A 523,348-nucleotide genomic window follows, 5' to 3' on the forward strand; every position below is an offset into this window, starting at 1 on the left:
CAAACACGGACCTAATGGAAGAGTTTCAAGATGCCGTGTGGTTAGGTCCTCCCGTCGGGTCGACCGTTCGCCTGGTGTAAATCTTTCGAGTTGACGCCACTCCGGCGATTTGCGTGTCGATGGGATTGAAATGATGATTAGGACAACACAACACCCAGTCCCTGAGCGGAGAAAATCTCCGATCCAGCCGGGAATCGAACCCAGGCCGTTAGGTATGACATTCCGTAGCGCTGACCACTCAGCTACCAGGGGTGGACAGTTCCAACACGAAATTATTGCTTATATTACAGCATACTTAAGTATTAAAACTACACTCCTGGAAATGGAAAAAAGAACACATTGACACCGGTGTGTCAGACCCACCATACTTGCTCCGGACACTGCGAGAGGGCTGTACAAGCAATGATCACACGCACGGCACAGCGGACACACCAGGAACCGCGGTGTTGGCCGTCGAATGGCGCTAGCTGCGCTGCATTTGTGCACCGCCGCCGTCAGTGTCAGCCAGTTTGCCGTGGCATACGGAGCTCCATCGCAGTCTTTAACACTGGTAGCATGCCGCGACAGCGTGGACGTGAACCGTATGTGCAGTTGACGGACTTTGAGCGAGGGCGTATAGTGGGCATGCGGGATGATGATGATGATGATGATGTTTGGTTTGTGGGGCGCTCAACTGCGTGGTTATCAGCGCCCGTGCAATTACCCAATCTTTGCTCAGTCCAATTTCGCCACTTTCCTGGATGATGATGAAATGATTAGGACAACACAAACACCCAGTCATCTCGAGGCAGGTGAAAATTCCTGACCCCGCCGGGAATCGAACCCGGGACCCCGTGCTCGGGAAGCGAGAACGCTACCGCGAGACCACGAGCGGCGGACAAGGGCATGCGGGAGGCCGGGTGGACGTACCGCCGAATTGCTCAACACGTGGGGCGTGAGGTCTCCACAGTACATCGATGTTGTCGCCAGTGGTCGGCGGAAGGTGCACGTGCCCGTCGACCTGGGACCGGACCGCAGCGACGCAAGGATGCACGCCAAGACCGTAGGATCCTACGCAGTGCCGTAGGGGACCGCACCGCCACTTCCCAGCAAATTAGGGACACTGTTGCTCCTGGGGTATCGGCGAGGACCATTCGCAACCGTCTCCATGAAGCTGGGCTACGGTCCCGCACACCGTTAGGCCGTCTTCCGCTCACGCCCCAACATCGTGCAGCCCGCCTCCAGTGGTGTCGCGACAGGCTTGAATGGAGGGACGAATGGAGACGTGTCGTCTTCAGCGATGAGAGTCGCTTCTGCCTTGGTGCCAATGATGGTCGTATGCGTGTTTGGCGCCGTGCAGGTGAGCGCCACAATCAGGACTGCATACGACCGAGGCACACAGGGCCAACACCCGGCATCATGGTGTGGGGAGCGATCTCCTACACTGGCCGTACACCACTGGTGATCGTCTAGGGGACACTGAATAGTGCACGGTACATCCAAACCGTCATCGAACCCATCGTTCTACCATTCCTAGACCGGCAAGGGAACTTGCTGTTCCAACAGGACAATGCACGTCCGCATGTATCCCGTGCCACCCAACGTGCTCTAGAAGGTGTAAGTCAACTACCCTGGCCAGCAAGATCTCCGGATCTGTCCCCCATTGAGCATGTTTGGGACTGGATGAAGCGTCGTCTCACGCGGTCTGCACGTCCAGCACGAACGCTGGTCCAACTGAGGCGCCAGGTGGAAATGGCATGGCAAGCCGTTCCACAGGACTACATCCAGCATCTCTACGATCGTCTCCATGGGAGAATAGCAGCCTGCATTGCTGCGAAAGGTGGATATACACTGTACTAGTGCCGACATTGTGCATGCTCTGTTGCCTGTGTCTATGTGCCTGTGGTTCTGTCAGTGTGATCATGTGATGTATCTGACCCCAGGAATGTGTCAATAAAGTTTCCCCTTCCTGGGACAATGAATTCACGGTGTTCTTATTTCAATTTCCAGGAGTGTATATGAATGTATAATCCAAAAATGTAGAACAAGTGAGTAATGGCACAGGCTACTATGTCATATGGAAAAACTGGTGAATGTGGTAAACAGACCGAGAGAAAGAGGGTGGGGGTGGGGGGGGGGGAAGAGAAAAGAGCCTATGGAATAGACTTGTGGAGAATACGATGTTCTAATATTTCCGTAATGGAAAGATATAAAAACGTAATAAATCAAGAAATAAAATAAATATAGATATGCAGCTGTCAGAGATTATATGCAATGCTATCATCTGAAATATGGTATGGTGAAATCGCATGAAGCGTTTAAAAGTTGTTGATTCAGAGGTTCATTGTGAAAATGTTTATTCGCTGTGTAATATTAACTTCTGTAGTTTTAAACTTATTGAAATATTGTGGTGTCATTCGATGCACTTCATTTTTCTGAGACCGCAGATGTATTTCAGCTCTGCTTTAATACTGGACTGCGAATTATTATAGATTTTTGAAAAGATGTAAGAAGCGATTTTTCAGCTTTTCTGACACTTTGCCATTTCTTGGAGCATTGTCTGTCCTACAAAAAGGCCATGAGAGCAGCAGCCTTCCAAATTGCCAGCTTTGTGATGTACCCATTTCCGGGGATGTGCCCCTTGCCTCTGCTCCTGAGCTCGCTTGGGCGGCCGCCATGCGTCCTCTTCCCAACTCGTATGCAGCAAAGCAAGCACATTCAGCGCTCCCTAGTACCAGCCCCCAATGGACGAATAACTATTCTACATATTCGTAAAGTTACACTTTGTTCAATGTCAAGTGCCTGTGAATTGCAATCAGTTTTTGTCCTCTTAGGTGAGGTGTTACGTGCTTTTGGCCTGACAAAGGAAGCGGATACCTCCGTGCTGAAAAGCGACTGGTATCTGGTTCAGCATCATTTGCACTTTCGTCACTTGTGATGGCAGGGTTTTTGTCATTGGGAAAAGGCTCATTTTTTTTACTGTGGCAAAGAGATTTCCAGAGCTACACTGGATTTCATAATGTCTTTCAAAAACATAACGTTGTTGAAATAAGGCCTTTATCAGAAACAGATATTCTAGACCACTTTTGCTTTCATGCTGTACTTTATATTTCCTTCTAAATGTATCTTTGAGGTTATCCCACTCGTGCAACCCCTTTCACCTGAAAAAACCAAATAAATAAATAAAATGTAAATATAGCATACGCCTCACAAGAATTGCCTTTTACATGTAACTTGAAATTACATAATATCACTTCGAAACCATAATCTCATTCCATTAATAATATTGCGATTTCGTTTTTCTGTTTCAAATACTTAGCAACTGGAATGTCATTTCGGTCCCTGGGTCTAAGGTTTCGACTTCGTGATTACACAATAGGCCAATAAATATCGTTAGTTGAGGATGCGACATGGAAAAAAGTGCATCAAGTACTTGTTCGTGACCATAAAAAATTTTAAGAAATAGCGGCAGGCACCCACGAGCGATGGAGTTTTATTTATGACACTGGATGTATTGATGACAAGAACATCCGAATCAAATGTCCAAAAGAAAGTGGAACTACATATTTCCAGTACGATAAGTTTTTTCCTATCGTGTTACAAGCTGTTGAAAACTACCGTGTTAGTTTATTTTTTTATGTGGGAGGTTATGGGAAAGAGAGTGACAGAGGAATTTTTTTCGCCTCTGCTTTGTCTACATTATTAGAGAACTGCGATGCTACTTCACCACAACTGTCGTATGTCGAAGGAATTGTTGAAGTCATGTCATTTGTCATGCTTGGAGACGATGCGTATCCTTCGAAAATTTATCTAATGAAACATTACTCCAAACGATATCTCGCACAGGAAGAGAAAGCTTTCGGCTACAGGCTACTGAGGGCTAGAATGCTGGAACGTGCCTGCGCCACTATGACTGCCAAGTGGCATTTACTGGGAAAACGTATAGAAACTGAATGTAACACAGAGAATAGTCAAATGTATCTACTCACTGCACAACTTAATTATTGACCGTGGAGGCGCTGACCTTTTCAGCTCCGTGAAACTACAACACTGTTATGTCGAATCACCGCATCAACGAATTAGTTCAACAAGAATGTTCAGCAGACCGTCACAGCAGGCTCAGACAGTTAGGGATACTCTCAAACCAAATTGCAATGGATTCGGCGCAGTTTCGAGACAAACTGGATGTGCTCAGTAGCAACAATTATTATCGGTTTTTAACTGTTAAATACTGTTACAGTAATGTAATTTAACGCTGTTGCCATTTTTAGATATCTGTAGTAAAGTGTAGTAATTAGAAATCAGCGTTAAGAATATTGTAACTAGTATTTACCTTTTGCTAATAGCTGCTCTCTATAGACACGCAGTTCAAGTTCAATGACACGGTTTCTTCCGCTGCTCCCATAGACGAGACTCATTCCTCACAAGATCAGTCAAAAACTATTTGTCAATTTTCACCGCCATTGTGTGCCGTCGGGATCCGATATCGGACTGGAAACAAACAAGTTTGGCCCGTCAACTCGTCCTCAATTGTGCGCCATCGGTCGTCGTCGTATCGGGCTTCCGCTTCCATTGTAGGCGCTCCAATTGCAATCTTGGTTTTTGTTTCCCTTCCGACGTCGTCCGATGGTCGAACGACATCGGATCAGGCGAATTGCGGATCCAACGTCGATGTACAGCCTTAAGCCGTCGGCACACGGACCGAGCATCCGAACGTTGAGCGTTGAGCGTGCCGAGTTTCTGACGTCACAGCGTGGAATAGCACGTTCGGAGTCTTTCCGAACGTGCAGAGCAATATCTGGCATGTCAGGTATTCTGAGCGCGCGTCTGAGCGTTGACCAATGAGATGGCACAACGCCACCTACGTCACACGCACGCCGTCTCCCTTCAGTACAGAGTTGTGAGGCGCCATATTGGCATTCATTTCAAGCCTATATGTATATGTGCCGTGTCTGAGCACCAGCAAATAGAGAATCACTGGAAAACCCGTTGTTGACTGTGTGATTCGTTGCAATAAAATAATGAGAAACATCATACTCGTGGCAAAAGAATTATTGTAACTTGCGTATTTTGAGAGTAGGCTATTTGAAGGCAGCTTCACACTGAAGAACCACCCAAAACGCATTGTTCTTGGTACAATTTGTTATAATTAAATTTCAGTTAGTAACATATCTACGATTAAGGTTTTCAGCAAGGGTAACGTCATATGATAGCTTCATAGGCGGTGTGGTTGGTTTAGTGTAATTTTAGCGTAATGAGGAGTGTCACTGAAAAAAAAAAAAGAATGGAGTTGCTTGTTGGGGCGGTGGTTCGCGTCTTGATGCTTCCGAATTTTTTTTTTTTTAAATTCGTGGTTTTATTGGGTTCTGATACCTTATTATTAGTTTAATATAAGTATATACTATAATATTTGATGTTATGTAAACCTTTTTTTGAGGGGTGACTGTTCGATTGGCTTAATCTACAGGACAGCTTGCACTACTTGTATAAAGATACTTTGCTCCTTTTTCTTTTACGCTTCGTAATTCAGATGTTGCAAAGATTCTGTCACTGGGTAGGAACAGTGATCAAGTAAGACTGACCTTGGGGTTTTACTAAAATGTGGATTTTGATGAAATAATGTTTATCTTATGGGGAGAAGTATTCCAAATTTGTACCACACTGATTGCAATGGAACTTTTATTAGCCTGTGTCCATATTGATTGGACATGGTACTTTCCTTTTCGTGGACGATGGAGGAAATGTGCGTTTTAATAGAGCTAACGTGGGAATTTCACGCGCGCCCGTTGAGTAAACAGTGTGATTTACGAACTAGAAACATCCCTCAACTACCGCTGGAGTGCGTTGCGATCGCGTATACCACGTTGGGGTCCACGTACCATACGCACAAGTCGCATCGTTCCTCAGCGTTCAGCAGCACGTTGAACTTGGCACGCTCAACGTTAACGTTCGACAACACGGTCCGTGTGCCAACGGCTTTTAGGCTGCTTGCAAATTACACGATTTCACCCGTACGGGCAAATTTTCGTAGTGGACTGTTGAAGAGCATGAGACCTTTCACATTGTACAGTTACTACACGGGCACGATTTTTAGTCGTGTTGCAGCCGTCCGGTGCCACTGCCGCCACACGGCACAGTGCCGTACTCTCGGCTCAGTGGCCCACGTGACCAAGTGCACGCTTTCACACTACACGATTTCAGTCGTAAGTGTTATTTCTACTGCGTTCATTTTGGTTTCAGGTTGCGATTTTCCGTGTTTTCAGTCTGTGTGTGTCGGTGGCTTATTTTCACATTGTGGAAGGAATTGACGCTGAAATTTTGATATCGCTAGTTGAATCAAAACCTGTATTATGGGACAAAACTTTAGATATTTATAAGGACAGAAACGCAACAAGAAAAGCCTGAGAAGAGGTAATGTTCAGCACTCAACTCAGATTTTAAGAGCTTTAGTGAAACAGAAAAAAATGCATTTGGTAAGTACTACCTATTAAGCAAAGTAAATACTTATTTGTAAATACTTATTTGTATTATAGTTAAATAACATTTTACTTTTCCTTATAAGGCATTACGGCTGTGTGAAGTTGGTCTACCCAGAATTTTACCATCTAGTCGTTAGGTCCGTAAATTTTGTTACGTAAATAATTAAAAACATGGGGTATTTATTCTCTCAATATAAGGTGGTCGAGGTATAACTAGGCTAACTAAATAAAATAGTACTGAAAGTTTAAAAAAGCAATTTATTTCACGAAGGCTAAAGAACACTGATTTTCTATCTGCAGAAGAGACAGTTCATACAATCTTCTGTTTCACATTTGACAAATTATATTTCAGACATTTGCCAGGGTACACTTCCGACTTCTGACAAAATATCTGCTGAGCACAATTCCGATATTGTTTGCTGCCAAGCCTCCTCTTGTAGTATTTTCCCCTGACAAATCTTCCAGGCTTGTGATTGTCGTTGTGTCCTCAACAATACATCCGTCTCTATCACGTACATAGTTGTGCAATACGATGCAAGCATTGACAATGAGCACTACAAAATGTGGCTGCACATTGATAGGCCGATGGAACACGCGCCATTTATTACTAACAATGCCAAATGCACATTCCACATATCTTCTTGCTCTGCACAATCGATAGTTAAATATTCTTTTCTCAACTGTTAAGTGTTTTCCTCCAAAGGGTCTCAATAGGTGTTTGTGTAAGCCAAACGCTTCGTCTCCAACAAAGAAGTATGGTATTTTAGGACTCTCTGTTCATGAAAGAGGTTGTTCCACAGGTAATGGTTGAGAACCACTTTCTATTGATCTCCACAATTTGGACGTCTTAAATATTGATGAGTCACATTCTTTACCATAGTTCCCTACATCAACGTAAACAAACCTGTATTTTGCGTCTGCTACAGTCAAAAGCATAATCTTTGTAATTGTAATACATTGATCCCGAGTCAAACGGACAAGTCAGTCTTATATGCTCACCGTCAACAGCGCCAAGACAGTGGTGGGAAATTACCGATACTTTCAAAGTCAGAAGCGATTGACATCCACGTATCATAGGTTGGTGTTGGAATACACTCTTCTCGCATTACTGACCAAATTACTGCACACACTCATTCAACAATTTTTCTAGCCGTTGAAATTCCAGCCCTGTAGCTACAGTGCAAATCCGTAAACGTACAGTCACTCGCCAAACATCTAAAAAGAACTGAACGTTAATTATTACATAACTCAACAATATTAAAAAAAGTTTTCATAAAAAATACTCGGATAATACATTTGTATTTATACAGGCAAGGAAGTAATCCGAAGATGGACCAACCTCCGAGACTGTTTCGCAAAATCGAAAAAAGATGAGAAAGCTGCCAAACAAATTGAATCTGTGGCCAAAAAACGTAAGAAATACCTGTTTTCAGATCCAATTTCAATTTTTAAACAAGATCTACACCGAATATGATAGACAGCCTGGACCCAGAAATTGAGCCTGGAACACTTGACGAAGACAGGAAGCCTGAAGGTTCCAGTGCTACAACTCCGATTTCTACTAACGTAAACCCGCCATACAGGCTTACAGGAGGAAGAAAACATAAGAAAGCAGACGATGTTGAGATGAAAATACTCAAAGCTCCGGAACCTAAAACGCCCTGCAGTAATATGTCCTTCCTTCATAGTTTAATGCATCATTTGACGAACTATTCTAACAGTGAATTCCTTCAATTTCAAATGGGAGTGTTAAATGTAATTGATAACATAAACAAAATGAAGCAAACAGTTCCTCACCCTCAATCAAGATACTCCTCTTCCATGCCAACGTATCCGCCATTCTCTCAGTGTACTCCTCAGCCATCTGCAGTTATCCAACCGCAATCATTTTTAAACATTCAACAACCTCCATTTCCACCTCAACAATATGCATGGCCTAGTTTTTTCAGTCAGATTACAACTAGCGTAGAAGAACATTCCTTGTATCTGCATAGGCCTATATGTAGATTGCAAAATCATTCAAAGGAAGCACACCAATCAACGCCTCTCCAAAAAAGAACACAATCCAAACCAGAAACACAGACAACATGACATGACCTGCACGAAATTGTTCACAGTGACTCTCCACAAAGTGAAAATGTTGCAAGTCCGTCTATTTCTCCTTCAGGTAATTCCTCACATTCCGATTTCTTCAACTGATATCATCAATTTGTTTTTTGAACGTCGCAAATAATCTACCAAAACAATACACACAATGAAATCCATAATTTGATCAGAAAACTACAATGTTTGTATTTTCCGAATTTCATATTTATTCATAATTGTATTTTTATTCATAATATATCTCAAATCTAGCCTAATAAATAAAATCGATTATTTTACTTGTGTTTAATTGTTTTGCCTACAACTACAATATCACCTTACTGCATAACCATCTTTCCTGTTTGTATGGTACTTTGGTAAATAGAAATATAATAAAAGAATTTTATATATAGAATTTGAAAAAATACAGCAATAAGAGTTTATACATGTATTATTTAGCTTCAATGGCATATTTGTTCAAACACCAGTAATAACAAAATTGTATTTAAAAACTTACATTGAAGTCATAGCCAGCATTTCAATAGGCTGTATACAGTTTCTGAATTGCGTTTTTTGGCGTTGCAGAACCTTCTTCAGTTTCCCATGCAATTCATCGAAGGTGCCAACTGACATACGAAAGAAGTTAAAAAGCTTTCGGTCGTCGCCTCTCAGGTCTGCAAATAATGCGTAGAAAACACCGACTTTCTAATGTCTCAGATTAATTGGATAAACCTAGTGAAGGCGATTGCACCTTCATCTTCTCCGACGTCGATACAGCATCCATAACGCAATGACTTGTTCACCATCCATAATAAGAACTGTACCAGGTCACACTTTGAAGGGAACTGATGTGCTTGTTTAACGTTTAAAAATCGTTCAGTGTGAAAATCAACCAACTATGATTTAAACCCGTACAGTTTTTTCCCGTATGGGTGAAATCGTGTAATGTGCAAGCAGCCTAAGGATACCATACATCACAGCAATACTCTAGCAGAGGACAGACAAGCATAGTGTAGGCAGTATCTTCAGTGAGTCTGTTACATCATCTATGTTTTTTATCAATACAATACAGTCTTTGCTTCATCTTTCCCACAAAAATATCTATGTGATCGTTCTGGTTTCAGTTATCCATAATTGTAATCCTTACGCATTTAGCTTAACCGACAGCCTTTAGATTTGTGTGAGGTACTGTGAACCGAAATTTAAGGAATCTGTTTCAGAACTCATACAGATCACCTCACACATTTCATTATTTAGTCAGCTGCTACTTTTCGTACCATACAGGCATCTTGTCTAAATAATTTTGTAATTGGTTTTGATCTTCTGATGACTTCACTAGACGGTACAAGACAGGATCACCTGCGAACAATGTAAGAGGGTCACTCAGATTGTCTCCTAAATCATTTATGTAGATTAGGAACAGCAGAGGGTCTATAACAATTTCTTGGCGAACGCCAGGTATCACTTCTGCTTTACTTGATGACCTTTTCGTCAGTGACTATGAACTGTGATCTTTACGACAGGAAATAACGAGTCTAGTCTCACAACTGAGATATTACTCAGCAGGCCTGCAATTTGATTAGAAGCCACTTATGAGAAGTGGTATCAAAAACCTTCTGGAAATCTAGAAATATGGAATCAATTTGACATCCCCTATTGATAGCACTCATTATTTCGAGTAAAGAGCTAGTTGTGTTGCACTAGAACGTTATTTTCTGAATCTTTTATGACTGTGTGTCAATATATCGTTTTCCTCGAGAAAATTCATAACGTTCGAATACAATATGTGTTCCAAAATTTTACTACAAATTGATGTTAATGATACGGATCTGTAATTCATCAGAATACTCCTACTGTCTTTCTTGGGTATTGGTGTGATATGTGCAACTTTCCAGTCATTAGGTACGGATCTTTCATCGAGCGAGCGGTTAGATATCATTGTTATATATGGAGCTGTTACATCAGCATACTCTGAAAGGAATCTAATTAAAAGCAAACTGGACTGGAAGACTTGAGTTTATTAAGTGAAATTAGTTGCTTTGCTACGCTGAGAACTTACTCATATTTACTGTACTTCTTGATTAGAATTCTGGAATATTTACTTCATCTTCTTTGGTGAAGGAATTTCGGAAGACCATATTTAGTAACTCCGCATTAGTGGCACTGTCATTGGTGACATTACCATCTATATATCACAGAACAGAGAACATACAGATAGGAAAGCGAAGGATGGCCCCTTTGAATCGTATGAAGTCAAATGTTGTGCTCGGCGTCATATGGAAACCGAATAAACGCGAAACATTATCTGCTTACTCTTATGGCGCGAACTTACGTTCTTACGAAATGGAAGTAATCTAACTAAATGAAAATGTATACGAAAGAGAACACTAATAAAACAATCTGTGATAAATCTTTAGCTTTTAAATTCAGTTCTATTCACATGTGCAAGCTGTGAACTACCACTGCTCTTCACTTCAGAAGACATTGAAACTAATTTGTTTTGTAAATATCGGTTTTCTCGTTGCAGAAATTTTATTGTACAATTTAATTTTTCTTTTCTGGGACTTTGAGCTGATAAATCAACTTCACTTCCGACAGAAACAGTTGTTATGGGATGCTCTCCAAGAGTTTCAGTGTTTGTATCAGTGCTGGAGTTTTCATTCATGCTTTCAACCTGAAAGTAACACTCAAGTATTAGTTTAAATGAAGATAGTAGGCTGCATTTAAATTTAATTTATATGCTTGTTCTGAATGAGACCCAGACCTATAATTTCATTCTGACATGTTATGTAATATGAACAATATTCTTTTGATAAATGACGATTGATAAGTGTCGCAAAGAATCTTTTGTCAAGCTAGGTCCTAAATGTAAGATGTACTTCAGCATTTCCCTTACATAACTGTACGAAATTATCTTGTCCTCACGACAGAGCTGCAGGCTACTGCCACGTGGCGCCGTCAAGCAGTGCGCTCGGCGCTCGGATCAAATAAAATATTTTAGCTTCCATTTGGTCTACATTGTAGTGAAATGTGGCCTTCCTTCCAACCTCAAAAACAATTTCTATATATTAGCTATATTTATTCCACAGCAATATATCACCTAAAATGAAGCAAATGTAAAGTAGCAAGCGACCACATTTTTCACTGTAAACCCTTCAAATTTTGTGCTGCAGAGTACTTGAAAATTAAATATCATAGTAACTTTGATCAATATCGAAAAAACAGACACTCCATCATCGAGCTATGACATGAACCTTTAATATAAGAAAGTAATTGACTTTGTACACCAATTAGTTTCCTGAGAATCGAATGAGAGGTATTATAAGTAGTAGGGCAATGGCACTATCAGTGCATTTTGGTATTGCGGGTTACATAAATTCAAGAGCAAACATACATTCAGGGGTAAACTTGATTGCTTTATGACCTTAACCTATTGTTTGGCTAAGTGGCTTATGACAACTTGAGGGGTGATTTTTGAGCACCTGGAGATAATCTGTCCTCCCACCACTCCCCTTCCCGCTACTCCTCCCACACCTCTCTGGTAATTTCCCAGCCCTCTTCTCCTACCAGCCACTGCTCCTCCCCTCCCCCACTTGGAAATTGTTGGGTAAAAGACTCAGTCTGTGCTGGAGAGGAAGAACCTTGTAACGGAACTGAAATGATGGTGGGCTGACAGTAATTTGGAGCCCGCACGTCTGAAACGGGCGCGCTTGTGTGAGACTGCCAGGGAGTGCACCCTGATGCCATCTATTGGAGAAACTGGGAATTAGCGCTGTCAGACAAAGCACTAAGCTCTCAGAGTCAAATGTATTCTTTTTCTTGGTAATTATAAGTTATTACTGTATAATGTAATGTTGTAAAACGCTAGTAGTAAATTATTATGACTGGTATGGACTCCAGGGTAGTAAATATAAATATTCTTAAATACTAAATGATTTCGGTAAAAAGGTGGTAGGGGAACGCCCCCACTCTTGGTGATACGAGCGTAGCTAGGGGTAGCTGGAGACACAGGGACTGAACAATGAGATGGCCTGGGGAGTGTTGACGTGATCGGACGTGCGTAACTGTGCTCACGCAAAAGTGATTGTGCAACAGCGAAGAGGCGAATATCGTCGCCGTTTTTGGAGTAAAACGCAACGAATGGTTGTTGAAGCCGCCTCTATGCCACTGGGGCTGATTGTAAGAGTTCCTGCGCCCAGAATTTATGGCGGACGTGCAGTAGCTTATACGAGTGCTACAGCTCGTAGTTCCAGCCGCCATTAAGGGCATGAGGCGTGAAGAGCTGCGTTAGCCACGTGCATCTCACCACCAGCACCGACACGTCTACCCAAGGCAAGACTGCTTGCAATTGTTAAGTCGAACTTTGTATACATGTAAAAGGAGAATACCAGTTTTCTTTTATGCAAGTGCAGAGGACAGAATATAGTAATGAGTAAAATTACGACGCATGTTGTTCATTGTAAAGTGTAGTAACCTCAAACATAGTATAGTGAAATCAGACTGAGGCCACCATCGCCTCTTTCATTTACAATTCTTTTGGTTGTAGAATACTTTAGCGTATAAGAATGTTGAAAAGAGCAATGGTCACACCAGAATGAGTCGCCTATTTACAGTTACTTAAATTTTTCTGAGCAACCTTTCAAGTAAAGTCACTTAACTAATTCTGTATCAATGGTCCAAAGAGTAATATCCAAAATCATTAAATAAGTTGAAGGATAGAATTTTGTTAACCAAAGTTGCATAACCTGTCTTGGTAGTAATTACCAAGCCACCTCACAGAAATTGAGAGAGTATTTGCTTTGTAGAATCATCTAGAATGATCAGAAATAGTAATATTCAGAATTAAGTTTAAATTCAACTCAAGCCATTTCACTTTGAAACGAGCCCAAAAATTGATTTATTCTTTTGCTCCTTCAGAGCTGGCGACCGTAGTTATAAGTATTTTCAGGAGGATTCGACGGTAAGTCTGCTGCTCTCGTCGTGCTGATAGGATTATCCACTGCTGCCAGCAGTGGTGATTGGATACATAAGCTCACTACCAAGTTAAGTGGGTCAGGTAGGCAGTGTTACCGTGTGAACTGTAGGGCACTGTAGGCCGTGGATCGAACCCGTTCAATCATCACAGCTCTTAGGGAAATAGTCCGGTTAGGAGTGTACTAATCATTAGGTAAATACTGGCGAGTAACGGTCAAAAATGTATACGCAAGTGAATTTAGCAAGGTCCACGTAGCACCTAGTTAATGTGGTGCAATGGCGAGGGTAGGAGTGGAGTAAAAGTGAGCTGAGCGTGTGGCAGCTGTGCTGGATTCAAATATTAACTACGTGAATTCACTACTGCCTCTTACCATTGGGACTGAGCTATTTACAGTTAAAATACGTAGCAGTAAGCGCAAAGGCGTGACAGCTACAAGTCCGTATTGGTTTTACACATACGGAATTGGGAAGTGGGTCATTCCGTCAGTGGAGGGGGTTAAAACAACCGAGTCAGTGGAGAACATACCCCATTTACTGATGGAAAGATTCAGCGGTTCGGTCGCATGTGGCGACCGTGACAGGACTAACCAAGTTTGTAGAATAATGGCTGCAATAAAAGTGTTTTATATAAACTTGTAGTTTCAAGAAAATTTTAAATTTAAAATTCTGTTGTAGACAAATATACCACAATTGGTAAGTTCAAGACGACAACCTGCAAAGCAGCAAAAGAAAGTCCAATAGTAGGAGTTAAACAAGTAATACTTGGTTTAATAAACATTTCTATTAGGCACGAAATACAGCAGCATAAGATGGAGTCGAATAGTAACAAGCAAGACGAAAACATTACAATGTCAGACCCAGAATTAGGGACCATAGATACTGTTGTAGGGTTGGAAAATCTTATAGATGAATCCACACCCATAAGACAGGAGAAACGGGAAGTGAAACCAAAGGTAGTGAAAAGTGAACCCAATGTATCTGTGGATGCAAGTCACAAGGGAGAGGATATGGAATTAACAAGTTTGTTAAATAGGATGATGGCGCAAATTCAAGAAGGGAATGCTAGTTTGAAAGCAGAAATGGCTAGTCATATATCCCAATTGGATGAAAACCTATCTGGTAAAATAAAAGCCAATTTAGACATTTTGAATACGCAAAGCCAACGTATCACAGAGGTAAACAAATCAGTAAATAGCATTAGGGCTGAAATAACAAATGTTCAGAGAAAAGTCACAGAAATAGAGAAAAGATTTGATACCGAAATTCAGAGAATAGAGAAATCAGTGGAACCTTTGGTTAGTGAAAAATTAGAACCGATAATTGAATGTAAATTACAGGTGATAGTACCAGTTCTAAAGAAAGAGATTGTTAAAGAAACGGCAGCTGATATTGAAACACTGCGCAATACCATGTTGAGTTTTGATGCATGTGTGCAGGAGCAGGAAAATACACTGCGTAATGAGATAAAATTATTAAGTCAGCAAGTTCAGAATCAGACGTTTCTTAACTGTAGTGGTATCCCATTGGTAATGCAAAAATCGGAAATACTGAGTAGGGAGGAAAAATACGATCCTCAAAAGAAACAAGGTGGATGGCATCCAATGGATTTTATAAAAAATTGTGAACGTGTCTTACCAACAGACATGTCGGATAAAGAAAAAATTAATTTAGTAATAGACGCTTTAGCAGGTCATGCTAAACGTTGGGGATTGAATTTGGATATCGACAATTTGAAGTTTACAGACTTCAAAGAAAAGTTCCTTGAGGAATTCTGGAGCACACAACAGAGAGATAGGTTGTGGAGAGAATTCGTTGTCGCCAGAATGCCAGAACATGGGCGTGGGCTCATGAAAGAATACTGTGAAGGATGGTTCAAGCGTTTGGAGTATCTTAAAGATCGTAGATCAGAATCGGAGATAGTGTGGGAGTTGTGGAAAAAGCTACCTGACGATTCAAAGCGTTATGTAGGAGGCACTCATCGAACATTCGATGAATTTTTAGAAAAAATCGAGAATGAAGATAGGTGGCGTGAAACTAGAGAGTTTCGAGGTTTCAGAAATCAGAATGGAATAGTAAAAGGTGGTAGGAATGAACCGCAAATTAACATGATGAGAGGAAGAGGTCAAGAAGGTAACTCTCAGCGAGGGAGAGGACACTATCAGGGAAACAGGATGCATTATCAAAATCAGGAAAACTAAATACCGCGCAGGTCAAGGGCCTAACGCGCGCGGAAAGAAAGAAATGGCCCAAATATAGGGAAGATCGGAGTAGGCAGTACTATAGTAGGATAGTGCGTCGTTCGCCTGAAGAGCAGTTACATAAACGAAACTTTGCGAAGTATAATGCAGGGATACAAACAGAGGAGAGAGAGCAGGGAGGAATTATTAATGGAAATGAAGTAGGAAAAGAATATCGGTCGGATGTGAAGGCTCACGTGAATGAAATAAGTACAATTCGCGGTCAGAGTGACGAATTGATGAAGGAAGAGTCAGAGAAGGCGTTGTTTGTCGGTAGGGATAGCAACTGTGCAGAGAGGCAGGGGCAAGGGAGGAGTGATGTGACTTATGGTACAAGGTTCGTACGAATAGTCGACGAATCGCATCGAGAAGTAATTAAAGAGGAAAGGGTGGATAAGAAAAAGGGGCATAGTGCAGAGACGCATGCCGATTCAGAAATTACCTCGTATGCAGAATATATACATCAGCTCAAAAGCCAGCCAGCACAATTAGAAAGATCTTCCACTCAAGTGATTAATTTGGACCCGAATATGACAGTGTTAGAGAGCCATACCGATTATGATGTGTACCTAGTGACAGCAAGAGTACATGACTGTGATGAAGATTCTTTTAAAGAAATTAGAGAAAGTGTATCTAACCAAGAGGAAGAGTGTTGTGATCCCTGTAGTACTGAAGCAAATGAGTTGAGTGAGACTGGAATTCCATTAGTAGGGGAAAATAATGAAAGTAAGAGTGGCGAATGCACTATCCAACAAAGGGAAAGTATTGAAATGGATTATAATTTGCGAGAATTATTTGAACCCGAAGAAGGTCATATTTCTAAGGAGGAGGAATTATCGTCGGAATCATCAGAAAGCATCCAGGGAGAAAAAGAAATAGAGGAAGTTTCCAATTCCGCAACCGAGAGTTCAGGCATGACAGATTCGAATGAGAACGCGATGGCATTAAAGAGCCTAGACGAAGGACTATTGGAAAAAGTGGTGAAAGAATTTAGGATGAAAAGGAGAAAGAAACCTCCGGATGGAATGGTCAGTATAAAAACCGGAAAAATAATATGGCAAGACTTGGCGGTGGAAAAGGATTTATTATGGGAAGATAAAGAAAGTATGAAAGAGGACAATAGGATGCAAACAGTCCTACCTATTAATGTATGTGGGTACGATTTATATGTATTGTTGGATACGGGTGCTCAAATAAGTGCTATTTCGCACGCATTTTTTGAGATGATCAAAGAGCAACGAGGAGTAGTCATGATGCCAGTAACAGGTGTTAAAGTGATAGGGGCGACAGGGAAATGTAGTAAACCTGTTAAATATCAAGTGATGATGGAATTTAAGATAAAAAACAAGCTATTTTCTAATGCATTTTTAGTAGTTCCAGAGCTCAGTGCCGAGATCATTTTAGGCATTGACTGGTTAATAAAACAAAAAGTAATTATAGATTGTGACAAAGGGATAATAGTTTGTAAAGTTGATAGTGCGGTATTAGAAATACCATTTGAATCATCTAGAGTAATGGAAGAGAACCAGCTGAGATGGGTAGAATTTAGAGATGATCATGATTCAGGAATAGGTCAAAAATTCGATTGGTTTCTGGTGAGGCAGATAGTTGAAGATGGAAATAAGGAGACACTCCTTCGAAATGTAGTGGATAAAACGGAAGGACTATCTGATGCCCAAAGGGAGGATCTATGGCAAATTCTGAAAGAAAATCAGGAGGTATTTTCGGACAAACCGGGACGAGTGATAAATTATGAGTACTGCATGGAGGTAGAGGAGCATGAACCTTTCTTTAAACCACCATATAATGTACCCTTGTCTAAGAAAGAAGCAGTCCAAAAGAAATAGATAAAATGGTTTCATGTGGGGTCATTGAACGGAGTTCTGGCCCATATAATAACCCATTGGTGATAGTAGGTAAGAAGGATGGAAGTGTACGAATAGTGATAGATGCTCGTACTCTGAATAAAGTAGTGAAGAGGGAGTTGGATCGTCCAGAGAACATAGATAATTTATTGCAGAAGTTTAATGGTGTAAAGTACATGACTAGTTTAGACCTAACGGCAGGGTACTGGCAAATCCCATTAAGTGAGGTGTCTAGGAAGTACACGGCATTTTTATTCAATGGCAAATGCTACCATTACACAGTGGTACCATTTGGCCTAAATACTTCCGTTTCAGTGTTCATTCGGGCAATAAGAAATTGTCCGGCTCCCAAGAATAAAAAACAACTAAAGTCGTTTATAGGACTTTGTTCCTTTTATCGTAAGTATGTGGATGATCAGGCGTTCAATAGCCCACATCTGAACAACCTACTTAAGAAGAACAGTGTGTATATATGGACTGAGGAATGTGAAACAGCATTCAACCGGCTAAAAGACAATTTGGCTAAAAACATAAAGTTATGGCACCCTGACCTGTGTGAACCATTCCACATGGCAACAGATAGTTCAGATTATGGATTGGGAGTATCCATATTTCAGGAGGTAATGATAGATGGGGAAAAAACTCATAGACAAATAGCATTTGCGAGTAGAACCATGTCTAAGTACGAAAGAAACTATACAGTTTCAGAGAAGGAGGCTTTAGCTGTAGTATGGGGTTTTAGGAAATTTCAACTTTTCTTATGGGGACATAAGACTGTGGTCCATACAGACCACAAAGCTTTAATATTTTTGAAGGACTGCAGATTGTTACATAACAGGTTGACCAGATGGGCGCTGTTTTTACAACAATTTGACATAGAGATCAAGTATGTTAAAGGGAAAGAACATGCAGTACCGGATGCTTTGTCGAGATTACCGGAAGGATGTGAGACACTAGAAAGAGTAAAGAATAGGGAAGATGTTTTTGAGGTGAATTACTTCAAAAAAGCGGAAGGAAGAGAAAAAATTAGGGAAATATGTCGGAATATGCGAAGATGTCAAAGTGATGATGATGCACTCAAGTCGGTAAAGGTCAAGTTTGACAATCCAGACGCAACTAACATAAGGGCTTCATATAAAATACATAAAGGTGTACTGTATCTTCAAAGATTAAATAATCCAGGGAAGTGGAGAGTATGTTGGCCGGAACACCACACTGAAGTGCTGATAGATTATGTTCACTTGGCATATGGCCATTGTGGTGCACGGAAGTGTACCGATAAGTTAGATGAATGCATTACCTTTAACAACATGGCACGAAGGGTAGCACAGAGGATAAGATCTTGTGATCTATGCCAAAAGGCGAAAGTAACAAATGCAACTAATCAAGGGCCCATGCAATCAATAAAACCTGATGAAGTATTAGAAATAGTTGCAGTAGATATCTTTGGACCATTACCGAAAACCATGGGGGGTTTTGTGTACATATTTGTAGCAGTTGAACTTTTCTCAAAGTATATAAAGCTTTATCCCTTGAGAAAAGCTACTGCCAGAGCTGTGTATGATAAAATGGTGTGTGATTATTTGGTGAAAGTAGGGAAGCCAAAGAGAATACTATCAGATAATGGTGTTCAGTTTTGCTCAAAAATGTGGAAGGATGGGATAACTGAGAAACAGGTAGAAGTAGTACATATCTCAGCTTATCACCCATCAAGCAATCCAGCAGAAAGATATATGCGTGAGATAGGTCGGTTATTTAGGACGTACTGCCATAGTAACCACAAGAAGTGGGGCATGTATGTGAGTGAATTCGAAGAAATCATGAATTCATTAACAAACGAGAGCACTGGATTTACTCCAGAAGAAATCCTGAAAAAGACAAGGAGTAAAAGTCTAGTAGAAGACCTACTAGAATTTCCAAATAGAGTTGAATTAGATTATGATAGTAAAAAGAACTTAGTAAAAGACAAGATGAGAAAACAAGCAGATGTGAGAATTCGTCGTCACGACGAAAAAGTACGGAATCCCAAATTCAAAATAGGTGATCTCGTTCTTGTAAAAACACATGAAAAGTCAAGTGAAATTAATAACGAGATCAGCAAATTTAAATATATATATAATGGACCATTTAAAATAGTGTCCATACCCAATGTGAATGCTTATTATTTAGAGTACCCATTAACAGGCAAACGCCTGGGAGTAAGAAACATAGTGGATCTCAAAAGGTATGAACCACGAATTCTACCAGATTGAAAATAAATATATAAATAAATATTAAAGTAAACCAATATGTAAATAGTTGTGTTTCTTTTGTTCTATGTGAAAGGTAAATGCTCACTAAAATATATTGCAGTATTCTAATGAAACTTCCAGTTTAAGTAGAGACTAAACAGACTGGAAAAGACTGAGCTTCTAAGAAAGCCTTAATAGATGTGTAAATAAGTGTTGTGGAAGAGGTAGAAAAGTGAGGAGGTAAAGTGAAAAGGACGGGCTACAAAGTAATAGGCGCATAACGTGTGTTTTACTTGCCTGAGATGAATGAAGTGTATTTAAAAAAAAAAAAAAGATGTTTAAAGTGTACTGTGTTTAGAAGTAAGAAAATTGGAAAGAATATATGTAAATCATTTATGTAATGTTTAGCAGGAAAGAGAGAAAGAATTGGTGTTTCATTTTAAATATGTAATATAAGTATCGAGGTGTATCAGTAAGAAAGGGAAAACCCTTGGTAAAAAGCTTATCGAACATTTCAGATTCATTATAGGAGAGACTTCTTATTGAATTATCACTGTAAGATACTTCAATAAGAAGTGGGGCATGTGTAACGGAACTGAAATGATGGTGGGCTGACAGTAATTTGGAGCCCGCGCATCTGAAACGGGCACGCTTCTGTGAGACTGCCAGGGAGTGCACCCTGATGCCATCTATTGGAGAAACTGGGAATTAGCGCTGTCAGACAAAGCACTAAGCTCTCAGAGTCAAATGTATTCTTTTTCTTGGTAATTATAAGTTATTACTGTATAATGTAATGTTGTAAAACGCTAGTAGTAAATTATTATGACTGGTATGGACTCCAGGGTAGTAAATATAAATATTCTTAAATACTAAATGATTTCGGTAAAAAGGTGGTAGGGGAACGCCCCCACTCTTGGTGATACGAGCGTAGCTAGGGGTAGCTGGAGACACAGGGACTGAACAATGAGATGGCCTGGGGAGTGTTGACGTGATCGGACGTGCGTAACTGTGCTCACGCAAAAGTGATTGTGCAACAGCGAAGAGGCGAATATCGTCGCCGTTTTTGGAGTAAAACGCAACGAATGGTTGTTGAAGCCGCCTCTATGCCACTGGGGCTGATTGTAAGAGTTCCTGCGCCCAGAATTTATGGCGGACGTGCAGTAGCTTATACGAGTGCTACAGCTCGTAGTTCCAGCCGCCATTAAGGGCATGAGGCGTGAAGAGCTGCGTTAGCCACGTGCATCTCACCACCAGCACCGACACGTCTACCCAAGGCAAGACTGCTTGCAATTGTTAAGTCGAACTTTGTATACATGTAAAAGGAGAATACCAGTTTTCTTTTATGCAAGTGCAGAGGACAGAATATAGTAATGAGTAAAATTACGACGCATGTTGTTCATTGTAAAGTGTAGTAACCTCAAACATAGTATAGTGAAATCAGACTGAGGCCACCATCGCCTCTTTCATTTACAATTCTTTTGGTTGTAGAATACTTTAGCGTATAAGAATGTTGAAAAGAGCAATGGTCACACCAGAATGAGTCGCCTATTTACAGTTACTTAAATTTTTCTGAGCAACCTTTCAAGTAAAGTCACTTAACTAATTCTGTATCAATGGTCCAAAGAGTAATATCCAAAATCATTAAATAAGTTGAAGGATAGAATTTTGTTAACCAAAGTTGCATAACCTGTCTTGGTAGTAATTACCAAGCCACCTCACAGAAATTGAGAGAGTATTTGCTTTGTAGAATCATCTAGAATGATCAGAAATAGTAATATTCAGAATTAAGTTTAAATTCAACTCAAGCCATTTCACTTTGAAACGAGCCCAAAAATTGATTTATTCTTTTGCTCCTTCAGAGCTGGCGACCGTAGTTATAAGTATTTTCAGGAGGATTCGACGGTAAGTCTGCTGCTCTCGTCGTGCTGATAGGATTATCCACTGCTGCCAGCAGTGGTGATTGGATACATAAGCTCACTACCAAGTTAAGTGGGTCAGGTAGGCAGTGTTACCGTGTGAACTGTAGGGCACTGTAGGCCGTGGATCGAACCCGTTCAATCATCACAGCTCTTAGGGAAATAGTCCGGTTAGGAGTGTACTAATCATTAGGTAAATACTGGCGAGTAACGGTCAAAAATGTATACGCAAGTGAATTTAGCAAGGTCCACGTAGCACCTAGTTAATGTGGTGCAATGGCGAGGGTAGGAGTGGAGTAAAAGTGAGCTGAGCGTGTGGCAGCTGTGCTGGATTCAAATATTAACTACGTGAATTCACTACTGCCTCTTACCATTGGGACTGAGCTATTTACAGTTAAAATACGTAGCAGTAAGCGCAAAGGCGTGACAGCTACAAGTCCGTATTGGTTTTACACATACGGAATTGGGAAGTGGGTCATTCCGTCAGTGGAGGGGGTTAAAACAACCGAGTCAGTGGAGAACATACCCCATTTGCTGATGGAAAGATTCAGCGGTTCGGTCGCAACCTCATGATACAAAATTCAAGTCAATGTCAATTACATAGCAGAGGATACATTTTTTATTTACAAAGTATAATTTTGAAGGGCTGGATCTCTTTATTTGGTGGGGAAAGCTCAAATGCAGCAAATACATCTCCTAATTACATAAATACACTGCTACAGAGTAGACGTGTTGTCTTGTAAAAATTCCATATGTGTGATCACCTCGTCATGCAGGGATCTACTGAGCTAGTGTGCAATGCCACCACCAGAGGACACCCCACTCCCCACCCCTCGCTCCCGCCCCCTCCCCTCCCAGAAAAAGTTAGTGAGAACTCAATCTGTGCTAGAGAGCAAGGATCTCATGAAACGAATTTCAAGTAAATGTCAATAATGTACTGATGCATATTGTTTATTTAATCAGTTTGTGGGAGACAGGTCTCTCCCTTTTGGGTGGAGCTAACGTCTGCACCCCCCCCCCCCACCTTCGTTTCCCATGATGTAATAACTAAATAACTATAAACACCGAGGAGTGGAATGTTTGTGGCCTCCTGAATACGTGTCTATGGTCCTGGCGCCGCCACGAAGTTCAAAAACCTCCCAATGTCCCAACTACAGATCACAGTACTAAATATCACCGACCACAGACTAGATAGCGCCTCTTTTGATTTATGGGCTCCAAACAAATCATCAAGTGGTGGAATTCTATTGATCAGGAAATTCCAGACTCGCTTCCTGTCTCCTCCTCCTATATTTTTAGCGTCAGAGTATCACACGCAAACATTCTGCAAATCAAGTAATTAAATTTCCGTAGCAAATAAATCGTAGCGCTAAATGTGCCTGAGCGCCTTGTATGCAGCGATGTTTGAGAACAGAAGTACCCTCCTCCGCCACAATGTTTCCACTATACATAACAGGCGAAAACATCCAACCAATAACACACACTCGCAATCGCGAAGCCAAGTGCTGCAGTCGCACCATCCACTGCAGGGAGGGAGATCGCATCGTCTCGTGAACGCTAGCCAGGAGAGATATGCCCATGTATCAGCCATCCTGGCAGCTACACGCCAACCCCCCCCCCCCCCCCCACCCACACCAACACGCCAGCCCTACCGAATGCTCAGAGGTCATAGAGACTGTCACCAAGCAGTCAACCGATCGGTTTACGTGTGGGAATAATCGTTCAAAGCAAACACCCATCATATTGAATTTTCTCACGCGATACACACATCACCTTCTGTCGCTGCTCACTCAGCCACTAGTCACTTCACTAGACCCCCGCCACTGCAGGTAAGAGCAGACAGATCGGCGCATTCTTTGTACCTGATCAGCCATCAAACGCTAACCTAATCCCTGACTTATGGTCGCTGACTTCTCGTGACCACTCCTGCCCCTAGCCGTGGCACGCTATGAGTCATACAGTAGCAGCTTGGATGCACACAGTAGTTCTAACCAATTCCTCTCCAACATAGACCGCCAGGTTAAAAAATGCACGTTACCCAATTCGAGACAGGGATGTTGTTCAACACACACCTCGAATTTCTCACGCAAAATATAGATTTCTCCCTTTTATACGAGCTATTTTCGAAGACAGAAGAAATTGGGAAAAACATGCGTTTTCACATCTATAAAGTATCGTTACTTGTTCCGAAAATCCTGTGACAGTATGACATAGCCAATATTTCCTCCAAGTAACCTCTCATCAGATAAAAAACTAATCAGCTTAATATCTGTTACGTTGTACATCACAGTACATTTTTGGCTCATGACAGAGTCTAAGACCTACCTCTGCCACAGGATGTCTCCTCACTTTCGAGCTCTCTTAAAGTAACCAAATGCTCCGCCACATACAAAGTCTCTTAAAGTAATAGCACAGAGAAGTTGTAAAAATAAGGTTTATACTACATATTACTTTATAAATTCGGTAATACATTTGATTTTATTACGAGGGTCATCTCTCCCTGTGCAGGTGGAAGATTAAAATTTCGTTAAAAGATATGGCTGCAACGAAAAAAACGCCTGACTATCGCTCCAACTCCCGAATCATATCGGTAGTACCAAAGCCCTCACTTCTACCCAGCAAGGAGCACTCATTTAAATCAAAGTGATAGGCTCGTTAATTAAATTTATGCTGAGAGTCATTTTGCATGAAATGTAAGTCTCTTTTTTAGCAGTCGCATTTCACTCGCCAGGTAGCTGAAATGGGAATCCCTGGAGGGAAGACGATACTCTTTTCGAGTAAACCTATTGAGAACCGACATTTGAAGGTGACCGCAAAAGGATTCTACTGCTACCTACGTACATTTCGCGTAAGGACTGCGAATACAAGATAATAGAAATTAGCTCCCATAAGGAGGCATACAGGCAGACTTTTCCTCTCGCTCTATTTGCGAGGTCTGCAGCTCGTGGTCTAGTGACTAGCGTTGCTGCCTCTGTATCATAGGGTCCCGGGTCCGATTCCCGGCCGGATTGGGGATTTTCTCTGCCCGGGGACTGGCTGTTTGTGTTGACTTCATTATCATCATCATCATTATTTGTGACTGTGGCTAGATTGGACTGCATAAAAATTGGAATGTGTCAAAATTGGGACTTTGTATGGACTCTGATGACTGCGCACTTGAGCGCTCCACAAACGAAACATCATCTATTTGCGAGTGAAACAGGAAATGGAATGACTAATAGTGGTACAGGGTACCCTCCGCCACACGCCGTACAAAGGCTTGAGAAGTAAGCATATAGACGTAAATGTAAATTTAGCATACCTATTAAAATGTCAGTCCAACTATTTAAAGTCACAAAAACTCGCGGAAAAAAGTTGTCTTTTTTTATCGATAAAATAAAAGACTTCTGCTGATAACTGTATCTTGATAAAAATCTTCACATAAGCTCCTAATTTCCTCATTGCAGTCATTTCGTGAGACAAATGTGAGAGGTTGTCATTTAGAAGAAGAGGTATAGAGCTTACCTCTCAATTCCCCTTTCGTCAGAGTATTGCTTACCTACCGCATTCTCACGAATATTTCAGTCTTCCATTTGAGTCCAAATCATAACCACGAGTAACCACCAGTCTCATCTGAGTCTATCTCATTTCTACGAGTAAGAGATATCGCCACGCCAAAGCACAGACACCTGCGAATTCTCTCGAAATCCCATCACGTTCCGACAGCATGGTTCCATTAGTTAGAAGGCTGACAGGTAGAGAGCCATTACAACGAGAAATACAGCACACTAACGTACCGGAGGAAATTCACAACCATGCAGAGTATACGTGGGCTATACAAAGAAATTCAGAAACATAACACCTCCAATCCATCGATATCGGATGACAGTCTATAAATATCACTCTGTACACATCCTAATCTCTTTTTATCGTGTTCCTATGATTACCACACTAGAAATACGACAGTGTCATGGTGTCTGAGCCTTTGTGGCAGCACAGTCTCTCTCTCTTTCTCTTCATTATTTTTGTAACATTCAGTGGAGTAAAACTACGAATTATAAAAACTTCACTAACATCACCTGGTAGAGAACTTAGTAAGATTTTACCCTGTCTCTCTCTCTCTTTCGATATACCATCTGTGTCTTGACGTCGACCATATGTGCTGATCCCATTAAATATACAAGTACTGGTCCACTGGGGCAGGCGACCAGTGATCGAAGTCGCTTCCATGAACCTGTGAAAAGTTTTGTTGCTTATACTGTAGGAAGATCATATCAACCATCAACCACAAGGAGAGGCTTCTTGCGTTGTTGTTTCATAAGTAGTCTGATACATCTTTTTTGCAGTAACACATTGAAGCAGTGCATGACTGCAACTGTGTACACGGCCACACATTGTTTTTCTACCATGACTTCAAGAACTGTGCCAGGTTTTAAGCCAACATTAATACGTTTCAATGCATTGGCTCTAACAGAAAGCTGGACATCGCATGGTGTAAAACTATGCTGCACTCACAACACAAAGTGTGGTTGAAACAAAAGACAGAGGCGCTGTTTCTTATTGACAAAAATGTGGAAGACATAGCAAGATATGGGTGCTGGAATAGTTTGCAGCATTGTGAAGTGTTTCTAAACAGCTGTCCAGAGGTGATGACCTCAACATTTCAACTCATCTTCCACCATGATAGGGTAGTAGATGTCTCAGTGTTCCATTTCAAAGAGACCAAGAGCATTGATTCCTCATAATGCAGCCATGTACGCGATCATTGTTTCGGTGATGTGAGGTCTGAAAACAATTCCATATACTGCTCATTGGAGAGCCTGTCAGCAGACTCATGTAGCGCTGCACTTGATGGAAACGCAAAGTCTCGAAATAGTTCTATATGTTTATTTGACTTCGACTCCATCACATAGGGATCTGCAACAGAGAGTTGACTTGTTTTTAGAGTTGATTTCTATTGGTGTTCAGATTTTTTTCCACAAGTATATACTCTTACCACTTACCAGATGCGCTTTGTTATTTCTATTTATACCTTCCAACTCTGATACTCCTTCTCTCTCTCTACCAACAGATTGCATCTCCCCAGCAGTGTCATTTATAGATGAACAGTTAGCAAGTTATACGTCTCAGCTGCAACCATCCACCACTAATAGCTCTACACACATACACATAGAGACTCTTCACGATTATTACCAATTGCAAAGTCTCGATTTCAATCACTTGCACGTTATTTTCAACAGTGCTACAGCCCTGCAAATAGCGAAATGCTCTTCATAAGACGGTTCTGGAGCGCGTGTATGCACATTTAAATTCATCCTGCTAAACAGCATAACATCTTCGATATAATTTATATTACCAATATTTGTAAAAAGATTGTCTAGATTCCCCAGTAATAAAACCTTCCAAGACGCCCTGCTGAGCCTATTACACCTCCTTATACACTCTTAAAGATCCACGATGATGGCACATGATTACCTCAGTCACTCTGTTGTGTGTGCTAGATGTGCACTGGATGGAGAGAGACGGTCTTTATTGAGTCTCATTCTTATGTACAAGATACACCAACACATTAGTCAGACGGTATAGTGTAGAACTGTACTCGAATGCATCCAACCACATATATTACAGCTGCAATGCATTTCCTCTCTTTTCTCTATGTCTGTATTTGTGTACATGTTGTGGGTGTCTCCCAAAAACCTAATGCAGTCCTCCCACTGATGGATCCACCGTCTGACGTTGCATACATATCAGGAAGTAATGTATACTGGACTCACCTTCAAGCACTATCCAAGATGCAATGCATTGTGGATCCACCTCTGGACACTGCTCCAGATATACCGTGTGGTGGATCCACCTTCAGACCATATCCCAGACATATTGTATTGTGGATCCACCTCCAACCATCGCTCCAAATATAATGCTCCACACTCAAACACTAACTCAGGCCTACTCTGGGTCATGGAACCCACACGCAACACATACTTGCATCACTTGCTAACTGTTCGCCTATAAATGATGCTGCTGGGTAGAGACAGTCTGTAGGTAGAGAGAGAGAAGTGAAACTCTCACAGCCTAAGATGCTACATCCGGTCGACACACTCGCAAGTAACGAATAACTTATTACTGGAGTAATAAAAATAAATATCCACAACCTATAGTTTGTAGATATCCTGACAGGGTTGTGGATATGTATCAGAGTTGGAAGGTATAAAAGGACATAACAAAGCACATCTGGTAAGCATAAGGGCGTATACTTATGGCAAAAAAAAAAAATCTGAGCAGCAACAGAAATCGACTCTGTACACTTGTCAGTTCGCTGTTTCAGATCCCTATGTGATGGAGTGGCAGTCAAATGAACATGTACAACTGTTTCCAGACTTTGAGTTTACATAAGGTGCAGCGCTACATGAGTCTGCAGACAGGTTCTCTGATGGGTTGGACCAGTATATGGGATAGTGTCCAGATTTCGAGTTTCCAATACATCTGTCATCTGCACCACTCATTGAATCTCATACATTAGCCAAAGCAACTGTTGCTATTCTTTTCATGACCGTCCTATCCAAAATACATGCATGTGGATCATTGGGAAGAGGGCAATCTTAGGATTTTTTTGTAGGTTGGTGTATAAGGCACGCAAATATTCTCGTAGAAAATCAAACAACACATGGGTACGTCAGCAAAAAAACTGTATATAAAATATGAAAAATTACATCAATTCGGTAAAATTCGAGGAAATTCTGATATAATCACGAAAAATCAATGTGAAACACGTAAAACTGAGAGAAATATGTAAAATCGCAAAAACCTAGCAAAATTACAGAAATTGATTGAGAATACATGAAGTTAGAGAAAAATGCCATGAAATGAGTACTGACAGAAATGAATAAAAATGGCGTGGTCTGGAGGGGAAAGAGGTGGCATTCTAGAGACATTGCAAAACGACCATATTATCCTGCAAATGTCAGTACAACCTAACATCGGACCATGACTTCTGTGTGCAAATGGAAGTTTACCACGGGCGGTGGTAAACTACGATAAATCAGCTACATCTCCTCTGGCTACTGAATGTGGTGTTTATTTCCTCGTAAGACGCCACAGTTTCTTCAAATGCATTTTCAGCTGCCGTCGATCATTTTAAGGACTGTTGTGAACTTATCATAATTTCCGAACAGTAACTGGGCTTGAACTTCGTAAACGGCAGGCGTCATGCCCCTCTGGAAACGTATGTAGTGTTTGTGTTACAGGGAATTAATTTTTATTTGGTGTGGAATGTAGTTGTTTTATGACCTTACATTTCGTCACTATAGTTTACGGGGGAGAAACTTGGTGGAGAATATATGTCACGCACTGGAAATGTATCTCTTACATTGGAATATTAACAGCATTGCGTTCTGCACGACTAATAGGTCAGAAACCGCACAGCTTTAGCATTATAGCGTGTTTAAAAGTGCAGAACTGTGTAATCCTTGAAATGTGTTTATGTCCCATGATCATTTCTCTCTTTCCTATACATTCTTGGTATGGGCACGAAAAACTGGGACAATACTTCAGAATTGTTAAAACAAGTGATTTACATAAAATGTATCAAAGTCCTTTTCTAACAGTTGTCCTGTTTACAAAGTTAGTGCAGCATGGTGTGTAATTTCACATGTCAAACACCGCTGCTGTCTATTTGTCTATTTCCTCATAAGATACATTTTCCGTCATTGGGGATTGCTTTATAGGACTGATGCGAACATAGTAAATTTCTGAACTGTAATCGGATGTGAGCACTTGCACTGAACACTTGCAGAAAGCTGTAGTTTTCATGTAGCACAAATAATCTATGTTTTTCTCTGGTGGAGATGGAAGTAGTTTTATCATTTTAAAGTTTGTCACCGTAGCTAGTGGGATAGAAAACTTGCAGAGAATATGTATGTCAGATGTTGTACATATATAAGGTGTTTATAAATGAATATCGGGTTCAAACTGGTTCAAATGGCTCTGAACACTATGGGACTTAACATCTGAGGTCATCAGTCCCCTAGAACGTAGAACTACTTAAACCTAACTAACCTAAGGACATCACACACATCCATGCCCGAGGCAGGATTCGAACCTGCGACCGTAACGGTTACGCGGTTCCAGACTGAAGCGCCTTGAACCGCTTGGCCACCACGGCCGGCTGAATATCGGGGTTTTAACGCTTTATAATATTTATTATGTTAAACTTACAGCTATAAACGATATGTCAAATGAAAGAGCAACTCAAACAGTTTTACCAAGAACCTTATAAATGTTAAATAATAGCGAAGTAAGTGATTGGTTGAACTTCACTGTACCCAAGCACTGGATAGGCTGCAAGGGGCCCAATCACAGGCCTTGCTTTGCATTGCCTCCACGCACACTCGACCTACGCCGTGCGATTTTTTCCTACATCAAGGATCGTGTGTACGTGTCTCCGCTACCAGCAGACCTCCCTGAATTAAGAAACCAGATTGAAGCAGCTGTTGCTACAATCACTGAAGACACACGTTTGGGAAGAACTCGGCTACAGACCTGATGTGTGCCATGGTGCTCACATTGAACATTTATAAGGTTCTTGGTAAAACTGTTTGAGTTGCTCTTTCATTTGACATATCATTTACAACTGTAAGTTTAATATAACAAATATTATAAAGCGTTAAAACCCCGATATTCATTTATAAACACCCTGTATTTTTTATCCTGTGTGTTGTGGGTGCAACATAGTTTACACCATGCGATGTCCAGCTTTCTGTGGGTGACAACGGATTCAAATGTATTACTGTCAGATTAGCACCTTACACATACCTCATAGTCATGGTAGAAGCTGTGTACACAGCTGTAGTCACACATTGTTTCGATGTGTTACAGCAGAAAACAATGTATCAAACTACTAATGAAACAATATCACAAGAAGCCTCTCCTTGTGACTGATAGTCGATATGGTCTTCCTACAGTACAAGTGACAAAACTTTACACAGGTCCGTGGAAGCGACTTCAATCACTGGTCGCCTGTCCCAGTGGACTGAAACAAGTATATTTAGTGGGATCAGCACATATGGTCGATGTCGACACGCAGACAGTGTACTGAAAGAGAGACAGACAGGGTAAAATATTATTGAGTTCTCTAGCAGGTGATGTTAGCGAAGTTTTTATAATTCATAGTTTTACTCCATAGGATGTTACAAAAATAATGATCAGAAAGAGAGAGAGAGACTGTGCTGTCCACAAAGGCTTGCACACCATTACACTGTCGTATTTCTAGTGCGGTAATCATAGGAACACAATAAAGGAGATTAGAACATGTAAAAAGTGATATTTATAGGCCGACATTCGATATTAATGAATTGGAGGCGTTATGCTTCTGAATTTCTTTGTACAGTCCATGTACTCTCTGCATGGTTGTGAATTTTCTCTTGTACGTTAGTCTGCTGTTTTTCTCGTTGTGATAGCTCTCTACCTGTCAGCCTTCTAACTAATGGAACAGTGCTGTAGGAACGTGATGGAACTTCGAGAGAATTAGCAGGGGTCTGTGCCTTGGCGGGGGGATATCTCTTACTCGTAGATGTATATAGACTCAAATGAGACTGGAGTATTCGTGAGACTACAGTAGGTAAGCAATACTCTGACGAAAGCAGAACTGAGAGGGTCTCTTCTTCTAAGTGTTGTGTACAAATATATTACACCCTCTCACATTCGTCTCGCGAAGTAACTGCAGTGAGAAAATTAGGAGCTTATATGAAGCTTTTTACTGAGAGACAACCAGCAGCAGAAGTTCCATCTTTTATTTCCTCGGCAAATAAGAGACAACATTCTTCCATGAGTTTTGTGTGCCTATAAATGGATGGACTTACATCTTAATAGGTAGAGTAAATTTACGTTTACATCTACATGCTTACTTCACATGACATTGTATGATGTGTGGCGGAGGGTACCCCATAGCACTATTAGCCATTTCGTTTCCTTTTTCACTTGTAAATAGAGCGAGTGAAAAGACTCCCTAAATGCCTTCTTATGAGCGCTAATTACTCTTATCTTGTCTTCACAGTTACTACGCGAAATGTATGTTGGTGGCAGTAAAATCCTTCTGCGGCCACCTGCAAATGTCTGTTCTCAATCGTATTCCTCGAAAAGAACATCGTCTTCCACCAGGGATTCCCATTTGAGTTACCTGGCAAGTGTAATCCGACTGCTGAAGAAGAAAATTACATGCCCTGCAAAGTAACGCTCATGATCAATTTAATTAACTAGTCTATCAATTTGATATCAATGATCTGCTGCCTGGCAGGTGGAAGCAAGAGCTATGGTACCACGAAAATGATTCGGGAGTTGGAGCGATAGTCATGCATATCTTAGTTGCGGCATACCTTTTAACGAAATTTCAGTCTCCCTCCCATACAGGGAGAGATGACCACCGTAATAAAATCAGATGTATTACTAATTTATAAAGTGATATGTAGTATGAACCTGATATTTACAACTTCTCTGAGCTGTTACCTTAAGAGACTTTTCAATTCTGTATGTTCTCCATCTGTGACTATGTTCAAGGCATAACACAATCTTCTCACACAGACTATTTCACATAATATTTATTCTGTGAGTATGAGTGTGCACGAGTTATTTGGCTTTGTTGTACATTTAGTCAAGTCTTGGAATTATTTCACTTAATATTTAAAATGTGATGTAGCTGACATTTGTGCGTAACAGCGCCATATAAGTACTGCAAAACATAAAATATTATCGTGGGATTTCTTATTACAAAGAGAAAACTTAGTAAGAAAAAATTATGGACAAGCGTAAATCAGTAATTTCCTGCATTTAACAACTCCAAATGCGACGTTTTTTTCGAGATACCGGTACTTTCAATTTCGTATACAACGAAACCATTGCTCAATGTCCCCACTAACAAGGGATCATTCTCAGACGTAAATAACAATTTGATGAAACTTGGCAGGTATATAGATGTCTCAGAATAGTACAACACGTATATCATGTTTTTGCCCAATTTCACTTTTAAGGGGTAAAACACACCCCAAAAGGTTATTTGGTGTGGTAGGTTTAGGAAGAATAACTTCGAAATCATGATACATAAAAAAATGAATTTCATATAAAAGATGAGATGCAACAACTTTCTTGATGAAAAATGTATAATCAACGTTTATAATAACTTCTGTATACGTTGAGCTGTCAGAGTATTTTCAATATGCCTGATTAAAATATCTATTGCTCATTATTATTTTCATTGTTGCATGTTTTACTTATATTTGTTTCATATTTTGAATTGTTATTTTACCTTTAAACTCATGTTATTTTATTTTATTGTTTACCATTTTGCACACATGTATTTTGTTACTAAAAATAATAAGTAACCCATTGTTTTGATACAATATCATTACAATAATAATAATCTATAAAGAAATACTTAAAACAAAATTTTTTACACCATGCACATAAAATGAACGAAATCGCTTCACGAAATACAGACGACAGACAACACTATATAAAACAAAATTCAGCAGGGTTTGCAAATAATAGTGCACAATCCTCTAAATATCCTGGTTTTGTATCAGGCATATTTCAGTACACTGGAAACCCTTAGCGAAGAGAATTGATTATGTGCTAGTGACTGCAGCTTGGTTATACTGTTTCTCAACTGAAGATCGATATCATAATCATTCAGCAGAACTAGATATAAAAAATCATCGCACAACGTTCTTCCAACATTGAATGCCATATATGTCCAACTGCTGTGTCTGTCCGGCAGACCCTTTTGGGATCACCAAATGAATAAGTACCTTGTCCTCAGGTAGGACGCCCAAATCTTCTTTCACACTGACCATGCCAAGAATCTAACAATAAAACAGATTTTTCTCCCACACTGTGCAAGAAAACTTACATCAAATATCTATGACGTGGTCAGACGTTAGTATACCAGTATGCTGCCACAAGAACATTTGGGACTTCAATAAGAAATTCTCGAATTCTTGGTACAAACTTTCCATTATTAAAAAGTGGGTGGTCAGTGTGAAAAAACCGTTTTGAAAGCCATATCTGAGGACAAGGAACTTGTACATCTGGGGATGCCAGAAAGCTCGATGGGACGGCACAGGCATTGCAGAGCAAAGGCTTCTGACTGACCTCCGCCAGTGCACTCAGTTTCTGGTAAGGATCTTCGATTCAAAAACTCTTTTCCCCACTTTCTTGGCCTCTTCTTGCTCTGTCTTCCTCCATGATATCCTTTGTCTTCCTCGTTTCCTTTTACCATGTGGGTTCCAGCAGAGAGCTGGCTTTTTCGAAGTGTGTGTCCACTTCCTTCTCTTGCTGTGGATGGTGATTGGTTCTTCTCTAGTTCCGCTCGAAAGGTCTTCGTGGGATATCACATTTGGCCAAAAGATTTTAAGAATTTTCCTGAGACATCTATTGAGGAAGACTTGCTAACTCTTGCTGCTTGTGGAGCTAAGCTTCCAAGTTTTGCATCCACATAGCAGCACTGCCTCCACATTTGTTCTAAATATTCATAGTTCATTCGTTATAAAAATCTCTTGCCCTTCGTAATGGATACAGCTGAATGAACACCCTGTTTGCCTTTCGAATTCTTGTTCTGGCAGCAGTTGCTCCTTCATCTTCAGTAACTACATTCCCAAAGTATGTGAATTCGTTTATTTTTTCAACATCTTCATTGTCGCACTCAGTTTTCTTTTATCTACCAACTTCTCTGATATGGCGTACGTTTCCAAAGATCTCCACTTTTGACTTTTTTTAATACAATTGAAAGCCTTTTCAAAGTCTACAAAAAGAATGTTGTTTGGTAACGACTCTAAATGTGTTTATTTGATCTGTACAAGAACGGTTACTTCTAAAACCGACTATCTCCTTTCTCATTTGCGGTTAAACTTCCACCTTAATTCTATTAAAAATTATCTGCACCAAGACTTCGCTGGGAATCGTAAACAGGGTGGTTCTCCTCCAGTTATGGCAGTTGATGATGTCTCCTTTTCTGGGAAATTTGATGAGGAGTCCATCTCTCCACTCCCATAGCATGCTCTTGAAGTTCCAGATCTCTATCAAAAGAGGGTGGAGAAGATCAGTGGTTGTGTCTGTGTCAGTGATAAGAAGTTCTGGTGTGATGTTATCTGCCCTTGGGGTATTTCCACTCTTTAGTTGATTGATTGCTGTCTTGACCTCTTCCTTTGAAGGTGGCTCTGAGCGAATCACATTTTCTGCTCTTTCAGGATCACTTTCATCTATGGGTTTTCTTTCTAGTTCCAACTCTCTCCCTCTCTCTCTCTCAACATCTCTATTCATTGCCTACATTAAGTGCTCACGCCACTCGAAAGTTGTTCATCATCGTTGGCGAAGAATGTCTGCGTCTGCTTCTTACAGGTTGTAAGTAGGCTGTTTAGGTTTTTATATTGGTAATGCCACATAGCGCTCTGTATGAAAATCACTGGCTGTGCTGTGTGCAGTCTGTGGCTGGTTTGCATTGTTGTTGGCTATTGTAGTGTTGGGCAGTTGGCTGTTAACAGCGCGTAGCGTTGCGCAGTTGGAGGTGAGCCGCCAGCAGTGGTGGATGTGGGGAAGTGAGATGGCGGATTTTTGAGAGCGGATGATCTGGACGTGTGTCCATCCGAAACTGTACATTTCTAAGAATGGATGTCATGAACTGCTATATATATTATGACTTTTGAACACTATTAAGGTAATTACATTGTTTGTTCTCTATCAAAATCTTTCATTTGCTAACTATGCCTGTCAGTAGTTAGTGCCTTCAGTAGTTTGAATCTCTTATTTAGCTGGCAGTAGTTGCGCTCGCTGTATTGCAGTACTTCGAGTAACGAAGATTTTTGTGAGGTAAGTGATTTGTGAAACGTATAGGTTAATTTAGTCAGGGCCATTCTCTTGTAGGGATTATTGAAAGTCAGATTGCGTTGCGCTAAAAAATATTGTGTATTAGTTCAAGCACAGTCATGTACAATTGTTGAAAGGGGACATTTCATATGTCGACCCTTAGTCGAGGATACATCACTGGAATCTTCTGATTTTTTCTTGTAGTCTGTGTAATTAGTGTAGCTTTTGTTTATTGCTAGCGCATAATTGTAGAGAGAATCTCCTTTGTAGTTACAGTTTTTCATTGTTGTCCTGTAAAACAGTTATGGCATGCATGTAGATTTGCACCAAGTATTTCGCAGCTGCACTTGCAATTAATTATATATTATTTTCAGTGCTATGTTAATGTGTTCTCTTATTTTTGCTCTTCAAATTGTGCTTTTCTGTGTTATCGTGTGAAATATTGTGGCAATAATGGCGTGTGAAAAACGTAACACTAGACTCCAAAGTAAACTGAGAAATAATAGTGGCGACGAGTGTAGCTTATCAGTACCACTGTGTAATGAATTAACAGCTATTCGAAGTAGTAATTTGGTAATTGTGCATAGGGAAATGGAGCGGGTGGCAAATAATGGTGTAGACAATGAAACAAGTAGTGAACAGGGAAGCACTATCGATCGATCAGTCGGCAACAGCTCTCCTCAGGAATCCGAAATGACAGAACACATTATTGCAAATACTGTAGACTCAGGTTTTGGGTCCCCACCGTTTTCTCAAAGGAGTCAAGACATATTTTCTGCTTGTCAAAATGTGAATGTTGCCAGTAAAAATTCACTGCCAAAAAGTATAGAGAAACAGATTCCAGACACTAATACATTATTATTGCAATTTGAATGTATCACAATGCCGGCGAAAATTTTTTGGACACCGTTATATTTATAGGATTTTGTTTCTACAGATTTGTAACGCAAATATTTCGACCTGTGAAATTTTATTTGTATCAAACTGCCACTGTAGCGAAAATTGATGTCGTAAATATTTCGGTAAGGAAGGTAGGTCACTGTAAGTACCCAGCTGCGCGACAGTCGCCTGGAAAAAAGCCATTAGTGTGTGCCTTTCAGAGGCACAGGTGGAGAAAAAATGAGGCCATTATCTTCGCTATTGACAGTTCTTTGTTGAAAGCATCGCAAATACGACACGCCCAAACTTGAAAGCATATGATTACACTGTGGAGCTCTTAATTTATGATATTTACTAAATTGCCTAATGAAATGATGAGAAACATTTTTACGTCTATTACCTTTCTAGTTGAGAGATTTTTTTACTGCCTTTGGAGACGCCATTTGCCTAGTGAATGACGTTTCACACATTGCTTTGTATATATTTGCTCATTTCGTTTAATATCTAGTTTCCAGCTGCACTGCAGCATTGGTTAAAATAAAATTTAATAGATGTACTAATATAGATATTTTATGCCTACAGATCAAGTAAATAATAATTTTATGATCTACTTCCAAAAAACGAGGGAGTACAAAAAGACATTTCCACTTCACAGGAATTGCATACATAATTTTTGTCAGTGACTTGGTAACTTGTCTGCTAGAGTAAGTTACAGTGATGCATCGCTCTAGTGTTAAGATGTGACATAGGTATTAGACATGGCCATCTTTAGTGCAATTTTTTTCTGCTTGAGCTTTGTCATGTTTAGATACAAGTTATTGCATTTGCTGCTGCTGTTTGCCAGGCATAGTGCTACTAAATTTCACTTTGTATTACTCTGTTAAGCCAGTTTTACTACTGATTTATTTTTCTTGTTACTGTACATTGCCTTATATTATTTGTAATATTGCATTTGCTTTGCTAATTTAGATATACTGCTGCTTGCTTTGCCAATTTGCATTTTTGGCATTGCTGTTTGTGTTAATATGTTATGTGTTTCTGCATTGCCTCGTCCCTTAGTTTATTCATCTGAACTCAGTACATATAAGTTAGCTTAAGAGGGGGTAGACTATATAAGAGAATGAGTTGCGATGAATTGGAAGAAATGCATAGAGAAGTTATACGAAAAAAGTACAGAAAGCAGGTATAGATAGGACTTTTTGGGAATAATGATGAACGAAGGGAGATCTCCAAGAAAAAAAAAGTTTTGTTTGCAAAATACTGCAGTACCAAATGTTACACTGAAAACGAACCCTGTCCTTTCCTTTTGTGTTATCTCCCTATGTGTTTGTGTACCCTTGTGTATTTGTGTTTTTCCTGTCTTTATGTGTTTAGCTAATAAGAGTTATGTTGTAGAATTTGTCTAATAATATGTTATATACTTTGTAGAGATGTTTAGACATTATTTATTCTATTCTGTTTCAATGCTCATATGTGAAATTAATGTTTCGAAAACTATTCTCATTATTTTATATATTTACTTATGTCATAATTCCTGTAACTCTGACATATATGTTTATTTCTATTATTTGTAAAGCCTGTATTACTACAAATGTTATCTGTATTATTATGTTTTTAATGATGTTTTCTGTATCTTTGTAATTGTATTCTCATGTTATAAAATTGTAATGGACACCAGTTCAGCAAATTAAGTAACTTGTAAGCATTCATTTCAGTACACACATTTCTGTTGGTCATAGTATATGCACAATATGTGAGAAGTTGGGACTGTTAGTGTTTGCACGTGTGTTGATAATTCAGCAAGGGACTGGTTAACAGCATTGCTGGTTCTAAGGACAATTCCAAAAACTTTGTGAGCGCACAAGTGGTGGTTTATGGACTTGCTATATAGTACAAGACTCTTTGATGGTGATTGTGCACCTGCACAGTCGCAACAGATGGCTGCTGGCCGTCTCTACAAGGACTGAAGTGGGTCTGCACCTTCGATGGCCCACCAATACCATTATTTCTACAAGGACTGCAGTGTGTCTGCACCTCTGGTGGCCCACCAATACCATAATCTCTACCAGGACTGCAGTGGGTCTGCTCTGTGATGACCTACCTACCAATATTCTTCAAAACTTCGACTGACTCTGCTGTGGGTTTGCTATGTTGTGGCCCATTACCTGTCTGCATGTCAAGAGTCAGCACTGTCTTTCCATTGGAAGAACAACACTACTTCTTCAAGACTGCATGGAAATCCACTACTTCTGTGTGCAATTTCTTTTACTAATGAGACTTTGTGAAAAAAACTGTAATTACTAGTATGATGAATGATCAGGACTGTCTTTATTGACTGTGAGAAAATTTTAGCTTTTGACCAACATTGTATCAATAAGTGTGTGCATTTGATTTCTTTATTATTGTAATTATAAATATGAAACTTTTTTTTCAAATCTGTATGGCCACTGCCCAAAACAATTTGTAAATTTTTTTGTGGGGAGCATCGGGGCTATGTAATTAAGCTGTTTAGGTTTTTATATTGGTAACGCCACGTAGCGCTCTGTATGAAAATTACTGGCTGTGCTGTGTGCAGTCTGTGGCTGGTTTGCATTGTTGTTGGCTATTGTAGTGTTGGGCAGTTGGCTGTTAACAGCACGTAGCGTTGCGCAGTTGGAGGTGAGCCGCCAGCAGTGGTGGATGTGGGGAAGTGAGATGGCGGATTTTTGAGAGCGGATGATCTGGACGTGTGTCCATCCGAAACTGTACATTTCTAAGAATGGATGTCATGAACTGCTATATATATTATGACTTTTGAACACTATTAAGGTAAATACATTGTTTGTCCTCTATCAAAATCTTTCATTTGCTAACTATGCCTATCAGTAGTTAGTGCCTTCAGTAGTTTGAATCTTTTATTTAGCAGGCAGTAGTGGCACTTGCTGTATTGCAGTAGTTCGAGTAACGAAGATTTTTGTGAGGTAAGTGATTTGTGAAACGTATAGGTTAATTTAGTCAGGGCTATTCTCTTGTAGGGATTATTGAAAGTTAGATTGCGTTGCGCTAAAAAATATTGTGTGTTAGTTTAAGCACAGTCATGTATAATTGTTCAAAGGGGACGTTTCAAGGTCGACTGCGAGCGACTTTTTTCTAGCAAGGATCCTTGTGACATCGTAGAGCTTCTTCATGCTGCCAGCATCTGCTGCCATCTCTGCATTCTCAGCCATTTCCGAGACCCAATTCCTGTAGTCAGCCTTAACACTCTATTTCACCTCCATGTCTTTAGTTTTGTATTCCTCCTGTAGTTTAATCTTCTCGAGATGTTTCCCCGACTGTTGAGTTTTAGTTGTACTTCTCTACGTTGTTCGATACAATTCCAGGTTGTTTCTGACATGCATTCCTTTTTTTCTTTGGTTCCTGAGCCAACATTTTTTTCGGCTGTGCTTGTAAAAGCTAGTTTCACCTTCTCCCAGTGTTCACTCAGGCTCTCTTCTTCATCCATGCAAAAGTCCTCAAATCAGTTTCTCAGTTTTAGTTTTCTAGTTTGAGCTCTTGTCTGATACTTTCGTTTTTCAACTTTACAACAACAAATATCTCCTTTAAGTGTGGAAACATTTTCTTGGAGTGGCTATCTTGATGTGGTTATGTGCAGTCTTAAGATGGTGTCACTGCCTAAACCTATACTTTTTTTGTTTCTCATGTCTATGAAGGATTTTCTCCACTTTCTGCTAAAAGCTAGATTGTCAGTTTGAGTCTGAGTGTGGAGATTAGGCGACACCCACGATATTTTACGACATTCTTTAGGAGGGGAAACTGTGCCACTAATAATGAGATCATTACTGGCACAGAAATCCACTAAAAGCTCTCCTTTATTATTCACGTTGCCCACTCCAAGTTGTCCCATCACTTGCTCCAATCCAAGATTGTCTACACCAACCTTTGAACTCAAATCATCCATTGTAATTAAAATATCTTTCCCGCTGATATTCTGGACTGTTTGCTGGGTTCCGCTTAGTAGTTGGCTGTAAACTATTCACTAGCTTCTTCAGTTAGTGTGTAACTCTCTTCTGGAATCTTGCCAAGACAACTCTTAACGACACAGGCTGCCAATTTAACAAGCCATTCTTCATTATTTTTACTTAGGATCAATCCCACTCCCTCCACATATGGATCACCACTATTTCACTTTCCAGAATACAAAAATGTATACCCACTCAAGGTCTTCATTTCTTCAAATTCATTCCAACTCACTTCGCTTACTCCTAGGATGTCGAGTCTATATCTCTCTGTTACTGATCTAAGTTGTGATAGTTTTGTAGCTTGGTACAAGGTTCGAACATTCCAAAATCAGATAATCGTGTCCTTGGTAGATCTGTTAGGCTGCTTCTCTTAGCTTCTTTAACATATTAATTTTAAGCAGTTACGAGTTATTAGCCTATAACAGCCGACTGCCATGGTGGGGCTGCTACCTCTAAGCCTTGACACTTGCTCCCAACCAAGGTGTTATGAGTGGGGAGCGAATGTCATTTCCTACAATTTCCTTTGTTTAGTTTGGTTATACTGCCGTTACTTGGTCGTCAGAGCCTCGTCTGTGGTAGTGGGATGCACCACGGTGGGGTTGACATTTCCACATGAGAGGCTACACAAATCTCATCGCTGTATCTTGCACCCATTTGGTATTTCAGAAGCCAGGTTTATTACACTTGGATGGATGTGGCGTCAAAGGTTCTTTAATGTATGATCTAACAAAATTTCTATTTTCCTAAATTAGTTAATGGTTGTGGGGTACTTTAGATAATTTCAAATTATTACAAAAGTTGATTATACATTTGGTTGGTTGGTTGATTTGTGGGAGTGGACCAAACAGCGAGGTCATCGTTCCCATCAGATTAGGAAAGGAAGTAGGCCGTGCCCTTTCAAAGGAACCATCGTGGCATTTGCCTGAAGCGATTTAGGGAAATCACGAAAAACCTAAATCAGGATAGCCAGACGCATGTTTGAACTGCCGCTATCCTGAGTGCGAGTCCAGTGTACTAACCACTGCACCACTGTTCTGTGTTTGTATAGTTCTCATGAACGTTAATTATATTTCAACTTATATATAAAACACATTTTTATTTATTATGGTTTCGAAAATATTCACTCTAAACTTAATAAGCCATATTACCTTTTAGGCTGACTTCTACCCTTTTAAAGTGAAACTGTCTAAAACTGAGAACATATGTATTCAGTTATTTTGACCCCTCCACATCCCCCAAATTTTCATCTGTATCACATATTTACACCTGGGAAAATTCCCCTGTAAGTGAATGTGAATTTGGGCAAATTTTGGTACTCATACAGTGGTGCTTCTGTAACAAAGGCAGTCAAAGTGTTTGGTCCTTCAAGAGGCACCATATCAAAAGAAAATGGAGAAACAGCACCCGCTAAGTCACAACACAGACGAAAGTTTGTGTTGAGTGATTGTGAAGGACAGTCATTGCAGAGGAATGTGACCAAAAAAATAAGAGGACAACAGTTGAAAAAGTCACTGCAGAACTGAATGCTGCACAAAAAAAAGAAGGACTCTCTGGAAGCTGGGAATTCCAAAACTACTCATGAGTGATGCAAATTCCCGTAACAGGGAAACATGGAGTATGGAGTATGGAGCAATGGGAAAATGTCATTTGGTGAGGTGAGTCTTGTTTCGCACAGTTTCCAACTTCTGGTCGAATTTACGTCCCAAGACTGAAAAATGCCGGTAATTCAGCGATAATTTGGACCGCTATATAGTGGGCTCCATGGTTACTCTGCAAGGTCGCATTACTGCTCAGGATTATATGACCATTTTGGATTATTAGTCCCACTCCATGGTACATTGCTTGTTCTCCTATGGTGATACTGTGTTCTGAGACGACATGGCACCTGTTCACACAGCTCACATACTCCAGGACTGGTTTTGTGAGCATGAGCATGTATTGTCCCATCTCCCCTAGCCACCCAGTCAGCCGATCTCAGTATTATTGAACCTTTATGCTCTAACTTGGAGAGAAGGGCTCGTGATCGCTATCCATCTCCGTCGTCATTATCTGAACTTGACACTATTTTTTGGGGGCATGGTAGTGCGTTATGTTTTTAGTGTTGCCAAATTTTTGTCTAAGCCCTGTAATATCGTCTATTGAAATTTTTTAAGCAAGCTTTCTTAGTGCAGTAGGCATCCACTTTCAAGCAACTGCCAACTCAGGTTTTCCAGTGTCTTTGCGATACTTATCCATGAGCCAGGCAAACCTGTGACAATTTGTGCTGCTCTCTATGGTATACATTCAATATTCCCCTTTAGCCATATTTGGTATGGGTTTCACACAACTGAACAACAGTCTAGAATGGGATGCAAGTATCTTTCGTAAGCAATCTCCTCTGTAGCCTGATTACATTTCCCTAATATAGTACCGCCCACTTTACGAGTTATTAGCCTACAACAACCGACAGCCATGGTGGGGCTGCCACCTGTAAGCCTTGGCACTTGCTCCCAACCAAGGTGTTATGAGTGGGGAGCGAATGTCACTTCCTACAATTCCGTTTTACGTAGTTTGGTTCTACCGCCGTTACTTGGTCGTCATAGACTTGTCTGTGGTAGTGGGATGCACCACATCCCTACATATAGTTAGACTCAGGTATCTGTATCAGTTGACCGATTCCAATTGAGATGCATTGATATTGTAGTCACAGAATACCAGTACTTTGTTTTCTTCGTTTTGTGATGTCAAAAATTTTACATTTCTAAACATTTGTAAAAAGTTGCAAATTCTTTCGCCCATTCAAAATCTTATCTAGATCTGACGGAATATCTGTGCAGCTTCTATCATCTATACTTGTCTAAAACTATATAAAGACAAGAAGTTGTTTAACATTGCTACCAAAAAGCCTTGAAAGGTTCTTGACCAATTTGCTTCAAATTATTACATGTTGCTCTAGTAAATATTCACACACACACACACACACACACACACACACACACGTGTGTGTGTGTGTTATGACTCTTGTCTCTTCAGATATTGACACTTTAGTGTATGTGTCTCTAAAGTCACTAACAATTTCCATGAAAACACTAATTCGTTTTCCTTTTCTTTACAGATACCAGTACCTTCGTGCAAGATATTTTGCACAGAAGAATGGGTTGCCATTGTTTTTGCCTGAGTAAGTGGATTGTCTTATGACGACGCCAAAGTGGAATTTACCTGTAAATTCCACAAACCATCCCCATCAAGGGCACACGTTCGTCTGCTTGTGAACAAATTTAAGTGTACTGGCAGTGTGTGTGATGAGGCACGTCATGGACGACCACGCATATCGGCAGAAACAGTGCAGCGTTGAAATTGCCAGTGATAAGAGTCCTAAGGCGCCAATTCGACACCTCAGTAGAAAACTGAATATCCTCGGAACACAATGTGGAAAATCCTACGTTTCACTCTACTAAAACGTCCTTATCACATTTAGGATTTCGCCTTTCGTCAGGCAATGTGCTATGACCACCTGGAATCTGTAGAGGAAGGGAATTTAATGGACGACGTTTTATTCTCCAATGAGGCCCCATTTCACGGTTGTGGGAAAGTGCACGGACACAGCAGCTGAATATAGGCATATGAAAAACCACATGAGGTATCGAAGTGGGAATGTGATACATAGAAGCTCAATGTTTGGCTGGGTATGACAAAAGCAAAACTGTTTGGCCCATTTTTCTTTGCCCTGAGGTGAATAACAGGTAACAGCTACCTAGACATGTTAGGCCATTGAACTGCAGTGTCAAGATGATGGCATACGGGATTCACCACGATTGTGCGCCTCCACATTTTGCACACATCGCCTGTGATTGTCTGAACAGAACCTTTCTAGGGAGGTGGATAGGCAGAGGCGCACTTCAACTGTGGGCTTTCCATTCACCGGACCTTAATCCCTCAGACTTTTTTGCAAGGGAGTACAAGCTCAAAGTGTACACTAGCAAAAGCCTGATCTACGGAATTGTATCAGGGAAGCAGCAGGTCACATTACGATCCACTATTCAAAGATGGAGTATTTGTTTTGGCTTAGATGGTGGTCATGTAGAAATATGAGTAAAAATTCTCAATAAAATCGTCTTTTCAATCACTATTTTCCTTCAATAAAATGGATAATGACTTTAGAGACACCCTGCATGTACAGGGTGTTCATTTTAATTGAAGAAATTGAAACATCTCGAAAACTACACAACAGATAAAAAAGGTTATGATTCATTTTTTTGTCTCAGAGAGGGACATCCAACGATACCACACTCGATTCACCATCCTACCCCGTGCGTAGGTGGGTGGGAAGTGGGGGGGGAGGGGGGACAACTTTGAAATCTTCAAAAGTAACCCTCGTTTTTTATTGCAAACTATGATTCTGTGGAAAAATCTACATATGTTTTGTCTGAATCATTTTCTTCATTTCTCCAAAGTTGGCGCTGTAATCAGAGGTATAATTTCCGATATGTTACTCAATGGCCCTCGAATATCTAAAGGCAGATGGGACCCAACCTCCATGATGCGAGGATAGGACAGGCCAGTATTTCATAACTTCTAATTGGAAGCCCCATTCGCAGTGTTGTATTCCTCTGACATATCGATCAGGGGACTATTCTATGCGCCATGAATATTCAAAGGCCATTGAGTAGCATTTCCTGTGATTACAGCGCCATCTGCCACCTAGAGGACAGTAGACGTACTGATGATGGTTTCAATTCGTCTGCCAACAGAGGGTACTGGAATAGCTACCACAGCACCAACTGTGTCTACCCTTTAATAGGGAATGCTCACAGGCATGAGGTTCAGTGTGGTGTAAGCATGTGAAGCAAGCAGGCAGGCAACCATGCCATAGAGCTGCACTTGTGCTTCCTACAGTCAATTGGGAGCGTTTGAAAAGGGTCAAATTGTGGCCTTCTGAGTGGTGGGATTTTCTTTCAGGGAATTGCCACACAAGTTGGACTTGCTGCATCATTTGTGCAACTATGCTTGTGAACATTCTGACACCTGTAGATAAGGTTCTGGACCTCTATGCAGTACAGCCACCCACCAAGATTGTAAGAGCAGCAGTGGCAGATCATACAACTGCCACAGCACAGATGTGCACAGATGTGTCAACATAAACTGTTGTGAACCATTTATTAGCCATGGGAATACAGGCACCCACACCCCTACCCTGTCTTCCATTCATGCCACAGCATCGACATGCAAGGCTTGACTGAATGCATCAGAGGATCACTTGAAAGATGGAATGGCGCATCATGGTCTACAGCAATGAAAGGAGGTTCTACCTGCATGCAAGTGATGGTCATTTGCACATACTGTGTAGACCTAGTGGGCACTGTCTCATAGAATACATTCATCCAAGACACACTGGCCACACCCCAGACCGTATGGTCAGGGGTGTGATAAGCTACAACTCTAGTTCACCTTTGGTGTTCCTAGAGGGGATGCTAACTAGTGCTTGGTAAGTCAGAATGTTGTTAGACCCATTCTTGCAACAGGAAGGTGATGTGTTGTTCCAACAGGAGAATGCTCACCCACACATTGTCCATTGAACTCAACGTTCTCTACAAGGCATGAAGCAACTTCCCTGGCCTTCTCCTTACTTGTCTCCAATTGAGCACTGTGGGATACAATGGGACGAAAAGTGACTCATGTGACTCATAAACCAACAACTCTAGTGAACAGGTCCAGCAGATGTGAGATGGACCATAACATATCCCAGGACAATATTCTCCATCTTTATGATCGAGTCGATGCCATTACCATCTATGGAGGCTACATCACTTACTAACATGGATGTTTCAGTATAGGTTGATACCTAGTACCGCAGAACCACTTGTGGTTTTGATCTGTAAATGTAATAATTTCATGTATTGCATTTGCACTTTTGCAATAATAAACCTTGAGTAAACTGAAAACCTCTAAAAGTGTATACTATTTTTTCAGCTGTATATATATATATATATATATATATATATATATATATATATATATATATATATATATATATATATATATATATACACTCCTGGAAATTGAAATAAGAACACCGTGAATTCATTGTCCCAGGAAGGGGAAACTTTATTGACACATTCCTGGGGTCAGATACATCACATGATCACACTGACAGAACCACAGGCACATAGACACAGGCAACAGAGCATGCACAATGTCGGCACTAGTACAGTTTATATCCACCTTTCGCAGCAATGCAGGCTGCTATTCTCCCATGGAGACGATCGTAGAGATGCTGGATGTAGTCCTGTGGAACGGCTTGCCATGCCATTTCCACCTGGCGCCTCAGTTGGACCAGCGTTCGTGCTGGACGTGCAGACCGCGAGAGACGACGCTTCATCCAGTCCCAAACATGCTCAATGGGGGACAGATCCGGAGATCTTGCTGGCCAGGGTAGTTGTTGACTTACACTTTCTAGAGCACGTTGGGTGGCACGGGATACATGCGGACGTGCATTGTCCTGTTGGAACAGCAAGTTCCCTTGCCGGTCTAGGAATGGTAGAACGATGGGTTCCATGATGGTTTGGATGTACCGTGCACTATTCAGTGTCCCCTCGATGATCACCAGTGGTGTACGGCCAGTGTAGGAGATCGCTCCCCACACCATGATGCCGGGTGTTGGCCCTGTGTGCCTCGGTCGTATGCAGTCCTGATTGTGGCGCTCACCTGCATGGCGCCAAACACGCATACGACCATCATTGGCACCAAGGCAGAAGCGACTCTCATCGCTGAAGACGACACGTCTCCATTCGTCCCTCCATTCACGCCTGTCGCGACACCACTGGAGGCGGGCTGCACGATGTTGGGGCGTGACAAGACGGCCTAACGGTGTGCGGGACCGTAGCCCAGCTTCATGGAGACAGTTGCGAATGGTCCTCGCCGATACCCCAGGAGCAATAGTGTCCCTAATTTGCTGGGAAGTGGCGGTGCGGTCCCCTACGGCACTGCGTAGGATCCTACGGTCTTGGCGTGCATCCGTGCGTCGCTGCGGTCCGGTCCCAGGTCGACAGGCACGTGCACCTTCCGCCGACCACTGGCGACAACATCGATGTACTGTGGAGACCTCACGCCCCACGTGTTGAGCAATTCGGCGGTACGTCCACCCGGCCTCCCGCATGCCCACTATACGTGCTCGCTCAAAGTCCGTCAACTGCACATACGGTTCACGTCCACGCTGTCGCGGCATGCTACCAGTGTTAAAGACTGCGATGGAGCTCCGTATGCCACGGCAAACTGGCTGACACTGACGGCGGCGGTGCACAAATGCTGCGCAGCTAGCGCCATTCGACGGCCAACACCGCGGTTCCTGGTGTGTCCGCTGTGCCGTGCGTGTGATCATTGCTTGTACAGCCCTCTCGCAGTGTCCGGAGCAAGTATGGTGGGTCTGACACACCGGTGTCAATGTGTTCTTTTTTCCATTTCCAGGAGTGTATATATATACTGTATATATATATTCTTGTCCAATTAATTCAAAATTTTGTATGATACTCTGACAAACATTTAGAGGGACATAAGTGATATATATTTTAATGACAATGTACAGGCTTTCTGTGAAAACTGACTGCAAGAAAGAAATGCTATGCTGTGAAAAGTTGTAGTTTCATTTTCTTTTTCACGTTTAGTTTTAACTATGATAACAGAGTATTTAAAGCATTCGACAATATAAACATTTTTAAATGTATAAGCAACAATGTGCTTATTGTTTTCTTCCTTGCAGTCGGTTTTGAACGAAAATAGGAAAGTTGTATTTAGGTCTCATCAGCTTGTGATTTTAATACTACTATGGAATCTGAATTTTCCACAACTTTGTTATCCTAACTATTTACAGATTAAAATAATGCAAAATACTGTCACTGATGTTAACATCCTCTCAGACCCAGCAGCTATAGAGGCCTCTCTCATATCCCTTCACACTGTGATCACAAATCTAAATGCATGGGGCTGTGAGATGATTGTAACTGACCCAATGATTTCTGGCCACGGTGCATTAGTTATGGAACCATCCACAAGAGATAAAAATCAACTTACTGTAACGTGGCATTCTAATCATATATTCACAAAAAGGGTCATAATAAGGAAACATTAAATGCTTTTCAGACAGCAGTATCTGCAGTAAAGTGGCAGCCTGGATTATGGTAAATGGCAGCGACTGGCGCATTTAAAGAGTTTTCCATATCATCAAAACCAAATTTGATTTTGAGTATCCACAGTAAACCAAAAAATTTCCTGCAAACATGACACAACATGGCAACAGTGTGAAAGAAAAAACGTGGTATACTGACGAGTTGAAAAATTAAAATATCATCATACTGCTATTACATGATCACTACAGAACAACAACAACTCCCAGTGCAAAGGAAGTGTTCTCCAGCTGATATTTACAAGCAAAACGATATTACAGAAAGAATGTAGAAGAAGCCAAAAAGAAAAGCAATGATAGTTTCATTGAATGTTATAAGACGATTTCCATAGATCGTTGTTTAGAATCTAGCTCGAAACAATATTTTAACTTACTTGTGAAATGAATCGACAGTCCTCTCATATGGAAACCAAATCACAATTGCAAAACTTCACCACATCAATCAGAAACAGAATATTACTGCGTTTTCCTTGCTGTTTACATGCTCTTACATTTACAATCGCTGTTCACACGCATCATGTCAAAAAGATATTTTCTAGTTAATGTGACCAAACACTTTTTACTTTATTAGAAACAATGTTTTTATCTTTTTATTGTCTTGCTAGGATCCTTATTGTTTAAACTTTTGCAGTTTCATCATCCTGTTGTTGTTGTTGTTGTGGTCTTCAGTCCTGAGACTGGTTTGATGCAGTTCTCCATGCTACTCTATCCTGTGCAAGCTTCTTCATCTCCCAGTATCTACTGCAACCTACATCCTTCTGAATCTGCTTAGTGTATTCGTCTCTTGGTCTCCCTCTACGATTTTTACCCTCCACACTGCCCTCCAATGCTAAATTTGTGATCCCTTGATGCCTCAAAACATGTCCTACCAACCGATCCCTTCTTCTAGTTAAGTTGTGCCACAAACTTCTCTTCTCCCCAATCCTATTCAATACCTCCTCATTAGTTACGTGATCTACCCACCTTATCTTCAGCATTCTTCTGTAGCACCATATTTCGAAAACTTCTATTCTCTTCTTGTCCAAACTAGTTATCGTCCATGTTTCACTTCCATACATGGCTACACTCCATACAAATACTTTCAGAAACGACTTCCTGACACTTAAATCTATACTCGATGTTAACAAAGTCCTCTTCTTGAGAAACGCTTTCCTTGCCATTGCCAGTCTACATTTTATATCCTCTCTACTTCGACCATCATCGGTTATTTTACTCCCTAAATAGCAAAACTCCTTTACTACTTTAAGTGTCTCATTTCCTAATCTAATTCCCTCAGCAGCACCTGACTTAATTTGACTACATTCCATTATCCTCGTTTTGCTTTTGTTGATGTTCATCTTATATCCTCCTTTCAAGACACATAGAATAAAGTGAGTATGCTTCAGACACTAAAGTTAGCTTACACTCACAAACATCACCGCCCTGATGTTTTTGTCACCCACACATTGTACATTCTTTGTATCTTACCTTATAATCTCACGGTCCTACACCTCATTGTACTGTGAAGGTATGGTGATATCTGCACTACTAGCAATGCTTCCCAAAAAAGTGAATTGTTCACTTGCAAAGTAAATGCACTTATTCACTGTTGTCCAACTCTCAGACTAAGACTAATGTAAAGCTATATATAATAAATCCCACAATCGAAACATATACTACAATCAGTTCATGCTAACACTTTTTTCGTAATTCATGTGAAACTTTTAAAAATACATGACTCTTCCAGAATTCAAACATGTAACATCTTTCACTGCAGTCGAATGCACTATCTGTTGCTCCACGGAATGACCGATGGGTGAAATAGATCTGCTGAGTGCCTTCTACACAGGAAATCAGCTCTAAGTTTTGCCAAGGTTAATTTTGTTGTGCTTTGGGTCGTAACTCATGAATGATAGTTGACAACATAGTTATAATATGTGGACCCATCTGCAAAACTTCTACAATTACTTAGTTTTGAGCGAGTTTAATAATGTTGCAGGAAGCAGGGAAAAGAATGTCCATCGTTGCACATATCGTCGCTCTAAATAGGTGTAGCATAAACACATTCACCATCGCCAGCCTCCCACAATCAGCATTCACAAAATTCCTCTGTATTATTTCTTAGAAGTTTTAAATGCGTTTTTCATCACTAAACAGCTAAAGTATTTGCAGTAACAGTACATAAAAACCTTGTAACTTCGACTAACACTCCTAAAACACAAGTATAGCTTCATCCTACTCGATCACATGACCAGATCTTGATATTTAATGATTTACATTAAAATAACAGAGATTTTGTGAAACACTATTTAAATGTTATAATCAACCAGAGTAACAACAATCTGAACCATATTTTTAACATATGAAAATCGCCTATTGTAACACATGCAATAAGGAATACATAGACATCCAAAGCTGTCAACTCTCTATGATGCAGGACAGTTTTTCAACAGTAGCTATTAAAATGTTTAATCATCTAAAATCTAAAATACAGTCCTGGGACTTTGTGAAATTTCGAGGAAAAATGTCGCAAAATCTCCATTAAAAACCACTGTAGAGTTTAAATAAGTTCTTTGACAGTGAAACAGCAAACTGGACTCCCTAAACAATGCAGTGCTATATGAAGTGAGGTGATCATGTACTTGTTAAAAAATTTCTCGCTCTATGTGTCATTTAGTGTTATGCTATACTTATGCGAATTTGCTCTGTATTATTATGCATACTTACTCTGATTTATTGTTGTATTTAACACTGACACAGTCTAACCATCTTGACTGGCGAACGATATAGCTGTGGTAAATGGTCGCAACTGATTTATCCGTTCATCTTAACCTTTTTGTGGTTCAAATTTATTTTATATGTAGTCAAAAATAAAAGTTCTAAAACTACCTTCCGTGATGATCAATAATACACTTCCACCACCAAACAAATTTAAGTTGAACAGTTTTCAAAATTGGTATGGCATAGGTGTCACATGAATCTAACATGTTTTCATGTGGACCTAGGATTTTCAGAGTTCAGTTTTTGTTTGTAGAGTGATTTTATCATCATGGAAAATATGGAAAAAAACATAACGAATCACAACCAACTTACATTTATTCCCAAGACAGTTAAAAGTGTGAAATACAACATACAAATTTTCAACTTACAAAGTCAACATGGATTTGCCGTATCACATACCTGGTTTTTCTACAGTTTATGAAATTTTCTGGTTCATGTACATCCCACTAAATACTAATTGTGCACGTATTAGTAGATTTACTGAGGAGTTTAGTGTTGTTTCAAAACAATGTGGATGTATAAGAAAATATAATTAACTCAGACATTTTTAGAACGGAGAAGGTAGTGATTTCATCTGTTTTTCGCGGAACACACATGTGCCAGTTATAAATACACACCGCCCCATTTTATTGGTCACAGTATTCTACATGGATCCACCACATGGCACGTAGTATTTTTCTCGAGGTTCCGAAAGCTCCCCGGTAGATATGTCGCGACGCTTAAAATTGCGTATTAGGTTTGTGGGACATGTGTCCCATCGACCACAATAGTGTTAACCGACTTCAATTCCCAATCAAGGTTTTGTTTGCACCAACGATAAACAAGGCTCGACGTCAGAGAAAGAAATGAAAAGGGGATTAACAGCAGCGGAGGGGGCGGGAATGGAGAGAGAGAGAGAGAGGAAATGGACAGGAAAGTGGGTGAAGGTGGTAGACAGAGAGGGAGGAAGAAGGAGATCAGGACGTAAATGCAATTCCCATACATATTTAGCAGTTGCGGAGCATTGTCGGGTTCGCTAGTTATAGATCGATAACTGTATCGTCTGCAGAATTCTGAGGTTATTATCAAAACTGTCAGCCAAGTCATTAAGGGCTAAAATTAAAGGTGCCAGTTCACTTCCCTGGGGCATGCCTAAGTTATTTGTACATTTGTAGATGATTTTCCGTCAAAAGTAACATTCTGCATTAACCCTAGCAAGAAATATTAAATTCCATCGCAAATTTTCGTTAATAAGCGTTTGTGATACTGAGTCAAATGTTTCAGGGAATCAAGAAGTACTGCATTTACTTGGCTCCCTTGATTGACGGCATTCGGCATGTAATTAATGTGGACGACAAACATCCTGGTTCCTCAGTCTCCAGTTTTCACTCCATAGATTTTCCTATTCACTGTTATGTGCGTGGGTAAAACAGTGAACTGTAGTACAACAATGCCATCAGCAGTGTGTGAAGTGTTTCATTAATTACGCTCTATAAAAATATAATAAGGATATATGGGACAACAGGTTTTTCAGAGTAAGATGTTTGTTTTCTTTTCATTAAAGTGATTCCGTGTGCTTCATCTTCATTCTGATTATGCTTTGTTGTTAGACATTGTTTTGATGAAACGAGGGTCTTGTGTAATCATCAATGGATGATTCATTACAATCACGTCACGAATACAAGTTTGAAAGTTCAAGAATCCATATCATGGAATGTATTAATATAAATGCCTCTCTTTAAACAAGATAAACAGAACTGGTACATTTGTTACACGAATTCAGTATACCGTGTATTGTTTGCGCAGTGTCGTCTCGCCATGTTTGTAATTATTTGACTCTCATATACGTTTCCGTCGCTCAAATAAAGAGTAGTGATACTCTTTAATTTCCTACCGGCTTAGGCTTTACAATTCAGAAAGAACGCCATGACGTAAACTGTTTTTGTACCACTCCATCTATGAAGATTTCGCCTTAAAAATGAATGCCCCACTTACGGATAATACTAAAGTATAGAGTATAGCTGCTCAAATTCCCAAATGCGGAATATAAAGGAAAGGGTTTACGTACTGTAACGATGGTCTTTCATGATTAATATTAAAATAATTGTATAATACTAGAATAGTGACTTGAGTTTAGAGAGAAGAAAATAGGTTTGCGGATGCCTAAGATTCATAGATTTAAATTCCGTCATTGTTAACTTACTGCTTATGCTTTTACGTAATGTTTCCCAATAATTTTAATGCTTTGCCGACAGCTTACAAAGGAAAAATCAGTCTTGGATTTCCTTAAAATTAGAATCGTATTGGCAGTCGTTTACAATTCTGTTTATAGTACTATAGTATTATTCTACCGGTAGTGATAAATTTCAGTATCACTGGTACAGCTATTCCCAGTCCGTGACATTTTTTTACTGCCTTTAACCTTTACTCTTAATTTAATTTATATTCTTCTGAACTTCCACGATGAAAACACGAAAACAAAACGAACAGCAGAATTACAAAAAAGTATGTCTTACTTCGCTGTATACATCAGACGACGTTGTGTAAGTATACCGCTAAGGTAGTACATCTTCGCATGTCCTCGGTATAGCCGTGATCGTCTAGTGGTTAGGACATTGCGTTGTGGCCGCAATAACCCAGGTTCGAATCCTGGTCACGGCAGTGGTGAAACACTGTCACGGCGAGGACTTTATTTTTACGACCAAATACGAAAATTTTGTTAATCAGTGCAATGAATAAGCTTTCCTCTAAAGTGCATCAGTCGCGTAATTTTTTTTAAAAATACGATAAAAGAAATGACCTGCCAAGATTGACTTCTGAGAAGCGCTTATTCATTGCCTATATCTGAAGACAACCGCAAGGTCTGTCAGAACGGAACGAAGCACTAATAATTATTTTGAAGTACTGAAAGCTTTTCGATTGATAATAAATAGCACAACAGTTGGAATACCAGTGGAAGTAATAATGCAAATGTTATTCATTACAGCAAGTTTTAACACTGCACAAATTGTTACTTTGCCCAATTCAACAGCATTATTCAGTATACGATCTTGTATTCATGTGCCTGCTAGTTGAAACTCGTAAACATGTGAGAAAAAATTCAAAAGAGACAAATAAGAACTGTAATCCTCATTAGTGTAACACAAAGCAAAAAGAGGGGTTTCATGTCCACATAATGAGGAATCAGTATTTAATACTACCTCTACAAATTCTGTTATATTTGCAATAGTCTTCCACATAAGTATGTAAAATATTTTTCATCATTCTCACTATTTGCCGGCCGAAGTGGCCGTGCGGTTAAAGGCGCTGTAGTCTGGAACCGCAAGACCGCTACGGTCGCAGGTTCGAATCCTGCCTCGGGCATGGATGTTTATGATGTCCTTAGGTTAGTTAGGTTTAACTAGTTCTAAGTTCTAGGGGACTAATGACCTCAGCAGTTGAGTCCCATAGTGCTCAGAGCCATTTGAGCCATTCTCACTATTTAGTGAAACCTAAAGGGCATTCTTATTAGATCACTACTTCTGTTCAGCAGCATAATATGTAGAACATATGAAATGCAAGGGACATGAGTCCCACAATGTGGAAAGATTTTTAGATTTATAAATAAATAAAATAAGTTGTATTTCTGATAACCAGCAAGGCAAGTACATTTTCCTTCCAATTCAGTATATTGTATTACCATTTAAAGCCATACCAGTATCTAGATTTTCTAGACAGAACTTTACTAGGGCCTACTGGTACTGCTTCATTTACTTTTTAGAAGGTAACATCATTAATATCGAATTAACAAATGATCAAGAACCCAGGAAAGGTTTTTCTGTTCTGGTTTTATTTTATTTCAAATTAACATTGGTTTGGCAGTTTACTAAATTATCCATAGTTTGATATAAATTTGATAACTTTTATCTTGAGACCTCCTACAGGATTAAAACTGCATTAAACGTGCAAACAAAGTTGACATCCGGTACAGTGGCTGATGAAAGCAACTGTACATGGGAAATGCCTTTTACGGTTTCTCCCATCAGCCACTACGTCGAGTGTCTACTTTGTTTGTGCTTTTAGGATGCCAGACTGAGTAACAGTTGTAACCTCGCAGAAGGTTTCTAAACAGGGCACACTCTTTTGCAGATTTATTCTAGAATTTTGATCTTATTGTTTAATTGTTTATTTAAATCTCAAAAAGTAACAGTTCAGTGATTTCACTGCAGAGCTTACTAACCAAATGAGCATTCATAGTTATTGGCAATGAACTCCATACAAAGGTTTCATTAAAATTTCAACAAAGTGATTCCAGATATAAGACAGGCTATGTAATCAAAACATGTATCAGGGTGAAGATGTAATTATTATGAAATGTGTAATGGTTAGTAGACTTGATTTTAATGAATTAGATCAATCTAGTGCAAACAAAGTTTTAGTTGTTTATATTACAAAAAGATGATCAAAGAAATTAAAAATGGTTTGACACATCCAATCACATTTTGACATGGATTCCTCAGAGAAAGTCAATCAAAAAGACTACGGAGGGATTTTTTTTCAGAAACAATATGAAAAGCAGCAAGTAAACTGAAGATGCAAAAAACTGATGAGTTAGGAAGCTTCCAGAAAATGTAACACGAAAAACTGTTGAATTTTTTGCAAGAACACCACTTTTCCCTGGCAAACAAACTGATTTTCTCTTCCAGCAGACAGAGAAAAACCTCAGAACCAAAAGTAGACCCTACTTGCTACTTAGCATTGTGAAAGAATTATTCATATGTCAACAAAACAGAAGTGGACCTGAAGGCACTTTCAGAATTTTTTGAATTATGTCCAAAGTAATGTGTGACTGTAGATGCAGCAGTCTCTCAAGTTGTTTGCTTAAATACATGAGAATCTAAAACTAATGCTGACACACAGCTCAGTGAAAGGAGATTATAAGGCGTTGGTTTGCAAAATAAGTGTGTTGTCTGGAATCAAAAGACTGAATGGTTCAGTGCTGTGCAGAATATTCAGAAACTCTGAAAAAAACTGTGGAAAATACATTTGAATCTGGAAAAGTGGTTGCTGTGGTCTTCAATCCAAAGACTGATTTGATGCAGCTCTCCGCACTAGTCTATCCTCTGTAACAGGCGTTCCCAAACTTTTCATCTGGTGGAACAGTTTTAGAATCCTGGTACTTTCACGGAACATCTCATTTATTTTGAAGGTTAATAAAATTATAAAAAATGTAAAATAATTGTTTTACTTATTCATTACTTCAATTTCAAAGCTTAACTAATAACACAGAATCATAATACAGTTTTTAAAAAATAAGAAAACAATCCAAAAAAATCGCCGTGTTGTTGAGTGTTTTTTTGTGGTGCACTCATTCACTTCCCACTGAACACCAGAGTTATGTGAACACAATTTGAAAAATTCTGCTGTATAAGTTTCTTGTGGATTGTGATTTATTCTTCTCATAACATACAGATGATAATCAATCATAGATGTGTCTCTGCATAACAAAGCAACATATCTATTTCAATCTGCTTACTGTATTTGCAGTGAGGTCTCCCTCTTCAGTTTTTGCCCCCACACTTACTTGTATAACCAAATGGATGATTCCTTGGTACTTCATAATGTGTCCTACCAGTCAGTCTCATCTTTTAGTCAAGTTGTACTATAACTTCCTTTTTTTCTCTAATTCATCAAAAATAACTAGCGTTTGAAAATATTCATTGTTTTTTTCTACCCACATTACACTTTTTTTCCAAGTCTATTGCTATTGATCTATTGCTATTGCTATTTGATCTATGCTTCTAATCTTTCACATTCTTCTGTAGTACCACATTTCGAAAAGCTTCTATTCTGTTCTCATCTGAATTGCTTATAGTCCATTTTGTGTACAAGGATACACTCGAGAGAAATATCTTCATGAAAGACTTCCTAACATTTAAATTGATGTTTGATGTTAATATATATTTCTCTTTGTCAGAAATACTCTTCTTGCTACTGCCAGTCTGCACTTTGTATCCTCTCTATTTCGGCCAACATCTGTTATTTTACTGCACAAATAACAGAACTCATCTATTAATTTTAGTGTCTCTCTTCCTAGTGCAATCCTGTTAGCATCGCCTAGTTTAATTTGACCACATTCCATTACCCTTGTTTTACTTTTGTGATGTTCATCTTATAACCTCTTTTCAAGGCACTATCCAAGCCATTTAACTGCTCTTCCACATCCTTTGCCACCTCTGGGTTAAAAGCCCAACATATTTATTTTTCTCTATGAATTTTACTTCGCTATGAAAATTTCTCCTTGATTACGTTCACAGCTTGCTCATTGTACAGACCGAATAACTCTGCTCTCAACTACTGCTTCCCTTGCATGTCCTTTGACTCATAACTGCAGTTCGATTTCTGTACAGGCTGTAGATAACCCTTCACCCCTGGTATTTTATCTTTGCTACATTTGGAAATATCAAAGAGTATATGCCTGTCAACGTTATCAAAAAGGTTCTCTAAATCAACAAATGGTATAAATGTAGGCTTGCCTTTCTTTAACCTATCTTGTAAGATTAGTCATAGGGTCAGTATTGCCTCAAGTGTTCCTATATTTCTCTGGTACCCAAACAACTGTCCCCGGGATTAGGTTCTGCCATTTTTCCCTTTTTTCTGCAAACGATTTGTATCAGCCAATCAAGACTTACAAATTGATAGTTGGTAATATTCACACATCAGCCAAGTCCTTTCTGGGAATTGTAATTATTGTATTCTTTTTAAATCTGAAGAAATATATTGCACTCGAGAAGGAATAGTTTTGTCATACAAGGATCAAAATAATCTTAGGAAATGTCGTCTATTTCAGGGGCCTTGTTTTGGCTTAGGTCTTTCAGTGTTCTGTTAAATTCTTCTTGCAGTATCATATCTCCTATCTCATCTTCATTTAATTCCTCTTCCTTTTCTATAATAATTCGTTCAAGTTCATTTTACTAGTAACCTTAAAAATATTTATCCTAAAGATATAATTCAATTTAAGCAATGGATTCTTACTGAACAAACACACTTGAAACTACACAGCTGACTGCGGAAGAATTTATTGAAGTAGGAGTAACATAAGTTTCATCTTTTTTTAACCATAATGACACACCTAAGCATCACTTAAAGCACTCACAAGTAATTAAAGAAGACCTCAAAAAGGACCTCAAGCTGAGTGAGTTGATTATACTGGTGGATTTTCCTTTATTGTTCAAGACGCAATTCAACTATTTCACTGGGAAAATAACCAAGTGACACCGCACCCATTTGCCGTAATTACTACAAATATAAATAAAAAGCAATTAAAAAGTACCAGCTACCAGTATAGCATAATCAGTGTTAGTAACAGATTTTTAAGTATTACTCTGATAATGCCACAGTTTTTTTAAATAGTGGTTGATAAGAAACTGTGTCAGTTGCGCAGGACTGGTCCAGGAACAGACATGTCACCCTTTCCTTGTCATCTAATTAATTAATTTTTTATGTATTAGACTACATATAGCAGATGATATGTTTTTCATAATAGTTTTTCTCTGATAAGAATGTTTTCTGGTTTCTATACGTTTTTTAACTAAACTTATTGAACAATAGTTTTTTTCTTTCTCAGTATAGTAGTATCTTTTTTTTGCACTGAGTTAACCATTATAAAATTTAATACAGATATGTTCACACCTATGTTTAAACTTTTATTGGACAGCGAACTAGAGGGGAATGAGTGAGTGGTTGCAATTTTTACAATAATGAAGCAGATTTCTTCATATGCACTTAAGAAATATTCTACAATTATGACTGACTGTATTTCAATTGTAGGCCCCCTATCTGTTTCATACATTCACAATTATTTTTGTACATGATATGACAGAATGTTCTTTTTCTGCAGAGACAGTATTGAAAGTATAAATACTGGTGTATATAATAAATAAATCAAGCCAGAGGGTCTACCCATCTTCTACATTATCTTGCTCGTCTTTTCACTGTTGACTTATGTTTCTCTGTTGGATCGTGGTAGAAGCAACATGTAAGTCCTTTGTACTACCTGCTTGCAGAATAATAAGTTGAAAATTAATTGCGTAACTGTGTTTAATTTTTTTAAATGAGATTATTTGAAATAACATTTTCTAGATTACATGATTATTATTGTATTTTCATAGGCTATCTTCAGAGGGTTGCAGTCGCATTATTCAATGACCGAATGATTCAAGCTTCATTTCTGTTCCTTCATTAATAATTCTCTTAATAGAGAAAGAACCTAACTTTGTAAATATCAAAGTCTAATTATCTTAATTTGTACATTATTTCAGTGCAAGAATTTTATGAAACTTTCACAGTAGAATGTCACTGAACAATGATGGCAGACCAGTCAGACATATTGGCCTGAGACATAACCTTTTTTTTTTCTTTTTCTTGTTTTTCCAACAGTGGGAAAAATTAATAATATCTCAGACACTTAAGATCATGAATGGTTGCTTATATAAGGTGTTAACGCCAATTATAAACCACAAATATGATCCCTTCGCTGTTGGAATGTAACTTATCGACACAACAGAACTACAAACATGAAATTTTGAATTATTCATATTTTTCATGGTTTTTAACTGGACTATTGATCCATTGTAGAACTTGCTCTAGAGTGAGGACACAGTTCAATACACAAGCTACCTTAAATGAAAAAATGGCTAATAGAAGAGTTGAGCCCATGAAAGAGTGTACAACATTTACCGTTACACCCTGGGATTGGATGTTTTCTAAACTGGGCTTTGAGTGTCATTTACATAGTTCTTTGCTAATTTTCTTTGCATTTACTAGTTTTTGTTTTTAAATTTGTGTGATGCAGCCCAGTTTTATATATAGATGTTGTTTGACAAGTTTGGTAATTATCTCCAGGCAACATCTTCGGTAACTCACACACATTTCGCAACCTACAAGCATCTTTTGCTCAGCTGTTTCCCTCCAGAAGTTAGCATTTCACCATTTGAAACTCTTTTGTTTCATTTGAAAGTAACTTCAGAGTTGCACTGTAGCAGGTAAAAAAGAAGTATCACACTTGTACAGATTTTCACTGATATGTTATACTTCCCTCATCTCATACATATTTTGTGAATCATATACACTGGATATTTCAATTGTCTGCCAAAGGTGATCAAGAGAGGTGAAGGGTTATTATACTAACTCTGCTGTTATGAAAATTGGTGTAGACATGAAGCATAAAGATAAAGGTGTCCCGTAGTTTGTCCAGATCTATCCAACAAAACATAACACCATTTAACTGTTCATACTTTTAAGTGTACTTTTAAGAAGTCTATTCGTGTATTCTTATATTTACTACATACAGTATACTTCATTTTTCCATATTTTGCAAGGAATCATCAGATAGGCCTATATTACCAGAATATCTGTAAAATTTTACAACAATCGGTAGTGCTTTGTCTTTTATCACTGTGAATACTGTTGAGATTTAAAGAATGTTTCTATGCTAAATTCTGGTTTGAAATCCAGTTTTCACGCACTGTAGATGGTCTTTATAATATACCGGAACCTCCCTTTCCTCGCATCTGTGTTCTGCTTGACAGAAATTGTTGAACTGTCAGAGTAATCAGATTATTATACAAACTATATTCTGTAAGAATGGTCACATCTGAATTTAATCACTTGGTTTGTACAGTAAGGGTCCCTTTAGACATAGCCATACAGCAGCATTTCTTAGCAACACTGCCGATGAGAAAAGCTGTAGGTATAAGAGTGATTTTACATCCAGACACAGCACTAAATGGTAATGCTGCAGTTCATCTTGGCAGTCTGGTTCAAAGTGAGGGGCAACCAAGAAAAGTGACTTCACTTGTGACTACACAAGGAACTTGTAAAACTATATACAAAACTTGACCATATACATCAAAGAAATTTTACAACAAAAATAGTAAATTCAAAGAAAATTAGCAAAGAATTGTGTAAATGACACTCAAAACGTTCAGACTGCGCCAGTCACACCACTGTTTCAAATGTATGAGTGTAGTGTAAGTAATAGGCGAGTCATTAGAAAGAGGCAAGCAAAAAAATGATTTGGCATCCATTTCTGCAGAAAAGTACTTGAGACATTGTACATTTTATGAACAGTTAAGTTTTTTGGTCTCTGCTGCAGCACCAACAAAATATAGTCTGTCATTAAGCAATGGGGAAGTAATGTGGAAGGGGCTGTGGCCCAAGTGACATACAACAAGAAACCACTAAAGGGTGCGGAACAAGCCAGAAGAAATAAGCAGTGGAGGATGATGATGGTTAACTATTTTTGCTATCATTGCATCGCAAATGAAAGACACTCCCAGACCATACGAAGCTCTCTGTAAAAAGCCAGGTACTTGTATGTCTATGCTCCTGTGACTACCTCTACACTTCCACAATTATACGTGCATCAACAATATGGGCCTCTACCTCTAGCCTACCTTTAACAGTCACCTTTGCAGTTGCACCCCCCAACAACGATACTTAGTTGGAAGCTTACTGCATTGCCACACCAGGACAATGACAGGAGTTGGCTTCATTTACAACATGAAGAAAACTCAAATAACCGCTTACTTCAGAGTCCTAGTGCATTGATCGCAGTAGCTAGTGATGTATTTAACGAATGATGTTTCAACTGTACTATTTTCTTAATCATCGTTTCTACGTGCATGTCCATGTAGTGCTTTTTTGCACATAATAAAAACTGAAAACTGTCACATTTTAAATTTTTCAATGCAAATAATCAATTTTTGAAAATTTTGGATAGATAAAAAATTTTTTTACCAAGTGGCAGCCGGAGAAAACACATATAGAAGTAAAGGAAATGTGCAAGCTTCTGGAGCCGTTGGTGTCTTCTTGAAGGAAAGGGACTGGTTGTGTTTAGGAAATGAGGAGATTTATGGAAAAGTCACCTACAATCCTGGGTCAGTGAAGGTATACTAGATTGGGATGAGAAGGAAATTTTAAATGTTGATTTTTTACTTAACTGCAATGTCAAAGCTAGTCTCTCTTTGGGGGGTAGGGGCAGGGGGGTGAGAGTGGTCTGTCTTATAGTGATGTTTTCTCTTTGAATCATATTACTGATTTTAGCCAAAAGTTCTTTAAATGAATTTTTCGACATACAAAAACAAGAAAAAAATTTATAATCATCTTGTTACACTTCATCAAATAATGTGTGAAGAAGTTCATGATTGTGTGCTGCTAAAATCTTTGGATGGACTCATAATCAGGGTTGCCACAGGTTCTGGAAATCAGGGAATTACAAACACGCCAGGGAAATATCAGGAGAATTTGAAAAAGAAAGAAAAAAAGGAAACAAAGAAAACACTGGGAAAAATCACATTTTTGTCTCATTAGATGAGATGGTTTGTTTATTGAGGTGTGATGGATGATGCTAGCTGGGTGCAGCTAAGTATGTGCTCTGCTTCCCTACTCCCTCATTCTTACTGCTTCTCCCCATCCTACCACTTCCCTCAGCTTGTAGTCAGTGCTGCCATCACTTCTTGCCACTAGCCTAGCAGCTGCCAATGAGGCAGGGAGGTGTTGTGGACTGGTTTGTTTGGATCTGATTCTCAGAGACTGTAGACACAGTGGCTAGAGATGGTCGCCATGTGTGCATGAGCTGTCTGAGTGAGTGTGTGAATGTGTGTGTGCTCTCATTTTCTGACAAAAGCTATGGCTGAAAATTTAGTTGTGAGAGTTTGATTGTCATTTCTATGTGTCTGTCTGTGGCTCAGCAGTCATCTTTATGGAGAGTTGCTACCTATCCTGGTTATTATTGATTCTCAGAGTACTTGAACAAGTTATCTGTTGCATGAATTGATCACTGTAGTTTCATTTCATCAACATGCTGTCTGGGGCTCTTGTGAATAGCTGGCCACACAAGTGGATTTCCACGACAGGCCAAAACCGCAGGCTGTTTCTGTGAGCATCTGTAATGGATCGGACCTGCCGATCTGAAGTCATTCGGTACCCAGTAATGTTCAGGCCCTGCCCATTGGATCTAGCAACACCAATCTGCCCACAGACTGGGTCTGCTTGTTGTTGTTGTTGTTGTTGTTGTGGTCTTCAGTCCTGAGACTGGTTTGATGCAGCTCTCCATGCTACTCTATCCTGTGCAAGCTTCTTCATCTCCCAGTACCTACTGCAACCTACATCCTTCTGAATCTGCTTAGTGTATTCATCTCTCGGTCTCCCCCTACGATTTTTACCCTCCACGCTGCCCTCCAATACTAAATTGGTGATCCCTTGATGCCTCAGAACATGTCCTACTAACCGATCCCTTCTTCTGGTCAAGTTGTGCCACAAACTTCTCTTCTCCCCAATCCTATTCAATACTTCCTCATTAGTTATGTGATCTACCCATCTAATCTTCAGCATTCTTCTGTAGCACCACATTTCGAAAGCTTCTATTCTCTTCTTGTCCAAACTATTCACCGTCCATGTTTCACTTCCATACATGGCTACATTCCACACAAATACTTTCAGAAATGACTTCCTGACACTTAAATCTATACTCGATGTTAACAAATTTCTCTTCTTCAGAAACGCTTTCCTTGCCATTGCCAGTCTACATTTTATATCCTCTCTACTTCGACCATCATCAGTTATTTTGCTCCCCAAATAGCAAAACTCCTTTACTACTTTAAGTGTCTCATTTCCTGATCTAATTCCCTCAGCATCACCCGACTTAATTCGACTACATTCCATTATCCTCGTTTTGCTTTTGTTGATGTTCATCTTATATCTTCCTTTCAAGACACTGTCCATTCCGTTCAACTGCACTTCCAGGTCCTTTGCTGTCTCTGACAGAATTACAATGTCATCGGCAAACCTCAAGGTTTTTATTTCTTCTCCATGGATTTTAATACCTACTCCGAATTTTTCTTTTGTTTCCTTTACTGCTTGCTCGATATACAGATTGAATAACATCGGGGAGAGGCTACAACCCTGTCTTACTCCCTTCGCAACCACTGCTTCCCTTTCATGTCCCTCGACTCTTATAACTGCCATCTGGTTTCTATACAAATTGTAAATAGCCTTTCGCTCCCTGTATTTTACCCCTGCCACCTTTAGAATTTGAAAGAGAGTATTCCAGTCAACATTGGCAAAAGCTTTCTCTAAGTCTACAAATGCTAGAAATGTAGGTTTGCCTTTTCTTAATCTTTCTTCTAAGATAAGTCGTAAAGTCAGTATTGCCTCACGTGTTCCAGTATTTCTACGGGATCCAGACTGATCTTCCTCGAGGTCAGCTTCTACTAGCTTTTCCATTCATCTGTAAAGAATTCGTGTTAGTATTTTGCAACTGTGACTTATTAAACTGATTGTTCGGTAATTTTCACATCTGTCAACACCTGCTTTCTTTGGGATTGGAATTATTATATTCTTCTTGAAGTCTGAGGGTATTTCGCCTGTTTCATACATCTTGCTCACCAGATGGTAGAGTTTTGTCAGGACTGGCTCTCCCAAGGCCGTCAGTAGTTCCAATGGAATGTTGTCCGGGGGCCTTGTTTCGACTCAGGTCTTTCAGTGCTCTGTCAAACTCTTCACGCAGTATCGTATCTCCCATTTCATCTTCATCTACATCCTCTTCCATTTCCATAATATTGTTCTCAAGTACATCGCCCTTGTATAGACCCTCTATATACTCCTTCCACCTTTCTGCTTTCCCTTCTTTGCTTAGAACTGGGTTTCCACCTGAGCTCTTGATGTTCATGCAAGTGGTTCTCTTTTCTCCAAAGGTCTCTTTAATTTTCCTGTAGGCAGTATCTATCTTACCCCTAGTGAAATAAGCCTCTACATCCTTACATTTGTCCTCTAGCCATCCCTGCTTAGCCATTTTGCACTTCCTGTCGATCTCATTTTTGAGACGTTTGTATTCCTTTTTGCCTGCTTCATTAACTGCATTTTTATATTTTCTCCTTTCATCAATTAAATTCAATATTTCTTCTGTTACCCAAGGATTTCTAAGAGCCCTGGTCTTTTTACCTACTTGATCCTCTGCTGCCTTCACTACTTCATCCCTCAAAGCTACCCATTCTTCTTCTACTGTATTTCTTTCCCCCATTCCTGTCAATTGTTCCCTTATGCTCTCCCTGAAACTCTGTACAACCTCTGGTTCTTTCAGTTTATCCAGGTCCCATCTCCTTAAATTCCCACCTTTTTGCAGTTTCTTCAGTTTTAATCTACAACTCATAACCAATAGATTGTGGTCAGAGTCCACATCTGCCCCTGGAAATGTCTTACAATTTAAAACCTGGTTCCTAAATCTCTGTCTTACCATTATATAATCTATCTGATACCTTTTAGTATCTCCAGGGTTCTTCCATGTATACAACCTTCTATCATGATTCTTAAACCAAGTGTTAGCTATAATTAAGTTGTGCTCTGTGCAAAATTCTACCAGGCGGCTTCCTCTTTCATTTCTTAGCCCCAATCCATATTCACCTACTACGTTTCCTTCTCTCCCTTTTCCTACACTCGAATTCCAGTCACCCATGACTATTAAATTTTCATCTCCCTTCACTATCTAAATAATTTCTTTTATATCATCATACATTTCTTCAATTTCTTCTTCATCTGCAGAGCTAGTTGGCATATAAACTTGTACTACTGTAGTAGGCGTGGGCTTCGTCTCTATCTTGGCCACAATAATGCGTTCACTATGCTGTTTGTAGTAGCTTAGCCGCTTTCCTATTTTCCTATTCATTATTAAACCTACTCCTGCATTGCCCCTATTTGACTTTGTGTTTATAACCCTGTAGTCACCTGACCAGAAGTCTTGTTCCTCCTGCCACCGAACTTCACTAATTCCCACTATATCTAACTTTAACCTATCCATTTCCCTTTTTAAATTTTCTAACCTACCTGCCCGATTAAGGGATCTGACATTCCACGCTCCGATCCGTAGCACGCCAGTTTTCTTTCTCCTGATAACGACATCCTCTTGAGTAGTCCCCGCCCGGAGATCCGAATGGGGGACTATTTTACCTCCGGAATATTTTACCCAAGAGGACGCCATCATCATTTAATCATACAGTAAAGCTGCATGCCCTCGGGAAAAATGACAGCCGTAGTTTCCCCTTGCTTTCAGCCGTTCGCAGTACCAGCACAGCAATGCCGTTTTGGTTATTGTTACAAGGCCAGATCAGTCAATCATCCAGACTGTTGCCCTTGCAACTACTGAAAAGGCTGCTGCCCCTCTTCAGGAACCACACGTTTGTCTGGCCTCTCAACAGATACCCCTCCGTTGTGGTTGTACCTACGGTACGGCCATCTGTATCGCTGAGGCACGCAAGCCTCCCCACCAACGGCAAGGTCCATGGTTCATGGGGGGGGGGGTCTGCTTGAGTGTTGCATAATACAGCAGGTTTTCATGGTTTATCCATGGACCCAGGAATGTAGTGCTTCTCAGCAGGCCAGAGGCCATGACCGATATATTTCAGGAATTTCGACTGTCTCACCACAATTACATTGTACAGTGTGGTGTTTTATAGACATTTTATTTGTTCTAGTATATTTTGGCACTTCAAAAGTAGTTTATATGTTAGGAAGTATGGATGATTGTGTACTCAGTGATCACACCTGAAAATGGCAGCCAGATGGATCGCCGAAATATTGTGTAGTGAAGATAATCATAACCGGCAGCATACGGGTAAAGAGCATAAACACCACTAACATGTGTTTGGAATGCCACTCTCACTTGGAACTAGCTCCTTCACCATCCGCTGAAGCACTGCTCGCGAACTACTAGTAGTGCTGATATGTGGCCCCTTGTGAAGTCAGTCTAAATGCAAGCATTTATTGCCAAGAAAATTGATGATAACTGGACTAAGAGAGTTCCTCACTGGATTCCGAAAGGTAAGGAAAGACCAAAATAGTGACCCAATGGAAGGTGGGTTGATGACATTATAAAACAAGCAGCGAGGTAAGCATAAGTTGTTGCTCGAAGTTGATGTCTAACTGTTGCTGGTGATGATGGCACTAAAATAAGTTGAATAAATGCCTTGTTTCTCAAAAATAGAATCTGTAACCTTTTAAAAACATATGAACCAAGTAATTTGTACTCATTTGTTCATTTAAGATGAAGTCTATCATTGTATTGTATTGAACTGGGGACCTAGGAACGACGGAGAGGTGTTGTCTCCACCGTAGCCCTCAGTGGGACACAGCCCCACAACAGGCTACGGCAGTCCACTCACCCCACCGCTGCCCCGGGTTATTGTGTTGTTTGGCCCCAGTGGACCCCCCCTGGGAATGTCTCACACCAGACGAGTGCAACCCCCAATGTTTGTATCTCCATCATTCCAAAGGTCTCTTTCTCTGCGGAAGGTGCTGTTAAGGCCTTCACCCATAACCCTGGGCATGGGTTCCACGTTACACCCTATGGAGCTGGGTGCCTGCCTGAACTTAGCCATCTTTTCACACCAGCCTACTGATGTGGAGGATGCCCACCCCCGCAGTGTGGATTCGCAAGGCAAGAATTTCTCTAGTGGTTGATACAGGAGGTGCCCACGATGCCACAACCAAGGCTGGTCGGTATGTTACAGATGTTGAAAGTTACACCAGCAAGTACATAGATAGTGACCACCAGCTATTAACTGCTGACATAAAAGACATTCAAGTGCCACAGTTTAAACAAAAGAGAATGCCAAAGATTAAAACTTAGTCGTTGAAGGACGTGAAAAAGAATAGAAAGTATAAAGCACAAATAGCAGCCAAATAACCCAAAACTGAGAAAGAGGGAGTAGCAGAAGAATGGTCCTTATTCAAATAAATCTTTGTTAGAAAAGACTCGGCCATCTGTGGAAAAACGAGTGCCACACTAAAACACCTTGGTGGAATGATTGGGTAAAGACAGCAGTAAAAGACAGGAACATACTGAAAATGAAATTAGACCACAGAAAACAGATGACAGATGAAATGAATTAGCAATTGATCATCTAGCTCAGGAATACTGGAGAAAGAATTTACCTGTAAAATGACTGATCCAGGAAGAACAGGAAAACTGCTGGGAAGACTTTACTACAAGGATAGGGAAGACTGCAAGGGAAGTAGGAAGTTATTATACAAAGTAGTAAAGAGCAAACAAAATTAATATGTAAATATCCTTGCCCTGGCAACAGATGACTGTAAATTACTACAAACAGAGGGAGGGATCAGGGGTGAAATGAAAAAGTACTTCAATATGCCTGCTAATGAAAATGGGGACAACACAACCATCAATGACAGTAGACAAATTAATGAAGTCCAAACTAACGGACAACCACTAACATGGCGTGAGGTAGAAACAGCATTAAAGAGCATGATGCGGAATGGAATGTCGACAGGCTTTGATGATCTCAGCTCAGACATGATAAAGGCAGCTGGTATATTCAGCTTAACATGGCTGTATAGAGTGTTGTCAGTTGTTTATAAAGAAAACAAAATGCCAGGAGACTGGAGTAAAGGAATCGTCACCCCTCTGTTCAAAAAGGGCAATCGACGAAAATGTGGAATTTACAGAGGCATCACTCTGCTGTCACACACCTTGAAACTGTTAGAAAAAAATCATAGAAATGAGAATTAGAAAGATAGTAGAACCTTTGCTTGAGGAAGAATAACATGGATTCGGGAAAGACCGAGGTACTATGGGTCTTATTTTTTGCAGTAAGAATGTTAACAGAAAAGTACTGGGAATGTGGAAGAAACCTTGTGACTGTATTTGTGGACATTGAAGAAGCGTATGACAGTATTCCTTGAAACAAGATATGGGAATGTTTGGAAGACCTAAAGGTGCCGAAGTACCTAATCGAAAAAGTCAGTATGCTATACCAAAAGTTTTACAGCTGTGTCCAGATAAGCAATGGAAGATCAGATTGCTTTGAAACAAAGAGAGGTGTCCAACAAAGAAGTGCACTATCACCACTCCTGTTTGCAATAGTAATGAACAAGATCATAAACTCTATCAAGAAAATAGGCTGCAAACCAAATACCCTGGTTTTTGCTGATGATTTGATAGTATGGGGAGAGACAGAAGCAGCACAGATGAAACTTATGATCGGAACAACACATTCAAAAATTTCGGACTAAAAATAAGCTAAACAAAGACAGTAGAAATTACCATCAACAGGCAAGGAACAATTTCAAATATATTTCCAGGAGGAGTCAAAGTAGAATCTGTTTCACATTTCAAGTACCTAGGAAGCATGATCTCAAAAGACAACACCATTAAACAGGAAATACTCAGCAGGTCACAGAAAGCATCCAATTTTTACAGTCAAATCAGAAATCTTCTCTGGGATGATAAAATGCCATAAAAGCAAACGCGACTGTGTGTCACACATATTTTGTACCTATCCTAACATATGGTTTAGAAGCATGTACCCAACTAAACAAAGACCTCAGCAGAATCCAGGCAACAGAAACGAGATTCATTAGTACTATGAATCAAACAACTAGAAAGGACAAAATCAGGAATGATGCGAACAGAAAGGTAGCTGGTATTGAGGTTCCTGTTACCATTGTCATAAAGAAACACAAGCTTCAGTGGTATGGGCACATAATGACAATGACTGAGTGCCCCGCAAACCAAACATCATCGTAATGAGAATGAACAGCCAAAGACCTGCCAAAATGTATTTCAACCAGAGCCTCGTATGAAGATCATGGGGAAGACCAAGGAAACGCTGGACAGAGGCTGTAAGATCAGGTGTAGACGAGAAAGGACACAAATGGGAAGCTGTCCTGGAATAGAAGATCCATGAAGTCAGAATGAGATGGCAAGCACTTGTACACCACACCCGGGAAACTGGAGTTGGAAAAAAATGATGATGATGGTTCATTTAAGATTGTCATTCATAATTCGTTGTCCTGTATCCACTTCTAAAGCCATCTTCCTGGTGTGGCTGATTAACATTTATTTTTTGTCCTATGCGGTTAGTAATAATTTTGGTAAATATCTTACATATTTCAAAGAGAAAGCTTGAGTGTCTATAGTTTTGTATGTCTTATTTGTCTCCTTTCATGTGATGCGTACAAATTACAGCATTGTTCTAGTTGTGCAGATTTGCTTTCATCCACAAAAGTACTGTAACTAACTGTAGAAGTTCCTTTTGCATTACTTGTTGTTGTTGTTGTTGTGATCTTCAGTCCAGAGACTGGTTTGATGCAGCTCTCCATGCTACCCTACCCCGTGCAAGCAGATTCAGAAGGATGAAGAATCTTGAAGTACCTACTAGAACCTACATCCTTCTGAATCTGCTTAGTGTATTCCAATACTAAATTGGTGATACCTTGATGCCTCAAAACATGTCCTACCATCCGATACTTTCTTCTAGTCAAGTTGTGCCACAAACTCCTCTTCTCCCCAATTCTCTTCAGTACATCCTCATTAGTTACATGATCTATCCATCTAATCTTCAGCATTCTTCTGTAGCTCCACGTTTCAAAAGCTTCTATTTTCTTCAGGTCCAAACTATTTATCATCCATGTTTTACTTCCATACATGGCTACATTTCATACAAATACTTTCAAAAAGAAACTTTCTGGCACTTAAATCTGTACTCGATGTTAACAAATTTCTCTTCTTCAGAAACACTTTCCTTACCATTGCCAGTCCACATTTTATATCCTCTGTACTTCGACCATCATCAGGTATTTTGCTCCTCAAATAGCAAAACTCATCTATTACTTTAAGTGTCTCATTTCTTGATCTAATTCCCTCAGCATCTCCTGATTTAAATTGACTACATTCCATTATCCTCGTTTTGCTTTTGTTGATGGTCATCTTATATCCTCCTTTCAAGACACTGTCCATTCTATTCAACTACTCTTCCAGGTCCTTTGCTGTCTCTGACAGAATTACAGTGCCGTCGGCAAACCTCAAAGTTTTAATTTTTTCTCCATGGATTTTAATTCCTACTCCAAATTTTTCTTTTGTTTCCTTTACTGCTTGCTCAATATGCAGACTGGATAACATCGGGGATAGGCTACAGCCCTGTCTCACTCCCTTCCCAACCACTGCTTCCCTTCCCTTCCATGCCCCATGACTCTTATAACTGCCATCTGGTTTCTGTATAAATTGTAAATAGCCTTTCATTCACTGTATTTTACCCCTGCCACCTTCAGAATCTGAAAGAGAATGTTCCAGTGAAGACTGTCAAAAAGTTTCTTTGCCTTTCCTTAATCTATCTTCTAGGATAAGTCATAGGGCCAGTATTGCCTCACCTGTTCCAACATTTCTGCAGAATCCAAACTAATCTTTCCCAAGGTCAGCTTCTACCAGTTTTTCCATTGGTCTGTAAATAATTCATGTTAGTATTTTGCAGCTGTGAGTTATTAAACTGATGCTCGGTAATTTTCACACCTGTCAACACGTGCTTTCTTTGGGATTGGAATTATTGTATTCCCTCTTGAAGTCTGAGGGTATTTCGTCTGTCTCATACATCTTGTTCACCAGATGGTAGAGTTTTGTCAGGACTGGCTCTCCCTAGGCTATCAGTAGTGGTACTGAAATGTTGTCTACTCCAGGGGCCTTGTTCGATTCAGGTCTTTCAGTGCTCTGTCAAACTTGTCACACAGTATCATATCTCCCATTTCATTTTCATCTACATCCTCTTCCATTTCCATAATATTGCCCTACAGTACATTGTCCTTGTATAGACCCTCTTTGTACTCCTTCCAACTTTCTGCTTTCCCTTCTTTGCTTAGAACTGGTTTTCCACCTGATCTCTTGATATTCATACAAGTGGTTCTCTTTTCTCCAAGGGTGTCTTTAATTTTCCTGTAGGTAGTAATCTATCTTACCCCTAGTGATACATAGCTCTACATCTTTACATTTGCTCTCTAGCTATCCCTGCCTAGCCATTTTGCACTTCCTGTTGATCTCATTTCTGAGATGTTTGTATTCCTTTTTGCCTGTTTCATTTACTGTGTTTTTATATTTTCTCCTTTTATCGATTAAATTCAATATCTCTTCTGTTACCCAAGGATTTCTAGTAGCTCATATTTTTACCTACTTGATCTTCACTATTTCATCTCTCAAAGCTACCCATTCTTCTTCTACCGTATTTCTTTCTCTAACTCTTGTCAATTGTTCCCTAATGCTCTCTCTGAAACTCTTTACAATCTCTGTTTCTTCCAGTTTATGCAGGTCCCATTTCCTTAAATTCCTACCTTTTTGCAGTTTCTTCAGTTTTTCAGCTTCATAACCAACAAATTGTGGTCAGAGCCCACATCTGCCCATGGAAATGTCTGACAATATAAAACCTGGCTCCTAAATCTCTGCCTTAACATTGTATAATGCACCTGAAACCTTCCAGCGTCTCCAGGCCTCTTCTATGTATACAATCTTTTTTCATGATGCTTAAACCAAGTGTTAGCTGTGATTGAGATATGCTCTGTGCAAAATTTTACCAGGCAGCTTCCTCTTTCATTCCTTACCCACATTCCATATTCACGTACTACTTTTCCTTCTCTCCCTTTTCCACCTATCGAAGTACAGTCCCCCATGACTGTTAAATTTTCGTCTTCGCTCACTATCTGAATGACTTCTTTTATCTCATCATGCATTTCTTCAATCTATTCGTCATCTGCAGAGCTAGTTGGCATATAAACTTGTACTACTGCAGTAGGTTTGGGCTTTGTACCTATCTTGGCTACAATAATGTGTTCACTCTGCTGTTCATAGTAGCTTACCTGCACTCCTATTTTTTTATTCATTATTAAACCTACTCCTGCATTACCTCTATTTGATTTTGTATTTATAATCCTGTATTCACCTGACCAAATGTCTTGTTCCTCCTGCCACTGAACTTCACTAATTCCCATTATATCTAACTTTAACCTACCCATTTCCCTTTTTAAATTTTCTAACCTACCTGCCCAATTAAGGGATCTGACATTTCACACTCTGATCTGTAGAATGCGTGTTTTGTTTCTCCTGATAACAACGTTCTCCTGAGTAGTCCCTGCCCAGAGATCCGAATGGGAGACTATTTTACCTCTGCAATGTTTTACCCAAGAGTACACCATTATCATTTAACCATACAATAAAGCTGCATGCCCTCAGGAAAAGTTACAGCTGTAGTTTCCCCATGCTTTCAGCTGTTTGCAGTACCAGCATAACAAGGCCGTTTTGGTTAATGTTATAAAGCCATCTTTCACTTCCATACCCCTCCTGGCCTCAATCTCCATTAATCAGCTGTCTCCACACTCTCTACCCTACAGTTTTCCCTTCCTCTGTCCTGTCACTCCCATCCACCTCCACATCATTTTCATTGTGTGCTGCACCTCGCTGGCTCCAGTGCCTGTGTATCACGTTCCTTAGCCTGTGCATCAACCACCCCTCCCTCCCGTATTCCTAATCAGCAAACTCGCTACCTCCCTCCGAGCCAGTAGCTATGCAAACCCTCTTCAAATCTCCCACCTCACTCTTCCTGTACCCACCCCACCCAACAAAACCTGCACCCCAGTTGCTGAAATTTAGTCTCTGCATTTTGTGTACAACTGGCACAGTATAAGGGAAAAGGTGTCTTATTCTTCTCTTGGAACCAAACAAACATTTTCAAACAATCTTGGAATGCTTGTACAATTTTGTCTCTGCTGATAGCTATTCTTCCATCTTCAGTGATGCAATCTGATGTATACCCAACTCAAGTTTCAGTTTAGTTTTCCTTGTACTTTATAGTTTTAATTGTTTGTATACCCAACACAAGCTTCAGTTTAGTTTTCCTTGTACTTTATAATTTTAATTGTTTATTTTGTTAATTTTCATTCTATTTTCTAACATCATCTAAAGGCATTTCTTGTTTAATTTAGCATGTTCTGCCATCTTCCAGTTATTGTTTGCTTGTAACTCTTACCTTCTTCTTAGCAGCTGTCTTGTTCAGTTTGAAACTTTCATTCGTTGCAGTATTTTCACACCTTCATTAAATAACTGCCTCTGTCAGTGTGATGTTTGTACTTTGAAATGCGGAACTTGCTCAGTTTAACTTGGTGTACCTCACTGTTTTTAAATAATTTTTATAATTGTCATTTCTGCTCCCTGCTTTACAAGCCTTTTCTTTCTAGAATTGGACCTATCCCTACTCTTGTTTTTTACAAGTTTATCATCACTTATAATACAAAAGCCACATTCTGTGCAAATTCTTTATTATTTGATACAGTGTTATCAACTTCCTGTTTTGTTTGACTTACTCTTTGTCATATCCACATTTTTCTTCTTGTTCTTGTTCTTGTTCTTTTTCTTCTTCTAGCTGTTATTTACCATCAGCCATTCTGTCTCTTTCTAGTTTTTGTTGTTTTTTCAAGTGAGTTTTTCTTTAGGTTCAGTTAATGACAACCATTCAGTATATGGCTCATTGACTTGCCGTCATATCATGTTTTGCAAGTCTCACAATATTTTCTCAAGGCAGCTGCACAACATCGTCAGGTGGTGGCTGCTGGTTACTGCTGGCATTTACACTGTGATGCCGAGCAGTTACCCAGAGGAAATATTGTGGGATTGTCAAAATGTCATTTGGCAGCAGAGCCAAGAGCCATAAACTGAACATTTTCTCTGGGAAGGCCTGAAGAGTCACAGTGACAAACACAGCATTCTTTTCAGCAGATTCTAGTAATAAATGACCTCACTTACAGTGTCATAACTTGTTTCACTCTGAAGAACTGTACTAGTTTTTGTCCTACTTGATTTGAAATTTCGTGACTTAACAGTTTCTGTGACATATTTTTTGCGTCATTTTATCAGTTCTGTATTTCTGTGACTGCAAATATTGCTATTTACTTCTGAGAGAACAAAAAATGCAAGCTCAAAGAATGAAACCAATGAAATAGTCATCTCACTTAAGAGACACAAAAGTGATTGTTTTTTCCATTCCATACCACTACAATTTACCTGAATGGTCTGTAGTAAATATAGAAGGGGATAGTGATAGCGAACTATGATTAACCAGTTAACTTGCTCATACTGAGTAATAAGGGGCAATCTGTAAATATTCAGCTTGAAGGAAGACATCTTCTCGGCCAAGATTACATTTATAGAACCTTTATTTACCATTACTGGTTTCAGCAAAATAGAGTTACCATCATCAGATCTCGGTAAAGTGATACAAGTGCCCAGTTAGAGCTATAAATGTACTCCATATCTTAATTAGCCAGATAGTTGATGTCAGATGCATTGGCATGTCAAAGTTAAAACCAGCATTTACAGTGTGTTATGCAAAGTGCATCTGTCCTGTTTTACAAGGCACAGAGTACTTCACCCATACAAGAGCACTGCTGAACTAAGAAGAACAGTTTGGCAGTGCTCTTTTATCAGTGATGTACTCTGTGACTTGTAATACAGGACGGATGAACTTGGAGAAACACAGTATAAATACTGGTTTTAGTTTTGAAATGCCAATTCATCTTATGTCAACTACCTGGATAATTAAGATGTGGAGTAAATTTATAGCTCCAATTGGGCACTTGTATTACATTTTACCAAGACCACATGATGGTAGCTCTGTGTTACCAAAACCGGTCATCGTAAATAAAGGTTTCACAAATGTAATCTTGGCTGAGTTGCTGTCTTCCTTCAAGTTGAATATCATTAATCAAGTTGTATCTATTAGGCAAGAAACAAATTATCACAGTAAATAATTGTAAATCAGATGACCTACCAGTTACTACTGGAGTCACAAAAGGTTCTGTCCTGGGCCCTTTCCTTTTTCTAATATGTATGGCTAGTCTGCCAATTTCATTGCCCTATAAGTCAGTTACATAGGCTGATGATACCTTGCAGTGACGGATCCCAATACAGTCAAGGTGAAAAAGGAAACCTTGACGGTGGTTAATAATTCTACATAATGGCTATACAGAAACAAACTAATATTAAATAAAAGTAAAACTTTTCCCCACTAACAGAGTGAAAAAATAAATGAGGATGACACCATCATTTTATTATGACTACATTTTGGCCTGTGACTGAAGTGGGATGTACACACAGAGCAGTTATGCACTAAACTATTACGAGTGATATACCTGTTACAGGAATGAAAACCCTTTGCCAGCAAGGACCAGCTCCCATCCTCATATTACGCTTCCTTCTACTCCCACTTAACACATGGAAATATTCAATGGAGAAACTGTTTTGGTGCAAAAACAATGTTCATGTGGCAAAAAGCAGTGTGCCTAGTTACACACATTGGAAACATAGTCATGCTGGTCACACTTTAAAAATACTAAAAATACTAACACTACCATCTGTCCATATTATTGCATACCATCTGTCAGTGAAAAAGTAGCCAGAGACTTTAAATTATAGAAATATTGCCTACAATTATATAACAAGAAACAGAAATAATATAGATTTAGAATACATTAGGTTAAGTAAGAGCCAAAATAGTCCCCAATATGCTGGCTAAAGCTGTGTAATAAACTACCCCTGAGAGATCTACCGTACACTTTCTTTGAGAGGAGGTATCTACAGAATATATTAATCAACCGGGGCATTATAAGGTAGAATAATTCTACAAAGTATGTAAATAATTTACGTCATCGACAGGTACACTTATAAGAAATAGAAAACTTGCTAGAGTTTGGAATAAATCCTTTGTTGAGCTAGAGCACAACACACACACACACACACACACTTGTGGCCCTACATTGTACTAGCTGAATGTAGAAGCACATGTGTGTGTGTGTGTGTGTGTGTGTGTGTGTGTGTGTGTGTGTGTGTGTTCATACTCTAGTCCTTATGTGTGTGCCTGCTGATGATTCACCACTTCTGCTATTTGGTGAGCAGTCTACAATAGGACCAAAATCTAATATGCATTTTTCATTGTAAAATGTAAGTTGTAAAGTAAAATTTTATTATTATACATCTTTATAATTGCAGTTATCAAAACTCGTATCATGTTTACAATCTGTGATTTATGAATAAATATGAAAATAAGAAATATCCAGGTATGTCTTCATGCCAATTATATTCCTAATTACTTTCCACTCATACTGTATATCTCTGAAAGATCCAAGTGCAAAAACTGCCCTGTGCACCCATCCAACATGTATTATTCCAGTCATGTTACAAGTATACCTTACTCTTATCAAAGGCAGAACCATTTGTGAAAGCAGTCAAGTTATATACCAAGTCTGTAGTAACTTCTGCTCAGCCATTTACATGGGCATGGTGACCAACCAGCTGTCCACTCAGATAAATGGAAACTGCCAAATTATAACCAAGAGCAAATTTTACCATCCAGCGGCAGAACATGCTATAGAGCCCATACTCCTTGAATTCGATGGCTGCTTCACATCCCATGTTAACTGGACCCTCCTCTTACCCAACACTAGCTCAGCAGTGAATTATATATATGGAACTTACAACATATCATTCGATCCACTAATCGTCCTGGCATCACTCTCCACTAGCCTGTGTCCTGTACCCACTTCCAGTCTGTCACTGTGACTCCCACTTCAGTACATTAATCTGCAATCCCACTTATCTCTCTGTAGTCTCTCTCTTTATCATGCCCAGCAATGAAGAGTTTGAGCCCCATAATTGTTCTTATCTTTCTCAAATTAGTGTGCTGCCACCCATCCAATTTAAGAATATGACTTTCCGTCCCCGTGCTCCTCGTCCTGTTGGCTGATTGCTCCCCAGCTTACACCCCTGTGGAAGACCTTCCCTATATATACACTCATTCTTGTGACTAGTAATTCTCACACCATCAAAAACAAGGCTGCCCTTGAATGTAGCAAAATCAACCACACTGCAGTCATCTACACAAACTATCTTCTTAGATGTATATCCCATATCCAAATAATGCAAAGTTTTGAGACAGGTGCTCCAACCTGTCGTGTTATTTTTCTCAACATGCTCAGCAACAGTGTAGAAAGACTCTCTCACTGATTTTCAAAATAAAAGAGGTAAGTACTCACATGCTCAAAGTTTCTTGAACCCTTTGTGTGATTTTGCTGACATTCCAAAGACTGGCCATACTACAAATTTCCACATAAACAGTATGCTTTTGAATTTTGAGGAGCGAGGAATATCAGTAACATAATAGACATAATGACAAACATTTTTAAAACCAAGACATGCTATCTGCATAGAACCAGTGATATCGACACATGAAATGTGGAATTTTCTTGATTCATGACAAAGCTTCTGCGCAACAGTTCCACCTCACTGTCTACATATTACCAGTTTTAAGTAGAAACTTCCCAAGTACCTCTTACATCACTACATCCCAATTAATGATTATCCCATTTTCCTAAACCTCAAGAAGTTGTTGACTTTTCAATGTTTAGAACATAATGATGAGCTGAAATTTTCAGTTTTGGAGTTTCTTAAATAACAAATGGCAGTATTCTATGTACAGCCCAGAATGAATTTTCACTCTGCACTGAAGTGTCACTGATTTGAAACTTCCTGGCGGAATTAAAACTGTGAGCTGAACCAGGACTCAAACTCCCCAGGAACTCTGCCTTCACAGGCAAGTGCTCTACTAACTCAGCTATCCAAGCACGACTCTCAACCTGTCCTCACAGCTTTTCTTCCACCAGTACCTTATGTTCTACCTCCAAGCCTTTACAAAAGTTATCCAACTTTCCATTTATTGGCCATGGTTTCACAAAAGTCATGAAGCTGTTCAAAATCATCTTCACTAAGTTGCTGACATATCTGAATTTTTGTGTGGATGGTAGTGAAGATTTTTGTGCAGAATACATTGACTGTTGACTCATTAACCCCTAAACTTGCAGCACAGAAGTAATGACCTTTAAATGCTCTGTACCACAGATACACAAACTTGCTTAATGTTTCGGGCATACTTGCTGTGTTTTCAGAGTCACGCAGATTCTTCTTCATTATGAAGCCAGTTGTGTTGAAATTTGTGATCTGGAATAGGTTGGTGGACTCATATATTAAAATGGTTGCAAAAGTCATGTTGTGTTTTCATCACAGACTCACCATTTACAAAAAATTGCTGAAGACCAAACATACAATGCTTCACATTCCAACAACTATACTTCCTACTCTAATGGAGAAATCAAGGCCACCTCCACTTCCTAAGCTCAACTGCTCGGCTGTACTACTTAATATAGAAACATACAGTTTCTGTGACAGACCCAGTAGATAACTACATCATCTCCAAAACATGAACAGCAAGGGTACCAACACATTTCCCAAGGGCACAACTGGAGTTACTTCTACTCATATTTCTGTCAGTGATTCTCCAATCAAGATAACATACTGTACCCTCCCTTCCAAGAAATCCTCAATCCAATCACAATTTTTGTTTAATACACAACATAATCATACTTATGTTGATAATTGTTGGTGTGATACTGATGCAAATGCTTTTGGAAGTCAAAATATACTGCATACACTTGATAGCCTTAATTCATGCCATTCAGGATGTGATGTGAGAAAAAACACAAGTAGTATTCTGCATGACTCTTGTTTTTTGGTATGTCTGTTGCTTGGCATGGAGGAGATCACTCTGTTCAAGATCCCTCAAAATGTCTGAGCTGAGAATACATTGTAAAATTCTATGATGTACAAATGTCAAGAATACTGGAAAGTAGTTTTATGCACATGATCATTTTTATTGTTTTCAAGAAGGAGGTAACTAATGAGAGATGTGTCCGCCCCCGGTAGCTGAGTGGTCAGTGTGACAGAAAGTCAATCCTAAAGGCCCGGGTTTGATTCCCGGCTGGGTCGGAGATTTTCTCTGCTCAGGGACTGGGTGTTGTGTTGTCCTAATCATCATCATTTCATCCCCATCGACGCGCAGGTTGCCGAAGTGGCGTCAACTCGAAAGACTGCACCAGGCGAACGGTCTACCCGACGGGAGGCCCTAGCCACATGACATTTCATTTCATTTCATGAGAGCTGTTAGAAATGATTAGTATCTGCCTTAATACCTTTCTTGTGAAGATGACAATAGCATATTTTGGCCTGTCTTGAAACCTGTGATTATGATGTATTGCATGTTGTTGTTGTTGTGGTCTTCAGTCCTGAGACTGTTTTGATGCAGCTCTCCATGCTACCCTATACTGTGCAAGTTTCTTCATCTACCAGTACCTACTGCAACCTACATCCTTCTGAATCTGCGTAGTGTATTCATCTCTTGGTCTCCATCTCCGATTTTTACCCTCCAATGCTAAATTTGTGATCCCTTGATGCCTCAGAACATGTCCTACCAACCGGTCCCTTCTTCTCGTCAAGTTGTGCCACAAACTCCTCTTCTCCCCAATTCTATTCAATACCTCCTCATTAGTTATGTGATCTACCCATCTAATCTTCAGCATTCTTCTGTAGCACCACATTTCAAAAGCTTCTATTCTCTTCTTGTCTAAGCTATTTATTGTCCACGTTTCACTTCCATACATGGCTACAATCCATACAAATACTTTCAGAAACGACTTCCTGACACTTAAATCTATACTCGATGATAACAAATTTCTCTTCTTCAGAAACGCTTTCCTTGCCATTGCCAGTCTACATTTTATATCCTCTCTACGTCGACCATCATCAGTTATTTTGCTCCCCAAATAGCAAAACTCCTTTACTGCTTCAAGTGTCTCATTTCCTAATCTAATTCCCTCAGCATCACCCGACTTAATTTGACTACATTCCATTATCCTCGTTTTGGTTTTGTTGATGTTCTTCTTATATCCTCCTTTCAAGACACTGTCCATTCCGTTCAACTGCTCTTCCAAGTCCTTTGCTGTCTCTGACAGAATTACAGTGTCATCGGCGAACCTCAAAGTTTTTATTTCTTCTCCATGGATTTTAATACCTACTCCAAACTTTTCTTTTGTTTCCTTTACTGCTTGCTCAATATACAGATTGAATAACATCGGGGAGCGGCTGCAATCCTGTCTCACTCCCTTCCCAACCACTGCTTCCCTTTCATGCCCCTCGACTCTTATAACTGCCATCTGGTTCCTGTACAAAATTGTAAATAGCCTTTCGCTCCCTGTATTTTACCCCTGCCACCTTTAGAATTTGAAAGAGAGTATTCCAGTCAACATTGTCAATAGCTTTCTCTAAGTCTACAAATACTAGAAACGTAGGTTTGCCTTTCCTTAATCTTTCTTATAAGATAAGTCGTAAGGTCAGTATTGCCTCATGTGTTCAATATTTCTACAGAATCCAAACTGATCTTCCCCGAGGTCGGCTTCTACCAGTTTTTCCATTCGTCTGTAAAGAATTCGCGTTAGTATTTTGCAGCTGTGACTTATTAAACTGATAGTTCGATAATTTTCACATCTGTCAACACCTGCTTTCTTTGGGATTGGAATTATTATATTCTTCTTGAAGTCTGAGGGTGCTTCGCCTGTCTCATACATCTTGCTCACCAGATGGTAGAGTTTTGTCAGGACTGGCTCTCCCAAGGCCGTCAGTAGTTCTAATGGAATGTTATCTATTCCCGGGGCCTTGTTCCGGCTCAGGTCTTTCAGTGCTCTGTCAAACTCTTCACGCAGTATTGTATCTCCCATTTCATCTTCATCTACATCCTCTTCCATTTCTATAATATTTTCCTCAAGTACATCGCCCTTGTATAGACCCTCTATATACTTCTTCCACATTTATGCTTTCCCTTCTTTGGTTAGGACTGGGTTTCCATCTAAGCTCTTGATATTCATACAAGTGGTTCTCTTTTCCCCAAAGGTCTCTTTAATTTTCCTGTAGGCTGTATCTATCTTACCTCTAGTGAGATAAGCCTTTACATCCTTACATTTGTCCTCTAGCCATATGTGACTGAAATATATTACATACGTCTGCATCTACATTTGCATCTTCATGATTACTCTGCAATTCACAATTAAGTGCCTCGCAGAGGGTTCATCGATCCACCTATAAGCTAGATCTCTACTATTCCACTCATGAACAGTGCGCCAGGAAAAGCAAACACTTAAATCTTTCCATGTGAGCTCTCATTTCTCTTATTTTACTATGATGTTCTATGTAGGTGGGCACCAACAAAATATTTTCCCACTTTGAGGAGAAAGCTGGTGACTTAAAATTTCATGAGTTGGTTCTGCTGTGGCAAAAAATGACTGTGTTAATGAGTGCCACCGCTATTTGTGTATCACATACCTGGCACTTTCTCCCTTATTTTGCAATAAAACAAAACGAGCTGCCTTCTTTGAACTTTTTCAATGTCCCCTGTTGGTCCTATCTGATGTGGATACCACACTGCACAGCAATTCCCCAGAAGATGATGGACAAGCGTAGTGTAAGCAGTCTCTTTAATAAACCTGTTACATTTTGTAAGTGTTGTGCCAATAAATTGCAGTCTTTGGTTTGCTTTCCCCACAACATTATCTATGTGAGTTATCCTTAATTGTAATCCTTGAGTATTTAGTTGAGTATATAGCCTTTAGATTTGTGTGATTTACCATGTAACTGAAATTTAGTGGATTCATTTTAGTGCTCATGTGGATTACTACAAATACTTTATGATTTAGAGTCAACTGCCACTTTTTGCACCATACAGATATCTTTTCTAAATCATTTTGAAATTTATTTTGATCATCTACTGACATTACATGATGGTAAATGACAGCAGCATCTGCAAACAGTCTAAGAGGACTGCACAGATTGTCTTCTAAATCACTTATGCAGATCAGGAACAACAGAGGGCCTATAACACTTCATGAGGAACACCAAATATTACTTCTGTTTTACTCTATGACTTTCTGTCAGTTATTACAAACTGTGACCTTTCTGACAGTAAGTCACGAATTAGAAGTCACTTGTGAGGAACAGTGTCAAAAGCCTTATGGAAATCTAAAAATAAGGGATCAGTGTAATGTCCCCCGTTGATAGCACTCATTACTTTGTGAGAATAAAGAGCTAGTTGCATTTCACAAGAATTATATTTTCTGAACCCCTAGTGGCTATTTGTCAGTATTTGTGTGACTAATGCAAATATGCTGTCTCTGGGTACCAATCTTTCTATGAGCGAGCAGTTTTATATTATTGCTAAGTATGTAGCTATTATATCAGCATTCTCTAAAAGGAATCTGGAATGGAAGTATTGCCTTAAGTGTTTTAAGCTGCTTTGCTACACTGAGCATATCTACTATGTTACTCATGTTGGCAGTTGTCCTTGATTTGAGTTCTGGAGTATTTTGCTCGTCTTCTTTTCTGAAGGAATTTTAGAAAACTGTGTTTAACAACTCTGCTTTAGTGGTGCTGTCATCAATAACATCACCATTGTTATCGTGCAGTGAAGAGACTGATTGTGTCTTTAACACTGGTGTACTTTGCATACGACCAGAGCTCTTTGGGTTTTGTGCCAGGATTTCGAGACAGTGTTTCATTGTGGAAACTATTGAAAGCATCTCACATTGAAATTCACACTATATTTCAAACTTCTGTAAAACTTTGGCAATCTTAGGGATTTTGCATTCCTTTAATTTGGAATGCTTTTTTTTTTTGTTGGTTCTGCAGTAGTGTTCTGATTTGTTTCGTGTACCGTGGGGGATCAGTACCATCTCTCCTTAATTTATTTAGAATATATCTCTCAATTGCCATTAATAGTATTTCTTTGAACTTATACCACAATTGCTCTATGTTTACACAGTGAGATTGGAAAGAGAGGAGACTGCAAATTTTATCTACTTTTTTAAATAGCTGGAGTTTGCATTTATTTTTTGTGGGTTTGGATGTTACAGTATTCAGGCTAGCTAGAACAACCTTGTGGTCATTAACCCCTGTATCTGTCATGGGATTATTTTTTGCTAAGAGGTCAAGTACATTGTCACAACGTTTACACTTTAAGTGGGCTCCTGACATTTACACTTTAAGTGTGCTCCTGAACTGGTTGTTCAAAATAATTTTCTGAGAAGGCATTCAGTACAATTTCAGATGACATTTAAACCTACCCCCAACTTTAAACTTGTATTTTCGCTTACATATTGAGGGTACATTGAAGTCACCTCCAATAATAATTGTATGAGTGGGGTACCTGTTTGAAAAGACATTTAAATTTTATTAGAACTGTGCAGCAACTGTATCATCTGAGTCAGGGAGTTAGTTGTTAAGTATAACCTCTACCCATTTTAATTCACAGGAGCTACTTATTTCCAATTTTAGCCAGCTTTCCACATCTATAACGATTTGAGATTCAGCACTTTCTGTTAGCACCAGGAACTCTGGCTCTTTTCCAACACAGCTAAGACAGTTTACATCCAGGATATTGATTGTAGCTATATCTACCCTCTTTGTGTATTCATCCTGCACCCTTTCGAAAACTGAAACCCTTGCTGCACGCTCCAGAGACCTTCTAACCTAAAAACCATCCAGCCCCCTCCATACACCCCTCGCTACCCATGTAGCCAGTTCCTGCATGTAGTGAACTCCTGACCTATTTAGTGGAACCCAGAAACTCACCACACTATTGCGCAAGACAACGAATCTGCAACCTACATGGTTGCATAACCATCTGAGCCTCTGATTGAGACCCTCCACTTGGCTCTGTACCAAAGTCCAGTTCTGTCAACATACTACAGATGGTGAGCTCTACCTTCATCTTGTAAGCAAGACTGGCAGTCTTTACTACTTCAGTTAGCCACTCGAAACCAGAATCTCTTACGATCCAAAAGAACACACATTGTTAGTGCCAACATGAGCCACCACCTGCAGTTGGTGGAACCATGTGTTCTTCATGGCATCCTGAAGTACATATGTGAAGAACAGGATTTTCTAAAAATTTATTTGAACTATTATACATGACATTACAGTGATTAGCAACAGCAAATTGACATTCATTACTGGATAAATACCTCCTACAGAATTTTCCTTGCATTACGGTCTGCTACAATGTGCATCCTTCAGGTGTTCAAATATATCTACCCACCTCCCATTTGGCCATCTTCTCGATCTTTTCTTATCTCTTAGTATCTAGCAAAGCATTTTCTTGGTCCACCTAACACCCATTTGTTGACTGCATATACTATGAATCTAATTTCATCAGCGTGGCAGTTACAGTTGCGAAACCAGTTGTGCGAGTCTTTAATCGACTTCAATAAATACAGCTATTGCAGACTATTGGACTTTTTATTCATTTTTATATTATAATAGTTTTAACACCTGCATATAAACACCTTTGTTATGCTGTATGAATGGTCAGTCAGTTATTTCTAATTATTTTAGCTGTGGCTGCCCGAGTTTTAAAATTTTATTGCCCTTAACATACATTTTTACATTCCCAAGAAAGATCTGTGATGAACTCCACATAAGTCTAGTTACAAAAACTGATACAGAAAAGTGTTGAGAAATCGGAAACTGGCTGCAAAAGTCAAGTGTTTTTTATTTCACGTAAACAAGACAGTGTCAAAGATGGAAGTCCAAATGTGTTAATCACGTTTGCCTCAAAAGAACTCTTCCGCTTCCTCACCTAAATACAGGTGAAGTCTGTTACTTCAGACCATTCAACAGGCTCAACTTTGGCATTCATATCAAGATGGAGAAAAAGTTACCATGATCATGTGGCATTAGACAACAGGTGCCAGCAGTTTTCAAGAGGCAACATCTCTGTATCACTACATGAAGAACCAGGTTCCTCATCAAGCCTCTAAGCTCAGTCTCTTCAGTGATTGCTGTGGTGGTCAAAACCACAACTGGAGTGTGATGTACTTTGCAAGATACAAGGTGAGAAATTTAGCAAACATTAAAAGTGTGTGCACTGTGTAATAACTGGTCACACTTATTTACCAAATGATGGATCTCAACATAGCAAAACAACATATTTACCCCAAACGAATGGATGGAATAGATGAAAACATGTAGAAAAAAGTTACCTTTTTGCTAACAAAGTGGTGGATAAGTTTGTGTCCTTTGACAAACTAAATCCTGTATTCAAGAATTAGCAGAATTTGTATGGAAAGCAAAATTTGTCAATGGAAACTTATGATGCTGTACAGTGATGATTATACTGACGTTTACAAATGAGTTGATCTAAAATAATGATCTCACCTACAGAGCTTCACATATTCCTTGCACAGCTCCACACCATTTTGCATTCTCATAATAAGATGTAGGATATAAGGATTTGTACTTCCAGTGAATCACTCATTTTTATCTTTCCCTTGTAAATGACTACCTCAGGTATAACACGTTAAATGAGCTCGAGGATGTTCTGCCACAGTATCAAGGAAATGATTTTCTCTGTGATGACTATTATTTTTTACCATTTGAAAACTTTAGTGCCAGGCTTGCCTGTGGGTTACAGTAGCCAATTCTTAAGTGGTCTACACAGCAATTATTTGTTTAAAAATTTATTATGGTTGTCAAAAGTGTGCAAAAATTTTGCCTTACCAAGTGTTAAGTACCTCATTATATATTTTCTCAATCAAAGGTTCCATAAATGTAAACAAATAAAGTGTACACTTAAGTAAAATGTGTTTCATTTATTTTCTTAGTTATTACTATTTGTACCATAGATCTCTTAGTTCCCAACCTGCCAATTACCGACAATTTGTTATTGGTACTTTAACATCATAAAATAGTTTTTATTTCTCTTTACCTTCAACTCCTTCCCCTTTCTTCAACAGGAGTGTGAACTTTTACATCTCATTTCCTTTTGTAATTTTCTGTCTCTCTCTTTGTGAAGAATAGTAGAATGGGGAAAGAAGGGAGGATATATTATGTTACAGAGAAGTTACACAAGATAGTTTTCGATCGTGAAAGCACTGCTTACAGGTTACACATCAGAGAAACTTAAGATTACAGCTTTTAATAAGTACATTATGACAGCTTTTTAAAGTCATTCAATAGCTGTATGAACATTGAAAAATCAAATTTTTGTTACACCTGGAAGCTGTTAGGTAGGCAACCTGAAAGTGGAATCGTGCCCCAGGTTAGGCATTTAGTAATATAAAAGGTGCGTCTGCAAAGATTAGTCAGAATCTTGGTCTCAGAAGATATAGGAAACAAGAGTTACAAATTAAGTATGTTTACTGGCCTTCAAAGTAATCACCATTAGCTACAACACACTTCTGGCATCGACCAAAAAGCTGTTGGAAACCATCAGCAAATGCTTCTTATAGAATCACTCAGAGTCATCATACATTGCTGGAAGTCCATAATATTGTGCTTAACACTCTTGGCATATCTTCAACTTTTCTGCTCTCATTCTCAACGACAGCCACCAATCATCCGAAAGTATGAATCACATTCCAAAATGGAGTGCACAAATGGAGTAATGTGTTTAACATGAAGTTCTGCTTAAAATTAAGGAAAATGGTGACAGATTCATGGAATATTAGTTCAAGTGTACAGTGTTTAAGCAGTGAGTAAAAAAGTGTCTGTTTTGAGTGGTTTAAACACTTTATAGAGATGGAAAGGACTGTATCAAAGATGAGCCATGTTTGGGTCTACCGAAACATGCACAGTCACAAATAACATTGAAAAAGTGCGACAGATGCCTGCAAATGTTTGGCAACTGTCTGAGAATGAGAGCAGAAGAGTTCAACATAAGAAAAGAAAGTGTAAGCAGTATTGTTCAAACATTCACAGACATTGCGGACATCCAACAATGTATGAGCACAGTGCTTCAATTACTTCCATAAGCAGCATTTACTGACTGCTTCCAACAGTTTTACAACCAAAGTCAGAAGTGTGTTGTAGCTAATAGTGATTACTCTGAATGTCAGTAGAGCTATTTTGTTTGTAACTATTGTTAACTTTATCTTCTGAAACCATTCACTGAACTTTTCAGACGCACCTTGTTGATGTCTATGTAGGAACTATTTGGCTCACTATTTTTGAAACCAGGTGCTGTACCACAATCTTCAGTACTATAGCTTTTCAAACCATTTGCAGTTAATTCACTTCTCATTCTCTTTATAAAGTGTTAGGAAAGAATGTGGAAAACAATGCACAGCACCTCTAATTTTATTTATTATGAAGATTTTGTGGTGAATAAAATGTGTTTCAATTAAACATCTTTTTGTAACAGTAGTGTGAAAATATGGCTACAAAATCACCATGTTACACCATAACACACTGGAATGTTAGCAGAATGTTATTTCCTTCGATAGTTTTCATGCTTGCAGAATGGTAGTTCACACACTGTAGTCTGAGAGGTACCCTGTAGACCCCTATAAAGCTGCACATTAGTTTGATAATGCTGTTTAATTAGGCGTATGCAAAGGAGAACATTCAAGGAGTTACAGTTAATCACATTATTCCAGCAGAATACCCTTTATTCTTAAAATATCGATAAATATACAAGTTCAATATTTTGTACCATTTTACATTATACTACATACACGTGTTTTGCAAGTCAGTTTTAATTAAGTACATCTGTTTCTGTCACATGAGCAGGATCTGCCTTCTCATTTGGTGCTACCGTTACTACTCTTACGAAGAATACTTGCCTCTCATCATGCATTGATAGTCATGCCAGTTCAGCACTGAAGCGCAAAAGTAAGATTTACATCCACAAAATTATACTGGGTTTAATCAATATTACATAACAAATATGTACAGTTTATTTAACACATTATTGTATTATTCCAGTATTGCTCACGAATGCAAACAAGTTCTCACAAAACACAAAATTCGTCTCAAAAACCTTTCGAGATGTTCAATTCATATAAACATTTTAACACGGACGGCAGTCATAATGGTATTTCAGAATTACTTAAATCAATGTTAGAGGATTGGGAGGTGGAGGGTGATGGGGGCACAACAGTTTCTTGTAGAGTTCACATAACTAATAAGAACACAAACCTTTGACACTTTCAGTCACTATTTCCAGTAATCTGCATAGAAAATCCTGAGCATTTTATATCAAAAATAATACTTTAGAAAAATCTGACAGATATCAAAATATTATAGTTTCTCAGACAGTTGTTAGGCTATCATATATAGAAATGTAATTTTGAGTTCACAGGCAACTGGTGTTAATAGTGATAATACCAAGCTTTTGCCAAAATCAAACAGTGGAAGAAGAGTATCACTGCAATTTAGCATTTGCATCACATGCTTTATTTTATTTTATTTTGTGAAATGCACATATTGTCACGAAGATGCTTTATTTATCTTTTCGTATTTTTACACTTCCAGATAATAGTAAGAAAATAAAGCTATGCCACTGTAACTTTGACCATAGTCGCTTGTAATTATTAGACTAGACTATTTTTATGCACCTTACATGGTATGTAAGATAAAGAACCAATTGTTTGAAAACTTACTCATAAAAAAAGAGATAATCAGATACACTTTTCATGCTCAGGCATTTCTAAGACAGCTGTGAACAATTTTTCCACTTGTCTTACACACTGCAAACTGTCTCCTACAACTAGGATTTGTACGTGGTTAGTCTTTGCTACAAGTAAAATAGTAAATAAATTGTCTTTTGAGCACACTATGGTTATATAGGTAGATTATGTTTTAATCTACTCTTTCACAAAGTTCGACTTCTTAATTTTAACTTGTGTAATTTTATATGATGATCTATGTAATATATGTTTAAGAGCTACTCTGTATTTTATGTTTAAGCTAAAATGTGAACAAGTCACAGTGAAAGAGATTCAGTCACACTGACACACATTCTTTTTGTTTTAGAAGTGACAGATTTTTTTTTTTTTTTTGCAGGAGGGAAACATTTTAATAAATAATGAAGGAAGAAGTGTAAGATTCACAAAACTAATAGTACAACTACTTTTTTGGAATATACTTGAGCTATACCCTGAGAACTCCGAATAATTAAACAAGCTCTGCAATATTTAATGTCTAATAGTTCATATAGATAAAGTTAAGGCTCTCTTTAAGTACAGTCCATGATAAAAATATACTGTACTTCCTGTTGGTGTGAAATATCTGGAGCATGGTCTTATTGGAATATCAACACAGCAACATAAACACTCTTTTAAATACTTCTAGTTCATAATCAGCAATATACTTCGATTGTCTATGTATGGTGACAGTGCAGAGAGAGCTAGTTCTTCGGAAATGAGCTTGTATACACTAACACTAGTTCTAAATTCTTAACAGAGAGCCAGAGGCAGAAAAATGGAATCTCAATATATTGGCAGCATTTCAGCATGTATGTTGGAAATATTAATTAGGCAACAAAGTTTACAGATAAAAGTAAGAACTAATATGGCAAGTGGGTGGCCAGTGCTAATTCAGAAAGCATTCCTTCAGTCCTTTGAAGCAGCAATCAGTGTTACACAATCTGTCTTCTCCATTGATTTCCTATCTTGAAGCCACGATTCCCAACTGAATAATGAAGAAAAAAAAAGAGTTTGTTTCTCTTACTGTCTGCATAAAAAGTAAGTAAGAAATTTAGTAGTATTCAAAATCCAAGGACCTGATGACATTTGTGATAGTAACATTTTAAATATTTCACAGCCCATCACTATTAGAGTATATTTGTGTGTGCGTACCATGCAGTAGATAAACACACCAATTCACATCATGCACCTTAGATTAAAAGTGATTTTTTTTCCTGCTAATCAGTGTTAAAGTGTTCTATACTTAGTTACACTAAGTAATCTAAAGCTGATAGAATGTAAATTGTGAGTAGAAAATAGTTGATCTGTAAATGGTATTTTTTTTTATATTTTAGAAGTATTGTAGTCAATTCTGTCAAAACAAGCATTTTCACAGCATAAGATTTAGTGAAGTGTCTATGTTTGAAGATGATAGTACAGCCATCATTTTTATTTTAATTTTTTTCTATTTCTATAAATATTTTGTGGAGATTCATTCTCCATATAGGCATCTGAAGCACACTACAGAAATGTTTGGCACATTCTACTAGAAATAATTTTCAGATAATATAGCACTTCTACCATCTTTATAAACATATGTTTCTTTTCAGATTTTTTCCCAGTGAATAGCAGACAAATTCTGCAGAGAGTACAGCTGCCATTAAAAAGGTATTATAAAAAAATGTGATACATGTACTAGTTAACAAGTAGTGCTTCAGATTGTAACTAATTTGCTATTTAATAAGAAAATCAATATTAATTCCAACAGAGCACAGGTAACTGTTTGTTAGATTGCACCTAACAACAGAATAACTGTACAGTAAGTAAGAACACAAGATTATAAATTCATAACAGTTCTGCCAGATAAAATAATCTAAAGATGTGATTATTTGTAATGGAGATGCATCACCTCTGTGTACAACACACATGAAAAATGTGAATAATGTGTCATGTAGCAAACTTGACAGCATAATACAATCAGTTTGATTAGAATGTACACTTTAGACATTTGGTGTGTGCTCAAATAAGACCACTTTTCTCTTAAGGAAACTTCCTGCTTTATGCACCAATATTTTAAAAATTTTCTCATCTTTACAGGAACTGTTTTTATTTCCTTAGCTGATCTTGCAATATTAATAATACAACAATCTTCCAGTGTTTTATAAAACCTCTTTCAAACTAAGTTTAATTACATTACAGCATTTTTACATGGAAAACACTGAGGCTGGTGTTCATCTGTATTGCTAGCTATGTACTATTTACATTTAATTAAAATCCCTATTAAAATAGTTAATTAAATATAATCTCCTACAAAATCTATGTTATGATTTCTTCATACTAAAAATGTTTCTAGAAAGATATATGCTTTATACACATTGGTAATATGAGTGTACTGCTCAAAATGACAATTTTTTTCCCCTTAATGAAATGCTCTAACACACATAATTCTGTTAAATTTAACATTTACAATTTTCTGGTCCCTTAAGAAAATTACAGCCAGATTTGGTCCATACATATCAGAACATGCCCATCACAAAGTGACCAATGTATTGATGGTTTTGTGGCAGCAAGTAAACAATACAAATGAAAAACATGGAATTTAATAGTAAACTTGAGAAAACATGCATACCAAAGAGGATAAAGCAGCGTTGCTTTCAAATATCATTGAAACTTAATATTTTACAATGATCAGTAAACAAACAGAATTTTTTCAGCAAACAAACAGAAATGTTAACATTATTTCAGTTTATTTACATCTACACACATGCACACACAAAAATTGTTAAAGGTACCAGAAATTATGGCTGTATAACAATTCTCATCAAAATTGTCATCTTGAGAATACCTCTTCACTTAGAAGGCCAGAAGTTCACTCAGAAAGATCTGTTGTGCTATTATATATGAAAAGATTGGATATGATAGAAAGATATGAATAATGTTCAATTTTTCTGTAGCAATATGTACAGTATCTCTCTCAGTCACCACATTTCATACAGTATGGCAGTCATGCATGGCCAAGTAAACAGACTCCTGGAAGTAGCCAGGAAGCATTAATTCGGAGGCCTTGTACCTGCCCATACAAGTATCGAATTACTCATCCATTCATTCTTGTAATTTATCAGGAGAACAGATATCTAGGAACAGTTGAGCATTATTATGTACAATAAATGCTCCCTCCACTGTGAAAAGGAAAATTTTCACATTGCCACTTCCCATACCTCCAGACACACTTGCATTCATGGAACCCTATATAATCACTCATCCCTCCAGTTCAGCTTGCACAAGAAACTACTCTAGATTTTCCTTCTTTTAAAAAAAGCAAATAAAGTTAATATATTAAAATGTATAGTCTAAGTACTACACTAAACTGACTGCAGAATTGAGATCTATTAGGTCGCTATTGTTGTAATGTGACAAAAAATTAATGTGTATTATGTCTCACAACATTTCCTTTGCCGCTGTATACATAGGAAGCACAAAGAATCTTTTTTAATTTTTTTTAAAACTCTTTAATATTTGTGGCAAAATAGATCATATGCTATTTATGAATTTGCCCTATAATATTGCCCAACCTAAAATGCTGTTAATTAAAAATGTTCCAAGATTATTAAGTATCAAAATTTTTTGACTGTTTTAAGATTACATGTTTCCAAGTTCTTCCATAACAGTGATAGGAAGAACCTCAAATCTAAATAAATTAGTTTTACTACACAACACATATTTTAAATAAGAATTAATATATACAGATCTTGCAGTATACAAAAACTGTTTTTAATGTGTAAAACAGGAATGCTGTATCAACCCAAAAATCAAATTTGATCTTTGTGAAAAGGAAAACAGTATTAATTACCTAAATAAATATACATACACACACACATACACAAAATGGGAACACAAGTGTTATACAATGCACAGAGGAACACAGCTATCACAAAAATTAATTTTGCCATGTGATAAGGTCAGTCCAGAGTAAGGCAATGTATTATTCATCAAGTTATATTATTTACAAGTAACTTCTATGATATCTGCAACTTCGCACTGAACTGAATGTAGCTTTGGTTTCCCAAAGCTTAGTCTTGTTAGATGTAACAAGACTAAAAATAGCAGATCTAAGGGATGCAAATGTCATCAGTCATAAAAATGATGCAGCGGGTAAAGCTATATGTGTGAGGTAGACTGGCTTTTAATTGTGGAACATATGGGGATTTCTTGTCATTATGGTCAGTAATCAGCAGAACTAATTAAGCATTTGAAAAACAAAATACTTCTGTTATATAGTACTGCACTAAGCTGTAATCAGAATATTGTTCTGTGAATAACATGAGTAAATGTTTCCAAATTTGACTTTTGGGGTTTAGGATTATGTTAAACCGCTAAAATAACATCATAAACATATTACATCAGGCATTTCAAACTGATATATTACTGGATAAAAATTTATCCTTTTTTATACAACTGTCCATGCCATTGCTGATATTTTCATCCTAACACACAAATAATCCGTTTGCATATATATATACCACGCATCCAAACATTGCCTCCAATTTAATCGTGGCTACATGTACAAGACTGCTGAACTTCACATCCAGGCCTATGAAACCACATTACAATTTCGTACACACCAACCAAATTACTTTGAGTCCTCATACACTATCATCAGAAAAATCACATGTTTAATTACATTAGTATAAAAAGGTAATAAGGCCTAAGTTTTCAAGTTTATACACAATAATATACACAGTGACCGAATCGTGCAAACAAGCTCCCAGTCAAAATGTTTGAAAGAGTAACTGTGATATACTGACAGCTGACAGGACATTTCATGCATTACCTCCATACATTAACAATTCTTTTAATAACAAGTGACATGTCACAAGTATGTGCCGTGAGGTTAGAAATGAATTAAATGGGAAGAGCACATAACTGTCAGATTGTAACAGCCAGCCAGCTATCAACAGCATCCTTTCATGGCGTTCTCTTAATTGCTTTTTATAGAAAGACTTAGTAGAGTCCACTACATTGCGATAGTGGAAGAGACGATAAAAAATAATGAGGGTAACAGTTCTAAAAATAATAGTTATTAAGGTTCTTTAAGGACACTAAATCTACATTTCCAGTTACATTTCGGTCACTGCAAACTGCAACCACCACAGAACAATAAAATGCTTCAGAGATGGTTTGCGGCGGTGGCAGCATATTGAGGGTGCTAGGGCGATGGCACCGAATCTGACAGCACCTCAGATGGTGTACCCTCACTGGAATTTATGGAGCATGCCTTATGAGGTGGTCTTCGCTGTCGCAGGACTGACGGGTCGAAATTTGGATGCCTGCGGGCATGTTTGCTGTGAACAGAAAATGGTATATTATAGGTTAATCTTGTGAAGTTGAATAAATACAGAAGTGGATTTTTTTTATGACCAAGAAAAATTAGTAATAAGTATTACACTGGTAACAGTCATCTAACTAAAATAATTGATCAGAAAGTGACAAGGCAGTAAAAAGAGATGGGAGATGTTTTGCTCTAATGAAGGTAGAGTACTGTAACAGGAATGTGCAGGAACTAAGGGAGTATGCACCACGATGACAAAGATTTCTGGTAAAACATTGTAAAAAATGTATTACAAAACCAATATTCTGCAGCAGATTCACCTGGTACTTTATGGAAATAAATGAAGCCAGAAGCAGTTTCTAAGTGAAAGTGGCTCACAGAAACTTCAGTTACCAATGAATTCCCACTTGTTTCTACATGCGTTTCTTTGGTTCTTTTATTTGGATGTCAGCACTAGAGGAAGTCATTTGTGTATAGCTACTGAACCACATTGAAATTCCAAGATGCACATCATCACTGTCTACCTCTAGAGTCTACTAGTATTCTCCATCTCAACATATTTAAAGGTATAAATCTGCTTCACCAATAGACGCTAGGGATGGTGGTTATCGCTGAAACAATGAAGCTTGATCTGTGTTATTCAACACTAGTTTAATCAGAGTGGGAAAACCATTGAAGATAACTGGTTTCTGAAACAACCAATTTTCAGTTTTTACTCCTATTAATTCCTGTAATAAATGTAAAAATTGAACAAAGATTGAAAAATTGCAACTCCTTCAGCTCTTAGAATCAAAATTTTAAATTAAATAGGCAAATAAAACGGAACTTAGTCCATCCACCATTAACTGTTTTTGTTAAAAAGTAATAAGAGGTGGACTACTGTAAAAAAATCTCCAGTATTTTCCTATTCTCTAATTTTTTGAATCTCTGCTCAAAAACCATGTTGTAATCTGGGTCATGCCACTATATGGACATTATGAATAGTCAGCACTAAATGATAAAAACTGAAGTTGAAGGATTATTTTTTTTGTTAATTGGGTTTGATTTCCAGCTGGGTCGGTGTTGTGTTATCCTAATCGTCTCTTTCATTATCGGTAACACACAAGTCACCCGCTGTGGCATCAACTAAAGACTTTAAACTCAGCAGCCAAGGGCTAAAAGCAGATAAAGGCATGTCATGCGAACACAGCCAGCAGACCAGCTCCTTTCTATTTTTATTCTGTGAATGGACTGGAAAGTTTTAAGTTTTCTTCTTATGTCATAAGTTTGTCGTGGCTACTGCTGATTTTAATCTTTCGAAGCAAATGGAAGATTGTACTTCATTGATATCGCTCTTCATAAAATACTTGCAGACTAGAGTTGGTGCCATTCTCTAATACAACTCATTTTTGACGACAACAGTGAGGAACTACAATCTAGACTGTATGCGGCAAATATTGTACACTGCAGGTACTTGTATTTCACCTAATAGGCCACACTATTGTCTCTGCAATTCCACTCCAAGTCTTATGCCACGTGTTTGTTGCTCATTTCTATCAGCATTTTTATTAAAATACGCGCTGATCGATTTTCCCAATTTTCGGTGATAAGGCAATATTTCAATGCAATGCAAAATTAACAAATAAAATTAATTCTTCTTTAAAAAGGATGTATTTAAAAACTAAAACTTTTTGCTGCTATGGCAAATTGATATTTCAGTTTTTACCTGGTTATTATAAAAAATAAAAACACCTGTTATAACCAAGACCAAACAAATATAAAAAAAATACTGGTTATTCAGAACTAAAACATTGGTATCTGTTTTAACTGGCCAGTTTTTCTAGACACCGTACCTACTTTACTTCAAGGAAGAAAGACATCTCATTCCTCTGCCCCACACAAAATATAATTTTAGTAAGAACACTTTTCATACATTTATTTGAATGGCCTTAAGTATGACTGATTTAACTTAAGTCCTCTGCATATGGAGTGATGCATGTACAGCAATAGGTACTTTGATCATGCAGCCCACAGGAAAGTAAAAAATATAGTCAGCTGTTTTTATTTCAAGAAAATGATTTACGAGTTTGTACTGTGCACATTTTTAACAGGGTTGGAAATGGAACTTTTTTACAGCTACTTAAGAGCCGCCATTCGTGTTCCAAATTTAAAACTACTCCATACAACTAACAACTAGGTCTACCTCCTCCTTCCCCCCCTCCCCCCCCCCCAAAACGCACTATCGTATGGGTGCCCTTGACCTGTCTCACTCCGTGCAGTTAGAAGCAGAGATGATACAACTAAAAACTGGTTTACTTTCTCTAACAAAAAGTTAGAGGTCATAGTAGGCACTTCCATCTGTTACGATGAACAATAACCGCTCGAAAAGGAAATTACTACTGCTGTACATTCAGTGTTGGTTGCACTACTAAATACTATGATATGTGAAACCTCTCACTCAATATCAATGGAACACAAGTATCTTCACTGATATGTTAAGTGTTCAGAACTGATCTGCAATGCATTGAGTTTATCATCCCAAATGATATTCTACATGTTTTTCTTAAAGCTAGGTGTTATGCGGTTTGCTTGATAAAACACACCACTCTAACAGAATTGAAGCAGCTCTGCTTCCGAATGCAACAGACTTGCCACAAATACAGCATTAGAGACACCATATGTAACAAGCTGAATTAAAATTCTGCAAGAAGAGGAAACTACAGAAAATTCCTAGTACCATCACAGATATGCACCTGTATTCACACTATCAGTAGTACTAATCTAAAAAAAACATGTAGAGTAATTTCCACAAAGTCTCCAAATATGGTCATCTGGAGGGAAACTGGCAAGTCTGATTTCCCTATAAGAATGGAATTGATAAATATTAGCAGTTTAGTTGTTGATATGTTTCACCATTCACATTTTTGCCCTCTATCAATTCAGCCACTACAGAATAAACTATTTAAATAACAAAACACCTGCTGGAGTTTTTTAATTATATAGGTCAGTCTTTTAACTGCAAATACTTAAATATATATGCAAGAAAGGAGATTTATGTTCTGCAATAGTAAAGGAATAGAGATATAGCACATGCTCTTTAACTAGTTAATGAAACTAGTTTTTCAGTTCCTAAAAAATGTTCCATAACACTGCTAAAACTGTTACACAGAACATAATAAATAGGTGGTAACAATGAATGGAAGGGTTATTCAGGACAATGGTGGAAGGGAGGAGGGGTGTAAGAAATCTATTGCCATTGTAGGAACTGCAATGACATTGAACAAACAAGTGATGCCTTGCAACAGCCTACATATAATTTTCTCAGCTTGCCTACATATAATTTTCTCAGCTTATAGCACCAACAGAGCACGCACAAGTTATAAAAATGCCTGTGTATAAGTTGTATGAAATGGGAGTCTCAGGGCTGCTTTCCTATAAAAGCACTCTCACTACATATCCAAAGAGGAACACACCAGTAAACATTAGAGGCACCATGAAATCACATGAGTACATAATGGATGTAAATTGCCAAATATATTAATGTACAAATGCATGGAAAAATGAAGATGAATAATTACTTTTTCCTACAATGAGTACTTAAAATCACTTTTTGATGAGATATATGACTGCCTGACAGTTATCTTACAGAAAAACATTACCATGAATGTGACTGCCCACATGTTATGGAACAAATGATGGAGAAACAGAAAGAAATGCACTTTATTTCAGTAATCACAAATTCTTCCCTCCACAAGGACTCAAGCTGGTTCCTTTAAAATAGTTAGGTCATCCAGATAAAGGCATTGTAGTGAGAGTTTTGGAGTTGGTGAACTTTGGTGTTTAATACATTTGACTTCTTACATATTAGAGGTGTTAGAAAAGTTTGATCTGAAGAAGGAGGTTACAGCAATTTAAGCTAAAAACACAAATACCAATTATGTAACAAAGAAAAGGAAAGGTGAGAACAATCTTTTAATTTAACTGGCAAGAAAAAGAGTGAAAATAATTTAAATGGTGTAGGATGTCAATCTCATATTGTGTATAACAATACTGTCCAATGGCTTACCCCTTCATATACAGCTCATAACTAGTAAAATCTACAAACATCTTCATATTTATGCTGAAAATTTTACTCATTTTCACAATGAGCGAGTGCACGAAATTTATTAGAGACTTGGTTGAGTTTTCACTAACTACTCCAGGTTCTAATGCATCCACTGAATCAGTGTTTTCAATAATTACTTAAATTAGATGAAAGAAATGGTAAATCTGAAAATGACAGAAACCATATTGGGTAGCCTCCCTTACATGGGCTTTTACAATTTGATACTTAATGAAAATATACTTCTACAGCAAATACACACTACTGAAACTACCACTGAAAAAACAGAGTGTGTGCACTACCATCTTCAATGCAAAATGTGTGAAATTTGTGTTTATATTTATATCCAAATTGTTCAGGTAATACTACTGCTATCATCAGCATTATGGTAGAATATGTGAAAACAAATTATTGTTAAACCAATTCCACTGTGTTTCAGTTTTCACTGATTTGGCCAGCATTTTTGTGCAATATTTTGAAATTGTCCTGATTTTGTTTAAAATAATATTTAAATCCTAGTCATTCTAGATCCCATTAATAAAAAGAACCTTCAGGGATATGTAATGAGTTACAGTATACATCGACATGAGGCAAAAATGATACAGAAACTTATTCTGTATACTGTGAAGTGATAATTAAATGGACACCCTAGCTGCAAACAGGCGTTGATGAACTTCACTGGGGACATGTTGAAAATGTGTGCCCCGACCGGGACTCGAACCCGGGATCTCCTGCTTACATGGCAGACACTCTATCCATCTGAGCCACCGCGGGCACAGAGGATAGTGTGTCTGCAGGGACTTATCCCTTGCACGCTCCCCGTGAGATCCACATTCCCAACACGTCCACACCACTACATTCGTAGTGCGCCTAATAGATGTTTGCCCGTCATACTGTATTAACAGTAAACTATCACTATACAGCTTAATAGAATTTGAGCTTATTCCATCTAAATTTAATGGAGTAAAAGATTCAACAGCTGCTACTTTGTAAAACTGAGAAGGCAGCATACTTTTTTCAATGTACAGTGTTTAATATTTGCTTGATTACAATGGTATTTTTCACAGAAACTTTTTTTTTTTTTTGCATCTATAAATACCATGTCAATATCAATAGTAGGTTCCCTAATTACTTGTCATTCAGCTTTATAACAAACATTGCCATTTGCTATATGGCTCACACAACTTTTCAATCCCCAAATATAGACCTCCCTTAAATTCAGTTGAAGACAATATTAATGGGAGATAACTATTAGCTACTATAAAAATGAACATTCTTAATAAATAAAAGAGTATTGTAAACAATAAAGAAAAGCAATTAGTTATTTATCACAAGGTCTGTGGTTCAGAGATATAATTTCATTTAAAAATGAAATGGATAAATGAGTCATGAAAGCAGTAAAAAACCTGTGTATGGGAAAACAGACAGAAAGCAAAAATAATCCAGCTTAAACTGTGTAAATAATTTAACTTTTAATGTATGGCATTTTGTCTTAATGTCTTATATTGTTTAATCTGGTTGGGAGGGGGGGGGGGGGGAGCTGATAGTGCAAAAAGTGTGGGAACTGTGACAAAATTTCATCATTAAAAAAAGATATTAACTATGAATTAATTACAAAGGGATCTGCTGACTGGACACTGCATAAAATCGATTTTGAATATTAGGCTGAAAACAATATCCGAATGTCTGAAGTAAGAAACAAAAGGGAGTTAGAATTGAATATCTATAGATTAAATGGTATAATGTAATGACATCAACAATGAAAACAGACTATGATCTTTTAAGGGAAAATAATTTTTAACAAAAATTGTGACTGGTAATGAAATGTTAGTACAAAATGGCTCTTTCAATAAATTCGATTGAGCCATTGCACTCAAATACAACAAGGATACAGAGAAGAAACTAGTAAGATCCACAGACTTATATATGTGCTTACGACCACCGCGTTTGTAAAACAATACACACAATAAGAGACCATTTGTATTTTCAATAAAATTCTTCTGGGTTTAGCAATACACCCTGAGGAAGGTGCCTTGCAACAGTCACCGAAACGTCAGGATTTTACAGGTGACAATGCAGCCTCAAACCCAGAAGAATTTTATTGACTGCGACAGTGCCATGGAAGCCTATGTTTACAATTTGTATTTTATAAGAATGTGATGCTCCTAAATTATAGTAGAGATATATTGGTAATTAAATATTACCAGTCAAAATGAGTGAGTAAAATGTATAATGCTTTAAGCATACGAAGCAGCAGATAGTATATATTTTTAATGCTCTGTTTTGTACAGTGTTATCGATTTTTAAAGTAAGGCACAGGAAATTCTTAATATTGCTGTTCTGATTTGATAAGTATGTCACTGTTGGCAGTAAACTAAAGTTTTAATGACAGATTTTTCTGTAGTTTAAACTAATGTATGTCATGTTGAAAGATCAAGAGTTTGGCTATGAGTTGACTTCTACAACTGTGTCATGACAGTAATCTATTATTTTCACATATTATGTATTCCTTTGGTAATAGTCTTTTCCCACTGGCCTGTTATTTTTTACATTTTCAATTGGCCTGAAGGCACTGTTAGAAAGTCTTCCACTGAAGAACCTCCATATTATTGCCGAGCTTCAGAAACTAAGTTAATTAAAGTAGTCCCACTGTACTGCGTCATAGTGGTTACATACTGCTTGATTTGCGGCGAGTTTGTCACCTTGTTCTGTTTTCGCCAGTAGCTCAAATATGAACGAATGTCAATCCAATTACAATTCGTCAATCCAATTACACGAAAATTGAATTTAGTGCTGATCAGACTTTTTGAACTTTAGACCTGTTTTCTGTAGCAAAGTGGAATGGTATTTTGATGGCGGAAATCATCTCTACGTCCGAAGGCTGGCCGAGCACTTGGAAAACTAACCTCAGGTGATCGCTGCGCATGAACTTCTTGTCACAGACGGGGCAGCAGAAGTTCTTCTCACCGGTGTGGGTGCGCGTGTGGCGTGCCAGCTCGTCCGAGCGGGCGAACCTCTTGCCGCAGCCAGACCACGTGCACGGGAATGGTCGCTCCCCTGTGAACAAGCAAAGAACGGCGCTTATTATAGAACGCTCTCACTTATGACCTAATGGCTACAACTCCAACAGGATTGCTAGGTTTTTTCCCCAAAGGAAGCTGTTTTTTCCCTCCGAACCTGATGCTTCCAAACCGAACAAAATTGGGATTTCTGGGTCCTGTGTTTTTTTTATTTATTTTTATAGTGTACTAAAATACGAAGGACACGCAGTACGCTGAGAATTATAATCATTACCTTTGTTAAACCTAACAACATTCATTACCAAACTGTTTTAAATTTCGACTGTTGCTTCCTTTGCGGCACTAGTCTCGCGCCGCCGTCTGACGACAAATCAATTTGGAGAGGGGGGGGGGGGGGGGCGCAATTCACAACTCTAAAATGTAAAAGAACAACAACCAACTGTTTTGACCTGTTTCTAGCGTGTTAACGAATGCAAGCAAGTTCTCTTCAGAGACAGACCTAAATTTTTAATTTTAGTTACTTTTACAAGATTGGCTCCTAATTCAATACTCACATAGTGGACAGAAATTTTGTTTATTTTGTGTGACTGGGAGTCGGGTTTTCAATAATAAAATTTTAAACAATCCGCTTAAATCAGGATACCTGGCAACCTGAAACTACCACCATTATGAACAGAAGCAAAGATCAATGACAATATTCCGCGACTATTCCATGGATCTAAGAACAGACAGACAGATCTGGTGAATAGGGAGTATTTCCCAATTAATTCATATTCCAAATCTTTCAGTTTCCCCATTGCCGAAGCACTTGGGAGATGCAATTTCCAAATGAAAGGTATTTTCTCCTTTCAGACTTCCTTTTCATTGAGTTGATTCTTCGTCCTTTATTAAGGTTGTGAATACGAGGAAACCTTGTTAAATCCCGCACTAACTTTTCAGAATTTGAAACTAACACTGTTTCTATTCCTTTCTTGTCTGTAGAGTTGGCCCATTGCTAAGATACTGGACTTTCAAAGGGTTGGTTCCTTTGAAAGAACACACGACCGGTTTCCTTCCCCAACCACGTTTATGCGCACAGCCTATTATGATCTCATTGTCGACGCTAAGTGACATTTAAAGTCGTAAAGGAAGGTAGATTTGGGTGTAAATTTTGTAGTCAAAATCATTATAGTTCACGGAATATTCTAGCCAGTACTTTATCTAAGTATGAAACTGAAAAGTGTTGGAAGACAAAGATGAAGTAGCACCTTGGCCACTCGGGATGTGACGGTCGCAGCTCGACAAGGCAGTAAGCGCTCGAAGCGAGTTAATCTCTATAAACATCTGGCTCCCGATGACAAATGTGACCGACTCATGCCATTACGAAAGCTGTGCGCGACTAAACACCGTATTGATCCAACATTCATGTACAAGTATAACAATTCTGAGGGAGAAATCCGTTGCCGCGTGTGTTTGAAGCCAAGTACGAATACTTATTTGGCAGGCAAGTTAACAATAGACTTTACTAACACTTTAAAAGTATTTCCAGCAGATGTGTCTCGTTTTATAAACATAGTTACCTGGTTCGTTTGCGTGTGTTTTTCTCAATAGAAACGAGATGGAAACCCGCACACCAAATAATGTATAAAAAATTAGCACCGATTGTTATCGGCTACACAAGCACGAACCACGTCGCCCTGAACACCTATGAGTAAAGATGGCGAATAGCACGCTTCCAACACCGGTCACCACTACGTAGAAGATACGTCAGAGATAGGTTATTTATTGAATCGTATGGCTAGGGCCCCCCAACGGGCAGACCGTTCGCCGGGTGCCTGCCGGTCTTTCAATTTGACGCCGCCATTTCGGCGACCTGCAGTCGATGAGGATGAGGACGAGGACAACTTAACACCCAGTCCCTGGCGCGAAGAAAATTCCCCGACCCAGCCGGGGATCGAACCCGGGCCCAGAGGACTGACAATCCGTCACGCTGATCATTCAGCTACTGGGGGCGGACATCAGAGATATGTAAAGACTAAAAAAAAAATGCGCTTAATTTTCCCAACAGCAGACACTTTGCTATTTTTTTCATTAAAGACTTTTATTGACTCATACTCTTGAAAATTGGGAAATTCTTAGTAAATACGTAGTTAGTAATTGGCGATTTCAACGGTTATTAGTACTCTCACTTCGGAATCATTCCGGCAGGTATAGGTATATGAATACTACCGAGAATGAATTTTACACATTTATGAAAGATACTTAAATTATATGCCAGCTGCATCGGTTTAGTCTTTCAAATTTAGTTAGAATATCTATGAGAATTTTTCACTTATTTCACTTTACAACACCGAGACCGATTACTCCGCCAGTGCCATTCCAGTAGGGAAGCAGCGCCCCAGAAAAATGTGGCTAAGTGGGGCTTCATTGATGGAAAGAGAGAGAGAGAGAGAGAGAGAGAGAGAGAGAAGTTTACGATGTGGTGCGACATCTGCGCGGCCGATCGTTCGGCTGCCCCTACACGGACGACAGCGTTTACTGTAGTTCTTAGATCCTCACAGGCATGACAAATTTCATGGTAGCTATAGTGGGATATCCCTTACAAAATCTAGACAGTGAAATGGACGAGTAACTTAATAATAAAATCGTTTTACTCTCTTATAAACAGCCGGCCGCTGTGGCCGAGCGGTTCTAACCGCTACAGTCCGGAACCGCGCTGCTGCTACGGTCGCAGGTTAGAATCCTCCCCGCAGGTTCCAATCCTGCCTCGGGCATGGATGTGTGTGATGTCGTTAGGTTAGTTAGATTTAAGTAGTTCTAAGTCTAGGGGATTTATAACCTCAGATGTTAAGTCCCACAGTGCTTAGAGTTGTCACCATCATCTTCATCTTAACAGCGTTTCTACTTGGCCAGTGTACTTTTTGAGAAGTCTCGGCTTCATCATCAGGGCTGCAGCTTTTAATGTAAGGAAGGATCTTCACAGAAATGTCACTGCGTCAGGAATGCGTTCCTGCTAATTTTGCAGATTAGATTTGTACATGATATCTGAATGTAGTAACTTTTTCATCCCCACATTTATAGTGTTGTGTCAACAAATGGAAGTGAATTCTTTGTGATATCATATACAAAAAAAATTAGCAAAATACAGAGATACGCGTTTCTGTCGGTGTTTTCTATAAAGGTACTCAACTGAGGCGCTGAACATGCAGCTATCACTACGAAATGTACATGGGCGAAGCAAAAAGTATATACGACAGCAGGAAGATTTTGATTACAAGTTTTTTATTTGATAGACTATCTATCCTTCGCCGTGCAGTTGGACAGTAAAGTTAAAACGACTGCAAATATCTTGGTCATTACAATATTTTACAGTAAAAATGCTGTATTAAGAAATCCCTGCTTTCTGAAACAAAAAGGACTGCTCACGGTGACGATGTGCTTAAGAATCGATGTGTTTAAGCAGCTTGCCTCAAAGATCCACTACTTTTCTTCCACTTTTCTCTTCATTCTGAGTCAATTTCGAACTTAAAAGTTTCAGTTCATAAAGCCGGGTTCACACATGCGTCTAACGTGACATCACAGCTTATGACTTGCTATAGTGGCATCGTGAGTTACCGTTCACTCATGACACCACTAATTCTACGTAGTTGCACAGCTTTCAATACGGCGTCAATTGAAATTATATAGGTGGTCTGAATGTTATGGCCTTAGAGCTGTGATTAGAATTAAATACAAGGAGGACGAAACTCAAATGCTGGATCCGAAAATAGATTCGCACTGGTATAAATCAAGGGAAACAAACACATTTATAAAAGAATATGCTGTCTGCAGCGGCAAACCAACAAACAGCTGGCATGTAAATATCATATGAATACACGCCACTCTTCCAAGATATGAGAACCTTTTTGTATTCGTTGATATCGACACTTCCGGCAGTTCGAATAACTAATTTTTATGTGATTCTTCAACTTCTCCCGGCGTATTTCTTGCTCGAACAGTCCACGGGTGTACTGCCGGTCCATAGTGTCCAACGGGTCCGTGGACTGTTCGAGCAACTAATTTGTAGTTTAACAGCTGCCACATCACACGCTGAAGTTATTTCCTGCATATTATCCACAATTTATACAATGCTTGGTCTCACAAATTACAAAGTTTATACGACCCGCTTTTTTGGTTACACATATTAAGTTTATTTATTTATTCCTTCGTGGTATATGTCATTGGTCTGCAAATACAACACACACACACACACACACACACACACACACACACACACACACAGAGAGAGAGAGAGAGAGAGAGAGAGAGAGAGAACATCAAACAATGGTTGCTAGAAACTGCAACAGAATGGTCGTGTTTCGCAATACTGCCGCCTGGAAGCAATAGTGGTAGGGAAGTGGCGGAACAGAGTACAATTTGAGGAGTTCACGAGTACAACTTGAGGACTTCACACATGCAACTGCAGTACGCCAGTAACAGTGGAAACACTTTTGTTGCGTGTGTGAGCCTGGCTGAAGGTATTCTTCGGAGCCTTCTTCAGGTGCACGCCGCGGCGGCCTATCGATTGTCGAATAGCTAGTCGACCCGGGAGTAAACAGCAGTGCCAGGCGGCGCAGGGACTCGGTGCCTCAGCTATCTCCAGCATCTCGCCAGTGGGGCATTCAGAAATATCTTGTGTCCGCATCATCTCTTTCTTTCACCGTGTCTCACTTTTTCCAACGTTCCGTTGGCGTGACTAAGGGCATTTACTTAGCAGCATGGGGAGGCACGAACATTCATTGATGTGAAGTTCCCATTTTCTTCGAGAAGTCCTGTTGCCGTTTGAAGAGTTAGATCATCTCTTAAAGCAAATAATTACAGGCTGACATGCTGGTAGCCACATCCAAACAGTGTCTGAGAAGAAGTAGTAGCAGATCTTCAGTAGGATAGAGAGCGTGGAAATACATGAATGTAATTACTTTCTTCCAGAATTTGAAATGATAGGGTGTGAGTGGTCATTGTTTGTAAAGGAGGAAAAAATTGAGCATAGTAGTAACGTCTGCCTTGGATGGATGAAATTAACGTTTTATACTGTCAAGATTTTTTCCGTCACTCGTGTGGCTAGAACTACAATCATTGGACATTCATCTGTCATAAAAAAATGAAATGTACACTGAAATACAAGCAAGAAGTATGTAGGGGAATTCTTGAATAGACAAGGTAAAGAAGGCAGGCCCTTTTCTGGAGACAGAAGAAACTAGTATTTAAAAACTGGTTTGGTAACTTAGTCGGTTAGTTACAGTATTACTAGAGTAATCCCAAAAGTAGGGTCTCTTATTTTTTTATTAGTACATAGACCTGTTTATTTCTACAATTGTTTACATCAGTTTACAGCTTGAACATTTAGCTGTTTTTCGACATAATCACCATTTCTGTCGATGCATTTTTGTAGACGCTGTGGCAGTTTTTGTATGCCCATGTCATACCCGCTCGCCGCCATGCTGTTCAGAAAGTTATGAACCTCTTCTTTCACCTCGCCGTCGGAGCTGAATCGCTGGGACCACAATTAACGCTGACAGGTACTGTAAGACCCTGAAAAAACTCAAACGGGAAATTCAGAATCGGATAAGAGGAATGTTGAACAAGGGCGTACACATTCTCCATGAAAACGCTCGCCCACACATAGCTCGGCAAACCGTTGCTCTCCTGCAACAGTTTCAGGGGCACAATCACCCACCCACGCACCCACCCTATAGTCCTGACTTGGCGCCCAGTGGCTATCACCTGTTCCCTAGGTTAAAAGAACGTTTGGCCGGAAAGCGATTCATCTCCGACGACGAGGTGAAAGAAGATGTTCATAACTTTCTGAACAGCATGGCGACGAGCTGGTATGACATGGGCATACAAAAACTGCCACAGCGTCTACAAAAATGCATCGACAGAAATTGTGATTATGTCGAAAAACAGCTAAATGTTCAAGCTGTAAACTGATGTAAACCATTGTAGAAATAAACAGGTCTATGTACTTATAAAAAAATAGGTGACCTTACTTTTGGGATTAGCCTCGTATATTTGGTGTCCTTGGCGTAATTTTGTTCCTCATTATGTTCCTTGCCAATTATTTCCATCTTATTTAATATTTTACTTCTTTACTCACAGCAGAAAATTTGTCAAGACAGGCAACTTATCTACAGGGAGGCTTAATTTTGATTGTAAACTGCATTTCTAAAATACACTGACGTGACAAAGTTCATGGGATACCTCCAAATATCGTCTCGGATCTCCTTTTCCCCGGCATAGTGCAGAAATTATGACGGGACATGGATTCAGAACGTTGTTGGAAATCCCCTGCAGAAATACTGACCCATGCTGCGTCTATAGCCGTCCATTGCGAAAGTGTTGTCGGTACAGGGTTTTATGCACGAACTGGCCTCTCGATTCTGTCCCATATTTTTTCGATGGGTGGCCAAATAATTTGCTCGAATCGCCCAGAATATTCTTCAAACCAATCGCGAACAACTGTGACATGCTGACATGATGTCTTTGTTTGGGAACCTGAAACAGTCCACACCATTATGGAGCCACCACTGGTTTGCACAGTGCCTTGTCGACAACTGGGGTCCATGGGTGCCCGCATCAGATCTTACCAACTGCAACCGGGACTCATCTGACCAGGCCATGGCTTTCCAGTCGCCTAGGGTCCAGCCGAAACGGTCACAAGCGCAGCAGATGCGCTGCAGGTAATGCGCTGTTCGCGAAGCCACTCGCGTCTATCATCTACTGCCATAAGCGCCAAATTCGCCGCACTGACCTAACGGATACTGCCGTCGTACGTCCCATATTGGTTCCTGCGGTTATTTCACGCAGTGCTGCTTGTCTGTTAGCACTGACAACTATGTAAATGCCGCTGCCCTCGGTCGTTGTGGTGAGAGGTAATCCCCGAGATCTGTTATTCCTTGCACAGACACTGTGGATATCTGAATATTTAATTCCTTAACGATTTCCGAAACTGAATGTCCCACGCGCCTAGCTTCAACTGCCATTTCTCATTCAAAGTCTATTAATTCCAGTCGTGCGGCCATAATCACGTCGGACGCTTCTCACATTAATCACCTGAGTACAAATGCCAATACACAGCCCTTTTATACCTTGCGTACGCGGAACTACCGCCATCTGTATACGTGCATATCGCTTTCCCACGATTGCTTCCTCAGTGTAAAAGAAAATTAGTGCGTGAGGAAGTGTTAGACTCAGACTCAGACTCAGGATTGAAACCTTGATTGGTCCTAAGATTTTATCTGTCACTTCCCCTTCTTTCGCGGTCGTCAGTGAGTTTTAGATTAACACCGTGGTTCGAAGCCCACATTAAACTGTAGGTTTCCATGTAACTGGGTGAATATGTCAGTAGAAAGGAGCGGAGGAAGGAAGGGCATACCACGCCCATTAGAATGTCGGTGGAATGCGAACACCCAACACCACAATCATGTCGCAAACGCCTGAAGTGGCGAACGAAATTAAGCAGTTTTTATTCTTCCAACTGTAGGGCATGTCGGTCGTGTAAGGGGGCGATCGTATCTTAGTTACTAGTCCTAGGTTCTTCCAGGGAAACTTATGTGACCGCGATTATTGAGCTATTATGAGGCCACTTACTCCAGTGGGTCTTTAAAGGACCCCAACGGTTTCTTTGCGTGAGATGATATCGACCTCATTGAAAACCATGTTAAATAGGATGCCATACAGTTATGTCATCCTTGCAAAGAAGAAACCTTAACATGACAAGGCAAGAAGTTGAGAGAAAGTAATGATGGAGGATTACGCATGACAGATTAAATAACGTGGCGCTAAAGTGACGCTACAGCTTTGCCACATCGGCTGTTAGCAGCCAATGCGGATATAACAGGATTAATCATAAACCAAACTGCCGGACAGTGCCCTATAATGGATGACGCTTGTACACCACACTACTCGAAAACCGGAAGTAAGCTGACACTTTGTTGTGGCACATTGGCAACGGCGCCCAGTTACCGCGCGAGGTTGAGAGATCGGATAGAACGAAGTTGCAAGGCGTGGAGTACCAACCAACACGCTACTCTTGATAGATGTATGTCAGATGCCGAAGTGTAAATCAGCCGCCAACAACGTCGCGTGTGGGTCCAGTGACGCCGATGTTCAACTGACTGCCTGCGTATGTAGGAGACAGCAGGTGGCATAGACGGTTGTTCCTATAGTGTTTACTCTCTAGGGTTCGTTCTAGTTCCGTGGAAGTTTTCCATGATGTCTTAACACCTTCTATCATCCTATCTCTTGACTGTATTTTCCATCTGTTCCTTTCTTCGCCAGTTCTGCAAAGATCTTTATTCCTAACTAGTCCACCGAATTTTCAAAATCTTTCTATAGCATCACACCTAAAATCCTTCGATTCTCTTTTCAGATTTTCCCACAATTTCTGTTTCACTAACATATAATGCTGTGCTCCCAACACACATTCTCGGAAAAAAATTCTCAAAGGCCTACGTTTGATAGTAGACTTCTCTGGGCCAGGAATGTCCTCTTTTCCTGTGCCTCTTCATGTACTCCTTGCTTCGTCCGTCATGTCTTCTTTTCCAGGTAGCAGAATTCGGTCTCCAGTTTTGGTAAGTTTATCGCTAACCTCATTCTGCTATTTCTCATCGCTTTTATCTTTCTTCGATATCTTCCGAATCCATAGCGTGTGCCCACTGTAAGTCCAGTGGATTCCAGTGTCACCAGGAAATCTCATCACATCACTGTCCTGAATTTTAATCCCAGTCCTGAACCCTTCTTTTATTTCCGTCATTGCTTTCTCTACGTGCAGATCTAACAGTAGAGGCGAAAGACTGTCCCTGTCTTACACCCTCTTTAATACCACTTCGTTCTTGGTCTTCCATTCTTATTGTTCTATCTTGGTTCTTTTACATATTTTATATTAGCCGTCTTTCCCTCCAGCTTACTCCTATTTCCCTCAAAAATTTCTAACATATTGCATTATTTTACGTTGTTTTGTAAGTTGACAACTCAAACGATCGTTTAAGTGTTGCTTTCATTATCAAGTGCAACGTCAAAACTGCCTTTCTGGTGCCTTTACCTTATCGAAAGCTGAACTGATCCGTCATCTGACAGTTCTATTCGAAGATAATTTTTGATTTGATTTGGCTCTTCGACAGCAACACGAAAGAAAGTGAAACGGCGCTGTATACTACCATCTAAATATTGTTTGATGTGTTCGTATAGATTTATTTCTCGAGCAAATAAACTCTGATTTTTTGAAATGTTTCAACGCCAGTTTCTATTCGTTCAATTCTGAAGAGAGAGGATAATTCACCGTACAACATTTATCAGTAATCTTCACCATGAATTTTACTTTGGCCATTAATTAACTCTACTATCATTGCTAGTTACCTAATTGTGGTACTATGTTACGACTTATGTAAAGATGAGGGTCAATCATAACCTCTCTTTGGTTGCACAGTAGTTCACAATTTTGGTGCCGATGTACACTCCTGGAAATGGAAAAAGAACACATTGACACCGGTGTGTCAGACCCACCATACTTGCTCCGGACACTGCGAGAGGGCTGTACAAGCAATGATCACACGCACGGCACAGCGGACACACCAGGAACCGCGGTGTTGGCCGTCGAATGGCGCTAGCTGCGCAGCATTTGTGCACCGCCGCCGTCAGTGTCAGCCAGTTTGCCGTGGCATACGGAGCTCCATCGCAGTCTTTAACACTGGTAGCATGCCGCGACAGCGTGGACGTGAACCGTATGTGCGGTTGACGGACTTTGAGCGAGGGCGTATAGTGGGCATGCGGGAGGCCGGGTGGACGTACCGCCGAATTGCTCAACACGTGGGGCGTGAGGTCTCCACAGTACATCGATGTTGTCGCCAGTGGTCGGCGGAAGGTGCACGTGCCCGTCGACGTGGGACCGGACCGCAGCGACGCACGGATGCACGCCAAGACCGTAGGATCCTACGCAGTGCCGTAGGGGACCGCACCGCCACTTCCCAGCAAATTAGGGACACTGTTGCTCCTGGGGTATCGGCGAGGACCATTCGCAACCGTCTCCATGAAGCTGGGCTACGGTCCCGCACACCGTTAGGCCGTCTTCCGCTCACGCCCCAACATCGTGCAGCCCGCCTCCAGTGGTGTCGCGACAGGCGTGAATGGAGGGACGAATGGAGACGTGTCGTCTTCAGCGATGAGAGTCGCTTCTGCCTTGGTGCCAATGATGGTCGTATGCGTGTTTGGCGCCGTGCAGGTGAGCGCCACAATCAGGACTGCATACGACCGAGGCACACAGGGCCAACACCCGGCATCATGGTGTGGGGAGCGATCTCCTACACTGGCCGTACACCACTGGTGATCGTCGAGGGGACACTGAATAGTGCACGGTACATCCAAACCGTCATCGAACCCATCGTTCTACCATTCCTAGACCGGCAAGGGAACTTGCTGTTCCAACAGGACAATGCACGTCCGCATGTATCCCGTGCCACCCAACGTGCTCTAGAAGGTGTAAGTCAACTACCCTGGCCAGCAAGATCTCCGGATCTGTCCCTCATTGAGCATGTTTGGGACTGGATGAAGCGTCGTCTCACGCGATCTGCACGTCCAGCACGAACGCTGGTCCAACTGAGGCGCCAGGTGGAAATGGCATGGCAAGCCGTTCCACAGGACTACATCCAGCATCTCTACGATCGTCTCCATGGGAGAATAGCAGCCTGCATTGCTGCGAAAGGTGGATATACACTGTACTAGTGCCGACATTGTGCATTCTCTGTTGCCTGTGTCTATGTGCCTGTGGTTCTGTCAGTGTGCCGGCCGAAGTGGCCGTGCGGTTATAGGCGCTGCAGTCTGGAACCGCGAGGCTGCTACGGTCGCAGGTTCGAATCCTGCCTCGGGCATGGATGTGTGTGATGTCCTTAGGTTAGTTAGGTTTAACTAGTTCTAAGTTCTAGGGGACTAATGACCTCAGCAGTTGAGTCCCTTAGTGCTCAGAGCCATTTGAACCATTTTTTTCTGTCAGTGTGATCATGTGATGTATCTGACCCCAGGAATGTGTCAATAAAGTTTCCCCTTCCTGGGACAATGAATTCACGGTGTTATTTCAATTTCCAGGAGTGTATATAAAGCTCGTTTTAGGCGGGACGTGTGACACAAACAAGAAAGTAGTCGTCTACTGCAGCGGTCCACGCGATAGCCGGTACAAAAAAAAAGGAGAGAGAGAGAGAGAGAGAGAGAGAGCCGTTTACATGGTACGTGCCTGTCTAGTCGTCTGATCTACTTGTTTACTGCGTTTGTTGTAAACTTCCTGCAAGTGAATAGACTGTTTAAATTCACTTTTCGAGACTATCAAGTATTACAAGTCCTTTTGTAATGACCAATATATTCATTCGTATTTCGACGGACGCTGTATATTACTTGTTTCCATGCAATTTATTTGAAACTAAGTTTCCTATATGTGTAAACGACCTAATTATAAAAGCTGGAAAGGGACAAACCAATAGAACTGCTGCTTTTCTGTAGCTGTGTTAAGCACCTATTAATTTGCTCGATTACGACAAGCTTTTTCTTTAATGAAAAGACACTGTGGCTCCCATCTAATTACAACGTGAATGTATGCACAAGTGGAAAGGAACATATTTCGTAAGAGTAGTTTCAGATCCGAATCGCTGAATTACATTTATTTCCTTCCACGAGAGTCTCATTTAAATTCCAAAGCGTGTTTATAGCAGAAGTATCATCTGTTTATAGCAGAAGTTTAATCTGTTAACTATTTATGAGACGAACAAACTAAGTTTCGCTGAACAGGAGACAAAATTTATAAAGAATTCCACGCTGTCAGTTTGGCTCCCCCTCACAGTCGTCTGCGCATGCGCGAAGCATCTTCGTGTACGTGAGAACAGGAGCCACACTATTCCGTCTAAAAGCGATCGTACTCGCGAATCGTGTGCAAGTGGCCCCGTCTACACGGTAGAGGCCGGCGGAACCGGTGCATCACGGGAGCTCACACGTCCTTTGTGTAACTGCTTTTAAGGTGTCAGTTGGTAAGCCGCGACGCGACGCGCAGCCGGCGTCCCTGCTCCGAGGCGGGCGAATGCCAGACGCGTCCGCTGTGGGGCGCTGCATGCGGCACCTGGTTGGCGGCAGTGTGGCGGGCGCGACCTAACGCAACGCTACTGCCGGCGAGCGGCGCCGCGCCGCGTATTGATTGGGCAGACGCGACGCGGCGGCCCGGCCCGGGCGCTGCGGAGCGGAGCGCGCTCCCGCACAGCCTTGCAGCGCACGTGTGCCGGTCCAGGGGCCTGCCGATCCAAGCCCGTGGCCCAATTCTGCGCCCTCCGCTCAACGCAGCTACTTCCCTAATACCAAGCGCGCGCGTTTCTAAAACACTTTCCACAATTAACGCCATGTACTGGAGCAGTTTTTCTTTAAGTCGTCAACCTTTTTAACACCACAGACCTTACAGACGCACCTTCGTGTCATCCAAAATAGCAAAACACATATTTCACTGTATGATTTCTCTATTAATAATCTTACCTATGGAGTATGTTACTATAATACAAAGAGAGATGGTGGTGTTGTCTTCTGTCCGCAGACTGGTTTGATGCAGCTTTCTATGCTGCCATTTCCTGGCCAGGCCCCTAGGATTCGTACCTCCCCCCCCCCCCCCGCGCGTGCACGTGCACGTGCACGTGCACACACACACACACACACACACACACACACACACACACACACACACACACTTCCATCCAATACTAAATTTTGTGGTCTCTTTATGTCTCAAAGTGTATCCTTCTAGTCATGTTGTGCCACAAGTTTCTTCTCGCCAATTCTATTCAGTATCTTCTCGTTAGTACGCGATCAACCCATCTAATCTTCAGCATTCTTCTGAAGCACCACATTTGAAAAGCTTCTACTGTCTTCTTGTCTAAACTGTTTATAGTCAACGTTTCACTTCCGCACCTGGCTACAATCCAGATAAATACCTTCAGAAAAAGACTTTCTAACACTCAAATCTATATTCGAAGTTAACAGTTTCTCTTCGTCAGGAACGCATTTCTTATTTTGTTGCCCAAATAGCGAAACTCATCTCGTACGTTAAGTGTCATTTTCTAGTCTTATTCCCTCAGCATCACCCGAGTTAATTCGACTACATTCCATTATTGTTACCTTTCTTTTGCCGATGTTCATCTCCCACCTTCAGAACACTGTCCATTCTAACTACCCTTCCAAGTCCTTTGCTGTCCGACACAATTACAACGTCACTGGCAAGCCTCAAAGTTTTTATTTCTTCTCCCTGGCCTTTAATGATAGATGCATTTCATTCCCACTGCTATTCTTTTCTTGATGCCCATTTGTATATTGTTGTTCGTGATAAATCGAGTCCAAGTATTTGAACTGATGTACTCTCTTGATCCTCTTGCCCTCAAGAAATTCTTCCTGCTCTTGTCTTCTTCCTAATTGCATGAACTCTGTTTTGTCTTGATTCACTTTGAACCCTACCTCCTGTGCATAATTGTCCATTTCCTGATACATTCATTTCAACTCATGCTTAGATTCACTTAGTAGTATTAAGTCATCTGCATATGCGAGACAATTGAAGTTACCGTCCATCTGTACTCCAGCCCACTCCTGTTGCCTACATTCTTATTACTTTCTCTAAGAGTGTAGGCAACAGGAGTGGGCTGGAGTACAGATTTTTCGTTGGGTTCCTTTACTGGTTGCTCAATGTACAGTTTGAGAAGGGAGTGGGACAGTGTTGTACCCCGGCCCCAATGTTACTGAACCACTGTACGGAACGTTTCGCGCCCCTCGAATATTATAGCTGCCATCTGGTTTCTGTACAAGTTGTATATAGACTATCTCTCCCTGTATTTTACTCCTGTCATAGATACACATCCTAAAATATGTTGCATATCGAGATGATTTTAATCCTAAAATTGTCACACACCTATACCATAAACGCACTAAGCCTTTACAATTCATCATATATAAGGAAATAACACTGACGAGAGAATTACAAGCAAAACAAAAATTTGTATATACCCACTATGTATCTAGCAATGATATCTCTCACGATTAACACATTACTAAAACACGCCGACGTAAAATTTGAATGCCAGACACGACTCACTCTCCGGACAAACAAAACCAACCACATATTTAAATCAAGGAATACATAAAATTCAATGTAAATTCCTTACCACATTAGAGATAGCACCAACTTTTTTCCACCAATTGAAAACCTGACGTACTAGTTAATAATCTCGAGTCTAACTGCTTGCGAAGTGACATAGAAGCCCATGGCTACCACTTCCAGCATCTCTTATAAACAGGTAACATGTTTTTTTAACGTTACTATTATCAATTGTTTTGTTAGTTCATTGCTACTTGACTCTAGGGTGTGAGGCGTACTACTTTTACGTGTGATACCCTGCAGAACGGACCGTCGACGTTTTACACATTGCACAAGAAGTTTCACTAATGAGTATTCAAGAAATCGAGAAGTATTCACACACACAGAATTCCCGTCAAGAAATTCTAAATGAACAGATCGATTTGAAACACAAACATTACATAGAAAATTTTGAAGCAGTTACCTTTCTAAACAAGAGATGCACAGAAAAACAAAATCTACAAAAACTGCGAGATAATGTTGCCACAAAATTAAAAGTAACCAATGGAAAACATGAATTTATGTACACAAGATAGGAAAACTGTCATGTACCTCCCACTTCGCAACATTATCTGGCATAACAAATTTCATAAGAAACAACAGGTTTAAATTACATTCGTAGAACCACATAAAACATAAATCGTACGAGCAATATAATACAGCTGATAAGCACAAAGATAGGAGATGGGGAAAACCAAAGAAGCAAACTGCCTGTAACCAAGTAACATCGCCGACTCAATAATCTGAAGACGGCAAATCACACCGAAATAGCCCTTTAGAAATAAACAATATAATCAAACACAGCAACGCCTTTGGTATCATTACACCATATTATTTTGTTTCTGTTTCCATGCCAATGTTCTAGTGTTGGCACACTGACTTCTGTTGTGATAGCCATAGCCGTTTGCACTTCGCGGTTAGAAACCGGTAACAGCGCTGCTAGCTGACAGGGATCTTCTCCCTCTTTGGGTCACTTTCTCTGCGTGTTCGTACTTCTGAACTACAGGGTTCGACTTCTCACAGATTTAAAGCTACGGACGTCTCGTTGACAGGTCGTCTTGACAGCTTTGTTGTTTTTCGAAGGCTTTTTTTGCGACTTGGGGTTGACAGGTGTCTCGCATATCCATTCTTCCCACAGAAATTTAGTACCTTTCGCCATGTCGGTGGCAGCTGTCTTAACATACTGCTTTTCGTGGTCAGCGATCATCCTCCGACGTACTGGCGCTAGCTTTCATCCTTGATTGTCCTGTTTTGCACTTATCAGTCATCATGGACATTTTCAACGCGCAAGCACGCTTCGAACAGGTTCATTTAAACATACCTCGCTCTTACACCCAGTCTTCCGCTCGTGACACTTTAGTGTCTCTTCCGAATAGAGAACTCGTATGTTAAAGCATTTTTAGTCGATTAAACTCGCTCTTCATTTTAAATTCACTGCGCGTCATTGATTTCCACTTTGTGTATTGCAGTGCCACCTGCTAAACCAGTCACAGATACATAGCTTTTAATGTAAGTAATAAAATGATTATGGTTATTACTCCCAACTCCATTAGAGGATTTTCATCACGGATTACGGACTTTTTTCCAATTCTTCATTATCTGCATATGTACAGTGTTTTAATAGGAGTGGTTCTGCTAGAGGTGATATCATCGTGATTTCGGGAAATCACAGAAGGTGAATGCTGGGGTGGTTGCTTTCAAACGGCACGGCGGACTTGGTGAATGCTGGGGTGGTTGCTTTCAAACGGCACGGCGGACTTACCCCAGCATCCTCCTTCCCAAGTTTGAGCTGCTGCTCCGACTAATGACATCACCGCCGAGGAATTGTTCAACGCTAGTATCGATTTCTTTTCTTACTTGTTCTCATTTTACACCAAGCTGGTCTTAATTTACGATTATCACATGGTGCTTGGCGTTGCGCTCGTTTCACGTTTCTAAGCCGATTACCCATGAGACTAGCCAAAGAGTGTGTTTTTCACGGAGGCGATCAGCGGTATGTTCCGTCACGCGCGGTGATAGTCCACGCCTCCAGTGCTCCGGTGACATTTTCACACCCGCGTACTGACCATTTCTCTTTGGTCGTGACGTGCAGCGCACAACGGACGCGGTTCCAAGTACTGCAGCCGTTACGCACCTCTTAGCTGTGCGCTCCAGCCGTGCGTGCAACTGAAGGCAAACACAGGATAACAGAACCATTCTACACGTTAATCTGACCACCGCCTATGTTCGACTTCAACATGCAAGAACCACTCCACAGACGGCAGCTGGCAGCACTATCAGTGGAGGATAAGCGTCTCGGGGGCAGGGTGGGGGGCACCGAAAAAATACAGTTGTAATGCAGAATTGGACAAATGCAGTCGTCATCGTAATGCGGAATCGGACGTCCGATAGGCCATGATCATAGGCTTTCGGGCCAAGAGTGGAAGCATATCCAAACCGGCTAAGTTTGTAAACTATTCGCGTGCCCCGTGGTTAAAGTATACCGTGCATGTCAAAATGGCGCTACCATAACCGGTGACGACGCAATTGTGGTGCACCACGGACCATAGATGATAGGGCTGGACGAAGGCTGCGGAGATTGGTACGAGAGGCGCGGTACTTGTCGAGCACCTGACTGCGCAGATCAACCAAGAGGCTATCAACAGTGTGATACTGACCATTCGCAGTATAACGAGCTAGGTCCTGTTGGTGTTATCTAGCTAATTGCTCATATATGGTGTCCCTGGAAGAATGATCAAGTTTCAGGGCTGCGACTGGAACTATCCTTCGAAACAAGAAAGTGTAGTAAACAAGGGCTGTAAAACGCATACTTTAAGCGTTATGAGCACTTCTTATGTGTTTCACAGTAGCTAAAGGTGTTAGCTCGTAATACCGCAGGTATGTAATTCAGAGCCCTTGTTTACCAGAATTTTTTGCTTCGAATGATCATTCCTGTCATGCGTGAATAGTGACCATTTTTCACGCCAGTAGCTGAATGTGAAGGTCGTCCACACGATCGTGTCGTGGTTATTAATAGATGTTATACAGTGGCAAGCGCCTTTCCAAGAAGAATGTACATGCCCAGTGTCCTACTGAGACATTCCATAGCCTATAGGACATCAAGTATACAATGAACTTTCGTATGATAAGGGTTCCATGTGTCATTCTGCAGTGTTACGCTGCCAATAGAATTCGTTCTCATTCTTGTTTACGTTATAGAATTACCTAATGCCAGTTCTGGCACCAAAAAAACAGCAGAACAAAGGGCGCCCTTGGCGTCAACGAGGCACACGGCGTGGGCAGAAGAGGCTGGCGGCTGGCATCGAACCAGCAACCGGCGGCCTCGCGCGCCGCGGGAGCCATTCGCGCTGAGCTCGTCGCCAAGGCCGCACGGCCGCTGGCGGACTAACGGAAGTTTCTTCTCGCCCCCCGCGGACAACCGTTGAAAATATTTCAAAAGTTACCACGCTCAGAAACAGATTAAATCTAAACGCGAACGGCGGCCAAAATAGCTTTTTCGTATCGCATTCGCGAACTTGCCACTCACATTCCACGAGTCACCAACGAAACTTACTTTCTTGATGTCTTATCTTACATTTATCACACTACACTGAATATTACAAAAACTCTTAAAGAACGTCTCAGTTTCAAGGTCTTGAACGCATTCACACGTGACAGTGGTTTCAAATTACACACAATTTTTTCTACTTAACACTGCATTCAAATTTTGTTGTTACTACTAATTTTCTTTCTTTACTCGCCACAACGGTTTTACACTTCGTCATACACTCGTTGCTAATGAAGTCCGCAGAGCGTTTCAACAGCTCACTACGAACTTCGTGAATACAAGAGTCTTTAAGCAACAATTAACTTCACTGGGGCACCTAAGTGTTCCAAGCAATTGATGAAATACTTAGGTCACGTTACAGAAAATGTCATTGCATATTTGCACGCAACTGTGGGCCTATATTTCTGACAAACTGTTTCAGAATACGGAGGTATTGTTATGCTCGCGTTGTATGACAGTTTTAAAGGCCCAAATCTCAATAGAAATCATTATGAATCCACAAATAGCGATTGTGAAATAAATATGTGAAGAAACCATAGATACCGAGGGCGTGCCCTTTAACTTCCGGAAGGCAATTTATACTATTCCAGGCAGTCGAGCACTTAGCAAAATACGAGCTTACTTAATGTTTCATCACTTTGACAAGTGATTTCACAACTTCCTAGAAGGAAGCACTGAACATTTAGTTGCAAACGTGGCGAAAAAGTCAGATGCAAAAGTAATTTATGGCACACCTCAGGGAATATTCTAGGATTGTTACTGTTCAAGATTCATAAAGACGATACGGTACATAAAAGTTGGAAGCTCGTAAATAATCGACGCTTTGTTTTAGTACATATGTTTCCACATAAAATACAGAAAAACACAAATGTTAATGTGTGGCCGGCCTGTGTGACCGAGCGATTCTAGGCGCTTCCGTCCGGAACCACGCGGCTGCTACGGTCGCAGGTTAGAATCCTGCCTCGGGCATGGATGTGTGTGATGTCCGTAGGTTAGTTAGGTTTATGTAGTTCTAAGTCTAGGGGATAGATGATCTCAGATGTTAAGTCCCATAGTGCTTTGAACCATTTTTTGAGTGTGTGTGTGTCTGTGTGTGTGTGTGTGTGTGTGTGTGTGTGTGTGTCAACAGCAACTTACAGAAAAGAAAAGAGTGCAGAGAGAAATATTCTGGGGAAAGTACCATGTGGCTAAGACTCATTTGTATTTCAAGTGAATGAAAGAGAGAGGCCAAGTAACTAACATTCGTTGTTTTACAACACGCTCAGCACAAGGCGGATATGATTTCGAGTAGAAATGCAGTAATTGCATACAAAAGTTCCTCGCTTACAAGCGCCCCCCCCCCCCCTCTCTCTCTCTCTCTCTCTCTCTCTCTCTCTCTCTCTCTCTCAGGTGTAACAGTAGAGCTGCCGGCCACCCACGCCGCTGTGGCGGAATGCCGGCGGTTACGCGTGGTACGCGCAAACGGGCGCGCCTTCCTCTGAGTTCTGAGTCACCAGGGAGCGCCCGCCCAGTCTACGCAAATGCACAACACGCCCGCTCAGCGAAGGTGGTCACAGATACGTTGGACACTTACTCCAGTTCCCTGAAGTACCCTTTTTTCCGCTCTCAGTCATTCTGCAAGCCACTCTACAAGTTCGAATTAAACCAGTTGCCATTTGACAACTAGCGGGATGGACCACTGCCACCACCAATGCACAAGTGGAAGCCAGGCGTTGTCGCCTCTCACTGTGTTGCCACTACGCTGCTCAAACCATTGTGCCAGAGGTTCTTGTACACATTGTATATTACCTGTTTTACCTATAACTAACTTATATTTTTCTCACAACTTCGAAACACTTTACACTTGTCTCGTCTTGATTCTTCTTGTCTTGCTTCCACTATCATGCGCAACGTAAGGACTGCCTCTAGTGCCTTCATCTTTCCTAAAACCAAACTGATCGTCATACAACAGATCCTCAAGTACCTTTTTCCATTCTTCCATATTCTTGTTAGCAACTTGAATGCATAAGCTGTTAAGATGATTGTGCGAATTTTTTCGAATTTATTTATTCTTTGTCTTCGGAACTGTGTGGATGAGATTTTTCCGGAAGTCTGGTTTGTGAAGTAGACTGGTGACAGACCATCAACTAAAGTCTTTTTGTTGCCACTTTTCACGGTGATTTTAGAAATTCCGATGGAATGTTATCTGTCCCTTCCGCCGTGTTTTATCTCAAGTCTTTCAAAGCTCTTTTAAATTCTGGCTAATACCGGATCCCCTTTTTTTCCCTATCTGTTCCAGTTTTTCCTTCTGTCGTGTCATCAGACAATTTCTCCCTTCAGTGGCCAACTATGTACTCTTTCCACTTATCCGCTCCGCTCTCGCTCTGAGTTCAGCAGTGGAATTCCCACAGCACTCTTAATGTGCTTTTAATTTCAGCCAAGTTTTAAGTTGACTTTTCTATATGCTTCGTCCTTCTGACGATCGTTTCTTGTGTTTCTTCATATTTTTACTACAGCTATTTTTCCTTGGCTTCCCTACAATTTCTGTTTATTTCATTCCTAAGTGATTTATATTGTTATATTCCTCTTCTTTTATGAAGATTTTTGTACTTCCTTCTTTTATCGGTCAACTGAAGTACTGTTACCTTTCTTGTATCTTTAGAGCAATAACTATGATAATGGTCAAAGTAAGGTATTTAGCGACCGCAGTCTTAACATAGGGACAGAAAAGTATCGTGTTCAGATAAGTCCCGACGAAGTTTAACGCAGCTAAACAGGGTTAAGTGCTGTGTGGCGGTAGTCAATCTTATTTGGAAGAAGCTTACTTCAGTCTCAGTTTCATTTTTTATTTTTTACACTTTCAGGTAGCTGTGATTTATGTTTGCTTTTATGCCAGCTCCTTGGTACAGTTTATATCCATCATACAGCATTTTATCCTTAATTGTATAGATAAAGTGTGTCGTTGGAGTTGACTGATTTTTCATCCGCGAAATACGATGTACAAACATCCGCCTTGTCACAATCGCGGTTTTGATCCAGAAGCACGGTTCATTTCGAGTCACGGAAGCCCATCTTAAAGTTGCTTAGCACAATGTGCACGGCAGCCGTGTCTTGCTCGTGCTGTGCGTAAAAATTCGTAGCTAATTTTGCGCCTCCTGCCCTCTGTTAGTAGCCATGTTGACTGCACAAGCAAGAGTCTTTGTGTTGTCGTACCACGTAGTTTTCGAATATCCTGAACTATCTATTCTCCGCAAAAGCGCTTTGTAAGTTTCTGCTCTGTGGTGATCCCATACTGCTTTCGTCTCTTGTTAGCTTTGTTGTCCCACTGCTCGTACTCTACGTAGTTCTGGCATTGGAATTTCGATGATAGCGATGTTTTTAAATCCCTCGTGAAAAACCGCAATCGAAAAGTGTCCGAAGTCAATAAGGGCCAGAAATAAACACGAGCCGAAAAGAAACATCCTAGTGAAGTCGAAATTGTGATGTTCTTTGTTTGCCTGAATGTTTCAAAGCATACCCCAGACAGAAAAAAAAAAATCACAAGAACGTTGTGTACAACTTTTTCTTCATAATAAAAACATGATTCAATAAAACATTTCGTCCTATGTTACCAAGCAATGGTTTCCGAAAAAAGTGTGTTAAAAACACCAGTCCAGCTGCTCAGTCCAGCGTGACAGACCAGTCTCGAAAGTGTTAATATATTATAGTCATTATTTGTGTACACCACTGGTCCAGTAACACAAACACAGTTCAGTTTGGTGCTCTTACCAGTTGGGTCTAAGATAACCATAAATAAAAATTACATAATCCTGATGTTATGAATTTTAGAGATTTGAAGTATAGCTAATTACGTTGTAAAAACAGATTTTTTCGGATTATACTTTAAGGTGCACTAACGACCTATGTTGCCTCGTACACAAATTATAACTGCTCACTCACTGATCAATACACTGCACACAGCACTTCCTTGAGATCGAACGCACAGATTCCCGAAAACCCTCCGCATTGGCCCCGCGCCAGAATGCTTGACCGTCGCTTAAAATAAAATACTTCTTATTATATCCAGATATTCCGGGAGCTCGTGGTCACAGGAAAATCGAATCTCCAGATTAAATCGAATGGAAGAGTTCCTGTTTACTTCCGATGTCTGAAAAACATTTTCACGGCCGCAGCCTGAACGATAGTCCCATTTTCACAACAAGCATTAGATGCACATTACAGTGCTGTTCGCGAGAACTTTAGGACGCATATCTAAGCCAGATTACTTGCGATACAAAATGTATTTCGTTTTATTCTCAAAAAGTTCTCAACGACGAAGTACTGAGTAGATAAAATCTGGCCATTTCATGCGACTGCCACAATGTTTCAGTTCTAGATGACAGCTGGTGGAGCATGCTGCAGCAGATGTACAGAAATATGCGGTCCGGTAGACAACATATAGGATGAAGACGACCGCCTGGAACGGCGGCGCGTGGGTTTGCTCCTGTAAACTGAAGGGTAGGCCGAATGTAGGAAGAGAGTAGGAGCAGGAAAAGGTGAAACGCTTCGGTACTGCGTATGGGTTATAACTCTTACTTAATTTTGCGTACAGATGAGCACGTAGGTGCGAAGCCGTTCATCAATCAAACATCGGCTAGAACGTACAAAGGCAAATCAGTAGTGGCTTGCCCATTATGAAAATAGAACAATATTGCTTGGTCGTCTCCTCGGAATCAACTGGGCGACGCTCGTAGAGCTCCACAGCGCCGGCTAGAGGGCGCTGTCGGTGTCTGTCGTAGTGCCAACTTCACTTGCACCTACGCCGTGGCAGCGTAGCTATCGATACCACACACATAGTTAACTAATTTTTTCTTGGCGAATGAAAGCGAAAAGGGACAATACCTCATTCTACTAAAACGTCAGCCAAGACTGGTGCTGCACTGCGATAATAAGGCTCTACTTTTATTTGAAAGACGAGATGGCGTGTGTCGTGCAAGGTACCGCATGGTGTCGCACTGAATCCCAAATCTGAGGTATTTATATTGGATAGTACCTGTAGCTGTTAATGTGCTTTCTGACGAAAATGAAGCCATCGTTCTTCGACAACAAGCAAATGAGCGATTCGTCGAATAAACGATCTGTTACAATCAAGATGACACTGTTTATATGCACAGCCTAACAAACTGGTGCTGTCAATGACACACAGGAATAATGCATAGATTCCCTAGCGGAAATACTGAATGATGTGTGTCTGGCAATGTTCGACAGCCGAAATATTGGAGGTAAACAAGAAAGGTGAGAGAGTCAACAAGTTTCATATACAATATTGCACAAAGCGCCGCTTGTCAAAGAAAGTAACTTGTTTCAATCGCAAGAGACCCCGTTACTAGGTTAAATTTTTTGGCGGGTTTCCCATGATTTACTTCGACTGCCCTTGGCTGCTTAACCAAGACAGTGTTCCAAATCATACGAAAGATAACTGTGTTCCTGAGAAGGGGGGACAGCACGAAACTCACAAATATAAATCAACGGCCCTGCATATTTCAGAGCTGGACGGTAGTCGGTGTTGTGAGAAAGGGAGATGAGCCGCCACCAGTTTTTTTTCTTTTCTTTTTTTTTCTTTTTTTTTTCAAATGATGAGGCATTATTTACGAGACGAATTGTAATAGAAGGGCATTGTAAGCAGGTCAACTTAAGATGTGGCCCACTACACTAATATTCGCACTTGCGTTATTCGTGCACTGCGTTAACAGTTTAACCACTGGGTGGGTTTACAGAAGGCTCAGCCAAAGCATCGACGGGCCGACAACCACTGTTTGGTGTTGAGGAATAGAGCTGTAATGCCGTCCTATGTACAATATGGTTACCACCAACGAAACGGTGATGTGAGTTTTCTGCGGATAAGATTCATTAAGGTTTTAGGTACACGAGGCTTCAGGCCACAGTTAACAAAGCGGGAAGCATTTGCAGTGAATCACGCCAATTTATCCATTATGTGGCAAATCAACGGTACTTCCCAGCCTTTTTTTTCCTTTTTTAAGAACGAGTCCAGGTTTAGATCGGAAAGTAAAAACGTGCATGTTTTCTGTTTATTGGTACAGATATTTGACAGAAAAATTCCTGACAACAGGCGTTTCATTATATATAATATTAAACTCTGCTGTACACTGAGGTGAGAATAGTCATAGGATAGTGATATGCACATATACAGATGGCGGTAATATCGCGTACACAAAATATAAAAGGGCTGTGCATTCGCGGAGCTTGTCATTTGTACTCAGGGATACATGTGAAGAGATTTCCTACGTGATTTACGGCCACACGAGAATTAACAGACTTTGAACGCCCACAGCCTTATGGAACTACCACCGGCTTGCACAGTATCCTGTTGACAACTTGTGTCGAAGGGTTCGTGGGTTCTGCGCCAAAGTCTTAATACTACCACCAACTCTTACCTACTAAAATCGGGACCCCATTTGATCAGATCACGGTTTTACAGTTGTCTAGGGCCCAACCGATATCGTCAAGAGGTACTTTGTGACCATCTGCAGCCATTCATGGATTTCATGTTCCTAAAAATAAGAATTTATGTGAGCCTGCCAACCACGTCTGGTTGCTGGTACTACGCTGGGCAAAAGGAGGTCCGACACGATATTTCAAGCTATTCTATGACTTGTCACCCAAGTGTACAGCTGCTTGGAATTAATTACACCTCGCTTTGATGTTATGTACGGAATACTATACTGGCACGCCTATTTTCTAATATTCACACTTATTTTGTTCTTTGGAAACTGTTCTTTTGAGCTTTATTTATACCGTGTCATGTGCTCTTCACTTTACATCAGTTTCATTACATTCGAAACACAACTTTTGAGACTAGTTTTAATATTCGCCTGACTTCGGCTCAGCCTGTTTATTTACAACGGTAAATAACCAACGGGGATCGTGGAACATGTTGGTACAGTCTCTGTGCAGCGAGGCAACGTTTTAAGTAACAAGACGTGTCCACTGAACTGCAAGCGTGGGTAGAGCGCCTCCTGGATAAGCAAGCCACACCGTCGGGTTGTAAACTCCGTCCTCGTGGGCAGACGTGCGCAGTTGGCGACAAGCCTGCACCGGTAAATATAACGCGCAGGCGCTGCACCTGACGCACCTCCCTCTTTCAATACGAATGTATAGAGAGAGAGAGAGTGAGAGAGGCAGATAGAGAGGGGGGGGGGGGGGGGGCAAGCTGTAGCAGTAACGCCCCACTGCTGACACACTGCACAGGCGCCACCAGTTTGCAACCGGCCCCTGTCAGTATCAGTTGTTTGCTGGCGACCTCCATGACGCAGAAAAGAGGGAAGTGGGGGGGGGGGGGGGCAGGAAAGCGCCAAATAGTTTTCGGTCGTAACTTTCGGGCGAAAACAGCAAACAGGCGACGAGCCGAGGAGGCGCGGTTGCAAGCGGGCCAAGGCGGCTCACTGTTTCGGCGCGTCCACGTCCATGCTCTCAAGGCCACCGTCTGCCGATCCCAATGCTAAAAAAGCTGCCGTCGGTTGTCAACGTAACACACAGTTGACACACTTTGGTCGAAGCTGTACTCGGGCAATTTAAGCACAGCGTCATCCAATACAAAAATACGAAAGTACTAAACGGCTCAAATAACGTTTTGCATGATCTCGTTATCTGCGGACGTATGAGGGCCTGTCTCGGTGTCTCAGTGGTAAAGTGCCAGACTACAAGTCCAAAGGTTGGATCCCCAGCCAATCCTAGGATTGTCGTCTGTCACTTACCACTTCTCTCATCTCTAGCAATGTTTGTTGATGTGAGGTGCCGAGGTGCACCCTGGTTCGGAATCCACTTTAAACTGTGGGTCCCCCTGTAACTAGCTAGGCAAGTCAGTTCAAAGATTGGAGGAATGCAACAGCATACCAACAGAACCATACCTGTTAATACACTGTCGTTAAAAACGATCTTCGGATTCATTACTGCTTTAATTCAAAGGGAGCATGAAATTTAAGAACAATCATTATGAAACAAAAATATAACCAACATAGACGCAGATCGTTGGAAATCAGCCTTCTTTGCCGATTCGCTACTGGGTAACATTCAATACCATGTTGTTGCAACCCGGAGCAAGTGTTTAGATTCTCCTTGATATGCTGTCTAAATGGTGAGTGAAACGTTGCGCATTCTTCGACGACGGCAGCGCTTCTGACGTCTAGTGTGTGAGAAGGAACATGGAAGTTCAATCCCGGCTGGGTCGGAGATTTTCCCCGCTCAGGACTGGGTGTTGTGTTGTTCTAATCATCATCATTTCATCCCCATCGACTCACAAGTCGCCGAAGTAGAGTCAAATATAAACTTGCACCCGGCGAACGGTCTACCTGACGGGAGGCCCTAGTCACACGACATTTACATTTATGGGATGATGCTGACAGTGCTTTGTATCTCGCAAAACTTGAGAATGCTCCCACGGTCTAAGCTTGAAATGAGTCTCCGAGGAATGCTGATAGTGTAAACAAGCCATACTGTCACGTCCATATTTGAGGACAGAGCGTTGTCTGCACTGACAATTCATGTTCACTTTTTTCGATATCATTACAAGGTAATCATTTCCTGCAGTCAAAAATGTACTGAGAGTATCCGAATAAGGAAAAACAAACTATGAGGGTGACGCAAAAAACTTTTTTCTTTCGCTGCACATTGCATTTTCAGGTCTACAATTCCATATTTTTATTCAGCTCTAGACTGTTACTGGACCTGTTATTAAAAATTTCTAATTATTAATTTATTGCATTATTTTTGGAGCGCTGCTCGTGTAACTTAACGCAAAGGGTGTCAGTCACATGAGTGTGGAGGCAAATGCAGGTCTTGTTCACAATCTATTCGTAAGATATCTAACAGACTTAACAGTTAAAATAGTACCACTGACATTGATGGAAGACAAAGTACTAAGAAAACAAAATACTAACGGAATATCCAAATGTTGTTGTACGATTGGTTGTACCTGGCGACCGGTTCCGCATGCGAGACAAAGACTACACTATTTTTTGAAGACACAGTGAAGATACCGGGATTTGCTGCGAATGCGCTTATTGCTATTATTTGCATGAGGGGACTTCAAAAAGTAAGTTACACATTTTATGGCAGGCCATTAATGCTGCATTACACGTCAAAGTGACACAGGTATATGACACTATTTTTCAACAGTCACCAAATTTCTGTAAATAACGATCTGAACCTTGTACCACTGGTCCAATTCTGCTCCTTGGCCATTCGAGAACCGGCCTTAATGTCTTTAACGTTAAAAAAATCTCTCTTCCGCCCCAGATGTTCTTTCAGATAATCGAAAGTATGGAAATCGCGCGGTGCAAGAGCTGTACTTCCCGATCAGCATCACCGACGTCTGTGCGGCCTTGATCAAGTTGTTGGCAGCATTTCACTACGTCGGGATGCGGCACTGCACTTGGCCCACATATCGCCAGAGTTCACGGTTTGTACTGTGTTCAAAATTAATGTTTAGCCCGGTGTTCCCCACACTTCAATTTTGAATTACGTTTCCAGTCGCTGCATCACTTCAGTCGAACACTATGATGCATCTGTTATCCGCACAGCAGCAGTACTGTGTCTGCAAGAAAATCCAAAACATGCACTCTCGTGACATTGCGCCACTTCCGTTGCGCAATGGGCTTAGCGTGGGACGACATGCGTAACGTACTTTCTTTAAGTCCTAACGTAGTTTAACTGCTTCTTTAGTATCTGTAAGCTGTTGTGTACGTCCATTTTCTCCTATTGTTATTAACGCATTCAAAAATATATAGCAAAAATGGGCAGTACACTAACATTCTGTACTCATTCTATTTCACTGTCAATTCCACCAGAAATGTGCCAGATTTATTGCTTTTTTCGTAACTTCCTGGAAATTTCTCGCGTATCGGACCGGGAGTCGTAATACAGAACCTTGTCTTTAGCGAGCGATGCTGCACCGACTGAGCTATACATGCACGACTCACGATCCGCTCACAGCTATACTTCCGCCAGCACCTCTCTTCTATGTTCCGAACGTCACAGAAGTTCTGCACATACTGCTTCTGGAATATACTTTTTTCTTCAAGTGTAGTGCATTTCGGCATGCCAGTAACCGAACGATATGTCACCCTGTGGAACACAAGCGTGTAAGATTATCTTTGATGAAACTGAGTGCACTAGACGTTTTTGTTATTTATCAAACAGGAAGCAAATGGCAGTATATTTTAATACATCAAACATGAAAAAAAATTACACTTTGATTGCAGTGCTGCTAAAATGCAGAATCTCGAGCTCTGTAAATTCGCAATAAATGTACTCGCAGCTATTTCCTTGGTATGTTCGCAGGTTTACTTGTGTAAGTTCGGTACCGGTGAAAATACCTTAGGGAGGCGTCCAGTAATTTGTAATCTGCGTTTATTTGGTTAGGAGCAGCCGCAGCAAATACGCGGCCCGACACTGCGTGCGCAGCGTGCGACTATTTACGGTGGCCAATCTGCGGCTGCTCCCTGGACTCTGTGAGGCGGTAATTGACAGGAAATTACTCACTCGCGCGCCGCCCGCCGTCGGCCCCACGTGCCGAAATCACTCGCCAGCACTACCAAAGTCACGCAGTCCCGTGCTACTGCGCGTCTGTAATGATACTTTTCATCTCTCTGTTACTACATTTATTTAGTCTTTACCAGGTTTTAGTCTTTCATTGAATGGTTTCCCCGAGACTTCAACGTTTTCGATCTTGAAATTCCAAATTTCCCTGAACCAGTATTTGGTGCATATAAGTGCAAATTTTTCTTTACTTGTTTTCATGAGTATCAATGATCCAGTCACTCTCAAGCGACGTGCCAATTCGAAATATTTCAAGTCCAGCCAGAATTTTCAGTTTTATCAAGAGTTACTGAAGTTACAAGCTCTTGGCGCCACTGCAAAGTCCTCCGCTAAGCCGTCCTCACTAGGGAAGAGGCAGTTAACGTTTTAACTGGACGCGGAAGGAACATCCGACCTCACGAGACAGCGCCGTCGGCAGTCAGCGCTTTCCAGCAGCCGTTGTCGGCTTTATTTGGCTCGCAAATAATACAGTTTCTTTGCGAAAATGGACGTGCATAACATACCTCCGTTAACTCTGTTAGTGATCGTCGAAGAAGAGCAGAGAAAATCGCGAAGGAGATTCTGGACTCGTCGATGGCTTGAACTGCGAATTGGTGGTAGAGGAAGTTCACATAGTGCTGTACAACGATCTACGATACACACTAGAAGAAGTTATTCGTTAACGCAGTTTAATTTTCATCCCATTTTCGGTTTTAAATTGAATGTAATTTAGGTACAGTGTCTAATGTCAGTTTGTACATGCATAATACCCGTGTTTTCGATATTACACTGGCTACTAACACTGAAATAACATAGTTAATCACGAAGTTTTCAAGATCCAGGTTCGTTTCGCAGTTTCATTAAAATGCAGGACATTTTTTCGAAGCCGCTCACCATCTCTGAAACAGATATATACCGGCAAGATGGATACATAAGCCAGTCCATAAACCCAGATATATGTAATACTGAAAGTTTCATAAGAAAAACCTTCCAGTGTTTATTTTGTTACTTTCAGATAAATACTGGCAATCAAGTGAGGTCGTTAGTCTTTGGCACACGAACTGCAGCAAATTTCATTATTTATAATAAATAAAATCGATTTCTAGTGATAAATTTCGATCAAAGAATAAATAAAGACCTAGAAACTTTTAGAAAATGGAAAGTAAAGCGAATTTAAGGAGGTAGACACGAACCTGACTTTCGAGATAACAGTCGGACCTCCGCATATGGTACACCTTTGACTATTTATAAATGTCATTATTTGATATTTAATATGCAAGATTTTTTTTAAAAAAAAGGTGCGCTTTTGATAGATGATCATTGTGCTGTAGCATTGAAACTCTATACTTTTGTAGTACACACGTTGTAACACTAAAAACATAACCTATAGGAAGTCTTTACCTATCAAATCGTAACTAAAACGGTGCGCTTTTGAGATATTCTCAATTTGCTGAAGCCTTGAAACAGCTTATATTCATAATACGTACTCTATGAGAAAGAAAAACCACGAAGTCCCGTGGGAGGACGACTTTACCGTGGTCCGTCCCCGTTCCATGCCTTGCCGTGTCATTTGCGACAAACAGAAGTATATTAGAAACCCTCGCAGCAACACGCTTCGCACTGTTGCCACTGCAACGTAATAATTTGATAGCAACAATGTATCCTTATGGCGATCAGTTAAGTGACAAATTTTCGTGCACACCTTACAATGCGTCACACTCGCAATCACGCAGGAAACTGACCTAAAGCCCGAGAATCGACGGAAAATAACGAAGACGTCAGCGAGCGCGCCCGCGATCGGTCAACAAACACTTCAACAATTCGATGTACTACTTCATCGTTCCTTACTCAACGCTCCAACCGATCGCACTCTCTCAGGTTTTCTCGGCGTGATTGTTTTACGGTGTGCTTCATGGTGTTTTCCCGAATTGTTGCTATGTTTGAAGTGGCCAATTAAACCGAATGTGCGGCAGGAATGAACTGATACGATAGCAATGTAGCAAATTACGTGCTGTACACAATTTTGGAGGATTCTGCTAGATTTGGAAAGCACACTGGTAATATTTGCTGGCAGCTCTCTGGTTGGATGACAGGTTGCCCGCACACGAGTGCAGCCGAGCGACCTTGCGGGGCTGGTCCGCAGCTGGAGGCACAGGCCACAAATAGCCCCGGGGAGTTCACCTGCGATGCGGCGCGCTTGGCTATTGTTAGAAGGTCGGCCGATGCCCGCCCTCTTCCCCTATACCCACTCTGTTCGTTTGCTAGTGCCGCAATCACGACGCATTCTTCGCTAAGTCACTGTTGTCTATCCAAGTTTTACTGCTACGACTTCTTTACACGTTATATATACAGAGCGATTCTTAGTAACTTTTAAAAACATCGGAAGCGACGTAGATGACACTGGGACAAGTAATTTACGACACGTGGAGCCGAAAATGTCGGAAAATACCCCAAAAGTGGATGACAAAATTTGTGTTAAACATGTGACCACCAGATGACGTACATCGCCACACTTGCAGCACTTAGCCTATCGGTCTGTCGCACCTGATTATCCCAAACCAAGTTAAGTGTGGCTCTCAGCCTACGTGCGCGACTTAAGCGCGTGGGACTCAGGGTTCGAGTCTTGCATCGGGCATGCAGCATTTTTTTTTATTTGTTGGACAGTTGTACATTTACACTGAGGTAAGATTTATTATTTTATTTACCGACCTTGCGGTCTCCACTGGTTTATTGCAAAGTGCAGTACAATAAAAGCTACCATGCCGCGTCAGAAGTAGATGAGTATAAGCTTCCCAACTGCGTCGTTATCAGTAAATACCCTACGTTTTCCCTATTAAATATCTGTAATAATAAAAAAAGGAAAAAAGGAAAGTAACAAAAAATAACAACAGCTTTTGATTGTTTACAGCGACGACAATAATTTTATAATTTCTACGTTTACAACAGATCACATTTACAGTGTTCGAAAATTGCTCTGTTTGAGCGATGCAATACTTCAATACTTGCATTCGAGCAACCATCCCTTCATGTCCAAGCTCATCCGCTGTACGTGCGCCGAGGTACGCCATATGGTGACGTCAGATGTGCAACATTTCTCATCTATTTTTGGGATATTTCCTGACATTCCCGGCCCTATGTGTCTTATTAATTGCCTCAGCATCATCCACGTAGCTTCGTGGGCTTTTAAACGATGATAAGAATCACCCTGTATATTCCATATACATGGGAAAATGAACCGCCACAATGTAAGAACACTGGAAACATAGCAGCCACGTGACATTTTTACTGAAAGATAACTTCATCCTAAAAGCAAGTTGTACCACCGATACTACGAGTGTGTAAACACATGGAAGGTTTGGATTAATAGTGAATAATTTGTCTTACACGTCGTTTGGAACTCACCAGCATTTGTATTAACAGTGAGATACTTCACCACTTACCACACTCGGGATATGGGAGAGGGAGAACAGTTACATGAATCTTTAACTGCACACGAGAGCAACATGCTCCACAATTACAATAACGTGCTAATATCTTCATCTTTCAACAGGGGGAAGCAGCAGCGCACTGGACTGCACGTAAGACAATTTCTGAACAGCAAGCTGATGGATCGGCCGTAAGGGGCGTACGGATCTCTTACTGCTTCACTGGCCTCCAAGGTCGCCCAATCCCACATATTTTAATTTTTTCCCCCTCTTGAGGTTTCTGAAAGACTCAGTCCTTGATCCTCACTATCCAACAACTTCGGGGAACCCGTAATGCTTCATAGCGAAGTAGTGACTCCAGACGTGCTCGCAAAAGTGTGGATCAGTTTCACGATCGTCTGAATGTTCTTCGAGCATCCGGTTCAGTGCGCGTTGAACATTTGAACTGTTAAAGAAGGAATCAGGTAACTGGGCCCTTAGCTAAAAACCGTATATGAAGACCAAGGGAGGTGCAGATTGAAATGGATGTAGGGTGCAGTACTTAGTCGAAGATTATGACGCTTGCGCAGGATAAACTAACGTGGAGAGTTGCATCAAACCATTCTTCGTACTGACGACGACGACGACGACTACAAATAATGAAAACTTAGATTCTAAATGCGACTAGGAAGTACGCTAAGGCTGCACCTATATTAATATCTCGTAAATTCGGATTTTGTTCTGAAAATAAAAACTTAGTGGTCCTAAGCGCAAGTAAAAATTAACCAAGTTATTCTCTTCATCTATGTAGAAGATGGCGTATTTGTGTGATCTTCAGTCCGACGACTGCTCTGATGCAGTTCTCCACGCTAGTCTAGACTTCGCAGGCTGCTCCATCTTTGCATAACTATTCCAGCCTCCATCTGTTTGAACATGCTTACTGTATTCAAGCCTTCGTCCCTCTCTGCAACTTTCAACTCGTTCAGTTCCTGCCATTGTCACACGTACGATTTCTTGATGCCTCATGATGTAGTCTATGAATCGACCAAAATTCTTTTAGTCACGCTGTGCCACAAATTTCCATTTCTCCAGTTCCATTCAGTCCCACCTCATTACTTGTTCAAATTTTCAACATTCTTCTGTAGCACGACATTTCAAAAAAAAATCGCTTTCTTTCCTATAATGCTTGTCGTCCACGTTTCGCTGGCCTGCAATGCTACACTCCCCACAAATACCTCCAGAAAAAAGTTTTCTTATTCGATGTAAAAGTCTCGTACAAGAACGCTTTTCTTAATATTACCAGTCTGCATTTCTTATTCTCTACTTTAGTCTTCATTTTGCTAATGGCAAAATCCACCTACTACTTTTCTGTTATTACGCTGGTGCGTAAGTTCGTAGCGTTTTTGTTTTGTATGTTGTTATTCCAGTCGCTGCGGGTTTATTTATCGACTCTCATTTTTATTTGTGGTTCACTGTTGCGATATGAGTTTTCATATTATCATTTGGAGATAGCGACTGGAGCTGTGGACGCTGGAAAATGGAGTGCAAAGTCGAGAAATCTGAACATATTCGACATTCGTGTGTTTTGAGTCCAATAGAAGTGTGACAGCAGCGGAGGCGACATCTATGGGGATAATTCATTGGACAGAGCACGGCAAGAAAATGGTTCTCTCATTTTACGGATGATAGTTTTGACACTAGTGACTCTCCGCGTTCAAGACGACGTTCGGAGTTTGTGGATCGTTCAAACGCATTAATCCACAATAATACATGTCAATGTACCCAAGAACTGGCAAATGTGATGAACTGTGATCGTTCCACCAAAGTACGACATTTGCTTGCATTGAGTAAGGTTCAAAAATTGGGTGTATGAGTACTCTCTGCTCTAAGTTAAACTAATAAAAATCAGGAGTGGTCATATGTGCATCTCCGCTTCCTAGTCGTCAAAAGGCTCGGAACAACGCCCAATATTTCTGTCCTGTGTCGTTACTCTAGACATGAAATGATGTCCTTATACTAACAGAAGTAAAAGAAAGGAATGGCTAAGCCCAAGCAAAGCAGCAACTCCCCGTACAAAACTACACGCATCTTGTGGTGTACTACGAATTGCTTCCCCGACGTGTAAGCATCACTTCTGATATTAAATGTCCACAACTGGGACGTCTTGCAGATCCAATCCAAGCATAACGACCAGGAAGTCTGCATGAGTGATGCTACTCCACGGTAACCTCTGCCCACATTCTGTTAGACTGAGAGAAAATACTATACCGAAGTTGTGTTGGGAAGTGATTCCGCATCCACTTTATTCCTCTCATCTTGCGCCCTCAGATTTTCACCTTCTCCACACTCTGTCGAACAACCTTCAAGGAACTTACTTTCCGGAGTACAAGGAGCTCCGAACATGACTCTACGAGTTCTTCGCCTCGAAAACACGTGATTTTGTAATATTACTGCCTTTGCAGCCATCATATTGAAGTACAAGTAGGCCTAGCAGTTGAGAAGGCAGTAGTGGCAAGACGACATAAGATGGTGTGAGGTACCGATGAAACAGAGTTTGTTCGGTACGGGTATCATGGGAAAGATCGCCTAAATTGTGGTCCTTCTCAGCAATTGGCTGCTACGTTCGGAAATTGCGCACCAAAATGATAATCTTCTGTTATTAATATTAGACAAATTAAACAGCATATTTACTTGCATTTCATATTAAAGCATCTCTCAATAGCATGCACATTATTACACAAGTATTAATAAACAGCAGAATAATAAACAACTGCTAAATGTAAAGGCAGACGAGGCACTTGGGTGATCTTCTAAATCGCCTAACTGGCATGGCGGGCTGTAAGATCATGTCCGGTTCGGTAGTCTTGAAGAGCAGACAGGTCTGCCGCGGTCGGCGTCAGGTTAAGACTTTATTAGCCATGTATGGTTATTTGGAGATCAATTGAGAACAGTGGATATTAATTATGGATATTCGCAATTCATTATTTTGTTGAAGAATGGAAATTATTTGTGACTCTAGAAGTGGAATGTAATTGTGCAGTTTCTCGTGTTCTGCTAGTAAAAAGCGAGTGGCATCATGTATAAACAAACTAATCAGAAATTTAATTCTAAAATATCAGTTCCTCCCTAAGATGTTATTACAGCCTCAAGATATTGAATTCACGACCTGCGTGCTGTTTTCTGCGCAGGGGACAACTGTAGGAGACTGCACGTTGGTGAACGTCTATTATAACTTACTTATTCCGCTCAGGGCGATGGAAACAAATAGGCACATCGCGTATACTGCAATCTTAATACAAATGAGATCAGCGACATGTCATCTGTGGTAACAAGGAGGTATGAAGCAGAGAAATTGTCGAGGAAAGGGGTTTTATCATACGCAAGTATAAATATCTCCATTTTTCAACTTGCCATAATTTCTACAGTCGCAGAATCGTAAAGTTACCACGGCGTTGGCAGACTGTTGTAAATAGTGAAGGAGAATATGTTACTGCTTACTAAAGTCTCTTATGTGTCTATGTTGTATTTATTAAATTTATGGGAAAACTTTAAGAACTATTGCACCAGCTCAATAAATGTTGTTAGAAAACCTTATCAGGTTTTATTCCTTCTCCTTGAACTCTAATTCTGTTTTCAAATTTCTCCTTATTTTCTTCACTGCTTCCTCAATGTACAGACTGAATACCAATAGTTTGTGACATCGGATGAATCTTTTTGGAACAGTGTAAGTGAGGTTGTGCAGAGAGGAAAGCGGCCACGCGCCGCGCCGGCGGCGGGCGATGACCGGCCCGAGGTGGGAACAGCGCCACCGCCCAAGGCCACGCGCCACGTTTCCGGTACCTGTGCTGGCGGCTGCGCCAGGCGAAGTCGGGCGCTAGACCTGGCGAGTAGACCTTACAGCTGCATTATGCTGCTGTAGGAAGGGGGGAGGGGAGCCGTATCACACGACTGGTGGATCGCATACACAGCGGAGGTGCGCAGCGAGCTTACCGAGTGGTATCCACGCCGGGATAGCACCTAGAAGACAAACGTTCGTCAGTCGGTACGTCAGGTAACACAAGCTGCTTGCTTATCACCCAACACTTAGGCCACTATTACACTAACATATTTCTTCGTTAAAGTTGATATGTCGAACATTTGTGTCGAAGAAATTTGACAGTGTAATGGGAAACTTCGTCAATTCTCAACTTTCGTCAAAGAAACATGATCAAGACTAGAGCCTCGCCGTAGATTTTATCATAAAAATCGTTCGTCTTGTGTTCACTGCAATATGAAATGTAACAGCTTGGAGCGCTGGCATCGCTACAGCTGTCTGACGTTCTGTAGTGTGTTTATAAACATGGCTTCGAAGTTGGTGTGTTCCTTCGACACTCTAATAACCTTGCTTCGACAGGTAGAGGGGGGGGGGGGGGGGGGGGGAGCGGGGCGGTGAGTAAGGGGCGCAATGCATGTTATTATTCATGCGCTGATTGGCAGGTGGAATATGCAGCAGGCGTCTTCATACCCACAATCACAACTACAACCATCCATCTCCAAATCTGCTTCAGCAAACAGGAATAGAGGTGGTCACACTCAAAAATAAAATAAAAATCTTAACTTTCCATTCTACTTTGTCTATTTTTGAACTCTGGGTGCCACAAATTAAAAAGCACCTCATCGGTATCTTACTTTTTATTAGTTTTATAGTTGTAGGAACATAAATTCTACCATTTAAATTATTAAAAAAATAGTTCTTATTGTCCAGTGTACTATATTTATTTACCTTCACATATTCTCCCTTCATTGCTTTGTAAACAGCTTCACATGTTTCTGAATTTATTTTGGTTAGTGTGCACTGTGGTATTCGAGTGTTGTATTATAAACTAGAGTAGCTCTCCCCTGTATCAAGAAATAGCAGTGTCACGGTGTGCCTGTCTTCTGCACATATAGCATTTCTAAAGTGAGTGTTCTGTTTTGTAATATGAGAAGCCACTTTACTGAGCTAATACTGTGAAATGCACTCTCATCCATTCGCAAGTAATTTGTATGAAAACTTGACGTCCTCCACTAGCAGCTCTCTCAACCAAATTTGCTGAATGCTTTTGTTATCTCAACGTACTACCTGTGGCTTCACCCAAGTAGGTTTCCCTTTTAGCCGGCCGATGTGGCCGAGCAGTTCTTGGCGCTTCAGTCTGGAACCGCGCTTCAGGTTCGAATCCTGCCTCGGGCATGGATGTGTGTGATGTTCTTAGGTTAGTTAGGTTTAAGTAGTTCTAAGTTCTAGGGGACTGATGACCTCAGTGTCCCATAGTGCTCAGAGCCATTTCAACCTTTTTTTTGTTTCCTTTTTTTCCGCCGCTTATCTTCCAAATGCACACACAATGCAACTATGATACAAACAACTGCAGCGCATAATAGCAAGTTGTTATTGTTGTCCTACATCGTGAAATTTGACGATAAATATGACGACAGTGTAATACACCGTTTTAGTGCCACGTCAAAGGCCTTTGTCAAAGAAATATGGCAGTAATACCGGCCTTACATAATTACGAATACTGGCGCCTTGGCCAAACTTTTGCTTTGAGACACGTTAAAAAATCCAGTTATGTAAATCGGGTCGCATGTAGCCATGTTTTCACAGCGATGATTTGTGAACCTATCGACATGTTCGACACTGTGGCGACATATCGAGAACATGATCCACGTAACGTGCAAAAAGATCCCCCATCTTTAAAGTTACAATACTTTTAGTTTGATGTAGTTTTCTTCCGCATTCAGGATAAATTGGGACTCCCTTCTGCCACACTACGTCACCTACGAGGACTCAAACTAGATGCTAGTCAAAAACGAATGTTGCCCTGTTATCTTCGTCTTCTTGGTTTGAAACTAATCTGAATTACTAGCCACACCATCAGTAACTATAGCTTGGGCGACCGTGAGGCATACTCAGCCCAGTGACCCCTTCCTCTTGCGTAAGTCATTCTGCAATAATTAATGAACTGGAACTGTGTATACAAGTATTTGACACTTCTGCAACTGTAGAATTTTGATAACTGAAGGCGAGAGTTCAGAATTTGTTGCTGCGGCAATATGGTGAACCTGGGCAATGGCATGACGAAAAACGACAGCTTTGGGTACTCCTCGGAAAACGGTGTGAAAGATCAAGAGCTTCTGTAAATTAAACACCTGGGAGAGTATCAAAGACTTTTCGTCATAAGGGAAAGCTATCAAAACCCGAAGCTTTGTTTCAATACCACAGTGTTCTAGTAGGCACAGTCCTGTTCTCCTTAAGTTCTTCGACCTTCAAAATGACTTACGTAGCTAGTTTTTTGGGAGGGACTACAGTCTGAAGTAGACGCTGAACCACGTTCCACCATGACATTTTTCACGTAACACTGCCAATAGTTAAAGAAGCGAATACGGACAAAAAATTGTAGTACCGCTTTGACGCTTGAACCATGATTCTTTAAATTTTTGGTCTGCAATAACCGACTTTGACAGCTGGTCATACTTGCTCAACGCACTTGCAAAACCAACACACAGCAAGCGTGCGTCTCAAACTACCTGTTGCTCACCATTATGCAGCGATTGCTGTGTTACGGGCAGTGAATGTAAACATGGCTTCGAATTACATCATCAATACACATTTTGCACGACAAAATACAACCGTCAGCCCCCACCAAATCAGATACAAAAATTCAGAGAGCTGTAATTTAGATTGCCTTTTATCCTCCGACTTACATGGCCGTGTTTTCGACTATCGCAGCATTCTGCTCGTAGACTTACTTTGGGACATAGGAGTCTTACACATACAGCGCTGAGCACTGCCCAGAGAAGGATGCATTACTAAAAAACCATCTAACGCCCTACAGGAGATGCGTCGGCAACATCTTAACTCTTGTACTGTTGTTCCCATGGTGAACAGCAGTTTTTAAATTTCGAGTTGAGTAAAATTATTGCGTCCATTTCTGTCATTCTAAATCCGCAAGCACAGGGAAGATCCATGCTAACTGCGATTTCAGCAACAATGACTACATTTTAGGAAATATGTCGAAAGTTAAAATTTATGTATTGTTGATGCGGAATTTAGCACACACACACACACACACACACACACACACACACACACACACACACACACAAAATGTTACCTCATTTGGACTGACTGGAAAAGGCATCCGCTTGATAGTGCCTTCAACAAAGGCAGCCCGATGGAAAGGAACAGGGAATTCTTGTACGTGGCGTTGCAGTTTAGTTGCGAACATTTGCGAGGTTTAATAACCTACAATCTCCCTTCCCCTCAAAGTCAACATGCCGATGCAAAAGTAGCGCGAAGGCAAGAACGTATCACAATCAATAACATGTAGTCAACGAGCTTCCGGTCTTATGTCTGATCTTTATGTTACGGGAGTCTCCGTAGAGCCGGGAGGGAGGGGGCGCGCAAGTACTGCTTTTGCCCACGAAGGGTAAGGCATACAGGAAACCGGCGGGACGAAGAATACACAAATCCGTAGCCGGTCTGACAAAGGCTGCGTACGGGGGCGGCCCGGGGCCTGGCCGCCGCCTTGACGCTTTGCGCTTCCTTTGTGATAGCAGGCAGCAGGAGCAGCTGTGCCCGCCGCCGCGCCTCGCCGGCCACCTGCCCGGCAGCTGGGAGCGGCCCACACCTGCGCCACACGTGGACAACGGGACTCTCGCTCTCACACGTCTCACTTCTCAAAATTACTGATTCTGTGAACCAATTGTTTATTCGAGGGATAGGAACCTCACACTCCACACTGTTCAACATGAACAAGACAAAAACGTTCAAGGTTTTCATAATCTGTATCGCTGAAACACTGCTGTCCTCTCTGCAGTTTGCAGCCTTTTCCCGTACAGTATGTTCATACCATCACGAGTTATTTTGTGATTTTTTTTTCTTTTTAGCCGGTCCTCTGAGAACTGAGTTACTCGAGATGTCGGAAACGAACATACAATGCTTTGGCAGAGAGGAACTTCTTGAGTATAGAGAGGTTTAAGATGAGAAAAAAGTTGTTGAAAAAGAGAAAAGGTTATTGAAGAAAAAAGGAAATATCGGAATTAGGAAGAAAGTCCTTGAGTGGCAGGCGTATGGACATCGGCAGGTGTGTGCGCGGCTCGCGTCTCGCAGTATGCGGGCGTCACGGCGCCTCAAGGGCAGCACTGCCGCCAGACAGATGCCTGGCTGCCTTTGTTCCGCGGACCAGGCCGGGGCTGCCCGGAAGGCCACTGCCGCGACACTATCCGACGGCCGCTCGCCCAATACCGCGGCGACGAAATCGCGTCACTTGCATATTATTCTTGCTGTTGTTCTTTTTCTGGCCTTATCCCGTATCTTCGAGAGGTCACGTGTTAATTACAGAATTTGGCAATGTTAGTGCTGCCCTCCCGTGGCAATGTTAGGGCTGCCCTGCCGTCGTCACCCCTTTCGGCGCGGCAAACTCGTGTATCCCTTCTATCTGCGTCCAGTGTTATCCCATTTGAAAATGTGAGTACGTTTTCGAATTGTTTGTTAGCTGTGTAACTGAGTCTGGACTTTGCTTCCAGCCCGGTATTCACCTAGTCGGACGTGGGGACACAGCCTCAATCACATCCACATTGTCCGGCACACTGGCCCTCTTCGTTAATTCGCCGGGTGGATTCAATCTGGGGCCGGCGCGCCTCCCCGAATACCCGAAGCGGCGCCCAACGTGAGTGCCTATTCGGACAGTTTCACTTGTATCCCACATAATATAACCAAAATGGTTCGTATTTAGTAGTGTGTAAACTACGTATCCCTCGTTCCACAATAGAGTCCCTTTGAATTGGTACTTCCAAATACCAATCTCATGCCTCTGACTTCAACTGCTGTCTAAACTTGCTGCTTTGACTCCATGATATATCCGGCGCCATCGATGTTTCTGTCTATCAAAACTGGTGCCTATCATATTCGACTTACGAGTTCTCATTTTATTACTCTCAACCTACTGTAGTGGGACGCGAAATTGAAGCGTCACCCATCCACCAGTGTCAGCCCAGTTTGCAGGTGACTATAAGTTTAATTTAGTTTGTTTATATATTTTTCTTATTATTGGTAATAGATGTGAATTATCTAAAAGTTTTGTATTTTTTTATGTGTTTCATGTACGGAGAGGGCGGCGCAACGAACGGAGACAGCATCTTCGTTGCCGCGACCAGAGAGGAAATTGCTGACCGCTATACGTCGCGGGTCGACAGCCGAGGAGCAACAGAAGATCCTGGAACCGAGTTGTTGCGTCGTGCTTCTAAAAAATTAAAAATGAATTTGTATACTCTTTTTGTACAACAATGACGTCATATAGAGCTTAATCTTGTTGAAAAGTCAGTCCTATTCTGTTAAGCCTCAGGTTCAGAACGTCTGGATGTAGGAAGTTAATAAAATAGTGGATACTACTAAAGTTGAAACACGTGTTCTGAGGATTTATTTATGGAGAATTATGTGAACTGATAAATAGTATATTTGACAAGATTATTGAATTTTGACAGTGATCATCGCAACTTTGAATCTAAAAGGTTTAGTCAATGTGTGATTCTGATATCGATTAAGTCAAGATAAAGTGTGTCAATATAAGTTCTGAGGAGAAACAAACGAAATTTAAATTGAAAAAGTTTACGCAAACCAATTGGCCCGAGTGATGTAATTCTTTGCATACGACTCGACTGATGTTTTACAGTTTCGTTCAAGAACCATTCTGTGACAATTTAAAAAGAATATAAATCATTTTGAAGTGGGTTGTAACTGACGTAGGTGACGAAGTCTGCACATGGTCATAGGTCGAAAGAAAACCATTTATAAACAAACCTATACGTCGTTACACTACACTACCTAACCGAAGTGAACCGAGAGGCAGATTGGGACTAACGAGATTGTACTCTTTGGCCGACCACGGCGACATTTCTAGCAACTCTGGCGGCACTAATTAAATTTCATCTGTCACACCTTTCCTACTTCTCTATCTTCCTGGATACGCAGGCGCACAACAACATCCAGCGTAAGTCGAACAAATTTAGAGCACTGTAGCACACGGTTACAAGAATCGAGGAAACCGATGTCAGCTCTTAGACCATAAGGACAAGCCTTTGATGAAGTTATTGACTGCGTCTCAATGATCTGTTTGCACCTTTATTTTTATTTGCTGGTGTTTTGATGGTAGTACGTACAACCTAGCGATTTCTCTTTTTACTTTTTATTCTATAGATACAGCTGACTGCTCGAATAAGGTCAGGGACTTTTAGCCAAATAAGGCAGAGAGAGAATGGTAACTGGAAACATGGGGGAGATTTCCAATTTCGTCATTTACCTTATCCTCTGGAATACCTTCGTCAGAACTGAGGGATAGGAAAAGACGATAACTTGGCCCGACATGTGCATGCGGGAAGCGATACACTACGCAGGGGGAGGAATAGAGCTAAATGTAATTTTCTATTTATTTGATTTCAGATGTGTGCAGTGCCTACATATTTTGACAGCATGCAGTCTCGCAGTAATTTCTGCAAAACACATACGTTCAACTGGTGCAGTACAATCTCGTATTAAGATAACATCTGTCTACCAACAGATCACCTAGTGATGTGGTACTTTGCTCAAGACACCGATTCAAAGTCCCGTACGGCCATATGGAGTTCGTTCTTTAATGGTTTCTCTAAATCACTTCAATTGCTAGGATAGTTCATTCGAAAAGTACATGACCGTTTCGTTTCCCATTCTTCCCCAATACGAGCGACACCGCCTTTTCTTCGACGGAATGTCAAATCCAGATCTTCCTTTCTTCCGATGGTTTTAAGTACGATTTCGAGTTCCACCATACCGAAGACGCATAAAAAAGGCCAACGAACTGTGCAAAATATGTAGAAGTCAGGAGAAGCAGATATTAGAAACACTATCATTAACCGACGGCACGGGTGAAAGCGGCGACTCAGCCTACGCAATATAATTTTTTTAATATAAAAGAAAAATGGGGCATCCCACACGCGCCAGCCCGTTGCAGATCACGCGGTCAGCGAGGTCATTCATTGACTTGGCGAGTCTCGGACGCGTGCAGGCGTTGCACGCAGATAGGGAGACGGGCACGTGACATCTGTCGCAACATCGGCCGACGGAGTCTGCGGCGAGACCGCGAAGAGGTCACGTAACAGATTTGCGAAAAGTTAGCTTTTCACGAATATTTTATTCCTCCAGTGTCATGGCTACGCATTTTCGACACCCCTCCCCACCCGGCGCGGTTTGAGGCGCCTCTCCACGGTTTGCGCGGCTGCCCCCGTCGGAGGTTCGAGTCCTCCCTCGGGCGTGAGTGTGTGTGTGTGTGTGTGTGTGTGTGTGTGTGTGTGTGTGTGTGTGTGTGTGTTATTGCGTGCGTGTTGTCCTTAGCATAAGTTAGATTAAGTACTGTGTAAGCCTAGGGACCGATGACCTCAGTAGTTTGATCCCATAGAAACTTACCACAAATTTCCAAATTTTCCTACCCGCCCCCTGCCGACCCTGTACCACCAAAGGCCTATAACTTCCGCAAAGCTGAATTGGGGTACTGCCCCGGTAAAGCAAACTGTAGACCCGACCGATGGCAGTACCGTCGTGCTACCGCCCGAAATAACAGGGGAGGGAAGAAAGTATCAGCGCACCCATTCTTACAAGTGGAACGCTGTCACACGTCCGCGTGAGTGCCAGTGTCCTGCATAGTACAAGAATTTAGCACTGACCTACACGATACTCCTCTGACGTTATTAGTTTGCCAGTATTTATTAACAGTTTAATATTTTTAAATTGACTAGCCTTCATTCTTTCTTAAAAATTAAAGTAATTTACCTTTATTTGAACTATGTTGTCTCATCCTCACATAACCCTTAATCTTTCAACTTTTAAAACCATATCCCATAAATAGGACATCTGTAAAAATGTTCTATGCTTGCTTTGACGTCTCGTTACGCACGAAATTTCCTTTTTGTTGATAATATCGCAGAAACATTACAGCCTAGCTCGGCATCGTGTCCTGCCTTCCGTAATTTACACACATACAAGATTTTTGTCTACACTATCATTTCTTTCTCCTCCTCATCGTCTGCAAACTTTCCGACCCCAACAGCAAACCGCCGCTGCTCGTGAAGGTAAACCCGGCACCCACTTTCCATGCGTGCACTACCAGGCCAACAATGCACCCTGCTAACGAACACGGCAGTACCTTGTCACGTGAGCAAGATCTCTGGATGAGCGATCTATGGTCTGCTTTTTCGTGTAATACATTTGTAACGAGATTTTGACTGAAAAATTTATCCCTAGTTGACACGAAAATGAAAGTCTTTGGGGCATATACTTTAATAACGAAGTTACATACGCTGTCGGATAAAAGTGTAACACATTCAAGGCCAAGTGTGGTAACAGATAGTTCACTGCACAAGTATTATGTTACAGCTATTTCATTGTAGAAGTATTTGATAAATTCAGGCCAAATTAAACACATACGGCAGTAATGAGGGCCGTAACAATGATATCAATACACGGTATACCTTCTTGTGGCGGCAAAGCACGCGTGTATTCTCCCATGCGAACGATCATGGACGGCATCCTGTCACAGATTGTCCCAAGCATCTTGCGCCTTTTGCTGCAATTCGACAATGGCTCTTGCAGACCTTGGACAACGAGTAAGTTGGCGCTTCAGTGTGTCCCATGCGTGTTCAGCCCTGGCCAACAACATCACCAGACCTTGCAGCTGCCGTATGTGGACGAGGACTGTCCAAAGAAACGGCTGTTATCATGGGGATAACACCACCAGATATAGGTCTAAAATGATGGATCCTCACACCGTGAAAGCTGGGATAGGCTCTGTGTGACATGGGCGAACGCACTCTGGGATAGGCAGGTCAGCAGGTGTACGCCACACACGTTTAGACCATCACTGTCATACAGACAGAACCTACTCTCATCACTGAAGACAACAGAACGCCATTCACTCTCCAGTCAACACTCTCGCGACACTAGAGTAGCCATGCTGAGAAGTGTCGTGTTGTAAATGGTAACTTGGCCAGAGGCACACGTGATCTTATGCTTGCTACAAGCATATAGTTCCCAATGGTCCCTGAAGACGCAGCGGTGCAACATGTGCCCGGATTTCGTCCATGGATGGTCGGTCGGCCACTTCTACTTTCATAATGCGCCTCTCTTTATATGCGTCTGTATTACGCAGGCGTCCAGTAACTGCTCTACAGTGGGAATGTTCCAAACACCACTGCTGTTAACAGTGACACACTACCGATACATTGTGGCCAACATGTGAAGCAGTCCGTCGATACATCCGTCCAGCTTTCCGCAGGCCCATAACAAGATCCCGTTCAAATGGCCGAAGCCGTTTCTAAAGGAGTGAGTACGTACTTGTCGCCGGCCGGTGTGACCGAGCGGTTGTAGGCGCTACAGTCTGGAACCGCGCGAACGCTACAGTTGCAGGTTCTAATCCTGCCTCGGGCATGGATGTGTGTGCTGTCCTTAGGTTAGTTAGGCTTTAGTAGTTCTAAGTTCTAGGGGACTGATGACCTCAGATGTTAAGTCCCATAGGCCTAGTGCTTAGAGCCATTTGAAAGTACTTGTCGGTGGCGCATGGTTGTACCCTAGAATGAATATTGCGAACACTGTTCACCTACAAATACATTTACTGCCAGAAGAGTCAAAACACAAGGTACACAGACAGGCGTCCTGAGTGGTATCTGATCACCGATGACGGTGACAATGACTCAGTAACACCACAATCCCTCAGTAAGCACATATAATACCCTGGTACCACTGTACACAGTCCTTGTGGGTGTTGCATTTTTTTCCGGTTAGTGTATTATCAAAACTGATTAACACGAATCAGTTTTTATAACGTACGGCTATCACTTGAAACGAGACAAAAGGTCAAACGATTTGTAGTGCTTTCTGATTCCACAATTATTAAAACACTTTCGACACACTGTACTATAGCCAGTGTGAGTGTTAACCAAAGGAATGCGTTGCACCAGTTACGGAATAGCATAGCTGATATTGCGTACTAAGCACGGAGGAAACAGATAATCTTAGCACAATTAGATATATTCAAATGCGTCATAATTAGTGTTGTGAATTGCAAGCTGTACGGGTCACATCCGGGTTCAGAGGCCCTAGACGTTTACAGTCCAATGCCATGACCAGCACGTGGAACGGGACACTGGAGATCCGCTACAGAAACTAAAAACGCGAGAGTTTGACAGAGAACATCAGATAATTAGACACCACATAAAGGACATGTTATCATTAATGTGTTCTGCGTGTCGCCGATTGTAAGAATACTCGTGCACGCGGTGGAGTACTCATGCACACATAATTAAAATAATAATGCGAGAATTCCTGGAAGAAGCGCTGTTAGCGGAAGGAAGTGGTTGACCTACGTCACACAGCTGCCAGTCTAGTGAAGAGACTGTAAGTAAGCACATGGCAAATATGGAGGGAGTCCCCCCCCTCCCCATGCAAAATTTTAAATATTAGAAGCCCAACTTAGTCCTTTCGACGCTATACCTCAGATATTTTCCAACCCTAAATATTGAAAATATATTTAATACAGCATGTATTTAGTTTTACCATATTAAAATTAATCCAAATTATCGTTTTCAATAAAGAAAACTTCAGTCTCAATGTCACATTTCCAATGAATGTGATACGGGAATCTGCAGCTGCAGCTTATGATACCATGTTTACTACTGCTGCCTCCTACATACATTCATTTCTGCTCCAAAGGAATGGTCGTAATTTTTTTGTTGCCACCGCCATTTCGTATGGTGGCAGCTCACGTAACGTGCTGACAACATATTTTTCCAAATTCAGATAACACGAATCCTGTCGTCGTCGTCGCTGTTGCGGCATTGAGAAATGAGACTTCTTTTTATCTAAGTCATTGCTGCTGGTGAAGCGAAGCAACTTTTTTTTTTTTTTTTTTTTTTTTTTTTTTTTTTTTTTGTAGGAGTCAAGCTTAAGCTTCTAAAACAGATCTTTATAATTACGACTTCGGACATTCCAGACGCATACCTCTGCCTCAGTGTGATAATTTCGCAAAGTATACGTCTTGGCCACTCCATTTCGTAAAGGAACACATGTGAAGACAACACACAACACTACACACATAGAAAAAATAAACACGCAAGACTACAGGAACAATGTTCTTTTGTTATGTATAGACACAGCCGTGGAATACAGGTTTCGTGTTGCAATATGCCGGCCGCTGTGGCCGAGTGGTTCTAGGCGCTTCAGTCCGGAACCGCGCTGCTGCTAAGGTCGCAGGTTCGAATCCTGCCTCGGGCATGGATGTGTGTGATGTCCTTAGGTTAATTAGGTTTAAGTAGTTCTAAATCTAGGGGACTGATGACCTCAGATGTTGAGTCCCATAGTGCTTAGAGCGATTTTAACCATTTTTGTTGCAATATGCTGACAACATGTTGCGAACATCGGTAGTCCAGTACTAGCCGCGAGCAATGTTGCAGAACATATTTCTAACACAGTGTAAACGCGCCCTTAGCATACACGGCAACGAAATCTTTCTTTCAAACAACGAACTCTAAAATGTCTATTTCCGTAATTTTTTAGTAACTTCCCATAACTCATTGTTGAGGTGACAAATCCTTAACAATTAAGGACAATTCTTAATAGTTGGCAGTCATGCAATGAAAAAGCACGCAAATGGAAAGTGACTGAAACCTTAATGCTGGTAGAACCGGAAGTGCCCTCTGCGCACACAGTGGTTTGCAAATTGTGCATATGTATCCTGTTAACATGGTGTAGGGAGAAAGAGTATTATGCTGCAGGTAACAGTCGGTGGTCACCACAGCAGCAGGTTATTTAATCCTTTCGTGATCAGGCTGGTTGGCTTTCGCCGTTACCCGTCTGTTGTGGGCCGGGTAATCGCGCGCCAGCAGCCGCTTTATAATTCAAGCTGTCCGACAGCCCGCCGAACGCCCCACCAGGGGATGCTGGGCGCGTTGTAAACACGCGCAGCTACTACACACGCACCAAAGGGAAACACTGGTCGCAAATTTCTCTCCAGCAGACATAAAAGTGGGCATCACGTTTCGGCAACTGGGGCCAGCTGATAGCTCTCAGACTACCTTCGCAGTGCAGATCTCAGTCGTTGCCGACTTCTTTCAGTTTTGAATTTCTTACCATTTTGGTGACGGCTAATAGACTTTTAGTATTCATGTATGGTCACACATTCTTCAGCGAACTAAAAATAGTGTAAACTGATATCTTATTTCACAGCGCGTGTTAGTAAAGATATGGTCGATAATTAAGAAAGTCCTTCCTCTCTACAACTCTTAACTTACCTTTGGATACTAAAACTATGTAATTTTATGCCCCTAAAGAAGTGATACAAGCAGTTGCAAGTCCTTGTTTTCTTAATAGGTTATAATTCGTATACAATGGTGAAAGCACAGAAGTTGCCAGTTGTGCAGTGACCTCAAGCCATTGCCAGTGTTTCCTCAATCAAGTACTCTCATTAACGGCGTACTTTCAGATGTACAGCCGTGTAGTTGGTTCAATTTTACTGCACTATATTTCTACTATAGGTCGTCTGCTTTATGCGCTGCGAGTTGTAATTATTTTGCACATTCGCTGCCTGGCGAAGTCTAGATTTAGTCCAGGCAGTGATTACACAACAAATTTCGCAGCAGGTGAAGAAGACGACTGGGTAATTCGTCGACATATCGTCCAGAAAAACAAGAAACTGGTTCAATATCTGAAAGTACACAAATCATGACGGAAAAAACTGAGGGATCATAGTACACCCATTGTTCTTTCATGAGGAACATCAACTTCCTGCATCATGATGTAGTACTCTGCCAGTGCCTGTAGTGTTTGATGAGGCATTTTAATAGCGTAAATACTCGGCAGATGTAAGAGTAATAGTCTGCGGCCATATCTCATTGACTGAGATTAACACCGCGATTAGCTCGAATACTGGTTACGTGCCAGCACAACCTTTGCCAAACTGTCGTTTAGCAAGCAATCTAGTGTGATTCTAATACATTCAGTCAATAGGATTGTTGACATTTACTCACTGATTTCTGACATGAGAATTGGCGGGCAGACCACTGAATATCCCTTCCCCACAGAGGGATCCACAGAGATGGTTATCTCGTGGGCACTCACACTTGCATGTGTGAACCGTCTTGACCACTGGGAAGTACAATGCCAGCTTCGCCTAATCCCCCCTAAGATACAATTAAAGGCATCATTACATCTGACACACTCATGTGAAGTGGGTTTGATGGTACGATATGGGAGGTTGTTTGGAAGATACTACTCAGCCGCCTGAGAGAAAAAACTTTCTTCAGTAAGGTACTGTAGAACACGAAACGCCGAAGGAACGTGACTGAATACTTCCGCCATTTACTGCAGTGGTGAATGTATATTAACGTAAATAATACTAGACTTGTTCGCTCGAACGACCTTTCTGCTGAAATTCCCACTTCCGATCCGATAGTTTTGAAACTAATGTTTTACTGAAGGTGATGGTTCAAGGTTTGAACTTACACTATAAAAATCAAAACACATAGCAAATAACAGCAACAACGTTGCCAGATGCATACCCTGGGGTGGACGAGAGAGAATGTTTGCTGAACTGCTTCGGCCCACGCCGTTCGCCTCTGGTATGTCCACTGTATGGCAGATTAATAGAATTTCCATTAAACATTCAGTGATAGAAGAGAATTCAGTGTGTGGGAATTGGAAAGCTCCCAGAACTAGGCTTCTTCACCAAATGAAGAATACAGTAAACTAACACGAAAGGAATGATACTTCACTACCCTCCATTTCAGTCTAGCTACGACACTAACAGCTAGGTAACATTGAAAAAATTAATGCGACGTAAAAAAAATCAACCGAAATTTCAAATTCATTTGTGAAATGACTGTTCTCCAAGACCTCCAGTTTAATTTCGTTGAGCGTGTCATGTGTAACAACTGATTTAGTTTACTTGGCCATACTATCAGTTAAGGGGACGTCATTTCTTTTTATGTTCAATGCACGTGGTGATTTTCTTCATTATGAAGACAGACTGATGGAGTTCTCCATGCCAGGCCACCTTCCACGTACCTCTTCTTCTCTGCATAATTAGCACTGATATAAATTCACAATTCCCCCCCCCCCCCCCCACACACACACACACACACGAAATTCCCTCCACTACAAAACACGATTTGTTGATGCCTTGGGATATCCCATAGTAACCGATTCATTCCAGTCAATATAAGCCATACGATTTCTTCTGCCCAATTCAATTCAGTACCACTTCATTAGTTATTTCATCTACCCATCTGACCTTCAGAGTTCTTCTGTAGCGGACATTTCAAATACTTCAAGCTTCTTCAAACTCTGTCTGTCTGAACTGTTCATCCTTTACGTTTCACTCCCGTATAAGAATGCACTCCATATTCGTACACATTTCCACTATCTTCTAATTGTCGATTACATAAAATAATTATTTTTCCCTATCTTCCAATCGCAGTAAAACCATAAAAAGACGACAGCAGCGCAAAACCGCAGAGTAACACAGACCCAAACATCAGATAGAAGATCAGTGTAAATACTTGCACTTCAGAAAAAGTTCTCTAAACGCATCAGGGTATGCTTCAAAAAATGTGTAACTGGTGCAGGGTTTTATTATTCGAATCATAAAAAAATTGCGTACTTCTTCACCATTTCCCGTATGAGGCCAGTTGCGACCTGCTACGGTTATGTTCTTCTCGGTCTGCCAGGATCTCTCTTCCCTTTAGTTTAATGTTCTTTATCTGACGCTGCAGTCTCTCTGGATCGATTCTTTGTAGATGTTCATTCCATTCCTTTTTATTTTCATCTAGTTTTTCTTTCCCACTCCAAACATTCAATACCTTTCGAATACAACTGTCTAATAAACTCTCAGTCTTGTATTTTTCAGTGTTTTATGCTTTAAAGTTATAATTATTCCACACGTAATTTTAAATCTATTCAACTTAATCCGCATGGCTTCCTCGTATTTGTACGATATTTTACATCCAGTATAATTAAAAAAACAATGAACAAATAAAGTATGCTAACTAACAACTTAGTCTTCACAGAATTTATCCACAAAATCCCATTGACTTAACATTTACTAGAAGATATTTTCAATTATATTCTGTACACATTTTACTTAGTTCATAAATTCCTTTTCGTAAATCATCATCTCTGTTGGTGTTACGTAAAGTAATACGAGGGTCGTTCAATATGCAATCAACACTTTTTTCTGAAAGCAGGTTGGTTTTATCCATGACTCCAACACACCACATTATTCCCCACTCTTTTGGTTACAAAACCCTATTTCTCAATATAAGCTCAGTTCAATGAGACGGGCTTACGCCACGTTACTGGTAGGACCTGCATGCCCGCCTGGTACGACACTACTGGTCGACGTCATAGCCAAAGTTTTGTTGCATCAATAACTATATCATCCACTAATGCTTCCCGCGGAGCATCCTTTATTGGGTGAAACAGATGGAAGTCTGCAGGTGCGAGATCCAGGCTGTAGGGTATGAGGAAGAACACTCCAGTGAATTTTTGCGAGCTCCTCTATGGTGCGCAAACTTGTCTTAGGCCTTTGTCATGGAGAAGTAGAAGTTCCTTTGCATTTTTATGGCATTGAATGCGCTGACGCCGTTTCTTTAATTTCCTGAGGGTATCACAAAACGCTTCAGAGTTGATCGTTGCTCCATGAGGGACGACATCAAACAGAATAACCCAGAAGACCGCCCCCCCATGACTTTACCGGCTTTGAAATTTTCTTCGGAGTAGAAGTGTTGTGGCGCCACTCCATGGATTTTGCCGTTTTGTTTCCGGTCCGAAGTGAAGAACCCACGATTCGCCGTCTGTGACGATGTTCGAAAAGTCACGTTCACCCTCTTAACGCGCAAGCAGTTTCGCACACAGATGGTCCTTCGTTGCTCTTTCATGTTTCTGTTAGGCGGCGAGGAACCAAGCGATCACACACCTCTGAGTACAACTGGTGGACGAGTGTGTCAACATTACCGCCAGATACGTTCCGTTGAGCAGCGGAGGTGTGTGTTTGTGATTTGTCGATCACCTCGAATGAGAGCGTCTGCACGTTTTAACATTGCGGTCGGCTAGCACGTGGGAGATCTGACACGTCTGCGTGACATTGTTGCGACGATGACAGACGCCTCGCCCCACGACTCCCCGTGCTTTTGTCACGGCCAGGTCTCTGTAGACATTCTGCAAGCGCCTATGTACATCAGCGATGCTGGTTTTCCGCCAAAAGAAACTATGACAACTTTGAACGGACCTCCATTACAGACTTAATTATAAAGGCTACGTATCGCGCCGTCAACTATCGGACGTTCCTGAAACTCCAGGTTCTTGCGGGAATATTCCACGATGTCACAGAATGAATTCCGCATTTCTTCACCGGAAATTGGCCGAGAAGGAAAATTTATTGCATTACTTATTAACCGCCCCTCGCAATTACCGAAGCACCACCTCCTACTAGGAAAACAACTGCCCAGCCTCAGACTGTTCCGAAAAAAAAAAAAGCATCTCTGCGATGTCCTTAATCCGAAGGGCGGTGAGCGACAGGCGGGTAGAGGGGGACAGGTACAGCAGCAGCGACAGTCTGGACTCTGGAGTGCTGGCAACGCTGCGACCGCCACAGCCTCCTCCGCCGCCGCCTGCCCCAACCGCATACGCATTGCTCCGGCCGGCTTGCGGCTTTCTTCCTTCACCTCACCTACCCGCCCTACGCGGAAATTACATCACGTATCTTTTCCACTACTTTATGCATACTGTGTGAAACCTGTCAAGGGATACCACAGTAGCCTCACGTGATGTCAACTTATGAAAACACATATCCGTCTTGCGTTCCTGTTAAATTCAAGAGTAGTCCCTACTTTGTACCTGAAGCTGTTTGAAGTCGTTGGTACTACACCCTCGAATTCTATGCTTCCCTCTACTCTTTCTGAATATCTGCACCTCCTTTTATTCCTCTCTTTGCAGCCTTGTGTGCAAGGGCATCCGGTGCAACCTACCTTCGGACACGTACTTGTCTAATTCATATCACGTCGAAATGCAACTCTTATTTTCCAAATGTGGAACAACTTTCTATGTAGTACATGGCTCACTAACACACCGGCGTTTCGTACAAGGTGCTTTACTTTCCAAAGTAGGATACTACTTCCGTAATTACTTCTACTAACAAGGGAAGCCCCTCCCCGCCCCTTCCCCCATCCAATCGCCCCCACCTCAGATTTAGCGGTAAGTTGGTCGCTTGGAAGGCCGTAATGCATTGTGCATTCAGGAAAACGGAAAGTCGACTGAAAACCTCAAATGAGCTTTTGGCACCAGCACATCGATCTGAATGTAGCCAATAATGTACAGCCTGTGGCACCCACCCTTAAAATTTCGAACGATTTTAACTCCCAAACTAAAATAGATTGAAACTGATTTGTGCACTCTTCGTTAAGTACAACAACGCGATAAAAATGTTTATATACAGGGTGTAAATGCAGATATTTCTATTGGCGACAGAGGGTACTGTACTGACCAACATTACATCTGTATTTAACTCATTTGCAGACTAATAACTATAGCTATTACAAGTCTTATATTTTAGGTTGGGTGTTATCTTCAAGTACAGGTGGCAAGAGCAAGCCATTAAATCTTTTTTCTTCTCCTGGGCAGAAGGTCAGGTACTGAAGTGTGGATGCCGTGGATGCTAAACGGGTAGTCTATACTGAAAGGCTAGTGCACTTCACGGCTCATTTACGGCGATGCAGGAAGTGTCTTACCATAAATTTCGTGACGTTTTTGTGGGAAGCTGGTCGACACAGAGAAAAAAAGAACCAACACACTGATGTGTGTACGTATTAAGGTACCACATATAAAAATAGTTGCACTTATATCCGGTACACCCTGTATAATTAGTTGCTGTTACTCCCTAGAAAATAACCAGAAAGCTGCAGAAAGAGTAACGCTTCCTATGTTTATCTACCGAAATAAATATTGTAAGCTACACAGAAGTACACCTTGACTGAAACACACAACAAGGGAAAGCAAATACGGCTACGACACAGCCAGGGCACTTGGGGGAAACGCTTTACTCTATACATGTAAGATGATAACATTACTCTTTCATGACGATGTCTTACATGAGTTTCGTTATAAATTACTGGTAAAGGAACCGAGAAAATCATCTCACAACACTTATCGTTATCAGTTAACATCTGGAGAACTTTAACTTAGCGGGGAATCTTACAAATAATGGGAACTTTAACATGATAGGGAGGTTAATATTTTTCGTAACTTACACATGTAATAGTTCACGTAGACCAAAAGAAAAATGAGATTTTCCTGCGTGAAAAGCCTAGTCGTGCGGCGCACAATTTCTTAACGCTTTCACGCATGACAGAAACATGGGAACAATATTACGGTTTAACGAGCCGTCGACAATGATGTCACAAGCAACTCAGACACGATCTTTCAAGGCAAATTCTCGAAGTATTCGCCTGAAATTGTTTAAGGTAACCACGAAAAATTTATATCGGGATGGCTGGACCGGCTTTAATACACGCTCCTTCCGAATGCCAACACATTAGTCATAGGTTCATATCCTAAACGAAATATTAATCGAAGTACGCAGAGCTATTATTAAAGCTAAAATCATTAGTAGTTATTCGTTGTAAGTGCGAATGAAATTCAGATTCATTCCACAAACCTTTTGTTAAGCTATTTTCATTTAAGACTAAAGTAAGGCATTTCATTTAAGACTAAAGTAAGGCAGAGGCACAGAAGTTTTACCAGGTAACGCGAAATTTATTTTCTAAAGCACTTCCCCATAAAGTCTGGACTTCGTTAATGTAGGAAGACTCCCTCTTGATTTAATGACTGACACCGTTCAGAAAACATGGATAAATTGCCTTTAGTATCAGATTGCAATTTAAGTGGTGAACATATTGAGCACATCGCATCGTGCATAATTTTGGGATATTACTAAGAAGCTATGTGAAAAGGGGCGGACACGTGTAGTAAGTGTTTGGGAAGATGAATGAAGATTTTGCTTTGTTCAAAGGATTCTGGGATAGCACAGTGCACCTGTAAGGGAACTCGCATAGAAGACACCGGAACGATAAATCCTGCGGTACGTTTGGAGTCATTATGAAGCAAGTTTGAATCTAACTATTTCGGAGACACGCTGGTAAGTTGGTGTAGCCCGTCCGGAGTTCTTACTAAATCCTGTTGGGTAAATTAAGAGAACCTGTATTCAGAGAAGACAATGCGACATTTCTACTGCACCATCGTAAATGTCTCGTAGAGATGGTGAGTATATGACAGGAGAGATTAGGGCATCACACAGGCATTTTTCCTTTGCTCAGTATGCAAATAAAATGGGACAAAGTTGTTAATATTGTTACGAAGTACCCTCCACCACGCCAGCCAGCAGGGTTACTCTTCCCACCCGATTGTGGTGGCGGAGAAACATTTCGGCTGTTTCTCCCATCTTCGGATCGTCCTTCATTTAAATTTACACATGGTTGTCACATTAGTTCTCTGTTTATTTTTGTTGTGTGTCACTTGCCGGCACTAAGTTTATAGGTGGTATGACCAACGGATACTGGGTGCGTATAATTAATGTGCAGCTCCTCACGAAAGTGGGCTGTAATTATCGTCTAGCAGAGTAACTGGGTTAGTATGGTGACGCGTTGATACTGTAGCGATTTACGCTGGAAAAAATAGTTCCAATTTTGGCCACCAGTTGCAAATCTGACCCTGTAAAGCATCTCGTCGTGAAAGCGGCGGTTAATAATAAAATCAATATTTGCCTCTCTCACGTGTTTGATCTATTCTGCCCATATCACGTTCCTAAACCATAAAATGTTGGAAAATTACTATACGTCTTTCTCGCATTCATAGCGCCAGATTTGCACCTAGTGGCCAAAGTTGGAACTAATTATTTTTCCCAGGGAAAATCGGTTCTGCAGTAACACTTTACAATAGCTACTAAGTTTCGCTACCATACTAAACGACAGCCCACACTGGACCTGTGTGAGTAGATGCACGTTAGTAAGAACCACCCCGTGTAATGCGTTAGAAAGGCAGCAGCGGGTACCCGATAAGTAGTGTTAACAGTACACGGCCCGCAGCCCAGTACCTAGTGAGCAGTGTGCGGCGGTTGCCGGCTGCGCCACTTGTCCGAGAGGTCAGTCGCGTGTTGGAACGGGCAGCAGCTGCCTGGCGGTCACGTGACCGCTGCGGCACACGTGAGGCTCGGGAGCGCAGCCAGCCAGCCCGGCCGCCGCGCCACGCTGTGCGGTGCCGTGCCGTGCCGTGCCGCGATCAATCGGCCGCAAGCTGCGCGGGACACGACACACGACACGGCCCCTCTCTGTGCGGCCTCTCCTGACACACATACGACACGGTGTCGCCATTACCTACAGGAAAAGCGAAGCGTAGCGGTGGAAAATTCTGATCAGCAAACGGCCCACAGAGTAGTTCCAACAGAATGGAATATTCCTCAAGATCAGTAACTGTAAACAGTCCATCCAACAATACGATTACAGATGTGACAGATAGATTCAGATGCAACTTCTACTAGCTGATTGCCCAGTCTTCCATTAGACAGAGAAATGAACGAAATCTGTCTGTAGCGTAAAAAAACGTTGTTTACAATTTGATTTTATAACAAGTTTTGCACGTCAGAAGCGAGCTTCGTCAGCTACTATTTGTCCGAGTGGCAACACGTTAGGGACTTGGCCATGGTACTTCTAACGCCCTAACGTGTTACCTCAAGGACAGCAATTATCTGAAGATGCTCGCGACTGAAGGGCGAAACCGGCAATAAAATCAAACTGCGTTCGACTTGTGCCTTACAGTGTGTTGTACCAGATAGTAACATACTAGTTTGGATGAAATTGCTCTAGGCGTTGCAGTGGTATGTTCCAACAGCCCCCCCTCCTCGCGCGCTAATACAGCAAACGGATAACGCCACCGTCGTTCTTCTCCATTCAATTTTTGCATTTTTCCGGTGCGCACGTTTCAAGAGCAAACTAATAAATGTAATGTAACCTGCTGTAATACTGGACGCAAAACGTTACATAGTTCCTGTTGTACGTAATTAATGAGAATTAGACTAAAAAAAATACCCTGGAGCACAATGTATGCTTTAATGACATTTCATGTCAGTTTAATTTATACGCTGGAGCGGGAATCGAATACAAATTCTTGACAGATGGTAATACTCTCCCCAGCTTAGCTCCAGTTAAGCGACACGACCTGACTTCGAGCTTCCAGTCTGTGCAGCCTGGGAACTGCGAGAGCATTGTTTGGACGGTGAGGCGTCCTTGCAAATTTCAGTTGCTAACAGCAGCGCACGCGATTCCCGTTCGACACATTTTATAACCTCTAAGTTTTGTACTTCAATAATTTAGCATTTTGTTTTGTAAAAGCCACCAACAATCTCAAGAAGATAGCGGGCAATACTATATTGTTCGCAGTCCAAAAAGAACAAGGTAAGCAAGCAAGCAAAACTTGCTAAGTTTTATGGAGACTTACCAATAGGCAACCTTAAGAGACAAAGTGACAAGACTTACCAATAGGCAACCTTACGAGTCAAAGTGACAATACTACACATTGTACCACACCTATCCTTTCGCTCACAGCCATTAAACAAAGAGAAGCACGTGGCTTGCGAAGCATCTCAGTAGTGTTATCAGACCAGGCCATCTACAGGCGTAGCCACTGACATGGATGTAACATCAGCCGAGTGGCGTATCTGTCCTGCCCGCGGCCAGCCTTGATGCTGTGACCCCCATATCATCTGCGACAACATGCGTTATGGGCTCTGAAGGCTGCTCGTTGGTTATGCAACCATGACCGACCCACATTCGCCAAAGACCATTTGAGAAATCCTTGACGCTTTTGACGAAATCCTAAGTTACAATCTGGCAATTATCATCCAGACGTATATTCAAAGTGCGATGGAAAGAGATGTTTCTGATAATGAAGACTCTATATACAGGGCGATACAACTACATGGTTATTAGTCCCTCGATCGTCTCATGAGGTCGGAAATATATAACGGGTAGTGAAATGAAAACGAGACAGATGGGGAAAAAAGAAGGTAAACTGTTCGTTACTCCATGGTTCCGTAGGCAATCACAAACATTTTTCCATCGAGATGTTGACTGTCTTGTCTCACAGTGAGATAAATATGTTAACAGTGAAAGCGATTACTTTTAAAACAGTAAGTAGTTCACTTACTTTTTCCCATCTGTTTCGTTTCACTTAAAATCCCATTATAGGTACGAGACTTTTATCCCCGTTTGTTTAATGGTAATAAAATATATGTTTTGTACTAGGTGCATGAATGGCTAACTATCCTACCAAAAGTCAAACATTTTCTTCAGACAACTTAACAGCATTAACATACTTGTTGAAATGTATGATTGACAATGCTGTCTTGCAAATGAATTTATTCACGACCGGCTTCAATCATAAGACTATCTTCAGGGTGGAAAAATATCTTTTACAAAAGCGACATGAGTACTCAGCATTACAGCACTGGCTCAAACAACAAGACGTAGATTACTCTAGTTTGATGCCCACTGCAGCGGACAGCTTTAAATGTCGCATTTTCCACACACACACACACACACACACACACACACACACACACACACACACACAGAGAGAGAGAGAGAGAGAGAGAGAGAGAGAGAGAGAGAGAGAGATCTGAGAAACAGGTAAATAATAAAACAATGTATCTCGTTTCTCGTTCTTATCGTATGCCGAGTACGAATGGGCTATATCACAAGTTCAAGCAAGAATCTGACATTTCGCAACAACGTTCCCCTGTTAACAACTTTCTCGACAACATACTGTCACAAATGCATGACGACTTATCACGCTGTGTAACTGCGTGCTTCAGTTCTGCGCCGTATGTTATAATTCCTTCACCGGGAAGCACTGCTAGTTCCTGTAGTTTAAAACGTATCCGATTCTTAAGAAATTCCCATACAGGGCTGTGCTGTTTACGTGCAGAAAGCATTTCACACTAGGGATTATCTGCTGCGTATTTCAGTGTGGGTTTGAAGAAGAGTACTGGTGCATTGACCCCTTTAGATATGCAACCGATAAGCACAGGTATAATTTCTGAATGTTGTTGCTTTTCTGCACTGTTCAAAGGGAAGAAATAAGAATTTTGCAGTTTGCCGATGACATTGTAATTCTGTCAGAGAAAGCAAAGCACTTTGAAGGGCATCTGAAAAGAAACTGTAACGAACATTAACAGAAGTAAAACAAAGATAACCGAGCGTACCCTAATCAGGCGATGATGTGTACATTCTATTACTAAATGAGACGACACTACAAGACGAGATCTGCTATTTGTTTAGCAAAATAGCTAGTGATGACCAAAGCAGAGGGGATTTAAAATGCAGATTGGCAATAACAAGAAAAACGTTTCGTATGAAGATAAATCTGTTAACATCCAACATAAAATTAAATGCTAGGTTTGTATTTACGCAGACTGAAGCGATGGATGAAAATTTGTCCCAAGACCTCGATTCGAACACGGGTCTCCCGCTCACTAGGTAGGTGCGCTAACCACTACGCCACCCACAGCTTTGCACAACAAAAACGCCCCGTTTCGTTCGCTGCTATTCAAAATACAGTTGAAGAGCCTCTGAAATGTTGTGCGAGTTTAGGGGAATACCAAGTGCGCCGAGGCGTGAATAGGAATTTGGACAGAGGAGGGAGGCGTACTGGGGTAGTCCGTGCACTTGTGCAAAGCCACTAGTGAGCAGGAGACCCAGGTTTGAGTCTTGGTCTTTGTAAAAATTTTAATATTATGTATATAATGATGTTTGAGGATTGAAAAGGTCTCTGGAACCACATAGTTTCTTTGAGTAAATGTTTGGAATTATTTTCTGAATGCATTTGTTTGAATTTAGCCTGGTACGGTAGTGAAGCGTGGACGATAAACAGTTCAGACAAGAAGAGAATAAAAGCTTTTCAAGCGTGGTGCTGTAGAAGGATATTGAAGATTATACGAGTAAGTCGAATAACTACTGAGGACGAAAATAAAACAAATGTATAGCACAGTTGTACTAAAAAAAAAAAAAAAAGGGGGAATCGGTTCATATGACATCTAGAGGCATCAGTGGTCAATTTGATATCGAGGGGAGAATGGGGAGCGGAGGGTAAAAAAATTATGTGGTGTGACCAAGGCATGAATACAGTTAGCATATTCTGATGGCTGTAGGTTGCAGTAGGTATGTAGAGACGAAGATAGTTGCTCGGGGTAGACTGGCGTGGAAAGCTGCATCAGACTTGGTCTTCGGACTTAGGCTAGAACACAATATCTGTTGACCCATTGTGGACGTGGGACAGCGGTAGGTCAAATATTTAACAAAGATATTTAGAAAACAACGGTGCAGACTGAAAAGTTATTTTATTTTGTTTTCGCAACCAGTTTCGGCAATTAAATATGCCATCTTCATGTCCGATATGCACCTCTCAAAAATTATCGATGTTGGCATGCTAGGGCCATCTGTTTCTGGGTGCGGTAAGTCTCATGTGTTTCCTTCTAGGATTTCACTGCAACTTAGAGTTGCAGAAACAGATGGCAAACAAAATAAAATGACTTCTTAATTTGCACGGTTATTTGGCGAATTTCTTTGTTATACGGAACACAGTATCGCTCCATCTCCCACGAGTGGGACGTGGGCTCTGTGCGCCGAAGACCGGGTGCAGTGAGCATCAGTCATTGCGTCCAAATGCACAGCCTCCCACGCGGAAGGGGTAGGGGTCCCAGGAAGACAGCGGGCAGCGCAGAGCAGGGTGCTGGGTGCAGGAGTTGGGTGGGGGAGGGGTGCGGGCAGGCCCGTGTCGCAGGTGGCTCGCCCGCTGCCTGGCTTGGCGCCGTGTATTGATCCCGCCACCGCCGACGCCGCTAGCGGCCGGCCTGTCTACGGATTAATCGCGCGCTCCGCCGATCGCCGCCTCCACCAGAAGTCCTACAAAGCGCTGCCAAGACGCGCAATCGCGTCGCGCTTAAGCCACTTAACGCCGCCGCGCCAGTAGCGGCTGCAGATGACGCAACCTGAAGACAACCGGCAGTCAACGTACACACGCGACGCGACGCAGTTAGCGCCACGTTTCAAACGCCGCGCGAACAAGATCCGAGGTATTTAAAGCGGTGCCAAGACATTCGCAAGTCTCAGAAAAAGAGCTTTAAGTTGCAGCAAAAGACGGGTAATGTACAATTTGTACAGGAACCAAGACGGAACAATGAGAGTGGAAGACCAAGACCGAAGAGCTCGCATTAAAAATGGTGTAAGAAAGAGATCGAGTCTTCCGCCGTCAGACTATACATACGAGACGCAAATGACGAGAATAAAAGAAAGGTTCAAGATTGGGATTAAAATTTAGGGTGAAGGGATACGACTAACAAATATTCGCGGATGATTGGTATCTTCACTGAAATTACAGGACCTGTTAAACAGATGAGCAATCTAATCAGCACAGAATATGGATTAAGAGTATCGGACAAAGAAAAAAAGTAATAAGGAGTAGCAGCAATATCAGCGTCGAAGTTTGGGACAACTACGTAGCGGAAGTGAGGGAATTATTCTAACTTGAAACCGAGGCATAATAAGCAGACTAGCACCGTCAGAGACAGCATACACGAACAAAGGAAAGCGAATAGTATAAAAAATTGGTCTTAATTTGAGGAATTAATTTCTGAGAGTGTATGTAGGAGAACAGCATTGTACCAGTGGCGTTCAGCAAGTAATGCAACGCTCTCAGCCAATTTCGGTTGAAAAAATGCGGAATTCGTTCTGGGACATCGTGGAACATTCCCGCTTCAGTCCCTTTAGTTTCTTGAACTTCCGATAGGTGAAGGGCGCTATACGTAGCCTTCAAAATGGCGTCTGTAAATGAGGTGCGTTCGAAGCACAGAGCTGTCATTGAGTCTTTTGATGGAAATCACAGCATCGCTGATATTCAGGGGCGCTTGCAGAAGATCTACGGAGACCTAGCGGAGAACAAAAGCACAGCGATTCGTCGGCAAAGCGTCTGTCATCATCGCAACAACGTCGCGAAAACCAGTCCGATCTCCTTCGTGCCAGCCGGCCGCACACAGTTGCAATGTTGAAACGTGTGGACACTGTCATTCGAGGTGACTGACAGGTGCCGGCTGGATTCCTCGCCACCTAACAGAAGACCATAAAAAGCAACGAAGGACAATCTGTGCGGAATTGCTTCTTGCGAGTTACGAGGCGGAGCATGTCTTTTTTTTTTTTTTCGAACATCGTCAAAGGCGACGAATAATGGGTTCGTCATTTCGATTTCGAACCGGAAACAAATCAGCAATGCATGGAGCGGCGCCACACCACCTCTCCTCCAAAGAAAAAGTTTAAAGCCGCACCCTCAGCCGGTAAAGTCACGGCGATGGTCTTCTGGGGCTCTGGGTTATTCTGTTTGATGTCCCCGTCATGGTGCAACGATCAACTCTGAAGCATTGTGGTACCGTCAGGAAATCGAAGAAACGACTTCAGCGCGTTCGTCGCCACAAAAAAAAGCAAAAGAACTTCTCATTTTCCATGACAACGCTTTGCCTCACTCAAGTCTGCGCACCCGAGAGGAGCTCACAAAACTTCATTCGACTGTTCTTCCTCATCCATTCTAGCTAGCCCGGACGTCGCATATCCCACCTTCCATCTCTTTATCCCTCCTTCCATCTCTTTGGCGCAATGAAGGATGCAACCAGCTGGAAGCTGTACGTGGATGACAGGGAGGCTACTGAGGCAGCAAGACGTTGGTTCAAATATCTACCAGTAGAGAGGCCCTCCCAATAAGGTGGCGTAAGGCCGTAGCATTGAGCGGAAACAAATGTTTTAAAGTAATTTTTTTCTTCAGGTTTTGTTTCACCGAGACGATGCTGCCGTCGATGGGAAATCTTCTGGCAATGACGATGCTGCCGTCGATGGGAAATCTTCTGGCAATGATTTGACTAAGTTTACATCTGTGGGTGGGGTTACCACTTACTGTCTCTGTTGTCATTACTTTAAGTCCAGTTGACTGGTTTCCGTCTCAATAGCGTCAGGTTTTTATGTATGTTTTCGTATTGGGTTTCCGATTTAGATACAAGTAGAGTAACCTGCATTTTACCCACACGAATGCGGAAAATCGCCAAAATAAGGCTGGCCTGTATGTAACACCTAGGGTTCAACTCAGCGTATCTATTCGACCCGCGATTTGCTTCCCTTTCATATCGAAGCTAGCTTGTCCATTGTTATATAAACAGTCCTGTGGTTAAATCGTACTCTAAGAACGTAGACACTGCATCTTGGCGGAATCGAGCACGGCTCTGGCATATCTTTTTGACCGATTACTCTGCATTGCTACTTCGATATGAGTAACTAAGAAGGAAAAATATATTATGGTGCTTCCTATGAATCTTTACCGACGAATAACTGCTGTTTCACTCCATCAAGTAGTATTTAGATATCTGTGAATCATACGTTATCGACTGCTGCATCCGTCGAAGCGCTGAATTTTAAGCAAAGGGCAATGAAATCTAAATCAATCTTAGCGACTAAAAAGGTAATGACACGTATGCGTGGGTAGGGGTATCACTGCCCGGACAATGCAGTGTGCAACAGGTGGTCGTGATTTTCGATTCTGAGGTGAACGTCGGGCGTGGAGCAACATTACCGCACACTAATATCTGGCTCTGTTCCATACTAGTGTGAATACGCGATGGAAGGCACATGCTATCGACAATGGTGAATGTACACGTAAGTAGTAAAGTTGTTCTACACAAGCCAAAACGAGAAAGGCTGACTTACACGTACTCTTAACTGCTGTCATGTAAAGTTCCGCGCCTAGACGACCCGCAATTGTTCCTATGTTATCGCAAAAATCCTCTCTGCTGGAAGTAACCAGACCGCTGGCGAATGTTCAGGTTATTTTATGCTCTGTCGGTAACAGTCGTCTTTCTAGAATTACAAGCACTTTTTTTAAGGTGGGGGATTCACAACGAGTCTTAACATGTATTGTATATACCTGCACACATTAGAAACAGATTTCGTCTGTAACCGCCAAATAATGCAAAAGGAATAATATTTATGGAATTTCCTCGCATTCAATTTGACGATGTAATGCGATTCTTTGTTAGTCTTCGTCATTTCTGAATTTTAGTTCACGTTTCCCCGTTTTTTTTTCTAGTAGTTATTTGTGTTTGCATGTCCGAGTCTCTGTACTTTTTCAAATCGGACTGTCGCGAACACGGTGGCCAGTTTTTTGTGGACGAAAGTTATTCCGGAACACATTCGACGCCGTTTTGCATTGTAGCTTAATGAAGGGAGTACGATGTGATCTCAGGTTTTCTCGGCGTGATTGGCTAATAATGATCTTCCGGTTGTTCAGCTGTGTAGTTGTTTCCATTTCTGTACAATTTTTCGACGACCGAGGAGTGATACAAGGAACATCAGCGACACACCCGACTGAAACAACCTAACATATCAGCTGTCGCCGAGCAGCGCCTCGAAGATAATCGTGAAATGAAATACGATGAAACCAGTATCGTGGTGCAAATGCCCAGTTTCTGGGACAGCATAATTAATCGAAATAAAGATGTCAGAAAACCTGTTAAAACGGTATGGAGGTTTCAATTTAAATAACGCTTGGGGTCCGGCATTCAATTTATTGAAACGCTGAGGGAATTTTCGTTTCACGGAGTACGAGTGCGTGTTCTATAAAGCAAAATAGCATCAAAGGGTGCAGTGGACATCGGGAATCGAACTCTGCTATAAATAGCGGTCTGAGACCAACAATAGCCCGTTCACAGTGTGGTCGGAGTCCACGTAGCTCGCAGCACCAAGTCGGTTGTCGAAATATTGTGCACAAAATGGAAACAACAACTTGGCACAGCACCGGAAGACGGCTATTAATTAAGGTAGAATTTCAGACTTCGTACAGAACAAAGATAAACACGTAGTTCTCTTAAATACGTCGACAAACGTGAGAGTATTTTCGGGAGTAGCCCAAGGAATGTTACAATACCGTTACTGCTTACAATACACATGACTGATCTAGTGTGGATAACGTGGGAAGCTCCGTTGAGGCAACGCCTGAGGGCCGTAACGAAATGCAGCATGACCTGACGATAAAATATGCGCGTTAATAGGCGCGGGAACATCCATGCTGTTCGATTACACCATTGACGATATACCGCCGATAACATTCACAGTCGAAAAATAACTAATAGTGGGGGTAACTGCATGGAGCGCCTAAAGAGAAATGACCACATAAATGTATTTCATGAAATGCGCGACACGGAGCTGTCTATATGTTCTTTTATTTTCACGGCCCATTTTCTTTACAATAATCATAATGTAAAAGTTCATATATTATTTACGTGTCTCGTGATGAAGGGTGGCGTGCCCGTCGCCCCGGTCAAAGATTCACGGTACTCATTTAACAGCGGACTAAGTGGACTTGGGTGATCCTGCAGGGAATGGTACGACGTTTAGTGGCGTGCGGACTATGGATGTGGATGTATTGATCTATTTTTAGAAGCGATCTTCGGCTTTTGTCGTTTTCCGCTGCCTGTACGCAATGGATGGCACCAACTTCCTCTTCAGACATCCGCAGCTTCACACGCAGATCACATCGTGGTTTTCCTTGGCAATATGCCACATCGGTCGCTACCTCAACGTCTGCCTGCCTGCCTGCCAATGCCCGTCACGGCCCTCCTGTCTGGGACGTCGTCCGAGTGGAGTCACGCACGCACGCACGCACGCGCGTGCGATTACTGCGACACACTCGAGAGGACGAGCCGCCTACGCTGAAGTCAAATTGCCTCGTGCGTCTGTACGAAACCAGTGGCTTTCTTTACACGTATTACAGGGTTTTCTTACTGACCGAAACCTCGTAGACTTATTGGTGACTACGTATTATTTACTAATATTAAACTATAACAGGAATATCAGAAAAGTAATTACGCGCGCGAAGTTAGCAAAACTGGAATGTAAGTATCGCTGTCAAGGTTTTTATGAATGAAGAAAGTTACTAATATATGTCTGATAAACCAGTATTCTGGTTACAAGGCCATCGTAAAACAACTATCGCCCTCACAGCACGCTGATGAACAATTTTGCATAACGTATCCGGACACCCCCAAAAACATTATTAGGTGCATTGTGCTGCCATCTATTACCAGGTACTCCATATCAGCGACCTCAGTAGACATCGTGAGAGAGCACAACGGGGCGCTCCGCGGAATTCACGGACTTCGAACGTGGTCAGGTGATTGGGTGTCATTTGTGTCATACGTCTGAACACGAGATTTCCACACTCATAAACAGCCCTGGGTCCACTATTTCCGATGCGACAGTGAAGTGGAAACGTGAAGGGACACGTACAGCACAAAAGCGTACAGGTCGACCTCGTCTGTTGACTGACACAGACCGCCGACAGTTGAAGAGGGCCGTAATGTGTAATAGGCAAACATCTATCCTGACCGTCACACAGGAATTCCAAACTGCATCAGGATCCACAGCAAGTACTATGACAGTTACGCGGGAGGTGAGAAAACTTGGATTTCATGGTCCAGCGGCTGCTCGTAAGCAGCACCCCTTGTTGTTTTGCGTCGCACTATCAAATACAAGCCTACATCGATGTTTTAAGCACCTTCTTTGCTTCCCACTGTTGAAGAGCAATTCGGGGATGGCGACTGTATCTTTCAACACGATCGAGCACCTTTTCATAATGCACAGCCTGCGGAAGAGTGGTTGCACGACAATAACATCCCTGTAATGGACTGTCCCGCACAGTGTCCTGACCTGAATCCCATAAAACACCTTTGGGATATTTTGGAACGCCGACTTCGTGCCAGACCTCACCGACCGACATCGATACCTCTCCTCAGTGCAGCACTCCGTAAAGAATGTGCTGTCATATTCCAAGAAATCTTCTAGCACCTGATTGAAAGTATGCCTGCGAGAGTGGAAGCTGTCGTCAAGGCTAAGGGTGGGCCAACACCATATTGAATTCCAGCATTACCGATGGATGGCGCCACGAACTTTTAACTCATTTTCAGCCAGGTGTCCGGATACTTTTGATCACATAGTGTAGGTCACTGTTGATAACCTCACGAACGCCACATATCACTGTAGCAGTTATTTAAGCACAAAACTGTTAAAATCGTTCACGTCACTTTAGCATCGTTCCCATGCAGCACGCCCGTTACTGCGTAATTAGCTGATCGCAGACCGATTATGCACTCCGATGATACAGTAGAAAGAAAGGCTACGTTTATCTGCTGTTATTGCGCCGCGAATGGCGATGTGAAGAGTTTTACATAGCACACAGTTCAGGAGCGACGTAATGAGAAAACCAATTATCGCGTGCTATCGTATGTACATATGATCCCCCCACCTTCTTAGCCTCCTCCTCCTCCACTTTTTATTGGCGACTGTCCCGCCGTGTTACGGCGCGTTTGAAGCTTTTAATTCTGCGTCAGGATGCAATCCTCACTTACGCTAAGGGAGGCATGCGGGGAAAACCGCACGAAGAGCCTATAAAAACTGCTCCGACAGCGCATATAGGTCCCCGGTTGGCGGCAGTGTGAGCTCCCGGTGGCAGCCGGCCAGGAGATGGGAGGATGTAGTGCGGGTGCTGGCAGGTGAGGGCGGCAACGCCGTGGCGGGGACCGGTTCCCGTGACCCGCAAGGCACCGCCTTTGTCTCACCGACGGCACCGGCTCCAGCACCAGCGCCAGCGCCCGCTTACGTAAGCGGTGGTCCGCGGCGAAGGGCAGTCTAGCCGCGCCACGCAAGGTCGCTGCCCATTCAGGCGCGCGCCGCCCAAATCGCCACTGCTCACGGCACCAGCCAGTTGCTCAGGCGCGGTGGAAGACAGAAGAATAAAGCGATGTGAGACGTTCTGCGCCACTGATTTGTACGGAAGTGTTTAGTGGAAAAGCCGGATCAATTTGCAGCATTATATAGCAGCATGCGCGTGTTAAAGAAGAAGTATCATGAAAAACTAATCCAGGGAAATCAAATTCGCACGATGTTTAATCCACTCACGAACAAGCTAGTTTACAAATCCCTTGTTCGACTGGTGCTCGAGTATTCCTTCTCGGTCTACGAACCGTAGTATATAGACTTGATAAAGGAATTAGAATATGCAAGAAAGAGTGGCACGTTTCATCGCAGAGATACAACTCTTAACAACAGTCCCTAGCAGAGAGGGAATGTATCAAAGTGCCGCTTACTATTAAAATTCCCAGAGCACAAGTTCGTAGGACAATCAATCAACGTTTTGTTTTGCCGCATCATGAAAGAATTATCCCAATGGCACGGAAATCGGCAGATGTGATCTACATGTACAGACAAACACATTATTACTGTCTCAAAAAAATTGGACGATTCATTCAAGATAAAAGTGCTTCACGAACTGAGCACGCCAATAACGCGTAGGTCCACCTCTGTCCTTTATGCAAGCAGTTCGGCTTGGCTCTGGTAAAGTTGTTGGATGTCCTCCTGAGGGATGTGACAAATCCTGTCCAATTGTCGCGCTATATCGTCAATAACCTATATGGTTGGAGGGCCCTGCCCATCGCGTTCCAACCGTTCTTAATTAGGGAGAGATCTGGCGACCTTGCTAGCCATCGTAGCTTGGCAAGCGTAAACTCGCGCAGTGAGGTGGCGGCGATTATCTTGCTGAAGCCTAAGTCCAGAATGGTTTGCCATGAAGGGCAACAAAAGAGCGTAGAATATCGTCGACGTACCGATATGCTGTAAGGATGCCGCGGAGGACAACCAAAGCCGTCCTGCTGTCAAAACAAATGGCACCCCAGACCATCACTCCTGGATGTCAGGCCGTGTGGTGTCCCACCGCTGTCTGTGCGTCTCCTGACCTACCTACAGACACGCCTTCGGCGTGCAATCTCATCGACTGGAGAAGAATTGTCTTCAGTAATTAGTCCCGCTTTGAACTGAGATCTGATAACCAGCGAAGACGTGTCTTGAGACACTCGGCACAGTGCTGGGGTACCAACCTGACTGTCACTCGCCATACAGCCCGACACCCAGTAGTCATAGTCCGGGTTGCCATTTCTTTTTATAGCAGGACTCCTTACGGCACAGCGGTACGTCAACGATGTTCTACGGACCCACAGTGGTACGTCGACGATGTTCTACACCCCGTTTTGTTGCCCTTCATGGCAAGCCATCCTAGGCTTACATTTCAGCGCGCGCGCGCGCGCACACACACACACACACACACACACACACACACACACACACACCGCGAGAGTTTCTACCGCTTGACTTTGCACGTGCCAAACCCTACTTTGGCTAGCAGGGTCGTTTGGAGTATTAGGGGCTGAGTCCTCCAATCGTATCGGTATATTGACGATCAAACGGGCCAATTTAACAGAATCTGGTGGTCTCCCCAAGGAGGACGTCCAATAACTGTATCAGTCATAAGGACCAGAGATGGACCAATTCGTTACTGACTTGCTCAGTCTGTGAAGCTTTTTCCCTCTTGAATAAACCATGGATTTTTTCTCAAGTTTAATCATTTGTTTGTGTTTACAAGTACACAACATCTATCGATTTCCGTCCCATTCGGATGATCCCTCCGTGGTGCGTCGTTGTCTTTTTTCTGATAGTGTATCTCTTAAAATGACCACGAAGGTAAAACTGTAGAGATTCGACGTCATACGGAGGATTACCAGCAGCCGCACACTATTCGCAGACGGAAAAGGAATGAGTTTGTGTGTGTGTGTGTGTGTGTGTGTGTGTGTGTGTGAGAGAGAGAGAGAGAGAGAGAGAGAGAGAGAGAGAGGTGGTGGGGTCCGGCATCAGTGATACGGGAAGTAAGCCTACCCTTCGCCACACACATTAAAATGGCTCTGAGCACTATGGGACTCAACTGATGTGGTCATCAGTCCCCTAGAACTTAGAACTACTTAAACCTAACTAACCTAAGGACATCACACACAGCCATGCCCGAGGCAGGATTCGAACCTGCGACCGTAGCAGCAGCGCAGCTCCGTACTGGAGCGCCTAGAACCGCACGGCCACCGCGGCCGGCCGCCACACACAGTCCAGTTGCTTGGCTATATAAGTGCAGGTTAAAACATTCACTACTAGTCTGAGTGTTAAACGCACTGTAGAGATCTAATTGCACTCAGATAGTTTTCGAGATCCGGCTCTCGGCTGGAGAACAGTAAATACACGTCGCCTCAGATTGGTTGCTCAACATATCGGCAGTAACCTCCACGAAGACACGGCATTTCAAAGCACTATATTTAAGAAGCCTTAACAAAATTAAACACTAAGTTTCCACGGGAACACAGCTTACTCTAACTACATCTCGGCAAGTCCGCCAACGCTTCTAGCTGCCTAATACTTTGCCTTCCCATAACAAAGTAGTGCGTACACACCAAGATACAACACTCACCTACAAGAATCCGAAATGACTTATTAAGCTTGTATTCATTTCTTGTCTTCTAGATTATAGTCCCCGTTTCGCTTCCGGGTTACTCGCCAGACACTTTCAGAAGAGATATTTTACCAGTTAAATTTATATCTTTTCCACTTTTACTATAATCGTATTTTCCTCTAAATATTAAAACTCATTCGACGGCTTGTAGCGTAATTTCCTAACTAAACTCCCTCGGCATCGCCTAATTTAATTCGAGTATACGCCTACCTTGCGATTCTTTTCCTGAAACTCATTTTACAACCGTTTCCCAGTGTGCTATCAATTCTATTCAACTGCTCTTCTAAGTTCTTTGCTGTCTGAAAATTACAGTGTCACCACCATGCTTTTTTTAATTTCTTGCATCTCAACTTCTGCGTGCTCGGTATATAAGTTCAATACGTTGGACAGGCTCGAAATTTGTCTTACTCTCCTCTTAATTACCATCTATCTTCCTGTATTTTATCCCTAATAACTCAGAAATTTCAGTAAACCATTACAAAAAAACGCCATCGAAAGTCTAATTAAACCCAAACGTTTAGCTCGCTGATGTATTAAGAAAATAAAATTATCTAATGGTACATTTGGTATATTTTTAAAACTAACTTGCAACTTTTATTATTGATTGCCAAAGTACATTTCCAAACGAAGGAGGAAGCACACGTCCTATTTTAATTAAGCCCTGTCTATATTAGGAATCCTTCGATACCAGTGGGTATCTATCACTTCATTCACTAAAAATTATAAATTCGTAAATTGGTTTACATGTAAACCATATACTTTATGAATTGTTGTCAATAGATATCAACAGAATAATTCTGAAGTTAACATGAAACATATCTATGTTAATTTTATAAAGTTATTTACAATCTTGTTTTCACTAAATTTTGTTGGATTTACGTAAAAAATATATATATATACGCAATCAACTTAAACACTTTAGTTGCCAGCAATGTAAATGACAGATTCTTTTCCTAAGACTGTAATCTCTCTGGTTACTCTCGCTTGGCGAGAACAGGCAGTGTAAAGTCAGACTTGTTCGTACAATTGTTGGTAGTTTGAATTGTCTAGCTCATGATTATGTTACCGTGGAAGCTGAATGCTTGTGAACCAGTTCTTTGAGCATTAAAAATGCAGAAGCAGAAATGAAAGAACATTTATTACTTAGTACAGGTAAGATCACCATTTACCTTTTACGATTTTGGAGAGCTACACATTTCTTTGCTCAGGAAAAACTCTGGACAGCAATCATACCCTGAAGAAGACAACGAAGCCAATATACAATTAGCTAAGTATCAGATTTATCAATTCTTTCAACATTAAGCAAAACGACGAACATTTATAAAAATTGATGCATCATTGGTTACACGATCACTATTGAAAGGTCATTTCACAAGGGGCACATTAGCATTGCGTGCTTCGTGTCTTGTGACTCAGCTACACGTCTACACGTCGACAACTTACGCCTCCGCTTTTAATTTCGCGAGGCACACGATGATGCAACTTCAAAACGATACATAGGTCGTTTATTCCTACGGATCGCGTACTGATTTCTTTTAGCAACTCTGTCCTTTGTTATTTCCAAAATCTATTTACTTCCACATTACTTAAAACACATTCACAATAAACATTATGAATTACGCGTCAATTAAGCAAAAGGTCGCAGAGATAATATGTTGCTCATTATAGGTTTGTGATTGACTGTCTCTATTCAACAACTAGTCTATGGTATAGGGAGGAGCTGTTAAGGAGAAAACTTAGGACTGCTTTTTATAACACTTTTGCCGTCTCTGTCAGACGTTTAATTTCAATGGGTTCTACGACTGAGTATTGCACTCCTTTGTGTCTCCAATGCTAGATTCATAAACTCATTTGTAACATTTTGTCAACCAGTCACGTCCGAGTCTTCAACAGCTGTATTAGAATCCTTTCCCAAGCGCACCTGTAAGTATTGTTATGAAACAAGTTCGTTGAAGTTATTTACGCAACTTAAAATATTTACCAAAAACATGCAACTAACTCTTGTTTCAATCGCACCTTGCGGCATTTTCGCATCTACTGTAACCCACCGGACCGATACTATCCAGAAACATAAAATAGCCCTTCTAAAGCCAAGTCGTTGGAGATGTACTTAATCGCCCGTGCTCAATTATTCCAACGTTTCAGCACACTCTACGGTCGTTAAATCAAACAATAGGTGGTCAAAAATGAACTGGTAGTTCCAGCTGTTTTTTGTTAACGAGTCAATCGTTATAAACCTACATTGCACTAAGAAACGAGAGCAGTTTACCAAGTTCTAGGCCCTAATAGGCGCCTAAATATCCGCTGGGTTTTCTCGGAGTTTCTTAAAGCTGCGCGCGCACGCGCGCGTGCGTGCGTGTGAGAGAGAGAGAGAGAGAGAGAGAGAGAGAGAGAGAGAGAGAGAGAGAGAGATCTTAAGGCAAACAACATAACCATTCTGAAATTGTTAGTATCAGCTCTACTCAACGGATTGGCAATGAATAATTGTAGCGAATAGAGCTACTTCCAAAGTCTGAAGAGGTCATGTATCTCAGAAATTACCCTCCAGTCATCTGCGCCACATGGCAGCTACAGTCGACCCGACGAAATCTTTAAGAGATGTTAATAGCACTTAAAGGTGAACCGCCTCAAGCAAAGCAGTAGGTGGCCTCAGCAAATATGCCCCTGTCATATTAATCGCAAGCTGTTCTGCGGTAGGCAGTGGCCAAGTATGTAGTACGCGCCGAGTATGAACGCGCCTGGCGCGCCGCTACGTCAGCAGTGACTTTGCGATAACCGCACGCCAGCCCGGCGGAAGGACTCGACGCTGCCAGAACTTGTTGGCGTGCCAGTCCCTGTAGCGCAGGGGATAGCGCGTTGGACTTCTAATCCAAAGGTCGCGGGTTCGATTCCCGCCAGGGATGCACATTTTTAACCGGCACAGTTGATTGGAAAGTAAACATGCAATTTCATTGCAAATGAAACTATGGGCTAATTGTAAAAAGCTCTACCGCAAATATAGTGCGAAAATCAATAATTGGCCGCTATATAGCTTACTGGAAGTGCAAAGAACGAACTTTGTGGTACCATCAACTGCACAATTAGGAAACATTTGCAGACACTTTTTGGCGCTACGAACTTCACGTGTTTTTACGTAAAATCCGAGAGAGAAGAGTACGTTCTTTTACTCCCATGTTACTCGTTGTTAATGTGTCTATTTTGCTCTCGTTTTAACCTGTTCCTAAGTTCTGGAAAAACCCACATAATACAGAGACTTAGTACAAATATTTCTGCTAACAGCAGCCACGTGGGCTGCACATGAAGACCTCTACATCGACTTGTTCGTACAGCACAGAAGTAATGGAGATGCGCATGGAGACCTCTATGTCAATTTGTTTGTATAGCACAGTAATGACTCATGCAAGTATGTAGTCTTTCTGATAGGACCATTTCTGCACAACAAATGTCGTAAGAGCAAATGCAATTGTGAAATCTTTGGAACTTCAGTGTAGAAATGTACCACTGATAAAGAAACCAATCTTCTCGAATCTCCAGTCACATGCTCAGTGCTCAGCGACTGCACAAAATGTCTTCATTTCCTCATATGGAACGGATTTAGAAATATTTTTCTATCGTATACAGTAACCACTACAGCTAAAATCTTTTACACTTTTAATGTGCCCTGTCTTCTGAAGGAACGCATTTGGAACATCCATTTTCTCACCCTACCTACAAGCGCTGCGACTGTTTTGTTTACCGCAGCCTGCGTGTTTACAAGAGCCTTGACACGTACTGAAGGGAGTCCTAGCATCTGCTGCGACCAGTTTCTGTACAAACAATGTTAACTGGTCACCTATACGCTCTTAATTATTGAAATTTCATCTGTTTCTGACAAATTAGCCACGTCTTCGTAACATTCGATGAAATGAAAAAAAAATGATAAGATCTGTTTAAAACAATTATCTCGCTGAACTGTCATACTACTGATGAGATCTATGAATAAAAAGTACGCAGTGAATAGTGTGCCGTTTCGTTAGTGTACTAGAGCACAGCATTGCACAAGTGACACAGGAAAGCAATGCCTCGCCTCCGCTCCGCCCCAGCCTAGTGCTGTTTATCTTTGGAAGCTCGCAGAGAAGAGCGCGCAGTGCACACGTGGTGGCCGCCGCGTGGCAGCGAGCGCCACGCCTGTCCTTTGTTCTGGCTGAACGTGCTGAGGCCTAGCAGGCGGTGCCATCTGCACCGCGCAATGCCAAACTATCAAACACGACTTGCAATTATACCTCATTGGCATCGGCGGGAACAATACAAGGAATTGCTCAAACAGTGTTGTCGAAGGGAGATTACGGATGGCGTGCTTTCACATCCAGCAGTCTAAATATACCATGTAAACCAACACACTCTTCGAAAAGGAACTAGAAGAACAAACAGCTAAGTAAATTAACAATTATATTGTCCAGTGACCACATCAAATTACTTTCATTTAACCACATCCACTATAACTATTTTGATAATCAAAATACTTGAATAATATTTCAAAAGGAAATAATACACGACCCTTATGAATAATTTTAGTTTACTTTAAATGCGAACATTTACTGCTAGGCTTTACCGTGACTTATTGACATTAAATGAAACAACAAGTTCGCTGTTACCGGTCACTGTTTATTTATCTCCACGGCGCGTTTCAAAGGTTCGAACCTGTGTCATCAGGTTACATTTAATTTGTTAGTATGACTGTGTGTGTGTGTGTGGGGGGGGGGTTTCGATTTTCCTCCAAAAAATCTTCACACAAGCTTGTTGTTTCACTCAATTTTAGTTGCTTCTATATTTTTTTGGGAGAGTAATGTTCTCTAAAAGGCTGTCACTTGCGAATTGCTGTTCGCTGAAAATAAGTATCAATGTGATTCTGTGCGGGCAAACTGGAATACCAATGTCATTCACGCTTTACTCCGAAAGATACGCAAGTGAATCCTGAAATCCCACGCGAAGAAGGTAACTGCGTTTGCGTCTTGTCTCCATAGTAAGCAAGCACAGTAAGTAAACAAACGCCTTATAATATCAGACTGACTTCTGGCAAGTTTGTCATTCAGTCAGATTTACTCCTATGATTATAATGCGATGCAAATTTTGACGAATGTAAGCATTTAGGAGAAACTCATCTGGAACGATGATTTTTAAATATTTTTCTGTGAACAATCCCTAGTCATTCTCTGCACGTGTACTATCTGTAAAATATCCAAAAAGGGTTCCTCGATTTCCCCATTTATCTGGTTAACCAAACTGATTCTATTTCGTTTCAGTCTGAAACTGATAAAGACCTACTCCGAACGCTCCAAGTACAGCGTTTCTAGGATATCTGCAGCGATTCATAAGGATACTCTACATCTAGTTATACTCTGGAAGCCACATTACAGCGTGTGGCGGAAGATACTTCTCATACCCCTGTCCTTTTCTCCCTTCCCTGTTCCATTAATGAATGGCACGTGGAACGAACAACTACCCATAAGCTCTAATTTCTCTAGTTTTCAACTAAATCCTTAGTGCTACGCAACGTCTATGTTGTAGCGCCCGCCTTTTGGAGTTTGAGCATCTCAGTAACTGCCGACTAAAAGATCCAGTGATCAAGCGCGCCTGCCCCCCCCCCCCCCCCTCTCTCTCTCAATTAATCCAGCTTGCTATCGTTCCCAGACCAATGATGGTCGCTCAAGACTTGATGAAAAATTGTTTTCTAAGCCACTTCTTTCGAGGATGAATTACATTTCCATGACAGTCTCCCAATGAATCTCGACTTGGCACCTGCTTTTCCTACGACTTGTTACAAACCATTTTAAGCAGCTTAAATATTCTACTTCAGTTACCCTTGTCAATGATCTGCCGCGAATACTGCAGTGGGCAAGTAGTGCATCTCTTCGTCTATCGATGTGCTCAATGTCTCATTTATTTACGCTCACGGTCAACTGCCAGTCCATGCACCAACCAACAACACTAGTTTTCTGCGGCCTTTTAGCATTGCAACCTTCTTACAGACAACAGCATTTGCCCGTTAACAGCCTCCTACATTATCTACTACATCAGTGGTTCCCGACCTGAAGGTAATTACCCCCTGAGGGTAAAATGAAATTTTCTGAGACGTAAAAACAAAAGTGTTCAGTTGTGCTTTGACCACGAAACTAAATTATTTTAACATATCAGAACCATATCACTATTTATTAACACTATAATACTGATTAAAAAGGTTAATAACATTTCTTTTCAAATACTAGCATTAACGCACGACAATATGGTGAAGTATATATCTTGTGAAACGAATATATGAATAACATTTTCCTCACATAGTCCAGCTACTTAACACATACTTTGTACCATGACTATGATAGTAAAACTTGTACACATACATCGCATATGCTTAAAAAAAGTCATAAAAATGCCTCACAGTTGTATGTAGTTCCCAAAATGGAACATAAATTGCTTCAATATTGATTTCGTAACAGATAAATTATTATTATTATTATTATTATTATTATTATTATTATTAATGGTAGCCGCCAAACAAAGCTCAGGCAGACTGAAGTCTTCCAGTTTCTGCCAGATAAGAACTACAGAATCTAGTAACTTAGTGCTTTACAAACAGTAGGAGTAAGTATACGGCACATATTTTGATTAGGTTGATTTCAGATAGGGGTGCAGAGTGTTGGTGAAATAAGAGTGGCTGGAAGGGGGAGTGGGGCAGAGAGAGCATGTTTTGTAACATGGGTCTACCCTCAATGCGGATAGTTTGCTTCCTTTTCATGACTCACTAATTCGTGATTTAATTACACATTTACAAAAACTAAATATCTGTCATTTGCCATTTTCAAAATAATAATGTTCAAAGAGAATCTTTCTTACCCTACAGTTCAGATAGGCGCTACTGTTGTTGGTGGGAAGAGGAAGGAGGTACTACTTAATATCTGACTGGATTAATATATGCTGTGAACAATAACGACCCTGTAACGCTCCCTTGGGGCACTCCCGAAATTACCTTTAATTCAGTCTATTTTTGTTGCGTTAAAGACGATGTGCTGAGTTCTACCTGCAAGGATGTCCTGAATCCAATCATAAAACTGGTCTGACAGACGGTAAGCTCGTATTCAGTGCAGTAAACGACACAACGGAGCTGTCCCGGGTGCCTTTACAATTTCAATTAACACGCTATCAATTCAAGTGCCTTTACCGAAGGCTTCAGTCTCTTGCCCACATTTTAAGATATTAATAAAAATGCATGCTCAACAAAGAAGCAAATCATAGGGCAGCTGTTGCAGGTGGCAGATATTCACGTACGCGGTACGGTACCGCTGTACTAGGCGATGTATCGTTTTGTGACTAAACTTTTCCAGTTGTTGCATTTGAAACGAAAGAGCAGAATTTGCCTCTGTAATACAGACAAGGGAAAACTTGAGTTTTATAGAATGGGTCGTTTACCGCAGTCCCACCTTGCACCAAATTAACCGCCTCCCCCGTCTGTTAGTGTGACTTCCGGAGGTGCCAACCGACAAGCCAGGCCAAGCCAAGCCGCCTACGGCAGAAATAGACGGCCGTTACGTGCTAAGCAGCGCCACCGACGCTGCACTGGCACCGCCCATCCCGGCACCAGAGGAACCGTTGCACCATTTGGCACGACACTGCCGCCAGAGTTCACAGAGTACTTACAGATAAGGCAGCGGCGGGCAACTGGCATTACCTGCAACCAAAAGAAACGACACATTAGAAATCATGCCTCTGATTCATTATGATCAGAAAAGTACGCAACATTCCGCTGCTGCATTATTTACATCGGCTACCATAGATGTACAATACATCTCTTCACATATCAAATACCGTTTATCATTTTATAGGTCTTTCTCCATTTCAACCACACGTTTGTGGAACAAACTGTCCTATAATGTGTGTCTTATCCAAAATCACTCTGCGTTCAAGACGAGATTAAAACTTCAGCTGTTATCACCGTTTCCTATCGGCATATCAAAGCCGCTTTCCCTCTGTCAAATACGGCACCATTATTACCGCCGCACTGTAAACTATCTGTGCTTTTCCCATCTCTTTCTGTTTTCTTTTTCCATCTCTCTCTCTCTCTCTCTCTCTCTCTCTCTCTCTCTCTCTCTCTCTCTCTCGCTCTCTCTCTCTCTGACCAATCAACTTCTTGGTCCACTTTGGTTCATTCTGTACTGTTGCCCAAAGTTTCTGTTAAATTCGACAGGAACGTAGTGTGGAAATTGCTTATCACGATTTTAATGAAACTGTCTTCATCATGATTATTATTATGTGTATTCCTGCTGCACTATACTCACGGTAATGCTGACTCACTAACGAGGTCTGCTTACATGTGGGAAGCATGAAAGTGCTAATCTTGTCCGACGAAACAAATGCATAAGTAAATACATAAAGACTAATGGAATTAGATTAGGAAAGGAGACAAAGTAGTAGAAGAGTTTTATTATTTGGGCAACAAAGTAAAAGGTGACGGCTGAAGAAGAGAGGATATAAAATGTGGACTGGCAATGGCAAGAAAGCGTTTCTGAAGAAGAGACATTGGTTAACTTCGAATACGGATTTGAGTATTAGAAGTCTTTTCTAAAAGTACGTGTCTTGAGTGTAGCCATGTATAGAAGTGAAATGTAGACGATAAGCAGTTTAGCCAAGGAAGAATAGAAGCTTTTGAAATGTGGTGCTACAAATGAATGCTGAAGATTAGATTGGTAGATCGCGTACTAATGAGTAGGTAATGAATAAAATTTATGTGAAAAAGTGTGGTACAATCTGACTAGAAGAAGGGAACTGCTGACAGGGCACATTCTTTGACATCAAGGGATCACGAGATTAGTACTGGAGGGAAGTGTGGAGAGCAAAGGTCGTAGAGGGAGACGAAGAGGTGAGCACAGTAAGTAGATTCAGATTGATGTACGTTGCAGCAGTTACTCGGAGATGAGGTTTGCACAGGATAGAATAGCATGGAGAGCTGCACCAAACCAGTCTTCGGACTGAAAACAACAGAGATTTTCTACTCCACAGTGATATGATCGCATCACTGGAAACAACAGTACAAAACATTTTCATCTGCATGGGAAACAACAGCACAAAAATATTTGCATCTGTTCAATCTTCGATCATGCACAGATGATACGCACTTCGTAACTAGATAAAGTATGGCGAAAACGCTAGGGTATCGCTATTGCGTGCAACGTGTTTTGCTTTGTCCCTGATGCCGGAAGTCTCTTTGGTTGGTTTTAAACATTCGTACAAACACCTAATACGAAACACGTGTATCTGCAATAGGACTTTCGTCTGAATACACCTCATCACGAACATGGAATAAATTTTTTTTCGAAGGTAATATTAATGGGTATGGACTCTTTACAGTATAATATCGAAGTAAAGGGAGAAGGGTCAGAAGACGCTGTGCCCCTAGAAGTACATGATACGAGACATCCGACTCGATAAATTGGCTATTAGTGGTCGGCTGCTATCATTAGCAGACTGCCGCTGTTGTACAGCCAACAGAAGGCCCACATCGCCACGTAATGAAATCTTCCTGTAATGAAACCTTCCAGAAAGGGCAGCGGTTCTGTATTTACATACGGCATATGCACAACGGTCCGCCGTTAGCAGTCAACCGGTGTTCGCGTGAACATCGTTATGCGCCCTTTTCTCGTTCCGTGTGTGTCTCCTTGGAAGAGTATAATGGTGAATTACAGACTTCGGTAGCACTTTCCAACCATCTGTCACATGTTCTTTATCCGAAGTCAGCAAGGTTTTTTTTAAATAGTTGCCGCCATCCAGTTGGCTAGAGACAGTTGGAGTGATATCTGTAGTGGGCAATTATTCCTTTTTTAGGTTAAAACTTCTTTTTACAACCCGCTCATAATTTCATATGAAACGAGGTTTCAAGTTTATGTTCCAACTAACTGTGCATCCTTCGAGGGAACCGATCCCGTGACCTTTGGATTACAAGTGTGCTACTGGGCCTGGCAACCCAACAAAACAATTTTAGTGTAACTTTTATAACGTCATAGACCCGTTTTCTCAATGTAGCAGCTGTTTCAAAATTACAACAGCGGGCATGAGAGATTACGTCAGTAAAATATGACAGGTGTCTCATTTGTGAAGTCAAAGATGGGTAGCTATATCAGTTTCTAGTCAAAACGGGCGTCGCGAACAAGACAAGATGTGAGCCAAGAAACACTTTTAATGTGAGATTTTACCAGACACTGCTTGAGATTTCCCCTATTTATGCCCGATTCCGGGAGGTTCAGAGGTTGCTTTTGCACAATATTGATCCTATTACTGGGAATTAACTGGAGAACTCAACGTGGTACCTCCACTCACCCACTTGCAGCTTCAAATCAGGCCCATTCAAATCGTTTTGTGGTATACAAACACCTGAGTATCTGAAGGGAGTAAGCAACTGCGAGGTTAATTTCTGGGAAGGCGGCTCTGTTGGCTGCGTCGCTGCTTTCTCGGGAGTGCTGAGAGATTCGTCAGCACATGCATCAGACGCGCATGCAACGCTCGACCTTGGGTTCCACAACGGGAGTGCCGTATCGGTAGTTACGTAATGCATCAACTCCCCCGTCCTCAAGTCAAAAGCCACTGGACCTTCATGTCAGTTCAGGGAGCGCCATAGGTTTTACTTTGTAACTCTCATGTAGGTTGTTTCATCTAGCAGTTCCTTTTCCCCTATTTAACATATTGTGTTAGGCGATTACATTTTAGACGTAGCAATAGTATCAGCGGCCAGCCCGACAGTATGTTTTCAGTTTCCAAGCTGTTAGATTGCTTGAACAAAGTGATGATCATCACATATTGCAAAAACGCGTTCTTTAGTTTTCAGGACTCTTATCCGCTGTCAGCGGTCTGCAGCTCGTCGGCTGGTGGCAAACTTCCGGACATAAGGGTCGATGATGTCACGCAGTAAGGGATCCTAAAGTATCCGCTTGGTACTGTTTCCTACATAATGGTGAATTATCGGAAAAAAGCACGACCCAGCTCCAGTCGAATCTCGAACGTAGATGGAAGAATGTTGTGAAATCATCCTTCCATTATTTCGCAACATTGTACAACAACGAGCAAAGGGAAATGTGCTGTCACATTTCACGGGCTCAGGTTCACAGCCGTGATAAGAAAAAATGTGTAAAATGTACCGAAATAGATCAGGAAGTACTCTTAAACTACGTGCTACATAACGAACGAATGCTTGAATGATAGGCTGGGATACATTTATGCAGTGTAGGCGTAGAAGTCTCAGGCCAGCTATTACGAGAGTGCGCTGAGAAGTAATGCCTCCGAATTATTTGTGAACTCTCTTCATGCATTTTAAATAAAACAAAAGTCATTAACATTCAACATTTTTATTATTCAAGTCTACTTATTTGCAGCCCTCGGCCGCTACAGAACTCCTAACTGTGTGTAATTTGGCGGTGTAGAATGTAACTGTCTCGGCGCGTGAGAAACAGCCTGCTGTAATCGAGTTTCGAAATATAAGACTTCATCAACACGCTCTCCTTGAGAATGACAGTCCAGACCAAACACGAGCGCTGCGACACCCGCAAAACTCCGACGCTTAGGGTTCACTGTCATCGCCATACAGTCACGACTTGGCTGTATCTGATTTTCATCTTCGTCCAAAACTTAAAGAACAACTTCGAAATTTGGAAATTTGTGGTAAGGTCTTACGCGACCAAACTGCAGAGGTCATTGGTCTACACACTACTTAATCTAACTTACACTATGGACAACACACACATCCATGCCCGACGGAGGACTCGCACCTCCGACGGGGGGAGCCGCATGGACCGTGACAAGACGCCTGAGACCGCGCGGCTTCCCCGCGCGCAGCCAAACACCTTCGAGGACTTCAGTTTGATAGTGATCAAGCGCGGTGCAAGCATAGGTGAGGTTGCGGCTCTGCCTACTAAGTCAAACATTCTGCAGTGGCGTTATCAACAAATAGATGTCTACTGGAAAGAAATGCGTTCATCGCCAGAGAAATAAATATGCAGACATGAAGGTTAGAAAGACGTACACTGTTAAAACGCTTTTTTTTAAAGCTTTAAGTATTTTCAGATAAAAATTCGGAGATATTACTTTTCAGCACGCTCTCTTATCTAGACAGTCGTTCACGCTTTCGTCGTGTAACGTGTAATTTACGACTTCCTGCTATACCTTTCTAGGAGTAACTTAACTATATATGGGACTACAAACACCCCGAAGTACGAATACGAGCAATGAACCGGTCCGAGAAACTGTGCTACGGACATGGCGCGTGCGTCTTGGCGCCGCTCTGCATTTCTTGCGCTATCGTTTCCATTCGACTAGGCTCCAGCAGGCTTGTCGTCCCGAATCTAATTCGCCTTCACGCTTCAGTTGTGAATGCAACAAAATAAATAAAAGACCGAGCGGCGCGGAGTGCCGTTCCATATACCACATCTAAGCTATTTCTTTTGTCCAACAAGTAGTTGCAACATAAACGAAGTTTAATGGTTCCATTTGAACTTAGTAAGGGAGATGAGGTACACGGCTGCGTACTTCGAAGGAACATTCCTGATAATTAGTTTCTTCGGCTTTATATTTCAAAGTTATAAATTGCCTAAGCAACTACACAGAGCACTACGGGTAATACTACTACGTTCAACTGTGCGAATATTTTACAACTAAACTTAAGCCAACAAATGCGTAGTGACTGCCAAGATTTTCTCGACAGAATGCGTGCACACTGCTCAATATGTTCTTGCACGCTCAGGCGTGTTGACAATTTCTTGATTTACACTCAATATTTCGTCGACCGATGAATACAACGAGGTCAGTCATCAAAATAGTGCACGTAAAAATGAATCGCCAGCCCGTCCACAAGTCAGTCTTCTGCTCTGTGAATGAGAAACAACTTTAACGACAAACCGATCAGCAGAAGTTTGGTGAGCATCGTATTCCTGACATTGCAATAATACATCTACATCTACATCCATACTCCGCAAGCCACCTGATGCTGTGTGGCGGAGGGTACCTTGAGTACCTCTATCGGTTCTCCCTTCTATTCAGTCTCGTATTGTTCGTGGAAAGAAGGATTGTCGGTATGCTTCTGTGTGGGCTCTGATTTTATCCTCATGGTCTCTTCGCGAAATATACGTAGGAGGGAGCAATATACTGCTTGACTCTTCGGTGAAGGTATGTTCTCGAAACTTCAACAAAAGCCCGTACCGAGCTACTGAGCATCTCTCCTGCAGAATCTTCCACTGGAGTTTATCTATCATCTCCGTAACGCTTTCTCGATTACTAAATGATCCTGTAACAAAGCGCGCTGCTCTCCGTTGGATCTTCTCTATCTCTTCTATCAACCCTGTCTGGTACGGATCCCACACTGCTGAGCAGTATTCAAGCAGTGGGCGAACAAGCGTACTGTAACCTACTTCCTTTGTTTTCGGATTGCATTTCCTTAGGATTCTTCCAATGAATCTCAGTCTGGCATCTGCTTTACCGACGATCAACTTTATATGATCATTCCATTTTAAATCACTCCTAATGCGTACTCCCAGATAATTTATGGAATTAACTGATTCCAGTTGCTGACCTATTTTGTAGCTAAATGATAAGGGATCTATCTTTCTATGTATTTGCAGCACATTACACTTGTCTACATTGAGATTCTATTGCCATTCCCTGCACCATGCGTCAATTCGCTGCAGATCCTCCTGCATTTCAGTACAGTTTTCCATTGTACATTTCGTCTTACATAGTCCATGCACATTTTTGGAATCCGTCGATCCCGTTTTCTGTGTAGTAGTGATTTTTTTTTTCGTTTGTGCATCCTCGTTTGTGAGATTCGCTGAATTTCCTCGACCTGTCTACTCTAAAGATGGTCAGAGGCAAAAACAATGGCAATGTAGGATGGTAGAAGCAGCAAACAGAGAGGACGGGTAGTTGGAAACTTTGCAGCACAGGTTAGTGGTAGTTAAATGCTGGAGAACATCAGCGGTGGGAGTGGCTCTTTCCGCGCTAAGCATTCCAGCAACAGGACGGCGGCCAGGATGTTTTGCCGCGTCTGCGCTTGGCCGCAGCTGTTTATCTTTCGCGTTGATTTCGGAATGCGGACGGCAGATAGCAAGAGATCCTTCTTTTTGTAAGTCCCTGGTGTTCATGGCATCTTAAGAAGCTGTGTTACTCCGTGCTACCTTCGGGACGGCGAACTTGTGCCACTAGGCTGTGGTCGTAGTCCTAACGTTAAACTTATTTATGTCGGAGCGTTTAAATTGGCGCTGAAACTTCGCTGTCGTTACCAGCTTAGGTCACTATGCCAAAACAAAACGGCTGAAGAAATGCAAGAGGTGTGTAATAGCCACAAGCGATTACCGGGAAAATCGCTTACCTTCTGATCCGCAGTATATGCCATAGAAGTACTGGCAGTCGATATGATCAGATCCAGTGAGCTCTTCTGCATATCAGGTCTGTGAAGGTGCTTTATCTTTGAAAAAAAAAACTTAGTTTCTGGAGCAAAAGGATTTATTTTTAGCCGGCCGAAGTGGCCGTGCGGTTCTAGGCGCTGCAGTCGGGAACCGCGAGACCGCTACGGTCGCAGGTTCGAATCCTGCCTCGGGCATGGATGTGTGTGATGTCCTTAGGTTAGTTAGGTTTAACTAGTTTTAAGTTCTAGGGGACTAATGACCTCAGAAGTTGAGTCCCATAGTGCTCAGAGCCATTTGACCCATTTATTTTTATTTCCATTGTCAAGAAGTAACGTAATCTAAAAAGCGATAAGTTTGGTCGCCTGCGTTGTTTTTATGTAGAAGTTTCTGACCTACGCGTCTCACCTATGTAAGATGCCAGCATGTGTAGCGAAATGACGCGAATGGTCCCTGTACTTAATATCATTTTGCAAGTACATTATACCAGGCTTACTGACGAATACGTGTACCGATTACTATTTTGACAATGACTTCCAACATTATTCAAGTGCCGAGATCTGTGTGAAGATTGTTTTTGTCATTGCACTCCTAAGACATGCGTATGACCTGAGACGTATTATGTGGATGGCGTATGAGTGCTTGTGCAATGTTATACTGTTTGTCTATTGTACATTCTCGAAAGTTTTGGACATGAAGGATCGTGAAATTAATACTGGTACATAACACTCCTCCCGAACACCGACGACAAAAATGTTTTATTTCTGAGAATTTGAACCATGTACGCCTGGGTTGTATGCAACAGAACTAGCAAACTTGACCGTCTTCTTACAATACAGACTACTCGAAAACAGTTGACGCGTATTATGCAGAACACCTTCTGTAACAATACACAAAACTGGCGTCTTAGCGTTTTTCCTCAATGGCAACGTACTTGTTCAAAACTCCACTTGTCACAATGGGCAACAACACCACCTGAATCAACAGGAAGTATACCCACCTCTCCAGTCTTAAAACCTGTCTGAAGTGACAAATTTTTAGCCTTTTCGAGACATTATAATGAGCGAGTATATTGTTGACTTGGCCGAATAATTTTTCCCCATAGCACAGAAAGCCGACATAACTGCAATAAGCAAAAGTAGTGCGAGTGCTAAGTAACGACCTTTTCAGTTCTCCTTATTCTTTTCGAACAGACTTTGGCCTTCGTCGACTACTGTTGCAAATTGTCGCCAAATTTTTGAAGGCCCTGAAAACAGCGGCGGGATATCAGAGAAATGCTGAACAACGAGTTCATTTGGAAACGTTTGGCTTGTGACCAACTACATCTGACGGAAGAAGTACTCTGAGGTACGACGTAGCCTAACGTCACCCATGATGACGCTCTTTCTCCAGCAATTGACTGCCAGTAAGTAAGAAGACATTTCGAAATTTTGCGCAGTCAGTGGACCCCCCCCCCCCCCCCGTTATGAAGACTCCCAAATCTTTAATCGGTACAGTAAACCATATAGCAAAACGTTCTAAGTTACACACTTTAGATGACGCAGCAGAAGCCAAGATTTTGCTTTATTCCCAGACATTACATGTAGCAACGATAGCAAGGAGCTAAATCATGTATTTCTTCGAATTGTATTAAAAAAAAAATCAATCAACTGCCGCAGTATGTAGGCCTGTACCGCACCAACAGAAGTGACACCGTTCAGTGGCACTGGAAGAATCTCCAGCAGATGCACTCTGGGACGCAGACAGCGTGCGCACGTGTTTCCAATAAGCGGGTCACATTCCTTCAGCTGATCGTCACTAATGAACTTGTCGATGGGATATTAAACTAACACTTCTCTCCCACTAGCTAAGATATTTTGCAATTATTTTAATTTTAAATTACCTACAAGGTTGAGTTTCTCAAATGTAACTTTCACTGACTTTCTTCGTCGAAAGTTGCTTGGCTGACGTTTGTAAGAATTCACCCTCAATATCCACACAAATTTCTCAACTAATGAACAACATTTTAGTCGCTGGAGACGAGAGATTCAAATCGTGAAATATCTGTAAAGGATGAGACAGTTATGTAATAGTTGAGAAACACGGGGACAATAATTAGTAACAAACAGGAAACAACTAGCCCGCAACATAAACTCAAACTGTGGAAAATAATAATAATATTCAACAGAGTGATGGAACGCCTATATTTGCCGACAGTAAGATCTACATAACAGGCACAAATGAAGAAAATGCACGGGCTTTTATGTTATCTCTGTTAGGCAGTATTTGTATGTCAGTCGGATTCACTGAAGTGACAATGAAAATCTGTCTAAAAATGCGAAAGTGCAATGTAATGAGTAAGTGATAATGAAAACTTTCGTCAGACCGCAGTCTCGTGGTTATCGTTAAAGGTTACCCGTCCACGGGTCCAGGTCAAGCCACGCATTCGGGATCACTCATGTCTTCGCACGATTTTTTTCCGGAGATGATCGTAAACCGGACGTCCCTCTAGTACTGCAGAAATAACCAGTGGCTGGATTTCCGTACGTCTTTAACTCCTGGTTACCCGATTTTCCCGAGCGCGTCCTCCCCACGTATAGAAGCTTGCAGGCTCTTTCAAGGAAGACTAGACAGCAACCTTCCAATAAATGTTGCAACTACAGACACCGAGTAATAGGCAGCAAGGCTGCAAGCGGCACAAGTACGTGGTTGATAGAGGACAACATTCCACGGATATATGGACAACGACACCCCACACTATTTGCAAAACAGCTCTGCATTTAACCGTGCGCTGTCATATAGCACGCTGCCAGCGATAGCGGCGATAAAATGAGTGTCAGCACTATTTTCAGATTCGCGGTAGTGACATGTACAGTCAACGTACTGCAGACTTTTCTTTTAACTGAGCAATTCTGAAACACATACAGTAGTGCTGAAAAACATTTGTGTAGGTGCTGTGACAGCCGCTGTCCATAACTTTTATTAAGTTGCTACTAGTTTTTCTCTATACATAGAGCATCTTCTGGCACTGCTCAAAGAAATGTTAATATTTTGCTTACTGATGCATTACATACAGCTATAAAGTTACCTTAACATTAAGTTAAATGGCATCCTGTGTTGTTGCATGCCGATTTAACTTGATATTGAGGCAACTATGACCTGCTCTCGTTAGCACGCCGCTTCCGGGACTCTGGGAGGTGCGCCGTCCCCGTATCGAATGCGCCCGGGAGATTAACGACGAGGGCTGGTGTGCCGGCCAGTCTGGATTTTGTTTTTAGGCGGTTTCCCACATCCAACTATGTGATACCGGGCTGGTACCCAAGTCCCAGTTCAGTTACACGACTCGCGAACATTGCGAAAACGTCCTCATATTTTCATATGGAGTAACACTAGACGCAGACATATGAGATACAAAAATTCTGTCGCAGAGGGGACAGATTGGCGACAGAATTGGCATCCGTTCACAGTTTACCAGTAACATCGTGAAACCCTTAATAACGTGCCGATCCTGGGTTCACAGAAGACAAGGGCAGGAAAAATGAACTATGTGCAACAGATCATAAAGCAAAATATTTTAAGAATTTTTTTGACCAGTGGCGGAAACGGAACTATGTATAGACTGAAAGTAGTAGCAACTTAATAAAGCTTTTGACAGTGGCTGAAGGTGTAGCTACTCAAACGTGTCTTTCGTGGAAAATTTTTTCTCTCTTATCACTACTTTTCTAAAATATTTCATACAAAAGTATGCCTGGCACTGCGGCTACCATTTGCTTGGCAAGGCCGACAGAGTTTATTGTAATTGCTAAAGTGACTTACTTTGGAACTGAACGGTGAGAACAGTCCAGATTCCACGTAAGCTGGCTGTTTCTCCCTCCACAAAGCGGTCGCTCCAAGAAGTTTCGAAATTAGATTAGTAACAAATAGAGAAAACTTAAGATGGTGGTTTTAATGCTTCAGGTGTTCACACTGGCTTGAATGCCGGTTATGACGTCAAAGTGTTGTCCCTTCATGTCAATTACTGCACATCGTCGTTTGGTGGTAGGTTCGTTCTGATAAAGCTCGTCGTCCGTGACTCTCCCCCCCCCCCCCCCCCCCCCCCCAGGAAAGGATTTTTCCGTTATGCATTTCAATCAAGTGGCGGCATGCATCCATGCGTCTTTTTTGGTTCAGGAGTCAAGGTGTGCAGGACAAACTCTGAATACACCTTTCCTCTTCTTCGAAACATCCTGGGGTATGTCTTGAACATTTGAACTTAGAGATGTTGCACCCGTGGAATTTAAAGCACAACGTACGCACTCCCCGGATGCACGCCCACTACTGCTGCTGACAACTGCATGGTCGAATGCACGTCTGTTGTCTACAATTGTTGGTCCTCGCTACTGCGCCCACGTCGCTTGGACGCCAGGAATAAATTCAGGGTCTGAACTTTTTGGTCGGGCGGTGTCTATTCAGTAATTCGTCCAGTCCACTGAAATCTTGATATCTCACTGCAATATCTTTCTTACAGTTCGAATAATGTGGTCATGTGCTCATACTAACTTGTTAACGGTCTCCAGCGGAGCTTAGAGACGCGGAAAGAGTAACAAACAACTACACTCCTGGAAATGGAAAAAAGAACACATTGACACCGGTGTGTCAGACCCACCATACTTGCTCCGGACACTGCGAGAGGGCTGTACAAGCAATGATCACACGCACGGCACAGCGGACACACCAGGAACCGCGGTGTTGGCCGTCGAATGGCGCTAGCTGCGCAGCATTTGTGCACCGCCGCCGTCAGTGTCAGCCAGTTTGCCGTGGCATACGGAGCTCCATCGCAGTCTTTAACACTGGTAGCATGCCGCGACAGCGTGGACGTGAACCGTATGTGCAGTTGACGGACTTTGAGCGAGGGCGTATAGTGGGCATGCGGGAGGCCAGGTGGACGTACCGCCGAATTGCTCAACACGTGGGGCGTGAGGTCTCCACAGTACATCGATGTTGTCGCCAGTGGTCGGCGGAAGGTGCACGTGCCCGTCGACCTGGGACCGGACCGCAGCGACGCACGGATGCACGCCAAGACCGTAGGATCCTACGCAGTGCCGTAGGGGACCGCACCGCCACTTCCCAGCAAATTAGGGACACTGTTGCTCCTGGGGTATCGGCGAGGACCATTCGCAACCGTCTCCATGAAGCTGGGCTACGGTCCCGCACACCGTTAGGCCGTCTTGTCACGCCCCAACATCGTGCAGCCCGCCTCCAGTGGTGTCGCGACAGGCGTGAATGGAGGGACGAATGGAGACGTGTCGTCTTCAGCGATGAGAGTCGCTTCTGCCTTGGTGCCAATGATGGTCGTATGCGTGTTTGGCGCCGTGCAAGTGAGCGCCACAATCAGAACTGCATACGACCGAGGCACACAGGGCCAACACCCGGCATCATGGTGTGGGGAGCGATCTCCTGCACTGGCCGTACACCACTGGTGATCGTCGAGGGGACACTGAATAGTGCACGGTACATCCAAACCGTCATCGAACCCATCGTTCTACCATTCCTAGACCGGCAAGGGAACTTGCTGTTCCAACAGGACAATGCACGTCCGCATGTATCCCGTGCCACCCAACGTGCTCTAGAAGGTGTAAGTCAACTACACTGGCCAGCAAGATCTCCGGATCTGTCCCCCATTGAGCATGTTTGGGACTGGATGAAGCGTCGTCTCACGCGGTCTGCACGTCCAGCACGAACGCTGGTCCAACTGAGGCGCCAGGTGGAAATGGCATGGCAAGCCGTTCCACAGGACTACATCCAGCATCTCTACGATCGTCTCCATGGGAGAATAGCAGCCTGCATTGCTGCGAAAGGTGGATATACACTGTACTAGTGCCGACATTGTGCATGCTCTGTTGCCTGTGTCTATGTGCCTGTGGTTCTGTCAGTGTGATCATGTGATGTATCTGACCCCAGGAATGTGTCAATAAAGTTTCCCCTTCCTGGGACAATGAATTGACGGTGTTCTTATTTCAATTTCCAGGAGTGTATCTGCTCGACATCTGCTGTTAGCTAGTAGAGCACTCAAAAAGAGTCTGGCGAGTTGCTAACCTCGACGAGACAAACAAAGAGCTGCGTATCTGAGTAACAGTGACTCCGCGAATATAGGTTCCCAACACTACTCGACAAACACTGCAGAGGACTAAATACTTTTCGGACTGATACCTGATTTAGCATTCGCCATATGGGTGACACTTCATTCGCTGTTTACACTATTACTTATACGCCCATGCAACATTATGCCTCCCCACACCATAATACATGGGCCAACAAAAGTATCACGTTCGACACTGTTCCAACTTCTCGCCATATGAGGAAACGTCCAAAATCACTCTCATACGAGAAGATCACGCTACACCATTTCTCGTTGGTCCCATCATGCTTTTGGGATCATCGAAAGTCTTAGCACGATACATTAAAAAAAAAAAAAAAGTCAAATGTGTGTGAAATCTTATGGGACTTAACTGCTAAGGTCATCAGTCCCTAAGCTTACACACTACTTAAACTAAATTATGCTAAGGACAAACACACACACCCATGCCCGAGGGAGGACTAACCTCCGCCTTTTCAGGGGTGCATTTGGCCCTGACTTCATATCAAACAACGCACATGTAGGAGCTCTTGGAAGAAACGGATATTCGGCGAATAGACTCGACCCCCCCCCCCCCCCCGTCCCCTTCTTAGAACCAGTCAATCACGCGTAGGATGCATTGGCAAGACGTATTGCCGCACGTCCACATGCACCAATGAACCCAGCATCAGTGACATCATGCTTAAGTTACTTTCGTCCTTAGATTTTGCACACCAGCGTATTAACGACGGGTCAACTAAAGATTTTCTCAGACATTTGTAGCAGTTGTGAATGCTTTCAAGAAATTTTTATTTTAGGAGTATATTTTTGAAGGCGTAGCAAAGAAAGATATTAAGCAGATTAACTGTGATATATATTCCAGCGGGGAACGTCAGTAGCTGACTGAAAACGTCGTGCGCGATGAGATCAGACAAGCGCGTGCAACACACAGTGTACTGAAGATTATCTTCAAGTGAGATGAAACAGTTATGACAGCGGATAATTTGTCAGTGGACGACATGCTGAAACTTTGCCAACATCTTAACCACAAAAATGTGTCAGGGCGAAGACACTTGGTTGGTGTCCTTGACAGTTCACTGTCTGGCCTGTTCCGCAGAGCAGCAGCTGGAATAAGCAACAGCGCCCAGATATCTGCTGCCAGCATATACTGCGGAACCAGTTTGGCACAGAGGGAGTGCGAGTGAGGGAGAGGGCACCTTTTGTGTTTCAGGTACGGAAGAGGCCCCGACGGGCAGGGCGCGACCGACGCTATCCGGGACATCGGCACACGGCGATCCACAAGTTCGTCGCCACGCTGTCTGCACTGCAGCAAACAGCGATTGGGGCGGGACCAAAAATGTAAAAATATTGAGTCGTCGCTTTGAAGTAGGAATTCTAGCCCGAAATGGCTCGAATATAATAGAATGAGCTACTTACGCAGAGCGACACAAATGAAGCTCCGCAGCTCGTGCGCAATTAAAGCTCTGCTGTCTTTCCCGATTTTATGCATAACATGATAATGGCAGACTGCGATAATGTAAAGGAACGTAAAGCCAAAAATCATCTACATTAAAAATATTTTCTCATCTGGGCGCGATAATGTATCAAGAATTAACAGCAACCCTTGTGGCACTCCACGTGAGAAAACCGTTCCATAGTGCACTCACGAGTAAATGAAAAAGTGTGTTTTCGAAGTAAAGGTGGTACATGTGATATTTCTTAAATTTCTTGTTCTATTTTGTCAAAAAGGGTGTTCATATGTAGCAATGCAGGTGTCTCAGGCATCCAAGTAGATAATATAATTAGTTCGTCACCTCTAATACCGTGTACAAATTGGTACGCTCGTGTAACTGGAAAGCGTCCCAAAAGCTACATATGTTAGGATTCCAAAAATCATTTTCGAGTTAGTTCTTCGTGTGCAACTTACACTTCAGTTAAGAACAAAGACTTCGTTAATATTCTGCAACATGATGGCAACGCCTGCAGACAGTCTACAACAGAAAGAAAAAGCACCTTCCTCTGTGGACAGAGGCGCAGTAATGAACTAGACTGATTTAGGAATGGAGTTTTAAGGTACGAACCGAATACATATGTCCCGAACATTAAGTCGCCATTCCAGAGAAAGAGCTCCTCATGTTGGTTAGAGTTTCTTCCGTGCGTAACTACGACCTATTCGTGCTGCCCCTACAAGTGAACGGAGGTTTTAAGCGCTCATTGATGTATCTTGCAAAATTTGGAATGGGCAACTTTATGTACCTCGTCCAACATTGCATCTTGTAGTTCAACAGCAACATCTGACGCCGAACGACAAACCACGCCGACAACAATTTGCTGCGGATATGCTGCAGCGTTTTGATATGGATGCCAGCTTCCTGGAAAGATGTTTATTGTCAGATGACGCAACCTTTCAACTATCAGAATGGGTTAACAGGCATAATGTTCAGACTTGGGGTTCGCAAAATCCGCACGTTGTCATTGAACAAGTTCGTGATAGCCTTAAACTAAACGTCTGGTGCGGGCTTATGCACGACAGTTTTGTTGGACCGTTCTTCTTTGCGGAACAAACAGTGAATGGATCAGTGTATCTGGACATGTTGGAGCAGTTACAAGATAAAAGACTTGCAACCCAACATCATTTTTCAACAAGATGGAGTTCTGCCGCACTGGTCAACGGCTGTTCGCAAGTTCCTGGACAGGAAATTTCCCAATCGTTGGATCGGAAGCGTAGGACCCATTGGCCACCCAACATTACGCCGCTCGATTCCTTCATGTGAGGAAACGTGAAGGACCGCGTGTATGTGACCAAGGTGAATGATATTCCTACGTTGCAATATCGTATCGCTAGTGCGATTGCAACAATAACGGGGGAAATGTTACAAAGAACTTGGCAAGAAATTGAATAGAGACTCGATATTCTTCGTGCTACAAATGGTTCACATGTAGAGGTGTATTGCTGATAAATAAATAAATTCTTTGACATGCTCTACAATGCGGTGCATTTTTCACTGTCGTATCTACTGTGGTTTTTTTCTAGGGTCTCTGAAATCAGGGAGGTTTGAGTGGGACACCCTGTATATGCATCGCGGTACAAAAGCAAAGTGCAAACAAAGTGAAAAGTTCTCAACCTATCTGAAATCACGCCTTGAGATTTTTTTTAAATTAACTTTCTCTTTTGTCCAATTAATTTCCATCATCAAATCCCTCCACAGCCCAGATGCAGGCCACTTCTGACGTGTTCATTCATGAAGTTCCAGAAGACTCATTGGCCTGTTCCTGTTTTACCTTGTGTAAGATGATCCGTAAGTATTCTGCATCCCAGTGATCATTATTTTAATCCTTTCCGGTGGATGAAATCGAGTTCGCTATCAGCTTCCACCCACTACATTGATTGTTGTTTCTTTTCTGACAAGTTGTGGATGTACGAGGGGTATTCAGAAAGTAAGGTACAATCAGTCGTGAATAGGAAAACAATATGAAAATCAACAATGTTTTATTTGCAGCAGTTAGCTAGACCTTACATCTATTTCTCTAAATAGTCGCCGCTCCCACTTAAAACGTTTGTCGTAGGGTTGTACCAACTTTCCAATGCCCTCGTCATAGAAGGCCGCCACATGTGCTTCTCGCAAAATTTCTACGCTGGTTTACAGCTCGTTGTCTGTGCCAAAATGTTTTCATAGACAGCGGTTCATGTGAGCAGAAACGAAACTCGTGGGACCCAATTACGGGCTGTATTGTTGCTAATCAAGCACTTCTCATCGAAAGCTATGCAGAAGCATCCTCATTGCACCTGCAGAGTGCGGGCGAGAATTGTCATGAAGAAACAAACGCATGACACTCATGTTGTGGGGGATGAATAGCTTCAGGCGAAATTCTCACCGGACCCTCACACTTGGTGGCAGACACTTTTTTCTAGGCATCTTTAGGTGCTCACTGTGCGCCCAAGACTGGAAAGAGCGACGTGACGCGATCGACGGGCATACTAGAGACACTGCCCAACACATCCATGCAAAGTTTCATCGGATTTTCACTGTAGTTTCCATTTCGCAATCGATCGGACCTTACTTTCCGAAATGCCCTCGTTTATAAGAGAGAACCTACGAAGAAAATTGCTGATTTCTTATTAAAGGATCGAATCATTCGTTTTCGCAGTTACTGCTGGTCAGTATCAAACCCTTTCTATTCAACTTGCTTCCGGTCGGCATAAAACCCTTTCTATTGAACTTTCAGTGCTATTAACGAATCGCATATCGACCACCTAATCTAGTCCAAATCTATTGTTTCATATGAAAACTGCTTTTTTTCGTTATTAACTAATATCTGCGTAATAAAAGTTGTTTCTGATGTAACATAAGATACTTTCTGCCACTACATAAAGTTACTTCAAATTATCTGCAACTTTCCTTATTATTTTCTTCCTTACATATCTTTATCAGCTTTCTTCGTGTGGTTACGGTTTTAATTTTGGTTTGTCCTTTAGAATTGATTTCAAGCTTAATTTGTTAACAAATATTGGCAGTCACAACCACTTCTTATTTGCAGTGGAGTATGGCTCCCATCATATCCTGCAAAGCCCTATGAGAAAACTGCTCAAGTTAATTCTGACACTTTTTCGGGAAAGTCTTTTTAAGCAGTGGATATATTTCAGCCTAAGCAGGGCGTCAAAATGCGTAGCATGATAACTGGTTTCACTTAAAAGAAGATATTTTAGTTACTATTAATTAAAATATCGATGAAGAGAGATCGGTGTGTCTCATAGTACTTTACCTAGACGAAACCCATTTGCTGTTTCTTAATCCTCTGATCAAACAGAATCGTTTGATGTGCAGCACAACAGCCCACTATTTGGTTTGCATTTGGTTTTTTTTTTTACTGTGATTTTTGTTTTTGTATGTTTTTAGTCCTTCCAGATCCTTTCAACTCGGTTCTATCAGTACATTATAAACAATTTACATGCGGCCAGAAAAGGCAGTTTGTCATTTGGACGCGCTGAACTAACTGCATAATTAGCCATCAACGTAACTGAAATTTACACAATACTTAATGTGAATCATTATACATCTTAAGACTGACTTAAGGCTTGTCTGGTACCATGCGAGAGGCGTCACTAGCCACTGGGACAGAAGTAGCAGCCTTCCACACTTTTCTAGCTGTAGGCCTCTTCACCTCTGCCTTATTGCTTCTACTTACATCCACTTCACGCTGATTACTGTGGTCTACCCTTTCGCTTATCGTCCGCAGTTCGCTCCAATATAAGACCGAGCTCCGATCATATACATTCAGAAAAACTCCTGTTGGCGTCCAATGTTTACATGTCTCTTATTGACGCTTTTCTCTCTATTCGTAGTCCGCACGTAACGCGCTACTTACTGCTGACTTTGGGAATTACTTTGTGCCCAAACAGTGTCTTGTTTCCTAATCTTCAGCACTTAATTCGCCTAGATCGCAGTACTCTTTTCTACTTTCGTTAATGATCATTTATAGCCTCCTTTCACTACGCTATCCATTACTTTCAACTGATACAATTTAAATGCGATCAGCATACGAAGTCTTTTTGTTTCTGCTTCCTGAACATTCAGTCCTTTACGGAATTTCTCCTTGTTCACTTCACCGCTTGCTTTGGGCACATAATGAGGGTTGGAACTTGAATAGTGGCAACTATTTATTCATAACCCATACAAAAGAGTTACATGTTTGCACCAGTTACTACCCTACAAAGTAGTCACCAGCGTTGTGTAGAACCCATTGCCAGCGATATGGAAGGCGTGGTGTACCGTTAGCAGAGCCTGTTCTGTTGATGGTGCAAATGGAGCGGTCTACTGTCTGTCGAATTCCTCGAACAGTTCTGAAGCGAATGCCACCAAGTGGTTCCTTCATCTTCGGAATCAAATCGAAGTCACAAGGACTTAAGTCCGGGGAGAAAGGTGCATGGTACAGTACTTCCAAGTCCCATCGACCGAACAAAGTAGCCACAGTGTCCGCTGTATACGCCCTCTCATTGTCGTGCAAAATTATGGGTGGGTTGCGCACAAAGTGTCGCCGCTTCTTTCGCAAAGCTGGTCGCAGGTGATGCTCCAAAAACGAACAGTAATACTGTGTATTAACTCTTCATCCAACTCCGTTGTTGTTCCGAAAACGTAGTGACACCGTTACGCTAGACCGCTCGCTCCCAAGTGACAGTGTTTCCTTCGATTGTGCGCACTCCAGTGACGTGGGACGCGCGAGTCAATTTGCTCGGAGGTAAGGTAGCTATGTCAACAACGTGTGCTGTCAGCGACAATCGATTCCATTGAATAGTGTCTCCACAGCAGTATTGCCACTATTTAAGTTCCAACCTACATATATGAAGTAGAGGATGCAACCCTCTCTCCCTCCTTCACCCCTCCATCCCCCCGCCCCCAACTACTGCCTCCCTTCCCTCTCCGTTTCTAAGCAATTGTTGCTTCACTTTCTTGTATCTCGACTGTTATATGCAGTGTTTTCTGTCAGCAGAGGAAAACTGAAGAGCTGATTCCTTACACATAAGAAGAATTTTATTGAAGCCAATGCTATCTCCATGGCAGTCAATATTTCCGCTCATCGCCCTCCCCGCGTGAGCAGTGTTGTGCTTCGAAGCTGCTGCGTGCAAGCAACAGCGGAGAGGTATTGAGTTCCGCTCGGAAGAAATCTGACGCGCGGATGTGACACGTCGACACGGGCTGAATGGTCTACAGATGACCTTGCAGGCTGCAGCGATGCTCAACGTGCTAACATTTGCGTGCCGAGGCAGGTCGCCATGAAGATCCCACTGCAGTCCAAACAGAGGGAGAGATGATCGCGTGTATCATCAGGAGTTCCCTGGCAGGAAGGCACTATTCGGCTCCTGTCTTTGAAATTAGGAAAAGCACGTAATACTGATTTCCGAAGAATGGGAGCACGGAATGTCGCCCGTACCACTGTCACTTACCGCAAAAACGTGAGCGAATGCGTACTTTCTAAGAGTACTGCACAAAGCAGCGAATTGCAGCTATTTTAGAAGGTCGATAAAGGCAAGTTAATCCTTTTATGACCCTAAAGGTTAGTTTGAAGGCCGGCTCCGGCAAGTTACAACTTCATGTGGTCTCCAAACCACGGTGCAGTCTTTTACGTTAAAAAAAATAGCTGTTGCACAGGAAAGAAATGGTACGACACAGTGTTTGGTCCAAATGGGCACTAAATCCTGGATTATTATTTTTTTTTTTTTTTTTTTTTTTTTTTTTTTTTTTTTTTTTTTTTTTTTTGCTTGACGGCTGCCGCGCCAAGGTCCGCCTATGACAGATGAATAACTGGAAATATTAAAGACTGCTGGGAGGCGCAGCTTTTTGCATTAAATCGAATCAACATTGGGAAAGTAACTGCACAGGGTGCAGTTGCCTACTTTGGCACTCAGCACTCCGTCTTCAGGCCACGAGTGGCCTACCGGGACCACCCGACCACCGTGCCATCCTCGGTGGAGGATGCGGATAGGAGGGGCGTGCGGTCAGCACACCGCTCTCCCGATCGTAAGATGGTATTCTTGACCGAAGCCGCTACTATTCGGTCGAATAACTCCTCAATTGGCATCACGAGGCTGAGTGCACCCCGAAAAAATGGCAACAGCGCATGGCGGCCTGGATAGTCACCCACTACTTTGGGGTATCAGAAAATATAAAGGTTAATCTTTTCTAAAAAGATTACATTTTCACATGGGACGTTCTATATATTCACTTTCTGTAATTCATTTACTTATTCTTCCAAGTCATAGCTAGTCAATATCGATATCCAAGGCAGTGGAAGATGAGAAACTGGTGCGCGACAGCAGATTCATTGTTGCAGCGTTTAAACTGCGGGAAATTACTCTGCACGCTGTCGTCTTCGGTTGGCTTTCGAAGAGTGTGGATATTTAGTGTATAGTATTTGTGTATAGTTTTCATCTTGGAGACGAATCTGTAAAAACTTATTGACGCGGGTAGAGTGAGAGGAAATACATTTGTTTACTGTAATTAAATTTAAAGTTTCAAGTGTGAGTTTGGACGTAATCGTGCACATCGTAAGCTGTTGCGCGTGATAAGCGTTATTCAGTTTGGAACGGTAAGTAATCATTTTTTTCCTTTATTGTGTTTCATCATTATAAAACAGAACCATTCAAGAACTCTATTCCCATTAACGCAAAAAAGTAGTAGTAGTAGTGGTGGTGATATTGATAACTATAGGTAACTGTCACTGGTACAAAAGTCGAAGTAGTCATCAAAGTTATTTCTAAACTTGAAATTAGTTAAAGGATATCTTAACTGCAACGCACCAGACAGGACGGCAGTGTAGGTAGAGGACCTTATAACATTACAGTTTCGTGCCAGCTGTAAGTGATACTTTTACAAATCTTTGGCTTGAAAACGTCCAAAGAACTAGTATACTGTTGTATCCTGACAAGCGGTTGAATTACTGTTAAGGAGAAAGTGCGGCAAATCAATCTCTTCGGGATTTCGTTAACAAGAAGCGTACAAAACGTAACATTATTACATCTTTGTAAGGAAAGTAAGAATTTTAGGGTATTAACGTGTTGAGATAAATACTTATCCTATGACTTTCAGCTTTTCAGAATATTTCTTATGTATTTAAATTCGGAAGAAAGAATTCATGTCCTGCCGACGACGACCTGAGAAAGGAATGAGCACTAGTTATAAGACTGGTCAAAGAAGACTCAATAAAGCAGCTGTTGGCTTCACAAGGAACCCTCCCACTATTAGCATGAATTCAGTTAGGGAAACCACGGAAAATCTTAAATCTAAACAGCCGACTGGGATTTGAAGTATACTCCGCCGCAATCCGCTAGATTGGTTGAACTTCATTGTATCCAAGCGCTGGATAGGCCGCAAGGGGCCCAATGACAGGGCTTGCTTTGCATGGCCTCCACGTTCACCCGACCTAACGCTATGCGATTTCTTCCTTTGGGGCTTCACCAAGGATCGTGTGTACGTGCCTCTGCTACCAGACCTCCCTCAATTAAGAAACCGGATTGAAGCAGCTGTTGCTACAGTCACTGACAACACACTTATCAACGTTTGGGAAGAACTCGGCTATAGACTTGATGTGTGCCGTGTGACAAATGGTGCTCACATTGAACATTAACAAGGTTCTTGGTAAAACTGTTTGAGTTGCTCTTTCATTTGACATATCATTTATAACTAAGTTTAATATAATAAATATTATAAAGCGTTAAAACCCCGATATCCATTAACAAACACCCTGTATTTACAAGTGTGCCATGCCACTTGGCTTCAAACTGGGCAAGGGTCATGTTCCTCGTTGTCTGTGCCCTACCCTTCGTACCTTCCGCGAATTAAATCTACTTTACACCTATACACAAGACTACTCTGCAATTCACACTTAACGACCTGGCAAAGGTATCACACAAACCAAACCCCCTTCTGACTATTTCTCAACTGTTCCACTCTAGAACAACGCGCGAGACAAACAAACATTTATATCTTTCCTTGCGAGCTCATATATGTAATTACGATCATTTTCCGTATGTAGTTCAACGTGAACCAAATGTCTTCACTGACATTGTGCACGTGATCATTTTACTGCCTATTGTTTCTTCTTTTGCCAACCATCACGATGCAGTAACGTTTCGTCACGCACGCTAATTGTTAACACTTTGATCCAACTGTGTTAACGCGCCTGCGTAAGAGAAACAGTAAGTGTTAGTTTTCTGCGTTAACGTTGTTCCGTGTGGACTTATCTTTTACTTACGTAACAACCGAGTATTCGCCTAGAATGACACACTTTACTACAAAACTGTTTCGACCTCGCACAGCTTACTATTGTTTTTGTAAGAGTAAATCCTGCACTCTTAATTTCCAAGGTCACCTGATCTGCGTTTTCATTTATTCCTGCCATTAAACTGGTTTAATCACTTCACGGTAGTTCGAGATTATCTATGTAGGAGCAACGGTTATGGATACTGCGATGATAATTTTCCATTATTTCTCCCTCTCTACACGCATACTCTTCTTTCTATTACTTCTAAAACCAGAGAAAAGTGCACAGACAAACTGCACAATTACTCAGTATTTCAAAGAGATTCATGCAATTTCTTAAGACCATATCTTCTGCGTCGAAAAAAGATTAACTTGCAGTAAATTTAAACTTACTCGTAGGACTCAAATTGTTTTCGAAAGTATCATTCGATATTAAAATCTTTCAAGTGCACGCACAGACAACCTTCGGGTACTTTTTACAGTTACGTTTACGATACGTTTTCCATTTATCTTTCACAAATGTCCGAAGTGCTCTCCGCCAGAGGCAAGAGAAAGATTGAGACTCGCCCTAACTCCCTGCGAGCATGTTTGGATTTACTGTGTATACTGATGTTGCTAGGTGATGCAATCTGTGTCTTACACAAATCTCCACAGTAAAACTCTCATACTGCGAGATCAAGGGACCTTGGAGGCCAACTGCGCAATGCGAAAACCGTACGCCCTACACCCCTGTATGAAGCGCCAACGACGAAAATCACTATGCACTATTTTAACTAAAGTTTACTTATCGAACTGACACCAAGATTAACTTTTATTTTAGATGCGTATGTTAAAATACACCTCAATTTTCCATCCCCATTAATGTGTAAGTCTGAGTCTCATGAAATCATACTAATGTCTTTCAAAACAATCTGTACAAAATAGCAAATTCTGGAACGATTGCGCGAGGAAAAATTGGCGAATCCTGGGTTTCGTCTTATCGGTATCCCTACTCAAAAGAAATATGTTGTTTCTACAACAAAGAGGAATTGATTCTAACGACGACGACGGCAGCGGCGGCGGCGGCAGGAAAGGCGAGCCGTGTCTGCGAGTAACACAACGCCGACTCGGGCGTGCCCAGACCTGCCACGCCGAAGGCCCTCCGGCCGTGCGGCTTTGTTCTCCAACAGGACGGGCCAGTGCACTCCTCTGTGTCTGTCTACCTGCACACCGCGGATTCCCAGCCTTACTGTGACCATCACCCCTGAACATACTAGCGGTGTCCCGTAAATAGCACCTAGTGAAATCTGCACCCAGGAAAGATCGTGGAAGGTTCCCCTAATCCCCCCCCCGACCACAAATTCGCGACTTGCTCGGCAAGTAGAAGCGCCGAGGGCCAGCCCTGGCCTGTCCTTATGTGGTGCGATGATTAAGAGGGCTGGATGTGCTCGAACACGAACTGGAATGCCAAAATATTACTTTTTTTCATTTTCTGTAAATCCCTATAATAATCCTCTTTACCTACGACCAGATCCTCAGGAAATACACTGAAAAACATTAAAACAGAATTGCAAACACAGATTTTCAAAACCCTATCTCTTCCAGTCGGCAAAGCATACATTAAAATAAAATATCGTTCAAATGGCTCTGAGCGCTATCGGACTTAACATCTGTGGTCATCAGTCCCCTAGAACTTAGAACTACTTAAACCTAACTAACCTAAGGACATCACACACATCCATGCCCGAGGCAGGATTCGAACCTGCGACCGTTGCAGTCGCGCGGCTCCGGACTGAGCGCCTAGAACCGCATGACCATCACGGCCGGCTAAAATAAAATAACCATCGATCGGCATATGGTACGTGTAATACAAATAAGATGTTTTGTCATTCTAATGAAAATTACCATTTTATATGGTTGCAGGATGAACCAGAATTTCAACAAAATTTCGTAGGCTGTCCAGGGATTTACTGATATTTTGGTAAAAAGCACCCGCGGTCTCCAGTGGTTCGTTACACGTTACATTTGGATTAATTTCTTACCCCTTCTATCGGCATTGCATTAAAGTATCTGCACAATACTGAAAATGTCAGCGGTGTGCGCTGTGTGTCTTGCCTGGAAACAAAACGTGTTCCAGCCGGCCGGAGTGGCCGTGCGGTTCTAGGCGCTACAGTCTGGAGCCGAGCGACCGCTACGGTCGCAGGTTCGAATCCTGCCTCGGGCATGGATGTGTGTGATGCCCTTAGGTTAGTTAGGTTTAAGTAGTTCTAAGTTCTAGGGGACTGATGACCACAGCAGTTAAGTCCCACAGTGCTCAGAGCTATTTTTTGAAAACGTGTTCCATTCACTCACGGGACTTCTTGTTGGCACCAAGAAGTCCTACTTTACTTTTGGTCCTCAAGCTTGCATTCAATACCACACCGCTCGCTCCAGTCTCTGGTTGCTTTTTGCGGCACAGTTTGTTGTACGTTAACAGGGATTAAGAACAAAATGATTAGACTTTCTGATGTAAAACCGGCCGATATGCATCCCGTCAGAGGTTCACTGAATGCAATGGCACGATGACGATATGTTCAGCTGTTGCCACAGCGGCAGCAGTTTTCCATCTGTACATAGGCGCCAACAAATAGCCGGATCCTTTTGTGTTATTACGGTTCAAATGGCTCTGAGCACTATGGGACTCAACTGCTGTGGTCATAAGTCCCCTAGAACTTAGAACTACTTAAACCTAACTAACCTAAGGACAGCACACAACACCCAGCCATCACGAGGCAGAGAAAATCCCTGACCCCGCCGGGAATCGAACCCGGGAACCCGTGCGTGGGAAGCGAGAACGCTACCGCACGACCACGAGATGCGGGCTGTGTTATTACGTTTTGGTGATTCCGATTACAGGCTTTTTCATTGTTGTGAAAGTATTTTCACAGAAACAACGATAATTTTGTAACAAAGCCTGTTAAGTGGTACTTACATTATTACTGCGTAACAAGCCACCGGAGACAATGGGTCTTTATACCAGAAATACTCAGCGTAAGGTCTTACATATGAGTACTAAACGGGATCTGTTAAATTTCGGTTACACGATAAAGTTTAATTGGGCCGATTACACAGATAATGTGGGGAAGGCGAACAGAAGATTGCGTGTCATTGGCAGAATACTTAGAAGATGATCAAGAAATCTGCTAAAGAGAGTGCCTACACTACGCCTGTCCGGCCTCTGCTAGAATAGTGCTGTGTGGTCTGGGATCCTTAGGAGATAAAGATTTATTGAGGACATCGAAAAAGTTCTAAGAAGGGCAGCTCATTTTGTATTATCGCAAATAGAGGAGAAATAGTCACGGATATGATAATCGAGCTGGGCGGCAAACACTGAAACAGAGGCATTCTTCGTTGCGGCGAAATCTTTTCTACCTCGATTGTGAAAATGTTTTGGTGACGCCCACCTACAGAGGGAGAAATGGTTGTAATGAAATTAGAGAAATTATAGCTCGCACTGAAAGATTTATGTATAGCAGCCCTGTATATGTAGAGATCAATCATAAAAGGAAAAGTAGTATATAAGCATTAAAACAAGCAAACCTCGCGTCATATGCGTACGTGAGAGGGAATATCGTACAGCGTTATGTACACAGCTGGTGGCACGCTTCTTCTTCCGGCAGTAACATACTTTGTTCACGTTGGTCACTTGCACGGTCGCATCAACATCGCTCGGCCAGGGTCGCGCAGCACCCCACAGAAGTAGAAGGAAACGTGTGAGCGAGGACTTGAGCTGCAGATTGTCTGTGACGTAATTACCAGTTGGTTTACACGTATACTGTGCGCAAATTTCAAATTTCTGGTTGGATGCAAATGTCACTCGGTACAGTTTTCACATAGCCCATTACACCCATAACCCCTGCACAGTGTGGGTCGCATCTGACTGAAAAAGAAAAGCGAGAGAGTAAGAAAATTTACGTAATACGTAGACATATAATAAACCCTCCTAACACATTAAACTCCCATTCTTGAATACATCTTAGGGCACAAGTTATATAACAAACCACAGACCGCTACCAAAATTATGTAGCTACTGATCAAAAATTACTAACAAGCCGTAATAGCGCTATGGTCGTAGTATTCGACTCTTTATTGAGGGTAATTATCAATAGCTAAAAGCACTGCTAGGTTTTTTTTTGCTTTACATCACTGGAAAGGGACACACGGAGAAACCTGCGTCTTTTGTGCCTTAAATTAACTTATTTTATCCAGGGTCAATCAATTTATTGACAGAGTTGCAAGAGCAGAGAGGTATAGCTCTTGTAGGCGGCGGCGGCGGCGGTGATGGTGGTGGTGAGACGGGCGTTGGGTGGTGGTGAGACGGGCGTTGGAAGTCTCAGCATTGGCCTTATGGTCAAGGAAACCTCTGAGGGTCACGCAGTAAGCGAAATGCGTTTTTCTTTCTTCACTGTTTACGAATAAGAGAGAGAGAGAGAGAGAGAGAGAGAGAGAGAGACTGTCATACATTTTATTTGCTATAGCCCCGTAATGATATGTAGAACCGTTCTCCACTGCCTCGCATTTCAGTCGCATTGGATAACGAGCGAGGAGTAATTTCCTGCACGCAAAGTTCACCCATAGTTGCAAGCTGTCGCCAAGCGCGACCCCTCGTGTGCACTCATTATACCAACAATACCGCCAGAACTATGTATGCGACCTGCCGATTACGAACATTACAATTCCCATTAAAATTGCATGTATTTCAAGTATTAACGTAAATTTAGGCCGACTTACTAATCGCGTCGCATGCTGGCACTGAACAGTCACAGCACCATTAAACCCAGACATCAGGAAAATTAAATCTTATGAAGACACTGGTAATTTTGCTCCCCGCTCGAGAATACAATGATTTCATATGCCTTCTTGACAGTGAAACTATGTTCCACACCTGCCCAACAACAACTTTCAAGGATTGTCGTTTCAGTATAAACTAGAATTTTCGTTATGCGAGTGTAGGCAGTTTACTAGACTACATTTAGTAATGAAGAACTGTTACTTATATTAACTTCAGGCATAATACATTAGCAAATTATCTAAAAATATGATCTCCCAATGACGCCAAACATTGGCAAAACTTTTGTAATACCAATGAAGATAGTGACAGAACTGCTTCATTGTTAATTCAAAAGTGTAGGTAACATTAATGGGTGCAACGTACGTTATTCTGGAGAGTTCTTCCACCAGCAACCCAAAATTATAAACTGATTTAAAGCATGTCCTAATCTCTAGCACAGGCGCTGCGTCCAAACATGAATATGCTGCGAAAGTGACGTGAAATGTTTAGTGAAGTAGAAGTATGGAGAAATTTGGCGTCAGCCTCCCACTGACACATAAGGAACTTCTGACAAGGCTTTTGATAGATTTCTCTCTAGTACACAAACAGATAATCTCATGCAGAACAAAATCAATGTTACATCAATGTCTATACGTAATAGGTTACTGATTTCGTGATGAATGCCAAAGACCGTAAAATTCAAACAGAAAGGCGGAATCAGCCACCGCGTGATGTTTTTAATTGCGAAGTCGCATGAAACATGCAAGCATAGGAAGTTCCGAATTGCGGGCACGACATGATCGTCGTTCTCTGTCAGGGACAGCACGTATTGTACACTTATTTGGATTTGTTACTTTTGTGTGTAAACAGCAAGGTCATCTGCACCTTCTTTAGTGTATTTTCACAAAAAAAGACAGTATGGACAGGAAATGGAATAGGTGCGGCCGAATGGCAGCTAAAAGCACCAGCGAAAAGTTAGTCACCGCCAGGAGACATTGTTCAACACAGTCTCTAGCCTTCAAAATGGCCTTTCGGCGACGAGTAAACAAGTTTCTTCAGGAATGGCATATCTAGCTGAAGCCAGTCATTTACTGACTGTTAGATCTCCCAGCGGTTAGCTCCCCGGCATATTCAGGGGTACGACTTAGCGAGCCAGTGCAGGTGCCGTAGAGTGCCTTGCTCTTCGTTAAACCAGGAACGTGTGCGTACAGCCCTGTGAACACAACCGTTGCCAACATTATCGAAGATTGACGTGACCACAGCATATTCGTCACGAAGGTTATGTCCACGGTAACCTGGACGAGCCATGATACGATGAACACGCCCAAATAATCAGAACCACCAGAGCTGCTCATTAAGTTTCCTGTGGTGTGGACGTATTGCATCATTTGAAGAGACGAAGCTGCGACATGTTGAACCGCACCGCACCGCTCCAGGCAGCTGTTATCCAGTTTGTGTTGTCTGGCCCATTGAAGATGTGTAGTTCCACGTGCCATTGTGAGTAATTGCTTTTTGCGACATATCCGACGCGCAATGTCCACTGTACGCAATTCCTTTCGTAATGTTCACTTGGAAACTGGCCGAGACGGGTCTGCGTTAACTGAAAGCAGTAGTTTCTGTCGGGTTTGTAACAGACTGTCACTGATTAGGTGTGACACTCAGGGCAGATTTAAGGTCCAAGCGGCCGCTTGGGGCGTCAACATGAAAGGCGGGCGCTCAAGCGCAAATTTTTTGGACATGGTGTATCATGATTAGCGGCGAAAAAATTCTATTTCCACGTTCACTATATTTGTATCTAGTTTTAAATTTCTTACCAAGAGCCTAAGGAATGGTAATTGCGAGGGGAGTTCAATAAATAACGAAGTAGATCGCGTAACTAATGAGGAGGTATTTAATAGGATTGGGGAGAAGAGAAGTTTGTGGCACAACTTGACTAGAAGAAGGGATCGGTTGGTAGGACATGTCCTGAGGCATCAAGGGATCACAAATTTAGCATTGGAGGGCAGCGTGGAAGGTAAAAGTCGTAGAGGGAGACCAGGAGATGAATACACTAAGCAGATTCAGAAGGATGTAGGTTGCAGTAGGTACTGGGAGATGAAGGAGCTTGCACAGGATAGATTAGCATGGAGAGCTGCATCAAACCAGTCTCAGGACTGAAGACCAGAACAACAACATTTTTTTCTGAATGCAGGTTGGTTTTATGCAGGATTCCAATGCACAATATTATTCCCCGCTCTTTCGGCCTATTTTTCAACAATTTCCGTCCAATGCGACGGACTTACGCCACCTTAACGGAAGGGCCTGTGTGCCCACATGGTACCACTCTAGTAGTTGGCGTCGGAGTCAACGTCTCGTTACCTTTTGTTCAGTTCCAGGTCTCCGTAGAAACTCTGCAATCGATGCTCTTTTTTTCTACCAAAAGGAACTCAATGGCAGCTATTTGGAACGCACCTCCATTACAGTCGCCATTTTGATGGCTACGTATAGAACTTCATGAAACTACAGGTGTTGAAGCGGGAATATTTCACGACGTCCCACAATATTTTTTTTTTTCATCCGAAATTGGCCGACAGGGAACGGACGGGAGTGTATTATATTTCGCTTGCGTGGAAAAACTTTCGAGAACCGTCCCTGCTGAATTATTCTCCGATTCTTGTCGGTCGGGATCTATTTACGATCAATAATCGTATATCGGGTTATATGGCTGCGAGTGGCACACAATTCCTTATAGAAGCGTTGGATAGTTAATACAACATCAAATAAGGCAACTTCATTCAGGTGTGGTATGGGCAGGTCCAAGCACAATACGTCTTTTCTGCCCGTCTGGCACGTTTCCAAGCCGACCCGTGTTAACTGCTCTGTTTCCATACAATCGACTGGCACACACACACACACACACACACACACACACACACACACACACACACACACACACAAAAGTTCTACAACATCTAAAGAGCTCCAAAGCTAACAGTTTGCTGTTTTGATGGGGCGATAAATATTTTGTCCACTAAGCTAAAGAATAGTTTGAAGAATGTGCACAGGTTTGTAAGGAGTAAATAAAATATTGTGTAACGAACATATGTCTCTATGAGAGACGAGTCGTGTTCAACGCCCCATCGACACGCATCATTGAGGCATCAACCTGCCTCCAAACGGTGAAGGTGAGGTGAGGCGAGGCAAATGGCCTAAGTCTCTTTAAGTGATCACCCTGGCATACACCTGAAGGAGGATAGGAAACGTATGGAATACCATGCATATCAAACTCTCTCGAGCGTTTTATCGAAACCAGAGTCCAAATTACTCAAGTATACAATATATATATTACTCTCGAAACTTATTTCGCATTAACTGTTTGACATTCAAGCTTTAAGTTTTTTCCAACCTGAAACGAATATTAAATTCACGACTACTGGCAGTGACAAGGAACTGTGTTCAAGGATACAGATTTTACACAGTACTAAATGAACTTTGCACCTGAAAATGAAGTGAATTAATGTACATTGTAACCTGTAACTAGTTCATTATGCACTCTATTATTTCCTGTTATCTTGTTACACCTTTAATTTTGTCGTACAAGCAATTTCTCAAATTTTATGCTTTCGTTGTCACCGTCATCTCTCTTAGCATGTCACAGTAACAACTGAAACTTCGTGTATGTTAAAAGTGCCACACCAGTCGTTGAATGGCAGTTTATCCCGCAACTGCCTGGGTGATTATCTTTTAGAATTTTGTCAGTGATTGAGCTGTTTTCACCTCCGCTGGTTATGTCAGTTTAATGTTCGGTAACAGACGATGATTATCACCTCAAAACAAAGCCGTGCACCCTTCCGGAGCCCACTACAGTATGCCTTGATTCTGTTAGAAGTCGAGCGAGATGGGCATTCTGGCATAGTTTCTGATTTCGTCACCGTCCTACTCTTCACCAGAAATATTTCAAATGTTGATACAAACGGTGGTACAAAAAAAAAAATGGAAGTGCCACAACATTACATCATTTCCAGGTTTACAGAGAATCTCGACTGCGAGTTGTGGTACACAATGGATGGCGTCACATCGTTTGGGTGGGTCAAAATCAAACCAAGACACTGAAATCAGTCACAATGAACGTTTAGTACAGGAATACGGTGGTTGCAATACGACCCGCCTTGCCAGCAGAGCGAACTGTTGAGCATCTGCCGAGGACATCGGTAAGCGCTGGCGGGCCACGGCACTACGAAAGACGTCGTTAGACGCGCTAGCGCAGGGTGCAAGGACCGCTGCCAGTGTCGCTCGCGTCTGCCACAAGCAGTGCGGGTACAGCTCACTGAAGACGGAGCGAAGCGCCGGTTGCGATGCCTTTGTTTGTTACACTGTTCAGAGATGAGTTATTTCCATTGTATAACGAAGCCTGGATCGATATTCAAGTGGGTGTCAGACCGGATGTCAACTGTTTCGGGATTCAAATCCCCTCACCGGAAATTTACCTCTGTAATTGGTTCAAGCAATTTTAAAAACGCTAAGTTTACTTGTGGTCGCAGTCTGGTTGAGGACAGCTTTATCTTAAGGACAACAAGAAGCAATGTCGCCGGCCGGAGTGGCCGCGCGGTTCTAGGCGCTACAGGCTGGAACCGCGCGACCGCTACGGTCGCAGTTTCGAATTCAGCCTCGGACATGGATGTGTATGACGTCCTTAGGTTAGTTAGGTTTAAGTAGTTCTAAGTTCTAGGGGACTGAAGACCTCAGAAGTTAAGTCCAATAGTGCTCAGAGCCATTTGAACCATTTGAAGCAATGTCCATCGTGGAGAAAGCCCTTTACCTTCAGTATTCTTTAGATGTGACTAATCTTACATTGCCCATCTGAAATACTAGGAAAAGCTACTTTCGCTCACTACTTGGTTTCCTTAAGTCTCACATTGATTTCAGCAAATATTTGTCACTCTGCAGCGGAGTATGCGCCGTTTTCAAACTTCTTAGCACGTTAAAACTATGTGCCTTTCGCCTGTTACGCTCATACTGGCTGAGATACGCAGGTAACAGTCATGACCGCCCTAAACAACGACAGTCGAATGCTCGCAGACATTTTTCTCTTCGGATGATTAAATGAGGTAACTGGGCCTGTCGCACGGACTGTAGTACCGCATTGAACATTCGTACCACACATCTATATATAAAGCTCAGTTCTCCTTCTACGAAGCGCCCTAAAATAAACATTGAAAAACGTCGCACCACACCAGCGTTCGCCACAGTAAACCTAAATAAAGAGCGGCTTCAGTGGATTTGCACCTTGCTGCCCCTAATTAAGACTCGAGTGTCAACCACAGGCTCCCACACTGACAGTGAGTGGCATTTTGAAAGTAACGAGTCTTAGAAATTACTGAGATAATTTTTCAGAAATTGTTCGGAATTTGTTTTGTAAACAGGCCATAAGAGTAGAGAAAAGATACGTGCAACGGTGACACTTTGAATTCTCTCATTTGTCTTCAAACTGCGCAGTTAGCGATAAGCTCGAAACAACCGGGAACTTTATACGAACTGCGGCGGGGACATGAAACGCCGCCAGCCATGTACTCAGCGTACTGCCAACAATTCGAGTGTAGTTTTTTTTAAAGAAACCTGCCACAGCAAAATCCGAGGCGGAGAGGATGCAAGATAATAATGTGCAAGATAACTGAATAACAAAGAACGGGTACTGATAAGAGCTGCAAGATGCGCTATTATATAGAGAGATTATAGCGCAGACGTCGAGGCACCACGTTAGAACACGTCAGCCGGGCGTCGCCTCCAGCAAGAAGGCCGGCGTTTTCACAACGCGACGTCACGTTGAGCAGCTGCGCCAGTTTCTCAATCATCAAAACCGTCCGCGACACTGACAAACGTGCGAGAACCTCAACCGCTCTTCATCAGCAAATAATACATCTAGCGCAATGACAAGTATTTACAGGTTGCGAAATACTACGAAAGGAAATGCGAATTACTTATTCTTACGTAATAATGTGTCTTTACTGGACATGCCCTTCGAACATTTTTTCAGGTCGCATAACATAATGAAATGTAACGCGGTACCTCTTAGGTGCAAGAGCGAGCACAATTTGCAGCGAATCCACATGGAGATCACACAGTGGGTAATTGACAACTCGAGGCTATACGTAGCGTCACTGTCTTGTCGAGCGCACGTCGTGGTTTCAGTTACCACCTCGTGCGTGACTGTGGTTGGTTGGTTGGTTGGTTGGTTTGGGGGATGAAAGGGACCAGACTGCTACGGTCATCGGTCCCTTTTTCCAAAGACAAAGAACATCCACAGAGAATAAAAACGAGGAACAGAATAGACACAGACGATACAGAACAAAAGAAACGGAGACAAGGACAAGACAAAACGAACTAAAACCACACAGAGTGTGACAGTGGTTGGCCGACCATAGAAATAAAAAAGGAAAAGCCAACCACTTAGAAACACATTAAAAGATCAGTGTAAAATCATAGGCCAAAGGCCAGAATCAAAACAAGAAATAAAATAAAACAGAAACACTCAGAGGAAAGAATAAAAACTCCCTGCCCGAATAAAACATAAAACTAAGGCAGCCATAACAGGGTCATCGGATAAAACGGCAGGGAGCGTATCAGGCAGCGCAAATGTCTGCCTGACCACAGCTAAAAGGGGGCAGGCCAACAGAATGTGGGCCACCGTCAAAGCCGCCCCGCAGCGACATACAGGAGGGTCCTCCTGGCGCAGTAAATAACTGTGTGTTAGCCGGGAGTGGCCAATGCGGAGCCGACAAAGGACGACTGAGTCCCTGCGGTTGGCTCGCATGGAGGACCGCCACACAGTCGTCGTCTCCTTAATGGCACGGAGTTTATTGGGTGTAATCCGATCGCGCCATTCAGCGTCCCAAAGCGCAAAAACTTTTCGGCGGAGGACTGCCCGCAAATCAGCCTCTGGGAGGCCAACATCCAGAGATGGTTTATTCGTGGCCTCTTTCGCCAGGCGGTCAACATGTTCATTGCCCGGGATACCGACATGACCGGGGGTCCACACAAAGACCACAGAGCGGCCGCAACGCGCAAGAGTATGCAGGGACTCTTGGATGGCCATCACCAGACGAGAACGAGGAAAACACTGGTCGAGAGCTCGTAAACCGCTCAGGGAATCGCTACAGATAACGAAGGACTCACCTGAGCAGGAGCGGATATACTGTAGGGCTCTAAAGATGGCGACTAGCTCAGCAGTGTAAACGCTGCAGCCAGCCGCCAAGGACCGTTGTTCGGAATGATCCCCTAGAGTTAGCGCATACCCGACACGACCAGCAACCATCGAACCGTCGGTGTAAACAATTCCAGAGCCCTGATACGTGGCCAGGATGGAATAAAAGCGGCGGCGGAAGGCCTCTGGAGGGACCGAGTCCTTCGAGCCCTGTGCCAAGTCGAGCCGAAGGCAAGGGCGAGGAACACACCACGGGGGTGTACGCAGAGGCGCCCGGAAAGGAGGTGGAACAGGGAAAAACCCAAGCCCACAGAGAAGCTCCTTGACGCGTACGGCGATCGGACAACCCGACCGGGGCCGACGGTCTGGCAGATGGACGACTGACTGCGGGAACAGGACACGATAATTTGGATGCCCGGGCAAGCTTAGAACATGGGCAGCATAAGCGGCCAGCAAACGTTGGCGCCGGAACCGCAGTGGGGGTACACCTGCCTCCACTAGCACACTGTCCACAGGGCTGGTGCGGAAAGCACCAGTGGCAAGGCGTATCCCGCTGTGGAGAATTGGGTCCAGCACCCGTAACGCAGATGGGGATGCTGAGCCATAAGCCAGGCTCCCATAATCCAGACGGGACTGGATTAACGCCTGGTAGAGCCGCAACAGGGTAGAGCGGTCGGCGCCCCAGCGGGTGTGGCTCAAGCATCTCACAGCGTTGAGATGCCGCCAACACGTCTGTTTAAGCTGCCGGATATGAGGCAGCCAAGTCAACCGGGCATCGAAAACCACCCCCAAAAACCTGTGGGTTTCCACCACAGCAAGGAGTTCGTCGCCAAGATAAAGCCGCGGCTCAGGATGGACTGTTCGGCGCCGGCAGAAATGCATAACGCGGGTCTTGGCTGCCGAAAACTGAAACCCATGCGCTACAGCCCAAGACTGCGCCGTACGGATAGCGCCCTGTAGCTGACGTTCAACAGCTGCAATGCCAGTAGAGCTGTAATAAAGGCAGAAGTCGTCAGCATACAGGGAAGCAGAGACAGAATTTCCCACGGCCGCAGCGAGCCCGTTAATGGCTATTAAAAACAGACAGACACTTAAAACAGAACCCTGTGGCACACCGTTCTCCTGGACGTGGGTGGAACTATAGGAGGCTGCGACTTGCACGCGGAAGGTACGATACGACAGGAAATTGCGGATAAAGATCGGCAGAGGGCCCCGAAGACCCCATCCATGAAGCGTAGAAAGGATGTGATGACGCCATGTCGTATCGTACGCCTTCCGCATGTCGAAAAAGACAGCGACCAGGTGCTGACGGCGGGCAAAGGCAGTACGGATGGCCGACTCCAGGCTCACCAGATTGTCGGCGGCGGAGCGGCCTTTCCGGAACCCACCCTGAGACGGAGCCAGAAGGCCCCGAGACTCCAGTACCCAATTTAAGCGCCGGCTCACCATCCGTTCGAGAAGCTTACAAAGAACGTTGGTGAGGCTAATGGGGCGGTAGCTGTCCACCTCCAGAGGGTTCTTTCCAGGTTTCAAAATGGGGATGACAATACTTTCCCGCCATTGCGATGGAAACTCACCCTCGACCCAGAGACGGTTGTAAAGGTCGAGGAGGCGTCGCTTGCAGTCCACTGAAAGGTGTTTCAGCATCTGACAGTGGATGCGATCTGGCCCGGGAGCGGTATCAGGGCAAGCGGCAAGGGCACTCTGAAATTCCCACTCACTGAATGGAGCGTTGTAGGGTTCAGAAGCGTTGGTGCGAAAAGAAAGGCTCCGACGTTCCATCCGCTCTTTAATGGAGCGGAAGGCCTGGGGGTAATTCGCAGAAGCGGAACTCATAGCAAAATGCTCTGCTAAGCGGTTTGCAATGACGTCGGAGTCAGTACAAACTGCTCCATTCAGTGAGAGCGCAGGGACGCTGGCAGGGGTCCGATAGCCGAAGACCCGTCGAATCTTGGCCCAGACCTGCGATGGAGTGACATGGAGTCCAATGGTGGACACATACCGCTCCCAGCACTCCTTCTTGCCTTGGCGGATAAGGAGGCGGGCCCGCGCACGCAGCCGTTTGAAGGCGATAAGGTGGTCCATGGAGGGATGTCGCTTGTGACGCTGGAGTGCCCGCCGGCGATCCTTAATCGCTTCAGCGATCTCAGGCGACCACCAAGGCACAGCCCTCCGCCGAGGGGACCCAGAAGAACGGGGAATGGCAGACTCGGCGGCAGTGACGATGCCGGCGGTGACCGATGTAACCACCACATCAATGGCATCAGTTGAGAGAGGCTCAATAGCGGCAGTGGAGGAGAACAAGTCCCAGTCAGCCTTATTCATTGCCCATCTGCTAGGGCGCCCAGAAGAGTGACGCTGTGGTAGTGACAGAAAAATCGGAAAGTGGTCACTACCACACAGGTCGTCATGCACACTCCAGTGGACAGATGGTAAGAGGCTAGGGCTACAGATTGAAAGGTCAATGGCGGAGTAGGTGCCATGCGCCACACTGAAGTGTGTGGAGGCACCATCATTCAAAATCGAGAGATCGAGCTGCGACAATAAATGCTCAACGGTGGCGCCTCGACCTGTTGCCACTGACCCACCCCACAGAGGGTTATGGGCGTTAAAGTCGCCCAGTAATAAAAAAGGTGGCGGCAATTGGGCTATCAGCGCAGTCAGGACATGCTGCGCGACATCACCCTCCGGTGGAAGGTAAAGACTGCAGATGGTAAGAGCCTGCGGCGTCCACACCCTAACAGCGACAGCCTCTAAAGCTGTTTGGAGAGGGACAGACTCGCTGTGAAGTGAGTTAAGGACATAGATGCAGACGCCACCAGACACCCTTTCATAAGCTGCTCGGTTCTTATAATAACCCCGATAGCCACGGAGGGCGGGGGTGCGCATTGCTGGAAACCAAGTTTCCTGCAGAGCAATGCAGAGGAAAGGGTGAAGGCTGATAAGTTGGCGGAGCTCAGCTAGATGGTGGAAGAAACCGCTGCAGTTCCACTGGAGGATGGTTTTGTCCATGGCTGAGAAAGGCGTGCCGGGACTGGGACGGCAGATTACGCCGCTGGGTCACCTGCTGCCTCCGATTGAGCACCCGTGCTAGTGCTATTGCTATTCACGGCGTCTGAGGGACCGGCGAGATCGAGGTCCTCAGCGGACGCCAGAATCTCCACCGCGTCCTCAGACGCAGAGCTAGAAGGTTGCGATGGGGTGGCTACCACCGCGCGTTCCTTGGGCTTAGAGCTGCTCTTCTTTGATTTCTCACGCTGCTCCTTGGGTTTAACTGGCTGGGAGGGCTTCACCGATTCAGTCTCCGGGACTGAGGAGGATCGGGAAGCCCTTCGACCTGCAGATTGTGGGCACTTACGCCACTGTCTATCGTCAGCCTTCCCGCCGGTGGAAACCTGGGAAGGGAGAGACCCAAGGGACCCCTTGCGAGCGTGAGAAGCCGAAGAAGTTGGACACTTCTCCGGCGTAGAAGCGGGGACCGACGTCCCCGATGGGGGGGATGGTGTTGCTCCTGAGGTAGGTGGCACAGGAGCAATCGGGTGGGTAGAGCCCCCCACTGGCAAGGGGGCAGGAGGAGTTGTACCACTCGTCGATCCGGCCGAAAGGCGCGAAACTGATGGGGCTAGCACAGGTGTTGTAACAGCGGCGTAGGAAGTTGTCATTCTCACTGGATGTAATCGGTCGTATTTCCGTTTGGCCTCAGTATAAGTCAGTCGGTCCAGGGTCTTATATTCCATGATTTTGCGCTCTTTCTGGAATATTCTGCAGTCTGGCGAGCAAGGTGAATGGTGCTCCCCGCAGTTGACGCAGATGGGAGGCGGGGCACATGGAGTATCGGGATGAGATGGGCGTCCGCAATCTCGACATGTGAGGCTGGAAGTGCAGCGGGAAGACATATGGCCGAACTTCCAGCACTTGAAGCACCGCATCGGGGGAGGGATATAGGGCTTGACGTCACATCGGTAGACCATCACCTTGACCTTTTCCGGTAACGTATCACCCTCGAAGGCCAAGATGAAGGCACCGGTAGCAACCTGATTGTCCCTCGGACCCCGATGAACGCGCCGGACGAAATGAACACCTCTACGTTCTAAGTTGGCGCGCAGCTCGTCATCAGACTGCAAAAGGAGGTCCCTATGGAAAATAACACCCTGGACCATATTTAAACTCTTATGTGGAGTAATAGTAACGTTAACATCCCCCAACTTGTCACAAGCAAGTAACCTGCGTGACTGGGCGGAGGATGCCGTTTGTATCAGTACTGAGCCAGAGCGCATTTTAGACAAGCCCTCCACCTCCCCAAACTTGTCCTCTAAATGCTCGACGAAGAACTGAGGCTTTGTGGAGAGAAAAGACTCCCCATCAGCTCTCGTGCAAACTAAGAATCGGGGCGAATAACTGTTACCTCCATCCTGGGACTTACGCTCTTCCCACGGCGTGGCCAGGGAGGGGAACGTTTTCGGATCGTACTTCTGAGCATTAAATTGAGCCCGAGAACGCTTAGAGACTGCTGGCGGCTGGCCGCCAGCGAGAGTTGATGTACCACGCTTCATTGCGGGTCATCCGCCCTGATGCCACCTACTCCGACCAAGGGCCCTCCCCACGGGCGCCACCCAGCCACAGCAAAGGCCACCTGGCAGGATGGCCGTTGCCGGGAGTCCTGATACCCCAGGAGGATAGGCATCTACTCCTTGGCATACGTGGGGAGTTAACGGCGCAGGCATCAGTAGAGCGATCCCTGTGTTGTCAGGGGGCTACAACCAAGAGGGTACATGGCGGCCCCACCACAACGGACTGGCTACCGTGCTGGATCTTAGGTGCAAAACTGTCCAAGGTCGTCGCCGCAGTTAAAAGAAACACTGCAGAGGGCAGCGTGGTAATCGCACCCAGGGACGTATCCCCGCCCTAAAGATCGAAAACGAGCGGGACACCATGGCAACGACGTGAAAGCCGGCTAAAGGTCTAATTGCACGACGGATACAGTGCACCACGTAAGGCGCCCTTCCCCAATTGGCTCGCTCTTCGGAATAATTTAGAAAGATGGAGGTCAAACCCGAGAGGGGACCATCACATAAGGCCAAAACATTGAGACTCCTTTTAGTCGCCTCTTACGACAGGCAGGAATACCGCGGGCCTATTCTAACCCCCGAACCCGCAGGGGGGCGTGCGTGACTGTGTGTTTCAAATGTGTCGATGCTCTCTCTCTTCTACAATGACAAAATTCAACAGACACTGCGCCCGCATGTGTCCTATTGCAAAAGATAAACTTAATTACTGGCACCATAATACCGCCATGTTTCCGAATCTGCCAACAAACTGAACATGGTAAGGCGCTAGGTCAGAGGCAGTGCTGTTAGTTACATGTTTGGCGGAGTAATGTTGGTATAGATTTGACTAACGCAGCCGATGAGATCAACGATCAAACTGCTTCGTAGCAATGTGTGGGAACAGTCACAAACCCGGACGTCTATATAAACGCATAGTGCGCAAAGCATTCGGGAAAAAAACATTGGTAGTAATTACAAAACTAAACAACACTATCACCGGAACAATAAAAATATCTTAATGGCACATGATATATACCCAAAATGACAGTGCAACTTAAGATTAGTGACAGTCTTCGGAATAACTTCAACAGGCCAGTAAATGCAGCCGAGCTTGTTGTCTGAATATATTCTTCTTTGGCTTCACTGTCTCCATCCGTCATAAGCTATCATTCTTTCAAACCTAGTAAAAATGCATTAGCTGTGGCGACGAAAACTTAAATCACTAATTACCAGCGAATAACATTGAATGGTTTCAATTCGGCTCTGTTCACACGTATTATTGAATAATTAAAATTATCGTTCAATTGGTTACGCGAAATTGGCTCGTTTACAATGAAGGTACCTACAAGAAATGCGGCCTGCTTGACACTGCCCATGTCTGGACTTTATCCCACAGCACTGGTTTCATGTCCAATAATTAAGTAATATACAGAAGGTGTAATTATTTTATTGTATCGCCAATATTCGTTTTCTTTTAACGTCTAAACCAGGTGTCGTTTCTGCTGTCTTCAGTCCGAAGATTGGTTTGGTGGAGTTCTCCATGCTAGTCTATTCCGAGCAAGCGTTTTTATCCCTGAATAATTGTTGCAACGTAAATCCCTTTCAATCTGCTTATTGTGGTCACGCTTTGGTGTCCCTCAAATTCGTACCCTTCGTACTTACTTCATTACCATATGACGATTCCTTGATGCCTAAGGGTGTTTTGTAGTAACCGACCCCTACAACTTTCTCTCCAATTCAATCCAGTACCTCCTCAATTACCTATTCTGTCTACTCATCTAATCTGTATCGTTCGTCTGCAACAACACATTTCAAAAGTTATTCTCTTCTTGTGTGAACTGTCCATCGTCAACATTTCACTTTTGTACTTTGGCCATTGTCAGTTATTTTGCTGCCGACACAACAAAACTCATCTACTACTTACAATGTCTCATTTCCTAATTAATTCCATAATCGTCACCTAGTTAGGTAGGTGGTTAGTGTTTAACGTCCCGTCGACAACGAGGTCATTAGAGACTGAGCGCAAGCTCGGGTTAGGGGAGGATTGGGAAGGAAATCGGCCGTGCCCTTTCAAAGGAACCATCCGGGCATTTGCTTGAAACGATTTAGGGAAATCACGGAAAACCTAAATCAGGATGGTTGGAGACGGGATTGAACCGTCGTCCTCCCGAATGCGAGTCCAGTGTGTCACCTAGTTAAATTACATTCCATTGTCCTTGTTTTTACTTCTGTCGATGTTCGTCTTATAACCTCTTTTCACGATACTGTTCAATTCGGGTAATTCATTTGCACAGTCCTTTGCATCCTTTCCTGTCTCGACACAATTACAATGTAATCTGTAAAAGTGAAAAATATTATTACATCTCCTTGAACTTAAATTCTCATTCTAAATTCGACTTTGGTTTCCTTTACCGCTTGTATAACGTACAGATTGAATAACATTGCGTATATGCTGCAACGCCGCGTCACTCCCTTCTCAACTACAGCAATCTGGCTTCTGTAAAAGTGGTAGATTGTCTTGCTAGAACCATATATGGTGTTTCAGACTTCAAAAGTGTCATTTATGTGTAAAGCGAGCACGGAGAACGCTGTAGTGAGACCGACAGAGCGCCTTGGCAATAGCCGTGTGCTGGCTGGCGCGCCACGTACCTACGGCAACGCGCAGCAACCTGCCCGAGAGCAGCGGCGCGTCCAAGAGACGGCCCTGAGCCGAGCGGCGATTTGTTTCGGCGCCGATTCCGCGTTTTATAGCGCAGTCCTTGGTCCCGGCGTGAAAGTGAGCCGTTCCAGAGGACACGCGGCTGCGGCTGACATTCGCCTCAGCGCTGCCCGCCGCTCCCAAACCCGGAATAGCGGCGCCGCCGAAGCAGTCGAACCAAACTAGCGCCGATGACGCTGACAGCATATCGCAGCTGCAAATCGGCACGCTAATACTCTTGAGGTGACGAAAGTTATCGCATACCGATATGCACACATACAGGTGCTGGTAGTGTTGCGTACACAATGTATAAAAGGCACTGTACTGGCGGAGCTGTCATTTGTACTCAGGTGATCGATACGAAAAGGTTTTCAACGTGATTATGGCCGCGCGACGGGAATTAACAAACATTGAAGGCGGAATGGTAACTGGGGCTAGGTGCATGGGACATTCCATTTCGGAAATCTTTAGGAGATTCAATATCTGAGGTCTAATGTGTCAAAAATATGCCAAGAATACCAAATTTTGCCGGCAGGGGTGGCGAGCGGTTCTAGGCGCTACAGTCTGGAACCGCGCGACCGCTACGGTCGCAGGTTCGAATCCTGGCTGGAATGGATGTGTGTGATGTCTTTACGTTAGTCAGGTTTAAGTAGTTCTAAGTTCTAGAAGACTGATGACCTCAGAAGTTGAGTCCCATAGTGCTCAGAGCCATTTGAACCAATACCAAATTTCAGGCATTATTTCTCATCATGGACGGCGCAGTGGCCGAAGGCCTTCACTTAACGACCGAGAGCAGCGGCGTTTGCGTGGAGATGTCAGTGCCAAAACTGTCCGAAATAACCACAGAAATCGATGTGGGACGTACGACGAACGTGGTGCTCTGGTCCAACCGAACCGGTCACCGACTGGAAACCATTTGCAGCCACTTGATGGACTTCATGTTCCCAAACAACGATCGAATTTTTATGGATGATAATGCGCCATGTCACTAGCCCACAATTGTTCGCGACTGCTTTGAAGAACATTCTGGACAGTTCGAACGAATGATTTGGCCATTCAGATCTCCCGACACGAATCCCATCGAACATTTATGCGGCATAATCGAGATGTCAGTTCGTGCACGAAACCTTGCACCGGCGGCACTCCTAGTTGTAGACGGCTATAGAGGCAGCATGGCTCAGTATTTCTCTAGGGACTTTCAACGACTTAAAGAGACCATGGCATGTCGAGTTGCTGCACTACACCGGGCACGATGTAGAACGTATGCCATACTTTTGTCACCTCACTGTATTTTGTACACCTACCTGAGACGGTACCTTGTCTCAGCAAGTCAGTCGATTCAGTTAACTAAGAACATCAAATACAACTTAAACAAAAGATACTGGTTAGAGTGCGCGGCTAATTACCATAGATTCTGTATCTGTGATAATTACTGCCACAGTGTGGACTACAGAAGGATTATGCAGAGGGCAGAAAAAAATGTGGAAACAGCGCGATATTTGCTTGACTGAATGTAAGCCTGCACGTTGTAATTGACCATGAACGGCACCTGTGCCCAGTCCTAAACACACAGCAAATGTCACTCAGAGTCAGAAAAATATTCTGTGTACTTGCGAGTGCATTATGTAGGAGCTAAGTGACTTCGAACGTGCTCGAATAGTCGGTGTTTTCGTAACTAAGAAGCACCGTATCGAAGGTTTATACCGCATACAGGAAATGGAAATGCCGTGTGGCGAGGGCCTCCCGTCGGGTAGACCGTTCGCCTAGTGCAAATCTTTCGAGTTGACGCCACGTCGGCGACTTGCGTGTCGATGGCAATGAAATGAGAAGGACAACACAACACCCAGTCACTGAGTGGAGAAAATCTCCGATCCAGCCGGGAATCGAACCCGGGCCGTTAGGTATGACATTCCGTCGCGCTGACCACTTAGCTTGGGCGGACACCGCACAGAGGGAAAACGGAAAAACAATATCCGTTAAGTCACAACGCGGGACGAAAGTGTGTTGAGTGATCGTGACGGACGGTCACTGTAGAGGACTGCGTCGAAAAAATGAAGAGGACGGCAGCTGCAAATGTCACTGCAGAACTAGGAAGTCGCACTCGCGAGCCCTATCCGCAACAACACAACACTAACTACGCTAGATGTAAGCTAGGACTTGCCGGGAGAGCTGAAATTCCAGAACCTCTTATCAGCAATGCAAACGTTCATGACTGGAAAACTTTGTGTCGAATCCGTAAAACATGGACTGTTGAGCAATGGAAGTAAGTCATTTGGTCGGATGAGTTGTTGCACACTGTTTCCAGCTTCTGGTCGAATTTACGTCCGAGGAGTGAAACATGCCGGGGGTTCGGTATTGATTTGGGCAGTCACATCGTGGTATTCCATGGGCCCCATGATTACTCTGCAAGGTCGCTTTACTCCCAAGAATTATGTGATCATTTTGACTGATCTGATCCATCCCATGGTATGTTGTTCCCGAATGGCAATGCTGTACTCCGAGGCTGAAAGACCCTGTTGACACAGCTCATACCGTCCAGGACTAGTTTTGTGAGCACGACGATGAAATGATGCATCTGCCCTGGCCAACCTCATCGTCTAGCATTACGTGACACTCAGGAAATGGCCTGGTGGTTTTTGAAGAGACACCTGGCTAAAAGAGTGTTTATTCGTTTGGAGCCGAAAATTGTGGCAAATGTATAATTAATGAAGTTACTCATCAACAATAACAAGGCAGAAATCTGAGCTCTGCGCAAGGCGTAGAAGCCTCATCCAGGATTGCGAGGGGGCGATTTAGTTTGTGCCCGTCTTTCGAAAATCTAGAATTTGAATTTTAAAATTTTGAAATTTTTTTATTGTTTTTAATGATTTCATATATGATATTACGTAACGTTTTTAAGGTTTTTCAGTGAAGTTGTAACCTCCCCACAAAAATTTAAAAGAAAGGACATAAATATTTAATAAAATGGAGCCAAGTGAAACCTTCCCACAAAAATGTTGACCGGACAATAATTTGAATGTTCCCAGCAAATCAATTCAATGACAATGACCATTAGACAAAAATTAGCAATCTGACCCAAGTATAAATTCCTCACAAAACAAAATGAAAGTCAATTCAGTGATAAGAAAATCTCAGTGATAATGAAATTTCAATTAAACCGAAATATCGGTCTTTGGCCCTGTGCATAAATCAGAATTAAACTCTTACCTCATTGTAACTGCTAGTCACATTTCTGCTCTTATTGTTCCGCACTGCTTGGAGGAACTGCATTGCAAATAATAATATTCCTTTTTTTTTTGTAATTTAACTGAACTTTTGTTTAAGGGAAGTGGAACGAAATCGTTAAAATAAAATTTTTTTTTGTAAAAATTGCTTTTGAAATCAAAATTATTATTGGGGCACTTGTTGGAAATTAATTACAATAAATAAACTTTACATTATCTGATGATTACCTTAATTAACAATATACCTCATTCAGCATCTTGACCAGTGTTGCCGACAGACTGCTCTGCATGACGACTACTAACAGAGTACTGCCCTCAACTAGACAGAGCTACAGACTCGCAACGACTGACTGACAGACTGAGAACCGCTCGCAACACTCGCGCGGTCAAGCGCATACTCTCTGGTCACAGATGCTACAATGCCTCGCCATCGCTGCTATGTTACATACGTGTTTCATAACCCTCCACTGGGGGGCAAAAATTTGGCAGCGATGGTGAGTCATTTGGACTTGCCAAGCGCGGCAAAATTTTTCTTTAATTAACAAACTTCTACAACTTACAGAATATTTAGATGTAGTACATGAATTAAATGTTGTGCACACGCACTAAGTACAAAATATATCAGACAAAGACAAAATGTGAGTACAAAACATAGTAGCAAATCAGAAAAATGTATATACAAATTATTTGACAGATAACAAAGTGCACAGGCACTGAAAAAATTCTTTAGCATATTCAGAACAAATAAACAGACTGGCAAAAAATATTATGTTGAGAAGTGACATGAGTGCACATGCACTGCAGTTGAGAACATGTCAGTAAATGATGAAATGTATATACAATTAGTAACAAATGACATAAGTGCATACGCATTGAAGTATTGAATATACAGAATAGTACAAATCATATTGAAAAATGAGAAAAGTGCACAGGCACTGGAGTTCAGTAGAAAACATATTAATACACAACATAAGTGCACATGCACTGTAGTTCAGAACATATCATTAAAATAAAATACTAAAAAAAATGTATATACAATATAAAAGACACATACTGTACTTGAGAACAAATCGAAAAAATGTCTTAGGTATTTTTGCAATAAATAAACATAATGGCAAAAATCATATCGACAAGTGACATAACTGTACTCGCACTGGAGTTCAGCGAATCAAAAAAAAATGTATAGTCATGAACATAAATAATGTTAGCAAAAAATTATTTTCACTGTGTGACAAGAATTAGGATAGGAAAGGTAAGGATTGCATCATGGTTGTAGCACTTTAGATTGCACACAGCCGTTCTGAAAGTCCATATCTTTCCACAGAAGTACAACACCAAGTGACACAATTTGAAGTTTCTTTCCCATCAGAATTCATCAGTGTAGCCAAGACACTGAACTCTCGTAGTAATATTTCATGTTCTCATTTTGGCAGTACATTAGGTACACCAAACAGTGGGACCATAATAACGTCTTCATCGCTCATGGTGGTGGACAGCATGTCGTGTCAACACCACGCTTTTACAAGGCACACCAACGTAGAAGTAGTGCAAACCCAAAGGTAGTGCTCCATGATCACTAGGATAGACAGGACAAATGGACATTGCAGTAATTCAGGGTAGTTAGCTCATGAGGTGAAGGACATTAAGTCACATAATATTGACAATTACAGTTTTCATTTGGGGCATTCATAGCCCAGTGTTGAACATTTCTGTACCATGAATGTAGTATTACAGAAAAATGTTCATTAATTGTTTAACATAGAATCAGTAACCTTCTTTTCCTAGTTACAAAGCATTATTAAATAATCACATTCTTTTCCAGTTACAAAGTATACCATAGTTAATTAATCATTGGTCATTCCAATAGTATTAATCACTAGCCTTCTCCTAATTACAAAGCATTATGAAACAATCACATTCCTTTCCAGTTACAAAGTATCAACATTGAAAACAAGAGCTAATTAATGGCATAATTAATAACATAATTCATTGATTGACATTAATTATTGGCACTCAGTGGCCATCAAGTATTGAATAGAATAAAACAATGTTCATCATTCAGTATTATTCAGATCATTACGAAGTCATTATTAAAAATCAGCTAATTACAGTCATAGCATTAATAATCATGGGCATTATAAGTAGTCTCATTACAATAAACAGTGGCAGTTATTAGCCAGTTACAAAGCATTATTTTATATATATATTTTTTTGTATCATTAAGAAGTCATTACTGAAGTGACATACTATTCAAAGTTGATCAGTATTATTCAGAACTTTCTCAAACTGGTATCACTATTTGGGACTGGTAATACATTTTTTTTTTGTGCTAGCAAAGCATTGCTTTTGGTAATTATAAGAGAAAGCAAGAAGAGAAAAAAAGAAAAAAAAATTGGTACTGGGTTGTTCCTGTAAATCAAAAATGTGTAGTTGTTCCTGTAAATCGAAAATGTGTAACGTCATTCGTCATGAGTCAGCTGTAGCAAGGTTATGTAACAAGGCAGTATATGTGATCACATTTATAAATGATAAACACAAATGGGTTCAAAAAAATGCAAGTACTAGAACAGGTATAATAAGTAACAGGTTTAGTAAGTATCATGAAAAACTTCTCCTGGAAAAAATACAAAATGGATTATTGACCTGAAAGAAGAAACGCACACTATGCTGAAAAGTAGTGAACTTCGAATTAACAAGTAGTGAACTGTGTATAAACATGTTTTCCATAGCTGTCTTTTCCAAAACTTTCCGTCATCCTACTATGCAATATAACACCTGCTGTCAAAACAAACTGCAACAAATACTTAAATAACTACGTAGCATAAATACATAACTTCAACATTATCCTCATCTGTAAAGAAAAAAACTTCATTATTCATCACTTCATAATTCCATTATCATCATCACCTGTAAAGAAAAACTTCATTATTTATAACAGCATATTCTTCATCATTATTCATCATCACTCATTATCATCTGCAAAAAATCACTTCATTACTCATTACACAACTATTCCTTATCTCTAACATATTTCATCACTAAAACTAAGATGTGTAGTTCTGTCTGACAGCCTGCATCAATCGCCTCGTATTCTGAAAGAAAAAATTAGTTAAGACTGCTATTCTATGATGAGTATAGTATATTCTTGTTAATGCTTGTTAATCCTGATCCATTTACTCTTCCTCATAAAGTTATTGCATCTTCTATCGTTTATTCCGTAGGTGAAATTCCCATTTCTGTTGAATTTATTTCTTACACACATCATTTCTTTCTGAAATTGATGAATAGAGAATAACGTCTTGCATTTAAATCATATACCCACTAAGTAATTACTGATTAACGGTAAAATAATTAAGCATACAGCATAACATGACAGAAAACCTAATATGTCGAAAGCACAGACAGTGTTCAAAGGCAAAAATGTAAGGCAAAAATGTCAAAGTCAACTGGTGTGTGTTATATCTTAACTATTTCATAATGCATACTAACAAAACAGAAAAACAATCATACATACAAAAAAATGGAAAATGTGCACGGTCTGATGTGTAACGACAAGAAAAGCGACCTGCTAACCTTATCTTGCCGAGCACTTGCCAAGAAAAAATACGATAATCATCAGTAAGTATTCATGAGAGTATAATTGCATACGTGATCATAAAATTAGCAAATGGCATTATAGCTTGTTAAATCATAAAGTGATTTCATTCAATAAACGGTTTAATGTTTGAGATATGGTGGTTGCCTTTCGATTTTCTGGTTCTCAAAGTTTCGACGTGTACAACATTGGGGTGAGGGATGCTGCGAATCCGATATGGACCTGCGTATAGAAGTTCAAATTTACTGCACTTACCTTTTAATTTGCTGGATAAATAGTGTGTACGTACTAATATTTTCTGTCCAACGTGAAAGTCGCGGCGTGTACAAACCTGTTTTTGCTGTCTTCTCCGGCGCTCTGCGGCACGTTTGATGTTGTTCAGCGCAATGTCAATTATTTCGTGGTGTCGTAAGCGACGAGATGTAGGGAAATTTATTAATTCTTTAATTTTGTTTGGTGGTTCAACGTTTTTCAGTATAACAGACGGAGATAGCATAGTGGATTCATTTGGAATGGAATTAATTACATCTTGGAATGAGAGTATGTGTGTATCCCAATCAATATGTCTTTTGTGGCAGTATATTCGGCACAGCTTACCAGTTTCTTTCATTAACCGTTCACAAGGATTCGAAGAAGCATGGTACTTGGATACATAGATCGGAGAAATGTTTCTAGCTCGTAACATACGTGTCCATATTGCAGATCGAAACTGTGGTCCATTGTCGGAAATTACTTTCATCACATGCCCTACATGAAATAGAAAATGTTTTACAAATGCTTTCGAAACAGTTTTAGCAGTAGCTTTGCGTAACGGAGTGAAAGTAACAAATTTTGAAGTGAGCTCAACAGCGACAAAGATGTAGCAAAAACCTCTGTTAGTTCTCGGAATCGGACCAAAAATATCTACTGCGGCCATATGTCTTAATTTAACAGGTACAATGGGATATAATGGAGGAATATGTGACGTTGTGTCTGACCTAGCTTTCTGGCAAATTTTACATGACGCTAAAACTCGTCGTATACGTTTCTCCATGTTGTTAAAATAACAGTTCTGTCTCAATATAAGAAAACATTTTCGTGCTCCGTAATGTGCGTAACTTAAATGAGTGTACCAAATTAATTTGTTAACCAGTTCGTCAGGGATGCATAATAACCAATTGTTGCTGTCAGGATGAGAGCGGCGAAATAGAATGTTATTGCGTACAGTGTAGTGGTGTCTAATCGTAACATTATTCTTATCTTGCCAAAGGTGTTTAATTTCTTTCCACACGTTGTCTTTACTTTGCTCTTGTGCTATGTCCTGTAATGACGACGAAATAAAATTTTCAAATGCAACTTGTTGGATGTACATTACGCTGAAATTTGCTTTGCAGAAGTTGGTTGCTACGTCTTGCTGATTGTTGCTGAGAGAACGCGATAGTGCGTCTGCTACTACATTTTGCGTACCGGGAATGTGAACTATTGTAAAATTGAATTCCTGTAAATAAAGTTTCCATCTACTTAATCTATCGTGTGTGAATTTAGCTGAAAGTAAAAATTGTATCGCTCTGTGGTCTGTATAGACGGTGGTATGTCTTCCGTAAAGAAAATGTCTAAATCTCGTAAAAGCCCATACAACACCTAATGTTTCCAGTTCTGTAACGGAGTAATTTCGTTCAGCAGATGACAAAATGCGGCTTGCAAATGCGATGTTTTTAATTACTGTAGAACCATCTTCTTCAATTTCCTGAAAAATATGTACGCCTAAAGCTGTGTTGGAACTGTCGGTGGCAATGGAAAAATTTCTGGTAAGATCTGGGTGCGATAAAAGTGGAGCATTCAACAGAGTATGTTTCAGGTTCACAAATTCAGAATGTGCTTGCTTATCCCAAGACCAAATACTGTTTTTACCTGTCAGTTGACATAATCTAGGTGTGTCTAAAGCAGAGTGATGAATAAATTTTCGAAAAAAGTTAATTAAGCCCAAAAAACTGCGTAGTTGCTTTTTTGTCGTAGGAACAGTAATGTCACGTAGAGCTTGAAGTTTTTCCGGATCAGGTGCAATGCCTTCCGCTGAAATTACGTGTCCAAGAAATTTTATAGAAGTTTTGCCAAAGTGCGATTTACTAAGATTAACTGTAAGTCCTTGTGCATGAAAAGTTTGTAACAGTTGTTCAAGAATCAGATTGTGATCAGACCAGTTAGCTTCTGCGATAAGAATGTCGTCTACGTACGTCGTAATTCTGTCCTTAAGTTCTGTCGGAAGTATTGTGTTCAAACCGCGAATAAAAGCTGCAGAAGAAATAGTTAAGCCGAATGGTAATTTACAAAATTGATAACAGTCGCCGAAACAAAGAAAAGCTGTATATTTTCTGCAATTTGGATGAAGTTGAATTTGCCAAAATCCCGATTTCAAATCTAATGTGGAATAAATGGCAGTACCGTGAAATTTCTGTAGAAGTTCCTCTAGCGTCTGTGGTCGATCTGTTTCATTAATAATAATGTCATTAATGTGACGTGAATCAAGTACAAGGCGAAGCGAGCCATCTTTTTTCTTAACAATATGTAGCGGGTTTATGTACGGACTAACTGCTGGTTCTATAATTCCTTGATCAAGCATATCCTGCAATTCTTTTTTAACTTGTTCTCTGTGAATATATGGAATGGGATAATGCTTTGCTTTAAATGTGTCGTGCTGTTTCACTTGAAATTCGTACATAAAACCGGACATAGTACCAGGAATGTTGTCAAAAACTGGAGCTTGCTGTAAAAGAATTTTGTGTAGTTGCATTCGTTCGTCGTCTGTAGTTGCACTGCTTTGTCTAACTTTATCGGAAATCATTTGCATTACGTCGTAGTCATCTTCGTCTGGAGTATTGTAGTTGTGTACGTACGTATCCGTGAACAATGTGGGATTACAGTCTATGTTACGTGTTGCGGAAATGACCTCTGTGCGGTTAATTGTTTGTTCTTCCGCAGATAATGAGTGCTGAAATTCTAAAGCAAGTTGTACGTTTTCATCCTTTAGCATTAAATAAGAATTTTGAAAATCGATAACTGCGTCGTGTTGTACCAGAAAATTCGTACCTAAAATTACGTCTGTTGTCAACAAAGGAACAATCCAAAAATTAGAGTGGAAAGTATGACCTCCAATACAAAATGATAAATGTGTCTGCAATTTAACGTCTACTCCTTTACTTGATACTGCTCCTTTCACTTTTGTTTTGCCTAAAGGTAATGTCGGATAAGTATACTCTTTGTTGCACTCGTTAAAAGTCTCCTCATTTATTACTGATATAGGTGATCCAGAATCAATTACTGCTGAGAATTTTGATGAACCAATTTTAATTTCGATGACAGGATGTGAAATAGTTTTCTGAACAAATGGTTTTTCCTGCAAGAGAGTGTCTCTGATATCGTCAAAAGTAATTACATTTTCGTGAACAACATTTTGCGTGTCAAACGTAGTGCTTGTATTATTGGAAGATGCGATCTGTACAGTATCTAGTCAGATTCTATCTGACGTGTTATTATTATTAGGAGGATTCTGTGGCATTTCTACTATTTGAACTGTCCTATTACTTCTTCCAGACGTGTTACGCTCTGGATGGTACCTACTGTCGGGTTCATTCATGAGAATATGTTCTTGCTGATTACTTTGTTGCTGGTAAGACCGACTGTTATTATATGTACGCTGATAATTGTGCTCATCGTTTTTACGTCTGTCGTGATAGTCATTCCTATACGGTGCATTGCGATAGGAATTGAAATATTGTCTTCTTTGTACGTAGTTGTTTCCTTGCTGTCGTGCGTTACTATTTGTTGTATCAGGGACTATACGTGCTCGCGGCGGAACATTAAAGCCTGGTTGACCTTGTGCATTCCATTGTTGGTTAGGTGTGCTAACCGGCTGGTTTTGATGTTGTTGTTGTGAAATACCTCTATTGTTACTAAAGTGTGGTTCCTGTTGCTGAAAATTTTGACGATATTGATAATTAGAATTTTGTCTCTGATTTAAGTTCTGGTAGTTGTCGTTCCTAAAGCGTCTGTTATCTTTCCTATTGAAATTACGTGTCTGATCATAATTGCTGTACTTTTGTTGACCTTGGTTATTATATGAAAAGTTTTTGTTCACAAATGAATAATCAGATTGCTGTACTTCTAAAAGCTGCAAAAGATCCCTGAATGCTGAAATGTTTTCTTTTTGCTGGCCCGTTAGAAGTGACACTCGTAACGACCGTGGTAATTTGGAAATGCATAATTGTATAAGTGCAGATTCACTGTACGGTTCACTCAGGTACTGGTTTTGTTGGACCATATGCTCAAAAAATTGCGTGACGCTGGGAAAATTGGAGTTCTCATAATTTGGCAAACTAATTAACTGATCTTTAATTCCGCGCTGTGTCGTCTTCGACCAGTACGCTGATAGAAAAGCATTCTGAAATTCCTCTACCGAGTAACACTGTCTCGCGATCGGTCTCATACGAGTTGCCGGTTCGCCTTCCAAAAAGCTGCAAATAAATTCAAGTTTATGCGTAACAGGCCAAGTCGGTGGAAGAGCAAAGCTAAATTGTTGAATCCAGTCCAGTGGGTGAATCTGCGTTCTATCGTTTTTAAAAACTTTAAACTTTCTCACTGACAGAAAATGTTTGTAATCGAAATTATCGTCTCTGTGTGATGCAACAGGTTCAGGATCGTAAGAGTATCTATTGAACTGTGGTTGTGCGGAATCTAAGTCCCGTACTCTCTGTAGATTACCCAAATTAAACGCATTGCACGAGTCTGACAGATGTTCGCAAAGTGGCGTCTGCTGTGATGTGTTATTAACTGAAACACTTTTCATTTCTGTTACTTCTTGTTGTAAACTCGACAATTTTCTACGCAACGTGTTGTTAGACGAGTCGATCTCATTAATTGTCTGCTGTAAATTTTGAAATTCAGGTGTTTGGTTAAATGAAATCGGTGTAGTATCGTCTGATTTATTGTCATTAGCACTTTCGATAGCATCAATACGACTAGCCAATTCATCATATTTTTCAGTCAGTATTTTTGCCTGATCATCGGTTTTAGAATCGGACGCATTAATCTGTTTTTGCAACTTACGCGTAGTTTCGCTCAGTTTTTTAACATCAGCTTTGATGACGTCGCAATCCTGTGTTAGTTCTAATTGTTCGAATCTGTCTGTCACTGTTTGAATATTTACTGCGTGTGTATCTGTTTTTGATTTAAGATCAGAAATTTCATCTCGTAATTCCGCGTTCAACTGTTCTATGGTATTAATTTTCTCGGACACTGTAGTAAAATTATTGTCTACATACGTCTTCGCTTTCGCGAACATTTTACGTTTGTCTTCTTGTCTTTGTGCAGTGATTGTTTCCATGACCTGACGTTTGACTTTATTTTGATCCTGAATAAATTTGCGGAAACGCGTATTACTGTTTTCTATGTGCTGATTAAAGCGCTCGTTAATCTGAGTGTTCTGCTGTTCGAATTTCGCGTCTATCTTTTCATCCATTGTGCGCGAAAGTTCTGCTGTCATTGCTTTAAACTCGTCGCGTAATTGTGTAGCCTTATCAGAGCATTGTTTAGCGACTCCGCTAATTTCGTCTCTGAGTGTTTCTGTTGCGGCAGTTTGCATTTCCCTTAATTCCTGCGCAACAGACTTAATTTCTTCGCTATTTTTACGTGAACAAGCTTCAATTTCCACGCGTAACTGTTCCTTAGTGTCATGACACTGCGCGGCAACGGCCCTAATTTGTTCACTAAGCTGTCTGGAATTGTCGTCTAATTTTTCATTTAAGTGTTGTTTGAGTTTTTCGTTATCTTGTTTGACCTGTTCACTAAGTTTGTCTTGTTTTTCGTTCTGTTGTTTGACCTGTTCACTAAGTTTGTCTTGTTTTTCGTTCTGTTTTTGATTCTGCTGTTTAAATTCTTCCCTAAATTGTCTGAAATCTTCACTCTGTTGTTTACTCATTTGTATCAACAATGCCATAATTGGATTCGACTCAAAGTCATCATTTCTATTCTCTTTGCTGTTTAATGGTGGATCTGGAATTGTTTCGCTTTCTGTAACCATTTGGTTATTTTGAGATTCACAAAAAGATTTGTCAGTCGGACGTACACTGTCAGTCACTATTTCGGAATTAAATAAATCCGTCCTACTTTCAGTACACTGACCATTTTCATTCGACACATTTGTCTGTACGTTACTTAAAACTTCCAAATCGGGTGTGTTAAGCTGGGCAGCGCTCATTACAATAGAGCGTCCCGCGTCATCAATTGTCGTCAAGTTAACAGACGAGACAATTGAGTTCGTTTGTTCATCATTAAGGTAAAAGTCATCATTAGTGGTTGGAATGCACTGATTGTTAGTGAACGCAGGATTGTCATCATTACACTGCGTGTCACAATTACTATCGGTTAAGTTGTTTGAGTCGGTAATTTCGTTCACAATACCTCGCGATACACTATTCACAGTCTTTCGCGGCATTTTTACAATAGTCACAAATATTCACAAAACAAATAATCACAAATGCAAAAATAACACACAAATACAACAGAGCAACGAATTGCCGTTGACCTGTAGAAAGAAAGTCACAAGTTAATAAAAGCGTTGCGCCAAATCCTAATTATATCTAAACAAATAAGAGCAGATATCTGACTGTTGTTCAAAAGACTCTCAACGAAATACGATCCTGGACTGGGTGTCGCCAAGTGTAACCTCCCCACAAAAATTTAAAAGAAAGGACATAAATATTTAATAAAATGGAGCCAAGTGAAACCTTCCCACAAAAATGTTGACCGGACAATAATTTGAATGTTCCCAGCAAATCAATTCAATGACAATGACCATTAGACAAAAATTAGCAATCTGACCCAAGTATAAATTCCTCACAAAACAAAATGAAAGTCAATTCAGTGATAAGAAAATCTCAGTGATAATGAAATTTCAATTAAACCGAAATATCGGTCTTTGGCCCTGTGCATAAATCAGAATTAAACTCTTACCTCATTGTAACTGCTAGTCACATTTCTGCTCTTATTGTTCCGCACTGCTTGGAGGAACTGCATTGCAAATAATAATATTCCTTTTTTTTTTGTAATTTAACTGAACTTTTGTTTAAGGGAAGTGGAACGAAATCGTTAAAATAAAATTTTTTTTTGTAAAAATTGCTTTTGAAATCAAAATTATTATTGGGGCACTTGTTGGAAATTAATTACAATAAATAAACTTTACATTATCTGATGATTACCTTAATTAACAATATACCTCATTCAGCATCTTGACCAGTGTTGCCGACAGACTGCTCTGCATGACGACTACTAACAGAGTACTGCCCTCAACTAGACAGAGCTACAGACTCGCAACGACTGACTGACAGACTGAGAACCGCTCGCAACACTCGCGCGGTCAAGCGCATACTCTCTGGTCACAGATGCTACAATGCCTCGCCATCGCTGCTATGTTACATACGTGTTTCAAAGTTTAACGCAAAAATTTGTGTGTGAGTAGTGAATGTGACTTTTCGTCATAAATGTTAGTCGTATTTTCAAGTTGAGGACTCTTCCTACGAATCTTGACAACTTTAAAATGTATGTTGTGAATGAAATCAATTAAAAAGAAAATTTTAGTTATTAAAAATTTGTGAAGTGGTGTCGAAAATACCCCTCCACTCTGTGTAAACATTACGTAAAATGCGTTGGTGTTGCTAAGATTGGCCGGCCGAAGTGGCCGTGAGGTTAAAGGCGCTGCAGTCTGGAACCGCAAGACCGCTACGGTCGCAGGTTCGAATCCTGCCTCGGGCATGGATGTTTGTGATGTCCTTAGGTTGGTTGGTTTAACTAGTTCTAAGTTCTAGGGGACTAATGACCTCAGCAGTTGAGTCCCATAGTGCTCAGAGCCATTTGAACCATTTTTTTGTTGCTAAGATTGTGCTAAAAGATATTTCTACGTTCTGTACTCTGAAAAGGGCTGAGCCAAGTTTAATAAAAGTGAGAAGGAAGGGCGCAGGACGGAAACTAACGTAACTAGCGCATTGGTTATTTATACGTTCAACTACTCGCAAACAGGAGAAAGATATTGGGCTAATGTTATCAAAAATGGTTCAAATGGCTCTGAGCACTATGGGACTCAACTTCTGAAGTCATTAGTCCCCTAGAACTTAGAACTACTTAAACCTAACTAACCTAAGGACATCACACACATCCATGCCCGAGGCAGGATTCGAACTTGCGACCGTAGCGGTCTCGCGACTAATGTTATCCCAATAAAGTCGCTAGCACCGTGCTCATGAGAAATAATTCACTTTATGAACGTTTGTGTTTGGTTAACGTAGGGCACGTGTTCGCTAGCGGTCGTGTAAGCTCCCAGTTCCCACCCAGCGCAGTGAGGGTGCTGGTACGAGAGCAAACGAAGCGGGAGGGGAACGGGAATTCGCAGAGTCGGGTTTCCCGCGCCAGCTCGGCTGAAGTCGGCTCGGCTCGGCTCGGCCCGTCCCCACAGCTGGCCGGACGCGAGAGCGTCGCCCTTCACGCAGGCCAGGCTGCAGGCCTTGCCCCCGTCGCTAGGATAGGCTGGCCTGTGGCCGCCTCCGCCGCCGGCGACCGGCACGCGCACACAGACAACACGACGCGGTTACGCTGTACCGCAGGTGTCGTAAACGCCGTTGGCGGGAAGTATTACGAACGCAGCCGCGAAAAAGCTAAATACTGCGCGATTTAAAAGGCCAGGCAGTAACCAATGAAGCTGCTGTTTCCATTAAGTCTGCGTCTGTCCAGAATCACACGAAAAGAGTGAGGTGATGCAGTTGTGAAGATAGTGGACTAATATTCCAGGGGACTGGTTCAGATACCTGTAAGACCATTCAGATACTTGAACTCCCTGAGAGATTAAAAGCGTCCGCTGGATCTGGAACACTGCTTTCCACAGAAAATTATCTTCTCAAGACAATGTTCCGGGTCCGAGTCCCGATCCGATACACATTTCTAATCTGCCAAGGAGTTTCAAAAGAAAACGTACTTCTTTTGGGAGTGAAAGATTCCTTCTGGAAATAATCCACTAGGCTGTGTGACCTAACCATTTCTTCGCAATATCCTTTCTTCAAGATCACCTAGTTCAGCAAGATATGTAGCAGACCTTCCCAGAAGTTAGGACATTAGGCGATGAGTATTGGAAGAAGTGAATTGTGACGTCAGGTCGCGAGTCATGTCTGATGCTCAGAACGTTGCCCGTGAACGCAAGGTGTGGGGTTTGAGTCCTCATGCTACACACAGGTTTAATCTGTCAGAATTTGCAGTCTTTCTTTTCGCTTTATATCATTACTTTTGCATGGCCATGACTTTTGGCATCCAACAATACAGACAGCGGTCTTCTGAAGCCGCTAAAGGCAACTGCCAGGATGGTTCCTTTGAAAGGGGTACGGCTGTATCGTTCCTTATATGATATCAACCTGCCGAAAAAATAATCAGTTTCACGCTGTAATTAAAGCTCTTTGTTCTGTTCTGCAGAAAATTCTTTTATCATGCAACTGCTCCATTTCCCCACGTAGTAGAGTGGAACAGTCTAGAAAGTCTCTAAAGTGGTTCGATGAACACACTGCCAAGCATCTGCGTGTGTGAATGCTGACGAATCATGTATATGCAGATATTTCCCGAGCCTTTGTTATTAAACGCATTCCGTGAGCCTTCAGTCTGACCAGTCAACATTTTACGCGCTCTTGCTCTTTTAACATTTACATACGGTATTTTAAGGTTATCTGGAGCACCTACTCATCACTTCAGCATTGCGCTCTTACCAAAAACGAACACTTGTTACCAGTAAAGGTATACGGGTTATACTTTAGCAGCAGATACAACACTTTGAGCTACCAAACTTTTTCCATATTATCTGAGTAGACAGTCTACATTTACTGCAAATAACTTTGTTGCGTAAATCTATATCCTAAACATACGCTTCAAAAATTTAAGTCTTCATTTTTCATTTATTCGTTTTTTAAATATAAAACCCTATAATAATTGGTAAAGATTCCGCGGCTGATACTTCCGGAAAATGGGACGGAAAAAAAAGACTGCGTAACTTCATTGTTCATGGCTGCACTATCGAAATGACACACCTCACACTTAAGGAGCGAAATTCAAATCACCGTCCAGCCATCCAGACTTACATTTTCCCTGTGGTTTTTCGGAGACACTTCGCTGAATGCCAGGCTGTGAAAGTTCATGGCCGATTTCCCGTCCCATGCGTATCAAATCTGCTACTAGGCTTCCATCTGTAATGACAACGGCGCCTCGGGTATCCATTCTTTCAATCCATGCTTGTTTCCAAGGGTCTTCTGCGTAGTGTATAGAATAAGTGAACTCCACAGCAGTAATGTGTAATCGAGAACAACGTATCAGAATGTCGCTGAGCGCAATTTATCGGTTACGTGTACAACACCTTTACCTGGCACAACAACGCGCTGACCTACTACTCTTGCACAACTTGACTATATACGTCTATTTCGATACTAGTAGCCGGCCGAAGTGGCCGTGCGGTTCTAGGCGCTGCAGTCTGGAACCGCGAGACCGCTACGGTCGCAGGTTCGAATCCTGCCTCTGGCATGGATGTGTGTGATGTCCTTAGGTTAGTTAGGTTTCACTAGTTCTAAGTTCTAGGGGACTAATGACCTCAGCAGTTGAGTCCCATAGTGCTCAGAGCCGATACTAGTAAACCGCTCACTGTTAGCCATTAAAATTTCAACACTACTACAGCATGCAAAGAAACTTCACACTGGCATGAAGTGTACAACATGCAACTGATTAGCATTTCAGCGCAACGGTGTAAAGTAAATAAGAGTAAAACAATAACATTCTGCGTATAGAGAGAGATTACGCAGCGGGTTTTTCATTTAGGAATCTCACCTGAACGTTGTTATCTTGTGAGAAGATCGTGTCATGTCTCGTCTAAGATGGAGAAACGTCTACCAACATGTGTCCAGATAGACAGCTGCAAGATCATTTAAGACCAGGTTCTGCACACAGCATCACTATGGATGTATCCGTGCGTGTTGGTTCCGAAGTTAACGAAATTGCCAAATTGCTGTCATCGTTATACGGGCCCCAGCTTGTGGTATGACTGGGTACACAAAACGATTTGCTCTGGTTCGCAAATTCGCTAATTTGGACAGCAGGAGTCACGTATCTGACTTGTTAAGACCTGATTTTGCCCTTGCTGTCCCGACTTCCCTCGATACTGAGGATGTCCGACTGTTGCCTTGGTCAAAAAAATGGTTCAAATGGCTCTGAGCACTATGGGACTCAACTGTTGTGGTCATAAGTCCCCTAGAACTTAGAACTGCTTAAACCTAACTAACCTAAGGACATCACACACATCCATGCCCGAGGCAGGATTCGAACCTGCGACCGTAGCGGTCGTGCGGTTCCAGACTGTAGCGCCTTTAACCGCTCGGCCACTCCGACCGGCTAGTGGTTCTAGGCGCTACAGTCTGGCACCGCGCGACCGCTACGGTCGCAGGTTCGAATCCAGCCTCGGGCATGGGTGTGTGTGATGTCCTTAGGTTAGTTAGGTTAAGTAGTTCTAAGTTCTAGGGGACTGATTACCTCAGAAGTTAAGTCCCATAGTGCTCAGAGCCATTTTGAACGCCGCTGGGTTAATGCCGTTGTTGCTACAGCCAGAGGTGGCAGAGTCCTGCATACTCCCAAATAACTTATTAATCTGTATACGCACAATAAGTATAAATTCCATAGCTGTTACGCTTTGAGTGTTGCAATATGATGACCAACAATGTACTTGTATTTTAGCTCAGCTGGCGAAAGTACACGCCCACTGAGAAAGGCCTTTATTGATAGCTGCCTCTTCAGTATGATACGTTTCAAAGGCATTTATTTATGAGCAGGGAACTAGTAACGTCTCAACAGAAGCTGATAACGTCTCAACAGACGGGCATTTTGTTATAAATGTATTCACGGTCTGAGGAGCAACCGAACAACTCCGTCTGTTTTGTGAAAAGATATTAAATTAGGGTTCCCACAACAAATTAAAAAGCGCCATTCTGTCTACACCACACTCGACTTCAATAGCTAGAACCTAGACAGAGGAAAATGACAACGTAATCGCGTTACTGCAATGCCCCCACACGTACTTTAGTATTTTCTTCTGCCTGCGAAAGCTGTAAAAACCTTGTCCTGCCTGTAGTATGCTGGAAGACATGATGATGCAGATCTAAAGATATACAAACGGAAAGAAAATTCCTGACAAATTAACATTTTTTCGGGATTCTGAAAGGCGAGGGTTTGGCCGAGACGATACGATGCGATACGCTATACGAAACGTTGCAATAAAGGTCGCGCTACACGATGTTTATCCGTGCGACACTCATGTTCCCACAGGAGCGCTACAAGGAAGCCACAGCAAGCGGCGAACAGCCTCGCGAGTGGCGCGTCGCTGCCAGCCTCGTCGAGGACGACTTCCAAATATGTCAAGCGTTTGCTCAAGACTTTAAAGAGGCGTGGCTATGCTTCCAGCGTTAAAAATAATTTCTCTACGGTAGGTGCATTTGGTACAGATTACTGTATAACCTAAAATGGAGTAAACTTAAACTGGCCAGCGACTACATTTTTTACCGCAAACTTCTCAAAATTTGTGCTGCATTTTACTCCATTTCGAACCATCAAAATAACTATGGGCAACAGCGAATAGAAAACCAGTTATCAACAAAAATCGGTAAAACTGATTAGTTTACTCAAATTCGAAAGATTGCATAGCAGAGACCGCGCGTGAATTACGAAATAGTGGATTTCAATTTTTTATTTGGAAAAAGTGAGTTTTATTGAGAAACTTCACTACCAGAATAACCACCTTTTCCAGCGCATACCGCTACGAGACATGCAGGAAGAGGGTCACAATGAGGCTCTGGAAGCTACCAACAGGAATGTGGAGCCATGCCGACTCCAGCGCCGTCGCCAGCTGCGCAAGGTTCCTCGGTAAGCTCATCCTGGTGCCCTTCGAACCGTGCACTTACATAGCAAACTGTGTGGATAGTTGCGTTGTCCTGCTGGTAGATGCCATCGTGCCGAGGAAAAACATACTGCACGTAGGGGTGAACGTGGTCCCAAAGGATCGACGTAATCACGTGTTGATCCACAGTGCCTTCCAGAATGAAGAGATCGTTCAAGGGAGCGCAACGAAAATATTTCCCAAACCATAACTCTCCCTCCTCCGACCAAGAGCCTACCGAATATAGTTGCAGGGTGTCGGCTTTCAGACGTTTCTTGCCGTACACGACAAAGGTCATCTGCCCGATGGAGCGTGAAACGTGATTAGTCCGAAAAGGTCATCTGTCGCCACTCAATCGACGTCCAGCTGCGGGAATGGCGTGCAGATTATAGCCTTCCACGCCAATGAACAGCAGTGAGTATTAGTGCAGGGACCAGGCTCGTGTTGACGAGGTTCATGCGCACCAACGTTCGCTAAATGGTCGTTGCAGAGACACTGTTGGTATCCCCTTGGTTCGACTGAATGGTCAGTTGGTCAACAGTTGCACGCCTATTCGCCAGTATGTCTCCACAGCCTTCGTTCACCCTTGTCATCTAGGATCCGTAGTGCCGGTTTTAGATAGCGCCATTTTGCAATGCACGGTACAGTTTAACCACGGCGGCACGTGAATAGTTTACAAACTTAGTCGGCCCTTGGCCCGAACGCCAATGATCGTGCCCTTTCTGACGTGAGATAAATCACTTCATTGGCTCTTTACGACAACATTTATGACAACCCTCCTCTGATAGTGCTACAACCTGCCGTATGGGGGTTACTGCACGCCGACGTCGAATGTAGGCGGTTGTCACATTTGTGACTGGATCATATAATTACAGTGGCGAGTGTACCATTGCTTCACCTACGTAGGACAATTTTCAGGCACATTAGATGACTTTAAATTTCCCTTCCGGATATCGGGCGATACAATTGTGAGGAGTATCCAGCATTTCGTTTTGTGCCGGGCGATATGAGAGAGAATCTCATCGGCCTATTGTCCACCAGTGTGAACCAGGTAAGTGGCTTCAACTGTGTTTGCTCGCTCTGTACCAATGGCGGCTGCTTCAACGTCGTATCGCGAGTAACATCGCGCATCATACCGCATATTGTATTCCCTCATTGAGAACCGCGCCTAACAAGTAACCTTGTCTTTCACGGACAATAAGCTTATAGAGGTAAATATCCGAACACGAGTGACGACGTGCCCTCACAACTACAATTCCCGTCAGTATCTCTCATATGCTGTGGGGATGGGTTCTAAGGCGTGTCAATATAATTCAGTCGCTAAGAGCAAAAGTAAAGTTTCCTGGGTCGAGTCCCTATCCCGAACACATTTATCTGTCAGAAAGTTTCGAAATAGCACGTACTTAGCTGCTGAGTGGAAGATTCAGTCCACAGCAGGTTTCTTTACCTTCTGCGACTTAATATTTCGTCAAGGTGCTGGCTGCAGCTGCATATCTGAGACTGCGTTTTCTAGGGTTCCGGACAGTCACATTATCTTATCGGAGAGGCTGCTATCCTCACATGTTATGCGATCGGGGGTCGACGAACGTAATGAGTAAAAACAAAATACCAGCTGATGAAGGAGCAGTCTGCAACACCTCGCTGCCGAGTGATTTCCCGGCGTACTCACAATCTTCGACGGACCTACGTACCTGTCTCTCAACCCCACGAAGTGCTCAAATAATCAACCAATTGAGTGCCTGTGGGTTGCCACAACGTCCGCTGCACATGGGCGAGACGCGTGCTGTGCTGCCAGCGGCCAAAGGTGAACATTTGGCTATGTTTGCATTGTAAACATTGGGGACACAGCGCAGTGGCGCGCTCACACGCTCAGACCATGTGTTGGGCTTGTAACGTAAGCGATTGAGTACATTCTACTATGTACTATGGGGTGTCATTGCAAACAAACGGGGGAGGGGGGGGGGGAGATAATCGAGTCGCTTAATATGTCTCAGAACCCTTTAATGACACGTATTTGAAAAAAGGGAGAGAAATGATTATGTGCCACTACTTACTATAATAAAACGGCCAGAATAATAAATTTTAGTAGCTTACATTGTAGAACGACTTTAATAACCCGACAAGTTTTATGTTTTGCCGCCGTGATTTCATCAAAACTACTAGTAATTTTTCAAGCCACGAAATGCAACAACGCTCTATTCTTTTGTCCATTCCTTCTCAGCGACAACATTCACGATTTACAACATAACTAGTGACCATTCGAGGTGCTTCCACCTATTCACGACCAGAACACCAGTTTTAATGTTTGAGCTGATGAACTGGCGAAATAGTACGAATACGTCGTCCATGGATTATTTGTTCTGGACAATGGATGACGGCAATGATTCTGCTGGTGGTTCAGAGCGTCGAACACCATGGTTAGTAGCGTCCTAGCTAGAGATGAATATAAACAATTTGTTCTCGACTCTAGATTACGGTATGATGCTGCTGGTGGTTCAGATCATAGATCATCATAATTGTCAGTGTCTTAGCTGGATACGAATATACTTATCATATAAGATGCACAGTTTGCCCCTGAGGCTGCATAAAGCTAGCAGCCACAACAGGAAGCCAGATAACAGACTTGCAAAATCATCTATTCTCGTCATACCGTTGAGTGTATAGCCGGTACTTCAATCATTAACCACGGGTTTTATTTATAACTTCGCCAAGACATAGCATTTTCGTATTGCATATTGCCAACAATGTGCATCAGGACCTATGACTCCTAGTTGCACGGGTTGGTCAATGGCATTTTACGGAGGCCTTTAGAAAGTTACATATTATTATGACAGGACAAGTTAGTTCTGGAATAATGCACTAAATTTCAGAGAGAGACACACGTTGTTAGGGCAGCACCAAATTTATGTAAAGAATGGTCGAAACGTCCTACTAATGGTTCAGTTTCTCAACGAGAGAAATCCGTCTCTTGGACACGGAGCCCCCACATGTTCTTTCCGCTGGCCGAAAGGACGGAAATTGCATGGTACAAGACCTAGATTTCCGCAACAGCTCACCTACGCCTGTGCGGCCTTGGTCACATTATTTGGTACCGTTTCACCACGGCTGGTGATTTCACGGTGGACCTGTGTGCTATTTAGAAGTTTTGCCCACAGGAATCGCACTGTCCCACGTACTTCAACTCTGGAATACATATCCAGTTTATCAGTCACCCACTTGTGCACCTGTTGACCGCGCCGCAGCAGAACTGTTTGCTGGGAACATCTGCTCTCTGACAATGCGCCACTCTTGTTGCGCAAGGGTCTTTACGTTGAACGACATTTTTAACTTACTACGTATAAAACTTCATTTGCTACAGGGGTCATGGGCCATACAAAATTTTTTCCAGTACACGACAAAAATATAAGAAAAGGAAAGGAAACCGTGGTTTACGTTCCGCCAAAAAGACCATTAGAGACTGAACATGACCTCTGATTGGAGAAGGAAACTGGCCGCGTCCTTTTCAAAGAAAAAGGTTTAGAGAAACCACGAAAAGCATCAACCTGTACGGCCGAAGAATAAACAGAGGGAAGGTTTCTTGCTCATCTTCTTCTCATCTGACAAATCTTGAGAATTGCGATATTATGATCTTGCAACAATCCCTGCACCGACGAACTGAAAACACACAAAATGTTTCCAATACAGACCTTATCAACGCTCGCTTCAGCAGCGTGGCCATAGGATGAAACTGTTTAAGAGGCGTGTCTTCTAACAGTAACAGTACTTCTGTGGCGTGCCCTACGGATTAGAAATGGAATGGTGGCAAGACCTAGGCATTCGCACCATTGCCGTTCCGAAAAATCAAACAGGCACCGTGCTTAATACCCCCCGCTCACCCCTTCAAACAAATGGCAATCAGTATTCTTCACTGCGTGATAAAACTGCAAAGCGGCCCACTGTTTGTCGGCGATATCTTCCCCACAACCAGCACTGCTAGCGAAACGCATGAGAAACACTCAAAATGAATGAAAGGGGTACTGACGCCAATTACAGACCGGGCAACACACTGTGCGTCAGCTGAGCAAGCCGCAGGCTGTAATTCTGGAGGGGAACGGCGCACAGCCCCACCGGCGGGACGTCGCCGACTAGGACTGCCCGCTACATTTCCCTCGTATCGTCACAGGGACTCGTGCGCGTATACACCTTACAAGCGCCAATTATCCGGAGCGGCTCGTATAACTCAAGGCTGCCTGCGGTCTCCAGCCCGTACTTACTTCCAGATCGTCACGAAATCAACTTTACAATGCACAGCGAGGTCGTGTTTGCGCCAACGGGGCACGTTTCGCAGTGAATGAGTGAAAGTAGCGGCTTAAAGTCAGCCTGCCAAGCCTCAAAGGATCCGAGTTCTAACTTCTTTAGTAACAACGCAATGGTATTGTCTTAACACCTGCCGTGTGAGACCGTCCTTTATTGCCACTGTGTTTCTCTACTCGCTAATTTTGCGGTGAACCTCATTTGTTGTCACCGAATTTTCTACATCCTCGATAGCACCACATCAGAAACGCTGCGATTCTCTTCTTTTCCGCTTTGTCCACAGTCTGTATCTCACTTTGAATACCATACATCACCGTGCTCCAAACGCACAGTCTCAGAAATTCCTTCCCCGAACTGAGGCCGATTTGAAACTATTACACTACTTCTGGTCACGAATGCCCTCTTTGCCTCTGCTGGTCTGCTTTTTATGTTCTTGCTTCGTTAGTCACGTGTTATTTTGCTTCACTTCGTGGTTCCTAATTTTGATAGTAAGTTTATCTCTGCTGCTTCATATTACTTTCGTCTGGCTTTTAATTTATTCTTAGTCCGTACTCTGTGATGCTCAGAAGACCGTTTTATTCAACGCTCCCTGTAGTTCTTTATTACTTTCAATGAAAATAGCAAATGTTAGCAAATTTTATTACTAATATATCGTCCTAAATTTAATGCCCACTCTTGCACCTTTCTTTTACCTCCATCACCGTTCCTTTGATGTGCAGACGGAACATTAATGTGGAAGATTGTACCTCTGTGTAACACTAATCCAGAATTTTGTTTTTAGTCTCTTATTCTTATTTTTCCATCTACTATCTAGTCCGCTAACTACCGTTAGATCTGTGGCGGTGGTTACTTCTTTACCCACTGTGGCCCCCTCCCTCCATTCCACTTTCCTTTTGCAGTCACGATAGTGCGGCCTGTGACTTTTGGGAAGCGTCCAAGCGCGCTCTAATATATGTGCTTTTCCTGTCGTGGCCACTTCGCGAGATATAAGAGAAAGAAAGCTGTCCGACTAATTGTGACATACACTCTAGGAATCTTAACTGTAAACCACACGGTGATGCGCAATGCCTCCTTTTGTCTGCCACTGTAGTCGGATGAGCATCTCCGTATTGCTTTCGCGGTTAATACTGAAGACTGATTATTCAGTGTTACGATGTCATTTTTCTTGCTGTCGTCTTCTTTAATTTATTCAGATTACTCTTAAAGGCATCTAGGAAGATCGAATTAGAGGGCAGCGATGGTAGTCTTAGAGAGACACCCGAATTGTCGAGATGGCAGCGTTCCGCTTTCTCCCCAAGAGTGACAGTTACCCATGACGGAGGTAAACACTTGTCTCCGCATTGCTGTGCTGTCTACCAGAAAGCTTTAAGATGCTGCTCATGGTTTCAATATAGATGGGTCTGATCTTGTCCTTCGGAGCAGTACTATCTTACTGAGTGCGGAGGTTACATAGCTTTTATAGACCGAGTGGTAACCTGTATGGTTTCTTTCTCCCATTTGCAGCTTACTGACCACAGTATTTCTGCGCCTTCATAGCAATCCCGTACATGATACTGCAGATTGAACAGTAACTGAAACATGACCATTCCACCATACAGCATCTGCCCCCACATAATACAGGGTTGTTTACGAGCTAATCCTTTTACGTCAGCAGCAGATCTATGCCGCGCTAAGAACAAGTAAATTGTGCAGCCTTCCTGGGTAGTTAAAACACACTTTACTGGTTGATTCGCTCCTTGAAGTCGTACACGTAACTTGGGCTCTGCGATGATACTCAACAGTAAGCACACTGCTGCCTGTTAAAATTACAATATCGCGAAGGTGACATGCACCAAACTTGAAATTGCCATGAAATGTACAACAGGGTGTCTACTGATTCATTTCCACAAATCGTAATTTGAAAACTATTATAGAGAGAGAAAATTAGTTGTAAAACTATTACATGAAGGCGTGGTGTCGTCTATGGGACATGCCCGCTGCATCACAATTTTATGCGGAATCAGCGGCGACGAGTGAAAATGTGTGCTGCACCAGGATTCGAACCCGGGATTTCCTGCTTACTAGGCAGTTGCGTTAACCACTACGCCTCCCGGACACAGTGTTTATCGCAAATGTGCGGACTATCTCGGCACGCCTCACTCCCAACGAGCGCCACCTATCTCTACTCCACGCTCATGTCGTCCACGTTGGGGAATTTCGATTCCCGCTGGAGGTCAAACGTAAATGTGCACCCGCACTGAAGGTTGTGGATTCATTGCCCATCGAGGCGAATGATTATATGAAAGCGTCGGACGTTTAGCAGTTCTCTGAAGTTTTTCCCGTTTATCCTTGTTGCAGTTTTGGCTCTGAGTGCATCAAAAAGGCGACAGACTAGGGGTAATCTCAATGTATCATTTGGTATGCAAAATCCAAATCTGTGACAACGGTACTGCAGAATTACCCATATAAATAAGCGAGGAAACCACCGGCTAAGTCATGCATAATGAGGTTCAAAAACTTCTACAGAGACGGGCTGTTCAAAGATTTTCCTCAAAGTGGATATCTTCCTCTGTGTCGTGCACCAGCACACAGTGCGAGCTGAAACTTAGTCCCCTAAAGCCAATTCGTCAAGCATCACGCGAATTGAAGGTAGCAAGATCAACTATCTTTGAAGTGTTGCGTAAACGGTTTTGCCTTCCTGCGTACAAAGTGCAATTGGTCAAGCTCTGCAGGCAAGCCATCATCCGCTACGGTATGCAATCTTGTATTCCATACTGCCCTCCATATATACAGACGGTAAGTATGTGAGAAAGTGCCTGGTTTCAGATCAAGCACCGTTCGACGTCTGGACCTGTGAATCGCCACATTAGATCTTGTGGGTCCAATAACCCACACAATACAGGTGTACATATCCGTCATAGCTTGAAGCTTAATGTTTGGTGGGGCATAATGCTGCGACTGATGACAGGCCTATTTCTCCTTGCAGAGAAAACTATACAGGCGCTACACTCCCACATTGGTGTCTGAACGTGCTGGAGGTATTTAACGACATTTCCAGAGAGTTGGGTGTGTGGGGTTACATCAAGGATAGCGCGTACATAACACCGGTCAACGACATTGCTACCCTTCGTGCACGATTAATGACGCAACCAGCACTGTTGATACTGCATGTCGACCCGTACATAGGAGGAATTCTAATATCACCTTGACGTTCCATGGGCGACAACTGGGGCACACATCGAAATTCTGGCATAGCAGGGAAAACCTGAAGAGCTGTTAGAATTTTTACAATAAATCACGATGCTTTAAAAATTTCCACGTTTCTGTTTTTGAAATGACATTGGGACTTTATAGAGACATTGCATGTGTTCGTAGATGCAAATGATTAAACTTTCAACATGAGATACTACAATTTTATGCTTAGGAAAATTACTTCAGGTGCCCACTCTAACTGTAACTGGTTACGGAAACATGTTTGACTGCCCAGTAACAAATAATCCTCAGCAAATAAGGGGCATTAGGACGGATACAGAGGTTAGTGACCGCAAGATCGCTATAACGAAACTCAATTGTGTAACGTCCAAATTCACCAAAAGTAAATCTGACAATGCTAAGCGTGGACCAGGTGTGGTTAGAATTCAAAGAAACAGTATAGACGGTAACAAAGATGTATACCAAGTAAATTAAAAGAAAGATGATATTGATGACCCACGGTACATAAAACAGGTCAGAACACTGTTGCACAAGCAATGAAAAGAACGCAAAATCCCCAATACTGGCGAAGTTTCACAGAAACTCGAAATTTAGCATGATCTTCAATGCGAGTTGCTTTTCATAGTTTCGACAACGAAACTGTCTCTAAATCTGGCAGAAAACCCAAAGAGATTCTGTTCATAGTAAATTACACTAGCGGCAAGATGCAATCAATACCTTCACTGTGAGACTTTGCGCGACCGTTTCTCCGGAGTCACGTAACGTATGCAAATACATAATGAAAGACCCATTTCATCAGAATATTTAATTAACACCGAGGAATACGATAAACAGCCGATAGATTTGCGTAACTTAAATTTTAACGTAAGGATGTAAATCACTAACTCAGGGGACCTAAAACTGATTTCACATTTTTATATTCCCAAACTGTTTTTCTCACCGTTTCTCACAAGCGACTTCTAATCAAATTCACCAATTTTCTCCTGTTAAGTGCAAAAATTAGTTTGTTGGCGCCCATCTACATAGGGAGGCATGGTCGTCATAGCACAATAAGAGAAATCGGAACTCTGAGGGAAAAATTTAAGTATTCGTTTTTCCCGCGCGCTGTTCGAGAGTGGAGCGGTAAGAGAAGTAGCTTAAAGGTAGTTCGAGGAACCCTCTGCCAGGCACTTAATTGTGAACTGCAAGAGTGACATGTATTTTAAAAAGTGTTTTTTAGCCACTTTTGTGGATGAGTTACATTGCTTAAGATTCTTCGAATGATTCACTGCCTTGCCTCCTCTTCTCGTTTCTTGTGGTAATTCATTTTATTTCATGGTAATTACTGGTTTCAACGATTTGTCGCCAATAGTGTAGTTGAAACAGTTGCGGATCTATACTCCCATTTATTTGCCACAGGCCTACGTTACATTTATTTAGGTCACGTCTTTAGCTACGGACTCTTCGCGTTGACGTCCTATAGATGACTGCATTGTCTGCTAACAGCCTCGTTCCGACGTTGTTCACTGCATTGTAATTATGTGGTAAACTCTAGCGCGAGGTCCATACAGTTTCGTGTGAAGAGTATTACGGAAGCAGTGGCCGGCGGTGGCGCTGGAGTTTCGTCAACAGTTCCTCTGACTGGAAAGTTTCGCGAGGCAGGAAGCGCAGCCCTCATCAGATCCACGGCTTACATCTCTCCCGCAACACCGCGAATTGCAAACTCATCCGGGAGTAGTAGTTTCTCTGCAGCTGCGGCGTCTTTCAGATATCCAGGGTCTCGCTGACCCCGTATCAAAGAATAAACACTTCACGCGGAACTCGACCCGAAGCGACGATTTGCCGTCACTCGCATTTCCGAAAAGGATCGGTCACAGGCCAATGTAATACTCAGATTTACATATTCTTGCTGCGAATGGAAGCCAAATTATCACTGAGAAAAAAGTGAGGCGTTACTAATCGTGATAAACTCACGATATAAGTAACGATCGCTTGGAATACGAACGGTGGGATTTGACGAAATCCTCTTTATCATAGTAGAATGCTGAACTTCGATTAGACATTCGATCGAGCCTAGCAACGGAATCAACTGTCGTGGATCTTTCTCTGGTTCTCCTATTTACACCTGACGTAGGAACTGGAAGTGGTGGTATACTGAAAGTTATAATTAGTTCCCATAATACCAATACTGTTTTACTACTATTTTGTTTTAGTGAAGGTATATACTGTATCACGTACTGTAACAAACCACAATTTTAAAGCGTTAAAAGGTAAAGCTTTCATTAACCCGAATGTTGTGTTGAACCCTAGTTATTTACTAGGCTTGGTCATAGTGCCTTCCTCCAACTTCTGCAATTTGTAGGGGGACCTACAGTTCAATGCTGATATGGTGTCACTCGGCATTTCCCCCCACGGTGCAACCCAGGATTTTTCATGTTAACAAACACTGTCAAACAGGAGGAGGTGAAGTACTTAAAAATCCTACGACTGGCCGAGGATCAACCTTTGTTCTTTAGGCCCGTAGTCCAGCACTTAACGAATAAGACACGTAAGTGTTACTCTCTACATTTTTCACTAGCTACAAGTTTCCAAAACTTAATCTTATTTTCCACATCACCATGCATACAAAAAAAAAAATTCATTACTAGAAATACCAACGAAAATGCTACGTACCAGGTCGCCTGTATTAATCACTGGTGGAAAATTTTTATTCTTGTATTAAAAGATTTCATATATTTCATTGTAATTGACGTTAAAATTGATAATGCAGGCAAGGTTTATTTCGGCATGAGGCGGGAAGGGGGTGGGGGGGCGGCTTGTTGGTACGGAAGAGAGAGAAACTGACATCCAGTCGCACAACCGAACCCTTAACCCGCGCCTAAACCAGGTCTTTCTTTACACGTCTTTGTAGTGAGTCACATGAGCTGAAACGCGGTTTTTTTTAAAAAAAAGGTTATGGCTCACAAACCAGTACTTGTTATATACTGTGAGTTCTGGCGTTTGTTTCATCCCGTTCTTTAAGCCCTGTACAGATAAGGAATATGGAAGTAAGTGTAGAGTTATTGCCTACTTACTGCAACGATCGCTGTCAATGACCTCACGTACCTGAAACAAAAGAATTCTATTAATATAGGCATCAGTCAACGGTTGACACAGATGTACACACACACACCCACCCCCACACACACACACACACACACACACACACACACACACACACACACACACAAAATCATGGATTTCAATTGACTTCGTAACAGCAGCTCTCAGTTACACTGATCCAAAGCACTCGTCCTCGTCGCACTGAATAAGTCATCATTGCTGAATAGTTTCGCTTCGTTTCTAATGAACAGAGGTGGTAACCGATAGAAAACTAAACTGAGATAATACGTCACCAGTCGTTTACGGACAATGTGGGACTACTGCAAACATTTTAAATGAACATATGAGAAAAACAAACTTACTAGACTACTCTGGCTCTTAAGGAACTTTAGACCACTGGTGCTGCCACAGCGAACAGCTCGTGATCCATTTCACTGTCCTCTATGCAGGCATTTTAGAACTTTACCACTTTAGAACACGCTTCTTCCAGCTGGGGAGAACATCAAGACTGCGTAGAACAACTGAGTGTTATGCATTGTTTTCGCACTCCGACCCAGAAACTTGCTAATGCTTGGTCATGTCACATATAATGTACATATATAGCTTTTCTCCAAGAAAGGTCGCAATGCTTAGAGAGCTATATTCTTTGACTTTTCTCCTACGCCTGCAGTTCTTTCATTATTTTTAAACAAGAAGTGGAAGGCTGGGATTTCAAACGGGGGACAGCTACATGCGCTCAATCCCAAGCCACCCGCGTCCAACGCAGAGAGAGAGAGAGATTGCGAAAAATGCAGCGTGCGGGTGCTGGAAGAGTAACGGTGAAGTGGGGCGGGGCGGGAGACCGTTATAACGGCCGCGCGGGCCCACGTCACGTCGTCTGTAGGACAGGGCAGCTTCTGCCCAGTGAGCCGCACCTCACCTCACCTCACTCAACACTTGGCACCTTGCGCCCCAGGGGCGTTCTACTTTCTTCCAGATGGACGTAACAATAGGCTTACCATAACGTTCGGCAATAGCCCGGACAGTGCTGGTTTTTTAGTGGCCTAGTGTAACGTCCGGGGTTGCAAAAATGCCGAGAATTTGAGAATTTTATGACTGTCAAAGAGATTCTTTTTTAATAAATTGAGACCTGTATCTTCGACATCTAGCATCACGCCCTAAGGTCGATGGGGAGGCATGGCTATCTGTTCTGCCACAACTTTCCACTTATTAGTCATTTGGCAAAACGATAGGGGCAATGCATTGCGTTGTTTTTGTGTGTGACGTAACTCATCTCTACGTTTTTGATCGTTTTAACTCTATTCGTTTTTTATCTTCTCGTTTAACAATGGCAAAAGAAAATGTGTGTCCCATTTTAACCTGCAACAGGAATAAAAGTTTTTGAATTTGTTTAATCACATTAACAATGAAAGTCTTTATTGCGCGCTATGTATTGGAGAATTTTCTGTTGCACTTACAGGAAAGGGTGATATTAAAGGCAAATGAAAACATATAAACATTGGAAAGCTTTTAATGAGACTGCTTCACCAAACATAGATGTTGCTTAAAGCTAAAGATGGGAATGGTGATCTAGGATGTACTGTTAAAGTGGCTAGAAACACTATTTCGCCATTTATATTTGATAATGTGACGCGTTCTTGGGAAAATATTAATTATTTAACAGTAACGACCAGTAACTCAAACAAAAGTAAAACATATTCCAATTGTTGTAAGGTATGTCCGGCCGGAGGAGGGAATACATGTTAAATCATATTTGGATGAAGTTGCAGGTGAAACTGCTCCAATTTTGACTAACGTAACTCATCTCCACGTTTTTGATCGTTTTAACTCTATTCGTTTTTTATCTTCTCGTTTAACAATGGCAAAAGAAAATGTGTGTCCCATTTTAACCTTAAAAAGGGATAAAAGTTTTTGAATTTGTTTAATCACATTAACAATGAAAGTTTTTATTGCGCGCTATGTATTGGAGAATTTTCTGTTGCACTTTTGGAGCGTGTGAAAAAAAATACACACTTGATACCGAAACTGCTGACAACATTAACAGTAATGGTGGTGGTGCTGCCATCCGAGCCTACAAGCTGTACTGTTGTATTTGGTCAGCGCCCGTGCAATGTCCTCAATACGTTTCTAGTGTCAGTCGCGGTCAGAGCTAAGTGAATTCGAAAGTGGGCAAATTGTTGGTGCTCATATGGTGGGTGCTTCCGTATCCAAGGAAACAAAAGTGTTGGGTGTTTCCAAGAGCCACAGCATCGAAGATTTATAACACGTACGGTGTAAGCTGAAGACATAACCGCTAAGTCACAACGCGAAAGGGTATGTTGACTGATCGTGACCGACGTTTCTTGAAGAGAAACGTGACGAAAAATAAGGGGTAGACAGCTGCAAAAATAACTGTAGAACTGAATGTCTTATTCGCGAAACCTATCAGCACGAAAACAACACGAAGGTAGCTCCCTCTAAGTAGAGAACCGCAGGGCGAACTGTAATTCCAAAACCACTGATGCTCGTAACAGGGAGACTGGTGCCGGAGCTGTAAAACGGAAAAAAAATGGAAGACCGTCATTTGGTGGGATGTGTCTTAGTTTCACATTGTTTGCAACTTCTGGCCGATGGAGAGGATCCGATGATGAGTAGGGCGACCATATCTTAGTAATCCATGGGCCCCAAGTTCATTCTGCTGGGTCTCATTACTGCCAAGGATTATGTGGGCGTTTTGGATGATCAAGTCCATCCCAGGGTACAATGTTTTCCCAATGGCGATGCTGTGTTCCAAGAGAACAGGGCCCTGTTCACACAGCTTGCATCGTCCAGGACTGGTTTTGTGAGCACGAGGATGAACGGTCATCTCCCCTGGCCACCAGTCACCAGATCTCAGTATTATGGAGCCTCTTTGCTCTATTTTGGATAGGGGAGTGCGTTATTACTATCCACTTTCATCACCTTAACGAACTTGCCACTAGTTGCAGGAAGAATGACGTAAGATTCCCTTGAAAACCGTACAAGACCTGTAGTTATCCATTCCGAGACAACTAAACTGGTTCAAATGGCTCTGAGCACTATGGGTCTTAACATCTGAGGTAATCAGTCCCCTAGAACTTAGAACTACTTAAACCTAACGAACCTAAGGGCATTACACACATCCATGCCCGAGGCAGGATTCGAACCTACGACCGTAGCGGTCCCGCGGTACAACTAAACTACTTCGAATAACAACGATTTTCCTATACCACATTAGTCATGGTGATGATGTGTGTTTTTGGTTTTTCCATAGTTTCATGCATCCACTGTAACTAGGGAACACGAACTGTAGTATGAACTATCCAATGAAGAATTTATCCGAAGCTTCTGGAGCTCTCTTTGGACACGCAAAGCGGCCCTACTGAAATGAGGCAATTATTAATGAATCTTATATGAACACTTGCCGACGCCAGAACACTGTTGGTAGATGGGTCGTGTAGCGCGCGTGTGTGTACACAATTTCCGAGTAGTTCCTTACAGACAAAAGTGGAACGAACATCGAAGCACATCAACCGACTTTAAAAGTGGGATGGTAATCGGTAGAAGACTCAGGTGCCATAGCATATCCGATTACACGCGAATTCGGGTTTCTGAGGTTAACTTTGTCCAGAGTGAATCTTTAGTATGACATACAGTATTTCCTCACAAGTAAACCGCCGTAACGGACGAATGGACATCACGTTGCCTCCCCATTGCCATACTGGGCGAGCGACAGTCAACCTTTGAGTCACATCAGCGCCAGTTTGAACGTGGGGCCTCAGGAACCCATTTCTATGAAGAATGTACGGAGACAAACACACTGCTTATGCTTCAGCAGCGCGACGACCGACAATTTTCCCTTCCCATGACTTGTACACACACTCGCCTTTTTTATCAATTGATATTTACGCAATCCCATTGATTTATAGAAAAGCAAAATTGGCCACACGGATATTGGTGTACCATCATGTGTGTGTGTGTGTGTGTGTTTCTGCGCGTTCTTACCTGCTGTTGGCTGATCAGTTTATTAAAAATCAACACCAATATTTTCTGTGCAGGTACATTATTAAATAACTTAAAACTCTGGCTGGATGGTTGGGTAGCTAGATAGCAAATTACTGAGCCACGTCGATGTCGTCTTCTTGTCCTGTAGATCTGCACACCATTAGTGGCAACGACTTTGTTCATAACCGGGTCTATTACAAAGTACGTTTAGATCGTCAAGAATATGTGACAGATAACCGATCTACATACACAACTTAAGTTTACAAGCTTGTTAAAGACACTCCTCGAGTACGATCTTTCTGATGGCTATGCGTTTCCATTTTGACTGTTTCCTCTTATTCATTACTGAATCATTGAATAGCGTCTGCGCCGCCAAACAATATCACACTAATGAATTTTGTAATGTATTCCCACGCAATTCAACTTCTTGCGAGAGCTTCAATGCCTTTTAATTCTAGCACCGTATCACATGGTTTTGTTTGTACGAATGGAATACTCGTATATTCCAGGACCATCTCTTCGCAGATATCCATACAGTCAAACGGACTCAAATTAAGAGATACTGGCATCATCAGCGTCTGCGCTGCCAGTTACTACATACAACGGAAGCACTTTGTGGAAACGAGTTCAGTCAAATGAGTCGCGACAATGGCGATTACCGGAACGTTTGTGCCAGATACATATACGTGGTGGCTCTGCATATGAGCCGATGATAGTACAGTATGTATCTGGCACACACTTCGCCTAACCCACATGACGTTAATTAAAATCTTACGGAAACACTGCACGAAAGGAAACTCTCGCAACAGCGATAGTGTTATTGTGAAGACAATTAGTGGATTTACAATGCAGTGCAGAAATGTCCTTGATAAATGGCAATGAAAAATTTGGTACGTGATCGCAATTAATGGGAAGCGAGTGTTAATACAGTTCCCATCAGCAGAGACACCCCTATCAATTGCGCGCCGCACATTAGCCCTCCAAGCTAATTACTAATTTGTACGCTAAACTACTACGTCATTGAGTTTTTTCTACATGAACATAGCCAACAGAACCGTTTTATGTGATAGTCTCCTAAACAGCTGACTCGTTTATTTAATGGGATCCTTTAAGTTGAAAAATTAGTGATATAGTCAAACTTATTGCAAACACTAAAGCTTGAAAAGTAGATTTTCTGTTACTTTTATTGTTAAGGTAATACAGTGGTGTGCAAAATTTAAAGACGACAATAATTTTGCGCATCATGTCACTGCCAAGTACCACAGCTCGTTGAAACTTTGACTATACGTAGACCCGCTACAGTATAGTACAGAAGGTAGCAGCGAAATACCCAGTGGGACTAACAGAACTGACACACTTATTGAAAGGCAATAAGTAATTGGCAAGTACGCTACTGGCCATTAAAATTGCTACACCAAGAAGAAATGCAGATGATAAACGGGTATTCATTGGACAATTATATTATACTAGAACTGACATGTGATTACATTTTCACGCAATTTGGGTGCATAGATCCTGAGAAATCAGTACCCAGAACAACCACCTCTGGCCGTAATAACGGCCTTGATACGCCTGGGCATTGAGTCAAGCAGAGCTTGGATGGCGTGTACAGGTACAGTTGCCCATGCAGCTTCAACACAATACCACAGTTCATCAAGAGTAGTGACTGGCGTATTGTGACGAGCCGTTGCTCGGCCACCATTGACCAGACGTTTTCAGTTGGTGAGAGATCTGGAGAATGTGCTGGCCAGGGCAGCAGTCGAACATTTTCTGTATCCAGAAAGGCCCGTGCAGGACCTGCAACATGCGGTCGTGCATTATCGTGGTGAAATACAGGGTTTCGCAGGGATCGAATGAAGGGTAGAGCCACGGGTCGTAACACATCTGAAATGTAACGTCCACTGTTCAAAGTGCCGTCAATGCGAACAAGAGGTGACCGAGACGTGTAACCAATGGCACCTCATACCATCACGCCGGGTGATACGCCATTGTGGCGATGACTAATATACGATTCCAATGTGCGTTCACCGCGATGTCGCCAAACACGGATGAGACCACCAGGATTCTGTAAACAGAACCTGGATTCATCCGAAAAAATGACGTTTTGCCATTCGTGGACACCCAGGTTCGTCGTTGAGTACACCATCGCAGGCGGTCCTGTCTGTGATGCAGCGTCAAGGGTAACCGGAGACACGGTATCCGAGCTGATAGTCCATGCTGCTGCAAACGTCGTCGAACTATTCATGCAGATGGTTGTTGTCTTGCAAACGTCCCATCTGTTGACTCAGGGATCGAGACGTGGCTGCACGATCCGTTACAGCCATGCGGATAAGATGCCTGTCATCTCGACTGCTAGTGATACGAGGCCGTTGGGATCCAGCACGGAGTTCCGTATTACCCTCCTGAACCCACAGATTCCATATTCTGCTAACAGTCATTGGCTCTCTATCAACGCGAGCAGCAATGTCGGGTTTCGATAAACCGCAATCGCTATAGGCTACAATCCGACCTTTATCGAAGTCGGAAACGTGATGGTACGCATTTCTCCTCCTTACACGAGGCATCACAACAACGTTTCACCATGCAACGCCGGTCAACTGCTGTTTGTGTTTGAGGAATCGGTTGGAAACTTTCCTCATGTCAGCACGTTGTAGGTGTCGCCACCGGCGCCAACCTTGTGTGAATGCTCTGAAAAGCTAATCATTTGCATATCACAGCATCTTCTTCCTGTCGGTTAAATTTCGCGTCTGTAGCACGTCATCTTCGTGGTGTAGCAATTTTAATGGCAGTAGTGTAATTACGATTTATGATAGCCCTGTGGACACTGCAAAAGACTGGGCATGCTTCTTAATAGGGGGGGATATGACCACGACTGGCAGCAAAAGATGCTCTGCAACATGCTCCCTTGCTGGTCTCGAGGTTCGTCGGGGGTTGTTGAGGTAGAGTGTTCGATTCCGTCACCAGCGCGGTTGACAAGTGCTGGACAGTCGGCGCATGTGGACGTGCTCCAATACGCTTCCCAAAGCATCCCAGACATGCTCGGTGGGATTTAAGCCCGAAGAACGGGCAAGCTAGTCCATTCGTAGAATATCATCTCGCTTCAAAATATCCTCCCGCCTACGCTGTTGGAAGCGGTTGTGCATTGTCATCCAGAAAAAAACCCTAGTGTTACAGTAGTGACACGTCAGTCTCCAAGTTTCCCGAGGATTCCGCCAAGCATTAAGTCATCCAAATGCTGTTCTGTGTCATGTTGTAGTGAAGACCACCACCAAAGTACACACTGCCCGCTGATTCTTATCCTGTTCCGTCCATTCGCTGCTGTGGTCACGCAGACACTATTTGACGCACAACTTTCTGCACACGGCTGGAAGATCTCTGGCAACATGCTCCCACACTGATTCATTTTCACCGAGTAGTTAATATGTTATGTTTCTTTATCTAGCTCGTCCACAGATTCTACAGAGCAGTGGATGTTTTAGGGCTGTATGAGAGACAAATGGAGATTATATGCACATTATGACTCGTAAAATAAAATCTCTGGATTAATTATTCAATCAACGTTTTAGCGGGGGAGGGGTAAATTTGGAAATTTGTGGTAAGTTCCTATGGGACCAAACTGTTGAGGCCATCGGTCCCTAGGCTTACACATTACTTAATCTAATTTACGCTAAGGACAACACACACACACACACACACACACACACACACACACACACACACACACACGTCCGAGGGAGGACTCGAACCTCCGACGGGGATAGCTGCGCGAACCGTGGCAACGCGCGCCAGACCTTGCGGCTGGGGAGGGGAAGTGGTTTATTATGTGTTCCAAGAGATGTTTCTGTGCGCCTGAAACTACGCGTTTCGAATGCTAATTGGTGAGACAGTGATTATTTGAGTGATGTGCCAGTTAATTTCTCGCTTGTGATCTAAGGATTGCAGTTCGAATCTCATCTGATTCTAGTGAAATTAACGTTCCTCTCAAAGTAATACAGGCAGCTTGAAGCTTGTTTCTGCGTTGTAGATAGCAAAAGAATAGTATGAGCTGCTGACATTTCAACACTTTTTACATGGTACGTTTCCACAATACTTCTCATTCTCTGCATAGAGTGAACTGTTCAAGTACTAAGGGAGTCAGAATAAAGCATATCTGGGAGTGGATTTCCAATACCAGCATCTGCCTTACGATCAAGGGAAACCTCCCAAGAACCTTTGTCAGAACAGGGGGATGAGAACCGTTTATAACTTAATTCTGAATTAAAGCCTTGGTTCTGCGAAGGCAGTCTACTTGGGAGTATACAGAGTACATCGATGACTTCTCGACATGACGGTATACATACGTACATGGCTGTTGTCGCATATGGTGTTGTGAATGCAGCCTCAGATAACTTTTACAAAGATAGAAATCGGTAAACTAGGAGGAAAGCAGTGGAAATAACGATGCAGAAGTAAGTGGAAGACACCGTGTTTTGAGTAGTGTGTTCATTAACGGTCAGTGTTTTGAATGCCGTCGCTTACTATTTAGTATCTTGCTAAAGCCTGATTTAAAGTAGCTGTCATTTCTTTGCTTCGCTCTTCGCGGCAATGGAAATTTGTTTCAAAGTTTCTATCTGTTACTAAAACGGCGACAAAGTCTGTAAACCTCCACAGCAGTGGTTCTCAAACTGCGTTCCGCCCATCACGGGTGTTGCGCGGGGAATTAGTGCTCCACGAAAAACTTTGTAACATGGCGTTATCTCAGATATTTTGACGATGTTATTTAAAAAATAGCCTTTCTGCATTATTAGTTATGTTTTAAAGTTGACCTTATTAAATAATGCAAGTTTCTAACAGTTTTTAAAAATTTAATTAACCTTCAAAATAAACAAGGTGTTACACGAAAGTATCAGGATTCTCTAAGTGTGCCTGCGAAGGAAAAGTTTGAAATATCTGCTCTAAAGTGTCTCTAAGGGAGTGAAAAAGACATACTTTTCAGCATTTTTATTTTCACAAGTCCGTCTTTATCACATAGATTTCTTTACACTTCATTACCGGTTTCGGCTTATCGCCATCTTCAGATCTGTTGTAAAAATAAATATTGTTACACTATATTTATATTTACAACAGATATGAAGATGGCGATAAACTGAAACCGGTCATAAAGTGTTAAGAAATCTATGTGATCAAGACGGACTTGTGAAAATAAAAGTGCTCAAACTAAAATGATAGCGGACTCATATACAGACTTTATGTCTTCAGTTGACATACTTTTCATTAGGGCCAGAGTAATGCATTTTCTTTTTTAAAAAAGCGACCGCTTTTTCCCGCCTACGGCACGCAGAATTAATTTTCACTCTTCAGAGGGACGCGCGCCGATTTGAAACTTCCTGGCAGATTAAAACTGTATGTCGGACCGGGAGTAGAACATGGGACATTTGCCCTCTGCTGAAGCAATGGTGTGCTTACCAGCGACAGGCAAAGATTCGAAGTTCAACACCCGGTCCAACACAGTTTTAATCTTTCAGGAAGTCTCCTGTTACGTCATATTTCGAAAACTTAAGGAAATAATTTTTTCCTTTCATTATTAAAACTTCTCCACGGCAACGAATATTTTCAGTGTTCCGTAATGCATTGCCTTTTCTCCGTTTACGCTTGGAAGAATGGCTTTTTTCTTTGCAAATGGCAGGATTTAACTTTTATCAAATGGGAAGCTTACAGTCTCCATCTCAGACAATCACGCAAAAAATTGACATATGTTTTTGATTTCTATACATGTAAAAATTTGTTTTTCATGTTGATTGGGATGGCAGTTAGGGTTTTACTTTAAACAGCTGAAATTTTCACATCCGGAAGAGATTCGTACTGTTACGCACAATGCTTTAGACAGCCAAAGAGGCGACACAGTGGGTGTTGCCACATTCCCAACGTCGAATTGCTGGTGGGAGCAGGCCAACCGCTAGATGTCAAACGCCAACTCCTTGAAGTCTGATTACAGATACTAGACTATGTCTCCAACTGTGTCCGTATCACATGTATACAGTTTCGCAACGAATATTGGGACTTTGTTTGTGGGAGTATCGTCGTTTTGTTTCCAGCTGCCTGCCTCGTGCGTTGCGGGACGCAGACAGCGCGATCCGCCTTCACGCCCGGTGACGCCGCTCGTCCCTGCCTGGCGTAGCCGGCGCGGCGGCAGCTGGCCGACTGGATCGCGCGCGCGCGCTCAAGGGTCAAGTGGGCCGCCGGGCCCGCCGCTCGCTAAATATAGGGCTGGCGGCGTGCGCCTGCGCACCAGCCGGCCGCCGGCCAGCGCGATCAATACGGGCGGCCGCAGGTTCGACTCCCAGCACCTGCCGCCCGCACCGCACGTGTCCGCCGCGCGGCACCCGCTTCAGGGGCCGAACCACCACCTACCCCCAACCATCACCCAACGAAGCTAACACGTTTCCTCACAATATCTTCAGCCCTGCGTCATGCTGCTATCAACCGCCTTTAAAAACGTTAAAATGCTTTTCTCGTTACTTTGTAGTGTGCAACAGGTATCCAACGAAAGTGGTTTGGCCTCAACCAGAGTTGGTGTTTACGTTATCTTTTCTAAAGAACAACACTATTAAGATTGCAAAATTATTGGAAGAAACGTATTCAGAATTGCGAATATGTTTAGGCTTCAGATGCAAATTTAATAATGACAATAAGAATTTGTGCCGGATCGGGCGTCGAAAGCCGGAATTCCCACTTGAACCGAGCGGTCACCTTACGCGCTTCGGTTATACGAGCGCGCCTACGAGACCGACCCACACCTCCATACGTCACAGTGTGTCTACGTCCTGCACTCGCACAGTTGCTGTGATTCCCGCACACGGAGACTTATTACTGTCGCAGCCTATCTAGGCGTGTAATACTATTCTCAATGTATGTTTTACGGTGTACTACGCAATGTCCTTCAGCAACAGCATGCAGATATGTATGCATAATAAAGCCGTGCAGGAATCGCAGCAACTGTGCGAGTACGGACACTCAGTGACGGATGGCGGTCTGAATCGGTCCCGTCAGCGTGCTCGTATAGCCGGACGGTTATGGCGACCGCTTGCGATAAGCGGCAAATCCGGGCTTCGATTCCCCGATCGGCTCAAATTTCCATGTGTTACTAGTAAATTTGCAGCTGAAGTCTAATCGTATTCACAATTCCGAATACATTTCTTCCATTTCGTATAGCTGTAAATCGTACCCGTGTCTGTTCCTTCAGAGATGCATAGTACTCCGTAAAAAAGCCACAATAATGTCCGATGTATTCAGATTGAGTGATTCAACTGCCCCTACTGCTGTCACTTTAAGTAACTCGCAATGTTATATCCGGTCTTCATAATGTATGCGAGATATTTTCATATTCTCTTGCTCGCTTTGGGCCAACTATTAATCCTAGAGAAAAAATGTAGGGCATTTAATGCAGTTAAATTCTGTACCGGGGTACATTTTCGTGGGAGGTCATGCTTTTAGAGTTATTAAAGAAAAACATACAAAACTAACCTTCAAACGCACTCCACTCCAGAACTCCTCTCTCAAGTCAGGATTTCTATTATGTTATTCACGGCACTCCCTCCTATCACTGCACAAAAATTTCCAACTACACGAAGTATTTCCGATATTCGACTTCTTTTCGTCTCTATTGATTGGGCAATTACGTCACCAACATAGTCAGCTACTTCTTTATCATTAATTTAAACCTGTCCGCGAGGGTAATGAACTTGTAAACGTTGCGCTGAAACTGATAAGTTGACAGTTCGATCCAGACTTAACCCTTACAAGGAAGGTAGTTTCGTAGCCACAAGGGCTGTTAAAAGTAGCAAAATTGTTAGGTAAAATTTACACAAACGCCACTTTTACAATTTGTATGTGTTCGACTCAGCCGGTGGCGTAATAGGGCCAGTCAGTGAAGACAAAAAAAGCTCGAATGTGTGAAACAATTCGTGCAGTCGCCAATGTTTTTATTCTGTAGAACAAATAGTTTGCACGAGCGAGAGAATATGAAAATCTCGCGCATGGTCCGATATAACATTGCACGTTGCATAACACGACATCGATAGAGGCAGCTGACCCAACCTGTATAACAAAATTAGTTCTATCTTGAATTATACTTGTGTACAGGAAATGCAATGAAATGTTATCTTACGTTTTCGTATAACAAATTGGATTAAGGACTGAAACCAGAGACTGAGAAATCTCGCGCAGTGGTTAGCACATAGGACTCTCATTCGGGAGGATGACGGTAAAAGTCCGCGTCCAGGCACCCAGATTTAGGTTTTTCGTGATTTTCCTAAATCACTCCAGGCAAAGGCCGGGAAGGTTCCTTAGAAAGGGCGCATCCGATTTCCTTCCCCATCCTTTGATCATCCCAAGCTTGTGCTCCGTCTCTGATGGCTTCGATTTCGCCGGAATGTTAAACCTTCATCTTCTTCCTTCTTCAATCAGAGCGGGTAACCATAGCCACTTCACATATGACTTACTTGTACACAGAGTGTCCCAAGACGAATGTCGGTATTTAGGGGTATGACAGGAACGATCATAGCTGAAAGTCTAACATGAGCTCTAAAATACATACCTTCAGAGCTATGACCACTTATTCAGTAGAATGAGATGAGTTTCACAGTAGCAACGACGAGGAAGCAGTGTTCATAGCTCATATGTGAGTGATTTTCACTCGAGCATTCGCTAGGTAGTCGACTCTAAAGACGTCTTCGAATATACAGCTTGACTCAGCTGCCCCTAACAATGTTGCTTCATGCAACCCCACATGACAGAACGATGTCGTTGCCCAGTTCGCTCTCGAGATGTGATACACTAATCAAAATGTCGCCGAGTTACTAGTAAAGTATACAAAGACCTCTTAGACCTATTGCGCAAATTTTGTTTATGGAGCTACCTCAGCAAATTAACGCGGTGAGTCAATATATTAATCTTTTCATTGGGTTGTATACTGGAAAGTTGTTACTTCCACACTTCCATTTTGTAACCTCCAGTCAATTTCATTGTTTCCGACGGTGAAACACACTTTATAAAGCAACATTTCTAAACCATTTACGAAAGATTAAGAACTGTGAACGGAAAAAACTTAGAGACATCCGACACCTGTACAACTACACCGCTAATTACACAAAGAAAAATTGGAAACACTTGATAAATATGGGATAAGTAAGCGATATGTTGGTCCAAAAATAATATGCAACTCATGGCCAATCCTCACTTTTAGTTTTTACAGTACGATTCTGTTCACTGACAGTGGCCCAAGGAATTTATATCGGTACGTGGCTGTAGCCTGCCTGGATACCCTTCCTGAGACGTCGTGAGAGTTGCATAAAAAATGTCGGTAGGGTCAGCTAAATCACCTGTATGGAGTTCAGCAAATAAGGGCCGGTTTCTGTATGTCTTCAGGTAATTCGGTCCGGAGCTCATCACCATTACTGTCGATTACTCGACTTTTTTTTTTAATTTAGGGCTTGATATATCCCAGTTTCGATTTATCGTCAAATATTACTTCGAGTCACCATCTATTCCTTAGGGGGCCGTGTGGAGGATAGCGAAGTACGAATGTCCCGCATTCTTCGTATCGAGCGGGGTGAAAAAATTTCTAAGGCTGCTCGGAGCGATATCAGGCCTTCGAGCGCCCGGGTTATGCGGCTGCAACCTTTGTTGGTATTAGTTCGATGTTTCCGTTGTCTTTCAGCAAAAACATCTGAGCTGCAGGGAGAGTTAGAGTTGCAACTTCAATAGGAACTTCCCACCTGTGTTATCACTTATCGATACCACTCTACGGGCATCATAGCAACGGAGTTGCAAGTTTCCGTCCGACGCCAACAGCGGTCGCGCGGGATCTGGCGGAGTAAACGCACGCCACGCCAGCAGCCATGTACATAGAGCGCCTTTTGCCTCCGCAATAATAGGGTGGCCAAGGCAGCGAAACGCCCCCCCCCCCCCCCCCCAAATCGCTACAGGAATCTAAGTAGATGCCACCTAGTCGCGGCCCCTTCACAATTGTTGTTGCTGTTGTAATAGCTGGACTGTTTCTCGCTGCACTCTTTGCTCGTGTCTTCGTACTTTGTAAAAATACAAGTAATTCGGTTGTTTACTGTGTTCCTTTTTTACTGATTATTTCTGCTCCTTTCCAGCTTTCCTACGACGACAGGTGCCACACCACTGTAGCCCACCTCTCCTTACCGTTGCGTATGAAGTCTTAAACAACACCGCCTTCTGGAGCGCGACGAGAGTTCCGTCACGTTTGTAGTATACAAGACTCCTAGTGCAATCTTATTATATGAAAATTCTTATTAATAGATTCCGAACCTCCTAAGGAAAGTAGCACTTCAGAAACAATGAAAGAAAGAGCAATTAAATATAACCACAACCCAAGGCAAAATCCCATCGTTCACTAAGTGTCAGTAAAAAGAGCTAACGAACAAGCTGTATTTGTGCAGAAAGTTCACACGTGTAGGTGACAGTTTCCTGGTTATTTTTTATAACTAAGTCACTTTATTCGTGATAGCCTGATAATTCCAGGAATGACAACACGTTGAACTAAACTGATCGGTCATGAGACATTAAATAATAAGGTTGAGTAAACTTAAAATTGGGAGATAGAGACATGTGCCTCATCAGCAGCACACACGTTCATAGCAAACAGTTTCTTCCCTATCGTACCCACCTTGTATACTAAAATTTTAGTAATTAGTTTCAATTGATATTACCCATCACTAAACAATCATCTCACATTGCGACCACTGCTGCTTCTCTCCCTGTATAAGCAAATTTACTACTTCTGACATCATTTAACTATGCTTTCTAAGCTTACAAATCAATGTTGTTCGCTTTTCGAGAGCGCTGATTTCTGTGAAATGTGAACGTCTTCGTAGCTGATAGAAGCACGGTTTCGTCTCAACTATGCTTATCGGCATTAGTGAGCTAACTATGATTAACGGCATAGGTGTTGATGGCGGAAGTAGAGCCCTGTTCATATTTTGTACACACGTGATATTTTTTACGTATAGTTTGAATACAAGCAATAATAAGTGCAGCTGTGTCCAAGATACCTAGAATGTCGATAAACAAATAGCATCCAGCCATTAAAAAGATACATTTGAGCTTTCCATTATTAACTATTCAACAAAATATTCGTCTTTTGCGTACTATCACATGTCGAAAAGCTTGTTACGGTATATTAAGAGTTTTGACCAGTTAGAGATGCCCACATTATGTGGAAAACCGAGAAATTATTTTATAACTTTCCCAGTAATACTAGGCGGTTATTGGATTATGCGATGCAACCCGAATAGCAACTCCTGTACACTAATATTGTAGTAAAACGTCATGGTGAACATGGCTTGTTTTACAATAAGAATATCATCTAAAAGGAAACAACAAATAATCTGGTTTGTACATAACACTGGATGAAAATGTTACTTGCGACTGCCGGTATTGCTGTGATCACTAGCCCTTCAAGTTCAAATGCAAAAATAGCAGCTGGTGGTGGCGATGGCTCTAACGCTGTCTCAACATCCGATACTGGCCTGAATACAGACGGAGGAACAATTCATTCGCGACAGGTGTGTAAGAAGCATGTTAATAGTGACAACGACTGTATAAAGGCTTAAGACATAAAAATAAGTTAAACTACTTTGGCTGCATAATTAGAAAGTTCTTGGCGCAAATTTTTCGCTGTTTAATTCGCTTTTCTTTTTGTCTCCACTACTTGCTGTTTCGAGTGTGCATGCAAAAGTAACGACAGTTGTTTAAACTTCCCTCTGACGACAAAGAATCAAGGTTACAGGGAGATGGGGAAGAGATGCATATAGAACGAATAATCGAACACTGGCCAAAACTACCACCTCTGCTTAATACCAGTGTCTACAATGTAAAATAGTGGACAAAGAATGTATGGGGATGATACAAAGTAACGAGAAGCGAGGGAAATAGGACATTCAACTGACAACCCCCCCCCCCCTCCATCCCACTCGTCATCGCCAATTCGCTAATGTCCTTTTAACTCCTGCTTCGTTCACCATTGTTGTCTGAGCTGAGTCAGCTTCGGCTGTCGAGAACAACGATAGCTTAAAAAGCTAAGCTAAAATATTGATTAGACGACCTAAAACACATTGTGGTAGAATAACAAATTCATGATTCAGAGAGATTTGGTGCAATGATGTAAGTGTTAAATAAATGTCGTCTTACCCTTTTTAAGGGAAATACCGTTCAGTTTAAATAAAAGATATACAAAATACTGTTACTAGAAAGTAATCAAAATATCGGGAGATATACCTCTATTACACATAGCCGTATTTCTGTGAAATTTAAGTTCTGAGATGTTTATGGGGGGGGGGGGGGGGGGAGCGCTTTGTGATGGCTTTCTTTGACTTGTTGCCTGCTGCACTATAATTCACCCAATGTCTGAGAGTAAAATCTCTGTGTGTATCAGGCACGCATCATGACGAAGTTCTCACTCATCTAGCATATTTACCACATCCTATCTCGTCTGTTGGTGCACACGAATATGTTCAATGATTACATGTTATAGAACATCAAAGATCATCGTGATTACTGCCTTACGTCTTCGTGAAAGAAGTGTTACGTGATTTATTTCTTGCAACAGGTGACTTGGCGAAGCTGAAATTAGGTTCCCTGTTGCAGAAGTACAGGATGTCACATGTTGAAACATCCGCACAGAAGTTTCCACAACGCGTTTCACACGCGTTCCACTGCCTGCCAAAAACAGTAAATCTGTATTTGTCCTGGTTGTAATAGTTTAATGCCTCCCACAATGTAACTAAATTGATACGCGGCGCGGTGGCTGATGGGAGCGACCATAAAAGTATATTTACCTCTTACAGTCGCTTCCATCTGCCACCGCTCCCAGTGTCAACTGAATCTGCGTGTATGCACGAATGATGTTAGTTGAGTAAATTACTTGGTCTGGTTTACGAAAAGCGCATAACAAGTTATCATCTAAGCGGACTGACGGGAATACACAACTTTATGCGTATTCAAGTAGTCTGTGAGAGGGGGTATAAAGAAGATACTGGCTCCACATGCTTCTACAGTGCACATTTCAAGCCTACTCATGATCAAAAAAATTTGAATTCTCCGCGACACATCCTCCCACGACTAAAAAATTCTGATCCAGGTTTCTGCGGTTTCCCCTGACTACAGCAAATGCTGTAAGTCGAGACCCTCTCCCAAATATTCTCACTTGTGTTTCCTCGTTTTCCAACAGTGTTTCCTCGTTTTCCAACACCTCATCGCCGGGTATTTTGGTGCGAAGTCGCCGAGCCTAGACCAGTCATTACAGCTCGCTCGCTCTACCTAGAGAAAGGAAAGTTCGGTCAAAGAGCAGAAACGTTTCAGGAGAGCGATAATTGGCGAATAACAGTGCCAACAATTTCTGTAATTCGTCAATGGATGTCAGTATTTGATTCTCTCTGCCTCGTCCGAAGATGCGTTCAACAATTTTTCTGCAATGCGGCTCAAAACAATTTATTAACTGAAGCTTTCTATGTAAATACGGAACACACTTACCAAAAGTATAAACATGCACAATTTATAGCGATCCGTGTTCTCCAAAATAGTTCGAATGTTCCGAGAATACACATCCAGGCAATTTATTTCGTTTAGCGGTGTCGACAGGTAATACGCCAATTTCTTCTAAGCAGAATAAATGCCTCAAGTGTGAGTGCTAACTTCCTTCTCAAGGTGAAATGGAGCCAGATGGGAGCGATTCTTCTCAGACTAGCTGGAAAATAGTCTTCTGCAGAGCAACGAGGGCAGTGGGCGAAACGTCAGAATGGGCGGCTTTATGCACGAGCCAGCTGAGCACGGGGGCGGCTTCTGTCCAGCGGGCCGTGCTATCGATTGCGCCAGTTACGTAAAGAGTTCTCGCGTCACGGCTTTCTTGCTCTGTCCTCTAGCAAGAACGCTAGCTAACAAGCGCGCCTGCGGACGGTCTACTATTACAACAGCCGTAACGCCACACAAACATCGTAACTGCTGTGGCGTGCAGCTAATACAGGCTCCTTCTCCACCTTCCCCTTCGCACTATCTTTATAACCTCGCGATATCTTAACTACTCTTAGATACTTTTCTTCCTGCTAGTTTCTTTCCTCCTGGACTTGGACGCTGTAAATAAATCATTTCTGGTTGCGTTTTCCAATACCTTGCAGCCCAGATCTCTCACTTGGGAGTAAGTTTCATTGATCGTTTGCCATCTTTCCTTCCCTTGTGGGCGCGAACTGAACATCCGCGTTTCTAGAAACTTGTTTCAAAACTGTTTAGTGTAACCCGTGGTTAACCGTTCCCTCCGCTTTATCCACTATTCACGTCTACTGAGACTGAAGTCGTTAGAAACGTGTTGAAATAAATCAGGGTAAATGAGATAAAACGCAGCGCTGACGAATGTTATAATCTACCCAAGATAAATTTGCAGAATAATGCAAGGACGATAGTTACGATTACACCAGCCGCTCCCCCCTTTACCTGAGTGCAGAAAGAATTTTTGGTCGGTTGTTTTTTGGGGGAGGAGACCAGACAGCGAGGTCATCGGTCTCATCGGATTAAGGAAGGCCGACCGCGGTGGCCACGCTTTTCTAGGCGCTGCAGTCCGGAACCGCGCGACTGCTACGGTCGCAGGTTCGAATCCTGCCTCGGGCATGGATGTGTGTGATGTCCTTTGGTTAGTTAGGTTTAAGTAGTTCTAAGTTCTAGGGGACTGATGACCTCAGCTATTAAATCCCATAGTGCTCAGAGCCATTTGAACCATTTTTGGATTAAGGAAGGAAGGGGAAGGAAGTAGGCCGTGTCCATTCAAAGGAACCATCCCGGCATTTGCCTAGAGTGATTTAGGGAAATCACGGAAAACCTAAATCAGGATGGCCGGACGCGGGATTGAACCGTCGTCCTCCCGAATGCGAGTCCAGTGTGCTAGCCACTGCGCTACCTCGCTCGGTTCGGAAAGAATTCACACACAGTCGTTACATTCATATCCGTGTTCCGCGAATGTGTCGTTCATGCGCCGAAGTCAATTTAGTCAATCGTCAAGTACACTGACAATATTGTGCCACTGAAAGAGCGACGACGAGCAACTAAATTCTCGACGTGCTAAGCTGCCGTAGCCACGACAGAAAATCGATCGCCAACACTGCAGCACACAACGAGACTACAAAGCAGAGCCTACTAGTTTTCTTTTGTCACAAGTGTATAAGAATGCTTCATTTCTTAATCTCCCTCCCTCTCCTACCCCCCACGTCACCTTCCACAACATGCCGCAGCGCACGTGTCGTTATGTCAACGATGATCGTACCACCCATGGACGATATGAGCTGGTAAATACGCACTGTACGCAGAGGATAAATACCTACTATAAATAATATGGCAGAACTATTTGATCCTGTGTTCATGATGACCATGTGACATGATTAGAATTACAACGCGAGGCATATTTTTTTTTAGGTATTTGTTTCTGCTGCTGTGGGCAGGACATTTTTATTGACTTCTGTAAGCTATACCACTCTTTTCTATATATAGAGTATGAAGAAACTAGGCATACAAAAGTTTGAGTATTGAAAGGAGATAAAAACTTCTGTATGCAACAGAAACTTACAGGTGTCCCCCTTTCTTCGCTAGTGTTCCATAAAGGGTTTGACGCTAGTGATGTTCAAAGACGGTGTTCAGAGTGCCCTGTGATGAACATTGTTGCCAAAAATGTAGTCACTCCACATTAATGCACAAGTGGCACCTGTACGCCAATGACTGCCTAACAATCTGTCACTGTTCACCTGAGTGGGAGGTGTCTCCTGCTTAACACACTTTAAGGAAGAAACCTTCCTTCTTGAAGTACTACCGAAAATGTTTGAGAATGTCCCGCTTGAAAGTAAGTCAACGATTATGGTTCCAGGATAATGGTGTTATACCACACTTTGACACGAGAGAGAGAGAGAGAGAGAGAGAGAGAGAGAGATCTAAACGAACTAAAATTTTCTATACACAGTTTTTCACTCCCAATGTTCTGCCGTTGATTCGAAAACAAAGCAGTATACACACCGCATGTCCGTTACTGCAATATGTGTTACACATTTATTTTTTTGGGAACAAATGGGTTCTGCGTAGGGCACATCACCCAGCCCCCTATCACTCGTTTGTATAGCCCAAGCCACCTGTGCATGCTGTTGGTCACAGGAAGACGGTATACTTCACTGTCAATTATATTCAGTAGATTTTTTTTTACGAAACAATTTAACTCCTCCGCGCCCCCCTTACACACACACACACACACACACACACACACACACACACACACAAAATCTCACAAATCTACCAGAGATATCAGATGTGTATCAGCGTTCTAATTCATTTATTTTTTTCAAGTAATGGGAAGTAGAGCCGTGGGCTATTGATAGGAGCGATCGAGAACAGTTGTAGGTAGGAAGACCCGAGAACAGCTGTAGGCAGAAAGACAGCTGGCAGCGGACGAAATGTCGTCTAAGTATAGAGACGCAGACGGGCGTGCACCTGCCGCCACAGCAGTGACCTCTCGTGCTGACGCACCTGCGGCTACCCTGTACGCGGCCTCCACCTGTCTTAAAGGACTTCGTTACTTTCTTTCCTACATCATTCCCCGCGGTAATGCCAACACGTGTTGCCAATGGCGCCAGTTTCAGGGTAAGTCTCAGTTATTCGTCGGTCCGCTCTTCACACACTGTTCCTTCACTGCTGTCAGCATCCTTCTTCTCTTACGATCCTATAGGTGTGTCTTCACGAAGTTTATTTTTAATTACATTCGCTCCACATGCGCTTATTCTTTTATCTCCTATATATGCGGATTGAAGTATTTGGTTTTGTTATTCCTGCAGTCAAGCTAGAAAATGGCAAATTGCTGATGGTTTACCACAACTTCACCGCGATGATTATCGTTGTGATCGTCACGTTTGAATAGGCCTACGTCATTTTGGGTATGAAACAGGCAAATAAAAACCATCCGTAAATGCAGAAAGCTGATGTAACACTAGGTTTACAAAGTGAAAAAATGACAATGTCAAATCAAACACCTTTCAACAATCTAAATTCCCAAATTGTCATTTCGACTTTAGACAGCTATCACCTCCAACATCACCTGTCGGCAGATGTTAAGTGACCGCTGTCTCTAATTTGGAAATTTAGACCGTTGAAAGATATTTGACATCCTGTACTGAACAGCCGATGTCCAACAACCACCTGTGAAAATATGGACGTACAGAGATTTGAGGAATGGCTTTTGACACGGTATTTTGCCATTATGATATGCCCCAACTGGCAACAAGGTCTCAGATCTTTTGTAGTTTCGAAGACTGAAAACTGAATACGACCTGATCAGTTCTGATGTCCAAACTGTTTTGGACGGGTATGAATCATGCCTGCATTAATCATTAAAACAAAGCTATGTCCGTACGTCGTAAACAACAAATATTATAATCACTGATTTTCATGAAAATGTTGATATATATTTATGTGTAGGTTCTGCAAATACGATTTCGTGGCGTACATTGACTTTCCACATTGTTGTGAGGTTACACTATGGTTGGACAGTGATACAAACCGCCTAATTTTCTTCTTTGTGGGTATATACTCATTACTATGAGGGTCACTCAAAAAATAATTCATTTTTTCCTCTATAAGAATTTCACATGCAACTACATGCGTCCAAAACCACAACAGTGAAGATTTATTTATGACGTTTGAATATCTCCGTTCATCGGCACTGTGTTGGTCAATCTTAAGGAGGGCATATATTCCAGTGTGGTAAAACGCACGGTCCTGCTTCCGAAGAAACTGATGCACGTGCGTGCCGAATTTCTGACGTCATAGCGTGGGATAGCACGTTAGGGAGTCTTTCCGAACGCGCATGTCAGATATTCTGAGCTTGCGTCTGAGCGTTGACCAATGAGATGGCACAACGCCACCTACGTCACATGCACGCCATCTCCCTTCAGCACGCAGTTGTGGTGGCATTTATTTCAAGCCTATACGTATATATGCCGTTTCTGAGCACCAGCAAATTGAGAATCACTGGAAAACCCGCGTTGTTAACTGTGTGATTCGTTCCAATAAAATATGAGAAACATCATATACGTGGCACAAAAATTATTGTAACTTGCTTATTATGAGAGTATGCTATTTGAAGGCAGCGACGCACTGAAGATCCACCCAAAACCCATTAATCTTGGTACAATTTGTTATAATTAAATTTCAATGAGTAACATATCTATGATTACAGTTTTCAGCAAGTGGTAATATGTTTTGATTGATCATCAACAGCGTGTTGTTGGCTTAGGGCCGGCACGGTAGCTCAGCGTGTTCGGTCAGAGTGCTGGTTGGCCTCTGTAATAAAAAAATTGAGTGGAACGATCAACAAAACGAACTTTAACGGATGTCATGTGACGCCCGCAACGACCAAACACACCGATAAAAAAAGAAAAAAGGGGATTAGTGAGTAGCGTCACTCATATGTTTAAGGATAAAAATCTAGGGCGGCGGTTCGCGTCCCGGAACTTTCGAATTTTTTCTCTAACATTTGCGTTTTTATTAGGTTCTGATACTTTCTTATTAGCTTAATAAAAGTATATACTATAGTATTTGATGTTATGTAAATATAAGTTGACGTTTTGCTCCTTTTTCTTTTACGCTTCCTAATTCACATGTTGCAAAGATTCTGCCAGTGGGTAGGAACAGTGATCAAGTAAAAGTAACCTTGGGGTTTTACTAAAATGTGGGAATGATGAAATAATGTTTATCTTATGTGGAGAAGTATTGCGAATTTGTATCGCACTGTTTGTAATGGAACTTTTATAGGCCTGTGTCCTTATTGATTGGACACGGTACTTTCCTTTTCGTGGAAAATGGAGGAAACGTGCGTTTTAATAGAACTAACTGGGGAATTTTACGCGTGCCCGTTTAGAAAACAGTGTGATTTACGAACTAGAAACATCCCTCAGCTGCCGCTGGAGTGAGTTGTGATCGCGTATACCACGTTGGAGCCCACGTAACGTATGCACAAGTCGCATCGTTCCTGAGCGTTCAGCAGCACGTTGAACTTAGCACGCTCAACGTTGACGTTCGACGGCATGCCGACGGCCTTATCAAAGCGAGCTGCTTTTAGCGATCGGAAGAGACGGAAGTCCGGGCTGTATGGGGGATGAGGCAAGGCTTCGCATCCAGTTTTCACTATCTCTTCGGTGGTGTCACGACTGGCGTGTCTCGCACGCACTGTCATGCAAAGGAACATCATCCTCAGCTTGTGTTTGGAGAACTCGCTGAAGACGTGCTTTAAGCTGTTTGACGGTTCGAACGTTTTTGATAGGATTTATTGTGCGTCCCTGCTCAAAAAAAAATCAACTCTAACACACGCTCTGCATCCATAGCCATAATTTCCGCAGCCGATAGCACAGTTTTAAACTTTTTCTTCTTCGGCGAGTTTCTGTGATGCCATCCTATTTATTGTCTCTTTGATATAAGTTGAGAAAAAAAATAACGATATTTTGTCCCTCCAAATGCAAGAGCTGCAAGAGTCGGGACGCAATTTTCTTTCTTGTCTCTCTATTCTGATCGATTACCAATCCTGGTACCCAAGTTGCACAAGCCTTTGAGCAATTGCACAAAAATCGTCAGCACACTACCTTTACTGTGGTAATGCGTCACGAATCATCTGCAGTAAATCGGCGGTCGCCACGAATGATATGGACTCGCTGAATGTTCTGTGGAGTCACTGCATCAGCCACCAGCCTGCCGCTCCGCAATTCGTCAGCCAACGGTATTTTCCCTTCAGCTTCGAACCCTCGTCTGACAGTGCTGATAACCACTGCTGTATCACCGTGCACATTTTTCAGTCTTTCATCAATGCTAATGGTCATTTCACCTTCTGCATTCATGAATTGTATAACGGAGTGCTGTCTAATACGAACATAGCTGATAACCATTTTGCAAGCGACTGCAGTAGTGGCATCTGCTGATGCTGAAAGTTACCACTGCAGTGGACTGGAGGAAAAAACTTTTTGACTCATCCTCGTATCACTGTGTCACATAGGGGCCAAAAGGATGAGATTAGTACAATTAACGAGCGCGGAGAACATTTAAACAGCCGTTAATACGCAAATGCAAACGGGAAGAAACTAATATATGGTACAACGGGAAGTACCTTCTGTCACATACTTCACGGCGGTTTGCAGAGTATGGACGTAGATATAGATTAAATATTGATACAAATCTTTGGTTGTCTTATTTAACGCATCGCTCCGCAATTTCAATATATGCCCCTCGACATCCGTGCTGAGATACAGCAAAAATACCTGATGTCTCAGAATTAATGAGAAGCCACGGGAAGAAGCACTGACCTGGGACGGACGTGGACGAGAAGATGCGTAACCAGGAATCCTCGCACAATGGAAACAAGTTGGGTGGTGGACATGGGTGCCGTGGCGCAGGCAGATAGTGAGACCGAGTCTGCGAGCGGGTGGTGAGTGATGGTGTTACGAAACAGGGTCAGTTTACGGCCGGATGTCTGCGTTCGCTTCTCCGGAACCGGCCGGCGAGGGGCGGCAGAGGAAGTGGGGGAGCTAAGCCGCCTGCTCCACACAATGCCGATGCCGGCCCGGCTCGGCGCGCCTGCTTGCTCTGAACCAGCCTGCGCGCCTCTCCAAGAGACGCTGTCTTTCCTTCAGCATAACCGCGCCCCCAATACCTCCTCGTCTGTTTGCCTTAACCGGAAGTACGCAACCAACCAACGAGTTACAGTGCTACTTGGCGTTAATAAAGGGCAGAATAGCCACATTCAATGAATCGAAATGTGTGTTCTCGAGAATCGAATTGGATCCAGAATATTAGAGAGAACAGAACGCTTACAAATCCAGCCGGCTTTACTCTTCAAAGTTCTCGGTATGCGTAAAATTTGTTAACAAAGACCGGAATAAAGCAAGCTCCGCCCACGGACTCCCAGCATATTAGCTACCGAGGGTGGGAGGCAATGCAGGGGGTAAGCCGTGCATTCGTCACGCACTACTTACTTGTTTGGCACGGCATGGCACAGCATGTAACGGCTACAGTAGACACGGGTGCTGTATTGTCAGATCGCCTATGTCGGGCTGCCGCACAAAGAACAGTAGCTGGTCGTAGTGTATCAACTTTTAATGGTCCAGAACCAGGGAGCCCTGGTTCAGGATTTTATGAAGCAATACACTGTTGTGCAAAACTTAAAGACTAAAGTAACTTTCGTATGATTTGTCGTTGCCAAATAACATATGTAAGTGAAACGTGGACTACCCATAGAAAGAGCTTCTACAGAAGATGGCTGAAGGAAATAAGCAATGCGTCTTCCAGAAACAACACTTCTATTCAAGTTAATTACACTGAAGTCACCGCGATATTGTGATGATCTCCTCTACATTACGAAACTGGGGACACTGCTGTTGAAAGTCGTTTGTACATGCGGATGAGCTGCAATACGTTTCCCCAACGCATCCCACGCGTTCTCGATGGTATTTAAGGGGGGGGTGGGGGGGCAGTAGGCCAGTCCCTTCACCGAATATCTTCTCCTGTTCAGGAGCTACACCACCTGCATTGTTCGATGCGGTCGGGGCCGAATGCAACGCTCCGTATACGGACATGGGAAAAAGAGTACAGTGTCAAAACGCAACTGTTCTACTAATAAGGCTGCCTACAGTATGATTGTACTTCCTGTTCTGAAGTAGTGTTGCGCGGTATGGGATCCTCATTAGACAGGATTGCCGAAGGACATGGAAAAAGTTTCAGGAAGTGCAGCTCGTTTTGTATTAGTGCGAAATAGGGGAATGTGTCTCGGAAATGATACGCGAGTTGGGGTGGCAGTCATTAAAACAAAGACTTTTTTCGTCGAGGTACGCTCTTTTTCACGAAATTTTCGCCATCAATTTTCTTCTCCGAACGCGACAATACTTTTTGGCGCCCACCTACATAAAGAGAAATGATCATTGTAATAAAATAAAAAGAATCAGAGCTCACGCGGAAAGATTTAAGTTTATGTTTCTTCCGCGCACTGTTCGAGAGTAGAACGGTAAAGAACTAGCTTGAAGGTTGTTCGATGATACCTCTGCCAGGCACTTATTTATGAATTGCACAGCAGGTGTAGATGTCAGTTACGTTGTCCAGTAAACGTACTGTGTTCGAAGATTTGGAAGTCAGCACTCCCTTGCGACACAACACCTGGATCACAGAAACGACGGTGTTCCTGGGTGCGTTACGTGTTCCCACCTCTTGTCGTATAGGGAAGGGCACGCGATGCCACTCCTCTTTGGTTCAGTCCACATGCTCTTGGCACCATTGCAAAAAATCTTTGAAACGGCACACTAATCAGCCAAGGTTACTGTGATACTGCAATCCTTCCCCATGTGCCCTCTTTCAGCGTTGCATTCGGCACTGACTTATTGTTGCACGTCCACATGCTCCAACGACCATGCAGCGGCTGTCAACCGCATAGATTGAGGAATGGCAGGTCCTACCATAATTCTATGTATGGTCCAAGTTTCATCGAGCTGTGTTACTTTCAGTGACAAATCATGGAAAGTTACTTTTGTCCTTAAGTTCTGCAGTGTAGTAACCAGCGCGTGTGCGTCCAATATGTGATTAAATCAGCCGTCTGCTGAGCTAAGAAAATTTTTATGTAAATGAAGCTAAGCAACATTCCTTTAAGCTAGTTTCTAGGATAACGTAACGCACTGCATGAAAAACTTCATCATTGTTCGCGCTTTTAAGCAAACTACTGGACACAAATTGATTATTATACTTACTGTAATACCACATCACTGTTTCATAATTGTCATTTCGTCACTGCTCATGTTTGTTACGATGTTCCAAAATGTAGCGACCGCAAGTAATTTTTTATAGTACTTTTCAATGCAATGTTCTTTCTTGTGTAACAAGTGAAAGCCGTTGTCCGAATTCCCACAATAGAAGCCTGCTGGAAACAAACAAGTGTCCGAGAACCTCTTCCCCTGGTGTCGGTTGCGGCTGATACGAGCCGATGTGATACGTGAAAGTGGCGATCTTTATCTCTTATGTATTGATCGAATACTCTCTTAAGTTTTCGAGAACACGTTAGAATTGAGACCTTAGATCTCTGACTGGCCAATACTACTAAAACTTATATCTAAATTTTGACTATTTGAACCAGGATTCCAACTTTTCCTTCCTTTCAAGAAGTTCCTTTCGACAGGGTCTGCTAGCAAAAAGGCGACGACACTGCTTGACCTTTCAGCAAAAGCTATCCACTGAATCCTTTGCTCGCTTATCCTTTTTACTACAGCGTCAGTTCCTACTCCCTCAGTCCATTTAATACGTAACCTTCGATAACGCCCTTCGTGGCCGGTTTCAGGACATTATTCCTCAATTCCCTGTACATTTATGATATCAACAGAGCTCTTTTGTTGAAGAAAGCTTTCTTCGTCTGCAGCCGACAGCAGCCTACAACAGCCGAGCAAATTCACTAATGCAGAACATCGCCTTGGTACCTATCATGCTACGAGATAGCTACAGAGATTTTGAAGTGCACTTCCAGCTATTTAGATGGTTCTTATCTACCTCGTCAAAAACAGAGGGAAAAAGTTACTACCAGGAACCGAGTTTCTCCCGGAGAATACAAAGTTCAAAGAAATTACGGGAATGCAGGCGGATGACTTAGTCGACAACTGCAGATTTTTCGACAGGCGATAACCCTGTCATCTTCAAGGCAGAACTGCAGCAAGTAAGCGCCGCGCAAGGGAATTTAAAATCTCTATTTCCAGAGCTGTTCCGGAAAAATAACACGCAGATACGACAAACACTAGCGCCACCTCATACTAAAAGATGACCGACTTCAGAAGTTATCGAGAGTGAGAATTACTAACAGGTGAGGCCCTAAGTTTTTTGACAGAGAGAGAGAGAGAGAGAGATAGCGCTAGAAGTGGACGCCACAATCTGTTTTCGTATTCCATAGGATGACCGGTGCTCAGACAATGTTCTGCAATAGCTGATTTGCTCGGCTGTTGTGAGCCTCTCATGATCAGTAGACCGGTTCTCCGCAGTTCTGATACTGTGACCAATATATGACATGCCACAACTGCAAGGAATTCGATGTACACCCGCCTTAAGCAAACCATTATCATCCTTAACGGTAATCTTAGATTGAGGTCGGAAATCACGTTTCACATCACATTTCCGCTAAATACGAAAATGTTACTATATATGCTCCTTGCGTAAGGCAGAAAGACCGCAGACCTTGGTGGCAGCTCGGTATTATCATAACTCACCCGGTGCACCGTTGGTCGAAAGCCCAACTTGAGTCTCTTATGTCTTTCACTATATCCATTACGACGGAAGGTGACAACATGAGTTAACTCAGCTGACACTCAGGATCTGAAATGGCGTAGGCCCTGCTTTCTATAAACAACATGTAGCAACGTACCATCCAGCTTCCTCCTGACCAACACATTAAATTCCCTTACACGGCGCTTACTTGCTGCAGTTTTGCCTTTAAAATGACGGGGTCGTCACCTGTCGACGTATCAGTGGTAGTCTAAGATTTCACCCGAGCCCGATTCATGGGTCTGGTACTTATTTCGTCACACATGATAACCATGCCAAAAACGAGCGCGCGTGCACACACACACACACACACACACACACACACACACACACACACACACACACACACACAGCTACTAAATGAAACACACACATACATACATAGACACACAGCACTAACTAAACACTACTGGGTATTTCCGCACAATAAAAGATCCAGCGTCACATTTAAAGTTACCATGATCACAGAGATCGGCTTACATAAGATGAGCTTTGCACGACATTGCGTGAAGTCTAACGTTTGAAGGTTGCGATTCATCCTTGCTACCGGGTCACTACAGTTATAAATAAAACTACTTACGTTTGGAGTGTCATAGCATAATGATTTTTGCCACGTCATTTTCATCATCACATTTTTCATTTGCTCTTAGTTTTCTTCCTATTCTTTTTTCGCTTGGAATCTGCCTGCATCGCCTATAATCTGCAACAAAGTGCAACCGAGGACTGCTCATCGGTTGGTAACGCCAGTGTGAACATAGTTTCAGGTAACCAATTGTACCGAGAAATTACAGAGGCTTTTAGTGCTGATGCTCATTATTTCCTGTCTTGAGTTTGCTTAGATGTTAGCTTCGATCGCCGTGAACAAAGCGATCATGATTTTACTTCTGCCGCACACAGTTGATCGCTGTTTTCTCGGATACACTGCAAGTCACGAAGTTGTGGTTCGATTAGGACAAGAGGTTAAATTCAGGGCTACAAAACGCGTCGTCTCTCTCAGTTCAATCATCGGTCACATAAATGCAGCTGTCAACATAGCATCTCGCATTTCCGTCATACCTCGCGGCGGCCACTTCCAACATTGCTCCGCGTTATGCATTAACAGTATTTGCGAAGTGACCCGCCGTGTTTGTACGCCACCTATAACTGACAAGGAGACGGCACGACCGTGGGGTCGGGGATTTGTCCGCAATTTTGTGTGGTGAAAGAGGACCCCTAACATCTCACGAAGTTAAAATATTAGGACGCACTACCCGGAAAATCCCAGGAAAAATCGATCCAAAGTTTCTTAGGTGCCTTATGAGTATAAAATGTTAGTACACTGCCGAGCCGCCGTCTGGCCTCGGTGTTTAGGGCTCGGATTCTTACGCCAGAGGTCTCGTGTTTGATTCCTCCTCTGGCACTTTTTTTTCTTCTGTTTCATTTTCTTTGGTTATTCCACCAATTATTCAGAAAGTTTCCCAAACCTACATTATCTTTAACAAATTAGTTATATTATTAGCAACACAATTCACGGCGGTGGGTTTTCCATTTTTCATTGTAAAGTATATTTTTATACATATAATAATTGTAAACAAGAACCGCAGTGCCAATTATCGTAAAAACAAACAAAGCAATTTTTGCGACATCTTGCGCAACATATAAACGCGGATTTTTTACAATCACAGGGCGTTTGCAATAAATCTGTACAAAAACATGCCCCATTAACATTTACGAAAATGTTTCGAGTTTCTGACAATTTTGAGGCAAACCAGGCATATTAAATCATGTCTCGGAATATTGGTGACGATAATTGATGGTGAATTATAGAATGAATTTTTATACAACCTTCCCGGGAATTAATTTCACGATTCTCCTGTAACAATGCGCTGCAATTTTGCAGGCAACAGAAGGAAAAAAAGTGCCAGAGAATGAACCGGAGACCTCTGGCATAAGGGTCTGAGCGCTAACCATGTAGGCCGAACGGCGGCAGGACAATGGATTAACATTTCATGCTCATAAGGCACCTAAGAAACTTTGGATCGAATTTACTCGGGATTTTCCGAGTAGTGCGTCCTAATATTTTAACCACGTGAGGTGTTAGGGGTCCTCTTTCACCACACAAAATTGCGGGCAAATCCCCGACCCCACGGTCGTGCCGTCTTCTTGTGAGTGGTAGCCGCAGCCGACGCGTCAACACTGCCGCGGCAAGTGACACACGTCAACTGCCAACTAATTTGAATCAAATGGTTCAAATGGGTCTAAGCACTATGGGACTTAACTTCTGAGGTCATCAGTGCCCTAGACCTAGAGCTACTGAAACCTAACTAACCTAAGGACATCACACATATCCATGCCCGAGGCAGGATTCGAACCTGCGACCGTAGGAGCAGCGCGGTTCCGGACTGAAGCGCCTAGAACCGCTCGGCAACAGAGGCCGGCAATTTTAATCAGACTAACTATGGTGCCGTACTATGAGCATGTGCCCCACTATGGTTCTTTGATAGCGTAGCCCCGCCTGCCGGAGGTTTAAATTTTCTTCAGAGAGTTCTCTCGTTCCATCTGCGCTTTGAAAATGGCGGGGTTTTGACCTCTCGAAATAGGGCGGTTGACGAGTCGAGCGATTGCATTTCCTTAAGTTGTTTGAACATTTTATACGCTAGGGAACATCAAGTTTCACAAATAACGCAGTGTTTGTAAGTAGTTTATCACGTGCAGCTAGTAAAACAGTGAAAAAGAGTCGCCGCTGAAGTGGCGATATCGGTCGTTCCACTCATACCCGCCCTCGTTTGAGCCGAACGCTAGTATCGTTTCTCGCGACCGCGCGCCGCGAGCAATATCTCGAGACCCATCTGCGTGCTGTGTGACGGGTGGCGGTTCGCTGACTGGCTGTGCACGGCGGCGGTGTCCTTGAACTTGCCAGCAGTCAGCTGTGCTCGGCGGGCAGAGTGAATGAACCCTGCGACGGCAGGGCCCGCGCTCGACGCCCGCCACGCCCAGGCCCGGCCAAGGAGCCACGCCCTCGGCTGGCCTTGGCAGCCGCCCGCGCGTGCCTGCCCGCTCCAATTGAACGTATGCCGAGTGTCGCTGGCGGGAAAGTTCCCTTCTTTAAGCGCATGATTTACCGTATCCGCCGTTTTTCGACTCCACCAGGCCAAAAGGTATGTCGTGCGACGGTCGTACATCAGCAGCCCGCAGTTAGTGGCTCCTTCAACAATTTCTGTACTTCATTCTAGTTTTTTCGAACCCCTCGGTTGCAGAGACGGTCTTGAGTCTTCGTTTCCCCTTAGACTCCATACCAAACCGGTTAGTATCTTTCCTTCGCGGTCTATGACATTTGTTTCCTGTTTCACGATCTTAATTTGTGTGTGTGTGTGTGTGTGTGTGTGTGTGTGTGTGTGTGTGTGTGTGTGTGTGAGAGAGAGAGAGAGAGAGAGAGAGAGAGAGAGAGAGAGAGAGAGAGAGATTCCATAAACGTGCGGAGATTGGTGTGAGAGGTGCACTCCACCTTGCTTGCGCGGTCAGCTGAGGAGCATCATGATTGAGAAGGATCAGCTCCAATGTACGGGAAACTGACCGCAAATGGGAGTCCTGCGTGCTAACCGCGTATCACTATTTCGCTTCCCAAGGACACTACTCTCAGACAATGACACGGCAGCCATTTCGTATGAAGCGGATGTACAGTGCGATTCGTTTGCTCCTACTTTATGCAACCCACAACACCTTCACCTTCAAATAGCAGCAGACGATTATCGTGTGCTCTCGCTCGCTACGTGCAAACCATTAGTCTTACAGAAAAAAGCATGAACAGGACGTTTTCGTACGAAATTTAACGAAGTTAAATAATACACTGAATACTTTTCGCTAGAGGACACAGTTTTCAAATTACTCAAGAGTAATCTACAAATCTTCAGTCCGGAACCGCGCTGCTGCTACGGTCGCAGGTTCGAATCCTGCATCGGGTATGGGTGTGTGTGATGTCCTTAGGTTAGTTAGGTTTAAGTAGTTCTAAGTTCTAGGGGACTGATGACCTAAGATGTTAAGTCCCATAGTGCTCAGAGCCATTTGAACCATTTAATCTACAAATGTGTTTTTCTTGAGTAACACGAAAACTACGGCCTCCAGCGAAAAAGTATCCCAGTACAAAATTGAACTACATTAAATTTCTGACAAAAATATACTGTTCAGGTTTTTTTTGTAGTACTAACAGTTCACATGAAGCGAGCGAGAGGAAATGAAATGCTCGCAAATGGTTTTTGAAGGCGCTGCAGGTTGCATAAAACCCAGTGGCAGGTGCAGCTGAATCACTTTTTACACTTTCAATGTCCTTTATTCAATTAACAGCTCACCATACAGGGTGCCCCAAAGGTCACGAAGCAGTTAGAACTGAATAACTTCATTCTTCCTCCTTTCCTTTGTTTCAGATACTGACTGAGGAAGGGCAGCAGACTGACCACGGAAAAATTAAACGCCATGAAAAGAACGAAAATTGAGCGAGTTTTACTTTGAAAAGAGTCATAGCTCACTCTGTAGAATTTGCAATCGCGTTGCCTAAGAAAGCACTGCTAGACAGATACCACTTTAAGCATCCGTGAAGTACCGGGAAGGACAAAGAAATGAAACACATTCACAAAGTATGCATTAAGGTGACACTTATGAGCGGTCTTTAAGTACTTGAGTTTTTCAAGAATGTAGGAAATATCAGTATCAAGATGTACATGTCCTCAATTTAACGAAAGTACATTCTAAGTTATGCCGTCAGAGCAAGTTCCAAACATGTGGAAACTTCTGTTCGAGACAGCAGCACATTTCTTTTGCTAAATCCTGAAACTATTTATGAGCCTGAAACTAACTATGAGTGAGCAGAGTACCTAATAAAATGTTCATAAATAATAAGGTAGACAGTGCATACGACAAATGTTATACACCTGGAATATGGTACATATAGTGTCTTGTACTACCTTTGTTATCGTACACTTAAGGATGCACACACAAAAATTCCGTAAACAATAGTTTTTGTATTATAAAGTGAATAGTTTAGTTTGAGTAGTGTGTAAGACTAAGGACCGATGACCTCAGCAGTTCGGTCCGTTAGGAATTCACACACATTTGAACATATTTGGATGCTAATTTAAAATCGATGTCGTCGTGTTTTAACTGTCCTGTAGCATAGTTCTCTGGAATTCTGGGTTTCTGAGGTAAACACAGTGTAGCCAACTCCAAACAAAATTTCGGATATTGTTCAGAGGTATTTTCTGAATACTTTAGTACAAGGTATCCGCGTTGTGTGGTGCTTCGTGACAGTAATAACTACGATTTATTCGGTTTGTTATCCCAGTTACATTCCTTTTACTGAAAAAACAATCTAAACAGTGAAAAAGGCAGTAGTAAGCCATACCAAAAGTACAACGCAAGAAAGAGTAATGCAATAACGCTCAGATATGCGAGAGTACTGTGACGTGGTTATCGTCGTTGCGAAAGGACCTCAGCATATCGTAGTCCCGCTTTTCCGTTGCATTCAATGAACCCGTACATGAGGTGCACAGAGATCAATTCTCCAGCAGTGAACCTATCCGTACTGCTGTGTATCGCTGTTAACGTACAACAAACATGGCCGGGTAAGAAACGAGAAAGAACCGAGCAAATTGGACACTGCTACTGCCCATGTCAAGCTCCGAAGGTTAGTGGAGCAAGTTTATCAGACAAGATTCATGGCGCGTACCGTCGGCATTTGCAATGTTGTGCAGATATTTTCAGTGCAATGCAGATACAAAGATATATCGTGATAAGAAATCGAAGGAAATGCAATTACTGTAACGAGCCGCCACAAACCACGTGTCCTCTATATGATTTCCCTGATTAAGATTAGAAATTTTTCCCGCTGAGATCGGTTCACCATGTACGAGGGCAGTTCAATAAGTAATGCAACCCTTTTTTTTCTCGGTCAATTTTGATTGAAAAAACCGGAAATTTCTTGTGGAATATTTTCAAACATTCCCGCTTCGTCTCGTATAGTTTCATTGACTTCCGACAGGTGGCAGCGCTGTACGGAGCTGTTAAAATGGCGTCTGTAACGGATGTGCGTTGCAAACAACGCGCAGTGATCGAGTTTCTTTTGGCGGAAAACCAGGGCATCTCAGATGTTCATAGGCGCTTGCAGAATGTCTACGGTGATCTGGCAGTGGACAAAAGCACGGTGAGTCGTTGGGCAAAGCGTGTGTCATCATCGCCGCAAGGTCAAGCAAGACTGTCTGATGTCCCGCGTGCGGGCCGGCCGTGCACAGCTGTGACTCCTGCAATGGCGGAGCGTGCGAACACACTCGTTCGAGATGATCGACAGATCACCATCAAACAATTCAGTGCTCAACTTGACATCTCTGTTGGTAGTGCTGTCACAATTGTTCACCAGTTGGGATATTCAAAGGTTTGTTCCCGAACTTCTCCTTCTTCATGACAACGCAAGACCTCACACAAGTCTTCGCACCCGAGAGGAGCTCACAAAACTTCAGTGGACTGTTCTTCCTCAAGCACCCTACAGCCCCGATCTCGCACCGTCGGATTTCCATATGTTTGGCCCAATGAAGGACGCAATCCGTGGGAGGCACTATGCGGATGATGAAGAAGTTATTGATGCAGTACGACGTTGGCTCCGACATCGACCAGTGGAATGATACCGTGCAGGCATACAGGCCCTCATTTCAAGGTGGCGTAAGGCCGTAGCATTGAATGGAGATTACGTTGACAAATAGTGTTGTGTAGCTAAAAGATTGGGGAATAACCTGATGTATTTCAATGCTGAATAAAACAACCCCTGTTTCAGAAAAAAAAATGTGTTGCATTACTTATTGAACTGCCCTCGTATTATCTAGCGCTTCAAGCTCTTTTTTCCACTTTAACGAGTGTAGCGGGTAAAACCCAAATGTTTAATTTGACAAGCTTCGCTAACATAATGCAATTTTCTACACAACATAATGTGGTTTTCCAACCAAGCTACGGCTTGCTGTTCTTCAGATACAGAGAATATTTATCGAAAATAACTGAGTACCAAGAAGAGATTCTCGTAGCAACTTGAAATCTAACGCTGCCTCTTGGGTTTACAATCTTATACTACAAAGTTAATCACTAAGCGCCTGAAAGGAAACAATTACTACACGGCGCGAAAACCATAGAAAGCTAAGCGTTACATCCGATTTACGGCCAGAACAAATCAACAGGTTAAAAACAGACAACAGACATCAAAGTTTTGCGTAACCACAAGAAATCCTTAAGAAATGAGTGAATTACTAATGTTTGCATCTTGCTAGGAAAATACGGAGAAAATATCTAAATTTCACTAAATTTACTACTCACGGATCCTAGTTATATCAAGACACGCAGTGGAGATTCATTAGACAACCTCACATTTAGTAGCCGTTACGACGCTGCCTGCGTCGTATGGTCGCCTTTGAAGTAGAACGAACAGCGTTTGACTGTCTGCCTTCGCCTGAACCTTGGACCGACCTCGCGCTTTTAATACGGAATTTATGTATGCGAGACTAGTTGCCAAAGGCCATTTCTGGAATGCGTGAGGCCGTTCCATTAGGATATGGCCCTCTGCTCCGCTCGTGGGACAACACTGAGGAGTCGACTTTATCGAGAGAGACTGCAGGGTGCGAACAAGTGGGGAAACATTCCTTAAATTAGCGCTTTCAAAGAGACTATCCAGAAGTTCAGTGTGGAGTAGGATGTCTTATTTCCTCAATATTCTTTTTAAATCGCTGCAGAATGTTGCCATTTCTTTTCTTCATTCACAGCTAAGTTACATTAAAACTTTTCGTCAGCTCCTGTTATAAGATTTTTCATAAGCAGTACACAATGTGTTCGTTCAATTCTAGAAATTGGTTGCATTATTACAACAACTGCTGGCCGTCCTCTTGTGTCAGACGAAATTTAAGAATTCAAACCGCTTTCGAACGTAGTCTTACAAAACGAACTCGCCGTACCTATCAGGAGTTACAAATGCTTACAACAATTTGTCTGTTTTGAGACACGGACTGGTTATGACGTCGATTGGTTGTGAATCCCATGCAAGTTACAGACTATGTCATGACGACAAACGCAAACGTGTGGCATTTTCTGATGAGCTGCAAATGCTGTCAACAACGGTAACACTTCCGCACAACGTATTGTGTTCAGGGATGAAGCGAGTTTCCACTTTAGTGGGAAAGTGGACACAATGTTCGAATTTGGGGCCTACAGAACTCACATGCGCACGCTGAATATGTACGAGATTCATGCAAAGGCATTGTGTTTTGTGCGACATCCTACTCGTTCGTTTACGGCCCATTCTTTTTCCATGGAAACACGGTTATCTGTCTGCAGTAACTTACTGTGTTTCCGAGGCTGAAGAGGACAACATTTTTCAACAAGACCCTCACTGGAGTCGTCAAGTGCTTGATTACCTGTATTTAAGTCTACCCGAGAATTAGGAGTTCAAGTATGGATGTCGTATTGTTGAACATCTATAACCTAAACGTGAGAGATTCGTGAATGTGTGTCCCAACTTTCATAGTTGTATGCCTTCCAGTTTAGTAACTACATGCATTCGAAGTAGTCTCTTTGAAATACCCTATATACCTGCATTATCAATGACTTGTCCTAAGTACTTCTAGATTCCATCCTTAAGTTAGAAACACCTAATTTCAATTATTGTTACCACTGTACCGAAATCTAAATTACTGAGGACATGACAGGCAAAATGGTCCGCGGGCTTGTATGAACTGTATGCAGCCACTGATACGAAATAATAAGTGCATCTATCTAAACGATGCTGTCCTTGTAACGTTTGAAACTCATGTGGTTGAACGACTTACAGGCACAGTATCGAAGCAAAATTCGCAGTTAAAATTACGAGGGGGACCTCAAAAAGAGTTACATTATTATGGCAGACCAAGTACCATTTACTAAATGCTGCATTAATTACACTACGAAGAGACACAGATACGTAACTACTTTTCAAAGAGTCACCAAATATCTGTAATCAAAGGTCGGTACGTTCTACCAATCGTTAAGTTCCTCGACGATTGAAATTTGCTCCTTCGTCGCGGAGCCATTCGAGGAATTATGTGCGAATGTTATCGTTCGAAAACGTCAAACCCCTCAGATGTTCTTTCAGCTTGCCGGAAAGGTGGGAATTGAGTGGTTCAAGATCTGGACTTCCCGATCACCATCACTCGCGTCTGTACTGTCTTTGTCAAATTGGTGCTACCATTTCACTACAACTCGAAAACACTCCCCTTCAATGCTAAACTGGGATCATTTGATGTGTCTTGGAATCTGTTCTGTCAAACGATCCCTTCTTTTCGTCAAGTTATGCCACAAATTTCTTTTCTAAACACCTCCTCATTAATAAGGCGATCTACTCGTATAATCTTCAGCAGTCTTGGGTAGCACCACATTTCAATACCTATTCTCTTACTGTCTGTATTGTTTATTGTACACGTTTCACTTTCATACAAGGCTGCACTCCACATAAATACCTTAAGGAAAAAACTCCCTAACACTATATTCGATGTTAAATTTTTCTTCTTCGGCAACGTTTTTCTGGCCATTAGCAGTCTAAATTTTATATACTCTACTTCGGCCAACAGTTTTTTACTGCCCAAATAGCAAAATTCATCTACTAGCTTTAGTACTTCGTTTCCTAATTTAATTCCCTAAGGAGCGCCTGATTTAATTTGACTCATTCCATTATTGTTGTTTTGCTGCTTTTGTTGATGTTCTGTGCACTCTTAATCCTTTGCTATCTGGTAGAATCACAGTGTTATCGGCAGACCTCGAAGTTTTTATTTATCCTCCCTGAACCTTAATTACTTCTCCAAATTTTTACTTGGTTTCCCTTACTGCTTTCTCAATTTGGATCACATTTTGTGGTGAATAGATGTGCAGTTTGGGTATTGTGTCCACAAGATTCTTATTGCTCTGCGTACTTCAACTCTGGAGTACATTTACATTTGCCGCGTCATTTCAATTGCACAATTTGGTACACTTGTTACCCGTGCCGCAGCAGAACTGTCTCTGCAGGAAACCCAGAACACGTACTTTCTTCTGACAATGTCCTACTTGATGTAGAAAGATCTTAGCGAAAACAATACGTGTAACTTACTATCTGAAGCCGCTACGTAAATTTAAGACTTCCATTCTCACTCATAGTTAAGAACACGATATTTAAAACACACAGCTTACACAAAACCTTGCAAGTACCTACGAAGCGACAAGGTTTATCAAACATTTCGTTCAAACATTATATTCACAATAAATTCTTCAATGTTACAAGAACGTGATTGGCGTCTGCTACAAAATTAGTAAGGCTGTTCCGGGATATTTTCTGGTTATTGTGGTACGAGGGCTCCGTATCCGGAAGCTCGTTGCTGACTAATAATTTAATTATTTATTCGTTGTCTTAGCTCAATTACCTTTGTTTCTGTGAAAATACTTTCTCGAAAGTTGAAAAGTACGTAATATGCAACGACCAAAACGTACAACACAAAACACCGAGTATTGCAACAACTCTCACTACTGTGATGTGGTTCCCGTCGCTGCAGGAACAATTCACCATAGCGTCGTTGTGCTGCTATTTCATATAAGAGGTGCATACTGGCCTACTCTTCCATCAGTAAACCTCGTATTCATATGTATTCATATATCCATACTGCTGTGTATCACTGTTGTCATACAACTAACACTACAGGAAAAACAAGCCCGAGACAGAACCGAGAAGTACTGGGTGCAAACTTATGGGTAATAGGTACAGTGACTATTCTGTGTTTAACAAGTACTTTAAGTGAATGGAGTAAGTTTGTTTCCAAACAAGAACACGTTGGCGCATTCCGTCGACATTTCAGATGTTATTTATATTGCTATTTTCAGTGCAATACCAACACCAAGATAAATGAAGGTAAGAAATCAAACGGAAAGCAAATACTGTTAACGAACTACCGGAACCCAAGTGTCTCTCGTATTAAAACAATCAGAAAAGTTACCTCAGTAATTTGTAAAATTTTGTCAACGAGTACGGGGTAGCGTTTTATAAAATTTGATACTCGAGGAGAGTTATTCGTGCAATTTTAAAACTGGTTCCGAACCATATAGTCTAGCAAATCTTGCCTCAATGCCAGCAATGTTCAGCGTAACTTCATGTAGATGTGAAATTCCGCATGAGATTTCATTTTTGGGCGTGCTTCGATGTAACTGTCTGGGTCGCAACTCAAGTTTTTCAGTAACAACGTGAACTTTTTATGCCAACTGCTGCTGCCAGAAGACTTAAAGAGTGTATCAGACCGCCAGCTCCGCCTTCTACGCGCCGGGGTTTTCGCCGGCGCGGGCGCAGCTGGCGCGCTTCGCATTCCGCCCGCACTTCCGCCAGCGACACAGGAAGGGATTGGCTGTGGCGGGGCGCGTGTAGCTAGCTGTCCCCCAGGCGCCCTTCCCTGCCCCGCTACCCCATTTAACCGCAGGCAGCAATCTAATCACAGGTGCGAAGGCTACGTTCAGTTTGTCAGATAATTGGCGGAATACTGTTAGCACCACGGTGCTGCAGCCTCCCTCACAATCATCACCGGTGTTGCCGCAATTCCGCCGTCTTCCAGCTATGTAACTCCCTCTCAATCAAAACCGAAGTTCTTTTCCTTTACCAACCTCTGTCTGCGAGAGAAACGGCACTTACCCTCAGGCGCACAACTCTGGTGGCCTCTACTAAGTGCTATTCACCACGTTCATCAATATGCTTTAAAATCTTACTAACGCCGGCGGGATTAGCCGAGCGGTATAAGGCGCTGCAGTCATGCACTGTAAGGCTGGTTCCGGCGGAGGTTCGAGTCCTCCTTCGGGAGGAGTGTGTGTGTGTGTGTGTGTGTGTGTGTGTGTGTGTGTGTTTCAAATATCTCTGAGCACTATGGGACTTAACAGCTGTGGTCATCAGTCCCCTAGAACTTAGAACTACTTAAACCTAACTAACCTAAGGACATCACACAACACCCAGTCATCACGAGGCAGAGAAAATCCCTGACTCCGCCGGGAATCGAACCCGGGAAGCGAGAACGCTACCGCACGTGTGTGTGTGTGTGTGTGTGTGTGTGTGTGTGTGTGTGTGTCCTTAGGATAATTTAGGTTAAGTAGTGTGTAAGATCAGGGACTTACGACCTTAGCAGTGAAGTCCCATAAGATTTCACACACATTTGAACATTTTTTTCTTACTACCGTACAGAATGAGTCAGTTGCCCCTACCGACGTCGTTCTATATAACCCCATATGACAGAACAATGTTGCTGGTCAATTAGCTCTGGAGACGTGAAGCACATTGTCAAAATGTCGCAGAATAACTGGTAAAATAGACTAAGACTTAATGTAAAATTTTCTTTATGGAACTATTTCAGCACATTAACGCAGAGAGTCGTATATCAATCTTTTCATTGGGTTATATACCAGAAATTTGTTAGTTCCATGACTCTCATTTCGATATCTGCTGTTAGTTTCATTGCTTCCGATGGTGAAACGTTTCTGGACATTTTACGAAAGATTAAGTACTATAAACGGAATAGAGTTACAGACACATCCAAAACCTGTACGACTACGTTGCTAATTACCCAAAGAAATAATTGAGATACTTCGATAAGTATAGGAGAAGTAAGGTATATCTTGGTCCAGTCCTCGCTTGGACTTTTTAAAATGATTCTGTTTGCCCAAAGCTCTGAGAGGAAACTTACATCGAGGCTGTCTGCTTATCTGGATACCGTTCGCGATACACACGTAGTGCGGGTTGCATGGAACATCGGTAGGGGCAGATGAATCACACTATACAAGGAGCTTACAATGAAGACAGTCGAGTTCTGATTTTTTTTTCCTTTTATTTCATCTAATAACCTATTTGGAAATACGCATTAAGGAGTTAATTCTGTCACCTAGGAGAGTCATGTATTTTAGAGTTAACTGTTGAAAATAGGTTTCAAAGATGAGCAAAGTAGAGTAACATTTAATTGTTAATATCGCGGTCTTAAGTCAGAATCAGAGTAAACTACACAGTCAGCTGCAACAGCGATCAACACAATCAGAAAAAAAAATGCTTTCCTCTGTGGTCGCACTTTTATCTACTTGGTACTGAAACCGGTAGCCAGTAACATCATTAGTCCATCCTTTGGAGCGCAATCGTTAAGCTCGCTTCCTACCTACTTGCCAGTAGCCGGCGGTGAAAAACGCAGCTTTCCAAGCACTTCTTGTTCCACGTATTTCTTATTCGTCTCCTAAAGAAGCTTCGACGCGGAAGTATACAGTTGTTTCAATACTTTCTACACTTCCTGTAAATGCATGCAACTGCACCAGGTGATCATCGAAGAGTGATGGGCAGGGGGAAGAAAAGGAGGGGGAGAGGGTGGGGAGGATGAGGAGGATATGGGACGGCAAATACAGACGCAGTAATAGTAATGTTACATACCTGACGCATTTTCTCACTGACTTAGTGCTGATACACAAAAACTCATATCCAGGAGTTCATTTAACGTGATTACTGGTTTGAAAACTTAATAGAACTAACTACTCACACTTTAAAATTGTCCTCTGTGTTTTTCAATTCGTCACTGGCGTCCCGTTCCTCAAACGTATCAAACTCAGATGCCTACAGCACCACACAAACTTTTCTCTCAAATTTAGGAAGGTATGATAATGGAAGATTTCCGTGAAGTGGATCGTTCCCTTGTTATTCGATATAGGTTATTCCGTTCATCTCCAATTCCTTGTGTTGTAGAACCAGATCAAACTACCAGTTTACACAGTTACAGACCTGCTGCGACTCTTCGACTTCTCTCTGGTTGCTTAACACTGTCGCCCTTTCGGAACTAGCACGTAAAGCCGTCGGCATACAGACCGTGTTTTAGAAGATTGATGTTGAGCGTACCGAATTCAACGTGCTGCCGAACGCACAGAATCAAACCGACTTGTGCACAAGGTACGCGTGCCTCAAGGTGGTATACGAGATCCAGCGCGCTCCATCGCCAGTTGACCATTGGCTCGCAAATCATACCGTTTGCGAAATGGACGGGCACGAAATTCCTACGTTAGCTCTATTAGAACGCGCATTTCCTCCACTGTCCATATGCTACTCATGATGTCCTGTACGCAGCACACAGAAATAAAAACTTCGATATCAATGAAGATGTTGCAAGGCAGATAGGAAAGTGCCATGTCCCGCACTAAGGACATCTGCTTATAGAAGTTCCGTTACAAATAGTGCGATACAAATTTACTGTAGTTCTCCACGTTAAGGTAAAAATTAGTTCATCTTTCTCACTTTTTCGTGAAGCCCTAATATCATCCTTAATTTATCACTGTTCCTATTGAGTGGCAGAATCTTTACAACATGTGGAGTTCAAAACTTGAAAAGTGCCAAATACCTTAATGCAAATACTGCAATCTGCGTTGCAGATAAAGGCAGTCGAACAAACTCGCTCCTCAGAAAGATCGCACTTATTTTTAATAAACATCGAATATTACACAGTATACTTCTATTGAACTACCAATAAAGTATCAGAACCTAATAGAAAAGGCGAAGGTTAATAAAGTTTTTGCATCCAGTGAAACGCGAACCAGCGACACCATCACCTATACCCTTTCAATTCTACGTCTATAGTCATTGCGCTACACCAACAACAAACGATATTCTTTCCATCTTACCATTCCCTGAAACCAATAATCGTACAAGTGTTATTAACTGACAGTTTATTCTAATAAACAGTACCAAGAAAAATGCGATTTTGATGAATCTTTAATGTGCCGTTGCTTAAAGCATACTTTATAACATGCAAGTTACAAAAATGTGACGTTTCCTGTCTTTTACTACAAGAAATCTCACATTTTACGACGGGTTTTCGAGAGGTCCTCAATTTGCTGGTTCCTAAAAACTGGATATACAACTAAAAGCCAATGTGGCATACCGCTACTCTACACTGAAGAGAGATGGCGTATTGTGACAGGCAGCATCCTCCCATCTGATTGGTCTACGATCAGAATATCTGACCTGATAGACATTGCTCCGCACGTTCGGAAAGACTCCGCAGCGCGCTTCTTCCATGCTATGGCGTCAGAAACTCTCTACGCTCATCGTTGATGTTCGAATGCGACGGCTTAACGCAGTCTAGTCGTACTTCGGGCCGTACCATTACACGCAACTCGGGAACACTAGAACTCCTGCTGGCGGTAGAAGACGACGTAGGGATACCAATGGAATACGAAGTTGACGGCCATTCCTCAGAATCCGTGGTGAAGCTGCCGGCGCTCTTCCTTGTATTTGTTCAGTCTCACGGAGAGGGGGAGGGGCAGTAAGTGGCGCCGTGCTTTCACTTCCTGCAGCAGCCGCGAGCGAGCCACCTGCCCGCACTTGGGCGGCTCCCAGCCAGACGTCACGGTTCGCTGCGCCACTCCACTCCGCGAAAGCATGCCTCTGCGAATCGCCAGCGCACTCGCGGGTTTCGCCAAAACCTGTGCCCGCTGTCCTCCGATGACAGGCAGCCTACCGAAGTGACACTCAAAATTTTCAACTACACACCGCTCCTTCGTCTGCTATTTATCAGTATAATACTAAATAATGAATCTAAATTACTAAGACCAAATGTCAAGCCGGCCGAGGTGGCCGAGCGGTTCTAGGCGCTACAGTCTGGAACCGCGCGACCGCTACGGTCGCAGGTTCGAATCCTGCCTCGGGCATGGATGTGTTTGATGTCCTTAGGTCAGTAAGGTTTAAGTAGTTCTAAGTTCTAGGGGACTGATGACCTCAGAAGTTAAGTCCCTTAGTGCTCAGAGCCATTTGAACCATTTTGAACCAAATGTCAACAAAAAGATGGAAATGCGGTACAATTCGCGCTGGCGGAAGTTCACTTCGGAACCCGGGAAAATTTAAGAACAGAAGCAATACTGGCCCCAATTTGTAGATTTGGAAAGTTTTTTGGATAATGTTGAGGAAAACAGTGTTTTTCTTAAGTTATCAGAGGGAGCAGAACGATACTTACTACTTGTCCAGAAATCAGAATCAATTCTAAAAATTGAAAGACATGAAATGAAGGTAGTAATTCAGAAAGTAGTGATAAGGGTTTTAGCCAAAACCCACTTTTATGCTGCCACACGGACAAGATTCCAGACTTCTGTCGTGCATTTCATAGTGCCTTTAAGGCGTAGTCCGTGAATCCTAATTTGAATTGACGATAACGGTGGCTATGTAGTCTACGAGTAAAAATGTGTCAGCAGATCACGTATACAATCTTTGTCTGTATCTTCTGTAATGTTAAAAGCAAACTGGCCATACATTTCTCCTCATGTATGAGTAATCCTGTCCACATCTCCGTTCGGAATAGTAATTTAAACCTTGTATTCCTTTCGGACGGTGCGCAAATTCTGAAAGATATCGTCGATTTCAGACAAACTACTTCAAACGGTTTCGGCCTGATAACACACGCATTTGAAGAAGGTAGTTACAGTTCATATACTACTGTCTACGATGTTTACAATGAGATGATAAAAGTAATGGGATAGCGACATGCACATACACAGATGGCGGTAGTGTCGCGTACACACGGTATAAAAGGGCAGTGCATTGGCGGAGCTGTCATTTGTGCTCAGGTCACTCATGTGAGGTGGTTTCCGGCGTGATTATGGCCGCGCGACAGAAATTCAGTAACATACTTTCAACGCGGAATGAGAGTTGGAACTAGACTCCACGAACATTCCATTTCGAAAATCGTTAGGGAATTCAATATTCCGAGATCCACAGCGTCAAGAGTGTGCCGAGAATACCGAATTTCAAGACATTCCTTCTCACCACGGACAACGCAGTGGCCGACGGCCTAACGACAGTGCAGCGATGTTTGCTTAGAGTTGTCAGTGCTAACAGACAAGCAACACTGGCTGAAATAACCGCAGAAATCAACGTGGGACGTACAGCGAACGTACCCGTTAGGACAGTGCGGCGAAATTTTGCGTTAATGTCAGCAGACGACCGACGCGAGTGCCTTCGCCAGCAGCACGACATGACCTTCAGCACCTCTCCTAGGCTCGTGACCATATTGGATGGACCCCAGACGACTGGAAAACCATGGTCTGGTCAGAAGAGCCCTTATTTCAGTTGTACGAGATGGTAGGAGTCGAGTGTGGAGCAGACGCCACGAAGCCATGGACCCAAGTTATCAACAAGGCACTATGTAAGTTGGTGATGGCCCCACAATAGTTGGGCTGTGTTTACATGGAATGGACTGGTACTCTGATCCAAGTGAACCGATTTTTGAATATCACCGAGCCAAACCTGTTCGCAATAGGTTTGAAGAACATACTGGACAATTCGAACCAATGATTTGGCCATCCATATCGCCCGACATGAAACCAATCTAACATTTGGGGGTCATTATGGAACGCAACGGTCAGTTCCTGTGCAAAATCCAGCACCAGCAATCCTTTCGCTATTACGGGCAGCTATTTAGGCAGCATAGCTCAGTGTATTGGGAGATGAAGAAGCTTGCACAGGATAGAGTAGCATGGAGAGCTGCATCAAACTAGTCTCAAGACTGAAGACCACAACAACAAGAAGCTCAGTGCATCTGCAGAGAACTTCCAACGACTTGTTAAGTCCATGCCATTTGGAGAGGTTGCACTACGCCGGGCAAAAGGAGGTCCGACACGATATTAAGAGGAACCCAAAGATTTCCGTCACCTCTGTGTAATACTGGTCTCTTAAATAAGTTGTAATACTTTTCCACTAGATACAAATTATGTACGATAAAGCCACAGCAATTAAAAACCGACACAGAGGTAATAAAAATTGGGAGCAATCACTGCTAAGACTATAGTGTACATTGACTTAACACGGACGCAAACTATTAGGTTGGCCAACTGACGGGCTATTAATTTAAATTGTTCGAAGCCTTGTTTTGTCGTTTCTAATATTTCTTCATGGAATTATTTTTCCCCTTTCCTTCTCTCTTTGACTTTCAGCACTGTGAACAAGTTCTGTATCAGGAAACTTCTTAATCGATACTGTGATTTACATTCCAGAAAAAAAGGAAGAACTGATGTTTACCGTTCCGTTAAAGATGATTATCGATCGAGCACAAGTTCTGATAGGAAAGCGATGGGGACGGAAGTTTGACGTGACCTTTCAAAGAATAGATGTTTATGCGACTTAGTAAATCATGGAAGATCGGGATTCGAACCGCCGTCGACTTTGCTACGAATCCAGCGACTTACAGTTGCATCACTTCCCTTACTGTTCGCATTTGAATTTATTAACTCTGTGTCTGGATCCGTTCTCTAATCAGAGAAAGGAAGAAGTATGCGACTTTCATTTCATAACTATCACACCAAACTCCGGAATGGCTGTTTTATGTTACGGAGAATTCGAAACATTTTGTTTCATCTATAATATACTACCGAAAGTGTTGAGAAACAAATGCGTTGAGTATCGCCACACGCTACAGCGTATGTTTAAGATCTGCTACAAAATATTAGAATCTCAATATCCAGCAGAAAAAATAACGCACGCAATAAATGACTTTAAGTGACAATCTGAGACATTCGCTACGGAATGAACAGATACAGATTAACGTTTGAACATTTGTCGCTTAACAACGGCGTGAGTAGGACGCTGCGCTACGTCTGAACGACACATTCACTGCTCAAGATCATGGTGCTATCACGCTGCTCCTGTAGAGCAATGACCGGACATGACTTGCAGCTTGAGGTTGTTAAGGCCAGGTCGCGCATGCTACCGACTAATACCGACGCGCGTTAGCACTTTTTTCCCGCCGACCTTGTTCAGTCAACGTCTCACCTGCTACAACATGCTGCTACTCTCTGCCAAACACTGCAGCGGGGTTTTCATGTGGTGTAACGAAACGTGTTCGGCAACGTGAGAAAAGGTACAATGGCATTTCGAGTGTTCTATACCATATTTTTGTTGGAGAACATATGTAATCCCGTAAGTAGCTAGTGTAACTAGTCACAATTATTTTCGTTGGATTACTTCTATGTTTACTTACGGCTTTAAATGTGTGGTTACATTCCTGAACAGCGGGCGGTAGTACTATGAAAATAAAAGTCAGGTGACAAACTGTTGCCTCGTAATCGTCACTGAAATGTAAAAATGGGTGCAACAGAGTTTTACTTCACTGCGTGGAAGGTAAATTATTTCGTCATTCGACGATGAGCTAGGGAGAGGATTGGTGTGGGGAGAGGTTACTGTGTCACCATGTCTGGATAATATAAACAAGTAGGTAACTTTCAATGAAAGTTAAACTACCGTATGTAGGTTTCTAAAGCACTAATGTGCGTTAAAATGTCGATTGCGCTGTAACTGTGGCACGGGGAAAAATAAATGTAAAAATTTAATAAATCAAGATCAATGCCTGCGGCTAGCGAACAGACTGTGCCCAGAAACGGCTACAGTGTGTCAACGGATTGCTTAAGCCCTTGGCCATGCTTTCTGGGATACAAACACATGACTGACGTATCAAAATTAGTCTGTCATAGGTCAAAAAATGTACGAGGGTTTCGTTTGCATGGTGTATTGATATCATCTCCAATTCAATTCGCATTGTTTGCAGGAAGAACAAACAACTGCTGATATGTACCATTCCAAGATCGATTTCATCCAGTTTTACCATCTTATTCTTTACTCGAGATGTTTCAGGAAGGAGGCACTGTTTCCAGATTTAGAATTCATCCACTGTCCTCGGCATTTAACCCTTCTTGTACCAACTGGGATCGATATGACCCTGTAAGCACCCTGGAAATACTTATTACCATGGTTTCCAAAAATATTCCTTTTAAAATATGACCTCCTCCCTGTGAGTCAATCGATTGAAATAACTGTTCATTTTTTGTATTTAGAAAACAAATTTTATTCGTGGTTTTATGCACTGTTCGTATGTAACATTTATGAATATAAATCGAGTCCCGCAATTGTGTGGTTACACAATATGTGGTAATCAGATTGTCTTCTATAATTTCGCAGTATCTCTTAATTGTGCTACATCCGTGTGTTATATAGAGGGAACGAGAGCAACCGGACCTGTGGGTGCAGAGCGACGGTTCGTGCCGGTGTGAATTTCTGGGCTGACGTCAGGCGGCGCAAGTCAACGGCCGCGAGAGTTTCGAGCAGCCTCCGGCTCACGGCTACCGCCCACTGCACGTCCTCCAATCGTGCCACTGCCCAGCCATCGCTCTCAACACTTGCGCCGACTGCCGATATTTTTTGTTACTGCTTTCAAGCTTTTACGAGTCCAGTATTTGTTCTGCTTCTGCTGCAGTTTGCTTGACTCAAGGCTTCTTGCTCTATCTCCATTCTTTGTCCCTTGTAAGAGCCTCACGAAGACTTCGTCGTCGACGGGACGTTAAACACAGTCTTCCTTCTGGCAGTGCCTCAGGGCCAGGTGGCGCAGTGATGCCGTACTGAACTCTTTTTCCGAGGAGATTTGGATTTTCCGTGACTTTCGTAAATAGCTTAAGACGCTTGGGGGACGGTTTCTTTGGAAGGGCGCGGCCGATATCTTTCACCATTCTCCCGCAATTCGAGCTTGTACTCTGTCTTCACTGATGTCGTTGTAGGCTCTTCAAATAATACTTGTTTTTTTTCGTTTCTTCCGTAAACAAACACAGCCAGCAAATGTGTCTATAGTCAGGGAAGAATTGGGAGGACGTTTCTCCATCGCACAAGACCGTGACCATCCTGCCATACCCTTCCGATTCTCATATCCAGGAATATCTACCCTGTATCTCTTGTATCTTTGGACTCTTAGTGGAGGAAAGCTGAACTTAAAAATGCCTGACCAACTCGACTGAGGTTCCACTTATATTCCCCAAATCACTCAAGATGAATGCCGGAATGATCCCTTCAAAAATGCCATAGACAAACGTTTTTCTCTATAACTGTCTTTCTATGTGGATTCGGAAGGGATTTTACTCCCACCTTCCTTGTTTCATTAAACCGTTTCGGTTACCCATTCTGTATTTATTCCTAGTTCCATTCTAGATTAAATGACTGGTCAAAAGATTAAATGAAGAACTTCGTTTTTAGGAACTGTTACATCGTGCCTGTCTGTGTCAGAGGTCCGTACTAGTTGCATTTGTAAATGTAGGTTACACTATAATTCGATACAGTCACTATAAAAATTAACCTGAAGAGAGCACAACAGACGCCAGCTGAAGTCATTACTGTTCAAATCATATTTCGAGGTCCCAAATATAATTTTAGACGCAATGAGAAATTGGTCTACATTTTTTTAAACCGTGAAGGGGGGGGGACACTTTATAATCTGAAGACGTGGCGTGGCGCAGCATAACATGGCGCTACATCGAGAAGAGTAGTCCGCACCTACTTCCATTCCGCGAAGGAGACCCGCTCTCGCTTCTCCCGAACTCACACTGCGCAACTCCGTGAACACGCATGCCGCATTCTTCTGTCGTGTGCGTATTGTTGTGCTACAGATACAGCAAATAGTGTGTGTGTGTGTGGGGGGGGGGGGGAATTACAGAAAAGATGAATGTGTTAAGGAGTGGCAAATTACATACTGTCAGTTGCGGTATAATTTAAAAAATTGTAATATAACATGTTATGGTAAATATGTGGAACAATGCCTACTTACTGGGGGCCGATGCCGAAGACACGTACCTGCAACAAAACAAGTTTTTTTTAATAAGGGTGTCAAGTGTTACCAGACGATTTTTAAGACCTACTCCACATTTATAATACAGCTATTTTGTTCATGTACATTATACTGTTTTAAGTACGATTCCACGTCTTTTCGTTTGTTTCCAACAGAAAATAGGTTTCTGTTCTTCCATCCTTTTTTTCCCCTCAAATGCTGAAGTTCCATCTCTTGAAGGTCTATAGGGACTAATTGATATTAGAACTAGTACGGAAACGACAAGAAAATTTCAGTGGATGTTTCGAAGATGGGTCCAGGTAGCTCGTGTCGGCGGTACAGTCTAGATCTAAATACAGAGTAGTGAAACAGCAGTCAGTTTAGGACCAATATGGTGTGGAGTTTAGAAACAAACATTAGCGCGCCGCCAGCGCGTGTGCCTGGTGATTCAGAATGCAGCTGAAGGTTATCTTGCCGAACGCTGAGCACTGTATGTATGTGCGCCGTGTAAGGTTTTTTCACACGTTACAGCACCGGCCAACGCGCAGTGGCCGCAGAACAATAGGGCGGAAGCAGAATGAATATCTGCGTAGCGCGAATGGCCGCACGCGCGAGCACACGGTTATAAAATCCGTGAGGGGAGCGTCCTCGCGAACCGTATATTCCGCCATTTTGTTTCCGTAATTCTGCAGAAGCTTCTGTAGAGTTGATCTACAAGCCGCGCCGCTGACCTCTTATTAACACGGCACAAGAGAAAACGCCTACTCAACATATTTGACTTGCCTACTTTGCCCATAAGAAGGGTGTGGGAGTAGTAGTTGGGAGTTTAAGGAACTGTACACACACACACACACACACACACACACACACACACACACTAGCGCGCGCGCGAGGGCTGAACCACGTAATATGATCGCTCATATATTACGTAAATGGCTCTCGTTGTCAAAGCAGTCTTCGGTAAATAGCACAACACAGATCAAGTGGATCACAGCTAAAAGCCGCGTTACTATTTGATGGTCGGTCTTAACTACCAAATCGAAAGTGTATTTCGGGTGTGTGTGTGTGTGTGTGTGTGTGTGTGTGTGTGTGTGTGTGTGTGTGTGTGTGTGTCCCTTGTTTTGAACTACCATCTTGACTTTGCAACTACCGTGAACATACTACGAGGGCCAAGGTCACCATCGCTCTTTTTAAATCTTACCAAACTTATTTGCTGACGGACCAGTAGTAAAAAAAAAGCAGTGGGTGTTGAATCGCCATACTTCGACGACTTCATAGTTACGTCTCACCAACGTCCTTTACAAAAGTCACAAGGGCTTTGAAACTTCAACGCCAAGCCACGCACTTTGTCTAATCTCTGAAGTAACGATTGGTCTGAACACCGAGACTGCATTATGTTACTTGAGGTTCCCTTGTATTCCTCCAGGCCGAAAAATCGGCTCGTGTTTACATTTGATATACAGTGTTATGTAACATCCGAAACACACAGATTTAGCATTTCATACCAAAGAAATTCAACGTCTGAAGTGTACTTCACGGCAAAGCGAACAAAAAATCGTACGAACAACTGGGGCTCCAGCATGGCACCTCTGAATTTCTCTCTCCATAGTCACACATCTGAACATGCAATCCTAGAAGTGATAAAGGACGTCATCCATGTTTATGCTACAGCTTACGCTATGCATGTATCAGATACAGAATAGTTTCACGTAGTCACAGATTTTTCCGACAGTGTGATAATACGGAAGTTTTAATACTGGCCGCATTTTATCTGCGAACCCCTAGAGATGCCAAGCTCACATGTGGTAAAATATTTCTAAAGATTTCTAAAGATTAAGGTTAAAAACACGTGTAAGAAGGCAGTTTCCGCATTTCTATCTCAACAGCGTTACATGAATAAGACAAATAGGGCCAATGCAGCTGATCTAACTGTGGGACACTTGACCAGTGCGCTTTAATCTTAGACAGCTCACAACATGTAATTCTGTAGATTTATCGCTACTGCATATGTACATAACTCTCTTCAAGAAGGAATGGTCTGAATGGATTACCTGCATCATCAGACGCTAAAAATATTTAAACTGCATTCTGCTCATAATAGCGTTACGGACATCCAAGTATAAAACGAAATTCATATGGTTGTCTACGGCATCGCATACTCGTCTAAACAGCTTTAACATGTCTAAAGCTACACTGGACAATTGCCAGTGCAGGGTGCGACAAACTTCATCTCGACTGCACGACAAAGAAGTATATTCGCAGCACATCCACCTGTCGAACAGTCGCTACAGTGAAGGACTGGATGCTATTAAACGGGCTGAATGTGGAGAAAATTGTTAACCAACGGAGACGCAGCTTTACAACAAAACCAAGTGAGAAAACATGTACTTCGAATGGTTTTGTCCAGTAGCATATAAAGTCAAACAGCTCATAGTTGTCGTATAGGAAAATAAATTATGAGGGATATTCGCTGGGCTGAACTAACTACAACGTTTACTGCATGCTGTTCAGCAACTTTGAGAAAGTCCGTAAATATCTAATATCTTATTTGCTTGAAGGCAACTGTATGAGTCATACGCCACGGAACGCGCTTTGCTGAACGTACAGTTATGGCAATTTAGGGGATGTGAGGAAACAGGGAGCAAAGGTAACGGACAGTGAAGCAACACATGAAGCATTACAACACATTCCAAAGGCATGAGTGGTCACTTATCCCACGCAAATTTCTGTCCCCCAGAAAATTTCTCCATTCCCTACGGCAGTACGTAAGAAATTTTTACTTATCATGCAATATACCTTCTTACCATTAATTGATATCAAAAGAAAGAGTCCTTAACCACTCTTGTTTGTAGCACTCGAGCGTAATTTGTGCATGACATACATAACGCTAGTAGCCAATTAGGTAGCTGACTTGGAATCAAGATCTCCATCATTGTTATCGCTCAAAGACTCATTTTGCTTGAAAGCACTTACGAATGCAGTGAAGTGGATTCATACAGCAATTACCTAGTTAAGCAAATATCTCCACATAGCGTTTTCCTACAGTGGCACTATTGGGGGAGTAGAGATAGGCTGCTAAAAACGACAACCTTCCTCTCTTTTCTAACCGAGATTTTCCATCAGTTCAATAATGTACCTGTCAGTACTCAAATCCTGAGTCAAAGATTTCATACCATTCAGGAAAAGTTGTTTATGCTGATTTCAAGACAATAAAATCGTTTGTACTTAATATTTTGGCGAAAACTGATGTTGCAAAACCGGTCGTTTATAAAACACTTGAATTATTGAAATGAATGTAGCGGCCAGAGACTATTACCTACTCTATGTTAGGTCAACAAGGAGGTGAACAGTTTTTGAGTATTAGTGGTTCATTTCTACAAAGCATTAAAAGTCTGCAATCAGTTTTTGGCAGCTGGATGACAATTCATAATGCATCCATTTCACTACGCTTTAGTCAAAATGGTGTGTATTAGGAAGAGAAGTAAGTGAGCGCCTTGTAAAAGATTTGAGGAATATGGTACTCAGCATCCCTTATATTTCGTAACTGCAACGGAACCACCAGTTTTTTTTTTTTTTTAGTCGCTAAAGGTGCGCGTGAAAAAACATTTCACGCCAAATGTTTGTTTCTTGGTAGTACTGGACTTTTCCCGGCGCACAAAATCTGAATTTAATATATGCAGAGTATTCGCAAATTCCTGTTACAAAATTCTGGGACTTGTGGAGGAGATGGAGTACACAACATTTCGAATGGGAACCCATGTCCGGAAACTTATAGTCTCAGTCCTACAACAGTTTCAATTTAGATGTTTAACTCGTCTATTTCAGCTTGAGGAGTTAAATTAGGCGTGACGCAGTACAATTATTAGCTAACATTTCGAAAGGGGACAAAACGAAACATCCATTTATCGTTTAAGCATGTTTGTTTGTATTAACATTTCAACATTAAGTGTGTACATTATTCCAAAACAAAAAAAGAACCCAACATACTGCACGTATGTTGCATTGCAACAGCGGCTCGATATGACGATCACCAACGTTGTCACAGACATTGTACCTACGAAGCCTCTCGACCTCACCTGGTCTCTCTTGAATTTGTACTGCAGCGACCAGAACGCGTGCCTGCAGATCTTCCTCTGTTTCGCAGCAAGGCAACCCGTAAGTAGCAACACTGGACTCGCATTCGGGAGGACGACGGTTCAATCCCGAGTCCGGCCATCCTGATTTAGGTTTTCCGTGATTTCCCTAAATCACTCCAGGCAAATGCCGGGATGGTTCCTTTGAAAGGGTACGGCCTACTTCCTTCCCCGTCCTTCCCTAACCCGAGCTTGTGCTCCGTCTCTAATGACCTCGTTGTCGACGAGACGTTAAACACGAATATCCTCCTCCGTAAGTAGCATCAGGTGACCGTAGTACACGTCATCCTGTCCCTACTTGCGTACCAGGGAAAGCAACTGAGACTTTTCTATTTTCCTCATGGACGCATTAGGCATCTGAATTGAAACCATCTTAGAACGGAACGGAAACGGTACATTTCCGGATACAGGGTCCTGTTCAAATTATTGTGTACTCTCTCCCCTCTGTACGTCTTAGAAGCTTGTAACGGGAATCTCGAAATACCCTGTAAGTCTGCAACATGAACCCGTATCCCAGTAACTATCGTCAATTGCTATCTGCAGGGTGTCTACGTGGACAAGAAAAAAATATTCCCGGATTTTTCCCGGATTTCCCGGTTAAAAACACAATTTCTCCCGGATGAAATTACGTATAAAGCGGGTGAAAATACATCCGTGTTAAGTATCAGTATACATTCCCTCGGAGCTTAAAAACCTATACATTCCCTCGGAGCTTAAAAACCTATCAGTCCTTTGAATCGTAAAGGCCTTATACCGGCGGAGGACGTCCCAGCACTCTAGGAAACGAAATCCAGGAAAAACAATGCGTTTGGGAAGTTGTTTGATGCGAGACAATATACACAGAGTTTATTTTCGTATTTCGAAAGTATATACACAAATTCCACAAATTACAGCACGGTAGCTTCCGAAACTATAAAATAGAGATTGCGTGGAGCGATGCACTTTTGTCATCCAGTCATAGCTCATGTCACGTGATCTCGCTAGCAAATGACGGCAGTTAGAGCACGAGGCCTACGAGAAAGACAGGCCGCGGCGCGTACGTTACGAAGAAGATAGGCCGAGCTCGCTCAACTCAGCAAAGAGCGTTTCTACACCGGTTAAGTAGATGTGTATGTCCGAACGAGAACTGCATGGTTTATTGGCATCCACTGTTATTAGTCCTACAATGATAGGAAGTCCGTAGGCCTACTAACAGGCTCTAATTTGGCAATTAAAATCGTGCCAAATGATTATCAGTTGCGTAGAAAAGTCGAAGTGTTCTGGCACGAAGAGACTTGTGACATTGCTCAGTAACACATTATGCACATTTTTTTGAAGGTCAATTACACTTTTTGCCATCGATTGCATAATTTTTTATCTATGAAAGAACATTAAATATGAAAACTAACTTGAAGCTCGGTCTTTTTTTAGCGTGTGTTACACGTTAAGTCATATCAAATACAAATGTGCCGGTAAAATTTTAAATACTGGCATAAATGACTTATCTTCTGGGCCCGACATTTCTCAAATGGCTGATCCTCAAAGTGTTAACGTTTTGAATGAGAGTTATAACGCCCTGTGATTTAAGAAATTCACTGCACATTCTCACACGTAACATAAATCACCTTGCGTGGAAATTTACTTTGAAAGTAACGCATCTCAAGCCACTATTCGTAATATTTTCTGGTGATCTGTTAGAAATGTAAACAATTGAGACGTCACGCACATCGAATGCACGTTAGTTATTACGGACGTACTGCATAATCTTCGACCTAAAGCCTTTGACACTTTTCGGTGTCGGCAAACTGGTCTGTGCATTGTGTAAATTACCCATTTTCTACGCAACTAAACTTTTATTTTGGTGTTACTCTCTGATTTATGTTTCATTGCTGCAGTATTATTCAGCATTAGTGGACTAAAGTTCTTTGTCAGCGTATCAGATCTTACACGTCAAACCTATAAAACTTTAACTGAAATCTAAAACAATGAAAAATCCCGGAATTCTAAAAAATTCCCGGGTTTTTCCCGGATTTGTCCCGGATGAAAAAATTCCCGGGTTTTTCCCGGATCTCCCGGATGTCCCGGGCCGTATACACCCTGTATCTGGCACATACGAAATATTTGCTTATGAGAGTGGGGAGTGAATCTGTGTCAAGAGCCGTGAACGGTTATGTTTATCTTACAGAGTAAACAGAATAGATACTGGAACGATTTCCGTTTTCGTAAAATACTGTCCCCTATCTCTCGCACCGTCTGAGGAATATAGGCTCAACGCAGGAATACGGAATCCCGCCTTGCTGCTAACGGCCATGCGACATACCTCTAGCGGAGGCCGCGCCTGACAAACCCGAACCCGCTCGCGCACGGGTGAGCCCCCTCTCGTCCTCCGCTTGCTGGCTGCACACAATACGTCCGCCGACGCGCCGCTGCTGCAAAGATGTATCTGCTGCCGCGGCCTTGGCACAAACGCTTGCAACCACGCCGTCCACAGGGGAAAGAGACTGGGGGAATGTTAATTGCTGATTTTTTTTTTACTATGTCTTATTGTCTTATCTATTACAGAAGTACTCCTATGGAGGGGGACTGATTCATATCAGGCCACTAATGTCTTGTTTGTGGTTAACTGACGACCTTAACAGTTTGCATTATAACAACATTTAACACATGTTTTTGTTTTCCGTTACTGCGGTCAACACAAAAGAGAAGAAACTATACGAGTTCTGTATCGTCTTTCAACGGCATAACTTTTACAAATTATTTTGTGCTTACAGTAGGACATCTTGACTAGCGTAGCTTTTCTTCCTTACGAAGAGCATTCTTAGAACAGTATTTCTCAATGTGGGTCGATAATTTCATGACGTTAGTATGCAGGACGTTCAGAAATTCCCGTTACAAACTACTAGCACTTGTAGAGGGGAGTGAGTACATAATTTGAATAGGAATCCACGTCTAGAAACGTCATCCAACGACGCTACCATTCCGTGATGTTACAAATTTTCTAGGATGATGGAGAAAAGGATAACTGTATCAATTTGAGGTAAGGGTTCCTGCAAAACTTCGTGGCAGATTAAACCTGTGTGCTGGACCGAGACTCGAACTCGGGACCTTTGCCTTTCGCGGGCAAGTGCTGTACCAACTGAGCTACCCAAGCACGACTCACGCCCCGTCCTCACAGCTTTACTTCTGCCAATATCTCGTCTCCTACCTTCCAAACTTTACAGAAGCTCTCCTGCGAACCCTGCAGAACTAGGACTCCTGAAAGAACGGAATCTTTTAATCTGCCAGGAAGTTTCATATCAGCGCACACTCTGCTGCAGAGTGATAATCTCATTCTGGAAACATCCCCCAGGCTGTGGCTAAGCCATGTCTCCGCAATATCCTTTTTTTCAGGAGTGCTAGTTCTGCAAGGTTCGCAGGAGAGCTTCTGTAAAGTTTGGAAGATACTGGCAGAAGCAAAGCTGTGAGGACAGGGCGTGAGTCGTGCTTGGGTAGCTCAGTTGTTAGAGCACTTGCCCGCGAAAGGCAAAGGTCCCGAGTTCGAGTCTCGGTCCAGCAGACAGTTTTAATCTGCCAGGAAGTTTCATATCAGCGCACACTCGGCTGCAGAGTGAAAATCTCATTCTGGAAGGATTCCTGTACCGGAAACAAACGATAAGTTAGAAGTGAAAACTATTCGGACACCGCCCTAGAAAGTTTTTAATATCATCAGGAATGACCCTGTATACGCATACATTTACAGGCGCCGGCGCCTAAAACTTGGACACTCTGTAGCGTCGTTGGATGGCGTTTCCGGACATGGATTCCTATTCAAAATATTATTAACTCACTCCCCTGACAAGTCCCAGAAGGTTGTGATGGGAATCTCCAAACACCCCGTATATTTGTTTTCTTTTATTAAATATAGTGGCCGTTTTATTATCATGTAAGTGACTTTATAATCGCTATTAAAAGTGACAACACATGTAAAGAGATAAAGGGTCATTCTACTAATACCATTCTAATTACATCTGAATGCTAATACAGGTATCAGCAATGAACGGCTAAACCCCATGAGATACTTCGTATTTCTGCATACGATCTCCCATACGCCATTTAGCACAGTGCAGCAGCTTAAAAAGTCTCATCATGTAACTGTTGAATGTTAACACACAATACTTTACATACTTTCTCCTGCAATATCGTTGTCCGATAGCGTAAACAAGTTCGTGCCTTTTCTGCAGTAAAACATTTAAGATTTTTCTGCTCGTGTTCAGTATGGGATTTTTAAAATTTTTCACCTATACATTTCACGTCTTCGCTATATATATATAGTTTCGTACTTAAAAAAACAGCGCAGCTGATTGGTAAATGTGGTAAGCTGTACGCGCTCGTGGAAAGAGGGTAAAGATGGATTTACAGGGTGATTCTGTGACGATGTTACAAATTTTCAGGGATGAGGGAGAAGGGTAATTTGAGATAAGGGACCATAATCTATAAACGACAGAGTGAACTACTGAAGTTCCGCCCTAACCTCGCGCAGTGTTCAAACTAAAGGTCTTAACTTTCGAACCCTCCGACAATTTCCCCTGTTGTTGAACTAATTACGGCGCACGTAATACGATATTAAAGATACCGAAAGTGCTAAGTCTTCGGTAAAGTAATAATAAATTCCATTCACCTGCACAAGTTTCACAAGCTGCTGCATTTACAATAGTTGTTCAAAATATATTGTGCTCGCATATTTCTACTGGATAGGGTACGGACGACAATGGTGTACAATTAGATCTTATTTTCGCTCGTAAAGGAAACTATTTCTGGGTTTCGCTAAGAGCGAATGCTTTGTCTGAGAATCACGTTGGACAAAGCAAATATGGGAAGCGACTTAACTACCTTTCGTGATGGCGGGGAAAACCAGAGCCTTTGTCCAGTCTCCTAACCCACAAACAGTTCAGTAAACAAGGGACTGCTCAGCTCAAAGGCACACAAACAAGCTGACCGCATTAGGATGATGAAGGGAGAGGGGAGAGGGGAGAGGGGAGAAAGGGTGCAGGAAAATCCTGTCTCCTGCCACTACTGGTATTTGGCGGTCAGCATTATATTCTGAAGGGGCGGGCCATATTCTTTTAACCATTGAGAAAATGGAAAAACCGTCCAATACTTCTATAATACACCAATTACTAAATTATACTCAGCTTTACACTTATCAGACCCAACATGACGCCGCTTATTGTCACAGGTGGAAAAGAGATTGTTAAACTTCAGTTCCATGAAACGCCTTCTATCGAAGCTGGAGTGGTTCAGGAAGGCTACGGTTATATTTTAGCCACGACTGATCAAAATACAGACAAGTTAGTCATTGCTGCATTGTGTTTCTCTAGACAAGAAATTTAACTGAACTGTAACAAACGTAATTATTTCTAATGCGAATTATGTGTAGATGACGAGGGTCATATCGATGAGCGCTCAGAAATGGAGAACGTATCTCTGGCTCTCAAAATGTCCACCAAATGCTAATAATATCGTGTGGTCGCTGTTCAACGTACGGAGAAGCTGTCTGTAGCGTAATGGTGCGTGTTCCGGGTGTTAATATGGCCACCAAGGCTGAACCATGCTTCGTCTGAAGTAATGAAAAGATGACGATTCCCAATCTTCCAATAGCACTTCATTTCATTTAGAAACCATGGCGGAAGCTGAAATTACTCATGTCTGTATGGAAGTTTTAGCTCGAGTTCCATAGAAATAAGTTAGATAAAAAAAAATCTTATCGACACAGTTCTGATGTGACAGTCTTAACTCAGACTCGCACAGCTAATATGGTTCAAATGGCTCTGAGCACTATGGGACTTAACATCTGAGGTCATCAGTCCCCTAGAACTTAGAACTACTTAAACCTAACTAACCTAAGGACATCACACACACCCATGCCCGAGGCAGGATTCGAACCTGCGACCGCAGCAGTCGCGCGGTTCCGGACTGAAGCGCCTAGAACCGCATGGCCACACCGGCCGGCACACAGATAATAAACTTTGCTATTTTGTTGCACTTTCCCGCAGCTTGTCAGACACTTTTCACACGCTATGCTTGAAGCAACGTTTACTGATGTGCAAACAGTTTTCAAATGCAGGTGCTGCTTAAGTTACATTGTCAAAAAATGCTCAAAACACGTCGCGAGTCAGTTTTACTTAGGCCACACTGTATTAGATCCTCTGCTACAAAACACATCCATATGGAACCAGGTACAAGTTGAGACTCGGTAAGTGGTAAGTATTGATAGCAGGTTAATTAAGAAAAAATATAAATTATCAGTCAATACTTTTGTCTTTAAATATACGTATACTGCACACGCGCCTAAGGTTGTAATGTGCACATGAACCATTTTCATATGCAAATGTTAAGAAACTCAAGATTTTGTTGTATACTAACGAAAATTGGGAAAAAAGTGATAAACATATGTGAATGTATGCTTAAGAGGGCAGTCAATATAGTATTTTATATGTTGTCCGTACCTGCAAAACATAAAACGATCCTAACTATAAAATAATTTTAGTTAGCATTGGAGTTAAGTTTCCAGATTGAAGCAGCAGTTCACACGGTGGCAAATGCTATATTCAAGACTAGATAAAGTAGCAAAACGCTTTAACGAAAAGGTATCTTACGTCGTCGCCGTATGCCTGCACAGCCGAAACCGGTTATCTATACAACAAAATGTGAGCAAGACTGCGTTCTACGGTTCGCTTTGCTGTATAGGACTCCAAAGGTAAGGTGACCGCATTCCATGAAACCCATTATCAGTTATTTCCCACAGTTTGTAGCCCGGTTATAAAATTAACAGTAGAAATTAAGACCGAAAACAGTTAAAGATTTTTTTTAACGTTTAAGATGGAAGTACCGGTATTGTGTGCCCGCCCGGTTGGCCGCGCGGTCTAACGCATGGCTTTCCGGGCGGGAAGCCACGCCTGGTCCCTGGCACGGATCCGCCCGGCAGATTTGTGTAGAGGTCCGGTGAACCGGCCAGTCTGTGTATGGTTTTCAGGCGGTTTTCCATCTGCCTCGGCGAATGCGGGCTGGTTCCCCTTATTCCGCCTCAGTTACACTATGTCGGCGATTGCTGCGCAAACAAGTTCTCCACGTACGCGACACCACCGTTACTCTACCACGCAAACATAGGCGTTACATTCGTCTGGTGTGAGACGTTCCCTGGGGGGGGGGGGGTCCACTGGGGGCTGAACCGCAGAATAACCCTGGGTTCGGTGTGGGGCAGCGGAGGGGTGAAGTGGACTGCGGTAGTCGTCGTGGGCTTGTGGACCACTGTGGCTGCGGCGGGGACGGAGCCTCTCCGTCGTTTCTAGGTCCCCGGTTAACATACAATGCAATGCAATACAATACAATACCGGTACTGTGTTCAGTCTTTTTCAACAACCATTTTATACGTGATAACCGAAAATAGAATATTTTGTTATAAGTCCACTATACGTGTGAAACTCAGTATACAAGATCCTATCTCTCTTGTTTTTCTTGGCGTCATCCCGTGTCTTACGTTAATCTGGATATGACAACGGACGTAGTGGAGTGCAGCAGTATGCTCTCTCCGTTGCGACTGCGCGCGTTGTACTTAGCTGGACCTCAGTTTCACACACCTACGGGAGGACTACATTTGAGGCGTAGGGGGAGAGGGGGAGGGTTGCCCATACGTTAACGCTGTCTGCGAACCAAGCTGTTACTCTTCATCTGTCACGTTAACGAACATTGCCAGAGTAAAGTAAAAATATGAGAAAAATCCCAGAACTGTTGACCCAGCGAACTAAGGTGATTTGGTTCGGTGGTCTTGCACATTATGTGCATAATTTCTCTCTGGCTCTCTCTCTGAATCACGAAACTTTCTAAGTAGGCTATCGCGGTATAGTTTTCGGTCTTTAAACACCTACCAAATCAGGTTTTTCAATATTTACGCGACGCTCAAACAAGCTTGCACCCTTCCGTGCTGTCATTTCTACACATTAAATAACCCCTGTTAGTAGTGTTTCGTTTGGGTCCCATACACTTTAACACTATTCTGTGAGATGTTTCGTGGGACTTCTGTTTTACCTTCGATTAGCCCCACATGATCACTGCATTTCATTATCACTGGCACAGAATAGGAAGAAACAACTTTTGGTATAATAAAATAGTGCCCTCTGTTATGCACTTGATACTATACGGACGACACTGGGGCAAGCGAATGTATGGAAGAGTGAACGAAAACGCCAAGTGGCTTCTTCGTTGCAGCCAGTGCGTCGTCAACAATGGCCGTAGGTGGGTGGGAAGTAAGTGTCAAGCTGGCTTATGTGGATTAATTGAAGCAACGGATACCGCTTTCCCAGCTGTCAACCAGCCGGCCGGAGTGGCTGAGCGGTTCTGGGCAGGTTCGAATCCTGCCTCGGGCATGGGTGTGTGTGTTGTCCTTAGGTTAGTTAGGTTTAAGTAGTTCTAAGTTCTAGTGGACTGATGACCTCAGAAGTTGAGTCCCATAGTGCTCAGAGCCATTTGAACCAGCTCTCAACCAAACTGTCACTATGTACAAACAACCTTGTAGATAGGGCAACCACAGCTATGAATAATCATCTTGAGTTTTAATAAATCTCATCAGCCGTATTTAGTCCTTTTATTAAGGTCACTACCGGTTTCATGACACAAAGTCACATCTTCAGGCGAAGATTTAGCTAAAACATTGGAGCTAAAAAAGCTCGAAACTTTTTACCCAACCTTCGTTGCCCGTCAGAGCAAAGCACCGCCAAAAGATGGTATGTCGCTGAATAAAATAGTCGGATTCCAACCCAATATAATGGATATGCAATCGCGAACGTGGGAGGCGGCCGCGTGAGTAATCACCTTCCCTAGCTGTTTACTTTTGTACCGTTAGTAAGAGACAGCACGCGGTCGCGTCCCCTGTTGGCGTTTGCATATGGACGGACCCATCCACGATACGGGATTGGAATCCGACTGTTCTGTTCAACGACATACCGCCTTTTAGCTGTGCTTTCTTCTGATGGACAACGAATGTCGGGTACAAAGTTGCAAGCTTTTTAGTTCTAATGTTTTAATTACATGTTCACCTGAAGATGTGGCTTTCAGTGCCATGACAGCAGTAATGAACTAAAAATAAAGGACTAAATATAGCTGACGCGGTTTATTAATACTCAAGATGTCAGTATCTAGCCTAATTTAGAACTGGTCTTTCCTCAACATAAGAATATCGCAATATCTATTCACATTCGTTGACTTCGCTAACTCACAACCTAACTATCCTCTTACAGTCTACGATCTAGGTCAGTCTGTCGGCACATCCTACGAACAAAAAATACAGACAAAAATCAAAAAAGAAAAAGTAGTTCTATAACCGTTTCTAATAGTACATATGACGTCACACGTCCTATTAATAAGTTACGCGACGCAACCCATTTCCGGTATCGGTAGGTTCAGTTGACACGCACGGGGCGCGGCTCGAGCCATTGGCAGCGACGGACGCCGCACGCCGGCGGCGACGACGCCGGGCGAGCCGATCGGATGCCCAGCCAGTCGGCCCCAAACTGCTGCGACTGGCGGGAAAGTAGCGGCGGGAGAGTGGAGCACTTCGCAAACAGCAGCCGTGAGACAAAGGCGTGGCGTGGCGTGCCGTGGCCGCGACTGCAGCCGCCATCGGAGTATTGATTATGCAGCCGTGGCGGGCACGGCCGGTGTTTCTTTGTGCCCGCGTGCCTGCTATCGACCTGCAGCCACGCCCACCCCCGCAGCCGCAGCGGCTCCGGCTGCACCGCCGCCCGCGCCGTCGGAATGCGCTGCACCCACTCTCCGGCCCGTGCACGCCTCGCCTCGCCTCGCTCCCACCGACACCAAACTCGCAGACGACACTTACGGCGGTGAAACAAATTAATACCGCAAACTTTGGGCCAGTGTTTATCTACGTGAGCTACAGTCACTTCAACACAGTAGCAACCTTAACATTGTCGACGACTCCAAGTTTTGAATTCCCTTTTGACAAGCCGGTGTGGCCGAGCGGTTCTATGCGCCTCAGTCTGGAACCGTGCGACCGCTAAGGGCGCAGGTTCGAATCCTGCCTCGGGCATGGATGTGTGTGATGTCCTTAGGTAGGTTTAAGTAGTTCTAAGTTCTAGGGGACTGATGACCTCAGAAAATAAGTCCCATAGTGCTCAAAGTCATTTGAACCATTTGTCAGTGGCAATGGCAGTTTGCAAGTAGGCACCTGCACAAAAGGTGGGGTGGACACCAGCCGCTCGCCCTATTCGCCTCGGTGCGCTTGCGCGATGTAGCTAATGTCTTATCGCCAGCGTGTATCCTTCCAGCCCGGCACGCTCATAGTATTGAAGGGGTCGCCTGCTCCGTAGTTGGTACTACCCGGGTGGAATTCCACCCAGCCTTGTTTTTAACGTCCTTCCAATATACCATGTGTACAGAGGAGTAGATTTCCGCTATTCTAGTATTCTGCATATTACTGATCGTCCATTTAAAAATTATGCACATGCACCTTCCCTTCTTTCTCGACGTTCAATAAAAAATCTAGAATCCGCTGGAAAAGATTCTAACTTAGATATCTAAATATTGCTATTGTTCATCCTCAAACGAATAGCTGCCATCTACGAGAACTGTATTCACACTGCACATAGCGCTGGGCATGTGTTAAAGTCAAAACAAGAAGAAATTTATCCTCCTCGCCTAATCATCATTCAACTTCTTTCACATATTGTGAATGCTCCGTAACGAAGTCGCGTTGTCATCTGGGTTGAAAAACACCGACAACGCACTCATAACTCAAAAATTTTGCTAATTTGCCTGCTGTGATACCATTGTTGCAAGGCAGGAACTGTATCTGAAGTGAGTGTGCAATTAGTGCTTCGGAATTATAGAACTGTCTGACCTAGTTGCACTTAATTTTGTCTGAAGCAACAAAGGTCGCTGTCCATGGAGGCCGATAACCATGGATGATTTCCTATGTATAGCGTCACCAGATACTGTGGAAACATTTTGAATTTAAATGTAGACTCCCTGGATTCTCTGTTTTTACATGTAATCGCTGCGGCCATGGTCTTTTCAAGGAGGAAGGACAGAGCTGAGCGGCTTATTGAATTCTGCAGGGGACAGCTAGCAGTAAAAGTGCTTTGTTCAAAAGCCGTAGGAGGAGGACCTACACTTGTAAATAGTCAGGGGATAAATTTAGCCCGCATCTCGTGGTCGTGCGGTAGCGTTCTCGCTTCCCACGCCCGGGTTCCCGGGTTCGATTCCCGGCGAGGTCAGGGATTTTCTCTGCCTCGTGATGGCTGGGTGTTGTGTGCTGTCCTTAGGTTAGTTAGGTTTAAGTAGTTCTAAGTTCTAGGGGACTTATGACCACAGCAGTTGAGTCCCATAGTGCTCAGAGCCATTTGAACCATTTTGGATAAATTTAGAAACCAAGTTGATTCTGAGCGGTGGAAGAAAAGGGCTTAAAAGGAATCGAGTAGATATACACATTACTAAGTGCGGGTATTGATAGAGACCACAATTTTCTTGTGGTTGAAATGAAAGAAAAATTGGTAAAGAAACTGAGGAAGGTTGCTGTGGTGAAGTAGGAACTATAAAAGATACATGGGAAGACGTAATTATGTAAATGATATGTTTTAGCTTACTAACACATTACGATACAAAGAACCATCTGATAGTCACTGGGCATTGAAACATACTGAAAGGAGTCGCAAAAGTAGGGCGAAAAGTATGAGACGTAAACGGGAAAAGGGCAAAAATGGGAAGGTTACTCAGAATGATATCAGAAATGGAGAAGAGAAGAGAAGAAAATTCCGAAAAAACACCGAAGATGATAGAAAAATATACTGCACTGAATAACGAATTGTGTAGAGGAACCAAACAGGCTGGGAAAAAATGACGAAAGGAGATGTGACACAACTGAGGGCCTGGAGAGGAAGAAAAATGACTGACTTGGTAAAAGCATGAGAGGAACTCAGTATGATTTACTGTACGATAGACTAAACATCAAAACAGATCAGAAACCGCAAGTATGAAAATTCTCAGCAAAGACGAAAATATGTTGTACAAAGATCGCTAGGGATGGGAAGACTACGTGAGCTATATGACACACACAATGGGAAATACCAAGGAATGAAGGAAAATATGTTCATTACTGACGCCTGAAATTTTGGGCAATCCATATAGTAAGAGAAATAAGCCACACACAGTTCAAATGTTCTGCAGCTTCCGTAGAACGTCTCAAGAAAGAACATAGAATGTGCCGTAGATACATCACTGCTTTCATGGCAGTCAGAGGTGTATAGGACAACATATATTAGCCCGTTTTCTCGAAGAAGCAACCCGGAAAACTGCAAGTTTCCAGATACAACCACACTACGTTTGGAACACTGATCAAAGTGGATTTAATTACGAAGTAACTTCTGGTGGTACGTTATCTTAAGCAGGGGAAAAATCAATAGTTTCCTTGGTCCAATCTACGTACAACAATTCGTTGTTATACAACAGATGTTGGACTTTCAATGAGTGGACGCCTAACAAATAACTGTCTTTCGGAAAAACTTTCGGCCCGAAAGTTAAAAACGTTACTGAAGACAGTCTTCCACCAACTATGGATACGGAGGCTACCCATTTAAAATCATCTTTCGTGGATGTTGTTAATGACAATCTCGCGAATTACCGGAAGTGTATACCACCTTGACATTACTGGAGTGCTCACAAGGGCAACAACAGTAATAATTAATCTGGGGGTAAAAACACGGCAAACATGATCATTCGCCAAAACCAACAAATTACGTACAGCCTTTGGGTGTGCTTTTTCCGGCAATACAGAATACACACATCAAAAAAAGTTTTGCATCACCTTGGTACCGAGAATTCCGAAACCTGTACAGAAAATTTGAAGAGAGATCAACACAAACATCATTTCCGCCCTTTTTATTACTTCTGAAAACCACACATTGCATGTTGTACCACCATACAGGGAGATCTTCAGAGGTGGCTCCAATGGGTCTGAGCACTATGGTACTTTTCATCTGAGGTCATCAGTCCCCTCGAACTTTGAACTACTTCAACCTAACTAACCTAAGGACATCACACACATCCATCCCCGAGGCAGGATTCGAACCTGCGACTTTAGCGGTCGCACGGTTCCAGACTGAAGCGCTTAGGACCGTAGCGTGCCACTGACATTTGAGACACATATGACTCTGCCCGTAACCTTCCCAAAAAGTATCATTGACGCGATGTCACAGTGCGTTTATCAACACGGAGGTCAGCGTGGATACTGAATCCGTTGTTTACCGAACTCGGAAACAGGCACAAGCGCGCGCGGCCAACATGCTTCCAGGAATATGGCACATAGCCAGGTACTTATCAAACACATACACAACTTAAGACCTGAATGTGTCAAGGCCCATGACATTTCTGTGGAAGGAACGGTGGGCCTCGTATCAAATGGGAGGCCTCTTAAGTAAAAAGCGATTTAGATACGCGAAGGGCTGAAGTGGTACCATATCTATAGGTTTGGGACAGGTTGACAATCACACGACTTTTTAGCCTGTTCTAAATCTAAGAGCTAGGAGTTTCATGCACGATTTTACAGCTTCCTCGTTTAAGATGGGTCAAATGGCTCTGAGCACTATGGGACTTAACTGCTGAGGTCATCAGTCCCCTAGAACTTAGAACTACTTAAACCTAAGTAACCTAAGAACATCACACACATCCATGCCCGAAGTAGGATTCGAACCTGCGACCCTAACGGTCGCGCGGTTCCAGACTGTAGCGCCTAGAACCGCTCTGCCACTCCTGCAGGCCCTCGTTTAAGAGAATTCAAGCCAGGGCAGTTTCTCCAACGAAAGTTAAAGTTGTAAACACGTAAAAGTAAGTTGTTGACCTACCCTGCCTTTTGCAGTAGAGCTCTCCTCGCAGATTTGAATGGTCATCCGACACCGCATCTTTCCTATCAGTCACGAGCTTTTCAAACTCGTCATGAACATCTTAACAGCTCTCCGAGAAAATCCGAGCACGTTTTCCTGCGTTGACCATGATGTGCCTTTTCACAAATTCACTGATTGGGCGACATTAGTTTTTAATGAACGAAATGGTAAAATGCTTCAGACACTGATTTAATTTGAATCTGATTCTAATCCCCAACTCTACCATCCAGATTTTAAGTTTCCTCAGATCCCCTTGATCATTTGATCAATAATGCTGGGGCGGTTTCGGATTTTTCTGGCCCAACTTTTGCCTATCCGAGCCCGATGCTCCGTCTTCGGTGTCAAAGACAGAAGTCAAACCATGACCTTTCCTTACTAATGTTCAAAACGAACACTACTGTCGTAGGAGGTTGTATCAGTGCTGTAATGGACGCTATAAAAAAAAAAAAAAAAAAAAAAAAAAAAAAAAAAAAAAAAAAAACCAAGGACGTCACAATGGGGGTGACAACCAGGTATAGGTACATATGGGCAAATTATAAAGGAAACAATAATCCAGCTGTACATACAGTGTACAAGCTTAATTGAGTATGACTTTTCATTCACATAGTTACTGTAGTCGGTTGATAATCGGCCGAGGCCCTGCTGGAAGTAAATCGGGGTCGAACATTCCTGTTGGCTGGAACTCTGCTCCGCGTGTTGATTGACGGCTCCTATATAATGCGTTTGGGCCTGTTTGCCTACAAATGGTGCCTGATTGTGTCGCCTTTTGCGTCTAATTCGCAGTCAGCGAAAGTGACTTCAGTGGTTCCATAATTCCTATGACCACAGATCGAACTGGCGAAAGCGACTGGGCGTGGGATTAGCCGAGCGGTCTAAGGCGCTGCAGTCAGACTGTGCAGCTCGTCCCGGCGGAGGTTCGAGTCCTCCCTCGGGCATGGGTGTGTGTGTATGTGTGTGTGTGTGTGTGTGTGTGTGTGTGTGTGTGTGTGTGTGTGTGTGTGTCCTTGGGATAATTTAGGTTAAGTAGTGTGTAAGCTTAGGGACTGATGACCTTAGAAGTTAAGTCTCGTAAGATTTCACACAAATTTGAAATTTTTGAAAGCGACTGGCGCTGTATGTGGCTACTAAGTTATAAGGCTTATTGCTAATATTCGTTCTTATACGATGTTTTGATTTATTTTGTAGCTTACCAACACACTGTGTCGTAGAGAGCAACAGGACGAATGACTATCCGGTAGATCTTTCACTGCGGATGATTCTTAATCAGACGATCGCAGGTGACGTCTGTTTGCCACTTCATCCAGGCTGCCTACGTCCTTGTGTTGACCTTGTCCGTAAGCTGGCTATCGCTTAGAAATTATAGAACAGAGATACTTAAATTTTTCTACTTTTGGTACATGTTCTCTGTCAACGTTGATGGTCCCAACTTCTCGTCGATGTTATGTCATATACGCAGCTTTCTTTTGGTTGAGCCGAAGGCTATATCGTGGGAGTTGGTCGTTCCATTTTGGTGTTGGAGATCCAACTTGTTGTCCGCAGTCAATATGACATCAGCATGGTAGCGGCATGTGCAGGTATGATGTCACGATGTTCACACAAGAAAAACAGCAGTGGTGATAAGGCCGAATCGTATTTTTCCCGAAGTTTCCTCAACAAAAACCGTCTAACGTTGGACGGAAAGTTATAGGAAAACTGCACACACGTGAACGTTGGGAGAGTGGACAAAGTTGCAAGAAAATTTCTAAACTAAAATTCGAGGATTGATATTTCCCAATGACATACAGTTTAAGAAATATCAACTTCTTAATAATTTGGTGCAGCCCGATTAGACATCAAATTCAAAGCAGAGTTTCGAAATAGTCGAGTCTTTTCTTTTAACAAGTTTGAAGTCCCTGTACGGTTATACAGGTTTTCCTAAATAGCTTATGTGGAGATTTGTAAAAGAAGATTGTCGATTTAATTCTCCATGTTTTATCATTTCAATCTTTTGCACACACTAATGAACTCGTCGTCATCGGAACATTAATTCCTAATCTTTCTCCCTTACACGATCAAAACAGTGTTTCTCATAATCCTTTTACGTTTTTTTAACATGACTATGGGCTCATATGAAATCAAGCAGGTACGTGGAGATACCCTAGCAATAGTCAGGTAGCATCGGAAGCTCATGTGTGAACCTCTTAGTGTCAACTTTGGGATGCCTCCTACTTCAATGCATGAACGATGAAAACTACAACCTGAACTTCACGGGACGGAGCTGCTTTGTCGATACTGGCCATACGCCTCTCATGACGTGTTCGAGCACACGCGCTGGCTAGCGAGGCGCGGCAACCCTTCAGTCGGCCAGCGCCGAGCCGCGGCGATGATTCACCGCGGGGACACCCGCGGACATCGATTTCTTTCGCTCTGTTCCCAGCCCCGTGGACGACACGCCTTCTGGCTTTTTCATCTGCACCTCGAGTATAACTGCAGGAGTGATTTTAATCACCGTAAAATACTTAGGAGTAATTAATAGAGAAGAGAAAAGATCCGAAAAGACGGGCGCGTATCGCCACCGGATCACTTAGTAGCGCGAAAGCGTTACGGAGATACGTAAAATTTCAACAACAAACGCTACAAATGAGGAGTTATGCATAACGGAAGTTTACTTTTGAAGTTCCGAGAGTATGCGTTCTGGAAAATCTATTATATTCTTCCCACAAATATCTCGCAAAAAAATAAATAAATAAATAAAACTGAAATTTGAACTGGAACGGAGATTTACCAGCACTCATTCATCACAGAAAAAGGAGGGGGAGGAACGGTGATAGTGGTATCAGACGCATCTTCCGCCACACACAGTGAAGTGGTTCGCGAAATATATACGTAAATCTACAAATTACCCCATCGCAGGGAAATACAGAAATTGCATTACATTCACCTGGATCAATGCCAAGACAAATACACAAATTGCAGCAGATCGGGGTTCGCGTTCCGGTCTGGACGCTTTTTCATTATTCTCACAGCACATCCCACACAAATGAGCTACGAAGATATTAATGGAACAGTGATTACTGCAGTAAGAAAGGCAACATTGTACGGGATAAACATTCTGGATCGAAATACGGATCGAATGTATCGAGACCGAATACGCGATGATAGTATAACACATGAAAAATTACATCTATCGCAATACTTTTCGGAGAAACACTGTGCACTCAACATTTGGAAATGGAAATCCATATTATTTGTATTTTAGCCAAGCATGTAAATTGCATGGACAGTGGGAGACGGGAACAGAAGAGAATTTACGCATTTGAGATGTAGTGCTACAGAAGAATGTTGAAAACTGGGTTGACTGATAAGAAATGGGATGGTTCTCTGCAGAATCGGCGAGACAAGTAATATATTGAAAACACTGACAAGAAGAAGGGACAGGATGATACGAGATCTGTTTAGACATCAGGAAACAACTTCCATGGTACTAGAGGGTGCTGTAGAGGATAAGAACTGTAGAGAAAGGCAGAGATTGGAATATCTCCAGTAAATAATTGACGACGTCTGTTGCAATCAATATTGAGAAATGAAAAGGTTAGCACAGTAGAAAAATTCGTGGCGGACCGCATCAAACCAGTCAGAATGGTGATGACTAAAAAAGAATCAATTACTTATAATAGTTTTCTTTGGAAGAACGTCCAAAATCCATGAGTTTTGCACCTAATAATGGCAGGAGTTCTCTGGTTACCGTATTCCTAGTAGCCTAAGTAGCGTCTAGACTCACGTCGAAAGTTAACAAAGAGAATGTAATCTGAATAAAGAAAGCGCAGTAAATATCAGCTGTAGGGTTGTAAGTGTTACAAATTTTGCCTCACTTCTTCGATTGCTATATCTTCATACGGTACAAGTTGGACACCAGATTTCCCGTATGCTGTTAAACATAAGGCTGTATGCCCTTTCTCCCCCCCCCCCTCCCCAACCCCCAAAAAAGCGTTCTACTGCTAGACTCCTCATATTTTTCCTCGTAATTTGGAAACACTGTTTTCACAGTCCCCTCGAGGCTTATTCCTGGTTCCCTTAAATCGTACCTACAGTAATCCAGATCTTCAGATATAGTAGGGCAGAGTACCACACGATATCGAGCCACTCCAATGAATTTAATTCAATTTCTTTATTTCCCTATGCCAAGACAGGGTGATTTTGAGGTTTACATTTATACTCCGCGAGACACTTTACGGTACGTGGCAGAGGGGACTTCTACTACCAATATCTCACCCGTCCCTCTCCCCCACGCAGTGGAGAAAGATGCGCGAGAAGTTATAGTTCGAATCTCTAATTTTTCCTCCACTGTCTTTTAGCGAGATCGAGATAGGTGAAACAAATGTTTGTAGACTCATATAGGAACGAATACTAGCATAATTTCGACAGCAAACGATGCAAACGATGCACGCTACCTCTCGTAGCATCTGCCATGTAAGTTGACTGAGCATTGCAGTGACGCTTTTGACCTCATCAAACAAAGCTGTCACGAAACACATGGTTCTGTTGGGTCTAGACTGTCTTGTCTAGACACAAGGCGAGGAAGCCGAAAGGGCACGCTCTTAACTCATGCAGGCTTGCTTAGGTCTGAAACAGGATACGTAATGAATGCTATAAAGAAAAGTACGTAGCTGCTGGAATACTTAACTTTAATCCATCATTTGTATACAGCATTCTTGATGATACAAGTGAGACTCTCTCTAGAAATGGTTAATGGCGCCTTGCTAGGTCGTAGCCATGGACTTAGCTGAAGGCTATTCTATCTCTCGGCAAATGAGAGAAAGGCTTCGTCAGTGTAGTCGCTAGCAAAGTCGTCCGTACAACTGGGACGAGTCCTAGTACGTCTCTAGACCTGCCGTGTGGTGGCGCTCGGTCTGCAATTACTGACAGTGGCGACACGCGGGTCCGACATGTACTAATGGACCGCGGCCGATTTAAAGCTACCACCTAGCAAGTGTGGTGTCTGGCGGTGACACCACAGGTTCCTCTTTCGGTCTTCTCTATTTTCTCGATCAATCCTACATGACAAGCATGAGGAGGGAGGGGGGGGGGGAGGGAGGCAGAGGAACGACTCTAAAGTATCGGTCGAACGAGAGGTTTGTTAGTTACCTCCTTCGTGGATGTACTGAAATTGTTGAGGATGCTTCGAATGAACGATACCTGCCTCCTATGATTAGTTTAAAGTGGTCACTCCACTTCAAACCGCTGCAAACACTTACTCCCTGCCGTTAAAATGAATGTAAATGCTTCGAGTGTAAAAAAAAAAAGAGCTGATAATCCGGTATCTGTCTGTAAGCAAGCCGAGCGCACATAACTGTCGATCACGCAGCGCTAAGGCTTGGATTGATGGTATACGCTGGCGGACTGCAGGGTGGCTGAGCACTGGATAGAGCTGGCAGCAGGGCCTGGGCGGGGGGGGGGGGTGGGGGGGGGGGACGGCGGCGGCCTTGGCCACGGAAGGCGCAGGTAGCGGAATGCGGCCCGCCTATTCCTGACAATGCATTGCCAAACAACGGCCCCGGGCCACGGGGCACCACGTGCTGCTGTGTTCATCCGCGACTACTGCCCCACACCGTATAAGTATCACACAAGGGAGCCAATTACGGTAACACACACACACACACACACACACACACACACACACAGTGTATACGCTCATTCTTTCAGTCTGCATAATTCGCCAAGCACTTTACCAAACGAGGAACACAATTTAAAAAAAAAAAATACTGCTCAGAGCTTCGTCATTTGTGAAGCCAGTAAACGATGGATGAAATTTTGTTTCATGAAATATGAACTGTTTGACACGCTAACCATTTACTGTAGCTTATCTACGTCTACACCCATACTCCGCAAGCTACGACACTGTGGATGATGGATGGCACCTTTTACTAAACCGAGGAAAAAGCTGCTGTTTATATTCCTCCGCATCAACCTATCTTCTCTTTGCTTGTCTTCGTGGTTCTCACACGATGTGTATGTTGGTTGCAGTAGAATCTTTCTGCAGTCAGACTCTATTGGCGTTTCACTCAACTCTTTTTAATAGGAGCCAGGGTTCCGCATTTGAATTCACTGTACCGTAGTACTCGTGTGTTAATCAAACCTACCAGCAACAAATCTGAATTGCTTCGATCTCTTCCATTAATCTGACCTGCTGGAGATCCCTAACACTATAGCAGTAATCGAGAAACTCTCCAATAAACCGCAGTCGACCATTCGCCTCCCCTGCTACCGACCTTAAGTGCTCGTTCCATTTCCTATCACTTTGCAACATCAGGCCTACGTATTTAATCGAAGTGACTGTCACGCATCATCCAACTACTACTTCATTCGAACATTACAGGATTGTTTTTCCTACCCATCTGCATTAAATTACGCTTCTCTACATTTAGTGCAAAGTGCCATTCATCGCACCAAATAGAAATTGTGTAAACTGTCCTGTATCATCCTAAAATCTTTACATTTTCCCGTTCGCTACAGAGCCACCAGCGAAGAGCCGCAGATTGCTGCTCACCATAACCGCCAGATCATTAACGTATACGGAGAGAACAAGTGCGGTCTTCTCAAAGTTCCCTGTGCCACTGTTGACGCCCATAACTCAGATGAACATTCGCCGTCCAGGATGGCTAAGTAAGTTTAATTACTTAAAAAGTCAGAGACACACATACAGGATATCTCAGAGTTCTAGAACTAATTTTCAATCAGCAGCGGACTCTGTGCCTATTTAAAACTTTCCAGTAAATTAAAACTTTGTGCTGTTCCGTGACTAACCCGGAACCGTTGCAAAGGTTGGAGTCCTGGTCCTGCACAGCTTTAATCTTCTGGAAAGTTTGTTTCATAATTAATAGCGAAAGCTGGCAAGAATGAAAGTATTCTATTATAAAAATCATTCCAGCAAATATGTGTCAGCACACAAGCCGTTTGCATGTATAAGGTTAAGAGCAGCAACAGACTTCTTAATGGAATGTGGTCCTAGCTCTTAACTAACACAACGGACGAGTGCAGTATTGCATCCGAATGCGAGGAGATTGGGTGGAATATCTCCATTAATACATACGAACGTACAACAAACATCTCTACTGCCGAAGTACTATTTTGCTAAGATACGCCACGGGTGAAATTGGAGCACAATCTCAGGACTTAATTGAAATCTTTACGTTTCAAACGGATGTGTACTAACTTTAATATCAGTTCATATTTAAGTGAGTGTGGCTTGTAAAAATTATGAGGGTCATTCAGTAACAAATGCAACACTTTTTACTGAAAGCAGGTTGGTTTTATTCTGGAGTCTAATACACCGTATTGTACGCCACTCTTTTGGCTACAGAACATATTTTTGAATATAATCTCAGTTCAGTACGACGGCCTTACGCCACCTTATTGGGAGGGCCTGTGTGCCGACATGGTACCACTGTACCCATCAACGTCAGAACCAACGTCTTACTGCATCTCCATTTCCCCCGGATTGCATCTGTGGGTCATACAGATGGAAGTCGGAAGGTGCTATTTCCGGGCTGTAGGGCACATGGAGAAGAATAGTCCAATGAAGTTTATGCGCTCATCTCGGCTGCGCAGACTTTAGAGACCAGTCGGGCAGCGAGGTGTCAGATCCGTCGGCCGCCTCGAAATAGCGTGTCCGCACGTCCAATATGGCAGGCAGGATTCACGGCGGTGTGCGGCCGGTCCGCACTCGGGAGATCTGACGCGCTGTTCACTGCCAGGTCTCTGCAGACATTCTGCAAGCGCCTACGAATATCTGAGACGTTCGTTTTCCACAAAAAACTAAATGACCCTTTCCTGATTGGAACGCACCTCTTTTACAGACACCGTTTTGAAGACTACGTATGGCGCCGCTACCTATCGGGAATTCATGACACCGTAGGGGGTGAAGCGAGAATATTCCACGATGACCAGCAACAGATTCCTCATTTTTTAAACCAAAACTGGCTGACAAAAAAATGTGTCGCATTAGTTATCGAACGCCCCTCGTATCTCTAAAGCGGCTCACTAATGTCATCACGCATTCCCGCCCTCCCCCTCCCCCCCCCCCCCATATCGTTTTCGCTACTACTTATGACAGATACAGCATAATTCGAGTAGGGACTGATGACCTGAGCAGTAAAGTTCCATTACACTTCACACACATTTGAACATTTTTTGAACATAATTCGAGAAAGCAAGTTTCGCTCCTCGCCTTGACTTTGATGATACTAGAAACTGACCATACGCTCGCGTCAGGGCAACAGACACCTAGTAAACAAACAGCTCTTCCAGAAAAATTACCACTGTTTCGCGTCAGTAATCGTCAGCGAGCGCCAAATCATCAGTGAAGTTCTTCGTATCACGTAAAGCGCAAAACGAAGCACGGTAAAAATAAATAAATAAAAAAATACTGACGCGAATGTGCCTCGACTTTAAATAGAAGTGCGTCCTTCAGCCTAATTACTACGTCAGAATAAGCAGGAATTGTCACTGCAGGTAAGAAACCACTTCAAATGCCTTTCATCTAAAAGGAGAAACGCGGTTGGGAAATTAAATAGTTACACTAGAGCAATAACATGATGCTTGGTTTATAAAATATTTAGATAACTTCTGCTTAAATTGGTCATCTCAACTTCGTTACAGTTGATAAACTAAGTTTAGCTTTGCTGCATTTTTTTTTTAACGGAAATGGATATCCTAATGATTTAAACCGCCTGAGGCGCCTGAACTTGGTCTTCGCCCAGCGGAAATATTATCTCCGTCCCCATTAAATTTTACGGTTGTCATTAAATTCTTAAACGACAGCTTTATGCACAAACTTTACTTTAATGGATATAAGGGCCGTGTAATTAAATTAGTTATTTTCACTATCTAGTAGTTTATGACAGAAGATTGCGAATTTTTAAGGCAAGTGTTTGAGAAGATTAAAAAATATGCCAGAGACAAATATTACTAGACAGAGGTATCGTCAGAGCTACAAAAGGTATACAAATTTTGTCCTTAAAATAACAAAGCCTGAATGACAATGGGCAACAACCTTGTGCATTCGTACCTCTGTGGCGAATCATCGTCTGAGTGGTCGACTCGTGAATTGCGAACCATTCTTTACCCAATGCAGCTCTTATCAGTAAGTAATGACAAGTGAGAATATTGCAGCAGAGTCTTAGCTCTAAGCCCAATACACAAGGTTCAAGAGTGATGAGTCGCAGATGGAGTCGTAAATTCTTGAAGAGGTACAGTGCCGTTAATATTTCTGGAGGAGGAAAGCGAGACCACGCGTCTCTGGTGTGCCAGAGTTTGTACGATTGGAAGTAACTACAACTGCGGCCTGACAGCTGTAGAACTTCCGTGTATTGCATCTACAGCTGAGAATTTGGTACGTAACATCAGACTGAATATTGGAGTAGCGAGTCGATACCTAGTATGCGACGTGTGTCTGTAACGAATTCCCCCCCGCCCCCCCCCCCCCTCGTCCTACGCCACGAAAAGGAGCAGGAGGGTGATGCCGGATTAGGGACTGCCTCAGGGTCCCGCTTCTATCACTTGTAAGGTCACTGCCCTATGTTTCCAAGGTCAGCCTTCCGCGCAGAAAGATCCAAGTCCAAGTAAAACCACGCAACTTATGCTAGCTCCTCAGATTTTGCCTTGCTAAGTAGCCTCCCAGACACGCTAAAGAGTCAGCGACCGCATAATAAAAGGTATATTCTTTCCACAGGGCGGCTCTGCAGAGCTCTGGCAGACAGACCTATGACCCGTGGACGAACGTAGGGTCGAAAAATTAACATTATTTAAGATTGTGATTTTAAGTGCTGCATTATTTCAACTTCTAGCGCATAATTTAGAAAAGTTGTCTCGCGATACCTGGTTTGAACTACCCAGTTTTAATCTCTCTCAGCACGTATCGTTGGTGTGTGTATGGGTGTGTCAACAAATTAGCATGTAACATGCACTGCTCAAGAGTAAGTCTAGTTCCCATCTGGACCTTTCCGTATTTCGATGTGTCACGGCAAGTTTGCTTTTCGAGTGACTAGTTCACAGTGGTGAGCACAAATCTGATGGGCATTTTTGTTATTATTCTGGTAAGACTACTGTAAGAATGGGCGAAGATGAGATTTGAGTTTCTCGTACGAAACTTATATCCAGAATTCAGAAGGCCAATATCTGTGTAGTTAATTACACTCCTGGAAATGGAAAAAAGAACACATTGACACCGGTGTGTCAGACCCACCATACTTGCTCCGGACACTGCGAGAGGGCTGTACAAGCAATGATCACACGCACGGCACAGCGGACACACCAGGAACCGCGGTGTTGGCCGTCGAATGGCGCTAGCTGCGCAGCATTTGTGCACCGCCGCCGTCAGTGTCAGCCAGTTTGCCGTGGCATACGGAGCTCCATCGCAGTCTTTAACACTGGTAGCATGCCGCGACAGCGTGGACGTGAACCGTATGTGCAGTTGACGGACTTTGAGCGAGGGCGTATAGTGGGCATGCGGGAGGCCGGGTGGACGTACCGCCGAATTGCTCAACACGTGGGGCGTGAGGTCTCCACAGTACATCGATGTTGTCGCCAGTAGTCGGCGGAAGGTGCACGCCAAGACCGTAGGATCCTACGCAGTGCCGTAGGGGACCGCACCGCCACTTCCCAGCAAATTAGGGACACTGTTGCTCCTGGGGTATCGGCGAGGACCATTCGCAACCGTCTCCATGAAGCTGGGCTACGGTCCCGCACGCCGTTAGGCCGTCTTGTCACGCCCCAACATCGTGCAGCCCGCCTCCAGTGGTGTCGCGACAGGCGTGAATGGAGGGACGAATGGAGACGTGTCGTCTTCAGCGATGAGAGTCGCTTCTGCCTTGGTGCCAATGATGGTCGTATGCGTGTTTGGCGCCGTGCAGGTGAGCGCCACAATCAGGACTGCATACGACCGAGGCACACAGGGCCAACACCCGGCATCATGGTGTGGGGAGCGATCTCCTACACTGGCCGTACACCACTGGTGATCGTCGAGGGGACACTGAATAGTGCACGGTACATCCAAACCGTCATCGAACCCATCGTTCTACCATTCCTAGACCGGCAAGGGAACTTGCTGTTCCAACAGGACAATGCACGTCCGCATGTATCCCGTGCCACCCAACGTGCTCTAGAAGGTGTAAGTCAACTACCCTGGCCAGCAAGATCTCCGGATCTGTCCCCCATTGAGCATGTTTGGGACTGGATGAAGCGTCGTCTCACGCGGTCTGCACGTCCAGCACGAACGCTGGTCCAACTGAGGCGCCAGGTGGAAATGGCATGGCAAGCCGTTCCACAGGACTACATCCAGCATCTCTACGATCGTCTCCATGGGAGAATAGCAGCCTGCATTGCTGCGAAAGGTGGATGTACACAGTACTAGTGCCGACATTGTGCATGCTCTGTTGCCTGTGTCTATGTGCCTGTGGTTCTGTCAGTGTGATGTATCTGACCCCAGGAATGTGTCAATAAAGTTTCCCCTTCCTGGGACAATGAATTCACGGTGTTCTTATTTCAATTTCCAGGAGTATAGATACTGATTGTGGAGAATTACAGGCTATGCTAAATGAAAATAGGAACAGGGGAACACTGGAACAGAAAACCTTAATATTGGAGTATTTCGATACGCATCTGAGGAATCTAAAGAAAGACTGACTACACAATGTCAATGTCTCTGACAGAATACAAAGGAACAAGCTATAATATATGGACAGAGGGGAAAAGTCCATGCAATTAACCTCTGAAAAGACATGTCAAGAAGATGTTACGAGAATTCAGCTAAAAATACATAACAGCGCACGACAAGGCTGCTCTTTGTCGCCGATTTTATTTAATTTACACGATGACGACATTATTCGAAAATGGGAAAGAAAACATCTGCAATTAGGTTTTGACGACAGAATGGGGACAGCTTTGCCTTGGCGACACAATGTTTTCAGATTCTGAAGATATACGACAATGAAGTAATGGAACTGTGAAATTCTGAAATTTCGCTTCACAAAACAGAACGAATCAAGATTTTGTAGTTCACATCAAGACCGCTGTAAGTTGGGTTATTAAAACCAAAACCATTAGAGACAAAATGCCTATCGCAGTAGCTAATTCGACCGAGATCTTAAGCGTCAAAGTCAATTAAGGATGTCGAAACATTCCTTAAGTCATCTACACAAGTCTGCACGTTTTATACATGACTGATCAAAGAAAGGCAAAGGTAAACCGTTTCAACAGCCCCTTCCAAGAACGCAAGGCTTTATCTATGCGGGCTCCAAAGATCATGAACTGAACACGGAACGTTTCACTTCCCACCAGTAAGTTTTGACGTTCAGGTTACATGAGAAATCCTGCGTCCCCAGCCGCTACGAATGCACAGTGAGAAGAGGAGGTGGGGACACTGACTGTGGCCGCATGCTGACTAGGCCCCAGATGGCAGCTCCGTTCCCGGAAAATGTGTCGTGTCGCATCTGGAACGGAAATGTGTGGCGGCTGTCGCCGATACGGCCGTCAGCGGCAACGGCGCGGAACCCTGGGCGTGCCCTTAACACCACCAGGGGAATCTTCGACAGCACTGGGGCAGTTGCTGCATACGATGGACTTCTGAGGTTTCATAAATTCTGATGTATAGTTTTACGTTACTCTGACAATGGGCAAACTTAGATCTATAAGTTCCGCGCTGTTTTACACCTTCATGACCGAGTCAGGCACTGGATTCAGTGCGGTCGCCATAGGAATAGACTGCCGATCTGCAACCAACATGAGTCCTAAAGCAGGGAGTGGCAGTATCTAGGCAATATTAGGGTCAGAAGGCCCTGTCTTACAATAACTAGGCATTTTAAATTTTAATCATGACGCATTTTATAAGAGGTCATACCTAGTACGGATACAACGCGTAAAAATAATTGTGCTGAACAGTGAAAACAAATCATAAGAAGTTCAGTTTATATTGGTAGTAGAATGTTGACATTTCTTGGTTCATTGCCGCGTTAATTCCCGACAATATATAATATTATCTTCGACAGGAAAGCAACGAACTGTCCAAGAAGTAACTGAATTACACACATTCAAACGACTTAGCAGTGACCACTGCCACCGGAGATTACATTGGTGCTAGCCATGAAGGCTATCAGCAGTCTTAGTTCCCGTGACGAAATATAACACGTGACACAATGTGATATTCCAGAACACCCCTACATCAAGAAATAATTTTCATGGTACTTATCGGAGCTGTAGCGGCTAAAAACTGTAGAGGAAGACAGAGACTGGAATGTATCCAACAAACAATTGAGGTTTGAGTCCTACCTTGTGTGTGTGTGTGTGTGTGTGTGTGTGTGTGTGTGTGTGTGTGTGTGTGTGTGTGTTTTGTCCTTAGCGTGAGCTAGATTAAGTAGTGTAAACGCCTAGGGACCGATGACCTCAGCGGTTTGGTCCCATAGAACTTACCACAAATCTCCAATATTTATTTTTTTTCCCCAAACAATTGAGGAAGTGCCGTGCAAGATGGAGCGGTTTGCACAGAAGATTATGATGAATACATAGCTTATCTACATCCAAGTACATGACTACTCTACAAATCATTTAAGTGCCTGGCACAGAGTACTTCGAGCCATCTTCAGATTATTTCTCTTCCTTTCCACACTAACGGCGCGGGGGGGGGGGGGGGGGGAAATTAGCAGTAATCTCTCCGTAGTAGCTCTGATTTCTCGTATTACGATGATCATTTCTCCCTGCGTAGCTAGGAGACAGTAAAATATACCGTTGCCACCAGTAGACACAAGCGCGATATTTTTACCACAACATGTTTAGGGACTATGCTATCCCGTTATCAAGTGTCATCCATGAGACAGCTGTACGATGACTTCACAATAGACGTACTATTTACGCATTCAGAAGAGAAAGTTAGTAGTCGAAATTTCGCGAAAAGATCTCGCAGCAATGAGAAACGCCTCTGTTTTGACGACCGCCACCCCAACTCGCTTATCATATCCGTGATTCTCCCCTATTTCATGATAATACTAGACGGACTGTCCTTCTCTGGACTCTTTCGATGTCTTCTAGCATAGGAAGGACAAACGTAGTGCAGGCAGTCTCTAGGACACCTGTTGCATTTTCTAAGTATTCTGCCCATAAAACGCAGTCTCAGGTTTACCTTCCCCACAACATTATCTATACGATCGCTCCAATTTAAGTTGTTCGTAACTGTAATTGATACTCATTTAGGTGAACTGACAGCCTTTAGATTTGTGATTTATCATGTAATCAAAATTTACGTATATCTTTTAATACTGATGTTGAAGAAGACTTCACGCTTTTCCTTATTCAGAGTCAATTGCCACTTTTCTCACCATACATACGTCGTGTCCAAGTAATTTTACGATTGGTTTTGATCTTCTGATGACTTTATTACACGTAAATGACAGCATCATCTGCCGTCAGCCTAAGAGTTCTGATTAGATTGCCTCCTAAATCGTTTACATACATAAGGAACAGCAGAGAGCCTATAACATAGATATTAATTTTATCTTGCTCGATGACTTTCCGTCAATTACTAAGAACTATGACCTTCAGACAGGAAATCACGAATCCAGTCGCACAACTGGGAAGATAGTCAGTAGGCACGCCATTTGATTACATGTCGCTTATGAGGAAGGGTGTCAAAAGCCTTCTGTATGGAATCAATCTCAGACTCCCTGCGGATAGCACTCATAGCTCCGTGCTAATAAAAAGCTAATTGTGTTTCAGAAGAGGATATTTTCTGAATCCGTGCTGACTGTGTGTCAATAGACCATTACCTTCGAGATAATTCATAATGTTCGATAACAGTATATGTTCCAAAATCCTACTGGGAATCTATTTCAGTAATATTGCTCTTTAATTCGTCAGATTTTTTAATCTGTCTTTCGGTATCTATAACGATTTGAGTTTTGGTGCTTTCTACTAGCACTCCTATTGTTTCACTTAAAATTAAAATACTAATTGTTGCTATGTCCTACCCTTGCCCTGGGTTTGTTCTGGCCCTTTGAGACTGAAGCCCTTTCGGTACTTTCCAGAGGCCCTCTAATATAAAAAAAAAAAACGCCGAGCACATTCCACACAGCCCCCGCTTCCTGTGTGTAGTAGACCCTGACCTATAAAGCGGAACCCGAAAATCACCACACTATGGTGCAAGTCGAGGACTCTGCAGCCGACAGGATTACAGGACTGCCTGAGCGTCTGATTCAGACCCTCCACTCGGCTCTGAACCAAAGAGCCGAGGTCGATTCTGTCGACGATGCTACAGATGGTGAGGGCTGCCTTTATCTCGCAAACAAGACTGGCTGTCTTCACCACTGCAGTTAGCCGCCGACACCAGAGAGAATTTAGTCCGACGCAAAGCGACACACGTCATTAGTATCGACATAAGCCACCACCTGCAGTTGGGTGCAACCTGCGCTCTTAACGGCATCCCGTAGCACCCGTTCCACACCTGGATGACTTCTCCCTCCCACACTAGACTACTAATCATTGGCAGCCACATCCCTAAGGGACTCCATTATGCGCCTAACAATGTAGCCCCGAACTTCCAGCAACGACCAGATCTCGCTGGCCGAGATGCTTCCTCTGGAACCTGGCTCAGCATCTTCGTCAGTCACAGATAGCGCCCGAATCCTTTTTGTCAGACGAATAGGGAGGTCTTTCGATTGGGCCCCCGAAACGTATTTCGCTGCCTGTCACACCTTGACACCATGTCCCACTCGACCACAGGTGAGCGGTCACCCTCAATGCGACAGTAACCGGGGCGGTCATAGTAGTGGACCGATCGAGGGATACGTGGGGCGTGTTGGACGTTATCTTGGATCCAACACGTCTAGTCTCCGCCCAGTGATGACCAATGGTAACAGTCTTCAAGCTGATCGTAGGTAGCACTGCCTGGAGCTGTGAGCGAAGGGTCGCCAACTAAGCTCTCATTTGAATACAGCAATCACAGTCCCTCTCCATACCAAAAACGGCAGTATTATAGACTAGATAGTAGACTGTTGCAGCAGTAGAGACGGGAGCTGCCGCCCAACTAACGAGTTCTATAAGTTTAACTGCGTATTCACACGAAAACAAACGCCATGTATCTATCAAAGTTGAGACACATTCTATTTTCTTTGTGTCTTCTATAAATGACTTCCAGCAGTTTGAAGCGTAGTGAGACAATAATGTGTCTTAAAATAACTTGTAGCTTTTAATTGTTAAAATTAGAATATGTGTTGTTATATCCCTCCCCATCGTCGTAAATTTACTCGTCAAGTTCCGTAATGTAAACCGTTGCGCTTTTGCTCGTGAATAATAGGTGTGGTATCGATAGCCACGGCGTAGGTGCAAGTACTTAAGTTGGCACTACGATCGACACCGACGATAGCGCCCTCTAGCAGGCGCTGTGCAGATCTACGAGCTCCGCTGCAGATTCTGCCCATTTCATCAAGAGCAGACGGCCTGGAAACATCGCTTCAACCTCAGCTTGCTACTGAGACTATGTACTACTTACGACGGGTCTAAGGCTTCGCACCTACGTACAAAGTTATGTATGTCTCTGTATATATTCATGTTATTATGTATTCAGTTAATATTGTGATATAGTAAAACCATTTCTACGAGCAGTACCGAGAGACTTTCACCTTTTTCTGCTCCTACTCACTTCCTACATTCGGTCTACCCTTCAGTTTACAGGAGCAGACCCACGCGCCGCCTTCCAGGCGGGATACAAAAATCAGTACCTTTTTCGGCACAGAGAGCGCCCTTGTGGCATTAATTCAACTGTGTGCGTACCACCACCACCACCACCACCACCACCACCACCACCACCACACGTGATAGATTAAATCAGGTGATGTCTGAATCTATAGTTCGTGTCTCATTTCCGTCGTTAATTCTAATAACCAATTATCATTGCAGTTGTGGCTCTATCTGATTAATATGACGCAAGTGAAAATAACAATTCCATAACTCCCTTAATTGCTGGCTAAAACAGAAAAGAGTACATAAGGGGACATGTCAGAAATAATTCAGACAAATCACAGAAATTTAGCATTAGACTGTGGGCTGCGGCAGCAATAGACGCATACACAAGCTACGTTGTCCCATCTACGATTGGTGAGGGACTTGCGGTCCACTGAACTGCACTGAGAATGCAAGTTAACTTTCACTGCACTGATGGTTGCACTATGTTCAAAAGCGTATTTCGTACGAAGCTTCCGGTGCAAAGAAAACAAAGCAAATCGTGAGGATGCAATACGTTTTTGGGGGGCAGGTTACAACAAAATATCTGTCTTTTTCACTACCCGGAACATCTGCAAAAGTAAGATACCAATGTCTAGCAGAAAGGAGCGCGATGAGACTGCCGCAAGCCCGGAAGACAAAGGTATCTGGTAGCAGAGGGTGGTGCAGCGGGCGCCGCCTCGGAGCAAAGACCGGCCGCGCGGCAACAGCGCGCCTGCCGCCGTCAGCCCGCGGCGAAAAACCCACCGGCTCGCGGTGCGCGGTCGCGGCTCGCCCACGCGACCCGCCGGGCGTTGAACTCGGGACCGCCAGCACCTGACGGGAGCAGCCGCCCTCTCGTGCCATTTCCCACCGCCCGGCTCCCGTTGCCGCCGCGCCAGCATTCTCAACTAAGGCCACGACCAGTTCCTCTGCAGGTGTCTTCCAGTTCAGGAAAGAGAGAGAGAGAGAGAGAGAGAGAGAGAGAGAGATCGCTAGCTTTCAGTGTCATTACTGGTTTCGCGTAACTATGCCGAATTTCATATGGTTGCTATTGTGGCCTTCATTTCGAAGACACTTTCGATAGAATTCTCCACGCTACTTATTATGTGCTATGAACCGATTCCTTTTTCCAGTCAATCTGTGCCGTGCATTGCCCTAATTAAAATCTGAGTGGATTCATTGTTCTTGAGAACAGTCGTTTCTACAGGATCGGGAATGCTATGTTACAACCTGTACGAGAGGTAGTCTTGAGTCTCGAGTCCTGGAATACAGCGAAAACCCTGCGGCAGTGTCTTAGTACGCCGCTGGAACAGCCGAAACGAAATGGCGTAGTCTATCAATAATGTAGTGTATCTTGTGGCAATTCTCTCTGCATTTAATGAAGGATAAACATTGCAAAAATCCAGAGGTTTGTAGAAGGGTACCGTCATATGACACATTGGCTATATGGACCGGACGCTATGTTCTGAAATAGGTCGGAATTATGAAGAGCGAAGTAAAGGACTGGTAATGGAAAGAGGATTTGGTGCTTTCCGACCGGCGAATCACAATCTAGAGCATCAGTCAATTTGAACAAGACAAAGGTCGCGGCCCGTTGGGTTCTGCGACTGATTTCATCCATTCAAGTATCCCGAGGCAGTAACGAAAATGTTGCAGCTGTTTCATGTCACTCCTTGACTTCTTTAACCAGCTAATCGTTATCACTGTGACCCTGAGACAATGGATCAAAACGAGCAGTGGGTACGTGGATACACCATTATCAAATGGTTCAAATGGCTCTGAGCATTATGCGACTTAACTTCTGAGGTCATCAGTGCCTAGAACTTAAAACTAATTAAACCTAACTAACCTAAGGACATCACACACATCCATGCCCGAGGCAGGATTCGAACCTGCGACCGTAGCGGTCGCGCGGCTCCAGACTGCAGCGCCTAGACCCGCACGGAATACACCATTATCCAAAAAGGTGAAGACGTAACATCATTGGGCCTGACATGTTGTGGTGCCAACAGATTATGCTGCACTGTTTTGACAGTTGCTAAGGAACACGTACATCGCTGAACAGGAATATTCACAGGCAATAATAATGGACGACATGGAACACAGTACATACGTAACAAAGGTGGAGTGGTACATTTATAACGGAAAATGGTACAGATCTCACCAAATGAGAAAGCAAGATAGACACAAATAACGTTCAAATTTTGACGGAGATCAGATCCCCAACATAAAGGTTGATACCGGACTGAGTAAGATACATACCCTCCTCGGGCACTACTGCACATTTTTCATGTTGGCTTCCAAATTTTTGCGTCCTAGGAGGGTATCATCTCACTCCTCTCTAAAGGCGGTTTTCAGTTCTTCCAAGGTTAGTGTAGGGGGGGGGGGGGGTGCGATAATTGAGAAACAGTAGTCTTGTGTAGTCAGGCGACGTCGTCCATAAACGTCAAGTCGGTTCCGACCACAACCAGTAAACAGACGAAAATGATCCGGAACAATTTCCCTGCAATACTGCTGTGCTATAACAGTACCTCGCGCACCTCTATGCAGCGGTGCTGGGCCATTGATAATAATGCCTGCCCATACCATAGCGCCTAGGCCATACCAACGACGTTCATGAACATTCTGTGGTATGTAACATGTTCCACTCTCCACAATAGTTGGTGGCCAGAATCACTTGCCACAGTGAAGCGGCATTCTAAGAACATCACTCTGGACTACAGTTGCTGACCCCACGCAACATGCCCTCTACGCCAACGAACTCTGGATGAAATGGAACAGATTTAACAGGCTTCCGAGCATACAAACCCGCGTAATTTAATAGCCGCGGAATAGTTCAGACACAGACACCTGTGCCTGTAGCGGTTGCAAGGTCTGCAGCGATCTTCCTAGGTGTGAAATGTGTGTTTCTTTTCACCACTAAGGCTACGTATCGATCCTTTTGCGGTATGGTGGTCGTCCATCTATGACTACCGGCATGCTAATGCATAGCATGTCCACCTTTTTTAATCGTGAGATGACACTACTGTGACCACACTAGTAACACTGGACCGTATTCTAGCGGTCCAACTCCTCCTCCACGATCGTAAGCGCTCAAAACGATGTCTTGCAGACACGTTGCCGTATCAAACGAAATGTCGCACTAATAGGTTTCACAACTACCTTGCTCCGACGCCATACTGCATGAACTGTCTAATGCTTACAGCGCGTTCGTGCACAGGCTTCGCTGCAGTTAACAGACCTGCCCTCTACATTTCCCTTTACTGCCATTGGTCGGGTGTTCATAAGCAATTGTTTTTCCTTAGCAAATGTCAAGCAGTGTAGACACGGGCAAACCGTCACAGAAGCGTACTACAGAAGTCTCCTCACAAGGTTACTGTAGTGAGAAGCCCGCATCTCGTGGTCGTGCGGTAACGTTCTCGCTTCCCACGCCCGGGTTCCAGGGTTCGATTCCCGGCGGGGTCAGGGATTTTCTCTGCCTCGTGATGGCTGGGTGTTGTGTGCTGTCCTTAGGTTAGTTAGGTTTAAGTAGTTCTAAGTTCTAGGGGACTTATGACCACAGCAGTTGAGTCCCAAAGTGCTCAGAGCCATTTGAACCATTTGTAGTGAGAAACTATCCAAAGGTGTATTTTTGCTGAACGACAACACTCTCGCTATTCTCTACAGGACAGTCCGGTATGCCTTTCCTTCAGACTGCCAACTGTTCCTTCAATTCCGTATTCTCTTGTCATGGCATCCAGCAACTTCGTTGTCTTTCCTTGGACGAAGAAAGGGGTGCGTTGCAGTCATTTCCAGAACGGAGACAAAGTGTTTCTCGTGGGGAATCTTTCCTGAACAGCTAAAGTGCAGGCTTCTACGACCGTCCTAAGGTAAAACGTGTCGCACTAAAGGTTGACTGCATATAAGTGTCAGGTTTCCGTCCAAATATACGCAAGTACGGCCTGTCCAGCTTTTTCTACGAATTTTAGGCGATGAAGGAGAGAACGCGTAACTAAGGCCTGTTCAAGCTTATGAACAAAGAACTTTCATTTTAATTTGGCATAAGGTTATCTTAGGAAGAAGACTTGGCATGTAGTTGGTTGGTTGGTTGGTTGGTTTGTTTGGGGAAGAAGACCAGACAGCGTGGTCATCGGTCTCATCGGATTAGGGAAGGATTGGGAAGGAAGTCGGCCGTGCCCTTTCAGAGGAACCATCCCGGCATTTGCCTGGAGTGATTTAGGGAAATCACGGAAAACCTAAATCAGGATGGCCGGACGCGGGATTGAACCGTCGTCCTCCCGAATGCGAGTCCAGTGTCTAACCACTGCGCCACCCCGCTCGGTGGGCATGTAGTTGCTAGAAAAATTTGCTATTTATAAGGCTGATAACTGACTGTACTTTTAGTTTAATCACATTTAAAGTTGACCTCGCAAAAGCTGCTAACTGTTTATTATTAGCTGTTGAAAACACCTAACAGGCTATTTCTATTTACAATAGGCAGTCCTGCTTTTAGGGCGAGATTTCCGGCCAAATGCAACGGGTCCGGCTTCTTGGTGCATAAGTTCGTAGCGTTTTTGTTTTGCACGTACGTATTGCGGTTGCTATAGGTTCGTCAATCGATTTTTATTTTTCATTTGTAGCTCGCTTTTGCTATTTGAGTTTCATATTGTCATCTGGAGGCTGAGAGTGGAGCTGTGGACGCTGGGAAAATGGAGTACCAACTGGAGACGTGTGAACATTTCCGACATATTTTCCTGTATCAGTTCAGTACAGAAGTGACAGCAGCTGGGACAGCCAGAAACATTTGCGCTGGGTACGGGGATAATGCCACTGAACAGAGCACAGCAAGAAAATAGTCTTCTTGCTTTAAGGAGCGTTTTGACAGTGAATCTCCGCGTTCAGGAAGACCTTCGGGGTTTGACGAAGATCGTTTAAACGCATTAATCCACAATTATCTACGCCAGTGTACTCGATAACCGATAAATGTGATGAACTGAACATTCAACTGTCGGAAGACTTTTATATGCAATGGAGAAGGTTCAAAAATCGGATGTATGGGTACCGCATGCTCTAAACCAAAATCACAAAAAATCTAGGGAGCCATACGTTCATATCAGCTTGCTCGGCAGAAGCCAACTCATTAACAACACCAACTATTCCTATGCTGTATTGTTACTGGTGACGAGAAATGGCCACGACATCTTGGTAGATGATTGTTGCAGTGTCAGTGTGTTTATGGGTTGCATTTTTTCATATGACTTGTCAAGCCAATGGCAGCACGGCATCTGGCTGATGAGGCAGGAGCAGTGGTAGCATTGCGAAGCTTTTTCTGCCTTTTATCTGTCTAAGAAGCGTTCATCATGCTTCGACATTCTAGATGATAAATCATCACGGCACTATGGTCTCATGCTAGCCCGTGCCTCCCATCTGTTTGTGTCGATTCCAAAGCTCTCCATATCTCGTTTACAGGAGTCCTTGAACCTCAATACAGGACGTCTTACAGGTCTTTTGGCTACAGAGATCTCTCCAAGCATCACCTCACGTGGTAATCTGTCAGGATCCATACGGTGGACGTGTCCCAGCCAGCGGAGTCGTCTCTGCTTCAAGATAGCTGAAATACTGTTGCAGTTAGTTTTAGATAGCACTGCTTCGTTGAGCGCAAACAAAGCAACAACTCGTCGTACAAGACCTGAGCGCATCTTCGAAAAATAATGTTATGCATCTGGTGGACCAGCGACAGTGTGATGTACTACGAATTTCTTCCCCTAGATGTAACCGTCACTGCAGAATTTGTCGTCAGCAACTGAGACACCTTGCAGACTCAATCCAAGAACAGCGACCAGTAAGACTGCGGCGTCAAGTAATGCCGCTCCACGATGACGCCTGCCCGCTTTCTGCTAGACTGACACCTGATTCACCCGACCTTGCGCCGTCACATTTTCACCTATTTCGCTCTCAGTCTAACAGCGTTCAAGAATCTTCCTTTCCAGATGAAAATACACTGCGAAAATGGCCCAAGATTTCTCCGCCTCAAAACCACGATTTTTCTACAGCTGGGGAGTCGGAAAGTTTCCCCAGCGTAGGCAGACGGTTGTAAATAGCGAAGAAGAATATATTACTGATGACTATAGTGCCTGTTATGTGTGTCTGTTGTGTTTATTAAACTTATGGGAAACGCGACGAACTTGAGCAGTACCCCTATATTTTTGAACCTGGCAATAGTTAAGTGAAGTACAAATACCATCACCACGCATAATGGCAGCAGCTTGTTTTCGGGGCAGTAATTAAGACTTTGTGACTACCCCGCTTATGTGGGTAGACATGGCCACAGCGCAGTGTAATCCGCCGGCAGGAGGCGTGCCGCTGCCGCTGCAGCCGCCGCCTGGCCTCGTAAACAGGATGTCAGTGGCGGGACGGCAGCGCGCGTCCGTCTCTCTGCCGCTGCGCCCGCCGCTCCGTTACGCACTACTAGCAACACGGCTTGCACTCACACGAGGCATTCACAACTCGCACCCACAACCTTCAGTTCCAGCCCTGAGAACATTTCACGTGACTGTAACAAGCGCGTTCGGGCTAGTATCCACGCTTGCGCACCACACCATCCACAGGACTAAAGTGCATGGCGGAGGGTAACTCCCACTGCACCACTAATCTGGGTTTCTTTCCGTTACACGCGCATATGCAGCTCGGGACGAGTAACTCCTTAAATGGCTCTGTGAACGCTGTTATTAGTCTTTATCTGACCAATGCGGCAGACATACGTACGCAGGCTACTGTATATTTCTGGATTCCTCAGTGCTGGTTCTCGAGACTTTCTAAGCATGGTGTCGCTTGAGAGTTGACGTCCATATTCGAGCATTTGCAAACTAATTTCCTTTTAATATTTCCTAATGCTCTTCGGCGAATCAAACAAACCTTTTGAGTATTCGTGCTGTTATTTGAATATCTTCAAAATTCCCTACTCCTACTTGGCTCCACGAGCAAAGTGTGAACTCTACATTCTCCTTACCAGGCAACTGGCGCAAACAACTGAAAAAAGCTTTTATAAAAAAAGGCGTGATTGGTAAAACGATCTATGAACGTAAAGGGTGAGTCGGGAGGAGAGGTGCATGCTTTGAGGGGGACTGGTGATTCTGAACAAAAAACTTCAAATGAAATTTGCCCCTTTCTTAACAGTATCCGACATGCACTGTTTGAAAACCACAGGCGTCAGTCACATCGCCTCCACCAGCACTCACATCCTAACGCAACTAAAGTGACACTAGGCTACGTAGTGTTGGACGAATGCGTCGTGGCCGGCCGCGGTGGTCTCGCGGTTCTAGGCGCGCAGTCCGGAACCGCGCGACTGCTACGGTCGCAGGTTCGAATCCTGCCTCGGACATGGATGTGTTTGATGTCCTTAGGTTAGTTAGGTTTAAGTAGTTCTAAGTTCTAGGGGACTGATGACCACAGCTGTTAAGTCCCATAGTGCTCAGAGCCATTTGAACCATTTTGAATGCGTCGTGTTTGTTCTTTCTGGCATACATGCCCGAAAGGACACACACCACGCATTCATATAAATGAACCGGGGCAAGGAATCCACCACCTTTAGGGGGAATGTACATTATGTTCGACGTCCAGAGGGAACCTGGAATTTTCGACCCTGGAGGGAGTGAACAGGGACTGCGGATAGGTGGCGCTAGATGGGAGGCATGCCGAGATAGTCCGAGCAATTGCGATAAACACTGCGTCCCGATGACGCAGCGGTTAACGCGACTGGCTAGTAAGCAGGAGATCCCGGGATCGAATCGCGGTCCGGCAGACATTTTCACTCGTCGTCGCTGATTCTGCAAAAAGTCCCGTGCTGACGACAACAGTTCCCGTCCCTATCTGTGCCCTGCAACCCCAATTTACGTAATATGTAGTGTCGTCTTTACAAGCCATATCAATGTGCACTTCACTTGGAACTACTTCTCGTATTTTAAACGCCTCTACTGAAGTAAAGGATCACACGAGTGAGCTCAGATCAACAAGAAAGCAGCTGTCAACAAGAGCTGCAAAATTCATTGCAGTTGACACTGGACATATTTTTTTAAGAAATGTACACAATTAAAACATTATACCCCAGTTTCATTTGCTATCACCAGCGTCAGTCCCGTTCCCAATAATTTCATTAGTTGCCCCGGAAACTTAAGAAGAGGACATACGCTCATGTGACGTTTTTCCGTTAGAATCACAAATACTATCAGCCCTAAAAGTATGTACCTCTCTTCCCGAATAATCCTGTAAACACACTGCCTAAATTAGAGAGTCATGCCATAAAAACAAATGCTGATGAAAAGGAAGACATGACTGCCATAATATTAGGCGTGCGCAGATTTCTACACAATTATGATCTCTATTACGTGCAGGTCAGAAACTGTAATCTCAACATGGACTGCAGTTCATTTCATCGCTGGGACTGCGAAGGCAGTGTTATTCCGTCCCCTTGCACAGTACACGCGTGATCTACACACAATCACTAGATGACCTTTAAAGCTACGTCGCAGTACTCAGAACGAGGGCACTGCGCACGTTAAACACAACAGCGGAAATATAACGTTAGGCTATAATAAGGGCAATCATTGTGGTCAAATAAAGGAGCCGCCGTGATAATCGCAAGATTCCTTTCTGCTGGCGAGATACTTTCCGCTGAATGTCATGTCCCGAATGTGAAGCACGCTAATCACATTCAGACCTATGACTGAAGAAAATCCTTAAGAGCATGTTTAGCACAAATCGTATAGCACACCACCAGATCCTGACTAGTTCCTAACAGCTAACAAATGGTGCGTCTACAAGATAATCAAAGCGCTGCGAACACGCGCCGTCATGACACGGAAATAAATTAAGCCCAACCCCTAGCTAGCTCATTTACCCCTGCCACACCGGTTCTGTGTCAAGTGCTTATGGTTTATCGCCGTCTGCACGACCAGTTTACGACCCGCCGACGCTCCTTACGTATTTAGCCTACAATGTGCTCTATCTTGCAGCCGCAGCACCTCAAACCCAAGATTGAGTGGGTTCAATGAGGGAGCCCTTGGCCATTTTCTGGCCGACTGCTGTTGGACACAATTCACGTAAATTTTGCCAAAGCTATTTGAAATCTGGATGAGGCCAATCAAATGAAGCCAGCACTTGGATATTTGCAGGTGTTCATGTCCTGTCCCGTCTCGACTGGAATTTACGCGTTGATAAATGCTGCGGAAACAGCAATTGGGAATATATTGATACCTGTATGTTCTTTTCCGAAGAGGTAAAGCAATATGACAATCCGCGAAAAGCTGAAGCTTTGAACGAAAGGAAGGTGGACGATTATGACTTAACCTCGTAACCACGATGTCGACTTTATTGCCGAATAACCGGAATCTCGCATTGGGGAAGACTACAGGCAGTGTGCTTCAAAGGAACCATCCCAGCACTGACCTTTTGCTTTTTAGGGAAATTATGTAAAATCTAAATGTGTGATCGGACGGGGAATTCTGCCCCAGTTCCATCAAATGCGGGTGTATTGTGTTAACCAGTGTGCCACCTCGCTCAGTTTCAAGCTTTGACTTCTCCGTTGGATGTCCTCAGACGGAATCATTTTTAACTGCCAGCAAAATTCAGGCAACAGAGTTCGAATATTAGATCGGTAAATAATTTTAACTTGACACGCATTCACATTACGAACACGGGACCGAGTTGGACTCTGCCAATTCATAAAAGCATGTGGTAGATTTTGACTTATTGGTAACATACTGAGAAAATGCAGTCCGCCTACAAAACCCTAGTTCGACCCTTCCTAGAATATTTCTCACATACGTAGACTAGTGAAAACAGGACTAACAGCGAATGTGAAAGTATAAAAATGGTCACAGGATTGATTAATGGAAAAGTGTCACGGACATGTTGAAAAACCTGAACCTGTAGCAGTCGGCTATCTCGCGAAATCCTTCTTACAAAGCTTCAAGAACCAGTCTTACGTGACGTATCGGGACACGGACTCCTACGTATCTCTCCAGTATGGGCCGCGAAAAAAAGATTAGGGAAATTACAAGGCACATTAAGGTATTAAGCAGTCCTTTTATGCACGCCACATACGCGAAAAAAAAAAAAAATAAAATAAAAGCCAATAACGACACACTAGGCAGTAGATTCTGCTATGCACTTCAGTGATTTTCCGAGCATACATGTAGATGTAAATTAAGGTGGAGTGACAAAGTTTACAATGTCATCAACACGAGGAACTATTAGAAGCAGTGTATCAAAGAGACAATATAATGTTCCTCTAACAGACAACGGTGTGAAACTTGCAACAGTTGTCAGTGAGCGTATTCAGAGAATATAGAGGCCATCTGATTTGTTTATAAACATCGTTAATGATACTCTACTGAGTTTCTTCTTGCTTTCTTTCCTAATATATGATAATTGTTGCAATAAAAAGTTTACAAAGAAATCACAATTTAATTGTCCCTCAAGGAGGGGGGGGGGGCGAAGAAAAACCTTACCAAAACGTGAGTTTGCAGTTTGCAACTGCCGACGAAGTCCCATTATTCTACCATATGAACTTTCGAAATGTGCAACGATAGACGCGGACGCGATGTACAGGGCGTCCCGAAAGGCCGAAAGGTACATGACAACTTCGTCGAAACTATTTTTAATTAACTTAGAGAATAAAACTAAAGTTTGTCTCATCACCAACTCAAAACGCCTTTGACTAGTCCGTTAGTGAGGCACCAAAAGAATCGCGGATCCCTTGTACGTCAGTTCACCGTGTACTCCTAACGCCTCTACACCTGTTTCCGCACACACAGCAACTGTTACAAGAAATCACACCACAAAAAGCCAAAGCGTGCTGAATTTACTCGGGACATTATTGCACGTGTAGATAGAGCTGAGGCACAATGCATTTTCGGATGACTCAACTTATGTATGTAAGAAACGTTAATAAACATAACGTACGCATCATGTAGAGCTTGATTAAAGAATGAGAAAAATTGAGTTGTTGCTTCCTACAAACAACTTTTTCTCTAACTTAACTACAAGTCGAGTAACGATAATGAAGTTGCAAAGGATCTTTTCGGACTTCTTGTATATTATTGGTGAGTGAAACAGTGTCACTAGTTTGCCGGTGTTTTCGCACGCGAGAGAAACGCACTGGCCGTGTGGCCGTGCTGCAGTAAGCGGGACGTTGTCCTACTGAGAAGGGCCAGCAAGCTTTCCCGAGTCCGCCGCAGCCTGCGGCAATAGGCTCTCAGTTCTACACTGACAAATCACACAAGTTAAAGGCTCTTCGCCATGTCCATTAGCTGCCATTCCAAAGGAAATCTTCACATTACTCCCCCGAGACACCCTGAAATTTCCTTTTACTGTTCCTAAAAGTCAGAAATCTCCTTTATAGCGTCTTGGCCAGCAATCAAAACAAATTTGACGGAAAAACAGAATGTTAGAACAGTCCGATACCTGTAGCTAGAGTTTAGTATAAAACACGCCTGACCGATATCACACACTGCAAAGAACAATTACGGCGCCGTAGTGGCATGGAATGGTTTTTGGTCACAAAAGCAACAATCACGTTCCATGACGATGTTGACTGTCACACAGTACGTAGTTCGCAACGTATAAAAATAGAGTGTTGGATTCTGCAAGTCTGCAATGAAACGAAATCCGATAAACCAACCCATATGCCATATTACGACAGATTTAGTAGAGTGGTTACGCAGACGTCATCCACCCACATGAGATCAAGTTAAATGCAGCATTCACTTGAAGAGGTGGGGAGCATAATTTAACGAGTGTGATTTGGCACTTCCACGCGTAATAAACGTATATACTGAGGTGACAAAAGTCATGGCCTCATGGAATAGCTATGTTCACATACACAGATTGCGGTAGTAGGCCTATGGCGTACACAAGATATAGAAGGGCAGTGCATTGGCGGAACCGTCATTTCTTCACAGGTGATACAAGCGAAAAGGTTTCCATAGTGATTACGGGTCGCACGACGGGAATTTAGACACTTTTAACGCGGAATGGTGGTTTTAGATAGACGCATGGGACATTCCATTTCGGAAATCGTTTGGGAATTCAATTTCCGAGCTCCGCAGTGTGAAGAGTATGCCGATAGGTTTTGTTTTGTTTTGCTTTGCTTTAGGGCGCAAAAGACAATTGGGGTCATACGCGACCAAGTCAAGACTATAGAACACGAAGACAGAGAGAAGTTAAAAACGACTATACGTCAGTCCCAACTGGCATAATAGATGACAGATAAAAACAGGCACGTTGAAAAGGCGTACCATGCAGAAATAGAGGTCCAAAACTAAAAATTAAACTGCGTTCGCCATATTGCTTTGGCAGATAAAAAGTAAAACGCGGTCCACAGCCCGCGCGTCATTTGCTAAAACGGCCGATAACTCAGAGGGCAAACCCAAGCGGGTACGTCAACGCTTAAAAATGGTCATTCATTCCATCAGAAAGTGGCGGACAGTTAAAACTCGGGCGCAATGTGTACAAAGTGGTGGGGTAGTGCCAGTTATCAAATGTCGATGGCTAAAAAGGTAGTGCCCATTACGCAGCAGACAAGCAACACTGCGTGAAATAACCGCAGAAATAAATGTGCGACGTAGACGCTCGTATCCTTTACGACAGAGCAGCAAAATTTGACGCTAAGTGACTGTGGCAGCAGACGACCAACGCGAGTGTCTTTGCCAACAGCACGACATCGCCTGCAGCGCCTCTCCTGGGCTTGTGACTATGTCGGGGGGAAAACCGTGGCCTGGTCAGATGAATCCCGATTTCAGTTGTTAAGAACTGATGGTAGGGTTGGAGTGTGGCGCAGACCCCATGACGCCGGGGACTCAGGTTATCAACAAGCCACTGCGCAAGCTGATGGTAGCTCCATAATGGTGTGGCTGTGTTTACAAGGACTGGACTGAGTCATCTGGTTTAACTGAAACGACCATTGACTGGAAATGGTTGTGTGAGGTTCCTTTGAGGCCATTTGCAGCCATTCATATGCTTCATACGTTCCCGAACAACGGTAGAATGTTTGTGGACGACAATGTGCCATGTCACCGGGCCACAATTGTTCGCGGTTGGTTTGAAGAACATTCTGGGTAATTCGAGCTAATCATTTGGCGACCCAGGTCTCCCGAAACGAATCCTATCTAACACTTATGGGACTTGAAGATGTCACTTCGTGCACAAAAATCTGCACCGGCGACACTTTCGCAATTACGGATGGCAGTGCAGTCTGCATGGCTCAATATTTCTGCAGGGGACTTCCAGCAGCTTGTCGAGCCCGTGCCACGTCGAGTTGCTGCACTACGCCAGACGAAAGGAGGTCCGACACGATATTGGGAGGTATCCCATAACTTAGTGTATTGTCTGAATTGAAAGGAGAGCTTAGTGTCAGACAAAGGTCCAGCTAAATGTTCCGGCGTAACATCAAGCGCCAGCACGTCCACATGGAACGTAACCGCAGAGAAGGCTGCGAGACGACGTCAGCCAATAGAACGCTGACTAGGACCGAACCACGACAGGAGCGCCCTCTATCCGAAGAGAATATAAGCGCCGCTCCTGCCAGCCTCGGCCGCACTTTAAGAGAGGCACTACAAGACGGGCGATGGAAGTGCCGTACTAGAAGACTAGCAGTGACATTAACGATAGCAGTGACTTGTGTGATTAGCTTGCGTGGAAATGGTATACATCGAAGGACACTGATTATTTACATGTCGCACACTGATTGCGACCCATCATGTAGAAACGAAAGTTAAGTATTGTCAGTTTAGTTACTGTAATAAACTCCATTCATACGATTGGCTTTTATGTTGTCTAGCTATCCGAGGAAACAGCTCCCTAGGCACCCTATATTACACGAGTGGGCAGGATCCCACACTAAATGGAAAGGAATATGGGAACAGATAGTCGGAAGCTCGTTTGAGCTAGATTGCATTCAATGACGGAAGGAATTCTTGTCAGGTCTGAAACCGAGTGTCACTGACTAGACATGACACTGGTCTCGTCTCCACTCCACTGTCTACTATGATTTGTTTGCGATCTTTTAATATGGTTACGAGTGGTATACCATTCCTTGTAGACGCTTTGTACAGTATGGGGCCACTTCATGTTTCGACACACGATGGGAGTCACTTTCTTTGAAGTTCTAGTAGAATGGTTGTGATTATGTTTTTAACGGCACCATACTACTGGTTCATCGGTCCCTGCATTTCATGAGAGAAACGCGTAAAATGTTACAGTGGGCACTTGCCTGCTCGAACTATATGAGCCAAAGAATTTTTAAAAGGGGCGTGACAGTAATTGTCGCATGATAGGTAAAAGAAAATTGCGATAAACCAGGCAGCGTCGTGCACAACAAGGTGGTGGGGGGGGGGGGAGACGGTTAACCTGCGGTCGCATGGGTGGTACCCGCCGCAGGGGGGGGCTCTGCTCCTGAAAGTTGAGGAGTATTAACAGTTTAGTGCAAAATCTGTTTTCCCCTCTGGAATTCAACACTGGGGCAGTGGGTGTCTCGCCATCCGCCTGCATCTGACATACTGAGGTAGGCAAGCAGAGAGCGTGCCGCAGGTCGGCCAGCAGGGCGCACTCGACAAGAACACGCCCTACTGCCGGTACGAGTAGCTGCCGCAGCTGCAGTGAGGAGGCTCCTCACGACGCAAAAGGAATTCTTGGGTGAGTCTCTTACAGGTAGTGCGTAGTTGGCACAGCACAATGGCATCTTTCCGAGAGGCCCGGAAAGATGTATGCCACAACTTAGCGGTCCCCTTAATCGCCTGTAACTTGTTTTCGGTCGTTGTAGCCAGCCACGCCAATCCCAGAGACTCAAAATATCGCGTAGAGGTCGTAATCGACGTCTAGTTGATCTCCTGCAGTGGTGTCTACAGCCAGACGGTCGGCATGTTCATTTCCTGGAGTGCCTACGTGGCTCGGAAGTTATTGTAGCTTGGTGAACGCAACCTTTGAGTAGGCCGACGTGACGTCACGTAGTGGATGCGGGAAGAGCATTTTTATCTTTCGGCAGTTATCAACTACTTATTAATTTTTGAGAACTGTACTAGATCATCGTTAAGGGTACGTAGTGTCTCCTTTCTGCCATTCTGTCGCGTCTCCACGCCTTACTGCGAAGAATCCATAGAACCGACTGACACATCAATGCTATATGCCTTACGTCAGCGGTGGAGTGTTACATGACCGCCTGGTACACGTTCTACACGACGGCGACCAGCCAGTTCTTTTAAGAAGGTGACTAATAGTTTGTCCGGCGCCATAAAACCCTTTGAACGAATCAGAAAGCTGCAAATCTGCAAAGTAACGGTTTATTAGTTTTCGTCTACCTTTGTTTAATTTGATTTATATTCCTTGCAAGTTTTCTTGTAATGATTAATTCTTCTTCTCTGTTACTGTATGACAACGTTGTTTCCAAAAGTCTCAAAGTTCTTGATTGATTTTCTTCGAAGTTTTACACGACGCGCCAACAAACATTCGGACGGGTATAGCCTATACACGGATGTGATGATGTTTTGCTTTGTGGGGCGCTCAAACGCGCGGTTATCAGCGCCCGTACAAATTCCCAACCTTTACTCAGTCCAATCTCGCCACTTTTCAAAAAAATGGTTCAAATGGCTCTGAGCACTATGGGACTCAACATCTTAGGTTGTAAGTCCCCTAGAACTTAGAACTACTTAAACCTAACTAACCTAAGGACATCACACACACCCATGCCCGAGGCAGGATTCGAACCTGCGACCGTAGCAGTCCTGCGGTTCCGGACTGTAGCGCCAGAACCGCTAGACCATCCCGGCCGGCGCCACTTTTCATTAATGATGAGGACAACACAAACACCCAGTCATCTCGAGGCAGGTGAAAATCCCTGACCCCGCCGGGAATCGAACCCGGGACCCCGTGGTCGGAAAGCGAGAACGGGACCGCAGAGGGCAGAAGTCACGGGATACCTTCTAATATCGTGCTGGACCTTCTTTTTCCCTCCGTAGTGCAGCAGCTTAACGTGGTGCCCTGCAGAAATTATAAGCCATGCTGCCTCTATAGACGACCATAATTCAAAAAGGGTTCAAATGGCTGTGAGCAGTATGGGACTTAACATCTGAGGTCATCAGTCCCCTAGAACTTAGAACTACTTAAACCTAACTAACCTAAGGACGTCACATACATCCCTGCCCGAGGCAGGATTCGAAACTGCGACCGTAGCAGTCGCGCAGTTCCAGACTGAAGCGCCTAGAACCACTCGGCCATCGCGTCCGGCCGACCATAACTGCGAGAGTGTTGCCGGTGCAGGATGTTGTGCACGAATTGACCTTTACATTATGTCCCAAAATGTTCGATGGGATTAATGTCGGGCGATCTGGGTTGCCAAATTATTCGCCCGAATTGTTCAGAATGTTCTTCAAACCAGTCGCGCAGTGACATGACAACGTTCTTTGTAAAAATAATGTACGTGGACGGCTGCAAATGGTCTCAAAGTTGCCAAACAAGCATTTCCAGTCAATGATCGGTTCAACTGGACCAGAGGACGCACGTAAACACAGTCCACACCATTACGGAGTCACTATCAGCTGGCACAACGCCTTGTTAACTTGGCTCCGTTGCTTCGTGGGTTCCGCGCAACACTAACCCTACCAACAGCTCTGAACAACTGAAATAGGGATTGATGTGACTAGGACACGATTTTCCAGTCGTCTAGTCTCCAACCAAGCCCGGAAGAGACGCTGCAGGCGATGTGTTAGCAAACGCTTGCGCGTCGGTCGTTGCTGCCAAAGCCCATTAACGCCAATTTTCGCCGCACCGTGCTAACGGATACGTTCGCCGTACGTTGCACATTGATTTCTGCGGTTATTCCACGCAGTGTTGTTTGACTGTTAGCAAAGACAGATCTACGCGAACGCCGCTACTCTCGGTCATTAAATGAAGGTCGTCGGCCACTGCACTGTCAGTGGTGACGGGTGAAGCCTGAAATTTGGTATTCTCAGCACACAGTTGACGCTGTGGGTTTCTGAATATTTAATTCCGTAATGATTTCCGACATGGAGTGTCCCAAGCGTCAGGCTCCAACTAGCATTTCGTGTTCAAAGTGTGTTAATTCCCGCCGTGCGACCACGTCGGAAACCTTTTCTTATTAATCACCTTAGTACAAGTGACAGCTTCGCCGATCCACTACCCTTTTATAACTTACCGCCATCTGTGTACGTGCATATTGTTACCCCATGACTTGTCACCTCGGGGTATAATTTTTCAACAAAAATGTACAGATTTTCTATTAAAACCGACTGCGAAGAAGAAAATGTGCTTTGCTGTGACTGTGCGTTTTCCGCGCGCCAATGTTTTCGTTTTCTTTCCCGCAGTCACTTTTAAATACGATAGCGGGGCATGTAAGACATTAGATAAACAGTTTCTCCCATATTTATTCATCCTAAACTATAACTTTAAAGAAAAATTGCATACACAACAGCCGCGCGGGATTACTCGAGCGGTTTAAGGCGCTACAGTCATGTACTGTGCGGCTGGTCCCGGCGGAGGTTCGAGTCCTCCCTCGGGGGTGTGTGTGTTTGTCCTTAGGATAATTTAGGTTAAGTAGTGTGTTAGGTTAGGTACTGATGACCTAAGCAGTTAAGTCCCATAAGATTTCACACACACATATGAACATTTTTTTTTTTTTTTTTTTTTTTGCGTGCACAACAAAATGCTGTTTTGTTTTCTTCCTCGCATTCAGTTTAAACAGAAAAAAAGACAACTGTATTTATGCTCCATCGGCTTATGATTGGAATACTACAAGGGAATCTGAGTGCTCTGAAACTTATCCTAACCGTTCACAACTATGCTGAATACTGTAACAGATCTAGAAAAGTAAATAAACGGCTCTGAGCACTATGAGACTTCCGAGGTCATTAGTCCCCAAGAACTTACAACAACTTAAACCTAACTATCCTAAGGACATCACACACATCCATGCCCGAGGCAGGATTCGAACCTGCGACCGTAGCGGCCGCGCAGTTCCAAAATATTTAGCAAATGTGAAGAAGCACCGCAGAGTTCGCTAGTTAACAATAAAACATAATGTGTTAGATCAATAATTTCTCTCTCTCTGGTTCGGGTCAAATCAACAGAGATGCGGCGCATAGACGTAGGCGTTGTTTGTGTGGCCGAAGACGTCGCGTTGCGGCGCGGCGCGCCAGACGGCCAAGGAGCGAAAGCCAAGGCGAGTGAGTGAGCGGCTGCTCCCTTGAGAGGCGGAGGCCCAGCCGCCGGCCCGACGGCCTCCACGGGCGAAGGCCGCGCCGCACGCGCGCAGACTTGGCGGGAAAACGCGCTGCGGCCACGCCCGCCGCTGCTGCCTTCTCACGTCGCTTCACCGACTCTCCGTAAGCCACACGCCCTCGCAATACCTCGCGCTCTGTTCCCCAATACTCTACTAATTGCAGATCGATCTTGTCTCAGTCATCACCCTGCGTTCTTCTGTAGCGCCACATTTCGAAAGCTCCTTTCCTCTTCTTGTCTAAACTATTTATCGCGCACGTCTCACTTCCATATAAGCCTAGACGCCAAATAAATGTCTTCAAAAAAGACTTCCTGACAATCTACATTCGATGTTAAATGACTCTTCTTCAGAAACGCTTGTCTTGCCATTGCCAGATACAGTTTGTATCCTCTCTACTTCGGCTATCATCAGTTATTCTGCTTCGTAAATAGGAATACTTATCTACTGCTTTTAGTGTGTTTTACTAATATAACTCTTTCAGAATCGCCTGATTTAATTCGTCTCCATTCCATTACCCTTTTTTGGCTTTGTCGATGTTTATCTAATATCGTCCTTTCAAGACACTATCCATCCCGTTCAGCTGCTCTTCCAAGTCTTTTGGTGTCATACGGAATTTATGTCATCGGCAAACCTCAATGTTTTTATTTCTCCTATCTGAACTTTAAATCCTTCTCCAAGTTTTTCTTTGGTTTCCTTTACTGCTTGCTCTATGTACAGGGGATAGACAAAATAATGCGAACAGTGGTGGTAATGGGATGGTTGTGTGTGACGGTCAACAACGCAGCTAAGGCACGTGCCACGCTGGACTGTGCGTGTTCAGTACGGACTAGGCATCAGCGCAGATTCTTTACGAGTAGTTCACACTTCATACTCGCATTCAGAGGGCGAGGCCGACGTGCAGTGAAAGACCTAACAGAGTTCCAAAGAGGGCAGATTGTGGGGGCTCGATTAGCTGGAGCATCAGTAACCAACACAGCCAACTTATTGAATGTTTCAAGAGCGACTGTCAACGATCATGACAGCCTACAAAACACACGGGAAGACATAGTTTAAACGTAATAGTAGGGGCAAATCGAAACTAAATGACAGATCATCGTACGCTAACACGAATTGTCAATTCAAAACAAAACTACGACGGCTAAGGTAACTGCAGACATCAATAGTCATCTTCAAGACCCGCTATCTATCAACACTGTCCGCCGAGAACTCCATAAAGCGAATATTCGAGGACGAGCTGCTATACCGAAACCATTAATGACGACAACCAATTTAAAGAAGCGTAAAACATGGTGTGAGGAGCATAAATCCTGGACGGCTGATCCGTGGAATTACGTCATATGGTCGGAAGACTCATCGTTTTCGAAATTTCTAACATCGGGCCACGTTTACGTCTGAAGAACGCCAAAAGAAGCCTACAATCTTGATTGTTTGATTCCAACGATTAAGCATGGAGGTGGAAGCGTAAATGGTATGGACAGCCATATCCTGGTATTCTGCTGGTCCCATCATTACTCTCAAAGGCCGTGTTACAGCCAATGATTATGTGAACATTTTAGGTGATTAGGTGCTGCCCATGATTCAAATGTTGTTCCCAAAAATGAATGCGATATTTCAGGACCAAAAGCACCCATTCATACAGCCAGGACAGTACAATCGCGGCATGAGGAGCATGCAACTGAACTGCAGCTTCTTCCCTGGCCAGCACATTCCCCGGCCTTTAACATTATCGAACCCTTGTTGGCGGTATTGGAGCGCAGACTCCGGGATAGATTCCGCATCCCCCGTCATACAGGAGTTAGAAGAGATTCTGATCGAAGAGTGGCATAACATTCCAACGGAGACTATACAATCACTACATGCCAGTATTCAAAGAAGAATTGAAACTGTATTAAGGGCAAATTGGGGTCCGACTCATTAATAAAGTGACCGCAGCAGCAGCGCGGTTCCGGACTGAAGCGCCTAGAACCGCTCGGCCACAGCGGCTGCCTTCCTTTATGTACTTGTCTTCTTGTTGTAGTTTTCAGTTTGAAGACTGGTGCAGCTCTATGCTGGTCTATTCTTGCAAGCCTCTTCATCTCTGCGTAATCACTGCAACCTATATCTGAACGTTCTTATCGCATTCTATCCTGTCTCCCTCTACAGCTCTACAGTTTTTCGCACCCCCCCCCCCCTCCCCTGACCACCCATCCCTATGTAACAGATCTCCAAATGCTTCAGGATGCGCCCTGTGAACTGATACCTTCTTTTAGTCAAATTGAGCGAAAAGTTTATTTCTTCCCCAGTTCCATTCTTCAGTACCGCTTCATTAGCTATCCAAATCACCCGTCTATAAACTTCAGCATACTTCCGAAGCTTCTATTCTCTTATCTGAACCGTTCATTGTCCACGTTTCACGTCCAACGTGCCTTACTTTCTCATTTAATGAGGAAATAACGTATTTCTCGACAAATAGCTCTGGGTCACTCGCCCCTAGTCAATATGCATTACCTGTTCTGCTTTCTTCAAACTAGCACCGGATTCCATACACTGTCCGGCGGGGCAGAATGACAGGACGTTTCGAGCAGACTTTTTTTACAGGCGTTGGGGGCAGCTGCCTCCCTATCTCCAGCTGGATATTTCGAACTCTGAATAAAGTTATAGTTTGTAAAATGGTTGGCATTCCAGACTCCCATTTGATTTTGTGATCCCTCATTTACGCTTAAAGCATTTTTTTTATGCCCAACCATAAGTTAAGGGGATGTTAGTTTATTCAGAGTGGCCCAGGAGGAATTTCAAACATTAAAAGATATGACAGGAACAATCGTTCGAATCAAAATAGTCTGCTTAGTAAACATGAACTGACGTGCACACCTTAAGAACTATGAGTACTTCATCCTCGCTACTGTGAAACATCTCTTCTACTGAAAAAAAACTCTTAGCTATTAAGGTATATATATTAGAGCCCACGTTTAGTAGGCTTTTTGCTTCGAATGATCATTCGTGTCATATCCCCGAATATTTAACATTCCTCCTGCGACGCCCTGTGTTTTCAGTACAAGTATTTTCATGATATTTTACACTAGTAAATCAAGTATTCAGGATAAGACCTATCTGTTCAGGGTATAAACTAAGTTCTTTACCGGTGCCGTTATTTACACTACTGGCCATTAAAATTGCTACACCACGAAGATGACGTGCTACAGAAGCGAAATTTAACCGCCAGGAAGAAGATGCTGTGATATGCAAATGATTAGCTTTTCAGAGCATTCACACGAGGTTGTCGCCGGTGGCGACACCTACAACGTGCTGACATGAGGAAAGTTTACAACCGATTTCTCATACACAAACAGCAGTTGACCGGCGTTGCCTGGTGAAACGTTGTTGTGATGCCTTCTGTAAGGAGGAGAAATGCGTACCATCACGTTTCCGACTTTGATAAAGGTCGGATCGTGGCCTATCGCGATTGCGGTTTATCGTATCGCGACATTGCTGCTCGCGTTGGTCGAGATTCAATGACTGTTGGCAGAATATGGAATCGGTGGGTTCAGGAGGGTAATACGGAACGCCGTGCTGGATCCCAACGGCCTCGTATCACTAGCAGTCGAGATGACGGGCATCTTATCCGCATGGCTGTAACGGATCGTGCAGCCACCTCTCGATACCTGAGTCAACAGATGGGGACGTTTGCAAGACAACAGCCATCTGCACGAACAGTTAGACGACGTTTGCAGCAGCATGGACTATCAGCTCTGAGACCATGCCTGCGGTTACCCTTGACGCTGCATCACGGACAGGAGCGCCTGCGATGGTGTACTCAACGACGAACCTGGGTGCACGAATGGTAAAACGTCATTTTTTCGGATGAATCCAGGTTCTGTTTACAGCATCATGATGGTCGCATCCGTGTTTGGCGACATCGCGGTAACGCACATTGGAATCATGTATTCGTCATCGCCATAGTGTCGTATCACCCGGCGTGATGGTATGGGGTGCCATTGGTTACACGTCTCGGTCGGCACTTTGAACAGTGGACGTTACATTTCAGATGTGTTACGACCCGTGGCTCTACCCTAATTCGATCCCTGCGAAACCCTACATTTCAGCAGGATAATGCACGACCGCATGTTGCAGGTCATGTACGGGCTTTTCTGGATACAGAAAATGTTCCACTGCTGCCCTGGCCAGCACCTTCTCCAGATCTCTCACCAACTGAAAACGTCTGGTCAGTGGTGGCCGAGAGCAACTGCCTCGTCACAATACACCAGTCACCACTCTTGAACTGTGGTATCGTGTTGAAGCTGCATGGGCAGCTGTACCCGTACACGCCATCCAAGCTCTGCTTGACTCAATGCCCAAGCATATCAATGCCGTTATTACGGCCAGAGGTGGTTGTTCTGGGTACTGATTTCTCAGTATCTATGCACCCAAATTGCGTGAAAATGTAATCACATGTCAGTTCTAGTATAATATATCTGTCCAATGAATACCCGTTAATCATCTGCATTTCTTCTTGGTGTAGCAATTTTAATGGCCAGTAGTGTAGAAATTATGATTGTGTAAATTGTGCCTCCAGTTAAAGGTGTGGCGCAGCCTTCGTCTGTGACTTGGGTCCGGTTAAGAATAGTTCCGTTACCCGAGTAGTGTACGAGCATACGAAGTCGGTGCGCGCCGGCAGCTGCCGCCGTGGGAGGCAGGGCCACGCGCGCGCGACGTGGTGAGGCGTCGAGTGCCGACTCAGCAGCTGCAGCGTCCTGCGTTGCCAGCGCAGCCACGCCTCTGTCCGCGCACCGGCGGCAGGGGCGCCGAACAGGTAGGATTAGCGACCGGCCCAGCTGGGCTCATCCGACACCACAGCGCTGTCTAGGAGGCTAGTTTCTCCTTTAATTAATCTGGTCTTTGGCCAAAGCTCTGCTTCGAAAGAGCGTCAGCCAATGTCCATCTTCTCATACTCCTATTCTACATCTATACTTCGCTTGCCCTCTTATAGTGTGCGGCGGAGAGTACAACGTGTAGCAGTGTGTAATTTTCGGCCTTTCCTGTTCCAGTCGCAAATGGTAAGCGGGAAGAAGGAGTGTTGTCAAGCCTTAAGACCTCCAATTTTTCCTTCGCGTGTATCTTGTAGGAAGCAATAAGAATACGGAGGAGTTTTAATTTGATAAATGTCTACCTCCAAAGGTGCACGTTCTGCCCTAAGTTCATCCGTTTATCAGTTTCGCCAACAAGACCAGTAAAACAAGCCACTACACCTACAATCCCCACGCCGCCTCATTGTGTGTAAGTGGAAGTACTTCGTGTTCCACATTCACATTACCCTGTTCGTCGTGAACCGAGTGTGGAAAGAACAAGAGTTGGTAATCTAGGGCGTGAGTTATAATATCTAATTTTAACTTCGTCTTGTCAACTTATGCAGGAGAAAGCAATATGTCTGTTGTTCACTCTTCTTAGAGTGGACGCTCTAGGAATTTTTAACAGTAAACCACATCATGATGTATACAGCACACCTCTTTTAGTGTAACTTGAGTTCGGTGAGCTGCTTCGTAAGACTTTTGCATTCACTGAATTAACCTGTGTCAAATTGCACTGCTTTCCTTTAGACCTTTCCTGTTCCCTCTCAATCCTATGTGCCGCGGGTTACCCGCCCGGACATCTGTGCGTGCTGAAACGCCGCTTCCGGCAGGAGATGGGCCGGCCCCGGAACGAATGCGCCCAGAGGATTAACGACGAGACGCGGCGTGTCGGCCAGCTTTGATGTGACACCGGACTGGTACCCATGTCACGCCTCAGTTACACTGTTCGCAAACCACGGCTTTCGTTCACTTTCGCATGAATAACACTACATGCAGACAGTTGGGGTACACACATTACGTCCCGGGGGTAGCTGGGTGTTGACAGGAATGGCATCTGGCCACCCATTAAACTAACCATGCCAAATCCGTTAATTCCACGCCGAACCTCCACCGACGCGGGACAAAGATACAAGAAAACCTTATCTGGTACGGGTTTCAAACTGACGAGAACAATTTTCAAGGACTAGGCGAACGTGGGTTTTGTAAGCTACCTCCACCGCAGGTGGACTACACTCGCTGAAGATTTTTCCAATGAATCTCGATCTGACATGACTTTACTACGATTTGATTTGTACGTCCTTTCCGCCTTAAGTCAGCCCGTGCGCCCGCTTCCGTTGATGATCTCCAATCGTGTAATATAAAAGGACGGTTCTTTCGACGTATGTATACGGAATATGTTCCATTAGTATACGGTGAGGGAGAACAGCGAATCCCTACACCAAGCGTCAGTCCTATGCTCATTTTCCTGCATTTCATTGTAATTTTCTTGCGTTGCCACTTCTGTGTGCAATGGCTTCGTGGAGCACCAAACACTACCTACTCGGTCTTTTATTTATAGGACCATTACTGTTCGCAATATAATACACCCTTGATGTACATACGATGCTACTTTTACGTCTGTATATTTGTCTCCAGTAAGAATGAGAAGCATTATTCTATTTGCTGATAGCTCGTCAGATTCTGTACGTTCGAAATATTACGAGACAATGTGGAACTTCACCTAACGACTTTCGAAAGTTCAGGAAATAATGTCAAGGTGTGCACCGTTGTCTGCGCCTCGCGGACAGACAAAGCGAGCTGAGTTTCGTAAAGTACTTGCTGCGAGAATTTACGCCTCCCCGATAGCCGTAAAAATATTCCCGAATTTTGTAACAGACTCGCCTAGACATCTGCAATTTTGGTGTTGGTGCGCAAGAAGCTTTCACTCCGCTGTTCAGTGGAAGATTCATGCCGAAAACAATCCCTAGGCTATGACGAAGTCGTTCCTAAGAATCCTTTTCTAGGAGTTCTAATGCAGGGAATCAAATCACTAAATAGCATGCAGTGGAGTAAAAATTACTAAGAACACCAAGAGATGACCATAAAACAATAGCTGAAAATGTACGAGTGAGGCAGAGAGGGGAAATCATGAACACGAATAAAAATAAAACAACAACAATAGAAATGTGATGCTGACTGCATATATTTTATGCAGGGATGCACACTGTAAGAGTGACAAGAACCTGCAACAGATTCATGACCAGTGTCTGTAGTACAGGCAGCTTGTGAGCGACCTTTCAACACATCCTGACTGTACAATTTGATCACAACCTCCATAAAATGGATCTGAACTTGTCCAGCCAGGTAAATTTTACGATCAGAACCCTCAAACGCAACAAATGTTGTTTTTGTATCGAAAGTATCAGGGATGTAATCAATTATGCTGTGTAAATTTTTGTGTTAACGAGTCGAGCAAATGATACGACGTCCACGAACCTAAAACCCTAATATTGCATGCGTTGCGTAGTAATCAAGAAAGGAGTGAATAAAGCAAATCAAGACATAAATATAACACGAACTGCATTGACATGAGAGAGAATTAAAGAAAAAATTTCTTATATCATTAAGACATGTTAAGCAAATTCCTTTATATATATATATATATATATATATATATATATATATATATATATATATATATGAACCGAAAGAATTATACCGTTGACATTGCGTTATTGTTACCGCCTTCATTTAGAACACTGGCTTGATGCAACTCTCCATGTTAGTCTTATGAAATTCTTTTCATCTCTGAAGAACTACAGTAACTTACATCCCTCTGAACCTACTTACTGTATTCGATCCTTTGCCTCTTTCTAACACCCCCACCCCTACCCCCTTCTCTACTAAATCGACGATTCATCATGCCTCGGCCAACTGATCCTTCTCTTCGTCAACATGTGCCACAATTTTTTTCCTCCAATTCGGTTCAGTGTCTCTCCATTAGTTATTCGATCTAACATCTATTTTCAACAAACTTCTGTAGCTCAGCTATCCTCCTCTCGTCTTTTCTGATGATCGTCACGGTTCAGTTCCGTACCAAGCTCACTCCATATAAACACCTCCAAGTAAGACTTCCTGGCTTCGAGATTAGCAAATTTCTTTCTCAGACATGCTTTCTCTGCTATTATCTGTCTGCATTTGATATCTTCTTGACTTCGGCCATGAGCTATTTTTCTGCCCAGATAGTATCTCATCTGTGTGCTTTAAAGTGGCTCATTTCCCGCATCTAATTCTGTCAGCACCATCTCATCTAATTCGAGTAGTTTCCACTACCCTAGCTTTAGTTTTGTTCATGCCCTTCTTATAACCTCTTTTCCGGACACCATCCACTTCGTTCAACCGCTATTCCAAGTCCTCTGTCGTCTCTGAGAAGGAGCTGCACAAGAAATAAAGCAAATCAGACTGAAGATGGAGCATTTGCTGACGTGCTCAAGTGGAGAGTAATGTCTCGTGCAGCGGAATTCTTACAGATTGTCGAATCCGCCAATTAAATGAGGACATCGTAAAGAGAACTGGAGTGCTGAGCCACGGGAACTGGAGGACTACAAGCGGGGGCTTGGGAAGATCGACAAAACCGTCTATTGAGATGGAGAGGCAGTTGCGGCGACAACAGTCCATTACCACAACCGCCCCCAATGAATGGCTTCGGATGACGCCATAGGTGGATGCTCGCACTGAGCCCCTGAAACCAAGTTGACAAGCAGAGGCGGCGTGAATGACGGTGCCTCGGATTGGGGTCCAGCGGCTGCGGGCCGTGGCTGGAACTCCAAGGTGAGCGATCCATTAGCATGGAACCGGCGCGCCGCGGGCCCTGCCCGGCAATGAACCCTGCCGGCGCCGCCCACCGCCAAGGTCACCCACACCTGCCGCACCGCGCATGCGCCAGCTTTTAAAACGCTCCTTTGTCCAAAGCCAATACTTACCACACAGTTAAATAGCCAACTGCTCGGCGCCGCAGCGACAACTCGTTATCAAAACCTCACACTACCTACAAAAGCCACAGGGCGCACACGAGGTCGACTCGACTGTCAGAGGTACTGCCTGGATAGGCCTGCCGATTAACGCAACCGTCAGTGTTTGAGACAGTCCTAGACAATTTCAACCTGGAAGTTGTACAGCATGTTGCACTCCATTGCAGGGTCAACTAACATCCTGTCGGAAACACTTGCTACATGGCGAAACTGTTTTAGTCACTGCCTTTCTGCCAGCAATAGCACATAGTTTATAATGTAGGGACTTTGAGACACATAGGCATTTCGACTAGGGCTGGCAAGGAGGGCGGAGGAATGCCAGGACTGATCAGCGGATACGGGCACCGACTGCGAAAGGCTAAGAAGTGTTTATGTTCCTAACCAAGTTTTGGAAGAAAAAAAAAGGTGCTGCTCGTAGTGAGAATGAGTTGTGAATGTACAACACAATTAGTTTTTACAACACCTATACTGGCAATTATCTGAACTTTAAAAAACTTAATCCAGTATAATCTGACTGGAAGGTTCGAAAGTGAGAAAAACGTCTGTGGAACGAACTACTGACGGTATATATTTACAGCTGCGAAGTATCGACAAGCCAAGCTAGCGACATACGAATCGATGCTATATCATATATACCACGGACGGAAAAAGGAACGACTGCTACATTCGTGTTAAAGAGACTCAGGTCGGAAAGCTCTTACAGACCGTAGTGAGCCAAGTAAATTCCAAGGGTCCGCTGCCACATTGCCAGGTGAGACGCTCAAGAAACTTAACAGGACAAAAACAAAAATAACAAAAATCCATACCAGAGACCAATACGATGAATGAAATCAGATCATCGTGGAAAAATAGATTAATCCGTTGTCAAAGCATGATCATTGCGAAAGGCGCAGTTTTAACTGTGGTAGAGAAATATGGTGATCACGTTGCTCCAGAACGATTTACGTTGACTTGGTACATATATCTTTTGTAAAGCAATCCTCGAACTACCACAGAAGTCCAAACAAATGGATTCTTGTATGGAACGAATTATATGACATATGGAACCAATAATTTTCCTGTATCTCATTCTAGCATCCAACACAGATCCCATTCCACAAGAAAGGCCGGCCGGAGTGGCCGAGCGGTTTTAGGCACTGCAGTCTGGAACCGCGCGACCGCTACGGTCGCAGGTTCGAATCCTGCCTCGGGCATGGATCTTTGTGTTGTCCTTAGGTTAGTTAGGTTTAAGTAGTTCTAAGTTCTAGGGGACTGATGACCTGAGAAGTTAAGTCCCATAGCGCTCAGAGCCATTTGATTTGAACCACAAGAGAGAGAGAATCTAAACACCACGCGCAATCAACAAACCTTCTCTCCAAATATTCCAATCAACAAACCATCTCTCCAAATATTCAACAAGAGGAGGCCATTAGCAATAGCTAGTGCTGACACAGATGGGATAAATAATAGGCCGTGAGCACATTTAAATAAACCAAGGTTACTCTCTAAGGAACCAAATGGAAATTGCGCATAACTGATTATTCAACAGTAATGTAAAGGTGGCTGGATAGGAATTGAACACGAGGCCAGTCCCTTGGGCATTTATATTACTAAAAATCTTCGTCGAAGACCATTAACATCTTTTCTAAAATACTTTTACTGTATCGTCACGATGACTTCATAACTGAAACTTAGTCCCGAATTTTACAGAAGTTATGTAAAAATCTTTGAAAGCGGAAAACGAGTCTGATGCAATGAACAACCTTGTTCGTCCCCATTGAGAAGGCGCCTGACAAAACCTCAGCTATTACGCTACTTGTGTGTGTAAAAAGATTGGAATGTGGCAACCATTTACGAAATGCAGTCCAAGTAAGTCAATTCGGCCGGTGTTACATTAAAATAGCCTATTCAATACTTTCTTGGGAAACTAGCACTGTAGAGCCTTGGGCGAGGTGTAAAAACAGGCACTTTGTCCTGCTTTTTAAAACATTTTAAAATATTGTCTGTGACTCGAGTGGAGCACTTATTGTCAACAAATTTTTCGTAGTGCTATTTTACGCGCTTTCGTGAATATTAGCCGAGGAATAGAAATAACTGATATTAATCGTTTTACGCCTATCATTCAGTGGAGTTGTTAAGGTAAAAAAAGTGCATAGTTCGCAAGGAGACATCACGTAGCACTAATATCTGGGACCTCTACGATACAGCAAACGACTCAAGTAATTTTAACATTTTGGTTATTGTTTCCGACCAGTTTCCAACTGTCGGTTAACAGGCATGCATCAGAAACACCGCACATTTAATTTGCTTCTAACGTCAATATATTACGCCTCGCCCCCATCAGTTGACATGTAGCTGCGGAGGTAAGAACTGTGCGTAAATTTCCTTCCAAGACAAAAACAATCTTCCATGTTAGATTAAAAAAAAAAAAAAAAAGCCATAGAGGAACACAATTACCTCTGCAGCCACGCAGACTCTTCTCACGTAGACATATTTTACCTGACCAATATTAATATTTAAAATTTTAACTCAAAAATTTAACTTAAATCCAATCATCAGTCGACTGTTTCCTTGGAAACATTTGCTGAGCAACGGGCGAGAAAAAAGAAAAACGACTCATGCGTACGCAACAAAGCACATGAAACTGTGGGGCAACAGAACGGTTAAAAATCAGACATAATTGCTTCAATAATGTTGGAGCAACAATAATTCCCCCCATGCGTACAGACTATCCTACGAGTGAGCCCGATTGTACACAGGTTATACGCAGTCAGCGCCAAATTTTTTTTATATTAGAATAGCAAGAGAAGTATTCTCCTGCCTATCACGAAGAAAAAGTCGAGTAGACGAAACAAACACTTTCTACACGACTTGGACCGACACTTATGGTAGACACGAGCCCAACAGATTATCTGCTCTTGTGTTGCTCTTTAGCGTTTCATATTTTAAATTACACTGGCAGTGAAACCAACCACATAGGGCAATAGAGCGCTATTATTGCTAAAGGCATGTTTTCTGCATTTAAATCTAGCCATGTAAAAAGAACGTGAACGTAAAAATGGTTTAGATGTCTAATGCTACGCGAGATAATAAGCGACTACCTAATATTACGAATACAAAATTCATTAAGTGTTACATGTAAAACGCTTCAGCCTAGATAGGCATCGAATCTGGATGTGGAGGTACATTTTTGACTGCTACGCGGCGTGTGTGTAATAACCAGCGGCTTATCGAACACGCCCCCCAGCAACGCCCACGCCAGCCCCTCCCACGAGCTTAACGCATGTGGCGGGCTGCCTAAATGCGTTGCAGTCCTGCTCTCACGGTCTCTTTTCGACCATCACATAATCAACTCCCTGCCCCGAAAACTGCTTCTGAAGGAGTTTCTGGGCAGAAGACGGATACTGACGAGTCACCCAACACCCTCGAGAATTTTGTGGATTAATGCTGAAATTGCGATGATTATTATATTGTAAAGGAAACCGAAAAGATGCTAACAGTGATGGTCGAAATAATTAAGTTTAGCTACTGAGAAACCATGAAGCATATCAGCAACAAATGTGGAGCCTCACTACGGAGATCGCCGTGTACAATATAAATCTGACGCTAAACAGATCATCATTATAATTGTAAAATTTTGTTTTTGGATAACAAACACATTCCAAGCGTTAAGTTTCATTAGAACTACACTTAAAACAGTACCGATACTTCCGAGGTAATACCTGGTACAAGCGTCTACGATCTAGAGCTAAGTAGAGCGCAATTAATTCTCAGAACTCACCTGTATGTGTTCGAAGATGGGCCTTCAGATGCGAACTCTTTCCGTATACTTTGTCGCAGCCGTCGAAGTCGCATCTGTGGACCTTCCGGGCGAGGGCAGCTGCGGTGTTGGCGGCCCGGCTGCTGGGCCTGCTACCGCCGCCGCTGCTGGGGGCTTTGCGACCCGCCCCCTGCCGGCCACTACCGCCGTTACCGGCCGGACGCTTTGTGCGCGCAGACGACGAAGATGACGCGGCATCGTTCATATCCACCTCGCACACAACTTCCTCCTCTTCTTCATCGATCATCAATTCGTCGGCTGCGCTGCTACCCCCGTCATCGTCACTGGGAACGTTGGGCACAGGTTCCTGTTTGATACTTGTTAAATCCGTCAGAATCCGCGCTACCATATACAACTCGGGGGCGGACCCCGCCGAGCTGGGCGACGCAGCCCCAGCCGTTGCGACAGCCGCCTCCGGTTCCCACAGTCCAGAACCGGGTACCTTGTCCACAATGACGGCAGCTCCACGATGTGGAGACAAGTCCAGAGGCACTGACGAGGCATTCCAGTTACCTCCGTTACCGTTGAATTTAGAATTAGACATAGCTATTAGGCATTGTGCCGCGAAGTTTATGTCCTGATCCATATCGAGATCTTCTTGCTCGATACGGGTGGAGTTGCTCGGCTGCAGCGTGGCGGCGGGAGGTGAACGGGGTCGGCTGTGAATCTCTGCGTTCTCACGAGTCAGCCCTCGACAGGGCTCTGCGCTGCTTTCCTTTGTTCGGCTGCGGCGTACTCGTGCTCATCCCTCCCTGCCGCGCCGATAGTGCGCACAACCTTCCCCTCCCGCGACGGTCGCACGACTGGCCTAGCGAGCGCCATGCCCCTTGAACAGGGCCCGCCGAACCTCTGCGCACAGCCACTGCGCATATCACGTGATCGTAGCGAGCGCACCATGCATTGGCTGTGACATCTGTCGGCCAGCATTCAAAGTAAACGTCGCGCTGCGTTTGGAAACCAAGAGATGTATCCACCCGAAACTTGTAAACATTAATATCATGCTACATGCAAAATATGGTAGGTAAATAACGTAAGTTTTTTAACGCTACACTATTGTTATCGAAATAAACGCAACCACGGTCTATTCTTTTAACGAACATTGCTGCGTAAATGGTGATGCACAATTGTTCAATTAACCAAAATCAAAAAAACACGAGTGATTTTATCGCTTCTTACGCAGATAATAACTCTCCATTTTAAAATGAAGTATGTAGTATCAATTGTAAGCCGTTTTTGTATCATAACAGAATATATTAGCATATGGAATAAAATGCAATTTTATGTTTCTTTCTAAGGTCTAGTGGTATTTGAGGCCTTACCTCTGTTGCTAAATAACAAACGTGAAACTGAAGTTATTATTACAGCCAAATTGTTAGTTAGAAACTATGTTTTAGAGCAAATGACATATACATATCATCTACAGTGATTACTCTTTGACATAAAGCCTCTACGTAGAGTACACTAATTCTATTATTGTCGTTTAAACCCCCGCCCCGAAACGTCCTTAGACCAGTTTCCCCATTTTGCTGACAATGCATTTTATTTATCATTTAGCACCCCTTGAGAACAATGTCTTACAAATTCTTCCCATGAACTCACCTTTGCATTCTCAAAATATCAGAAACACATAAACTTTACTGAGTCAAAAAAACATTCTATCGGTGTCTCTCTAAAAGAAATTTTCGCATATACAGAGATTTCTGTAACCTAGACCCTTTGCTCGAAGACTGATCAAGCATACTCGATCATCGGTGGACTAATTCAACGCGTGCATTCGGACCGTTCAAACAGTTTGAGATTTTGTTCATTTTCTGTCATGAAATTTTGTGCATTCCAAAAAGCACACATGCTTGGGCCTATGAACAATTGTGGAGACTTGTACAAGCAAACGTCCATTGTGAGGCAATCTTCACAGACGGAGCGGCATGGAGCGAATCAGTCGCAAACTGCTGGAAACGTTTTCTTCAAGCGCATGAAAGACAACCTTGTTACATGAGCATGATATCGGGAGCGTATCGAGTTGAGACAACGACGGATGTTGTACAGTATGATTATAATTAAACTATCAAAACGCTGTATAAATAACACCACTGGCCAGAAAGATGTTAAATTGCAACGGAATATTATCGGAGAAGAGGGAAAACGTAATCAGAAGAAAAAAAATAGTGTGAAAATTGATCAATAGATGGCGTCGTATGAGTCAGAATACGTAAATGAAAACAACTGCGACGCGCACGACCCATCGACAAGCCGAGTACACGGCTTTTCCTCCATTCGCGTGTGCGATGTCCGCCAAGACTATCTCAATGCAGTATCGCGCTCTGCTTGTAAAGCTATATAACACGAATGATGACTGTGCACACGTCGCTCTGCAGGAGTTCCGGACACAGAAGGGTTTGAGAATAGGTGTTGGTCCCATGACTGCCGTGGGTCTGATGAAAATGATTTGGAAATTCGAAAATAGGGGTTCTTTTGATGTGCAACATGGTAAAGGGAGGAAACGAATTGATTCGACGTCAGTGGAAGCAGTGGCCACAACAATGCAGGAGGAGACGAGTGATGATGGTGTGCAAACGTGTAGTGCACGGAGAATTGCACGAACATTGGACATATCCGTGAGCACGGTGAGTAAAATCCTACGAAACATACTTCTTTGCTATACATTCAAAATTACCCATGTGTACGAGTTGCTTCCTGTTGACCAGCCAGCAAGAGAGACCTTTGCTCTGGAACTTCTTCCTTGCATGGAAGTGGACAATGATTGGCTGAAAAAATGGTTTAAATGGCTCTGAGCACTATGGGACTTAACTTCTGAGGTCATCAGTCCCCTAGAACTTAGAACTACTTAAACCTAACTAACCTAAGAACATCACACACATCCATGCCCGAGGCAGGATTCGAACCTGCGACCGTAGCGGTCGCGCGGTTCCAGACTGTAGCGCCTAGAACCGCTCGGCCAGTCAGGCCGGTCAGTGATTGGCCGTGGAAGATTTTGTGGACAGACGGAGCCTACTTCCAGCTGACAGGATATGTCAATACAGAGAATTGTCGAATATGAGCAACGGAAAATCCACACGAAAATCAACCACTACCACTTCATCCTGAGAAGGACACTGTGTGATGCGGGTTTACGGCATCATTTATCATAGGGTCATATTTTTTTGAAGAGACAGGTCCTTCTGGTCCTGTTACCAGTACCTTCACTGGTAAGCGCTATGAGTGTTTTTTTTTTTTTTTTTTTTTTTTTTTTAAGCAGCTGCTGAAGCGCCATTTCGGAAGTGTTAGAATTATCAGCCGTCATTTCCCTACAGCCTGGCCGTCCCGATCATCTGATAGTAATCCGTGTGACTTCTGGCTGTGGGGCTATCTGTAAGACGTTGTGTTCAGTGTTCCGACTGGAAACTTAGCTGCATTGAAGGCACACGTTGTGCAACACATTCTGAACGTGACCCCCGAAACACTACGATCAGCTGTGGAACGTGCTGTTTCTCGATTTCAACTTGTTGTAGAAAACGGTGGACAGCATATTGAACATGTTTTGTGCCAGTCATACGTAAATTAATAATCCGATTTGATTTTGATTGATGCTTTTTATGCGGTTTTTGGCCTCAGGACAATTACAAACCTATTTTTCCCATCCGATGTGACCTTGCCGTGGTGGATGGGCTTACATAACTAACCGTATTACACCTGTACACCCCTGCTCACTGAGTAGTACAGTTTGTTTAACGTAAAACGTACATCTCAGGCATTGTTGTATGATTCGTTTGTCATTTGTAGCTGACCAGTATTAAATTCTAATGCTTACAGCGCCATCTATTGCTACATTTTGTAACTATTTATTTTTCTTTTCTCCTTCTCCGATAATATTCCGTCGCTATTTGACGTCATTCTGAACAGTGGTGTTATTTCTACAGGGCTTCGAAAGTTTAATTATAATCGCCCTGTAAATGTTACACACGGTTCAGGCACATTAATGTGACAACCGCCTATGTTCAACGCCAACGTTCAATAATCACTCATAGACGTCAGGTGGCAACACTAGAAGCAGAGGGTATACACAGACTGTCGGTGGGAATACTTACCATACTTACAGGTCGAAATACTTACAGGTCGAGACGCTGGTCACTAGCTAGTGAGACTAATATTAAGAAAGTTCGATCAGCCCAAAGCAAGTTTCTGCACTTAGCAATTAATGCACCCCGTTACCTGTCTAACAGGGATCTCTACGTGCAAACAAATTTCCCGCAAATCACCGAGCTCATCAAAAGAAAATGAGAATAATCTTCCAACAAAGCTCACAATTCCCCTTACCAACACACTCGCATTATACCAGATGTCACCAAAAAATTTACGAAGATGACCATTACAAGGCAATTCATCTTCTAAAGTCACTCTAAGAATTATTATATAGAAACACAACGTAATAACACTTAATGCATCGTAAGCCTATCAGTTTCGTTTTCCCCCACTTCAGGCAGAAGGCATGAGCTACTGACAGTCTCGGAGCTTTAGGATCATAGGGGTTATCAAACCCAATTGGCACAACGACATTGGAAAAAGTGCAGCCGTTGTCGTAATGAAGAAACGGGACGATTTACCTGAGATCGTTAGCTCTCGGGCCAAGGGCGGAAGCATTTCCGAAACGACTTAGTTTGTAAACTGTTCGGGTGCCGTGGTGGTTAAAGTATACCGTGCATGGCAAAATGGTGCTATCCCAAACTGGCGCTGAGGCAGCTGTGATGCGCTACGGGCCATACGTGATAGGTATGAGCGACGGCTGCCGAGATGTGTACAGGCGAATAGTCCTGCAACTGTTGAGCAACTGACCGCACATATGGAAAAAGGGCTACCGAACAGTGTCTCCTCAACGAGCGTTCAGTGAGTGTTGTTGCGTGAGGGCCTCCGCAGCAGGTGCAGCCAAACTGACTGCTGCTCATCGACGACGAACGCTGAAATCGGCTCGCTAGTAATGCAGCTGGACGTTCACAGAGTGGCGACAGGTGGCAATTTCAGATGTATCACGTTTTATGCTCCACGCGTGACACGCGTGTAAGCAACACCTTGCAACAATCGTCGGACGTTCCGGGCCGGAAGAGGAGCGTTATGATCTGGGGAATGTTTTCGTGGCATTCCCTGGATTGTCTCGTCATTCTGGAAGGCACAGTGGATCAACACAAGTATGCATCTATCCTTGGTGACCGCGTCCACCCGTACTTCCAATTTGGTATTCCTCAGCACTGGCCGGCCGCTGTGACAAAGCGGTTCTAGGCACTTCAGTCTGGAACCGCGCGACCGCTACGGTCGCAGGTTCGAATCCTGCCTCGGGCATGGATGTGTGTGACGTCCTTAGGTTAGTTACGTTTAAGTAGTTCTAAGTCTAGGGGACTGATGACCTCAGATGTTAAGTGTCATAGTGATCAGTGCTATTTGAACCTCGGCACGGTGGCATTTTCCAGCAGTGCAATTCCACGTGTCACACAAGCTGGCTGTGTACGTACGTAATTCGAAGAGCACCAGGATGCGTTTACCATACTCTCCTGGCCACCAAATGCCCTAGATTAAAACCCAGTCAAGAGTCTGTGGGACCATCTCGATCGTCTGTTCACGCCGTTGATCTTCAGCTGCGAATCTAGCACAGCTGACCACGGCGCTGGAGTCGGCATGGCTCCACATCCCTGTCACATCTTCCAGACCTCACTGGTTCTCTTCCTGAACGTCTCGCAGCGCCCGCACTGCAGAAGGTGGTTATTCGGGCTTTTAAGGGTAGGTCACATTAATGCGACTGGACAGTGTAGGTTTAACACATACAAAGAGAATGGTTGTGTCGAAAACAAACATGTCGTTATCGAAAATATAAATTATCCCAGAACTAACTACAAGAAAGAAAAATTTAAAAAAAATGGAGGGTATTGGGTAGGAAGTGTTGTTGTTGTTGTTGTTGTTGTTATGTTCTTCAGTCCTGAGACTGGTTTGATGCAGCTCTCCATGCTACTCTATCCTGTGCAAGCTTCTTCATCTCCCAGTACCTACTGCAGCCTACATCCTTCTGAATCATCTTAGTGTATTCATCTCTTGGTATCCCTCTTCGATTTTTACCCTCCAAGCTGCCCTCCAATACTACACTCCTGGAAATGGAAAAAAGAACACATTGACACCGGTGTGTCAGACCCACCATACTTGCTCCGGACACTGCGAGAGGGCTGTACAAGCAATGATCACACGCCACGGCACAGCGGACACACCAGGAACGAACCGCGGTGTTGGCCGTCGAATGGCGCTAGCTGCGCAGCATTTGTGCACCGCCGCCGTCAGTGTCAGCCAGTTTGCCGTGGCATACGGAGCTCCATCGCAGTCTCCATCCAAAACTGGTAGCATGCCGCGACAGCGTGGACGTGAACCGTATGTGCAGTTGACGGACTTTGAGCGACGGCGTATAGTGGGCATGCGGGAGGCCGGGTGGACGTACCGGCGAATTGCTCAACACGTGGGGCGTGAGGTCTCCACAGTACATCGATGTTGTCGCCAGTGGTCGGCGGAAGGTGCACGTGCCCGTCGACCTGGGACCGGACCGCAGCGACGCACGGATGCACGCCAAGACCGTAGGATCCTACGCAGTGCCGTAGGGGACCGCACCGCCACTTCCCAGCAAATTAGGGACACTGTTGCTCCTGGGGTATCGGCGAAGACCATTCGCAAGCGTCTCCATGAAGCTGGGCTACGGTCCCGCACACCGTTAGGCCGTCTTCCGCTCACGCCCCAACATCGTGCAGCCCGCCTCCAGTGGTGTCGCGACAGGCGTGAATGGAGGGACGAATGGAGACGTGTCGTCTTCAGCGATGAGAGTCGCTTCTGCCTTGGTGCCAATGATGGTCGTATGCGTGTTTGGCGCCGTGCAGGTGAGCGCCACAATCAGGACTGCATACGACCGAGGCACACAGGGCCAACACCCGGCATCATGGTGTGGGGAGCGATCTCCTACACTGGCCGTACACCACTGGTGATCGTCGAGGGGACACTGAATAGTGCACGGTACATCCAAACCGTCATCGAACCCATCGTTCTACCATTCCTAGACCGGCAAGGGAACTTGCTGTTCCAACAGGACAATGCACGTCCGCATGTATCCCGTGCCACCCAACGTGCTCTAGAAGGTGTAAGTCAACTACCCTGGCCAGCAAGATCTCCGGATCTGTCCCCCATTGAGCATGTTTGGGACTGGATGAAGCGTCGTCTCACGCGGTCTGCACGTCCAGCACGAACGCTGGTCCAACTGAGGCGCCAGGTGGAAATGGCATGGCAAGCCGTTCCACAGGACTACATCCAGCATCTCTATGATCGTTTCCATGGGAGAATAGCAGCCTGCATTGCTGCAAAAGGTGGATATACACTGTACTAGTGCCGACATTGTGCATGCTCTGTTGCCTGTGTCTATGTGCCTGTGGTTCTGTCAGTGTGATCATGTGATGTATCTGACCCCAGGAATGTGTCAATAAAGTTTCCCCTTCCTGGGACAATGAATTCACGGTGTTCTTATTTCAATTTCCAGGAGTGTAAATTGGTGATCCCTCGATGTCTCAGAACGTGTCCTACCAACCGATCCCTTCTTCTAGTCAAGTTGTGCCACAAACTCCTCTTCTCCCCAGTTCTATTCTATACCTCCTCATTAGTTATGTGATCTACCCATCTAATCTTCAGCATCAGGAAGTGTCGAACTACATAAATCGACACTCTAGCACTACATAAGTTTACAGACGTGCATGTAAAATCTTCACAGCCCGTTCGGCACTGAAGAAACCGCAGTTTTATTGTCAGTCTTCCGTGATGGCTACTGTTAGAATTTTCCTGATGACTGTATCCGGCATTTTAATCAAAGGTGTTGCGACTAACTCGAGGTTGTAATATTTTTCTATACTGGACATGAAATACTCATACCAAACAGCGGATACACCTTCAACAAAGAGTTACTTCCTTTGAGAATACGTTTATCGTTTCATTAATATGTTTTTTACACCATTCGCCACATTTCTTCTTTTGTTTCTTTTCCGCACCACAACACCAAAGCCGGTTAAAACACGCAAATCGCTGTCGTCCAAACTGTACATATTACAAGCACAAACTGATTATTCTACAAGCACACTTAAATCATGTAGAGTCGAAGAGGATAAGGGCATGTTTGGGTGGGGTGCTTAGTCATAGGTATTTGTCAAGCTTGCAGTAGTTAGATAGGTGACCGCCTTAATACGAACCTGCTCTGTATAAGAGCAAGGAGTCTGCATCTTCAACGTATACTTTTTTTTTAAGTAGATCAACATACGTCCTCCGCTGATCATTATGGAGTGCGTGGCAGAGGATAGTTTTCATTGTCTCTTCCTATTCCGTTTAAGCGAGGACCGTGAAAAGAATGACTGTTTTCAAGCCTCTCTGCAAGCCGTTGTTTGGTTAATTTTATCTGCACAATCTTCGCGGGATAGATACGCAGGGGAATGAAACCGTTATTTCCATTCTGAAACACGATCCTAAGCTACTCCTCCCTAGATGTACGACAGCTTCCTTCGAGTGTCTGCCGGCAACTTAAATAGGCGAAAGGGAATACAGATGTCTAAAAATGTGACTGGCAGAAAGTGTAATAAGGCTAAGCAAGAATGGCTAGCGGACAAATGCAAGTCTGCAGAAAATTTTCAAATGTGTGTGAATTCCTAAGGGACCAAACTGCTGAGGTCATCAGTCCCTAGATTTACACATTACTTAAACTAACTTAAGCTAAGTACAACACGCATCCATGCCCGAGGGCCGGCCACAGTGGCCGAGCGGTTCAAGGCGCTACATTCTGGAACAGCGCGACCGCTACGGTCGCAGGTTCGAATCCTGCCTCGGGCATGGATGTGTGTGATGTCCTTAGGTTAGTTAGGCTTAAGTAGTTCTAAGTTCTAGGGGACTGATCCGACTGCAGGTAGGATCAGTTTGGATTCTGGAGAAATGTAAAATGCGCTCGGCAGTAATGAGCCAACCACTTAACCATAAAGATAGATTAAAGAAAGGCAATCGTGCTTCCATAGCATTTGTACGCCCAGGAAAAGCTTTTCACACAGAGTTGACTGCAACACACCCTTTGAAATTCTAAAAGTAACAGGAGTAAAATACAGGGAGCAAAAGGTTATACACGACTTGTGTAGAAACTAGACGGCAGTTATCAGCTGCAGGGCATGAAAATGAAGTAGTGATACGGAAGGGTATGATACAGGGTTGTAGCCTATCTCCGACGTTTCCAATCCGTACATTGAAGCAGAGGTAATGGAAACTAAAGAAAAATTTTAGAAAGCAACTGAAGGTTAGGAGAAGTTGTAAAACTTTTGAGGTTTGCCAGTGACACTGTAATTCTGACAGAGACGGCGGAGGACTTGTTAGGGTAGTTGAACGAAATTAGTAGTATCTTGAAAAGAGATTATTAGGACACCAACGAAGGTAAAACAAGAGTAACGGAATGTAGTCGAATTTAATAATGCGATACCGAGAGAATTAGATAGTAGAGAGGGTATAAAATGTAGACTTGCACTGGCAAGAAAAGCTTTTCTGAACAAGAGACATTTGTTAACACTGAATAGGAAGTTTTTTCTAAAGGTATTTGTCGGGAGTGTAGCCTTGTACGGAAGGGAATCGTTGACGATAAGCAGATCGGACAAGGAGAGAACAGAAGCTTTCTAAATGTGGTGCTACGGAAGAAATCTGAAGTTCAGATAGTTAAATTAACTAATTAGGAGGTACAAAACTGGACCGGGGTAAAAAGAAAAACGGAGTGCAGCCCAAAAACTTCCTTATTTAAAACAATCATAAAACAGAAAGTACTGAAGATATCAATTCAGTTCTCTCATCTTTACATTGATGTACATTTAAAGTTTAATTTGTAAGGTTTTGAAAATGTTATCCTGAAAGTGGCCTCCGTTATGCTCAATACATTTGAAGAGTCGGGGAAGTTTCGCTCCACTTCGTCCAGCATATCTTTGTCTATGTTGGCAATGGTAGCACGAATATTGTTCCACGGATCACCTACAGTCCGTGGACGATTGATGTATTATACACCAAGGATTTAAGACAACCCCGTGAGAAAAAGTCGCAGGGGGCTAAATCTGTCGAGCGCGCTGACCACAGAAGACCGCCCCTCTAAGCGATGGGACGGTCGGGGAAGTGTTCGAGTAAGTGTCATGAAGTCCTCATGAAGAATTCGTCTCACCGTGCGATCAAAAACTGACAGAGTAGGTGCATGTTTGCGTGCAGATCGCTTGTGGAATTTAAAATCGACAACCTTACTATCTCGACTTTTTTTTGAAGGTCCTGGTTTCTTTTTCTGCACACTGCCTATACCCATAATCGTGTCCATCCTCATAACAGTTTTCGATCAGTAACATGACCTACAGCCATGATATTAAACTGTTCCCTGAATGCACGCTGGGTAGCTATGACCGAACAACCATTGGAAAAGTAAGTCGCCAAGGCGAACGCGCACTCCTCTCTCGTCAGCTACTAAACTAACCTAAAAAAAAAGTTGATTCCCGCCCTTTCGATGCGCTGAGCCGCACACAGTAATGAATGACGGTCGCTGTGTGGAGCGCGTTTCAAACAAGGAAGTTCCCGCGATGCACTCTGTATATAGCACAACTTGACGAAAAGGAGGGACAACAAGGAACCATAAATTTTCTATTGGAAGGAAGTGTGGGGGGTAAAATTGTAGATGAAGACCAAAAGACAAATACAACAAGCAGGTTTGATGTGAAGTGCAGTAGTTATTAGAAGATGAAGATGCTTGCTCAGGGTAAAGTAACGTTGGTAGCTACATCAAAATCACAATAAAACAAATTCCCTATCTTTCTCACCGTGATCTCCTACATGCACGAGCAATACATAACATCAGGGGAAAGGATTGTTACTCATACTATATAGGGAGGCAGGAAGCGTACAGATCAGTCTTTCAGGGCTAAATAAAATCTTCCCAAACACAGTTGTTTAAATGTCACAAAAGGCACTTAGGAGGTGAATAAATTCGAGCATTCAGTCCACTGCAGCGTCGGAAAATCCTGAAATTAAAAACTGCCTCAATGGTCCCTTGAAATTTCACCAAATAATCAGAGGCATGTAAGATACTACTCACAACTGAATATAGCAAAAGCAGTACCACAAGGATCAGATTAAATATCATTGCAACTTATAGTGATGACTACCAAGATGACAGGTAATTCTCAACTGCTTGTACAACTGGAACACCATGAAAGAAAAGATAAGTAGTTAGCCTTTGAGTGATGATCATAACAGAGAACCAGGACTGTAAAATGTAAACTAGGACGTACGTGGACTCAGAACTCCACCTGCCCGTTACTCACGTATTCACTGCACTACTTGAGCTAGGATATCCAACTGAAGAATTTAGATTAAGGAATGACGGCTGAGATTCAGTGGCAAAATACTACGGAAATGCAATCGACGCGCTTTGTAAGTGGCTCATAAAAAATCTTGTCTGACCGAGCCTTGAGAATCCTGCGCCAACCTGTGTTCTTTAATTCGTTGGTTTGGCGAAAGTTATAGACGACCCGCAGAAGAAATGTCCGACAAACAAGGATTGATTAATAAACTCCGGAACGTCGTAGAAAGTTCAAACAACTAGAAAGACAAATAAAATATGGTACATCGCAAGAATACTCATACAACTTCGCATGTTGACGCCCTAAAAGACTTGAACATCCTCCCACAAACATCTAATGTAAAGCCAGGAAAGTAGGATTAGATAAGTTTGGACTAACACGAGGAGACGTTGCCGATCGTTTTTCATTCGCACCAGTAGCGTATGAAGGTGCACTCAACCATACCCTTTCGTATTGCTAGAAAAATTAAAATTTAGATGTTACCATATCAGCTGAAGTTTACGGAGACCGGTAAGCAATCACTTTTGTGTTAAAATTTAACCACTCGTTTCGTAGTTTTATCTACATACTCCGCAATGCACCGCACGGAACATGGAGGAGGATACCTCGTACCACTGATAGCCATACCCTTTCCTTTTCCAGTCGCAGATGCAGCGAGCGAGAAATGACTGTCTTTGTGCTTCCGTATGAGCCCTGATTTCTCTTACCTAGTCGTCGCGGTCCTTACACGAAACGTTTGTCGGTGGCAGTTCTGCAGTCTTTCACAAATGGATATACTTGAAACTTTCTATCCTTCAGGCATTCCGATTTCAGTTCACGGAACATTTCCGTAAGATTCGTATGCTGATCGATCCTACTGCTAACAAATCTAGCAGCACATATCTGAATTGATTCGATCTGGAGGGGACACCAGACACTCAGCAGGATCCAAGAGTGGGTCGCATTAGTGTTCGCCATTCATCACACTAATTAGAAATTCTGTATGCCTGTATCATCGAGTGGATTGAATCACAGTTATTGTTGTTTCGTTCATGAACACTAAAGTTGGATTGCTGCAGATCCCCTATCCTGGTGCTTGCAATCTTTCTTCTCCATTTCAGCATAACTGCTGCATCCTGTACTTTCGAATCTGCCTTATATACCCATACCTAATCGCGTTCTTGTGGCTCTTTCCTTCCTTCACCACTTCAACTACGTTATTCAGCACTGACTGGTATTGTAATGTGTATCCAGACATTCTGTTTTTTCTTCGATTCATTGTTTATTGTTATGTTTCATTTAGGAGTACCCTGGACAGGTAGTTCGTAATTCCTCTTAGCACAGTACTCTCTCATCCTGACGCTCCGAATGTTGATCTGCTCCTGAATCTGCCTCACTCTAGTTCCCGGACGCGCTTTTATTGGCTGTTGGCGACTGGAGAGAATCTGAAGTTCTAATAAGCATTCTGTACTGATCCCTGTCGTCGACATTGTTATGGTCAATTTCTAGTTGCTTATATATTCCCTAACTAGTCTTGCCCGCCGCGCGGGGTAGCCTCGCGGTCTGAGGTACCTTGTCACGATTGGGGCCGCTACCCCCGTTGGAGGTTCGAGTCCCCCCTCGGGCATGAGTGTGTGCGTTGTCCTTTGCGTAAGTTAGTTTAAGTTAGATTAAGTAGTGTGTAAGCCTAGAAGCCTAGAGACCAATGACTTCAGCAGTTTGGTCCCATTGGAGCTTATCACAAATTTCCAAATTTAGTCTTGTCCACTTGGCATTAGTCACTAACTTTTACCCTGCAGAGACATTGCTGAAAATCTTAGATGCGAGTTTCCAGTTATTCATCAAGGCCACATGATCATAGGAGATAAGGTTCCTTTCTCACATATACTATAGATGCTGATAGTGTCTTGCTGTGTACGGTTCTGCATGTACTACTTTCATTAAGGGTCGATGATTTTCCTCGGTGTTTCTGTCCTTTAATTCTATTTTCCTGAGTTGTCTGTTTCCGGTCGGGCTTTCAGCACACTGTACTGAAGGTCTCACTACGGTGCTGTTGCATCGAAGTTTTAAGTTGAAGTAAACTGGTTTAGATCTGTGACTGCTGTCAAAGAGTAGGCAAGTGTTGGAAATGATTTCCGTTGAGCGTGTATTGACAACGCCTGCGGACAATGAGAGCATCAGCGCGAGCGACCGACAGGGTTTTTCTGGTATGGCATTTACAGGAGGCCGCAGGTCAGCCATGCTGCGCCGCAGGTAGTTGGACCCTAAGTAGTGTATATGGCTGGCTAACAACGTACATAGCACTCATTGTCGGTTCACTTGAAATGAGGCGGGGAAGACTGAGACAGTAAATCCAAGCGCACTAAGTCAATCATCGGAATGCCACACCTCCTACAAAAACCCACTGCAGTCATAAACATACTTACAATTAAATAATTCATTTCACCACAAATGTTTACACTTAATGAGGGATAAATAATTTTATGACACACAATAAACCATATGTCCAATAATGGCAATAATGGCGACAAACAACGCGCATTACATTATTAAATATTCAGTAACATTAAATTACTATGTTTAAAGGTGTTGAACCAGACCGTTCTCCGCAATTACACTGTTACAGTGAAGCAGTACGTAGTTATCAGTGAATCGATTTATTAATTCATGATCAATGCTGATTATAATGTGAATGAAGGTGCGCTATAAGCACAAATATGTCAATGTTAATAAGGTAATTAAAACTGATAGGAATTGGTGTCAGGAGACACGTCTTGACATCATCTGTTAATTAGAATATGTATTTAAGTTAAAGAATCATTTGTGTAGGCATGGTGGTCCATTTGCATATAAGTCAAATGTTGTATGAAGAGCGTAACTTGGTGCGGAGCTCTCATTGTCTGAAGGGCCTTGACGTTGGGGGATCTTGGTGGTGAAACAGGTACTCTTGGGCGCAGGATGGACGAAGAGACGGGGCAACAGTTCGGAATACCAATCGAGAAAGAGAGATGCTAGTTTCGACGCTAGTTTCTCAGCATCAGGGAGTACGGCACAGTGGTGTGATTGAGTATACGTAGAGACACTTCCGATCGCTGATCGCATCTAAGTTGCGGGCATCTACGAATGCAGGTGAAGAACCTTACGTGTTGAATATACGTAGTGGCCTGATCTGAGTGGGGATTCTGTCATCTTTCGCGTCTCACTAGATAATTTGAAGTCTGCGGTATATTTCAGCAGTTAACTTTATTGATGCGTAAAACTGCTTGTGGGACCACCATTGGTAGGGGTTTGGCCCTTACTGAATAAACCATGTGTTCTTGAAAGTTAAATCTGCAGTGTTGCCTACGTTTATCACAAATGTTTCCCTGCTTTTATGTGTTCATTACTTTGTTGTTGTGGTTGTGGTCTTCAAGCCAGAGACTGGTTTGATGCAGCTCTCCATGCTACTTATCCTGTGCAAAATTCTCCATCTGTGAGTTATATCTGAATCTGCTTGGTGTATTCATCTCTTGGTCTCCCTCTACGATTTTTACTCTCCACGCTTCCCTCCAGTGCTAATTTGGTGATCCCTTGATGCCTCAGAATGTGTCGTACCAATCGATCTCTTCTTCTAGTCAAGTAGTGCCACAAATTCCCCTTCTTCCCAATTTTCTTCAGTACCTCCTCATCAGTTACGTGATGTACCCAACTAATCTTCAGCATTCTTCTGTAGTACCACATTTAGAAAGCTTCTATTCTCTTCTTGTCTAAACTATTTATCGTCCATGTTTCACTTCCATACATGGCTACACTCCATACAAATACTTTCAGAAACGAATTTCTGACACTTAAATCTATATTCGATGTTAACAAATTTCTCTTCTTCAGAAAAGTTTTCCTTGCCATAGCCAGTCTACATTTTACATCTTCTCTAATTCGAGCATCATCAGTTATTTTGCTCCCCAAATAGCGAAGCTCATCTACTACCTTAAGTCTCTCATTTCCTAGTCTAATTCCCTCAGTATCACCTGTTTTAATTCGATTACATTCCATTATCCTCGTTTTACTTTTGTTGATGTTCATCTTATATAATCTTTTCAAGACAGTGTCCATTCCAGTCAACTGCTCTTCCAGGACTTTTGCTGTCTCTGACAGAATTACAATGTCATTGGCAAACCTCAAAGTTTTTATTTCTTCTCCATGGATTTTAATTCCTGCTCCAAAATTTTCTTTTGTTTCCTTGACTGCTTGCTCAATATACAGTTTGAATAACATCGAGTTTAGGCTACAAACCTGTCTCGCTCCCTTCTCAACCACTGCTTCCCTTTCACGCCCTTCAATTCTGAAAACTGCCATCACGTTTCTGCACAAAATGTAAGTAGCCTTTCGCTCTCTGTATTTTACCCCTGCCTACATCAGAATTTGAAAGAGAGTATTCCAGTCAACTTTGTCAAAAGCTTTCTCTAAGTCTACAAATGCTAGAAACGTAGTTTGCCTTTCCTTAATCTATCTTCTAAGATAAGTCGTAGAGTCGGTATTGCCGTAGGGTCAGTATTGACTCGCGTGTTCCAACATTTATATGGAATACAAACTGATCTTCCTCGAGGTCGGCTCCTACCAGTTTTTCGATTCGTCTGTAAAGAATTCGTGTTAGTATTTTGCAATCGTGGCTTATTGAACTGATAGTTCGGTTAAGTTTCACATATGTCAACATCTGCTTTCTTTGGGGTTGGAATTATTATCTTCTTCTTGAAGTCTGAGGGTATTTCGCCTGTCTCATACATCTTGCTCACCAGATGGAATAGTTCTGTCAGGGCTGGCTCTCCCAAGGCTATCAGCACTTCTAATGGAATGCTGTCTACTTCTGGCGCCTCGTTTCAGCTTAGGCCTTTCAGTGCTCTGTCAAATTCTTCATGCAGTATCGTATCCCCCATTTCATCTTCATCTACGTCCTCTTCCATTTCCATAATATTTCCTTCAAGTACATCGCCATTGCATAGACCTCTTCCACCTCTCTGCCTTCCCTTCTTTGCTCAGGACTGGTTTTCCATCTGAGTTCTTGATATTCATACAGGTGGTTCTCTTTCTCCAAAGGTCTCAGTAACTTTCCTGTAAGCAGTATCTGTCTTACCCCTACTAGTAGTATATGCCTCTACATACTTAAATTTGTCCTCTAGCCATCCCTGTTCAGCCATTTTGCACTTCCTGTCGATCTCATTTTTGAAACGTTTGTACTCCTTTTCGCCTGCTTCAGTTACTACATTTTTATATTTTCTCCTTTCACCAATTAATTTCAATATCTCTTGTTGTGGTTGGCAGGAGAGCCAACACCGTGTTACTAGAGGAAGCCGAAAGGCAACGCGTTTTAGCTCACGCAGGCTGGCGTGAGGTCTGGAACAGCACAAGGAAATTAGAATTTAGAAAAAACGGACGTAGCTGGTGGAATACTTGGCTTGGTTCAAATGGCTCTGAGCACTATGGGACTTAACAGCTATGGTCATCAGTCCCCTAGAACTTAGAACTACTTAAACCTAACTAACCTAAGGACAGCACACAACACCCAGTCATCACGAGGCAGAGAAAATCCCTTACCCCGCCGGGAATCGAACCCGGGAACCCGGGCATGGGAAGCGAGAACGCTACCGCACGACCACGAGCTGCGGACCGGTGGAATACTTAACTTAAATCCATTAATGGTGAACGTCGCTCTTGACGGTACATTATTCACAGTATCAATAGTAACTGGTAATGGCGCCTTGCTAGGTCGTAGCAAATGACGTAGCTGAAGGCTATGCTAACTATCGTCTCGGCAAATGAGAGCGTATTTTGTCAGTGAACCATCGCTAGCAAAGTCGGTTGTACAACTGGGGCGAGTGCTAGGAAGTCTCTCTAGACCTGCCGTGTGGCGGAGCTCGGTCTGCAATCACTGATAGTGGCGACACGCGGGTCCGACGTATACTAACGGACCGCGGCCGATTTAAAGGCTACCACCTAGCAAGTGTGGTGTCTGGCGGTGACACCACATCTCTTGTGTTACCCAAGGACTTCTGCTAGCCCTCGTCTTTTTACCTACTTGATGCTCCGCTGCCTTCACTATTTCATCTCTCAAAGCTACCCATTATTCTTCTACTGTAGTTGATTCTCCTGTTATTGCAATCGCTCCCTAATGCTATCTCTGAAACTCTCTATAACCTCTGGTTCTCTCAGTTTATCCAGGTCCCATCTCCTTAAATTCCTACCTTTTTGCAGTTTCTTTAGTTTTTCAGTTTCATAACCAATAAATTGTGGTCAGAGTCCACATCTGCCCCTGGAAATGTCTTACAGTATAAAACCTGGCTCCTAAATCTCTGTCTTACCATTATATAATCTACCTGAAACTTTCCAGTGTATCCATGCCTCTTCTACGTATACAATCTTTTTTAATGATCCTTAAACCAAGTGTTAGCTAAGATGAAGTTATGCTCTGTGCAAAATTCTACCAGGCAGCGTCCTCTTCCAGTCTACCAGGCAGCTTCCTCTTTTATTCCTTATCCCCATTCCATATTCACCTCCTACTTTTCCTTCTCTTCTTTTTCTTACCATCGAATTCCGATCCCCAATAACTATTAAATTTTCGTCACCCTTAACTGTCTGAATAATTTCTTTTATCGCGTCATACATTTCTTCAATCTCTTCATCATCTGGAGAGCTAGTTGGCATATAAACTTGTACTATTGTGGTAGGCGTGGGCTTCGTGTCTATGTTGGCTACAATGATGCGATCATTATGCTATTCGTAGTAGCTTATCCGCACTCCTGTTTTCCTATTCATTATTAAACCTACTCCTGCATTACCCCTATTTGATTTTGTATTTATAATTCTGGTCCTCTTTTCAACGCACCGGTTGCGTAAGGGGTGACCTCACACGCTTTAATTGATAGTAGAATCCTGTAATTTTATGTTCTGAAAAGGTCAGTGAAAGTTGCAGGTTAACACGCAAGTCGCCAAATACGGAAAAAAACTACATTCATTTTATCGCTTCCGTCTCGTTTCCATAAAAAACCATCGAGGCAGCTATTAAAGGCCATGCGCCACTAACACACTGACAGCTCTACACGCGCTAAAAATCATACCAGACAATAAGCGCACCAGAGCAGTGCGGCCGGCTTCCAAGCGCGAACGACCTCCCAGGCGTAAGCGCACGCAGCGTCTCGCCCTCACGCACAGCGCTCGCTGCATGCTGGCGCGCGCCAAACCATGTCTTTGTTGACGCCAGAAACAAACGGTAATGTACTCCTAATTTTCGGAATACCAAGGAGGGGGGGGGGGGGGTACTTTGTGCCCATCTTTTGAAAATACTGTAATCTAGTCAGGTGCGTTATTCTTTAAAAAACAGAAAAAAACATTTATTGTTTTATGAAGTTTTCTGCCAGATTCAAAACCAATAAATTTAAGTCTGAGTGTAGGAGATGACTTTTCCAATGAATGCCATATTCAATATTTTCAGGTTCAAACCCTTACTCACACACCAACGTCCCATTAAAAAGGATATCGTGAGTAAAAGTTGGCGTTAACGAAATCTGTATTTTTTTAAAAAAGAATTATGGTAGCCACGAAGTACCCCCTCCCCCATGGTACTATGCATTATTGAAAGTGTCTTGGTATTTCTAAGAGTATGCTAAAAGATATTTTCAAGTTCTGGATCCTTCCTTAGAATATCTGTTCTTAAAATACGCCAACTAACAATTTTTTAAAGATTTTTTTTAGGGTGGACATAAAGTACTCCCCTTGCTCACCTCCTCTCTCGGTAATACACGTCATTGAGAATACATTGGTTTGCGAGGATTAAAGCTACACAACGGTATATAATTTAGAAAACTGATCGAAATCTCACATATATAGGAACATTATGCAATAAATAGACACAAAATTATGACACGTGAGATACACATGTATCTCACAAGAGCTTCAGTTGAGTACTGAAAAAAAAAACCTTCATTACCGGGGTAGAGTTCTTAGGTGCAAATTTCAGACAACAAAAGGAAGGGTAAAGGTGCTAAAGTTAGGTAAAAAACGGGACAAATAGTGCTGATTTACTCAATTAATTCAACATATTCTCTTTCTCCTATTCTAGTTCATTGAGTTACAAATGAGTACACAAAATCACCATTCATCAGAAGAAGGAAAAGACATGAAGCTGTTATACTTCTTCAAAAAAAAAGTCTGTTTCTACTAGGAGATAGAATATCTTTGTAAATGGTAAACCTTCTTTCAACATCTACAGAAACTAGTGGGCGTAGCTTTTTATTCACTACGAATGGTAACTCTACAGATGTTTCAAATTCCTCAGGGCCTGGATTCTTCTGAAGACTACACGCAATTTTTCTTTGGCAATACCATCTTAACTGCTCCCTCACGTAAGCACAAATATCCTACTATTTCTCCTTTTCGAGATATTGCTCTTCTGATCAATTAATAGGTATCTGGTATTTGTGACTATGGGTACGAAGTAGTTCTGTCGGGAAAGTATGGATTTCCTCTGGTAGCAAAAGTTGGCTGTGCTTTGGAAATTTCTGCTGTATCGGCTGGATCCAAAGAAAGCACAAACTCTTTCAAACTCTTCAATCTTCCTAAAATTTTCCCCCCACATAGCAGCACATCAATCCAAAATTCCCAGCGAGTAGTGACCAAGAAATTTGGAAGGACCAGGCCAGTGATTTCCCTGTAGGCAACAACACCTCTCGGAGTTTTCTGCACAATCTTCTTCAGGACAGAGGTGAACGTCGTGTTCGTTCGTTACGGATTCATAGACCCCGTGAAGGACATGGACCAGGCATGTCACATGTTTCAAGTTAGGGAACAAAGGTTTCAATTGGTTAACAGCTCAAACCATGTATGCAGCTTACTCTGTAGCCGCCAGACAACTTTTTCAAACTCGATACCACAAGGCTACAGTTTAGACAGAAAACCATGATTGGTTGCATTACTGTACCGGCATTGGCTTTATGCAGCTCATACATTTTTAACAACATGGGCTTATAATTGTCTCCCCTGCTACGGAAACAACTAAAATGTTCAAGACATATTGTTCCATTGAATCGATTTTTTCATCGACAATGATCCCCACATTGCAATAAGACACTTCCTCCGTGATTTTGTGGATTGTTTGTTGGTAAACAGGCTCCATGTAGTTTTCTTCTTAAATTACTCTCATCGGGCATTGACATTTTTATGTATTGTTGAAGACATCCCTTGAAGGCTGGATGAGTCACCTTATGGAGTAGAATACTCGTTTGTGTTAAGAGCTGCACACAAAGTGTTGAAGTCCTCGAAATTTTGATTTTTTGAAGAACAGTGTTCAAACGCGTTTCGTAATAGAGGTTGCCGTGATTTGTTTCTTTGAAGAGTCTTGTCCTTCCGTTGCTTATTGTTAGAGCCGACTGTATGTTGTCTGATTTGATCTAGCTGGTGTTTTTCATCTAATAAAACTCTGAATTGCGAACAGTACATCACATAGCAGTTCCGTCAGTTTCTATGGAATTTTTTTTAATGTCTGAGTCAGAACAAAAAGTTTGGCACTGGAAATCTTCGGCATGGTAAAATCTAGTAATATACTCGCTTAGTAACAAACTTACATTCGTGAACAACAAGCTATTGATTCTGTCGAGATTAACAGGACAGAATAAAATAAACTCATTGTCATTTGCATTGTTGCGGACTATCTACAGCGGTAAAGCGACAGAAAGAGGCTATTTTTCATTGTTGCAAGTATGCTTCCTGTTCAGTGTTTACTGAAGCAGGCAGGCTTACTCGCATGTTCACTTCACGTTGAGATGCTCGCTGGAAGTTAAATATTTTATATTGCTTCGAAGCCATTTACAAAATGGAACTCGGCATGTACACCGAGATTTTTATTCAAGACATACGTCGCGAAAGACTTCGTAGCCATGTACTCAAGAAGATAACTGGAAAGCTATACAAAAATGAAAAAGGAAATTACGGGCATGATTGGGGCGGGGAGGGGGGGGGGGGGGAGGTATAAAGGTTCCAAAAAAAGGGATAAAGAAGCATGCCTTTTTGCAATTAGAGGCAAAAATTTGCAGTATCTTCTCGATGAGCTTAAATTTACCCTAAGAAAAAAGGTGCGCACCTAAAGATCCTAAAGATATCAAACCGTCAAAAAGAAATTTTATTGTATACATAAAATTCACAATATCCTCCAGTTTTTTGTAGAAAATAAAGCACTACGATTCTATGGAGCACTTTTAATTTTCAATGAAAATACTACAACTATTATTGAAGGTTGCATGCGGTCGTTTTGGAAGCAGGAGCGTTCAAAACGGCTTCCCTTCTTCTCGAAATGGATAAATACAGTTCGTGTAATGTTTTCAAGGGAATCTTACACTATTCTTCCTGCAAAATAGTGGCCACTTCATGTAACGAAGATAGAGGTGGACAGCGTTACCTCTCCCTTCTCTCCAGAGTAGACCACAAAGGCTGTACAATGTTGAGGTATGGTAAGTGTGGTGACCAGGCGAGATGCGACGATTCATCAAACAGGAGCCCTATAGTCCAGGAACACAGCATCACGCTTGGAGGGCAGACATTGTACCATGGGATGGTCCTGATTTGTCAAAATTGTCACATAATCCTTCGCGGTAATGCGACCTTACAGAGTACCATGGGGGCCGTGGAATATCACGATATGGCTGCCCAGATCATCACCAATACCCCGCCCAGTCTCACTCTTGGAACGTAAATTCGGCCAGAAGTTGGGAAGAGTGTGCAGCAAGAGTCGTCCGACCAAATGACTTTCTTCGATTGTTCCCTAGCCCAGATTTTGCGGCTCGGCATCATGTTTTTCTGTCAGGGGCTAACGAGTAGCTTTGGAATTTCAGTTCGCTCTGAAATACTCCGTTTATGGAGCCCCTTTCGTGTTGTTTTGGTTCTGGCAACGTTCGCGAGTGTGATATTCAGTTCTGCAATGACTTTTCCAGCTGTCGTCTTCTTAGTTTTCGTCATAGTCCTCTGCAGTGACCGTCTGTCACGATCACTCAACCCGTGTTGTGACTTCTCTAAATCCTCGCACGAACGAAAAAATGGCTGACATCGAAATAAATGTCCAAGGAATAGAAAAGCAACTGAAATCACTCAATAGAGGAAAGTCCACTGGACCTGATGGTATACCAATTCGATTCTACACATAGTACGCGAAAGAACTTGCCCCCTTTCTAACAGCCGTGTACCGCAAGTCTCTAGAGGAACAGAAGGTTCCAAAGGATTGGAAAAGAGCACAGGGAGTTCCAGCTTTCAAGAACGGTCGTCGAGCAGATGCGCAAAACTATAGGCCTATATCTCTGACATCTATCTGTTGTAAAATTTTAGAACATGTTTTTTGCTCGCGTATCATATCATTTCTAGAAACCCAGAATCTACTCTGTAGGAATCAACATGGATTCCGGAAACAGCAATCGTGAGACCCAACTCGCTTTATTTGTTCATGAGACCCAGAAAATATTAGATACAGACTCCCAGGTAGATGCCATTTTCCTTGACTTCCGGAAGGCGTTCTATACAGTTCCGCACTGTCGCCGATAAACAAAGTAAGAGCCTACGAATATCAGACCAGCTGTGTGGCTGGATTGAAGAGTTTTTAGCAAACAGAACACAGCACGTTGTTCTCAATGGAGAGACGTCTACAGACGTTAAAGTAACCTCTGGCGTGCCACAGGGGAGTGTTATGGGACCATTGCTTTTCACAATACATATAAAGACCTAGTAGATAGTGTCGGAAGTTCCATGCGGATTTTCGCGGATGATGCTGTGGTGCAGGGAGTGGCAACTGACCCTTAACATAGACATATGTAATGTATTGCGAATACATAGAAAGAAGGATCCTTTATTGTATGATTATATGATAGCGGAACAAACACTGGTAGTAGTCACTTCTGTAAAATAACTGGGAGTATAAGTACGGAAGATTTGAAGTGAAATGATCATATACAATTAATTGTTGGTAAGCGGGTGCCAAGTTGAGATTCATTGGAAGAGTCCTTAGAAAATGTAGTCCATCAACAAAGGAGGTGGCTTACAAAACACTCGTTCGACCTATACTTGAGTATTGCTCATCAGTGTGGGATCCGTACCAGGTCGGGTTGACAGAGGAGATAGAGAGGATCCAAAGAAGAGCGGCGCGTTTCGTCACAGGGTTATTTGGTAAGCGTGATAGCGTTACGGAGATATTTGGCAAACTCAAGTGGCAGACTCTGCAAGAGAGGCACTCTGCATCGCGGTGTAGCTTGCTGTCCAGGTTTCGAGAGGGTGCTTTTCTGGATGAGGTATCGAATATATTGCTTCTCTCTACTTATAACTCCCGAGGAGAGCTCGAATGTAAAATTAGAGAGATTCGAGTGCGCACGGAGGCTTTCCGGCAGTCGTTCTTCCCGCGAACCATACGCGACTGGAACAGGAAAGGGAGGTAATGACAGTGGCACGTAAAGTGCCCTCCGCCACACACCGTTGGGTGGCTTGCGGAGTATAAATGTAGATGAAGTTTTTCTGCCTCCCCTATACGGGGTATAAATCTTCTATACGATGCCTTCTTGAAACACCAAAAACTTCGGTTACCTTGGTTACGGAAGCGCCCACCATATGAGAACCAACATTTGCCCACGTTCGAGGTCGCTTAGCTCCGACATAATGCACTCACAACTACACAGAACACTGTTCTGACCATGACCGGCACTTGCAACGTATTGAGGACATTGCCATTCGTGATCAAATACAAAAGCGCAATCTGCCAGCTTCCCAGCGTCTGCATTTGTGTTGAAGCATGCATTTTTCGCGGTGTTACCGCATTTTTGCTTAACCCCTGTACAGAGAGTGGCTCTTGAATTTCACGGAACGTCGCGTTTCTAGAATCACGTTGCTATTCTTGTGTTCAAAAGTTCCTACTAGCTACCTATACAGTCTGTGGCGCTCTGTACAGTGCTTTAGAGAAACAGCTATTTTTGCGCTTGTGTGTGCAGCTTCATACATTTCCGTAAAGTCCTCAGAACAAATAAGCGCAGGAAGTTGACTGATTCGTTTTGTTGTGCACCTGGAATACTTGCTCATTCAGTTTATTCAGGAGTATTTTGTGAGAAGCATTTGAATTACACTGGCTTATTGAGTGAATCAAAAACGCTGACGACGTGAGCAACTTCCAGTTTTATCTTTGGACTCTTTATCCTCTCTGGCTTGATGAGATACTAACCCAAATGGAAGAACAATGCATGGGTGTTATTGTCCATTCTCCCCTCTAAAGACGTGCTGCTCAAATATAGAAATCTCCACATCAAACCAGTCTTCCTCTCGTCTACATTTAATCAACACATGCGTATGTTTCATTTCCTATCGCTTTCCAAGATCGTGTCCACATATTTGTTCGAGGAATTACTGATACTGCAATGTAATAGTATTGGATTTTTTTTGTCCTGTTACATGCATATTTCGCTTCGTTCTCCTCTTTCGCTTCTCTTTACGAGCAATCACACTACGAATGGGAACTTTGCTGCAGTCAGTAAAGCTGATCTTAAGCTTTGGAAAATCATGAACTATAGTTGTAGATGAATTATCCTTTATATAGGATCACAGTGAAGCTCATGATAGTGTGATATGTGCCTGGCTTTAAAGTCAGCAGAAAATTCTATTCTTCACATTGGTTCCAATGGTGCGATTTCAGTCTTCATCAAAGATTTTGTTTGCAGGAACGTCCTTTGCTAAAAAAAAAAAAAAAAAGTCGTAGCTACCTGTCCTAAATGAAGCCACAGTATGCATAATTTACTGAACTATATGAGTTCTTTCGAGAGTGTCGTGACTTATTTCCAATCTCCAGTTCAGTTATAATAATGGTAACTGACCTAAAAAGACAGCGCCAGTTTTCCCAACTGAACAATATGTGCACATATATTTATTTTTTAGTTTTTTACTTTTACAAAAACAGTGGTGGTTCATGGTGTGGGTTCCTGTAGTCATGTCCTAGTTCATGAACCACGGGCAACGTATGAGTGGCCAAGTAAGTGGTCCCGACAGTCGGGATACCAGTTACTTTGGAATAAGGCTGGGCATCTCGGACATATTCTGAGTCGTGGTCACCTTTGTGCTCATACGGCGAAGACTACCAAATCCACCGGTTAGTCCCTCAACCGTCAGGGGTAAAACTCAATGGGACTCGGGGCAAGTAAGGCTAGCAACCTGCTTCCCTGGTACTTTAAATATGATGCTGGCAACAATCAGAGCAAAATGCCTCGAACCTTTGGAGGTGACGGAGTCCCATCTCTAACTGACAAACCAGGGACTCCTAAGATACGACTTGGAAAACAAATGGTAATGAGATGGGGAGCTATTAATATCAATGGGGGCTACTCTGGGAAGAAGGTAGAGCTGGCAGAGGCTGCAAGTAATAGGGGGCTGGACGTTTTAGCTGTTAGTGACATTCGGGTAAGGGGTGAGAAAGAAGAGGAAGTGGGAGAATACAAGGTCTACCTGTCAGGAGTCAAAGCAGAAATAGCACAATGGGGTGTAGGGCTTTACATCAGGAAAGAAATGGAACCCAGCGTAGTTGCAATAGGGTATGTAAACGAACGACTGATGTGGATAGATTTGACAGTGTCTAGCAAGAAAATTAGGATTGTGAAGGGACAGATCAAGATAAGATGGATAGTTTTTATGAGGCACTCAGTGATGTAGTTGTTAGAGTAAAGGACAAGGACAGTGTTCTGCTCATGGGTGATTTTAATGCCAGGATTGGAAATCGAACAGAAGGGTATGAAAAGGTTATGGGTAAATTTGGAGAGGATATGGAGGCCAACAGGAACGGGAAACAACTCTTGGATTTCTGTGCCAGTATGGGCTTAGTAATCACAAACTCCTTTTTTAAACATAAGAACATTCACCGGTATAGTTGGGAAGGCAGGGGAACCAGATCTGTCATTGACTATATAATAACAGATCAGGAATTCAGGAAGGCTGTGAGGGACACACGTGTATTCAGGGGATTCTTTGATGACACTGATCATTATTTAATCTGCAGTGAAATTGGGATTGTGAGGCCGAAAGTGCAGGAGGTCAGGTCCATATGTAGGAGGATAAGAGTGGAGAAACTTCAGAATAAGGAAATCAGGCACAAGTACATAACAGCGATCTCAGAAAGGTACCAGTTAGTTGAATGTAGTCAATTACAGTCATTGGAAAAGGAATGGACAAGGTACAGGGACACAGTATTAGACGTGGCTAAAGAATGTCTTGGAACAGTAGTGTGTAAAAGTAGGATGAAGCAAACAGCTTGGTGGAATGACATAGTCAAGGCAGCCTGTAAAAGGAAAAACAAGGCGTATCAAAAATGGCTACATACTAGAACTCAGGTAGACAGAGAAAGTTATGTTGAAGAAAGAAACAAAGCCAAACAGATAATTGCAGCATCCAAGAAGAAATCTTGGGAAGACTTTGGAAACAGGTTGGAGACTATGGGTCAAGCTGCTGGAAAACCATTCTGGAGTGTAATTAGCAGTCTTCGAAAGGGAGGTAAGAAGGAAATGACAAGTATTTTGGACAGGTCAGGAAAACTGCTGGTGAATCTTGTTGATGCCTTGGGCATATGCAGGGAATATTTTGAAGAGTTGCTCAATGTAGGTGAAAATACGATCAGTAAGGTTTCAGATATAGATGTACAATGGGATAGGAATGATGATGGAAATAGGATCACATTTGAGGAAGTGGAGAAAATGGTCAATAGATTGCAGTGCAATAAAGCAGCTGGGGTGGATGAAATTAGGTCGGAACTTATCAAATACAGTGGAATGTCAGGTCTTAAATGGCTACACAGGATAATTGAAATGGCCTGGGAGTCGGGACAGGTTCCATCAGACTGGACGAAAGCAGTAATCACACCAATCTTTAAACATGGAAACAGAAAAGATTGTAACAACTACAGAGGTATCTCTTTAATCAGCGCTGTGGGTAAAATCTTCTCAGGTATTGTTGAAAGGAAAGTGCGAGTATTTGTTGAGGACCAATTGGATGAAAATCAGTGTGGGATTAGGCCTCTTAGAGGTTGTCAGGACCAGATCTTTAGCTTGCGGCAAATAATGGAGAAGTGTTATGAGTGGAACAGGGAATTGTATCTATGCTTTATAGATCTAGAAAAGGCATATGACCGGGTTCCTAGGAGGAAGTTATTGTCTGTTCTACGAGATTATGGAATAGGAGGCAATCTTTTGCAAGCAATTAAAGGTCTTTACATGGATAGTCAGGCAGCAGTTAGAGTTGACGGTAAATTGAGTTCATGGTTCAGAGTAATTTCAGGGGTAAGACAAGGCTGCAACCTGTCTCCACTGTTGTTCATATTATTTATGGATCATATGTTGAAAACAATAGACTGGCTGGGAGAGATTAAGATATGTGAACACAAAATAAGCAGTCTTGCATATGCGGATGACTTAGTTGTGATGGCAGATTCCATTGAAAGTTTGCAAAGTAATATTTCAGAGCTAGATCAGAAATGTAAGGACTATGGTATGAAGATTAGCATCTCCAAAACGAAAGTAATGTCAGTGGGAAAGAAATATAAACGGATTGAATGCCAAATAGGAGGAACAAAGTTAGAACAAGTGGACGGTTTCAAGTTCTTAGGATGCATATTCTCACAGGATGGCAACATAGTGAAAGAACTGGAAGCGAGGTGTAGCAAAGCTAATGCAGTGAGCGCTCAGCTACGATCTACTCTCTTCTGCAAGAAGGAAGTCAGTACCAAGACTAAGCTATCTGTGCACCGTTCAATCTTTCGACCAACTTTGTTGTATGGGAGCGATAGCTGGGTGGATTCAGGTTACCTTATCAACAAGGTTGAGGTTACGGATATGAAAGTAGCTAGGATGATTGCAGGTACTAGTAGATGGGAACAATGGCAGGAGGGTGTCCACAATGAGGAAATCAAAGAAAAACTGGGAATGAACTCTATAGATGTAGCAGTCAGGGCGAACAGGCTTAGATGGTGGGGTCATGTTACACGCATGGGAGAAGCAAGGTTACCCAAGAGACTCATGGGCTCAGCAGTAGAGGGTAGGAGGAGTCGGGGCAGACCAAGGAGAAGGTACCTGGATTCGGTTAAGAATGATTTTGAAGTAACAGGTTTAACACCAGAAGAGGCACTAATGTTAGCACTGAATAGGGGATCATGGAGGAATTTTATAAGGGGGCTATGCTCCAGACTGAACGCTGAAAGGCATAATCAGTCTTAAATGATGATGATGATGATGACAAAAACAGTGGCGTGATGACTAACAAAATTTATACCTAGACTTTAATCACTAACAGAAGATATACATCTTGATTTCTGAATCATTTTCCAGCAACATAATCAACATTACTTAAGATACAGTTACTCGTCACAGCCGTCTCTTATTAGCTTCATTCACATACCAAGAAAAAAATCATTTGTTGTGAATAATAAGTCTCTCCATAATAAACTGAAATCAAAGATTTGGGCTGCTACCTTCTTAGGCCGTATTTACTTTGACCCTTACCAAGCTAACAAGCTGCTCTTATTCATATTTCACTAAAAGGGAAGAGTAAGGCAGTCACTGTTCCAGACTTTTATCATCGTTCGAATGACCGACAAGCGGAGCTAATACACTCTTATCAGAGGCTGTTTCTATAGACTGTTTCGAAACTGATTATAAATTACTAGTATCGCCTGTGGTAGAAATTCGACCAGTTGTGTGTGAGTCCTTGATACAGTACGTTGGAAATAAATTTTGTGATAACGGCGACAAATTAACTTTTCTCTCCTGACAACGAAATGTGATTGCTGTTGTATCACGTGCAGCAAACTCATATGCGTAATGTTTTGCATTATAAAATCTGCACTGAAAATTCATCAAACAGCAACCATATATCTCAAAGCTATTTTGGATTTACATTAAATGTACATTTAAATCCCCTGTGGGGTTGCTGGTCCCCCATCAGGCACCTCCCCAAGTAGCGGATAGGGGAACGTTCTCCAGATATGAAGAGTACCAGGGAAATAAAATAGTTGGGGCAGACAACAACCAGCAGGTATGAGGGCCAGTGGCTTGGAAGAAAGGCAGAGGAGTCCACAACCATCAACTGCTGCCTGCACTCAGTAGAGGGATCTATAAAGGCCAAAGATGTTCCCCTGAAAATGGAGCGAGCTACTCGGGGCAACCCCCCAAATGGTTGGACGGGAGATTAACAATCTTCCCCTGTAAAAACCACTTGTTGCGGATGTTAACATAGGAATAAACCGGGCAGATATTTTGATGATGACACTAGGGAAAAAAAGAAGAAGATAGGAGATATGTACGTAGGAACATAGACGGAATTGAAGAAGACCTGAAAAAGCTGCGTGTCGCAGGATAGAGACGGAAGGCTATCGACCGGATAGAGTTGCAGCATATTGTGATGCAGGCCAAGGCCCTTCAAGGACTGTAGAGTCGAGGAGTAAGTAAGTAAGTACATTTAAATACATCTTTCAAAACAACCTTAGAATTATCATAATCAGTGTCCACATTATTCCTTTTACTTTGTCTATTCAAAAATGGTGTCTGTCTAGCTCTTTGGGTTTCAGTTCGACCCGATAGTGTGTTTCGAGAGATAGGCTAAAACAAATAAACTATCGTTTCCTTACAATAAGGGAAGTCGTTACTATTCAAAATGAATACAATGAAAACTAGAACTTACTTTAAATTTTGTTGTAATGGCGGCAAATCAAGACAAAGTTCGTTCCATACACTCTTAGACAAAAGTAATCTAAAAAAAAACTACGCCAATAAACAACGTTATGTACAGTCTGTGTGGCCCCCGACGGCTTCGTTACTACGGTGTTCAGTTTCTCACTGCTGACATCAGTGGCCAAGCGGTTGCGGCACTGTAACTGCCCAATGTGCGTATGTTACTGCAAATTAACTATCTGCAACCTTTAAACACGAACGTCCGTAGAATGAGATTTCGCGAAACGTTGTTAACTTCCGTATCATTTTTACCACAGCACCTAATCGGTACTCGGCGTAGAGGTTCAAATGGTTCAAATGGCTCTGAGCACTATGGGACTTAACTGCTGAGGTCATCAGTCCCCTAGAACTTAGAACTACTTACACCGAACTAACTTAAGGACATCACACACATCCATGCCCGAGGCAGGATTCGAACCTGCGACCGTAGCTGTCGCGCGGTTCCAGACTGTAGCGCCTAGAACCGCTCGGCCACTACGGCCGGCTCGTAGTGGTTGGTAGCAGTTTTGAGTGACATGTGTGTGTCTCTCTACTTCCGTTTACCTCTCTAAACACCAAAGTACACGCAAGATTTTTTTATGTGCATATCTACGGCAAAGTATCTTTAGAATTATACAAGTTTCATTGGTCTCCTTGTATAACTAATATACAGAATCAGTACTTAAATTTTCGATATCCACAAGTTAATATTATGTTTACAGACACGTTGAAAAGCGAAATGTGATACGCTCCACAATTCTCTGCCACATAATAAAACTTCGCGACACACCGCTTTAACATTCGGCGGGAGAGAATGGTGACACTGGTGTATATGAAGGGTTGAACCATAGACCATAGATAACATAGACTGCAAATGACGTCATTTTTTGAAACCAACATCTGAGTCACGTGACTCGGGGCACGAAGCCGAGCATTCACTAAAACATGCCTGAAAACTTTTGCACAAATGTTTTGATACTTCGTAGACAAAGATATTGCAAAGACACCTTCTCCCTGAAAGCAAAATGTGTGAAATATTGCAAAAACAGTATTATATGAGATAGATCATTACTAACCCGAATGCAGACGAATAGCTGTCAGACTTGAGAGTAGTCTACAAAGGGCGTTCAAAAAGTTTTGCACAGTCGTCTCTATTTCTTTTTTTTTATTTTTTGCAGGACGATAATGAAATTTTTTGTGAACAGACTTGAAACATTTAGCTATACATTGATCCTACTCAATGTGGCCTCCATCAACTGTGACACATCTGGCCCAACGTTCTTTCCACGATGTAAATGCACTTTGGTAAAATTCTGGGGACTGACTTTTACACCATCACTTGACACAGGAAATAAAGTCTTTCTCACTATCAAATGTTTTACCGCGCAGGTGGGCCTACAGACGACCAGAGAGGTAAAAATCATACGCAGCCACGTTCGGACTGTAGGGAGGATGAGGAACAATTTTCCAACCCATTTTCCTGATTTTTTTCCTGTGTCATAAGGGCTGTATGGGGTTTGGCATTGTCACGGTGTAGTCTGATGAGCTGAACCTGAAGCTGTGGTCCATGGATCTTGATGGCACGTCGCAGCTTGTCCAATGACAAAAAAATAACGGTCCCAGTTAATTGTGGAAGTCAACGAAAATGACGCCACACTGATCCCAGCAGTAGGAGGCCATCATCTTCCGGCCTGCTGTTCTTCCGAGGGGAACCCGGATGACGCCACTCCATGGATTGGGTTTTGCTCTCAGGTTCTGACAAAAACAACCATGTTTCATCCTGGGTAATGACGTCGTCAAAACACTGTTTCCACTCTTCAGTAAAGGTCTTCATGAGTCCCTCAAACACATTCTTCCTCGTCGTTTTCATTTCTCTTGTCGGTAATCTAGGCACTCTAGCGACTGTACCAGTGATACCACACTAACCAATGACAAACAAGTCATTTTAGCACGCTGTCGTGTCGTCACACATCTGTCATTTTGGATGATTTGATCAACGGTCTCCTTATTCACATCACTCACTGTCGTCGATGGTCTACCGCATCGTGGATTGTCCAGTAGAGAGAAATCACCTTCCAGAATGAGATTTTTCACTCTGCAGCGGAGTGTGCGCTGATATGAAACTTTCGCAGGAGAGCTTCTGTAAAGTTTGGAAGGTAGGAGACGAGGTACTGGCAGAAGTAAAGCTGTGAGTACCGGGCGTGAGTCGTGCTTCGGTAGCTCAGATGGTAGAGCACTTGCCCGCGAAAGGCAAAGGTCCCGAGTTCGAGTCTCGGTCGGGCACACAGTTTTAATCTGCCAGGAAGTTTCAGAAATCACCTTCTTTAAACCTCTGCAACCACCGCTGGATACTGCTGCGATCCACTGTGTCCTCCCCATAAACAGAGAGCAACTTCCTGTGAATAGATGTGGCAGGGTGATCGCCGGTCTTGAAGAGAAACTCCATTATCGACCGTTGTCGCAACCTGACATCTACTTCACGGTCTATTATGGCTCACCTGTAAATAAAAGAAAATACTTCCATATACCAACTTATAGCTAAATGTTCCAAGAATGTCCACAAAAAATTTCATTCTCCTCCTGCAAAAAATGAAAAATTAGAGACGACTGTGCAAAACTGTTTGAACGCCCTTTGCAATTGTCCGAAAGTTTTACTGAGCGACCGTCCATGTCGTTTGGCGTGAGGGTATTTCGACACCCGATTTTTGGGCGAGCGTTGTTAACAAGCTTTGTTAACACCGTAAAGAATAATCTCTGTCGACAATATTGTGTCTCAAATTCGTAATAATGCACAGCAGGCTATAGTGGAACAGAGCATGTAAATGAAGTTTTTGTGCCAGTTTATAATGTTTAAAAAGTTTCCTAATAAAACAGGCTCACGGCGGAAGTATTCTTCAGACGTTCGAAGATACACACAATTTTACGTCAGTGCCTAATGTTTCGGTGCTTTAAAAATTCTGCTCGGTCAATGTGCTCATAATCCTCAACAGTTATATTAATTGCAATTAAGAACTGTCAATTTTCCTTCGGAAAAATCTGCAGTGCGGTTGCAGTGTGTCTAACAGTGTGGAACCCACAACATGTACTACATATATGGATAAACGACCCCTCTACACAGTGTCACCTTGCAAAGTGTTCGCAATGGAATAGAAAAGCCACACCGCTGGGCGTCGTCGCTTGCTACAGACTTGAGTGATTTGGATTTTGCATATAATTATTAGTGTATGTCTCGGCTTTGTGGACTGTTGGAATCTGCGTCAGTGATCTTCATAGAATGCGAAGAACCGACTTCTAACGACTGCACTTAGAGTTTATTATTCCGGACATTTTCGACTGTTATATCTCTAGAAGCCTCAGGGTGGCGAGGAGGAGGGACAAGTCATGAGTATTATACTTCTGTTTAACATTATATCCATCAGTGCGTGTCACACTAGTTGGGAGTATGATTTTCACATCGATATTTACAATTTCGTTGCTTAATTATGGTGAATTTGTCCTGCGTTAAGTCGCATTAGATCTTGAGTTTTCTCTTACAATACTGACATCCTGTGTCTTTAATACCTTCAAAAACATCAGGCAGACAAAGAAAGTTCTCAGATAACGAAAGATTCGAAAACAGTGAAATATTACGCACGCACTTCAGCGCTCGGGTACATGTGGCTTGGAAGAACAGACATTCTGCAATGGTGTCGTGACTTTGTGCGCACCCGGTACTAAATCACCACCAGGTCGGACCAGAAACTCACTTCCTTTGTGTTGGCTCAGTGAACAGTGAACCACAGCCTCTTAGCTCTGGTTTCGCCACAGATTTGGTTCCCTGTGTGGATCTATTCATGTGGCTGAGAGCCCTTCCAATCCTCCAAGTCTCAAAGATGCAAGCCATTGAAACAACACACCAGGAACATGACGAAATTAAGCATTCTGAACTTCAAAAGGTTATTCTGTACTGTGAGACTAAATTTTTTAAATAGCTACCAACATAAGCTTAAAATTAATGATTGGTAATTAGCTAAATACATTAATTATTGTAGGTAATTAGTTAATAATTTCCCTGTTCAATCTCAGCGACTGCTGGTTCATAACACATAGAGGTACTACATCTTCTTCTTTCTCGTTACCTTTGTCGATCTTCGCACCTCTTTTTTGGTCAACCTTCCCTTTACTTATGGGAACTCAGTTTTTTAATTTTAATTTATCATATTGCATAGCACCATGTGAGCCATAGTTGCTTGTGATGTAACAAGTCACTACATAATAAAAAACCTAAGAACCAAAAAAGTGGAATAAAACAATATTAAGAAATTCAAAAAATTTTCAGTACTTTAAACAGTAAATAATATGTTATAGTGTAAGGTTCTGAAATACTGCAACGAACTCCTGTTCATTATTACAAGGAGAAGATTTAAAAGTATGGGTTATACATATTTTTTTCAGTTTTGCTGGAAGCCTGTTGAAAATAAAACGAGCAGGATAGCGCACACCCTTCTGGACAGAGGTTAAATAAGTGTTACCCAAATGCGAATTGTATATTCCGTCTTCTGTGGAAATTCCTTTCGGATCAAATCCTATGAGCGAGCGTATATATAGCAATAACGCATTTAGAATTCAGAGACATCTGAACAACGGTTTGCGTGGTTAATTATTAATGTAGGTATTCTATCACCTCTCATTATGCCTAACTATTTTTGAGCACACAGTGTCACTATTTTTATGTAGTTGTCAAGTGTAGTAACGCTCTTAGAAAACGCTCATTTTTGGTAATTAGACGCTTTGCATCCAATCCCAAATGCCTGTTTACAATGTTTCCGGGTACCTGTTGAGTACAACGAACCATGTACCTGAAATTTCGTAGGTGTTCAGATTTGATACTCAGGTATCTTACATCCTGTCCCAAACGCCTATTTATGTAGTATCCGGGTACCTACTGAGTATAAGGTGCCATATATCTGAACTTCCGTGCATGTTCCCACTATCCTAATGCTCCTTGTATGTTGTCTGTTTCATGACGTAGTATAGTAATATGCTGGGACTTCGGAACACTGATGAAATTCATAAACACGTGCGGCTATACATATTTACATAAACGATTAGCAGCTGTTTGTTGTAGTTTCGACACATGCAGTTTTCTTCCCATGTGAGTATGTGGCAGCGCGACTGGCACTGTTAGTTCTTCTTCCACGGGCTTTCGGTAAAGATGCTACTATCTTTTACTGGCAGTTCAAAGTAGGCTATGAAAGCACTGTCGAAGATCACTGCCACGAATTGATCGCCTTTTGTAAAATGTGAGAGTGGTTTGATGAGTCTGGTAAAAAAAAATGTTTCTTGCGCAAACAGCTCACCTTACTTCTCGCCATAATCTCCTTTGAATAGGCTTACCATATCTAACTGGGACCTCGTCGGGCCACTGTGAAGAGGGGGTGTAGGAATGAAGTAAAAAATTTATTTAATGTAATTACTTTTTATTTAGAACGTAATTACATGCAACTTGTTGTGGTAGAAGTATTGGTACACCATATTTTTCGGAAGATTTCACCTTTTTCAGCAAGTCTTTTTTCTCTTTTACGTATTTACAAAACTCCGTGCAAGTCAGCTTGAAGTTAAAGTGGCACTATAAGATTGATTCCACAGTTCCTGACAACAGTCGATTTTTTTCGTCAGTTCACAGGGCTGTCATCGTCCAAAATACTCTTTACACAGTGGCATTGTGTACAGGAATAGAAAACAAATACTCGCATAATTTTAGCAGTTGGCATTTGCGTTCAGGATTTTCAGTTTCCTTAAGAAAGTAAATCCACCTTTCTTCCAATCTCCCGAGTCAAGCTTAGCTTCTAAAAATCTCTTCGGATACATATATTCCTGAAAACAATTGCCGCCTTAAATTGCCTTAGTCAGGTGTATAAAAGTGTATCAGTCATCAGCCAAACTGGGGTATCAGATATCGTCATCCAATCAAATACTTGATATTTATTAAAAGAAATAGAAAAACTCTCTTAGTAATTACGCACTTTGATATAGGCAGCCATTGTCTCTTTCTCAAATTTCGAAATCTAATTAATTATTTTTTGGTTAGGGTTGTTATTCTTTAATTTGTGATGATGATGTTTGGTTTGTGGGGCGCTCAACAGCGTGGTTATCAGCGCCCGTACAATTACCCAATCTTTGCTCAGTCCAATTGCGCCACATTCCTGGATGATGATGAAATGATGAGGACAACACAAACACCCAGTCATCTCGAGGCAGGTGAAAATCCCTGACTCCGCCGGGAATCGAACCCGGGACCCCGTGCTCGGGAAGCGAGAACGCTACCGCGAGACCACGAGCGGCGAAAAAAATTCTTTAATTTGTTCAAATTCATCTTGGTTTGCATACCAATGAAACTGGCAATCTTCCTTTCTTGAGTGTCGATTAATACATATCTTATTTCAATTATAGAGACTTTATTCTTCTTCACGCTTATTATACATATTTTCAAACACAGCCAAGTTTGACTGCAGAAACGCTATTGAAAAAAATTGAAATTTCTTTAGGTGGCCTGTCTCTGGCGTCAAAAAATCGTTTTAATGGAATCCAATGCGTAAGAAATCTCACAACCGCCGGCATTAACGACAGTCATCTTGTTTTTGAGTGAGAGAGAAGAGTCTGGTGGTTGAAATCAATGTATAAGCAGTACTCTTTTAGCTTCTCTGTCCTTACCGTGTATATTGAAAAATAATAAAATATTTTCCTGACGATTATTTCAGCATCGATGGTTAAGGCTCTAGCAGCGCTAGATATAGTTTTGGGGGAAATATGGGCAGGGCATCCAATTCCTTCAACATTCTTTCCGAGTTCTTCTTTAATTTGGCGAAAGAAATTCCGTTGGCCGTGTCGATGAAGCCCGCCGAAGTTGATATTGTCTCCACAAAAAGCGATTAATTTATCTAACGGAATTTGCAGTTGTCTTAATGTGTCTAGACAAATTTTGCAATTGTCTCCGACGTTTCGTTACTCTGCAGATCAACCTTTAACAGCTTCTGCTGGGTTCCGTCAGTTTCAGTAAAGTATAGAACAACAAACGGAAACCATCTTATCAGCCTTGTGGTTCGACGCGTCGGTGCCTATGTCGTAAAATGAAACTTCTTGCAATTGTTTTATGCATTCGGCCACGGAGTGTGGTGCGAGAATATTTTTTACGATTGCTGTAGCTTTGGTTCTAGCTGTAGAGTGCTTTGCGGCGACGTTGGGATCAGAATACATTGCGGCATTCAGTTTTACGGTACAGTCAATAGAACTGAATGATTGAGGATGCTTGACAACTTTATAAGATGTTGTTAGTTTTCCAGCAACAACGAGCAATTCTTCCTGGGTATGTTCTTTAATCATGAATGTAGAAATAGGCTTTGATATCGGTGCTGTCGCGAAGCTGTTTGTATCACTCTTCGCAGAAATGCGATGCCTCACATTTGCCTTACCTCCGTGTGTTACAAAGATGAAACAGCTACAAATCTCACACAACACTTCTTCATCCGTACGTCCTTTCCAGACAAAAGACCACTCTTTTGTGCAATCATCCGAAAAGTGACACTATTTCTTTCCATGCCTAGGCATTTTCGATGTATAAAACTTCAGTTATAGAGGTACACTACACTCTACACTTCACGCCCTATACACCTAGAAAGTACCGTCTTATCAGATCGCTTTTCAAATGGGAACTGCCCGACTCTTCTGTGTGGTGCTGCTTAAATGCTGTGTGTTTATAATTAAACTTTCCCTGTTTAACATGTTATAACACAGAAACTAATAGCCCTACGAGTACCAGACTTAGTAGTCTTAATGTCCAGAGCATGGGGTGCATGATTTCCATGCGTCACAGCGCCACCATCCAGTTCCAACTATGGCCACCAGGTGCCGTGACAGTCATCGTGATTCACAATTTCACACACCTGACTGGCCGCAGCGCACTTGTTGACGTGTCAACATTAGCTTGGACAAAAAGAGCAGGGTATTATTGGTGAAGCTCTACTACCACAAGAATTCTGCAGCTGGACTTCGAGACTATCGCCAGCTGAAAGGATTACGGAAGGGTCCTCTTTCCCCAACTGCTGTGCGGAGCCTGATGAAGTAGTTCGAATCAACTGGAGAATAGGGCGTCGCTCCGGGAAGAGGCAGACGACCGGTGGCACCACAGGTGGTCGATGAAATCGCTGCGGCTATGGCAGACAACGCTGCGCGCAATTCCCGATCGTCAGGCATTGCGCGTGCTGTCACGACAGTTGAACGTCCCGTGGACCACTGTACGGAAGGTACTTCGAACCATTCTCTAATGGCCCCTGACAAGATCCATATCGTACAGCAGCTTGCACCACAGGACACACAACGACGTGTTGACTTTGCTCTTCACTTTTTCGCAAGGACTGAAGCTCGCGAGGGCTGGCTCAGCCAACATCTAATTCTTCTTCTTCTTGGTTGGCTCTAGAGTCCTTGAAGAATCTTGGCGTCCTGTATCACCTGCCTTCCTTCTCCAATTTCTTATTCCTATCGCCTTTAGATCTTCTTCAATATCGTCCAGCTACCTTTTCCTGGGTCTACCTCTTCTTCTCCCGTCAGGTTTTCCCATGAAAACTTTCTTGGCACTCCGAGTTTCTGGCATTCTCTTTACATGTCCTGCCCATCTTATTCATCCCTGCTTAATTTTAACAACAATATCCATCTGTCCAAAAAGTGTTTGTAGTTCTACATTTGTCCTTACTCTCCAGCCATCTTCGTCTCTCACTGCTCCAAAAATCATTCTCAGTATCTTTCTTTCCCATCTCAATAACCAGTTCTCCTCCTTTAATGTCAATACCCAGCCTTCTGATCCATATATTACTATAGGTCTTAATATGGTCGTGTATATTTTGATTTTGTATTCCTACTAAATACATTCTGCAAGGCAAAACAGCAACGATTTCCACTCTCTATCCTTTCTTGAATTTTTATTGCTACTTTATTGTCCTCCGTTATTACAGAATCTAAATATTAAAATGTTTTCACTGTTTCATAGTCTTTCTCATTCACTAATATTGAATTCTTTTGTCCGTTTATATTGGGCTCCCACATCACCATATACTTTTTGTTTATCGATTAAGTATTGTTCCTCCTGGGTTTATCGGCTTTTGCCGCATCACCTTTTCTAAAACTAAATTAAATGGCATTGTAGAGATCACATCTCCCTGTCGTAGCCCCCTACGTACTTGGAATTCATTAGACTATTCTTGCTCTATTCTTACTTCACATACTGTTGCTTTCATTGTCATTTCTGCTATCGGATTTTAAATTCTTTCATGATCTGTATAATTTTCTTCCTGTGTAGGCTGTCGTACGCTTGCTTAAAATCAATGTACAACTGATGTAGCTGCTTGTCATACTCATAAAACTTCTCTAGCACTTGTCTTAATAAAAATATCTGATCTGTAATCCAGCCTGATAATCCCCCAATATCCCTTCTATTATCTCTCCAAGTCTGGAGGCTAAGAGTGATTCCACGATAATTGCTACATTCTGACTTGTCGCCTTTTTTATTTAACGGGCAGATAATTCCTATGTTCCAATCCTTAGGCATTACCTCCTTTATCCATATTTCCTTTATCAATTCATGGACTGCCTCCTCCATTTTCTTTCCCGCATATTTTAATAATTCGGCCTCTATGCCGTCTTCTCCTGCTGCTTTATTATTTTTTAGGCTCTTGATAGCATTCTTCACTTCCTCTAGCTCTAGTACTACTTCCTCTTCCCGATCCTCTATATCTAACTCTGATTCCAATTCTGAGTCCTGTTCCCTTTAATTCTCAATCACGGTTGCTTCTTCTTTATCCCCTTCTTTCCCGTCAAGGTGGTCGGGAAAAAAACCTTTGCCACCTTTCTAGCAATTTACTTTTATCTCTAATTAGATTTCCGTCCATATCCGTATAGAAAACTGCTCGCGGTTGGAAACCTTTCTTCAAATCTCTTGTTCTATCATCGAACCTTCTGATCTCTTTACTGTCTCCCATTTCGTCTAGCTGCTCTATCCTTCTCCTTTCATGCTGCCTTTTCTTTACCCTACAAAGCTTATCCGCTCTTTTCCTCTTTTCTCTGTAATCTTCTGCTGCTGACCTCGTGTTCCTTTGCAACATTCTCCGTCTCGCTTCATTTTTCTCGTGTATTACCGTTAAGCATTCCTCGTCAAACCACTTAACCACCCTTTTGCGTTGTTCTCTCTCCAGTATCTCTACTACAGCTACGCTAACAGCTGTTTTCAACGACTTCCATTTAGTTTCCACATTATCTTCATTCCCTGCGTTTCTCCCTGCTTCCAATATCTCTTTTAGTTTCTTCCGATATTTTTCATGTGTTTCCTTCGTTTGGAGTCTTTGTATATTGTGTTTCATCCTTATCTTATTACTTTGTTTTCTTACCAAATACATCTTCTGCCTATATCTATTTCGTACTAAGTAGTGGTCCGTGTCTCACCTGCCCCTCTGCAGCTGCTAACTTCCATAATATCTGATGCATGTCTTTTGTCTATGAGTACGTGATCTATTTGGTTTCTTGTGTTACCATCTGGTGATACCAATGTACATTTCTTAATATCTTTACTTGGGTGATAGGTGCTTTTTATTATCATGTTCTTCCCACTGGCGAAGTCTATCAGTCTGAGCCCATTATCATTACTGTCATTGTGTAGGCTTTCCTTTCCTATAGTACTTCTATATACATCTTCTTTCCCTGTTTTTGCATTTAGGTCTCCAAGTATTATTTTCACATCGTGCCTTTGAATTTTACCAATTTCTTCTTCCAATTTGGAATAAAATATATCCTTTGCATCTTCATCTGCCTCCTCCGTAGGGGCGTAGACATTCCTATTGTAACGTTAAAAAATTTTGCCCTTATCATTAGAGAACACATTCTGTCACTTGTTGGCGTAAAATTTTACGACCAACATCTAATACCTAAGTTGATTTTTCGTTGTTAATAGAGCTGAGAACAGCAAATACGCCAACTTCACCATCTCAGTTCCCGTTATGTGTGGGTGCGATGCCTTTTGCGATTTTACCTTTTATAAATGAATCTTTAATTCATGTTACGTAAAGTCAGAGGGACATGCTTACTTGTTTATTTATCAGCGATGGTGAGAGAAAAAATAGTAAATCGAATAGTGAGGCTGAGAAAGCGGCAGCGTTTTCCAGAGGCTGTCCTGTCAGTAGGATAATGAATTCAAATATGTTCCTCGAAAAACTGCAGTATGCGACTCCATAAGTAACTATACCGATGCTATGCTCGTAAATACTTGCTGATGGTTAATTTGGCGCACAGAGGCATTTTATCATAACAGCCTTGACACTTTTCCTTCATTGTTCGCAGTACTTATGCAAATGAACGTGTATAAAGTTTAGAAACTGTGAGCACGTAAACGTATCAGATGCTGAATTATACAGTAGTTACAACAGGGAAAGAAAGCAGATAACGAGCTTTGTGATTTTCACGTCGTTGTCTTCCCTGTACAATATGGATGGCGTGTGAGCCATAAATATCTGCCCACGGCGATGGCCAGTCGTGGGTTCGCCGCTGATGAGTCAGATTTGCGGTAAACGCAGCAGCCGAGAGCGGCTGCTGATAACGCAGGAATGCATTGCGGTGCAGCTGCATTTCGTAATAGCAACAGAGTACCGGTTCAGTCTCGAAACACCCTCGGACTTCAGGCTGACTTGTCGACATAAGGAGTAGGCGTTGAAGCACTGCTGGTGCAGTATCACAGGCAACTGTTACTGCAGAATTCTCCAGGACTTAAACACTGCAACAAAGTTCACGCGCGGGAATATCGTCCTTGTAATCAAAGTATCAGTAATCAAGCTGAAACGATATAACCTCACATTTGCAACGAATCACCCGTATACTTCTGTAATAGTAAGAATAAAGCCGATATAAAAAATAAGATATAATCGTTTAATTTAAGTTTGCTAAGGAACAACTGCCAATTGCAACGGAATAACGGGCAATTATTACGGTACACTGACCAATGAGAACACCGACCAATGATAGTACAAGGAAATGTAGAAGGCGGGACACGTTTACTGCACCGAAGCCTGCGCACGAATGCTCTGTGTGCTTTCGACGGTTCACGCAGTAAGATATTTGAGGAAGGTGGTTGTGAACCTATATGTGCGACATTCCGTGCGGTACCGCAACATGTCTGCAAGAAATCATTTGAGTGCTTACGACCGTGAACGAGCAGTTGGACGGCTCGAACCCGGTCAAAGCTTCACTGCTGTGGCCACAATAAAGGAGCATGTCCAAAAGCGTCATCTCGCGATTAAAAAAAGGCCGCCGAAGGTGGAAATGTTACGCGAAAGCATGCCTATAGACAGATGACAGACCTCAAGAGGATCGATACGTAGCCTTAGTGGTTACTGACTAGTGGAACTGACATCCCAATCCAAGGCTGATCGCTAGATACTTAGGAGCCGCTACTGGTGCACGTGTCTCTGCCAGAACCATTTCGCGGCGATTAACTCAAGCTGGTTTCTATGCTTAGAAGTCTGATAAATGCATCTCACTTCAACCACACCATCGTCGAGAAAGAGTTCTATGGTGTAAGGAGCATGTTGCTTGGGGTCAGCTACAGTGGCCCAGGCCGATGATGTTCTCCGATGAATCCTGCTTCCCTATGGCAAGTTATTCTGCCCATCTGCTTGTGTGCAGAGAGAGGGGAACACCTTACACACCACACAATGTTCATGAACGTCATCGTTGTGAACTAAGTGTTAAGGTGTGGGCGGGCATGACGCACAAGGGCCGAACACCGCTGCATATTTTTGCACTGAAATCTCTGCAGTATGCAGGGAAATTATTCTGGATCATGTTCGTCTGTTTAGCGGAGTGGTGGGTCTCGATTTTCTGTTTACTGACGACAACGCCCGCCTACACAAGACCGGTGAAGTGTCGGGCACTCTCGGAAGTCAAGATATTGAATGTATGGAATGGTCTGAGTACTCCCTGGATCTAAAACCTATGCAACATGTCCGAAGTCATCGGTCCCTAAGCTTACACACTACTTAATCCAACTCAAACTAACTTACGCTACGGGCGACACACACACACCCATGCCCGAGGAACGGCTCGAACCTCCGACGGGAGGCGCCGTGCGGACCGTGACAAGACGCCAGAGACCGCGCGGCCACCCCCGCGGTTGAGACACCGTTAACGACCTTTATGTTGGGAGCCTGACCTATGTCAAACATGACCGTTATTTATGTCTGTTGTCCTACTTTCGAATGTGGTAAAATGTGTCCCATTTTTCGTTCTATAAAAATACCACTCCACCTCTGAATTACGTATGTACTGTGTTTCATGTCGTCCATAATTGCCTCGGCTTATTTCTGGCCAACAATATCCCTGTGCCTTACGAATTGTCAGGCAGTGTATTTGGAAGAACCTTTTGTCCCACAAGAATCCAAGCTCCACCGACAAAATTTCGGAGATTATTCGGGTATAGAAAATGTAAAAGGTAAAAGAACAGACCCGCATAATAACAGACTAATATACTTAACACCGGTTTGCTGTAGAATTCTTGAACACATTTTGTGTCCATATATAACAAATTTTAGACAAAAAAGCGTCTGTCCACAAATCAGCAAGGTTCTAAAAAGCATCATCCGTGTGAAACGCAACTTGCCCTTTCCTCACTATGGATGAAGGGCAACAGGCAGATTCCATATTTCTAGAATTCCAAAAAGCATTTGGCACAGTGCCCCAATGCAGACTGTTAATAAGATATTAGCACACGGAATAGGGAGTGGCTCGAAGAATGGTTAAAGTAGCAGAAACCAGTACGTTGTCCTCGACGACGAGTGTTCATCAGAAAAAGGGTATCATCAGGAGTGCCCCAGGGAAGTGTGATAGGGCCGCTCAACATACATAAATGCGTGAGCAGCGGTTTACGGCTGTTTGCTGATGACGCTGTGTTTTACGGGGATGGTATCGTCGCTGAGTGACTGTAGGAGGATATAAGATGATTTAGACAGAATTTCTGGTTGGTGTGATAAACGGATGTAGAAAATGTAGAAAAATGTAAGTTGATGCGAATGAGTAGGAAAAACAATCATGCAACGTACAAAGACAGCATTAGTAGAGAGCTGCTTCATACAGTCGCACCGACTAATTATCTGGGTTCCAAAGCGATGTGAAATGGAACGAGCATGTATGGATTGTAATGGGGAAGGCAAGTGGTTGACTTGATTTTATTGGAAGATCTTTTTGAAACTGTAGCTCGTCTATGAATGGGAGAGCGTATGGAACACTGGCGCAACCCATTCTTGAGTACTGCTCAAGTATATGGGATTCTCACATTGCAGTTCAGAGGCGTGCGGTTAGATTTGTTATTGGTAAGTTCGATCAGTACGCAGACATGAAGTTGATGCTTAGAGAACTCAAATGGGAATGCGTGGAGGAAGACGACGCTCTTTACGCAAGGCACTATTGAGGAAATTTGCAGAACCGGCATTTGAGGTCGACTGCAGGACCATTCTACTGGTTCAAATGGCTCTGAGCACTATGGGACTTAACAACTGAGGCCATCAGTCCCCTATAACTTAGAACTACTTAAACCTAACTAACCTAAGGACATCAAACACATCCATGCCCGAGGCAGGATTCGAACCTGCGATCGTAGCGGTCGTGCGGTTCCAGACTGAAGCGCCTAGAACCGCTCGGCCACACCGGCCGGCCACGATTCTACTGCCGCCAACGTACATTTCACGTAAGGACCACGAAAGTAAGATCGGAGAAACTAGGGCTCGTATGGATGCTTATAGATAGTCGTTTATCTCTCTCTCTACTTCCGGGTGGAACAGGAAAGGAAACGGCTAACGAAAATACGTCATACCCTCCATACGGCGGCTTGAGGAGTGTGTATTTAGAGGTAGATGTTTTATGCAAGTATTTTCTGATATTTTGTTAAAAGCCATCCATAGTTTCCGGTGGTTGGCAGCAGAGTATTGCGTTTTCATTCATACTTTGCCACCATTCACCTTTGTATCTATTTTGTACTGAAAATACTTCCATCATGGTGCAGACGTTGACGGCTTGAGCTGTGTGTGTTGATTGGAAACAAACTCACGGTACTTGCTGTTGACAACAGGAACGCCTACTTTACTCCTCGCCCTCATTTACTCCTCGCCTCCAAGCGTGCATTCAACACTGGTCGATTCTGTCTCGGGTGTATTTTTCCGGCAGTGTTGGACGTACGTTTACGATGATACACAGCAGTACGGATACCGTACTGATGACGTGTTGGCTTTTTAGCACCACGAGTATGAGTTCGTTGAACGCAGTGGAAAAGCGGCACAACGTTCATCTGAGCTGTTCCTACACGTATCGCAACTATATCACGGTACTTCTGCATCTGAGGATCGCTAAACTACTCTGGGCTTTATGTTGTACATTTTAATTATTTTACAGTACTATTTCACTGTTGTTAAGGCATTTTGAAAAAAAAAAAACCCAGAGGGAACTGAGATAAGAAACAGAATAAAGCATAATTACATTGTTACTCGTGGACGTGTCACCGGAGACCACGGGTTCCTTATACCAAAATACTTACAAAATATTCCTTAACAACCTCCGAAGATGTACCGGTGAAGTTCGGTTTCACCATATAGAGGAATATCAGAGGGCATGACTGACGGGCCATCTGTGTGCTAGTACCAGTTTGCGAAGGCTTCTCCTTTAGTTGTGAAGTTATCTCTGTACCCTAGAAAATGAAAGACAACATTCAATATTCTATTGTTGGTCCTGTGGAGAACTATCCATCAATTACGATCGCAGCAGTACAGAATACAGTAACAGGAACGCTCTAGATAAAGAGTGGGACAGGATTGCAACTGAAATACCGGAGGCAGGTACGGAAATTGAAATTCGTTTAATTTATTTGTGGAAGAGGAAGAAGATAACTAAATAGAAATATGTAATTTGCTCTTTTACGTGGGGACCTCACAGAGTAAGCTGTACATGTGGTCCCACGTTAAGACCACTACGCAACAAGAGTGGTTCATTGTCTGAAAGGAATGTTTCGGGCTTACTGCAGACATACACCGGTGGGCAGAAACGTTATAACCACCTGTTTAATGGCGTGTTGTTCCACTTTTGAAACACAGTACATCAGAGATTCTGCTTGGCATGGATTCTGCAAGTCCTTGACAGTATTCCAGACGTACGTGGCGCTAGATAGCTACCCACAACTCTACATCTACATCTACGTGATTACTCTGCTATTCACAATAAAGTGCCTGGCAGAGGGTTCGATGAACCACCTTCAAGCTGTCTCTCTACCGTTCCACTCTCGAACGGCACGCGGGAAAAATGACCAATTAAATTTTTCTGTGGGAGCCCTGATTTCTCTTATTTTATCGTGATGATTATTTCTCCCTACGTAGATGGGTGCCAACAGAATGTTTTCGCAATCGGAGGAGAAAACTGGTGATTGAAATTTCATGAGAGGCTCCGTCCACAACGAAAAACGCCTTTGTTTTAATGATTGCCACTCCAATTCACGTATCATGTCTGTGACACTATCTCCCCTATTTCGCGATAATACAAAACGAGCTGCCCTTCTTTGTACTTTTTCGATGTCATTTGTCAGTCCCACCTGATGCGGATCCCACGCCGCACACCAATACTCCAGAATAGGGCGGACAAACGTGGTGTAATCAGTCTCTTTAGTAGACCTGTTGCACCTTCTATGTGTTCTGCCAATGAATCGCAGTCTTTGGTTTGCTCTACCCATAATATTATCTATGTCATCGTTCCAATTTAGGTTATTTGTAATTGTAATCCCTAAGTATGTAGTTGAATTTACGGCCTTTAGATTTGTGTGACTTATCGCGTAATCGAAATTTAGCTGATTTCTTTTAGTACTCGTGTGAATAACTTCGCACTTTTCCTTATTCAGGGTCAAATCCACTTTTCGCACCACACAGATATCTTATCTAAATAATTTTGCAAGTTGTTTTGATCATCTGATGACTTTACAAGATGGTAAATGACAGCATCATCTGCAAACAATCTAAGACGGCTACTCAGATTGTCTCCTATGTCGTTAATATGGATCAGGAACAATAGGGGGCCTATAATACTTACTTAGGGAACGCCGGATATTGCTTCTGTTTTACTTGAAGTAAAGCAATTCCCACAAATTACGGCATGGTGGTTTAAAGGCAAGCAGCTGGCGCCCGATACGTGTTCCAGTGGATACAGATCAGGCACATTTGCTGGCCAACACATCAATGTGAGTTCACTGTAATGCACCTCAAACCACTGTAGCACGATACCGACCTTGCAGTACGGACCGTTATCCTGCTGGAAGAGTCATCACCTTAGGGAAGAGCAATGCAGGTGGTCCGCAATAATTTTCGCGTAATTCACTGCCGTCATGATGTGTTGGATTACTACCACAGATCCCATGGACGCTCAACTCAATTTACCCCATAGCCTAATTCTGCCCTCACCGACCTGCATCTGTGGCGCGGTGCAGGTCTCGTGCAGCCATTTGCCTGGATGACGGCTTGTAAGGACCGAACCATCGACTTGGTGTAACAAGAAATGCAATTCATTCGACAGGCGATACGTTTCTATCGATCCACGGTGAAAACTCATTGATGCTGTGTCCATTGCAATCATAATTGACGTTGTTGTTGGGTCAACACAGGAACACGTGGGGGTCGTTTGATGTGGACTTTGAACGGTGAGCTCCGAAACACTTGTGCCTGCACCAGTATTGTACCCTGTCGTCATATTTGTCACAGATCGCTGTCTGTTCTGGACTACACGTTTTGTGATGAGACGTGGTCGTCCAATACCATAGGCCTACTCGTTCCACTTCGGAGTACGTTTCCACCTGGCGCGCCATTTCAAAAGCACGCCGTGAAGCACCTGTTATCCCGTAGGTACTCACGACATCAGTAAGTCAACAGGCGACCAGCTTCGCCGTATCAGAGATTCTCGTTTCCAGACGCAGCGCCACAACAGTGTGGCCTTTGTCAAAACCGCTAGTAGTAGTGGACTTCAGCATTTGCGGCCCACATCTTCGCTATAACGACTGTCCATTCGTCTCTCTTCCGCTTACATTCTTTCCTTACTGCATCGCGTGCCCGCAACAATACGAGCAGCCATTCAACCTCACGATGGGCAGACGTCATAATGTTTTGGCTCATCAGAGTAGTTCTGCTGCTGCACGGGTAACTGGTGCTTCACGGTGTGCTTTTGAAACGGCGCGCCAGGTGGAAACGTACTCCGAAGTTGAAGCATGCGGGTCAGTGCGATTGTAGTTGGTAAAACGTCCTAATTGCACACAGTTTTTCTTTCTGTTTGCGGAAAACATTGCTTGAACATTTTCCTCTACACATTACAATTGTCCGCACACAGCCAGAATTTCACGGTGGATCTGTGAGCAATTAGGACGTTTTACCAACTACAATCGCACTGTCCCGCATGCTTCAACTTCGGAGTACGAAGCACCTTTATGTAGGGCATGTGACATAAATATCACTGACCGCTAGAGCCGCACACAGTGTCAAAGAAGAAAGACATTTCTATGCTGTTCGTGCCGGCCGGGGTGGCCAAGCGGTTAAAGGCGCTACAGTCTGGAACCGCGCGACCGCTACGGTCGCAGGTTCGAATCCTGCCCCGGGCATGGATGTGTGTGATGTCCTTAGGTTAGTTAGGTTCAAGTAGTTCTAAGTTCTAGGGGACTGATGACCTTAGAAGTTGAGTCTCATAGTGCTCAGAGCCATTTGAACCATTTTTTATGCTGTTCGTGCTGCATATTAAAATGCACAGAGTACCACTCTACTGGAAGTTCTGTAAATAATCACTCAAAGTGTTGCCCGCTGTTACTGCAGGTACAATGGCTGCTGAAAATCTAAAACATAGCGATGACTAACAAAGTTACGAGTCGAAAGAGAGGAAACTTATCTAAGTATAGAACAGATGGCATGACATAAGTAAAGCAGCAATACGCAGTTAATTGCAGTTTATGTCTGAATGCCGAACGGGGCGTTTCACTTGAATGGAAAAAGAAAGAAAGAGGGAAAATTAGCGTTTATCTCTCACCGACGACTAGACAATTAAAGACGTAGTACAAGCTCGTAACGAGCAAGGTTGGGGAAGACATTCAGCCACGTCGTTTTCAAAAATGTCACCCAGCATTTGCTTCAAGCGATCTAGGGAACCACGGGAAACGTTCAGCTGGATGGGCGGGCGGGGATTTGAACCTCCGTCCTCCGAATGCAAGTCCTGTGTCTTTTCACTGCGCCACTTTGTTCGGTGCGTGAAAAACACGCAGGGCGTTCCGATCTATAAGAGGGCCGCGAGACCGGTGCAGAAAACTGTGTACCTATCTCACTGATGTCGATTTCTTGTTAAAGCATTTTGGTCCACCTTTGGAACGCAATACAGCAGCGATTCTGTGTGGCATGTATTTTACAAGTCGCTGGTAGATTTCCGGTGATATATGGCACCAGTTGTCTATGCACACATCACACATTTCTCGTAAATTACGGGTCAGTGGTTAGTGTGTACCGAGATAGTCCCACATGTATTCCATCGGGTTCAAACGAGGCGAATTTTAAAGGTTCACTATCATGCTCCACAAACTACTCTAGCGTGATTCTGGCCTTGTGACATGGATAACTATGTTGCTGGAAGATGCCATCAACGTCGGAGAAGATATCAGGCCTGAAGGGATTCGGGCGATGCGCAGTAGTCTTCATGTAATCGACACTACATCATGTAGTGTGGTACATGCATCGAACAGCTGTAACAAGAAACGTGATTCATCCTACCAGGCCGTGCGCTTCCAATGATCCACGATCTAATCTCGACTGCAGTCAGAAGCGACAACTTCCGTTGGGTCAGCACAGGGACACGTGGAGTGCAACAGCGTTCTGCTCTGTCGTCATATCTCTCACAAACCCCTGCTTTACAAAGCGGGGAAGCTCCAACCTCCACGGTCTATGATGAGCCGTGGACGTCCAACATCTTGTTACCTACTCATGACTTCAACGTCCTTCAATAACTTTCCATATATTTTCACGGCAGTAGGGCGGGAACAGCCGACCATTATCGCCGTTTCTGAAATGTTTGTTCCCAGGTCCGAGGCCATAACAATCTGCCCGTTGTCAAAGTTGTTTGTGTTATTGGATTTGCTCGTTTGCGGCCTTTATCGTCGTTAAGATGCTCTCCTTCGCATACTTTCTTACCGCGTCAGGTGCCCGCGATACCACCAAGCAGCAATAAGTCTTATGGTGGACAGTGGTTGAATTGGCATGGTTCCTCGGGGGGGGGGGCTCTCCTTCGCATACTTTCTTACCGCGTCAGGTGCCCGCGATACCACCAAGTAGCAATAAGTCTCATGGTGGGCAGTGGCTGAATTGGCATGGTTCCTCAGGGTATGTAGAATGAAGGCTTTCACGACCGGTTGACATGGCTGTTGATATACTTTCCGGGATGTGAGGTCGTGGTCCAAGAACTTTTCTGCTCCTTACGTTTCGTCCAGGACTGCGCTGGACTTCCTCAGAGGCGCTGCTCCGCTGACTCGGCGGCAAGACTCAGCGGAGCAGCGCCTCTGAGGAAGTCCAGCGCAGTCCTGGACGAAACGTAAGGAGCAGAAAAGTTCTTGGACCACGACCTCACATCCCGGAAAGTATATCAACAACCTCCTCAGGGTATATTGCGTTCGTGTATGATGACTTATGACTTTCTTGGGCTGAAAAACTCTTATGTAGGAATCACCAGCCCTGCAAAATCTCAGCTTGTTCTCTTCGTTATCGAGGCCCAGAACGCAGTAGATAACAGAGCTTAAGTTCATGTCGTGTTTCCTGAATTTCAGAAAACTGTGGCGGAGTCAAGATGACTCAAGTGTTTATTGATTTTATTGCAAGTCGCAAAGACAATGCAGGAAGACTGTCAGGGCAGAAGATACATAAAAGCAGGTGGTCGGCTATCGGAAACCATAGAGGCAGTGAGAAATAACAACAATCTTCTTGATCATAATTCGTACAGCAGTCGAAGGCATTGTCTTACTGTGGTCACTGCCCTGCGGTGGGAGCTACCCCAGGCTCAGCACACGGCAGCAGGAGATGACCAAAGCACACAGACACCTATGACGGACAGGCAGACCATTGTGTAGAGCCCAGGTCAGCTGCTCGACAGGTGCCTAGAGCTGGATTAGGCCGGACAAGCGACAAGCACTTCACGGCAGCAAACTCCTAAGTAAGCTAGTCACACTGGCACAAATGCGCGACCAGCTAAGAGCCTGTGGGGGATCCGGTGCAGGAAGCACCCAGATGTGACTGTCAGCAAAGGACTCTCAACGTAGGATGCAGCATCAGTGAGTCTCGAACACAAGCCTGCATATGTACAGGGCAGGCGCCAGCTCGGAAGCTAGCAAGGTGCGGGTGGAACCTGACCACTGGCTGTGAATCATGGACCGCCGGGTAAGCACTCTTAAAGTCAAATCAAATGGCTCTAAGCACTATGGGACTTAACATCTGAGGTCGTCAGTCCTCTAGACTTAGAACTACTCAAACCTAAGGACATTACACACATCCATGCCCGAGGCAGGATTCGAACTTGTGGCGGTTCCGGTCTGAAGCGCCTACAACCGCTCGGCCACAACGGCCGACTCTTAAAGTCAGTTGAAGTCAGCCAGCTGATGGTACGCAGCTGAGAGGCACCAGTTCAGGTCCTAGCAGCGTCAGGACTAGGGCAGACCATAGAGATGCAGGTGGCGGATGCTGCATATAGTCATAGTTGGGCAGGATGACTCACATCAGGTTCATGACTGGCGTGTAATATTTCTCAGTGCTGGCTGCGAATTATGACAGATACTGCATAGCTGCAGTAGGGGTATTTATGGCAACTCGACCCGGCCTGTTGTGACAGGACATCATTTCTGACCACAGAAACAGTGCAGTGGGAGGCTCAGACGTGGTGTACTCGGGGTCACTACTGCAACGATCTGGCCCTCGTCAGCTCAGTACCAGAGCGGAGACTGTCGCCATGTCAGCCCCTTTCAGCTTCTGGTCGAGAAATGCGGTGACAGCTTTCTGCTCACTGAGCCACAGGCTGCGGACGCCAATTTGAAAGTTAATGGTGCAACAAATCCTTCGATACAGTTGCTCGCCGCCGCCTAGTAGAAAAAATACTTGTATACAAAATACCAGACCAAATATGCGGCTACATCTACATGATTACTCTGCAATTCACATTTAAGTGCTTGGCAGAGGGCTCATCGAACCACAATCATACTATTTCTCTACCATTCCACTCCCGAACAGCGCGCGGGAAAAACGAACACCTAAACCTTTCTGTTCGAGCTCTGATTTCTCTTATTTTATTTTGATGATCATTCCTACCTATGTAGGTTGGGCTCAACAAAATATTTTCGCATTCGGAAGAGAAAGTTGGTGACTGAAATTTCGTAAATAGATCTCGCCGCGACGAAAAACGTCTTTGCTTTAATGCCTTCCATCCCAACCCGCGTATATCTGCCACACTCTCTCCCCTATTACGTGATAATACAAAACGAGCTGCCCTTTTTTGCACCCTTTCGATGTCCTCCGTCAATCCGACCTGGTAAGGATCCCACACCGACAGCAATATTCTAACAGAGGACGAACGAGTGTAGTGTAAGCTGTCTCTTTAGTAGACTTGTTGCATCTTCTAAGTGTCCTGCCAATGAAACGCAACCTTTGGCTCGCCTTCCCCACAATATTATCAATGTGGTCTTTCCAACTGAAGTTGTTCGTAATTTTAACAACCAGGTACTTAGTTGAATAGACAGCCTTGAGAATTGTACTATTTATCAAGTAATCGAATTCCAACGAATTTCTTTTGGAACTCATGTGGATCACCTCACACTTTTCGTTATTTAGCGTCAACTGCCACCTGCCACACCATACAGCAATCTTTTCTAAATCGCTTTGCAACTGATACTGGTCTTCGGATGACCTTACTAGACGTTAAATTACAGCATCATCTGTGAACAACCTAAGAGAACTGCTCAGATTGTCACCCAGGTCATTTATATAGATCAGGAACAGCAGAGGTCCCATGACGCTTCCCTGGGGAACACCTGATATCACTTCAGTTTTACTCGATGATTTGCCGTCTATTACTACGAACTGCGACCTTCCTGACAGGAAATCACGAATCCAGTCGCACAACTGAGACGATACCCCATAGGCCTGCAGCTTGATTAGAAGTCGCTTGTGAGGAACGGTGTCAAAAGCTTTCCGGAAATCTAGAAATACGGAATCAACTTGAGATCCCCTGTCGATAGCGGCCATTACTTCGTGCGAATAAAGAGCTAGCTGCGTTGCACAAGAACGATGTTTTCTGAAACCATGCTGATTACGTATCAATAGATCGTTCCCTACGAGGTGATTCATAATGTTTGAATACAGTATATGCTCCAAAACCCTACTGCAAACCGACGTCAATGATATAGGTCTGTAGTTCGATGGATTACTCCTACTACCCTTCTTAAACACTGGTGCGAATTGCGCAATTTTCCAATCTGTAGGTACAGATCTATCGGTGAGCGAGCGGTTGTACACTCCTGGAAATGGAAAAAAGAACACATTGACACCGGTGTGTCAGACCCACCATACTTGCTCCGGACACTGCGAGAGGGCTGTACAAGCAATGATCACACGCACGGCACAGCGGACACATCAGGAACCGCGGTGTTGGCCGTCGAATGGCGCTTGCTGCGCAGCATTTGTGCACCGCCGCCGTCTGTGTCAGCCAGTTTGCCGTGGCATACGGAGCTCCATCGCAGTCTTTAACACTGGTAGCATGCCGCGACAGCGTGGACGTGAACCGTATGTGCAGTTGACGGACTTTGAGCGAGGGCGTATAGTGGGCATGCGGGAGGCCGGGTGGACGTACCGCCGAATTGCTCAACACGTGGGGCGTGAGGTCTCCACAGTACATCGATGTTGTCGCCAGTGGTCGGCGGAAGGTGCACGTGCCCGTCGACCTGGGACCGGACCGCAGCGACGCACGGATGCACGCCAAGACCGTAGGATCCTACGCAGTGCCGTAGGGGACCGCACCGCCACTTCCCAGCAAATTAGGGACACTGTTGCACCTGGGGTATCGGCGAGGACCATTCGCAACCGTCTCCATGAAGCTAGGCTACGGTCCCGCACACCGTTAGGCCGTCTTCCGCTCACGCCCCAACATCGTGCAGCCCGCCTCCAGTGGTGTCGCGACAGGTGTGAATGGAGGGACGAATGGAGACGTGTCGTCTTCAGCGATGAGAGTCGCTTCTGCCTTGGTGCCAATGATGGTCGTATGCGTGTTTGGCGCCGTGCAGGTGAGCGCCACAATCAGGACTGCATACGACCGAGGCACACAGGGCCAACACCCGGCATCATGGTGTGGGGAGCGATCTCCTACACTGGCCGTACACCACTGGTGATCGTCGAGGGGACACTGAATAGTGCACAGTACATCCAAACCGTCATCGAACCCATCGTTCTACCATTCCTAGACCGGCAAGGGAACTTGCTGTTCCAACAGGACAATGCACGTCCGCATGTATCCCGTGCCACCCAACGTGCTCTAGAAGGTGTAAGTCAACTACCCTGGCCAGCAAGATCTCCGGATCTGTCCCCCATTGAGAATGTTTGGGACTGGATGAAGCGTCGTCTCACGCGATCTGCACGTCCAGCACGAACGCTGGTCCAACTGAGGCGCCAGGTGGAAATGGCATGGCAAGCCGTTCCACAGGACTACATCCAGCATCTCTACGATCGTCTCCATGGGAGAATATCAGCCTGCATTCCTGCGAAAGGTGGATATACACTGTACTAGTGCCGACATTGAGCATGCTCTGTTGCCTGTGTCTATGTGCCTGTGGTTCTGTCAGTGTGATCACGTGACCTATCTGACCCCAGGAATGTGTCAATAAAGTTTCCCCTTCCTGGGACAATGAATTCACGGTGTTCTTATTTCAATTTCCAGGAGTGTATATGATTGCTAAGTAGGGAGCGGTTGTATCAGCGTAAGCTGAAAGGAACCTAATCGGTATACAATCTGGACCTGAAGACTTGCCCGTATCAAGTGATTTGAGGTGCTTCGCAACCCCTAAGGTATCTACTTCTAAGAAACTCATGCTAGCAGCTGTTCGTGTTTCAAATTCTGGTATATTCCATTCGTCTTCTCTGGTGAAAACTTCCTAAGAAACAGTCCTCAGTAAGGCTTCTTGATAAAGAGACATCACCAGAAGCGAAGATAGCCTGCAGAGTACAGTTACAGAGTGAGAAGGTGAATCTCCGAAAGAGATTGTGTGGTATGGATTGTTGAATGACAGAGTTGTAGGCCCAGTCTTCTTTGCAGAACCTACAGTTAATGCAACAACGTGCACAGACATACTGGAGCCGTATGCGGTGCCACAATTTCCTTGTGACGTGATCTTCCAACAAGATGGCGCACCATGCCATTTTGTGAATATTGTGGGGGAGTTCTTGGATCATGAGTTCCCAGATAGCTGGATTGGGAGAAATACTCCTTCGATTGCTTGGCCCTCTAGAAGCCCAGACATTACGCCACTTGATTTTTTCTGTGTTGCCTTATGAAGGATCAAGTGTACCAGATACCTGTTCGTGATCTTCAGATCTGCGCCATCGCGTTCATTCAGTTATCGCAAATGTTACTGGCTCTGAGCACTATGGGACTTAACTTCTCAGGTCATCAGTCCCCCTAAAACTTAGAGCTACTTAAACCTAACTAACCTAGGGACATCACACACATCCATGCCCGAGGCAGGATTCGAATCTGCGACCGTAGCGGTCGCGTGGTTCCGGACTGAAGCGCCTAGAACCGCTTGGCCACTCCGGCCGGCTGCAAATGTTACTCCTGCAAAGCTGCAAACCACTAAAAGAAAGTAGAATACAGATTATATGTCTCCCACGACACTAACGTGCACATATCGAGGTGTATTAGGTAAGTAAAAAAAAAAACATTTTGAGTTATCGTACTTGTAGAAATATACCGTCAATAAAAATCGCAATTACTTCTCAAGTTATTACATTTTATATTATTAATGTTTAACCTGGACACACTGTACAACTTGCCTTCCCCCTGTGACGGTCTAGCTGTATTGTCCGTCCATACGCCTTTATTATTTCTTCTGATATAAATTATAAGGCTAGGACAATGTGAATAAAAATGTTGTTGAGTGGCGGAATTAATCTACAAGCGAGGTATAATTTTTGTACTAATTCTTGTAATAAATGTTTTAATAAAAATAATTCGCCACCACCCAGCGATTGGTCGCACAGGAATCCAGTACCTGGCCGTAATAGCGTGCTTGGCAAAGGCAGTTTTACAATGGGACCAGCCACCAAGTGACGTCCCGTTTTATAGTCGTATTTATCAATGAGCGTAGCGATAATTGTACGGTACATTCTATGTTTCTATAATGCTTCGACGTAGAACTAGTAAAAAGCTGTCTAGGAATTTTACATTTCGCATGTCTTTTTGTTCATTTAATAATCTGTCTGATGTTTTAGATGGACGTAAATTTCAATTTCTCCCATAACATCCATATTTATTCCTTTCTGTAATTTATGTATAATTTGAAGTGATTCATCTGTATTAGGTATTTTGTGGTTGGTTTCTTTTAAGTCAGCTGCAAATGTGGATAGGTTATTGTCGCTTATTGCCGTATGTTCTTTAAATCGTATGATAACTTTCCTTCCCGTTTGTCCAATATAAAATTTTGAGCATTCTTCGCAGTTAATTTTGTACATTCCTAGTTGCGAAAATGGCTTTGATTTCCGTGATATGTGTCTCAGTAAACTGTAGATTGTTAGTGCTCCTGTAGCTAGTGTATCATTTTGCATTCTTGAACCGCAGCGTAATTTTATCCGAAACGATACCTAGATTTAGCCACACAAAAACTTTGTTTTCCTGATGTTCGTTTTTATCTAACTACGGGACTGACGTGTGTTTGATGCGTTCCTTTTGAATAATGTGTCCACTATGTTTTTGGGATAACCGTTATTTATAGCCATGTTTCGGAGAAGATCTAGTTCTTTCTCAATTTTTTTGCAGTGTTAAGTTGGTCAGCCTGTGTAGAATAGAATGAAAATACGCTAGCTTGTTTGACGTGCAATGGTTGTGGGTAACTACGTATGTTGTCAGTGATTTACGAAAAATACCAAATGTATGTTTAGATTTCTCATGGAAAATACTTCTGTACACGGCGGTCGTAGCACTGTGTAATTACCAGGCTGATGATGACTTATGTTGCTCCAGGCCAGATTATTTAAATGAACTGAAGGCTATCATTGATTGAATTGCTTCAAGAATGTACCGAGCGAGGTGGCGCAGTGGTTAGCACACTGGACTCGCATTCGAAAGGACGACGGTTCAATGCCGCGTCCGGCCATCCTGATTTAGGTTTTCCGTGATTTCCCTAAATCGCTCCAGGCAAATGCAGGTTTGGTTCTTTCAAGAGGGCACGGTCGACTTCCTTCCCCGTCCTTCCTAAACCTCGCTGTTTGATCTCTTCCCCCAAACAACCCAACCCCAACCCGACTTCAAGAATAGATAAAGAATTAGGTGTTGCTCCTCTTTATCAGCCGTCATGAGAATGTAGAAAATCGTGTATTCCCAGGAGTCGTTGTCCTCATTAGTAGTTTGGAGATATTTGAGTGATAATGATGAAGTGTGATGCTAAATTAAAGATTAATGTGGAGTGAACGAGATTTTCTTTAAAGTGAAAAATATTACATAAAATAATAATAGAAGGCTTATTCGTTCGAACTTTATAGAACCCCCCCTCTGAGCACTAGCTTTTTCACATAGGCAAGAATGTTTTTAAACCGCTATCAGATATATATTCAGGGCCTAAAATAGTTTTAACCAATATCCGTTGCGCATATTCGGGGATTTTGATTGTTACACCCTTATTGATGGACGTTTTAGCCGTATCGGAAATGAATTATTCCTTGAGCGTCTACGAACAGGGTTTGGAAAAGAGAGCAGTTAGTTGTTCCACCACCGCCAAACAGCAGATACGCCACAATGCCCGCTTTTTAATTGCCACGGGTATGTCTAGGATTTTAATAATAAGAACAGCAGAATATTTTAAGGTTGTAATTACAGTTTGTTTACATCAGTGCTTAGTACACCACTGTAGCGCAACTTCCAACAAATTGTAATTCATATGAATACATCATTTGTCCGAAAATCAGAGTACATGTATTTGTTATGCAGTTGTTTTAAGAGCTACAAGAGGCATTCAGTAAGTAATGCAACACACTTTCTTCTTCCCCACTCTTTTGGCTACAAAACTGTGTTTTTCATCATAATCTCTGTACAATGCGACGACCTTACGCCACGTTACTGGGAGGGCCTGTATGCCCACAAGGCACCGCTCTACTGGTCGACGTCGGAGCCAGCGTCTCGCGGCATTAATAACCTCATCATCATCCACAGTTGAGTTTCGAGATGTCTGACTGTGATCCGTCGATCACCTTGAATGAGTGTATCGAAACGTTACAATATTCCAGGAGTCGCAGCAGTGTGCTGTGGCCGGCACGTGGAAGATCGAACAAGTTTGCGTGACCTTGTTGCGACGAGGAAAGACGCTTCGCTCTACGAGACCAGTGCGAGGACTTCGTAGACATTCCGCTAGCGCCTGTGAATATCTGTGATGCTCTGAGTTTCCGTCAGAAGGAACTCAATGACAGCTCTCTGCTTGGAACGCTGCTCCGTTACAGACACTGTATGAAGGCTACGTGAGCGCGGCCACTTACCGGGACTTCATGAAAGTATTGGACCTGAAGCGGGAATATTCCACCATGTCCCATAACGAATTTCGCATTTTTCAACCGAAATTGGCCGAGAAAAAAAGAGATTCGTTGCATTACTTATTGAAGGCCCCTTGTATAACAGCAGGGGCGAAAAAATTTTGAAAAGGCCGCCACTTAGTAGGTATAAAATCGAAGTGTGCAGACTGTGGCTGTGCGATCATGTAAATGGAGGAAATGCTTTTTCTTTCAGCCGTTTCCTCTTACATTCCGAAAAGCTCATGTTGCTTTAGTTCTTGGCGGAGGGACTTAAGCTACATTTCTTGCCTTAGTCAACTTCTTGTGGTTTGCCAGTTCTATAGGGTGGCGTATATAAAAGTAGCCTGTGTTAAGTACAAAGAAAATGCGACGAAATTACAGAATCGACGAACTGACATGGACTTATCTTTCTTTTACTACGAAAAATACATTTACAGAAGATGTTGAAAGTGACCCCCCTGCAATCTCAATACACAGCTGTGAACCTCTAAGCGTCCGGGCGTAAAGTTCGGATATCGATGGCGGCAACTTCGCGGCTGATATTGTCTTTCAGTTTTTGTATTGTGTATGAATTAGTTTCATAGACCTTGCTCTTCAAGTGTTCCCACAAGAAAAAATCACATACTGTCAGAACTGGCGAGCGTGGTGGCCATAAATGTTTGCTGACAGTTCGTTCCTCAGTGAAGACATCACGGACTCGTTCAAGGGATTCCTGGGACGTGTGACGTATTGCCACAACCTGCTGCAGGAAGCAGTATTGTCTTTCATATTCAGTGAGCTGAGCACAAAATGTCTCAAAAATTGCCATATATGAAATTGTGTTGAGGATAGTGTCAAAAAAATATCGGTCCAATGATGTGCGTTCCTGTTACACCGCGCCAAACGCCGACTTTTTCATCTCCGTTGCCCAGTACCTCGTGTTCCGTGAATTCACATGACCGAAAATATGAAACCATCCTTCATCACTCGTGATGCAATGGGAAGTGTGTAACAAACCATCGGTGGTGTTATTCAAAAGCTATGCGCGATAATCTACACGTTTCTGACTGTCATCCTCCCGTAATTGCTGTGCAACTGTCACACGATATGTCTTCAAATTAAGACTTTTCGATATCCACTGCCAACTTCTCCTATTTACATGCGCCTGTTGGACCAGTTTACGTGTAGATTTCTTTGTGTTCTGAATACTACTTCGGCAAATGCCTGCAATAACTTCTGGTTTGCGAACTGCAGGACTTCCTCGTCGTTTCACATTTTTATAGACTCTGTAGTGCTATCTTTGCTGGCTGTCCTCAATCCGGATACTTGACCCCGAAAATTTTGCGAGTTTCCTTAATCGAACCTGTCTTCATATATGCTTCCACAATTTCAATTCTTTCTTCTATCGAGAAAGTAATTTTGCAGACCGCAAAGAGAAACGTTTCACTTCACTGATAAAATAAAGTGAAATGTTGACAGAAGAATGCTAACAATCGATTGTTGTAGCTGTTTACTCTATTACAGAAGTCGAAATATTGCATTCGCACTCAAAGGCGCAGCGGGCTACTTTTCACTGTGCCAACCTTTACCTGTGGACTCACGAACCGACCTGCTCGCACCAGGTATGGTCAGGCTGAGATTAAGTGCCTTTACCTGGCTGCATTGTTCTCTCCTGCCAATCAAGTCGCAAAGCCGCCTACATCTAATTCTACGTTATTATCCTTCAATTCACAATTAAGGGCCTGGCAGAGTGTTAATAGAAATACCTTTAAGTTAGTTCTCTACCGATCCACTCTCGAAAAGCGAGGGGCAAAAACGAACACTTACAATCTTTCCGTGCAAGCTCTGATTTCTCTTATTTTATTATGATGATCATTTCTCCCTATGCAGATGAATGCCAACAAAATATTTTCACACTCTAAGGCGAAAGCTGGTGATTGAGTTTTCATGAGAAGAACGAAAAACGCCTTCATTTTAATTACTGCCACCCCAATTCGTGTATCATATCCGTGGCACTCTCTCCACAATTTCGCGATAATATAAAACGAGCTGCACTTCTTTGAACATTTTCGATGTCTTTCGTCTGTCGTATCTGATGCGGATCCCATACCGCCACCAATAGTCCAGAAGAGGGCGGACAAGCGCAGTGAAAGCAGTCTCTTTAGTAAACCTGTTACATTTTCTAAGCGTTTTGCCAATAAATAGCATTCTCTGGTTTGCTTTCACAATCCAATTTAAGTTATTCGCAATTGTAATCCCTAAGTGTTTAGTTGAGTTTACAACTTTTAGATTTTTGTGTATTTATCGGGTAAATAAAATTTAGCGGATTCTTTTTAGTGCTCATGTGCATGACTTAACACTTCTCGTGATCTAGAGTCAATGCCACTTTTTGCACCATACATATTTCTTGTATAAATAATTTTGCCGCTCGTTTTAATCACCTGACATTACATGACAGTAAATGACACCGTCATCTGCAAACAGTCTAAAAGGACTGCTCAGATTGTCACGTAAATCCTTTATGTAGAACCTGATCCTGAACAACAGAGGGCCTATAACACTTCCTTGGGGAACGCCACACATGTTACTTGTGTTTTTCTCGATGACTTCCCGTCAGTTATTACGAACTGTGACCTTTCTGACAGGAAAGCACGAATCCAATCACACAATTGGGACGATACTCCATAGACACGCAGTTCAATTAGAAGTCGCCTGTGAGGAACAGTGTCAAAAGCCTTCGGTGGAAATCTAGACACAAGGAATCAATTTAACGCCCCCGGTCGACGCTCTCAGTACTTTACGAGAATAATGAGCTAGTTGTGTTTCATAAGAACGATAGTTTCTGAATCCGTGCTGCTATTTGTCAATAAATCGATAATGTTCGAGCACATTATATGTTCCTAAGTCCTACTGCAAATCGAAGTTAGTGATATGGGTATGTAATTCAGCGGATGACTCCTATTTCCTTTCTTGGGTGTCGGTGCGACTTGTGCAACTCTCCAGTCTCTGGGTAAGGATCTTTCGACGAGCAAGTGGTTGTATATGATTGCTACGTACGGCGCTGTGTATCAACATACTCTGAAAGGAACGTCACTGGTATACAGTCTGTGCCGGAAGCCTAGCCTTTGTTAAATGTTGTTAAGTGGCTTCGTTACACTAGAGTGCTCCATTGATCGTGACCGGGCCAAATATCTCACGAAATAAGTGTCAAACGAAAAAAACTACAAAGAACGAAACTTGTCCAGCTTGAAGGGGGAAACCAGATGGCGCTGCCATAGGTAAAACGGATATCAACTGCTTTTTTTAAAAAAATAGGAACCCCCATTTTTATTGCATATTCGTGTAGTACATAAAGAAATATGAATGTTTTAGTTGGACCACTTTTTTCGCTTTGTGATAGATGGCGCTGTAATAGTCACAAACATACGGCTCACAATTTTAGACGAACAGTTGGTAACATGTAGGATTTTAAATTAAAATACAGAACATAGGTACGTCTGAACATTTTATTTCGGTTGTTCCAACGTGATACAAGTACCTTTGTGAACATATCATTTCTGAGAACGCATGCTGTTACAGCGTGATTACCTGTAAATACCACATTAATGCAATAAATGAACAAAATGATGTCCGTCAACCCCAATGCATTTGGCAATACGTGTAACGACATTCCTCTCAACAGCGAGCAGTTCGCCCTCCGTGATGTTCGCACATGCATTGACAATGCGCTGATGCATGTTGTCAGGTGTTGTCGGTGGATCACGATAGTAAATATCGTTCAACTTTCCCCACAGAAAGAAATCCGGGGACGTCAGATCCGGTGAACGTGCGGGCCATGGTATGGTGCTTCGACGTCCAATCTACCTGTCATGAAATATGCTATTCAACACCGCTTCAACCGCACGTTAGCTATGTGCCGGACATCCATCATATTGGAAGTACATCGCCATTCTGTCATGCAGTGAAACATCTTGTAGTAACATCGGTAGAACATTACGTAGGAAATCAGCGTACATTGCACCATTTAGATTGTCATCGATAAAATGGGGGCCAATTATCCTTCCTCCCATAATGCCGCACCATACATTAACCCGCAAAGGTCGCCCATGTTCCACTTGTCGCAGCCATCGTGGATTTTCCGTTGCCCAATAGTGCATATTATGCCGGTTTACGTTACCGCTGTTGGTTAATGACGCTTCGTCGCTAAACAGAACGCGTGCAAAAAATCTGTCACGTCCCGTAATTTTTCTTACGCGCAGTGGCAGAACTGTAGACGACGTTCGAAGTCGTCGCCATGCAATTCCTGGTGCATAGAAATATGGTACGGGTGCAATCGACGTTGATATAGCATTCTCAACACCGACGTTTTTGAGATTCCCGATTCTCGCGGAATTTGTCTGTTACTGATGTGCGGATTAGCCGCGACAGCAGCTAAAACACCTACTTGGGCATCATCATTTGTTGCAGGTTGTGGTTGACGTTTCACATGTGGCTGAACACTTCCTGTTTCCTTAAATAACATAACTATCCGGCGAACGGTCCGGAGACTTGGATGATGTCGTCTAGGATACCGAGCAGCATACATAGCACACGCCCGTTGGGCATTTTGATGACAATAGCCATACATCAACAAGATATCGACCTTTTCCGCAACTGGTAAACGGTCCATTTTAACACAGGTCATGTATCACGAAGAAAATACCGTCCGCACTGGCGGAATGTTACGTGATACCACGTACTGTTACGTTTGTGACTATTACAGCGCCATCCATCACAAAGCGAAAAAAGTGGTCCAACTAAAACACTCATATTTCTTTACGTACTACACGAATATGTAATAAAAATGGGGGTTCCTATTTTTAAAAAATGCAGTTGATATCCGTTTGACCTATGGCAGCGCCATATAGCGGGCCAACCATAGCACCATCTTGTTTTCCTCTTCAAGCTAGACGAGTTTCGTTCTTTGTAGTTTTTTCGTTTGATCCTTATTTCGTGAGATATTTGGCCCGGTCATCATCAATGGACCACCCTGTATATTTCTAAGTTGCTCTTGTTGGCAATTTTTCTTGATTCGAATTCTGGAATATTTACTTTGTCTTGTTTTGTAAAGTAATTTTGGAAAACAGTTTAGTAAGTCTGCTTTGCGGCTCTGTCATCAATAACATAACCATTGTTATCGCACAGTACAGTGAAGGTATTAATTGCTTCTTGCCAGTGGAGTAATTTACATAGATCAAACCCGTCTACATGGACTAGATCTCAGGCAAGGACTGAAAGGTAAATTGTGTTACACATAGTTTGTAATTTTCAAGAATTCCTTGTGATTACCAAAATTCTTAGTTTTCATGTTACTTTATTTGCCCTCTTCTTCCCTCTCTGCCACCCCTCCTCCCCACTCCCTCCCGAAATCTGGTTCGTAGTTCTGCATCCGCGAATGAAAATGGCAAAGGATACTGGTACACTATGTACCCTCCGCCACATACCGTAGTGTACCTTCCAGAGTACAGCCCTAGACAGATGTTACGAATGTACAGAATGGATGTGTGAGTATGGTGTAATAGCGACAGTGATGAGGATGACTGCCCCAAGCAGCAGTGCAATACACAGAGCGATCTGAATCTCGCTGGTAGGAGGAAACAAAAGTAAAGAGGGCTTGCTGCGAGACTTTCTGTCCCGAATCGCAGCGTGCTCCAAGTGGCTGCTGATTCTGTAGGCGCCCCCCCACCCCGCTCCCAGTGTCTGGCAAACAACTGGTGTTAAGTTGCTTCCTCCCCCAAGTCACGGACTCGTGAAACTCTATGGGAGTTACAGGCATGTTACTCCTAACGGATGCTACACAGCTGGTGTAGAGGAGGAGGGTTAAAGGAAGGGTGAGTCTGGGGGAGAGGGATTGTTTGTCTCCATGCGGGGGACGGAAGCCAGTGAAATAAAATAATGCTCTCCGAGAGTGTTGCCGTAGTCATAACCACTCCCTCCCAGTAAAGCTACTGTATAACTAAATGCGGACGTGACCTAGTGGGCGAATTTGAAAATGCTCAGTAACTCACAAATTGCGGAGTCTTCTACTCGACGGAGGAGACACACTCAACTTGGTTGGGCAATGACACCTACGCTAATAGTTTGGGAAATGTACACGAAGGTCACACTTCTACATCAATATCCACACTCCACAAGCCACCTTACGTTGTGTGGCGGAGGATACTTCTCGTCCCCTTTCCTGTTCCAGTGGCGAATGGTTCGCGGGAAGCACGACTACTGGTAAGCCCCCGTATGAACTCGAATCTCTGTAATTTTACCTTCATGGTATTTTCCCCATACGCACACAGGAAGAAGCAATGTATTAGTTGACTGTTCTAGGAACATACACTCTCCGAACTTCAACAGTAAACTACACCGTGATGCAGAATGTCACTCTTGCAGCCACTGGAGTTGGCTGGCCATCGCCGTGACGCTTTCGGACTTACTACCTGAACGTATAACTAAACGAGCCGCTTTTTTTTTTTTTTTTTTTTTTGGATCTTCTCTATTTTCTCTACCGCCGAGCGGTAGCCGCGCGGTCAGGGGCGTCTTGTCACGGTCCGCGCGGCTCCCCCGTCGGAGGTTCGAATCCTCCCTCTGGCATGGTTGTGTGTGTCGTCCTTAGCGTAAGTTAGTTTAAGGTAGGTTAAGTAGTGTGTAAGCTTAGGGACCGATGGCCTCTGCAGTTTGGTCCCATAAGGCCTTACCACAAATTTCCAAAATTTTTCCTATTTCCTCTACCAATCTTATCTGTTATGGGTCGCAAATTGAAGAGCAATATTCAAGTATTAATCGAACGAGAGTTTTGTAAGCAATCTCCTTTTGTAAGAGCAAACAGGAAGCATAACATGTAATTTAGATCATCAAGAAAGTTGACTGGCTTAGCTATGTTCGGAGTAAAACATTTTTAGCGCAAGGTAGTACTCGAGTAAATGAGGAAAGAATGCTACAAGGAAAATCCTAAAAACGTAAGAACTGGAACCAAGAAATATCAAATAAACTTAAATTGCTAGGAATTCGCAGATGACTTAGCGTGACTAGCTAACAACATTCAAGAAGCCAAAAATCAAATAACAAGCCTTCAAAATACGGCACAAAAAATAGGACTCAAAGTATAATTCTAAAAGACAGATAATGGTAGCAGATCCACTGTTAATTAGCCACATAACAGTAAATAATAGGAAAGTAAAAATAATGAAATAATTTAAATACCTAGGAGAAATTTTAACATACAACTTGGACGAGAAACCTGCAGCGCAGGTAAAAGCTAACAAAATGACAAAAGCTCAAAATTTAACATGGCCTATATACAATAAAAAAACTATCAATCAAAACTAAATTAAAACATCAGTAAGCGGTGGTTCACGCAGAAGTGGCATAAGGAAGCGAAGCTCTTTTCAGAGTCAACCAGGAAAACGGAATCAACAAAATACAAAATAGTAAAAGTATGGAGAGGAATAGCTACACCATGCATAAACGAAATATATCAAAAAGATGGACTGTGGCGGATAGTGCCAGATGAAGTGGTGTACAGTGAACTGGAGATCATTACAGATACTGTACAGAAAAAAAGGATTTCTTTTTTTAGTCGCATTATGAGAACACTAGAAGCGAGATTATCAATAAAAATTACAGAGAAACTCTGGAACATTAAGCAAGAAGTAGAATGGATTAAGGAAACCGGGAGAAAATTTAAAGAAACTGAAAAACATAAAATACGATTTAAACCAAAAACAGACAGACGACAAACAATAAAAAGGGTATTTATTCGTGAGGAACGAATGAACAGATACTGGGCAATTCGGAAAGAAAACCTGTTAAAGAAAATGACCAGAAATTGACTGACAGAAGTGGTCCAGTTGGTTGGTTAGTTTTTGGGGGAGGAGACCAGACAGCGAGGTCATCGGTCTCATCGGATTAGTGGCGGATGGGGAAGGAAATCGGCCGTGCCCTTTGAAAGGAACCATCCCGGCATTTGCCTGGAGCGATTTAGGGAAATCACGGAAAACCTAAATCAGGATGTCAGGACGCGGGATTGAACCGTCGTCCTCCCGAATGCGAGTCCAGTGTGCTAACCACTGCGCCACCTCGCTCGGTAAGTGGTCCAGTGAAGCTGTAAAAGCAGAAGCAGAAGAAGAAGGAGAAGAAGGAGGAGTAGTAGGAGAACATTGACTTCCAAATTTGTAACGCTCGTCATTGATAAATCACTGTTTCATCGAGATTCGTTTTAGTAATTAGACGCTGGACTTCTGCATACTTCTAAAACAAGTACCGAGATGACTTAGACAAAATTTCTAGCTCGTGTGGTGATTGGTAGCGTCTCTAAATGTAGACAAATTTAAGTTAATGCCGTTGAGCAGGAAGAAAACCCCGTAATGTTCGAATACAGCATTAGTACTGTGCTGCCAGACACAGTCACGTCGATTAAATATATGGACGTAACGTTGCGCCGGCCGAAGTGGCCGAGCGGTTCTAAGCGCTACATTGTGGAACCGCGCGACCGCTACGGTCGCAGGTTCGAATCCTGCCTTGGGCATGGATGTGTGTGATGTCCTTAGGTTAGTTAGGTTTAAGTAGTTCTAAGTTCTAGTGGACTGATGACCTCAGAAGTTAAGCCCCATAGTGCTCAGAGCCATTTGGACGTAATGTTGCAAAGCGATAACAAGTGGAATGAGAATGTGAAGACTGTGGTAGGGAAGGCGGATGGTCGACTTCGGTTTATTGGGACAATTTTAGGAAAGGAGATTTTCACTCTGCAGCGGAGTGTGCACTGATATGAAACTTCTTGGCAGATTAAAACTGTGTGCTGGACCGAGACTCGTACTCGGGGACCTTTGCCTTCCAAAGGGAATGACTAGTAGTGGTGAAGGGTACCTTCCGCCACACACCATACGATGTTTTGCGGATCATAGAAGTAGATTCGGCAAGAAACACTCATGTGAAACACAATTAACTCTATTTATATACACCACGGAAAAAATACAATATATGAACGCGTAAATACTGCATTTATAGAATTCTGATTCCGTTCACCTGTCGTTTGCTCCATGATTGCTTGACTAACAGAACCAGAATGTTGTACAAGACTGCGAATATTCTACAGAAACGAATGTAACCGTGGGTGTACCGCAAGGAAGCTACTTTTCGGAATTGGTGGCTGGTTGACGTTTAACCCCTAAGGGGTGGAGATGGCTTTAGGAAGAGGTGACGTACGAGTGCACTATCTTCCTCGGTTGCTTGATGTTTCGTTTTCTCAAGGTTCTAGCTGTTGGGGGCTATAGATTCCTACTCCTCATGATAGCAGTCGGCCGCACGGGTTTTGCTCGCCAATGGTGCTAAGACTAAAACAACTAGAAAAATTCGTTCAGAAAGTTGATTTATGTTTTTCGTTACAAATGAAGAAACCATTGGTATATCACCTGGCTTATTACGACGTCGTCCACAGCCTCTGCACAGTTTTAATAAACAGCCTAACGTTAGGGCAGTTAACTATGTCTGACGTCTGACCTCTACCACGACACTGAACAAGAAGAAACTATACATTAATTGAAGTGTCTTCATTTGTTCCTAAACATGCTAAGTGAGTTCGTTGCAAATGTCTCTAGATGCCAGCTGGAGTGGCCGAGCGGTTCTAGGCGCTACAGTCTGGAGCTGCGTGACCGCTATGGTCGCAGGTTCGAATCCTGCCTCGGGCATGGATGTGTGTGATATCCTTAGGTTAGTTAAGTTTCAGTAGTTCTAAGTTCTAGGGGACTGATGACCTCAGAAGTTAAGTCCCATAGTGCTCAGAGCCATTTGAACCATTTGTCTCTAAACAAAATGTATTTATGGTAGCTGAAGGCCGTTTCACTGATGTCTTTGACTAATATACAATAAACGAAAGATAGTAGTAACAGCAGACAACCGCAAGGGGACATTACAGAATCCAACCGAACTGTGAACGGTACACTCTGTGCATTGCCCTAGCTATTGTTCGGCGCGCAAAACGGCTGTATCAGACCGAAAAAAAAGACAGGAGTAAAGAAAATATCTTGCAAAGAAAATAGAAATTCGGTTACGAATTTGGCGGAGAAAGCTTGAAAGATGATTTATTGCTACTGCCTGAAAAATCTGACACAAGATTACGATATATACGACGAACCTGGGCGACGGTGGGTAATAAACGTGCCGTGACCGGTAGTTACTCTTAATGAGATGGATCAGAAGCCCGGATAGGGAAAGGGCGAGAAATGAAATCGGTTTGCGCTTTTCAAACGAAACATACCGGTAATGGTCTTAAAACGATTTGGCAAAAGTAGATAAAATCGAAACCTGATTAAAAAGCTGAGCGAGATCAGTGATTTAGTCACTGTGCCATGTCGCTCAGTGATACATTGCGGAATCCTAGGTCTAAGTCTACATTGATATTCCGTAAGCTACTTGACAGTGTGTGGCGGTGTGTACTTTTGGTACCACCAAGTCGTCGCGCCCTCCCTGTTTCACTCGCGAATAGCGCAAGGGAAGAATGATTGTCGGTAAGAGTAGTGTAGTTCGACGGTAGTAGATTTCTTTCCCTATTTACATTCAGTGTCAACTGCTAGAGCCTGCACAGTTATCTCAGTTCCTTCATTTCAATGTTCGTACGATGATTGACAGACGAATGGAAAAAGTGGTAGAAGCCGACCTCGGGGAAGATCAGTTTGGATTCCGTAGAAATGTTGGAACACGTGAGGCAATACTGACCTTCGACTTATCTTAGAAGAAAGATTAAGGAAAGGCAAACCTACGTTTCTAGCATTTGTAGACTTAGAGAAAGCTTTTGACAATGTTCACTGGAATACTCTCTTTCAAATTCTGAAGGTGGCAGGGGTAAAATACAGGGAGCGAAAGGCTATTTACAATTTGTACAGAAACCAGATGGCAGTTACAAGAGTCGAGGGACACGAAAGGGAAGCAGTGGTTGGGAAGGGAGTAAGACAGGGTTGTAGCCTCTCCCCGATGATATTCAATCTGTATACTGAGCAAGCAGTAAAGGAAACAAAAGAAAAATTTGGAGTAGGTATTAAAATCCATGGAGAAGAAATAAAAACTTTGAGGTTCGCCGATGATATTGTAATTTTGTCAGAGACAGCAAAGGACTTGGAAGAGCAGTTGAACGGAATGGACAGTGTCTAGAAAGGAGGATATAAGATGAACATCAACAAAAGCAAACCGAGGATAATGGAATGTGGTCGAATTAAATCTGGTGATGCTGCCGGAATTAGATTAGGAAATGAGACAGTTAAAGTAGTAAAGGAGTTTTGCTATATTTGGGGAGCAAAATAACTGATGATGGTCGAAGTAGAGAGGATATAAAATGTAGACTGGCAATCGCAAGGAAAGCGTTTCTGAAGAAGAGACATTTGTTAACATCGAGTATAGATTTAAGTGTCAGGAAGTCGTTTCTGAAAGTATTTGTATCTATGTATGGAAGTGAAACATGGAGGATAAATAGTTTGGACAAGAAGAGAATAGAAGCTTCCGAAATGTGGTGCTACAAAAGAATGCTGGAGATTAGATGGGTAGATCACATAACTAACGAGGAGGTATTGAATAGAATTGGGGAGAAGAGGAGTTTGTGGCACCACTTGACAAGAAGAAGAGACCGGTTGGTAGGACATGTTCTGAGGTATCAAGGGATCACAAATTTAGCATTGTAGGGCAGCGTGGAGGGTAAAAATCGTAGAGGGAGGCCAAGAGATGAATACACTAAGCAGATTCAGAAGGATGTAGGTTGCAGTAAGTACTGGGAGATGAAGAAGCTTCCACAGGATAGAGTAGCATGGAGAGCTGCATCAAACCAGTCTCAGGACTGAAGACTACAACAACAACAACAACAACAACAACGGTGATTCGTAAGTGGGACCGTATTTCGCGGTGGAAGAATTTCAAGACCGAATTCGCTGTTTCGGCCTTCTTTCTGGTGTCTTGTTTCGGTGCCACTATAGCCACTGTATGGCTCGAGAGATGATTTCGAACCGCTTACTGATTTTAAGACCGAAACCGCTTCGGCTTTTAAGTCACATCAGCTGACAAAATTTTAGCTTCAATGTCACTGGACGCTTGTCTCATTTCTCTCCTTAAGCTGCGTCCACACCGGCCGCACTGCGCTGCGCGAAAGCTAGGAAAGAGGTTCGGCGCTGCGCTGTGCGGCGAGGCCGGTGTTGAACGTCAAACAGCTCCGCGCTGCACGACAACGAACAAGTTCCGCGCTGTGTCGGTACACCAGTGGAAACGGTTCGACGGTGCGCCACCCCGGGTGGACGGCGTTTCTCGTTTTCCATCGCTACTGACGCGCGCGCGCACACAGCCAGTGGAACGTCGTTGCGCACCTACAACACACTGCGCCATTCTGCGCTGCTCCGTGTCACGCGTTTGTACGCAGCGCGGCGTTAAGATGCGTTTATACCTGTGCGCCTAGCGGCTGGTCACTGTGCGGATGTCCTTGCTCCACAAGCAAGTAGAGGCATATTATCTACCCTATTGTATGGGAAGATCTCCGCGCCCCCGTGCGCGCAATTCAGAGGCATGCGCGACTTGTCTCTTCGTGTAACGTCTGCACGACTTGTCTCTTCGTGTAACGTCTGCATGCGCCTAGTGAGCACAGAACGTCGCACAGATGTAAACGCACCTTAGGCGGCCCTGTGCGTCCGCTATAGGGGCGGCTTCACGGTCAGTTTCGCTTCCATCAGCTTTTGTTTGTCAACTAGGTTTCGACTTCTTGAATCTGTGCTGAAGCTCTCTGTTTTCTAACAAGGCTATTGAACTACTGTGAGTCTTTCCGATCCCCTAAGATCTTGTTCGGAACGAACTTGTTTGAAAGCCGCGTGCACACCGGACGCCCAACGTCGCGCACTGATGCGCCGCACAGCGCAAAGTAGCGCCGAGTGGCGCAGTGTGTTCGTAAATGCGGGGCGATGTTCCAGTGCGCACGCACGTGCGTCGATAACAATGGAAAACGTGAAACGCCGTCCAAACCGAGCTGCGCTCGAACGAATCATTTCCTTTGATGTACAGACACAGCACAGAACTTGTTTGGTGCTGCGCTGCGCCGCACCTCTATCCTTCCTTGCCTTCCCGCAGCGCAGCGCGGCGCGGCCGGTGTGGACGCGGCTTGCGGCGTATTGAACGATGCTTTTGGCATTTTACATTTATGCGCCACATTCTCGTCATCAGCACTAAATATTTGATGTTGACTGCTCAGAAACTCTGCAATTGTATCCTGTCACTCTTGCTACCCAAAAGTGTTTTTTCTGCCTTTCTTAACATTCCTTGTAAAATCGTGATCATAAGTGCTCTCTCAGCCTTATGATGGGTGATACTTTCCTCTATAATAATTTATTCGATAAGTTGGGGTCTGTTTGTGGCTAGGATGTTACCCTGACGAGTTGGTTCTCGAATTATCTGCTCTAAGTAATTTTCGGTCAAGACATTCCGAATAACGTCACACAAATCCCTGTCCCTGGCACGAGTTTTGATAGTATGACAATCCCAATCTATTCCTCGCAAGTTTCTGTCACCCTGTATTACCAAGGCGTCATCAGAAAAGTTACGAACGATATTCTGCAAGTTCTCTCTGAGGCGCTTTACCACTACAGCTCTTGACCCAGGCAATCTATAAAAGCAATCGATTAACATTTTTGACCCACCCAGATTAATCCACATTCAGAAACTATGATGGCCTCTCTTTAGGCCTATCGAATTCTTTACTGCAACATATACGCCGCCTCCATTGGCGACTAACTTATCCTTATCGTAAATACTCCAACCTGAATTTAGGTTTTCGTTGCTGTTAACTTCTGATTTCAACCAACTTTCTGTTCCTAATACAATATAAGAGAAAATAAAATGACGCACCACGAAGGAATTATCCGAATGGGGCGGAAACCGTTACATGTGATATACTTGCACAGACAAACAAATGATTACAATTTTAGAAAAATTGAGTCAAGAGAAAGAGCGTCACAAACTGGGAAAGTCAGAAACGCGTTGTTCCGCCTCTGCTCTTATGCAAGCAGTTAGTCGGGTTGACCCTGATTGATAAAGTTCTTGGATGTTCTCCCGAAGGAAATCATGCCAAATTGGTGCGTTAGATTGTCAAAGTCCCGACCTGGTTGGAGGATTACTCTAGATGCTCCAGTTGTTTGGCAAGCAGGAATACAAACAGTAGAAACTCGTGCTTGTGTGGACGGGCATTATCTTGCTAAAATGTAAGCCCAGTATGGCTTGCTTTCAAGGCCAACAAAATGGGGCATAGAATATTGTCGACGTACCGCTGCGCTGTAAAGGAGCCACTGACGACAACCAAAGGGATACCGCTACGAATTGGAATGGCAACCCGGACCATGGCTCCTGATTGTCGGGACGTATGGAGGGCGACAGTCAGATTGGTATTCCACGACTGTCCAGGGCGTCTGCAGGCCCGTCTTTGGGTAGAATCTCATTGAGTTGACTTGAGTGTCTCCAGTGATGAGTCCCACTTCAAACGGAGCCCTGATGACCAGCGTAGTCATGTCTGGAGACACCCCCGCCCCCAACATACGGCCCGACAGCCAGGAGCCATGGCCCGAGGTGCCATTTCATTCCATAGCAGCACCCCTTTGATTGTCGTCCACGGCACCCTTATAGCACAGCGGTACGTCGACGATATTCTATATCTACATACGTACTGTGCAAGACACCGTACGGTGCGTGGCGGAGAGGGTATCCTGTACCATTACCAGTCATTTCATTTCCTGTTTTTTGTGGCAGCGTTCGTAGCGACAAACACTTCGCTGTAGAAACGGCTTACGAAGTCACCGTCACACTTTTAATAGCGGGCCGACCGGTCCGCTGGAACAGTGAACAGAAAGATGAAAACCCAAACACTCTGATTAAATAAAAGTCGGTACTTATCTTTATTAACGAAGATACAGAAACACAGTAGTGAACTCCGTGTCTACAGAAATCTGTCTAGTTCGAGTCGGAGCGGCTAGGTCGGCGTCGGCTGACGACAAACAACAACTCTGCTGCGATGAACACACAACTGACTAGCAAGTACACAAATCGGTGGCGAGTATACCACTGAGCGGCGAATACAGAACTGTCCTAGCGCTCGCGACTCCAGCGCCTAAGAAGCCAGAAGCCAGCGGTGGCGCGCGCAGACTTGCGGCGATTTCCTGTATCGCTGGCGCTGCTTATGCGGACGGCGTCCGGACTTTGATGCTGCCAACCTTTTGGCAGCGGGCTCGGTTGGCATTACTGGCTAGGATATAACACTCCTCCCCCCCCCCCCAAATCGCCGCACCGTCGTTGAATAATGACGTGGCGAGCGACGACGGCGGGGGAGGGGTCTGGCCGCAGGCGTAGCAGAAGAGACCGGGGCGGAGACTGGTGTCGGTGGCAGTCCCCGGTCCGCACCCCAGCATTGGCTGCGCGGGGCCTCGGGAAACACCGACTGAAAACCGAGGTCAGGGTGCACGCCTGTGACCACGGGCGCAGCTTCTGGTACTGGACGCGACGGGGCGTCGGGACCCACGAAGAGAGGCAGCGTCTCCTGACGCTGCGTCGACGGCTGCTGCGTGGGCGCCGGACAAGGTGCTGCGGTGTCATACTGCTTGGGGGTGCCCAAGGAAAGCGGCTGCAGGACAGGCTGCACAGCCACCGCTTGGTATGGCGGCCCGGCTGAAGGGTCGACGTCCATCTGCTCCGAAGGCGGTGGCGACTGAAGAGGGACCGCAGGCGCCGGAGCGACCACCTGGGGCGCTCCCGGATGAAGCTGCGCGGGAGGCATCAACGGGACGGGCTGTCGGCGTGGTAGCGGCGACGGCTGCTGCTGCTGCCCTGGTGGCGGCAGCGAAGTCGGAAGGCGCGGCTGGAACCCGCCGCGGACCAAATCTGTGGACAAAGAACGAGCGGCAGAATCCGGGCAGCCAGCGCGGCGCAACTGGTTCTGATGCCTCCTGTGCACCCCAGTAGCACCTTGAACAGTATAAAAAGCGCGACCCTGGACACTTATCACGGTGCCTCGTTCCCAACGACGGCGACCGTGATAAACTCTGAAAAAAACGGCGTCGTTGCGCTGAAAACGCGTGCGATGCTCAGAAGCGGCGGGTCGATCCGGGGGGTGCAACAACCGTAGTAGGGTGCGATGACGACGGCCGTGGAGAAGCTCCGCAGGCGAAGGGCCGTCGCGTGGCGTGGTCCGGTACGACGACAGGAACGTGATGAGGGCCTGCTGACGAGAGTGCGTAGCACGAAGGCGGTCCATATGATCCTTGAATGTGCGTACAAAACGTTCCGCTGCACCATTCGATTGAGGGTGGAACGGCGGAGTAAGAACATGGCGAATGCCATTGGCAGAACAAAAACTTTCAAATTCAGCAGAGGTAAATTGTGGACCAATGTCAGACACTAAAACTTCTGGAAGACCCTCAATACAAAAAATTGAAGTCAACGCCTGTATAGTTTGTGCAGACGTTGTAGACTGCATGGGCACAACAACGGAAAATTACTAAATGCATCTATCACGATGAGCCAACGAGAATTCCAATATGGAGCAGCGAAATCAATATGTACTCGCTGCCAGGGACCGGCAGGGCGTGCCCACTCAAAATAGCGTTGAGGCGGAGCAGCTTGGTGTTCGGCACACGTCGAACAATCTGTAGACATCTGCGTAATCTGCTTATCAATGCCGATCCACGTACAATGACGGCGGGCAAGCTGCTTGGTGCGGACCACTCCCCAATGACCTGGATGCAACAAGTCGAGGACCTTGGATTGGAGCACTTGGGGAACCACTACACGAAGCTGGTCAGTCTCGGTGCGTAACAGCAAAACTCCTTGTGAAACAGACAACAGATGACGTTGCGGATAATAGCGACGAACCACAGGATCCGATATGTCCTTTGCCTTGGACGGCCAACCACGTTGAACAAAACGTAATAGTAAACTCAGATGAGGATCCGTAGCTGTCTCACGTGCCACCTGACGATAATCAATCGGAAAATCCCGGAGGGATTGATGCTCATCGGCGTCAATCTGATGGCAAGAGTCTTCAGAGGAATCGAAGACATCATCCGCAGCAATCGGCAATCTAGAAAGCGCGTCAGCGTTGGCATGCTGAGCTGTAGGGCGATACAGTATCTCATACTGGTATTGTGATAACAAAAGAGCCCAACGTTGTAGTCTCTGAGCTGTCCGCTGAGGAACTGGTTTAGACGGATGAAACAGTGACGTCAGAGGCTTGTGATCTGTTACTAAATAGAATGGTCTACCATAGAGGTAGTGATGGAATTTTGTGACACCGAACACAATAGCCAACGCTTCCTTGTCCAATTGGCTATAATTACACTGAGCTTTGTTTAGCAATTTAGGTGCGAACGCAATAGGACGTTTGGTGTTACCGACTCGGTGAGACAACACAGCACCGAGGCCGAAAGAAGAGGCATCACAAGCTAACACTAGAGGCTTGTTTGGGTCGTAATGGACCAGACAACGATCATTCAATAAAGCCTCTTTAAGCTGCTGAAAGGCTGATTGGCAATCAGCTGACCACACAAATGGAACATTCTTACGGCGGAGACGATGCAACGGTGCAGCAATCTGTGATGCATTAGGTATAAACCTAATATAATATGTCAATTTGCCAAGAACTGCTTGCAATTCATGCAGATTGCGAAGGGCGGGCAAATCACGAATAGCTGCTAAATGTGACTGGGAGGGATGAATGCCTTGAGCATTAATAACATGTCCCAGATACTCCATCTCCGTAAGGAAAAATGAACATTTATCGATGTTGCAAAGTAGGCCTGCCTGAGACAACACTGTAAACAAACACTCCAAATTACGGAAATGTTCAGCAGGCGTCCGACCGGACACAACAATATCGTCTAAATAGTTGCAACACGATGGCACATTAGCCAGAAGTTGTGACAAAAAACGCTGAAAAACAGCTGGAGCTGACGCACAACCAAAAGGCAAACGCAGAAAACTGAACAACCCCAACGACGTGTTTATGACAAAATACTGTTGTGATTGCTCGTCGAGGGGCAATTGCAAATATGCTTCACGGAGATCAATTTTGGAAAAGAAACGAGCTTCCCCTAACTTATCCATCAGCTCGTCCGGTCTAGGCAAAGGAAAAGAATCAATGACAGTCTGAGGAGTAACTGTCGACTTAAAATCAGCACACAAACGTAACTTGCCAGACGGTTTCTTTATAATAACTAAGGGAGAAGCCCACTGGCTCGCTGAAACGGGTTGAATAACACCGTTGTTTTGCCAACGACGAAGTTCATCTTCTACAGGTGCCCGGAGGGCGTGAGGCACTGGACGAGCACGAAAAAATCGAGGCTGAGCATTATCTTTTAACGTAATATGAGCGGCAAAGTTCGCAGCACAACCTAGTTCGTCTTTAAATATGTCACTGTATTGTTTACACAAATCGGTTATGCTGTCTTGAGGAACAACAACAGAATTAATTTGCAACACATTGTCTTGGATAGACAGGCCAAACAAGTCAAAACAGTCTAATCCGAAAATGTTTACACTGTCTGTAGCGCGGAGCACTGTGAATGAAACTGTTTTTGTATTGCCACGGAATGTGGCTGGCACGCTACATACACCTAACACAGGAATTTGTTCTCCACTATAAGTAGCCAAAGAATGTTTTGCCGCTGAAAGTTTGGGGCGGCCGATAGCCGCATACGTAGCACTATTTATTAGAGTCACAGACGTACCAGTGTCTAATTGAAAATTGAAGGTCTTATCCTGGATGCGTAGCTTCACAAATAGTTTATTACACTGTCTCTGGATCGGTGCAGCGGAGTCGGAAGACACAAAATCAGCGCGTTTAGCGCGTGTTCGCTGCTTACGACAACTCGTGGGTTGGGCGGGTGGAACAACAACTCCCGCTTCACTTGCAGTCTGTACATTACTTTTTACAGCGTGTGAATTACGCTTGGGTCGCATAGCAGAGGGCTGGGTGGGTGGCTTATTGCGAACAAGTTTATTACCCACACGAACCGTGGAAGAGTCTTGAAACGCGACCTTCTGGGCGGGCTGGCTTTGAAGAACATGAATATCCATGGGCTGGGCAGCACTAGAATTGTTCTTGCGTTTACGCAAACAAACAGTCTGGATGTGTCCTTTCCTTTGACAAAAGTGACAAACCGCGTTTCTTAACGGGCAACGTTCACGAGGATGAGCAAGAACACACTTAGGGCAAGACTTAACTCTATCATTTTGCACACGCGGCTGACGAATGTTTGTAACATGACGCGACCGGCTAGTGTTTACAGTCCGACTCTGCCGGTGGGGCCGCGGGCGTGACATAACTTGCTTAGCACAGGCAATTTGAGAAATACATGGCTGATCTCACACTCAGCATAGTCAAAAGTATCTTGGGCTTCAATGATGTTCATCACAGTCTCTAATGACGGGTCAGGCAACTTTAAGATAGCAGCACGAATACGAGAATCTGCAATGTTTTGAGTAATAGCGTCTCGTAACATGACATCACTGTAGGAAGCTCCACACACACAATTAAATCGGCACTGACGGGTGAGGCCCCGTAAATCTGTTAACCACTGTTTATTAGATTGATGTGGCAGTTTCTTTAATCTGAAGAACTTGAATCTGGCTGCTGCCACATGAACTCGCGACTAGAAATACTCAGCAAGCTTGTTAACAACAACGTCATAGTCTAAAGCTTCTGGCTTGGATTCCGGGAATAACTTACAAAGTAGTCTATAGACTTCCACGCCTGCAGTGGAAATTAAATAAAGCTGCCGCTCATTACCTGCGATTTTGTAGACTGTCATGTGCGCCTGCAACTGCGCGAAATATTCTCGCCATTCTTCTCTTGATGCATCAAAAGCACGGAAAGGTGGTGCTGCCTGTGCTTGTTCCTTTTGTGTTGGTGGATTAGCCGCTTGTTTGGCGATTGCTTCCACCAGACTTTGTATTTGCTGACTCTGTAACAAGATCAACTGTTGTAATTCGGCAGACATAGTGAACACAAACCAGCCCCCAAAATTTTATCTCTATAATTAGTATAACAAGAAACAAGTTGAACCAGCCCTGCACACGAGTTCGGAAGTCCTCGTCGCCAGTTTTGTGGCGGCGTTCGTAGCGACAAACACTTCGCTGTAGAAACGGCTTACGAAGTCACCGCCACACTTTTAATAGCGGGCCAACCGGTCCGCTAGAACAGTGAACAGAAAGATGAAAACCCAAACACTCTGATTAAATAAAAGTCGGTACTTATCTTTATTAACGAAGATACAGAAACACAGTAGTGAACTCCGTGTCTACAGAAATCTGTCTAGTTCGAGTCGGAGCGGCTAGGTCGGCGTCGGCTGACGACAAACAACAACTCTGCTGCGATGAACACACAACTGACTAGCAAGTACACAAATCGTTGGCGAGTATACCACTGAGCGGCGAATACAGAACTGTCCTAGCGCTCTTTTTTTTTTTTTCCTTTATTGTGTTTCAATTCCCCATCGGGGCGGGCTGGCAGCAGCATAGGCGCTGCTCTTCAGCCGAAAGGCAGTACAAAACAATAGAAGACATTAAAAAACAGCAAAGGAGAGAATAAGGTGAACATAGATATAAAAAAGGGGGAACAGCATGGAAGACAAAACAAAACAAAACGGGGTGACTGTAAAATGGAGATAACAAAAAAACTGTTTAAAAGTAGCACATATAAAAAGCCACACACGGCGACGGTTAAAAGAACACAAGGCACAGTATGACTGGAGCATAAAAGTAGCGACGGATGGCAGAGCACATAACGTAACACTGACAGCGAACCTCAAGGCAGGACACAATTAAAATCACATCTCTTGACGCACACGAGTAACAGCACTAAACACAACACTGATGTGGCACACTGATGATGAGCAATACAGAGGATCTGCCAGGCGCTAGGAGATGAGGGAGACCTGAAGAAGGGAGGGAGTGGAAGAGATGGGGGAGGTGAGCAGGGGACGCACGGGAGAGGGCCAGGTAGGGTGGGAACGAGAGAGGCAGGTATGGGGTGCAGGGTCTCAGGGGAGGGGGGACGGAGGGAAATCTGCTCTGGGAGAAGAAGGAAAGAGGAAGGGGGCCCTGGGGAGGGGGGGGGAACAAGGCCAGGTTATAGTTGGAAGGAAGGGTAGATGTCACGGCGAAGTTCGTCATCCGGGAGGGGGAGGCGTTGGAAATTGCCCTGATGAAGGAGATGGAGGGTGTGGAGGTGGAGAGAGGGAGGGATACAGCGATAGAGGCGCGGCAACGGGTGGGGGGTGGAGAGGAAGGAGGAAACCAGAGGGTGGGGGGGATCAAGTCTGCGAACAATGTACAGGATGCGGAGATGTTGGAGGAACAGGAGGAGGTGGGGGAAGGGGATCAGTTCATACAGGAGCCGTGTGGGGGAAGGAAGGCGGATACGGAAGGCAAGGCGGAGCACATGGCGTTCAAGGATTTGGAGGGCCGTGTAAAAGCGGGTGGGGGCGGAAATCCAGGCAACGCTGGCATAACAGAGGATAGGACGGATGAGGGATTTGTAGGTGTGGAGGATGGTAGAAGGATGCAATCCCCAGGTCCAGCCAGACAGGAGTTTCAGAAGGCGGAGGCGGGAATGGGCTTTCTGCTGGATGGTCAGGAGATGAGGGGTCCAGGTGAGGTGTCGGTCAAGGGTGAGGCCAAGTTGGATAGGACGACCATAAAGGGTGAGGTAGAAATCATGGAGGCGAAAGGAGCGAGTGGTGCGGCCTATGATGATTGCCTGGGTTTTGGAGGGGTTGAGACGGAGGAACCACTGGTTACACCAAGTGGTGAACTGGTTAAGGTGGGTTTGGAGGGTACGTTGAGACCGTTGAAGGGTAGGATAGAGAGCAAGGAAGGCGGTGTCATCAGCATACTGGAGAAGGTGGACTGGTGGGGGTGGCTTGGGCATATCAGCTGTATACAAGAGATAAAGGAGAGGGGAGAGGACTGAACCCTGGGGGATGCCAGCCGTGGGATAAAAGATACGGGAATTGGTGTTGTGGAGGGTGACATAGGAAGGATGGTGCGAGAGGAAGGAAGCGACCAGACGGACAAAATTGATAGGCAGGGCGTAGGTTTGGAGTTTAAAGAGGAGACCGGGATGCCATACACGGTCATAGGCATTTTGGAGGTCAAGGGAAACAAAAATGGCGGAGCGGCGGGAGTTGAGCTGGAGGGACAGAAGGTGAACAAGGTTGAGGAGTTGGTCGTCAGCAGAGAAGGAGGGTCGGAAGCCACACTGGGTAAGGGGGAGGAGGTGGTGTTGAGAAAGGTGCTGATGAATACGGCGGGAGAGGATGGATTCAAGGACCTTACTGAAGATGGAGGTGAGGCAGATGGGACGATAGGAAGAGGCGGCAGAAGGGGGTTTGTTGGGATTCAGGAATAAGAGGATGCGGGAGGTCTTCCACAGGTCAGGGTAGAAGCCAGTAGAGAGGACAACATTATAGAGATGGGCGAGGACAGTCAGGAAGGAATAGGGGCTTTCTTGAAGGTGACGGTAGGTGACACAGTCGTGACCAGGGGCTGTGGTGCGTTTGGACCGGAGGATAAGTTTAATGTCTTGTGCCATGATGGGAGTGTTTATGTTGGAGGGGGGCAACTGCCCCAAGTACTGGAGACTAGGAGCAAGTGGAGCGACCGAGGTATCGGCACGTTCCATGATGGTGGGGAAAAGAGAATAATCAAAGTGGGGATCATCGGGGATGGAGAAGACCTCGGAAAGGTGGGAAGCGAAGTGGTTGGCCTTACTGAGGTTGTCAGGAAGGGGGCGATCGTTATGGAGAAGGGGGTAGCTGGGAGCAGAAAGGGAACCAGTAAGACGATGGAAGGCGGACCAGTACTTGGAGGAGTTGATAGGGAGGGTGGCGTTGAGTCGTGTGCAGGTCTGGCGGCAGTCTCGGCGTTTCGTTGCTGTAATAAGGTTCCATACGTGTCGCTGTATTTGCCGGTGGCGTTGGAGTGTATCCCTGTCACGAGTGCGCAGGAAGGAGCGATAGAGGCGGCGGTATTCACGGAGGAGGAGGACAGCCCGCGGAGGGAGAGTGGGACGGTGTGGTTGGATGGTCTTAGTAGGAACATTGGTCTCCATGGCGTCAGTAATTACCTTCTGAAGGAAGGAAGAGGCGTGGATGATGTCGTCAGGATGGCGATAGGTAAGAGGGTGGCTTTCGACCTGGGTGGAGATGAAATCCCTGTAAGGTGTTCAGTGGGGTCATTGAGGAGAGGTTGTGGCCGGACGGGGATATGCTTAAGGTGGCCAATCGCGACTCCATCCTGCGCACGAGGACCAGGAGCATCAGTGCGGTGGAGGATATAGGGGGAGGTGCGGATAGAATGGTGAGGCTGGAGAAAGGTTTCGTTCAAGAGGAAGGTGTCGACCTGGTGGTGGGAGAGGGTGTGCATGAGGAGGTATTTGTTGGAGCGGAAGGAGCGAATGTTCTGGAAGAGGATGTGAGGCTCGTGCCGCGCCATGACGGGAAGGAGGGGGGGAAGAGAGGGAAGGGAAGAGACTTAAACTAGGGTGTCAAGGCGGGTGAAGGTGAAGTGGGCTTGGTTGTGGGAGTAAGTGGCGAAGGTGTTCAGGTGGAAAACGGAGCGAGCAGCAAGGGATATTTGGTGGAAGGTGTGGGGGCGCTGAAAAGGGTGAATGTTTTGGAGGACAACGGTAATGAACCGGATGACGTCCTCGGCTGTGGGGGGTGGACGGAGGGAATTGTTGGGATGGACAGGGGGATCGACGGGACGAACTGGGACTGTAAGTTCAGGGGTGGCTGGAGGGGGTTTAGCTTTACACTTGTGGGAGTAAGTGGGATGGGGGCCATTGCAGGTATTACAGGAAGGAGGAGCATCGAGGTTGGGGCAGTTCTTAAGAAAGTGGGAGGCCTTGCAATGGGGACAGTTGGGGGGGTTTTTGCAGTTGGGAGTCAGGTGGTCATTGTACATCAGGCACCGCTGGCAACGGTAGGATTGGGGAGGGGATTTGGAGGATTCAACAGGGTGGTGACGGTGGTATATCAGGGCACCCTGGGTGAGGAGATGGTCTATGGACGGGGCGGACTCAGAGAATACCCGCATGAGGTAGGTGGGGCCAGAGGCATTGTGGATACGGCGGGCCGAGCGGATTTCCAAGTCCGGGTGGGAGTTCAGTTCGACCAACACCTCATCCTCTGTGATCACCGGGCTGAGCTTGGTGATTACAGCGGTGTAGGTGGGGGGGCGACGGGGAGGCTGGGGCTGACGAGGAGTGGAAGCGGAAAGGAAGGGTGTCAGAGAGGCGTGGGGGCCAAACATAACTCGTGGGAGTTTTTGCAGGAGGTCTGTGTGAAAGGATGGGGACGGGGACTTGATAAGGACTGAGTCCCTGCGGGGAATGAGGACGAGGGGTGGTGTCCATGGTGACGGCAGGGGGAGGGGGAGGTGGTGTTGATTTTTTGTGGGAAGTGGCGGGATCAGAGTCGGGAAGGACGCGCTTTTGGGGTTTTTTGGAGACAGGAGGCTGGGAGGAGGGGAGAGGGATGGGGAGGAGAGGGAGGTGGCGGGTGGCAGATCCCAGTGGCGTAGTGGAGGCACCGGGAGAAGCAGCTGGTTCAGTGGTGGCGATGGTGGCTCGGCGCGACGTGATGCGTGCGGGAGACGCAGAAGACGAAGCGACGGGGTCGGCTAGAGACGGGAAGCCAACCACCTGAGGGGCGGCAGCAGAGGCAGCAACAGAGGCGTACGTGAGGGTGGGGGTAGGAGTGGGAGCTGTTGAGGGTGTAGAGGCTGGAGGAAGGGTGTAGAGGTGCGGGTATACAGCAGGGGAGGAGATAGGGGGATGGGTAAGTGGGGGAAGGGAAGGGGAGGTGAAAGGAGGGAGGCCAGGGGCGGCACTCCAGGAAGTGACTGTGGGAGAGGGGGAGGGGGAGGTGTAGATGACGGTAGAGGTGGGAGTACTCATTGCAGACGAACGGCGGCGAACAGACGGACGGACAGCAGGCGGCAGCGGCAGGCGGCGGCGAGCACCGGCAGGCGGCGACGGCGAGGACCGGCAGGCGGCGACCAGGCGGCGGCGGCGAGCACCGGCAGGCGGCGACGGCGAGGACCGGCAGGCGGCGGCGGCGGCGAGGACCGGCAGGCGGCGACCAGGCGGCGGCGGCGAGGACCGGCAGGCGGCGACCAGGCGGCGGCGGCGAGCACCGGCAGGCGGCGACCAGGCGGCAGCGGCGAGGACCGGCAGGCGGCGACGGCGAGGACCGGCAGGCGACGACCAGGCGGCGGCGGCGAGCACCGGCAGGCGGCGACGGCGAGGACCGGCAGGCGGCAACCAGGCGGCGGCGGCAGCAAGCAGCAGTGACGGCGAGGCAAGGAAACGGTGGGGATCTTCCACGTCGAAGGTGCACCCTGAGAGTAGCCCAGGCAGTGAAACTCTTCGATGAAGAAGTGAGGGAATCCAACCCTCGGATGTCCTAGCGCTCGCGACTCCAGCGCTTAAGAAGCCAGAAGCCAGCGGTGGCGCGCGCAGACTTGCGGCGATTTCCGGTATCGCTGGCGCTGCTTATGCGGACAGTGTCCGGACTTTGATGCTGCCAACCTTTTGGCAGCGGGCTCGGTTGGCATTACTGGCTAGGATATAACACTGTTCCTCTCGCAAATAGAGCGAGGGAAAAACGAGTATCTATATGCAACCATACGAGCCCTAATTTATTGTACCTTGTCTTCGTGGTCCTTATCTGCAATGTATGTTGGCGGCAGTAGAATCATTTGGCAGTCAGCTTCAAATCCCGGTGCTCTAAATTTTCTTAACAGTGTTCCTCGAAAAGAAAGTCGCATTCCCTCCAGTAGTTCACATTTGAGTTCCCGAAGCATCTCCATAACACTTGTGTGTTGTTCAGACATACTGGTAACAAATCTAGTAGGTTGCCTCTGAACTGCTTCGAAGCCCCCTCCAATCTGACATGGTACGGGTCCCAAACACTCGAGCATTGTTTAAGAATACGTCGCACCAGCATCCTACATATGGTCTAGATGAACCACACTTTCCAAAAATTCTCCCAATAACCGAAGTCGACCATTCTCCTTCTCTACCACAGTCTTCACAGGCTCATTCCATTTCGCATTGCCGCGCGGGATTAGCCGAGCGGTCTGGCCGCTGCAGTCATGGGCTGTGCGGCTGGTCCCGGCGGAGGTTCGAGTCCTCCCTTGGGCATGGGTGTGTGTGTTTGTCCTTAGGATAATTTAGGTTAAGTAGTGTCTAAGCTTAGGGACTGATGACCTTAGCAGTTAAGTCCTATAAGATTTCACATACATTTGAACATTTCACATCGCTTTGCAACGTTACATCCACATGTTTAAACGATGTGACTGTAGCAAGCAGTACACTACTATCTGAACATTACGGATTTGTTTATCCTATTCATCTGCATTAACTTAAAGTTTTCTACATTTAGAGCTAGCTGAGATTCATTACAGCAACTAGAAATTTTGTCTAACTCATCTTGAATCTTCTTACGGCCACTCAACTTTGACACATTATCGAACACCACAGTGTCGTCAGCAAACAATTGCAGATTGCTGCCCACCCTGTGCGCCAATTCATTTACGTGTATGCAGATTAACAGCGATCCTATTACCCTTCCCTGGGGCACTCCTGACGATACCCTTGTCTCTGATGAACACTCGCCATCGAGGGCAACATACTAGGTTCTATTAGTTAAGAAGTCTTTGAGTCACTCACACATGTGTGAACTTATTCGATATGCTCATGCCTTCGTCAACAGCCTCAGATGAGGCACAGTGTCAAATGATTCTGGAAGTCAAAAAACACGGCATCTGCCTGCTGCCCTTCATCCTTAGTACGCAGTATATCATGTGAGAAGAGGCCAAGGTGAGTTTCGCATGCGACGATTTCTAAAACCGTGCTGATTCGTGGAAATAAGCTTCTCAGTCTCAAGAAAAATTATTATTATCGAACTGAGAGTATGTTCAAGAATTCTGCAAGAAACCGAAGTTAGGGATATTGGTCTGTAATTTCGCGGGTCCGTTCTTTTACCCTTCTTATACAGGGTGGTCCATTGATCGTGACCGGGCCAAATATCTCACGAAATAAGCGTCAAACGAAAAAAAAACTACAAAGAAGGAAGGGGGAAACCAGATGGCGCTATGGTTGGCCCACTAGATGGCGCTGACATAGGTAAAATTGATATCAACTGCGTTTTTTTTTAAGTAGGAACCCCCATTTTTTATTACATACTCGTGTAGTACATGAAGAAATACGAATGTTTTAGTTGGACCACTTTTTTCGCTTTGTGATAGATGGCGCTGTAATAGTCACAAACATTTGGCTCACAATTTTAGACGAACAGTTCGTAACAGGTAGGATTTTTAAATAAAATACAGAACTTAGGTACGTTTGAACATTTTATTTCGGTTGTTACAATGTGACACATGTACCTTTGTGAACTTATCATTTCTGGGAACGCGTGCTGTTACAGCGTGATTACCTGTAAATACCACATTAATGCAATAACTGCTCAAAATGATGTCCGTCAACCTCAATGCATTTGGCAATATGTATAACGACATTTCTCTCAACAGCGAGTAGTTCGCCTTCGTAATGTTCGCACATGTATTGACAATGCGCTGACGCATGTTGTCAGGCTTTGTCGGTGGATCACGATAGCAAATATCCTTCAACTTTCCCCACAGAAAGAAATCCGGGGACGTCAGATCCGTTGAACGTGCGGGCCACGGTATGGTGCTTCGACGACCAATTCACCTGTCATGAAATATGCTACTCAATACCGGTTCAACCGTTCGCGAGCTATGTGCCGGACATCCACAGGGTGTGTACGTGGACAAGGAAAAAAAATTCCCGGATTTTTCCGGAATTCCCGGTTAAAAATACACTTTCTCCCGGGTGAAAACAAGCTTTTTCCATGTTAAGTGACAGTATATTTTCCCTTATCAACCTTTGAATGGTTATGGTATTATACATGGGAGTAGAATTTCCCGCCACTTTAGAAAACGAAAGTCAGAGAAAAAGACACGAAACTCAGGGAAAAAGACACGTTTTGGAAATACCTTTGATGTGCAGCAACCTGTACTCTGCGTATTTTCGTATTGCGAAAGTATACATTGGAATTCCACCAAACACCGCATGTTACTTTCCGAATAATTGAAATCGAGATTGCTATGCACTTTTGTTAGTTAGTCATAGATCAGGTCACGTGATCTCGCCAGCCGATGGCAGCGGATATTCAGAGCATAGGACACGTGATGTAGTCAGCCAACAGCAACATCAATGTTAAGTAGCACGAACACACAAACAGGGAAAGTTAATAGTTTAAATTAATAGTGCTCCTACAAAGAAAGCAAAGCTTTCACATATAATATTGGTCTCAAGCTGCAAGAGGAGCTATGGTTTCGCATATAATGTTGATCTTTTTTGCGCATGTTACACTTTAAAATATATCACACAAATGTGCCAGTAAAATTTTTAGCAACGACATAAATGTCTGATTTTCAGGGCTCGAAATTCTTCTAAATGGCTTGTCATCAAAGAGTTGATTTTTAAATGAGAGTCAAATGCTCTGAGATACGTAGTACATTCTTGCACATAGTTCAACTTACGTAAAAGGATATTTACTTTAAAAGTAACGCTTTTCGAACCACTATTCGCAATTTTTTTCCACGACCTGTTAGAAATAGGTTCGTTTCAGCAGTTGCCACAGAGCGCAGATAACAGGCGACATGCACAGCTTTCATGACGAAGAAAGCTCGTATGTACGTACGTGTAAAACATTGAAAGATCATACATTATGTCGTAAAAGAAACAAGACATCAGAGGATACTCCAAGAGCATCAGAATTTCGTGAACCATATTAAAACGTGCACATTTAAAGTGCAAAGTGCACATCCGTGTGTCCAGATTCCCAATGAAGTAGACCTCGACCTGATATTTAGCTTTTCAGTGTGGTTTTCGGGATGTAAATATTCTTGGAGCACCAGTACTGTATATCTCATGTTTGGTTCTTTATTATGGCATAATGCCATACATGCTAGAAAATGAAAACGTGCACTTGAAATGCAGCGAACAGTTGAAACTAGCCAGTACTGGGGAATAAAACATTTCGTTTCAAATACATTGATTGCCTCTGCCGAAAAGGTTAGTAAAAGTCAATTTCTTTAGCAAACAGACAAAAATAACTTCATTGTTCTGCAAGGCGATTAATGCTCGAGTGTCAGAAAGGTAGAAATAAAATAAAATCTGAAACTAATAACATATTTTAGCCTTCCGTAATTATGTGAATGTATTTTAATTCACTTGATAACTCCCGGCCACAGATATTCGTTTTGTTTTCATTTGACGTGAAAGTAAACGAAGGGGAAACCTAAATCACTAAATGTAAACACGGGTCACGTGGAGACTATCCACTATAACTCAGACTGCTCTGCGCATCAGCCCCGGATCTACGATATTTGCGAACCGGGTCAATACTAAAAAAAATCGAATTTTCAAAAATATTTTCATCTTGTAGCGCACATCTTTCTGAAGAGTCTGAAACATATGTCTTCGAGGAAATGTAAGACATATTATTTGGTCTTAAGTATGCCGAAGTGCAGTGCCACGCCTCTTCATAAAGCATTCTTCTACCGCATGTCACTGTATTTCGCTCTGTGGAATTGAAAAATGTATATTTTGTAATGGATGCCACCAAACTATATTCAGGACAGTGTGGTGCCTCTCCTGCTCACAGTCGGCCGGTTTGACAGCCTGTCCCTCTTAAAAAAAATCTCTCAATTACTAGCAGATGGGATTATTTGTAAATTTGTAATCGGAAGAATAAGAACTCCTCAGAAAATTTGAACTCTTTATTGCCTATTAGCTATTAACTTGCTGTTTTGTGTGACATAAAATTAAATATAGGATAAATAAAACCAATAAAGACAAGAGATAAACAAGCAATTACACATTTCTTCAATCCTTAGCTGCTAGCATTTTTTCTCACTAATCTTGCTACAGCTTTACAATGGCGTGCTTTCCTTTCTGCGAAAGAATCTATTACCTCATCAAAGTTCGTCAAACGCGTTGCTACATGAAAAATCGAAGTGTCGTTATCTAAAACTGAAAAAGCTGTTAACACAAATACTACCCAAGACTGGTGTGGTTTCTCGATCTGATTACGTCTATTTTGTCACTGTCTGTTAGATAAAACAAAATAGGCCTTTCTGATATGGCAGCAATTTTGTAATACACACCAAATAAACGAGACTGTTTTGGCACTAATGGTCGTTTTTATAACACGACAGAATATAATTCACGAAGTACCAATATCAAAAGCCTATCAGGCCTACTACAAGCAAAAAGCTTTATGTTAGGAAATAGTTTCACATTTCATCCATACGCACCAGTTTCTCAAGCATGAGATCGAAAAGTAGTATTAAAATTTTTATATAAATTTGGAATCGTCTTATTCTTCCATAATTTGTGTGATGTACCCGTTTCTTCTCCTTCCTCGTCCTAACAAACTATGTTGTCATCACCAATTCTGTAGCTATTCCTGCCATTGTCAAAATTTGTTCGCCGATTAACTTCACTAAACCTGCCAGAATCACAGGTTTAGTTATTCCGTGATTATTTTCCTGTTAGGCGTTATTACGTGTCCGTACAACACGTTTTTCGCGTTACTTCCAGAATAAAACTTAACCGGCTGCTAGCCGGGGACTGTGCTGCTGGTCCTTACTACTGTAGCGATCTGGCCAAAAATTTTCTGTCAAAATTTCATTTACTTGTGTACACCGAGAAGATAATACGTAATCTTTCTCACCTGTTACTCCTCTCAGTCGTTTATTTCCATTCTGGTAGTCTGAATCTATGGATTTCGCTAGTACTTATAACAACGCTGATCATTCGCAAACCCAACCAACCACATAATCAGACAGCCATTGGCATTCATGCGTTCGGCTTTACTCCACTCAACTCTTATAGCCCTGTCCCCTTTTGTCTGCGGAAAGTTTATTTCTGTGAGCGACGAGGATTCTCCTGACAGACACATCACGTACACTATGCATGCATTCAAAAATTAACTTATGAGTCATTCAGAAATAAACTTAAAATGGGTTCAAATATGTTCAAAAACCAACAGAGAAGCGTTTCAAAATCATATGAATAATCGATAGACAAACGTGCACTGGATACTAGGCGCTTTGTAAAACAAGTTTTTTTCCTCAAGAATATGAATTTGGCGCCCCCTTTTCCCGGTAGCATCTAGCTGCTTGCTGCGACTGCTTACACAGCCAACAGCCACATTCCTGAAGGGAGACTACTACTCAAACACGACTCAACTGCGCATGCGCATGAGCCCGCTCGTAACTACTAAAACGAATCTAATGTAAACAGTTGTGACTTCACGCTCATTGGAGGCAATTTGTTGTTATGAAGCATTGCATAGTCTTCCTAAAGCCTTTGACACAATTGCAGTTGGCAGACGTTTGCATGAGCACTGATTGTCGTCGTGTATGGCGCATTTCCTTTGCAATTTAAGTTATTTTCGTTTTTTCTCTCGTTTGTTATATTGTTGAAGTATTATTCTGCAGAAGCGGGGTACAGTAATATCCTTTGTTAGAGTATCGGCTATTACCAGTCAAAATTACAAAAATTTAACTGAAAACTAAAACAATGAAAAATTCCTGGAATTCTAAAAAAATCCCGAGTTTTTCCCGGTTTTCTCCCGGATGAAAAAATTCCCGGGTTTTTCCCGGATCTCCCGGTAGTCCCGGGTCGTATACCCCCTGAATCCATCATGCTGTAAGTACATCGCCAGTCTGTCATGCAGTGAAACATCTTGTAGGAACACCGGTAGAACATTACGTAGGAAATCAGCATACATTGCACCACTTAGATTACCATCGATAAAATGGGGGCCAATTATCCTTCTTCCCATAATGCCAAACCATACATTAACCCGCCTAGGTCGCTCATGTTCCACTTGTCGCAGCCATCGTGGATTTTCCGTTGCCCAATAGTGCATACTATGCCGGTTTACGTTACCGCTGTTGGTGAATGACGCTTCGTCGCTAAACAGAACGCGTGCAAAAAATCTGTCATCGCCCCGTAATTTCTCTTGTGCCCAGTGGCAGAACTGTAGACGACGTTCGAAGTCGTCGCCATGCAATTCCTGGTGCATAGAAATATAGTACGGGTGCAATCGACGTTGATATAGCATTCTCAACACCGACGTTTTTGAGATTCCCGATTCTCTCGCAATTTGCCTGCTACTGACGTGCGGATTAGCCGCGGCAGCAGCTGAAACACCTACTTGGGCATCATCATTTGTTACAGGTCGTGGTTGACGTTTCACATGTGGCTGAACACTTCCTGTTTCATTAAATAACGTAACTATCCGGCGAACGGTCCGGACACTTGGATGATGTCGTCCAGGATACCGAGCAGCATACATAGTACACGCCCGTTGGGCATTTTGATGACAATAGCCATACATTAACACGATATCGACCTTTTCCGCAATTGGTAAACGGTCCATTTTAACACGGGTAATGTACCACGAAGCAAATACCGTCCGCACTGGCGGAATGTTACGTGATACCACGTACTTTTACGTTTGTGACTATTACAGCGCCATTTATCACAAAGCGAAAAAAGTGGCCCAACTAAAACATTCATATTTCTTTACGTACTACACGAATATGTAATAAAAAATGGGGGTTCCTATTTTAAAAAAATGCAGTTGATATCCGTTTGTCCTATGGGAGCGCCACCTAGCGGGCCAACCATAGCGCCATCTGGTTTGCCCCTTCACGCTAGACAAGTTTCGTTCTTTGTAGTTTTTTCGTTTGACGCTTATTTCGTGAGATATTTGGCCCGGTCATTATCAATGGACCACCCTGTTGTGTACAGGAGTCACCCGCGCTTTTTCCAGTCTCTTGGGACTTTGTGCTGGGCGAGAGATTCGCGATAAATGCGAGCTAGGTAAGGGCTAACGCCGTAATATACTCTTTTTACAACCAAATTGGGATTTCATCTGCACCTGGTGATTTATTTGATTTCAAATCTTTCAGTTGTTTTCTACGCCAAGGAAGCTTATCACTATGTCGTCCACACGGGCATCTTTCTGATGGTCGTATATTGGTATGTTTGTACAATTCTCCTGCGTGAACGATTTCTTGAATGCGAAATTTAAAATTTCGGATTTCGTTTTGCTATCTTCAACCAGACTGGTCCACAAGGGACTTAATGGAAGCCTTAGGCCCACTTAGCGATTGTACATTGGACCAGAATTTTCTCCGGTTCTCTGCCAGATCTTTTGCTAAGGTATGACGGTAGTAGTTGTTGTATGCTTCGCACATAAATCTTTTCACAGACACACGAATCTCTGCTAACCTTTGCTTGACGACATTTGTGCATTCTCTTTCGAACCCCGTTTGCTCCCCTTCTTGGAAATCCATCCTGGGCTTACATTTCAGCAAGATATCGACCGCCAGCGCACGGCGAGTGTTTCTACTGCTTGGCTTCGTGCTTGCCACACCCTACCTTGACCAGCAAGGTCTTCAGGTCTCTCCCCAACTGAGAAAGTTTGGAGTATCATGAGCAGTGCTCTCCAACTAGCTCGGAAATTTGACGATCTAACGCGCCAACCTGAGAGAATTTGGCATAATATCCCTCAGGAGAACATCCAACAACTCTTATCAATCAGTGTCAAGCCGAATAATTGCTTCCATAAGGGTCATAGATGGACCAAAGCGTTATTGACTTGCTCAATTTGTGAAACATTTTCTCTCGACTAAATCATCAAATTTTTCTGAAATTGTAATGATTTGTTTGTCTGTACGTCACATCTACTTAATCCCGCCCCATTCGGATAAGTCCTTAGTGGAGGGCCTTTTTTGTGTTAGAGTGTATTACCCTTTTCTGTATTTGGTCTCCAAAGACGAGGTTTGCCTGAGAACATTGTGGCTGATGTACCTTCGATTTTGGCAAGCAATTCGTCTCTGATACCTAAAAAAACCCAATGTGCAGGTCAATAGTTTTCAACCCTGTAACTCACGACTTCCTTGTCGCAGCTATGTGCGCTTCTTGTATGTATTGTCTATGACAGTGTTGGTTTCTGGGGAAAGGAGACTGTTTTCTGCATGGAGTTGATAGGTCGGTTTCTTCCTGATCCTCCTAAATGGATAGTGGTCTGGGCATAAAGGGCCAGCTCGAAGGTGAGTGACTTCCAGATGATGGTCTTTGATGGTCTTTGTTTTCCAACAGTCGTTGCAGAACAACTACTGGCAGTCCTGACAGAGAGCAGTGCTGTAAGCGGGTGCAGGAAATAGTCAATAAGCATGACATTCTGCTCGTGATCAGTTGGAAGGCGTAAATGTTTAGTAAGTTAGTGGAGTACTCTGGAGCTCGCGAAATCGAGGAGATGACTGGCTGCCGAAGCCGGATACAGTAGCAGTGTTGCTCTCTGAGGTGGAGGTTGTGTTTTCATACTGTACTTCCAAAGTCGGGAGAAGGTGATTCTTTCGTGATCAGCCGAATTAATCCGTGTAGTACGGAAATCCGCAAGTGCTATCTTGTGAAGAGGCTAGGATTTCAGGATGAATCATTCTCACCCAGGTGAGAGTTGCCGTTTAATGAGTATGCACACGCTCAGTAAACAGAGAACAAAAATTGGATTGTGGAACCAAGTACTTAGATGGGCGGTGATGTTTAATGAATAAGACAGACTTGGTGAGGTTTTCAATGAGGGTAATAAATTATATTGGAATTCCCATGGCATTTTGCCCGCATCTCGTGGTCGTGCGGTAGCGTTCTCGCTTCCCACGCCCGGGTTCCCGGGTTCGATTCCCGGCGGGGTCAGGGATTTTCTCTGCCTCGTGATGGCTGGGTGTTGTGTGCTGTCCTTAGGTTAGTTAGGTTTAAGTAGTTCTAAGTTCTAGGGGACTGATGACCGTAGCAGTTAAGTCCCATAGTGCTCAGAGCCATTTGAACCATTTGAACCCATGGCATTTTATGTGTGATGTTTTTGTGTGACTTTGTCCCTACCAACTTTAAATTGGATTCCTGTTTTGTTGTCGAGGAAACCATCGGCGGAAGTTGTTAGGAGCCCGTTGGAGGCTCTCTATTAAATATTAGCAGTGTACAGTTTCCAGTCCAGTGATCGATCCCAAAATCTTTCTGGCAGTAGCTGAATTTCAATTTTAAAATTTGTTGGATTGCCACAGGGCAATTACTGACCTTGGAGTAGTGAGAAGTTTAACTCTGTGCCGCGGGTCAAAGCAGGGCTGCGACTCATGTTTGAACTGATTTTATATAACCACTGTAGACAATTAATCCGGTTCGACACTAAACGTTCCCGATTAAGTCAATGGAGTAGCTCGACGCCAAAAATTCGTGGATCTTGGCGTGACGCTATGTTCCGAGGTACGGATAAAAGTTCGTTTCAACGTTTCTGACACAATTATTCCTGAACGGGAGCGGATATCAGCCAATACTCCTACATCATTACTAAAATTTACTTTGGGAAAACGGACCCACCTATTTTTTAAAGAGACAATAGACAAACAACCGTTTAGTTAACGTTCAAAAAATGAAACTCCTGCGATTTTGTAGATCCTTTTCTTGAACATAGAAATGAGTCAATGATGCCGTTGGTACTGCTTATTTTTAACGTTTTTTCCCATCTGGTTTGACGTCACCTGATGTTCGTTAACAGTGGTACTCCAAGCAGCAAATGCCTCGCATTCGTTTTTATTGCCACATAATCGAACAACAACTTCCACAACTGCGAACGCCATCAACGCTTCACCAAGATGTTGCCTATTCTGTTTCGCCATAATTTTGTCCGAGGAAATGGTCTTACAACCCAGATACTCGTATTTACTTGGCGATTTTCCATATGAGGAAAATAGTTGCTGGTAACATTTAGTGACGATGGCAAGTTTTAATTACTAAGCCTGGCAGGTGCGGATGCCAGGTGGGAAGGGGGAGGGGGCTGTCATGGGATCAATAACTCCCGCCATGCCACGAAAATTTTGCTAAAAGATAAAGGGAAGTATTTTCTAGATTTTTTAACTCACTGCGACCACACCTGTTGGAGGGGCAATGCTTACTTCGGCTTGCACACTACCGATCACCCATGAAAAAGGCTCTGGACTTTATTTCAGTGTAAAAACACATCAAACTAACTAAATAGACCAACAGAATAAACATTTTCACTTTCTGTCATTAAGTACAATACAGTATTGTTTAGATTTTACCCCCTCAAAGGGTTCACCATTTGCTCTCAGAACAGCTGCACAAACTCTTGGCATTCTGGAGATAAGATTTTCTAGTGTGTTTGCATATACTGCAGTCCATACACCTTTAACATTAGATGACCTCAGTTTTATGACATCTCTGTAAAGTTCATCTCATACGAGTTCAATGGTATTTAAGTCAGGTGACTAATGTGGCCTAATTATATGTTTCACTTCCCCTCATCTCTCTTTTCTATTGACATACCCTCTGCACAATTTAGAAGCATGTTTGGGATAGTTTTCCTGCTGCAGGACAAACCCACGGCAAATAGATCTTGTGCCAGAGGAAAATGCATTGTTCATCACTATCCTGTGATATCCTTTCTTCTTGAATGTTAAATATATTCTCACTAGATCACCAACTGTATCAACTACAAAGCATCCCCATACCATGACCGACCCTCCGCCATGCTTCACCGCTGCGATCACAAACTACACACATTCTTCACGAAGTCAACGAACAAATATTCGACGATGGCTTCCAAATAATTCAGACGTAGATTCTTCCTACAATAATACCTCGCACCGCTGCTGAACTCTTCATTTTTTATGCTGGTGTGCCCACTGCATTGTTTTCACCTTAATTTGTTTGCGTAATAAAGTCTTTTTGGCCGCTGTGCACCCTAACCTTGTTAACGGAGACGGCGTCGTACTGTTGAAGCAGAGGTCGGAGCTGCTTACATATTATACACTTCCTCTCGAATTTCAGGTGCAGTACGAGTCCTCTGACGTTTACTCTGCGCACATATGAACTGATCTTCCCTTATGATGTTAGTCAGAGGCTTCCATGTCACGACTCACTTACATTGACACCAGTTTGCTTGAGCCGTTGCAACATACACATCACAGTATTTTGGCTGTAACATATATACCAATGCGCTACGTCAACTTTTGTTGCTATTGTCTTACTACAACAGGGATCCTAATGCAGAGTTACAATTACGGCATACTTTTCAATTCCGAACTCCTGCTTCTGTCCCACCCTTGTTAATACGTAATGTGGTACGAACCCGATCAGATAAACAAATACACTGCTGGAAGCACACAGTGTACAGTAAGCTAATATGAACTGATAGCTACACAGGCAGCTGAAAGAGTGATACCTATTTCAATGGAACCATCTTAGGTGTAGTCGTGGACAAAACGAGCGAGACCCCTCGCCTTTTCGTTATGCTGATCCGCACAGCTTTAAAGTCTGCTATACTGCATAACAGGCAAGGCGACGGAGTGCTACCAACATACTAAGCACAGGCGTGTAACTGATAAACTATCCGAACTTTGTCAGACAGTTTTCAATATGTGAAAGACTATATTAATTCTGATTAGTGTGTTAAAAACAACACGTAAATATAAGATACAAATGAAAAACGAAACGCTAATTAGTATGAACTGTACTAATAAAAATGAATTTCAGCTTATCGAGATAACGCAACTGTTTTAGTAAGACAAAGTACCCCAGATCGTTACGAATTATCAAAATATTATGCGCATTCGGCCGCGAAACGGTCTGTGTCAACGTTCAGACCAGTCGTACTGGATTACCGTTGCTGACCTGCCATGAAAGTGTGCAAATTTAGCAATGCGTGAAGATTCATAACGAAATTCAATTAAAAATCATTCAGTGCCACACTTGAGTCAATTCAATTATTGATAGAAGCGGAAAAAGTAGGCAGTAACAAGTATGGAATTCTACACGTTTCATATTGACATCCACAGGGCGCCAGTACAGAATAAAGGTAGCAATAAAACGTATTTGGGGGCGCGATAATTTCTTAAAATTGCTTTACTGACATTCTATCTGCCTCCATCGAGATTAGAACCGAAAACAAACCAGACCTCCCTTGCAGTAGAGAACACCTTTCACTACGCTAGCAGACAACCCCGGCAAACAGCCCTCTATTGTTACCCCAGACATAAATAAGCCGGCAATTTCGCAATGAAAATGGCAAAATGGTATGTAGTTTCTGTTGCATAGAGATTTCTGGACTCAAAAACATGAATTTTCTACCTTTATGTCACCGCTTATATGACCATCATTCGGGATGTTTATCGAAATAACAAAATACTGTTATTAACGTGTAAATGTAGTAGGATAATTCTGCACCACCCCAGGAAATAAACGACTACATAGCTGCCAGACGTATTCTACAATAGAGATACTGGCAGAAGTAAAGCTGTGAGGACCGGGCGTGAGTCGTGCTTCGGTAGCTCAGATGGTAGAGCACTTGCCCGCGAAAGGCAAAGGTCCAAAGTTCGAGTCTCGGTCGGGCACACAGTTTTAATCTGCCAGGAAGTTTCGTATTCTACAACGTTTCGATTTCTCGATTAGACTCGCCAAAGCCAGAAAACGTTCATTCTAGCAATGGGAACGCTCGCACTTCTAAACTGCGGTGGCATTAATACTGGGATCTGAATTACCACGTGTAGAGGCAAATGGATTTTATTTGCGTTCCTGTAAACGTGATTAAGATCGAAAGCGTAGCTACGGGTAATATGCTGATGTATCGACTGCAAGTAGAACATTTAGAATAAAGAGTAGGGGGAATTATTTATACGGCTCTCATCTTCAGTAACTGTCGTAGCTATTTTCGTTGTTAGGATTTTGTCACCTAAATCGGTAAAAATGGAACCCTACTAGTTTCACTTTCTTGACCGTCTATCTGTCTACCCAACCCTTAAAACCCGTTTACCTCGAGTACGGGTAGACACAATAAGCGGAAATGTATCGCACTTCTTACGGCATACGGTCCCTTGGTGGTGTAAAAAAGTGAGCTTCTGTGTCAACGCAACCTGAAGATACGGCCATTTATGTATAGAAAATTTACGCGAAAGGTCAAAAAATGGGTCTAAGAACTATGCGACCAAACTGCTTAGGTCATCAGTCCCCTAGACCTAGAACTACTTGAACCTACCTAACCTAACAGACATTCATGCCCGGGGAAGGATTCCAACTGACGGCGCAAGCAGCCGCGCGGTCCGCGATATGACGCCGTTGAACGCACGGCTAACCCACGCCAGCAAGCTGTTAATATCATCTGCTGTTGCTAAAAAGTTATTCAGTTCTGGTGAATGATTTTCTGCGCAGTTCATTTAAGATAGAATAACTATGTTTGTGTTAGATTCGCAATCTGAGCATACGTACTATCCATAACCACACTTTAGCGCCAAGTCATAGTCACAGATATGCGAATACAACACACTGGCTTATATTTGAGGTATTTCGTTTCCCACGAATTGGTGGCAGACGTTGCTGTGGCGTCTTCGAAGTGCGAGCTTCGCCAGTGCTAGCTAGCTATCTCAGCACATCAGCTGAGCGAACTTTTTCTTCCTGCCACTAGTCTAATGAAAAATGGCAACACCGTAGAATACGTTTGACAACTATATGACCATCGATTTACGTTCTTGAATGGTTCATAATTATGTTGGTAAATCCACTCGACATTTTTATGTCCTTTAAATTACATTCGCTACATGATTCGCAGTGAAAACGTAGGAAACCTACATCTACATGGATACTCTGCAAATCACATTCAAGTGCCTGGCAGAGGGTTGATCGAACCACCTTCACAATTCTCTATTATTCCAATCTCGTATAGCGCCCGGAAAGAATGAACACCTATATCTTTCCACATGAGCTCTGATTTCCCTTATTTTATCGTGGTGATCGTTCCTCCCTATGTAGGTCGGTGTCAACAAAATATTTTCGCATTCGGAGGAGAAAGTTGGTGATTGGAATTTCGTGAGAAGATTCCGTCGCGACGAAAAACGCCTTTCTTTTAATGATTTTAGCCCAAATTCTGTATCATTTCTGTGACACTCTCTCCCATATTTCGAGATAATACATAACGTTCTGCCTTTCTTTGAACTTTTTCGATGTACTCCGTCAGTCCTATCTGGTAAGGATCCCACACCGCGCAGTAGTATCCTAAAAGAGGACGGCAAGCGTAGTGTAGGCAGTCTCCTTTGTAGGTCAATTATATTTTCTAAGTGTCCTGCCAATAAAACGCAGTCTTTGGTTAGCCTTCCCCACAAAATTTTCTATATGTTCCTTCCAATTTAAGTTGTTCGTAATTGTAATACCTAGGTATTTAGTTGAATTTACGGCTTTTAGATTAGACTGATTTATCGTGTAACCGAAGTTTAACGAGTTCCTTTTAGCACTCATGTGGATGTCCTCACACTTTTCGTTATTTAGGGTCAAATGCCACTTTTTGCACCATTCAGATATCTTTTCTAAATCGTTTTGCAGTTTGTTTTGATCTTCTGATGACTTCATTAGTCGGTGAACGACAGCGTCATCTGCAAACAACCGAAGACGGCTGCTCAGATTGTCTCCAAAATCGTTTACGTAGATAAGGAACAGCAAAGGGCCTACAACACTACCTTGGGGAACTCCAGAAATCACTTCTGTTTTACTCGATGACTTTCCGTCAATTACTACGAACTGTGACCTCTGTGACAGGAAATCACAAATCCAGTCACATAACTGAGACGATCTTCCATAAGCACGCAATTTCACTACGAGCCGCCTTCCGGAAATCCAGAAATACGGAATCGATCTGAAATCGCTTGTCAATAGCACTCAACACTTCATGTAAATAAAGAGCTAGTTGTGTTTCACAGGAACGATGTTTTCTAAACCCATGTTGACTGTGTGTCAATATACCATATTCTTCGAACACAATATATGTTCTAAAATCTTGCTGCATATCGACGTTAACGATATGGGCCTATAATTCAGTGGATTACTCCTACTACCTTTCGTGAATATTGGTGTGACCTGTGCAACTTTCCAGTCTTTGGGTTCGGATCTTTCGTTGAGCAAACGGTTGTATATAATTGTTAAGTATGGAGCTAATGCATCAGCATACTCCGAAAGGAACCTAATTAGTATACAGTCTGGACCAGAAGATTGGTTTTTAAGTTGCTTTACTACTCCGAGGATATTTACTTCTACGTTACTCATGTTGACAGCTGTTCTCGATTCAAATTCTGGAATATTTACTTCGTCTTCTTTTGTGAAGGCATTTCGGTAGGCTGTGTTTAGTAACTCTGCTTTGGCAGCACTGTCTTCGATAGTATCTCCGTTGCTATCGCGCAGAGAAGGCATTGATTGTTTCTTGCCGCTATCATACTTCACATACGACCAGAATCTCTTTGGATTTTCTGCCAGGTTTCGAGATAAAGCTTCCTTGTGGAAACTGTTATAGGCATCTCGCATTGAAGTCCGGGCTAAATTTCGAGCTTCTGTAAAAGATCGACAATCTTGGGGATTTTGCGTCTGTTTAAATTTGGCATGTTTGTTTCCTTGTTTCTGCAACAGTGTTCTAACCCGTTTTGTGTACCAAGGAGGATCAGCTCCGTCGTTTGTTAATTTATTTGGTATAAATCTCTCAATTGCTGCCGATACTATTTCTTTGAATTTAAGCCATATCTGGTCTACACTTATATTATTAATTTGAAATGAGTGGAGATCGTCTCTCAGGAAGGCTTCAAGTGAATTTTTATCTGCTTTTTGAATAGGTATATTTTTCGAGGATTAGGGGATTACAATATTCAGTCTCGCTACGACAACTCTGTGTTCACTAATCCCTGAATCGGTTTTGATGCTCGTTATTAACTCAGGATTATTTGTTGCTAAGAGGTCAAGTGTGTTTTCACAACCGTTTACTATTCGCGTGGGCTCATGAACTAACTGCTCGAAATAATTTTCAGAGAATGCGTTTAGCACAAATTCAGATGATATTTTATGCGTACCTCCGGAATTAAACATGTATTTTCGCCAACATGTTGAGGGTAAATTAAAGTCTCTACCAACTATTATCGTATGAGTCGGGTAGGTGTTGTAAATAAGGCTCAAGTTTTCTTTGAACCTTTCAGCAACTGTATCATCTGAATTGGGAGGTCGGTAAAAGCATCCAATTATTATTTTATTTATGGAGAATTCGAAACATTATAGAATACATTCGGCAGCTATGTAGTTGTTTATTTCCTGGGGTGGTGCAGAATTATCCTACTATATTTACACGTTAATAACAGTATTTTGTTATTTCGATAAACATCCCGAATGATGGTCATATAAGCGGTGACATAAAGGTAGAAAATTCATGTTTTTGAGTCCAGAAATCTCTATGCAACAGAAACTACACACCATTTTGCCATTTTCATTGCGAAATTGCCGGCTTATTTATGTCTGGGGTAACAATAGAGGGCTGTTTGCCGGGGTTGTCTGCTAGCGTTGTGAAAGGTGTTTGCTACTGTAACGGAGGTCTGGTTTGTTTTCGGTTCTAATCTCGATGGAGGCAGATAGAATGTCAGTAAAGCAATTTTAAGAAATTCTCGCGCCCCCCAATACGTTTTATTGCTACCTTTATTCTGTACTGGCGCCCTGTGGATGTCAATATGAAACTTGTAGAATTTCATACTTGTTACTGCCTACTTTTTCCGCTTCTGTCAATACTTGAGTTGACTCAAGTGTGGCACTGAATGATTATTAATTGAATTTCGTTATGAATCTTCACGCATTGCTAAATTTGCAAACTTTCATGGTAGGTCAGCAACGGTAATCCAGTATGACTGGTCTGAACGTTGACACAGACTGTTTCGCGGCCGAATGCGCATAATATTTTGATAATTCATAACGATCTGGGGTACTTTGTCGTACTAAAACAGTTGTGTTATCTCGATAAGCTGAAATTCATTTTTATTAGTACAGTTCACACTAATTAGCGTTTCTTCTTTCATTCATATCTTATATTTATGTGCTATGTTTAACGCACTAATCAGCATTAATATAGTCTTACACATGATTGAAAACTGTCTGACAAAGTTCGGATAGTTTGTCAATTTCACGCCTGTGCATAGTATGTTGGTAGCACTTCGTCGCCTTGCCTGTTATGCAGTATAGCAGACTTTAAAGCTGTGCGGATCAGCATAACGAAAAGGTGAGGGGTCTCGCTCGTTTTGTCTACGACTGTACAGGCACGTCAGTGGTGTTGTGAATAGTCAGTGTCCTCTAGGCGAACAAACAACAAATACACAACATAGGCTCTTAGTCTTTGCATGCTTGTACTTGTTTTATCATCAGAATGTGCATACAAAAGAATATTCAAAATGATATCCCTGATTTAATCACAAGTCCGTAGTTGTGTTAGGTAATAGAAAACTTTTGATCGGTAGTGCATGATTGTTGGCAACACAAGATATTGTTGATCTACTTGTCAGCGCTCAATTGAGAGAAATAGGTTGCTACTTGCGCCACTGTGTGCCGTACGATTCGATAGCTGTAATAGTGCGTGTACTACTGCTGAAAGTCTGAGATGACCAGTCAAGGTAAGAGTTAAACCTATATATGACTTTCTTTACCAGGAATGTTGCCAATTCGTTATGCAGGGTGTGTCCAGAAAGTAAGCTGAATAAATCCATAAAGAACAATTTACTGAAAATAAAAGTACAAATGTTCAGTATTCTTCAAAATAGCACTTCTGGGCGTCAATACACTTTTTCAAGTGATTCTGCCAGGTCTGATAGCTTTCATGGAACATGCTGACGGGAACCTCCATCAGACACCACATCACAGCAACTTTCATGGCTTCTACCATACCAAAACGATGGCCCTTTAAGCTTCTCTTTATTTGAAGAAACAAAAAGAAGTTCGCAAGTGTCAGATCGGGACTGTATGGTTACTGGGGCAGCATGGCCACACCGTGCCTGGCCAGTAACTCATTAACAATGAAGGCAATATGAGATGGTGCGTTGTCGTGATGGAGTAGCCAGTTTCCTCTGATCTCCTTCCTGTCAGTAAACACTCGGTTTCTGAGCCTTTCAAGGACTTTCAACTGGCTGTTGACAGTTTGTCCTTTGTGGCACCAACTCCGAGTGGACAATACTTTTGGAATCAAAGAAGATGATGAACGTCGTCTTCACACAGGATTTCGTAATCCTTGCCTTTTTTGGCTTCAGGGAAGTCTTTATGTGCTGCTCTGGACTTTGACTTTTTGATTTAATGCCGTGTCACTGCTCAGTGGATCGTGGCGTTTTGATCTCCTGATGGATCACTCGAACACAGGTGCACACTACGAGCAATCTATACTGGGCAACAGTAGCAGGCAACTGGGGAGGGACACGTTGCCTTCCCAAGACACCCCACTAACTTTTCCACCACCAGTCACAACACTGCAACCTTCTGGATTGTCAGGAAAAAATAATTGGAACACACTTTCTGGACACACTCTGTATATCGCATAGGCCTGGCTCCAAGAAGTTTGCCACCTCGTGCGGAAATTTCAAGCGCCGCCAGCCCCCCCCCCCCCCCCCCCATTTTTCGACATATTCAACTTTTCTCGCAATATAATTCAAACATGACGCCTTATTTTTACATATCACACTCATTCGTTTCTTTGCTGTGAATACGACTTTAAGATCAAAGCAGCAGTAAGTGATACGTTTGCAGTGCAATATATTTTAAGCCATTACCTCCAAAATTAATACATCAACCGAGATTAATTTATGTCACCGGCAGAGCATAAAACTAAAATCTGTCCACCTTTTCTAGTTCCTTGAGCAAAGGATGAGCGTCTTTCGGAATAACCGCTGTGTAAATCACAGATTCCTGAATGCACAGAGACATTTATCTTCACATGCGGCATAAATTCGTCGCAGCGCATAATTAAGACAAAGAAACAAAAGCACATCTATTCACTGCACACTGAACTTAAGGTCAGGACATCGAAAGATAAATATTTATATTCGATATAATCTACTGTTGTTATTGTCAATATCGATGCCAGCGATTAATCGATTTAAAAACATCTCAGGGAACAATAAAAATAAACGGACTGTAGTATGTGAAATCTTCAACAATCGGTCTGCACAGGCAGACGAGTTTGTCCACGTATTTCGCCATAAGACAAAATAAATTTAAGCATACCCTACACCAAATCTACATTATGCAAATGACTGAGAAAGTGTGACATACGTAAATCAATCAAAACTAAAATTAATGAAAAACATTTGTGGAACACTCACCTTATGACAGATTGTTTTCTTGCTTTGACACCAGTGAACTCCTGTATTACTTCGTTCAAATCCAAAGCTTCGTCTAGCCCACGTTCAATCGCACCACTGCCAGCCCACTCAGTCGCGCCTGGCCCATTGTTGATCTCGGGTATGTTTTTATCAGTTTAAATTTTGAAAAACGTCGTTCTCCAGTTGCCACTGTGACCGGTTGTACCAGCTAAATTCGTAATGCTACACTTATGTTGAGGGTAAAGTCATACTATTGTATGAGTTTCAACATTTGAATTGGCATTCTACAAGGCTTTACCAACATTAACACTACTTTCAGTTCATATTTAAAATCGACAGGACTGATGTCCTTAGCCTGACTGTGACTAAAACTGTCGCACAGCTTGGAACACTTTTCACTTAAAACGCAAGGTGACATATCCTTAATTTTACTAATGTCATACAAAAAAACAAAAAGCTCACTGTGACTTTTGAAATCTCTCACTGAGAGCGCATATACCTTTGCAGCATCATTCACACTTAGTTTTAAGGAATGACTACTACAAGGAGCATAATATGCCTTAGGATTTAGATCTAAAACCCTCTTTTGTGTTCCTATGTTCTTGCCTTTCATATTAAAGCCGTTATCATAGCCATGACCGCTCGTGTCCTCCACAGGTATTTTAATTTCTTCTAACTGTTTTAAGACTACCTCTGTAAGCCCCAAACCAGACGCATCTCTTACAGGTACAAATCCAAGAAAATGTTCACTGCCATTTACATCGCATGTGTCAAGATCAGTAGAAATCACATTCACAAAACGCACTATCATTTTCATATTCTCAGCACAAGAAATATCTGGTATACAGTCTACAATTAAACTACAATATTTAGCAGATCTGAATAAAGACAATATTTTGTTTTTAATTTTTTGATGGATAATGCGAATTATTTCATTTGGTATGTTTTTACCCAGATAATGACGAGACTTATTTTCACCATGGGTTGTTCTACTTATAGGTTCACCGGGAACTGAATCAAATTTACCAAATAATTCGACCAATTTTAAGAAATTCCCATTGTTGTGAGTGAACAGTTTGTCTGGAGTTCCTCTTGAGGCAAGACACTGTCTAGCAAAAACTGGATAATTGCTATAAGGCGATCAATTACACCTTTCAAATTCTGGGTTTCTGCATTTAATATCTGCAGGGTTCCTGCATCGACAATACTGCCAGATTTTAATCCTCTGGCGAGTTCCACCCACTTTCGCTGCGATTCCAAATGCACTTGGGACTAGCTAGTCTCAGAAATGTGCCACCAGTTATTATAATCACCTGAAGTCAACGATATTTTAATGTTCGAAAAGAGTTTACGGCTGAAACAAAAAACAACATTTGCACTTTTTGAATAAAGTAACCATTTCCTCTGAACACTTTCACCATTGCACAAACTGTAACTAATTTTTAGAGGTAAAGCGACGATTAAAATCATCCCCAGGGCAGCTTTCAAATTCCGTCATCTTTTCTGGAGGCCGTCTCTTGACTAACGTTGGCCTAACAAAATCATCTATTTTGTCAGGCCATTTTGCAGGATCTGAATCAACTACATGACTGACAGTTTGAGTATCAGATGAGCACTTTCTAGAATCAGCTGGAGCAGTGCCGGCCGTTGTAGCCGAGCGGTTCTAGGCGCCTCAGTCTGGAACCGCGCGACCGCTATGGTCGCAGGTTGAATCCTGTCTCGGGCATGGATGTGTGTGATGTCCTTAGGTTAGTTAGGTTTAGGTAGTTCTGAGTCTAGGGGACTGATGACCTCAGATGTTAAGTCCCATAGTGCTCAGAGCCATTTGAACCATTATTTGCTGGAGCAGTTTCACATTCATCAGAAAGCTTGCATACGATATCATGTTTACCCTGCAACGTTGAAGGCACATCTTCATCTACCGAAGGCTTACCCTGATTTACGTCTACATCTGCATTTATGCTTCGATCATTCTGATCAAAATCTTCTTTAGGTTGGATAAAATAATCTAACGAAAATTTCAATTTTTTGTCTACATTTTCTCTTCCCACTCGTCTTTTCTGGCTGCTTGAATGGCGCTTTCTGCCGTCAGACATTGCAACAGTTTTATAACACTCGCAATAACTTATTGTCTAATGAAAACATGTCGCGTCACTGTGAGAAAGCGTTTTCATACAGGGCTAACTATACGGTGGTACTGCCAGCTGAATGTACAGTTAGCAACTGTTTACACAATTGTTATTGCCTTTACCTAACAGCCTCCAAAAGGAATGATACGGCCGGTGATAGAACAGTCTTTACCTACATCGTTATTGTTCGAAGTTAATAGACGAAAGCAAATTGTGTCTGGCAAATAAAATATGTCTCTAATAAGTGCACCACATACAGACCTATATTAGCGCCATAATCCACAGTTCGACCTAGGGTTGCCACTTTCTTCACCAAAAAAAGGAAGATTTTTCATGGACATATTTTTTAATGGCTAGTGCATTCATATTTTTATTAAATGCCATTTTCAATAAAAAAAATCACATTTACAAAATGGTTCAAATGGCTCTAAGCACTATGGGACTTAACTTCTGAGGTCATCAGTCCCCTAGAACTTAGAACTACTTAAATCTAACTAACCTAAGGACATCACACACATCCATGCTCGAGGCAGGATTCGAACCTGCGACCGTAGCGGTCGCGCGGCTCCCGACTGTAGCGCCTAGAACTGCTCGGCCACTTCGGCCGGCTCACATTTATATCTTAAGTCCTATTCCTTCATATCATTATGGTATTTTGAAACTGATTTAGCTTTAAGTAGGAATGTACTGTCATTCTTTAGCTGGTTAAAAAAATTTTTGCAGGACATGTCAAAATTTATTACTATTTGAAGCTCTGATTTTATAAATTCTGGTGAATACCTGTTCCTAACATAAGTCCAGTTGTGCTTCATCATCGAAAACACTCATTCCACAAATGCATTTGAACTTGGTATGCTTAGTATAAAACACGAGCCGAGAGATATTTGTCACTTTTTGTTGAGGCACTAGTGTGAAGAATTTTACCCACTTAGACGCAACATCACCATCCTTAGTGATACAGTTAGTAAAGTTATCTTTCAATTCACAAAATTCTTCATACAGCTGTCCGGGATGATCCTATCTTGTAGATTAAGTGTTTCCACTGCAAGCTCAAAATCACAATATTGTAATTCCCCATTCAAAGAAAGAGGTTACAACCTTGCATTCTTATTACTAGCTGAGAAGTCATAATGGTTTCCAAGATATTTCAACAATGTGTCATAGAAAGAATCAAATTCACATGAAATCTTATTAAGAGATGTTGATGAAATCGCTCCCATTAATTTCTTGGTTTCACTCCCATAGAATTTATCCTTCTTTCTTTGTGTAATCTTCTTATACATCATGCACAGACTGTTATGTGATTCAATGATGCTTAGCTTCCTTTTCTCCAGGTATTTGGATACTGTTTGCATTTGACCTCCTATATTTCACACAAAATTCAAGTAAATTTCAGAAATAATTCCTTTCACTGGTTCTTCAGCTAAAAATACTGATGCAAGTTGCTTTGGACAGGCATCAATGCTCCTGAAATAGCTCTTTATAGCTGGCCAACACTCAATCAATCTGTTAATGGCAGGAGTTAAGGACAGCCATCTTGTGGGCACATGCCTTAATATCTCAGACCACTCAAAATCCATAAATTCAAAAAATGATTTCAGTTCCTCACGCCTTTTAGCTGATACTGAGAAATGATTATAGATCTTCAAAACAAGATTCTCTACATCCATTTCCAGCTCTTCCATAGCATGCTTCATCGCATTATGAACCATGTGGTTTGAACATATGGCTTTCTCAGGTTGGAATTTACGGAAAGCAGTAATTGATAAACATATTGTTTCCTGCCAAAATTCACATTAGCATTGTCAGCACTTTATGCAGTTAAATTATTAATATTTAGTGAATGGTTCTCCAGACTATCAACAATTAACTTTGCCACTGCATTTGGAGTTTCATCAGGCTGTTCAATAAATGTCAACAGTTTGTTCTGTACACCTACTAAAGGTTCAAAGTATCTTATACAAATTGGGAACATCTTTCTGTTGCCTCTATTCGAAGCGTCTGTTGCTACTGAGAAAAACTTACTATTTTCAGGAGATTTTAGAATATTAACAACATCACGAACACTTTTAGGTGCTAATACGTTTTTCACCAACATTTCTGCCTTCGTCTTGCCACAGGAAAGTTTTACAGCGGTTTCTGAATCTGTGAATATACATGACGTCAATTTATTGCTACAATCCAAACTTGAATAACTTAGGTTGTGTTTGACTGTGTGATACAAAAGTCCTAACTCATAAGCAATGACAACGTTGGCTTCAGATTTCTTAGAGTTCACAAAATATTTGGAAACTTTCGTGGTTTGACAACTTGCTTTCTCCTTTAACTGATGTCCTTTGTACTGAGCGTGTTGCATGAGATCAAACTGTCCACCATGAGAAACGCTGAATTCCTTCCTGCACAACGTACAAAAAGCATGTTTATCAGAAGTTAAACCATGCCTAACCCACGCGAAAGTATCTTCCCATTTCTTTAAGTACACTTGACTGTACTGCTGTTGCTTGCCGCATTTCTTCTTCGCTGGTGAACTCATTACAGTTCTTGAACAAAAGTAAATTAAGAAAATTAGGCTTTCCACTGTATGGATTCAAGAAATTTTCACTGCAACGAAGTTTATTAGTTTACAAACATCTGAAGTTGTACACGTCAGAATCGGAAATAAGTATATCGACAACATTGCGATTATGCGATCGAGTGATCGTCAGAAGTACCAATTTAAACGTAGACCAGTCTAAAATGTATATCTGAATGGTAATAATAACAAATATAACCAAATTAATCTGAATTTTTGTTATATTTATATTAAAGGGAATAATTGTGTTGGGTTCTGCGATAGTTTAGCGCCAAATATTACAAAACGGAAGAAAGTGCTGTACGAGGAAATAATAACGTAAGGCGAAATTAACAGTAAAAAACGCAACAATACCGGAAAAACGTACAACCTGGCACCCCTAGTTCAACCACTATATGTAACACTTAAGTCGCTACTTAGCTACTAACAAACAAAACAAGCGACCATTGTTGCTATATAACGGCCAACAGAGACCAGCGTATCCACTGTGCACGGCTGCCAACTCCCAAAAATATTTACCCCGGTAACTCAAGCCGAAACATCCCTAAGACTCAGTATTCATTATCTACGGCCCCTAAAAGAAAATATCAATATTTTGCTGTTGATTTTACTTATTTATTTGCAAATAATTCAACATTTCAAACATAATTTCAGCTTTTTACGCAGCATTTTAATGTCAAACAAACTTATCATTTTCAGTGGGTTATGTGTAATTCAAGAACAGCATTTTGTTGCAGAGAAATATGAATAATCGAAACCGTCTTAGGCATTTCAGTACAGATTCTGCTTGATAGATTTCTAAAAAAAATTTTACCATAATGTAAATCGAAAAAGAGCGTCAAATATCAGCATTTGAAATTGTTATGCATTAACCTAGTACAAATTAAAGAGAAAGAGAGAGAGAGGCCATATTTTGAAACATCATCGTTATCGTACTGTTGAAAATGGAGAACTCCAGCCACGCGTGGTAACCGTGCAGTCTGAGGTGTCTTGTCAGTGTTCGTGCGGCTGCCCCCGTCGGAGGTTTGAGTCCTCCCTCGGGCATGGGTGCTGTCCTTAGCGAAAGTTAGTTTAATTAGTGTGTAAGCCAAGGACCGATGACCTCAGCAGTTTGGTCCCAAAGTCCTTACCACAAATTTCCAAATTTTAGGAAGAACCCCACAATGAACACATTATTGTGTTTATAATTGCTCCATGTCTGTAGAAGATTCCTACAAATACTGTTAAGTAACTAAATAGTAGCCAAATACTTAAAACTTCAAGTCCGTTTTTTAATTCGCGACATTGGCGGGATCTGGCTGTCACCTATTTCACGATACCGTTACGCCAACGAGACAACAACCAGTGAAGTTCTACGTGTGACGAATGAAACGTGTTTTTCAGCAATGTAATACGATATTATATAGTTATATACGCTTTTTTATTTTATATATGCATAAAACTGTTGTCTGTACAAAGTGTTCAGGAATAAATATTTCCAATTTTTTGTATGAGTCAAGGTTTCTTTCGTAAATCGGAGCACTCTGTTTGTGTACCGCAAATAAGTTTCAGTAAGATCCTTGATTTTATGAATAATTTGTGTTTCCAACTAGTCTCACATTTCTTTATTTATACAAGATGAATTTGCAGCCCCCGAAAATCTGCTGGCCTGGACAATGGCATGCCCCCCTTAGAGCTGTCCCTGATATCGCTCCTAATTTTGTTATTTGCGTGTCAAAAGCTACAGCTCAAGTTTTGAAAGGAAATTCTTAGCTTCCTAGAGTTTGTAAAGGTGATGTTCATGTGGGGCCCCCTGTTTTGTGGTATAGCTTGGTTTCTGTGTGTTTTACAAACATAGTGTAGACCTACTAAGTAAAATTCATTTACTGTATAATTAGCTTTACGTTCATGAAAGTATTTTCTTGTTACAGCTTATGACGAAATTGCCTACCGTAGAATACTTCCTTCATTTTTCAGGTCAGAATATGCCAAAAGAAAAGACAAAAATATTGAAAATATCAGAAAGGTTAAATAACAGAAGCAGTGAAACTTGTGGAGTTTCATTCCACCCATACAGCCAGTTATCTTTTTCCTGGACTGCCATGCATTGCACATCAGACCAAACATATTAAAGTTGGCAACGAACAGCATCTTCTTACAGACTTTTCATGTGCATTCTGCATACCTTTTACAGCCTCTGGATGTAAGAATTTACACGTCCTGCAAATCAAAATGGGCAGACAGTATGAGTTCTTATATAAGAGAAAATTGAACAGGGAAACCCAATAGAACTAGCATCCATTCATCCTGCCCCCAGCTTTAGTCCAGGTTTTTACCAAAAGAATGTTTCTAGTGCTTCTAATGTCGTCACAGTGTTGGACTACGAATGGGGATATCTGTGTTCAATTCTCCCTTGTAATTTTTTTTTTTTTTTGTTTTTCAAAAAAATTACGAACTGTCCATCCAGTCACTGACATGTCGTTTCGCTGAATTCAGATTTGTATCTGTGCCATGGAATAATGTCCATTTGCAACAGTGAGATGTGAAGGAAGGGATCTCCAGACGTATGTTCCTCCTATTTGTTCTATGCAAGTACCACATGTTATGACTTGTGTTCCATTTTGGAAGTTTTTACACTTGCGTTCCTTTGTTGTAACGTAGTTCATACATGTTTATTTGTTGTTGTATTCGTTTGTGTGAGAGATCTATGTGGCATCTTGCCGGCTCTCACTATTCCTCACATTTATTTGTGATGGTAATATATTCTTACCATATGACTCATATTCTCTAACCAAGTATAGTATGACAGTTGCCAAGAGTACAGATACTGAACAGGCAGATGGAAAGTTCATAATTTTTTAAAAAGTGGGGGCACAAGGGAGATTTGAACACATCTCCCGCCCTGCATTCCAACATTGCGACAACAAAACCATGAAGCCATAATTTTTGCAATTTACTTGATGTTGCACATCGTGAGCTTGGACCATTCACTGTTTCTACTTCGCTTCTTTCTTCTCAGTTCAGTATAGCTGCTTCCAGTTTTCAAGCTTCATCTGTGTTCAGTTTTTAATGAGCTACCCACTGGGCCATTTTACTATTAAATCTGAGGGGGGATGTGATGTGAAGTTTTCCTTGTAACAAAACAGGAATTCTTCCATTCAATAAGGAAGCCACACCAAGAGAAGCTCTCACACCACCACTGTTTACAGAAAACACTACAGATTTTTGACTGCATGAAACATCAGACCTTCAACACATCTTTAAGGAGTCATTGGTGCTGGAGAAAACCAAGGAGATAATGCGGAGTAGAAAAATAGACAGGAGGGTAAAGTGTCTCACTCCTATTCAAGAAAATAAAGGGGACACATCAGCTCTGTCTACACCTTAAAAAGACATGAAGACAAAAGAAGCAACATTTGGGAATGATGACGACTGGTGATGCAGTTGTTGTGAATGTGGGAGAGAACAATGACGTAAAATGGGTGTACTGTGTCCTTTGTGTATTATAGTGCCACATCATGTTTTGCATCACTGTTCAGATACAGAGTGAGAAATTTTCATGTGAGGCACTTCAGTTCCATTAAACGATAATTCTAGTTCTGATTAATTTTAAAAGTTAAAAAAATTGGCTTTTATTGTACATCAACTATATGTTAGCAGAAATAAAGTTCATTGTACACAATTGCATGTATCATTCATTCTAGAAATCATCTTACAAATATCATGAAATTATGTTACACTTATCACTAAATTATGTGCCCACGTCTGCATCTACATATAATGTAATTACCTACTAATGTCTGTAGTAATTAATCGTAACTTAAAATTGCACATGCATTTGTAACATAAAAATTGTTATGGTTTTATTTGTAGACGATCTGGGTAACATGATTTGTGGAACAGGTGAAATACTTCATGTTAAGACTGAAACAATGTTGTAAATGTACCTGTTTCCATATCTCTGAGCTATGAATCTTCATGATAGCAAGAAATTCTAGAAAATTATGAGATGTGTATCACAGTATACTTTTCAGCTGCTTACGTGTGCCTTGTCGATGTGGTTGGGCTTGTGGCCTGAACAGCTGTAAATAACATTGAAACGAGGTAAGATGCCCATTCAGAATCCAACAATACAGTCTACCACAGAGTAAGGCAAGACAGAACAGAAATAATTTAAAAAAACAAGGTCAAAGTTAACCTTTACCGTAAGTGCATATCTGCTGTTCGGTTCTGTCTCCTACCTCATCTCCCTCCAAATATGACTTCTTGTCACACTCCAGTAAGCCTATATTTTTTGCATCTGCATCCACTTGCAGTTTGTAGTCAAAAAATGGCAGCAGCATTGCCAGCTGTCAGGGATCTTCCTTCACCTATACCACATAGGATTTCATGAATAAAAACAATAATAATTATTTGAATAAAAAATGAATTTTTATGTACCAGATTTTTAAATCTGCCTAAAAAGTGTAAAATAATTTTTCCTAATGTCATACAATTCCTAACTTCATATAGTTATGAAACTTTGTGATTGTGAATTTTCAATAATTATGAAAATACCTGTAAGATTTAAAATGTAAAACGTGGTGCATACAATACATAATTAATGCACAAGTAGTCACTTCCTTACTATCGCCTGTTTTGTGTGCCAACATTTTTCGTTTTAGATCTTATAAATATATTTTCATAACTATTAAAAATCCACAATCACAAATTTTCAGGACTATCTATATGGAGTTAGGAATCTGTATGGTGCTAGGAGAAATTATACTTTTTAGTCTGATTTAAAAATGTGGAACATTAAAAATTCATTTTTATTTAAGTTCTTTATTTTTGTTTTGTTTTTAGTCATGCATGTGTGGAATTTTTCAGTCAGTTTCAAACATTTTGATCAGATTACAACAGACATGTGGTAAATTTGTAGTTTATTTCAGTTTATCTTCATCTGACAACCATTATTTTGCTTCTTCCTATCTAAATCTTGCAAAAAGGCCATGAACATAAAAATTAGAGAGATTGGAGCTCAGCAACCATTCTTCCTGCAATCTATTTGTGACGTGAACAGGAAAAAAGTACCCTCCACCACACACCAGACAAGAAAGTGACTTAATATTACAGTGTCATCCACCTCCGAAATAAGTTTGAAATTTCAAATTGCAAGCTCATTGGGAAGTTAGTTTAACATCAATTATAAAATTTGTACTGAACAGACAGGCAAGAAAGTGACCTAATATAAACCTAGTAAAACACATGAAATGCTTTAACGTAATAATAATTGTTCATTTACATCATTGCTCAAGTACACTGATTTATCATAACTTCAAAGAAAGTGCAAATCAGGGGTAAACATTATAACTATAATAGCAACAGACTCTCACAACTCTGACAGCGTAATCATTTATATGATACAAAGTCAAACTGTGCACTCACCATTATCCAGAGGTAAAATGTACGGGGTACAGGCCCACCACAAAAAATAAAAACAAATAAAAACCTAGGCCCCCTTCAATAAAATATACACTGATCAGCCAGAACATCATGACCACCAACCTACTACCAATGTAAGTCCACCCAGGCGATAGCAGCATCATTTGGCGAGGAACGACTGCGTCAGACATATGCATGGTGCAGGTAGTTTGATTGATTGATTTTAACAGGGAAGCTAAAACAGCTTAGGTATGACCTGCCACTGCCCGCACCGAAACTAGGTTTATTGTGCGGTATTGCTCCCTGTATATCTAGTAAAGCCAACCAGTGCCCTTAAATAGTGCAAGGAGTCCCTCTACCAGTTTTTTGCTAGACACAATTTCTTCAGGTCTTGTTGTCCCAAAGATTCTGTATCTTTTATTCTCCAATGCCATGCATTCGAAGATTGGTGTGATGCAGTTTCTTTGCCCTCATCACAGATCCTATATTTAGAGTCCTCTTCCATTATACCCATTGTGGTAGGTGTTTTTTGGAATTCCCATGGCCAGTCATCAGTCCAATCATCTTGGGCATCATTACCTTACCATGTTTTTGTTTTTGTTTATGGACTTTGGTCCAATATCCTACGTGCTGTTTCCTAAGCCAATTCCATAGTTCTAATCTGATCATAGTCTTAGCGATTGTCATGACAGGTTCTGGTCCAATAAATGGAGTTGTTGCCCCCATCCTAGCCAATCTATTGGCTTGTTCATTCCCACAGATCCCTGAGTGGCCAGTTTAACACCTTGGTTCAGTTTACAGTGATAAAAGCTATAGAAAGAATAATTTAAAATTAAGAATAGAATTTTAGAGGGGAAAATAGTATAGAATCAGAGTTCGGTAATTGCAGATCAAAATTATAGTATATCAGCAAGTAGTTTAATGTCTAAGTACAGCAAAGCCACGGAAGCTCCGTCATGGAGAAGGCAGTGACGTTAAACTCTTGTGATGAAAATCCTATAAAAAGGCCTGATCATCATTATTGCCGCCTTTTTTCCTTGATTGTTTCGTTAGAGGGCGGGGAACCCGTGTCAGTCAGCGAGACAATAATTAGATTGGACTTTATTGTGTTAAGATTCACGATAAACTGTTAGAATATTACGGAGATTAAAAGTGATGTAGTGTACGATCTCTGACTGTTGGTAACAACGGAGTATTAAGGGGATTTTAGGACCTTAGTGCTAGATTGGAACTTTACAGACATATAGACGACAGAAACTCAAATTATCTGCTGATACGAGTGAATTCAGAGGTACCGGTATTCAGATATTAACGTGTGGACTTTTGAAAGTGTCGTGTGCCGTTAGTTGTGAATCTGGATGTAGAGGGCGTGCATATCGGCATTTGCGGACTATTTATATTCCTCCAGGCTAGGAATCTTTTAAATAGACCATTATCCATCACTATCTTAATCCTTGAATATAGAGTGAAAGTGAAATACAAGAGTGATGTACTTATTTCATTAACCTAGTACTAATCAGTGAAGGTTTTACGGAACCAAAGCTATTCAGCAGTAAGTCAGCACCATCTAGCGGAAAGCGTAGGCATTAACTAACACGCTAACTGAAGTGAACGTTTACGTTTTTTACGGACTGCTTAATATGACCATTTGTGACTCTTTGACATCCCCACTCCCTCCGACAGGTGGCGCAGGCTGTCGTAATCATAAAAGGGGAGAGTTTTAGCCGGGCAAATTGTTAAATAAAAGCAATATTTACAAGACTCGCAGTAATAGCAAAACACATGGCCCGCACCTCATCGGAGAGTCGCCGCTGTCATGTCGGGAAGTAAAGCCGGAAAACCTACCGACGATACGTATCTACGAGCAGATGTCGACCTGGAGTACCTAAAACAGGAGTTGGGGATGCTTCACCAGGGCCTCCACTAGGTTTACCCTATTAGTTCTCCCTAGCTCCACCAGAGCCCTGTGGCAATCTGCAACAATCTTAGATCTTGTTGCAGGAGCTGCCAATGATTTCAGGGCTGCCTCGCTGTCTGAATAGATGTAGATGCTACGGTCATTGTAGTACATATGCCTTTTCTCCTCCACACATGCCCTGATTGCAGTAATTTCAGCTTGGAATACTGAGGCCAGTTTCCCTAGAGAGATGATGTTCTCCAGTCTTGACTGAACCCCATACACCCCTGCCCCAGTGCCTTGGTCTGTTTTCGATCCATCAATGAACCAAACGATGTCCCCCGTACGGTGTCAAACTGTTTTTTCCCACTGCTCCCTACTTCCAATTATTATGTTGTAAGGCTTGTCGAAGCAGTTGGGAGTTATTATATAGTCAGCAGGCATTTCCCCAGCCATTCCTATGTTTACCTTACTCACTATGTTAGTGTGTGATTCTGGATATCCGAATGAGATCCACTTTTTGCCAGCTTTAAGTCTGTATGCCCCAGCTGCTGCCTCCATCTTGACCCAATGGTTGGTGTGCTGCTAATTCCGCCCGTTATGGCTAAGCAGGCCAATCTCTGCACCTTAGCAAGCTCCTTAGCAGCAACCCGCTGTTCTACCTTCTACCATCACACTACAGCCACGTAGGAGTCCTCCTGGTACTCACTAGAGTACTTTTTGCCTTGGAGCAGATGCTCTTAATGTGAAGGGTCCAAGTTAGCTTCTCATCCAAGGTTACCCCCAGATATTTCACTATCTCCTTCACAGGTAGAGTTTCATCGAAGAGCTTTAGATTCCAACTTGCATGTTGAATATGTCTCTTCGTAAATTGCATGACAACAGTCTTCTTAGGATTAACTCTCAGATACTGTTAAATGTACCATTTCTGCACAATGTCCAATCCTCCTTGTGCCATATTCCTGACTGTCAGTGAAATTGCCAAGTATTACTATGACAAGGTCATCTGCGTATCCTTGGCAGAAGCATTGTCTAGAACTTAGTTCCCCAATGGTTTCGTTCACCACTACATTCCACAATAGAGGAGACAAAACTCCTCCTTGTGGACAGCCTCTAGTGGTCTCAATTACCCTCTTTTCATTCATCATGGTAGCCTCTAACTTCCTTCCCCAAAGCATGGCCCTGGTCCACTTACATATAGTGGGGGGCCCTTACCATGGATCGAAGGTCATGTTACTGAAGGCCCCCTCGATATCCAGGAAAACTCAGAGGGCTATTTCTTGGAAGTGAAGTGCTTTTTCCACCTTCCCAATGAGTTGGTGGAGAGCTGTCTCACATGATTTACCTGTTTGGTATGCTTGTTGGCTCGGGTGTAGAGGGACCCTATTTAGCCTCCCCTCCCCACCATATACATTAACCAGCTTTTCCAATGTTTTGAGAATAAAGGACAGAGTGATTGGTCTCATATCGTTGGCCTTGGTATGATCAATTCTCCCTGGCTTTGGAATGCCCTCCAAGCATTGGGAATGATTCCTACTGCTAGGCTAACCCTGAATAGCCTGCATAGCACTCTTATGAGCTTTCCTCTTGCCTGTTGCAAGAGAGCTGGAAAAATTCCATCTGGGGCCAGGTGACTTGAACGGTTGGAATGTTCCCACTGCCCACTGGATTTTGTTGAAGTTCACTCACTCCTTGGCCGATTCTCAGTCCTCTCTTCGAGTGCCTGAGAACCGTTGTCTCTCTGGAGTCACATACTGGTCTGTGTTGTACGGCAGAGCATATTGAGGAAAGTGAGCTTTGAGGAGCAATTCCAGCGTCTCATGTGCTGTCTTTGTATATTCCCTATCCTCCTTCCTCAACGTACCTCCTGAATTGGTTGGTACTCTAGTGAGAATCTTATGAAGTCTGGCTGGTGCAGCCGTGCCCTCCACTACCTCACAGAATGCCTCCCAGGATGCCTCCTTTGCTTGTCTTATTGCAAGATTGTAATTGACAAGGGCCTCATGATATTTAGCCCATTGTCCTTTACATCTCGCAACATTAAACAGTCTCCGTACCTGTTTTCTTTGCGTTTCCAGCTTATTATTCCACCAAGGAATGCTCCTATTTGTGCACGTCCTGGTGATTGTACAGTTGTCCAGGTATGAGGTCACTATGGGAGAAGTAACAGCCTCTGCTACTTCCTCAAATTCTACTGGATTCCTTATCGAGGTTTTAATTTCGGATAAGTGTAAGTCAAGGTTCCTTCTATATGTCTCCCAGTCTGTTTTCCTGGGATTCCTATAGGTCATGGTCTGCCTGATTCCCATTTCAACCTTGAATTTGATGTACATGTGGTCCAATGAGGATGGCTTCAACACCGCATGCCATTGCTTGACATAGCTATCCATCATCATGGAGCCAAAGGTTATGTCAATTACTTCTTCCCTTCTGCTATTCCTGAATGTAGGTTTACTGCCCCTATTCAGGACTTCTAAGTTGTTAGCTAAATGAAATCCAAGAAGGTACTCACCTCTACTGTTAGTGTCCTTGCTGCCCCATACTAGGTTGTGGGCATTGGCGTCGCATCCCACCAGCAGTTGATCACCTTGCCGATGGCAAGTCTCTACCAGTCTCCTCATCTCCAAGAGAGGAGGAGAGCTGTCTTCGTAAGAAAGGTATGCTGAGGCCAAAATAATTTCCCTCGTGATACCTTCCTCACATTGCTGCATTTTAATGGTCACTAAATCTCTAGAGCAGAAATCCATCACTGGCACAAAAGAAATGCCATTTCTTACATAGATGCATGTTCTGAAGTTTCTTAGATTCCTAGTATAGATCAGCTTACCTCCAGTGCTACCGAGGCCTGATACACCCCCTTTGTATAAATAGGGTTCTTGTATCAAGGCCACGTCCACTTCCTGTCTCCCCAGGCAGTGGCTCAGGGCAGCAGTGGCCTCTTTACTGTGCTGCAGATCAATCTGCAGCACCTCCAGGCTCGGCCTTGCTTCCATCTTTGAGGTCTTTGAGAACCCTGACAGTGACCTGCGAGAAGCCTAAAAACAGTTTCAGGTCCTGCTCCCGCATCACCTTCAGGGACTTCTCACCGACCTCCACCACCAGGGTTTGTCCTTCCGGAGCAACCTTCTGGTTAATCTCTCTCCAGTCTTCTGTCGAGACTTTTGGTTCTGGACCCCTATTTTCCCAAACAGAGTCTTGGGCGAGACTTACTTAAGGATCTTAGGTACTCATAATGATATCTTTGGGGTCTTAAGAAGCTCTGCTGCCGTCTTAACAAGCAGCTTCTCATCTTCCCACAGGGATATCATGGGCACCTTGTCCTTGAGACGTTCTACCATGTGCACCCCCTCACAGACAAAAATGAGTGCACCACACGATCTAGATAGACCCTCCTGAAGTTGGGACCTGGTCCAGCGTCCCCCCCAATCTTTTCAAAGAGGGCCATCTGTGCCAGTTCCTCCTGCTGCGAGGTGATGGCCACCAGTGGGTAACCTTCCTGGATAACTGCCATCCTATAACCGAGACTGCAGTACAATAGGTCTGTTTCCCTATTTCTTGCCTTGGTTTTTTCTGGACTCGTTTATCCTGGAAGGAGGGAGTCTTTGATTCCTCCCCTGTCTGCTTACTACCTGTCTTTGATGTTGTGGGGGTCTGCATGTACCCTTCAACCTGAGACAGTTTCTTCCTGGGGGTCTTAGGTTCTAGTCCCTTTAATTCCCTCCTCTTGTCTTTAGGAAACCATTCTTTCCCTTCCTTTTTCCTCTGTTCTCTGAGTAGCTTCCTTCTCTGGGCCCCAGACAAGCCGTTCATCTTAATCTGGTCTAGCTACTCGGTTACAGTTCCCACTTCTAGCTCAGGTCTAGACCTTGTGATTCAGTAGTGGGAATGCCTTCCATCAGTTCTGTCCCCGATGTTTGGGCATCTGAGGTCTCAATTTGCCCCTCAGTTTATTTTTCTTTATTTTCTATAGTCGGATCCATATTGGTCCCACGAGATTTGGGGATCTAGAAGGTCCACACCACGAATGCCTCGCGCGGTGTAAGGCTAATTACTCGGGGAGGTCGCCTGGTAACCCTGAGGCTCCATTTGCGACACAACTTCCCATGTGCCATGCACCCCTCGGCATGGATCGCATCACACCTTGGGTTGGGTCAGGGAATAGGTTAGGACTAGGAGTGGATAGGGAAGATGGGACATTGTGGGCCACTCTTAGTCTGATCCATCAGCTGAGGCCTTTCCGGCAGTAGGTCCTCTACCTTCAGCATAGCCCTCAGCTTCCCGTGGATACCCAAGCCTCTCCACCTGCACGGACAGTACTTCGTTAAGGTAGTGCCCACTAGAGAGGCAGGTAGTTTCAGTGAGCATGCTGTCTGTGTGTAGAATGGGGCAGGTGTGCGATCTACCTAAGTTTGGTCGAGGGCAGATTTTGATGGCATGGAGGCACAGAATGAGCATTTCAGAAATTGCAGAACTTGTAAGTTGTCAGAGGAGTGCTGTGATGAGTGTCTTCGACACATGGTGAAACCAGGTCCAGACGTGGGGTTGGGCAGCCACTCCTCATTACAAATGCCGAATGTTGTAGGCTGGGCAGACTTAGGCTGGGCAGACTGGCAAGACAGCACAGATGACGAACTGTGGTGGAACTAACGTCAGGCTTTAATGCTGGGCAGAGTACAATGTGTCTGAACACATGGTGCAACGAATACTCCTAACAATGGGCCTCTGCAGCCGACGCCCCATGCATGTACCAGTGTTGACGCCATGGTATCGGCAACTATAACAAATGGGCAACTGACCATCAGCACTTGATGTTGGCACAATGGCAGAGTGTTGCATAGTTTGATAATCCCGATACCTTCTTCATCAGAGGAACAGCTCCTTGACACCTGTACTGAGGGACAGAAACAAGCTGGCGGCAGTTCCATTATGCTCTGGGGAACATTCACCTGAGCATCCATGGGTCCAGTGGAGCTTGTGCAAGGCACCATGACGACCAAGGAGTATCGTACACTGGTTGCAGACAACGTACACTCCTTCATGACTATCATGTTTCCCGATGGCAGTGCCATTTTTCAACAAGATACTGTACCATGCCACAAGGTCAGGAGTGTGATGGAGTGGTTCAAGGAAACAGTGGTGAGTTCCAATTGATTTGGTGACAACCTAACTTGCCAGATCTGAATCCGATCGAACACGTCCAGGACGTCATTGAACATGACATCAGAGCTCATTGCCCCCTCCCTGGAATACTCATTCCCTCCCTGGAATTTACAGGAATTAGGTGACTTGTGTGTGCAGATTGGTGCCAGTTCCCTCCAGCAATCTACCAACACCTCATTGCTTCCATGCCACGAGGCATTGCTACTGTTATCCGGGCCAAAGGTGGACACACTGGCATTAGGTAGGTGGTCACAATGTTCTCGCTGATCAATGTATAACGTATCAGTAGCTACAGAAACTAATATTACTTCACTTACAACAGGTAGAAGCAGAAATTTAATGCACTATGTTGTATAGTCCCATGTAGTACAATCAAAGGAAAGTAAAAGTGTAGTCAGGAACATTTATAAATTAAAGTCAAAGCAATTACTGCCCTCGGTCGCAAAACTTAAGTCTTTTGAACTGGTTTTGGCAGTTCTATGAGTGCCTTCATCAGAAATTAAACATTCAAATTGGCCTATAACATAAATACAAAATTATGGGAAAAATGTTTAATATAAAAGTGTAAGTACTGACTAACAGTACAAGAAAGAAACAGTACTTTCATGTCACGTATAAAATAAATATCAAGCAATAAAGCTTTAGTCACAAAATTTTTAAAAAAGAGTACATGGAAGGGAGGCCACTATAGGCTGCTCATACATGTCAAGTAACAGGTAGCAACAGACTGGGGCACCTGCGTTAGCAACTGCGGGCAGGTGAACATTACACCAAGAGTGCCATCTAGCAACCGTAAATATAAGTAGGCTGCTTAACATTTAAATATAGACAGATGAATGTTAAGATGAACATTATTTAGTACATGAAGTAACAGGCAATGTTTTATTACAGCAGTAGACATCTACATTTATACTCCGCAAGCCACCCAACGGTGTGTGGTGGAGGGCACTTTACGTGCCACTGTCATTACCTCCCTTTTCTGTTCCAGTCGCGTATGGTTCACAGGAAGAACGACTGTCTGAAAGCCTCCGTGCGCGCTCGAATCTCTCTAATTTTATATTCGTGATCTCCTCGGGAGGTATAAGTAGAGGGAACAATATATTCGATACCTCATCCAGAAACGCACCCTCTCGAAACCTGGCAAGCAAGCTACACTGCGATGCAGAGCGCCTCTCTTGCAGAGTCTGCCACTTGAGTTTGCTAAACATCTCCGTAACGCATGGAACTTCCGACACTATCTACTAGGTCATTTATATATATTGTAAAAAGTAATGGTCCCATAACACACCCCTGTGGCATGCCAGAGGTTACTTTAACATCTGTAGACGTCTCTCCATTGATAACAACATACTGTGTTCTGTTTGCTAAAAATTCTTCAATCCAGCCACACAGCTGATCTGATATTCCGTAGGCTCTTACTTTGTTTATCAGGCGACAGTGCGGAACTATATCGAACGCCTTCCGGAAGTCAAGGAAAATAGCATCTACCTGGGAGCCTGTATCTAATATTTTCTGGGTCTCATGAACAAATAAAGCGAGTTGGGTCTCACACGATTGCTGTTTCTGGAATCCATGTTGATTCCTACAGAGTAGATTCTGGGTTTCCAAAAATGACGATACTCGAGCAAAAAACATGTTCTAAAATTCTACAACAGATCGATGTCAGAGATATAGGTCTATAGCTTTAGGCATCTGCTCGACGACGCTTCTTGAAGACTGGGACTACCTGTGCTCTTTTCCAATCATTTGGAACCTTCCGCTCCTCTAGAGACTTGCGGTACACGGCTGTTAGAAGGGGGGCAAGTTCTTTCGCGTACTCTGTATAGAATTGAATTGGTATCCCCTCAGGTCCAGTGGACTTTCCTCTGTTGAGTGATTCCAGTTGCTTTTCTATTCCTTGGACACTTATTTCGATGTCAGCCATTTTTTCGTTTGTGCGAGGATTTATAGAAGGAACTGCAGTGCGGTCTTCCTCTGTGAAACAGCTTTGGAAAAAGGTGTTTAGTATTTCAGCTTTACACGTGTCATCCTCTGTTTCAATGCCATCATCATCCCGGAGTGTCTGGATATGCTGTTTCGAGCCACTTACTGATTTAACGTAAGACCAGAACTTCCTAGGATTTTCTGTCAAGTCGGTACATAGAATTTTACTTTCGAATTCACTGAACGCTTCACGCATAGCCCTCCTTACGCTGCTTTGACATTTTTAGCTTCTGTTTGTCTAAGAGGTATTGGCTGCGTTTAAACTTGCAGTGAAGCTCTCTTTGCTTTCACAGTAGTTTCCTAACTTTGTTGTTGAACCAAGGTGGGTTTTTCCTGTCCCTCACAGTTTTACTCAGCACGTACCTGTCTAAAACGCATTTTACGATTGCCTTGAACTTTTTCCATAAACACTCAACATTGTCAGTGTCGGAACAGAAATTTTCGTTTTGATCTGTTAGGTAGTCTGAAATCTGCCTTCTATTACTCTTGCTAAACAGATAAACCTTCCTTCCTTTTTTTATATTCCTATTAACTTCCATATTCAGAGATGCTGCAATGGCCTTACGATCACTGGTTCCCTGTTCTGCACTTACAGAGTCGAAAAGTTCGGGTCTGTTTGTTATCAGGAGGTCCAAGATGTTATCTCCACGAGTCGGTTCTCTGTTTGATTGCTCGAGGTAATTTTTGGATAGTGCACTCAGTATAATGTCACTCAATGCTCTGTCCCTACCACCTGTCCTAAACATCTGAGTGTCCGTCTATATCTGGTAAATTGAAATCTCCACCTAAGACATGCTGAGAAAATTTATGTGAAATGTATTCCAAATTTTCTCTCAGTTGTTCTGCCACTAATGCTGCTGAGTCGGGGGGTCTGTAAAAGGAGCCAATTATTAACCTAGCTAGGTTATTGAGAGTAACCTCCACCCATAATAATTCACAGGAATTATCCACTTCTACTTCACTACAGGATAAACTACTACTAACAGCGACAAACACGCCACCACCGGTCGCATGCAATCTATCCTTTCTAAACACCGCCTGTGCCTTTGTAAAAATTTCGGCAGAATTTATCTCTGGCTTCATCCAGCTTTCTGTACCTATAACGATTTCAGCTTCGGTGCTTTCTATTAGTGTTTGAAGTTCCGGTACTTTACCAATGCAGCTTCGACAGTTTACAATTACAATACCGATTGCTGCTAGGTCCCCGCATGTCCTGACTTTGCCCCGCACCCTTTGAGGCTGTTGCCCTTTCTGTACTTGCCCGAGGCCATCTAACCTAAAAAACCGCCCAGTCCATGCCACACAACCCCTGCTACCCGTGTAGCTGCTTGCTGCATGTAGTGGACTCCTGACCTATCCAGCGGAACTCGAAATCCAACCACCCTATGGCGCAAGTCGAGGAATCTGAAGTCCACATGGTCGCAGAACCATCTCAGTCTCTGATTCAGACCCTTCACTCAGCTCTGTACCAAAGGTCCGCAGTCAGTCCTGTCGATGATGCTGCAGATGGTGAGCTCTGCTTTCATCCCGCTAGGGAGACTGGCAGTCTTCACCAAATCAGATAGCCGCCGGAAGCCAGAGAGGATTTCCCCCGATCCATAGCGACACACATAATTGGTGCTGTCATGAGCGACCACCTGCAGATGGGTGCACCCTGTACCCTTCATGGCATCCGGAAGGACCCTTTCCACATCTGGAATGACTCCCCCCGGTATGCACACGGAGTGCACATTGGTTTTCTTCCCCTCTCTTGCTGCCATATCCCTAAGGGGCCCCATTACGCGCCTGACGTTGGAGCTCCCAACTACCAGTAAGCCCACCCTCTGTGACCGCCTGGATCTTGCAGACTGAGGGGCAACCTCTGGAACAGGACAAGCAGCCATGTCTGGCCGAAGATCAGTATCAGCCTGAGACAGCGCCTGAAACAGGTTCGTCAGAAAAACTGGAGAGGCCTTCCGTTCAGCCCTCCGGAATGTCTTTTGCCCCCTGCCACACCTCGAGATGACCTCCCACTCTACCACAGGTGAGGGATCAGCCTCAATGTGGGCAGTATCCCGGGCAGCCACAGTCGTAGCCCGATCGGGGGATGCTGGCTGTCCCCGACAAACCCCCATCCGGACCCCCACAGTGATGCCATATTGGCAACAGCCTCAAGCTGTGTGACCGAAGCCAACATTGCCTGAAGCTGGGAGCGAAGGGATGCCAACTCAGCCTGCATCCGAACACAGCAGTTGCAGTCCCTATCCATGCTAAAAACTGTTGTGCAAAGAACGTCTGAACTAATGTACAGAGAGTACAAACAAATCGACACAAAATTTAAACGGTTATTAAAATACAAGATTGCCTAGTATACGCGGTAATGCTGCTACTTGCGCACTGCTGACACACTGCTCGGCGGCGGAAGGAGACTTCGCAATTTTACACTATTCAGGTACTAAAATGTGATGCTACAACTCTCAAATACTATAACACACCCGAAATTTATGAATTAAACAATGCGAGTACCAAAAACACGCAAAGAAATTAAGAATTAAACTATGTAACAAATAACTGAGCTAGGAGTATACGACTTTCTGCTGGCAGCTGCTCATCTAACGGCGGCAGGGAGCTTATAAGTACAGTTTTAAGACTGAAAACTGATTAACAGTACAAAAAAGAAATAGTACTTACATGTCATGTATAAAATAAATATAAAGCGATAAAGCTTTAGTCACAAAATTTTTAAAGTGGAATGCGTGGAAAGCAAGCCACTACGGGCTGCTCATATATATATGTCGAGCCCATTGCACCAAGAGTGCCATGTAGTAGCTGCAAGTACAAACTGGCTACTTAACATTCAAATAAAGACAGACAAATATTACGATGAATGTTATTCAGTACATGAAGTAAAAGGCAATATTTTGTTGGACTGCAGCAGACAAGGTAACCTTTTGTCTACTTCACAGCTTAAAAGTACAGTTTAAAGGATGAAAACACTATTATAGAAAATACAATGAGGGCTGAATGACACAACCTGTGAAATGCAGCCAATATAAACCATTTAATAAATGAAAAACTATTAGTCGACTTAGGTAGAAAAAACATTTTGCTAACTGTATGAGGAAACCTGAAATCAAATATCAAGTACCAGCTTTATACCATTGAAGAAGCTTTTATTATGTAATTGTAGCTGTTCATTGAAAACGAGGCTATCATTTTGAGAAAGATGTTTAAAAATTTCTAATTTTTCGAGAATATCTATCTATGCCCTTTCTTCTCAGTGTGCAAAATGTTGATATCATGAACAGCTTTAGGCACATGACAAGTAATCAAAAGCTTTTTCTGACCGAGGGCTCTAATTGCTTTAACTTTAAAGGAAAGTAGGTTGTCAGTACCAGTTTGGGCTGAGATAACAATGTAATCACATTCGGTGTCATGTTACACATCCAATGTCAGGTTACATCCTTGTGATCCTTTGGTGTCCCCCACTCCCATGACCCCAGAGAAACAGTGGGAATGGATCAAGGTCATCTAGGGCAACTGTGTGACTTATATTTTAGGTCATAACCTAACTCTATAGTGGTCAAGTGACATATAATTCATGGGAAACCCCTCCCCTTCACCTGTACCAATGAGGATCAATAATTCCCTCCTCCTCCTCTGCATCTTCATCTTTTATAACTGGGATGTTTGGGTGGGAGGGATTCACTCTGGAGCAAGACAACATAGGGAGAGGTTGTAGGCTGTGTCTATTTGTTAATAACTAATTATCTTTAGTCAAATCACCCAAGATCTATTTGTTAATAACAATTTAATATTATGTCATTCAAGGCACCAGCAGAGACCACACCCTGGCAGGTATGTAAGTACTCTCATTCTTCCACAATTTTAAGTATTTAACCATATTTTTCATATTATCTCCATTTTATGTATTGTCCAACTATTTCATACTATTTTACGTATTTTTCCACAATTCATCTCTGTTATAAGTGGGGCACTTGAGTGGGTAGTGTTCTCCGTGAGCTGTGCAGCATAGGAAGAGGATCAGGCCGTGCCTATTTGTCAATAAAAAATTATATTAAGTCACATCACTCAATTTCTATTTGTTAAAAAAAATAATATTTCATCATTTGATGCACCAGGAGAAGCCTTACCCAGGCAGACATGTAAATATTCCAATTGTTCCATATTTTCCCCTTTTTCCATATTTTCCACACTTTTATGTATTTTACCCAATTAAAATAGTTCCAACCCACTGCTGTCAATGTCACATCGATGTCATGATGCTCTTAGCTGTTCACAATGAAACACGAGTCCGAATTATTTATCATTACTATTAAAGCACACCCTTCCCATCTTCATCTTCTATAACTGGGTCACCTGAGTGGACACCATATCAAGATCTAGATCTACATCTACGTCTATACTCTGCAAACCACTGTGAGGTGCATGGCAGAGGGTACGTCCCACTGTACCATTCCATTCTCATATGGAATGCAGGAGGAATGATTGTTTGGATGCCTCTATGCATGCAGTAATTATTCTAATTTTATCCTAACAATCTCTATGTGAGCCATACATAGGAGGTTGTAGTATATTATAAGAGTCTTCATTTAAAGCCAGTTCTTGAGACTTTGTTAGCAAGCCTTGTTGGGACAGTTTACGTTTATCTTCAAGAGTCTCCTAGTTCAGTTCCTTCAGAATCTCTGTGACAGTCTCCCGCAGATCAAAGAAACCTGTGACCATTCATGCTGCCCTTCTCTGTATATGTTAAATATCCCCTGTTAGTACTATTTGGTACAGATCCCACACACTTGAGCAATATTCTAGAACCAATTGCATGAGTGATTTGTAAAAAATCTCCTTTGTAGACTGATTGCATTTCCTCAGTATTCTACCAATAAACCAAAGTTTACCACCTGCTTTACCCATGACTGAGCCCATATAATCATTCCATTTCATACCCCTACAAAGTGTTACATTCAGGTATTTGTATGAGTTGACTGTTTCCTACAGTGACTCATTGATATTGTAGCCATAAGATATTATATTTTTTGAAGTGCACAAATTTACATTTATGAACAGTTAAAGCAAGTTGCCAATCTTTGCATAACTTTGGAAGCTTATCAAGCTCTGACTGAATTTTAGGCAGCTTCTTTCAGACAGTACTTCATTACAGGTAACTACATCATCTGCAAAATGTCTGAGGTTACTGTTAATATTGTCTGCAAGGTCATTGATATGCAACATGAACAGCAAGGGTCAGAATGCACTTCCCTGTGCACTTCTACATCTGACCATGAATCTCCATCCACGATAAACTGCTGGGTCCTCCCTATCAAAAGGTCCTCACTTCAGTCACAAATTTCACTTGATACCCCGTACGATTATACTTTTGACACTACGTGCATGTGTGCTACTGAGTCAAATGCTTTTTGAAAATCATGAAATACTGCATCTACCTGACTGCCTTGATCCAAAGCTTTAAGTATGTCAAGTGAGAAAAGTCTGAGTTGGGCTTTACATGATCATTGTTTTTGGAATATATTTTGTGTGTCACTGAGGATGTCATTTTGCTCAAGATACCTTTTTATGTTTGAGCTCAGAATATGTTCTAAGATTCTACAACAAATCAATGTCAAGGATACTGGATGGTAATTTTGTAGATCACTTCCACTACCCTTCCTGTAGATGGGTGTGACCTGTGCTTTTTTCCAGCCACTGGACATAATTTTTTGTTTGAGGGATCTACGATAGATTATAGTTAGAAGAGAGGTTAACCCAGCAGCAAATTCAGTATCGAATCTGATATGGATTCAGTTTGTCCCTGGAGCTTTGTTAAATGTAACGATTTCAGCTGTGTCTCAACCCCACTGACACTAATACTTATTCCATTCATCTTTTCAATGGTATGAGGATTAAATTGAGGCAATTCTCCTGGGTTTTCTTTTGTAAAGCAACATCTGAAAATTCACTAGGGACTGGATACTAACTTTGTTGTCACCATAGGCACAGGTTGTAGGCTGTGTCTATTTGTTGATAACAAAATATGTTAAGTCACATCACCTGAGGTCTATTTGTTATCAACAATTTAATATTACATCATTCAAGCCAACAGCAGAGGTCACACCTATATGCAAATATTCTCATTCTTCTCAAATTATATGTATTTTTCAAATGTTTTCCCCAATTTTATGTATTTCAGCCAATTACATGAGTTATGACCCATTGTTCTCAACATTGCATTGTGTCCATCAATGCCATTATGTTCTCAGCCAATCACAATGCATCAGGGTCCCAATTTAAGTATCATTGTTATGCCACAATTTCATTTCTAATGTGTGTGGCATCACAGCATATGTAATAATATTAAGAAAATGATAGTTGCTACTCACCACACAGTGGAGATGCTGAGTTGCAGATAGACACAACTGCGACTTAGCATCTCCACCGTGTGGTGAGTAGCAACTACCCTTTTCTTAATATTGTCACATTCCATCCTGGATTTTCCATCATTTGAGCATGGTATATATAGTAGATAACGAATACACTGATACAATAATGACATCACATCATGTTAATGATGTCCTGCAAATTCTATAAGCTCTACAGATTTCTACCAAACATACACACATAAAACCTTGCCAAACCACTGCATTATTAGCTTGTGTGACATTGTAGTAATTCTGATGTTTTAAATCCGAAGGTAGAGGATCTTTTTTTGGAGAGAGAGAGAGAGAGAGAGAGAGAGAGAGAGTGTGTGTGTGTGTGTGTGTGTGTGTGAGCGAATGAGAAAGAGAGAGAGAGAGAGAGAGAGAGAAATAATATTATATGCATAATCTTATCCAGCCTGGAGGTTGAAACAAAGGGCACAGATGTTGTATCTGGCTGAGGTATCTCCCGCCTGCGGCAGTTATGGTTAACAGAGCCAATCACATTGTTGTAAATATAAAAGACTGCTACAAACATACATCTAGATTGGGAGGAACTCCTCCTGGATTCACAGATCAAGTGACATGACATTCCAGTAGGGTACGGAACTCCCAGAATGGCGGCGGCCACCATTGAATTCCTAGCTATGAACAAGGTAGCTCAACATGTTTGCCCAAAAGTCAGGGAGACCATCTCCCCAGGCATGACTGAAAAATTTGCACACTGTAATTGTCTCTGGCCTGATGGCAGGGAGCACACCTTCAATGCAAACCTGTCATAGCTCACTGACACCTTTGCAGATAAATGTTGCTAACCATTTAAGCACAAAGCTCTCCTCTCCCCTCCCCTCCCCCTTTCTCTCTGGACCAATGAGAAACAAGATCTCTCTCCTCCCCTAACAATCATGCTCTTAAAACTTGCCCTCATGTGTGGGTGACCCTACCTTCAGCCAAGCAACACTCCCAGGTGGAATGAAGATACGTAATTATAATTATGATATCTAAATAAAATAAACTGTGAAACATTATTAATATACATGACCTTACTATTAGTTCCATATATTAACTATGAGTATGGCCATTGCTGTTAACATGCATTCAGCTTAATAGACTACCGAAGACACACTCTGGACAACTAGTACACTGCAATGTTTTTAAAAAAAATATTGCTACCAAAACTTACCTGTGCATTAATAATGAATGACATAGTGTATATATATATATATATGCTGTAATAATGAAAAGCCAAAACATTATTACTAACCTACTACAACACAACATTTATATAATAAACCAAGCAATATTATTAGTTTAAGGCAATGCCATAAGACTCACAAATACAATCTGCAGGAACATGGCCTGTGGACGAGATCTGGCAGGGCTCTCATGCAGGATTAAAAGACATGTACCTCTCAAAATATTAGTGATGTGAGATCACTAGAAGACTTGAAAATAGATGCGAAAATAATCTAAAGTATATACATCTGTGCTACACACAAATGAGACACGGTACAGCAAAGATAAACTCTTCTTACGTATTCACAGACCAGCAGAAGTCGCAGCACTTCTCTTGCTACACGGTAAAAAGTATGACCTTAGAGAGCTACAGAGATTGAGCAATGTCTGTTGATAAGAATATTCATCGAAAGCTCAATTACAATTAACCTACCATGACGTAGATTCAAATTGCGAACAATACATGCACAATGACTGTTGGGAAAAAAATGAGTTTTACCTAACTGATAACAGTACAATCACTACCATATTTATGATGAGATGCTGCATGTTTCTGTTGGTGCTTCTCCAACAGCAGATCACGGGTGCCACAGATCCGACATTGACCGCTCTGGAAACAGTGACCAGATCATGGCCGTCCATTACTTCTCCTTATATGAGACTGCCAGTCTTGGGCAAGAGCCCCCTCATTTGGTTCCAAGTGACCGCAGGAAAAATGCCCTACACAAACTGATAAGTGGGAGTGGGGGGGATCCCCCACCAGTGTATGTTGCCAGCACTAACAGTCCATAATTCATTCCAGCATGCAACACGAGACAGTTTTCATTGGATAACTTGCACTGCCTCTTACAATGGCTGCCAGATAAAGGAGCCCGCAAACTTAGATAGTTACAGACATTTGCTGGCTCTCCAGAGGCAGTATGAAGACAACTCTATGAAACATTCTAAAACAATTTTTTTATTACATGGTTCTTGTATGTTGTTAAACACATCCAAGGTATAAGATGCTGCATTTACCCATATAGTTTTATTAACAAAAACACATTAATTAGTAGGTAAAACACACCTGCTAGTACATTATACACTAATATCATCAGTGTTAAAATATTGGACATTAAAATTTTACTATGAATCAGTTCTCGTATATTGTTAGAGCTCTGACAATGCCCTGTTTATGATATTTTCATTGATGATGTAGTGTAAATCAGCTAACAAAGGAGTTATGTTTAGACCATGACAGGAGATGGATGTAGAAAGGATATCACTAAATCTTTTTATCATTCTCTCCTATGGTGGCAAACACACATTTTGTTTGAGAAAATGACTGTAGTCCTTGACTGTGATGTTTTCCTCTATAGGACTCTGCTGGGAGTAATGTTTTAGGGATCATACATTTAAGAAAGGGTATGCGATAATTATATTCCACATCTATTAATCCAACCTGGTATGGATCTCATACAGAATGGAAAATCTTGTAATGTCATTTTATAAGCTAGCTAGCCGCATTTCATAACAGTGAATCTTTTGTTTCTTGTAATAGAACTCTTACTAAGTAGAAGACTTTTTCCCAAAAAGCCAATAATGTAATGCTCGACTTGGCACCAGTAGGTTCAGTCAACATGCTAGTATTACGTGAATTCAAAACAGAAAATGCATTTTTCATGAAGGCACTATTGAGAAGTGCCATTTGTAGCCCATGTACATTTTGTATTTGGGGATCGATAGACATGTTCCTCTCTAGCACCATTTTTTGTGAGTGCACAAAGTACCATAGGGATGGATAGAGAGAGAGAGAGAGCATGGCTCACATCTGATGATGACTTTAATTTAAAGTCGAAACCAGTCACAATAAATATGATTGAAATCTAGACTGTTACTTTAACCAAAACTAAAAGACTATGTTTCTGTCAGCCATTAGCTGTGAGTGCATAATACAGCATGCTTCCCAATCATGTTTCAGTTGGAAGCAACAATGGAAGACAAAATTATTTCAATCATCAGATGGAATGACTTTGAATTCCACCATTAGGTTGGCTGCAAAACAGCTACCAGTATCACTGTTTTGTGTAATTGACTTCCACATTAAAACTATAGGCATACAAGATATGGTTTTATAAACCATTATAGATGCTGATTGTCTTTTCGTTAAGTAGAGTATCAAGCTATTACATCCTCCCATTACCGAATAATGGCTAAAACTACAGTTTTCCTCAACATGTACACATCTGGCTAAAAATATAATTATATTAAATAATTAAATATAATTTTATTAAATATTCTAATTTTAGGAGTCATAAGCAGAAAAGATGCCATGATCAACAGCATCTCATGTAGTATTACTCCCCCAATAGACAAATTGCAGAACTATCTTAGGACTGCATGTACAAAGCCTTTAATAGGTAATGATGAATAGACTGTCATCTGACCTAAAGTTAGTCCACAGTAGAACTGTCAGAATTGCTGCTTGGTACCTTATATAATCAATTTCCAGATTAAATAATTAGAACTATGACATACAAGAGTATAGCATTGCGATTAATTGTCAGACCTGGTTACACGGAATGTATGCACAGCCATACAAGTCAACAGTATTTAATTCTCTGGAAGACAGTGGTTTAGACTCAACCTCAGTCAGCCTTAGTATTTGTAAAAGTGTAGAACAAACACTGGAATGGTCTTAGCATTGCAATATGACCACCAACAGCAAATGCTTTTTTACTAACAATGATTATTCACTCTAACAGCAAAAAAAACCATCAGGTAAAAGTCATTACGACACTAACAGTCACATGATCTTCTGTTCATACCTTCTAAATGTGATCAATCACACTATTTTGTGTCAATGTCTGCTTGTGTCTTGTATGTGTGGATGGATATGTGTGTGTGTGCGAGTGTATACCTGTCCTTTTTTCCCCCTAAGGTAAGTCTTTCCGCTCCCGGGATTGGAATGACTCCTTACCCTCTCCCTTAAAACCCATATCCTTTTGTCTTTCCTTCTCCTTCCCTCTTTCCTGACGAGGCAACCGTTGGTTGCGAAAGCTAGATTTTGTGTGTATGTTTGTGTTTGTTTGTGTGTCTATCGACCTGCCAGCGCTTTTGTTTGGTAAGTCTCATCATCTTTCTTTTTAAATATATTTTTCCCACGTGGAATGTTTCCCTCTATTATATTCATATCATTAATTTGAACCCAACAATCACGTTTGTTATTGTTATTGTTATTGTCACTGTTACATTTCGTAGTCTTTTCTGTCATCTTATTTCCTCCTTCTGTTTTTGCCAGCAGTTTTACTTTCTATTCACCTTCTCCTTTTTTTACCGTAATCCAGTATACAATTTTATCCTGCCGATATATACTCAATAATACGTAATAATACGTAACCCACTTCCAAACCATAACCAAAATTTTTTTTTTTTTTCCGCTTTCAACACTACCGCTGCTATAAAATCCACCGTTTCCAGTTCACAAACAGTTCCTTTCAGCTATTAAACAACCTTTTCGGCTAGTTTTAATATATTTTGCTTTATTTCCAGTTCCGTTTTTCTCACATCGTCGATCATTTTTAGCCGCTAGGCCTTTACAAATGTCTGCTTGTGTCTTGTATGTGTGGATGGATATGTGTGTGTGTGCGAGTGTATACCTGTCCTTTTTTCCCCCTAAGGTAAGTCTTTCCGCTCCCGGGATTGGAATGACTCCTTACCCTCTCCCTTAAAACCCATATCCTTTTGTCTTTCCTTCTCCTTCCCTCTTTCCTGACGAGGCAACCGTTGGTTGCGAAAGCTAGATTTTGTGTGTATGTTTGTGTTTGTTTGTGTGTCTATCGACCTGCCAGCGCTTTTGTTTGGTAAGTCTCATCATCTTTCTTTTTAAATATATTTTTCCCACGTGGAATGTTTCCCTCTATTATATACACTATTTTGTGTGTATTACAAGGAGGATATTCCAGCACCAATGGGCACATGCACTCAAGATGAGAGCACTTTTCAGTTACATTCTGTAAGTGTATATGTAATTATATTCTTTTTACATGTGTGCTGCAATGTGAATGCCCCAAGGCCAAGGGATAGGGTGAACATGGTTTTTTTTTCTGTATATATGACGTTACCCAAAAAACACATTAATGGAGGAAATTTACTTTAAAGACATCCTGACCACTTTGCAGCAAGAGAGTAATAGTTATTTAAAAATAATGTATGACTGTAAAATGTTACACAGAGGTTGGAGAGAAGATCTCACAGGATGACAGACAGAAATCTCAAGCAACCCTGGCAATTAGCTCGGACTAACCTACGACAATGGACCGGTGATGAGATATGAGGCAGTATCAGCATCCTTGTAAATTCGACCATCTGTTGCTAATGCGTGTTCACTCTCCTGCAAAACAATCAATGTTATATGTCTCAAAAGCATAACATTACCACAACTGATACAGAAAAAAAGGTTAAATATAAAATAAATGGGTTTAAAAATTAGGAAAACGCTAAGTAACAGTATAGAAGCTATTCTACATCATGTAGATAAAAGTTATGCTATCCATATTGTTGACAGAGCCCCTTTTTATCCACCATCAGAAGATTTGTGATGATTTCATCCATAGTTGTGTCACTATGCAGTTCATGTGTTTCATTTCTTTCCATCTGGAATCATACCACTTTACACAGCATCCAAATATTTTTATGATTCCAAACACATATGACTTGCAGCTCATATGCACTGGAGATGGATAATGCTACAGCATTCAGAATAAAATGACATTACCAGTTTTTCTCTCTCTCGCTCTCTCTCTTACACAGTGGCAGTGGCAGAATGACAATGTCGTCTTGTCACCATGTCTCTCTAGAATGCATTATTGTTCTGCATTAAAGCACTTGTCGTGTCGCACCTTCTCGTATATCTACTCATTACGGCCCCTCTCTGTCAATTAGCACATGTGTATAATGATTTTGTTTTATTTCTAAGTATATGTGTGATGCTATGTCCATCCATCCCTCCCTCTTTATAAATTAAAAGAAATCCATATACACAACCAGAAAAAAAAATTAGTACACCTGGAAATACGGCGTCAATTTTGATCCGAGGATGGCGTATGGCACCTCGGGGATAATAGATGTACTGATAATGGTTTCAATACTGTCTGTCAACAAATAGTATAGTGGCATAGCTATCAGAGTGTCATGTGCAGTTCCAACAGATTAATGCTCATCCATACACTGCCTGTGAAATTCAATGTGCTCTGCAAGATGTGCAGCAACTTCCCTGGCCAGAGCGGTTTCTTGACTTGTCTCCAATAGAGCACGTGTGTGATGTGATGGTATCAGAAGTGACTCATGTGACTTTTCAACTGACAACTTTTACAGAACTATGTGAAGAGGTCGAGCAGGCATGGCATAACATATCCCGGATAGTATTTGCCATCTGTATGATCAACTGGATGCCAAAGTCAGTGCCTGCATTGCTGCTTGTGGAGGCTACACCTTATACATGGGTGTTTCAGCTGGGTTGATACCGGGTACCTCAGAAATGCTTTTGCACTTCATCTGTAAATGTAATCATTTCATGTACTCCATGTGCACTGTTGCAACAATAAATCTTAAGCAGATTGGGAACCTCTGAAAGGGTGTACAATTTTTTTTTTTTTCCAGCAGCCTGTATTTTATTATCCAAGGTCTATGAGTTGTCTCTCCCAACCTTCAGTGCAGATCTCTTTCAGCTTGGAGTCAGATAGTTCGCTTATTCTTGTTGCATTTTAGGAAAGTACCCATGAGAGATCACTAGGCACTTTGATCTATTGCTTATGTAACAAAAATTTTGGTTACACTTAGGTACTAATGCAGATACCCTGTTTGACCGTACCCTATCTGGATTTTACTGAATTTTTGATATTTTCCACACTGAAAATATTTATCCATTTTTTCCATGTGTAAATGTACAAACATTTTATCTGTGTCTATACTACTACATAAAGACATGCTGTATTTTAAAGTTGTTACCAAAATCCTCAAAAAGTTCTAGACTGACTCACTTCAGATTTTTATATGATACTATAATAAAAGGTCAGATGGACAGAGGCTGCACATTTTTAATGTATGTGGTATATAAATATATAATACATAAGAGGAAAATGTAGTTAGCAAAAAACTCAAACTGTTCATGTCTGATTTACTTTATACTCTTGCACGATACTCTAATAAATGTTCAGACGAATATAGGCTACATACATTTCGAATTTATATGATAGTTAAATATATATGTATTACATAAAGGGGAAACATTGTTAGTAAAAATCTCAAAAAGTTCTTGAACAATTTATTTCAAATTTTGACTCAGTACTCTAATAAAATTCAGACATATATTGGTTGTATGTTTTATATGTATTTAAGATGTAGAGGGGAACTATTGCTAGCAAAAATCTCAAAAAGTTCCTCCAGCTTTTACTTCAAATTATTACATGATACTCTACTAACATTCAGATGGACATAGGCTACATATTTTTTAAACAACAATGTGCAGATTTTCTTTTAAAACCACCTGTGAGGAAGAATATGCTGTGCTGCAAAAATGTGAAATTTCATTTTCTTTCTTGCAGTCAGTTTTAACTTAGATATCCTTTAAACCAGTAGACAAATTGTTTCTTTGACATATGTATTCTTTCTCTTTACATACATTTTAAACAACAATTGAATACACAACATTGTGCTGTTTTGTTTTCTGCCTTACAGTCAGTTTTAAGAGGAAAGAGAAAAGTTATATTTATGACTTATCAGCTTATGATTAGAATACTACTAAGGAATCAGACTCATTGAAAACTTTGCAGTTCTACTCATTCACAGATTAAAACTGTGAGAAATACTGTCATGAAGCTACTATCCTCACAGATCGACCAGGTGGAGAGGTCTCTCCTGTACCACTTCTATTTATCATCCCAACCAATTTATCCATTCATTTTAAGTAACTTCATTTCCCAATCAAGGTTTTGTTTGCAGTAAAAGTAAACAAGGCTCAAGGTCAGAGACGGGGGGATAGAGGAGATGTACAGAAGGAAGGCTCGGAAGGAAATGGTGAGAGATTGGAGTGGAGGAGGGGGGGGTGGGGAGGAGGAGGAGATGGGCAGTGAAAGGGGGGGAGGAGGAGGAGGAGGAGGAGATGGGGAGAGAGAGGGAGAAAGAGGTGGAGATGGGAAAAGAGAGGGAGAAAGAGATGGAGATGGGAAGAGAGAGGGAGAAAGAGATGGAGACGGACAAAAAACAGGGGAAAAGAAGGAGATGGACAAAGAGAGGAGTGAAGAAGAGGAGATGTACAAAGAGAGAGGGTGGAGGAGATGGATAGAGAGAGGGGGGAGGGAGATTAAGACGTATATACAATTCTCATACAGCAACTGCACAGCATTGCCGGATTCATAAGCTGTTTACATAACCAGGTGAGGCTTGCTTTCTTTTTTTATACCATCCAACTTTGATACAGAGTTTTAACCCAGTCAGGGTATCTGCTTATTCCTCCGAACATCTACACTAAATGCCAAATCCATTGCTAAAACATACACATGCACATACATAGATTGCTTTGGGGGTAGAGTGTTGATGTTATACTGTTGTAAACACTCGTAGCACAGTTATGCTATTTCAAGTGTTGGTTTCCAACAGAGGTTTCAAATCAGTGTCAGACCTTATATAGGAGGATCCACTTTTCAGGTGCTACCCTTGATCATACATTGGTGCTTCCATACCAAACATTATATGAGCATTATGAGAAAAAAAGTTGCTACTCACCGTATAGCGAAAATGCTGAGTTGCAGATAGGCACAACAAAAAGACTCACAGTTATAGCTTTCGGCCATGGTTTCAGTTGCCTGAGACAGCAGCTCTGTGTGTGTGTGTGTGTGTGTGTGTGTGTGTGTGTGTGTGTGTGTACTGTTGACGAAGGCCTAACAGCCAAAAGCAATAATTGTGAGTGTCTTATTGTTGTGCATATCTGCAACTCAGCATCGCTGCTATATGGTGAGAAGCAATTTTCCTTCTCATAATCTTGTTACATTCCATCCTGGATTTTCCATTGTTTGGTAAAATGCTACTAGATATTTGACCACACGCCTAGCTCAAAGCAATGGGCCAGCAATATCAACTGGGATGGTAGTATAGGGTGCAGTTCTGTGCAACAAAATTTGTTTGATGGCTTTCTTTTCTCACATATCATACAGTTTTTCAGTAGTTGTTGCACATGCCTCAGCATGTTGGGAAAGTAGCTGTAAAGATTTAGCTTTCTCAAATATTTTGCCACACTGCAATGTCCCCAGGCATGATGTGCGTACCAAATCGAGACACCTAGACATGCACTGAGGCTACAAGCATGCAAAGTGTAAGACTGCATATTTCACCTATAGAACAGTACACTGTTGTGTATTTTGAGTGGTGGGTTAGTTTTGAGAGGGATTCTGCAAAGAACGTAACTTACCTCTCTTCCAACAATGGTCATCATCCTATAAAGCTGCCATATTTTTACGCGTGTCTAAGAAATATTATCTGTAATTGCTGTCTTTGATCAATAATATTTTGTAACTTGTTCTACAAGTTCTGAAAATTCTGGTAGACCTTGAAGTAACCGAGATGAAGCATCTAGTATTACATTGTCCTTTCCATAGCATATATTATTTCAAAATCGTATTCCTGTAAGAATAAGGATCAAAGCACCAGGCATGCATGAAACAGTTTACATGTCAGCAGTTTAAATGTCATAAAACTTGGTGATAAAAGAAAACTTTAACGTGTTTGTCATAACTACAGTGTCCAGGCTATAGTCGGGGTTTCCAGTTCTGTGGCAGAATACGCTCATTCACGTTCAGTAGGTGAAACACTTGCAAAACTTATTACATGAACATCAAATTTACCATTTTCTTCATGGAACTGAAACAGACAAGCCCCAATCCTGACATAGGGGCATCAGTAACAATACAGAAATCTTTTGACATGTCAGGGTTATGTAAAATTTCAGAGTGCACTAGAGCATGTTTCATTGCACAACCAACTCCACAGTGTATTTTTCTTTAACAAACTTAATAGCGCTTTACTGTTTAGAAGTTAATCAGGCAAGAAAGTCTAAAAATTAACACAACCTTAGGAATGTTTTAAGCTGTTTCCTAGTTATTGAAATAGAGAATTCTTTATTTCATTTATCTAGATCTGGTGTCATACCTGCTGAAGAAATTACATGGTCCAGGAATTTGATTTAGTCTGTCCTAAGCATTGTTTTCTGGAGATTTGCAGTGACTCCTGTAATTGAAAACTTCTTTAACGTCCTCTCTAGTAAACCAATATGTTCTTCCCACGTAGGAGTAGCTATTAATGAGTCACCTCCGTATAAGGTTGCATCGTCCAATACATCAGTCCCTAACACAGTGATAAAGACGAGAGAACTTACATTCAATCCAAAAGTTAACACACAAAACTGATAGCTTCTTCCTGCAATTAGGGCCACACCATGTTTTTTAGATTCATCTGAGAAGCCCGCCTGCCAGTCTTACTTCTTAGTTCAATTCTTGTAATGAACTTAACACCATGAAATTTTTTTAGTTGTTCGTCAAGATTTTCTGGTCTAGTATGAAACGGAACAATGATTCGAGTAATGGTCTAAGTATCTAGTGCAAAATGGATTCCACCTGGTTTGACAGCTGCTAATAAAGCCCTGCAATAAGGTGACAGTGGTGGTTCTATGATTTTCTGTTATAACATTTGTCATCTCTCCAGTCACTGTTGGATTGTTTGGGAGAAGAGATCAAACAGCGAGGTCATCGGTCTCATTGAATTAGGGAAGGAAGCCGGCTGTGTCCTTTCAAAGGAGCAATTTAGGGAAATCATGGAAAACCTAAATTAGGATGGCCGGACGCGCAATTGAACCGTTGTCCCCCCGAATGCGAGTCCAATGTGCAAACCACTGCGCCACCTCGCTCGGTCTCCAGTCACTGTCTCTTGTTTGATGAGTATGTATGATATATGGCTTCTTATTAAAAATGAGTATACATTTTAATAACAAGTCTCTTAGTTCGGCCTGCTGTTGAGGGTTAATTGATACAGATTGTACTATTTTGTCATTTACGTGGTCTTTGCCATTCTTTGCAGTGCTATAGTGAGGAGGTTGGCTACTAATTTCTGAATCTTTCGTCTCAGTACACTTGATCCTCATGTGTTGGCAGTATTATCATGGTCAGCTTTTATCGTTATCAAGTCTACAGCAATATCTTCAACATCAACACTCAGATAGCACTTTCCCAAGGAGAAGTCTATTTTTGCATCCATCTCCTACAGAAGTTCTATTCCAGAATAGTACTCAACGATTAGTTCATTTATGACTAGGAACAGGCATACTATGCCTCCATTTCCCATAACTACCTCAATCTGCATCTGGCATTTTGACATGTCATGACCCGACACGGACTGCTCCAATAATTTTGCAGTCTTGTACTGTATAAGTATTATCATAAACTGAGTAATCTTATTAGACTTATTGACACCACATTTACAATGGCACCTGAGTCAATAACAATTGTAGTCAGAATTTTTCCCACAACAACATTAATAGTGGCCTGAACTAAATTTTTACACTGATCACAGTTATTGTAGTGGCCAGTACCTAACTCGTCTCTAATGTCTGTATCTTCATTACAGCCTAACAGGTTCACTGAACTGCAGAGCACTCACTCCATTCCACAACTGTCACCAGAGGGCATAATGTGGTTGGTTCTAGTTTATCAGAACCATAGTCAGGAGGGATTCTTATGTAACGTTGATGAAATTGACAGTTGGATTTTGGGTCCACCAGCTCATATTAACAGTATGGTTTTGTACTGGACCACTTTACTGGTAAGTACCATTTACATTTAACTGACTGTGCTTTCCCGTGTCAGAATTCCACTGATTATTACTGTTTTGATGCCACTGACCTACCCCATTACTGTAGTATCCAGAGTGGTACCTATTATCTACTCTTCCTCTTTTGTTAGGATTCGACGGACCTCAGTTAGCATCCCAAGCATTATGCCATGGAGCCACCACCAACTGTATCACAAAGTTAATGAGACAGTCTTTTGAGCTACCATGATTGTAAAACTGTCTGCGCAGTGGAGTGGATTGACCCACACCGGCGTTACTACTGTCATTATTCACAGCAATAAGACCGTAATTATGGTTCAGGGTGCTAACACAAAGCTAAATATCACACTAGATGGCACTACTCTGCAAGTCGTAGATAACTTCTGCTATCTTGGATCTACTATAGAATCAAACATGTCTGTTGACAAGCAAATTGATGCTCGCATTGGAATAGCTGCGACAACTTTTGACAAACTCTCTACACGTGTTTGGAAAAACAACAAACTCTCTTTGACCACCAAAATTCTTGTATATCAAACTTGCGCCCTCAGCATCCTTTGGTATGCATCGGAAACATGGACTATCTATGCCAAACAAGAACGTCGCCTTAATGTTTTGCACATGCAGTAACTGAGATCCATCCTCGGAGTAACGTGGAAGGACCGAGTGACCAACGAAGCAGTGCTATCTAAAACTAACTGCAACAGTATTTCAGCTATCTTGAAGCAGAGACGACTCCGCTGGCTGGGACACGTCCACCGTATGGATCCTGACAGATTACCACGAGAGGTGATGCTTGGGGAGATCTCTATAGCCAAAAGACCTGTAGGATGTCCTGTATTGAGGTTCTAGGACTCCTGTAAACGAGATATGGAGAGCTTTGGAATCGACACAAACAGATGGGAGGCACGGGCTCACATGAGACCAGAGTGGCGAGATGATAAATCATCTGGAATGTCGATGCATGATGAAGGCAATATAATAGAGGGAAACATTCCACGTGGGAAAAATATATTTAAAAAGAAAGATGATGAGACTTACCCAACAAAAGCGCTGGCAGATCGATAGACACACAAATAAACACAAACATACACACAAAACTCTAGCTTTCGCAACCAACGGTTGCCTCGTCAGGAAAGAGGGAAGGAGAAGGAAAGACAAAAGGATATGGGTTTTAAGGGAGAGGGTAAGGAGTCATTCCAATCCCGGGAGCGGAAAGACTTACCTTAGGGGAAAAAAGGACAGGTATACAATCGCACACACACACATATCCATCCACACATACACAGACACAAGCAGACATTTGTAAAGGCAAAGAGTTTGGGCAGAGATGTCAGTCGGGACGGAAATACAGAGGCAAAGATGATGTTGAAAGACAGGTGAGGTATGAGCGGCGGCAGATTGAAATTAGCGGAGATTGAGGCCTGGCGGATAGCGAGAAGAGAGGATATGCTGAAGGGCAAGTTCCCATCTCCGGAGTTCTGACAGGTTGGTGTTAGTGGGAAGTATCCAGATAACCCGGACGGTGTAACACTGTGCCAAGATGTGCTGGCCGTGCACCAAGGCATGTTTAGCCACAGGGTGATCCTCATTACCAACAAACACTGTCTGCCTGTGTCCATTCATGCGAATGGACAGTTTGTTGCTGGTCATTCCCACATAGAACGCTTCACAGTGTAGGCAGGTCAGTTGGTAAATCACGTGGGTGCTTTCACACGTGGCTCTGCCTTTGATCGTGTACACCTTCCGGGTTACAGGACTGGAATAGGTGGTGGTGGGAGGGTGCATGGGACAGGTTTTACACCGGGGGCGGTTACAGGGGTAGGAGCTAGAGGGTAGGGAAGGTGGTTTGGGGATTTCATAGGGATGAACTAAGAGGTTACGAAGGTTAGGTGGACGGCGGAAAGACACTCTTGGTGGAGTGGGGAGGATTTCATGAAGGATGGATCTCATTTCAGGGCAGGATTTGAGGAAGTCGTATCCCTGCTGGAGAGCCACATTCAGAATCTGATCCAGTCCCGGAAAGTATCCTGTCACAAGTGGGGCACTTTCCACAGAAGAACCCCAAAAGTGCCCCACTTGTGACAGGATACTTTCCGGGACTGGATCAGATTCTGAATGTGGCTCTCCAGCAGGGATACGACTTCCTCAAATCCTGCCCTGAAATGAGATCCATCCTTCATGAAATCCTCCCCACTCCACCAAGAGTGTCTTTCCGCCGTCCACCTAACCTTCGTAACCTCTTAGTTCATCCCTATGAAATCCCCAAACCACCTTCCCTACCCTCTGGCTCCTACCCCTGTAACCGCCCCCGGTGTAAAACCTGTCCCATGCACCCTCCCACCACCACCTATTCCAGTCCTGTAACCCGGAAGGTGTACACGATCAAAGGCAGAGCCACGTGTGAAAGCACCCACGTGATTTACCAACTGACCTGCCTACACTGTGAAGCGTTCTATGTGGGAATGACCAGCAACAAACTGTCCATTCGCATGAATGGACACAGGCAGACAGTGTTTGTTGGTAATGAGGATCACCCTGTGGCTAAACATGCCTTGGTGCACGGCCAGCACATCTTGGCACAGTGTTACACCGTCCGGGTTATCTGGATACTTCCCACTAACACCAACCTGTCAGAACTCCGGAGAAGGGAACTTGCCCTTCAGCATATCCTCTCTTCTCGCTATCCGCCAGGCCTCAATCTCCGCTAATTTCAATCTGCCGCCGCTACCTCACCTGTCTTTCAACATCATCATTGCCTCTGTATTTTCGTCCCGACTGACATCTCTGCCCAAACTCTTTGCCTTTACAAATGTCTGCTTGTGTCTGTGTATGTGTGGATGGATATGTGTGTGTGTGCGAGTGTAAACCTGTCCTTTTTTCCCCCTAAGGTAAGTCTTTCCGCTCCCGGGATTGGAATGACTCCTTACCCTCTCCCTTAAAACCCAATCCTTTTGTCTTTCCTTCTCCTTCCCTCTTTCCTGACGAGGCAACCATTGGTTGCGAAAGCTAGAGTTTTGTGTGTATGTTTGTGTTTATTTGTGTGTCTATCGACCTGCCAGCCGTTTTGTTGGGTAAGTCTCATCATCTTTCTTTTTAAATATATTTTTCCCACGTGGAATGTTTCCCTCTATTATATATATATATATATATATATATATATATATACCTTCGAATCCTTATGTATTAAATCAATAAAATTATGTATGGACATAGCATGTTCTAAGTGTGTCTCTAGGATGTTGTCTGACTTTTCTCTAAGTCCAGAAGATACTTTGATTTATGTACCCATAGCACACCTGTGTGAAATAGTTTCATTTAAATACTTCTCAAAATATTATAAAATATTGCCTGGTTCCAGGCTGAACACTTCTTTATGCAGTTTTTCCTGTATGCAGTCCGACCAAAACTTCGTCAAGAACGCTTTCTCAAATTGCTAATAGGCTGGGCAGTTTCCGGCCATTTCAGTTACCCAAAGTTCGGCATCCCCTTGGATACAACCTGTAGTGAAATGTATTTTCTGTTGTTATGATCAAGGTCTACATAATACTTACTTAAATGATTTTTTGAACATGGCAGGATGAAGATTTTTCCTTATCTAGGTGAAAACCTGAAACTGTAGGTGTTTTTTAGCAGCAGGGAAGATAAAACAGAGGCTGCCACCACTGCACACACTATACGGTTAGGTGACACAGCAGCGTGATATATTTCTTCTTTACACATTGTGTGTTAGATGAGGACTAATGTAGTCACCATTTGCTCTAGTAAGAGGGGGTGGTTGTCATGTACCATATCTTTGGCAGTGGACAACTCCTGCTGCAAACTACTAATTGGTGAAGTGATATTATCATACCATTCAAGCAAATATTTACTTAATGTAGTTTTGATCTGAGTTAATTATGATCTAACTGACTCCTCTGAAGTGCTTCTCTCAGATAACACTTCAGTAACAGACTGTTGTACAACAAGTTGTAATTCTAAATCTAATTCTTTTTATTGATCTGGGTGTCCTTATTCGAAATCCACATGGAAAAATCCTGTAAGAAACTTTACCTCTGTGCGACAAGTTGTTCCGTTAAGTTAAAACTCTTGTTCAACAGCTTCTGAACAGATCATTTACACAAGATTATTCACCAGTTGATTTTCTTATGGCCTCAGGAATGCCCTGGTATGCAGTCCTCAATTACAGAATCTTGGTGGTTAGGACATCCAATCACAATGACAAATTTGTTAGATCTATTGACAGGCTTGCCCATTTACATGACATAGCATCTTGTTGTGATGATATTTTATCTTTTTGTAATAACAGGTGTTCACAATTTTTTTTCATCACTGTCTCTAAACTTCAATATCATGCTGTAAATGGGTCTTTAGTAGGACTAGTTGGTGTTCACTCTCAGCCTGCGACTCGATGTTGCGTGCTGAAGTACCAATATTTTCAGTAGCCGTATAAGCAAATTTATTAGCTTTGGTGTATGATTCTAAGTCATTGTGTGCTTCAGATTCCACTTTTACAGATTTTCCTATACTTATCATAACACAGAGATGGCTGACATTCTTTGAGTAAAATTACTTAATTTACACTAACAGCAGCACACACACAATAATACGAGGGTAATCCCAAAAGTAGGGTCTCCTATTTTTTTTTATAAGTACTTAGACCTGTTTATTTCTACAATGGTTTACATCAGTTTACAGCTTGAACATTTAGCTATTTTTTGAAATAATCACAATTTCTGTCAATGCATTTTTATACACACTGTGGCAATTTTTTTATGCCCCTGTCGTACCAGCTCGCTGCCATGCTGTTCAGAAAGTTATGAACCTCTTCTTTCACCTCGTCTTCGGAGCTGAATCGCTGTTCTTTTAACCTAGGGAACAAGTGTTAGTCATTGGGTGCCAAGTCAAGACTATAGGGTGGGTGGATGATTATGTTCCACTGAAACAGTTTCATGAGTGCAACGGTTTGCCAAGCGATGTGTGGGCAATGTTGTCATGGAGAATGGTACGCCCCTTGCTCAATATGCCTCTTCTCCGGTTCTGAATTGCCAGTTTAGACTTTTTCAGAGTCTCCCAGTACCTGTCAGCGTTAATTGTGGTCCCAGCATTTCAGCTCCAACGACGAGGTGAAAGAAGAGGTTCATAACTTTCTGAACAGCATGGCGGTGAGCTGGTATGACATCGGCATACAAAAACTGCCACAGCATCTACAAAAATGCATCAACAGAAATGGTGATTATGCCAAAAAATAGCTAAATGTTCAAGCTGTAAAGTGATGTAAACCACTGTAAAAATAAACAGGTCTATGAACTTATAAAAAAACAGGAGACCTTACTTTTGGGATTACCCTCATAATAATGTAGAGAATGAATTTTTCAGTAAGAAAATATTAAATAATGTGAGTGCTAGGTTGCATGTTTTCTTAATAAGTATAAATTCTGCATTGAATATTGATTGTGAAAAAGAATAAATTGAAATGATATTTTGTGAAAAAGAATAAATTGAAATATTATTCCAGTGTGTTATCGGTGGTAATCATATATTTGGTGGGTTGCAAAGATTGAATTTATGTCAGTTAGGATGGTTAGGGGTAATTTTGTGTGTTGCAAACTTTCAGTTGATTTCAGTTAGTGGTTTATTTCTTTGGAAAAAATGTCATCAGTGAGGCATCAAAATATTGATCAGTGTACATGCAACGCAGGTCAACTACACGATCATTGCGTCAAAAAGGCTGACGAAAAGCATATACAGCATTCAGAGGCAAATTGTAATAGAAATTCTCAAGCGTGATCCATCACAACTCTGGAACAACAGATACACTCTAGTTCGACTCACTCAGTTGGAGCCTGTGCACAAAACAATTTGGAATGTCTACAAAACAGATGGCCTAATGTGAAAAATTCGAACTGAACATTTTACTATCAGATATGATCCAAAAGTCCATTCCAGCGCGACGTATATTGGTTTACTTTGGAACAATGAACAATGTTTGTCAACATTCCAATGCTTTGACGTTTCCACACAAATTTCCAGTATTGTGTTTGTGCGAGTGGAAAGGTCAAATTACCACAACTGACACCACTACTTTTATAAACCTACATGTTCATAGATTACAAGCACATGAAATACAATTATTAGAGCTACCATCCTCACAGGTCCAGCAGCTGTAAAGGTCTCTCTCATACCCCGTGTATCAATGATTTCAACAGATTAACCTATTTATTTTGACTTCTATTCCCAATCAAGGTTCTGTTTGTAACAATAAATAAGGTCAGAGAGTGAGGGAAGGAAGAGACTGAAAGAGAAAGGGGGAGGAAATGGATATAAAGATGGTGAATGATGACACTATGGGCAGAGAGATGGTAGAGGAGGAGATGTATAGATGAGAATGTGAGATAAGAGATGTACAGGGAGTAGGGCAGAAGGTGATAGACAGAGATAGGGGGGAGGAGGAGGATAGAGGGGAGGAGAAGGATGTTAGGATGTGTATCCAGTTCACACACATACAGTAGAACCCCTCTAATCCGACCTTGGATGGTCCGTCACTCTGGTTAGTCCGATCATGCTCAGACTTGCGAGCCTGTGCAGACTTGTCACTGACTGGACACCTGTCAGGCCATTGTTGCGGAGTCTATCACCGTGCAATTGTTATACTGTACATTATTGTGCAGTTTTATCCTTTGTTTGGATTAAAAAACGTTGTTGTTTGCTTTATTCCGTGTTCTCTACAGTATTTATAACTGTAGATTCATTGTGTGAACAGTTGTCTGTTTTTCAACATGTCCGGATTCAAACGTAAACACGTACCGGTAACTCTTTCATTAAATGAAAAATTAACAGTACTACAAAGACTGGACGAAGAAGAATAGCTCCAAAAAATTGCAATGGAACTGAATGTAGGTGTTACGACAATTAAGGATTGGAGGAAGATTCGGAAAGACATTGAATGCTATACAGTTACGATTGATGGTGAAAATCTGAAAAATCGCAAAACATTAAAAAAGCCTAAACTCGAACTGCTTGATAACGCATTGTGGATGTGGTTTTGTCAAGAAAGACGGAAAGGAACTCCAATATCTGGGCCAGTTCTCAAAGAAAAAGCGATAGTTTTGCACAAAAAACTGGAAGACGAAAGTAAATTTGCTGCCAGTGAAGGCTGGATTGATCGTTGGAAAACTCGTCACGGTGTCCGATTTGTTTCTATTTCCGGTGATAAACTATCTGCCGATGCCGCAGTTGCTAAGGAGTTTTCTGTTAAGTTTCAAGAAATTGTTGAAGAAAATGAGCTGTTACCCTGCCAAGTGTATAACATCGAAAGGGCTGAACTTTAAAATGTTGCCAGCAAAAACGCTCGCAGCTTCAAATGAATCCGTGGTAGGAACGAAACTTATAAAAGATAGAATAACAGTCATTCCTTGTAGCAACGCAGACGGTACCCAAAAGCTCCCCTTGTGTGTCATTGGTAAACCTAAGAAGCCTAGGGCATTCAAAAATATAAACTTATCTTCCTAGCCGGTTTGTTAACGCAATCAAAAATCTGCTCGGATGGACTGCAACCTTTTTAAATCCTGTTTTTTCTATGAGTTTGTGCCATCGGTCAAAAAAAGACTTTAAGCAAAAAATAATCTACCTGTTCGTGCTCTAATGCTGTTGGATAATGCATAGATGAGGAAGAATTAGTGAAAGAGGCCATAAAAGCTCTCTTTCTGCCTCCTAATGTGACGTCACTAATCCAACCACTGGATCAGGGCATTATCGAATGGTTAAAAAGGCGATTTTGCAGAAAGTATATCGGCTCAATCTTGGAAAAATCTGAATGAGGTCATAACTTATTTGAGGCAATGAAATCCTTGAACATCAAATATGCTATCTACGCAATCGCTGCAGCATGGGACGAACTATAACCTGACACACTGCGGAAATCGTGGCGTAAGCTTTGGCCACAAGTTAAGACTGAAAATGAGCATACCGAAGATGAGCAAAACAGCAACACACTAGAAATCTCTGAAGATCTACAAACTCTGGAGCCAAATGTCCCTGCCAATGAAGTTGAAGAGTGGATCAACGAATGTGAGAAAGACTGTGACACTTTTGAAGAGCTTGATGATGACCACATTGGTGTCGCTGTTAGCCAGGAAACTGTAAATGAGGACTCTGAAGGCGAAGACGAACCCCCCCCCCCCCCCCCCCCCCCCACACGGATTTCACACAACGATGCAAAAAACGCTTTTGACATCGACCTTAAATACATCGAGCAGAATCCAACTTCAACTCCAATGGACGTTTTGTGGATCAAAAAATGGAGGAACACTGCAGCTAAATCTAGAATAACATTTGCTAAACAAAAATGTATCACTGACTTTTTTTCCGAGTAATTTGGCTTCGTTTTTACTGTAAAAACAATGCATATAGTATAATCATTTCTTAGTTTATACATACAGTAGTTTATTTCTTTGTAAAAAGTTTTGCAGTGCTATAAAAATTTTTTAGTTTACAGTATATATCGTTTATATGTTATTAAGTACAGTACAGTAATGTAATTTGTTTGTCGTTTTTCCTTTTAAAACCAATACATATTATAGTGTGTGTAGAGGTTTTTTAGTTAATATATTGTTTAACACTGTGTAAAAAACATCTTTTTACATTACTGTACACGTCTTTTAGTTGTTAAATCATTTAATTTTTTGTACTAAATATCTTTTTATATTTTTTGCAATAAATATTAGATTTTTCGGATAATCAGACCTTTTTTTCATTCCGACCATGGTCCCAGTCCAGAAGGTGACGGATTACAGGGGTTCTACTGTATTTAGCAATTGCGAAGTATTGTCAGGTTTGCCAGTTAAAAAATTAGCAAAAAATTTAAATAATCAAAGTTTGAATAAAAGGTGGGCCATGAATGATTAATTTCAACTGGCAATAATTATGACACGCAGAAGCAAGGGGAGTAAGTAATGCTGTCATTACCTTATGCATTGTATCATAATTTATTGTTTTATTTAATATTGTTTCCTTCATTGTGGCTTATTTTTATTAGGTCCATGGTTGTTAGTATTTTGCAGTTTCCATTTGGTACACAAATCAGGGAAAAGCAATTTGAAACACTGCAATTACAATAGAATCTCATACATAGAATATTTATAAAATCATCCTGTAAGACAGTTGACAGTGTACAGTATGGATTATTGTGATTTTAAATTTCTTTCTGACAGTAACATATCATCACACAAAATGACACACCACACTGCCAGTAAGAAAAGAAAAAATATATATAAATAAAATATAAATATTCGTTGTTCAAAATCGTGTATATCTGAGAGTTCTTGACCGATTGCATTGAAATTCTGACACAGCACTGAATTCTAATATGGATGTGCTTTTAGGTGCTCAGTTCTTTAATGTTGTTGTTGTTGTTGTTGTGGTCTTCAGTCATGAGACTGGTTTGATGCAGATCTCCATGCTACTCTATCCTGCGCAAGCTTCATCTCCCAGTACCTACTGCAACCTACATCCTTCTGAATCTGCTTAGTGTATTCATCTCTTGGTCTCCCTCTACAATTTTTACCCTCCACGCTGCCCTCCAATGCTAAATTTGTGATCCCTTGATGCCTCAAAACATGTCCTACCACCCAGTCCCTTCTTTTTGTCAAGTTGTGCCACAAACTCCTTTTCCCCCCAATTATATTCAAAACCTCTTCGTTAGTTATGTGATCTACCCATCTAATCTTCAGCATTCTTCTGTAGCACCACATTTCGAAAGCTTCTATTCTCTTCTTGTCCAAACTAGTTATCGTCCATGTTTCACTTCCATACATAGCTACACTCCATACAAATACTTTTAGAAACGACTTCCTGACACTTAAATCTATACTCAATGTTAACAAATTTCTCTTCTTCAGGAATGCTTTCCTTGCCATTGCCAGTCTAAATTTTATATCCTCTCTACTTCGACCATCATCAGTTATTTTACTCCCTAAATAGCAAAACTCCTTTACTACTTTCAGTGTCTCATTTCCTAATCTAATTCCCTCAGCATCACCCGATTTAATTTGACTACATTCCATTATCCTCGTTTTGCTTTTGTTGATGTTCATCTTATACCCTCCTTTCAAGACACTGTCCATTCCGTTCAACTGCTCTTCCAAGTCCTTTGCTGTCTCTGACAGAATTACAATGTCATCGGCGAATCTCAAAGTTTTTATTTCTTCTCCATGAATTTTAATACCTACTCCGAATTTTTCTTTTGTTTCCTTTACTGCTTGCTCAATATACAGATTGAATAACATCGGGGAGAGGCCACAACCCTGTCTCACTCCCTTCCCAACCACTGCTTCCCTTTCATGTCCCTCGACTCTTATAACTGCCATCTGGTTTCTGTACAAATTGTAAATAGCCTTTCGCTCCCTGTATTTTACCCCTGCCACCTTCAGAATTTGAAAGAGAGTATTCCAGTTAACATTGTCAAAAGCTTTCTCTAAGTCTACAAATGCTAGAAACGTAGGTTTGCCTTTTCTTATTCTTTCTTCTAAGATAAGTCACAAGGTTAGTATTGCCTCACGTGTTCCAACATTTCTACGGAATCCAAACTGATCTTCCCCGAGGTCCGCTTCTACCAGTTTTTCCATTCGTCTGTGAAGAATTCGTGTTAGTATTTTGCAGCTGTGACTTATTAAAATGATAGTTCGGTAATTTTCACATCTGTCAACACCTGCTTTCTTTGGGATTGGAATTATTATATTCTTCTTGAAGTCTGAGGGTATTTCGCCTGTCTCATACATCTTGCTCACCAGATGGTAAGAGTTTTGTCATGACTGGCTCTCCCAAGGCTGTCAGTAGTTCTAATGGAATGTTGTCTACTCCCGGGGCCTTGTTTCGACTCGGGTCTTTCAGTGCTCTGTCAAACTCTTCACGCAGTATCTTATCTCCCATTTCGTCTTCATCTACATTCTCTTCCATTTCCATAATATTGTCCTCAAGTACATCACCCTTGTATAAACCCTCTATATACATCTTCCACCTTTCTGCTTTCCCTTCTTTGCTTAGAACTGGGTTTCCATCTGAGCTCTTGATGTTCATACAAGTAGTTCTCTTCTCTCCAAAGGTCTCTTTAATTTTCCTGTAGGCTGTATCTATCTTACCCCTAGTGAGATAAGCCTCTACATCCATACATTTGTCCTCTAGCCATCCCTGCTTAGCCATTTTGCACTTCCTGTTGATCTCATTTTTGAGACGTTTGTATTCCTTTTTGCCTGCTTCATTTACTGCATTTTTATATTTTCTCCTTTCATCAATTAAATTCAATATTTCTTCTGTTACCCAAGGATTTCTATTAGCCCTCGTCTTTTTACCTACTTGATCGTCTGCTGCCTTCACTACTTCATCCCTCAGAGCTACCCATTTTTCTTCTATTGTATTTCTTTCCCCCGTTCCTGTCAATTGTTCCCTTATGCTCTCCCTGAAACTCTGTACAACCTCTGGTTTAGTAAGTTTATCCAGGTCCCATCTCCTTAAATTAGCACCTTTTTGTAGTTTCTTCAGTTTTAATCTACAGCTCATAACCAATAGATTGTGGTCAGAGTCCACATCTGCGCCTGGAAATGTCTTACAGTTTAAAACCTGGTTCCTAAATCTCTGTCTTACCATTATATAATCTATTTGATACCTTTTAGTATCTCCAGGATTCTTCCATGTATACAACCTTCTTTTATGATTCTTGAAGCAAGTGTTAGCTATGATTAAGTTATGCTCTGTGCAAAATTCTACCAGACGGCTTCCTCTTTCATTTCTTCCCCCCAATTCATGTTCACCTACTATGTTTCCTTCTCTCCCTTTTCCTACTCTCGAATTCCAGTCACCCATGACTATTAAATTTTCGTCCCCCTTCACTACCTGAATAATTTCTTTTATCTCATCATACATTTCATCAATTTCTTCATCATCTGCAGTGCTAGTTGGCATATAAACTTGTACTACTGTAGTAGGCATGGGCTTTGTGTCTATCTTGGCCACAATAATGCGTTCACTATGCTGTTTGTTGTAGCTTACCCGCACTCCTATTTTTTTATTTATTCATTATTAAACCTACTCCTGCATTACCACTATTTGATTTTGTATTTATAACCCTGTATTCACCTGACCAAAAGTCTTGTTCCTCCTGCCACTGAACTTCACTAATTCCCACTATATCTTACTTTAACCTATCCATTTCCCTTTTTAAATTTTCTAACCTACCTGCCTGATTAAGGGATCTGACATTCCACGCTCCAATCCGTAGAATGCCAGTTTTCTTTCTCCTGATAATGATGTCCTCTTGAGTAGTTCCAGCCCGGAGATCCGAATGGGGGACTATTTTACCACCGGAATATTTTACCCAAGAGGACGCCATCATCATTAACCACACAGTAAAGCTGCATGCCCTTGGGAAAAATTACGGCTGTAGTTTCCCCTTGCTTTCAACCGTTCACAGTACCAGCACAGCAAGGCCGCTTTGGTTAGTGTTACAAGGCCAGATCAGTCAATCATCCCGACTGTTGCCCTTGCAACTACTGAAAAGGCTGCTGCCCCTCTTCAGGAACCACACGTTTGTCTGGCCTCTCAACAGATACCCCTCCGTTGTGGTTGCACCTACGGTACGGCCATCTGTATCGTTGAGGCACGCAAGCCTCCCCACCAATGGCAAGGTCCATGGGTTCTTTAATGTATGATGTATAATATATGTATCTGTAGCTTCCAGGTTTTTTGTAACAATTTCCATTTTATTAAATTTAGATAAATTTGTGTATTACACACATTTAAAAAATACATAAATGGAAACACACACACATACTAGTGGAAGATTGTGTCAAAATTTCAAAGCAATTGGGTGAAACCTTTTGAAGATTTGCAATTAGGAACATCTACATTTTCTATAAAATTAGAAATGTAGATGTTCATTTCTTCAAAATCTCAAATCTTCAGAAGTTCTTCACAGATTGCTTTGAAATTTTGACACAATGCTGTATTCAAATACTCAGGTGTTTTTACACGCCTACTCGATTGTCGTTTGACATACAGTGTTTAATTCCAATATGGGTGTGTTTTAAGTATCAAATTATTTTATTATGGTTATAATAGAAGGAAACATTCCACGAAGGAAAAATATACCTAAAAACAAAGATGATGTGACTTACCAAATGAAAGTGCTGGCAGGTCGACAAACACACAAACGAACACAAACATACACACAAAATTCAAGCTTTCGCAACAAACTGTTGCCTCATCAGGAAAGAGGGAAGGAGAGGGAAAGACGAAAGGATGTGGGTTTTAAGGGAGAGGGTAAGGAGTCATTCCAGTCCCGGGAGCGGAAAGACTTACCTTAGGGGGAAAAAAGGACGGGTATACACTCGCGCACACACACACATATCCATCCACACAGATACAGACACAAGCAGACATATGTCTGCAGAAATATGTCTGCTTGTGTCTGTATATGTGTGGATGGATATGTGTGTGTGTGCGAGTGTATACCCGTCCTTTTTTCCCCCCTAAGGTAAGTCTTTCCGCTCCCGGGACTGGAATGACTCCTTACCCTCTCCCTTAAAACCCACATCCTTTCGTCTTTCCCTCTCCTTCCCTCTTTCCTGATGAGGCAACAGTTTGTTGCGAAAGCTTGAATTTTTTGTGTATGTTTGTGTTTGTTTGTGTGTCTGTCGACCTG

The 523,348-nt window shown here is 42.8% G+C and overlaps 1 protein-coding gene and 3 non-coding genes across 4 annotated transcripts; 2 read left to right on the forward strand and 2 right to left on the reverse strand.

Annotated features, from left to right (window-relative positions):
* The first annotated feature begins 53,956 nt into the window (after nt 1–53,956).
* Nucleotides 53,957–54,028, forward strand: Trnah-gug (transfer RNA histidin (anticodon GUG)). Its single transcript has one exon. It is a non-coding gene; the product is annotated as a tRNA-His (tRNA).
* A 34,500-nt stretch (nt 54,029–88,528) lies between these two features.
* On the reverse strand, nt 88,529–368,471 carry LOC126094463 (Krueppel-like factor 16). Its single transcript, XM_049908846.1, has 3 exons — nt 367,642–368,471; nt 101,883–102,033; nt 88,529–94,908 (listed from the first exon to the last, which is right to left on the reverse strand). The coding sequence occupies exons 1-3, from the start codon at nt 368,264–368,266 to the stop codon at nt 94,773–94,775; spliced, it is 912 nt and encodes a 303-aa protein (XP_049764803.1). The 5' UTR covers nt 368,267–368,471; the 3' UTR covers nt 88,529–94,772.
* Trnat-ugu (transfer RNA threonine (anticodon UGU)) lies at nt 99,677–99,751 on the reverse strand. Its single transcript has one exon. It is a non-coding gene; the product is annotated as a tRNA-Thr (tRNA).
* On the forward strand, nt 175,044–175,116 carry Trnar-ucu (transfer RNA arginine (anticodon UCU)). Its single transcript has one exon. It is a non-coding gene; the product is annotated as a tRNA-Arg (tRNA).
* Nucleotides 368,472–523,348: the final 154,877 nt, after the last annotated feature.

Source organism: Schistocerca cancellata, chromosome 8, assembly GCF_023864275.1.
Source record: "Schistocerca cancellata isolate TAMUIC-IGC-003103 chromosome 8, iqSchCanc2.1, whole genome shotgun sequence".
NCBI classification, from domain to species: domain Eukaryota; kingdom Metazoa; phylum Arthropoda; class Insecta; order Orthoptera; family Acrididae; genus Schistocerca; species Schistocerca cancellata.

What these genes read in the sequence shown, in the direction of transcription:
- LOC126094463 (XM_049908846.1), bottom strand. Translation starts at nt 368,266, where the DNA reads ATGGATCAGGACATAAACTTCGCGGCACAATGCCTAATAGCTATGTCT. An exon ending in CCATCTTCGAACACATACAG is followed by an intron (nt 102,034 to 367,641) that starts GTGAGTTCTGAG and finishes GCTTGTTCACAG; the next exon opens with GGGAGCGACCATTCCCGTGC. An exon ending in ATGCGCAGCGATCACCTGAG is followed by an intron (nt 94,909 to 101,882) that starts GTTAGTTTTCCA and finishes TTCTGTTCACAG; the next exon opens with CAAACATGCCCGCAGGCATC.